This window comes from Neofelis nebulosa, chromosome 10, assembly GCF_028018385.1.
Source record: "Neofelis nebulosa isolate mNeoNeb1 chromosome 10, mNeoNeb1.pri, whole genome shotgun sequence".
In the NCBI taxonomy this organism is placed as follows: Eukaryota; Metazoa; Chordata; class Mammalia; order Carnivora; family Felidae; genus Neofelis; species Neofelis nebulosa.
In genome coordinates, this window is record NC_080791.1 from 89,669,202 (window position 1) to 90,243,474 (window position 574,273).

General features: G+C 46.7%; 5 protein-coding genes and 5 long non-coding RNA genes across 50 annotated transcripts; 4 read left to right on the top strand and 6 right to left on the bottom strand.

Annotated features, from left to right (window-relative positions):
* Positions 1–24,516: 24,516 nt before the first annotated feature.
* On the bottom strand, positions 24,517–29,463 carry LOC131487711 (uncharacterized). Its single transcript, XR_009249907.1, has 4 exons — positions 29,229–29,463; positions 28,734–28,894; positions 27,461–27,561; positions 24,517–25,645 (listed from the first exon to the last, which is right to left on the bottom strand). It is a non-coding gene; the product is annotated as an uncharacterized LOC131487711 (long non-coding RNA).
* Positions 29,464–52,736: 23,273 nt separating this feature from the next.
* Positions 52,737–296,335, top strand: LDLRAD3 (low density lipoprotein receptor class A domain containing 3). 6 transcript variants are annotated; one of them, XM_058688642.1, is made up of 6 exons: positions 52,737–52,841; positions 124,535–124,681; positions 164,594–164,719; positions 180,805–180,939; positions 291,270–291,615; positions 293,290–296,335. In XM_058688642.1, exons 1-6 carry the CDS (start codon positions 52,796–52,798, stop codon positions 293,525–293,527), a joined length of 1,038 nt encoding a protein of 345 aa, XP_058544625.1. In that variant the 5' UTR covers positions 52,737–52,795; the 3' UTR covers positions 293,528–296,335. The 6 variants fall into 6 exon arrangements, with proteins under 6 accessions (XP_058544625.1, XP_058544629.1, XP_058544627.1 ...); XM_058688644.1 differs by lacking the exon at positions 52,737–52,841 and adding an exon at positions 99,477–99,578; XM_058688646.1 differs by lacking the exon at positions 124,535–124,681.
* LOC131487713 (uncharacterized) lies at positions 130,082–133,522 on the bottom strand. The gene is made up of 2 exons (XR_009249908.1): positions 130,789–133,522; positions 130,082–130,632 (listed from the first exon to the last, which is right to left on the bottom strand). It is a non-coding gene; the product is annotated as an uncharacterized LOC131487713 (long non-coding RNA).
* Positions 296,336–328,561: 32,226 nt separating the features above from the next.
* COMMD9 (COMM domain containing 9) lies at positions 328,562–345,569 on the bottom strand. 3 transcript variants are annotated; one of them, XM_058688648.1, is made up of 6 exons: positions 345,452–345,569; positions 335,993–336,118; positions 334,134–334,273; positions 332,734–332,768; positions 331,746–331,849; positions 328,562–330,676 (listed from the first exon to the last, which is right to left on the bottom strand). In XM_058688648.1, exons 1-6 carry the CDS (start codon positions 345,500–345,502, stop codon positions 330,536–330,538), a joined length of 597 nt encoding a protein of 198 aa, XP_058544631.1. In that variant the 5' UTR covers positions 345,503–345,569; the 3' UTR covers positions 328,562–330,535. The 3 variants fall into 3 exon arrangements, with proteins under 3 accessions (XP_058544631.1, XP_058544633.1, XP_058544632.1); XM_058688650.1 differs by lacking the exon at positions 345,452–345,569 and adding an exon at positions 345,168–345,375; XM_058688649.1 differs by lacking the exon at positions 335,993–336,118 and having other exon boundaries at positions 345,452–345,506.
* A 4,031-nt stretch (positions 345,570–349,600) lies between these two features.
* LOC131487715 (uncharacterized) lies at positions 349,601–408,492 on the top strand. Of its 5 annotated transcripts, XR_009249912.1 has the most exons (5): positions 349,601–349,724; positions 350,213–350,368; positions 401,050–401,279; positions 404,986–405,155; positions 408,278–408,482. It is a non-coding gene; the product is annotated as an uncharacterized LOC131487715 (long non-coding RNA). The 5 variants fall into 5 exon arrangements; XR_009249913.1 differs by lacking the exons at positions 349,601–349,724; positions 408,278–408,482 and adding an exon at positions 406,608–407,634 and having other exon boundaries at positions 349,963–350,368; XR_009249910.1 differs by lacking the exon at positions 349,601–349,724 and having other exon boundaries at positions 349,964–350,368; positions 408,278–408,485.
* On the bottom strand, positions 362,120–364,333 carry LOC131487716 (uncharacterized). The gene is made up of 2 exons (XR_009249914.1): positions 364,236–364,333; positions 362,120–362,358 (listed from the first exon to the last, which is right to left on the bottom strand). It is a non-coding gene; the product is annotated as an uncharacterized LOC131487716 (long non-coding RNA).
* An 18,890-nt stretch (positions 408,493–427,382) lies between the features above and the next one.
* On the top strand, positions 427,383–501,299 carry PRR5L (proline rich 5 like). Of its 30 annotated transcripts, none has more exons than XM_058688653.1 (12): positions 433,888–436,159; positions 436,790–436,924; positions 438,434–438,657; positions 442,754–442,881; positions 447,760–448,048; positions 449,374–449,454; positions 464,056–464,104; positions 476,656–476,713; positions 481,601–481,692; positions 484,917–485,054; positions 489,910–490,036; positions 498,503–501,299. In XM_058688653.1, exons 5-12 carry the CDS (start codon positions 447,885–447,887, stop codon positions 498,895–498,897), a joined length of 1,104 nt encoding a protein of 367 aa, XP_058544636.1. In that variant the 5' UTR covers positions 433,888–436,159; positions 436,790–436,924; positions 438,434–438,657; positions 442,754–442,881; positions 447,760–447,884; the 3' UTR covers positions 498,898–501,299. The 30 variants fall into 30 exon arrangements, 29 of the variants coding, with proteins under 29 accessions (XP_058544640.1, XP_058544649.1, XP_058544642.1 ...); XM_058688660.1 differs by having other exon boundaries at positions 442,754–442,858; XM_058688656.1 differs by having other exon boundaries at positions 438,533–438,657.
* On the bottom strand, positions 494,701–520,573 carry LOC131487720 (uncharacterized). Its single transcript, XR_009249918.1, has 2 exons — positions 517,800–520,573; positions 494,701–495,174 (listed from the first exon to the last, which is right to left on the bottom strand). It is a non-coding gene; the product is annotated as an uncharacterized LOC131487720 (long non-coding RNA).
* Positions 520,574–522,051: 1,478 nt separating this feature from the next.
* On the bottom strand, positions 522,052–540,006 carry TRAF6 (TNF receptor associated factor 6). The gene is made up of 7 exons (XM_058688651.1): positions 539,809–540,006; positions 535,986–536,303; positions 531,950–532,100; positions 528,430–528,588; positions 526,933–527,004; positions 524,857–524,934; positions 522,052–523,358 (listed from the first exon to the last, which is right to left on the bottom strand). The coding sequence occupies exons 2-7, from the start codon at positions 536,279–536,281 to the stop codon at positions 522,489–522,491; spliced, it is 1,626 nt and encodes a 541-aa protein (XP_058544634.1). The 5' UTR covers positions 536,282–536,303; positions 539,809–540,006; the 3' UTR covers positions 522,052–522,488.
* A 21,868-nt stretch (positions 540,007–561,874) lies between these two features.
* LOC131488749 (cytochrome b-c1 complex subunit 7) lies at positions 561,875–562,344 on the top strand. Its single transcript, XM_058690587.1, has one exon. The coding sequence runs from the start codon at positions 561,881–561,883 to the stop codon at positions 562,214–562,216; it is 336 nt and encodes a 111-aa protein (XP_058546570.1). The 5' UTR covers positions 561,875–561,880; the 3' UTR covers positions 562,217–562,344.
* Positions 562,345–574,273: the final 11,929 nt, after the last annotated feature.

Consider the following 574,273-nt stretch of genomic DNA (forward strand, 5'->3'; position numbering starts at 1 on the left):
AAAGCTAAACTTAAGGACTTCCCCAAGAGTAGGAACCCCAGTAGCTCTGACAGTCTGGGGAGCAGGAGCTATTAAATGCTCAGTCACATCAAAGAATTGCCTTTGAGAAAATCTGGCCAGATTATTTTACTACCAGTTTGTGCCACCTGATTCAAGTTGGTAGGTAAGAATATCTGATTAGCTCAACCTTGACCCAGGTAGGGGACATAAGCCTGCACACAATGGCAAGGGAGTTATTCCGGCTCCTATTATTTTTAAAAGGCCAAAGAGATGTGGGAAGGCAAAAGCAACAGATATTCGTTGTGCTTTAGTTTCTGTCTGTAGCCCAAAGAAGAGTGTGTGTCATCCCATGTACAGTTGGGCGCTCCCAAAATTTTGAGGCCCAACACATGGCACGCCCCGTACCTATTTCCAGGAACTAAAGACAGTACACAAGAACAAGAACATCAAGAACACGATCACCTAAACTGTCAAAGGAGATAAGGGGTCTGGTGTCTGGACAAGTGAACAGCCCATCGCAGCGTAGTAGTAAGAGCCATGGTAGGGAAGTGCAGGGAGCACATGGCAGGGCACCTGGCCTGACCTTGACTCAGGGAGGGTCAAGGAGGAGTCAAGGGTGGGTGAGAAGTTGGCAATCTATACAGAAAGAATGGGATGTCTGAAGGCAGAAGAGGAGCATGGGATACCTTGGAGGGGTGCTGAAAATGGTTCAGTTGATCGGGATCATGGGGGTTCGGAGTAGATTGAGGTATTGGCCCCAATCCTTCGCCACTCTCTGCAGGCTCTATCTCGCCATGGACAGAGGGAAGAGTACTTCTCTCTACATCAGCTTTGACATAGTCATGAAATCTGGTAGACGTGTCAGTGTGCTGATCTTAAGAGGCATCTTATGAGCCTAGGTCTTGGGCACTGGGTATTCCATTGGCCAGCATAAGCTTCTGCCACTGCCATGAGAACATGCCCAGGTTCTCTGCAGGTCCAAGAAGGATGAAAGATAAATGGAGCAGAAGCTTCAGGCCAATCCACATAACTGTATCTAGAGGTAGAGCCACTTAACTAATCACATTTTAGATCACCCAACCCCCAGCTGCCATAGCCTGAAGCAGAATGACCCCAGCTGACCTTCAGATCCATGAGAATAAATGATTGCTGCTTTAAGGCACTGAATTTGAGGGTGGCTTGTTAGCAGCAATGCTGGGACAAGGGTTGAAGGATAAAGGGCTGAATAATGAAGAAACCTTCTGAGAAAAGACTGGAGAGGTAAGCAGAGACCTAATTGCGAAGGGCTCTGTAAGCCTCTGAACTTGACCTCTATATTAAGGGCAATGGAATCTATTGAAATGTTTTAAGTAGGGAAGTGACGCAACCAGATTTTTAAAAAAAAATTTTTTTTTAATATTTATTTATTATTGAGAGGCAGAGAGAGACAGAGCATGAGCAGGTGAGGGGCTGAGAGACGGGGAGACACAGAATCCGAACCAGGCTCTGAGCTGTCAGCACAGAGCCCAACGTGGGGCTCGAACTCACAAACCGCGAGATCACGACCTGGGCCGAAGTCGGATGCTTAACCAACGGAGTCAGCCAGGCGTCCCCAGATTTTCTTTTTAAAACGCTCGCTCACTCTGGAAATTTGTAAGATGGGCAGGGTTGGGTGGGGGGGAGGGCACTGGGGGAAGCCAGGAGAGATTTCCTAGAGTTCTCAAACTAGCAGTTTTCCAAAGTGTCCCATTTTACACACTTTCCAGGAATGTATGAGAGTTCCACGTGTTCCACAATTCGCCCACACTTGATATTGTCAAACTTTTAAATTCAAGTCATTCTGGCGCCTGGGTACTATTATCTCATTATGATTTTAATTACTTTTTCTTGATAATCAGTGAGGTTGAGACCTTTTTGTTGTGCTTATGGGCTTTTCCTGTATCTTTGTTTGAGAAGTGGCTGTTTAAGTCTTTTGGGCATTAATTACAGTTGATCCACTTACTAATGAGTTGTGGGCGTTCTTTATATATGCTGTTTATATACACTGTTGTTGGATTGTTTAAGCAAATCCTTTCTTCCAGTGTATGGCTTGCCTATTAACTTTTTAAATGATATCTCTAAAGAGGAAAAGTTTTAATTTTTATAAGATCCTATTTATTAAATTTTTCTTTTGGGTTTAGTGTTTTCTCTTTTCTAAGAAATCTTTGCCTATCTCAAATTAGGAATGATACATATATTTCTTCTGTTTATTTTTTTATTATTTTTTTTTAATTTTAGAGAAAGAGAGAGAGTGAGAGTGGGGGAGACGGGCAGAGAGGGTGGGGGGGAATCTTAAGCATGCTCCACACTCAGTGGAGTTTGATGTGGGGCTTGATCCCACGACCCTGGCTGGGATCATGACCTGAGCCAAAATCAAGAGTTGGTTGCTCAACCAACTGAGCCACCCAGGTGCCCCTATTATTTCTTCTGTTTCTTTAAGAAGGTTTATAGTTTTAGGGGCGCCTGGGTGGCGCAGTCGGTTAAGCGTCCGACTTCAGCCAGGTCACGATCTCGCGGTCTGTGAGTTCGAGCCCCGCATCAGGCTCTGGGCTGATGGCTCGGAGCCTGGAGCCTGTTTCCGATTCTGTGTCTCCCTCTCTCTCTGCCCCTCCCCCGTTCATGCTCTGTCTCTCTCTGTCCCCAAAATAAATAAAAAAACGTTGGAAAAAAAAAAATTAAAAAAAAAGAAGGTTTATAGTTTTAGCTTTTAATTTTAGGTCTCTGACTGACAGTGGACTAATTTTGGGGTATGATGTAAGGTGGGATCAAGATTCATTTTCCTCCATATGGATACCCAGTTATTCTGGCACCTAAAAAAAAAAAAAAGACTCCTTTTCCCATTAAATTACCTTAAATTTGGTATAAAAAAATTTAATTGAGTATATACATGTGGATCTCCTTCTGGACTCTATAATCTGTTCTACTAATTTATCAGTTCTTACACCAACACAACATTGTCTTAATTACTGTAGCTTTACAGTAAGGTTTGAAATAAGGCAATATAAGTCATTCCAATATGTATTTTTTCAAAATTACTTGACTGTTCTAGAACCTTTGCATTTCCATATAAATCTTAGAATTGGCTTGTCAATTTATACCAACAACAACAAAAAAAAGACTGCTGGGATGGTTATTATGATATTTCTATGGATTAGTTGGGGAGAACAGTGTTGAGTCTTCCCATCCTTGAACATGAAGTATCTATTTATTTAGATCTTTAATATTTCTCAGAGTGTTTGGTACTTGTCAATAGAGAGTTCTTAGATCCCTTTCATTAACTTTGTTTCTAAGTGTTTCATCTTTTGGATGCTATCGTGATACTGAATTTTTTGGTTTATTTTCCACCTGTCTGTTGCTCTTTTATATAAATGCCATTGGTTTTTATATATTGACCCAGTATCTTGCAATCTCTCCAATGTTAAATCTTATGTAACTGGGATAAACTCTACTTGGTAATGGTGTATTATATTCTTTTGAAATATTCAATCTCTTTAATATTTGTTAAGAAATGTTGCAAATAGACACAGGAGGCATGTTGGTCTGTAATTCTTTGCTTGTGATGTTCTTGTAATGTCCTTAATGTCCATAATTCCTTATTAGAGTTATGCAGGATGCATAAAATGAGTTGGAAGTGTTTCCTCCTCCACTCTTTGCTGAAAAAGTTTGTGTAATGGAGATATTATTTACTCCTTAAGTGTGTGATAGGATTTGCCAGTAATGTCACATAGGCCTAGAGTTTCCTGTGACAACACTTTTAGTTACAAATTATATTCATCTACCAGATATAGAGTTATTCGTATCTTATACTTCTTAGTTTGTGACTTCTGTAATTTGTGTCTTTCAAAGAATTTGTCAATTTTACATAAACTTTCTAATTTAGTGACATGAGGTTGTTAGGTATAGTCTTGACCTTTAACAACTGTAGAGTCTGTAGTGCTGTCTCATCTTTCACTCCAAATACTGGTAATATGTGTGTTCTCTCTTTTTGTTTTCATGAGTCTAGCTAGAGATCCATCCTTTTTATTACTCTTTGCAAAGAAAACTTCTGGTTTTGTTGATTTTCTCTATTGTTTGTCTACTTTTTATTTCACTGGTTTGCATTCTATTATTTCCTTATATTTACTGTATTATTTGATCTTCCTAGTTTCTTAAGATGAAGGCTTATATAACTGATTCTAACCCTTCTTTTTTCCTGATATATGCATTTAGACTTTAAATTTTACTCTAAGTACTTTATTAACTGAATCTCACAAATTTGATACCTTGTAGTTTTATCATTAGGTCAAAATATTTTCTCATTTTTCTTGTGATATCTTCTTTTATTCCTGGGTTATTATGAATTATTTAAAAGTATATGGTTTACTTTCAAGAGATTTAGATTTGCCAGAGATCTTTTTGCTCTTGATTTTTTATTTTAAATCTGTTATTGTCAAGAATATACTATTTATGATTATAATCATTTGAAATTTTTTGAGATATATTTTATGGCCTAGCTTATGGTCTATTTGGTGAATATTCTATGTACATTTGGAAACAACACATAGTCTGCAATTGTTTAATAGTGTTCAATACAATACCAATTAGGTTAAGTTTGATAATCCTCTGTACCTTTTCTAATTTTTTTGTTTATACATTCTATCAATTCTTTTTTTATATTTTTTATTTTTAAGTTAATCCGTACACCCAAAGTGGGGCTTGAACTCACAACCCCAAGATCAAGAGTCAAATGCTGTACCTACTGAGCCAGCCAGGCTCCCCTACATTCTATCAATTCTTGAGAGAGGAGAGTAAACTTCTCCAACTCTTGTTATGGATATCTCTATTTATCCTTTAAATTCTATCAGTTTTGCATTTGTGTATTTTGAAGCTTGTTATTAGATGGATATACATTCAGGAATTATCTGTCTTCTTAGTGAATCGATTCTCTTGTCATTATGTAATGTCCCTTTTTATCCCTGGTAATTATCCTTGAGTTTGTCTGATATTAATATACCCTGTGTGTACTAAAACACTCCCGTGTTTTTACAACCAGTTATTATATGTTTATCTTTCTCTACTCTTTTACTTTTAACTTGTATGTGTCTTCATGTTTAAAGTGTGTCTCTAATAAATATCATATAATTGGGTCTCTTTTTTAAAAATCTTTTTATTTTTTCAGAAAGAGACAGAGAGAAGGGGAGGGGCAGAGAGGGGGATCGGAAGCAGGCTCTGTGCTGGCAGCAGCAAGCCTGATGCGGGGCTTGAACTCATGAACCATGAGATCATGACTTGAGCTGAAGTCAGATGCATAATTGACTGAACCACCCAGGTGCCCCTGGGTCTCATTTTCTTTAATCCAGTCTTTTTGTTAGACTGTCTAGTGCATTTATATATAATGTAATTAGTGATTTGGTTGGGTTGAATTCTACCATCTTGCTATTTGTTTCCTCTTTGTCACATTTATGCCCTTTCTTATGTCCCTCTTTTCCTTCCTTCTTTTGGACTAAGTAAATGATTTCTAGCATTCCATTCTATCTTCTCTATTTGCTTTTTAGCTATGCCTCTTTGTTTTAATTTTTAGTGGTTGCTATTTGCTTTTTAGCTATGCCTCTTTCTTTTAATTTTTCGTGCTTGCTCTGGGAATTGAAATAAGCTTACTTTAGTTATCACAGTCTACCTTGAATTTATTTTATTTTTTTTAGATTTTATTTTTAAGGAATCCCTACCCCCAATATGGGGCTCAAATTTATAACCCTGAGATCAAGAGTCACATGCTCTACCGACTGACCCAGCCAGGCACCCCAACCTTGAATTGATTTTATAGTCCTTCACATATAATATAACAGCCTTACCTAATATATTTTCATTTATCCCTTCTCATCTTTTGTGCTATTGCTGTCACACATTTTGCTTGCACATAGATTATACGCCTCACGATACTTGGCTACTGTATTTGGTTTAAGCAATCAAATGTCTTTTAAAGAAACTAAAAAATAAGAATATCTTTTATATTTATACCCCATATGTCTTCTATTTCTATTTTTTTTTAAATGTTTATATTTGAGAGAGAGAGAGAGAGGGGGGTAGAGAGAGAGAGAGAGAGAAAAAGAGACAGAATCTGAAACAGGCTCCAGGCTCTGAGCTATCAGCACAGAGCCCAACGCGGGGCTTGAACTCACGAATGGCAAGATCATGACCTGAGCCGAAGTCGGATGTTTAACCAACCGAGCCACCCAGGCGCCCCTCTATTTCTATTTCTATACTACTCTTCATATAAATCTGATATCATATGCAATCACTTTCTTTCTGCCCAGAGAACATCCTTTAATATTTCTTATGCATGCATTTATTCCAACTTTGGCTTATCTGAAAATGCCTTTATTTTACCTTGGTTTTTATTAAGGCTCTTGGTGGATGCAGAATTCAAGGTTGACTGTGGATCACATCTTCTTGCTACTTTGTCTAATATATTTTTTTGAATGTTGGACATTATGAATGCTATAATGTTGAATTTGGACTATGTTGTTTTCTTTTTCTTTTTTTTTTTTTTTAAATTTTTTTTTCAACGGTTTTTATTTATTTTTGGGACAGAGAGAGACAGAGCATGAACGGGGGAGGGGCAGAGAGAGAGGGAGACACAGAATCGGAAACAGGCTCCAGGCTCCGAGCCATCAGCCCAGAGCCTGACGCGGGGCTCGAACTCACGGACCGCGAGATCGTGACCTGGCTGAAGTCGGACGCTTAACCGACTGCGCCACCCAGGCGCCCCTGTTGTTTTCTTTTTGAAGAATGTTGAGTATTGAGTGCTGAGTATTTATTTGTGGCCCAGTTGGATCCTACGGAGGCTTTTTTAAAGCTTTGCTATGGTGGATCAAGAATCGTGTGTGTGCCAGGGCTGGAGTAGTCCTGTTCTTTGGATTGGCCTTTCTGGGGTCTCAACTGAATGCCCAAAGTGTTCAATAATATAGCTATACCTTGTGTTAGAAGCTCTGTCTTCCGTCACTGTGTAATCCCAAGAATCTCCATCCAGCTCACGGTCTCTTTAGCTATTCTCTGCCTAGCCCTTCAGGGTCTCCCCTTGCACATGCATAGCTTTGTATTTGGCCAAAGATTGAATGAGACCTGAATGCAGATTTCTGAGGCAACTTCTCTGTTCAGTTCTCTCTTCTTTGATACCTTACCCCATAAATTATAGCCACCTCAGCATCCTGAACTCTGTTGACTCCACACAGTGAGACTACTGCTGCCTTTTGGGATCTATTTTTTGTGCTGCCGTTTGGAAAGTGTGCCCTGGCAGAAAGCTAGGCACACTGGTGTTTCCTCGTATGTTTCCTTTGCTCGAGATTCACTTTTTTTGTAAATATTTACAAGCACTGAGCAGAGCTCTTGGCACATATTAGGTGCTTAGTAAGATGTTTTTAAGGAGGAAGGCGTGATTAATTTGGCTCACGTAAGTCCTATTTCTTTTTTTTTTTTTTTTTTTTTTTTTCAACATTTTTTATTTATTTTGGGGACAGAGAGAGACAGAGCATGAACGGGGGAGGGGCAGAGAGAGAGGGAGACACAGAATCGGAAACAGGCTCCAGGCTCCGAGCCATCAGCCCAGAGCCTGACGCGGGGCTCGAACTCACGGACCGCGAGATCGTGACCTGGCTGAAGCCGGACGCTTAACCGACTGCGCCACCCAGGCGCCCCACGTAAGTCCTATTTCTGGAAATACCCACAAGGCTATTCAAATAGCCTATCCAGAGAGTTGATCTCCACCTCCTCTACCCACTCCCAGTTCCCCGCCCCCAGGAGTAATCAACTTTGTCTTTAGAAGCTGCCAAGCAGTGTTTTGGGCATTTGTGTTACTCAGTTTGTAAAGCTTTGAGTAGTCAGAGAATCATGAGAATTACATTCATCCACAGTTATGATACACACTGTTCTCTGGGAGATCTGATACACTTTTTCCAAATCAGCTAAATGCTCCCTGCAAGAATTATTGACGGGGAGAGGAGGCTGTGAACAACCTGGCATAAATCATCATTCAGAATGTATCCTTGAGGCCCTACATATGGTTTCTCTTGTTACCAAGAAAAGAGCATCTGAAGTTGTTCAAAGAGAGATTCTGAAGGGAGGAGGAAGCCAGCTCCTGTGGGTCTCCTGGGAGGGGAAGACCAGGTTGAGGAGACCCCTGGGCAAAGGAAATCCTCAGTGAATGCCTACCCGCTCCTTTTATTCACCTCAAACACCCAGCTCTGCTTTATCTTCCCAGGGTCCATTTTCTGGACCAGTGAACCAAGTGAAAGATAGGCCATTTTCTTTTGTTTCCATCTTGACTGGGAATATCAGGTCTCCAAAGGAAGGATTATTTCAAGACTACTTTGGGAAATTATATTTGGATATTTCACACTCTGCCATCATTTACCATTCTGCCCCCACCAGTGTGTCCGCTGTGCAATCAAAGCCCTTCTCCCTTCTAGAAAGATGTGTCATTTGGTTTTGTGGCCTAATGACCCCATTCTGGCCTTAGAGACCATGAATCAGTGGCTTGAGTTTGGAATTCCGATAGTTTGGCCACTGTAATTCAGATTTCCAACTTGGATTTCCTGTTCACCTACAAGCATGACTTTCCTCCACACCCGCATTCTGGCTCAAAAGCACAAGACAAACAAGGGATTGAAGAGACTTCATGTGTGAGAGTTTTAATTTTCCTCTGAGGGAAAAAAACACAACAAGTTATGATTTTCCTCCAAGCAAACAAACTGTTTTCCATATGTTTCCAAGAGAAAACTGCTTTTCTGTTATTCTGCACGTTCCACAGATAATTCCAGTGGGGGGAGCTTAGGAAGCAGCACATTTTCTCATGTTGCAGGGAAAAATGCGTTTTCCAACTCACGGTCTCTAAGCTCTGGTAATTGGGTCTGAAGCACCCACTCCTCCTCTGCTTCTGAAAGGGAGCCAGAGAACAAAGAGAAGCAGGCTTCGGAAGCTCCAAGGGCCACTGGATGGGATCCCGACAAGGCTTGGCCTCATGGGCCTGTGACAACTGGGATCCCACGCTCCTGTCCCTGCCCACAGCGTAATTGGGGGTGGGGGGCTGTGCATGCTGCAGAAAGGTGCTGCAGAAATAATTTCTGCAATGTAAACTTCTGGACTCTGACTCCTGGGGCATCTGTAGCCCCCAGTCTCAAAACTTGGAAGTGGGGCCTGGGGTGGCCCTTCACATCCTTGCCAGAACATCAAAGACTTTGGTACGCACCCGTGTCCTTCCCCCACTCCACTACCTTCAATAGCTCCCTCATTGCTTTTAGGATACGGTCTGCACTCCTCAGATATTCTCATAAGTAAGTTCCCAATAACCTAGTTCTGCTGTTTCTTTATTCTCCCCTCTCATTACTCGCTCTGTAATTCTCTCTCCACGAGCCCTGCCTCTTTCTGGCCTCCAACATACAGAAGTGTTTGCAAGCCCCTTGAACGTACTGGGCTTTTTCTGCATCGGGTGTCGTTCCTGGAAACGGGAATGATACACACGTGTTTCCTGTTGACAATTCTTATTCCAACTTCAAATCTCAGCACAGGATTGCCTCCTCCAGGGAGCCTTCCTTCAAGGCCGGGCAGGTGTCCGCCCTACTTGCTGCTGTAGTTCACTGCGCTTACCACATCACAGTGAGTCACTGCCAAGTATTTACTGAGCACCCTATATGGCAGCCGTGTGCTAGGCACTGAGGTACCCTAGAAAGACAACGGCAATCAGCGATGACAATAACCAAAGAGATGAGGAAGGACTATTTGCAATAGTACAGGGAAAGAAGAGAGTGTAGAAATGGAAAACAAGGAGGGGAGTGAAGACAACCTTATCCTATTTTATTTATTCTTTTGTTTTCCAAGCTTTTATTTAAATTCCAGTTAGTTGGCATAGAGTGTCATAGTAGTTCCAGGTGTAGTATCTTGTTTTATTCTAACTTCCTCTCTACCTCTCTCTCTCTCCATTGGACAGTAGGTTTTTTGAGGACAGAGATTTGTATTAATCACTTCTTTATTTTTAACGCCCAGTACAGGACACAGCATAGAGAAGGCACTTGATAAGAATTTGTGGTATGAAATACAAGCATTTTCTGTTCCATGTCTGGACGTATTTTTAACTCTGTGGGAAATTAAACACGTCGAACATTATTCCAGGAAAGGTAAACTGGGCCATTAAAGGGACAAAGAACAAAGACACTGGCTCATTTGGGAATCAAGATCCCTTCCTACTCTGCCATGCACCTATCATTATTGGCTTGATGGTAGAGTGGTTTCCATTATGTCTTTATTTAAAAAAATCTTTTTTTAAAAAAAAGGGCGCGCCTGGGTGGCTCAGTTGGTTGAGCATCTGACTCTTGGTTTGAGTTCAGGTTATGATCTCACAGTTTGTGAGTTCAAGCCCCATGCTCACGGTGTGGAGCCTGCTTGGGATTCTCATTCTCTTTCTCTCTCTCTCTCTCCCTCTCTCTCCCTCTCTCTCCACCCCTCTCCTGTTTGCTCTCCCTCTCCCTCTCTCTCCCAAAATAAATAAATAAACTTAAAAAATATCTTTAATTTTACATCCTTAAATTCTTTGACAGCGTTCCCTCAAAAGAGAAAGCCTGATTCCCCTTACCCTGAGTGTAGGCTGGTCTTAGTGACTAGCTTCTAACAGATGGGATATTGCAGGAACGATGATGTGTTCATTCTGAGGCTAGGCCACGAGAGACAAAGAAACTGCTGCTTCCATTTCTCTCTCTCTTGCCCCCTGCTCTGTGGGAAGCTAGCCGCCATGTTTTAAGAACCCCACAGTGGCCAATATAGAGAGACCCACATGGTGAGAAACTAAGGCCCCCTGCCAACAGCCAAATGAGTGACTGTCTTGGGAATAGGTCCATCAGTCCCAGTCAGGCCTTCAGATTAATACAGCTCTGACCACAACCTTGGCTACAACCTTATGAGACACCCTCAGCCACAAGCACTTAACTGCGATGCTCCCAGATTCCTGACCCCCAGAAACCTCAATGTTTGCTTTTAACCACTAAGTTTTGGGATGATTTATTAGGCTGTAGAGGATAATTAATATAATTTGTCTGCACTCTTGAATTTACATAGAAAGAAGAGGGAGTTGGCTGGGCCTCCTGTGCAGGGGAAGGCTCTTCAATTCCAGAGAGGAAAGGAAGATTTGTCTACAAAAGCAGAAGGGTAGTTACTTTCTTGTCCTGAGGGAGACTGGACCTACCTTGGGATTGTGGGTTTCCAGCCTTCTCTATCGCATTTCCTCATGCCCCTAATGAGATGGGGACACAATGTAGGTGTGTAATTTATCATGCTTGTCTCTTGAAAATGTTCTATGTGCTCAGCACTATTCTAATGAGTTTTGCATTTATGCATTCATTTAAGCCTCACAACAACCCTATGAAGTATTATTATTGTCCCTGCTTTACAAATGCGGAAACTGAGGCACTGAGCTGTGAACTAACTTGCCAAGCAGGTTTTTTTTTTTTAATGTTTATTTATTTTTGAGTGAGAGAGACACAGAGCACGAGCAGGGGAGGGGCAGAGAGAGAGAGGGAGACACAGAATGTGAAGCAGGCTCCAGGCTCCGAGCTGTCAGCACAGAGCCTGATGCGGGCCTCAAACCCATGAACTGTGAGATCATGACCTGAGCTGAAGTCAGATGCCTAACCGACTGAGCCACCCAGGCGCCCTGCCAAACAGGTTTGTAATGTTGGAGGAAAGGTCCTAATATAAATGAAGGCCTATCATGTGACCAGCATTTTGACAAACACTTTGATATTGTTTCATTTAATCCACAAGACAAAATCTATAAGGAATAGATCAAAGCCCTGTTTTTCAAAAATGTCTTTAATATTTATTTTATTTTTGAGAGAGAGAGAGCACAAGCAGGGGAGAGGCAGAGAGAGAGGGACACATAGAATCCAAAGCGGGTTCCAGGCTCTGAGCTGTCAGCACAGAGCCTGACGTGGGGCTTGAACCCATGAACCACGTGATCGTGACCTGAGCTGAAGTCAGACGCTTAACCGACTGAGCCCCCCAGGCGTCCTCAAAGCCCTGTTTTTAAATGACAACAAAAGTGAGGCCCAGGGAGGTTGCATGACTTGCCACACAGGAAGTGGCAGACATGGGTTCAAAGTCTGGGTCCTGCTGCCTCCAAAGCCCCCTTTTCCTCAGCACCCACCTGCCTCCCTGTTCCCATCACACTCCCCGTACTCTCATCTTCAGATGTGTGTTTGGCAAATCCAGAAAAATCATCCAGGTGCTGGCCAGCTGCCTAAATGGGGAATGAAGCGACGGCCCCGAATTCACACCTCCCCAATCACCTCCAGGCAGCTGTTATCTGCACCCAAATCTGTGCCAGTACACTTTACCACAAGCCTGGGGTAAGAGATGAGTGGACAAAGCAGGCAGGGAGGAAGCAGGATAAATGGGATGCAATGAAACCCAGCATTTGTCTTTGAGGCGGGAGTGCAATAAATCCAGAGGCACCTGCACTGTGACATTCCTGAGGCTGAAGCCACCACGGGGCTTGGCTCTCCTTCTTGGGATGCGGCAGAAATTGAGAGGTGATGGAGGGAAAGCTCTCTCCTGACTGTCAGAGAGGCCAGCTTCAGGACAAATAGTGAAATGTGTACTGTGTGCCTACCTCCTGCCTGTCTCTGTCTGTAGAGTGGAAAACCTGCTTCTCTGTACCCAGCAAGCACTTACTCAGCCATGTTGGCTTCCTCCCCCTCCCCTCTCTCTCCCTGACTCCAGGCTTCTTCCCCAGGGTTTGAGATATCCTTCTGACTTAACATAGAAGCCAAGATGGCTTCCTCATGAGCTAGAAACTATTAGCATTTCCTGGCATTTCTCTCGGGAAATGATTTGGGACTTTCTCTTGATACTTGGGATGATGGAGTTTTGTCACGATACGGGGGAAGAAGAGAGATGTGTGGTTCAACCATCAAGGGCTTAAGGATAACCTTGACGACAAGTTAGAAATACAGATCCCAGTTTCACACCAGCAATTCTGATTCACTGGGCGCTGCTGTGAATCTACATGTACGCCATCGGCTTGGCCGTGTTTAGAGAAGCTGAAAGAAAATCATCATCTAGAATGGACCCATCAGCCCTGGATGAACAAAAGATCCAGCTGTCAAGAACAGCTCGATTCATAATCATCACTCTTTGAAAAATTATTAAGACCCTGGTTACCTCTAACCAAGAGAACGTAAAATTTTGTATTCCATCGGGAAGGTGACTAAGTTCTAAAAAGAGAGGAAGATAGAGTTTCCGACAAAATCAGAAGGGCAATTGCCTTTTTATCCTTATGGAGACTGGGCCTTTCTTTGAGGTCCTTCAGTCCTTTCCAGGAGCTACTGTGGTCCATTTTTTGTTTGTGTCTGTGGTGGGCAGAATTTTGGTGCCCACGACCCTTGGTCCTAGCATTACACCCACGAATGTGTTAGGTTACATGGGCAAAGGGACATTGTAGTTGTACTGAAGTTGCTGATCCGTTGACTTTAACACAGGAAGATGATCCTGGATTAACTAGGTGGGCCCAATGTAATCACATGAGCCCTTCAAAGTGGAAAAGGATGGCAGAAGGTAAAGTCAGGGAGATTTGAAGAGCAAGAAGGATTTGGCATGCTGTTTCTCACTCAAAGATGGAGGGGCTATGTGAGAATGAATCCCAGTGGCCTTATGGAGCTGAGAGAGACATCTGCCTCTGACAGTCAGCCAAGAGGGATCTCAGTCCCACAACCTCAAAGATTGGATTCTCTCAACACCCTGAGTGGGTTTGGAAGTAGAAGCTTCCCTAGAGACTTCAGATAAGAGCCCAGCTAGCTGACACCTTGACTTCAACCTTGAGGTCCACGGCTCAGAGCCCAGAAGAGCCTGTGTGGACTCTTGACCTATAGAATCGGGAGACAGTAAGTGAGCACTGTTTTTTACATACAGCATTCAGGAAGTGCTGAGTGTTTGTCACACAGCACTAGGAAAATAATAGTGTCCAAGTGGTTTTATTTTGTGAATGTTTGGTCTGGAAGTTTTGGTTGGATTTGGTTTTTGGTGTTCTAGCTCCTGAGTTCACTGCCGAATGGCTGCTCACGTACAAGCCCCCCGCCTCACTTTGAAGACCACATCAGATTCCACTTCCCATAGGAATCTTTCCCCAACAGAGCCACCCTTTGGCATCAGCAGTGACGGTCTTTGCTGAAAAGGTCCTTAATTTATTGCTGAGAGAAAGGCAGAAGTGGAGTGGGGGCGATGAAGGGTGGAATGTGTGTATGAGGGGGATGGATGTTTAGGAGCCCAGTGGAAAGATAGGTTCATTCATTCATCCATTCATTCATTCCAGAAATAGTGGTTGAGCATCTATTCTGTGTCCGGTAGTCTTCCAGGAACTAGATGTACCAGTGATACACCAGGTCACTCTCTGAACACTCTATGTTCCAGAGGAGGGAGGCAGATAATACACAAGTCAACAACCAAGTAAAGAAAATACCCCAGACAGTAATAAGTCCTATGGGTAGAAAACCTCCAATAACATGTGGCTTCCAGAGGAAGTCACTTTGGAGAGGGCACCCTGTTCAAATCCTCTTGGAGGATGTAATAGTTGAACTGAGACCTGAATGATGAAAAGGGAATTGTGTCCTAGCACGAGGACACAACTGCAACGCCCGGGGGCTGGAAGGAACTTGACATGTTTATGGAGAAAAGATGTGGTGAACAAGTGGTAGGGGGTGGGAAGTGGGGAGCATAACTGAGGCCAGACTGGTAGGTAGAGGCCAAATCAAGTAGGGCTTTGTAGACCACAGCTAGGAGTTTGGGTTTGATTATCTGTACACTGGGCAGTCACTGAGTATGGAATATTAAAGCGACTGCTTCCAGCCTAGTCTCCCTGCTTCGGTCCCTCCTTCCTAATCTCTCCCCTGTTCTGCTGCACCAGAGGGACCCTTGCAGAGAGCAGGCCTGGCCATGTCACTCTATTTCTACCAACCGTCGCTGACTCCCGTAGCCCACAGGGTGAAGTCTGGACTGGATTGGGCAGACCCTCGTGGTGAGGCCCCTTCCTAATTCCCCGGGTCGTCTCCAGGCCTCCCTCATCTCAGCTCCCGGGTCAGACCACACGAAACTGTGCTCCTGTCCCTGAGAACACCCTACTTTTCTCTCCTTGATGTATCAACGTCAAGCAAGGGTCACAACAGGAAGAAGATGGCACCCTGCCGGGAAGTTCATCCTGGGGACCATGGGCAGAGGCGAGGGCTAAGTTAGGGGAACCCATCACCCGGTGACTAACAAGAACAGGGAGCTATCCTTAGTTACTGCAAATGTCCCGAGAGGCAGGAGGAAGGAAGGGTGTTAGCACATACGGGCAACAGTTGGAGCCTGCAAGCGGGGGCATCTGACAGGAGCTGTGGCCCAGGGAAGATGCAGCTGAAGTCGGAACATGTAGGCTTGGAGGGAGCCGGGGAGGGAGAGAAGACGTAGTCCACTCGCTCTAATCTCACAGCCCCCTGCCGGGACCGCCCATTGGCTATAAAACAGAAAGCCGGAGGGCAAGGCTGCTTGGTGATGCGGTAATGGCAGCCAGCCTCACGGGCCACAGAGGAGAGAAAGCAGGGGTCAGACGGGGGAGCCCACAGGCTGACTCCTCTCACCACCTGGAATGTCTTCCCCTGCTTTTTTACCTGGTAAGGTGTATCTTCGTAAATACCTTCCCAAACCTACCTAGGCAGAAGGGAATAAATGAAGTATTCTACTAAAGTCCTTGCATTGTCCAGAAGGTAGCAAATAATAGAGCAAAAAAGAGAAATGTTTTCATGAAACTATTGAAAGGGTCCTTTGTTTTAAAGAAAACAATAGTTCTGTGCAAGACACTTCTCTGCATGGGTGAAGAAAGTCATGTGGGATAGCCCTTTTAAACATAGCTCTGATGTAAAATCCAAGACTCCTATGTGCTCAAACTGTATCAGTGGCCCAAACAAATACCAGCAGCAAGCAGACAGAAAATTAGAGAAGTCACTACCATACACACCTGGATAACCAAAAACAAACAACCAAGAAAAAGCTTCTAAGAAATCAAATTGGAGAAGTGAAAATACATGTTTTGCACGATAATCAAATGGCCATGCCCGTGGTGATTTGGGGAATCTGCCTTCTCAGAGTGAAAGCCACGGGTTACTCTGGGAGGCAAGAAGAAAGAAGGAAAAAGATACACTGCATAATGAAAGGGCATCACACTGAATAGAAGATAATTCTCTTGGACATGAAATGCAATCAAGTCAAGACCCATATTTTATCTCTGCTGGAGGCAGTTTTATTTGTTAGTAAAGTACGGGGATAATCAACCATTGTTCTCCCTGCCAAGACTGTCAAAACAAATACAAGCTTCTTTGCTCAGTGCTAAAAATGTCTGAGCCTTTGGAGAACAGCTGGGCAGAAAGCAATCTTGCTCAATTTCAGCACATTTTTTCCCAAGTATTAGGCTGTCCGAACGCAGCCCACATCAAAGCTTCGCAGACACCCACTGCAGGGACAGACCTGTCATGAGAACACGGCCTATCAAACTGGAGCAAGCAGAAAGCACAATGAAACCACTTTAAACTTCTCCAACACCCTGTCTGAAGGAGCAGACTCTGAAGCATAAAGAGCCTACTCTAAACAAGTAATTCCTCTGAGTTCGTTTTTATAAATACACAAAAATAATGTCGGTCTGTTTGCAAAACGTTGTGTCTCGAGAAGGCTCTGGGAGCATTAGAAATGATTTATGATTTCTTGGCTATCATATCGATGTTGCCTAAGGGACATCTTCTCCTAAGCATCTGCAGAATTATTCTCCAAGGTATGAAGTCAGCTTTTTATGAAAGTGTGTCTTTTTTGTAGCTCTGTGATTTGTATTAATGAGGAGGTGCATCAGGGTGTTTGGGGATGCAAGTAACAAAAACTCAACTGGCTTAAACAATAAGAATATTTCTTTCATCAAGTAACAAGAATCTAGGATGCAATGTATAACATGGTGATTACAGTTAAGAATACCGTATTTCATATCTGAAAGTTGTTAAGAGAGCAGATCTTAAAAGTTCTCATTACAAGAAAAAAAAATTGGTAGCTATATATGGTGACATGTTAACTGGATGAATTGTGGTGGTCTTTTTGCAATGCGTACAGATATTGAATCATTATGTCTTATACTTTAAATATAACGTTTTATGCCAATTGCACTTCAAAATTTAAATACATACAGGTATGCATGCATAAATCTATACATAAAACAAGAATCCCAGAGGTAAAACAGTGTCAGGTGGATTAACCCAGTGGTTCAAATGGGTCATGAAAGACCCAAGTTCTTTCCATTTTGCTCCTTTTCCATCCCTGCTGGGTCCCCTCATAGTCATAAGATGGCTGCCATAGTTCCAGGCATCACACCTAGATACTAAAGTGTTAGAAGAATAGGGTGTGTTCCTGTAAGTTTCTTTTTATCAGCGAGAATAGGGTGTTTGCAGAAGGCCTCTCAGCAGATTCCTCATCATGTTTTATTGGTCACAATTGTGTCATAAGCCTATGTCTAACAATCACTAGAAAGATAAATGGGATCCCAACGCAACCATTAGACCAACTTACTTCTAAACACAGGGATAGGGTCACCTTTCCATGACATGACCATTCTGAGGGAAGAGTAGACACCCAAGTAATTGCAGGATCCTGCCAGCTAAGAACAAAGGGGAACAGCTTATTAGGTAGGCCACCATCTGTGTCCTCTACAATTGGGACACAGAGCAAAATAAGTTTGGCTTAACTGAATTTTTGGCTTAACCAAGGGATATGCAGAAAACTTCTTAGATGGTGACCTTGGCTATTAAAAATTATTCTGGGGGCGCCTGAGTGGCTCGGTTGGTTGAGTGTCTGACTCTTGATTTCGGCTCAGGTCATGATCCCAGGGTTGTGGGATAGAGCCCCGTGTGCTGAGCTCCACACTGGACATGTCGATTCTCTCTCTCTCTCTCTCTCTCCCTCTGCCCCTCTGTCCCGCCTACACTCTCTCCCTCTCTCTCTCCAAAAAAAAAGAAAAAAAATTCTGAAATGTTTTATTCACTCTTTTCCCTACTGCATAAAGTGGAACACTGTGATGTGTCTATGCCTAATGGCATTCCTCTCCTCCCACTCTTGACAACTCCTCCTTTATCCCCATCCGGGATGGTGGGAATAAGCTTTGACATCATGTCTGTACAATGGGCTCCTGCCTCCCTGGTCACAGATGATTGGAACTGAGGCATGCGGTGGACCTTAGCTGGACCAGTCAGCTTCTCTCCCCTGGGAATTTCAAATGGGGACACTATCCAGTTGCATCGGTATCTTCATGTGATCGGGCCTGTAATACGAACCCCCCAGCACCGTCAGGCAGCTGTTTTATGCCATTTGAGATGTGAAGAAAAAGTTGAAGGTTGGGAAGGTAAAAATGAAATAGATACACAGAGAGAAGTGGACACAAGCTTTGGCTCCACGAGACACCTTAAAACCCTCCCCCCGACACCCACACATACACCCCCATCTAAATCCAGATCTCAGCTAGTTCCAAAGAAGAGTCCTAACCAGTACGTGAGAACACGGTGTCCCTTTGTAGGGATGACTAAGGGTTCCGCAGCATTTGGGGACCTTCGTTAAGAACTTCCTGTTCTCATTATTCAGAAAGCTATGTGTAGAAAACAGAAGACAATGAGTTATACCTGTCATAAATCCGTCCCAGAACTTGCTACAAAAGTTGGCTTCGTTTCACTTAAGTCCTCCCTGTTGGTTCAGTTTCTAAAGCTTTAATTCTTTTCCCTAAAAAGTATTTAAACAAAACACTCAACAGTGACAAGACATCCTCTTGAGGGCTGTGTGCTGTGTCGTGTGGTGAGAGGGGCTGGGAATGGGAGTGCTATGTACTGAATTCCAGCCATTTCCCTTTCATGTATTGTTTAATCCTCACCACATACTCTGCAGCGATCACGATCGAACCATTTCACCAGTGAGGAAGCTGAGTCTCAGAGAAGCACACTGATTTTGTTAGGGTTCACATGGCTAGAAAGCCGTGGAGGAAGATTTGAAACCCAGGTCGAAGGAGAACCAAAGCTAATGATGTTTCCACTATTCCATGTTTTATATATTTAAAAAAAATTTGGGGGGGGGGGGTGCCTGGGTGGCTCCGTCAGTTGAGCGACTGACTTCGGCTCAGGTCATGATCTCATGGTTCATGAGTTCGAACCCCGCGTCGGGCTCTGTGCTGACAGCTCAGGACCTGGAGTCTGCTTCAGATTCTGTGTCTCCCTCTCTCTCTGCCCCTCTCTCTCTCAAAAATAAACAAATATTAGAAATTTTTTAAAAAATTTTTGTGATGTTTATTTATTTTTGAGAGAGAGAGAGAGAGAAAGAGAGAGAGAGAACGCAATCGAGCAGGGGAAGGGCAGAAAGAGAGGGAGAGAGAAGATCCCAAGCAGGCTCCGAGCTGTCAGCACAGAGCTGGATGCAGGCTCATGAACTCATATGCTTAACCAACTGAGCCACCCAGGAGCCCCATGTTTTACACAATTTTAAAAAGTACCTTGATTGGAGGCCCTGTTGGGTAGATTCTAGCCAAGAGACTTTTGACTCTATCTGTTAGTATTTGCACAATATAGGATATTCTGTATATTCAGGGAAAGAGACGGGGATGTGGGAACAAACCTCCTAAGCACCAGATCGTTGAAGGATACTTTTGCATTTTCTTTTTTTTAATGTTTATTTAGTTTTGAAAGAGAGACCATGACTGGGGGAGATGCAGAGAGAGAGACTGGGGGGACAGAGGATCCGAAGCAGGCTTTGTGCTGACAGCACAGAGCCTGGCATGGGGCTCAAACTCACAAAACCGTGAGATCAGAACCTGGGCCGAAGCCGGACACGCAACCGACTGAGCCACCCAGGTGCCCCTACTTTTGCATTTTCTAAATTAAGCGTTGCTACGTCTGGCAGGAACAGAAAATAGCCATTTTTAACACCTTATGGATCAAGGTGGAAAACCCAAAAGCCAAAGGAGATGGGCAGTGGTACAAGATCCTTAGCTGGGCCTAGGAACACTTTGCAGGCCTCTGGTTCCTACTGTCTCAGTAGGTGTACATTCTCAAGCTGTTGATTTTTCTTGACTAATTAAAGCTGATTGGAGTTTCGGAGTTTTGGCTTTGTGTTAGTTTTCGCCCATCTTTCACATACTCAGACTCACGTACTGCCTGCTGCTGCCAGTCAGCAATAATGTTGGAGCCGAGTCAGTCCTGGCTGTTGCCAGCCTGTACCGGCACCTGTCGGAATGAGATTAGGTAGATTCAGGCAAAACCATTTACTTTTCCTCGCAAGACTATCGGCCAAATGTTTCAGTCCAACTTTCCCAACTCCCCCAAACTGACACAGACACATAAAGCTGCCCGTCTGGAATGTGTTGCAGATCGGAACCAAAATTTTACCTTCCCCTGCTGCTGTTCTGTAGGCTTGTTAACACTTTTCTACCTATTGAGTGTTTTGTTTTATCTAGATTTCAAAAGCAAAGCAGGGGACTTGTTTTTCTTAATTACACAGAAACGTCACATGCTTATTTTAACGCGTTCCAATGTTACAAACACAGAATGTAGAAGGGGGAAATTTGGATTGGAGCTTTTAACACCGTCGGTAGCCCTTCCTGTAAACCTTGCCAATGTCAAGAACATCTTAAGGAATGTCAACCACAGGAAAACGCCAATCTGTCAAAATGCCCAGGGAATGGAGATTCCAGGTCGTCTCAGAGTTAACCAGAAAATCATTTTCACATCAACCCTTGAAAATCTAACTGAAAAGTATGAGTCGAGTTTCCTGCCTTAAGAAGCACAGTTTACTCCCAATGCAATTAAATTCTTCTGTGATAGTTGTGGGTCAGGCTGGACCTCGGGCTAAACATTTGGACCCCAACTCCCATTGTCTAGAAAACAAAACAGGAGATCGGGTAGAATTTGTACTTGACCCTAGGACATGTTTTTGAAGTTCCTTAAGTAAGCTTTTCTTCCATGTATTTTATTCCTTTTCCCTTGTGTAGAAAAAAAACAAAACAAAACAAAACAAAACAAAACAAAACAAAAAACCATTGGCCGCCCTGAGAGTTTTGCCTGTATAAATTCCAGTCAAATCAAGATTTTACTGTATTTAAATTTTCTCATCTAATGAAAGATGCAACTGGGGCCTCAGCCCTCAGGAGTGGGGGACATCCTTCTCTCCCTGGCCGCGGCCAGCCGCAGGTGGACTTGGAGGAGAAGGGGGCTCCTCCCTAGCATACCACCTTCCCCCCGCCTCCTCCCCCAGGTAGAGGACAGAGGGCAGAGACCTTACATTTGGTCATTTCTTCCCAATCATTTGTCACTGTCCAGACCACGGTTCCTCAGCCTTGGTACGACTGACATTTTGGGGGCCAATACTTTGTTGGAGGGGCCGCCCTGAGCGCCGGAAGAGGGTCAGGAGCATTTCTGGCCTTTACTCACTGGATGCCAATGGCATTCTCCCAGCACCGCCCCCCTCCCCCCCCCCCCCCCCCCCCCCAGCTGTGACAACCAAAACTGTCTCCAGTCATTGCCAGATATTCCCTAAGGGACCAAACTGCCCCCAGTTGAGAACTACTGGTCTAGACGAAGGCACGATTATTCTTTGTCCCCCCCTCCACCGCCTCTCGTCAAGATTATGAGATTTTTTTGACCTTGGCAAGCAATTTCATAACATATTTCCTGTGCTCTTTCATGGAAGAACAAAAATAATTCTCTGATGAAAGTAATATTTTGACTTGAATTGTGTGAGGCAGGCCTTGGTAAAATACAACTGCAGGTTCTGCATTGTTTTTGGAAGACGGTAGATTTGTTTTCTGCATCAAGCCTGATTTTGATTCTAAATACTGAATTTTCATACTTTCCTAAATTTCCCTTGTGGCTGTTGCCATTATGGACATCCAGTCACTGCCACAGCCACAGCCTCTTGTGTTGTGCCGTCACCCTCGATTTCGTGTGTGCATCTGTCTCACAAATAATTTTACCACTGTTACTGCTTCCTAACGCTTAATAGATTTTTCATCCATTGGTTTTTCAAATCCATTATTCTCTCTCTCCAGTGGATTGGATCATGTTTACATTTTATGTTCTTGAAGAGTTTTTAGTAGATTTCAAAAATCTGCTGAACTGGTGAAATTCAGGGGTTTAGTTTTATATTCCTGATTTTAAGCCTACAGAGAATTACTTTCACTGTAGAATGAGGTCGAAGTTAAATTTTTTTGAATAAGCAGATTTTCTGATTAAGAGAGTATCCCATGCATGTTGATTATCATTTTTCAAACAATATGTGTATGGGTTCTCTCTCTCTATCTCTCTCTCTCTCTCACACACACACACACACACACACACACATACACACACATACATACACAGAATTTTCCAGGTTCATCAGACTTCTTAAGTGTTATTCTTACTTAGATTATAAAAAATAGAATACAAAGATATAGGTACTCTGACTATATAAAAAATTTGCATGTATAACAGGACAAAGCCTAGGATATAAAAATTTAAATAGTTGTATTGGTTACTGCTGACTTTTTTCTTATCCAAAATTTTTTATAAATTATTGTTTATATAAATTTAAAATAGCACATATTTTTCTGACCTTTTCAAGTGGCATATTCGCTAAAAATACAGAAAAAGTGAGATGATAAAAATTTACTCATTATATCACCACTGAGAGATCCTCACTATTAACATTTAGAAAATGTTTTTTCATTCCCAACAACAGTGCAAGAGGGTTCCCCTTTTTCCACATCCTTGCCAACACCTGTTGTTTCTTGTGTTGTTAATTTTAGCCACTCTGACATACACCCCCACGTTTATAGCAGCATTACTAACAATAGCCAAACTATGGAGAGAGCCCAAATGTCCATTGACTATTGAAAGGATAAAGAAGATGTGGCATACATATATATATATATATATATATATATATATATGGCCTTTACTCACTGGATGACACACACACACACACAATGGAATATTACTCAGCCATCAAAAAGAACAAAATCTTGCCATTTGCAACAACATGGATGGAGTTAGTATGATGCCAAGCAAAACAAGTCAGTGAGAGAAAGACAAATATCCTATGATTTCACTCATAGGTGGAATTTAAGAAACAAAAACATATGACCATATTGGAGGGAGAAAAAGAGAGACAAACCAGGTAACAGACTCTTAAGTACAGAGAAGAAACTGAGGGTTGAAGGAGGGAGGTGGGTGGGGGGTGGGCAAGATGGGTGATGGGTATATAGGAGGGCACTTGTGATAAGCCCTGGGTGTTGTACGTAAGTGATGAATCACTGAATTCTACTCCTGAGACCAACATTTCGCCGTATGTTACCTAACTAGAATATTAAATAAAAACTTCAAAAGAAAAAAGTGCCATATGCTTAAAAAATAATAAAGTGATTATTGATCAATAAAAAGAAAAAAAATTTTCCAGTCCTTTTTTTCCTTTTGCAAAATTTAGATCACCCTCCACAGACAGCTCTTTACCTGCCTTCTTTTTTATCACAGTAAGTGCGGATATAAATATAACTGGTGTGTTCAAACTGCCCCCGTTGTGGGACTTCGGGTGATTTGCAGCTCTTCATTATTCTATGGTTAATGCCGCAGTGAAAATCTCTACACACAAATCTTTGCATGCATATCTGAGCTGCACTTTCAACTTGAAAAGACAAATACGGGGTCAAGGGGTATAAATGTTTTAAGATTCCATACATACTGCCAGATTACCTCCAGAAGGCTGTGCCCATTTTCAGTCTTTTTATTGGCAATTCTCTTGAAGGGCTGCCATCTTGTTCCGCCAGCCTCCAGGTCTGTGAAGGCATTTCCCATGGGGTATTCTTTAGCTATGTCAGTGTAATAAGATCCATCTCAGGATATCTGTCAACAGCCTCCCTTGGCCCATCTCAAACCATCTGTCAATGGCAACTCTAATATATTTTGGGAAGATGCTATGCAGTTGCCAAAAACAAATTTGCAATTGAATCAGGTTTTCCAATCGGCTGAGTTGCAGCGTTGAACTGTGTTAATGACATGTGACAATCTTAGTATAATATCCAGAGACTCCATGTAGGGACATGTCCTTGTAAATTTAAGAGCAGCTGCACGAGGGAGAATGTGGATTACCTTTCACATGAATTCCGTAGAGCTCTCACCATCCCAACCATGTTGTAAACTTGGCAGCAAGAATCGACTGCCCAGCTTTAGCTCCGGGCGAGACTGGGGAGAAAAATGCCACTTTGACGCAGGGCTGCGTTACTTAGAGAGTGCTGCCGTCTGACTATCACACATGCAATTGGTAGCTTGGAGTGGGTAAATATTCCATGCCACCAAAGGATCTCTGACCAAGACAAATAAGTGTGATAACTTATGTGCTCCCAAGAAATGGTAAGGATCGACTTCCCGACGCTGTATAAAAATGTTCTGTAAATTGGAAGGCACTGTCCACATACGATTTTATTCCAGTTGTCATTGTATTGTTATGAGCTCTGAACTGACTCTGAGATCTGGATGTTAAAAACATCTAGGAACTATCTATTTTATTTTGGATGCACAACATTGTAAGTGCCAGTAGTTGCCTGGTGTCACCCCCCTCCAGCCCCTCCCTGGCTCCTCGACCTCTAGAATCATGGAGCCCAAATTAGACTTTAGCTTTCAAGGGGTTGGTGTATACGTTAAGCATTCAAATGGCTAGAGTTGTCTCTGTGCTCAAATGGATGAAATAGTCACGGGTTCTCTTTTTTCTGTTACCACTGGCTAACTGAGTCACTTTCTGAAGTGTCACAGACAGCACAAAGTCCCCGGATATCCAGGCTGTTCCTTAGCTCACTGGGCCATATGGTCCCCTTGGCATCTAGTGTGAATGAAACAAACCACCAAAGCCAGAACCAATAGAAACCACGAGCAACATATAACAAACAGAGCTCAGAGCCCATCACCTTGCCAATGAGGCAGACTGGAAAGGCAGGCCTGACCTGAAAGGCTTCTCACTATAAATAGCTTTAATAAGAATAGGTTGTATCTAGCCACCCTCAGACAATGTCAAAGCATCTTCAGTGCTTCTCCTGTATGTGTCCTGTTGGAGACAACAATGGCCTGAATTCTTTTTGTCATCATAAGGCAGCCGAAACTCAACCAGATGGCATTCTCCTGGTATGGAGACCACAATGTGGCCTATGTCATCTGCGTGTGTTCTATTGGCCTATTCCCATCCTGAATGTTTGGAGAGAATTTAGGGATTAGAAGACCTAAGATATATTAGGCCTCTTTACCTATGTTTTTTCCTGTAGTTGTCCCCAGAGTTCTACAAATGAGGACTTTTTATCTCTTTCATAGAAGAGGAACCTGAGGCTCAGAGAGGTTAAGCATCTCACCCAAGGTTACACAGGAAGGAAATGGCAAAGCCAGGATACCGAATCACCAACTGCCTGACTTCAATGTCTTTCTTCTCTCCATTGCAGCATAGTGGAGTCTTGGGTGGAGTCTTGGATTCCTTCTGGATTGGCTTCTGAAAGGATCTTGTGCCTACAGATCCAGTCTTCTATCTCTGCCTCAGAGTTGCTGTTGAGCTGTTGGGGGAAGTGAATGGACACACGATGTATCACAGAGAGATCTAATTGGAATGAGAACTCAAGAGATTTTATCACTTTAATGAAGAATTGCTATTTTAAGATGAGATATATTGCTTATAAATTTGTGAAAGTTTTTTGTGTTAATTTTTTCTGTCCAAATGAACCCATACTATCCTGTATCAAAATAAATAATTTGCATATCATTTTCTGGGTTTTTGTTTAGTCTTAGGAGACTTGACCATTCATGTTACACGTAGAACTTGGAATTGCCTTTCATTTTTCTTCCATCCTGAATCAGTGTGGAATTCAGGGTCAGTATAGACAACTCAAGAATGTATGATTATGGCAGGAACAGACTGCCTAGCCCGGATCCCATTTCCCCGTCCTCTCTACCTCTAGCTGGACCCATGGGACTAGATATCACCAAGAGACTGTGAGGTCACAGCCAGTCCAAGGTAGTTAAGCAGTATGCGTGCTCCTTCAAACTCCCTCTCTCCTCTTCCACCTGGATGCAGAGAACTTTGAGGCTCTTTGATGAGACAACTAGGGCACTGATTCTCAAACTTGAATATGCATCAGAATCAATTGGAAGGCTATTAAAGCACAGATTGCTGGGTCTCACCCTGGAGTTCTTATTCCACAAATCTGGTTGAGATCTGAGAATTTGCAAGTTGTATAAGTTCCCAAATGCTGTTGCTGCTGGTCTGAGGACCACACATTGAAACAATGGCCCTCTGGCAACGCCCTAGAGAAATACCGATTGCACTTTGTACTCCTCTGGGGGAATCTTAAACTTACTGGTGCCCAAGCTGCTTCTCAAAGCAGTGAAATAGGAATCTCCGGGAGTGGGGCCCACCTATTAGCATTGTCAAAGCTCTTCGGGTAACGACAAAGTGCACTTAAAGTTGAAAACCATAACCTTGAAGTGGTTAGCCTTCAAGGAAAGCCTTAAGACTGAAGGAACTTGGGGCGACTGGATGGCTCAGTCAAGCGTCTGACTCTTGATTTCGGCTCAGGTCATGATTTTACAGTTTGTAGGATGGAGCCCCTGTGCTGGGCTCTGCACTGACGGCTCCGAGCCTGCTTGGGATTCTCTCTCTCTGTCTCTCTCTGCCCTTCCCCCCCCCCCCCAACTCTCTCTCTCTCTCTGTCTCTGTCTCTCAAAAAACCACAAATGTTAAAAAATAAAAAATTTTTAAAAAGTACACTTGTGTTAGGCTGTTGGAATTCTAGAGATGATTTGTTATCATAGCTAGCATTATCCTAATATGATAATGGTAACTATTAAGAACAAGCTTTCAGAAATTCTCTTTTTACCTCCTGCTTTGTTCTGCTCTGAGGGAGTATGGGTCAGATTAGTTCCAAGACATGTATTGGCTCACATTCTCCAAAGGTGGACATTTCAACAGAAATAAGGTTATAGCACATGTAATAGAGGAATAGTTTTTTTTCTTTGCCTTCCTTGTGGCCAGAATGGCAGGGCAACCCTAGATGCCCCTCTCCCCACCCCTTCACTTCCTCTTTCCTTGGGCACATTCACCTTCTCATCAGAAGCATGTTCAGAGCTCTTGGCTTGGCCAAGGTTGGACCCAAGATGGAGTGTCTTACGCTGATTGCATGTCTGCAAACCTAAACATAACTAGGTTTTCAGGCTTAGCTCTCCCAGAAAAGGAAAGGTCTAGGTCAATGGACTGGTTATATCTGAGAATTGGAACTGAACAATAAAGAGAAAGAACATGAGGTCCAACCTTACATACTTGAATTTCCATTAAGGTTTTGGATCAAAGCGCTCTCTAAAAATAATTTACTTACTGCTCCCCTGGGGCACTGTGGAGAGCCGGGGTCGGAAGGCCAAGGTGGGATTCAGGTGATTCTGGGTCCCCTGCCAAATGTCTTCATACGCCATCTCTTAGCTAAAAAGATGGTGTAATTGAGATAACATAAGCATTTAAAAGGCATGGTGACCAAAAAAAGACATGCTAGAGTTTTATTGAGGATTTCAACCCATGTCTGTTCACTTTAAGGGAAGCCCACCAATAACCTGATGAATAAACTGGACAGATTTCCGCCCCCTCCCCCCAAAATAACAGTTTTAGATGGAAGGAAATAGGAAGGCTAATGGCTCTAAAAGCATATTTTGCAGATTTTGCTTTCTCATGATAAATGTAAAGGGACAAATACCCTCAGGCGAGGACTGCTTTCCTGGCTGAAGCAGCTCTTATTCTCGGAGCTTCCTTCAACTATCCCTACAGGGAAACAGGCAACTCTTTCAGTTGCAAGACACAAAATGCAACCCGAGACAGTGCAAGCCCGAAGGAAATGGTATTGAATCACGTAGCCAAGTGTCCGGAAACAGGACTTGCTCAGACATAGGCTGATTCAGGGGCTCAGGTACTGTTCTCAAGAGTCAGCGTCTCTCTCTCTTCCTGACTTGATCATATTCAAAGACCACAGCTCCCCAATTATCTATAATGGTTACCAGGTCTCCAACTTCACACCTCATTCAAGTTCAGCAAGAATTGAACGAGAATCTTCTTCCCAGAATTCCCACCGAAAGTCTTACAGCCTCTCTAAATGGCTCTAATTAAGTCACATGGTTATGAGTGAACCAATCATTGGCGGCCAAGAGAATGCAATGCAGTGATTGGCTGATCCTAAATCACGTGCTCTGCTCCTGAGCCAACGGTCTAAGCCTTCTAAAATCACATGACTGAGAAGGGGCGTGGAGCTGTGAAAAGAAGCGGGAAGGCGTTCTGGGCAGCCAAAGCGTGGTAGTACCCCTACGTTCCAGAGTCAGCCTATGAAAATTCTTCAACTGGCTTCTCCCGCCAGAGGCGGTTCAGCAGGCACCTCTGATTTCCCACATAGATTTTCCAGCAAGTGGCTATAAAGGGGAAAGATGGCAGCAAGCATAAACCTGTAAAGGGACCGCAGCTCAGGGGCAAAGGTCTTCTGAGAAGGGAAGAAAGCAACCACGGGAATGGGGGCTGTGTTACCCCACCCGGTCATTGTCATTTCCCCAGGCAGAGCAGCCCGCCAATTCCGGAACTCAGGAACTGAATACCCAGTGCTGGGGAAAACTCACTTTCGGATGGAGACGCATGAGGCAGAAGCTTCCTCTCCTGTTTGCCCCGGGTCGCTTCCGTCCGTCCGCTGTCCTGACGCACACATAGATCCTTTTATGATGCTCCATGGAAACCAGAGATGGAATGAATCAAAAGTGGTCAGAGGAACCATTGTTCTCCCCTGTAAAATAACCGGACCCTTGTTAATTTGTTGCCAGTCTCAGTTTCTCCCAGAAAGATCCCCATTGGATGGTGGCTGTAAACAGGAAACTTGAAACCCTCAGTCATCCTTTGTATTAGTTAGTGTTCGTGGACAGCTGCAGGGGATCACCGTCCCAGAGCTCGGGCCGGGGTTGAATCCTCGTCAGGAGAAGAGCAGTATGTATTTTAGACGGGACACTCAGAGGAGAAACTGCATCTCCAGCAGGAAAGCCGAGGCGCAGAGATGTGGAAAAAAAGCATTTTTTAAGTAGATGACAGATTTGAGAGGATGGTAAAAGAACTCTTGGTTTTACCTGATGTACAATCAGCACGCCCCCACACTGTGGCCGGAGGAGAAGATAAAAATCCCTTAATTTCCTGTCGTCCAGCTAAAGACAGACTCCTGCTCCTGAGGAAATGGAGCTTTGGGGCGATGGAGGTAAATTGCAAGGCAGAGTATGCTTCAGAACTACTCCCGGCGGTGGTTCCTGCCCGTGCCCAAGGGAACCCTTATTACAAAGACGCTCCCTGTGAAGGTGAAGAGCTGGGACTCTGGTGCCAGACTGTCTGGGCTGGAGTCCCGGCTCTGGCACTCACCAGCTGTGCGACTGCGCAGAAGTCACTGAACCTTTCTCTGCGTCAGCTTCCTCATCTATAGCACCGGAGTAATAATAACACCTACCTCGATGGGTTGTTAGGAACATCAAGTAAGTTACTATATGCAAAGCGCTTCCACGTGTAAGCTGTAATTATCATTACTAACTACAGAGTTAAACAGAGCAACACAATAGAACGTATTGCATTACCTTATATTTTCTGTGTTTATTTGTCCAGGGGTGCAGGGTAGCCTCCATGTGGCCACTGAGGCTGAACCCAACACCAGGGGTCAAATCTGTATTTCCTTAGGGGTCTGGCACCTGTGCACCAGGTGAGGTGCCTGGAGACGTCGCCCTCCTTCTCTATGCCTGGATCTCTATGCCTCTTCCTAGGATGATTAGCAACTGAATTGTCTCTGAAACTCTACCCACAGGGATATGGTCTCAACCTTTACCCTCCAGAAAGTCTTCACGGCTAAATGCTGTGGTCAAATATCACTATAGTTCTCCAGATCTGGTACTTTTCCGTGTCGATCTCCAAATCTGGGTTATTTGGGGTCCTTTAGAATGTAAACTCTGTGAGGTTGTGGAGCATGTGGTGTCCGTGGGTCACTGTCTCCCTGTCTAGAACCAGGTGGGGCACTGGATTTGTTTGGTTATTTATTTATTTGTTTATTTATTTATTTGAATAATGGATCAGTGGATGAAGTCAGCCTCAGTTTTCACTGCACGTGGAACATCAGCCTCACGGTCCAGGTTGGATTTTGCCCAGTTCCATTTTCTCAACAGTGACTGGTGTGTGGTACTCACACCTGCTGGTGCTTTCTGAAGGCTTTTTTGGTTTGCACTCTGTTGCTCCTGGTGGCTAGCTACCCCTCACCCCCTCACATGCTCAGAAAAACAAATTAAAGTGGAGTCTAAATCCATTCCAGAGAAAAACAAAAATAGTTTTCTTCAAATTAAAAAAAAAAAAAAATCAAGCAGTCTTGTCTATGAAACAGGCGCTTTACCAAATGAGATATTTCTCATCGGAAGAACCGCATGGATTACTGAACTCATCCAATGAAAACCTAGGTGTTGTCTTCCAGATTGATTCTGGGGCCTCTGCACCTTTGATTGCCTTGAGCCGTTTACAGCTTTGTAAGTTGTAGCTTACCCATAGCAATACAAAGACTTCTTTTCTGTTGACGTGTATGAGTTTACTTTTGCTGTTTAACAAACTACCACAAGTTGAACAGCTTCCTGTAAGATTCATGTATCATCTTGGGTTTTCTGTGGGTCAGGAGTCCAGGCACAGTTTAGCAGGGGCTTCTGCCCAGGGTTTCTGCAGACTGACATCAAGGTGTTGGGCTGGTCTTATCTGTGGTTCAGGTTTCTTGTCCAAGATCACTGGTGGTTGGCAGAATTCATCGTGAAGTTATGGAAGCCTGCTTTCTTGCTGGCTGTCACTTCCCGGGTTCTAGAGGCCCCTTGCCATTCCCTACCATGTGGCCTTCTCCCCAACTCGAGGTTTGCTTCTCAAAGGCCAGCAGAATCTCTCATACTTCAACTCTCCTCCTTCAAGAAGGGTCCAGTAGTCTCTAAGAGTTTGATTAATTAGGTCAGCCTCACTCAGGGATAATCTGTTTTTTTGATTAATTCAAAGTCTCAAAGATCTAATTACATCTGCAAAATCCCTTCACCCTTGTTACCTGCTGTAACCTAATCAGGAGGAGAAATCCATCAAAGCCACAGTCCCGCCCATCCTCACGGGGAGGGGATTGTACAGGATATGTGCACCAGGGAGCAGGCATCTCAGGATTCTGCCTACCACAACACGCAATTGAATTTTGAAAACTGTCCCTACCACCCTCCCTCCAGCCAGTTTTGCATCTACTAAGCACATTTGTATCAGCCCGTGTAAGTACCTGCTTTTTGAAACCTCCTTTCAACCTGTTTTATCATCTTACTGGTACCTGAATGAATGAATGAATGAATGAAGTGAAGTCTTTGACGTGTTCATTTTATATCGCTATGAATTATGATTTTGCCTTTAAAATTATTGCTCTTTAACATCACTTTAATATCGATGGTTATTTCTAATTTCCCTTAAAAGCAATGGATGCATTGCTTACTTTTACATGCATAATTAACGGGGCTCTTTCCCTTTTCCAGAAATTACCCCAAAGAAGTATTCAAATTGTGCCTCTTGAGACCTAATACTATTTGCTGCTTTGAAAGGATAATGTTTCTAGCTTTTTCTGATCTCATTTTAAGTGGCTTAAATTTTAAGTGGCCAGGGCCCCCAGTAACACCAATACCATTGCCTTGGCATTAAAGAGGGACAGGTAACAGCCCTACTTCACAACAGCTAGATTAACTTCCTTATTACAAACAAAAAATATCAAAGGACCCTGCTGATATTGTCTCCGGGAATCTTGGGATTTTGCTACTGCGATGGGCAGAGGGTTTCTCCGTTCGATGTTCAAAATAATGTATTTTTCCCATTACTAGCAATACTTTTGTGGGGGGGAAGAGCCAGTGAAATTAGATATCACCTACATGTGCTTAGCATTGTGACTGATGCATAGCAGGTGTTCAGTAAATGGTAGCCTTCTGCTTCCTTTTTTAAAAAAATTTTTTAAATGTTTTTATTTATTTTTGAAGGTGAGAGAGAGAGAGAACATGAGTGGGGGAGGAGCAGAGAGAGGGAGACACAGAATTCGAAGCAGGCTCCAGGCTCTAAGCTGTCAGCACAGAGCCTGATGCGGGGCTTGAACCCACAAACTGTGAGATCATGACCTGAACCAAAGTCGGTGGCTCAACTGACTGAGCCACCCAGGCGCCCCTGCTTCCTTCTAACATACCGTGAAAGTTAAAGAGAGGAAAGACAGGAGTGGCTCCCGGGTTCCCCGCCTATACCCTGGCATCAAACCCCTTGAAGGCAGGGCAAGCCTTTCACAAGTATGACTTGTAGCCTGGTCGTGCTTGTTTTCCTAAGCAAAGCAAAATCTTGCTTCTGCCAGAGAAGCAAATGAAAGCTTAATACCAGCTAAATAATACATAATAGTGGTATCATTATCCTGTCTTCTCCCAGTCTGCTAAGTTTGTAGCAGTAAACACTTATTGGATGAACAAAATCAAACTCCGTGAACCGTTGCAAAGTGGAAGGAATGATTCTGATTAGTCTGGCAGAGTTCAAGGCCACAGGAATTGTATTCTGCTTCCCCTTCTCCAGTCCAGAGCCAGGCTGACCCTGTGGACAATCATTACAAAACATTTTCCTGTCTAAGTTTGAAAGGCAGCCATCCAGCCTTTACGACTATTCCCCTCCCCTCCCCCCGCCCCTCCCACCCCCATGCTACCTCCCTCTGTCTTCCAAAGCAAAGTAAAGGCTCTACTGTCATAGCTCTTGCCCCCAAAGCCATTAACAAATATTCAGCGTGTTCCAGCAAGGTGTGTCCCGAAGAGACAGAAAACCCACATGACCGCCTCTATCCATTTTTCATGAGTGCATGGTAAGGTTGAAACAACAAGCTAGTTCAGAAAAAGCATTAAAGATGGGGCTTTAAGATGGGGGAGGAGGTGTAGTTTGCAATGCTAAACTTGAAAAGGCATTTAAGTGTGAGCAATGCAGATCTTTGAAATTGCTTCTGAATCTACTATTACAGGTTACATTGTCAGCTAGCTGTATTGATTATTTTTATGTAATTTATTTGTTAAAATTTCTGCTAATGGACACTTCTGAATCATTTTCTGCATTTAATGTACCTAGTACCCATTGATCAGGCCACTGGTTTATTGGTTATCTACTTGGCTGCCAAGCGATTCTCTCTGATTGCTTTTCTCATTACACATTTTCATTCCAGGAGCAGACTTCTATTGTGTCCCATTACGCTAATGGAAATTATTGATATGGAAATTACCAGGCACTGAGCTTAAAAGTTTTGATACACAACCACATTGCATTTCTTTAAGTTGTAGAACTGTTCTTGTATAATTAGCGGTAAATATTGACGTGTTAGTGAAATTAGTTAATTAATTTCATTCAAAGCAAAAGAATAAGAAATATGGCTAGAAAGGAAACACCCAGTATTTTGCGTAGCTGTGTATACTTTGGTAAAAATAAATGTAGTGAGTTTGGCTTTGTGTTTGACACCCTGTGTTAAAAATTCTTTAGCATCCGTAAATACCAGAGTGTTTTAGATGACAGTTGCTGTAAACATACCCATGTTACAGATGGAAAAGTAAGCCCGGGGTAGCTAATATCTGCCTTACGTTCCCCAGTATGGTAGCCACTAGCCACATGTAGCTGTTGAACACTTGAAATGTAGCTAGTCTGAACTGAGATATACTGTAATTATAAAATGTACACCAAATTTTGGAGTCTTAGTATGAAAAAAAGTAAAATATGTCATTAATATTTTGTTGATTACATATTGAAATGATAGTGTTTTGTAGTTGGCAATTATAAAGTATATCATTTATTTATTTATTTATTTTTAAATTTTTTTAACGTTTATTTATTTTTGAGACAGAGAGAGACAGAGCATGAACAGGGGAGGGGCAGAGAGAGAGGGAGACACAGAATCTGAAACAGGCTCCAGGCTCTGAGCGGTCAGCACAGAGCCTGACGCAGGGCTCGAACTCATGGACCGTGAGATCATGACCTGAGCCGAAGTCGGCCGCTTAACCGAACGAGCCACCCAGGCGCCCCTAAAGTATATCATTTAAATTAATTTTATTTCTTTTTTTTCCTTTTTTTTTTTAAGTGTGGCTACTAGAAAAATTTTAATTACATCTATGGTTCACATTATATTTCCATTGGACAGCATTGGTCTCGCCCAGGTCCTAAGTGGGTAGCATCTAGCAGGGTGCAGTCTAGTATGTTGGCAAATAGCCACGCGAGACAATGACATCCAAATGTAAATTACTTGAAATTAAGTATAATTTAAAATTCAGTTTCTCGGTTGTACCAGTCACATGTCAAATGCTATTGCCAACTGTGGCTAGTGGGATAACACAGGTAGAAACGACTTAAATCAGCCCAGAAAGTTCTATTAGAAATGCTGGTGTAGCACATCCCTAAGCAAGCACTGCCTCTTTGCTGAGCCATTGTCCATTGAGACCGTCATGATGTGCAGTGAGAATAAATGTGTCATATGAAAGATAAAACTGTGCAAATAGTGATAGCATGTGGTTGGCGGTAAGGATTAGTAAATAAAGTATTCATCCTTGGAAATGGTAACCTTTAAGTGCTGCTCAGGATGTAGCTTCAGACATGATTTTTACCCATTGGGGTGATCACCTACTTTTGATGGACAGAAAAGAGGTAAATCAGGTGGAAAACACTGGAAACACTCAGGATGCTTTGATAAGTTTTAGTGCACAAGAACCTCCATGGCAGCTCTAAGCCTGTCTTTGTTAGGGGTCTGGTATCTGATGTCCAAAGAAGTTAGACCGCTAGCGTCTGTGGCCTAGCAACCAGACAGCACCAGTGTTCGCTCCCCTGGGCCTGCTGCCCCGAGGTGAAGAGGGTAATGAGAACTGTGTGTTTCGGGGTTCATGGGCTGCAGAATGGGGAAGTCACAGACTTCCCTTAAGGGGAAATGTCTATGAAGTAAAGAGTTAAAATTATTGTTCTTTTTAAAAATTTTTTTCTTAATGTTTATTTATTTTTGAGACAGAGAGAGAGAGAGAGAGAGAGAGCGCATGAGCAGGGGAAGGGCAGAGAGAGATGGAGACACAGAATCTGAAGCAGGATCCAGGCTCCGAGCTGTCAGCACAGAGCCCGACACAGGGCTTGAACTGACAAACTACGAGATCATGACATGAGCCGAAGTCAGACCGACTGAGCCACCCAGGCGCCCAAAGAATTAAAATTATTCCTAAACCAACACCCTTGGAATCACAAGCCAAATTTAATTTCTTCAGTCTCTCTTTGCTTTTGTCCATGACCTCTTTTGTCTAGAGCCATAGAAGGCCCAGGTGTAGCCAGAAAAATATGGAGGAGGGAGTATAGAAGTAATCGAATGAGAGATTTTCTTTGGCACATACTCTTTTCCACGATGGTGGGGAACATGCATCTAAACACGTTTATTTCATTGTATATAGGATGAAACTCGTCTGTAGTTTTGTCGCCTTTCTTCCGTTTGTCCAGAAGTGAAGATAATCAGGCGAACTAGCCCTTATGAGTGCTTGTGTGTCATTATTGTCCTCGGTTTTCAGAGGAGGAAACTGAGTCTCTGAGTGGTTAGTTCCAAGGTCACTACCTGGTCAGTAGCTAAACCGGGATTTAAGTCCAGCTCTCCCCTGAAGCCAGACTCTGCTTTACATGCAAATGCCTGTCTGGGCACCTGAGGCAGAGCACAGTGGCATTCCCTGCCACCAGCATTAGTGTGGGTATAAATGAGTTAATACTGTATATTGCTTCTGAGGTGTAGGATTTAGCCTGTGAGAGTCTCCATGGCCTGGAGTACAGAGGCTAAGAATCTTTGTCACTGATAAATGATCTGCAGGCTCTTAATCCTGATTCCACATTACTCATTTGTAAAGCTGCTGGCATATTTGCACTGAGCAGATTGCTCTCTCTGCCAGGCTTAGCTTCACATGGCAGTTTGGGATTTTTTTTTTTCTTAAAGATTTTATAAAGCTGAGTATAAAATGGGAATGTTTTCATAAACGCTTAAGCATCTTTAGTGAAGCTAATTTATAGAATGTAAATGTTCCTCTCCGGCAATTTAAACCCAAATTCCTCAGCAGTGGGAGGTTGGGGCCGAGAAACAGGAAACTGCTCTGTTTCATTGTTCATGCTCAACAATAAAAAATTAAATGGCCTAAAAAGTGCAAGCCAGAGAGATTTTTTTTTTAGACATTCCTCTGAATCTGAGCACTGGCGATGAACACAAAAATTGGATGCGTCTCTTTCTTCCCCGTGGGGCCTGGAAGCCGCGCCTTGTACCTCTGGGTGACTCAGCCACATGTCACCGTGCTAGGCACATACCCAGCACCATCTTGAATGAAGTCACCTTTGCCAGCAGCTTACCTCACAGCCCTTCCCTTGGGAGCACACCTTGGGAATGGTGTGACCGGGTGGCCGAGAGCCTGGATCGTACAATGGCAAGAGGCCTTTCTGTGCAATCTGCTCGAGAGCTTAGCACTCAGCCAAAGTCTGCAGCGAGGCTTCCCTGGTAAGATTTTTTGGAGATACTTTCTGCTTCTGTTTTATATCCCCATTTTTGTTTTAATGTCTGTTTTTGTTTCCAAATTATGAGATGGCATGAAGTCTGCCTTCTCTCTTATATGGAACCAGGCGTTATATAAATAAGTAGATATTTAATACATCCAAAGGGGAAGTGGTTTTTTTTGTTTTTGTTTTTGTTTTTGTTTTTTTTACTTCTTATCTGTGGCTTTAGGGCTTCAGTCTCCTCTTTTGTCTTTTACCCCCCAACCCAAACCACATGAAACATGCTAAATTCTCCCTGAGTGTGATGACTTTTTTTGTTTAATTGTGCACAGCTGGCACCACCCTAGCCATCAGATAAAGACATTTGTGGACCCTGTATAACAGGAGAACTAACACAAAAATGAACATTTAATAAGTGCTTTTGCTGTTTCAAGTCCCTTATAATAGATATTTCATCTCATTTCACTCTTACAACAATCCCGAGACAAACATCATCATTCCTATTTTGCAGATGGGAAAACCAAGGCTCAGAAAGATTCCGTAACTTGTCCAAGGCTACGTGTGGAAATGCCACGGCGGGGGGGGGGGGGGGCACCCTGGCCTGGGTCGTGTGGATCTCACGTGCCTCGCTGAGCGGCAGCTCTGCTCAGGTTGACCTCCAGGCTCACAGAGACAAGAAGACAAGGTAAATTCAGGTACGTCACATTACGTGACATAGCCATGTATCTGAGAATCATTGTATTAATCCAGAATACGATAGACTCTGCTGCAGCAGCAAATCCCAAAGCATCAATGTCTTAGCATAGTAAACGTTCCTTCCTTGCTCATGCAAAACCCACCGCGGAAGCCCAAGCTGGATGGAGACACGGCGTGTGTGTAGATGCTTGTTGGGAGTCCCAGCTGAGTCCAGCCTCTGAGTCATCCCATCCCAGGCACCAGGCATGTGAGGGAAGAAGCCTCTAGATGATTCCTGCTCTTAGCATTGCAGGTCACCTCCAGCTAGTCATGTCTTCCTGGGTAAGGCCCCAGGCACCAGGTAGCAAGACAGGTGCTGTGTCCTGTATGAAGTTCTGGCCTCAGAATATATGAGCCTTTTAAAGCGTTTGTTTCGAGGACCGCCGTTTATGCAACGATGGATAAACCTCACCATACAGGCTGGGTTTGCACGTGGTGGAGACTGTACCTCTGGTTCACTCAGCGGATATTTGCCGAGCATATTTTAGGAGCCACACTATAGGAGACACTATTCTGGGCACACATCAGTGAACAACACAGATAATGAATCCTGTCCTCATAGGGCGTATATTTGACAGGGAGAATAGTTGCTGTTTTTTAAAAAAAAAAATTATATATATAATATATATATATGTATATATATATCATATATATATATATATGTTTAAGTATGTTTCTCTAGGTATAAAAGTAATATTCACTTATTGTGTAAAATTTGAGAAATATAAAAAATGTTTAGAGATGCAAAAAAAATGCCATAGGAAATAATAATCATCATGCAGAATTACTGCACACTCTCTATTGTATTATCTTACTCTTTCTCCAAACTGGAGTCACAGTATATAGTCAGTTTTATATCCTACTCCCCCCCCCACCCCTGTTTAGACAGTACTGCGAACTGTCATGGTCCATTCAGGCTGCTATAACAAAATACCTGAGAATGGTAAGTTCAACAGAACAGAAACAACAGAAATTTATTTCTCAAAGCTCTGGAGGCTGGCAAATCTAAGATCAGTTTGCCTGAAGACTCAGGATCTGGTGAACACCCAGTTCCTGATTCACAGATGGCAACTCTTTGCTGTGTCCTCACACGGTGGAAGGGGTGAGGGAGCCCTCTCGGGTTTCACCTATAAGGGCAAGAATCCCTTCCATGAGGACTCTGTCCTCATGACCCGACCACCTCCCGTAGCCCCCACCTCCTAATACCATCACCTTGGGGGTAGGATTTCCACATATGGATTTGGGTGGGGGGATGTAAACATTCAGCCCAGAGCACCAACTTTTCTCCATTTCACTAAAATATGATTTTTAACCATATTTCACAAGCCGCATATATTTCTAGCCAGTAGCAAATACCAATTATTTAACTATTCTGCAACTATTCTACATTTTAGTTGATTTCAATTTTTCACTGTGTTAAGCAATGGCTTGAAAAACAACCCTGAACGTGAATCTTTGGCAGCATCTTTGATTAGTTGCTTAGAATGTAATCAAAGAAGTGGGATTACTGGTTCAAAGGGTATGTGAATGTTCAGTTTCTTAATAAATATTGCCAGGTTGCTTTCCAGAAGGTTAGCACCAATTTGCATTCTCACCTGTATTTTATGGGATGCTGCTTTCATACCTGTGCCAGTACTCAGTGTTAGAGTGTTTCTAATCTTTGCCAATTTGTTACATTTAAGAATGGTATTTCATTTTGAGACTGGTTCACTGCCCAGGTTGTGCACTAATATGGGCTTTGCCTAAACCTGAGTTTTAATCCCAGCTCTGGCGCCTTGTAACAAGATAGGTAACCCTTGTAAGACTCAGTTTTCTTTCTGTCAAATGGTGCTATTTATTCTGACTCTTTGGGACACTGGGTGGATTAAATATGTTCAAGTTTATAAAGTGTTTAACACCGTGCCTGTCGCAGAACAACTAAATGGTATGTGTGTGACAATTCAGAAATTACCAACACGTGAAGAGTTCCAGCCTTTTTTCCTTTCTCCAAGTCTTGGAGAGGATTCTGATTTTGCTTCATTGTATTTCTCTCCCTTCCTTCTCTTCTGAAGAGCGGGGCTGCCATTCTTTTGGGCTTTTGTGAATTAGAGTCGGGAAGAATGAGCGAGGAGAATGACAAAGACACACTGGCCAGGGACAGACCACTCAAACCCCAGTGGCTAACAACACATGGGGCTGCCATTGTCTACAAGCAGACTGACAGTGGCTGGGCTCAGCTGGGTAGTTCTGCTTCAGGCTGTGGGCTCCCTGGGCATGGTTCCAGGGTTTATGCTTGATCTGGGGCCCATATTGAATGAGCAGAAAATACCCAGGGCGATGCTGTCATGGTAGATCACTGGAGCAAAAGGGGTCAAACCAACACCCACAAGCACACTTAAGGCCCCTGTTCCTTTTGCATCTGCTAATATTCCATTGGCTAAAGCAAGTTATATGGCCAGTTGGCCATCAGTGGGGGTGGGAAGTCTCCTTGTCCCACAGTGGGGGAGGGAAGGGAGTGAATAGGTGTTGAATGAATGATCCTAATTAATGTTTATGGAAAATTTCAGGAAGAGGGTGCTAGGTAGTGTGCAGTGTATAAAACGGGGAGGAAAGAAACGAGATTATGAGACACATTGGGTATATGTGAGATGTTACAAATCAGAATCTTTTTAATTTCTGGAAGCCTCTGGTTAAAAACTTGTAAATTAGTTTTGTCTGTTTGGCCTGGGCTTCACCAAATGATACTTCCCTTTGGGACTGACCTTAGGTGTGATGGCTTTCATAGCGTCACATAATAGGAAACAATTACCATCTTTTCTACGCTGCAACCTGCAAGCTTCTTTCTCTTTGGGTATTGTAGAACTTCCAAGCATTTCCTACTTCTTTTTCTTCCAATAGTAGAAAAATATGGGTAGTGGCTTCCTATTCGTGGCTTACCAAGTCCCCACGAGAAATGGGTCACACGTCCCATCGCCATCTCGTTTAAAGGAGGACAGACGGCATGCTTGAGAACCCTTGTTGGACAGGAGGGCCCAGGGGCAGAGAATGAGAGCAGCCTGCTGCGTCTCAGGCATGACTCAGAAGCTCCAAATTCACTTACAGAACCTTCCAGTGAAATCAAATTGAGAGTGAGCGCAGGGCGTGACCCGGAGGAGATAAAGCAGGAAGAGATCTAATGAGAGGAACCATGTCATTTCAGTGGTCTTTATCATCTGTGCAGAAAGCTTCCCCTCAGCTCCCTGGAGATCATTTACCTGGAACCTGACAAGAGCCTAATATCTCTGATCTCCAGGTTTGCTTAGCTCTGCAGATGGCTGGCACATCACGTATAAAACATTACCCCACATTCCTGCTGGTATGAGGGGCTTGTTCATAAATTCATCCCCAATTGTAATTCTCATTCGCTTTATGGGTAGACTAGCTGAACATGGACTAACAGCTCTGCTTGGGTCTCTAAATGTCATCTGTCTTTAATGTTATCCAACTCATTTTTGTTTTGTTCCTTTCCTAGAAAGCAATACTCTTGACCTCTTAAAAAAAATCCAAGCCAAGAAGAATCATAGAATGTGTCAAGAATTGCACTAAACGGGTCCACAGCCTCCCTAGAGCTGTGGTGTGAATCATCAGTGGCCTCGAAACCCATTAGGATTTCATTGGAATAATGGGCAATATGTGCGCCTTTATATACACAGTACATTTGAGTGTTTGGGGGAAGGGACTGGTCTGTAATTCTGTGTCAAGTCATTAGGAGACATTTTTTTTTTCAGAGTTTTTAAAGTCTACAGCCAGATTGGCTATCTTTCCCTATTTCCATACGAAGAAGGGAGTGTATAAACATAAAATCTTCTCTACTATTGTTTCTCCCTCCCTCCCACCCCACCTGCAAAGGGTTGCTCTTTTTTTTCTTTTCTGGAGTCTCATTATAAGCAATTTTTTCCTATGGTTAAAAGCTTAGACTCAGAAGTTGGATAACACAGGTTTGAATTTCAGCCATTTCTGCGACATTTAATAAGATACTTTACCTTTCCATGTCTGTTTCTTCTTCTGAAAATAATAGGACCTGCCTATTGAATGTAAGGTACCTGGTATATGGAAAGCCTCTTCACGGGGCCCACGGGGGATTTGGGCTGTGGCCACAGGGGCAGATTTCCCCCCGCCCCAACCCTGGCCGGGTCCCACCTCAAACATCCACTGAGTGTCTCAGCTTTTCTACCTCAGGGTCTTTTCCAAAGTGGGGCAACCTGGAAATGCAAAGATTTAATTCTCAACCAACGGGAGACAGGAATCTGTGGGTAAATGTCTCATTCCCCGACTCAGAGGGATAATTTGAGGTGTGGTCTATGCAGATCCCAGAGGGTCCACAGTCAGGATGAGCCTCAGTTGCCCACATTTACCAGCTCAAGAAATGCACCCTTTCATTGACTTCTCTCTAGCTGTTGCCATTACATTCCCTCCCTCACTTCTGCTTCCTGGGATCACTTCCCAGTAAACTTCCTGCACCCAACTCCTTGTCTCAAGCTCTGCTCTGGGGAATCCCAACTCATAAAACTCCTAATAAATATTTGCTGTTATTATTCTCATGGAAAAACTTTTCTAGTGCCAGGGAGACTAATGTTGGAACCAAAATTCAAGATGCGTGTTGAGACTTTCTTTCTCATTTGTTGTTACTTAAATGGAAAAATATTCAAATTGATAAACATTGCCTCATTTTGTACATGTTTGGTAAATCCTGTAAAATCAGACCATCCCCCCAATACTGGAAACTCATGGAAACTATGCTTCTCTTCCTTTCCTGGCACTTCTCACTCTTGCTTTGGGGAGGAGTTGGGCAGCTGGGGTGATGTGGGAGGCACTCAGGGGACGCGGTGCTATTTGCCAACTAGTCCAGGGGTGTTTTGTTCTGACAGATGGCTGTCTGTACTGATGTGTGCTACCTGAATGTCAGTCCTGGTCATCAAGATTGGCATTAAGTTCTCTAAACTCTTTTACCCAATTCCCTTTTGATCCCAACTACTGGCATTGGCAGGGCAAGTGAGGATGAAGATTCTAGCCAGTGACCATAGAACATCTTTCCCCCTCAGTGCAAAGCCAACTGGCCCATACCAGTATCAACTTTGACTTCATTGGCACCATGCCGTGACATTTGAGCCAACTGGCCTCCGTGGACAGCTTCTAGCTTTACCACCTTCTGATCTTTCCCCCTTGGAAATTTTCATTGCAATTACTCTGGAGTTTTGCTGTGATCAGGCTTACAATTATATGGCAGGGCGCTGGACATTGTGGGGTGGGTTGGCACACCTCTTAGGATGGGCTCGCTTAGGCAAATGTCCTCCTTGCAATGCTCTTTTAAATTCAATCCCTCCCTGGCTTGGCCACAAAGGCACAAGCATTGCCAAGGTGACTTTATTATGTGTACCCTGGAGTATATTCCCTTTTGACTATGTAGCTCCATTTCCTGGAATTATTATTTCTGGTAAGATTGGGGTTGATTTCTGGCTACCTAGTATGTTTCCAGCTGAAACATTTTATTCTTCACTTTGCCATTTCATGAAGCTTTGTGAAAACACCCATTTTCCTCTTGGAAGGTCGTTTTCGAGGGCGTTACTGATTTCCAGCTTCTCTTCTCCCAGGCCATGGTGAGATACAGAACCAGAGACAAGTTGCAGCTCTGATGCTTATTGACTATAGGACTTTGGGCTTAAAACTGGATTTTTGTGAGCTTTTGTTTCCTTAACTGCAAAGTGGGAATAAAGATGGGACAGAAGTGGTCGTGTAAATCAAAGTATGAAACAATCTAAGATATTCTCCTTTTTATGTTTATTTATTTTGAGAGAGAGAGAGAGAGAGAGAGAGAGAGAGAGAGAATCCCAAGCAGGCTCTGTGTTGTCAATGCAGAGCACAATGGAGGCTCAGTCTCACCAACTGTGAGATCATGACCTGAGCCTAAACCAAGACTTGGATGCTTAACTGACTGAGTCATTCAGGTCCCCTAAGGTATTTTTTATTTGGCAAATATGGAAGGAACTCTCACCATGTCAGCCCTAGTTCTCACCTTAGGAAGCTATGGTTCAGTGGGGGAAAGAACCCATAGGCGATCTTAATGGGAAATTATGATCAAACTCATAAATCCTACAGACAGAGATAAATATAGGGTGTTACTAGAGCACATGGGAAGGAAGCTTAACTCAGTCTTAAGGGCTCATGGAGGGCTTCTTGGAAAAAACAGAAACATTAGGAGTTATTAATAGTAATATTTAGTTCTAATTAGTAGGGTGCTTACTAAAAGCTGAATAGTATGCTAAGTGCTACTTCATTTAGATATCACAATTGTGCCTACTTAACCTCCATTTTATAGTTGAAGAAACCAGCTCAGAAAAGTTAAAGAAATTGCTCAAGGACACAGAGCTAAGTGGCATGGTCAGACTTTGAACTCAAGTGTGATTCCAGAACCCTTGTTGTTTTATTTTAATTCAAGAACCCTTGCTTTTAACAAGACAGATTATGCAAATCTGTTCCTGCCATGTCCCTGCTTAAAATTGACCATTTGTGACTTCTTAATGCTCACAGGATAATGACTAAACTCCTTACAATAACCAAAAGTCTCCTGCCTACTCATCTGGTCTCACCTTTCACCCTTCCCTCTGCCCCTGGCCCCCATGACCGTCAGCCTCAGCAGCAGCTCATTAAGAATATACTTAGCTAAGTCTGAACTTGTCTTGTGGGCAATGGAGGCCACGGAGGTTTCCAGGAGATTAAGAAGGAGCAAGACAAGATCTGAAAAGTTTAGTTAGGAGAGAGTTGAAGCCACCCAGGCAGAGACACATGGGGGTCTCAGGTAAGGAAGGGGCAGGAGGGAAGGAGAAGGGGTGAATTGCATTCAATAGACATTCAGTAGGTAGAATATACAAATCATGGTAAATGATCATGTTGGGGAGTGAAGGAATGCAAGGGGTCCATGTTGACTTCTGGCTTGAACAATGGTGTAGAAAGTACTAGCTACATTGAAGGAGGTATGGTTACTGCCTGACAGAAGCCAACAAAACCTGCAATTCTACTGTGTTTTCATTATACGTATGCTGAAGGGTTCTGGAAATTGTAAAAAATTTCCCTTCCTGGTCCTTTTTGTTTTCTCCCTTCCACACTGGGTGTGAGAATTCACTGAAGAATGCAAAAAAAAAAAAAAAAAAGAAAAAAAAAAGAAACCCAAAAAAACCATTTTCTCTGCACAACCCCCCCCACCCCCCAACCAAGTTGAACTACAAACCCACACAGCAGCAGCCCCCGATCAGGCAGTCAAACAGCTCTCGGAATTAAGCTTTTAAACATTAAAGTCAATCAAGCCCAAAGAATCTAGCGTGAAATGAAGAGGTGTTTCAAAGAAGTAGGCTGAGGTACTCTGAGCAAAACAACTTAAATTATTAAAACAGAGTTTTCACAGTGTGGGAAAATGTTCCAATAATGTCCGATTAAAAATGTAAATCTATTTACCTTCCAGATGGTTTTTTTTTTTTTTTTGTGAGTACTCTAATTAAAATCTACTGCTTACCTGTTTGTGAAAAAAAGTCAGTTACCTGGGGAAGGTAATCAAACCTAGGCATGCTGGAATCATTTTCTTGACATTTGTCACTGAGTGAATATCTCCTGTGACTTTTGCCTTGTTAGTTAATTACTTTATAAATTTCCCTACTGAAAGTGGAAATCTTATTCAGTGTTGGGTTCTTTTCAGAATTCAAGTGTCAAATGTTCATGTTATTTCAAAAGATGGTTTCTCTCTTCTCTATTCATTTCTTCCCCTCCCTTCTTGGCCCTGTGGTACATTTGTCCTACTGATAATATGACATTATGATATTAAAATCGCTTTTATATCAATTAACTTGGATGTCTAGAATATAAGGTCAACAGGCTCTGGAGGCAGAATCATTCAGTTGGAGAAACAGGAAAGAAAAAAGTTCTTCCTAAGTGAGTGATCTTCAAGTGGATTTATATTCAACTGTGGCACAAGGAACAGCGGTAGATCATGTGTTTATTTACCAAATAAACTATTGTCTACATCAGCGCTGTTCAAAAGAAGTATGTTGTGAGCCTCAAATGCAAGCCACATATGAAATTAACATTTTCCCAGCAACCACATTAAGAAAGCATAAAGAGGGGCACCTGGATGGTTCAGTCGGTTAAGCCTACGACTTCAGCTCAGGTCATGCACTCATGGTTCGTGAGTTCGAGCCCTGAATCGGGCTCTGTGCTGACAGCTCAGAGCCTGGAGCCTGCGTTGGATTCTGTGTCTCCCTCTCTCTCTGCCCCTCCCCTGCTCATGCTCTGTCTCTCTCTTTCTCTCTCAAAAATAAACGTTAAAAAGATTTAAAAAAAAAAAAGCAGAAAGAAACCAGTGGAGTTAGTTAACTTTATTTTATTTGCTTCTATATATCTAAATATTATATTTCAACATATGATCAACATAAATCTTACTGAGATCATTGGCATTCTTTTTTGTGCTGTCTTTGAAATCTAGTTTGCGTTTTGTACCTGGGGAGATCATAACTCAGAATAGCCTCATTCAAGTTGGCAATGCAGCTACACATAGGCAAATGTAGCTGATGGCTACCACATTGGACGCTGTAAATGTATATAATTCTATGAGAATTTTTCCCCTCAAATTAATATGCCAAGAGTGGGCTTACGCTTTTTTAAAGTTTTTTATTTTGAAAGAGAGAGAGAGAGAGCGAGCAGAGGAGGGACAGAGAGGAAGGGAGAGAGAATCCTAAGCAGAGTTCTCGCTGTGAGCACGATAGGCTTACACGTTTAATGAATCCACTTTTTCTCCCTTTCCCACTGAGAAAGAAAAAAAAATGTTGCCTGCTAGGAAAACTGGCAAAATGGCTCTGATGATAAATTGAAGGTTAAATTTGTTTTCATATAATTGTTTCTTGGTTCCAGGACTGGTCACAAGTGAAAAATCACCCTTTTAAGGGTGTAGACAACTTCATTCAAGGGGCAGTAAAACTGAGGCATTAAAATAACAAGCTGCATGGTTTTTTTTTCTTTTAAAGGAGGGGTAAAAATTTCATCCTTTTTTCAGATGGTGCAACATTTTCATTAGGAAATGTCAATAGATGTCTCTTCTGTAAGCTAGGGACTATATTAAACATGAATTACAAGAATTCTGTTGGTTCCCAGCAGGATTATTCTGTAGATTAGCCTGGTAAATTAAAAAAAAAAAAGTATGTACATTTGGCAGCTCGGGGATGATTTAATTTCTAGCTGGGAGACCTCTCCTGCTCAGCATTGTTTTGAGCGGTGGTGGTGGGAACTACAATAATTAGATGCATCCAGAAAAGTTTTCTAGGAGCTGAATTGTATTACATAAGAAATCAAGTTCTATTGGATGTGCTGAGCGTCTTTACCTAGTGAGCGCAGTATCTTTCAAGCTGCAAACACATTCTGGGTTTTATGAATTGGGGATTTTTTGTTTTAGGAGGCAGTAAGGTTTGGTGTGGTGTTGTAGAAATTCTTTGGAACCAAAAGGATCTGACTTTGAACCTCAGTTTTCCCTGGGTTATTTTGAGCCACTCTCTTAAATTCTCTGGGACTCAGATTCCCTATCTGTGAAAAGAGGATTACAATCTCTAACTCCTTAGGGCGCCAGGGTGGCTCAGTCAGTTGAGTGCCTGACTTGGGCCCAGGTCATGATCTCGCAGTTTGTGAGTTCGAGCCCTGTGTCGAGCCCTGTGCTGACAGCTCAGAGATTCTGTGTCTCCCTCTCTCTCTCTGCCCCTCCCCTGCTCACACTCTGTCTCTCTCTCTCTCTCTCTCTCTCAAAGATCAATAAACGTTAAAAGAAATTAAAAAATCTAACTCAGAGATTATTGTGAAGATAAATGTGATCATAAATGTACAATGTCTGAAGCAGACACTTGATCAGTGATGATTCTCTCACACTGCCTTCCTCAGGGGACCAGGTAAGATTCAATGATGTTAAGTGTTCACTGACTCAGTGTTTATGGTGGTCAAGCTGTCAGCCAGAGCTGGGGTCTAATCTGAAGGCTGGACTAGGGCAAGATCCGTTTCTATGCGCACGTATATGATTGTTGGCAGGATTTAGTTGTTTGTCGACTGTTAGATTCAGGGCCTTAGTTCCTCACTGGCTGTTGCCTGGACATTTTTACAGTTCCCTGACGCTTGAGCCTTTCGATAAAGCAGTTCACAAAATGGCAGCTGGCAAGCAAGAGAGAGAGACAGAGAGACAGAAGGTGGGGTGGAGGATAGACGCCAAGTGTTCTTGTAACCTAATTTTGGAAGTAACATCCCATACATGTGGCAGTGTTCTGTTTGTTAGAATTGAGTCACGTCACCAGTCCAGCAGCACCCAAAGGAGGGGATGACACAGAATGTGAAAATGAGGAAGTGGCATCACTGGGGGCCATCTGGGAGGTTGTCTGCCACAAATTCCTAAAGCTTTAACCTTCACGTTTCCTGGTATTACTTCCCCCTCACATGTAGGTCCTAAGTCAGAAGAGATGAAGAAATCAGAGCTCTGAGTCAGGAGCTCTGGTAAATGCGTCCCATAACCCTTGTGACACCAGACGTTATGCTGTGCGCTCATTGGTCGGTTTGATGTGTGTCCAACTCCCCACGTAGTCTGTGGACTCCACGGTTTTGCCCACTGCAGCAATCCAGAGCTTAGAGCAGTGTTTGGCACAGAGATGATTCTCAGCAAACGTTTGTCAGATAACTAAGGGAATGTGTGGGGGTCCTTTCGCTTTATGCAACAATTCTAGGAGGTTGGGTGCAACTATTATGCCCATTTCACAGGAAACTGAGGCTCAGATAAAGTGACTTTCTCAGCCTCCTGGTAGGACTAGGAGCTCAAGTGTATCGAACCACCTCAAGCCTATTCCCTCAGTCATTTGACTCTGTGGCCTTCTCCTGATTATATGTCGGGGGTAGTGTGTGTGTGTGTGTGTGTGTGTGTGTGTGTGTGTGTGTGTGGTGTTTTTCAGGAAGGCAATGGTGGCTTTTTTCCACCAGATAGTCTCTCAATAGGCACCACCCACTACAGTCTGAAGTGGAACAAGCCTTCTTCCTTGGCTGTATCCTCAAGTGAATTTCTGTGTTCTTCACATACAAGAGAGAGGAATGGAAATCACACGAAACAAAGGAACACTGCAGACCAGGGGATATGGAGCCCCTGAAAAACCATGAGCCACAGAGGTGACTCTGGAAGTGAAGCTTCTCATGCTACTTCTCTGCCTGAGAAGCTCCTCTCTGCTGCTTACTCCTTGTTTGCAGTAAACTTTTTGTTTGTTTTTTAATTTTTTTTAATGTTTATTTATTTTTGAGAGAGAGACAGAGCGTGAGCAGGGAAGGGACAGAGAGAGAGGGAGACACAGAATCCAAAGCAGAATCCAGGCTCTGAGCTGTCAGCACAGAGCCTGACGCAGGGCTTGAACTCATAAGCTGTGAGATCATGACCTGAGCCGAAGTTGGCCGCCCAACTGACTGATCTGCCCAGGTGCCCCTGCAGTAAACTTTTTGTAAATAAAGTTTTTCCTTAGTCCTTTTAGTTCTTCCTCTTCAACCCTCTTGATGGTTTCAACTCTTCTTCAAGTTTGAAAGAGTCTTCTTGAAATTTGACAGGCCCGAATCTTAGATGCTTTGGAAGAAAGGTAGTGATGATGACAATAATAGAAAAACCAACTATGATAACAACCAAACTTATGTTTATCGAATGCTTAGCTATGTACTAGGCAACATTCTAAGTGTTTCCCATGTATTACTTCATTTAAAGCATCCTTTAGAACCATGAAGTCAATCCTACACGTTACCTATTATTACACAGTGAATTACTCTGAAAGTTAGTAGCTTAAAACAGCAATACACATTTATGATCTCTGATGGCTTCTGCGGATCAGGAATTTGGGAGTGGCTGGGTAGCTCCAGCTCAGGATTTCTCACGAAGACTGCTTTCATCTGAAGGCTTGACTGGGGCTCAAGGTTCCACTTCCAAGATGGTTCAGTCCAATGACTGGCAAGTTGGCAGGAAGCTCAGACCATCCCCATGTGGCCCTATCCACAGGGCTGCTTAAGTGTGGCGGCTGGTTTCCCCCAGAGCATGGGATCTAAGACACAAGGAAGAAACTGCTATGACCCAAGTGACCCAGCCTTGGAGGTTCCCCAGCGACCCCTCTACAGTATCCATTGGTCATAAAGGCCATTCTGTGGGGGAGGAGACTGTACAAGTGCATGGATACCAGAAGGCAAGGATCTTTGAGAGCCATCTTGGAGACTGGCCGCCACACCAGCTACCTTGTAATATGAACCACAACCACAACCGCAGCTACCTTTTCTTAAGCAATTACTATATGCAAGGTACCATGCCAAAGAATTTATATATACTGTCTCATTTCATCTTGAAGGCAGCCCAAGTTCCCAGTGTTCATATGATGCCTGTTTTACCCACAAGGAAATGGAGACTCAGAGAGGTTAATAACGTGCCCAAGGTCATAGAGCTAGTGTGAACAAGTGGGAGGAGCATGGGAGCACATCCCAAACACCTGAGCTCAAGCCCAGCAGTGCTGTTTCACCTGTAATGTTCTGGGAGCTGCTTTGAGGAGTGATACAAAAATGTAGGGAGTGGTGGAGATTATACCGATGACCGCAGAGGGACCAAGTCCCTTCACTTCTTTGTCAGCAATGGGAACCCATGTCAGAAGCACAAATACAAGGACAGAGTGTATCACTTGGCAAATAAGAGACAAATACAATCTCGTTTTGATTTTTATTAAACCAAGCGTAAGAAAAAGACTTGCAACTGCTTCTCTGAGACCTAAACAACTAACATTAGAACCTATCGTGTTTTCCGGAAACAGAATGCCCTGTGTTTTTGATGGGATTTCAAGAACTGGGAAAGGGGAGAATAATGAAGTATAAAGAATGGTTTCACAGCCTGTCCCAACAGATATGGTGAGGAGGTTGGGAGTGATTCAGTATAAAAACAATTGAACTTCAAGAGGGCTTTACATTTCTTCAAATCATTTCAAAGACATTAGTACGCTTAAAAGTAGTGTGTGTGTGTGTGTGTGTGTGTGTGTGTGTGTGTGAGAGAGAGAGAGAGAGAGAGAGAGAGAGAGAGAGAGAGAGAGATGTGGAGAGTAAGCAATGTATACTAAATCATTCCCAAAGTTCATGGGCCCATAGGGACCTAAGGAAACAAGATCGTTAGTAGTGGGTCAGGTCCATTGCCCTTCTATATTCCTAAGGTTTGGAGGAAAACGAGCAGCTGGAGGAGAAATTACTTACCTTCTTGGGTATCATTTAAAAATTTTTTTGTTATGTTTTTATTTGTTTTTGAGACACAGAGAGACAGAGCATTAGCAGGGGAGGGGCAGAGGGAGAGAAAGACACAGAATCCAAAGCAGGCCCCAGGCTCTGAGCTGTCAGCACAGAGCCCGACGCGGGGCTCGAACTCACAGATTGTGAGACCATGACCTGAGCTGAAGTTGGACACTTAACTGACTGAGCCACCCAGGAGCCCCTTCTTGGGTATCATTATCAAAAGCTAGGGACTTCCTGGAAAAAATGCACATCCCACCTCTACCTTTTTTGCATGCAATTTTAGGGGCTTTAAAACTCCCTGAAGCCCATGGGATAGTCTCTCTAGTGTTCACAGATCCCAGGATGTACTCCTTGAATGCTAAATTTTTTGGAGAATTTATTTATATTTTCCACACTAGACACACTACTTTGTAGTGTGGAACTTGCTAAACTTTCCTATATCACACCACATTTTCTCATTACTTTGAACTGTCATTGGTGTTTTAAAATTTGACCTGATCCACTTGAGCTGTCACATTTCTAGACTAGAGCTAACAATGAAAAAGTCACTGAACCTCAGCATCCTCGAGCTTGCCTCCAGTGCACCCCCAAAGTGATGCCGGCATCCCCGCTATAATCTCCCTGGCTAGTTGTCCCAGCACCCACACCTTCTGGACTCCTCCAAACAGGTACAACTTACACACAGTACAATTCGCCCGTCTTTGGTGTGCCTTTTAGGGATGCAGTTACATATGTTTTGACAAATGTATGATATTCTCTTGTGCCCCTTGCACCCATCTCTTTCCCATAGTCCCAGACCCTGGTCACTACTGATCTGATTTTGGTCCCTATAGCTTAGCTTCCCTCCTCCTCCCAGGTCTTATAAATGGAATCATACAGAATGTGCCCTTTGGGGCTGGATTCTTTCTCTTAGCATGCGTTTGATATTCACTCATGTTTCATTACATGATATAATATAATTTGCTTATCCATTCACCAGTTGATGGACATATAAATTATTTCCAGTTTTGGGCAATTGTTTGTATTCGTTTTTTTATTTTTTGGGGGGCGAGCGGTGAACTTGTTGGGGGAAGAGGTACTACTCTGTATCTTGATTATGGAGAGGCAGGACTACTCTGCATGTTGATCGTGTAACACAACTTTACATATTTGGGGAGGGTCAGGAGGTGGAGGGTGGGGCACAAAAGTGCCACAGCATTCTTCCACCATCTAAAACCCTTTGGCAATTTTCACCAGCGCCTCTCGGAGCTCCAACTGCATTTGAGCAGCTGTTCATTTTGCATCTGGGTAGGCCTTTACATTTTTTTTTTCTTTTCCGCAAATGGGGGCCCCAGTGTTCCACTGGGCATAGGTAGACAAGATCCAGATGAAATAACTCTTAAAGGTGTTAGCTTCCCTACTCCACTTGTGGTTCTCAGATGTCAGTCTAGGAACCACCTAGACGCTTGTTAGAAAAGCAGAATCTCCGGCCCCACCTCAGACCCACGGAGTCAGAATCGGCATTTTAACAAGAATCCCGAGTGTCCAATGCGTATTACAGTTTGAGAAGCACTGGTCGCGGTATTCTGCTCTTGCTACTAAAAATAAAATGCATATTTTCTCATAATATTTGGTCCTTTCTTCCAAACTTTTTCTGTCTCTCCCTGGAGTGAACTAATTTTATAGTTAAGTCAAGAACTCCAGCTTGGGTCTGGAAGGCGGTGAGCGCTGCATCCTCGAGGATGGAGGAGCTAAGGGAGGAGGAAAAAGAGGGGGCAGAGAACAGAGCCCGGGCTGTTGGAAGAGCCTCGAAGCCCAGGCGGGAGGCGGCGAGGCCAAGGGGGCCGGACGCTCCGCAGCCCCGTCGGCGGCCCCTGCAGCCGGGCACGCGGGACAGGGCGCGGACGGCGCGCGCGGCGGGGCGCTGGAAAAACTTGGCTGAGCGCGGCCGGCGGCCGGGCCGGGGCGGGCGGGGCGCGCGGGGCGCGCGGGCGGAGGGACAGCGGGGGGCGGGGCCGGCGCGGCGAGGGGCGGGGTCAGCGCCGCGGCCGCGGGGGCAGCGACGGCGCCGGGCAGCGGGAGCGGCGGCCGCGCCATGTGGCTGCTGGGGCCGCTGTGCCTGCTGCTGAGCAGCGCCGCGGGTGAGTCGGAGGGCGTCGGGCGAACTTCCTGCGGGGCGCGGGGCGGGGGTGCGGCGGCCGGGCTGCGATCGCGCGCCCTCCCCGCGGCCTGGCTGCGTCTCCCGGGCGAGTGTGCACGGAGGGCGGCCCCCGGCGCCGGGCTGGCCGGGACCCGGGCGAGGGGCCGCGGCGGGGTGCGCGCAGTCCTATTGTGTGGGCGTGCGGGCCGGCCGGTGCGGAGGGCTGTGCGCGCGGGCGGGGCTTTGTGTGCAGCCCGGCTGGAGAGCCCGGCTGCTGCCCCGATTGGGCGTAGCTCCAGTGCGTGTGTGTGTTGTGTGTCTTGGGGAAGGGAGGAGGGGAGGGGAGGGGAGGGAACTCTTCCCTGATCCCATCTTCCCAGGCTCCCGGTGCTGGGCGCTGTGCGAGCCTCCCCAGGGCCTCTTCCCGCATCCCTCGCGTGCACCCTTGTGCCTCAGTTTCCCCCCTGGACGTCTGGCGGGTAGCATGGTGGCTTCTTTCCACTCCTTCCGGAGACTGTGTTTGGTTTGGGTAAAGAGAGATGATGCAGGGCCAGACCTGGGAATTATTAATCTTTCCCACTTATCCTGGGAGCAGAACGTTTGTCATCTGACCACCCCGAGTTGTTCCTCAGCGAGCGCCCAGACTGGCGAGGTGCCCGTTGAGAGTGCACCCGAGCTTCATCTGGAGGCCCTTTGGACCAGGCATCACCACAGCGGGTGCATCCTGAGGTTCTGGGAAGCAGCAAGCCTCTTTCCCTTCCTGACAGCGTGCTGTCCCCTGGAACTTTTCTGCTGATGTGGTCACGCTCAGAATTCCAGCCCAGGAGCCCTTCCTCCTCTGCCCCGGCCCGCTGGCCACAGCTGTCAGCTGCCCCTCCTCAGCTTGGCCCGCCCCCTGACGTTTATTTCTGGGCAGCTGATGCCCAGAAAGTGGGTGACAGGGCCCAGTGAACTTTCTTCAGTAGAAGCATGCTTGCCTGACATTTGTGCTATCCACTTATCTAATGTATGCCTGATTTCCCCAGATGCTTCTAGCTGTTTGCTGTGGAGGTGTCTGTGGTGGTTCATGTGTTGGGAAGTTGAGGCTCACATCACTCTGAGCTCCCCCACTCCCCCATGTGTGTTTGGAAAGAGAAATCCCCCTCCTTCCTTGAAGTCCCTGGTCCTGGTCATCCTCAGAATCCACTGGGTAGCCTTTTCCACCTCTCAGACCTGTGACATCATCCCCACCCCTGGAGACCCGTTTTGGTGTCTGTGGGTTTGCCGTGCCTTCCAGTGATGGTGGAATGGTGGTAGGTGCCATGGGGTTTTAACTCAGTCTGGGGGACAATGCCCTGTTTCTCCTGAACTGTCAGGCCAGTCCAGCGAAAGAGTCCCAAGGGGGCATTGGCAGCTATAGGTAGGTGTGAATGAGCCTGTGTGGGGGCTGTTAGAACAGGGAGCTTTCCAGGGCCTCTAAATTCATGCTCTCCATTTGCATAGCCGTGATGTGTCCCATGGTAACATCCAAGTAGGACAGTCTGGAAGCTGGCTCTTGTAGGTGTCCTCAGATTTGCTTGTGGCTCAGTGGACACTTTTTGCAATTCCCAGTTGGTACTTGGTTGCTTTGGTTGAGTCTCCATGTCTGTAAAAATAGCTGTGAAGTTAATTTTGTCCTTCTCTGGTCAATGCTGGTTATTTAATACATGGATACGTATAAAATAGCGTTACAATAAATAGTCACAGTGGGGAAGGAGAAATTGGGGGTCACAGAACCTCCTGACTGTCCGTGGTGGTGGTTTTCCATTCCCTGTGGTCATTGCATCAGTGTGGCTTTGAATCACCTTTACAGTTGTTGCTTTAGAAACTTCTAGGCAGGTTGGGTTGTGTGTGCATTTTTCGTGTTACATTAAGCATCATCCTTTTAGCATGGATTCCGCGTTGACCCAGTGTGTTACCAGAAACAGGTCTGGTCGTTTTTCTTGATGCCCCCCGGGTGCCCCGGCCTTCCAGCCTCTTAGAGAAGCCCTTGTGTGGTTCAGTTTGGGGTTCATAGTGGGACCAGAGACTCCACCCCTCTATCTCATATCCAGCTTCTTGGTCCTCTTCTGGGAAGTTGGAAAAACAAGAGAGATTATAAAAGCCAGAACTTTGGATTTCTGTCTCCCCTTGGAGAGTCTGTGAAGAAAACTGGGGTCATAGTTAGTTGAACCCTACTCTGAGTTTCTTTGTAGGGCTGGGAGGCCACTGACATCTCAAGAGCAATCCGGAGGCCTTTGTTACTCAGAAACCCCAGACACCTCAATGTGTTTTCTTTTTCTTCCTTTGTTATGTTGTTTGTGTCAGTGAAGTGAAGCATTGATTTTTTAGCTGTTGTTATGTTTTAACGTATCCTGTGAGAAAGACTCAGCCCATCCAATGTCCAGTTTCTTTTCCCGTGGTGGGCTTGCTGGGTTTTAAGTGCACAGATGGTGAGCCGTGTCTGATGGTGACCGTGTCCTGCGGGTGGTCAATCCCACCTCCCCTTGGGCGGACCTTTTCTCCTGGAAAGATCTACTTAATGGTGTGAGCGGGTAGATTTCATTATTATTTTTACCTAGTTGAGTAACGTCGCAGCCCAGCCCTGGTAGATGAGACTGGGCACTGTGTACCGAAGTACAAATAAACACACCTTGTTGCTGTTCCTCTTCAAAGAGATGGGACAAAGGTTCCCTGCTGGGGTCTGAGGTGTTTTTATTTGACAGCCCACTTAGGCCTTTGACCTTGATATGGGTGCCGGAGGAACAGCGGAGTGAATAGTAAAGGGCAGGATGGTCAATTCTGGGCCTCCAAGACTGGTGTAGACACCTTTTTACCAAAGTCTCCAGGGTAACTTGAAAGTGGGCTTGTATCTCACCTTCATGAAGCATTTTAGAAGAAGCTGGGAGTAGGAGAGTTTGTAGTCAAATAATCTCATAGTAAAGACTTGACCTTGCCTGTTTGCACCGGCCCAGGGAGAAAGAGGACCCAGTATTGATGGCAGGCACATATACGTGTGAGATATTTTGCTTGCCACTTTAAATGCACGATCTTGTTGAATTTTTTCAATGGTACTGTGTGGCAGGAAGTCATTTTATGGTTCACGAGAACTCATTCATACCCAGGATGCCGGAGTGAGGACTGACGCTTGGATTCTAACTCTGGCTTCTTGTTTGCAGGAATCATGCACACAGCTTCCACGCCTTTACTCCCACTTGCTTTTGTGAATTTAACAGTCAGTGAGATTGTTTCCATAAACACCCCTCCTCCCTAAATCTGTTCGCTTTGTGGTCACTGCTCTGAACTTACCAGTTGGTGTTCATGGGAAATACAGAAAATACATCTCAATCCTTGAGGAAAGATGGAAGTTTTCAAAATAGCATGGGTCTGTTTTGCTGTGTTCATGGTGGGGAGGCTTGGTGGAAAGATACCATGGGCCATGGTTGGATTTCTTGACCTGAATTGTAATTACTTGGCAGGGGGGGTGGGGAGTGAGGAGGGTTGGGTTGTTTTTGTTCATTGAGATCTATATGTATACATTCCCCCTTTTTTATATGTTTATTGTATTTTACAATTAAAAAATAAAAGATGCTATATGCCATAGGCTGATGGAACTATTTTTAACTGTAAGATAGCCCCTGGGGACAAGTTTTGTTCTTTGGATCCTCTGGGATCTGTTTTGTTTGTGGAGTTTTCTTGTTTGTTCTCTTTTCCTCTTTCTTTCTCTCTTTAGAGTATTTTGGAAATGGTTGGGCCATCCTAAGTGTGCTGGTTTTTCTGCCAGTGCCTATACCTGACCTCCAAGGAGATTTTTAAGATGGTTGTGTGTGTGCGCGCGCGCGTGTGTGTGTGTGTGTGTGTGTAAGTAAAAGAGCTGTTCTTTCTTTGTAATTGTTGTAAAAGAATCTGCTCTCTCGGATGCTGAGGAGTACCTTTAAAAATGTTTGCTGGGAAAGCAGCCAGGTACTTTGAAGATGCGGCATTTGCTTGTCACATCATCTGCTTGATTTTTTTTTTAGTAAAAAAAAACGTTTATTTATTTATTTTGAGAGAGTGCTTGCATGGGTGGGGGAGGGGCAGAGAGAGAGGGAGAGAGAACCCCAAGCAGACCCCATGCTATCAGTGCAGAGCCCTACTTGGGGCTCGATCTCATGAACCATGAGAGCATGACCTGAGCTGAAATCAAGAGTCGGAGGCTTAACCGACTGAGCTCCCCAGGTGCCCCTGCTTGCTGTTTGATGTTGCTTACCAGAAGAAGTGGACTTTTGTGACTGGGTAGCTGCTCCGTCCTAGGGATGGCAAATGTTTCTTTCAGGTAGGATTGTTAGAGTTTCTGGACATGATTGCAGGGATGGGGTTGGTCTAGTGCAGGATTTCGCAGCCTCAGCTCTGTCGACTTTTGGGCTGCATCGTTCTTTGTTGTGGGGACTGCCCTGCCATTCTAGAACATTTAGCAGCATCGCTGGTTCTAGCCAGTAGCTGCTCCTTCCTCCTGGCCTCCCACACTTGTGACAACCAAAGATGTCTCCAGATGATACCAAAAGCCCTCTGGGGGCAGAATGCCCCTCCCCCCCCCCCCCCCGGGTTGGGAACCCCTAGGGTGAGCAAGCCCCCTTGCCGTACACCTTGAGCGTTGTTACTGCTCATCCAAAATATCTTCTAGATGCGGTGGGTTGGGATGGCATCCTCCTTCCAAGGGGTCTTTTAGTCATCTGGTTTCTGCTTTCTGTTTCCACAGCCCCAGAAGTTCAATGTGAAAGTACAGTTGTAATTAGAACCGCCCAGCACTGACCCTTTCTCTCTCGCTTCCCCTTGTACCACAGTGAAAACTTTCGGGAGTTTTACATTGCAGATTCAGTTCTCCTGGGAGAGACTCCTGAGGAGGGTGACAGCTGACGCCAGAAGCCTCTAGGCTCCCTGAATGTGAAACTGGGGAGGTTCACCCTGCCTAGAAGTCCGCCTTGGGAGTTGTGTGTTGAAATCCCCCTTCCTCTGCTCTACAGAGCAGTTACTGTTCTTCTCAGCTTCCCTCCCCTCCCTGTGATTCCTGCTTCCTTCCCATCAAAGGGCTTTACAACTTGGGTCGGTTGTGCAGGTGGCGGGGAAAACCATCTGTACTAGGGGCAAGATGATTTTGGGGGAATTTTCATCTCGGACTTTGTTCTCTGAGGTCTTTTTAGAGTTTATGTGTCACTTTATAACACTCGGATTCCTTTAAGACACTTCGCCTTCCAGCTGTCATTTCCCTTTGTTCAGTGTCCAGCTTTCCTCAAGTGTTTTCCTTCCTCCTCTCCTCAGACCAGCAGTGTGCATTGTCTGCAGTCTTTTGTGCAGGAAAAAAGGAGGCTCCACGAAGAGGGATGCTGGGCTTGAAGGGAGAAGCGTGTGTTATCTTAGGTCAGCACCTGTGCCTCCGGTCACGTCCTCTTCAGAGAGGCTTTTCCAGGGAGGAGCTCTTGCTTCCCAAGCACGCAAATGTGTGTTCCCTTTTGTCTTTGGATCAATTAGAAAATTCTTCTCAAAGTTTTAGGTGGCTCTTCATCAGCGTGGCACCAGCTCTGCCCTGTCCATGCTTTGCTCGAGGGGCTTGAAGCTGCCTAAACGTGTTCATTGTCCTTGAAGAACCGGATGATCCAGTGATGGCAGTGGGGTTGTTTCCCTTCTGTCCTTATCTGGGAAGGCACTTGTCTGCAGGCAATATTGCAAAGGCGTTCTGGATGTGAGGTGTACCGACGCGCACCTGGCCTTGATGGGAACAGAGCTACGTGGACGTCACAGGGCATCAGGACAGGTGGATATCTTGCCTTTGGGGATATGAAACGGATGAGTCCTTCTTGAACAGGTTTCAGAGGCGGTGGCCCCATTCTGACTTGCTTTCTTTTGCTTTCCAGTTCAAATGCTGGGTCACGCGTGTGGGTGTTCTAAAACGCTCGTGGCTCTTGGCTTCAGAGATTTGAAGAAGACGTTTCTTCTGTGGCTTGTGGGCAACAACCTTCTTTATCGTTCAACAGATATGTCATATTTCTTGTGTCTTTCGTGGTATCTAGGTGCATAATAATGGCTGTCCCTCCTTGAAGGTTTTCTCTATGTGGCAGGGTGCCATGGCTGTATGTACATTATTTTGTTGTAATCTTCTTGAATTAAAGCCATGACAAAAATAATACACCAGATACCTGCTTATTATAAAGATTCAAACAAAATAGGATCCTTACAATAAAACATTAAAATCCTTCTTCGTCTTTCATTTACATTATCTCTCCTTTTCCTAAATTACTATGAACTGATATATATCATTTTAGCCCTTATATGGATTTACACACACACACACACACACACAATTAAATGAGCTCATATGTCTCTGTATTTGTAATTTTTCGACTTGTTGTTTTCACTTAAATATGTATTTTTTACATACATACTTAAATATGTATTCTGTCACTTTTACTTTGAGCTATGTGAATTACTTATGTCTGCCCCCACCCCCACTCCCGTTTGGAAATGTCATTTATTCCAAAGCATTTGGCATTACCTCTTAACCTTAATGTGCACTACAGTAAGGCTTCAGCTCTTTGTGTGTGTCTTCCTCTATTAAGTACTTTAAAGTTACAGAATTGATTTGCAAAAATGATGGAATTGCAGTCATTTTTCCAATGACAGATATTTGCTTCCCTATCACCACATTTTCACTGTTTCCTCACTTTTTTGTGTACACACTGATTTTTCATTAAATTTTTTTAAGTTTATTTTGAGAGAGCGAGAGCGAGTGGAGGAGGGGCAGAGAAAGAGAGAGAGAGGGAAAGAGAGAATCCCAAGCAGGCTTTGGGGCTCCATCTCACAGTGAGCCAAAGTCACGAGTCAGACCCTTAACCAGTTGAGCCACCTGGGTGCCCCTAATTTTTCATTTCAACATTGGATCTCAGTACAGTCTTTAAAAGACATTCTGAATACCAACCTATTCAGTACTGTCAGTGCCCAGAACTGGACAGAGGTGAGGACACCATGAATGGCTGTGACCAAGTTTGCCCAGGTACCACTAGTGACCAGTAAATCACTGCTTCTGTTTGTCCTGTGCTATCACAAGATGCTGTTGAGCACATCTTGATTTCAGACATATTTCAATATTAAAGATAAATTGGGTACATCCTGATTTCAGATGTATTACAAAAACAAAGATATGCATTGTCTTAACCATCTTTCGGTTCTTACATATCTACCCGTTCTTTTTTTTTTTTTTTTTTTTTTTTTTTTTAAATTTTTTTTTTTTCAACGTTTATTTATTTTTGGGACAGAGAGAGACAGAGCATGAATGGGGGAGGGACAGAGAGAGAGGGAGACACAGAATCAGAAACAGGCTCCAGGCTCCGAGCCATCAGCCCAGAGCCTGACGCGGGGCTCGAACTCACGGACCGTGAGATCGTGACCTGGCTGAAGTCGGACGCTTAACCGACTGCGCCACCCAGGCGCCCCTACCCGTTCTTTTAAAAACATCTTCTGGTATGTGTGTATACCATAATTCATTTTTTTATTAAAAAATTTTTTTTAATGTTTATTTATTTTTGAGAGCTAGAGAGAGAGACACAGACAGAGTGAGAGTGGGGGAGGAGCAGGGAGAGAGGGAGACACAGAATTTGAAGCAGGCTCCAGGCTCTGAGCTGTCAGCACAGAGCCTGACGTGGGGCTCAAACTCACAAACTGTGAGATCATGACCTGAGCCAAAGTTGGACTTAGCTGACTGAGCCACCCAGGTGCCCCAAATCTTATTTCATTTTCAAGCAGTTTATTCAGGTAGGTGGTATGCTTTGCCATTTTATAGATGAGGAAACTAGAAGGCTAAGTAATGTTCCCAAGCCCACAGCCAATAAAAGGTGGTCTCAGAATTGCCATATAGGACTGTACAACTTGAACCTGTGCGCTTAACCACTGGACCACTGGCTTTACTGCTCTGGCATTGAGTAGTCACTCAACTCAAGTTCATGTATGCTGGAAGAAGCAGGTGTACTCCCTAGCTTGTGCTAGACAATTCCATCATTGGGTAGTGATGTCAATATTGATTCCAGTTTATCATGTTGGATAGAATGATGTTAGCCATTAGAGTCAGGGGGCGTCCTAAATTGATTTTGTTCGAGTGGCTTGGTTTTGGCAGATTTAAACTGATGTTCTTCCATTCCTCCCTGTGGAGAACTTGTCATTTTAGGTATTTAAATTGGCCTTTGTGGAGGCTTGTTTTATTAAAAGAAACAATAACAACAAACAAGTTATTTCAACACCAGGAGACTTGCCTTTGAATGTATTAATGATGGAGAATTTTTTTCTCCCTGTTGCTGGAAATATTTTATTGGAATGCCAACCTAAAGCAATTTCTTTTTGGTCAGTACTTCCCTCAAATACTGCTGGGTTGCCAAATAGAAAGGCTCCCTGTTTATAAAGTCCAGAAATAGGTTTTTTAAGACAGAAGTACAGTGCTGATTATAATATCTCATATAAAAAGAAAAACTGAAGTTTTATTCTTACTTTCTGACCCTGAGCTGAAGCTTGTATGGTTCACGTATGGGAGAACTTTTTCTGAACACTAGTCGTTGATGTTATTCATTGTGAAAGGTGAAATGTTAATATACTGCACCAGAAATAAGGTAGAAATAATTTGACCCATTTTGTTGCCCCAAACCACAAGGTTTGCTCTTGTGGGCAGTGGGTCGTACCTTGTGAGAAAGTAAGGCCACAGGTCTGTCACATGTTAATAACTGTAGGCAGACCAGAGTGAGCTGAGCCTCAGGATTCCAAAGTCTCTCTCCCATGTCCTCTCCTTTTCATGAGTCATTGTGATATCAGGAGACTGTTAATTGGGTGGATTGGCTGGTGCTCAGATCCAACTGTGATTTTTGACAGACAAATAGCACAGTGTGAAGACAAGTTTGTCTCTGGCCTGGAGAGAGGCCACAGAGAGGGAGGGCAGCCATTTAGCTTACTCTGGAACAGGCCTTTGGGAACTGGGTACTGGAGGAACATGGAATTTATGAATAACTTGATTGAGAAGACTTGCAAACCCAAGGAGCCAGTGTTCCATGTGGGACACTCATGTGTCTCTTGGCATACAGAAATGAAAGCATAAAGGGTGTTTAATTTTACTGCATTAAAAATCCCTTCTCGTTATTATAAGGCCCAGTGAGGTTAGCTTCGGGGATATCAGAAGTGTGTCGTCTTTGATGGCAGCCCTGGAACATTTTCCTTCAGTCCTAGCCTTGAATCAGAGCAGTGTTCTCCGGGAGTCGTTAAACTAATTGGACATGGCTGAAAAATGAGTCCCAGTCACTCTTGTAGCTCCATGGTCAGTTAAAAAAAGCCTCTCAATTGGTTTGGAAAGTTCTAAATATAACTTGTTTTTTATTTTAAAAATAAAATGGGGGACTTGGGGGTGATGGAAGGGTGATTAGCAACGTAGGGTGTTTCATCAGAAAAAAATCCAATGCCATAAAAAAGTGTCAATGCTGAGAGAAACCAGAACAGAACGGAATAAAGGGTTTTGAAAACAGATTTCATAAAAACATCAGCATAAGCTTGATGAAAAAGTGTGATAGTAGCAAGTGAGGCCAGCTGGCAGGACCTGGGGAAGCAGGCCTGGAAAGTGTGGGTGCTAATTACTGTAGAAGAGATGAAGTTAAAGAGATGGCCTGTCAGGAATATTCTGTATCAATGAAAGATAGAGCTAGCCTTGTAAGCATCATATATAGAGAAACTGTACATCCTTGGATCTATGAAGGGGAGCAGCGATGCAGGGAGGCAGAGACTTAGCACACCCCAAATTCCTTCATGTTGCCCAAGTAGATGGTAAGGACAATACAAGAAAAACTAACAGATGTCGAAAATATAATAGGGACACTCAACGTTTGAGTTATAAACACACCAGAGGAGTTGGAGATGCTCAGACATTGGAATAGATATTCTGGGAAAGGAACACTGTTCAGCCTCAAGGGGAGAGTATCAGGATCTTTTCAAAGTACAGTAAAACCTTGGATCGCAAATAATTTGTTTTGCAAGTGTTCCACAAGATGGGCAAAGATTTCTAATAAATTTTAACTTGATAAACAAGCGATGTCTTGCAATATGAGTAGCACATGATGCCGAATGTCACATGATTGCAACTGAGCCAATGATCCTCTCTTTCTCTCACTGTGGAATTGAGGGTGATTGTCTCCCATGCTTGGATGCTTGGTCTCACATCGTGTTGTTTGGCAGAAATCAGTGATTTTTCAGAACATTGGAAGGTGCCCACAACTGGCACGGGTGTATTTTTTGTCACTTCAAAGCACCTGTGGACAGTCCTTTGCTTTTCCATACAAGAGTAAGCTTAGGAATGCTTTGCCTCATTCTAGGTCTGGCTGCCTGCAGATATAGACCCTTTTCTCTGCTTCCTTATTGCCAGTTAATTACATAGAGTATATGACAAGAGTTTGTCAATACTGTCCTGTAGTCAACATCCATGTAAGTGCCTACAATGGCCCCCGTGAAGAAGGGTAAAAAGAAAGGCAGTAAGAAAGAGACAATCACAGTGGAAGTTAAGGAAATCATGGAGGAGTACGCACGAGGTATGCAAGTGGCTGAAATTGCAAGATTTTATAAAAAGTTTACATCTGCATCTCGTCTGCAGAGGAGGAGGAGAAAACTGGAGGAATCCCTCACTTCAAATGAGATTAGGGATATGTGAAAAATGTGGGAAACTGCAAAATTTTTTAAATATTTTGGGTAATTTGGGTATAAAACCACCACTCGAATAAGGCTGTGGAAGTGCAAGAGATGAATCTGTTTAACGACAGTGCAGTGTTGCAGTTCCATGAAATCCTCAAAAGGAGGCAAAAGCAAGTGTCATTAGAAAGGTTCCTTGTTAAAGTTGCAGGGAAAGAAAAAGATTCCATTGAGCCAATAGGTAGTGATTCTGTCAGTTATAGTGAAAGTTGTTCAACGCAATAACCCCCCTTTCTCATGTCTCCCTCACACCAGCCCCAAATGTTTTCAAAGGTAAGTGCAGGTTAACTTATTTATATTTATTTATTTTTCTTTATATTTTGTGTTGTCTTCATTGTTTTATATTACATTACAGTATTGTCATTATCTTATATGAATGTTTTTGGGTTGTGGAGCAAATCATCTGAGTTTCCATTATTTCTTATGGGGAAGTTTGCTTTGATATACAAGTGCTTTGGATTACAAGCATGTTTCCGGAACGCATTATGCTCTCCAACCAAGTTTTAATTTATAAAATGTGACTCAGCAACAATCCTGAACAGAAAAAAGGACTCTTCCTTTCTTGTGTGATTAAAGTTCCATGAGGCAGGATGGCATCAGGCAGGTTCTTTGAAGGCTGCTTAGTTGCCGTGATAGTCTAGCTCCTGAGTCAGTGCTTGGCATAATGTCAATCACACAATACAGTACCCTGTAGGTTTCCTAGAAGGAATGGAGGTGACACTAAGGACGTGTGGTTTTGAGAAAGAGAGGCAATTGAAGGAAGTATGAAATTTCCCTGGTCAAGCTGGTTTTGCCCTTGGGTGGCACATTGTTTCTCTTCCAGATTTTGGAACAGTCTTACTCATTTTCAAAGACCTAGAAAGGTCTTTACCAGAGATACCTGTGACTTAAAAAAGACAAAGAAGAAGAGGTCTTTGCGAGGGAACCGATGATCACCATGTTAAAATCAGGGGATAAATTAGTCCCTTGTGAGGCTGGCATGTGGTATGTAAAAAGGGTGTAGGACAGGTCAGTGAAAACTGCTTTGCGGCTTAATTCCATTTGAAGGGAGTTAATAGGGAGAAGTTACCAAGAGGAAAAAGGGAAAACAGTTCTGTTTTGTGAAATATCACTGTTAAACATGTTAGCTAGTGAGAAATTGAAGGTTGTCTTCTGGTCTCATTTCAAAGCAAATAAGAATTTGCTGCCTAAACCACATAAATGATTCAAGGAAGGAAGTGCATTAGTAAGCATAATCTTAGAAATGGAGGGTGATAGAAATACACCAGTTATAAGAGTAGATGTAAGAAAAAAAGCTGTCACTAACTCTTAACTGAAAAAAAAAATCACCCATCTATTCATTACAGGAGACATAGTAAAAACCAAGAGATATAAACAGAATGAAAAGTTAGGGAAATAAAATTCATTATGCAAGGGCTACTTTTATGGTATCAGATAAGTAAGTTCATGGCATTAAGCATTAAGAGAGATAAACAGTGTTACTGCAGATAGCTAAAGGTTCATTAAACAATGAATATCTGGTTATCCCATATAAAAAGACATGAAGAATTAGGAACATAATTAAAGGGTACTTTAATTCATAATTGTTGAAGGTCCTTCAAGTATAAAATTCGTTAGTGCTTGCCAAATTTTGGAAGGTTAAAACACTTAAAGAATACATAATTTTAATGTTGCAAAGGAAATGTCCGTGGGAATAGAGGAATGCAGGTGGCAGACGGGCTGGTGTCGGTCTGCAATGGGGTGTGGAGGGTGGGCCCGACGTGTTCTTCTGGATATTCCCAACAGCCTTTCCTCCACACACCTGCTCCCTGGACTCGTGCACATGTTTGCTAATGGAAGCTTTGGGGATAAAAAAATCCTCCCTGCTAATGAGATGAGAAAGTTGATTCAGCTTTCAGTTGGGCTGAGCAAGTCTGACACCGATGGCTGCCCAGGGCCGGTGTCTGTGCATGAGAGTTTCCAAGGGCGGCGTAGGGCCGGCCATATGGATGGCAGAGAAGATTTTTGAGAAAGTCATTGGGAAGGAAAGTCTATTTTTGATTTTATAGATTAGTAAGCATTGATAGTATTTGAATTATGAGCAGACATTTTCCTGGTTGAGTATAGTGGATTTTCTCCTTTAAGATTATAGTGTAAGGATTATCGTGTGGTGCTTTGCTCTTCAAAGTGTGATCTATAGGCCCACAACATCAGCATCACTGAACCAGAGTCTGCAATTTAACCAGATCCTTGGGTGATGTATGCACCCATTGAAGTTTGAGAGGTGCTGATGTAGTGGCCGGGGATACAGGCTTTTGAGGAAGTCAGCCTGGGTTCGCATCCCGCTCATTCCCTTGACCTTGGCCAAGTTTCTCAAACATTTACCAACCCACTGTGTCTTCATCTGTAAATAGGAGTAATGATGGTTGAAACCATTATTGCCATGTTGAAATAGTTTAAGTGAGATACTGCACATAAAGCGGTTCTTTTTTTTTTTAAGTTGTATTTATTTATTTAGGGGGAGAGGAAGCACAGGCAGGGGAGGAGCAGAGAGAAGAAGAGACAGAATCCTAAGCAGGCTCAGCACCATCAGTGAGTGCAGAGCGGCTCCAAGTCATGAACTGTGAGATGATGACCCGAGCTGAGATCAAGGGTTGGACATTTAACTGACTGCGCCACCCAGGTGCCCCTAAAGCATTTAGTTTTTAAAATTGCCTACTAAATGTTACTTATTTTAATAATTACTCAGGTTTATTATAAGAGTTTGGAGAGGAGTTTAGAAAAACACAAGTTACAGTGCTACAAACTAAAGATTGTTAACACATTGGTTTATTTTCTTTTATTTTACGTATTTTTGATCATGCTGGGAATAAATTTTGGTATACTGCTCTTTTCTCTTGTGAGTATAGTATAAGCATTCTCCCTTGTTAAACTAATCTGGGGGAACAGATGGTCTGACATCACTGAATGGCTGGGTGTATTCTTTGAAGTTGGCTATAAAAACCACCTAACCCGACCAAGTCAGTGGCCAGCTTATACATAGGGGATGATATTACCTGCCCCATCTCATTTTATGTGGTGGTCATGAGGGTCCCATGAGGATCACGTATTCACAAACAGCTAGTGCGGCATCTGACTCTCGATTTCAGCTCAGGTTGTGATCTCATGGTTTGTGAGATCGAGCCCCACGTTGGGCTCTGTGCTGACAGCACAGAGCCTGCGTAGGATTCTCCCTTTCTCTCTGTTCCTTCCCTGCTTGCGTGTGCACATGTGCACACATGCTCTGTCTCTCTCTGTCTCTCTCAAAACAAATAAGTATTAAAAAGAACAGCTAATAATAGGTATGATGCTGTTTGTATCTATGTTATTATAAGTGGATGGTGTTAACATGTAGGAAAAAGCTAGAACCATAATTACCTACTGACTCCACAATTCTGTTAGGACTTTATCCTGATAGTGTGGGATGTGTACAAACTCTCAGCTAGGATCATGTGTGTGGCAGCATTGTTTTTAATGGTGAAACGCTGGAAGCAAACAAAAGACTCATGAGAAAGTGAGCTATTACATCAAATGCTAAAATACTAGGCAGACTGAGAAGGATGCTGTAGGCCTGTACTTTCAGTAAGCTGTCCCCTAGCCACATGTGGCTACTTCAGTGTAAACGGATGAAATACAATTGATCAGAAATTAAATTCTTCCTTCACTCCACGCAGATTTCAAGGGCTCAATAGCCTCAGGTGGCTGGTGGCTACCTTCTTCCACAGCTCAGATGCAGAACATTTCCATCATCTCAGGAAGTTCTTTTGGATAGCACCACTGTAGAAGAATAATTCTTACATGGAAAGGAAAATTTTATGAGACAGAATGATTCAAATTTAGAGAGAGAGAGAGAGAGAGAGAGTGTGTGTGTGTGTGTGTGTGAGAGAGAGAGAGAGAGAGAGAGAGAGAAATTGTCCCGTGGTGTTTGGGGAACAACATGGCATTTCCTGATTTTTCTGAGTTCATCAAATCTGGCCCTAATGGTCCCCACTCACCAAAAGCTCGAGATTCGGTACAAGTGGGTTGGTGAGGCCTCTTCCTGTAGCTTCTTTCAGGACCCTCGGTGTCTGACCTGATCATTGCTGTTGCTGTTGCTTTTTCTTCCAAAACTCGTTGCCGAGCATTGGCCCTTCTTGTCTGCCCAACACTTCAGTCCCTCCCTTCCCGTGAGTTAACTCCCCTTACATTTCACAGCAATGGTTTACAAGAGTTGCGAGAGAGGAAACCACTATGCTCCCTTCCCCATTCAGATTGGTAGGATAGTGTTACCTATTAGAGGGATAAAGGCTGAAATCATTCTACGTTAAATGGAAGACAGTAATAACAACACATCTCCTCTTGAGTCATTTGAAAATGTGTGCTCTGCTTTTAATCTGGTTTGCAGATCCTAGCAGGGACTGTGCAGGAGGGCTGTACAGAGGTGGACCCTCCCTCCCCTGTCCCTTCCAGCAGCCTCTGTACCCAGGCACCCAGGCCTCAGTGGGAGTACTCCCTTCACCTTGCCAGTGGGGTCAGCTGAGACAAATAACCCTTGCTTTGACTTTCTTGGAGGTGCTGTTGGTGCCTGAGGGATCCCTGTCTCCTGTTGCGTTTTTAGAAACGATTCTGGCCCGCTTGCCCAAGAAAGGACGGTGTTGCGCGGCTCATTCCTCCCCCCACAGCTAAATGCAGCCGTTATATGTGGAGTGTGTGCCCTTGTTTACTGTCTGGTCCTACCGTTGATTTAGACCGTGTCTGTGTTTGTACAGTTTCTCAAAGAAAGTTTCCTCTTCACCCTTCAGGACCTTGCCAGTGAATCTCCTTGTCTCGAAAGCTGCCCTCCCATATTCAACTCCCAACCACAGAATTAAGCTGCCTTTTTAAAAATTTGGTATATGGATACGCTGCAAAATGATCACTAAGTAAGTTCACTTACCATCCATCACTTGGCAGAGTTGCAGATTTTCTTTTCTTGTGATGAGAAGTTTTAAGATCTGTCCTCTGAGCACCGTGTTATTAGTTGGAGTCACTGTGCTATACGTTACATCCCCAGGCCTTAACTGCTGTTATAACTGGAAGTTTGTACCTTTTGACCTCTGTCACGCGTTTCTCCACCCCCACCCCCTGCCTCTGGCAGCCACCAATCTGTTCTCTATTTCTCTATGAGTTCGGGTTTTGGGGTTTTTTGTCTGTTTGTTTGTTTTTATTTTGTTTTATGATTCCATATATAGGTGAGATCATACAGTATTTGTCTTTGTCTGACTTATTTCACTTTCCATAATCCCCTCACGGTCCATCCGTGCGGCCACAAGTGCCAGGATTTCCTTCTCTTTTAAAGGCTGAGTAATATTTCATAATCTCACTTTTTTTTAAGTTTATTTATTTTTTTGGGGGGAGCAGAGAGAGAGGGAGAGAGAGAATCCCAAGCAGGCTCCACACTGTTGGCGTGGAGTCTGACACGGGGCTCGAGCTCATGACCTGAGATCATGACCTGAGCCGAAACCAAGAGTAAGATGCTTAACCGACTGAGCCACCCAGGCGCCCCTTATACATGTTTTAAAGTGTACATAAATGCTATCATACTGAGCATATTTTTCAGTTTACTTTTTCATTTATTCTTATAATATTGAGGTCCATCCATGTTGCCGTGTATAGGTGTATTTTTTTAGGTAAACTCTACGCCCAGTGTGGGGCTCTAACTCATGACCCCAAGTTCAAGGGTCGCACACTCTACTGACTGAGCCAGCCAGGTGCCCCAATATAGACGTGGTTTTTAAACTGCTGTAAGATACTCCATTGTATGAATATACTGCACTTTGTTTATTCATCCCTTAAGGAGACCTTTAGGTTGTTACCGCACCTGTTTCCCCACGTCTTCCAATATTTAGAATGAAGAGTTCTTAGTTTCCCAAGAGCACAAAGCAGTAACTTGCCTTGGTTTTAGTGTCTTTTCCCCTGAAAAGTAGGGAGGGGAGTGTGGTAGGCTGTGGCCAGTCTTCAGCCTGCCCCACCCCCTCCTCTACCCCCATTTGGATGTAGACAGAGAAGCCTGAGGGCATTTGGCACTGGTGCAGGTAATGGGTGGTTGTTCCACAACCACCAGAGTTCAGGACTGGAACTCCAGGTTTAGGGCTGGCTGATAAGGTCTAGTTCTGCCGGGGAGTAGAATGTTTCCTTTTCACATGGATCCTGGGTGCTTCTGTGTCCCAGCATCTAGAAGGAAGCTTTACTCTGTGGGAGCCACTTTCTGGGCCCCACTTCTGATGGAGGTATAGGGTTCAAGAAGGCAGGCTCTTTAACCAAAAAGATCTGGGTTCAGATACTGGCTGTTGACCTTAGGCTGGTTATAGAGACTCTCTATGCTTCAGTGAGCTCTTTAACCTATAAAAGGGAGATGAGAATAATGCCAGCCTCATAGCACTCTTGGGAAGAGTGGACAAGGTCATGCATGCAAGGTGCCTCTTAGCCCAGCGCCTGGTACTTCATCAGCACTCACCTGCTTACCAGTCCATGCTCTGAGACTGGGTTTGAGGGCTGGGGGTGTCGTTTATGCCAGGATCCCCTGTGTTGGCACTGATGTGGGTGCTCTCAGTGAACATTTGTTGAATGAATATATGAGTTTCTACCTACGTATGTGCTTCAGTTTGTTTGTACAGCAGGTTATGCCAAGGCTTTTGAATTTTATACTAAGAGCCATGAGAATATTTTTAACCAGTGACTACTATGATCCTGTTTGGACTTAAACCAGAGATGAGGACTGTTGATCATTCTGACATTTTCAGTCTTAAAAGTTTCATGAATCTGAAGTCAGGTTTTTCTGACTCATCCTCACACTGACTTTTAAAAATGTATTTTTCCCATCTCCCCCCTTCCTGAGATGTTTCTTCCCTGCCTTCCTGGTCCTTCTGAACTACATTGGTAGTTTTCTTTCTGTTGGTGGCTCTGAAATATACAAGTGTTTGAAGTTTGAACTTGAGCTAGTCGACAAGTTCCAGGGGGTATTCCCCTGCATAATCTGGGATATATTGAAGGTTCGGTGCTGAGTTCAATTCTAGAGGCAGAGTCCAGAGAATTCCGAATACGTTAGAGTTCTGCTTCAGGTTCCCAGGGCTCACTCCGTCCGTTGTCTTGCTGCAGACGACTTTCTTCCATAGTAAATTTTGCATCGAAGGGGGTGTGTGTACTCTGCAGAGCCAGCCTGCAGAGTAAGTGACTGATGGTAAATTTCCCTATGTTGTTTCTGCTCTGACTTCCGGGGAATTGCAACCTCCCAGCTTGCTTCTGGGAGGTTCATTAAGTTGCTTGGGTTCTCCGGAGCACTTCCTTCTACATGAGTTCCTAAGGTGAACAGAAGAGCCTCAAAGATTTTGAACGAGAAACGTCCTTTCTTTAAGCACATTTAAAGGGGCTTCGAGGAACTCCTGCCTGTTCCCTTTCCTATTGAAATAATTTTCATTTCTTTGAGAAATGGAGGGTGAGGACAGAATGGGAAGCAATGGGAATCTCTGTGGACTTGAGTTATTTGCACACATACGGTACCATAAAAAGGCCATTGAGTGGATTTAGAAACCTGGTGGGGGCGTAGGAGATGGGGGGAAAAAAAAACCAGAGTAAAGGCTGCCTTTGTAAAATAAATAAATAACACTGCCACTTGGAGAAGGTGAGTCAGACGAAGGTAGGAAAATAAGGTGGTAAAGATTAAACCCAAAGAGGACAAGCAAAACAACCCAGAAGGCAGAAGTACAAAGTTGTAAATGTTAATGGGAGAGCAAAGTAGTTGTGCACTGACTGAGTGGGCCAGGCCTTAAGGACGTTGGATTTAAATCCCACTGGATTTGAATTTTAATTACCATTCACATGCATTGCCTGAAAGTTGGGGATGGACGTGTGTGTATACACACAGCCTTGTGTGTGTGTGTGTGTGTGTGTGTGTGTGTGTGTGTGTGCGCGCGCGCGTGCATGTGTACACATATAACCATTGCTAGCTTTGGTCTTAGGAGAAATTTCACATGGGGCATAGGAGGTCTTCATCCTGTATCTGCTTATCTGTTTTAAAATGATAGATTGGGGACTATGTCACAGGGGCTTCTTAGAACAATTATTTATCGTTCACTTACTTGTAGGACACTGTGGCAAGTCCTGCTGGACATCCAGAGTTTCCCCCTGACTTTGAGGAAAGAACGCAGGAACAGAGGGAGAATGTGCAGATTCTATCTAGGTCTGAGTAAGGCATCGGGTCTTAGTGTGAAGAGCTGTACGGTCACAAGAGTGGCATGGACCAAACGCGGTAGAATTCAGAGGATGTCCACACTTAACACCTCCTGCGATGGATAAGCAAGGATCGTGAAGGAGGTCCTGACACGGGCTTGGAGGAACGGGTGGAAGATAGGCTGGAGTGCCAGGCTGGCATGGGCAGAGTCCCAGAGGTGGGAAAGTATGAAGAATAATTGGGGAGCCCCAAGGACGACAGTTTTGCTGGAGTCTCCAGGAGTGGTGGGGGCAAAAGCTAGAAAGAGGGCATGCTGTACTATGAATACTCCTCCTTACCGTGTTCCCAGTTACTGGCACCTCCTGTGTCCTAGTTATTGGCACTTCCTGTGTCCCAGGCACTGTGGAAAGTGCCTTACTCCAACCCCCTATGAGATAGGTACCGTTGCCATCGCTTACTTGACCTGGTAGGAGACTGATGCTCAGAGAAGCAAGCAACTTGCTAGGATGTGGGCAAAGAATAGGCTGCGGGCCCTGGGCTTTCCCGGCTTCTGTGGGTGGGGTGGTGATGAGGGCTGCACAGGCCAGCGAGAGCTTGGGCTTGCGTGACGGAGGTTAGGAGGCCGTGGCCTAGATTGAGGTTGTGTAGCACACGGGGGTTGGCTACTATGCAGGCTCCACTATATCTGAGTGCAACGAACACTGCCTCACTCACACCGCCAGATGCAAGCTGCAGGGAAGGGGCCTGGATTTGGATACCTTCGATTGAGCCGTTTCCCTGCAATGGTGAGAGCAGACGCTGGCTTTGTAAGTGAGGGTCAAGCCGTTGAGCTGGGGACGAAGTGTAGGCCGCCAGGCATCGGGCGATTCCCAGACTTGGATTTCTGGATCAGTAAAATTATGAAAAATAAACCCAAAATGGGTGGGCTCCTGATGTTGGGTCACCTACTTGTATTTGATCACGTGAGAACAACATAAAAAAAAAAACCCGCCCTTTATTATATCGCTGTTTTATATAAGAAGTCACGTTTTACTGAAAAAAATGTAGGGGTTTCTCATCCTCAGCATAAAGATGGTCCTTTACATGGAACAGATTACCTGTAAGGAGAGTTCACGGCCGTTGCTCCTAAAGTGCAGTGAACACCTTGCAGTATCTGGGTGTTTTCAGACACACATTTGGGACCCGCTGGGAGAGGCTGTTGAGTCCCCAGAGGTGATTTCCTTTGGGGAAGGGGAGGGAAGCTGCATGGCACGTCGTGGGGGGAGGGGGAGGATGCAGGTGCCTAGTGTTTAGGCCTGTGCGTACTTAGGATTTAGAGAAGAGTGTTCCAGGGCAGGGAGCCCTGACTGTGTCCACAGGAGCTGGGGAGGGATCTCGTGAACACCGGAGCAGGGAGGAAAGCCAGAGAGAGGAGGGAGGGAAGAAGGGCAGTGGAGGGGGCACACTGACCACCATTTAGCACCTGGCAGGAATGCGTGCAGAGCGGCCCTTCACTTAATCCTTGTAAGAAGTCTTTGGGTCAGAGGCGCTACTGCTCCCATTTGCCAGATGGGGAAAGGGGAGCCACATGAGTGTTTGGTGTACCCGAGTCACCTCAGAGCTAGGTCGCAGAGTTGAGGTTCCCGTGGAGGCTGACACCTCTTTTTATTTCCCTGCACGGGTCCCTCACTCTGGGATGACATCGGCATGCTGTTTGGGAGCCCTTTCAATGACTCCTGTAATTTATTCGGGGTAACCGTTGTGATGTGCCGAGGCACTTCTGATTCCCTTGGGGACTTGTGTGGTTGGCTGTCTTGTGACTTGGTGACCGTTTCAGTTGGTTACACCCCTTCAAGTGCAGCCTCATCATTTGGCATCTGGCAGACGGTATCTGCAGACCCACAGATTTTGCTGTTGTCATTACCAAGACTCCTTTCCTAAGTGTGTCCGGTGTGTGCACTGATCCGCGGCTAAGCTTCACCAGTTTGTGTGCGGATCTGGGTCCTAGAATCCGTGTGTCCTGCACGGAGGTGGCAGCTGGGGTTCCGGGGCGCTTGTTTCTCCCTCTTACAAAACTGAAGCTCCCAGAGAGGAAGGGGGATCCCCAAGCGGGCAGGATTCGAACCCTGGCCCCCGCCCTCTCCGTCTGGGCTCTTCTCACCTCACTTCTGCGGAGGCCTCTCTCTCACACTGGTGTGAACTCTCATAGAGGGCTTCCCAGAAAGCTCAGAATAGAATCTTTGAATAGCTGTCCAAGGATGGTTTCAAGGATGGTTTACCTAGAATTTCAGATATTTTCCTCTTTTAATGGAAGCTCTGTCTGGCTAGTTGGTTCACGGGGGCCAGCTTCGCCCAGGCCACTTGCTTCCCAATTTGCAAGCATCCTCCGTGGACAAAATCCACCCTACGGGAGCTTACGCCTTAATGAGTCTAGTCAAAGTCAGTCTCATGGCGTGGGCAGTAGCTTTGATCGTCCCGATGGGTCTTTTGGTTTCTGCCGAGGAGGGAGTGGGGAAAGGGCTTTGCCCAGGATCGATGCATCGCTTCGCTGGGCGCACCATCTGGCCTGGCTCTCCGGGGAAGGCCCCAGCGTGTGCTGCTCAGGATTCAGCCTCAGCCCGAGGCTTTATCTCCCCTATAGCCCGGGGGCTTCCAGGGCTTTGTTTCTGGAACGTGTTGCTCAGTTGGAAGGCAGCCAGATGTTGGGACCAGAAGTGCACACCTTTACGAGAGCCCTTTCTGCTTTTAGAGCAGCCCGTGGGGCTCCTTCCTGGCAGACCAGCTCCTCTAGGAGGAGGCGCGTGGGGCCCACGTGTGGGTGTGGGGTTTCCTCAGACAGACCCACTGATAAAACATCTACATCGGTGACTTGGTACCCAGCCCTGGTTTGTTTGCTTTAAAAGGCTCAACAACACATCAGCCGTAAGGATGCCGGCTTGTTAGCTTTTGGTTTCTTGCTTGCGGTTTTTGTTTTTATGAGGAGCGGGGAAGCCAGGCCTGATGTTCTGGGAAGGAGCCTCCTGTGTGGGAGAGAGCTCCTCCCTTGTGTGTCTCACAGTGATGAGGCTCCCGCCCGTCGAGCGCTTTCTGTGTGCCCCGGCCGCGTTCTTGGTGCTTTGCGTCGCCGTCGTTTTCATCTTCTTACCATCTCCTAGGGTGGTTGAATGGCATCCACGCACAAAAACATATGTTGCAGTCTAGTTGCGAGTGTGACCATATTTGGAAATGGAGTCCTTGCAAAATGCAGTTTGTTAAGATGAGGTCATACTGGATTAGGGTGGGTCCTGATTCCAGTGACTTTAAGAGGAGGGGACACACAGACAGAGGAAGATGGCCCTGTGAAGACACAGTCGGGAATTGGAGTGATGTAGGTACAAAGCAAGGAATGCCAAGGGGGGCTGGCTACCACCAGGGCCTAGGGGAGAGATGAGGAAGCATTCTTCCCGAGAGCCTTCAGAGTGAGCCTAGCCTTGCCAACACCTTGACTTTGAACTTCCAGCCTCCAGAACTGTGAGACGGAATAGATTTCCGTTGTTTTTCACCACCCGGTTTGTGACAATCTGTGAAGCAGATCGTGAAGCGGTAGGAATTACCTAGGAGGGTAATAACCCCATTTTGCAGATGAACAAACCAAGGCTCCAAGGGGTTAAGTGTCCTGCGTCGGGTCACTCAGCGTCTGTGTGGACACAGGCAGACGGGGGGATGGCGTGACAATGCTGCCAATCTACACCTTCAAGGTGGTGACTTTATGCTCTCGGCTCTTTAGGACATCTGTACTTCTTCAACTGGACAACAGAGACTGGGAGTCTGTAGCAGGGAGGTGTGGGGGGACCATCAAAGTGTCTTAAAGGAGGAAAGACACGGGACCAGAGGAAGCACAGTGGCTTAAGCCTGTCTTTTAACGGTCTGTTTTAAATTGGTACAAAAATGGAAGAAAATACAGTGAAAAAGTAGTTCCCTCTCTTATCCCTGCTGCCTTGCTACCTGGGTTACTGGTTACAGTTATACTAGTTCCAGCCCAGAGGAAACCAGTCCTCAGATGCTCGTGTGTTCTTCTGGACGAGCTGTTTAATACATAGTACGTATGTATGCATACATCTGTGTATCTATAGTACATAGCTATGACGTCTGTAGATATCTTTATATAATTGTGTATATGTATAATATTATGTATATATAACATAAATTTAGAATCTTTATTTTATTAAACAAATTTTTTTAATGTTTATTCTTGAGAGAGAGAGAGAGAGAGAGAGCGCGCGTGAGCAGGGGAGGGGCAGAGAGAGAGACACAGAATCTAAAGCAGGCTCTGAGCTGTCAGCATAGAGCCCGATGCGGGGCTTGAACTCACCAGCCGTGAGCTCATGACCTGAGCCAAAGTTGGACGCTTGTTTGATCGAGCCACCCAGGCGCCCCAATTTAAAATCTTTATATTGTTTATATTTTCCAACAACTTTGCATGAATTTTTTGATTTGAGTTTTAATGTTCTGAAAAAGAAACACAACCATATGGTATGATACTCATAAGGTACAAAAGAGCACACAGTGAAAAGGCGTCCTCTGATCTAATCCCCAGCCACTCCTCGTCTCTTCTCTGGAGGCACCTGTTTTTTTGGTTATTGTTGTTTATTTACTAAATATATTTCAGAGCTCTCTCTCAGAACAGAAAGAGCCGCCTCATTTATTTTTATGGTTTATAGTATTCGTGGCGTTCTGTTACCTGGATGGACCATAAATTATTTAGCCCATCTGCTATTGGTAGATAGGATGACTTCCATCTCTGCTGTGACAGTGTTGTGTTAAATAGCCTTACACATAGGTTATTTTAAATATCTAGAGAAGTGAAATTGTTGAGTTGAAGAGTTAAGCGCATTTGATATTTTGATGGTTATGCTTAATTGTCCTCCAGAAAGTCTGTTCCAATCCCCCTTCCCCCTTCTGTAAACGAGGGTGCTGGTCTCCCCACTGCTTTCCCGCCCACTGTGTTACCAGCATTCTATCACAGTTAGTGCCTTATTTTATTTCTCTTACAATGAGTGAGCATCTTTTCAAAATGATCTTTTCTTGTTGATGTGGAGGAGCTACTTTGATTTCTTATTATTTGTAGGAGCCATTTTGAAGGAAAGTAGCCCTTTGTGATACAAGTGGCAGATAGATTTTCTCACTTTAGTTAGATTTATCGATCCTTTCTAGATGAAGAAATTCTCCTGGGTTTTCATGTCATGTGTAGGCCCTCTGTGCTCCAGAGTTATGTATTTATTTGTTTTTTTTTTTTTTTTAATTTTTTTTTCAACGTTTTTTATTTATTTTTGGGACAGAGAGAGACAGAGCATGAACGGGGGAGGGGCAGAGAGAGAGGAGACACAGAATCGGAAACAGGCTCCAGGCTCCGAGCCATCAGCCCAGAGCCCGACGCGGGGCTCGAACTCACGGACCGCGAGATCGTGACCTGGCTGAAGTCGGCCGCTTAACCGACTGCGCCACCCAGGCGCCCCTCCAGAGTTATGTATTTAAAAGCTCCTGTTTTCTTCTTTTGATTTATTTTTTCATATTTAAATCCTTCACCCATCTGGAAGTTATTTTGGTGTTATGTGTGAGTCAGGGATTCAACTTTATTTTTTTCCAGGTGGCTATCAATGCATTCCATTCATTTATTGAATAACCCCTTCTTGCCCCGACTTGATTTGCATTAGTTTTTTATTGCTGCATAACAATGTCACTGCAAACTTAGTGTTTTAAAATAGCATGTATTTATTAGTTCATCTGTGGTTCAGAAGACAGGGTGCAGCATAGCCAGGCTCTCTTCAAGGCTGCAGTCAAGGTGTCAGCTGGAGCTGCGGTCTCCTCTGAGGCTCGACTGGGGAAGGATCCATTTACAAACTCACGTGGTCGTTAGCATTCATTTCCTCAAAGGTGGCGGGAGGAAGGCCTCATTTTCTTGCTGGCTGTCAGCTGGAGGTGGGCCTCAGTTACTTGTTCTGTCCCAACATAGCCTTTTGGTTCATCAAGTCAGCAAGAGAAAGAGGAGCCCTGTAGTCTTCTCTAACATAATCGCATACATCCTGTCACCTTTGCCTTCTTCCATTGATTAGAAGCAAGTCACATTCAGGGGGAGATGATCACACAAGGGCTTGACACCAGGGGGAGGGGGAGACTGTGTAGGCACCTTCTTAAGAGTGTGTCTGACCTCCTACCTTCGTTTTACTTTAAATTTCTATGCATATTTGAACCCATTTCTGAAACCCCACCAGCTTTCGAGGAGTGGTAGAGGAAGAGAAAGCTGCATAGAGATGGGGAGGAGGTGCCCATCTTTTCCGACTCCCTACCTTGAGCCTAACTCACCCTGGCCAGTTGTGGACCGTGTATCTCTGAGACGTTTGGCGGCTGGCTTCATTCCATGGCTGAACTTGATACGAAGGCTGCCTGCTGCCTTCACGTCCGCACTCTGTGTCTCCAGGCTGAGATAACCTATCACCGGCCTGGGCGCACATTTACAGCTTCACTTCCATGCCCTTGAGCTGGAATTCTGTGTTTTATTAGAGATTATGTTCATATTGGTGAATATTGCCTTTTAGCCGCACCACTGCCTCTAGATGAATTCAAGTGTGTTGTTGCAACCTGAAAGTGTTATCCCAGTAGAATGCAGAAATAGGATAAGTTGTGGGGGGATGAGAGATGTTGATGGATTGGTACCAGTCCTCTTCCCTGGGGAGCATGAGTATGCAGAACAGACCTCTGGAAGAAGGATGGGAATCCTGACAGCTGTGTTCTCTTCATACTTCCTTAAGCCTTAGGTCAATTTTATTACCTGTAGTTTCTGTCTCCACACCCCCCCCCCCATCCCAGTATCCCATTTCCTTTCACAAAAGTTGTTATGGACCGATTGGTCTGCTGCGAGTAGAGGATTTAAATAGTCATTAAAAGACAATGGGGAGGGCACCCGGGTGGCTCAGTTGGTTGAGCATCCCACTCTTGATTTCAGCTCAGGTTGTAATCTCATGATCCTGAGACCGAGCCCAGCATCAGGCTCTGTGCTGACAGCACAAAGAGCCTGCTTGGGATTCATTCTCTCTCTCTCTCTCTCTCTCTCTCTCTCTCTCTCTCACTCTCTTTCTACCTCCCCCACTCAAAATACATAAATAAACATTTTTTTAAGTGTAAAAAAAAAAGATGATGGGTATAGCCACAGCAAACAATATATGCAGTGGTGTGCCAGTGTGGTGTAATCTTGGGCACTGAGCTGCGCAGGGTGGACAGGTATGAGGATGTGGTCATTCATGGTGGCGGGAGGGATTGGAACCTGGCCGTGGGCCAGGGCAGAGGGGGCTGGCCTGGAGGAAGAGGGGTAATGAGGGATTTTTTTTCTTTAAGTGGAAGGATGTGACACTAAAAAAGAATTTTAGTTGTTTGGGCATGCTGATGGGGTAAAAACTTCTTAGAACAAGTAAGGGATTGAATGGCCAGGCTCAGGAGAATGGCTGTTTAGAATATGCCTTGGCAGGGCTGGAGAATCAGGTGATGCAGAGTGGGGACCATTTTGCTATCAGGTAGGAGGAGTCAGAGGGCTTTCATTTCCCAGAGTATAGGGTGCTGGCGGGGGACCCGAGCCCAGGCCCTGAAGGAGAAATAGGCTGGTCCCAGAGTTGCGGACCATGAGGGTTGACTGAAGTGATGTTGGCAATAAACCTGCCAGGCGGTTCTCTAACGTTGTTGCCAGTGAATTGTAATCATGGTAGAAGTTGAACTTGGAAGTGTATGCAGTTGGATCCTCTTGTCCCTTCACAATCGAGAAAAGGATTGTTATAGGGATTAATTCAGTGGATCCAACTCTTTCAGAAGTGTGGATGGTCAGTGTCCTAGTAGGAAAAGGAAGGTTGGTGGAGATGACCCAGGACTTCTAGGTGGTGGGGCTGGAAGATTTCTCCCTCACAGCAGGTGATGCGAGCTGGAGGGTGGGGTGAGGAGCTTCTGTAGGGGGAGTGTCTACAGTAGAGAGGGGTGGGGGTCTTCGGAGAATGGATGAGTGTGTTTACAGGAAACAGACATAGATGCCACCAAGAGGGAAGGTGTTGATATGTCTGTGTACACTCTTTTCCCTTTTCCTGGGCCAGTGGGTGAATTTTATTTCATTCATTATCAAACTTACTATGTTCCAGGCATTGTGTTAGGCACTTGGGGATACTGAATTGAATAATGCCCAGTCTCTTCTCTCCAGGAGCTCAGTGTAGTGGGGGTGCGAAAGACACTTTGAAGGGTCTGAGACAATGTTGGAACAAATGGAACTTCTCCCGGAAGAGTCTGTGTGAGTTGAATTCTGTTGTGTGGCAGGGTGGACAGTGACTTCAGTGGTCTGTGTGTGTGTATGCGTGTGTGTATGTGCATATGCATGCCTGTGTGTGTGTGTGTGTGTGTGTGTGTGCGTGCATGTTTAGTTGTATTGCTTTGGCTTTTTATTCCTCTTGGAGTCTTGGAAATATGTGTGCTTAAATGTATTTATAAACGTGTTTTGTTTGGGTGCTCTCAGTCTACTGCAACTCAAGCCAAATTTAGTAACTTGATTTATAGCATGAAAATTCCATTACTCAGGCATGCGCTTAGCCCACTGAGTGGCTTGCAGAGCTTTCTGGAGGTAGGTGATTCAGAGGGGCTTGGTGGCTCCAAGTCCTCAGGGGCCCAGGCTCCCTTTCTTACACATTCCTCTGCTAGCTCCTCCATGGCCCAGAGCGACTGCTTGAGTACCAGCCACGTCATCTGAATTCCAGCCTGCAGGAAGGAGGAAGACCCTAAGTGGAATGAGCTCCTTCTTGCAGCACCTGGGTGGCTCAGTTGGTTAAGTGTCCGGCTCTTGGTTTCAGCTCAGGTCATGATCTCACGGGTTTGTGAGTTCGAGCTCCATGTCGGGCTCTGTGCTGACAGGGTGGAGCCCACTTGGGATTCTCTCTCCCTCCCTCTCTCTGTCCCTCCCCTGCTTGTGCGTGCTCCCTTAAAATGAATAAATAAACTTAAAAAAAAAAAAAAAGAATGAGCTTCTTCTTCTCAAAGGCCCTTCCTGTAAGTCACACACAGGACTTCTGTCTATATCCCATGGGCCAGCGTGTAGTCACATAGCCACCTTCTGCTACAAACGAGAGTAAGCACTGTGCTGAGGTCACATTGGGAGCCCCCTTAGTGATTACGGGAGGAGAAAACACATCACGGGGTATATATGGGAGTTCATCACGAAGGGAAAAAGACCAAGGACTAGAGTTTTACTTCTGAAAACTTGTTTTAGGGCAAGAAAGGGTACAGGGGTAGATGGCTTCACTGGGATAGTACGTTTCAGGAAACATGCCTCATCCTCCCAAGCAGCTCTGAAAGAAGAATCACAGGTATCCTGGAGAGGCCAGGTGGGAAGAGCTCCCACGTGACCCCTTACGGTGCATGTTTCGGGAAAACCGGCAGCGGTATCAAGCCAGAAGCCCCGCCCCTCCCTCCGCGTCCACAGTGGCCACTCTGTGCTGTGGATGCCAGTTTGCAGGGCTGCAGCCTCTCATGTGGGCAGCTCCATGGAACGTGTTCCAGAGCGAGGTCTGTTTCTTGATTCGTGATGGCTGACTACCCCAGATGCGCCGGGGTGATGCAGGGGATGCTGGCCCCTTTAAAAAAGCTAGGTGCTCATTTACATTTTTGGGAGGAAGCGAAATGGCCCTGAGGCACGTCCCCCAGTCCATCAAAGGCAAAGATCCAAACTGTAGCTCTCTGTGAACTGGATTCTGCCTGTCTCCAGCCTCATTGTCCCTGGAGGTTTGCCTACCTGCAGTGCAGAGCTCCTCCACCCAGTCCTTGTCCAGGGCAGGGGCGGTCCAGGGCAGAGCAGCCTCATCCTTTGTGTCTGTAACAGTCATGTGATGTGTGGCCCGGACTGATGCCCGTTGAACGTTTTCCTGCTTCCATCGGCTCTTCTTGGCGTACTAAGCTCCTTGGTTCAGTTGGGGCGGTTTCTCACACATCTTTGGGTCCCCAGCACTGCTGTGCTTGGCACCTGTGGCCGGACCCAGTGCCCTAGACTTGAGGGTCCCTCTGCGTGTCAGTCCTGGCAGGGTTTGCCATGTTTTCACAGCTTCATGGTCTTCACCTACGCGGAAGGTACCTGGAGCGAATTACTAAGCGGGCAAAGACTGTTAAAGGGTAAATTGATCACTTGCTGAGCCCTCGAGAGTCAGCTCATCGAAACATTTAAATTTTAAACACCCACACTCAGAACTATTTCTCTAGCCGTCCAAGTGCCTTGGGTTAGGGAGAGAGAGGAGTTCTTTTAGCTTAGATGCTGCTTTTGCGTCAAGCGGTTTAGTACTGAAGCACTTTTTCTTTATCCATTCGTCCGTTGATGGACACTGAGGTTGCCCCTGTGTCTCAGCCATTGTGAACAAAGCTGCAGTGAACACGGGGGTGCAGATATCTTTTTAAGTTACACGAGCGTTGGAATGGTGAATCTCCAAGCTTCTGGTCCGTTTGTTTCAGGCAGTTGCTGTTCTTTTGCCTCTTCTGATGGCCCTGGGATAAGCAAAGTTATGTTGAGTCGGGTTAGCTCAAGTTTTTCCTAGGTGCCGTGCGTGAAAGAGAATTTATAAGCTATACTGGGCCTTGTAGCTCTGTGCAGAGAAATAGGGAGTTGATGTGATACCTGGGACAAGGTTCTTGAGTCAGCGGCTCTCCCTTGGGGAGGGATCTCCTGGTCTCTTGATTCCAGCCTGTCTGGCATCTATTTTGCCGGGTCTGTCCTTGTCTTCTTCCTTCTTATTTTATTTTTTTAAATGTTTATTTATTTTTGAGAGAGAGAGAGAGAGTGTGAGTGAGGGGGGAAGGGGTAGAGAGAGCGGGAGAGCATCCGAAGCAGGCTCTGAGCTGACAGCAGAGAGCCCCACTGCAGGGCTCGAACTCACAAACCATGAGATCATGACTTGAGCTAAAGTCAGATGCTTAACAGACTGAGCCCTCCGGGCGCCCCTCTTGTCCCTTCTTGTTAGCTAGTTGTTTATTGATGTGGAGCTTTATCAAGACTGTTATGGAAAAAGGTCCTATATCGTGGGGGACGACCCCATCAGATGGAGGCCCGCGCTGGCTGTGAAAGAATTCACCTGAGGCAGAACAAAGGGGATAGAAGTTTATTGAATACACTCACTGCACAGGAGCAGCAGGCAGGACAGCAAAGGAGAGACTGCCAGGAGACAGTGGTGGGGGGCTGTAGTTACGGGGGAAGGTGAGGAGATATGGGAACATATGGAATTTTCCGTTTTTCCTGTGCTGCATCTGAGTGTAAGTAGCCCATTGGTCAGCAAGGGCTTATGGATATTTTGAGGTGGGTCACCTGATGGGCCTGTTTGTATTCAGCCCAGGGGTCACTGGGGGCCCTTCTACCTTACCCTGGTTTCCACTGTTCAGTTAGTTGAGCATATCCCTTCTCTAGGAGTGGCTATGCTGGCTTTAAATACTGTTGTCTTTAAAATAACAAGGTGATCGAGATTTTTTTTTTTTTTTTTTTAATACGGAGCCTCTTAATTGAGCCTTAATTTCCACGGAAGTATTTTTATTAAGATTTATAACCGTGTTTAGTTGCTTTGTAATGGTTGCTATGTCAATTTGCATAATGCTGATTATCTAGGCAGTCCAAAGTCATTTATGGCTATGTCTTCATTACCAGGTAGTAGATATTCTCCCCATTCCGTTGCTGGGGAAATTGAGGCTTCTTATAGAGAAATATTGGACCCATAGAAAGTCAAACCGCAGAGGGAATTACCACCAGGGCTCCCTGGCATTTGTCTTACCTTTTCGCCATTGACTTTATCTGGATGGGCAAGGTCGTGCTGGGAACTAATCTACTGGTGATTAGTTGGTTTGAGTTACTCCTTTTAGAAATGGGATCACTGTTTCTCTTTATGTATATGACATGGAAATTCTCATTCACCTAGCTCCCCCGCCGTGAAGGTTAATGAAAAAATGTGAGGTTTGTTAAGCAGTTTGGGAGAATGACAGCATGAGGAATGTTATGTTTCTAATGGTAAACTTGGGCCCTTCCACTGGGCCTCACGGAGGCGGTTTCCAGCTTCCCAAGTGTGGATGACACAGGGCTGATAAATCCCGGTCTACTTCCGTTCTGTCTAACCCAGCCAAGGACTTCTTGCCGAATATTCTCCCACAAACCAGATGTTTTGACATAGCTTGTTACCAAACTGCAATTATTAAATAATAATCTGTATTGTTAAATCATTAATGAAAGACTTTATATCTGCGAGAGATTCCTTCGGAAGGGTGTAGTTATTGTTACCACACTAATGTGTTTGAACAGAGACATTTGATGTGCCGAGCGCTGGGCATTTAGGCAAGTGGACGCGTTTGGTTGGCCCCTTTGAACTAGCCCTGGGAATCTTTGATGTTCCCAGCCACCAGGGACCTCAGTTTGGAAGCTGTTGATGGAGACCCTAGGGCCACTGCTGACCCCAGGGGAGTCCATTATCATTCAGGTTCTGGTTTTCATATTGGTTGGGAAATTTCATATAAAAAAAATCTAGAAAATCATTCTCTTGGGGTTCCCATGGTCTACTTAGAGCTATGACTGGTTCTTTCCCCCAAGGTCAGAGTCATGAGGTCACATGGTGGGGAAATACAGGCATCAACGGGAAGGTGGAGTCAGAGGGGGGGGAGAGTGACAGCTCTGGAAGCAGAGTGACTTGGGACCAGACCCAGGCTGTTTCTCAGCAGTGTCACTTTAACCTCTCTGATCTCAAGTTTCTTCATCTGCAAAATGGAGGCGATAACCACCTCAGTGGATTATTGTGAGGACTAAATGTGGTAACATTTATAAAAAAAGGCTGTCCTGGGCTAGCACCCAGTAGGCTCTCAATATTATTAAGAACAGAAAGTTACTCATGAAGACCTAAGAGTCTTTGGCTTGTGCACCTCCTGTTGAAAGATTGGGTTCTTATATCCTCGTATTTTTCTTTTTTTTTTTTTTTTTTTAACGTTTATTTATTTTTGAGACAGAGAGAGACAGAGCATGAATAGGGGAGGGGCAGAGAGAGAGGGAGACACAGAATCCAAAGCAGGCTCCAGGCTCTGAGCCATCAGCCCAGAGCCCGACGCGGGGCTCAAACTCACGGACCGCGAGATCGTGACCTGAGCTGAAGTCAGACGCTTAACCGACTGAGCCACCCAGGCGCCCCTATCCTCGTATTTTTCCAAGAGTGCACCTCTCTCATGTTCTTTTAGATAGTCCTAATACTGTGACCTTCACCCCTGCCCCCTCCATCCCTTGGGGAGGGGAGTCTGTTCCTGCCCTTTCCTAGAAGCCTGCAGTTTGCTAAAACCACTGTTGTCACAGACAGCCCCCTGTCAAGATGGCCTTGGAAATCCCTGAGTGCGGGATGTCCCCCACTGAGTTGGCATTGCCCTAGCTTCACCCTTGAGCCAGACTCAGCAGTAGCCCTGCTACCCAGGCTGGGATCATGGTGTGTGTGTGGGGGTATTCAAGGCACATGTTGGTTGCATGTCAGAAAATCTGCATTTTCTACTCTCGGTTCTTCCATCGGAAGCTGAAGAAAGGTCTTTTTTTACTTGGCTTCATGGCTTGTGAGTTGGAGCTCTTTGGTCCTGCCTTCGTCGGTTTTATTTCCTCAGCTGTTCTGGGTTGCAGTAACTAGTCCCATGTTTGCGGCCTCTTTTGTAAACTCTTTTAAGACCAGGACCATAACTACCCTACGTTGGACATATTGGGTTAAATAAAATGTATTATACCTGTTCCTTTTTACTTTCTGGCTACTAGAAACATTTAAATTACATATGTGGTTTGTATTGTGTTTCTTTTTTTTTCAAGTTTATTTATTTATTTTGAGAGAGAGAGACAGAGTGAGCAAGCTAGCAGGGGAGGAGCAGAGAGAGAGAGAGCGAGAGAGAGAGAGAGAGAGAGAGAGAGAGAGAGAGAATCCCAAGCAGGCTCCTCACTGGCACAGAGCCTGATGCAGGGCTCGATCTCACAAACCGTGAGATCATGACCTGAGCTGAGATCAAGAATTGCACACTTAACTGACTGAGCCCCCCAGGTGCCCCTGCATTGTGTTTCTATTAGACAGTGCTGGTTACAGCCCTCTCTCTCTGTCCATTTAGTAAACTGCATGGACCCACCTGGGTTACATGGCTGGGTTGAGGGTTTGGGGTAGAGGTGGGCGTGAGGTGCTCTGAGTGGCTAGCGTAGACCCCTGTAGTGAGGTGTAGTGAGTTAATGGTGGTCCCCCCAGAGATTCGTCTACCCCGAACCTGTGAATGTGACTTTATTTGGAGAAAGGGTCTTTGCAGTTGTAATGAAGTTGAGGATCTTGAGAGGATACCATGCTAGATTATCTGGGTGGGCCCTCAGTCTAATGACATTGTCCTTATAAGAGGAGGAGACACAGAGAAGAAGGTCGTGTGAAGACAGGCAGAGGTTGGAGGAACGCCAGGGATTGCCAGCAGACCCCAGAAGCTAGGAAAGAGGCAGGGATGGATTCTCCTGGAGAGTCTCCAGAAGGAAGCACCCTCTCAACACCTCGATTTCGCACTCCTGTCCTCCAGGATTGTGAGGGAATGACTTCTGTTGATGTGAGCCGCCCAGCTTGTGGTCATCTGTCTCAGAGACCCTGAGAAGCTCACCCATGAGGAGGTGGCACCCCACTGTGTCCGATGGAGGCAGGGGAGGAGTTCCCTGAAGGGACCGGAAGAAACCAGCGCAAAAATGGGCTGGGCTGTTAAGCTGTCGCTGTCACAGACCCCTACCCCAACCTATAGAATTTATTCTGGGTATCAAAAGTGATGGCATATACAAAGTGCCTGCCTTAGTTTCCACAGCGAAGGAAGTTTTCGTTATTACGGTGGAAGGTGCTACGCCATTCTCCTCAACCTTGACGATGAGATGGGGGGTGATTGTGCCAGTGATGCTAGTTAGTAGTCTGGAGACCCTTCACGTCTAGGCATTTTGTGTGTGCCTTGTGAGGCTATCTGCCAGGTTTTCGGGTTATTTGCCCTATTTATTTTGTTGCATGGGGAAGAAAGAGGAGAAGTTTGCTGATTCTGAGGGGTTTTTCCTGCTTGGTGAGAAATCTGCTGTCTTTTTGGTGCTCGCTAAATACTTGAATTGGATCACTCCATTTTGGGGCAAATGGTGTTATTCTCTAGTTTACCTAGAGATTTTGGGCTCCCACCAAAAAGTTTTAGAAAAGGCGCTCTCATATTACTAATTGCAGAATAAACATTTCCAGCCCCATGTGCAGCAGACTTATTTGGCCAGTATTTATGCTGGTGGGGAAGAGAAAGAGTATTTGTTGACTGTCTACAGTACCTCCGGCAGTTTTGTGCAATCATTTTCGTTAATTTCTCACGCTAGGCCTGCAAGGTAAGCGTTATTGCCCGATTGATAGATATACTCCCTGGGCGGGGCGGGGGAGTGACCTGTCCAGGGACACGTGGTAAGTGGGAAAACTGAGAGTCCCAATCGAGCCAGTCTTGCCTTTTCTCTGAGAAAATGGTGACACGGTAGCGAAATGCGTAGAACAGGTCATCTCGGCTGGTTCAGTGAGGTGGGCGTTGTTGGGGTGGGTTGTGGGTGGCGAGAAAGTCTGTGCCCTCCCCTGGAATCCTCACACTCTGGGAGACTCGGAGGCACCTCTGCATAGCTCATTTTGAAAATCATTGTTCCTTACTTGATGACTCCCTCATTCACCCTGTGTCTCTGATTCTGCGGGTCGTCCATTGTGTTTGTCCCTTCAGTTATTAACCTTTAGCATTTTGAGGTTTTCATTTTAGATGAGTCAGGCCATGTAGCGGGCCCCATGGGAGAACGTGTTTCTGCAGATTCTGTAAGTTGGCCTGCTGAGGTGGTGGAACTTTCTGGAGAATGGGGTGGTAATGCTGAAAGTCACTGGGGCCTTTTAGGGGCACCTGGGTGGCTCACTTGGCTAAGAGTCTCTTGGGGCGCCTGGGTGGCTCAGTCGGTTGGAGCATCCGACTCCGGCTCGGGTCGTGATCTCACGATTAGTGGGTTCGAGCCCCGCGTCGGGCTCTGTGCTGACAGCTCGGAGCCTGGAGCCTGCTTCGGATTCTGTGTCTCCCTCTCTCTCTGCTCCTCCTCCACTCATGCTCTGTCTCTCTCTCAAAAAATAAACATTTAAGAAGAAAAAAAAGAGTCTCTTTTGGCTCAGGTCATGATTTCACAGTTGGTGAGATCAAGCCCCGAGTCAGGCTCTGTGCTGAAAGCTGTGGAGCCTGCTTGGGATTCTCTCTCTGCCCCTCCCCTGCTTGCGCGCTCTCTCTCTCTCTCTCTCTTTCTCTCTCTCAAAGTAAATAAATTTTTAAAAAAGTGGGACCTTTTAGTGCTTGGGCCCCAGTCAGGCTCTGGGTCTTGGAATTTAACCAGCTACTTTATAGTGGTATATGCTCATGCAGAGACGTATGTTAGAGAATGTGTTAGTCACGGTAGGACAGCTCTTTGCTGCAGTACGGTTTCCCCAGTAGTCCATTGGTTTAACACATAAAAGCCTGTGCTTCACTTACACAAAGACTCTGGCAGGAATCTACTCCTCATGGTGACTTTGTCCCGGGGTTTGCAGGACTTGTCAGTTGCTGGTTCTTCTATTCTTTACCCTGAAAGTGATAGGAGTCACTTTTGTCCGCCTTCCGTTGGCCCACACCAGTCATGTGGGCTGCCCGGCCTGGGAAGTGGGGGCAGTGGGGTGGTACAGACGGGCCTGGTGGTATAGACGATATAGACGGGGGTGAGTGCCACTCTGTGCCACGGAGCGCACAGAGAGCACGCCTGTTGGTGATGGGTTCGCTAACTCCGAGTAAGTGCTCAGGCCCATTTGCTTGAGAAAAAAATGAAGAGTCAGGGGCTGTATTTCTGTGAATCTTTTACTGGCTCTCTTCCTCACACCTTCTCAGCACTCAGCGAACGTTGGCTGAGTTGAATGAATGAGACATTTAAAATCTGGGTCCGATGGGCAGTGGTTCTTCCCTTAGACAGAGGTTCAGGGTCCACGCTGATCCAGGATGACCTCTTCTTCACCTGGTTACATCTGCAAAAGAACCTCTTTACAAATAGGTCCCATTCATAGTTACTGGAGGTCAGAACTTGAACATAGCTTTGTGGGGCAGGGACACACGATTCTACCCTTTACAGTAGTGTAGGTAAAGGATTAACACAATATGCACACATAGTAGGCCCTCATTAAATAATAGTTTCCATTACTCTTCTCAAGACAGTGCTTGGGAAAACCCATATAGACCTTTGAGGTTTATAGTGTCAATAAAACGAGAGCATTTTCTGTTGTTTTTGATAACGCATAGCTCTTATTTGCAATATGATGTTCTTCTAGGGCATGTATACGAGATGCCGTGCATCTCAATTACAGAATACGTTTGGCATTTGGATTTTGAGTGACTTTAGCCCAGTGCTGTCGGTTTCCTTCGGGCACTTTTGTCTTGCTTAACGATGCAAAACAGAAAATGCACACCAATGGTTCCCCAAAATGAGGACTCTCGTTATTGCTTCTTTTTTTTTACCTCTGGGGCCCCAAACTGCAGAAGCTTATTTACTGCAAGGCAATGAGGGCTCTAAATCTCCCGCCTCCATATATTACATTCTGTATTACACTCAAACTTGGTGAAATTAATTGTGGCCAAGGCAGGGGAGACAGGAAAAACCTATAATGGTTTATCATATTTTGCAGGCTTTGTGAGGGCCATAAATTTAAGGCATATAGGAATTGTATTTATTCTTTAGATTTCACAGATTTGTCATGTTCCCTTTCTCTGAGGATGACAAGTTCTTTAAGACAATGGAGTCTCTGGTTTTGAAATAGAAAGAGGGGAATGATGGAGATGTTCTCGGTGTCCCAGATGACCACAGAGTCCTTGCTCTCAAGCTTCTTGAGTTTCATGCCTGTTAATAGTTAAATTATTAATGCAGGTTTGCTAGTGGAGGGAGTTGCTTTTGACCATCGCCTCTCCTCTAGTATCAGCTCTTTTATAGCTGCAGTTGTAGGAGTCAGATTTCATATGGAGCAGTTTATAAATTGAATAGCGTGTGTGTGTGTGTGTGTGTGTGTGTGTGTGTGTGTGTATTGGAAAGAGCCTGTAGTGGCCTCTCACTGTGTCTTGTGAGTGCCCTTGTGTCTGAAACCTTGCGATGTAGAAATTTACATCTTGGAATTCGACCCAACTTGGAGCTGGCTCAAACAAGGAAATTGACCTAATACTGAATTCTGCTGATAGTTCAGCAGCTTCTGTCAGCAAGGAAATGGCCCCTCTCCCAATCTGTTTGGACAGTGAAGTTGCATATTTGTAGGGTTGAAATTCTCTGAAATGATAGGTTCTTGAAGATTTGCCCCCCAGATTCTCTGGTGGCCGCATCAATAAGAATGCAGCTTTGATTTGATGATCTTTATTTTCTTTCCTGAAGCAAAAGTCCATAGAATTGTTTAAAAAAAAAAAATCTCAGAATGATGTAGTTATCCCTCAGTAACCCTCTAGGCCCCTGGCATCAAACTTTTTTGATAGTAACCCAAAGAAACACATTTATGTGTGTACACAGACATTTGGACACAAATGGTTCATTGCTGTGTTATTCATGACAGCCCCAAAGTGGTAATTACACTGCTGTCATCAGTGGATGGATGGGTAAATAAATGTATTATACTCATGCCATGGAATATTATACAGCCATAAAAAGGAATGAAGTAATGATATATGTTGTATCATGACCGGACCTTGAGATCATTATACTAAGTGAAAGAAGCGAGACACAAAACACCACATGGTGTATGATTCTGTTTATATGAAGTGTCCAGAATAGGTAAATCCTTGGAGACAGAAAGTAGTTTGGTGGTAGCCCAGGCTTGAGAAGAAATGGAGAGTGAATGCTAATGGGCATGTGGTTTCCTTTTGGGGTGATGAAATGTCCCAAAACCAATGTGGTTATGGTTGTGTAACTCTGAATTTACTAAAAGCCATTAAGTTGCATACTTTTAAGGTAAAAGTATGGGTAAATTGTATGGTATGTGAATTATATCTCAGTCATGCTGTTAAAAATCACATTTATAGGGGCGCCTGGGTGGCTCAGTCAGTTAAGTGTCTGACTTCAGCTCAGGTCATGATCTTGTGCTTTGCAGGTTCAAGTCGCATGTCAGACTTTCTGTTGTCAGCACAGAGCCAGCATCAGATCCTCTCCCCCCTACCCTTCCCCTCCCCTGCTGCATCTCTCTCTCTCTCTCTCAAAAATAAGCATTTTTTTAAAAATCACATTTACATTGCAATCTAGATCATCTATATGAAGCTCAATCAAAACCTACTCTTCTGTGTCTATTACACTCTGATCGTTTCCAATCTCTTCCATTCAATTTCTTTAAAAAGTTGCTGGCTGTTTCCCACCAAATTAATTTTCCATAACCTGTACATTGATAGATTCCTCTCCATTTTACAGATGAAAAAACCGAGTCCCAGGGCTTAAGACGTGGGTGCAGGGGTACCCAGTGTATTAATGACCAAGCTGAGACTATAAGCTGAACCTTCTGACACCCAGGCCCTCTCCTCTGTGCCAGCCCAGAGGTTGGGTGTTCTTTTTTAAAAGATTAAGCAGAATTTGGGGTTAAAAAAAGGTACCGGCAATGAATAGCCTCGTTGTAAACACCTTCACGTGGAGTCTGGAGTGGTTAGGAAAGCTCAGGACGCGGAGAGGACTGATTGCATGGTTTTGCCTTGGGCACAGTATTCAGTGCGCCTACACCCCATGGCCACAGCTTATGCGGGGGGGGGGGGCCCATCTGTTTAGGTTTCAAGCGAAGATTCTATTTTCTGAGCGTTGTGGGGTAAACACTTGAGAAGTTTCTGGCTGTTATTTAGACTCCCTGGCTTCTAGCCCTTCCGCTGCAAGTAGAATTCGAGGTAGGGATTGATAGAAAATTGAGTAAGTACACACAAGGAATTAGGAGAGAAGGGGAGCTGGTGTGTCCCTACAGCTCTTGGATCAGCTGTTTGGTGCCAGTGAATTGTCAATGAACACAGCACAGCCTTGGCCAGAGATGCAAAGACGAGAGAATTTTCTCCGGGGAAAGGATGGGGAGGGAGGGGGAGGGCAGAGGTACCGAGAAGGGCCCGGTCACTGTAGGTACGTACTTCATTCTCTACAGGGTTCATTTCTGAGTCTCTAGGAGCTGATTCAGACCTGCTGTCCCCTCCTGTGGCCCTTGAGAGGCCATTTCGTGGCCAGGGCTATTTTTTTTTTTTTTTTTTTAATAAGTTTTGCTCAACATTTGGACAGAACACCGTACCTCCTTGGTTAATTATTTGCGTAAATACTTGCTCCTTCGTCACGGGACCGTCTCCTGGGTTAAAAAGACTCACGTGGAAATAAAGGTTTTCTTTAAAATTTTTTTAAAGTGTATTCATTTTTCACAGAGTGCGAGCGGGGGAGGGGCAGAGAGAGAGGGAGACACAGAATCCGAAGCAGGTTCCAGGCTCTGAGCTGTCAGCACAGAGCCTGACACAGGGCTTGAACTTGCGAACTGTGAGACCATGACCTGAACTGAGGTTGGATTCTTAACCGACTGAGCCACCCAGGCACCCCAAACATCTTATTTTCTTCCTCCCCTTATGAATGGAGTACTGGTCAAAGGGCCCACCTCAGGAATAGAAAATCCTGTCTGCGGTGAGGGGTCCGAGCTGGAGGTGGGAGGTGGGTGGAGGGGCGGCCCGTCCTTCCACAGGGTTGGCCTCCAGCAGGGCTGTGGTTGCCCCCCTTGGTGCCTAGAAGGGAAATTCCACCGTTGGCTGGGTTTCCTGACTGCGGCCAGAGCCCCCTGTGCGCGTGGCAGTGTGGGTTGAGCTCTGGTTGACCAAGAACCCATGTCTGTCCTTGCCTGATTGAGAAAGCCAGGGGCCAGGAGCGTGACAAAGAGAATCAGAGCAGCAGATGTAAATAATACATAACAAAATAGTAATGATTAACCTTTTTTAGTGTAAAGCCTCTTTCAAACCGTGCCACCTTCTCAGCGGGAGAGGCTAAGATGCTCCCAGCTCTGGCTGGCCCGCCTCCAGGCCCAGCCCCTCCACGTGCTCCTGTGTAGCCTTGGGAATGTGGTGTCACCTCTTTCAAACCTCAGTTTCCTCATCTAGCACACCGGGACAGTCATATGCTTGCCTGGAGGGATGATAGCCGACTGGCATAAGGTGAGACATGACAGCGCATAGCCTACAGAATGGCCCCTATTCCGTGCTCCAAAATGATGGCTATTTTTATGAGTAGGCAGCACCTTTCCTTATTCCCATTCAACAGATTGGGATGCTGAGGCACAAGTAGGTTGTACGGCTGGCTCGAGGTAGTTGGGGCCTGTCCGACCTTAGACCTCTTTTTTTTTTTTTTTAACCCATGTTGTCCTTGTGAGTCATCTGATGAACGGCTGTAGGTGTTGAGCTTAGGGAAGACACCAGGGTGGTGGGTGGGGGTCTGTGCTGCTTATTCAGATTTCTGGTCTGCCCAGAGGGAGTTGACTCTCCCAGGTGACCTCAAGGATGTGCACTGCAGGAGGGCCATCACACAGCCCGTAGGAGTGGACCTGTGTCCCTCCCTTCCCTCTTCCTCTGTTCCGGGCATTGCTGAGGCTGAGGTGTTTTCCACTGCCCTTTTGAACTGAAGGACTCAGCTGACTTCTGGTTGTGCAAATTCCTTTGTCTTCCAGTTTCAGTATGCGTGTGCCTTCTGTTCGTTTTGTCTGTCGGAGATTGTAATCTGTCGTGGCAGATAAAGGCCCTTTCCTTCCCTCCCTCCCTCTTCTTTGATGCTGGCACATTCCTCTTGGCTAATAAGTATTGGATGCTCCCAAGAAACAGAATAAACACATTTAATACTGGATTGATTCTCTGAGGCCTTCCCGCCCCGTCTCCTCTGGGCTGGAGCATACTCACTCTTTGTCAGTCTTGCGCGCTCAACTGTGCGAGGCTTAGAGCCTGTTGGGCAAGATGATTAAAAACAAAACAAAACAAAAAAACCCATCCTCGAATGAACCTCTGGAGACGATTACCCTGGGTTCCCTTGGAAGATATCCTGTGTGGTTCCAGGGTGGTGGAAGACGGGAGTCTCGGGTGCGTGGTTTGTTTGCAAAGGCTGCCGTGCTCTGAGTAGGGCCTTGGTCTTGTGGCTCGAGGAATCCCGCGGCCTCTGGGTGGTAGTAGTAAAAGCAGTTTAAAGCAGGCTCATTACTGGACCAGTTATTGCTTTTGTTCAGAATGGCCCATCTAAGTCAGGCCCTATTAAATACAGCAATTTAACTGACACTTAGCGTCTTTAAGGAGATAAATTATCCTTTGGCCTGGTCACCTCCACTTTGAAATCTGATCATTGGTACGGGCCCTGGGAGAGTAGTTCAGGCGGATGCGTTTGCTCACGGAAGCCACATTTCAGTCATTTGTTCAGGACACATTTACTGAGGACCTACTCTGTACCTGATACCCCTGTAAAGCCTGGCTATGTGACGTGGGCCCTGCTTTTAAGGTGCTCACGGCTTTTGTTCGGGCATGAAACATGGAGTGAGCACCTACTGTGTGCAGAGCCCCATGCCTGGCGTTGTGCAGGAGACTGAATAACGGCGGCAGGTGCGTACCGGTGGGGCCCTTACCTTTTGTGCAGAGGGCCGCCGTGGAGTCAGTTAACTGGGCACAGCCTGGAACCGAGTGTGCGTTGTGAGAGAGGTGCAGCAAGTGCTGTGAGGGTGGAGGAAGGAGCCGGTCGTTCTGTGGGCTGGAGAGAGGAAAGCTTTCTGGCCGAGGTGACATCTGTTGATCTTTGAAGGAGGGCCTCTCTGATGAGAGGAGCTTAAAGCAGGGCTCCTTCTCTAGGACGTAGACTGGAGCCAGCAGCCTCTCCAGACTGAGGCTGCGCTTTTGCCCATCTCTCTTAACAACTGCATGGACGCTCCTGGGTGTTCTCGTTTGCGTGCCTCTTTGCACGCCTGCTGTGTTCTCACCCTCCCCACCCCTGCCTCCAGGCTTCAGTGCACACCATCCCAGCCCCGTCTCCCTCAGTCTCTTCCCGCTCAGCTCCCGTGTCTCGCTGACCCACTTGTGCCCTAATCCTAAAAACCCTAAGGGAGGAATTTGGGCCACCTGTCCATGTTTTCTGGCCACGCCCTGCATGCCGCTGGCGCCTGGCAATCCCATCTTGGATTCAGGCTTGCCTGGCTCAGGCAGCAGTAGTCAGGGTCCGGCACAAATGACTATGGTGACCGGCTCATCATGCGCCCTGGGCACGGCAACATCCAAGAAAGGTGGGTCATGTGTCCTTTGGGTCCAGCATTGTCGCCCGAGAGAAGATCTCTGCAAGTGCCTGTGGAGATGTGTGTGGGATTGTGCACTGCAGCTCTGTTGGCAGTAGTGAAACATTGGAGAAAGTCTTGTTGACCATTTAAGGAGACTGAGTAAATAAATGGCGGTGCCATCACAAACTGGAGTGCTATCCAGCGACTATAATGAATAGACCAGATCTTCACATGCCGATACGGATAAATCTCTAAAGAAATTTCGAGTGGGAAAGAGGAAAGATCTATATGGTATGTGCCACTTGAGTTTATTTTAAAACTAGAAAAACTGTATGTCTGTCTACCCAAGTAGTATCTATATATCTGTATATAGTGAGTGTATGTACGTGCAAAATTATATATGCACATGCATCTGTACGTTATATATGGGTGTATATATACATATATAACATACATAGGAAACATGCACATACAATTGAGTTATGCCTGTGTTGTAAAAGTAGTAAACAGAAGATACACGCCGGGATTGTAGTTACCTCTGGGATGACGGGGTGGGAGGGGCCTCTCAACCATCCATCTCACTAGTGTTTTATTCCTTAAGAAAGGTGAAATACGGCAGAATGTTAGTATTTGTGAATTTGGTGCTCTGGGTACATGAGTCTACTATGTTAAAATCCCTATTTCTTCATATGTTTGAAATATTTCATATCATTAAACAGTATGTTTACAGAACAGGCGATTGATTATGTGGGATGTCTGGGACGTAGCTTGTGAGGAGGAATGTTCTGGATGAAACACGTAGAAAGGTAGGTGGAACCTCGGTCATGCAGGCTCCGAGGCTTGCAGCCAGTGAGGTTCTGGATGTAGGAGTTGGGGAGACTTGACGGGCGGACAGTGACGTGATCGGTCTTCAGCGTGAAGAGTCGCCGTGGGGGAAAGAGCCCGGGGGCCCAGAGTTCGGGTATGAAGTGGTCCAGGCAGAGTGGGTCAAGGCCAGACACAGGAAGGAAGGGGAGGATGAATCTGAGAGCCCTGAGGTGAAGCAGCAGGACCTGGTGAAGTCAGGATGTGATGACCACATTCTAGTGGAGCCCTGGCCACTCCAAGGGAGGATTGGCTGTGGAAGCAGTACAACTGGTTTAACCCGACCCCGGGGCTGAGGGTTGTAGCAGGTCAGCGGTACTTCCTCTGTCAGGAAAAGTGCGAGGAAAAGCAGGTGCTGGAAGAGAGCTTGGAGAAAACAATGGCTCTGAGGAGAAGGCGGCTGTCTCCCAGAGTCTGACTGGTCAGGTATGGAGTCTATAACGTTTTGTGATTTGAGCGTCATGTGGACGTGTGCTCAAAATGAAAAGTACCTACTGTATCTCCAAGTCACACACTCGATGTCACTCACTACAGAAATGTCCTGTGGAGGAATTCTTTAAATAATAGGCTCCGTTTCTGCATTACTGTGCACTGTCTTTATCAAAAAAAAAATCTTTTAATTGAATTATTAGGTGGAAATGGTCTCTGGGGAGTCAAAGTGCCACCTGCTTTGTATGACATTTGGGTTCTGTAATGGTCTCTGTCCCCATGAAAGTTGTGAAAAATATCTCAGTGGGACTTCCAAAAAAAGAAAAAAAAAAAGAAATAAGATTGTGGAAAATAATTTTTATTGCTATCGTTCCTGTTATTTCTTGTTGAAAGTTCAGTTAACTGGAACAAAGAAAATAAAAATCATCAGTGAATCCTACTGTTCAGAAAGAAACTGTTGTATCCTTCTTTTGGATACTTTACGTGTGTGTGTGCGCGCGTATGTAGTTTTTATACTTTCTGTTTCCATCTTAAATGTGCTGAAGATTTTTCTATTTATTAAAACATTTCTATTTTATTTTTTATATTTTTAACATTTATTTACTTAGAGAGAGAGAGAGAAAAGAGAGTGCACATGTGTGAGTGGGGGCGGGGCAGAGAGGGGGAGAGAGAATCCCACGCAGGCTCCACACTGTCAGCTCAGAGCCCGATGCGGGGCTTGATCTCACGAATGGCAAGATCATGACCTGAGCCGAAATCAAGAGTTGGATGGACGCTTAACCAACTGAGCCACCCAGGCGCCCCGAAACATTTCTATTTTAGTGCATCCTCAGTCTTCTCTACCCCAACTCTATCGTTCAGAATAATTCTTATCAGCTTCATTTCTGTGGTCTGTATTAGGAAAACAGTAGACTTCTTTGTTATTTGCCTCCCAACTCAGGATGGTTATTCTAGCAAGAATTGATTGTTTGGAACCCCGCGGTGCCCCTCTTGACTGGGCTGCCTTTCCTTGAGGGAGAATGCTTCCACAGCCCTGCCCCCAGTACTTGTAAGCCTGTTGTAATGGCTGCATTGAATTCCGTCCAATAGATGTTCCGTAATTTATTGCTCTAATTTTGGGCATTTGTGTTGTTTCCAAGTTTGTGTTTATTTTAAACATCGTCGTGGATAGCGTATTTGTAGCTATTATTTGTGCACATCTAGTCATTTCGGTAGATTAAAAACAATTCCCAGAATTTCCACATCCATTTGTGCCCCCTCAGCATTGAATGGGCACAAGCAGACACAGTTGCCTTAGACTCGGTCCTACGGGCAGGGCCCCAGAGCTTCCTGCCTTGTGCGTATGTTGTCACTGTCTTCCTGTGTCATCCTTAATCATTCATGCCATCAACAACGAGAGTCATAGCTGGTACCGTGTTGTTCTGTTAGTGCTACTGCCCGGACCAGAGAGGAGCACGTGAGGTCGTTCCACTGAGCTCCGTGGATGCCCTCAGTTAGCATCATCTGCTGCTGCCCCCTCACCCCCTTTTTTTAAGCCTCTTGGCTCTTTGTCTTAGCACCCACCCTGGGTCACAGTGGGTCTTCCCAATCCAGACTGGGGAGGGCCCCCCAGAATGCCACCTAGCTGTAGGATGGTTAAGTCTCACCTCACAGAAAGGGCCCCAGGCGTCCAGAACTGTGGCTCTAGATAAATGGCTTTCAAATGATTTTTATCTTTGCCTTTTTAGGTGGGTCAGGGGCCCCTGTGGTGCACCAACCCCACTGCTTCCCACTTTTTATAGAAATGAATTAGAGAGGGACCGCCTAAGTGATAAGGTAGTATTTATACACCTGAATCTCACGGTCATCCTACAAATTTATTAAGGTAAGGGCAGCCATTGTGCATACCAGTGTGTCAGCTTTATTCATTAGGCTTCTGGTAGAAAGTAATCTTGCACGTGTTATTAGGTTACCATACACATTTTTGTTAGGTAAAGCCATACACATTTCCAATTACGACAAAGAATGTGCAATTTCCTGGAGTCAGGATTGAGGTCATAACCCTGAGTGCTCAGGAATTCCAGGTTTAATTAATCCACCAAATGATGATTACTAAGAGGAAATGTCCTATCAATATTAACCGCGACAAGACGGCGGTCTGGCTGTGACACGTCACTCTTGTCAAGCCCTTAAATCTTAACTTATCTGGTGGGTCCAGGCAGTGTCTCTCATCGGGGTGAGTGCGTCCCCTCTGGAAGCCAGCCACGCTGACTTCGGTCCCGCCTTCTCCGTAAGTGCACACTGCACGCGAATCTTATGGAACTTACTGGGTTGCTTTTTGCTTCCCTGCTCCAGTGAAATCCCTTCGGTCAGGAGACCCGTGAGCTTTTTCCAAGCAAGGTGGTGTCAGAGAGATTTCATTTTACAGCAAAAAGAGTCCTTCTTTGTCAGGCTCCTTGGAAGGAATGGGCTGTTTTCAGCGCCTTTGCCTTCCTTCGGAGAAGTCACACTCCAGGGAGGGAGCCATTATCTTAGTTCAGCTCAGATCGCATTGCCTTCCTTTGGACTGGAGAGCGGAGGACCCTTGATTGTAGCCCCGTGGCATTGCAGCCATCGAGAAAGAGCTCATTCTAGTAAAGCCGAAGAAGTGCATGCCAACCAACTTGAACCAAAGCCAGCCACCGGTGTCTACCATAGCTGTGACTTGAGAACGGCCAGCTCACTCCTCCTCCCGCTGGAAGTGTGGGCTCAGGGGCCTTGTGGGCAGGCAGTACCATTTGATGTTCTTCCTCTGGCTCCAGCAGTTTGGTGCTTTTTCTCCCTGAATCACGTAGGCTGCATAGTTATCAGATGTACGGTGAATTCACAGATGAGCATCTTAGGTTAGAGGGAAAAGTCTTGAATTTAGGAGCTATATAGAGGGGTTAAATTTTTGGCTCTGCTACTTATGAGCTGGATGATCTTGACTTTTCCCGGCCTTGGTTTCTCATGGGTGCAGTCGAGGGAAGGGGACACCCCCCAGAGTTGTTCTGAGAATTAAGTGGAACAGCCTCGGTGAAGACAGCGAGCTCTGTGGCCAGGACGTGGGAGGTACTGAATGACGGGGTGGTGTTTTCTCCTTCTCCCCAGAGTCCCGATGAGCATCTGCGGTGGCTGTTGGGTTGAAGAGCGTGAGTTGGAGGGTCACACAGTCCTGGTTCCACTACTCTCTGATTATGTCACCTTGGGCAAGGTATTTAACTTTCCAAGCCTCTGTAAAGGAAAGCCAACTTTCCCTCCTCTGTAAAGTTGGCAGTAGTTCCTTCCTGCCCCGTGTGGCTGGGATCAGTGAAAATGCAGGTTTTGGGGCGCCTGGGTGGCGCAGTCGGTTAAGCGTCCGACTTCAGCCAGGTCACGATCTCGCGGTCCGTGAGTTCGAGCCCCGCGTCAGGCTCTGGGCTGATGGCTCGGAGCCTGGAGCCTGTTTCCGATTCTGTGTCTCCCTCTCTCTCTGCCCCTCCCCCATTCATGCTCTGTCTCTCTCTGTCCCAAAAATAAATAAAAAACATTAAAAAAAAAAAAATTAAAAAAAAAAAAAGAAAATGCAGGTTTTGTGTACTCTGTTCAGTGCCCGGCACATAGGCAGTGCTCTGTTACACGGGGTGAAATCCGATGGGCTCACGCCCGCGGATCCAGACCTCACTTCTGGCTGTATCGGCCCTGTTGCACCTGATGCCTGTTCTCCTTGCAGGAAAAGCAGCCCTTGTGTTGCAAGCAGAACGAAGCCGCTGCTCTTAAATCACCACGCTGCTCAGTTTTCAGCCCTATGGGTCCCCTGTTTGTGTCTTGTTTCGGGTCAGTCCATTTTCAGCTCCACACAGTGGGCTTCAGTCACTCCCTCTCAATCTGCAGGGAGAAAGTTAACAATTCCGATTCCAAGAGCTTTGGAAAAGTCTCACCTCCCCGGCAGGCATTACTTATTTATGCTTTAATCTTCGTAGATTGCTCGGAGTTGCTCTCAAGCTGTCCCGAAAGCCCCCAGTAAGCGGAAGTAGTGCATGCACCCAGAGTAATTAATGCACTTTCTACTAGAGACGGAACGTGTAATTTGCAGGAATGTGTGTCAAGACCCACCCTGCTAAATTTATACCCTGTAATTTGCAACGTTAGCTGGCACCAAATCGGCAGATTGGTGAGTCTAGCCTACCTGCTTTGCAATTATATCTGCTGGCTGGTGTTGCAGGATTGAGTAACTGGAGATCTCAATCATTTAAGTAAATTAGAACTGGCTCCTGGGACCCATCTGAGATCACCCTCAGGTACAGGAGGCTGGTTAATGATGTTTTCCTTTGTACCAGCTTGAGAGGCTCTGATGAGGGCGAGGAAGGGAAGAGTCTAAGACAAGTCTTCGGGCTTCTGTGGATGTGGGCGGACCATAAGCCGTGGGAAGGCCTCTCCTCAGGAGCACCCCCCCCCCCAGCCCCCCACCCCTGCCACGCCACGGGCCTCTGGAAAAGAAAAACACAAAACTAATATAACAGAAATGGTTTTATGGTCTGTTTTATGAGCTGTATCAGCCCTAATAATCGGCTCTGGGGAGATTCTTGTTAGTTCTTAAAACTGGAAGTCACTTTGCAGCCTCTGCAGACCAGTGATTTTTGTAAAACCCTCGTAAATTTTCTTTTTTGGGAAGACTTGCAGGAGAATCTTCTAGGCTGACGTGCAGGCTTCTTGTTCTGTGGGGTGCTAGGAGGAGGGCGTGAGCCGGCTGGGTTTTCCCGTGGTTATGTTTTTGTGGCTGGATGAAAGAGTCCGGCAGAAGACAAAATGAATTGTAGGCAGACTCAGCCCTGGTATAAAGCCCAGATCCTCAATTACTTCATGTGACCTTGGGCAGATATTTAACCTCCCTGAGCAGCCTTTCCGCATTTGTGGAATGGAGCTAATGATTCCTTTGATTAAAGCTGTTACAAATATTAGATGTTTGTAAAGGCATCTGGCACATGGAGAACACTCAATAAATGGTAATTATCATCAGTGCCATTTATATTTGGGGAGGGCATATCATTTATCAGTTGTAAAGAACGCTTGGCGACACAGGCAAGGCGGACTTGGTAGACAAATTGGGTGGAATCTTTATTCTTTCAAAAAGCCATTTGTGGATACACCCTGAGGTCTGAAAATGTGGGTTGGCGCTGTTTGGTGCTGTCGATGGGAGTGGGCTTGTTGCAAAAGAAAAGCCTCCCTCATCCCGATTCCAGGGCTCATCTCTGAAGAGCGTGGGATTCCCGTTCGACCTTGGGACCTCCTCAGGGCTTGAAAAGTATAAGGAGGAATGGAGAAGCTGGAGAGAGAGAGTTTCTTTCCCTCAGGAGCTGGTTGAGCTCAGGAACGGGAACTTTGCACGCTCTTACAGCGAGATTGGGTTTGCACACACACGGACAATTCTGTGGGTCCCCCCACCCGGTGGGGTGAGAAATGTGGGGCGAATATGTTCCGTGTGTGCACACGCATGCACGTGGCGCTCGTGTCTGGTGGGCGTGCACGTGTGTGCCCGGGTCTGCTCCTAAACATTTATGGGCTGGTGGGCTGCAGCTGAGAAAGGCCCGGGTTTAACTGGCTCAGTATTAATAAACATGTTCCAGAGCATTGAAGCCTTTGCTTCGTCTTTATAAGAAATGAATCCCTTGTCACTCATTGCGCTTCCGTGGGAGACCGTGCTGGGCACAGAAGTACTACTTTATTTTCCTTGTAGGCTTTCCAGCTCGGACTTCTGTGTCCACCGAGGCCTTGTTTTTAAAAACATGTTTTTACAGCAGAACTACAACTATGGAGATGACAGCGGTTTCTTACCACTTTGATTATGAAAGTACTGGATGTGGTGATTTTATTTCTGTTAATCGACCATTCTCTCACCGGTCCATTTCTCTCCTCATGGGGCTGTGCCACATATCTCCTTCCGTTGTATTTGTTTCTGCCTTCTCCAGAAGTCTGAGATCAACGCCTAAGCACACACCTCTGCTTTCCTCCTCCTTCCTGGTGCCCAGTGAAATGGATCTCGCACCGTTCTGACGCCTGTGCTTTTCCCACATGCTTTTCCACCTTTTTCTTCCTGGAACTTCCCTGGAGAGCTCATTTCTGTGTCTTGGCATCACATCCCAGGATCCACATCCCCTTTCTGCTCTGAGACCGACCTTTTCTTTTAATTCAAATCAAATGTTTCCAGAGTACAGTTTAAGTCCCCCGGCTTGGGAACAGTCCTGCTTCAGCAAGCCCTATGATGCATTCTTTTTGCGGGATTTGGTGTGGACTTCCGTGGTCACTTGGCTGAAATGAAGGCTAAAAGTGAAGGCAGTTTTCACTCACCTACTTGAAAGATCAGTTTCCATTAGAACAGAGATGGATTCTGCCCCCTGCCAAAGGGTTCTGTCAAAAGGGGTTAAGGTGGATTGGAGGATGAAATGGAGCTCTTTGGAAAGAACGGATCTCCCGCCCCCATTATAACACCTGAGTGTATCCTTATGAGCCGGTTTGGTGCCTGCTCAAATGCAAATGGATTTGTTCCGTTATTGGTTTGCTTACGGAACGTAGCAGAAATGTAATCCACGCAGAAAATGCTATGAGTCACTCCATCTCCTGCACACGCTTCTTTTATTATTATTATTGCGGAAAGGAGCACATCAAAAGGCAGGTCTAGGGAAACACAGTTTCGAGAAGCTTATTTGATCTGTCTTAAGAAGCAGTTATTTCCCTGAAATTAGTAACCAGTACGAGGAATTTTCCAGCTCTGCCCACCTAGCCGCCTGTTACTGTCTGAGTCTCCTCCTTGCTTCCCCCCCCCCCCAACTTTTCCGCGTTTGTTGCCTTTGAGGTTTTGCAGATATGAAGGACACTGGTCAGAATTGTGTCCAGGGTGCCCCGAACATTCCACCAGCACAGGAGTTTGAAGCATGTCTTGTACTTGGGTGTGTTTGTGTCCGGGTTATCCAAATGCTCAAATTTGAAGCCCAGTGTAACGTCCGTTATTGCTTATTACATTTCGGAATTGCCTGCCCCATGCGCCAGTGGTGCAGGCTGAGGAAATGCAAACAAAGTGCACCATTAGCCTGAGCAAAACATATAACTAGGACAGCAGATCGGCTGCCAAAACTACCATCTGCTGTTTTCTAAAGCCAAAGATTGATGACTTGGGTTGTCTCCTCCTTCAGCAAATAGTCAAAGAGACTCGATGTATTTATTTATTTAACTTTGACCAGCCTTTCGTGATATTTCTTGTTAGAAGGTGGACTGTATATTGGAGTTAGCAGAGTAAGGCCCAACTCTTTGATTCGCAGATAGATGCCTACAAATTTCCAGTAGCTTCCCAGCTGCATTTTCTTACTACTCCCCTCGCCCGGTGTCTGTTTAGGTAGAGCCACCAGGTTAACTTACACGAAGTATTTATTACTCGGTCCATGTCACTCCTCTGCTCAAGAACTGTTGCTCTTGGAGCGCCTGGCTGGCTCATCAGTCGAGCATGAGGCTTGTGATCTTGGGGTGGTGAGTTCCAGCCCCACCTTGGATATAGGGATTACTCAATGATAGTTCAAAACAAAAACCAGGGGCGCCTGGGTGGCGCAGTCGGTTAAGCGTCCGACTTCAGCCAGGTCACGATCTCACGGTCCGTGAGTTCGAGCCCCGCGTCAGGCTCTGGGCTGATGGCTCGGAGCCCGGAGCCTGTTTCCGATTCTGTGTCTCCCTCTCTCTCTGCCCCTCCCCCATTCATGCTCTGTCTCTCTCTGTCCCAAAAATAAATAAAAAAACGTTGAAAAAAAAAAAGATTTAAAAACAAAAACCAAAAAACTGTTGCTGCTGGTTTCTCATTGTTGGCAAAGTGAAGTCTACATTCCACAGCCTGGCTTTTAAAGCTTTTCTCAGCCTTCTGTCCCTTGTTCCTCTTCGTTAATGTTTTCCTGCCTCTGCTTAGCTTAACATTTTTTTTTAACATTTATTTATTTTTGAGCCAGAGAGAGACACAGCATGAACAGGGAAGGGTCAGAGAGAGAGGGAGACACAGAATCCGAAGCAGGCTCCGGGCTCTGAGCTGTCAGCACAGAGCCCTATGCGGGGCTCCAACCCACGAACTGTGAGATCATGACCTGAGCTAAGTCGGATGCTTAACCAACTGAGCCACCCAGATGCTCCTGCTTAGCTTAAGATTTTATCTAGAATGCAAGTCTACATCTTACTCACCCTGCAAAGCCAGCCTGATTGAAAACTGTGCTGTGAAGCATTCCATGATACTTCCCTGAAAGAAAATTTTCCCTCCTTAGTGATTCCTATATCCCATGTTGTACTCCTTTTTGATGGCATTTATGACCTCAGGTTTTATAATTATAGCCATGTAGGTGCATATTCCTCTCTTCTGGTCAAACTGTAGGCTTTGAAAGTGCTCAGATCTTGTATTTATCATAATCTGAAGGACATCAGGTGCTCAGTCAGTTCTTTCTGGGTCATTGAATGCCTGTGTTAATTGAATGAATGCTTACCACAAAACAGAGCATGCGGAGGTAATGGGTCGATTTAAATATAAGGATCTTGTTTTGTGGACCCAGTGCAGTGGCACACTGTCATTGTCCAAGAGAACGTTAGCTCAAGTGGTTTGGCAGTGGGAACGCAGCAGTTGCCCAGTTTCAGATTGGATGGTTCTCCCACACTTCGGGTACATAATTGTTAGGATTTGTGCATCAGAAGTCCCGCTATTCCAATAACACTCGATTTGTGACTTTGAAAGGTGGTCCGTTTGTGCTGTCTTGGGATCACGACGGTGGTGGAGGGAGGAGTGTTTTGGGAAGCCAGATGGACCTTGATCTGCATCCCAGTGCTCATTGACTGTTTTGTCATCTTGAACCTCGGTTTTTCCATCTGTAAAATGGGCATAAAATCTAGTCAGTAGGGATGCAGTGTGGATTGAATAACATGCATGAAACACCAGCACAGGCTCCAACACATAGTGGGTATGACATAATGTAGGGATTATTTCTAAGAGAAGGGTGGCCCGTCACCAGCACTTGTTAGTGAGTGATCATGGTCTGCTTATCTGTGGTTGAAGACAGTGGAGAGAGTCAGAGCCATTTTTAACTTGAAATGTCTGAAATTGCTTTTTTTGTTGCTACTGTCCTTGAAGGTGGTTTCTTCCTGTTGATTTTAATCAGCACATTTAGATTTCCTCCCATCGATATTCTAAGTAATTGGAGGTTAGGAATTCTGAGTACTCTGTCTCTATCAAAGATGTGAATGTCTGGGAATTTTTGAAACTGGAAAAAACTGGACGGAAAAGGTAGGAACAAACAAACTGTGGTGCTTGGGGAGCAGAGAATGGAAATTCATGGAACATTTGAAATCCTGTTTCTCCCTTATAAATTCTGAAGTTACTTGTTAATTCTGAACCATAAAAAGATCTGCTGTGTATAAATTGGCTTGCCCATCGTTGATTATATTTGGTATATGTAGGGCTAGAAATGCTGTTCTTGTTTATTTGTATGGAATTTTGAGAAATAACTTGTCTTGTTCCTGGGCTTTCTTGTCTCTTGTTCTTTAAGAAGTACCGAGGATAGGGGCCCATGGTGGCTCATTCGGTTAAGCACCTGACTCTTGGTTTCAGCTCAGGTCATGATCTCGCAGTTTGTGGGTTTGAGCCCCAGGTCTGGCTTTACACTGGCAGCTCAGAGCCTGCTTGGGATTCTCTCTCTCCCTCTCTCTCTGCCCCTCCACTGCTTGGTCACTCCTTTCTCTCTCAAAGTAAATAAATAAACTTAAAAAAAAAAAAAGTGAGGATAGTGCCTGATGCACAGGAGTCTGGTTAAAGCAGACGTTTTCCTGAAAGTATGTGCTTGCTAGCAGGGCCCCTCAGCCTCTTGGCAGCTTGCTTATGACGGGGACTTTGAAGGATGGGCGTCTTTTCCTTTGGTTGGTGTTTTACGGAGTCGATTCCCTTCTCTCCTCCTCACAGGTGCTTGTAACCCCCAAGGGAGTGTGTTCGAGGCTTTCCCTTCTGTTGAGGAGTTGGGGTGGTGGTTCCTGCCTCTGACTGACCAGCTGTGCTGACACCCCTGAGGCTGGACGGTCCGTGGCCAAGCTCCTCGTGTTTATGTGCTGTGTGCTAGGATCTAGAAGGCACCAGAAGACAGTTGATCAAGTCCGGCTTTGCTAGCACCCTCCCTTTCCCCTGCCTTAATAAAGAAACCTTTTTTTTTTTTTTTTTTTTTTTTTTTTTTAAGTCTTCAGTTGGTTCTTTTTCAGGCTTTCCTATGTGATTTTTGGATCTGTGGTTGCTGCTCTCAACTGTGGGTCTGTGATTCTTGGGCCCGGTGAGCGCAGCCTGAGGTGTCCCTTGCCCACCTGACCACCCGCCTCGTTCCCAGGCTGAGCTTTGAGCCGGTCTTTCTGTGTTTACACAAGTTTGGGATTTTTCCTAGGATGCGGGAGGTGTCGGGAGATTGAGTTGCTCCTGGCCAAAGTTTGAACAGAAGCTGTTTGATCTGAGAGAGAGAGAGACAGACAGACAGACAGACAGACAGACAAAGGGGTGGTGGACAGAAACGTAATGTATCTGTGTGGGGAACACAATGTAGGGTATTGACCAAGCTGGCCTTGAATGAAAATGCGGTAGCAGCATCACATAAAATGAGGGTCCCAGTCATGCCAAACAAGTCCAAGTTGCTGGAAGGATGCAATATGCAGGCACATGGGCTGGTACCCCAGTAGTGTCTTCAAATCAGAGACTGCCCTTGGCTGGGGTGGTGGTCCTCGCCCGCTCCTTGCTACCCTGCTATGCCCTCCAGAGGTGATAGTCACCTTGCTGGTGAGCGACAACCAGCTGTACTTTGCTTGAGCTGAGGCTTTTCTCCCTGAACATCTGGGCAGTGGTGGTGACTTGGCAGGTGTCTTTTTGAAAGCGTGATTGTAGCAAGGGAGGGAGGGCCGGAGGGAGAGAGGGAGATAGAGAGAGAAAGAGAGAGGGAGAGAGGGAGAGAGAAAGAGAAAGCCAGGCTCAGACTTCTCACTTGGCCTCACGCAGAGACCAGCATTCAGTTGCCTAATTTGTGGGTTCGTCGAATGTAAATCATTCTGGATCCCTTTTCTCTCCCTCTAGTTTTCTGTAATCCTTTTCGTCAAAAGACAAAACAAAAGAGGGGGGACCCCCAAACTGACCACCTGAAGAAGTTCATTGAGACCCCAAGTATCGCTGATAATCCACAAATAACCCAGGGGGTTTTGGGGAGTGAGGGCAGAGGTAACTGGAGATAGTATTGACTTACAGGAGGAGGGCCACACCCTGCTTCAGACTCTTTTTGGATTGAGAGCTGGTGCAGCCGGGCAGACTTTCTGGATGCTTCCTGGAGGCTCGTTCTTCAAATGGGGTTAGTAGACAGGACCACAGAGCCTTGTGCCAGGCCTGAGAAGTTTGCATGCTTGGGGTTTATCCGGGTGGGGCTGCTGCCATTTTGGGCATTGGAGGAAAGGAGTGGGACTGTTTTGATAGTAGGAGAAAATGAGCAAATCAATTAAAAATAAATGCTGGACATTCCATGCCCCACTGCTCACACCGCCAGTCCCCTGCCTGTCACCACATCATGGCACTGGGGACTATTGGACTTGGCGTGACTTTGACCAGTACATTTGTCGGTGGCTGGGGCTGCAGGAAAGAAAGGAGGGAGTAACCCGTAATGGACAGAGGCAGTCAGTGCCTGTGAGCTAGCTTCCCACTAGAAAGGTTTTCTTTTATTATTTAAGTAACCTTTTTATCGAAATTTAACATACGTACTGAAAAGTGCACAGATGTTAAGTGGGGAGCTCCGTGAATTTGCATAAAGTAAACACACGGGGAGTCAGTGCTCTCAGGTCAAGAAATAGAGCATCGCCAACACCCCCAGGACCCCCACCGCATCGCCGCCTGGTCCTCCCACGCCTCTTCTTGACTTCCAACATCATAGATTACTTTCGCCCGGTTTTGCGCCGGCAAGACTAAGAGCGTCTGGCTCCTTTTTGCTCACTGTTAAAAACATCTAATTTCCGTCCCCTTTCCAAGGAGGCGGGTTGTGGGACGACCCTCCACCCACTTGGGTTGGGAGGACAACTCCGGATCCTTGGCGAACAGACATCCCGCCAGCCTTGGGCGCCTGGGTCTGGCTCTCCCGCTGCAGGCGCCCTTGGATGAGCTCTTCTGTCTTCCAGCAGAAAGTGTGGCCTCAAGCCACCTGGAAGGTCCAGTAGCGGGAAGCGGGAGTCCCGAGCGAGCTATAATTGTGGGCTCACATTGAGCACAAGCTCGCCTTGGAGAGACACGCTGCATTCCTCACAGACGACAGATTAATTTGTATCCCTTGAATCCGAGTCAGAGCTCGGAGGACTGGCACGCAGGCCAGCGACCAACCTACCATGGGGCCCCTGGTGTGGGGCGAGGGGCCAGGCGGGAGGAAAGGGCAACGTGTGGCTGGGGGAAGGTGGCTCAGCAGCTCTCCTGTGGGGTGGGTTTGTGTTGGAAAACCGAATCAAAGGGAATAAAGCCCTTGGGTAATTTCCCGGAGTAACTCATTAAGAAAGCCATCCGCAGGTTTCTCCAAATGATTCCCTATTCTTTCGTTCATTCGTTCATTCATTCACTCATTCATTCATTCATTTTAGTTTGGGCCAGTGTTTGGGGCTTTTAGTTTCGTAATTATGTAAAAGGGCTCTCCCCCAACTTGCTTCTCTGAAGTTTCAAAGAATGCTTTGTCTCTTTTGTATGTTATAAATTGGTAAATGGGATGACCTTTTTCTTTTGGGTTTGCTTCTTAAGGTTAAAGGAGCCAGTGTGTGTGTGTGTGTGTGTGTGTGTGTGTGTCTGACTTAATAACTAACAATGCACTGCAGTCCCTCCCCCATATCATCTTGGTTACTTTTGTAAGTTCTTCAGGCACATTTACCATGGTGATATATTTTTTTTAAATGTTTTATTGACTTTTGAGAGAGAGAGCGTGAGCAGGGGAGGGGCAGAGAGAGGAGGGACCGAGGATCCGAAGCGGCCTCTGCGCTGATAGCAGTGAGCCCGATGTGGGGCTCAAACTCATGAACCTTGAGATCATGACCTGAGCCAAAGTCGGATGCTCGACTGACTGAGCCACCCAGGTGCCCCTGCCATGGTGTTATTTTAAGGAATTCGTTTCAAAGAAAAGATGCCAATAAGAATATGCCCATGTTTTTAAAAAATTTTTTTAATTGTTTTAATGTTTATTTATTTTTGAGAGAGAGAGAGAGAAAGAGAGAGAGAGAGAGACAGCATGAGCAGGGGAGGGGCAGAGAGAGAGAGAGGGAGACACAGAATCCAAAGCAGGCTTCAGGCTCTGAGCTGTCAGCACAGAGCCCGACATGGGGCTCAAACCCACCGACTGCAAGATCATGACCTGAGCTGAAGTCAGATGCTTAACCGACTGAACCGCCCAGGTGCCCCAGAATATGCCCATTTTTTTTTAACAGACCTTTCAGTTTCTTCCCTTGGAGTGTATGTTCTAGGACCTTGTAGATGTGAATGTAAATACAGGTGCCTATATATTGTCACATACATCTCTAGAGATAAACAAGAAAGGCTTATGTTACACATGCCGTTTTGTAATTTACTACCCCCCTGACTCTGTGGTAGGTGTTCTTCCTATGTGCTGCGGTGTTCTAGCGTGGATATGCCATATCACGTTTACCCATCTCCCTCTTGGGTGACATTTAAGTTCTTTTAAGTTTTAAGCTCTACAAGTAAGTATGTGGGGGGGGGGGGACGCCTTTTGTGTTTCTCTATGCGTTTGTATATTCCTAAGGATGGGTTCCTAGAAACGGAATCCAGAGGTACACTCCGTAAATAGTGCTGGCTACTGCCAGGTGGCCTCAGGAGGGTGTTTACATTCTCACCAGTAGTATGACAGTCCCACTGTCCTCACATCTATGCCAGCTCTCAGCAGTATCCACGTTTTAGCTTTTGCTGATCAGATTGCTTTAAAAAATTGGCATATCTACTAGTATTTCTTTACCTGCCCTTGAGGCTGTGCACTCTCCGTTCGTCTATTAGCCATCTTTATGTTTCGTGACACGCTCGGTCATTTACTGTATCCATTTTTCTTTGCAGTTCCCCGCCCCCCCCCCCGAGTTTTAAGGAGTTCTTTGCAGTCGGGGACACAGAGGATCGCTTTAAAAGATTTTAGGGGAAAAAATCATCTTGATTGGCATTCCTGGCTGTCAAGGTCCACAGAAGATCAGTAGTCGGTCTTCAGATTGGCACTGGTTAAAGGCTTGGGTTTTCTATTTTGTTTTTATTTAATTAGGTGAAATTTTCCCTCCTGGCTGGAAAGTCCCTGCCGTCTGTAAATGCATTATCATTTGTGCAGCACGGGTGAATCGTGATGTGCAGGGAAAAGTGAGCGGTGCCAGGCGGGGGTTGGCGCCTGTTGGAGCTGATTATCGCAGACATTCAGTGGGAAGCTGGGTCCCTTGCCTCATTTCTCTTAAAAAACCGTGGTCTCTCATGTCTTTAGCATAAAGGCACATGATCCATAAAAGAAGGGACAGGGAGAGTCTCTCAAGCCGTGTTGGCAGTTCTGGTTCATGACGCTTCTTTATTCTGCCGGCATTTCCTAGACCAGTGTTGCTTCTTAAACTCTTGGCAGGTTCACGTTGGAGCCAGTATTCTTCTCTTCACGTCCAGAGCCTGCGGACCGTTGCCACCTTCCGCGTGGGTAAACAAACTGGACTTTGTTCAAAGGATGTCAGGGCAGTTACTGGGGACCCGGGTCTCAGTGCTCCCATGGCCCTTGATGACAATGGCAGACCGTTGATCAAGCCCCTGTAGGCCCCTTCATTCCACCAGGCCACCCTCACTGCCTCCACCAGCAGATGGCTTCTTTGCCTGTTCTGGAGCAGAGTCCCAGCCCAAAATGCCACCGTCTTTGGTACAGCTGTCACTACTCCCTGGATACGGAAAGAAACAAACAAAGGCCATATGTAGGGTGCTGCTGGTTTGGGCTTTGCCCTGGGGAGAGGGGAAATCAGCCTCCCTGTGGATGGAGGCCTGAAGGCTTAAGTGAGGCCGCCTCCAAGCCGGTATGGAGCAGAAACAGAGGCTGACTCTTACGGGTGTTTTCGGCTACTTCTGCACCTGAATCTGGTTGGTTCTGCTCCCCCTCCCCACTTAACACGTGTCCATCCTTGATCTCTTGAGAGGTTGGGTCATCACAGAATATTGGATCTGTCTCCTGGGCAGCTGTGCCAGATCTTGCGGGCAGCTCGCATCCCATACAGAGTCCGGGTGCCCAAGAGCTCTGGAGGCAAGCTCTAACCTGCTGACGTTATGGTGGAGAGTTGGGCTACCTTTGAATTTTTATGTTCATCCATGAAGAATGATTGATTAAGCTCAAGCTAATCCAGGTGTTAAGATTGCTTTGTAGAAAATCCCAAGGTTCATAGACCTCTCAGGAAAGAGAATAATAATATGAATAAAAAATATTTTTGGTTCCTCTCCTCCTCCCATTTTTCAAATAAATGACTTCAGATCAAATTATTATCTGAGCATGAAGAAACATGTTTTTGTTACATAAATCTTAAGCTGCATACAAATGTGGACTGTCCCCACGGTTGAGGAATAATCCTGACTTGCAGGAGTCATCCACAAAAATATTTGGTGGAATGATTTTCATAGTATTTTCGCACAAAGAAGCAACCATCCGTATTTCCGTCCACTTGTGCTATTTATTCCTTCTTCCCTTCTTCCCTCCCTTCCTCCATCTATGCATCACAACAGACATTCTGTTTTTGGCTCCGTTTAGGACGTTAGGACACATTCCCTCCTCTGAGGTAAAAGCTGCTCATGGTGGGGAAGACAGAACGGGAACCGTGGAGCACTCTGCGAGGTGAAGAGACAGAGGTTGGCATAGGTTATGTTGAGAGGTCTCATGGGGAGCTTGTAAAGTAACCTGGGGGGCTAGGACAGAACTATTGGAGAGATGGGCTGGCCAGGACACGCAGGCCTTTGATTTCTTCCCAGTGTCTCCGCACTGAGCGGTCCCCGTTAGCATGGCACCGTAGTAGCCTCAACCGGGAGGGAGACTAGTCTGCTGTGGGGCAGACTGGATGTATTGGAAATAATTTCTTTTTTTTTTTTTTTAATTTTTTAACATTTATTTTTGAGAGAGAGATACAGCATGAGCAGGGGAGGGGCAGAGAGAGAGGGAGACACAGAATCCGAAGCAGGCTCCAGGCTCCGAGCTGTCAGCACAGAGCCCGACGCGAGGCTCGAACTCACAGACCGTGAGATCCTGACCTGAGCCGAAGTCGGTCGCTCGACCCACTGAGCCACCCAGGCGCCCCATAGAACGGTATGTCTTGTGTAGAGTGGCATATTTTGTGCCTACATTACATCTAGTCTTTATATAATAGTAATTCTTCAGTAGTGAATAAGGATGCCCTTAACAGTGAACTCTGGCTAGTCGTATGGCCTTTATCTGCATGCTTATATGTGTGACAGTCCTGGAAGCTTCCACTGGCTTCTTCATCCTTTTAGGTTTTCCAGTGTGAGGGAAGCAGGACAAGAGCTTTGAGGTTTTCCCCTCTGTCACTGTGCAACTCTGGGACCAGATGGACAGAATAGCCCTTTAGTTCCCCAGGGAGCTTGTCAAGGTTGCCTTTGGTCCATCTCCATTTTATAGATGAGGAAACTGAGGCACAGAGGTTTAAGCCATTCCCGGAGCTGGGAACGAGTGGCATTAGAATTCAGAGTTTGTGGGCTCCCAGGCCGACCTGAGCGAGGCAAGCTCTATAATCCTTCCTTAATCTTTAATCGATTTCTTTTCTGGACCGTCATACGCTCCACAATCTGGAGAACCCAAACAGGTTAGTCTTCACGGTGTCAGCCCTTTGATTTGCCAAATCCGACAAGTCTCTTGCAAAGGTAAATTGCTCTCTCTGAAAGCCGAGCTCATTCAGACGTGCATACTGAAGCGGGGACGCCAGCAGTAAATACTGCTTAACTCTGGCACTTGCTAGATGTACAAACATCATTTGCTCAAGAAGTCAGCTAATTCCTCATGATGGAGGGCCTGTCTTCGTGCTCCATACGGAGGGAGGGTGCCCGCGTGAGCAGATTGTAGAAGCTGGATGGACCGGTTTAATGGATTAAGCTACTTAAGAAAATTTAAGAAGACGCACCAGTTAATATGTATTCCGCCCTTGCTTGGTTGGTAACAGGCTGGTGTTTTTGATTTCCCTAGCAGGGTTCCTCCCCTGATCGGAAGTGATAAGCCAGACAGCCGTTCATTTGCTGAGGTGTGATGGGAGATTGTGGTTAATGGAGTGAACCGGAGAGGCCCTTGCGTCCCTAGAGAGCAGGAGGCAGGTCAGATTCCTGGCCCCCTGGAGATGACTTTCTCCTGTTTAGGGGGAAGGTGGGACCAGCGGTGTCGAGCGGAGGCAGGAACAGTGTCATCCCGGGTCTGAGAACCTGGGATCCTCTGGCTAGCTTCCGTGCTGCCTTTTTGACTGCCTGGTAGATCTCTGGGTCCTAAGTCTTCCTGTATTGAACAAGGAGGAACTACCTTCGGTATCTGGCTTGGAGGGATGTTTTCAGTCCTATAGTGGAGGAGCTCTGTGTAAATCCCAGGTATTATTTTTAAATGCTGAAGAATGTATCTAGGACAGGCAGATGGTGAGTGTTTGCCTCCATGGGGACTGGGTGTGTGTCCTCAGAAGTAGGAATAGTAAGTTGAGAGCTAAAAAGGAACTTGGATGTCATCTGTTACTGCCTTATTCTACACACGGGGACACTGAGACTCATGGACACAGAGCAGCTCCCTCCGATCCTGATGAATGCCACATACCTTTCTCTTTTCATCTGTGTCCTAACCACGCTGTTCTGAGGAGTTGGTTCATGTTTATGATTTTGCTGCTGCTAAGGAGTTCTAGGGATGATCCAAGAAAGGCTACTTCTTTCTTTTTTTTTTTTATTTGTTTGTTTAGAGAGAACACAAGGGGAAAGGGGCAGGGAGAGAGAGAGAGGGGACAGAGAATCCCAAGCAGGATCCATACTGCAGAACCCGATGTGGGCCTCGAACTCACAAGCCGCAAGATCATGATCTTAGTCGGATGCTTAACCAACTGAGCTCCCTAGATGCCCCGAAGGGCTACTTATTTCTTTAGGAATTACCTAACCGAGACTGTTGTGTGTTAGAAGATACAAAGCCAGAGTCACATTGTGAGCTCTGTAACTATGTTCTCAGAACCCAGCGTCTGTCCCCAGAGTCTACATTTTTGCACCTGGGTGACATGTACTCTTAGCCAGCCAGCCCCACTTGTCCAGGCTGCTTGTCTCTACCTGCTTGTCTAGGGAGGCAGGTAGAGAAAAGGGACAGTACCAGCTCTGTGAGGAGAGTCCGGGAAAATGTATGGAGGGCAGGAAGGAGGAACATACCAGTGCTATTTCTTGAGCCCCACGTATCTGCCAAGTACTCTTAACTATATTTACTTTATCTCTTTATCTGTGTATAGATATTATATCTCTATCCCTCAGCAACCCTGCCCAGAAGGTGGACTTACCCCAGGTTTGTGAGTGGACAGTTTTAGCTCAGAGACGGTAACTCAGTTGTCTGAAGTCACACAGCTATAGAGAAGCAGGCATTTGGCAGTTGTGATTGGGTGTGCCAGATCATCGCTGGGCCCCTTTACTTGGCCTCCTTGAGGAGGGGGGAGGGGGCAGATGGTACAGGCTATTCTGAGATGGACAGATTACCGCGGCTTTGCCCACCCTGACGTCTCAGGGAGTTCGTATTTAAAAAAATATCTGCCCTTCTGGCTAGGCCTTGCTATTTTTGTTTTCGGAATGTCACGGCTTAATGAGTTGGGTGGGTAAATCTATCTTATGAGACGTGTTTATTTTTTCCTCCACAATTTGCTTCTACTCTGCAACTGTTGCTGCCTTTCAGAAAATGAAAAGAGCTCATAATAGGACCGAATTTCCCAGATGGATGTCCTTGCATTTGCTCTTTTTTTTCCCCAGCGTGAATAACTTGCCCCCTTTTATCTCTCATCCTTTTATAGTTGATGGGGTTTTTGAAGCTAGGATATCAGTGGTAAATGGTTCCATATGTCTTTCAGAGATTTTCTCAAATATTAGCATATTTTTTTGTTCTTCATAATAAATTTTATTAATGAAACATTTTTTAAGGGATGGGGAAGAGGACCAAGAATAACACGAAGGAAGCCTGTGTGCCTTCCACCCGGCTCCCTTGAATTCTGATATTTGGTCATGCTTGCTTCAGATTGTTTCAAAGAAAGAAATCTTATGTTTGCAGTTCATTGTGTCCCCTCTGATCCCATTCGCCAGACGGTGACCACACTCCTGAATTTGCTATTTTTCTTTTCCTGTACAATGAAAAAAGAAATACTTTTGCATTTGTATCTACCCGTGAAAGTCTTCTAGTCTTCAGGCTTGACTTCAGTGATATTCTGCAACCTGCTCTTTCTTCACTGAGCATTGGGTTTCTCAGAATTGACCCGTGTGGATCCATGCCACCTCAGCTGATTAAGTTGAAGCCTTGGGTGCTGTTCCATCGTGTGGATGCAACCCTATTTTTCATCCATCCTGCTTTTGATGAACATTGAGTTTGTCTTGCAATTTTCTATGCTAGTGGTACCAGCCGGGAACGTGCTCTTGCTGTTGTCTCTTGTGCGTTTCTCCCCGTGCCTGGGGTGTGCACCAGAAGATGATGGGCCGGTCAAAGGGTAGGAGCATCTGCGGGGTCACTAGGAGCTCCCAGGTCGTCGCTCCGAGTTCCTCCATCACGTGCAGCGTGCGTTCCTGTTGCGTCACATCATCTCACTACTTGAGAATGTCAGACTCCACCTTTTTGCAAGTCTGATGGGTGCGAAGGAGAACTTTCTTGTTTCGTGAATTATGTTTTGATTACAAGTGAGACTGAGGACATCTGAAGTGATTGTTTGATATTTCTCGTCAGTGAAAGCACCTGTTCGTACATTCTGTCCAGTTTTCTGTGGGATGGCTTGTGTTTTCTCATACAGTCTTGTAGGAAAATCCTGGGTAGTGAGCTCTGTGGGTCCTAAATGTGGCAGATACAGCCTTTCAGTTAGTGGCTTACCTTTTAGGTTTGTTTGTGGTATCTTTTGATGAGCAGGAGTTTTACGCTTTAGTGTGGTTGTATTTCTCAATCTTTATGGTCTATGCTTTTTTTTTTTTTTTTTTTCTTTTTGAGTCTTATTTCGGAAATCCTTCCTTATCCTGAGCTCGTAAAGATAGCTTTTCGGCCTAATTGAAGCTTATTTTGTTTTTCTGGCCTTATTCCTTGGTTTGGTTTGGGATTTTCCATACGTGCCCTGCCTGGGTGTCTCTGTGTGGAGTGTAATACAGGTAATACAGGCTGCAGAATGGTTCCCAGTGACCGTAGGGATTATTGCAGCCATCTCCGGGCAGATAGGGTTGAGCTGAACTTGGGGTCAGAGCAAACTCCTTCTTCTTGACCCTGTGGCTGTTTCTGAGACGTGCTTAAGTGCAGGGTTGATGGCCCTCTCTTAAGCCTGGCTTATCTGCGGACCTGATAAAAATTGGTCATAAAGCCATCCCCTTTCTTGTCCTTAGTTTAGCTGCACTGCCTGATTCTCACTTTCTGCTGCTGCTGATTGAAGCTGAAAGGACAGAAGGGGCATGTGGGGGACAGCTCCTGCCCCAGGTTCTCCCCCGGGCCTGACACCCTGGGCCTGGTGTGCAGCCAGCCCTTGGCAAGGGCTCTGGTATGTGCACAAGTTCATCTGGTGGTTCTTCGCTTCTGTTCTTTTCCTCCTGGGTGCTCAGAAGTGTTCTACAGACCCGATGTCATTTATCCATTGCATTTTGCACGGAAATCTGAATGGGTTCAAGTAGGGTTTGGGTAAAATCATAAAACTTGAGAATGTCCCAGCTGGCAGGGTCCTGATGCATCATCCCTCTTTCAGTCAGTAAGCACTTCCTGAGTGTCTGCTGGGTGTCTGGAACCTTGCTAGTTGCTGAACACACGGGGAGCAGGACAGCCAAGGTCTGCGCCCTCATGGTTTTGGGGAGCAGCCATTGAACCACAGGGATCATTTCAGATCCTGAAAGTGGTGGGGATGTGGGATAGAGAGGAAGTGTCTTTGGATGATGCCCCCTAAGGTCATTTTGTTATTTTGAATAGACCTGCCATCTTCTAGCTTAGGAGTCTGTAAACTGTGCCCCATGGGCCAGAGCCAGCCCACTGAAGTCACCTAGCTAAGAAGGGTTTTAACATTTTTAAATGGTGAAAAAAATTAAACATTTGCGATAGATTTTGATGATAGGGAACACTAACCTTGAACCTTATCAAGTGCAGTATTACCTGCCCCCTCTCCCACCACCACCCCCCACCCCGTAATTCTATTCTTCTCATTAGTAGACCTGTATTATGAAAAATTGTTCTCAATAATGATCATGTGTTGAATTTTACCAATGCATATTTTGTGGAACATTTTTTCTCTCCTTTTATAGAAGTACCTGTCTTTAAAAACATTTTTTTAAATGTTTATTTATTTTTGAGAGAGATATAGAGCAGAAGCAGGGAAGGGGCAGGGAGAGAGGAAGACCCAGAATCTGAAACAGGCTCCAGGCTCTGGGCTGTCGGCACAGAGCCCAACACGGAGCTCGAACCCATGAACCGTGAGATCATGACCTGAGCTGAAGTCTGATGCTTAACCTACTGAGCCACCCAGTTGCCCCAGTACCTTTCTATCTTTAATTTGGTTTCCTGTCTTGCACAGCCTAAAATATGTACTACCTGGTCCCAAAAGTTGCTAGCTGTGTGACTTTGGGCAGGTTGCTTCTTGAGTCTCTTTTCCTCAACTGCAAAATGGGCATGGCTGCCTAGTGCATGGGGCTCTTGTGAAGGACAAGAACTGATGTGTTAAAGTCCTGTCATGTGTTGAGAGCTGCAGCAGATGTTAGATCATCCCTAGGGGAAGATCAATAATAATCAATTCCTTAAGGGCTGTTAAAGGGAGGGTCGTGAGGGAGGGGGAGCAGGGTGGGGCTCCATGCCCAACCCTGAGGGTCAGCATCATGAGGAACAGCCCCCTCCAGCATTGCCATCCAGCCCCCTGAGCTGTGGACCGCGGACCTTGCAAGGGCTGCATCCCAAAGGCTCTGCAAATCCCCACGACGTTAACGCTCTTCCTACATAATTTACCCCATGAAATGCGATGAAGCATAACTAAAAAATGTAAGTAACAGCTTCAGGCCCTTAATGAGGCTATAAATACAGGGCAGAAATAATTTTGAAAGCCATTTCCTGGTGAAGAACTGTCCCTTTCGTAGACCTCTTCACTTTCGCTTTGCTTGGCCCATCAATACTAGCCATTGGCTTTCTTTGCCAACTCATTTTAGGGAGGAAACAGAGCATTGATCATCTTGTAGCGGTTGCCGTTTTGCATTTCATGGCAAAAGCAAACAAGAAACCTGCGTGGAGCGCAGAGGCTGCACGGACAGCGAGGCTCACTCCCTGCTTAGGAGACTTGCTCCATCCGTCAGCTGTTCCTGCAGCAACACTCTCTTCCTTCAGTGTCAGTGTGAGCAGGATACCCTGTACGTGTAAACATGGAGTCTGTGTAAATATGGAGTCTGTGAATGCCAAGGCTCAGCAGTCCTGGGCTCAACCTGTGAGGCGTTTTATGCCTTCTCACCCATTTCCCTGGGCTGTATCTTCCTTGAACGGATGGGTAAACGGGGTTCGGGGCCCCTGGAATGTTCTCCCAGGGAGGAGCTGTGTGCAGAGTCTAGACAGAAGTAGAGACCTGGCTGTGCATAGGTACTTGGAGCCAGAGGCACAGCCTCCCTCCGGGCTCACACATCCCCCTGTGACCACTCCCTTTTGATGGCAGCCAGAACGTTCCCCAAAGCAGAGCTCAGCAGGAAGCAGTTTGGTGAGAACTGAACGGATCGGGGTTGTGCTTGGGACAGATGTCTCTGGTTCCGTCTGACACTGATGCCACCACACAGAGCAGTCTGGGGTCCGAGGGACTTTTAGGGACTTTCCAGGGATGTTCGCAAACGAGTCCTTGCAGACCAGCCCACTTGGTGCTGTACATGTGCCCGTGCATGGAACGTGTGTGTCGAAGAAGCCAGTTCAAAGGGAAAACAGACGGTGGCTTCCAGCGGCTTATAGCGTTATGTTTGTTGGCACCAGGCAGTGGGAGGAGGTGTGTTAATTCTCCAGGGAGGGTTTTAGGGTAGCTCTGTTTGAGCGCTGAAAAACAGAACGCCAGGCCGTCGGCACGTACGTGGGCATGTCTTGCTTTGTTGTTCCTTGAGCCTGCACATGGGATTGTCGGGAGGCGAGGGATGAAAACAGAGGCGACTGGACAGAAATTGGGAAGGAGGGCCTGTCGATAGTTTGCAGATGTCGGTTCTGCATCGCGTCATGACAAGGAGTGTCCTGGCGGAGAGCGGCAGAGGGAGAGAGGAGCATGTGGGGGCCTCTGGCGGGGAGAATGGGTTTCCCATTTCTCAGCTGGAAAAGTCAACATCACTCACTGCGCGCGTTCCAGAAGGACAGTTTGGGAGGACGCAGCAGCTGTCTGTGTTTCTGCTGTTGCTCCGGGTGTGGCTCCCTCATCCGGGATAAATTCGTGGATGCCAGAACTTTTGGGAGAAGCTGCTGCTCGCTGTTTGCCTTTGCGTGTTGGGGGAGGACTTGGAATTTTTTTTTTTTCCTTGGTGCAGATGGTATAGTTATTTTAAGTAAGTGATGTGCTGCAGTGAACATGGGCAACTCTTTTCATTTTTCAGCTTAATGAAAAAAAGAAAAGGGGGAAGGAAAAACCCCAGCTAGCCAACTGCGTGCTAATGCTTGTGTTTTTTGGATTCTAAATGTGTCCCAAGGCACTGAGATGGGATAAATATTTCAGCCACTAGAAAGTCCTGCTGTCGGGCTGAAAAGATTTCTTACCTCTTTTAAAGCAGACGGGGTAGTAATTTACGTGCACAAATCCAGACGCCCCCACGTCCCTTATTTTCAACTATGTATGTATAGATCCCACTGCCTTTCATGGGGATGAAGCAGGCAGGGGATGGAACTTTGCGAGGAAGAGTATGCAGGGTGGGAATAAACCATAAGCGAATGCTTGGCTGTCCTCTTAGAGCAGCCATGCATGTCTGTTGGGCCCTTAATCACCTCTTCGAAGACCCTGGCTCCCAATACACATTCTGAGGTACTGAGGGATAAGGCTTCAACATACTAAATTTTGGGGCGGTGAATGGGGGGCACAATTCAACCTGTCTCACCAGGTGAAAGGTGGGTGGAAGAATCAGTGTCCGTAAGTAGCAATGTATGGGGGCCTCCGTGCAGGGAAGACATTCATATTATAGGAAACGAGGTTGCAAAGGTAGGCGGGGGCTGATCACGACAGGCCTTATAAACCATGGCACGAGTCTTAGATTTACTCATAAGGGCACTGAGAAGCCATCAGTAGCATTTTAAAATCTCACTGCTGTGAGGGGACAGAACCTGGGGGGCATGGGAAAAGCAGGTTGGGGGGTTGGTTTTCCCAGACTTCCTCAAGGACTTCCTTGGCACTACAGACGTTTCGGGCTGGATACTTCCGTGTGGTGAGGGGCGGCATTCCCAGCCTTGATTCTCTAGAGGCCGCCACCAAAAATGTCTCCCGGACATCACCATTTGTGCCCCAGGTGGGCACAATTGTCCCCTGTTGGGAACCACTGGTTTAAAATAATTTTGTTTTAATGTTTATTTATTTTTGAGAGAGAGAAAGGGAGAGAGAGAGAGAGAGGGGTAGGGGCAGAAAGAGAGAGGGAGACCCAGAATCCAAAGCAGGCTCCAGGCTCCAAGCTATCAGCACAGAGCCCAATGTGGGGCTTGAACCCATGAACCGTGAGATCCCGACCTGAACCAGAGTCGGATGCTTAACTGATTAAGCCATCCAGGCGCCCCAAGAACCATTGGTTTAGATGGGATCGTTCCAGTTTAATAAAAGCATACTGGATGGGTTTCAGGAAGATTTTTGAAGACAAAGCCTACAGGATTTAACTTCTCTTTGCCTTGGTTTCTCCTCACGCTTTTGAGGTTGGTGATCTTGTCCCTTCCCTGAAGCACAAGGCTCCGTGCCGTCTGTGTTTATAATGGAGTTGCTCAGGAGCTCACCAAGACCGCTCCTCTGTGTTAGCCTTTGCTGGGCCCGGGGATACCTGGTCCTGCCGGTGAAGCACCTCAAGCCTATGCTGGCAGGGCCACCTGTGTATGACGGATGTGGTACTTGGTCTTTGTGCCGTGCCCTTTCACTTGTCAGAGCCTTGCACGCCCAGCCTGTCGACTGACTCTCAGAGCAAGCACTCTGGAATCCAATCTGGCCCATTTTCTGGCTCTGGAAATCTGTTTATCCGAACAGGATTTCACAGTTGCAGTGACTTTTCTAGGGGGCTTGCCTTCGAGGAGGCAGCTCTACAGAGGCATATGTGGGTGATTTCCAAACAAAACAGAGTGACAGTTGCCTTCTGGAGCCCGGAGGAATTCCCTGGGAGCTTGCTGGTGAAGCCCAGAGCAGTTGTAAGGAAACAGCTGGAATGGGTGGGCGGTCTGGGTTGTGCCTTCCGTAGCTGGCTGGGATCCAGCACCTGACTGCCCTTCTGGGCTTCTCTCCTGTGATTCCCCTTGTCCTGTGACTGCGCTCACCCAGAGGTGTTGAATCGGTTTCATGCTTTTCTCTGGGTTGCTGGAGGCTTTCTGGAGTCTGGTCTTGAGAGGGATTCTTTTACTGAGTGTGGGCTCAGTGGACAGGGCACCATGTCTGGTAACGGCTGACCCAGGGGTGGGATAGGGGAAATAGCGACACAATATATCTGCAATTCCTGACGGTCAGAGCCATGGGGGTTTTTTATTCTATACCCTTCAGTGCCCTGGGCTGAGCCTTCCTGTGCTCTTCAGGCCTGAAGGGCCTTATGTTCTATCTCTCTGTGTATTAGCATCCACTGTAAATGCCACTTCTTCCCTGGAACCTTCTGTAACATGTTAAAACTTGACTTTACCTTAAGAACGTTGGGGACCCATTCAGTGGCTTTTTAAAGTGAGAAAGAGTCACGATCGATTTGCCCTTTAGAAAGATCCTGCTGGCCACAGAGGCGTGGCGGGGAGGCGGGGAGGCGAGGAGGCCAGGCTGGGAGACTGGGAGCAAGGTTGGTGCGAGGTGGCTATCCCTTGGGCTGGAGTCAGGCCTGTGGCATTGAGACTGGCGTGCAGGGCTCGGCTGTTGGCCCTCCAAAGGGGATGATGGAGCGAGGAGGGGTCAAGAGAGACATTCAGGATACTAGTGTGGGGAGTAAGGCAGGGCGAGGCCCTTCACTGTAGCTGTTGTTATGGAATTCTTCAGCGACCTACAAAAGTTCGTTTCCAGGAGGGAGATGTACACGCATGTTACTCAGCGTGGCGGGGTGGATGGTCTGCGAGGAAAATCCACGGCCGATGTGGTGCTGCCTGCCTAGGGCTGCGTCCTTTCCAATTTCTTGTTGCCTGTTTGTTCCACTTGTAAAATACTTCTAGTGCCATCCCAGTAGTGCTGGAGCTGCCACAGCAGAGTAAGGGCTCATTTCTGCTGGGAAAAGTCAGGGAACAGTTCAGACGGAGAGTTACATACACGTTGTGTGCAAAAGGGTACGCAGGGGTTTCCTAGGACACTCACGGGTCGAAGGGCATTCCGGGTAAAATTAAGAAGCTACGTAAAGGCTAGCGGCATGAAAAAGAGGTCACGTCCGGGATCTGGAGTGAGATGCTTCTCTTTGGCAAAGCTTGTGAAAGAGGGTCCTTGGCCCTGCTGTCTTCCTCTTGCTCCTAGGCAGGTCTGGACACCCCTCTTTCTCTGTACATGGCAGTAAGACCACTGGCATAGCCTCATGCCTTCCTGGGCTGCAGGGAGGAGCCCCACCTTTCATCTCTGTATCCTTAGGACCTACACAAGTGTCTGGTCACAGATGTTCGATGAATGGCTTATTGAAGATTCAGAGAGGACCCCTGGAGGGCCTGGTCTTTTTTTCTCCTTTTCCCCTAAAACAACGTTACTTCCAGATGGCTCCTTATCTCCTGGCTGCTGAACACACTGGCTCAGACTGATGAGATTCATTAGATTCTGGCTCCCTTGAAAATCTGTCCCCAGGGTCCATTGGTGGATGAATTCAGCAGCCCCGTCCCCATGAAGAGCCTTTACTCTTCTCTGTTTGCTGTCCAGCCTAAGACTTGGCCTTTTCTCATCAGGGCCTCAGCATTTGGTGACTGTGCTCGGACTGTGCCCTGGAATCTAAACCCTGGGGCTTCATTCTAAACCTCCAGGAGTTCTTGGCAAATAGTTCAGTGACCTTGGTGCCCTGAGTTCAAGTTTCAGTTTGGCCTTTCCTCCCCATATGACCATAGGTGGGTTTGTGGGCTAAAGTGAGATGGTCTCCCGGTGTTCCTGCTGACAGGCCCAGGTTCAAATATCTGGTGATTGTAGGGCCACGGGGTCTGAGGCCCGGAAGGAGCCCATGATTCCTGCAGTTGGACGGATTGGGAGTCCAGAGCTCACTCCTGTCCTGGAACTTTCATTTTTAGCCACAGCTGATGGCCTGGAAAGAATTTGGGTTTTACAACCAACCTTTTTGTTTTTAATTTTTATTTCTTTTTCTTTAAAAAAAATTTTTTTTTTTTTAGAAAGAGAGCAGGGGAGAGGGGCAGTGGGAGAGGGAGAGAGAGAATCTCAAGCAGGCTCCGTGCTCAGTGCAGAGCCTGATGCTGGGCTCTATCCCATGACCCTGGGATCGTGACCTGAGCAGAGATCAAGGGTCGGACACTCAACCAAACTGAGCTACCTAGGTGCCCCACGACCAAGCTTTTTGACAGAGAAAGAAGAAAGTCAGTGAACATCAGTTGTGTGCCAAGCACTTGCTACAGGCTTTCCCTGTATTTTTCCATTTAGTTCTCTTAGAATCTCCAGGGTGGGGGTTGGGTGGATTATTGGTCCATTTTGCAGATGAGGAAACTGAAGCCCAGGGAAGTAACGTTGCCTACCGGAAGTCTCACATATGTGAGCCATGTCGAACAAGAGCCCCATCGGTTGTGGGGGCTCGCGTCCCTGCCGCCTCCGCCTGTCTCATGTCCCCGTCCCCTCTCTCTTCTGCAGAGAGCCAGCTGCTCCCTGGAAACAACTTCACCAATGAGTGCAACATTCCAGGCAACTTCATGTGCAGCAACGGGCGGTGCATCCCCGGCGCTTGGCAGTGTGACGGGCTGCCCGACTGCTTCGACAAGAGTGATGAGAAGGAGTGCCGTGAGTGGCCTGGCCTCTTGCTGGGGTGGGGGTGGGGGAGATCCTGGGGCAGAGGGGAGGAGGGCCTGATCCGGCTCAGACCCTGAACACCCCACGTGCTGCAAGCTGGTGCGTTTGTTTGGGCCTCCGGCCAGCCGCCCTGCCTTCTCCACTCCGCAGCTGTGCCTGGGAGCAGCGAGGTCTGTGCAGAGACAGGAGTCTTGGTGGGGACAGAGTCACAGTCTCAGGAGAACCGAGGTCCCTTCCAGCAGGCTCTACTAAACCCCACCCTGAGGCACTGCTTTTTGCATTCCATGTGAGGACTCCGAGACTCCCAGAGGTTACATGGCTGCGGTGTCCTCCCAGCTAGCAAGCAGCAGATCTGGATTTGAATTCAGGGCTGCCTGCCTGACCCCAAGACCCCGGCTGGTGATCATCTTTCCCATCTCGTACATGGTGGAATGTTCTTAGTGACTAAATACGGTGTAGCGTCATGCCAAGTATACGGCCCAGGGCTGGTGGTGACTAGACGGCAATTTGCTCTTGCCGGCCCTTCTCTCTGCTAATATGGCATGGGCAAATGGGGGTGGTTCTTTCTTACTCTCCCCCCCCCCCCCGCCTTCTCCTTCTTCGGTCTCTTTCCTATTTTGTGCCCTCGAAATCTGCAGACGCGAGTCGAGGGCGTCCGGGGTGCTGGACGATCACGCTCCCCGCCCCGTGGAGTGCATTTCTCTTCCACACCAGAGTGTGGCACCGCAGAGTGAGCTCGGCCGTGGCACCCTGGCAGGCAGGAAGCACACCTGAGGAGCGCTGGGCCTAAGGGTGTTCTAATGGGTCACTGCCTTGGGACCACACAGCTGGCTGGACACTGGTTCTTGGCTTGTCTGTGGGCTTCGGGCACCAGGCCACAGGGCCTCACTGACAGGAGAACCGTGTGTTCTGGCTCCGAATCTTCCAGAGAGGGCTCTGGAAGCCAGCCGAGGAAATGGCTGAGAGATGATAATTTGAACTTTGCTGTGGCTGTTACTGGGATTTGACGCACGGGAAGAAGAACTGGGTTTGGAGCCCAGTCTGGAGCCAGCACGCCCCCACCTTCATGATGCTCTCCCTCAGACAGGCTGCTTGCTCAGAGATTGGCCCCTTGTCTGTCCCAGGGCTCCAGGATCCCCCACCTGCCTGCTCCCACTCCCCAGGGAAGGTTTGGGAGGGGGTGGGTTAGGAATATGTTGTGTTTATTCCGCGTGTGGGGGGAATATTCATTTTGCTTGTTGCAGGTGACTGTTTTTCTAAATGGACCAGCATACGTAAGGCGTTTTCATTTTTCAGAGTTTTAAACACAGTATTAATAATGTCTATTTCAGCTTTCTCTATTTCTTGGTCTTTAAAATTGCTACAAACGTAACGTTTGTAATTTGAGTTACATATGTGATTGTATGGGTGAACTCTACAGTCTGTCCAGTTTTGGGGTGCCTGGGTGGCTCAGTCGGTTAAGCATCTGACTTCAGCTCAGGTCATGATCTCACAGTTCATCGGTTCGAGCCCTGCATTGGGCTCTGTGCTGACAGCTCAGAGCCTGGAACCTGCTTTTGATTCTGTCTCCCTTTCTCTCTGCCCCTCCCCAACTTGTGCTCTGTCTGTCTCTCTCTCAGAAATAAATAAACATTAAAAAAAAAAGAATTTAGAATCTGTCCAGTTTTGAGCATTATTAAAACTACACAAATATGTGGAATGGCCATTTTCAGAATATGGTATGTATTTGAACTCTGGTTAACACAGATTGTCTTTAGCTGAGCTGGGACTATTTAGCACAGGGTCCGTTTATGAAAGAATACACGGTTTGGAGTTGAGACTTAAGTTTTATTTCCAGCTTTGTCAATAGAAGCTGTGTAATGTTAGGAGATTCTGTGTCTTGTGTCAGTCCAGTTCCATGATTTCAGAATTCATGCACAAACTGGAAAAGGTGATGGAAAGAGAATTAAAAAACAAAAAAATGCCCAGCAGCTGCCTGGCGCTATTTAGTTTGGTTTGGAACAGGCTTGTTTTGGCTGTTCTCATTTTTGTCTCCTCATTTCCTACCCTTAACCCCCAAGCATAGTAAGGACTTGATTGGCATTTACTTAGTGTTTTGATCAAAACATAATTTCAGGGGCGCCTGGGTGGCTCAGTCAGTTAAGCATCTGACTCTTGATTTTGGCTCAGGTCATGATCTCAGGGTTGGTGAGACCAAGTCCCCCGTCAGGCTCTGCACTGATAGTGTGGAGCCTGCTTGGGATCCTCTCTCCCCATCTCTGTGCCCCGTTTCCACTTGTGTGCACTCTCTCTCTCAAAATAAATATTAAAAAAAAGACCCAAAAGCCCCACAATTAAAAAAAAAAAAGTGTATGCACAAACACACCCATTAAAGAATCTCTCCTCAGTTGACCTTCCTTTTTTTTCCTTTTTGTCTTTAAGTTATAAAAACAGAGCATTAAAAAGCTTAGGTAATAGAGGGAAGGAAAAGAGGTCGCTTTTCTAAAACAAATTCTACTTGCCTTTTGAATCTCTTACGTATTCCTTCCCAGTCTAGGACCTGATGGTCTGAGCACTGGGGAAAGACTGTGCAAATCCCTCGGCCCAGATCACATGCTCTGTGATCTTAGAGAAGGTACCGGGATATTCTAGACGTTAGCCACTGGGAAGATTGAGTGAGAAGTCCCTAACCTCATGGTGCCTCAGTTTCCTCCTCTCCAAAATGAAAAGAATAAGGCTTCTGGTAAGCATTGTTGTGAAGCTTAAATGCACCTTAAGCACACAGCACAGTGCCTGGGCGTAGTAAGTGGCTTGTAAACATTAGCTACTATTGGTCAGTCTCCACAAACTGTTTTATACAGACGTCGTCATGGCGATGGGTGATTGAGTAACCCATTTGTTTCTACTTCATATGAGAGGCCCTTTGCCACGTGACCATATTTAGCCTTCACGGTTGTTGTTTTGTGAGGTTGCTCACTGGTGCATCAAGTTGGTACCGTGTAACCTAACCACTCCTCTCTGGTGGGGTGTTCACACGTTTGGGGTCAGTTAAGGAACTTATCCATACCCGGAGGACAGCGTGCACAATGATTTCAGCTAGAGCCAGCTGAGGTCGGCCAGGCCAAGGTCTTCAACTGCACCGTCTTTCCAAGGGCACCTAGAGAGTGGCTCCCATAGAATTCGTGCCACTTCGTGTCCTTTCTTTGATCCTTTGGAACAACGTGGTACTTCCCGGGAGGAGAGTGAAGGTGCCTGATTTCCTCACCTCGGAGAGCTGATTGCCTCAAGTATCCTGTGAAATAGCTTTGCCATTTACAAGGCTGTACACTTAAAAAAAGAGAGTTCTTGCCCCTTCCGAAGGGTGAGAGAAGAGTCCAGAGAGCTGTGTCGTGGTGGGATATGATGCAGTGAGAGGCTATTCTGTACCCACGGCAGAGGAGAGGTTTTTCATAAGACAGGAAGAAACTTTTTTTCATTGTAAACATAATAAAAATCACATGCTGTAAAACTTGGAACGGGGAGGAGAAAAACAATGGCATTGCACCTGAAGTCTCAACTCTAACGGAACCACCGTTAGCTTCTTAGAAGTTTTTATTCAAGGTTTTTCCCAGTTGTAATCACTGTGGGAATACAATTTTATATTTTGATCTTTCGAGGTAACATTTAACCTTTTTAACATTTTAATGTATTTTTTTTCATATTTCTCTATGAGTTTTAATGCCTAGAAAAACAGTCCACTGACTTGGTATAATATAGTTTGTTTACTCCTCATTTGGCATTTGCTTCCAGTTTTTCATTGTTAGAAATAGTGTTCAGTGTTGTGAACATGAGGGTGGATATGACTTTCTCCCTGTTTTGAGAGATTTTCTTAGGCTGAGTTCTCAGAAATGAAATTACTAGGTCAAGGGACAGGAAGCCTTTTTTGGTTCTTGAAACAGATGCCCACTTGTTTTGCTAAAGGTTGCACCAGTGTGCTCTCTCACTGGCAATGTGGGAGAATTCTGGTTTTATTTTAGTCTTGGCAGCATTGAGGAATATCTTTAAAAATATTTTTTCTGGCTAATAGAAAAGTTATATATTTTTATTTTTATTTTTTTTTTATTATCTAAAGAGGTTGAGTGTTTTCCCAACCCTTATTCACTAGTCTTGTTTCTGACTTGGTGAAATGTCTATTAATGGACCAGAATAAATTTCCACCCGGGTTGAGTCATTAAATTTTCCACCTTGTGAATCTGGAGAACCTCCTCCTTAGAATTTTGAGAGAAGAGGCTCCTTTTGGGATAGTTTGAGTGAATTTCTGCTTTTGGTTGGTAAAATGACCCAAATGGTCATTTTATCCAAATAATTTTTGGTGGGGGGGGGGGGTAGTAAAAGGAATAGAGATATTTTAGAAAAACGTAGAAGCCCCATGAAAGCACACATTATTTGGGAGCTTTCTCTAGGTGGCACTATCCCTGGCACTTTGTACTTATTAACCCATTTGATTGTTAGGAGCCTTATGAGGAGAAGACCGTTGTCGTTTTCAGATGACGAAACTGAGCCGCAGAGAGATTATGCAGAACTCGCCTATTGTCCCAGAGAATAAGTGCCCTTCACCTTCCCCATCAGAGACCACCTGTCTGTCTCTCCCTGGATCTGTGTTATTCTGCTCAATCAGATTCTCCTGTATGTTATCACTACTAACCTGCTCTTTTTTTTCTTTTTTAAAAAATGTTTATTTTAGAGAGAGAGCAGAGGAGGGGCAGAGAGAGAGGGAGACAGAGAATCCCAAGCAGGCTCCATGCTGTGGACAGCACAGAGCCCAACGCTGGGCTTGAACTCAGGAACTCTGAGATCATGACCCGAGTTGAAATCAAGGGTCGGACACTAAATGACTGAGCCACCCAGGCGCCCCTCTACAAACGTGCTTTTTTTAAAAGAGTTAGAAATGTCAATAATGTTCTTCTATGTAAATGATTTCTAAAATGGCCATTAGCGCTATGAGTCTCCGAAAGGAGAGACTGTACTGTAATTACTGCCACAAGCTGTAATAAAGCAGCAGTTCAAATATCCAGAACTCACACATGACCTGGAATCACGAGCCTTAAGATCTCCTTCCAACTTGGTGTTGGATTTTAGCTGCCATTTATCTGTGTCCTGACCAAATGGGGGAGAGATCTTGGAAGTTTGAGTTCTGTGTCACAAAGTGGTTTTCTTCTTTGATAAATGAAATCGATCGATATCTTTGATGAGGCATGTACAGATTTTCAAATCTCAGGCCCTTTGTGCGTGTGTGTGTGTGTGTGTGTGTGTGCATGCACGTGCGTGCACATGTAGATGGAGTGGAGAGGAGATGGGGATAAATTCAAGGATCTTGTCAAATGATAAGATTTCTGTGACTCTCCCAAGTCCAGAGACAGAAAAGGACAAAAATGGAACCTGAATTTTATTTGCTTGTACTGTTTCCAACCATTTCTTGAGCACGACTGGTCATTGCTCCTGTGCGATGGCAGAAATCCATGAGAGGGTTGAAAGGGCGAGTTTGGAAAAAGGATCACCAAGAAACATAAAAGGGGGAGGAAAGGGGAGGGTTGGGGGTGGGGACAGAAACTCTTCCTTTCCTTTTGATCGTCTTTCTCATCTTCTGCCTCTGGGTGGCGCCACATGTAATGTTTTCTTGTAAGCCTGATGCTACAGGGCTAGCAGAGAGAGTGCACAAAACTGGAGTCTGAGGTATTATCCTTATCAAACTTCAGCAGTAGTTGAGCCATTCCACCAGGGCCCTCGTACCTGGCTCGTGTGCAGAATTCCCCAGAAAGTCGGGACGTGGAAATTTGGATGCAGAGGTACAGACAGGGGGAAGGTGGCCGTTTGAAGCCAAGGAGAGAGGCCTGGAAAAGACCCGTGCTCACCAGCCTCAGAAGGAGCCAACCTGCCGATACTTTGGTTTGGGACTTTCGGCCTACTGGACGGTGAAAGGCCCACTGAAGCCCAGATGGCTTTAACAGTCCCTGGGAAGTAAGTGGATAGATTCCCGGGGCTGCCACAACAAAGCAATGTAAACTGAGCGCCTTTGAGCAACGGAAATTTCTTCTCTCACATTTCCGGAAATTTCTTCTCTCACATTCCGGAGATGATACATTTCTGTCGCGGAGGCCACCAAATGTGGTGGAGGCCACAGCTCTAGCAGACTCATCCAGACATCCACCCAGCTCTCCTTTGTTTTCTAAAATTATTCCATGGTGAGTGACAGCCACCCTGCCTACTGTGTAACAGGGTGACATTCACGGGCATCCCACTTCTGCTTCTTTTCTTTAATAATTGGAAAGCAAGAATGTTACTCTTCTAGGTTGAATCGCATCCCCCCAAAAGATATGTTGAACTCCTAAGCCCCGGTGCCTCAGAATGTGGCCTTATTTGGAATTGGGGTGACTGAGGTTGGATTATTGGATTAGTTAAGATGAGGTCGTACTGAAGTAGGGTGTCTTTATAACAAGACAGCGTGAAGAAAGGGAAGAGGGCCTGGTGACAGCAGAGGCAGGATGATGCAGCCGCGAGCCAAGGAGTGTCAGGCAGTGCCAGCCGCCACTGGAAGCTGAAGAGACGCAGGGAAAGGGTCCACGCAGAGTCTCAGAGGGAGCATGGTCCTGCCGACATTTTGATTGTAGGCTTCCGGAAATGTGAGAGAAGAAATTTCCGTTGCTCAAAGGCGCTCAGTTTACATTGCTTTGTTGTGGCAGCCCCGGGAATCTATCCACTTACTTCCCAGGGACTGTTAAAGCCATCTGGGCTTCAGTGGGCCTTTCATCACACCCCTCCCCTGCCCCCCACCATGCCGCCGGGCCTCTCTCCGGGAGTCATGCCCTCCGTTCCTGCTCATGTGATTGAGATGTCCTTCTCCTCCAGAGCTGAGACCTGGCAAGCCATGGTTAAGGGCTGAATTTCAAAAGCTTTCTGAAGAAGTTGAACTTCACAAAACAAAACTGGAACTTACAAGAGTCTAGAGAATATCACTGTGGTTTATCGCTACGTCCATTAAGCCCTTCGGAGAAAAACTCACTTGCCTCCATGGCATTCACTGTGCAGAAGAAATCCAAGACCCATGGGTGTTAATGTTGCCTCTTTTCTGACTTAGGCTTTTTGTTTGTTCCTGTACTCGTCTTTAAACTTCTTGGGTGATTCCAGGCATGCCCCCTGCTTCGCTTACTGTGTTTTATTTCAAATGTGAGACCATAAATCCTGTAGTTAGGAAGAGGGGCCTTGGGCCAGCCTCCATTTATGACCTCGGGCTCTGGGCACCATTTTGCCTTACTCTGTCCCTATTTCCTCATCGGTAAGAGGGGGATAATAATGCTACCTACTCCAGGGGTGATATTGAAATTACTAGGTCAAGGGTGCTATGTCCAGGCCGTAAGCTAGTTAGGAATGAGCTGACCTTAAACAGTAGGCACTGTTTGCTGGTACACAGAGGGTAAAGATCAGCTCTGCTGACCACAGGACATTGTTGTCTTAAATGAGCCGATGTGTGTGAGAACTTAGAACTGGGGGCCTGGCATGTGTTAGGCATTCAGTAAATGCCAGCTGACATTTTCCCTCGATAAGCAGTAATGACATTACACCGAAACCCAAGTCTGTTGCGACATTGCTGGCCCGTGCAGTGCGGACACGACTGGTCCAGCCCGCCCCTTGCCTACCTCCCCTGGACCCTCACGTTCCCTTCTCCTCCACCCCTTCTCTTCCTGCTCTCACTTACAGAACCAAAGCCATAGCAACACCTTCTTTGGTTGGGTCAACACCTTCTCTTCAGTTTAGAGAGTCTTGAGCCAGGAGCTCTTAGGAAATTCTCTTCGGCTTTGAGCTCTAGCCACATGCCAGAGCCAGTGCACAAGGGGAGGAAACAAATATTTGAGGGTCTGAGATGAGCCTGGCAGGGAGGGAAGTTTGGAAGTGGCTCTCCTGCATGCGGCTGGGCCCCACTGGCTAATGGCCCTGCAGTTGGTCTCCGCCTGCAGAGTGGCCGCGTCAGCTTGCTCCCGGCTCTGCCACGGCCCCGCACCATTAAGCACGTAAGTGGATTTTGACGATGGCATTTTGCTTCATTGCTTGAACTGTCTTCTTCAGTCCCCACGGCCGCTACCCCGGGGTGGGAACCCGCGCGGCGCCCTGCGGTGGCCTCCAAGGTTTTCGGCCTAGAATTCGTAGAAATGACAGTCTTCCCCGCCCTCTTTCTGCCCCCAGATTTGCGCCTTGTGCCCTGCGCCCATAGTGAGGAGAGACTTTCGGCCCTGGTGTTGAGATCTCGGCCTAAATTCCCAGGTAGTCCCCTGACGGCTGGATACAGACACTTCTGGCTTGTCAGGTTCTACTCGACCTAACACGAGTTTGACCTTGTGTTAACTTTTCTAAAAGGGCCCCGTAGCTGTTGGAAGATGCCGGCAATTTTACACTGCGAAGGGAGATACAGAGTGCTCTGAGTGTATCGGTTAGCTAGGCCTGCTATGATAAGATACCACAAACTGGATGACATTAAACCACAGAAGTGCGTTCTCTCATGGTTCTGGAAGCTAGACGTCCAAAGTCAAGGTGACGACACGGCCATTCTGTCTCTGAAGCCTCTACGGGAGGGTCCTTCCTCGCTGCCTTGCTGGCATTCCTGGGTTTCCTCGGCTCGTGGCTGGAACACTCCAGTGTCTGCCTCCACCTTCATGTGGCCCTTTCCCTGTGCATCTCTCTCTGTGTACGGATTTCCCTCTTCCTAAAAGGACGCCCATCGTTGGATTAGGGGCCACCTTAATCCATTATGACCTCACCTTAACTAGGTTACATATGCCAAGACCTTGTTTCCGAGTAAGATTCCATTCACAGGTTCCAGAACACGACCTGCCCCACTGGGTCCGTACAGAGGAGGAAGCATGGGCAGTGACCAGCAGCTACCACGGCCCTCTGGAGGTCCGTGGGCCGTGTGCGTTCTCACTGTATCCACTCGGGGGATTTTGTTGTCGTTTGTTTTACCCCTGCCTTTAGAGCATGATGGTCGTGGAACAAGAGCAGGTGTGTCAGTAGATCAGGAGTGGTTTGAAAGCCCGGGGAGAGTGTATTGTATGAGAAAATGAAGCATTTTTTAAAAACTCAGCTCTTTTTAAAGAGTTTTTTAAAAATTCACCTGGCATCTTGATTTGGCCATTTCCATGATGAAAAGGTACTCAGAGTGCTGGTGAGTGTGTAGGCAGCCTGTGACAGTTCTTTGCCTTGAAGGGCCTCAGGGGTGGCTCTATTACTGCATCGGGCCGATAGCTCTCCGCCTTCCAGCCCACCTAGAGGAAGCTGGGAGGCCTCCCGGCCATGTTGGGCTGTAGTCAGGTCCCCTCTGTCCTGCTCAAGGACACTAAAAGCACCAATTAGTTGCCACTGTTTCTAAATTGGGAACTTGCACGTAAAAGTCAGGATTATCAGGTATTCTAGAAAAATCAGAGTTAGCGTTAGGTTGCTTTCTGCACTCAGGGTACCTTGCTTCCACTCTGCATCTGTCATGCATTTCACCATCCTGTTCGTGCAAAGGCCTCCAGTATTTCTTTCGTTCTGAGACACACATCTTTTCATGTTTTCAGAACTCTCAAGTGGAGACGCCTCTGATAATGGATGGGGTAGGAAAACGTGGTGTCCTCGTTTAATTGGCCAGGTTTTTTCCGTTCTTAGTTGTGCATAAAAGAGTGGCGTGCCTTGCAATCCACGTGTGTTGGATTCAGTGAAATAGAATTTTCTCCGATTGTTAGCATGGGATGTTTCAACCAAAAGTACAGACATTTCCAAACAGGTAGAGTGTTCCATGTGTACATTTTCCTTAGGGTGCTTGAGGGCAGGGTGCACGTGCAGAATTTCCGGGGTTGGGGGGAGGGGAGGGTGGCTCTGGAATCACACTACCTGGCTTGGGTCCCGGCTGTGTCACAGGTGAGCTTGGGGACGTGGGTGAGATACTTAGCCTCAGTTTCCTTAAATCCCATGGAATTGTTACGAGGATTAAATGAGCTAAAACCTTGACAACCTTTTAAGTAGCTGCTGGCACATAGTAAGCACTGAATAAATGTTAGCTGTATCCTTACTGGCTGTGTGGAGGCACATTTCTGGTTTATCGATTTATTTTTTTAATGTTGGCTTATTTATTTATTTTGAGAGAGAGAGAGTGGGGGTTATTTATTTTGAGAGAGAGAGAGTGGGGGAAGAGCAGAGAGAGAGAGAGAGAGAGAGAGAGAGACAGAGGATCTAAGCAAGCTCCACGCTGTCAGCCAAAGCCCACTGTGGGGCTCGAGCTCACGAACCTTGAGATCATGACCTGAGCCTAGGTCAAAGACATGTAACCGACTGAGCCACCCAGGCTCACGCATATCTGGTTTAGATCCCAGATCCGCCACTGGTTAGTCCCTTCTTTTCACGGAGCCCCAGTTTCTTCATCTGTGAAATGGGAACAGGTTTGAAAAGAGGTGTGTGAAAATCACATGTGCAGGCGCTGACATCTGGTGCATAATAGGCGCTTAAAAGAACACACTCTCCCGTCTTCTGCCTTCCCCAGCTCTACATGACTCCCTAAAAGGGAGAGTCTTCAGGGTTGCCAGAGAGTTTTCGATCCAGGCTTCCTTGGGCTCCTGTAGTCATCAGACATGGCCTGGAAGATGCTGTAGATTGTGCTTTCTGGCAGGTTGTCTAAGCTAAGGAAGGTGGACCCTTCTACTTCAGAAGTACTGTGAATGTTCACATCAGCTGCACGCCAGTCAAAATGAACATCTTCCCTTCTCTGAACCATTTTCAGAAGCCAGAACCCAGGGACCCCATGATACTTCTTTTGAGGGGGGTACTGTGGGGCTGCCTAGGATGGGGAAGCCTCATGCCAAATTCAGTGCTCTTGAGCCCCTATTGATCCCCCGGAAGGTGAGAAGGCTCAGACTCTCTACCAAGGTCCTGGTGCCCCTTCCCTGGGAGTTGGGACAGGAAACCTCAGACTCTGGTTGGGGGAAAGGTTGAGGTAAGGTGTTCCAGAGCCTAGAGAAAAACTGGGAGAATTTGTCCAATTTGGTCTCTTCTTAGAGGAGAGCAGCTCTTTGATTTCTTTTTTTTTTTAAGTTTATTTATTTATTGAGAGAGAGAGAGCAAGTTGGGGAGGGGCAAAGAGAGAAGGGGACAGAGGATCCAAAGCAGGCTCTGTGCTGACAGCAGAGAGCCCAGTGTGGTGCTCGAACTCATGAGCCGTGAGATCGTGACCTGAACCGAAGTCAGACGCTTAACCGACTGAGCCACCCAGGCACCCCCCTTTCATTTCTGAATCACCAATACCCCTAGCTCTTAGAAAGATTTATCTTATTATTTCGTTCTAGCTCCCCTCACACATCCCTGCTGGGGCCATTCCAGTCCTATCTGGTGGTAATAGACTCATGTGGCATCTACCAGGAACCCCATCAAGCCCCCTCTGGTTTCCTCCATCCTTCCCAGGTGATGCCAGCTGTTGTTGGGGACCTGCCACCACTTTCTCGGGAACTACCAATTTAAATGCCAATACTGTCACCAGCTGAGAAGTTAGTGGCATAGTCATCTTAAAGTCATCTTTTAAATCATCTCTAGTGCAAATATCAGCCTCACTCCGTCTTGCCAGTCCTCCCCGCCACTTCCAGAGAACTCTGTTATTACCGGCACTGCGTGCTGCCTTTTCCCTGCAAGGGGAGAATCCTAATGAAGTAGCCCGAGCTGGGGGAGTCTACGTGGTCTTGTGTCGCTAGAGTGAGTGTGGTGAGGTCTCCCAGGCCTTTGTCATGCAGACACGCTCTTATAGCCAGGACTTGGCTGTGACTGCATGATACAGTCAGTGGTAACAGGCTCTGTAATTGCTAATAAAATTTAAATGGCTGCAAAATCACAGAACATCAAAAAAAAATTTTTTTTTCCTGGCACGTCTAGACAAATTTTGCTGATCCAAGTGAGGCTGTGACTGTGCAGTCTTTTTATTTTTATTTTTTTAATGCAGACTTGTGCTTTCATCTGTGACACGGCTAGTTTGCAGTTGCCTAATGGCTTTTTAAAAAATTCAGAGACAGATGAGAAAGTAATAATTAAAAGAAGAGGATGTGGTGCATTCATATCATTCAGACACGCGACCAGAGATATTCTTTTGCTTGTAACGCTTGAGAAGAATAGTTTCTGATGGTTTAGAGTGGGAGAAGATGGGGGAGGAGTGGGGAGAGAGGCTTTGAGGTCAAAAGCTAACTGTGTCCCCCTCTTAAGCGTTTCAGGAGCTTTTGGCTTTTGACATTGTTAACATCACGTCCTTTGCTAAGATGCCTGCAAAGGGAGTCCCATAAAATGTAAGAATGAAGGAGTGACTTAGGTCTAGAAGGTTTGCTGGCGTCCGCGGATGAAGAGAAGGGACCGAAATCACTTACATGCATGTATGTCATGTTCTGCCACCTGGAAGAACATCAGGTTCGTTCCAAATGAGAACATAGTCTCTGAGTCTTTTGGAAAGGCATCGATTTGCAGGTGCCCGAGTTGTTTATTTCTGTCATCAGTGCCCTTCGTTGTGGGGGGGGAGGGGCGGTTTGTGAGGGTGTGGAGGCAGGTAGGTAATCCATGTCTCCGATTCTTGATAGGACGGAAATATGCAGGGCCCCAAAGACCACCGTGGCTCCTGTTGTCTCTTGTCGGGTGTACAGGATCATTCCCTGCTCGCGTTCTTTTGGACTCTGGCAACAAGCTGGTGATTTTGACTCACCTCCCGAGCTAAGAGGAGGTGCTTCGGGGAGGGCAGCCGCGCTACCCGGTGATTTTGTGGTGATCACCCAGCGTGGTGTATTTTTTTTCTCTTGGCCGCTTTGGGCATTTTGGCCGAGAGAGGGGGCTCTGTGGCAGGAGCCTGCTGGAGCCCTCACCCTTGCCATGCTGCGTGTCACTGGGCCGCTTCCTGTTGTGCCCCCGGCACAGCCTGCCTCTTGATGTCCTCCCACCTCCCAGATGCTCACGCGGCTCCCAGTGGCCGGGCCGCAGGCGGGCAGCCTGTGGGCAGTGGAGTGAAGCTCTGTCGCCTGATGGGGAGCAGATGCGCTGATGGAGAACGTGGCAGGTCTCAGCCACTTAATGTCTGACATTCAAAGCCAAACCAGGATCGTTCCCGGCTCCCCGGGACGGAGGAAGCTGGCCGGCCTGATGCCGGGAAGGGGCGAGGGAGACTGCGTCACCTGCCGCCCCCAGTTGGGGTGGGTTTCTGGGGCACAGCGGCGACGGTGCCTGATGCTGTGACCCAAGGCCTGGCCATTACGCCCAGTCCCTTCCCCGTTCCTGCCGTCACTCAGGACCTCCTCTGAGCTTCTCCTGAGATGGAAATGCAGGTGAGGCCCCCCACTCTTTCCCCAGTTAGCCTTTTCGCGGCGTGCTGGGATATTGGCCCTTGTGGTGACTTGGGGAAGAGCCTGTCTGGCCGCCCTGACTTTGGGGACAGGCCGTGGCGTAGCAGTTACGACTGTATTATTTAGGTCTGCTGAGACACAGGTACCAGGATGGGATCAGACACTCAGGAGCTTCACTGGGGGTGGGAGGGGGAGGAGGCAGGGAGAGCCCTGCCGGAGGTTTGGCACCGGAGGAAGGAGAGAGGGCAGGGGGAGGGAGAGGAGGGCAGGAGGAGCCTCACACTGCTGGCTCAGCCCACGGAAGGTTCTGCCAGGCCCATGGGATGTCCTAGAGCCGCAGGCACCTATTGGAGGAGTCCCAGCTCTTTCAGGGATGGGCCTGCCTTAGCACACCTGCCCTGCCTTGTCAGGGGCTAAGAGCAGCTCATGGGAGGTGTGGCTTTAGCCCAGGTGTGGTAGTGGGTCCAGAGGTCCTCTGCTGGGACTATCAGTCATGCTTCCTGTTCTCAGAGATCTGGGGGGTACATTTTCTTCATTGCCACAGCCACTGCTGAGCCAGGTTATACATTCGTGAATTCTCTTAACGGACATTTACAGAGCACTTTCTGTGCACTTGACCCTTGTTGGCACTGGGGGAAAACAACACATGAGGAAATCCCTGTGCTGTGAGAGCCCTCAGTCAGGTGAGAAGATGAATCCACGAACAGGCAGTGGCAGTGGTATGTGATCCATGCAGGGCAGGGCCACGTCCCGGGTGCTCTCGGATCCCACAGAAGGGACACTAATCTCCCCTGGGGCATCCAGGGCATGTTCTGGGAGAAGGCCACTGTCTAAGCTGAGGCTGGAAGAGCGAAGGTGAGCGAATGACCCAGTGAGAGGTTGAAGAACTCCAATGGAAAGAGGAAACCTACACACAGCCCCTGAGGGTAAGAGAGAGGGTGGTGTCTATTTCGGCATGCCTGTAGTAATTCCTGTGGCTCGTGGGGAGGAGGAGAGATTTTTCAGGGGGTGTTTACAAAAGTACGTGATGGGGAACCAGTCATATGGGGCCTTGTAAACCAACAAAAGACGTTAACTGTGTGCCTTGTGGTCAAGAGGCCGATGAGTGGGTCAGATCCTGCCCTACCACTTCCCAGCTGTGCAGCCCTGGGCAAGTCACCTAACCTCTCTGTACTTCTTTGCCATGTCTGTCGAATGGGATCACAATAGTCGTGTTCCATCGGGTTGTGAAAATTAAGCGGCTTTCTGTCAAGCTCCTAGAACAGTACCTGTCATGCAGTAAACATTCAATAAATGTCTGTTTCAGTTCTCATCATTATCCTATACTTTAAATCGTCCTGTTCAAAAATCATGGTCAGACAGGCTTAAATGCTTGCCTGCTGGCATCTGACAGTCGCCAGACTTCTCAAAATGACATGACTGGTACATTTTTTGAATGAATAAAAGAGTGCCGTAGTGTTGTCTCGATGGCTCAGGATGCAGCTGCTCCAGATAATATTGACAGAATCAAAAAATGAAAAACCCAAACCTCAACCACTAAGTTTCCTTGACTTTTCTCCCGAACAACAACTGAATGAACCTCGAAGCTGTCGCCACCTGGGGCTCTTGGGCTCTGAGGGACAGTCCCCAACCAGTGTTTCCAGAAGCGGGCTCGGTGGGTCACCTGACTCATCTGTTAATGTAGATTTGGGGGCAACTCAAAACCTGCTGATGCAGAGTGTCCGAGAAGGAGACCCGAGGTTCTGCGTCTTAACCGGCAGCCCAGGTGAGACTTGCTCCCACCGCGCTATGAGACTCACTTGTCCTATGGTTAGACTAACAGTCTCCGTGAAGGAGGAAGTTAGCACAAAGCTTTTACGTTGTCAGCCCCTTTCCATATCAGGGAAGGAAGGATACCCAAGAGAGCATCCCTCTGAGAAGCCCGGGCAGGTAGGAAGCGTCTCAGCTAGTGTGTGGGCCTCCAAAGCAAAACATTCTGAACACAGGGCACTAACCGATGGGATGGCCACGTGCCGAGGGTTAGCATTTTACTTTAAGGTGCATTCATGCATACTGTCTCCTAAAGAAAGCCAATGGATCGCGAGTGCTGTCCCTGCACTGCCCACAGAAGAAAATGACTTTATCTCCGCTGGAAATGAAATTGTCAGCAAGAGGTGCCTGGCCTTTGTAAATCTCAGCAAGTAACTCCCAACAAGATTAAATCCCCGTTAACAGTGGGTATCTCTGGGAGGTGGGATAATGGGCTGCTGTTCCTTCCTGATAACTTCTTACCAGTTTTGTACAGGAGGCAGTGTGTGGAGTGCTTCAGAGTGCATAAGCCTGGCATGAGCCTGCCTGGGTCTGTCCTGCTTCCTCTGCACACTAGGCAAGTTACTGACTCTCTCTGTGCCTCACTTTCCTCATCTGTAACATGGGGAACAAATAGAAGGGATAATCAGATGCCTCACTGAGTTTAAATACATTTATAGCTGTGCAGTGTTTAGGCAATGCTTAACACTAAGCTCTTGAGAAGAATTAACTATTATTATTATTATTATTATTATTATTTTAACGTTTTTTAATGTTTATTTGAGAGAGAGAGAGAATGAGAGAGTGTGAGTGCACGTGAGCAGGGGAGCAGCGGGGAGAGAGGGAGAGAGAGAATCCCTGAGCAGGCTCCATACTCTGTGCAGAGCCCTACACAGGGCTTGATCTCACGGCCATGAGATCACGACCTGAGCTGAAATCAAGAGTCAGATGCTTAACTGACTGAGCCACCCAGGCGCCCCTATTTTTTTATTTTAGAGACAGAGTGCGTGAGAGGGGCAGAGAGAGAGAGAGACAGGGAGAGAGAGAGAGAGAGAGAGAGAATATCCTAAGGCTCTTCCTTCAGCATGGAGCCTAATGTGGGGCTTGATCCCGTGACCCTGGGATCATGACCTGGGCTAACATCAAAAGTCAGATGCTCAACCGACTGAGCCACCCAGGCGCCCCTCAGCTGTTATTAATAATAATAACATCATCATCTTTATGTACGTGCATCAGGTAGCTGTAGGGTGATTGGAAATGAGGCATAAAGAGTAAGGCTGCCTCAACCGTAGGAGCTAATGTAGGAGCTAGTGTGTGAAAGGTCTAGACTGTCTGCTGTAAAGACCAGAAGGAATTGATAGGGAGCCAGCTGTAGTCTGGTTTGGGGCCTGACTTTTCATGTCTGTTGCGAGGGGTGAGAGTCCTGTTAGTGTTCCACACTTTGCTTCTTGGAGTGCCACGGTTTAGCGCCACAGTGACAGGCAGGAGGGCCGAAGAGCCTGGGGGCCTTTGGACTTGGGCTCTTCTGTCTGAAAGGGAAGCAGCTACAGTTTTCTCTTTTAATACCTGGTGGGTTTGCATAAGATTTTGTTTTTCCCACAGAGGGTCCTGCAGTAAACAGACAAGAAGAGTTGAATCCCACTGGGCCAGCTCCCTAACAAGCCCCTGTTCTCCCTTCGCTCTCTTCTTGGCACCTGCAGCTGCAAAGACAACCCCACGACTGTCCTTTTCCAGGACAGAGCTCGCTTCCAACTACCACAGCACGGGAGCCTCGGGAATTTGTTCTGTGTGATGGGCCCCAGTCTGCTTTTTGGAAGTCTTTAATGGTCGCGTTGGGGTGCCTTAGGTACTAACGAGTTCCCTGTTTTTAGAACCGTTCAGGCTTCGGGTGATACCAAGTTCTGGCTTCACTAATTGCTGGCTGCGTGACTGGGTAATGAATATGAGGCTATAAGCACAGTGTTTCCATACTGTGAATGGTGGGTGTCGGTGACCTGACTGCTCTAATAATCACAATCGACTGGCGAACGTCTGCTTGGGATCCTCTTTTTGCCACCCCGGGAGTCTCTTTTTAAAGTCCCGTTTTAACGCAGCCACCCTGGTACTAGCCGTCAGCCATCCTCACAGACGAGGCCATGGACATGATTGCTAGAGCATCCATCACGTCCCGCTCTTTCCTTTGCACTGCAGGGCGTATTTCCGAAGAAACATGAACCGTGGATTGTGTAATCACGCTCTGATGCAAACCAAATCTTGGCAAGTGTGAACGACTATGAAAACAATACATATGTGAAACACACTTCCCCTGTGCTTCTATTTAACGTTCTGGTTCCCATGCCAGGTTTCCCCCTGTGTTCTGCATTTCAGAAATATTTTGTTTTTCATTCCAGACCGTAGGAGTACAAAGGCAGATTTGTTTCATCACTTAATTTGCTAATTCTGCCAGGCTCTTTCTCCCACTGATCAGCAGTCCTCCTTAGAGTCTTATGTGTGAGGCTGGCCTTTAGGAAAATTACATAGGAGTGGTTTCATATTTACCCTGTGCGTGACTGCAGAGGACATGAGTAAAATCAAAACAAAACAAACAACTGAGGAAACAAAACAGTGCCCCTGTGGGGGAATTTTAGGATAGGCTGGTATGCCGCAGCTGAGCAGGGTAGGGGTGCAGACTCTATTTTTATTCTTGACTCTGCGTGAAACTTAGGGCATGTGCTTTTGCTTTATTGAGCTCTCTTTTCCTTCCAAGTAGGAACCTGCTCTCTGACATCCCAGAGATAGGGTTATTTTACAGGATTGACATCACTCAGTTCTTTGACTTCCCTGCTGATGGGAGTACAGAACTAGAAAACCTTAGCAGAGACTGCTGCTCAAAAAGAAGGAAGATGGATGGATGGATGGATGTATGGATGGATGGATGAATAAATGGATGGATGGGTGGGTTAGTGGATGGATTGATGGGTAGATTGATGGATAGATGAATTGATGGATGGCTCAGTGGATGAAATGATGGATGGGTGGGCGAGTGGATGGATAGATAGATGGATGGATGGATCAGTGGGTGAATTGATGGATGGATGGATGAAGACAGAAACTTCTTATTCTATAACCACATCCCTGCCCAGAAGCCTTCCTGACCTTCCTTTTCATTATACCCACCTTGTCCCTGCTTCCATAGCCCTCCTCTACCTTTGGCTTGTAAACAAGCAGATGCAGTAAGGAGTGGTAGGTAAAATCTTCCAGGTAATATTAGAAGCTTCAGGACAACCAGGAAAAGCCCCACATAATTCTTGTTCACCATCATCCCCACACCAAACAGTGTCAGCTTCTGGCACTTAGAAGATGCTCAGTACCCATTTGTTGGATGAATAAATGAAAGCATCCAATGAGAGAACGGTGACTGTTCGCAAGGACTTTTGGGAGCAAATCTTGGCTTTCCTTCTTGTATCCCTCTAGTACTACTGCTCTTGTGAGAGCTGGTTTTCTATTCATGGGGAGCCAGATGGGATTGCTAAGTAGGAATAGGATTCCTCCCACCTGTAACACACACACACACACACACACACACACACACACACACACACACACACAGTTTCTCCCTCAGAACTTCTAAGGGGTCACCTGACTGATTTGCTTTAACAGCCTGACCTCCTGTCCTCCTTCTCTGCCTCACCTATCCTAATTCCTCCTTGTTAATTAATCATTCTTCTGAGGGTAAATATTCCTCCCGGCTCTTTCCTTTTCCTTTGGGCCCCAAGGGGTGTGACCTCTGGGAGAGCCTTGCCTTTCTCTTTCTAAGCCTTTGCCTAGATACCTATTATTATCAGCTCAGTCATTGCATCCTGATATTTTGCTTGGATTTAAAGACGAGAGGCAGGGGCTAATGAAGGGCTTTCGTGTTCAGGAACACAGGGCACCCAGCAGCTTCAGCGGCTTCTCCATTTAATTCCAGGCTTGTAGGGACACTCACTATGCTTAGCACAGCCCTGGAGAGGGTGGCAGGGAGCACATTCAGGCCTCCCCTGCTCAGCACTTCCTACACAGCCTTGGTACCTGTGCTCAGAGGAGGAGCCAAAACACCGGAAGGACATAGTCTGCAGTCTTCCTGGCCAGCACAGCATACTCTGGTGCAGAGAACTAACTATTGCCATGGGTATGCACTCTGCCTTTTCTGGGCCTTAGTTCTCTCATCTATAAAGGGACTTGATCTTCTCCAACCCCCATTACAACTACAGATGCCTGTGATTTAAAATAGAATGTCCTTCCCTCTGTGAAAATACAGAATGGTTTTCTGGCACGTGGGCATACACACGTAGGAATGGATTTAGGTCTGTTGAGGCTTATGCAGAATGCTGGCGACCCTCCGTGAGCAAGTTAGTGAACAGGCTCTGGGTCAGACTATAAAACTTTTACCTGCGGACCAGGCACTATACCCAGTGCTCTGCATGGATGATCTCCTTTAGTCATCACAACTATCCCATGAGGTAAGTCCTACCAGTACTCCCATTTTACTGATGAATTGCGGCTTGGAGAAGTTAGGTCATTGGCTGAAGCAGTTTGGGAGTCACGAGTCACGTTAGGAAAGCAGACATGCAGGCTTGAGGGAGCGGCTTGACCTCTCTGCCGCTGCTGCCCCCTGCAGGTAAGTGTGTGCCATGGCGGATCTGTACCAAAAGGTTTCTAGGGCTCAGATGCAGCTTTCCTGCCTCCCTTGTAAAGGGAGTGCATGTTAAATGTCCCGCCTGTCCCATTCCCATGCAAGAAAGGATTGCATTTGAAATGTCTGAAGTCATGCCTGACTTTGCTCCTCTGCCCAGAGGGCCCAGCAGGGGCCTGAAGCGTTAAAACCTGTAGGAGGGTTCATTTCAGTGATGCTTTGCTATCTTTCATAAAAATTGGCAGCAGGCAAATCTCAGGGCAATCTGCACTAAAGATGTCTGGCAGGAGGGCACCTGAGTACCTCTCCCCTCTACCCCAGGACCCTCCTTCCATTCTGGTCTAGAACTTTGCAAACACGGTGTATATCATAAAGGCATGGGATCTTGGTAAACTACAGATTCTAATTGAGTGAGTCAGGGCCGTGGCTCCCAGGGGGTTACCGATGCTGCAGATCTGAGGTCTACACTTTGAGCAGAGAGGTTCTAGAGGCCATGGTTTCCAGGCTGCATCAGAATGCCCCGGAGGCCTCAGTAAACAACTTCCCAGGACCTTTCCTGGGAATCTCAATCACCAGAGTGAGGAGGGGACCCTGGAGCTGAAGTGTTTCTGGGAGCACACTATAAGAAACACTGCCCAGTCCAGTGGCTCCTAAGCCACTGTGGTTGTCTGAGTCCTCTGCAGATTGAGGTCATCCTGGGAAAGAGTGGCTCATGGGCCTAGAGTGGGGCCAGAATTCTCTGCGTGCTGTTTCCCCAGGTGAGTCTGACCTGCATTCCAGTTTGGGAACTCACCTCTTTATCGTCAGTCTTTCCCTGGCCCCAAATTCTTCCTCAGGCCAGAGTCCTACAGGCCCCTGCCCTGTCCTTGTCCTTTGTTGTGCCTAGTTTGTGACACAGCCCTCTGTAGTATGGCTTTCACATGCACCACAGTCATGAATTTGCTCTGGGGAGGATCCCAGGAAATTCCTGGGTGTCAGATCCAGTGTCAAGATCCGACCTTACCTGGCCCCCAAGCTGTGTTGGACACTGCGGACCACATCCTTCACTTCCATCTTTTGTTCACTGGGATTCCATCCCCTATTTCCAGCCTGCCCTTCTCCCTGGCGGGGAGGCCCTCTTGGTCTGCTTCCTGCATCATTATTTACCAGAAATAGATTCCTTCCTTCTCGTCTAATACTCCGCCCACTCCCCACCTTGGAGGTCTCCCCCACTCCCATAAACTGGTGATGCCGAAATATTTATTTCCTGAATCATCTTCCTAAACCACAGACCAAATCATATTACTACTACCTTGCTTAAAGCAGGAGGCAGAGGACTCTGAAGCCAGTCAGCCTGGGCTCGGATCCTGGCCCTGCCACTTGGCAGCTGGGAAGTCTTGACCGAGTCATTGAACTTCCCGAGGCTGCCATTTTCTCGTGTGGAGAAGGGGATGAGGCACCTCGTCTATGTAGAGTTCCCTGCACTGGAGTTGGTATAATGTGAGCACTCAGTAGATAACCCACTTCGAGGTTTGTTTGTTTTTTAAATCCTTAGATGTGAGGAATATGGATAACAGTAGACTTCCAGGGGCTCCCAGGTCCCCCATGGAGTAAAGGGGGCTCCGAAGTCCCACAGAGATCTCCTGGCTGGCTCTGCCTGTCTCACTGGCTGCAGCTCCTGCCCCGCCTTGTGTGCCTCCCTAGCCACTCAGGCTCATTCCTCTGGGCCTTTGCACATGCTCTTTTTCCCTCTGGGCTTCTGTCCGCCAGCGCAGCCTTCAGCCTCCATGGTGCCTCCCCTGCCTCCCCCGGGAGTAAAGGGCCATGTTCTCCTTTGTGCTTCTGCTTAGTCTCACGGGTTCTTCTAACTCATGTGTCCTGTAACAACTTCACTTGCTTGTATGTTTATATCCCTGTTAGACTGTAAGCTCTTTAAGTCTGTAAGCCAGGCCTCCCTGGGATGAGGTATGGCTGACTCTGTGGACTGTGTGTTTTTTTTTTTTTTTTTTTTTTAATGTTTATTTTTGAGAGAGACCAAGTGTGAGCAGGGGAAGGGAAGAAGGAGAGGGAGATAGAATCTGAAGCAGGCTTCAGGCTCTGGGCTATTAGCACAGCCCGATGCAGGGCTCATTCAGGAACCACGAGATCAGGACCTGAACCGCAGTCGGATGCTTAACTGACTGAGCCACCCACATGCCCCTCTGTGAACCATTTGAATGAATGAATGAGTGACATTGAAAATCAGAAGCAAGTTCAGTGGCAGACAAGGCAAGCAAGCTGAATGTTTGAGGTGATCTTACCTTGTTATGGACAAAAACGTGGCAATCATCCTTGAGGCCTCTCTTTTGCTGACTGCCCTTTCTCCCTGATCCCGCCTATTAGCAAAAGCCAGTCAGCTCTGCCTCTTAAGCAGTGGTTCTCAGCCAGGGGTGATTTGGGCTCCCAGGGTTAGTTATTTGGCCATGTCTGGAGACATTCTTGGTTGTCAGAACTGGGGATGCTGCTGGCATCTAGTGGTGGAAGGCAGGGATGCTGTGAAACATCCTGCCGTGCATGGGACAGTCCCCCACACCAAGGACTTTTCCAGCCCCAAATGTCAACAGTGCTGCGGTTGAGACACCCTGATCTAGAAGGTTCTGAGTCAAGTCCGTGCACAGCTCTCTGTCTTCACTACTCCCACACACCTCCAGGCACTGTTGTCCCCTCCTGGAACGACTTCCTGCTTCATTTGCCTCATCCCACTCTCCCAAGGGCAGCCCAAGATCTTTTAGAAAAGTAAATAAAATCACTCCCCTGTAACACTTCCCATCACTTTCACTTGGAATCAAACCCAGACTCCTTCCCTGAGGAATCCCTCCTGGACCTGGCTCCTGCTTTCCCTGCCTCGCCCCGGGGGCAGCCTGCTCCAGCCTTGCCTGGCTGCCCCTCCTGTTCCAGGGCCTTTCCAGTCTTTGTCACTGGTGTGTTTTTGTGATGGGCTCTCCGCCTGGGCTGCTCTCCCCTCTCATCCCTGCTTGGCTGGCTGCTGCTTGTCATTTAGTTCTCATCGTAACTGCTTTGGCCTCTGAAATTCCCTTCCTGATTATCCATACCAACCATGCACCCACGATCACATCTTCCATCTCCCTGGAGCACTTAGCACTGTCCGATTTTGTCTGTGTGTTTGTTGGAGCTCCATGAGGGCAAGACCTCCCCTGCCTGGGATAGGGCTGTGTCCTCTACTGCCGAGAACAGTGCTGGCATGTGATCAGTTACCAATAAAGTGTGGTGGGAGTAGGGGTGCTATTAATAGCTTACATTGGTGCAGTAGAGCCTAAGAAGTGCTCAACATGATTTACATTTAATGCCCACAATTGCTTTATAAGATTGGGTACTATGATGGTCATCTCCACTTTACAGATGAGGAAACTGAGGCACCGCAAGTTAAAAATTGTATCACTAGATAGGGACAGAGCTGGGATTTGAGCATAAGCAGTCTGACTGCAGACTCTTTATATATATATATAACTTATTGCCAAGTTTATTGCCAAGTTAGGTAACATACAGTGTATGCAGCGTGCTCTTGGCTTCAGGGCTAGATTCCCGTGATTCATCACTTACATACAACGCCCAGTGCTCATCCCAAGTGCCCTCCTCAATGCCCATCATGACAGCAGAATCTTAATCATTCCATCACTCAGCCACACTGTTGAGGACATGAATGTGGAATACAAATGGCGGCACATTCACACCCATCCTTCACCGAATGCTTAGATATTAGGCAGCCTTTTCAGAACTGGGATTCTGCTCTGGGTTCAAATCCGCCCTGGGTTCAAATTTTGTGACTGCCTCACATTTTGTGATGTATTCACTTACATCTGGGTTATGAGGAGAGAGTACCAAAAATCTCTTTTCTCTTAAATGGTTAGGTCTTAGTGTTCTGTACGCTTTACTCTGACGCCTTATCATGTTTCCTTTGTTGCTTTGGCCACTAGGAAACTCACAGCCCTGATGATAGTAATCCTGTAATACTGTATGGAGTGCGTCTTGTCTACTACCTTCTTTCTTTTGCTTTTGCCTATAACATCCTGTTTTCTTTGTTTTTTTTACCGATTTTTTTTCCTGTGGCAACTGAAACGATTTATGAGTTGAGATGGAGCAAAAATAAATATATATGGAAAGTATGTCCCTGGAAACATTAATCTCTCTGATTGTCAGCATTTTCTATGCAGTGTTAGTAACCAATGTTCTCAGTTTTTTGGTGGAATGTAAATTGGATAAAGTCCACCAAAGTGGCTCAGGACACACAGCAAGAATTTAGTAAGTGTTAATTACTTTATCTTTTTTCCCTCATGTATGGTGAGGAGGAGGGGCTCTCAAACTACCATCTGGTCTAGTGGAGGTGTTGGAAGGCCTGGGTGGTTTAATATGTCTTATTGAGCCATTCCTATCCACTACTAACTGGTGAGCTCCATTACAGAGACCCATAGCAAATGACAGCCTGTCATCTTGTCCTGTCTTTGGTGCTATTTCCATGACAGTAAATTGGTTTTTGAGCAGCAGAAAGATATTAGGTGTAGTAGATGGAAAAGACTCCGCCCCTGTGCATTGAACTTGTACATGAAGTGTAGCCTGACAAACAGAAAGCATTTACTGGAAAGAAAATGAGTCAGACTCACAGAAACTTTTTATTACTATGGCAACAGGGTACTTGGCCAGTCCCTCTTTGGCTAGAGCATAATATACTGGTGAGGAATGTCAGCTGTTATGTTTCAGTTGCTTATTAGCTCGTAAAATGTCCTAGTTTACATACTAATTGTTGCCGGAGAAAATAGTCCTATTTTAAGATGACCCAGTCACCCATTTCCTGGTACTAAGCCACTTTGGGGCTTAACAAAAAATAATAATTACAGTAATAAAAGCTCTTAGCCTTTCTGATAACAGGCATCTTCTGTCTTCTTATTTAATCCTTACCTACTTTGTAAGGTTGATTTCATCATCCCATTTTACAGATGAGAGAGTAAAAGCCCAGGACAGGTAGGTAATTTGCCCAAGGTCTCAGTGCTGGGAAGGGGCAGAATCGGGATTTGAATCCAAGTTCCATTTGATTCCTAACCCTTTGTTTGTTTGTTTTTTAACCATTAGTAGAGAGTTAGGTCTTTCTTTAAATCAGAAAAGGCTGAAGTTCAAGAGTATTGACCTTTTCCCGGTGTAGGGTTCTTCACTCTTGAAATGTTGACATTTTGGGGCCAGATAATTCTTTATTTGTTGGAGGGGATCCCCCTGTGCATTATGAGACTTTTGGCAGCATCCCTGGTCTACCCACTGGATGCCAGTAGCACTCACTCCTCCCCTCCCACCACCAATATTTTTTAAAAGATTTTATTTTTAAGTAATCTCCACATCCAGCATGGGGCTCAAACTCACAACCCCGAGATTAGGAGTTGCATTCTGTACCTACTGAACCAGCCAGATGCCCCATCCTCCCCCCTCCAGTATTGCCAAATGTTCCCTGGGGAGCAAACCAGAAGAACGAGGGAGGAATTCAGACAATTTCCTTCCTGGAAAAGAGCAACTCTTTCATTTCTGATGTCACCAACCCTCCTGGATCTCAGAAATTCTTAGAAAGTTTTGTTTCCTTATTTAGTTATATTCAGGGAGTTGTGCAGTTCTTGCTGCTACCTAATTTTAGAACATCTTTATCACCCCCAAAAGAAACCCCATTCTTCTCCCTTCCTCCCTCCCCCAATCCCTGGGAGCCACTAATCTATTTTTGTTTTTTTGTCTCTATGGATTTCTGTATTAGATGTGGCCTTTATGCGTAGCCCTTTCACTTAGCATGATGTTTTCAGGTTTCATCTGTTTTGGATCATGCATCAGTACTTCATCTTTTTATTGAACAAATAACATTCCATTATATGGAATGAATAACTTCATTATTTTGCATGTGGGTATCCAGTTGTCCCAGCTGTTTGTTGAAAAGACTGTCTTTTCCCTTAATGAATTTTCTTGACACCTTGTCAAAAATCCATTGACTGAAAGTGATGGTTTGTTTCTAGACTCTCAATTTTATTCTGTTGATCCATAAGCATTTGAATCTGTAGATCAATTTGGAGAGTATTGGTATCTTACCAATACTTAGTCTTCTAATCCATGAACATGGGATGTCTTTTCTGTTTATTTAGTTCTTAAATTTCTTTGAACAGTATTTTGTAGGTTTCAATGTACAGGTCACAAGACCTCTGGTTAAATGTATTCCTAAGTATTTTATTTGTTTTATTTATTTGTTTTAATGCTATTATAAATGAAATTGTTTTATTAATTTCATGTTAGGATATTTGATTGCTGGTATATAGAAGTTCAATTTATTTTGATATTTTCATCTTGTGTTCTACACCCTTGCTGAAGTTGTTTGTTAGTTCTAAGAGTTGTTTGTGGATTTGAGATTTAAAAAAATACACTTACAGCTATACATTTCATTCTCAATACTGCTTTAGCTGCATCCTGTGAATTTTGGCATGTTGTTTTTGTTTTCATTCATCCCGAAGTATTTTTCTAATTTTGTATTTTCTTCTTCCACTCATTGGTAACTTGTTGGTAATTTCTACATAGTTGTGTTTATTCTGGTATTGGTAATATTGACAATTTTCCACATAGTTGTGAATTTCCCAGATTTCCTTCTGTTATTGATGTCTAATTTTATTTCAGTGTGACTGGAGAACATACATTGTATTATTCCTTTTAAATGTATTGAGGTTTTTTTTTTTTAATATTTATTTTTGAGAGAAAGAGAGAGAGAGACAGCATGTGAGTAGGGAAGGGACAGAGAGAGACAGAGACAGAATCTGAAGCAGGCTCCAGGCTCTGAGCTCTTAGCATGGAGTCTGGTGCGGGGCTTGAACCACAAACTGTGAGATCACGACCTGAGCTGACATCGGATGCTTAACTGACTGAGCCCCCCAGGAGCCCCATATATTGAGGTTATTTTATGGGCTAATATTTGGAATACCCTGGAGAATGTTCCATTACCGCCTGAGAAGAATATGTGTCCTACTGTTTTGGTTGTGATTTCAATGGATGTCTGTTAGATGTGGTTGGTTTACTGTGTTGTTCCTTTCTGCTCATCTGTTTTCTTGCTGATCTTCAGCCTAATTATTCTACCCATTATTGAAAGCAGGCATTGAGGTCTCCAACTCTTACTGTTTAAATATTTCTTTCTCCCTTACTGTTTAAATATTTCTTTCTCCCATGTATTTTGGGACTCCGTTTTTAAGTGTATGTATTATGTCTTCCTGATGGATTGACCATTTCTTTGTCTCTAGGAACATATTTTTATCACCACTTCTATTTTGTTTTCGTTAGTATAGTCACTCTAGCTCCATTGATTTGGGATTGCTTTGCTTTGTTTTGTTTCGTTTTTTTTAAAGCTTCCTGAGTTACTGTGATGTGCATTCAAGATTGAGTCACAGCTCTTACTGGATAAGTTAGAAGCTGAGGGTCGGTGTTTTGTTTTTAAAGCCAGCCCATAGCTACTGAGAGATGCTCTCCATGGGATTATGTGATTCCTGTGACTGGTGTTGAAGGCATCATAGAAACCTCCAGATCCCTTGGTGGAAACCGTTCCTGGAGCCAGATTTGTGGTGTGTTAAGCCATTCTTTTCAGGCTACCTTGTGACAGACTGAATGTCCTCCTGCTCGGCTTTTCAGAGCCGCCTCCCTTGTCTCACTCTGTTGGCAGCAGCCAGCAAAGGATTATGCCTCATGTCTGTGAAGGCACGTCCTGCTGTCCTGTGGATCTGACGACAGTGTAATCCTCCTTCATAGGCCTTTCTCTGGCTCTTTTGGCCAGCGTTGCACCATTAAGGAGACAGTGTCTGAGTCCCAGGGTCCTTCTGTCCCTGTGGATGTGTGGGGAGGGGCGGGTAAGGGGGGCTGTCAGAGACACTTCTAGGAGTCTGATCAGAAGTGAGCTTCCTTTTCACAAGGCTGAAGGTAAAGAACTTGCACAGAAATGAAGGCATTTTTTGGAAGAAAAACCTCAGCGTTTGCCGAGGGCCCAAAGGGTGGAAGCAGGTAGAGGCCCTGAAGAGTAAAACCTGCCTCTTTGGGCAAAGGTGATGTCCCTCATGCCCAGCAAGATGGAAGGTGATCTAGAATGGATTCTCCTTTATTTGTTTCTGTTCAAACCTTTAAACTTTGATTCTCGCATCATCCCCCTTTCCCCCCACATTTTTTTTTATCACTCACCCCCTCCCATTTCTTAGGAGTTGGCCCTTGGATATCACCTTTCCTTGGATGATGCCTTTATCAAAGTTTCCTTTATAAACTGGAAACTAGTCAGTTCTAGCATGTCTGTTCCCACATCTGGTTTTCATCCCGGGGACTCTGATCCACTGTCAGGAAGTTTTTTCTCCAAGCGGTGAAAAGCCTCTGGAAGCTAACTTATCTGACCCACGTTTATTTATTATCTTTTTCGAGCTTATCCTCTCAAACTTTGTCTATAGAAAAATCAGATGGGAATGTCTTGGTTTCCTACTTACGGGTTCTCTGGAATTTTCATTCCAATATATATACATACACACATACCTTCATGCACATATGTTTGTGCATTACAAATAGCTAAAATTAATAACCCGGAAAAAAAAACCCTTAGGTTATAAGATAATGTCATAATCCCAAACTTGATAACTTTTTCCCTTTCGTTCTTAAAAATATTTTAAAGGGCAGGGCACCTGGGTGGCTCAGTTGGTTAAGCGTCTGACTTCGGCTCTGGGCATGATCTCATGGTTTGTGAGTTCGAGCCCCTCATCGGGCTCTGTGCTGACAGCTTGGAGCCTAGAGTCCGCTTCGGATTCTGTGTCTTCCACTCTGCCTCTGCCCCTCCCCTGCTCATGTGCGCGCGCATGCTGTCTCTCTCTCTTACTCAAAAATAAGTGAACATTAAAAAAAATTTTTTTAAATATTTTAAAGGGCAAGGACAGGCGCTTAGAATCCCCTTATTGTTTATAGTGCCCTTTTTCCTGAAAGCCCCAAAAATATTGGCTGTTCAGTTCCCTCAAGGCTTTTTGGGAGTAAGGAGGATATTTACGTGCTTACCAGAGCCTCATAATATTCTTGTGAGTCCCTAAAAATTTTCTTCATAAAACACAAATCTGACAAGTCACTTGCCTGGCTGGCTCGCGGGGTGGGTACGTGTCTAGGTGCTCCCTGCCTCTACCACAGATGGTCTCCTGCCACATCCGTGTTCCACACGTCCTACACTCTCCCAGGTTCTGTACGGATGGGCTCAGCCCTGCCACCACTCAGCTTTTATTCATGTCACTCATTTTTCCTGGAAGCCCTTCCCTCTCCACTTCCACTAACGCATCCCTACTCATCTCCTAGACGACTGACATGGCCGTCGTTTGTGCTGTGTTCCCTGGGGCAGAATGGGACAGGAAGTGCTTGAAAATAATAGTCATAAATAATAACAGTAATAATAGCTAATGTTGTAATTATACTGTATGATACTCTAACACTGTATAGGATACTGTTGTGGTGTAATGTTAAATAATAATGGCTAAGGTGTAATGTATGTAACAATAGCTAAGACAGTATCAACTGTCATAGCTAATACCGTGTTCCAGAAAAAGACGAAGCAACTATTGTATTGTGTCCTTTAATCCCCGCGGCAACCCAACGAGGTAGATACTGTTAATGTTGCCATTTCCTGATGAGGAAATGGAGGCACAGAGAGGTGAAATAAGTTGCCATAAATCATGTGTCCAGTAAGTGGTGGAACCAGTGTTTGGACCCTGGCAGACTGACCTCTAACCCTACTGTTGAAAGACAAATGTTTATACAGCTTATGTAGCACTTACCACATCTCATGGCAACGATCTGTTTATCGTCCTTTGTTTTCTTCTTTTTCTTCTCCTCCTCCTCCTCCTCCTCCTCCTCCTTCTCCTTCTTCTCCAGGTGCTCCTTAGCTAGAGGCACCTTGCTCCCAGAAGTTATATTTGAATGTATGATTCTCTTTGCAACCCCACTTGGTCGAACGTGTGGCATAGAGAGTCTGAGAATTAACGTTAATGCAAAGAATAACTGAAAGAGGAAGGCCTTAGTCTAAACATAACATCGGTTTCCACCTCATTTTTCTCCGGGCCATCCATATATGGGAAGAACAGTTTGTAGACCCATGGACCATGTTAGGGAGGAGAAGACATGATCAGATCCCTACTAGATGTCAAGTATTACAGTGTTTTTTCTACATGCAAAATCTCACGTTATTTTCCAGCAGCTGATGAGGTCTGTTCTATCTGTACGCCCCTTTTACAGATGAGGACGTTGAAGCCAGTGGAGGTTAAGTGACTTGTCCTTGGTCTCTGGGATTATGTGGCAGAATTGGGGATAGAAGCCCAGAAGCTTCTGAACCCTAATCCCTTCTGACCTCTTAGCCCCAAAGCTCCATAACCTCCTGTATTCTCTTGAAAGAGGTGATTCGAAAGAATTTTCTGACAGTCTTCTGTTGAAGCTGTTGCAGCTAGATGCCTTCTTTCTGTATTTATGTTCCAGTGAGCATGTGGTCTTTTGCTCTCTCTACTCCCGAGTGTGTATCTTTGAAGCAGCCAATATAGTATTTTAGGAAGAAATAATACATTGCGATATCTGATCAATAAAACTTGGAGTCTGCCGTGGAAACTCGGAGTCCTCTCCAGTAGTCATGCGGCATTGAATTACTGTAACAGGCAGAACGCCTTTTGTTGTTGTTGTTTTTGTTGTTGCTTGTTTTGTTTTGGTTTTGCTCAGGTAATAGTGGATGTGCAGACTTGAATTCCAGGCACGGATTTGGCTTTCTGGGGAGTGTGTCCTCTGCATCAGGACCACCATGAAGCACCTGTTTGTTCCCCTCTCCCAGACTTCTTAGAGAACCCAGGCATGTTGTTTTTTTAAAAAGCCTGTTACTTTTTATAAGGCTCTTTTTGCTTTCTTGTTTCCAACCATGAAGTCATGTTTGACTTTTCAGAGGAACCACAGTTTGACATTTTACAAAGCGAACCAGGGGACTGAATATAGTAGCAATTTTGGGTCCATTACTTTTTGCGAAATTTTTAGCCAGTGATGGCTGCATGTGGGCGTTCACTCCGGGGGGGGGGGGCAGTGTGCATGTTGATTCAAATTATATGAATTTTATAATCTGACTTTTTTTCTGATTCATAGTTTGGTGTAGATAATGCTCACGTTTTTAGCGTGAGCTGAATTGCAGCTGGCTCATGGCACATTTCTTATGAGAAATAGCGTTTTAATTCTCTTTTGTTTTAATTTTTTAATGTTTGTTTTTGAGAGAGAGAGAGAGAGAGAGAGAGAGAGTGGGAGCAGGGGAGGGGCAGAGAGAGAGAGGAAGACACAGAATCCAAAGCAGGCTCCAGGTTCCAAGCTGTCAGCCCAGAGTCCGATGTGGGGCTTGAACTCACGAACTGTGAGATCATGACCTGAGCCGAAATCAGACATCCAACCAACTGAGTCACCCAGGTGCCCCATGGGTTTTAATTCTTTTTAGTTAAAACATACTGGGTACTTTTTCCTGACCTGAGAAGGAATCTCGTATTGACCCCCTTTCAGTTCTCCCAGTACTACATTGTTTCTGCCTCTTGGCCTTTGCACATGCTGTTCCTCCTTCCTGGAACAGTCCCACCAGCACTGAAATTTTATCTGTGGCAGAGCTGTCTCCAGTGTATCTTCACTCTTTGCAGGTATGACACAGAGTTTGTGAATTAATGTTAGTGTGAGTGAATAACTAAGTGTGTAAGGCCTAAGACTGTCTACACATTGCATTCGTTTCTACCTTAGCTATGTGCGAAGTGGCTTTGCTGAGGCCTGCTTTCTTCTGAGCAGCCTTTTCTGACGTCAACCTCTGCCTCTCTTTGAGATTGGGTGACCTCTAGCTCCCCCATCAGGGCACTCATGGCACTGCATGCAGAAGCTCACTTCCTTGTCTGTGTCCTTCCTCCGCTCCCAGTTAGGGAGTACTGTTGGATCACCACAGAACTGACCCAGTGCCTGACGGATAGCAGGATGCTCAGGAATATTTTATTTGCTAAGAGGGAGCAGCAAACATGTTTTGGCCTCTTTATCCCTATTTTGTATTATGCACAGGTAGCGTAAATCCTTAAAAAGTAGACAGAACTTAAGGGGTTTTAAAGTTCTGAAACGGCCTTTTTGCCGGGACAGCAACCATTGGAATATGAGCCCACAGCTTTTACGTGTAAAGCAGAGTTGTTTTGTGTCTTGCACATGAACATGGAGGAAGAGAGAGCCTGTGGAAATGGAGAAGGATCATAAAGAGGCCCACGGTTTTCTTGTGGGTGCTCTTTTCATGATAACTACGCTATCTGGGATGCCAGTGCTAGATTTGACCAGGGTGGTGGCCAGACTAGGCCCACAGTGGCCCCATAGCCAGAATTCCTGCAGTGGCTGCTGGTCTGTGCAGTGGCAACAGCAGGAAGAAAGGACTGAGGAGGTCATTTATTCTCGGGGCATAGGACATAGGTAGAGTCTGTCCAGTAGGGTGTTTGCATGAGAGTGTCCATTGGAATCCTCTGTGCTTAATACAAATGCAGACCTCCTAGGAGAGAGGCCCCGGAATTGGCATCTTCACCAGCACCCCTCTCCAGGGATCCCTCTGCAGGGGGGATCACTGACCCCCTTCTTTGTTAAACACTGCCTTATGGGACATGATGTTCTGGAGAAATGTGAATTTCTGGAGAAATGGGATATGACTGGCAAGGAGGACCGTCTTTGGAGTGAGAACCTACCCTTTGTCGGGCCCTTAGAGGGGACAGTGCAGCCTAGGAAAGTTAGCGCAAGGAGCATCTCCTGAAAGGAGGGACACTTTGCATTAGCCCGTGATTCGTGTAACCCAGGGAAACCAATTCCAGCAAAGATTGATGGTCTGCACCCGGTGCAAATTAAAAAGATAAAAAGAAGAGTCATGGTTTCCTTGACTGGATAGGAATGTCCCCTTCTCTGCAAAGTAATGAAATACACAGATGTTAAAATGAGGAGAGACAGAGATAAATGGAGAATAATGGAGCACCGGCAGCTGTGAAGGGCCCGCTTAACATAAACACTGAGGAACCGTGGGGTGTTTGCAGCCTGTGTGCTTCGAGGAATATCATTGCCAGCCGGGGAGAATCAGCCTATCCTGGGCTGGAGGCTTTACCTGTAGCCATCTGTGGCCAGAAGACAGTACCAGGAGGCCATCGATGATCAAAAGGATGCCCAAATGTGAAATATGCATATCCTTTGACCTACTGGTTATACCTTGAGGAGATATTGTACAAGTGGGGAAAATAGTATATGTATCTGTATGTGCGTTGTTTATTGAAAACACCCCAAATATCCATCAGCAATGGGACTTATGGGTACAGAGATGCAGTAAAATTACCTTTAGCCATGAAAAGTGATTGTGTGCACCTATAGTTATCAACATGAAAATGTCAATATATTAGTAAGTGACAAAAGCAAGTTTAGAATAACGTAGTATTTTATGGATGCATTTAAACAAAACTGCATGCTCAGATTTCTGTGTATTAATTTAGTAATTATTGAGTAACCTGTGTGCTAGGCACTTTTCTGGGCATTGGAGATACAACAGTGAACAAAACAGTGGGCCTTGGAAGTGAAGTGCCTGGGACCCACAGCATTGACATCATCTGGGAGCATTAGGAATGCAGAATCCTAGGCTCCACTTGAGACCTGCTGCATTTTAATAAGGTCCTAAGGCTATCCATTCGCACACAATAGTTTCTGAGACCTTGCTTTTTGGAGCACTGTTTACCAAAATGGCCACTGTGGCTTTTCCTGGGTGACAGCAGTTTGGGGCAGTTTTTACATTTACCATGTACATTTCTCTGTAGTTTGAATTTTTCACGGTGAGCTGTGTCATGAGGATGGTAATTTTCCGGAAGAGCTTAAGGCTCCTGCTTCTGCTTCTTTGGGCTTTCACGGGCACACACTGGCAGGATCCCGGAGCAAGAATTGGAGGCAGGCAGGGGCGGTGGAGGTAGCAGCTGTTGCTTATTTGGCCCCCTACAGACATGTTGGAAGAGAGACCCCAGATATTCGTGTTTATAGCTGGAGCTGTTGCCACAGCCTGAGAGATGCCGCAGGTCTGATGAGTCGATTTCCTGGCTGTTGTGGCTGAACAGAGAGGCTGTGTCGTTGCAGCTCCTGTCTGACTCTTGTGTGGGATCACTACCCAGGGAGGGTCTGGGCCAGGAGCTGTAGACAGCAGGCCCACGCTGCAGCACTGGCATCCTCCAGGACCAGCGGGTAGCCCTGAGCCCTTTCTGGACAGATGGGAGCCCCGGCCTGAAGCCTGATGCAGAGCATTTCTCTCCAAGGCGTGGAAAGTTCTGGCCATGTGGAACTTTCAGTCTCATAGGAGCTCTCCTGAATGTGATCCCTGATGTGGGGTTTGGCAGGGTGTGGGTGTGAAGCACCCTGCCTGAAGCACATCATAGTTGAAAGAGGCTAGACTCGGGACTGAGAACTGGATTCTAGGCCAGTCAGATCCTAAATAGCTGTGTGACTTTGGGCGCGTCTCCAATCGCCTATCCTCAGGCCTCCGTTTTCTCCCCTGTTGAAAGTGAGAATTCGTTACTGAGCAAGCTGTGTGAACCACCTGCCGTGCTCCAGATGTTGTGCATAGAAAGGTCAGGTCTTTGCTGTGAGGGCTGCACAGCCTGACCACACCAAATGTCTCCTGGTTCCCCTCTAGTTCTGACGTAATCCCCCAATACTGGTCTGTCCTGCATTTGGGAGGCGAAAGCAGTTTTTGCTTAAGACCGTAGTGAGTAGAGATTATTGCGGGTTTGTTTATGTCCTTGCTGGTAAAATTAACAAGTTGGCAACCATTTCAGTCTTTTTACCCATGCCTATCTCCCTTAAAAAAAAAAATTTATTTTTATTTTTATTTTTTATTTTCCTGACCCGTGAAAATCAGAACTGTGACAACCTGGCTGTAAGGAGGGAGGGGACACAGATCAGGAAATAAACCAGCCCCCAGGAGAGCCCCAGTTTCTTGTCCTTCTGCTGGTGAAAGCTGCCACCTTGCAAAGTTCATGGGGCAGGTACTCAAAAAATCGTGAATTCAGGTATTCAGTGGCGTGGAGTCCCCCTGTCCCCCTTTGTCAGGGTGATTTGAGACACAGTCAGGCTTCCATCTTCTGCCCGGGGCTGCCAAGTTTCATGCTGAAATCTCCCTGTCGTGGAAATGGGGGCTGGGGGAGGACAATGCAGACTTGGTCCAGCAGCCCCCCCAGCCCGCCAAGTGGGTTGTGCAAGCAGGGAGCAGCCGACAGCTGCTGTCAGCGGCTGGCTTCTCTCTGAGGCTCAGCCAGGCGCTTGGCCGGCCGCCTGTGATCCGCCTCGCCAGTTGCCTTAGCAGGGGCCCGATGGCGCAGACGTAAATCATAACAGGACGGGCTCCCTCTGACAGAGACCGCGACTGAGCATCGCTGACAAGGCAGCAGGTCTCATTACTAATCCTTGAAAAGGGTTCAGGGGCAGGGCCAAAGAGCTGGTTAATTGAACGATAGCTAATTCATTTATAATTATTCATATTCTTTTTCTTTGTCTCATAAAGTCTGGTCCTTTGGAGCTGGACTGGGGCTTAGAAATATCTGAAGAGGCAGAAGAGCAGACGAGTCAAGAGGAAGGTTTGAGCCTTGACTCTGCTTATTAGCAGTGGCAAGCTCCCTCACTTCCGGACCTCAGTTTTCCTATCTGTGAAATGGGTTTCTGTGGGGAGTAAATGAGGGGAGATTCGTAAAACGTAGAGCATCCTGCTTAGCCCATGGTAAACATTCAGCCAGTTGGGGGTCATTACCCAATCCCACTCTCTCTTTTACAGGCCCGTTTGTGTAGTTGGCAAGTATTTATCACCCGGTGTCGGCGCTGTGTAGCGTAGCTCTGTCAAAGTGGTGAATGAAAGTATTTGAACGACCATGTGTTCATCATTCGCACAGCATAGCACAGAGCCGCTGACATCCTTTCCTAGGAGGGAAAAGAAAGAGAAGCAGAGTGAGGGCTAGAGAGACTGAGGGTGGGAGTCAGAGTTTCTGGGTAGACGGTAGAGTGGTTCAAGACACCTAAATGAATGGAGGGCCACACGACCCTGGGAGAAAGGCAGTGCAGGTAGCAGGAGAGGCAGGGTCCCCCCCCTGGGGTGGGACTGAGCGCGGCAGCTCCCGCAGGAGCGAGGAGGCCCGTGTAGCCGGGCAGGGAGAGTGGGTGCCTGTGAATTACAGATGTCTCCAGAGCTGCCTGATGCTGTGATAGGGGCTTTAGGCTTTTTTAAGATGCTGGGAGGGCAGTGATGTTGTGAATAGAGGTTTACAAGGAAGCATCTCTCAGATGTCAAACCCTATAAACAGCCTTTCTTCCTCTGATCCCTCAAAGGGTGACCAGAGGAAGGCCGGCCGAGACTCTTAATTTGGGCATCCATTGCTGGGTCTTGCCTGGAACAGTTGTTACTGGGGTGTTTGCTAAATGGTGACTTTTTGCTTCCTACATCCTCCAGTGTAATAATTGGAAATCTTCTATAAGGAAAAACTTCCCTTCTTCCCCATTTACTTATTTATCCAATGATGTACGATACTGGTACGGACTCACAGATATTTATTGTGTTCTCTGGATTACAGTCCGGTACTGTCATCGTTTTGTTGCTCAAAGTGTTGTAGCTTTGGCCATTGGGCAGCTCCTTCGGGGTGACCCCTGTGTCCTTCTGACATGTGCCCGTCACGTTTTGAGTGCTTCTTGACTTTCTGACAACACAAGACCCTCCACGTTCATCTTGAATTTCCTGCTGGAATCAAATGCTTCTCCAAGGATCCCTGGTTCCCTTTATTGGGTAATGGTATTTAGAAATCAGGATCTGGTGCTGGGCGTGCTCATTTGTGTATAGCTTCTAGTCTTTCTTGGCCAAGGGAACTAGGAAATAAATGTCTGTATGTATACTAACTCATGCACACGCACAGATCATGATTTCTCTTTCTCTCTCTTGTCTGTGTGTCTATCTCTCTCTCTTTCTGTCTGTCTTTACAAACCTTGAGTTCATACTGATGCCTCCTCCTCTAGTCCAAAGCCTCGGGGATCATTTAGCCTTCCCACTTTCTTATTTTTAACTTCTTCCTCGGAGAGCGAGGAACCTCGCTGTTATTATCTGCAGTATATTTACTCATTTGTTCAATCTGAGTACACACAAAGGTAGTTTCAGAACAGCTAATCCATACCCCGGTGACAAATAAAAGTAGAGTGCCGTATTTGTGTACAATTCTCTTTTTCTTTAGCCTCGTAGAATGCGGTCCAAGTAATGGTTTCCTGAGTTAGGTGGGTTCTGCTCCTCCCCACACCCTTCAGGTTGGTGGGCTTACTCACCTACAGTCCAGTTGCGTTCACTTTGCCGTTTCTGTTCCATTTTGAGCCTCTCCACGCATGCACACGTGGATGATTTTAATTGTTTACCCTTTGGCTATGTGAAGTATTAGGGTTCTTTTTAAGTGTTTATTTATTTATTTTTGACAGAGAGAGCAGGGGAGGGGCAGAGAGAGAGAGGCAGACAGAGAATCCCAAGCAGGTTCCACGCTGTCAGCACAGAGCCCAGGGCTGGGCCTCATCTCATGAGCCGTGAGATCATGACCTGAGCCGAAATCAAGAGTCAGACGCTTGGGGTGCCTGGGTGGCTCAGTCGGTTAAGCGGCCGACTTTGGCTCAGGTCACGATCTCGCGGTCCGTGAGTTCGAGCCCCGTGTCGGGCTCTGTGCTGACAGCTCAGAGCCTGGAGCCTGCTTCAGATTCTGTGTCTCCCTCTCTGCCCCTCCCCTAACCAACTGAGCCACCCAGGCACCTGAGATAGGGTTCTAAGAGTCAGAGCTGTACAGACTCCGAGAAATGTGACCCTTCTCGTTTTGGCTGCCTCATTCCAACCCTTTCCCACCCACCCCTCGTGGGTAAGCAGTCTCTCCAGTTTCTGCTGTGTCCTTCCCGTGTCTCGTATGCACAGATGAACCATTCCAGGTACATTTTCTTATGTCCCTTTCTTTTGCTGTAGAGATTTTAAAATACTGTAGATAACTCTTTTGCAGTCTGCTTTCTCCCCCACTTAACAGTATATCCTGGAGATCATTTCATACCAGTTCATAGAGATCTTCCATAATGAGCTTTTTTACCTTTGGCAATCAGAATAAAATTAGCAGCCCAAGTAGTTTTAAAATTCTATAAGTAAAGATGGTGAATAGCGTAAGCATTACCATTAATTGAGCACCTACTATACCATGGTCTGTGCTAAGCATTTTACATAGATTATCTCATTGAATCCTTCCTAGAGCCCTGTGAGGTAGATGTTACCTCTGACTTACTGGTGAGGCAGCTGAGACTCAGTAATATGAAGAAACTTGCCCCAGTTCACAAGACAGGAGAGCCATGATTTGAACCCAGGACACTGTCTCATCAAGTTTGTGCTTTTGAAGAGCGCACCAGCACCATTGCAGAAGTTCCTAGTTGAAACAAAGCGATGTGGGTTTTTAAAACCTGGGCACGTCCCAGGCCTCAAAACCCTGTTGATTGTGGATCGTGCCGCCAAAGTTGGCATGTTACTGATGGCAGGAACGGGAAGGTAATTTACTGGCTGTTTGTTCCCAAGAAATGGCCCTTCCTTCCTGAGGACCCTGGCTCCTGCCTCTAAGGCAGGAGATGGGAGGGATGCTAGTCGGAGCCAGCTACCTGGGATGTGGCAGTAGATTCGATCTTGCACCTCGTAATCCCAAGCCAGAGCAGCCGGCACCATTAACGGGAAAGTACATTACCCCACAGGGCTGTTTGGTTAGCAGGCCACTCCATCAAGCGTGAGTTACAGCAGCTTCCGTTAAAACTGTTTGTACAGCAGGAGTGGAAGAAGAATTTCTCTGAGCAGGAGTCTGGCCTCTGTTGTGAGAAGTGACAGACTGGCAGAGAGGTAACACGGTTGAGTTGGTTGAGAGCTTGGCTTCTGGAATCTGAGTGCCAGGGTGCTCACCGCAGGGTCAGATTTTCTAGCTGTGTGGCCTTGAGTCGGTCACTTCACCACCCAAAGCATGCCTCCGAAATGGGGATAAGAACCATCCCCATCTTTGTCTGCGGTCCCCGAGATCGTCCCCGGGCTCAGTGATTTGCTAGGAGGATTCAATGAGCTCTGCGTATAGTCGTATGATTTATTATGGTGGAAGGATACCTAGCAAAACTAGCAAAGGGAAGAAGCACGTGGAGTGAAGTCCAGGGGAAACCAAGTTCAGACCTCCAGCCCTCTCCCTGTGGAGTCACACAGGGTGCACTTAGCTCCCCGGCAACCAATTGTGACAACACGTGTGTATTGTTTTCCACTGGGGGAGCTCATTACAGACTCAGTGCCTGGGGATTTTTCTAGGGGCTGGTTACGCAGGCACCATCTGCCCCGCGTGCACCAAAATCCCAGACTCCCAGAAGAAAAGCAGGTGTTCGGCATAAACTGCACAGTCTGCCACTTTAGGCACAGTGAGCCGTTCTTACCGGAGAGAATGGTGGGAACCCTCCCGAAACCCCAGTTCGCAGACACCAGCCAAGCAAGGGCAGCCTTGCAAGCCAGCAAGCCTTACTCAAGGGTAGCCGTCTTAGGCCCGTGGCGTTAATTCTCTTCTGCACACCATGCCGTTGGGTGCTGCCCGGCGGGATTAAATGACATCATCCATGTATAGCCCTGGCCACGCTGTCTAGTATGGGAAGCATTTAATCAGTGTAGACAATTATTCTGACAGGAAATGAATTTTGAATGCTTCCTTAGCACCTTAAGAGCAGGCTCAGTCTATCACCCCCTCTGCTTACCCATTCATTGCTTTGTTCAGCACGTGCTGATTGAGCCCTGCTGGTGTAGGGGCCGTGTAAACACAGCAGGATTGGCCTCCCCCTTACGCAAGGATGGTGCGTGCGGGCCACCGATCTGGCTGGGCACCGGAGGTGGGGGGTGGTGGTAAGAAACCTTTGGGGACTTCAGGGTACACGGGGAAGGACCCGTTTGCGCACTCAGAGCTGGTGGGATGGGCATGCGGTGGCCAGAAATCTTCACCTCCTGATGACCTGCTGTTTGTCTTGTGTTTCCTCCTGTAGCCAAGGCCAAGTCGAAATGCGGCCCTACGTTCTTCCCTTGTGCCAGCGGCATCCACTGCATCATTGGCCGCTTCCAGTGCAATGGCTTCGAGGACTGTCCCGACGGCAGTGATGAGGAGAACTGTAGTAAGTGCCGGGAGGGCCCATGTCGCCGTGCCTTGTTCCTTCTCATGGGCCGGGGCCTCCATCAGGGCCACTCTTCTCCGTGCTCCTCGCTCCCATAGGCCCAGGTGCCTTCTGCCGTCCCCCACATCCTGTTCCTTACCGCTTCTTTCTCGCGCAAACGCGTGAATGCTCAGCTGCCGTTTATTGGGGTCTCTACTAAACACTTGGGTCTCGGACATACTTCAGTACAATAGCTCTGCAGGTGCAGGCGTGTGATCCTCATTAACAAGTGAGGAATCCGAAGCGTACGGACATCCGTGAACTCGTCCAGCATCTTACAGGTCATAAATGGCAGAGCTGATTCTCTGCTCCTTCAGACCCTCAGCTGATGTACTCTTGCACTCAGCACCCCGTGTTCATGTGCCTGCTCTCCTTCCTAGTTTGAGTTATTTTTAAAAAGGTGTATATATGGGGTGCCTGGGTGGCTCAGTCGGTTAGGCGTCCGACTTCGGCTCAGGTCATGATCTCGCGGTTCGTGAGTTCAAGCCCCGCGTCAGGCTCTGTGCTGACGGCTCAGAGCCTGGAGCCTGTTTCAGATTCTGTGTCTCCCTCTCTCTCTGACCCTCCCCCGTTCATGCTCTGTCTCTCTCTGTCTCAAAAATAAATAAACGTTTAAAAAAATTTTTAATAAAAAAAATAAAAAGGTGTATATGTATATGTCATAAGAATATATTTTTGAGGGGCGCCTGGGTGGCTCAGTCAGGCAATCTGACTTCGGCTCAGGTTATGATCTTACAGTTTCTGGGTTCAAGCCCTGCATTGGGATCTGTGCTGACAGCTCAGAGCCTGGAGCCTGCTTCGGATTCTGTGTCTCCCTCTCTCTCCCTGCATCTCCCCTGCTCATGCTCTGTCTCTCTGTTTCTCTCTCTCTCTCTCAAAATCAAATGTTAAAAAAATTTTTAAAAAGAATATATATATATATACACATACATATATATACATATATGTATATGTATGTTGCTATATATATGTATATGTATGTATATATATATATGTATGTGTATGTACCAAATACTATAGAAAGCTAAAGTTCTCCTTGTCTTGTGACTGCCTTGATTCCTTTTCCTTGCTGTATGACATTCCAAGGTGTCACCACACAGACAGACACACACCCCTTCTCGTGCTCTCTGCCCCACCTTGCCTCTTAGCAGTCCTGGTGTTGAACTTCATACTCCATGGCCTGGACGCACGCATTCCCTTCCTGGCCAGAGTCTCTGTGTCCAGAACCATTTCACGTAGCAGCTTCAGTGACCTTCAGGCATCTCTTCCCCACCTTTCATACTGTGCCGGCTCTCCCAGCAAGTAGCTTTGGAACTTGCAAAATACAGAAAATATAAAGTGGAAAATGAGATTTGCCCAGAATGACACTTAATATGTGGGCTTTCTTGTGCCAGTCCTTCCTCCCTCTCTCTTCCTCCCTCTCTCTTTTTGCCCCTCTCTTTCTCCCTCCCTCTTTCTCTCTGTGTGTATCAATGTATGCGTGTATACGTTTATGTACACATATATGTTATTCGTGAGGATTGTCGTTGCTATGAACATAATTGTTATATATGTTACGAATTTATTTCAAAACACAGGTTTTAATGACTTCAGTGATTGTTTTGGGAAACTGACTTCCCTTTACCCTGTTGGTTCTGTTTTAAGCCCTGGAAGAGGGGGTGACCATTCATGCCTTCCCAGGGCATAGTCATTGACACCCCCTCCCAGCGAGGACTCAGGAAGTATATAATTCTCCCGTGTGCCTTCTCCTGTTGCCTTTTTTCATCTTCTGGATCTCAAATGGCAAAAATGTGACCTAGCGGCTAGATTGTTGAATGATTAGTCGAGTAGCAGAAACCCACCGTAGCAAGGGGATACAGGTCACTAACAGGGTAGCAGCCTGATTGAGTGAAATGACTCTGGAGCTGGAAAGTCTGGCTCCAGGTTTCTGATCCTCCCTCATTAGGCATGGGTTGGCTGTGCTACGTAATGTCGCACGGTGGTTTCCTCATCTCATGAAAGGGGAGTGCTAAGAGCCTGCTTCCTGGGTTGTTGTGACAATTAGACCAGGTCGTATCTGAAAAGTGCTTAGTGTGGTGGCTGGCAAGGAGTAATTGATTTGAAAACCCATAGTGACTTAAAACTGTGAGCTGTTAAGAGGAAGACCGTATTTACTAGCATTTCACCTTTGGCTTAGGATGTCCAAGGATGTACTTGTTTTATTTTCATTGAGTTCTTTAGAGTTTCAACTTGATCTTAGCTTCTTCTACTGTCCATGGGGAATTTACATGCATGTATATATATGTCTGTATTTATGTATATAATTTGTTTATATACACCCGTATATACATACTAGAGAATAATTGAATGCAATAAAAAGCAAGTGTGATACGTTCTAGTACATACATTCTAAATGACTGTGCCATTCTGCATACTCCCTGCCATATTAAAGACCTTGTATGATTTAAATGTTTGGATATTGGTCTTTAATTGTCTAAATGAGTTAATTCTATCCATTCCAAATTAGATCATTGGGGATTAAGCCAGCATTTTCCTCTGGCATATCTACCATCTAAAAATAATGGTTCTAATTCACTGTTTTTATAACTAGTAAATAAAAGAAGAGAATCAAGCATTTAGCCTCCTTTTTCTAGATGCATTGTACTTCTGAGTAATTAAATAGCCAACATAGGAAAGGTTTTTGTTTTTGTTTTTTTAATGAACTATAATGGGAAAAAGAATTAGAGTGTCTGTTTTGTAACCCTGATGAAGACGTGCGTCTTCAATGGTTCCTGAAACCATGAAATAAAAAATTGATGGGGAGCTTTATAAGGCATGGATCAAGCTAAAAACCCTTGAAACCAGCTGTCAGTCTTTTCGCAGACAGACCTGAATCAATATTGTGCCACCTCAAGTAGAACGTAGAAACCCTGTCACTCTGTATATCTCTTTATGTTCTGGTCGTCGGTACAGCAACAGAACATCCGAAACCCTAAAAGGCCGTGTTTTAATTTTTGCTTTAGACTCTCAGATGCATTTTAAAGAACTTGAGAGGGGATGAGCAATCTGTTATTAAAGTTACCTAGAGATTTGCCATTTTGGTTGCTCTTTCTTCATTCCTGATGTTCCTGGTCTCCTCTGGTACCGTTTCCCTTCTGTCTGAAGCACTTCCTTTAGCAATTATTTTAAAGCAGGTCTGCTGGCAACACATTCTCTTAGTTTTCCTGCATCTGACCATGTCTCGATTTCACCTTCACTCCTGAAGGATATTTTTACTGCATATAGAATTCTGGGTTGACAGCTCTGTTTTTAAGCACTTTAAAAATGTTGTGCCACTTCCTCTGGCTTCTGTGGTTTCCGATGAGAAATTTGCAGCCATTCAAATTGTTTCCCCGTAGAAAATGCATCATTTTTCTAGCCGCTTTGAAGATTTTTTTTTTCTCCCAGCCTAGCTTCAGCAGCTAGATTATAGTGTGTGTGTGTGTGTGTGTGTGTGTGTGTGTGTGTGTGTGGCTATGTGGATTTCTTTGAGTATATGCTGCATAGGGTTCTGTTTGAATGTGCAAGCCTTTGTCTTTTGCTATACTCAGTACATTTTCAGGTATCCTTTCTTTAAATCATTTTCAAGTACCATACCTTCTCCTTATGGGATTCTGATAACAACTTTGGATCTTTTGTGATCATCCCACAGGTCCCTGAGGCTCTGTTGAGTTTCCAGTCAACCTTTTTCCTTTCATTGTTCAGGTTAGATCATGTCTGTTAGTCTTTTGTCAAGTTTACTTTCTCTTCTGTCATCTCTAGTCTGAGCCCACACGGTGTGTTTCTTTGTTTCTTCGTCACTGTATTTTTCAGTTCTAAAGTTTCTTTTTGGTTCTTCTTTATACCTTCTGGGTTCTTTGCTGAGACTTTCTATTTTCCATTTGTTTCAAGAGTGTATGTGATTGCTTGTTAGAGTCTTTCTGTAAGAGCCGCTCTGAAGACTTTGTCACATAATTCCAACATCTGTCTTATCTTGGCGTCGATGTCTGTTGATTATCTTTTCCCATGAGAATTGAGATTTTCCTGATTGTTTCCACAAGGCAAGTTAATTTTGGATTATATTCTGGATATTTTGTTGGTTATGTACGACCTTCTGGGTTTTGTGTCAGTCCTGCAGAGAATGCTTATATTTTTGTTTTAGTAAGCAAATGACCCTGTTGGGTCAGGCCACAGATTCCTAACAGCCCCTCTGTGGGCTGCCGTTGTCATAGTTTTCAAACTGTTTTTGCACTGCTGTTTGGATGTGTGGTGCATGGGCACCTCCTGTGTGGTCTGAGACGTGGGCAGTAGTCGGTGAATTTGGTTCTCAAAGTCTTGGGTGTGCTGATTAGGACCAGATCCATGCTTGTGCAGACTGGGGACAGCCTAGAAGTTCATAAATAACTTTATAGGGTTGCTTTTCCAAGTTCCTCCCTGCCCACCACTGTCTTTCCGATACTTTGTAGTTTCCTGGGACTCTGCTGGGAGAATGAGGGAATAGTAAATTTACCACTATTTCAGTGATAGATTGAATTTTGTTCTTCTTCCCCAGTTGGTCTACTCCAGTTTACTTTCCAGAATCTAAAAATAGCTGTACCATGTATTTGACTAGGTTTTTATTGCAGCTGCACGCAGTGGCAGAGACAGGGCGGGTGTGATTACTGCATCTGACCTGGAATTGGAACCTCCTGCAAATCAGTCTTAGGATCACAAGGGAAGAGACAACCAGATGTTATTTGCCTTCTGATATGACCCAACAGGAACACACATCATCACTGTGAGGTGTTTCTGCCAAAACTTCCAACCTGAGCCTGATTGATTGAGCCTGTGAATCTGCCATAGTCAATTTGGGCTGTAGTAACAGAAGGCCATGGACTGGGTGACTTAAACTTGTTTCTCATAGTCCTGGAAGTCCAAGATCCAGGCTACCATCGTGGCTGGGTTCTTGGTGTGGGCCCTCCTCTTATTGGTGTCCTCACTTGGCCTTCCCTGGTGAGGAAGGCAGAAGAGAAAGTAAACTTTCTTCTTTCACACATAGAGAACTCCCTTGGCCCCTCATCTCATAACGGCCCTGATCCCATAATGAGAGTGCCACCTTCATGACCTCACCTTACCCTAATCTCCTACCAAAGGCTCCACTCCAAGACCATCCCGTTTATTAGGGGTTAGGGTTTTAACATGTGAACTCTGGGAGACACAACATGACGTCTGTAACACTAACCATTTGTTTACAGGAAATTCAGGGACAGGGGAACATGTTAGCGACTCCATGGGGAGACATACTGCCAGATCCAGAATATGGGAGATTCTTCAGGACTCCATTGCATCCATTAATAAATTCTAAGAAAAATCAGAAGAAGAGGGAATCTACACACTGAAGGGGAGAATGAGTGACAAATCAGTCAAATGCAACATACAGATCTCATTTCAATCCTGACTCCAACAAGCCAACTGTAAAAAAAAAAAAAAAAAAGTGGGGACACTTGGGTGACTCAGTCAGTTAAGCCCCTGGCTCTTGATTTTGGCTCAGGTCATGATCTCATGGTTCGTGAGATCAAGCCCCGCATTGGGCTCAGCTCTGACAGCGTGGAGCCTGCTTGAGATTCTCTCTCTCCCTCTCTTCGTCCCTCCCCTGCTTGCTCTCTGTTGGTGTCTCTCAAATTAAATGAATAAACATTTGAAAAAAAATAACCCCCAAAACTGAGGTAACTGGGAAAATGAATTGTGGTTGTATATTTAATGATGTTAAGGCAATCCTGTTAGTTTTTTAAAGTGTGAGAATGAAAAAAAAAAAAAATGAAGTGTGAGAATGATAATCTGTTTATTATTTTAAAAAATACTTATATATAAAGATGTATCTATATGTATACATATATAATATCTAATAGCATATTAAATATAGTAATAATAAGTATAATGATAATTAGAAATATATAAAGATGAAATCTCTTGAGGGGTAGTGGATGTGGGTAGGGGTGAAATGAAACTGTCAGTGAGTTGATAATTTTTAAAGCCAGATGATTGGAACATGGGGATTCATTATGCCAGTCTCTATTTTTGTACATTGGCATATAATAAAACAGTAAAAATAATAAAAGCTAAAGGAGAGGTTTCATTGGATTGTGTCTTGACTTTGCATCGATAACTAAAGAATCATAAATTTTTTTAATGTTTATTTAGTTTTGAGAGAGAGAGAAACAGAGCACGAGTGGGAGAGGGGCAGAGAGAGAAGGAGACACAGAATCCAAAGCAGGCTCCAGGCTCTGAGCTGTCAGCACAGAGCCCAACACGGGGCTCAGACTCAACAAATCTTGAGATCATGACCTGAGCCAAAGTGAGACGCTTAACCGACTGAGCCACCCAGGCACCCCTGGAGAATTGTAGTTTTAAAGAACTTTGTTTTTACAGATGTGTTTTCCCACTTTTTGCATTCATTTGACTCAGGAGTGAGGATAAGCAAGAACCAGGATTTCCTCTTAGAGGCTCGCAATGCTGAGATTTTACTCTTTTGCCTTTTGTCCTTTCTCCCTTGGCTGTGTTCAGACCTCTCCTTCTTCCCTGTGCTCAGACATTCTTGGCTGGAGCTCGGCTGGCCACATGGCCCTGACCTGGGTCCCATTTAGTGAAGACAGAGACTCCTGCCCAGAACCGAGATGGCAGAGTTGCCTGGGTGACCACATGGAACACTGATTCACACTAAGGACCTTATGCTATTGCTTTCACTGTACTTGTGCCCAGAAACACCACCAGGTCCCAGACTGTGTTTCTTCCACTGCTGACAAGTTCTTGCCTGTCCCCCCAAGCAGCCAAATGGTTTCGCCAGTGTCTCTGTGGTTTTTGTTCACAGAGCCCCTTGGTGCTGGCATGTTCCCAAAGCTCTGGTCACGTCAGCCAGATTCGATTCTATATTTCTTCTTCACTCCTCCGCCAGTGGCAGTGGCCTCAAGGAGTTAGGCCTGCATCAGATGGGCAGCAGGAGGACCCTTTCACCCATTGCTCCAAAGCCCCCTCATCAAGGTTTCCTTAAAGACTCCTTCCTGTGTGACCTGCTTCCTTACGGAACCATCCCTGGTTTGCCAGGGCTGGGCTGGGTCATTCTCCTGTGTGTCCACATACCGTCCTGGGCCTTCTCCAAACAAACGCCACCTAAAAAGAGAGACCTGCCTTGAGCACCCTATTAAAACATAACCCCCTTCCTCGCCAGTCTTCCACTCTGTTTCCTTCTCTGCTTCACTCTTCTCAGCGCCACCTTGTGTTCACGTTCTGTCTTCCCTGCTTGTGACCTTGTGAGATGGTATATTGGCAGGTTCGCAGCTGTGTCCCCGGTGCCAGGCATGCAGTCGGGCTCGGCCTTAGCACGAGTAAATATATGTGGAACGAATCACACTCATCATGCTTTATCTTCATTGCCTATTGCCTTTCCTGTCTCCCCACTAGAATGTCAGCTCTGGAAGAACACAGACTGGGATTTCTTTTATCCCCTGTGCCTAGTGGAGTGCTTTATTTAAAGGAAGTAGTCAGTCATAAATGTCTATTGACAAATGGGCCAAGCAACTAACTAATCAAACAAAGGGTTAAAGAAGGAAGACAGGCAGTCAGGATATATTCCTAACATATGGATGTCTCGAACCTCTTCTGCAGTCTCAGATGTATACCCGGAGGGCCTATTTAGGCCACACATTGTTCATTAGCCCCCAGCTCCTGCCTTCTTTCAGATTCTCTTCTTTCCACAATTTCTATGCCAGACCTGTGCAAGATGCCACAAAGGATATAGACCTGGGTCACATGCAGGACCCTGGCATTGTTGAGATCGTACTCGAGCAAGGGGGACAGTAATGCTCACATCCAGATGATTAGAACATGGGGTTGGCAGTTGGGAGTGCTGTGGGAAGCTGTGATGGGAAGGTTATTTCCCTCTGGGCTCATCAGTGGGAGCTGTTGAAGGACACGGACCTAGGAGAATGAATACCATTAAAAAGTTAGCACTACAGTTTCAGGCTTAGAGCCTAGGGAGAGGCTGGGAGGCGTGCAAACTACAGGACATAGAAGCCACTTGGTTGACAATTGCTGAACACTTGCATGTGGCACATTTCTATGTGCTTTAATGTGTCTAATCTCATTTTAGGTTGGTAATATTACTCCCTTTTTATAGACAAGGAGACAGGTACAGAGAAGTTGAATAGCTTGCCCAAGGTCACCCAGTAAGTGGTACAGTCAGTATCTCAACCCACACAGGATAAATCCAGGATCCAAACTCTTAACCACTATATTGGTAGGTGTAGTTATGTGTAATGTGCGTGATGTTAATTATAACAAGCATCTATTGAATGCCTCTGCGGGCCACATGCTATTCTCAGTTATTTGCATGTATTATCTCAATTATAACAAAATCTTATTATATAGGCACAATTTGCTTTGTAAGTAGGTTCCAGCCAAACGTGAGGCTTGAACTCACAACCTTGATACGAAGACCTGAGCTGAGATCAAGAGTCAGACGCTTAACCGACCAAGCCTCCCAGGTGCCCCAATAATGGCAGTATTTTTATCCCGCATTTTACAGATGAGGAAAATGAGGCTGAGAGAAGTCAGATGATTTTCCTAACATGATGTACTAGTGAGTGGGAAAGCTGAAATATGAACCCGGTGGACTTCACACTCAGTTCTAACCATAACAGCAAAGTGTATGCTTGGCCTGGTAGGCTGGGGCAGATCAAGAAAAGTTAAGAATTGGGGGTTGTATTTTATACCCAGTCAGGAGCAGTGGGTATTGAGCCAAGTGCATGCAAGGTGCGGAGAGGGAGAAGGTCAGATGTGGCTGGAGCCTGAGGAACTGGGACATGGTGGTCCTTTAATAGGAGTGGAATCACAGGAAGGGGGCTGGGGGAGGTCGTCCATTTCAGACACGCAGAGTTTGAGGAGAGGGGATGTTCAGGCAGAAGTGTCCACAGGGCGTCAGGAATGAGGTTTAGTGCAGGAGGAAAGGTCTGGGGAGCCATCCACGCAAAGGCAGTGGTCGGGGCAGTGAAATTGGGTGTTGGACAGGAGCTAGGCACGTCCGGGAAGCCTTTCTAGGGAGGAGGAAACAAACTACCTCAGCAAATTCTGCCGCTGGCACCTGGTGGACTCTAGAGGGGTTTTGGAAATTCAAATCCTCTGAGTCCTTAGAGACTGAAAAAAAGGCAAGTGGAATTAAGGACTCTTGGCCTCCTGCCTCTGGCCCCACATAATGACCTCTTCCCCTCCTGCAGACTCGGAAGAGGTTCTAGCTGCAGAACATGGCTGTGCATGGGCCCCAGTGGCTTGGTGGGCAGAGGACTGCGGGAGAGGCCTGGCAGAGCAGACTTGGAGAGGAAGGCAGGAACTCGCAGCTGGCCGCACACGGGCTGCCTCTTTGAAGGTCGGCGGCAAGTGTTTTCCAGGCCACAAAAAGGGTAGTGCTTGTTAATGGGACAGATGATTTGCACAGAGGCTTGGGGCCAGGCGCCCTGCATCCTGGAACAGAGGAAGTCCCAGGGCAGTTCCATCTCCCCCAGCTGCCTGGTTTCCAGAGAAATGGGGCTGGAAAGACAAGATTTCCCTGGGGGCCATGAGGTTGGGATGCCTGGTGAAGAGGGGAAGAGAAACCGCCACAGGATGGGGAACAGATGGGAAGTGAGGGCGCTGGTGATGAGGGGTTTCTCATTGACGTGCTTTATGAAGAACCCTTTGAGGTAGAAGAGGGGCTGACTTCACAGACTTTAAATGGATTAAAGGCGACATTTCCTACATCCTGCTAGAGACGGATTGCTTCATTTCCTGTCTCGAAGCCGGTCAGTTGCTTTTGGGCAACCGCAGTGGGCCTCGGGTCCTTCTCCTTCAGATGTGGTTGAAGTAAACACTGCCAGTTTAATTAACCACTGAGCTTAACCTTAACTCATTCCTCTCTCTCTCTTTCTCTCTCTCTCTTTCTCTCTCTCTCTTTCTCTCTCTGGCAGGGAAAGACAAGTTCTCTTTCCTGACTATTGTGGGCTCGGAAACATCCTGAGATCCCTGTTTGTTGTGCTGATAATAATAACTGAGGAGTTTTTGAGTCTGCTGTTGAGTTTTTGAAATCGACTCTCCAGACCACTTTTTCCATCCTTGCTGAGATAAATAGTGTTCCTCTTTCTAGTTACCTAAGTAAAGTAATACATTTTCTGGTGACTGGTAAACCTGACCAAGGACAAAGAAAACATACATTTGGAGCACATTAAATATTGCTAGAAAATACTGAGACGTAACATCCTAAAGAACAGAGTATTTCCTGCTCGGCTGATGAGCTGTGCATTGAGCAGTTACTGTTTCAGGGTCCCACGGAAGGCTCTACGGGACCACAGGGACCCGTAAGGCTCTTTCCTGCCCACCCAGAGCCTGCAGGCTGGTCCACCGCAGTCCCATGTACACTCACCCTGAGCTTTGGCTGAGCCTGGTAGGTAGCTGCAGAGGCCCTGGAAGAGATACTGTGAAACTCGAGCTGTCTGGGGTCTTAGGGGAGATTTGCTCCTCTGGTTAAGTGAATCTGACTAATAACTGAACGTCTTTATACTTTTGAGGACGCTGGTTGCCAGGGATCTCTCTGAGATGCGTTGCATCCTGGCGTAATCGGTGTTTACCTTTGTTGGTGACAGTGCAGGGCCATTCTTAGAAATGTTAATTTTTAGACCAGGCTATAATATAGGGTTGCCTTTGGCTCCTTTTGGAATTTTCTGGTCTCTTTTGAAACTATCTTAGGCTGCTCTGCTTTTGGAATTCTTAAGGCAGCTTTTTATAGCTTTTCTGTCTCCTGCCATCGACGTCTGCTTTTATTTCTTGCTGGCAGTTTGTCTGTAGAGCGGCAGTCAGCAGCCCCTCTCCCTTCTCATTTGCTGTGCCCTTGGGAATGGGAACCCAGACCTTGTTGCAATTTACATAAATGGAGAATCCATAGACCCTGAGGGAGGTGAAGGCTTGAGGGCCCTTTTGCGAGGAAGCTCCTGGCATTTGAAGGACACGGACATCGCAGCAGCGTGTGTCTTGATGGTTCAAAAGCTTTTTTCTCTGGCTTGCCGCTGGCTTGGGGGAGTGTTCCGCGGGCTTCCTCTGCCTCTGTTTCTCTGCCCTGAGATTGGGTGGTGGGGAGGATACGCTGTTTTCTGAGGAGCCGCCGGTGAGGAGGTACCCCAGGTATGGCTTTTTGCCAGCACGTACCTGTGTCTTCTGGGCATCTGGGCACCTAAGCGCGAAAGATACTAAAACAGGTGTTTGTGGGCCAGAGAGAATTTTGTGAGGGAAGAGTGAAGGAAGAGGACAGTGAATGATCCCTGGAACATTTCTGCCAGAGTAGACACTTAACATGTTTTCGTGAAATCTTTCAAACATACTGGAAAGGAAAAGTGAGATTAAATGAACACCTGTGTCCCCAACGCCGTGTTTTAAAAATCCCATTATCTATTGTTGTTACCATATTATTATAACTATGTTAACTGTAGTTAATAATAATCTGTCATATTATTAATCCTATAATGGTATAACTAGGTTAACTATAGTTAATAAAACTGTATTGTATACTTGGAAGCTGCTGAGAGAGTAGATCTTTTTTTTTTAATTTTTTTTTTAATCTTTATTTATTTTTGAGAGAAAGACAGAGTGTGAGCAGGGGAGGAGCTGAGGGGAGGGAGAATCAGAAGCAGGTTCCAGGCCCGGAGCTGTCAGCACAGAGCCCGGTGCGGGGCCCGAACTCACGAACCGTGAGATCATGACCTGAGCCGAAGTCGGACGCTTAACCGACTGAGCCACCCGGGCGCCCCAAGTAGATCTTAAAAGTTCTCATAGCAAGAAAAAAAATTCATAACTGTGTATGGCAATGTATGTTATCTAGACGTATTGTGGTGGTCATTTCACAATGCATGCAAATATCAAATCATTATTTTGCATACTTGAAACTAGCATAATATTATATGTCAGTTATGTCTCACTTAAAAAATCCTATTATTTCTGTTTTGACTTATTTGCTTCAGGTTTTTAAAATAAAACGTTACCAGGCATCATTAGAAGTTTGCAGTATGTACTTGTTCCTGGATTCTGTCCTTCTCCCTTCTCTCCAGAGGCATCTACTGTCCTGAACTTACTTTTCTCCCTCACTGTCATATGTGTGAAATTTATCCATCTTGACTCTGGTTCTTTGATTTCTTTCTTTCTTTCTTTCTTTCTTTCTTTCTTTCTTTCTTTCTTTCTTTCTTTTTTTTTTTTTTTTGGTTGTTGTTGATTGATTTTTTTACTACTCTTCATCAGGGGTTGGCAAACTATGGCTCCTAGGCCAAATATGCTCTACACCTGTTTGTTTTTTATTTTTTAAGTTTATTTATCTTTTCAGAGAGAGAGAGAGAGAGAGAGCGCACGAGCGAGCAGGGAGGAGCAGAGAGAGAGAGAGGGAGACAGAGAGACTCCCAAGCAGGCTCCATGCTGTCAGCACAGAGCTCGATGTGAGTCTCAAACCGGTGAACCATGAGATCATGACCTGAGCCGAAATCAAGGGTCGGGTGCTCAACCGACTGAGCTACCCAGGCACCCCGTCCCACCTGTTTTTATAAATAAAATTTTATCGGAACACAGCCATGCCCTTTTGTGTATGAATTTTCCATGGCTGCTTTGCGTTACAATGGCAAAGTTGAGTAGTTCTAGCAGACACAAAGGCAGAATGGTTAGCAAAGCCTTAAATATTTATTAACTGGCCCTTTACAGAAAACGTTAGCCTATTCCTGCTGCGGAATTCTCTTATAACACTGTAGCACGTTGTACCTGATATCCCATGGGTGAGCATTTGGGTCATTTCTAATTTTTTAATTTTACACGCAGTGCTTCCGTAAACATTTTTGTTTTGTTCAGGATTCTCCTGGAGCGTGCAGTAAGCGAGATCACTGGGCTGTAGGGCATGTGCACCTTTTTATGGGCTGTGACTAAATTGGTCTCCAAGGTGGACCCACCAATTTGCGCTCCCACTGGTGGTCCCTGAGACCTTCTCTCCCTCCACATCCTTGCCAACAACCTGATATTTTAAGACCGTAAGTTTGGCAAGTGTGCTGTGGTTAAAGCGGAGCTTTATTACCGATGACAGTCAACGTTTTTTCAAGTCGTTATTGACCATTTGCCATTCCTCTTGTGGGAATTTCCCGGTCGTTTCGCCCATTTTCATACCGAGTTGTTCGTCATCTTCCTTTTGGGTTGTGAGAGATCTGCCTGAGATCTGCCTGTGTGAGCCTGCCTGATAGTTCACCTTTTGGCTGCATGGGTTAAACCCAGTCTGTGACTTGGTTGTCAGTCTGGATTCTTTCTCAGAGCTGTGTCTTAAGGGATAGTCAGTCTTTGTTCATCTTGAAGATACGTGTGATCTGTATATACGCCTGACACACACGTGTATGTAATGTGTCTGTGCGCATACATGTGCACACACGCACGTACAGATAGATGCCTTCTTTGCCATGGGAAAGTTTGCAGGGTTGCAGGGGTGTAAGGCTGACGGAAAGTGAGTGGATGCCGGCACTGTCAGCAAGGTTGACTCAGCACAGACTCCCCTACCAGAGCCTTCACGTACGTGTGCAGAGCCCCATCTTGGAGCGATTACAGCGCCTTCCCGAGGCTGTCTGTCGGAGTGAGCTGATTGCTGCTGACGCCTCGGCTGCGGGCACGTGACCCACGAGGTCCCAGGGAGGCTGAAGGCCACCACGGAGGGCTGCTGAAGGGTTTGGAAGGCTGCCTCCGACAGAAACCGAACGTGATTTGTGGTTTGGGCTTCCCCATTTTGGTTTTGGCTGGAATCAGACCTCGGTTTCACTCTGATCAAGTTGAACAGCTCTGTGGCCCACAGCGATTTAAATAATTAAAACTTAATATTTTCAGGCCAGACTGCTTTTATTTGACTTTACACTGGTCCATTATCTTTAAAACTGAGAGCCCTGGCTTCCTCCTCCCCTCTACCTCCTCTGACCTTTCAAGTCAAGCTTTCTGAGTTAAATAGTTAAAGATACTGGGGAAAAACAAAACAGAACAAAACAAAACAAAACAACCCTCTTCAGTCCTTTGGGTTTATGAAGCCCTGTGAAGTCTTCAGCCCTTGCAGCCTTGATCTGTGTATATCTTAACAATAGCTCAGTGAAGCATGTGGGAAATGTATTACATGTATGTATTACAAATGCATCTTGCAGGGGCACCAGGGTGGCCCAGTCGGTTAAGCGTCTGACTTCGGCTCAGGTCACGATCTCGCGGTTCGTGGGTTCGAGCCCGGCATCAGGCTCTGTGCTGACAGCTCGGAGCCTGGAGCCTGCTTTGGATTCTGTGTGTGTGTCTCTCTCTCCCTTCCCCTCCCCACTGATGCTCTGTCTCTCTCCCAAAAGATGAATAAACATTAAAAAAATTAAAAACAAAATGCCATCCCACAATTGAGGACCGCTGAAGGGCAGCACGGCTAACTTGCCCCTGACCCCATGGCAATCCCTGTGCTAGCCCCAGCGCCCCAACCTGGTGCTCTTCCCATCACGTGTGATGCAATTGTGGGCTTGGTTTAGTACCCCACATCTAGTATGACCCCTCCTCATCGTCACCAACGTTGCCCGTGCAGGGAGGGCCTCGCCCTCGGGACCGAGACAGACATTACTAAGGGAGTGTGTCTGATGTTCCCTGAGTGTTATGCTACGAGTCAGACTTTGCACCGCACGTTTTCTCACACGCCATCTCATTTGATGTGCGAATTAATGCCGTAAGCAGGGCCGGCTTCAGGTCCTGTCTCCTGCACAGGTAGACAGGGCCCAGACTCCACTTGGAAGGGCACCATGCTTGCTTTTATCCCCTGCACTGCCTTCTTGAATTTTTAACTAATTTCTGAACAGTTGACCCCGCGTTTTCATTTTTTAATATTTTTGTTTTTTGTATTTTTTGAGCCAGAGAGCGAGAGGGAGGGGCAGAGGGAGAGGGAGGGACAGAATCCCAAATTGATGTGGGGCTCGATCTCACGGCTATGAGATCATGACCTGAACTGAAATCAGGAGTCAGACATTTAACCGACTGAGCCCGACCCCACATTTTCAGTTTGCACTGGGCCCCACAAATTATGTGGCCAGTCCTGTCTATAGATAAAGAAACTGAGACTCCAAGAGGTGAAGTAATTTGCGTAATATTACACGGCTAATAACTGGCAGAGCTAGGATTGGACGGATTTCTACTTTGCTACTTCATTTGTTGAAAATAGCAATGAGCCTTGTTTGAATCGCACTGCAGGGAACAGGGAAACAGGTAAATTGCATTGTACAAATACTGATTTTCTGTGGAGAATTGCTTGTGCGTTGAGTAGTTTTGTGTAGACCTCACGCTGGCTAGTACCACTCTTTTCCTTGAGGGGAGGGACAATACCTGTCATTTCTTTTGAGGTTCTGAAAGTGCCTAGACCAGGGAGCCTCACAGTGGTGCTGCTCAGGCTGACCGAGAAGGTTAATGGGCTTCTTGGATTGTAACGAAATTGAGACCTCTGAGTTTACCTTGGTAAGCCATAAAGATACATGAGGGATTAAGAGGCTTGTCCATAGTCACAGAACCAGAAGAATCCAGCCCAGCTCTTGGACCAGATCATGCCATCACTCCCTGGGTGGCAGGTGTTCAGGGATCCCCAACTCATCTCCTCCTGGCTTTGCTTATCTGTGTGTCTTATGGTACCAACCATTTCACTCTGACTTTCCCAGGAGATTCGGGTTTTGCCCCAGGCGCCTCAGAGGCAGCTGGCCAGCCTAGAGGTTAACCATGTGGAGTGAGTCATTGCCTCCTGGCCATGTTGGTACGTTATAGGGTACTGCCTGGTGACTTGGGAGAAGAAGCTATTAGAACAGGGCAGGGTAAGTATTGCCCTGTCTTCCTCATTGGCTGGCCAGTTTCCCAGTATGGTCATTGAGTCCGCCATCTTGGAAGATGAGCTCACTGCTTCCTGAGCAGGACACACTCCTGGTTTGGGGGCTTCTCCAAGGGACTCGCTGGCCTCCCTGATGATCTGCTGTGTTCTCCCTTCACAGCCGCCAACCCTCTGCTTTGCTCCACCGCCCGCTACCACTGCAAGAATGGCCTCTGCATTGACAAGAGCTTCATTTGCGATGGGCAAAATAACTGTCAAGACAACAGCGACGAGGAAAGCTGTGAAAGCTCTCAAGGTAGGAAGCCTCCTAAGCTTTAAAAAATAATTGCATCGCCATATACCACAGTTAACACTGAACAGAAAGAAACAACACCCATACCCCCTCCAAGTACAACAGCCATGTTAGTTTTTACACTTTCCCTTGTGGCCCTTGTACATATGCTTTTAACCCTAATACACCTACCATTTTGCATTTTGTGTTTCTCCTGTTTGGAGTATCACATACACATTTTCTCTCCAAAACTGTAATTTGCCCCAGCTGCCTTGCGTATGGTCAGGGTGCTCTACTGTGGTTTTCTACGTTGTTGCATGAGTTGGGGCCACCTGGATTGGTTTTTTTCCCATTGCATTACTTCTTTAGGCTAAATTCTACAGAGCACAGTCCATGGCTTACACCTCAATGTGCAGCTGTTTGAAACAATACTTCCTTTTTTTTACATGGTTGCTAACATTGTCTGCACATGTCAGTTTTATCTTCATATCCCGGGCATTCGCTGCTGTTCTATTTTTTCCATTTTTGCTAATTTAGGAGTCCTAGAATGATAGCTCCCCAAATGCTTTCATTTGCATTTCTCTGATTATGAGCAAAGTCAACATTTCCCCCCGTGTGTTTGTTTACTACTTTGCTCCCGCTTGTGTGAATTGCCTGCTCCTATCAGGGTTTTTTCGCTCTCGGAGCTGTTTTATAGAATCTGAAGAGGTACAGTTTGGGGGATGGAAAGAGGAGCTTTTAAGGGAGCCCAGAAGGACACAGCGGGGTCATATCCTCTTGTTAAAACTGACCAGGTTCTTTTCTTTACTCATTGACTCTTTTCTTCAGTGATTAAAAGAATATGTAAAGATTTAAAAATGTACATCCGAATTAAGGCATCCTAAGAAGTATGTATTTCTAATGTTATAAACTGGTGGGATCTGTAATGCAATCATTACTTTTTTCACTTAATGTCAAGTTGCTGTGATTCACCTACATTGTTGCTTATCGGTAGACTTCATTTGTTGTGACTGTTACTCAGTATTCTGCTGTGTGTACCACAGTTTATAGATTTAATAAAATTATAAACTGGAAAGGCAAGAGAAAAGTGGCTAACTGCTTGGCTCATATGTTGGGAGGCAAGATGGATGGAGTAAGCTCTGTGAAGTTACAGAGAGGCCAGTTTCAAAGTCCTAGCTTTTATTTTGGTTGATGTTTATTATTATGAGGTGCAGGCCATTATTAAAAATGGATGAGTGAATGAATGAATGAATGAATGAATGGGTCAGGCATAGCCCACTGGTGAGGGTAGATCACACATCAAGGATTATAACCAATCCAAATCTGTGTACCTGAGGGTCCATAGACAAGAGAAGACAAAACGTGTGTCAACATAGATTTTGCCAAAATTGGTGCAGAGAACAGCTCTGGGAGGTGAGTCTTAGGTAGCATTACCCTCTGGTTGTCCTCATCCAGAAAAATTCCGTCCTTGAGTTTTTCCTTCACCAGTGGTTCTCAAAGTATAATCCTCAGACCAGCAGCATCAGCATCGTGTGGGAACTCTGTGGAAACACAGAGCTCGGGCTGTGTCCCAACCAGCAGAATCAACCCGGGAAGTGGGCCCAGCAGTCTGTGTTTTAACAAGCCCTCCAAGTGATTCCAACACATGTTAAATCTGAGAACCACTGTTTTATACCAACTTTAGAGACGTTTCTAATCTTGTCATTTCCCTGGGAATTTCTAAACTGCTGATTGGATGGCAAGGTGTTTCTAGCCCTTACACAAAGTCAGATGTTTATAAACCAAAACTTACCAGTGTAACTCCTATGGCATCTGCCATCGGCAGCAATAGATGCCACATAGGGGAATAGCGGTCACAAAGTGAAGGTATTAGCATAGATAGGAGGGATGGAAGAACATTTTCTGCAAATACTCTTTCTTATGTAGTTCGTTATGTGTTTATGTATCCTAGATTCACCTGTGGTGCCATGAGATGTTCAGCAAAACGACCCCTACCTCTAAAATTTGGAAATTAGGGAATTTGTCCTGGTGGGTTTGGGCAGCATCCCCTACCCTCCACATGCTTATCCCTGCATTTTGCTGTAGCAGATTCTTGCTCGCCCTTACGAACTGTCTCTGTGATGGCTGGGCGAAGTTTGTATTTCTAAATCCAGCTCCTTTCTCTCTCTCTGCCTTGTACTCTCATTGTTATAAACAGAGGTGGAGGGTGAGTCAGTGGTGAGACCCGTGCACACGAAGCCCAGCTCTTGGCAGATATGAAACTTGAAGCAGCATTCCTTAGACTCTCGGCTTTGTGCCCCCCTTACCCAAACAACACCCCTGTAGAACGTAAGCTCTGTTTGCATGTGCTCCCCGGAAACATGTCCCATCCGGGCACGGGTGACAGCTGTCAGGTGCCGTTTGGCGTGACAGCCTCCGAGCCCGGGTGCTTTGCGTTGTGGAAAGGCACTTCTGCCAGCTACCAAAGAACAGGAAGAAGAAAAGTGTGCCTTTTTTGCCCCTCAAATGCCACCGATCCTACCTAGCTGCACAGCGCCCTTGCACATAGTGGATTCAATAAATGGTGTATGCTAGAAAAGATGTCTTTGTCGGGTGTTATGCTATGAAGCTGCATTTAATTTGTCCCTTCTGTGCTATGACAGCATATATAGATTTAGGTTATGTGAGTTCAAGTGTACACAGTCTATTAAAATACTAAGTATCACTTCTGGTATTTAAATAGAGTGGGTGGTTCTGTCATTCCCTCAATGGGAGTGCGCCCTGTAGTGACAGGGGACAAGAATCTGGACCTGCTGGCCCCTTGGCCAGTGTGCAGTTCTGTATTCCCACTATGATGTGAGCGTCTTTCCACTCCGGGTGTGATTCTAGTATCAGAGGGTGTGCTTGTCTCTATCGAGTGGCTTCTAAATGCTAACTGGCTACTAATTCCAGTGCGTGAACAAAGGAACGCCAGTGTTCTGGGGCTGGGGGAAAACCTGACTCAGACTGGGCTTTTGAGAGACCGTGCTTCATGCAGTGTCTTCCTGAAGAATGTCAGAGGCATCTTGACTCGACAAAATATGGTCTTACACTGTGCGGGATTTGACCCGTTGTCCTCTGAATAATGTGAACATTTATCGAGTCTTACCAAGCGCCAGATACTGTGCTAAGCACCTTCTGCACGCGAGCTCATTTAGTCAGAATACATCCTCTCTGCTCCGGCGGGGCTTCCAGACCTTGAAAAATGTGTCTTTGCTCTCACTCGGTGTGGGAAAGAAAATTATATTTTATAATGTTTATTTTGATGGAGTGGAGAGGACTGGCCCTAAGACAGGAAATATGGTGCTTGAAATACTTTTCTTCCGACTTGATGAGGGTATGAAAAAAGTCGTGTCTCCACTTGAGAGACACCAGCTGTGTGTGCCTCTCCTCCCTGTCTTGCTCATCCCGATTTAGTTCCCTCCTCTATCCTTGGCCTTTGAAACCAACAACAAACTGTCAGAAATTGGAAGTGGAAGGGGACCGCGAAAGCGCAAACATGACTGTGTACCTTTCTATTCCACCGGCGGTGGTGGAGGGGTGGGGTATTAGCCAAAGAACTCGGCGGTGGAGTCGATTTTTAATTGGGGATTTACTGATTGGAAACGTAGCCTGTATATCAGATCATTCCAAAAGCATAGCTTTGGAGCAGGCTCGCATATGGCTTTTCTGTTTCTTAGGAACCCGTCTGAGAGTCCACAGTACTGCCGTGCACGTGTTGGGTGTGGCCAGCACTCAGGTAGCCTTAGATATGTTGGATTCAATCCTAATTGAGCGGATAGATTCTTTTCAACTTTGGATAAATGACTGACTGTGGCAGGCATCCTACAGTGATCCCTACCCCCTGGGGTTCATGCCCTGGTATAGTGCCGTCCTTTGAATGCGATCTGGACCTTGTGACTTGCATGGTTTCTTTCCTTTTTTTTTTTTTTTTTAATTGCGTCAAAATACTCGTAACATAAAATGTAGCACCTTAACATTTGTAAGTATATAGTTCAAAGGTGTTGTGTATTCCCACTGTTGTGCAACCAAACTCCAGAACTTTACTATCTTGTAAAACTGAGACACTGTACCCACAGACAACTCCCTGTTCTCCACTCCAGCCCCTGACAACTGCCATTCAACTTTTTGTGTCCATGCAGTTGACTACTCTAGATAACTCCTATGAGCGGAAGCATACAGTATTTGTCATTTTGTGAGTGGTTTAGTTTTCTTAGCAAAATGTCCATAAGAGTCATGCTATAGCGTGTGTCAGAATTTGCTTCCTTTTAATTAAAGCTGGATAATATTCCATTGTATGTCTGTACCACATTTTGTTAATACACTCACCTGTTGATGGACATTTGAGTTCCTTCCACGTTTTGGCTGTTGTGAAGAATGGCCGTTGGGAACATGGCTGTAGAAAGTGTGATTCAATTTTAGTAAAGAGAGTAGCAGCACAATTGATCGAATGTCACTTCCAAGATTAGATTAGAAAAGATTTTGGCGTTTTGCGTACTCTCTCCTGCTGACGCCTATGGAAGCTGGCTGTCATCTTTGGGCTGCCTCACAGATGGGCTCATGCGGCAAGGAACTGGGTAGGGCTCTGATCAGAGGCCGGGGAGGAGCTGAGGCCTGTCAGCGGCCACCTGGATGAGCTTGGAAGTGGATCTTCCGCTAGCCCAGCCCTGACCTGTCTGTGGCCTGGCGCACACCTTGATTGTGACCTTTTAAGAGGTCTTGAGCCAGAGCTAAGCCACTCCTGGATTTTTTGACCCATGGAAACTGTCAGATAATAAATGTTTGGTTTCTTAAAATAAATTTTGGAGTAATTTGTTGTACAATAATAAATACCTAATAAAATGAATACTTCCCAAGCGGGTCCCAGTTCTGATTGCTCTCATTGCAGAGAGCTTATGAAGACGTAGGTGTTGCTGAGCGGGTCAGACCTTTGAAGGGAGATCAGGCACACAGGAGATAGATATATACATGGATAAGCGTTGCTTTGCGCAATAAGCGTCAGGCACCGGTTTTAGCATTGTACCTTTATTTTCCCATCCAGTCTCACAAAATCCCTGTGAGAGCAGCTCCTCTCCCAGACACACGATCTCCATTTCTAGATGAAGAGCTCGAGAAGCACACAGGTTGTTCCGTGGCTGTGCCGCGTTCACATAGCAAGTAAATGGTGAAGCCAGGATGGGACGTGGATCGTCCAGCATACAGACTGACGTTCTTCGTGGTTCTTCATCGTCCCCTGACACTACCTCCCTGTTATCGCTCACCTGGGACCAGGAACTCCAGGTGATCAGTCCATGCCCGCCCTTGGCCCTCCTGTGAGCTCACGGGCAAGGTTGCATGTGAAGGCTGGCATAGCTTCCCTGTTTCCATACTCAGGTTTTCCTTTCAGTATGAAAGACTAATGATGCCTGTCCACCTTCCTGCTTGATGAGAAATGCTAGAGAGTTAAGCTCTTCTAAAAAAGCCACCAGTGCCAAGATAGCTAATTGAGTATTTTGGCAGTTGGGTTGCAGTTTCTTTATCTTGCCTGCTGTATCCTGGTGATAATGCTCAAGGAGAATTTGGAAAGCTGGTCGTGAGGTTTGGCACCTCCCCAGAAGCGAACAGTGACAGCTTTGTCCTGTTTCTTCTGTAGAAGTGTGTGTGTGTGTGTGTGTGTGTGTGTGAGAGAGAGAGAGAGAGAGTGAGAAGGAGGGAGGGAAAAAGAGAGGGAGAGAGAGCAAGCAGTCCTTACTGGTGTTTTTTGTCAGTGGGAAGGTAATGGGGTACCTCCATGTGCCAGGCCTTGAGCCGCATACAGGGGATACAGTAATGGCCTTGGCCTCTCTTGAATTATGTCCTCCCCCCACCTAAAATTCATATATTGAAGTCCTAAACCCCAGGGCTTCAGGATGAGACCTTATTTGGAAATAGGGTCATTGCAGATGTGATTAGTTAAGATGAGGTCATACTGGAATCAGGTGGGCCTCTAATCTAATCTGACTGGTGTCCTTACAACATAAAGGGCAAACTTGCGTGAGTGTGTGTGTGTGTGTGTGTGCGCGCGTGCGCGCACACACACACACGGAGAACTCCACGTGAACATGAAAGCAGAAACGGACTAATACATTTATGAGCCAAGGAACTCCAGACATAGCCAGCAAACCCACCAGGTGTTAGGGGAGAGGCACAGCACAGATTCTCCCTCAGGCCCTCAGAGGGAGCCGACCCTGCCAACATCCAGCCTCCAGAACTGTGAGACAGTAGATTTCTGTTGTTTATTTAAAAAAAAATTTTTTTTAAACGTTTATTTATTTTTGAGACGGAGAGAGACACAGCATGAACGGGGGAGGGGCAGAGAGAGAGGGAGACACAGAATCTGAAACAGGCTCCAGGCTCTGAGCTGTCAGCACAGAGCCCGACGCAGGGCTTGAACTCATGGACCGTGAGATCATGACCTGAGCCGAAGTCGGATGCTCAACCGACTGAGCCACCCAGGCGCCCCAGATTTCTGTTGTTTAAACCATGTAGGGGTGTTGTGAACAGCGGTCCTAGCAAACTAATACAGCCCCCAGGACGCCACTCTCAGGCAGGGCACAGCCGTGTGCCCAGTGCCACAGCGAGGAAATGGGAGCTGCCGGAGGGTGGCCAGAGCACGAAAGCAGGGCGAGAGCAGGGCCCGGGGAGAGGTGAAAGCACGCGGGGGACCGAGGGGACCGTGGGGGTTGAGCATGAACCCGTGCGGAGAGCCGCTGCTCTGCCTGCTCTTGGGGTCGTAGAGCCGTGCTTGGTTAATAGGACATCTCCCCGCTTGTATCTCGAGATGCTCCCCTCCCGTTCGTCGCGTACAGGCCTCATTAACCGTGTCTCCACAGCAGTCCTGGCCCTGGAGTCATTGAGTCAGCACCCCTCCAGGGGTCTGACTGAGACCATCAACACCCGTTTCCAGGCACCTCCCGACAACTGTGCTTGTGGCTTTCATCTGCCGAGCCTAATGCCACAGTCAGTCTAAACCCACCAGTGACCAGCTCCGGGCGGGAGCCGGAACCGGGGCTTCCAGTGAGGAAATATATAGCTGCAGGAAGGAGGAACTAGGGACAGGGACTGCGTCTTACCCCACCCTCTCAAATAAACACCTCAGAGAAAACCCTGTAGCCGCGGGAATCCGACACAATATAACCGAGTGATCCAACAGCCCAAGAGCATTTCTAGAGAAACCCAGAAGGCACAAGATTGGAAGAGTGCTAGTTTTTTTTTTTTTTTTAATTTTTTTTTTTTCAACGTTTTTAATTTATTTTTGGGACAGAGAGAGACAGAGCATGAACGGGGGAGGGGCAGAGAGAGAGGGAGACACAGAATCGGAAACAGGCTCCAGGCTCCGAGCCATCAGCCCAGAGCCCGACGCGGGGCTCGAACTCACGGACCGCGAGATCGTGACCTGGCTGAAGTCGGACGCTTAACCGACTGCGCCACCCAGGCGCCCCAGAGTGCTAGTTTTTATTATCACTTTTCAAATACCAGTGGAAAAGAGCCTTATACGTTTAAAAGCAAAAAAGAGCCTTCTAGGTTCAGGGGATCCAACCAAAAATGTCGCCAGCTCGAACTTGGTGGAGAGTCAGGATTTCCCACAAAACCGTTGGCCACCAAGTGGTATCAAGGGCTGCGTCAGAGGGACCCTCAGAAAGACTCGTCCCCACGAAAGAACTCATTTGGCTCTGCTTAAAATAAAGCTGCTGGAGGTGCTATTAACGGCAGGATTGCAGAAGCCTTTTTTCCACTTTTAATTTGAGAGTTTGAGAGCCCAGCGGGGCGAGGAAAGGCAGAAATGCCGAAGAAACAGGAGGATGGGCAATGCTGCCTTTCTGTACCTGTGGAGTTTTCTTCCTAATAGTCGAGTGCATCACGAAAGCTTCCTTTCCTTTAACCACTGCAGCGGGGGCTTGAGGATTTCTGAAATGTCCCTCGTTGAGAAGCAAGTCAGAGTGACTCTCCTCCCGAGACGGTAATTGCTTCCTGATCCCGCAGCCACCGTGGTAATCTTCAGAGCTGTTTCTTTAGGCCCTCCCATTGCTTACACATGTCTCCCTCCTCTTGGCTCTCCTGGCTTCTGCCTCCATCTGTCCATCTGTCCCTCCCTCTCCCTGGCATGTGGGGCATCCAGCCTGGACACCTGAGGCTGTGGACAGAAGTTTCGGGGCAATGGGACCGTGTGTGGGGCTTCCTGCCTGTCTGCGAGTCTGCTTTGCAAGTTTTCTGAGCTGCTGCTTGATCATGCTGGGGCCATTTATCTGTCCCGTCTGTGGACAGCTCCCCCCCACCCGGCCCCCGCCCAGCACCCTGTTATTTTCCTGACTATTCCCAACACTCATTCACACACACACCGTTTGCAGAGTGCGCCCCCTGTTGCCTGGCCCCACTCAGGTCCTGGAAGAAACACACAGCTAGATCCGATTAAAACTGCTCACGGTCTACAAGGGAGAAGCAGCGTGCCCTGCAGATAATTACCCAAAAGTGTGATAAATGCTGTCACAGAGGAACGAGTAGCACGCTGTGGTGACACGAGGGGCATGACTGAGACAGTGGGCGAGGACAGTTTCCCTAGGGGAGTATGGATAAATACTTTTGAAGGATAAGTAAAAATGGAGCCAGAAACAAGCGCGAGGCCGGGCATCCTGCCGGAGCGGGTAGGGCAGGAGGAAAGTGTGCGTGTGTGTGCGTGTGGGGTGGGGGTGCATGGTGGGCTGAAACTGTCAGGGTGGGTTGGCGCCGGCCGGTGAAGACCCACTCCCTACATGCCTCATTTGGAAGGTGGAGCCAGAGGAAGAAAACTAGGAGAAATGAGATGCTCAACCCCTGTAAGGGAAGTCACAGGAGGGGCTGATTCCGACTGCATACAGCCAGCATTGTGATTCTCCGTGGCTCCTGGTTGGCTCTGCTGACCCACCGGCAGGAAAAGCCTAACCGAGATTTGGGGATACTGTAAACGAGGTTGTGGAATAATCGATTCTGTGAATTCTCTTTGGGGAGGGCCGATGACCGTGGGCTGGGTGTTCCCCGTCTCCCACCCTTGACTAGTAGCTTGCACTTCCTTCCTGGGTTATGCAGTCCTGTAATTATCTTTCCCTTGTTAGCCCCAGTTTGGCTACCTGAGAACTCTTGGCCTGTGAAAAGTGGAAATGGGCTCTGATGTTACAGATATCTTGTCACATTCCCCAGAGGCTCCCGGACCTCTTTCTCATTTCCTCCCTGTTGCTGTCTGAAGACTGCAGCCTATCAGTCTATGGTTCTGGAATGCCCCAAAATGACACGTGGCCACGTTCTCCCTCCGTGAGTTCTTTTCCTTGAAATCGTGACCCTTCTGTAATCACGTGAGCTGCTCAAATTTGCACCGGTAGTCAGCTTTTCTTGAAGGTCTTTGGCAGAGCACTTTGCTGTGAGGAGTCAAGATAATTCCTAGGAGCTTAATTTTCAGTTGAGAGAAAGACCAGGAATGCACAATCACCCCTTTGGCCAGCACTACCAACTTGAAAAATGTTGCGTTAATCCTTGCATTTAAAAGTATACATTAACGTGCTGTATGTTCTGGATACCAACGTACATCAGATATGTTCTATCAGCTGCCCCGTCCTCAGCTCCTTCCTGACTGCGTGCTCCACTTAAGACCTTTGGAAGGATGAGCCCTCCGTGCTCTGAGACTGTTCCCAACCACCTGAGCCACTGTGGACCCAATGAGGCAAGGACACCTGACCCGAGGCCAGTCCGTTCATGGGCTGGCTGGCAGCAGATCAGAATGTCTCCCTCAAACTCAGACGCTCAGGGCGGAGTCAGCCTTAAGAGGCTGAGCAAATGTTTTCTTTATCCCCTATCGCCCCCGGTTCTCAACCCTGGTCCCCAGCCCTGGTCCGCGTGAGGCCCAATCTTTCTGCCTCCAGATGGATCTGCCTCCATCTTTCAGTGAGTATCCCAGAGTAGACCTTCCCTTCCACGTGAGCTGACTCGACTGGACCACACGTGATGATAAGTGGCAGCCATTCACGGACTCATGGGAAGAGGTCGTTTTATACTCAGACAAGTAGGAGGGAGTAGGAAGACGGGAGAGGCAGAGCAAAGAGGGAAAGGTGCAAATCCTTCGGGGACCTTTAGGATCCGTGCTGAGTGTTTCTTCTCTGATTTTTTTCCACCGTGATGTTCTTAGTTTGGAAGACTTGAGATGGCCCAGGGACTCCATATTAGTCGGGAGATGGGCTGATACAGTGGCTAAAATAAGGTGGAAGTGATACTTTAATAAGTAAGTGCCTTAAATAAGACAAAGTCTCTCACATGCGACACCCCAGAGATGAGCAGTCCGGGCCGACTGGGAGCCCTGCCCTCTTTGGCGCTCCCGAGGCTGCTCCAGTGGCCACCATTTCCCAGACATCAGAAAGAAGAAAAGAAGGAAAAAACCAGGACAGGCCACTTCCTCTTTAAGGAGGTGACCCGAAAGCTGCACAATGTCAGCTTTCTTCATAAGCCAGTGACCTGAACTTAGTCACATGACCACACCGAGCTGCAAGAGAGTCTGAGGCATGTATTCTTTTTATTTTTTAATTTTTTAAATGTTTTTTTATTATTTTATTTACTATATGTTTATTTATTTTTGAGAGAGAGAGAGAGCACAAGTGGGGGAGGGACAGAGAGAGAGACACAGAATGTGAAGCAGGCTCCAGTCTCCGAGCTGTCAGTACAGAGCCTGATGCGGGGCTCGAACCCACGTACTCTGAAATCATAACCTGAGCCCAAATCGGATGCTTCACTGACTGAGCCCCCCAGATGCCCTGCATGTATTCTTTATCATCGTGGGTACGCCTGTGCCCAGCTAAATCTCAGGAGTATGTGTTCTGAGAGGCAGAAAAGGAGAGAATGGGGAATAAGTAGCCTGTCTCTGCCCCAGGCTCTTGTAAACTGAGCCAATAGACTGAGGTTGCTTTATGCCAATAGCGTGCCCTGTCGGGTTTTGGTACTGGCCCACCACTCGACCACAGACTTCTCTGAGTGGCATTAATCACACCGCCTGAGAGAGGACACTCAGTGGGCGCTTCGCTTCCTGGGGCTCTCGGACGCAGCGGGACTGAGTATTCCTGCACTGGCCTCCCTCATTCCCAGATGCCTAATTGGAGAGGCACTTTACATATTTGCCCTTCTTTCATGGACTCATTTATTATAAATGTGTTGTGACCCTTTGAGAGCCAAGCTTTTACCTTAATCTTGGAGTTTGATCAAGGTGGTAGTTATTCTTCAGATGACAGGAACCTGACTTTTCACTTGCTTTTTCTGCAGAAGTCTCAGATCTGGCTCACTTTGCATCTGAAGGAAATCTCCAAGGACCGATGCTTTGTCCTCACTAGCTGATTGGTTAGGCAGCCTTTCCCTTGTGGCTCAGAACCTTCTATTTATTTTCTTTCTAACTGTCTTGGTCTACCAGTGCCTGCCGGTTTCTCCCTTCTGGAAATATGCCGTGTGTTAGGGAAGTGACCGTATGGTGCCCATGTCCCCACAGTACACATCCCTGTGCTTTTCACAGCCAATTACTTCTCCCTGTCTTTCTCCCAACCTCAGTGTGGCAGTGTGGCAGTTTTACTTTTTTTAATGTTTATTTATTTTGAAAGAGAGAGAGAGAGTGCGTGTGTGAACAGAGGAGGGGCAGAGAGAGGGAGAGAATCCCAAGCAGGCTCTGCACTGTCAGCGCAGAGCCCGACGCGGGGTTCAAACTCACGAAACTGTGAGATCATGACCTGAGCTGAAACCAAGAGTCAGAGGCTTAACCGACTGAGCCACCCTAGGGCGCCCATCAGTGTGGCAGTTTTAAAGTGTGTCCACAAATTCTTTGGCATTCTTCTCATCAAGAACTAGAGCCCGTGTCCCTTGCCCTGGAAACTTTTGTGACTATTTGACTAGTAGGGTAGAAGTGATGTTCTGTGATTTCCGCAGCTGGGAAGTAGAAGGCTATGTGGCTTCCTCCTTGCTTTCTGGAATAGTTTTATTGAAGCCTTCACCTACCGTATAAACGGTCCAGCTGCCCTCAGGCTGCCATACTGTGAGGAAGCCCAAACCAGTCTACAGGGAGAGACCATGGAGAGAGTGTCTGGGCAGCCCCCAGCGGCTTCTGCCGCTCTGATCACAGTTATACGTGAGACCCCAAGGGAGAACTACTGCTCCTGTCCTGAATTCCTAAACCACAGAAACTGAGAGATAATACAGTGTCATCATGGTAAGTCATTAAACTTAGGGCCGACTTGTTACACAGCAGTAGCTCCCTGGAACCCCGTGCCATCAGAAAGCATCTCCCTGAGCCATAACCTGTTCCCCGAGGTGGAGAAGCTGATGGGCCCAAATGCTTCGCTGGGCGCCTCATTTCCCAAGAGAGCCCTCACGTGGTCCTTGTGTTCCTGGGTGCCCTCAGACATGGTGTTGCACACGCAGGCCAGAAAGGCTGCCGGCCGCCAGACTCTGCTGTGTCATGTCTGCATCACACGAAGCTATTCCTGGTCACCCCACGGACACATCCCCCAAGTGTGATCACACTTCACTTGTGATCCTTGGAGGCTGTGTAGGATGCTTCTCACAGAGGCTGAGCCCAAATGCCTGCCCACAGAGACCTGGAGGAGCTTTAGTTTCCCTGGCCAGCCCTGTGCTAGGCACGGAGGAGACAGAGGAGAACATTCGATGGGAGAAGTTTAAAAAACAACAACAGCAACAATCCATGAGGCTTTGGTTATGAATGTTAGGAGCAAGCTGAATTTCAAGACCTTTCTGTCCCCTTAGCGACCGTATCAGACATAGTCATAGTACAACACATCAAGATCTCAGACTTTGCGTGAGGTCAGACAGCAGCTCTACTGGCTAGGAGCTCGGTGGCTTTGGGCAACTTATTTAACCACTCTGAGCCTCTTCAACACCAAGATGACAAGGCCGGCCTCCAGGATCGCTGGAAGGAAAAGCGAGAGAAGGCTGCCGAGCACTTAGGCCAGAGCAGGTACTCCTGAGTATGGATTCCATTCCCCATGGGTCAGCGCTTCCTCTGTATAACCAACAACCACCGCAGCTACCTGCCCGAGCCTTTTCCTCTTTGGAGGAACACTAAATGTAAAAGAATCAGGTGAGCCCTCCAGGGTACTCTGTCTCTGCCAACTAACAAGGTTTTTTCTCCTTCCTGCCTACCAGCAGGGAGCCAGGCCACAGGCTTGGTTCCATCTGGCACCTTGCTTCCTGGCCTGACAAAAGTGGAAATAGCAGTGGAACATTCCGGAGTGTGAGCGTTCAGATATAGGCGGGAGGCGGAGCAGACCTTCTACCAGCTCGGCAGGGATGAGAAATGCTCAGGAGGGACCCATGTTGTCTAAAGAGTCTCCGTAATAACTTGTCTGGTTACGTCCTTGGAGAGACGGTCTTGTTGGTAAATAACAGAGGTGAATCTCACATCGGCCTTTGTTCACTCGGCAAATATTGCAAAATGTTAGGTACCTAGAATGCATCACTGAGTCGGAAAGGCCCCTGCGTTATGTGGTTCTCTCCATTTCTATGGACCAGCACCAGTCTAAAAGCTGCGTGTAAATATCAATTCGTTTGGAGGGAATTACTTCGATTATTCGCGAGGAGGAACCGAGATTTGCCTTCTGTTTGCAAGAGTAATCTTTTAGAGCAGAAGTGGTGAGGTAGAATCTGGAAGAAAAGGGAGAAAAATGTCTCTGGAGTCACTGATCATCCATTCCAGACAATCACACTCTGAGACATTTGGAAAAGACACCTCAGACTAATTTATGGCGTGTTTTCTATTAGAATTGCAAAATTCGCACAGAGGGTGTTAAAAGTGTGGCTTCACATCCTATTTAATACATACTCTATTTAAAACTGGGATATGAACTGAAACATGGAATGAAAGCTAGAGGGCTATACTAATTTGCTGGTTTCTGAACCTAAGCATGGTTCTGCTTCTGTCTTTTTTGGTTTCTATCATTGTTCCTTATTATTTTTCATTAAAAGCACGTTGTGTACACTTTGGAAGATCGGGGCCCCGAGTTTGTTCTCAGCCCTCTCTTTTCCCAGTGTATCCCCAACCAAAGGATTTTTGTATGTATTCTCCACATAAGTCCTTTGTCGGTCCTGTGCTTTGCATGTATTTTCTCCCATCCTGTGGATTGTCTTTTCCACCTTCTTAATAGCCTCTTCTATCGCGTAAAAGTTTTTCATTTTGGCGAAGTCTAATTCGTGTCTTTTCTTTTGTTGTTGTCACATTTGGTTTCATATTTAGTAAATCATTGCCTAATCCAAGGTGCCAAAGATTTACTTCTACTTTTTTCCCTAAGAGATGTATATTCTGTCTCTTACATTTAGGTCTCTGATGGATCTTGAGTCCATTTTTATGTGCGGTGTGAGGGAGGGGTCTAATATTCATTTGCATGTGAACATTCAGCTGTCCCAGCCCCTTTTGTTGAAAAGAATGTTCTTCTTTCATTGAAATTGTCTCTGTACCCTTGTCTGCTTTGTTTTTAATAAATACACTACCCTAGACTCCCTCAGCTATATTTCTAGCCTTGGGACAAATTCACAAGTAGCGTACAACTGTCCCTGCCTTCTAGGGATTTATATTCAGAAAGAAGACAAAGCTGTGTGATGATACAGCAGATATGTTTTTCTAAATGGTCAGATCCTTCCTCATTGGATGACTTGGTAATTGCACATTCTTCTCCTTCATAAAGGCAGTGCAGTCTCCTTCACCAGAATAGCATTTTTTACTCCACAGGTAATGATAGTTGTACTGAGCAGAAACTGTCACATGAGCATTTGCTGTGTGTCAGGCACTTCTCTGAACACTGTGTATGCGTCATCCACTTAAACCTTGAGAACCCCATGGGGCAATAACTGTTATCCACATTTTGTCGATGAAGAAAATGAGGCCCGGAGAGGTTAGTTAGTTTGCCGTGGGTCGGTTAGCTCATAGGTGAAGGGTCAGATTTGAATCCACCAGCCCAGCCCCAGACCCCAGTGCACACTCTGGCCATTTCAGCAGGGAAGCCAAAGTGCCTCTCTCATTCACTGCCCCATCCCCGTTGCCCAGCACTCAGTTGGCACTCAGTAACCACTTGTTGAATACACAGTGGGATGAAATGAATAAACGACTTGAGGAACAATCCGGACAGAAGAGCAGTGGCCAAGGGAAGGGAGGATTGATTTGTGGGAGCAGATCAGAGGAGTGACATCCATAGAGTTGGCCTCAGTGAGAATGATGCCCAAGCCAGTGGCGCCCCGAGGGAGAAGAATCAGCTCGCTTTGGGAGTAGGGAAGGGGGAGTGATGGGCGGTGCAGTGAAGAGCCACAGAGTTGCAGCCAGTGCAACGATCTGCATAGGAAGAGTATAGAAATGCTATCAAGTAAGCACATACACCCAGGCATCCAACACCGCCATGTAAAGGGTGCAGGCCGGGGAGCCCGTGCCCTGGGGCTGCACGGCAGACCAGCAAGGCCTCGCCTGGGATCAGCGGGACGTCGATGGCTCTGAGGAGGTGGTGTGGCATGCCTGTCACTTTATTGTCGTTCTGGAAAAAATTGCTTGTGAAATTCAGGAGACGTGGTGTCCCCCAGAAGTGTTCTGGCAGGGAGAGCAGGTTCTTGGGAAAGGGGAAAGCTTGATGCGGTGTCGCTGGTAAGTCAGGCGAGGAATGTTGAGCCCCTTTGCTTCTCTCACAGTCTGTGAGCCGAAAAATTGCCTCCAGCTCGAAGGGCGGAGGCCGTGCCGGCATGAGAGCGCAGAAAACCACGAATGAGACTGGCTTCCTTGAGAAGACAGTATCTGCCCCTGTCAACCTGTGAAGAGAGAGCAACAATCACCAGTCTTAGAGTAAACGCCCACGGTGTGCCGGGCACTGGGCCCTCACATTTTACACCTTACCGGAATCTACTGAAGAAGTTTCTCCTGCTATTATGATCCTCATTTTTCAAGGAAGGAAAATGAGGTTAAGGGCGATTGTGGGACTTGTATAAGGTCCTTGTGATGGTTGAAGGTGTGTGTCCCTTCGGCCGGGCTAAGGGTCTGGGTGTGTCTGTGCAGGCTGTTTCTGGAAGACATTAGCATTTGGCTTAGTAGAGTGAGTAAAGCAGATAGCCCTTCCCAGTGCTGGTGGGTCTCATCCAACTTATTGAGGACAAAAAGGCAGAGGGAGGGCAAATTCATTCTCTCTGGTTAAGCCAGGACGTCCTTCAGACTTTAGGACACTGGTGCTCCCAGTCCTTGGGCCTTTGGACTCAGACAAGGACTTCCTCCACCGGCTCCCTGATTCTCAGACATTTGGGTTTGGACTCGAATTATACCACCAACTTCCCTGGGCCTCCAGCCTGCAGAGGACAGATCATGGGACTTTTCAGCCTCCATAATCATCTGAGCCAATTCTTCATAGTAAATATCTGTCTATCCATCTATGTATCTATGTATCTATCTATCTAGTCTCCTTTTGGTTCTGTTCCTCTAGAGAACCCTGGCTGTACAATCATCCAGTAAATGGCAGAGCCAGGATTTGAACCCACACTCTTGTGACCAACCTAAAAGCCAAAGTTCTTAACTGCTACAGTCTAAAGACACAGTCCCTGCCCCCCAGGATCTTGCCATTTCGTTTGGGTGACCAAGTTAACAAATAGAAAACAACAAGTCAGGGTGTGCGGTGTGCCCAAGGGAACAAGTGAGGGTATCTGGATGAAGCGCTTGGAGATGCTGTCCAAGATAGAGCTGTGGTCCAGAAAATGGTGGCTCAGCGTTTGGGAGAGAATAGAGAAGGCTTGCTCTATGCATTTAAGAGTTAAGAACTGATGAAGTAGCCTCTCCAAGACTCTGTTTTCTCCTTTGTAAAATGAGGACATGACCCATCTCCCCATTTATTTGACTATCCAGTGAAACAACGTTGTCAAGAACTTAGCGGAGGGCTTGGCATGTAAGAAGCATTCAGGAGATAGTCGCTGCTGGTATTCATTGCTGCTGTATTATTACTGCTGTCGTTATTGCTATACAAGCACTGTCTTAGGTGCTTGACCACCCAGGGGAGAGGAGTAAGACCCAGCTCCAGCCCTGGAGGAGCTTAGAGGCTAGGGAAGGAGGTAAGCAAGTGAACAGATCATTCCCACATTGCCTGTTTCTTTTTCTGTGCACTCCCCGCTCCCAGATTGTAAGCACTCAAGGCGACACTGTCAGACGAGTAACCGTCCATATCTTAAAATGTAATGTGATGTGCGCAACATGAGAGTCCTGCCTGGCCTGCTGTTTGGGAGGGCGTGGCTGATGTAGGCCAGGCTCACCTCCTCCCCGCAAGCTGGGTTCAGGTTTGCTCTACCCGTTTCTCTTTCTTCTGGGAGAAATGGGCCCCCCAGGCATGTTTTTCTCATGGAAAAGTCCATGCCCAGCTGCACAAGCACATTTCAAGCCTCTGCTCATGGCATAATCTGTGGCCCCATCGGCCAGAATAAATCACATGACCAAGCGCAAGGTCAGTGGGGCGGGATTTATACTGTGCCTCTAGAGAGCAAAACTGCAGGGTTACAGGGCCAAGGGCACGGGTGTGGGAAAAGGCGAAGAATGGGGAACAGCAGCGTGTTTCACACTGAAGTTTGGAGTGGGGGTAGGTTCTGGCCACAAATGTCTGTCCTTGACCTGTCAGATGTCTTGAATTCCAGGATATTTGCCCGGCTGTGGCAAGGCACCTCCCTCCCCACCTTGACACTCTGTGCCAACCATCCAAACTCCTAAAGCCCTGTGGCGGTCATAGAGCCGAACTCTGGCTCCAGCCAGCACTGCCTTTTATTGAGTCTGCCTCTGACTCATTATTTACACAGACTGTAAAATAAAGCTTAACTCAAAATTACTGTAAGTCAGTGCATCCGAGTGAAGCCGGCAGCTGGACCTTCACAGTTGAAAGCAGACTAAATAAAGGGGGGAGGGAATTAAAAAAAAAAAAAAGAGCTGCAAATAAAATGTCAGGGAATGCTTAATTATATAAAGGTTATGTGCCTGCCTGCATAATTGTCTAAAGGGGCTGATGGCAACAGCTGGCAGAAGAAGCTGGGCTTCAGTTCTATTTATGTGTTTATCTGGTGCCTGTCACCAGAATGGCTACGAGCAGTATTGATCTCAAATTAATTTTGCCTCATTTCTTCTCTTTCTTGGCTCTACCCTTACTACTCCTTCCCCCGATAAAATAGGAAACTTATTGGGTGCGTGGCAGAAATTTGGGGTTTGAGGAGCAGAGTCCGCCAGCAGGACGCAGACAAGCTCTTATGTGCCAAGCACTAGCCTACGTGTTTTTTTGCATGTATAACCGACTCTTCTGATACTCACAACAACCCTGTAAAGTAGGTGTTGTTATAATTCCTGTCCTACAGAGGGCACCTAGTGGTGCCCGGAGGGGGGTACTAGACTGAAAGAGTGCCACAGTTTGGGGGCGCTTGGTGAGTTACTTAACCACGGCCCCGCTGACCGGAATCTGCAGGGTGGCATTTTGGGAGTTCTCTCACCTTACTCGGGGTGAAATCCAAACTCTTTACCAAGATTACAATGCTTGAACGTTCCGGCTCCCAAGTGGTCTCCAATCACATCTTCCATCCGCTGGTCCAAGCCACACGGGTCTCTTTTCCCTTCCTTAGACATGCCAAGCTCCTGTCTATCCAAGGGCCTTTGCAGGTGCTACCTCCTCTGCCTAGAACTCTGTGCCTGTGGGGACCACGGCTTCCCTGGCCACCCTCTGTAAGCAGGCTGTCCTCCCTTGGATCTTTATATTCTTGATCACAGCATCCTGTGCCTTTCTTCGGCACAGTTCTTAGACTTGTTTACCGGTGGTTGCGGGTCTCCCTTCTGGTCTGCACTCTCTGTGCAAGCAGGGCCCAGACTCTGGAACACAGAGGCAGTAGAGTGCTTCCTGGGTTCAAATCCCGGCTCCGTCATCTGCCTTAGACTGTGTGACCTTAGGCCAATGACTATATCTTTCTGTTCTGTTTCTCCACTTGTAAATAGGGATGATAATAGAGTTGTTAACGGTTAATGAGTTAACTAATCTGTAAAAATGCTTATAGGCCAGTGCCTGGTACATAGTGAGTACTCAGTAAATGTCAGCTGCTAGAATTATCACCGTTATTCATTTATTATTATTAGCAGCACATAGTAATCCATGTAAATTCTGTAAATCCTTTTGGTGGCATTGGGCAGCTGATTTTGTTGGTGGAGAACGATCCTTTCGTGCTCACCCAGCGGGCAAAACGGTTCCAGGCCATGAGGAAAGTGAGGCTGGTGGTCCTGTCCCATCCCCTCCGACAGCCCCATCAGTACAATGTTATGCGCATTCACTCCCCTTGGGAGGCATCTGATGGAAGAAGGCTTATGCTAGGACCCAACTGGGGAGAAAGGAGGCCATTTTGGAGCTGCTGAGGATCAGGTCAGACCATGCGCGGTGATCTGTGCACGCCATGCCCCTCCTCACCTTTCACTTACACGGTCTGTTTTGGAGGGTCCAGCCCCGTTTTTCACTCTCGTCCTTGCCTTCTGCCTCTAAGGCTTCGGCAGCCCCCCCGGGATGCTTTAGCACCCTCCCCTGCCCTCCATTCCTTTCTTCTTCCCTCTGCTGGCCTCTGCTGCCTGCTCCTTCCACCCACCTCTGCTAGCTTCTCAGTCACACGGCATCTCCCTTCTTCGGTGCCTGTGCCTGCCGAGAGCGGGGTTTCCTTTCTCCCAGTGTAATTGCTTATCCTACCAAAATGCTCAGATCTCTTACTAAAGAGAGTAAGTTATCCCAGGGAGCCTGGTTCTCAGAGTGGTCAGGAAGAGGAAACTGGTCCCCAGAGGAAGCCAGCTGGCTATCGGCTGTGGCTTCGGGGCAAGGAGGTCCAGTGCCCAGGTCATCCACTGGGGCTGTCAGCCTTGTTTGGGTTTTCCAGTGGAAGCTCATTAACAGATCCAATAACAGGGTGCTGGGTGGTCTGAGCTGCCCTGGGGTTTTTGTACCCAGTGCTCCTGCTGTTATGTGCATGTCTGTGATTTTAATTTCCTTTTTAATTTCTGTTGAAAGGAAGAAAGAGCTCTATGGAATTATAATCTACAAAGGACCTACGTTGTAAGACCAGTGGGTGTCTTAAATGGCTAAGTAATTTACGTAACCACCCAGCATGAGACCCATTGCAGAGTGATGGATCCTGCGAGCTGGATTCTGTAAACAAAACTGTGCAGGACCAGCCTGAAGGAGAAGTCACGAAATGTGAGCGGGTGGTCCTCTCTGGTGGTGGATCACTGGGGACTTTTATGTCTGGCTGTAGATACTTTTCATTCTTTCACCCTGAGCACATTGCTTTTGTGTTTTGAAAGAAAGATGTACATTCAAAAATAAATAACACCGATGCCCCTGAACACTTGATCTTGTGAACTGAATATAGAAGACTGGGAAAATGACTGTCAGAAGCTAAATATACAGGTTTTAAAGGCTATCTTTGTTTTATTATTTATTTATGTTAAGGAAATAGTAATATAATAAAGCCGCAGGTCTGCACTGGAGGTGGGATTGGTTGAACAGGGCTTTGAAAGAACATTGCTTATGAATAGTTTATTGTGAGAGGTAAAATCAGAAAATAAAATTGTACTCAAGAGGAACAGGTTTTTACCCTTACATTTTTAAATGCATATAGCAGGTGCTGTTTAACCCTGGGCTGGTTCCTTAAACTCTCTGTGTGTTAGTGGTTATTCTTAGAATGAAATTAATTAACGTTTGCAAAACTTTTAGAACAGGACTGGGACATAGCAATGACTTAATAAAATGCTTATGCTGTTTTACTCTTGTGATATTTTGGCTTTTGGCTACATTTTGAGCCTCCATATTAGAAGTAGCAGGAATGAAGTTACAATAGTGAATTAGGGAACACGGGTAGAGTTCTGAGCCACGGGGCTCAGTTCTTTATTTAGATCATCCCATTTGCTCCTCACATCTACTCTGTGCCATTTATTCTGTTATTCTCTTCATGTTATAGATCAGGATGCGGGGGCTCAGAGAGGTTAAGCCACCTGCCCAAGATCACACAGCTTGTAAGGCTGTGACCCTGGCTCCAAAGCTCATGCTGTGAGTCACTATTTTCCATCACCTTGTCTTGTATTTTGTGCCCAAGATACACACTTGTCTTTGCTTTCCCTGGCATTCCTCCCGTGGGTCAGAGTTCCTCCAGTCGAGGTGCTTTAATGCTCTCCCAAAGGGATGTGCCAGGAATTTCTCAATCTCTGCCCCCAAGGCAAAGATCAAGCCACCTCTTGGTGAATATATTCAAGAGGCAGGAACCACCCACATCGACTGATCTGATGGATCAGGCAGTGGGAGATTCATAACTCAAATGCTACCTATTGATGGCAGAGGGCTTGCAGAAATGTAAAGCAATTATATGACTTGCAATTAAACTTATAATGGGAATTGAAAGGTAAATCATTAATTTCCTGTTTGTAATACAGTGTCCAGGCAAACAGTTCATCAGCATCTGTAAAAGTACCCACCCCGTCAGGGCCCAGTAAGAGGGGCTCCTCTGCTTCCTGTTAACTGAGGGATGTCGGTCCATCTCACACATTTAACCACAAATTAGTCCGCCTAGCTCTGTGCTGGGTGCTTCAAGTAAAGATTACTCAGCTGTCGAGTGCATGGATGCTCCTTTAGGGCCCTTGGATAGAGATGCCAGAGGGCTCTAATGAAAGGCCATGGAAGCCTGTGGGCCACAGAAATTGGACTTTATCCCAAAGGCAAGGAGAATCCAAAGGGCAGAGGTCCAATCAGATTTGCTCTTAGTAAAACCACTCTGTTTGCAGAGCAGAGCAATGAAGGGCAGAGGCCAAGATTAATACAGAGAGACCTGGCTGGGAGGCCACCCGTATTATCCAACAGGAGGCTGGTGGTGATCTGCCCCATGGAGGGAGGGAAGAGGACACACTCAAGATATGTTAGTAAAGTCAAAGTAACAGATCCCAGTTCTAGTTTTGATGTTTGGGAGGGACTTAGTGGGTCTTCCCACATATGAATGCCTGGGTCAACACGTGAGAAGGGAGAGAGGTTAATTTAGAAGAGTTATTGCAGGGGTGCCTGGCTGGCTCAGATGCTTAAACATCCGACTCTTGATTTCGGCTCAGATCATGATCTCACAGTTGTGGGATCGAGCCCTGCATCAGATTCTGATAGCCTGGAGCCTTCCTGGGATTCTCTCTCTTTCTCCCTCTCTCTGTCCCTCCCTGACTCATGTGTGTGTGTGTGTGTGTGTGTGTGTGTGTGTGTGTGGGCTCACTCTCTCTTTCTCTTTCAAAATAAATAAATAAATAAATAAATAAATAAATAAATAAATTAAATAAACAACCATTAAAAGAAAGAAGAGTTATGGTACTAGTTCTCTGCATACTTCCCAGCAGAATGAGAATAGCCTCTCTGTAGTTTTATATTATGTGCATTTATATTTGTTATTATTGTTGTTGACTGTTGTATCCCCAGCCCCAGAACAGTGCCTGGAACACAGGAGGTATTCAGTAAATATTTATTGAATGGACAATAGCAGTAAAGGCTAACTTTTATCCACTGAGATTTTATGCTCATAGTATACTACACTGTGGGAAGACAGGCAATTTCAAACATGATAATTCATGTAAGAAACTGTATACAGCACGGTGAACAAGCTGGACTTCTGTGAGGAAAGGGCATTAAGCTGCGGCCTCTGAAGGGTGAATAGGAGTTTGAGGAGAGGAAAGAGCTTTCTAGGCAGAGGGCACAGCACGCGTGAGAGCATAAGGTGAAGAGAGTGTGTTCCATACGTGAAGAGGTCTGTGGAGACACCTATCTTGAAAGGCCAACCAGGGATGGGTGGGGTTGGGTCTTAAAAATAGTATTAGACCCTGGCCTTGATCCCCAGAGCAGCGGGAGGCCAGGAGAGGGTTTGAAGGGCAGTTTGGAAGGCACAGCTGGGGAAGTGCTGCCTTTCCCAGGCGAAGCCAAAACGCCTTGCAAGGCTGTGGCACACGGGCGCCAGTTTGATCCTCTAAGTCACGGACACCCTTGAGCCCAGACTGTGATGCATCCAAGGGTCCCTCTTAGATCCCTCCTACTGTCCTGTCGTTCCCAGTGTCTCAGCCCCCGGTGGAGTGCCCCCTTGGCACCAGCTGCTCTGCTAGGTCCTTTGCACAGAGTACCCCTGTGCTCCTCCGGTGAGGATTATCGTCATTATCCTCACTTTGCCAAGTGGAAGCCAAGGTGCAGAGACTTGCCCAGGTTCAGTCTTCTAGAAGGCGCCAGAGCTGAGTCCATGTCCAGTGCTCATGCCCTCCTTCCCCTCCGTGCCCTGCCTCTCCCACTCTCGGGGTTCTGGGGCCCTCACACTGCCCCGCTGGTGGCCCCCAGTCCTGGCCTCTGTCAGGGTTCCTGACTGCCTCTGGGACCCACACTGAACCTCTCGGGTCTCAGCTCACTGACGGCAGAGAACCGGAGGGGCAGCTCTTCCCGCTTGAGCGGTGGCACTTAGGAGGCTCTGTGAGGCCCTCCCAGCTTCCGGCTGCACCTGCCCTGCCACTACAGACAATCCCGTTTCAGCCTGGCTCTCTTGCCTCCAGACATGAGCAGATTGCTAATAGTGAGACTGGAAGCAGCAGCAGCCAGGTTGGAGAGCTAGTCTGGGGCTCAGAACCTTTTTCTGTGTGAGACAACCCGCTTTAGAACCTTCTCAAAGATGGGGAAGTTGGTATTTGCAAAAGGTGAGGTTTTCATAACGTACCGAGCTGCGAGCTGCCTGGCAGTGCCCTCCAGAGCCACAGAGCCAGCCAGTTTGTGAAATACCTACCTTTTGCATTGCTTTGCTGCTGGAGGGCATTGTATGAAAGCAAGAGAGGATATCCGACTGCATTTTTGTGCTTATGTAGTGAATGAAAATGCGGTCCCGATTATTGGGGAGAGTTTGCCTTTTTCCCCTCCGTTCTTCTTTTTAATTGTGGCGAAGTATACAAAACATAAAATTTGCTATCTTAACCATTTTTAGCTGCACAGTTCAGTAGTGCTAAATATATTCACATCGTTGTGACGATTTGCCTTTTGAAATCCAGAAAAGAAAGCCTGAGTTTATTTTGTGTGGAGAGGTCAAAACAAGCTTATGCTATTAGTTCCTTGGCCATCCACGACTACTACTAACATTTGACTAGTTACCAACGTTTGGGTCGTTTCTTCCAATCTGCATAGTCTGTCCCGCGTCTTGCCTCCCTGAACCCATCTGGGGATGGGTGAGGGGCCCAGGGAGGCCAAGGTGTGGGGTAGCTTTCTTTTGTGCATGTTCTAGCGCCATCTAGTGTCTGTGGGATCTTGTGCCAGCAGGGCTAAGGCTGCTGGATTCCCCTGCTTCTGGTGGTGGCTCTCTAAACCCAAATGGCTTTAAAAGAGCACCGAGGAGATAGTCTGTCTTTTTAGATCTGCCAGTATTTTTTTCCGGCTCTGATCTCTTGGAAACCAGCAGCAGAAATCTGTTTCATTAATAGTCAGAACAATTTGTCCCTTTGAAGCTCAGACAGGGTGAGATTAATATGAACCTGATATTAGGCTATTAAGCATCAATTTCATGAACCTATTTATAAAAGAGAGCTTCAGACAGAAAATAAAGAAGGCTGCTCAGAGGGGCCCATTTGCCAAGTCTACTTGCTCATTGGAAAATGTGACCCCATCACCAGTTTTTGTGCGAGAGAAGAGAAAAAAGAAAAAGTGTGTGTGTGTGTGTGTGTGTGTGTGTGTGTGTGCACGGACATATCACATGCTTTGACGATGTGTGGTTATTCTAATAGTAGTCATAAGAGGCATAATGCGCTGTAGCTAAACCTATATAATTCTGTGTGTCCAACACTCTTCTAAGTGCTTTTACATTTTAAATTATTTAATTCTCACTACAGCCCAAAAGGAGTAGCATTATATGAAACTGAGGCACAATATGGTTAAGTAATTTGGCAAAGGTCACAAAATCACAGTGTGTTGTGATAAAGGCATTTCAAAGGGCTTAGAAGCATGTGGGGTTTAGGTATGTTTCAGTTAGGGTTCCAGGTGATGGCACGTTTCCCTTGCTGTCCTTTGTTCCTCAGCTAGCTTCTGGCAGTGGCCATTGTCTCTCATATCTATGCGTCCCTTCTAGTCTGGACCCCCCCCACCCCCACCCCACCCCATGCCTGGAGACGGCCCAGGCAGTGCTGCTTGTGGGAAGAAGATAGTGGAAGCTTGCTTGGGGTTTCTGGCTTGTTTTAGGGAGTTCCAAAGCAGAAAGCCATGAGAAGCTGTATGTGGAGGAAGGGGTGCCAGTTTGGAGTCAGCAGGTCTGAGGCCTGTCCCCGGCTCTGTCACTTACCTACAACGTGACAGTGGACAAGTGGTTTCCCCTCCTACCCCTCAGTTCCCCCAAGTGGGGCAAAATAAAATGAGTTTTATAGTGTGTTGTTGTTTTTGAGAGGATAAAAGCACCTGTCCAGTGTCTGCCACTTATGTGCTCATTAAATCCTGCTGTTTTTTACTCCCCCAAACCCACAACCTAATTAAAAAACAGGCAGAGGACCTGAATAGACATTTCCAAAGAAGACATCCAGATGGCCAACAGGTACGTGAAAAGATGCTCAACATCACTCATCAGCAGGGAAATACAAATCAAAACCACACTGAGATAACACCTCACCCCAGTCGGAATGGCTGGTGTCAAAAAGACAAGAGATAACAAGTTGGCAAGGAGGTGGAGAAAGGGAAACCCTTGGGCACTGTTTGTGGGAATGTAACTTGGTGCGGCCACTGCAGAAAGGAGTGTGGAGGTTCCTCAAAAAGTTAAAACTAGAAATGCAGTATGATTCAGGGGTGCATGGGTGGCTCAGGCCGTTCAGCGTCCGACTCTTGATTTCTCCCCAGGTCATGATCTCACAGTTGTGGATCGAACCCTGTGTCAGTCTTGAGCTTAAGATCCTCTCTCTCTCTCTCTCTCTCTCTCTCTCTCTCTCTCTCTCTCTCTCCCTCCCTCCCCCCTCCCCCACCCCCTCTCTCTATCCCTCTGCCCCTCCCCTACTCACACATATGTGTGTGTGGCAGGAGTGTGGGTGTGTGTGGGTGCTCTCTCAAAAAAAAATACAATATGATTCAGTAATTCTGCTACCGGATGTTTACTCGAAGACGAAGACATTGATTTGAAAAGAAACATGCACCCCTGTGTTTATAGCAGCATAATTTACAACAGCCAAGATACGGGAACAGCCTGAGTGTCCACTGATAGACGAATGGATAGGATAAAGAGGATCTGGTATAAATACAATGGAATATTACTCCGCCATAAAAAAGAATAAGATTTTGCTATTTGCGACGACATGGATGAGTCAGTCAGAGGAGGATAAATACCCTATGATTTCACTTCTGTGTGAAACTGAGAAAACCACAACAAACGAATAAACAAAAAATAGAAACAGACTCATAAATACAGAGAACGAGCTGGTGGTTGCCAGAAGGGAGGGGGGTGGCCAGGGGGATTAAGGACAGCAAACTTGGTGGAGGGAAACCTGAGGGAAGTCAGATTAGGAGTTATTTGAGAGAGAAAAGGCCAGAGAGGAGGTGGGCGGAGGATGAAGACATACAAAGGGGATTAAGACGTACAGACTTCCAGTTGTAAAATAAATAAGTCATGGAGGTGGAAAGGACAGCGCAGGAAATAGTCAATGATAACATAATACCATATGGTGATAGATGGTAACCCCACTTACCTCGATGAACACTAAATAATATACAGACTTGCTGAGTCACTATATTGTACCCCTGAAACTGATAGAACATTGTATGTCAACTATACTTCTCTGATGAAATAAACAAAAATGTACCATTGTTTACTTTTGATCTGGAAGGTGAAACTCATGTTAGCTCTCCAAACATGCACTTCTGGTCTCTGCTCCTGCGACGTATGTGTGCCCTGTCGCTCGAGAGGGCTGAGTGCATTTTCTGCACTGGAGGACAGGATGGTCTGGCTCCGAGCGGACATTGGTTCTTGAATGTCTGTTCTAGTTGGGAGCACTGAAAGCTGAGAAAGTTGGGTTTATCACCTCTTCTCTTTCCGATTTCCATATACATATATGCATACACACACATATATACACATATATATGTATATACGTGTATGTACATATATGTATGTATAGTACACACACATGCATTCACATCCACCTGGGTAAGTTTGGACAAAGTACAACAGGAGTGGCAATAAAACCAGAAAGACAGCAGACATTTGGATGGATGATGAGACACCAGACATTGGGGAACAGATTGTGTTTGTCTGCCCATTGCGTCCTACGATGCAAAATCATACTATCTAGCATCCTACGGAAACCGTGAGGAGGGAAATCCTGAGAAATTTCCTGCGTGCCGGGGATAATAAATGGAAGCGCATTACATAGCCCTCATTACCGCAATTTAACTTGTGTGAAGTATCATTGCTGGTCTCGTTAATATGCAGGATGTGTTGAGGGTGAACTAACAATATTAATAAGCACTCTCTTAGGTTCCTGTAAAAATTGGGTTCTCCTAATCCTGTTTTCCGGTCAGATATCAGGCTACCCAGATTTTCACCCATGGGGTCTGTTGTATTGGCACATCTCAGGGAAGTGCTTTCTTAATCCAACGGGATGGAGCTCCAAGAGGGGATTTTACGTGTTCTCCTCGTGGCCGTGTGGGAGATGAGATCTGTTTGTCCCGAGAGCCCATGTGGGCCCCCTTCTCGGATGTGGGAGGAGGCCGCGGTGTCGTTCAAGTGCAAGCCCGGCTTTCCATTGAACAGTAGGAATTGTAGCGGGGTAGCAGCGACACAGGGCATCTGCTGCTGCCCCTCGTGGAAAAGTGGGATCACCCCTCCATTCGCTCAGAGGCTCACTCGGTGACAGTTGGAGCCTCCCATCTGCCTGGAAAATCTGTCATCTGGCCCGAGCGGGAAGGAGAGCTTGGAGTAGGCAAGGTGGTGGTGGGCACTGGGGAGGACGGCTGGTGCCTGGCACCAGGAGGGCGCCATGCGGGGCGAAACACTAATTATGTTTTGTGGTTCCCACTGCTCTGGTCCCTCCTCTCTCTCCTCTCCTGGTTGCTTCTACTCCCCGCCCACCACTCCCTCCCCCGCCCTGGGCCCTACACTCAGCATCCGATTCCTTTGATTTTCCCTGTTTCCCCCTTTCCCTCTCTCTCTTCCTCCCTGTTGTAGATGCAGCAGAATAACAGTGAGGCTTGGTGGACAGTTGGGTTGCCCGAGGCTCCCACCTTCCTTTGCCTCAGCCCCGAGATGGAGCCTCTCCACTTGTCTATAGAAATCACTTACACACAGGCTTAATAAAGCACAAGGTTCTGCTGCAGCATGTAACCAGCTCACTCGGGTCAAAGCCAGAAGTCCAGGGAAGTGTCTGGGGAAAGTTGTGCCTGTGCCTTCCAGTTCTGTGCCATCTGATTCATGAGACACACGTGGCCAGCTTTTGTTCTTTCGCGGGTGGAGTCTGGGAAGGTTGCCACTTCTGGCCTTTAAGGCTTGGGGTGGTGACAGTTGTGACTGTCCAGTCCTCTTTTCCCTTTCTCTTTTTTTTTAAGTGAATTTATTTTGAGAGAGAGAGAGAGTACACGTGCATTGGGGGAGGAGCAGAGAGAGATGGAGAGAGACAGAGAGAGAGACAGAGAGAGAGAAAGAGAATCAGAGAGAGAGAGAGAGAGAGAGAGAGAGAATCAGAGAGAGAGAGAGAGAGAGAGAGAATCCCAAGCAGGCTCCACTCTGCCAGCACAGAGTCTGAAGTGGGGCAGGCAGGACTTGATCTCATGAACTGAACCATGAAATCAGTGACCTGAGCTGTAGTCAAGAGTCAGATGCTTACCCGACTGAGCCACCCAGGCGTCCCAACACATTCTGAGCCTTTTTATTAACCTGAGTGTCTAACATAACTTTTATGCTTTCTGCCACCCACTCCCCAGAGAAGATCTGTGATTTAAGAACTATGGTAAAAAAGGGGCACCTGGGTGGCTCAGTTAGTTAAGCATCTGACTCTTGATATCGGCTCAGGTCATGATCTCACAGCTCGTGAGTTCGAGCTCCACATCAGGCTCTGTGCTGTCAGCACAGAACCTGCTTGGGATTCTGTTTCCCTCTCATGCAGGCATGGGCGTGTTCTCTCTTCCTCTCTCTCTCTCTCTCTCTCAAAATAAATAAATAAACATTAAAAAAAAAAGTATGGTTAAAAAAATTAAACCACTTTCTCTGTTTTGGGACTATTTTGAGCTTTGGATGCACTTGAGTTCATTTGGCATCCCTAAGTGGGGTGCAGAGGTGGGGGTAGATTCTGGCATTTCCCAGAAGCGCTTGACCACAGAATTATTTCTTTTTGTTACATCTTGTGGATGGACACTACCAAAAGTCTGACTCCCAAAGACTTTGTAATATCATCCCTTCCGGGTCAGATGCTCCTTCGCTGTAGCCCAGTTCATCATCTGTGCCCATGAACCCGTGCACGTTGAGTCCTGTGCTCATGGCAGTTTGCCTGTAGGCGTGAGCTACAGCAAGCCAGCTGACCATTCGTGAGATCCAACTGAGGCATGACACCCTGAATGCCTCCCCCGCACCAGGTATTTCCCTTGCACTGTCTTACCTAGACTTCACAACGAACCTGCGATAGGCCTCATCATCCCTGTTTCACGGACGCGCCCACCGGTGAGGGGAATCTCAGTTACCCATGGCCCCGAGGCTAATAAGCGGCAGAGCCCGCATTCAGCATAACCACTGGGAAGAGTCCACGGAGCAGGATTAAGCCATACTGAGCCTCGGTTGTCAGTGGTGTGTGACCAGGGAACACAGCTCTGTGCTAGGATTATTCTCAGGCCGTTCGTGGGCCGAGCTGAGGCCTCCTCTTGCCGCTTTAGCCAGGCACTTCCACCCCTTGGCTACCGGAACACTTTGAAAATACAGGACTCGGTTCACATACCTGCTGGTTCCTTATTTATCCACCCAGCCCGTGCTGACATAGCCGTGGGGGTTCATTTTACCCACAGTTTCTCCTGCCAGAGTTAACAGATGCTCTGTGATGTGGGGGGAAGGATTCTGAAGGCACGGCACCCCATCCCAGCAGCCCCAGTGGAAACTGTAATCCCACCAAGTTCGTCCTCTGCAGTCAGCCCGGATCACTTAAATTGGTTTCCGAGAGGGCTTAAGGTTTATGAGAACGGTTTGGCAGAGCTAAGCTGGTATTAATAAGTGCCTTGTGCCCACGGACAGCACTGTAGATCGATACAATATACGCTTCAAATTCAGATGATGAATGAGTACCATTATGACCTAATTAGCAAGACTCATATTTTGAGTGGATAAATAATCATTCCACCACATAATCCTAGACCACTTCTTGAAAGATGGCTCTTAATGCTGTTCTTTCCCGCTGCACAGATGAAGGCTAAGGGAGCAGAGTAACCGTTTACATGTTTATTTGCTCCAGTGATGAGCAACTGTTCTGTCTGTATGTGCAGACTTCTCTAGCTCAGCTGGGCTCATCGTTTTTTAAGGTTAGAGAATATTAACATGCTCGTGCTAAAAAAAGCCAGACCGTGTCTTGAGGGTGCAATTTACTGGGCCGTATGTCACTTGGGGGGCCGCCCCCTCCCCCTTTAATCTGTTGTATTTGTGCAGCATCAGCCTGAGTACTTGACTGAAGATCATGGCATTGGCTCCCAGACGGGCAGGGACCCCAGCTGGCTGCCCACTGCTAGAGGACCAGCGCGCTGGGGGCTCGAGCATGGGCTCTGGAACCACGGAGACCCGGGTTCAAATCCTCGCTCTTCCTGTTCTTAATCTTTCTGAAAAGCAAGTGAAAGAAGATGACAGTACCTACTTCCTTGGGTGCCTGGGAGGACGGGGGAGATGATGTGTCTAATACTTAGTGCTTAGCCTGGTGGCTGACACGTGGCACAGGACTAGATGGATGTTAGTTTTCATTGATAGTTCTTTCTAGACCTCGGTTTCATCTTCTGTACGGTGAAGTGATCAGACCACATGATGGGTTCCTAAGATGGGGTCCACAGACTCCCAGGGTTCCATAAACATATCGATGGGGGTGGTCCACATGGCATTTGTAGTCTGAATAAGAAACGCCTGATTTTTTTTTTTTTCCTCTCTCTTGGCTGGGTTCGTTTAGCCTCAGAGCAACACCTGTTATCTCATGCTGATGAGAGCCTTGGATTGGCATTACATTTGCTCATGGTTAATAAAAAACCAAAAGGGAATCGGATATGAATTAGCACTTAATAACTGCATTGTGATGATAGATGTTGCAGCCAGACTGCCCTCTTACATCTTAACTTGAAAAATGCCCGTGGCTCAGAAGATGGCAGCTGTCAGGACATGTGACCCTTGGGGGTGGGGATGGTTGGGCAGTACAGACAGCTCATGATGGTGGAAGGTTTGGAACCCTTGGTCTGGGTGGTGTTTTCTGTTGAGCCTTCTCTGATGCGGTGGGTCCAGCCTGTCTGGAGAGCAGTTTTGTGAGCCAGCATGGAGTCCAGGCAGCTGCCCTTTGACCTTAGCTTATTACTCTTAATAGAAACCATGACCATTTTTACCTTTTGCACACCCTGCCTGCCCCCTCCTTTCCCACCCATGATCCCCCCGCTTGTGGCCTTGGCTTGAGCCAAATAAGTGTCCTGACAACCTCAGGAAAATGCTGCAGTCACATGTTCTCCCTGCCCTAGAATGTCCTTCTCTGTCCCGTGCACTCACAGGGGGTTTCTCAACCTCAGGACTCCTGACGTGTGGGGTGGCTAATTCCTCGTTGTGGATGAATGTCCTGTGTGCCGTCGGATGGCTAGCAGCATCCCTGACCTGTCAGATGCCATTAGCACCCCTATCCTCAAGTTGTGATGGCCAGAAATGTCTCTAAGACATTGGCAGGTGTCCCTGGGGCACCAGATGCACCTTAACATTTTACCTTCTCCATGAAGACTTCGTTTCCAACCAACAGAATTCACTGGTTAATTCTAGACGATCTCCCATCCAAGTACTAACCAGGCCCGACCCTGCTTAGCTTCCGAGATCAGACGAGATCGGGCGCGTTCAGGGTGGTGTGGCCGTAGACTAGACGATCTCAACTTTAGTGTTTGTCTTCATTTTGTGTCCCCATCCAGGATCTGGTCCTCATCTTAACTTCTGTCTCCACAGACCTGATTCTTGTTTGATACATTGATATCTGGTTACCATGAATTGAGTGCCTGATCTTTTCCAGTCACTTCTTGCATATTTCTTCTGTTTCTTTTTTTTAAATTTCTTTTTAACATTTATTTTTTTTTGAGAGACAGGGAGAGACAGAGCACGAGCAGGGGAGGGGCAGAGAGAGAGGGAGACGCAGAATCCGAAGCAGGCTCCAGGCTCCAAGCTGTCAGCGCAGAGCCTGAGGGAGGGCTCGAACTCGTGAACCGGGAGATCATGACCTGAGCCGAAGTCGGACGCTTACCCGACTGAGCCACTCAGGAACCCCCATTTCTTACGACAACTAACATTTTTACTGGGAAGATGTCTGAGGCTCAGAGATGGTAGGTAGCTTACCTGTAGCCACACAGCTGATGACTGGAAGGCTGTTCCATTTCCACGAAAACACAGCCTCACTAGTTCAGGGAGGGCAGCAGGAAGGCAGCTGAGATCTCTGCCTGTCTGGGGGTTGAGAGATTCTCTTAAAATGGTCTCTAGGAGATGAGAGTGAAGGGAGGCTGGGAGTGCCCTTTGTGAATGGACGTGGGAATAACTAGTGCAGAAAAATCAGGTGATGACCTCTCTTGGTCCGGGAAGCCGTAGCAGCAGGAAGCCAGCTAGAGTGACAGCATGCTCTCTGATTGTAGAGTTGGGCACTGGGTGGCTGTTGGTGCTGCGCTCTGAAGACTGCAGGAGTGGGGTCAGCCAGATGTCCTTGGAAATGCCCTGGGAAATGACATATCTCTTGTTGGACTGAAGCTCCATGCCAGGGAAAAGTAAATATGCCCTCTGGCAGCTGTGAAAAGAAGAGTCAGTAAATGATGAGCAAGACAAGAGGGGTGATTTGTTTTGCCTTGGAAAGCGCTGTGTCTTTTACCTTTAAATGTGACGTACTTGTTCATAGCAAATGCCATTCGCAGGAGAGGAAGTTCAAGGAACCGTGAGCCTAGGAGAAGGTGCTCACCCATTTCCGAAGACGGGGCAAAGCGGATCGGAACGCAAGGGCCCTTTGTCACGCTAGAGAAGATCTTGCCATATTTCTGAAAGGAAGAGATTAGGGATTTTCTTGTCATCATTGTTTCTAATGACAAAAAAAATTCCAAACAACGCAAACGTGCATCAGTAGGGGATTAGACAGACCACATGATGGAATGCCGTGCAACCTTTGAGTTTTAAAAAAGAGGAAGATGTGGATCAATAGATAACACGGTAATAATACAGTCTGCGTGCGCTTTGAAAAACACGTGGAGGGGCGTCTGGGTGGCCAGTTGGTTGAGCGTCCAACCTCGGCTCAGGTCGCGATCTCATGGTTCATGAGTTCAGGCCCCTCACTGGGCTCCCTGCTGTCAGCACAGAGCCCGCTTCGGACCCTCTGTCCCCCTCTCTTTCTGCCCCTCCCCCACTCACACTCTCTCAAAACTAAGTAAAAACACTGAAGAAAAACACACACGCAGGGGCACCTGGGTGTCTCAATCAGTTGAGCATCCAACTCTTGATTTCAGCTCAGGTCATGATCCCAGGGTCATGGGATCGAGCCCCACGTCGGGCTCTGCACAGAGCGTGAAGCCTGCTTAAGATTCTCATTCTCTCTCTCTCTTTCTCTCTCTCCCCCTCTGATTCTCTCTCCCTCTAAAAGAAAAAAGAAAAAAAGAAACATACAAAGTAGGCTATTATGTTGACTATAGATATAAATATGTGTATGAAAGTATTTAAAAATGGACTTACAGTTGTGAAACAGACTCAGGAAATTGATTACCTAGAGTCAGCAGGCTGAGGGATGGGCAGACAGTGCAATTGAGTGGGGCTGGGTCAGGAGACCTTGGCTGTATCTGAAAGATATTTTTTTAATTAATGGAAAGTGACAAATCCTAGCTAATTTTAATTCTGAGTACTGTTGGATATAAATAGACACACAAATACCTGCATCTATTTTTCCTATGTATTTTTTAAAGTCTCCACCCTAAAAGGAGATACGCGCCGCGCACGTTACCAGCCCTGCCTCTCGTGAGGATGTGATGGTGTTAATAGATGTGAAAATGGTCTGTGAACTAGGGTGAGGCAAAAGTAAGGTAGTGTTTATTTAACAAGAATAATCACCTATTGGGCTTTTCTTTGGTCCTTGGCTAAGTAGCTTTTGGAGGCCTGGGAGGATTTACAGTGATTTACACTCTCCATACCTTGAAGTTCATGTTCGTTTGTTTTGCAAAAACTCCCCAGAGCACACAGCAAAGATGAAAGTAAAGAGAAAGCGGGGGTTGGATTTTTATGTGCCTCTTGGAAGGCTGGGGAGGATGTGGGAGAGTGGACGCTTCCCTCCCAGAAAACGGAGACAGCTGTCCGGAGGTCCTGGGGTTTTCTCTCTCTGGCAGTCACTGTCTCTGGAACAGATCTGATAGACTGAGTGCATGCTTGCTCCGTTACAGTGTCTCTAATGCCCAGAGTTCAAGGGAAAGGAGAGTTTGATGGGGTGGGAGGTAAGGAGTCAGTCAATAAAGGGAGACAGCAGGTGGGGGAGAAAGGGATGTTCACTCTCCAATATAGATGAAGGGCAAGGTGTTCAAATAGTGGTTTCTATGACAACACGAGCCCGAACCAGGTGTCCCCAGTCGGAGGAGACGAGCGTGGTCTGTACAGAGCTCCTTCCATTACCTGGAAAGGTAGCCACCTGGGGCAGCCGGAGCCATGGGCAGTTGGTGGGACTGGGCACAGAACTGGGCAGAAGGCAGGCTCAGATTCAAAACACAGGCTCATCTGCATTTCTGAAGGCAATAATAAATTCTCATTTAAGCTGCAATATTGATTTGCTCTATGAAATTGCAGTATCGGTGATTTTTTTTTTTTTTTTAAGCCATACGATTGGGACCTTGCCTTGAATCTCAGATAGGATGTGCACGAGCTAATTTGCTCCATTTTCTGAGAAAAAAAATAAATCTCTGTTCCTCGTTCCCACCCCTCCTCCTTTCCTCAGTCTGTGGGGAGGCCATCCCACAGCGTTCGGAGGTCCCGAACAGACGCTACCCACACTCAGCAGCCCCCCTGGCCTCCTGTCGGAGCCTCTCTGAGTGCGGTAACACCCTGGGCCTCTCCCTGGTGTTTGCCCTCAGATGAAAGGGTGGACTGCAGTCTAGACCTCATTCAGACATCCCCACCGGCTTCGTTAAGTGAGCCACAGAAGAGCGAGACACAAGAAAATCCATCTGTCTGTGCCCGCTCTAATTCTGCCGTCTGTAATTGTAATCATGTTCAGTTTAATAGCTACTACGGAAATCTCGAGGTGGAAATCTTAATGCTACTACTCGTTCACCTGCCCACTTGAAATGTGGCTCATCCTTAACTCTGAATGCTGGTTCCACAGCCTTTAGTGAAAGCCGATGGGGATTTGTTGACTTGCTGGCGGTGCCTTTAGAACCCACTGGCGGGTTCTGTGCCCTTAGCACTACACCTTGAGTCCCATGTATAAATGTCTCCAAGAGGCCGAGCAGGTGGGCAGGGGTGTTCCCGCCAGGGGGGGACCCATGCACAGACCCCGTGAAAGGCAAGCCCCGACTCAGTTCCAGCCCAACACCGTCATGTCTATGACTCTTATCTATTGCTGCCACCTTCCAGTTTATCCAAAGGACTCGGGTTAAGAATTTCCGTGCAAAGGCCCTTGCTTTTTAAAGGCTGGGAATGGAAATTCAAAGTCTTTTTAACACATGGTGCAGTCACAGCAAAACCCGGCCTCCAGACTCATGTAACTGCAGAGGGGAAGATGCCAAATGACACCAGGGGGGATTTAAATACCATTGAAAAAGGAGCCAAATTTGTGACGCTTAAGAAGTATTTATGAAGCCCCTCCTGGGTGGTAGGCACTATGCTAAGTGCTTGACATTGCACATCCTTACCCAGCAGTGAGGTGGGTAGGATTAGTTTCACTTACAGATGAGGAAACGGAGTCTCAACTTGGGGAAGCTGTTGCTTGGAAGCAGGGGTGATTGAAACCAGTATCCGAACCCAGTTCTCTTCTAAAGCCTGTGCCCCGGCCACCACACCCTGTCTTCCCTTGCTTTCCCTGTCTGAAAGTCACAAACCATCATCCCCTGGCCCGAAAGAGAAATCATAGGTTTTGTTTGTTTGTTTGTTTGTTTGTTTTAAGTAGGCTGTATGCCCAGTGTAGGGCTTGAACTCAGGACCCTGAGATCAAGAGTCATAGGCTTTACGGACTCAGCTAGCCAGCCGCTCCCCGGGCCTGAGAGAAAACCAAGCCTGGGGCACCCCCGCCCCGCCCCATTGGTGGCCTGTGGCTCTAAATGAGAAACCACAAGAGGCTGGCGTATATGGTGAATGTGGCTTCGACCACTTCACCTTCCCACGGGGCTTAGCGAACCTTCGACAGAAGATGGATTTGCCAGAAACCTTGGCTGTTACTGTTAGCCCAGAAATAGCCTCATGGGGCAGGAGAATCCTGTGTCTGGGAATTCTGCTGCTTCCTGTTCGAGTCCGGAGGGAATGCCACCAGAAAAAGAGAAATGGCCATAAAGACCGTGTCTGTGTTGCAGCCTCTGTAAGAGTCTTGGTTAGCCTGGGCTGCCATAACAGAATACCCCGGGTTGCGTGGCTTAGCAAATTGGTACTGATGTTGTCACAGTTCTGGAGGTTAGACATCCAGGATCGCGGTCGGGCTTCTTCTAAGGCCTCTCTCCTTGGCTTACGGATGGCCACCTTCTCTCTGTGTCCTCACGTGGTCTTTCCTCTGTGCGTGCACGTGTCTGATGTCTCTCTTTTCCTGTGTGTCCAGATTTCCTCTTTTTATAAGGACACCAGTCAGAGTGATCAGGACCTGCCTCAAGACTTCATTTTCACTTAATCACCAGATCACTTAAATCTCCAAATACAGCTACATTCCGAGGTGCTGGGGGTTAGAACTTCACCCTGTGAATTTGATCGACATGGAGGCGTGGGGACACGGTTTAGTCCAGAGCAACTTAGTAAATGGCCAAGTGGACTGGAGCAGGTGAGAAGCTCCAAGAGACCCAAATTTGCATTCACACTCAGCCACCAGCTCGATTTTTTTCTTTTATTATGTTTTTAATGTGTGTTTATTTATTTGTTTGTTTGTTTGGAGAGAGAGATAGAGAGTGAGCAGGGGAGGGGCAGAGAGAGAGGGACACAGAATCCCAAGTAGACTCCACACTGTCAGTGCAGAGCCTGACACGGGGCTCGAAGTCAGGAACTGTGAGATTATGACCTGAGCCGAAATCAAGAGTCAGACGCGTAACCCGCTGAGCCACCCAGGCGCCCCAAACCGGCTCAGTGTCTTGATTGCCCCCCAGCCCCGGCTGCTCATTTGTGTGATGTTTCCGGTGCACTTAACCTCCCGGAATTAATCTGAAGACCCAAATGGCTGGTGAGTAAGAACCATCATGTGGTAGCGGGGTTGTGCTGTTAGCTAATCATCAGCGGTCAGATGGCAAATTGTGTGTGCATTTTTCAAAACTTTTTCTCTCTTGAGGAAAGTAATAACACGCACCCATTGTCCAGTTCTTCTCCATAACTAAAACCATCCTGTAAATAGTTATATAAATTATTTCTGCTTCTCCTGCTGCGTTGGTTTCCTACAGCTGCCATAAATGACCACAAACTTGGTAGTTTAAAACAACAGAACTTCATTCTTTGACAGTTCTGGAGGCCAGAAGTCCAAAGTCAAAATATCAGGAGGATTTCCTGGTATCAGTTTCCTTCCAGGGCTGTCAGGGTGGCTCAGGCGGTTAAGCATCCAACTCTTGATTTGGGCTCAGGTCATGAGCTCACAGTTCGAGAATTCAAGCCCCACATCAGGCTCTGGGCCGTCAGTGCAGAGCCTGCTTGGGATTCTCTCTCTTGCGCTCGCTCGCTCTCTCTCTCTCTCTCTCTCTCTCTCTGCCCCTCCCCCGCTCTCCTGCGCTCTCTCTCTCTCTCTCTCTCTCTCAAAATAAATAAACTTAAAAAAAAAAAAAAAGATTGGTTCCTTCCAGAGGCTGTGAGGGAGAATTTATCGCACACCTGTCTCCTAGCTTCTGGTGGTTTCCAGCCATCCTCGGCATTGCTTGGCTTGTAGACGCATCACTCTTGGCTTCTGCCTTCATCTGACCTTCATCTTCCCATGCGTCTCTGTGCCTCACATCTCCTCTTACTCTTGGGGAAACCCCAGTCATGGCGATCAGCCCACCGTAAATCCAGAATGATCTCACCTTTCAATCCTTCACTCACTTGCATCTGCAAAGACCCTATTTCCAGATAAGGTCACATTCATAGTTACCAGGGGTTAGGACTTGGCCATGTCTTCGAGGGGGATGCAGTTCAACCCACTGTCCATAGGATCGCCTGTGGTTTCTCAGGTCATTAAAAATCCCCGACACTATAAATGTTCCAAATACCCCATCATGTGGCTGCGGTGTAGTTTCTTTAACACTGCCGTGTCCTGCATGCCAGGCTCCTGTGAGTCCCACCTCGCACAGCACCGCAAAGCAAAACCCTGCTTCCCCTGTGCCCTGTGGTGTTGCAAGGGTGAAGCTGCCAGCCTGAGCCTGTAGTGCCTGTTCCTTGACTTCATTCCCTTTTTTTCCCCATGAATTTTTCATTACTCTTTTTCTATTCTGTGAGCGGTGCAGGCTGGTTTTTAGGGATTCCAGAAAACACAGAAGAGCAAAAAGAAAAGCATAAATCGGTGGGCCAGTGATGATGTGCTTAGTCCTGCACCCCTGTGTGGTTTGTGTTTGGGCTCCTCCTCTGTCATTTCGGGGGTTTACCGGCGGGCAGGGTGTGTCCTTGGATGCTTGGCCCACCGTCCTGATGCACTCGGGCTGTATTTCCTCTCTGAATTTCTGTGGTGACTCTGGAGGCATCGCCGTTCGTTTAGTGGCAGATCCTGCTTTTCCGTTCCTTAGCTGGGACGTTGCTACCTTTATTAATTTTTCCCTCGCTGCCTACCTTTGGGAAATGCTCCTGACAGTTCTGTTTACCAGTGGGACCAGAGGGACAGCTTGAGTCTGATAGCAGCGATGATGAGAAGCGTGTAGATGCAAAGGGTTCGGAGGTCTAAGCGGAGGTCTGAGTGACGGCCAAGAAGAGGAAGGCGACAGGGCCATCTGAGGGTTTTCTGATCTCTTGGACTCTGGGTCTTGGTGACCCCTGGGCACATGTAGCAGTGGGGGAGCTGCTCTGGGACCATGTCTCCCAGCAAGGCTTGGAACCTTATCTTCCACATTTTGAGGGGCACGGAGAACGTCTCCTGCCACCCACATATCACCAGCCCTGTGAAGAAGGTGCCCCCTGGCTCAAGTAGGCAGAAAGTGTGGGTCACGAATTGAAATAACATTTTATCTTGAAGCTTTTCGGGGGAGGTGATCTAGAAGGGGCGGCTGAAGTCCACAAAATGAACCCTCACTTATCCCTTCGTCTAGCCATCCTTTCAGCTGGCATCATTGACGCCTTCTGTCGGTGCCAACCCACGCTGTGCTGGGATTGTAAAGAGAAATAAGATCCGGGCCCTCAAGAAACTAAGGGCCTAAAAAGAGGAACACACCAAGGCCAACTGATGAGTTCTGTTGAGTACCAACATGGCAAATAAGGGCAGTATGTAACCTCGTTTGGGGGGGCCAGGGAAGGTGGGCTTTCTGCAGGCTTCTTGGCAGTGAGCAGGCATTCAGGACCGAGTGGAGAGAAGAAAGAATGTCAAGGGACTGTGTATGGAAATAAGGAGATGAAATGTCAAATTAAATCTATAAGAGAATGGAAAGAGGCTGGAGAAGCAAACGTAAAAACTATCCTGGGCAAAATTAAGCTGGCAGAAAGCAAGAGGAAAACAGGGAGGAAGGTATCAGCATGTGGTAAGTAGAAAAGGACACAGTTACCCCATTTTGGAAGGACCTAAAAAGACAGTGATTCAAGAGACACCGTCTTAGGCTGAGTCGCCGACCTTACGGAGCAACATCCGCGGGCTGGTAAGAGATGAGGATGAGAGGGAGTTTGAGTCTGACCCCTGCTCCGGTTTACTTCTTGTTAAAAATGTCAGAGCCGTGGGGCGCCTGGGTGGCGCCGTCGGTTAAGCGTCCGACTTCAGCCAGGTCACGATCTCGCGGTCCGTGAGTTCGAGCCCCGCGTCAGGCTCTGGGCTGATGGCTCGGAGCCCGGAGCCTGTTTCCGATTCTGTGTCTCCCTCTCTCTCTGCCCCTCCCCCGTTCATGCTCTGTCTCTCTCTGTCCCAAAAATAAATTAAAAACGTTGAAAAAAAAAATTTAAAAAAAAAAAATGTCAGAGCCGTGTGTCTGCTTCTGTGCTGGCACTCAGGGGTCCATGCCTCGAAGCACTACACTGTCCTGCCTCGTCCATCTCAGACAATAATTGGGAAGAAAGCCATCGCCTTGGGACTCAGCACGCGCTGGGGTGAGGGCACGCGCACAGCCTGAGCTTTCTTAGGACCAGGTGCCGTCCTGGCTGAGAACAGGGGATCTGATGGGGGCTCTGTACCTGTCTCCCCACGACCCCCACGTTGCTAAGTGAGAAGGTAGAGAAAACCCTGCTTCATTTTTACAGTGTCGCTTTTCTATACATAAGGCCTGCGGCAGGGATGGGTGATGGAGTTGGGGAGTGCAGTAGGGGAGGTGGAAAGAGTAGGGGATCCTTTTCCATTTCCAGAAACAGCTTCAGGCAGGTGTCATTTATCTGGAAGCTGGGTGTGGTGTCACATTCTCCAGGGAGGAAGAGCTATGGCACGTGGCCGTGTCTGTCTTAGTCACCACCTATCCCAGGACTGAGAACATTATTTGTTGAATGAAGGAGGCATGAATGGTGCTTTTGAAAATCCCTGTTGGGGCCGAATGCCTGTGCCTCCTGCCTTCGCAGAGGCTCCCTGGGCCTCGTTCGCCCTGCCTCCAGACCATTTCCTCAAGCCCAGTCCTAATTCTCTTGCTTTCTCTGCCAACTGCACAAAGCCAAGCTTCTCACTCAATAGCGAAGGTTCTCCAGATCTGTTCTGTTCACCGTTGCCTATGGATACTCCTTGGTTTCCCACGTTTTGCTCACACTTTTCCCTCTTCCTGGAATGCCCTCCCAGGCTCAGCCAGGCAAAAGATTTCCAGTTGTTCAAATTCTAATTCAAATGCCTCCTTTCAGTGAACCGTAATGACATCTGGGAATGACTCCTGAATTCCATCATGGCTCAGATAAATTAGAACACGTTGGGGGTTCTGACTCCCACAGCAGCACCACTGACTGAGCACTTCTTACACGCACATGGCCAGGGCTCCCACACTGCGCAACTTCAGGAGCCACCATTCACTTCGAATACGGGACAGAGGCGCTGCTGGTCACAATGCCAAGCCCTGTACATAGATCATTTCAGCCTCCGTTTTACTGACTCCTACGTAGCCAGTAAATGATGGGACTGGGCAGTAATTAACTCAGGTCTGTTTCCAAAGCCTGTGTTCTTTCCATCATACTCTATTACCCTTCTAATAGATGCTAAACCCTGTGAGGTCAAAGTCCCACGTTGAATTCCTTTGTAATCTTCCCTCTCCTCCTTTGAGCTCAGTAAACGTTCATTGGCCAAAACTGTTAATCTTGTTGAGTGCCAGTTACACAGTAGTAGGGACTCTGGCATTATTAGCATGGGTCCAAATGAATAGGTTAGGCTTTAAAATCAGTAAGTAGAGTTGAAAGAAGCAAAATACACAGTTCCTCTCCTGCAAAGCCCAGGCACCAAGTCTGTTCTCTTATCTCTTGGTAACATTACAAGGAACGTCAGGGTCGCAAACTAAGGGGCTAGGGGTGCTGAGAGCTTCTTGGACTTGACCCCAGCACCTGCAGCTGGGTGACTCTGAGAAGCTGACCCCAGAGTGACCGATGCGCACAGTGCCCTCTGTGGACACCACCTCTCTTCCCAAATCAGCCCATTGCTGAGCCAGGTACAGACTGGCACAACCAAGGACTGGGACTTTCCAGACATGTCCTAAGAGAACTGAAACCACCTCAGAGGCTCGCTGGGCCCATCCTCGCACGGACCAGTGTGGTTTATGCCGGACACCTGCCTTCCTTCTGGGAGTCTGGAACCGTGGCACGTGCAAGGCAGAGGGTGCCTGTGCGACCAGCCCCAAAAACCCTGGGCAGTGAGTCTCTAATAAGCTCCCCCGCTCGACAGTCATCCCCGTGTGTTGTTACAGCTCACTGTTGGGGGAATTAAGGCCATCCTGTGCACCTCCACTGGAGAGGACTCTTGAAAGCTCGCATCTGGTCTCCCCTGGACTTTGCCCCATGGGCCTTTTCCCGCTGCTAATGTTGCTTTCTATCCTGTATTGAATTGTAGAGTCCTGCAAGTCCTCCCAGTTAACTGTCACACCTGGGGGTGGTCTTGGGGACCTCGAACTCAGGGGGAAAGGAGTTTGAAATCCAGGGCACAGTCTTTTTTCTTAAGGGAAGCAGGAATGATTAGGGCCTGTGAATGAAGACTTTGAAGTCCTGCTCACCTGGTTCCAGTCCTGACTCTGCCATTTGCTGTGTGTTTGGTGCAAGTCATTTCTCTGAGCCTCCGGGTCCCCAACAACGGGGATATTAATACTTGAGGATTCAATGAGATGCCAGGCCTAGAGGAGAAGATGCTTGAATGGTGTGAGCTCTGTGAGTGCAAGAGCTCTGTGTTGTCGAGGCTGTGTCCCCTCTTCAGAGAGCAGGGCCTCCCGGCAAGTAGACGACCCATAGTAAATGTACTGAATTTATCATCCAAGAGTAAATAAATGCCACCGTCCATTGCTGTGGGAAGCACGTGGGTCCAGGAGGAACCAGAGGTTATTGTCAACTGAGGTGTGTAAATTCCATGTAAGTTTCTGTGTGATTACCCGCTGGCCTCTGATTGCCCTGGGAGAGAACCTTCAATAGAATGCCTTGGGGGACATTTCCACTTCACCCAGACCTCCAGCCCTGTCTGTGGGCTTGTCCAATCAGACTTACCAGCGAGCCTCCTTCTCCCCAGAAGGGCACAGAGGCTTCCCTCTGGATTACCTTGGTTTATCTCTTTCTGGGTCAGTCTGTGAAGTTGTAAATGTAGACCCAGTTACCAAGTACATGATCTAATTAGCCAGTTTTCTCCTTTTGAATGGCTAAGTGGAACATCTCCTCACAATCCCAGTGACCCATTTCCCAAATGTTCCCGTATGCTATTTTTTTTCCCTCTGCTTCTTGAACAAAGGAGAAGGGAGGATAACACCATTTGCATATTTATTTGCTTCAGTGGTGGGTAGCCACTTACCCTCCCTGCCTTGGGGAGTTCCTCTGGCTTGCTTTCTTGTTAATGTTTCTTTTACAGGATAAATAATGTGGAAGTGTCTTTGGAAGATCAACAAGAGGCTGGCCAGCCAAGGGAAGCTGGAATTTACCGCCTCCCCAGCAGCCCAAGGACACAGTTCCTCTTGATTTAAAAAAAAAAAAAATTTTTTTTTAATGTTTATTTATGTTTGAGAGAGGAGTGTGGGGAGGGGCAGAGAGAACAGGAGACACAGAATCCGAAGCAGGCTCCAGGGTCTGAGCTGTCAGCACAGAGTCCTTCACGGGTCTTGAACCCACGAACCGCAAAATCATGACCTGGCTGAAGTTGGATGCTAACCGACTGAGCCACCCAGGTGCCCCAGTTCCTCTTGAATTTTTAAACATTAGCTGGAGTTGTACCTTCAGCAGATGAGCAAGAGGGCAGTCAGAGGAGCGAGGGGAGGGGGAACTCAGACTAAGGGCCAGTAACACCCAGTTCTGGTTTCTTCTCCACCACTCAGTTGTCCCTGAGACTGGCCATTCCTGTTCTGTAAGTGATGAGTTGATCCAGAATGTTCCCTTATATTTCTGGCATTCTTCCAGAGTGTCAGTCATCATGATGAGGTTTTAGGGTAATGATGGGGTTTGTGGGGTTTGGAGCTGAAGGCCAAGAAAGAATTCTTGAAGACATCTTTGACGCAAAAAAGTGATTTTATTAAAGCACGGGACAGGACCCATGGGCAGGAAGAGCTGTGCTGGGCTTGTGAGGAGTGGCTCCTTATATACTATGAACTTGGGGGAGGTGAAGTCAAAAGCGAAGTTTCCAAAGTGATTTTCATATGCTAAAGACTCACAGATTACTGAAGGCCTAGCTGTTGTCAAGCTAAGGTTGTTTTCCCCTCTAGCAAAGCATTAACTTTAAGACAGTAGGGAGTTTCTGGAGACATGTTACACTCTGTATTTGCCTCAAGTATTTCTGATGGGCTGCAGGTTATAAGGAAATTTAATTACCTGCCATTTTCTTCTTGCCTTTGTTCCCCACATCACTGAAGGGGTGATGTTGGGGCTCCAGGAAACTGAGTCTACAGATTTCTGAAGATTAGGCTATTGATAAGATCGCCTTTTTCTTGTAACTTACTAAGATATCTGAAAACTGATGGAGACTGTATCAGTTTAACCATTTGTTTTCTGCCCTTTCCTTTGTCCTTGGGCAGCCCGGAGTGCCTGAGGAATGTCACACATATCCCACCTGGGTTGGGGGGTGGGGGGCAGTGAGTGCTATCTTGTGCTGGGCCCTCAGCTTGCCCCACGCTCCCTCATCAATCACACAGAGTCCCAGTTTTGGTTTCTGAGAATATCACACCCACTGGAAGTCACACTGTATTTTTTTTTTATTTATTAAAACAATGCTTTTTAATGTTTATATATTTTTGAGAGAGGGAGAGAGACAGAGAATGAGCAGGGGATGGGCAGAGAGAGAAGGAGACACTGAATCCGAAGCAGGCTCCAGGCTCTGAGCTGTCAACACAGAGCCCAACATGGGGCTTGAACTCATGAACTGTGAGATCATGACCTGAGACAAGATCTGACGCTTAACCAACTGAACCACCCAGGCGGCCCTAGAAGTCACACTTTAAACACCAGGTGGAATGAAATGTGTTTCATATGTGCCTCCAGGGTGAGGCAGAGTGCATAAATGATGACTCCCCTTTAGTGTGCAAGAGGGGACACAGCCAAGGGGCTCTCAGGCCTCACAGATTCCTTCTGTGCCCAAGTGGCATCCCTAAGGCACTGTCTTTATGGCCCTAAATCTACAGCAGTCTACCCATGGTCACCTGGATTGGGGGGATACTCCCCTACTCTTAGAAGTCATGTAAGAGATTTGGAGAGATCTGCTAAAAAGAAATCTAACATTGTCTGGCCGTGCATCCTGAACTGAACTGACCAAAGAACCCGTTATTTTCCTGCCTTTTCACCCCCCCACTCCCCACCCGTGCAAACCCATTCCAGAAGCTGTGGCTGCGGTCAGACAGGTAACCCGGTCGCGAATCTGCTGCATGTCTCGCTGTCCATCCTGATTGTCCGGGGACCTGTGTCAGGGCATTAAAGATTCAGTGTTTGAGGGGCACCTGGCTGCCTCAGTCAAAAGAGTGAGTGCCTCTCAATCTCAGAGTCATGGGTTTGAGCCCCATATTGGGCATAGGGATTACTAAAAATCAATGAATAAATAAACTTTAAGGGGCGCCTGGGTGGCTCAGTCTGTCGAGCGTCCAATTCTTGATTTCGGCTCAGGTCATGGTCTCACAGTTCATGGAATCGAGCCCCACGTTGGGCTGTGCAGTGACAGTTCACAGCCTGCTTGGGATTCTCTATCTCCCTCTTTTTCCACCCCTACCCCACTCACGCTCTTTCTCTCAAAATAAATAAACATTTACAAAATAAATCAGAGATAAACTTTAAAAAGACTAAATGTTTGTGTCCCCGTGCCCGCACCCCATATGCATATGTTGGAACCACAATCCCAATGCGATTATGTGAGGAGCTGGGGCCTTTAGGAGGTGATTGGGGTGATTGGGTCGTGAGGGTAGAGCCCTCATGAATGGGATTAGTGCCCGGGTAAGAACAGGCCAGAGAGCTAGCTCTTTCTCTTTTCTGCCATATCAAGGATATAGGAGAATCCAGCAGTCTGCAACCCAGAAGAGGGTTCTCACCAGAACCCAGACATGCGGGCACCCCTCATCCATCTAAGACTTCCAGCCCCCAGAACCAACTTAGAAACAAATTTCTGTTGTTTATAAGCCACCTGGTCTACGGTGCTTTGTTACAGCAGCCGAACTAAGTCGCAGGGGGACATCTGGGTCCATCTGATGGCAACCTCATTTGGAACAGAATGCTCCATGATGAACACACGGGTCTCCAGCTGGCCCCAGGCAGCCGCCCCGCGGTGCTCCCACCACAGGTGCCTGTCCTGGGTGCCCGGCCTGTCCTCAGGCTCAGATCGTCGTCTGTTTGCTTCTTTCTCTCCCTTCTTTTCTCTTCCTCCAGCCTGCCCCTCCTTCTCATTCCCCATTCTTCATCCTCTGTCTCCCCCTGAGTTTGACCTCTGCTGGGAAGTGGATGGCCTTTGACCTGAGACCCACAACTCTTCCACATCCGAGGTGGTTTATTTGCCACTCTTTGGTTTCCCATTGATCAGGAATGAGCTGGTGGCTGACAGGCTCCTCAGAGTAGATGGTGCCTGTCTAGGAAATCTGCTGATCTAGAAAGATTTTGAGATGTTGTTAACAACCCACAGAGCGTGCTGTCAGGTGCTTGCTTTTTTGCAGGCTGCTCTTGGCACTGGCTGCATGTGATTCAGCCACTCGGCTGTGTCCTTTTGGTGACATTCATTATTTATTCAGGGTGTTGGAAGCTATGCCTCAACATGTCATTAAGAATTCTAAATGATTTGAGTTTCGTCCTCTTTTGTTGAAAGAACTGTAATGAAACGCTCTGTTTTGAGACACGCCCCCCCCACCCCCCACCCCCGGTTAAGTAGTAGCTGTGTTGACTTAGGCCTCTGCTCCTCGGTGCATTTTTGCTGCCTGTTTCCTCCCCAGTCTGGCTCCGAGGTTTGGAACTGGTCAGACTGGTGTCAGTTCCTCACTTTGTGACCTTGGACAACTGCGCAACGTTTGTGATCCTGGGTTTCTTCCTCTGCAAGATGGGCCTGCTAACACCTACCTCGTAGATGGGTGGTAAGGATTAAATGAGAGAAGAAGAAGAGAATGCAGAGCACTTAGCACAGCCCAAGAGCAGAGCTCTATCTGGATGGGCAGAACTTGAACTTCTTAGGTGATTCACAGGGGCCTGCAAATTAAACAGATGAAAGGCCAGATTAGCCAGAGCATAGTGTGATTGATGGTAATATTCTTAATTTCATGTGTGTGGAGACTTCGTGGAAAAGAACTGAAAATCCTTAAGAAGTGATGAGGCCCGGGTTTATCTTCCGTTTTCACAAAGGGTGATAAATTGTGGAGAAGTGACCAGATAAAAGAAAAGGGTGTGGGCCTCTCTGGGTGGTAAATTGTGGGAAGGTGAGAATATGGGGAAGCCTATGGTAGATAAAGGTTATTTGTAAAATGTGTTTTCACAGACTCATCTCTGGGCCGTCTCTGACTCTGGTGGTTAAAGGTCGTTCTCTGCTTGGTGTAAGAGCGGAGGACATGTCACGGGAAATTATGTCACTTTTACAGGGGAAATTTGTGCTCTGCTTTTAGGCAGATGGGGGCAGGCAGAGAGCTCTTCCTGTGTCAATTTCTCAGTTACCTTCCGCTCAAAATCATCCTTCTGCCAAAGCGGCGTATTTTGGGGTGGCATACTCTCATCGCCTTCATATCCATCACTTCAGGAGAAGGAAGGGGCCTCTTGTTCACTCCTGTGTCGGCAGGGGTAGCTGGCTTGTTAGTAGATGGTCAGGAAAATGTTTGCAATGGAAAATAGAGGAATGGGACGTGGCTGTTGTGAGAATCCTCTGTGGGAGGCTCGCCTGGACCCTCGGAGGCCCTGGGCCTGTCTTCTCCCAGCTTCAAGGTGCTGCCACAGTAGCCCAGAGGTCACCTGGAGGGTTCTGTGAGAAATAGCTTTGAGCTGGGGGACTGCATTCCCAGATAAGTGGTTCACCCCCCTCTAAAGCCATTTTCAGTGGTTGGACATTAGAATCGCCCAGGGAGCTGCTGTTACAATCTCGATGCCAGGGCCACCCCCAGAGATGGACTCCGCTGGTCTGGGATGGGGCCTTGTGATTCCAGTGCACAGCCAGGGTCAAAAAGCCAAGGCTTTTCATTGAGAAGAACTGAGTGGAGATGACAGAACTTTATCGAATGCTGAGCACTTGCAGGGATTACAAAAAAAAAAAAAGTCCGGTAGTTTCTCATCTTGGTTTGGGCTTCCAGATTGAATCAGAAGCCGTGAATTATCTCTAGGGAGTGATACCGTCCCCAACTTCAAGAGCAGCTGGTAGTACCTTGTCGCTGCAAACTCAGAGTGCAGGTTTGATCTGTTCATACAGCCGGCTCTGCCCAGAGGGACCCTGGATAGGGCCAGGTGCCTTGGCAGAACACGAACCAGGTGGTCCTGGGCCACTGGGATGACACCCCCCACCACTTGTCATCGTTAGCATGAGCTGAAGGACCTTGGGTCTTCCCACGGCGTTTCTACCTCACTGCGGTGCGCAGCAACTTTCTGAAGACCTACCATCTCTAAATAAACACAGATTGGGTTTGGTTTGCTTACCCACACAGAGCTTTCTCTTGGGTGGAGGTTAAGTGAGGATGTGGCATTATTTGGAAACAATGACTTACTCATCAGCCACCTCCCTCCCACCTCCTGCCACCCCCAGGACCGGTGGAATGACAAAGGAGGAAGGTCAGTGTTCATCATCTTCAGCATGATAAAGTTTCAAACGTTTTTAGCGTTTGATTTGTAATGTTTTCAGAAAGCAACATAAATCACGCTGGTAATTTTTTTTTTTTTTTTTTACCACGTTAAAAAAAAGAGAGAAGGCTGAATCCATTTGGGAGAGCCTGTGTGTCAGTCACAGCCTCTTTGGATCTGGTTGAAAAGCTGCAAATATTTTTCTCCACACAAAGTACATTCGGGTTTTGTTGATGATGTCGTTGTTAATACAGATCTCCTCAGGGGCTCTGAGTGACTCTGGGGGGAGGATAGGAATAGAGCAAGGGCTGCAATTTTCAGCCTGGAATAGAAGCAGCAATTTGAAGCAATTTAAAAAATTCTGTTAGGAGCAATCTGATGGTCTCCTGCTGGAAAGAGAGGGCCTTGTTCAGGACACTCTGGCTAGTGCTGCAAGGAGCTGATGGGGTCTCCAGATTTCGCACAGTTCCCTACACCCCCAGAGCTGTCCAGGAGAACCCCCACCCCTGACTCCTGCCCCTCACGCCTTTAACGGGAGCATTAATAATTTCCTGCTTAGTGGAGGATATATTAGAAAAACAAGAAATGAGTTGTCCAGATAAAGCGAGACCTCTGGGGGATTCCAGACAAACTTGGTTTCGTTGGAAAAAGAAAAAATTAGGGCCATTGACTGAAGAGTTTCCCACATTGCAGCTGTGATGTGTAGTGCTTTTGTTGATTTCATAAATTTCCTTTTATTTACCTATCGTTTTTTAAAATCCCAGGTGAGCCATGAGTCCTTGGGCAAGAGACCAGATGAGCGCTGGTCAGATCCCGGAGTTATTGTCCAGAAACTGCCCATGAGGTAGAATCGCCCCTGTCGAGTGGGGGTCACGATGGGGGGGGGGGGGGAGCCCTGGCTGGGGAGCAGGGTATCGATCTTTGGAGGAAGTAGAGCGTCTCTATTTTAGTCATTCCTGAGGTAGGCAATGTCTGATGGGCAAGGAAATGTCTTCATCTCTTCGGGCTTCACTTCTTGAGCCCGGGTTATAGGGAATCTGGATTTCCTATACTGATTTCCCTGTGCCGGGGGCAGAAGACAAGGCTTAGTAGATATGGGACAGTAGCTTTCAAGTTATATCGACCGCAACCCACAATAAGAAATCATTTTTTTAAAATTTTTTTTTTCAACGTTTATTTATTTTGAGACAGAGAGAGACAGAGCATGAACAGGGGAGGGTCATAAAGAGAGGGAGACACAGAATCTGAAACACACTCCAGGCTCTGAGCTGTCGGCACAGAGCCCGACGCGGGGCTCGAACTCACGGACCGCGAGATCGTGACCTGAGCCAAAGTCGGACGCTTAACCGACTGAGCCACCCGGGTGCCCCAATAAGAAATCATTTTTACATCGCAGTCAAGTACACAGTAGGGATGCGTTCTCTAGGCAGTGCCCTGATATGTTTAATGTAGTCTGTCCCTTTTCATTTTATGCTGGCGCTGACCCACTGTGTTAGTTTCTCTACTTCATATTTGGTCGAGGCCTGATGTGTAAAAGCCACTGCAGCAGGGTACTCTGTGAGGACTCGTTCAGCACGTGAGTTCCTAGAGCTGCCTCAGCTAGAACATTTCCAGGGATGTTACTGTCCGGGGTTCATGTGTGTTCCATTGAGTGTTACAGAACAAGCCCCCTGCTGTTCCTCAGACATGGCAGGACTCTTCTCACCCCAGGGTCTTTGCACTTGCTCTTTCTTCCGATTGGAACGTGCTTCTTCCAGACCTCCGAGGGTCCATCTTCAATTCTTGATCAGGTGTCCCCTTCTGGATGAGTCGCCCGCCTGACTGCCCTGTTTGTAATTACAACACACCTCCCTCCCGCACTCGTGCTCACTCTCCATTACACTGTCCACCCTCTGGGGTTTTTTGGGTTGTTGCTCGGTTCTTTCTGATAAGCAACATACTCTATAATTTATTATACTTACCGTCTGCCCCGCTCTGCTAACCTGTGAGTCGGGCGAGGGCAGGAATTTTTGTTGTGTTGATGCATTTACCCCCAAACAGCTGGAGGAGTGCCCGTCCGGTGACGGATGCCCACTCAAGATTTTGTTGAATGAACAAAGGAGCTTGTAAAAGTCGCAGCCCCTTACTGTGACTTTCTTGAATTGAGGCCATTAAGGAAAGGCTGAGCCCCCACTTGGATTATGATGGAAAGGAGGAAAAAGGGTGGATGAGACAAGGGACCGGGCCGTGCGAGGAAGCGAAAAGGCCCGGCGTGAAGGGGAGGTCAGGGACCCAGCCTCAAGGTGACAGGGTCCTGTGATCTCTTCTCACAAGAAGAACCCATCCTCAGTCGTCGGGGGCCAGGCTGTGGTAGGGGGCCAACCACCTCCCTCTCCCTCTGGCCGGGGCCCCGAGCCTGCCTTCTCTGAGTGCCCAGCATCTCAGCAGCAGCCGCCACGGGGCTTTCATTGGGACCCCCTTGAAAATGCTCGGTCCCACGCTGCTGCATGTTGCTCGTGGTTGATAAGACCGTTGTGGGAGAATTTATAATTCCGCTGCTTTCGTGGCTGTGACTGAGGCAGATAAGCAGCGGCCTGACAAAAATAAAAGCCTCCCTCCCCCCCACCCTTCCCTTTTCTTGCCTGAGACACAAAGAGTAAACCGGAGTCTGTGTGGTGAATGAACATTCAGGTGAAGTGAAATGATAACATTCCAACTTGCCGCTTCGTGGGAAATGGTGCGAGCCGCCCCGTCTTTGTTCTCGGGCCCCTCCGTGCCGCGTGCAGGCCAGCCACGGCAGCCTTTGCCCACCGAAACCCGGAGGAAAATTGCACTCACGGCAAGCCAGCGTGGCTTTCCAGCCGGGGGAGATAAGGCTGTTGGGGGAGCGTACTTCCTTGAAGCAATGCTAGTTGGGCCAAATCCTCCTTGAGATATTTAATCATAAGATACACGAATGCATATCCCAGCAGTTCTTTCTTCCTCTTAACCTTTATTTAGCCTTGCAGCAAACAAATAAGACAAAACAAAACAAAACAAAACACTGCCCCTGGGAGTTTATCCTTCTTCTCATCAGAGGCCAGTTTTTGAAATGTTTGTATCTCATTGTTCAAGCCAGGAATTCTGTTGTCAGAGGAGACGATCTTTGAATACGGTAATGGTGTCTGATTCCCTTTATAGTCTCGGTTAACCCTTTTATAGTAGTTTTCGGTTTCATTTTCTTTTCTTTTTTTTTTTAAGTTTATTTATTTTTGAGAGAGAGAGAGAATCCCAAGCAGGATCCTCACTGTCAGCACAGAGCCCGACGCGGGGCTCGAACCCATAAACCAGGAGATCATGCCCTGAGCTGAGATCCAAAGTCAGAGGCTTAACCCACCGAGCCACGCAGGCGCCCCAGTAGTTTTCAGTTTAAGGGAGTGTTTTCACAGCAAAGAAACCAAGGCTGAAAATGCACTTGTGACCTGCCCAGAACTGCACAGTGACTCGGCGGGAACCTGATGTATACCCTCACTGAGTCCCGGTCTCCCCATCTCTACCCAGCCAGCATTTCCTGTCTCTGATGTCTCTGTCCACTGGGCAAGGGGACAGACACCCTGGGGTGTCTGGCACTTCATGTGAAGTGCCCTTTGTATACTATTAGTCAGCTGACTTCTCCCAGGAATCCCGTGAAGCAGGTTTTATTACCCCCACTTCCTCATTCACGACACGGAAATTCAGAGTGTTTCTATTGCACCTGGAAATCAAGCTGAGGCCCCAGCGTCCCTGCAGGCTGGGTGAGACAGAAACTTTGACAAAGGGCGGAGAGGCCATCTATGTAGATGTACTTACAAATAGAAACACAAGCAAAAACAAAAAGAAGAAAACCAAACCACTCACACAAAAACCTCAGCTCCTTGTGGAGTCTACTTTCTAGTGATTCACTTGGGGATGGATGGATGGATGGAATCCAGCAATTCTCAGAGGCCAAGGCCATTTTCATGCCAGGAATAATAGCAAGCCCCTCTTGGGGCGCCTGGGTGGCGCAGTCGGTTAAGCGTCCGACTTCAGCCAGGTCACGATCTCGCGGTCCGTGAGTTCGAGCCCCGCGTCAGGCTCTGGGCTGATGGCTCGGAGCCTGGAGCCTGTTTCCGATTCTGTGTCTCCCTCTCTCTCAGACCCTCCCCCGTTCATGCTCTGTCTCTCTCTGTCTCAAAAATAAATAAACGTTAAAAAAAAAATTAAAAAAAAAAAAAATAGCAAGCCCCTCTTGCTGAAGGGCTAGAACAGATGCATTTGTAGACAGACACATCGTGGCTTCCGACCAGGGAAGTTTGATCCTGCCAATAAATTTGGTCACCGTGGCAACACATCTCCTGACTTGTGTAAGATGACTGAGAACAAGAGAAAGTTCTTGGAAGACGGAAGCCCGTGCCTTAATCAGTTTCGTACGCCCCGCCGTACTTAATGCTTCCTGGGTGCTTACTGAATGTTGAAATGAACGAAACACGGAAATCAGTTAACATGAGGCTCTCTGAGAATGAATTAACATCTGTCAAGAGTTGTGCAGTTCACAGACTTAAAAATATCCAAAAATAATCACCTCCAGAGAGATCTCTGAAAACCAGCAGTGAAAAGAGCTCAGCGAAAACCATAAATCATTCCATTACCGTCTCATACGTGTTTAAGTAAGCGCTTTTGGAAACAAGATCAGTGTATAAGCTGCATTTAGCTTTGGTGTGCTAAGCAAATTTGAACCGAATATAAATTCCTGGTGTGGTATTTTTAAGTCATTGTAGGGGGTGGGGGTGTGTGCTGGGAAGGAGGAATTGGAGGAGCATCAAAGCTATTTTTGAAAGTTTAATCTACATTTTTAGGAAGATGCATTTTGAAAAATTGGAATATCTATCACCTCCCACAGGCAGGATTCTTCATCAGGGGAGAAGGGACAGGAGGGCATATCCGATCTTCCTTGGATCTTTCCAGATCGCATTATTAAAATGGCTTTTCTTGCTATGCACCACGTGTGAGAAGAAACCCTTCCTTGGAGTCCCTCCTTGCCCTTTGCCTCCTTATTTACAGCCTGTGGTAGGCTTGTTGAGTGTGAAGGGAGAACCCAGACAGAATGTTAATGCAGAGAAACGACACGTGAGCCCTGGGCTGTGGGTGCACACGATGGAGGGGAGGCCCAGTCAGCTGTGCTTCTGCTTCTTGCATTAGCTTTGACTTGCTAGACATTGCGTGCAGGATGAGTTGGAGCCTTAGCCACGAGCCCCTCAGCCAACAGCCAAGCGACAGCCTTTGAACCCACAGCTTCCACTTGAGACTACTTAATTAGCCAGGGTCCTGAGCTTGGCTAAGGGGGGGGGGGGGGGGGGAGGGCAGTGAATGCTTGATTTGCAATGGCAACCCACAATTTAGTATGGAGCCTCCACGTTGAAAAAAAAGCGTTGGCTAACATTACAGCTTCCCCCCAGCCCCTTCTCATGACAGTCTTCTTTCCTGGACTATTTCAAATGAGAGGGATAGAATGGGGTTGTCATTAGAACTGGATCCCCCTCCAGGGGGCTCAGCAGTTGTGATGTTCAGCAGGACAAATGTGGACTCAAAGCCAAACGGCATCTTCCTCCCCAGGTAGTTAAAACAAAGATCTGTCCACCACCTTGCCTGCGTGTGTCTGCACAGGCGTCTGGTATCAGGGTAAGCTCGGGGCTAAGGCTGGGGGCAGAAAAGGCGGTGCAGATAGATGCATTAGGCAGGAAGCCAGGGTGAATCAGGAAAAGGTCTGGAATTACGGAAGGGTGAAGATAAGCAGTTTTGGTTGGTTTCCAACACAGGCAGTTGCCTGCTTTAATGTCTGGATAAGAACTTGCTTGTAATTGGTAGATGGATTGCTTAGATGTAAATGGAGCCTGAAAAGAATCTATTTCCTTCCAGCAATTAAACATTCCCCCCCGTGATTTCTCCACTGTAGTTATTCAGCAGACCCTTGCTCCTTAATGCACAGCACAGAAAGGTATCATAGTTTGAATTAGTTTATGGGCTCCACGTTAAAGAAGTTTTAGCCTTACTTGTCACAAGAGTTGGTACAGTGACCAGTGTGCAGAAGTGTAGTTTGGACAATGCTGGTGTGAGACACCCACCAGCCAAACAGGGGGGTCCCTTTAAGTATTCCTTGTCTCAACAAGATTGTAAAGGCAGGAAGCCATTATTTCCTGACCCTTGTGCCCACCCCATCACTGCCAGACATATTCAATCGCCATGTAAGGATTTAGAACAGTTTTCTAGAGAGGGGTGTGTGGGGAGGGTGATTCTCTAGAGTCCTAGTAAGTATTTTTTACCTTAAAGAAAAAGATAAGCTGTGTATTTGATACATGGATTGACACGACCGTGTGTATAATTAATAAATCAATGTCTCTGTTGGTGGCACATGTTAAAAACGTTATTCATAAAAGTGTTTGAAGTCCACTGGTTCAGAGCGCCAGATGAAGCACCTAGATTTTGCTCCCTTTGTCACTGTGTCATTAGTGCTGCTGAATGGCTTCCCTTTCCCCTGCTTTCACCACGTCCTGGCAGACAAGGTGAGGAAAATGAAGGCCTAAAACTTCTAATGAGAGAGAGGAGGTCGGTGGCGAGAGTGAATTAAGACACCCGGCGGTAGGGAGCCTTGTCCTGCTCTGCCCCCCGCCCTTAGTGACCTCTGGGTTTCAGAGAAGCCGGCGGTGTGATTGAGTCATGTGGGTCTCAGCCGTGTGCTCGCTGCCCCCACACTTCTCCTTCGACTCCCGGCCACTGAACATGTGCAGGTGCTTTGTGGGAAGCACACAGGCGTTGGGTTTTCCCGCCCCCAGAGCCCGCATCTCTGCCCCGCTTTGCCCTGCTGCTGCCACCGCTGCCGTGTAACCTATTTAGGTCACCCGAGTGTCGCTTTATTTAAAATTGAACAACGTTCAAAGCCACTTAGAAAGTACATCGATAACCTCATCACTCAAACAAAATGGTGCCCCTACCCCTGTGCCCTGCCCATGGCCGTCGATCGCGTCTCGTTCCCAGAAAAACAGATGGCTTGCTTTAAAAAATCTCGCTTGGGCAGGTTCAAAAAGCTAGAGATGATGGCTTTCGAGTGCACAGATTTGCAGAGAAAGGGGGATGCTGTGATTGGGGCTGATGTCTGGCAGGAGAAGTGTCCAATCCAATCCACGCTTGTCCATCCGTGCGTGTCTCTTCTACGGCACCGCACAGCGATCTCCTTCCAGTGAAGGAACGTCAGCTAATGGAGTGTCTGTGACAGCTGTTTGACTCATCCTGGAGTCTCGTAGTTTAAAGCTGACAGCTCTGACTCTTCCTTTAACTTCTTAAGTGCAGTCTTCTGGACAGATAGAGATGCTTTGCAAACAGGCAGCTGACCAAATTCTTCTGTGTTCCAGATCTGGAGGTTAGATGCGAAAATGTGGTATTTACAAATTTGTTTCACCTCGAATTAGCCATGATTCGATTGTTACTGTTTGTTGAAGGAGACATCTTTCAAAGGCTTACTTATACAACTGACATGCTTTACAAAAGCCTAGTAAAATCCCATGTTTCCATTATAAAAGGACAAAAACTTACTTTAGGACATTTGGTAAACACAGACAGAAACATTCACACATATATCCCTCAACATTGATAATCATTATTAGCAGCTGGTGTATTTCAATTTGAATATTTCCATATTCTCTCATTTTCTCTTCTGTGCATATGTAATGGGAGTTTTGCATTCTTATGCAATGATATTACTTATTCAGTTTGGCATCTTACTTTTTCCTCACTTGTATTAATAAATATTTTCATATATTGCTATAAACTCTTAATAAGCATTGTTTTTTTTGAGAGAGAGAGCATGCTTGCACGAGTGGGGGAGGGGTGGGGAGGAGGGAGAGAGAGAATGAGAATCTGAAGCAGTCTCTATGCTGGGCTCAGGGCTTGATCACATGACCTTGGGATCATGACCTGAGCCACCCAGGGACCCCTTAATAAGGGTTCGTCATGCATGATGTTCTGTCAGCTGGATGCCCCTTATTTTACTTTGCCACACACCTATTGGTGAACATTTAGGTTTTACCTTTGAATTATTATACACAAAGCTGTAATGTTCTGTAAAGCTTTGTTTCATTTTTTTTATGTTTGTTTTTTTTTTTGAGAGAGAGAAAGAGAGAGAGAGAGAGAGAGAGAGCGCAAGCTGGGGAGGGGCAGAGAGAGAGAGAGGGGGACACAGAGTCCAAAGCAGTCCCAGAGCCCGATGCAGGGCTCGAACTCATGAACCGTGAGATCATGACCTGAGCTAAAGTTGGACACCTAACTGACTGAGCCACCCAGGCACCCCAAGCTTTGTTTCATCTTTTAGATTACTTCCTTAGGATAGATTTCCATAGGATTCATACCAGTTATGAACACTTAGGGCTCATTGTGCTTTAATTACTAAGTTGTTTTCCAAATGGATTGTATCTTTTTACACCCCCACAAGCAATTGAATAGAACCTTTTACCACATCCTTGCCAACATAGAGTGTTATCATTTTTAAGTGACTTCTACATTGTCAGTCAAGAAATGATATCTAATTGTCTGTAATGCTGCAGCTCCCTTTTAAGTGTTGATTGAGGCTTTATTTAGGAAGACCCTGCTGTATTTTGTATAGTTCATGGAAATTCTAGGAAATTGCATAGTTCATGGAAATTCTAGGAAATTGCATAGTTCATGGAAATTCTAGGAAAGTGCTCTTGAAAAAGGAAATCATTTATTTTTATTCTACTTTTTTTTTTTTAATTTTTTTTTTAATGTTTTTTATTTATTTTTGGGACAGAGAGAGACAGAGCATGAACGGGGGAGGGGCAGAGAGAGAGGGAGACACAGAATCGGAAACAGGCTCCAGGCTCCGAGCCATCAGCCCAGAGCCTGACGCGGGGCTCGAACTCACGGACCGCGAGATCGTGACCTGGCTGAAGTCGGACGCTTAACCGACTGCGCCACCCAGGCGCCCCTTTATTCTACTTTTTGATAGCTCTCATCACCACCCCCACCCCTTTTAAGTCATCTTACCTGAGGAAATATATAACCAAACTACAAGGGCAGGGAATTAATACTCCAAAGATTCTGGTGATTGAAAGGGCCACCCAGTTCTCAGGCGATAAACAACCTTACCTGGAATTTAATTTTTCTGACTTCAACTGTTTAGTAAGTAACCATTGAGTGCCTACTGTTTACAATCCTTCCTTCCTTCCTTCCTTCCTTCCTTCCTTCCTTCCTTCCTTCCTTCCTTCCTTCCTTCCTCCCCTCCCTCCCTCCCCCTCTCTCCCTTCCTCCTTCCTTCCCTCCTTCCCTGCTCCCTTCCTTCCCTCCTTTTCTCCCTTCCTCCTCCCCTCCTCCCTCCCTCCTCCCCTCCTCCCCTCCCTTCTCCATCCTGTGACAGTTTAGGTGAATGTCTGACAGAGGGAAATTAACTGGCTAATCCCTGTGCAGCAGCCCTTGGTCCCTGCTTCTCTTCGTGCTGAACATGATTTATAGTTGTTTGGCAGGAGGTCAAAATCTGATTCCTCAGAGTGGGGGTAGAGGGGGAAATATTTGATTTCTTTGACACAGTTCATTAAAAATTCATACATATGGATCTGAAAATGAAACATTTCTCCATGTCAACATGAGTTACAGTGGGAGCCTAGAGCAAGACTTCAGTGTTCGAGCGCAACACTGTCCTCAAGTAATCACACCGACCTAGCGGTGCCTCTAAGAAGGAAGGGGGAGAGGTGACCTGGGCTTGGGTGGTGGAAATGAGATTTTTTTCCTCTCCTTTGCTGAAGGGCTTTCCTTGTAAATAGGGGCCAGTTTATTACAAAAACCTCTCTATCCTAAAGAGCACAGTTTATTCATTTATTCTTTTGTCCTCTCGTGTGACAAATATTATCTAGTCTCAGCTGTTGGTAAGGTGCATATTAATGAGACGTGACCTATTTTGAAACTCCCTGCTATTTCTAGTTTCTTTCTTAGTTCCTCTTCCCTGACCCTTTACTTTAGAGTCGTCTGACTCTTGTACTGTCTAGACTCCAAGCCTTTTATTGTAGGTGCCATAATGGTTGCAAGTGTGGTCGAGTCCAGGGCTTCTCAAACTGCTGTGCACACACATCACCTGGAGATCCATTAAAATGAAGGTTCTGATTCACTAGGTCAGGATGGGGGCTGGAAAGACTGCATTTCTACCAGGCTCCGAGGAAACACCGTAGCCGCTCATCCAAGCAACCACACTTGGAACAACAAGGCTCTTGTCTACATATCTACGCTGGGTTTGAGCGTGTTACCCCCAAGTTCATGTCCACCCATGAATGTGACCTTTTCTGGAAACAGTCTTTGCAGATGTAATCAAGTTAAGATGAGTGTCTTATCATTCTCCAGAAACACAGAATCAGTATCTTTCTGTCTGTCCTCTCTCCCCAAAGATAGACAGATTGATTAACTTATTTGAAAGAATCATGTGACTGTGGGAGCTAGCAAGTCCAAAATATGTGTGACAGCCCAGCAGGCTGGAGAGCCAGGAAAGAGTCGATATTGCAGTCTTACGTCTGAAGCCACTTTCTTCCTGGGAGAACATCTGTCTTTTTTCTCAGGACCTTCAACTGATTGCACAAGGCCCATCCACATTATAGAGTGACCTGCTTTACGCAGAGTCTACTGATTTAAATGTTAACCACATCTAAAGAAATAAATACCTTTATAGCAGCATCTAGACTGATGTTTGATGCTAGGTACCATAGCTTAGCCAAGTTGACACATAAAATTAGCCATCACAATGAGGTCTTATCAGAGTAGGGTGGGCCCTAAATCCAACATGACTGGCATCCCTGTAAGAAAGAAATTTGGACGTAGACATACAGGACCGTGAGAAGACAGTGACAGAGATTGGAACGATATATCTACGAGTCAAGGTATGCCAAGGATTGGCAACAACCACCAAAGCTGGGAAGAGGCAATAAAGGTTTCGCTAGAGCCTTTGTTTATGTTATTTTAAGCCACACACTCACTGGTACCTTGTTAGACCAGCCCTTGAAAACTAATAATCCTAAGTAATAGGCCAGTGACAAGCCTAAGAATATCATCACTTGCCTTTTCTGACAATCTGCTGCATTGAAAGATAGACCTGGAGTCTGGAAAAGGCACAGACTGCAATATTTCATCATAGAAGAGAAGCCCAGAGCAGCTTCTGTGCCTGAGAATGAACTGGTCAGGGCTCCCCTCTTTTCTCCCTTCTTGAGAGTTGGTCTGAAAATGCTCATCTGTCTCCCCCTCTACTTCCTCTTCTCTCTGCCCTTAGGTTGCAGGGCAGTCTGGTAACCGACAAGGAGGAGTTAAATTTGCTTTTCATTGAACAAACTATACTAATTAAAATGTACCCCCACCGGGATTGCCATTTGCCATAAGTAATGCATATTTCATTAACATTTGCTTTAAAAACCAACAGGATCATAAAGTTAAGATTGCTTTAGCCTAAATGCTGTCCAAATTTAATATGCATGATATAACCTCCTGGCATAGCAATAAGCTTGAGCAGGCAATTCTTGGTGCCTCACTGATGCTTGTTTTGAACAGGAGGCGAATCAATACCCGGGTGAGGGTTTGACTAACAACATGAGCTATCGAGAACCCAAGAAATAATTAAGCTTATAATCTTACGAAAGTAACATTGTTGTAGGCAAATGGATAGACGATTTTATTCTGGATGGGTTCCTTTTTTTTTTTTTTTTTTTCTTTCTCCCCTGCCTCGGGCACATTTGTTGGCATTTTCAGAAGGAGATAGAATCAGATTTTTTTTTCCTAGGGAGTGTTTAAGTAAATGTCAGTTGTGATCAATAGGGTAACCTGCACAAGGAAAGCAAAGCTGTAAATGTCACTCATTTCACTTTTCAGCAACAATTGTGTGTGTGTGCGTGCGCGTGCACACACGTGCACTGAAGCCTGAAACCAGTGAATCCAACTTTAGCCAGGGGGTATCAATCAAAATCAGTGGCAAAGAAACAAAATTACTCTTCTTAAGAGTGACAGCATGGAGAAACCAAACTCCTAGGTAATGTGATTTCTCAACTACCTAATTCAGCAAATCAAGGTGAGTCTTAGGACTGCCTCAAGGGGGACTTCGGACCGAACACAACCCACATCATTCTTCGAGCGTGAAAGTGATGCTTCTCAGTGTGTTGACAGTTGGGTTGAAGTGTAGCTGTAAAGAATGGCACATAATGAGTAACTCTGTGTTCACGTGGTGAGACTCACTCTGCCTTTTGACTCCCCGAAGAGCCTTCTGTTTACTGACTTGTGCCCGTGCAGACTCTGGTTAACCAGCATTAGCTAGACCGTTCCTGTACTGGGTGACACAGATCCTTCTTATTGATCTCCTACTAGTTGGTGGCCCATCTACCAGTTTTAAACCGTCCTCTTTGTCCTCTGCCAGCCCCGTCTTACAGAATCTCATGCTTCCCACCTTACAGAGAAGCTAGAGGCCACCTGGGATGAGTTTCTTCAACTTCCTTTCCACCTTGGGCTCGGGTTTTCCTACTTCCCCTACCCCTCCACTGTTGAGGATCCTCTCCTAGAAAGCCGGCACCTTCCTTTGCCCTCCATGGTTCATCTGCCAACTGGTCTTCCCATCCCCTCGTTCTTCCTCAGACCAATCCATCCTACACCCAGTGTCAGATTTATCTTTCCCAATCTTCCTTCCAGTGTTAATTCCCCCACTCAGACCCTTTCCAGAGACCACCCCCTGTGCCTTTTAGATGGAGTAAGCTCCTCAGCCCGACATTCAGACTTTTGACTCCAGTGGACTTCTACATACTCTTTCCCTGCCCCTCAGCAAAACTGGATTATCATTCCCCAAACAGATCTTGTCATTTCCCACCTTCTACTGCCCAGTGCCGTTTCCCTCCGTGTAGTCACCGCAGTGCTTAGATCAGAGAAGACATCGCGAATGTTGGTTTCCCTCCCAAAATGCCGCCTCCAGTTCTGTGGTCGCCAGCGGCTCTTGCCTGACTCAGTACAGTATCATTTTCCTCACTCACAGCATTTTTTGAGGTCCCTTCCATCATAAGCCACACTCTTCTGCACCTGGGATTCATCTTCTTCTTTGCCTCTTTCTGCTGCTTGTGGCCAGGTGGACCTGAGTTGCCAAGGACACAACGTGCATGCTGCTTTTCTTAGAGCATCTTTTAATTGGTGCCATCTCTTGAACATAGATCGTTGAGTGTCTGCTCTGTGCCAAACACTGGTCTAGACACTGGACATACAGCGGTGAACCAAATGAGTAAAACTCCCTGTCCTCAAGGAGCTGGTACTCTAGAAAGACTAGAAACATGATAAATAAGGGAGCCGTGTGAGGCTGCAGCAGAGTGAGGGCAGAGCCTGGAAGGAGCCCAGAGTGGAGAGGAGTCTGGGAACCAGATGGCAAATACAGTAGGAGTGTGGCAGGGACTTTGGCTTCTACTCCTGGTCAGATGGAGCCTGTGGAGAGTCTTGAGGAGACGAGTCAGTCACATGGCAAGGTCTGGCTCCTGTTTTCACAGGATCTCCCTGGCTGCAGTGTGCAGGATAGACTCTATGGAGTGTTGGTGGGAACAGGGAAGCAGGTGGGTGGGAGAGCTATTGCAGTGATCCAGGCACGGGAGGGTGGCCCCAGGACCAGTGGCCGTGACAGTGGAGGTGGTGAGAAGCGGTTGGAGAAAACCACACTTTTGAAGTGGGTGAGTTGGAATTGCTTATGGATTTGATGTGGAGTATGAGAAGAGTTGAGGATGATGCCGGTGGGTTTGGCCTGAGGAAGTGGCAGGATGGAGTGACCAGTAACAGAAATGGGGGGTGGGGGGTGGGGAGTGCATTGCAAGAAGGACAGATCAGGATCTCATCTGGGGGCCTAGCACCTCTTCAGGCTGAGTGTGGGTGGCCTCAGGTGGCTGATCTCTGGGACAGATTGGAAACTCTCCACCCCACACATGGCTGATCATCAACTTTTTTTTTCTTCAGTGCTTATTTTTGAGAGAGAGAGACAGAGTGTGAGCAGGGGAGGGGCAGAGAGAGAGGAAGACACAGAATCCAAAGCAGGCTCCAGGCTCTGAGCTGTCAGCACAGAGCCCAATGCGGGGGCTCAAACTCACAGACCGTGCGAGATCATGACCTGAGCCAAAGTCAGATGCTTAACCAACTGAGCCACCCAGGTGGCCCTGAAAAATCAACTTTTTAAGAATACAAGACTTGGGTGAAAAATTAAGTCTTCCTTGCTACCCTTGCTGCCCTGGGATAATTATTGTTCCGTTTGCCTTTTTTTTTTTTTTTTTTTTTTTGCGGATAATGTGTTTCTACAAGTTTCCAAGCCTGGCCCTGAGCCAGTGAAGTGCTTGACAAGCATCTCCTCACAATAATCCTCTTCTCAAATCTTTGAAATGTAGATACCTTTATTCACATTGTACAGATGAGGAAATAGAATCAAGGAGAGTAATTTACTCCAGGCCGGTGAAGGCCCCGGGTTCATGGTAGCTCTTCAGACACCGAAGCCTCAGCTCTTGACCACTGTCCTCGGAGCAGGAACCCCAGGCTTTCATGAAGAAGCCTCCTGAACTTTCTGTGGCATCTCCTGCTGTGGGGTCGGATGCGAGCGACTTGGTGTAGACCCTACCTAAATTAAATTAAAGTGGTCTAATTAAACGTGGCTTCTCTCAATAGACTGCCATATTTCTAATTAACAGCTTCTCTCCTGAGAAGGCAGCCCAACATTGTTTTGAAAAGTTGCTCAATTATTAATGGTTTGATAACACTTTGAAAATGTGAAGTGTCATTAAATTGTTAATAAGAGGGCCCTGAGGGGGGACGGGAGTCAGTTTTGCCTGCCTCCCTCTCCCTCCCTCTCTGTCTGTCTCTCTCTCTCTCTCTCTCTCACACACACACACACACACACACCTTTAGCTCGCAGCTGACTCAAAGCATTAGAAAGAAAAGGTCAGAACAACTGATCTTAGCTGCTAGAAAACCTCTTATCCTGTCTCCCTAACTTTGGCTCTGACCCTTTGACCTGACCTGCAGATAGCGGAGATGAGGGGCTTATCTAGACAGGAGCAGTGCAAATGACTGGGAACAAATCGTTTCAGGGAGGCAAACCAAGGAGGATAAATCGATCAGCTCTAAACAGGAGATGGCTTGCATTCCGCTTGCTTGGATGTGATCCCTGCACGGAATTGTGTCCCGGGCTTGAAGTCGTTGCTTGTGATCCAGTCCCTTCCAGATAGAATAAATGAGGTTTGAAACTACAGAACCCTGATCACCAAGAGGTATGCAAGTCTGCAGGTTTGGGAGCTGGAAGACACCAGAAAGAAAAAAAAAAAGATTTTTGAAAGAGACTTAGGAAAACGTAGGCAAGAAGTGTAATGGCTGTGAGTGATCTTGAGAACTCAGTCCCCCAAGTTCAAATGTTTGGCATCATCTCAACATTTTTTTTGCCCTATCCACTTTCACCCCATCCTGCTTGCCCTCCTTTAAGAAGACAGGAGTGGCTTCTCATCGTGGCAACATCTACTGCTTATTAGTACATTAGTACTACTCTCTCTCTCCTGGGAGAGTTGGTGTGCTTAGCTTTAGAAGTTCTACGAGCCCCTCGTCCACTCCTTCTGAAGTGGGGGATGGTGGAAAGTTGCCAGTCCCCTTGAGTTCCCCGTTGAAGCTTTTGCAGACCCCTGACAATGCAGGACACCATTCTGTAGGGAAGAACATGATGACAAGTCACAAAGGCTTTCCTCCATCATCTGTCACCTCCTGCATCTTTGGGAAAGCGTTCCTGGAATTACGGGGGCCACGGGTCTCAGTCTGATAATGCAGGCTTTTGGCTCTCATTACACACGCTGAGAGCCCGATGTCAAGAATTAAACAAAGGAGGGCGCCTGGGTGGCTCAGTCGGTTAAGCGGCCGGCTTCGCCCAGGTCATGATCTCGCGGTCCGTGAGTTCGAGCCCCGCGTCGGGCTCTGTGCTGACAGCTCAGAGCCTGGAGCCTGTTTCGGATTCTGTGTCTCCCTCTCTCTGACCCTCCCCCGTTCATGCTTTGTCTCTCTCTGTCTCAAAAATAAATAAACGCAAAAAAAAAAAAAAAAAAAATTAAAAAAAAAAAAAAAAAAAAAAAAAGAATTAAGCAAAGGAGCCAGGCTGCAACAGTGGCACCAGGAAATTGCTGTCTTTGAGAAAGCAGAAGGAATTTGGAGAGACAACAAGAGAAGTCTGTAAGGTTGGGGTTACAATTCAAGAAATGGATTCATCACTTATTAATAATGCTTCCAAGTTTTTGAGCACTTTACCAGTGCACCAGGCACGGTGCTGGGGACTTCATGCCTGTTGTTAGGAATGTAGATGGTAGGGTGCTCATGTGACAGGTGGGGAAGGCGAGACACAGGTGAAGTGAGTGAACTAGTCCCAGACACACAGTGGTAGTTAGCTAGCTTTTGAGAGGTTCTTTTCGTAGGCTGGAGTGAGTGAAAGGCCAGCAGCATGGACTTTTATTAAATACCAGTTTAAGCCTAGGTAGTATTTTATACCTACTCAAAGCAAATCTAATCTTAGCTGCTAGAAACAATTTTTTTTAATGTCGTTTGATTTGGGAATACAGATGACCCTTGAACAACGCAGGAGTTAAAGGGTGCTGAACCCCTGTGCAGTCGAAAATCTGTATATAACTTTTGGTGTACCTGGGTGGCTCAGTTGGTTAAGCGTTGGACTTTGGCTCAGGTCATGATCTTGCAGTTTGTGAGTTCGAGCCCCGCGTCGGGCTCTGTGCTGACAGCCCGGAGCTTAGAGCCTGCTTCGTATTCTGTGTGTCCCTTTCTCTGTGCCCCTCCCCCGTTCATGCTGTGTCTCTCTCTCAAAAATGAATAAACGTTTTTTAAAAAGTTTAAAAAAAAGAAAGAAAATCTGTGTATAACTTTTGACTCCCCCCAAACTTAACTACTACTAGCCCGTTGTTGACCAGAAGCTTTACCAGTAACGTAAACAAATAACACATATTTTGCATGTTATATGTATCATATACTGTATTCATACAATAAAGTAAACTAGTAAAAAGGTAATGTTACTAGGAAAATCAAACGGAAGAGAAGATACACTTACAGTACTGTATTTTTTAAAAATCCATGGGTGAATGGATACATGCATTTCAAACCCATGCTGTCCAAAGGTCCACTGCATAGAAATACTGGGTTTCAAAACATGTTTTGAATCTGCTGTCTAAACCCCAATTAAATTACAGTACATTGACCATAATACAAGAAGGTATGTTACACATTCTACCCAACTATTGTGGGTGAGAAGGGTATATATAGTCAATGAGAGGTGAACAACTTAATATAGTTTCAACAGAAGAAAAAAAAATTAACTTCTGAAGTCTGCCACCCAGAAGTTTCTATCCCACTTCTTAAAGTACAGATGCTTCCATTCCTGTTAACATTGCATATTCCTGGGCCCCAGTGTAGTCCTGAAGAAGTGACATGGTGGGATTAGGGCCCCAGAATCAATATCTTAACAAGTTCCAAAGGGGATTCTTCTGCACATAATATTTTGAATTTCCTTTAGACCGCCTCTCTCCATGTCTCTTAGCTTCCTATTTGTATTTCCCATCTTTTTGTGCAGCTCTCTGCAGCATTCTGAGTAATTCCTCTTTCCGTTCATGAATTCTCTTTTCATCTGTTTCTAATCTACTGTTAAACTGGTCCATTGAGTTTCAATTTTAGTTACAGTATTACTCACTTGTAGATATTTCTGTGTGTGGTTCTTTTTCTAATTTCTTTGGTCATTTACTATTCACTGCAGATGGATGTATTCAACCCTTTATTCCTTTACAAATAGCAAGCAAAATGTTTATGGTTTGGTGTGATCATTTTAATATTTGAAGTCTTTGTGTGTCTCTGTCTGATGTCACTTGTTCCTACTGGTTTACTCGTGGTACGTTGGTTCCTCAGGTGCTTGGTATTTGGGGTTGTATATTGCTCATTGTCTTTGGAAAATTGTTTGTGGGGATTGATTAAGGTCTATGATAAAAATGCCTTTTTCAGAGAGATTCAGCTTGGCTTTTGCAAGGTGCCTGGTGTATTACCAGTAAAATATCACTTCAATCCAAATTAATGAGGTTCCCTAAACCATCTAAGTAATGCAGACCCAAGGTATACAGTCCATGAGCTACTGTACAGGGCTACTCATAGTGATAAATTCCTCCACATCTCACTTGTTGCACCTGTTGCAATGATAACCCTCCCTGCAGTCACCTGCTGGGCAAGGAGGAAGAGAAGGCTTACCTCTGGTTTCCTGCGGAGCTCTTTGGCGTCCTGTTGTAAAGCAGGGGTCCTTTCGACTCCCATTTTGGGCAGGTCCTGGATCTCAACTTCAGTCTTTGGCAAAACCAAAACCCAAGTTGGTGCAGACCACTGTTGCTCTTAGGAGACCAGCTGTCTCCGTTTTCCAGATGTTTACTCTTTACTTTCAGTCACCTCTTCAGTGGTTTTAAGATGTTTTTTAACAAATACTTTGCTCCAGCCTCGTAAGTTACTTTTTTTCCAGTGGGGGAGGTTGGTGTGAAGAGATAGCCCCCCACCATATTGCCAGGGCTTGAAGTCTCTGTGCTGGAGTTTGACAAGCCTCTGTCCACTCCAGTTCACAGTAATAGAGAAGGGAACAGAAGCTGTACTTCTGGACTGTTGTTGGGTAGAACACTTTACTTGTCTTTGCCCAAATCTCTCACTTTTGTTCTCCCTAAGGTACCTGTGGGTATCAAATGAGATGGTTCCCGTCTCAAAGCGCCAGTTACTGTAAGGCAATAAAAAGGTCCGACGGTGCTTGTAGAAGGAGGCGAAGGGGATTCCATAGAGGTTGGGAATCCTTAGATGCTGGGAATTCAGGGAGTAGGAGCCACAGCTGTTCGGATGAGCCGGGGCTAATCTTCCCTCTCACAGTCACTGGGTGTCTTTAGCCAGCCGACGCGATTTGATTAATGCAGTGGCACAAGGTGGCTTGTGTCCACCACAGAGATGGATAAATGCAAGTAGGAGAGAGTGCTCCAGCTTCTGTCAATGAAAACTGGGGAGATGGTCTGCGCTGGGACTCTGTCGCTCTCGTCTTCGTTATTCCCTCAAATGGATTAATTGACCTCTTGAGGGGAGATTGCCACTGGTTCTGAAGGATGCTTCTCTTTGCCACATTATTGCTTGCCCTTCACTCTGCTCCTGAAAGTCACTCTTGAAAACGCACGTTCCTCTCCACCTGTGAAGCCTGATTTATCAGCCAGCTCCTCAGAGAAGAAACAACAAGATAAAAACCTCTGGCTGTAAAACACTGTTATGCATTATGCTCTGTTGGTTTTGTGTCTAGACAGAGCTAAGAGACCCCTTTGTGGCCCTAGCTATACCTAGAGTAGACTGTGTATTTACTGTGTTTTAGAAGAAAGATAGACTCGACAGCTTTATATATTAGACAGAGGCCAAGGAGTTTGGCAAAGCAAGCTATAGCCTGGGGGGTGCCTGGGTGGCTCGGTCAGCTAAGCTTCCCGCTTTGGCTCAGGTCAGGATCTCATGGGTCATGAATTTGAGCCCCACGTCGGGCTCTGTGCTGACGCCTCAGAGCCTGGAGCCTGCCTCTGATTCGATTCTGTGTTTACCTCTCTCTCTGCCCCTCCCCACTTGCGCTCTCTCTCTCTCTCCCTCTCTGTCTGTCTCTCAAAAATAAAAATATAAACACTAAAAAAAAAAAAATGTAAAGAAAGCTGTAGCCAGGAAGTCAGGAGATGACATGTTCAACTCTGGTTCTGACCATCCTTCCCCGGTAAGAGAAAGCACAGCTTCCTGGGGTTCCAGTCCTGACACTTAACTACTTCTGTGACCTTGGGCGAGTTACTCGTATCTCTGCCTGAGTTCATCATCTATAAAATGGAGATAATGATGGTACCTATCTCATGGTGTTGTTGCAAAGATAAATCATGTAAATTGCTTAGACTAGAATGCTTGGCTATAGCATGCACTCAATAAATGGGAGCTATCATGATTATTATGCTAGCCCAGAGCAACTATATGCAGATACTGTCAACGCCTATAAAACAGTCCCCCGTTCCAATGAGTCACGGGAGCTAAGAGCTCCCATTTTGGAAAAGGAAACTGACAGTGGTAGCTGGCTTATTGGGACAGAGCTGGTCCACATCCAAGGATCTTTTCCACACAGTACCTCTGCCAGAATGACTGCATGTGTGGTCTAGGGTTATCACGGTCATTGCCAAGAGACATGTGAGTTACTGAGCCAGGAGACACCCATATTAGGAGGATCTAGAATCAGGGAGTCTTTGGGACATGCGGATAGAAGGCTAGAGAGCACCACCGGGCAGGTGCCACTCAGAATTAGTGAGGTGGGGGGGGGGGGGGGGTGGGTGGGTAGGAGTCCCACACCGAGCAGCGGCTGCTGACCCGTTGCAGGCTCTTAGGGTTGAGACAGCCAAGCCATTCCTGTGTTTGGTCTGGCTGGTGAGCTCAGTTCCCCACAGAGCCACCCAGCCACATATAACTAGGGGATTATGTTAAAAGCAAACTCCCCTATGGGTTGCCTGGGTATATGCATTTTTTCAAAGTCATTGAGCTGTAGACTCAAGATGTGTGCATTTCACCGTACGGAAATTACAGGGTGGTTGTTTTTTTTTTTTTTTTTTTAATGAGATTTTCTTCCCCATAAGTTGGTAGTGGAGCTTGCATAGATGCACAGGTTGTCGTCATGGCCTGAGGAGGGTCCTTTTGTGGCCACCAGCCATGGGGAGGTACACCTGTTGTACGTCTCCTGCCCCCGACCCCTGCCTACCCTGGCCCCTTTCTTTCTTCTTCTTTTTTTTTTTTTTAATGTTTATTTATTTATTTATTTTGAGAGAGAGAGTGTGTGTGCACAAGGGAGGACAGAGAGAGAGGGAGAAAGAGAGGGAAAGAGAATAACACCTGAAGCAGGCTCAGCGCCGAGCCCAACACGGGACCGATCTCATGAACTGTGAGAGCAGGACTTGAGCCAAAATCCAGAGTCGGACGCTTAACCAGCCGAGCCACGCAGGCGCCCCTCTCTGACTTCTTACTGCCTACGTTTCTTCTCAGAAAAGTACTCTTGGTTGTCTTGGTTACTCTTTTAATTTATATTTAATCTCTTTTATGATCAGAAAAAAATACGTCCATGCTATGAAAAAAAAATTAAGTGCTCAGAAGTGTGTAAAGTAGAAAGTGCACGTCTTTCCCCACCTCTAATCCCGTTTCCCCGAAGTGACTGTCATGAGTGGTTTGGTGAGAACACAGCCAGGCCCTGTGTAGGTGTGCATGTGTCTGTAGAATACAAATATTTAGACATGTAGGTAAACACATATCCATACAGAAGGTCTTATTTCGTTGCAAAGATAGAATCATTTGCATGGTTCTGCATCTTGCTTTTATCGCTTAATAGATGGTGGGTATCTTTTCGTGTCGGCACATACAAGCTGCCTCCTCACTCTTTTTCAGTGGCTATAAAATGTCTATTGCTTGGATATATTTAACCACTCTCTTCTCCATCCCTAACCTAACGCAAGATGGCTATATAGTCAGCTGAGAGGGGCGCCTGGGTGGCTCAGTCGGTTGAGCGTCCGACTTCGGCTTAGGTCATGATCTCGCGGTTTGTGGGTTCAAGCCCCTCATCGGGCTCTGTGCTGACAGCTCAGAGCCTGGAGCCTGCTTCGGATTCTGTGTCTCCCTCTCTGTGCTCCTGCCCCACTTGAGCGTGCTCTCTCTCTCTCAAAAATGAATAAACATTAAAAAAAAAAAAGTACTTCTAGTCCACTGAGAGGCAGACGCATTGTGGAATAGGCCCCCAAAGACCGCACTGTCTCACCCATCCTGTTGGGTTAACGCTCTCATGGATTCTGGAATGTGTTTCTGGTACTGTGGAGCCTGGCTGGCTTGGGCGATTGATTGAACAGTGCTGGTGGAGTGAGAAACCCTCTCCTGTGTCCTATGTCTGTGTGACCGGGGGGGGGGGGACGTTCTTTTGAACATCTCAAGGGTGATGTGTAAGATTACTGGAAACAAGCCTCTGAGATGACGTTAGATTGAATTTCAGGAGAGGAAAGTGACACGTTAAGTAACAGCAAAACCATGTGCTTCTTTAGTAGTTCATGCTTTTTGAAGTGCTTTCATACTCGTGATCCTCTTTGATCCCACTCAGAGTCCTGACGGTGCATAGGGTTGGGGTTGTTATCCTGAGCCCACAGGTGAGACCAAGGCTAACAAGGAGTAAGAATCAGAGGTAGGATTAATCCCTCCTTTCTGACCCCTGACCCAGCGCTCTTTCCCCACTGAAAGGAGTACCAGGCCAGGAGGAGATTGTTCTCTACAACACAGACCCCCGGGATCCTGTTAGCAGAAATGACCTGAGAACCCAGATGCCTTAGATATTTGGGGTTCAGGAGAGTATTTACAGGTAGGTAGTATTGCCTACCTTCAAGACTTCTCATTTAAAATGGCAGCCTGGGGGTGCCTGGGTGGCTCAGACAGTTGAGCATCTAACTTCAGCTCAGGTCATAATCACACGGTTCATGGGTTGGAGCCCCATGTCAGGCTTTGCGCTGGCAGCGTGGAGCCTGCTTTGGATTCTCTATCTCCCTCTCTCTCTGCCCCACCCCCTCCCCGCCACAAAAATAAACATTAAAAAAAAATGGCCACCTGGACACACACATTTACCTCTGCTTCCTTCTGAAAATCTATTCATATGGTATTTTATTTTATTATTTTATTTTATTTTATTCTATTTTATTCTATTTTATTTTATTCTATTCTATTTTATTTTACTTTACTTTACTTTACTTTATTCTATTCTATTCTATTCTATTCTATTCTATTCTATTCTATTCTATTTTATTTTATTTTATTTTATTTTATTTTATTTTTTAAATGTTTATTTTTGAGAGAGAGAGTTAGTGGGGAAGGGCAGAGAGAGAGAGCACCACAGAAGGTCCAAAGCAGGCTCTGTACCAACAGCAGACAGCCCAGAGTGGGGCTCGACCTCATGAACCACGAGATCATGACCTGACCTAAAGTCAGATGCTCAGCTGACTGAGCCCCCAGGTGCCCCCCACTCAATTTTAAATGGTAAACCCACAAAGACCAAAAAAGAGAAGAACCAGCAACGGCATAAAAATGTGGAAGCCAGGGAGTGGATGCATGAACAGTAGCTGACTTAGTGGGCTCAGAAAATGGGATCTGCCCTGGCGTGCGGGAGAACCAAGAAGCAACCGGATTCACTTCCAGAAGGCCTGGGGATTGGCAGCATGAGATACCCCCAGCAACAGGGTTGACAGTGGGGCCAAAACCAGGAAGATTGGTTGGCATTTCGTCGGGAAGCTGTCAGGCGTGCAGATTCCCTCCCTGAGTGACTCTGGTGAGGACAAAGCTCAGGGTCTCTGGAATACAGGTTTCAAGCACGGCTGAGGCTGGGGGTCCTTTCTGACCATGGATTTAGTGCAAGTTGCCATAGTGATTGTTGAAACCACTCATCTTTTTCTTCAGGCCATTTCCCAGAATAGTCAGCCAGTTCCTTCCAGTCAAGAGTTTAGAAGAGTCTTCTGTGGGGGGGGGAACCTCACCCTTTTGAGGGATTGGAGATCCCCAGCGAGATGACCCAACAGAATCATTTTATGGTGAAGCCTTGCAGTCAACAAACCGCAGCCATGAGCTTTTTAGTACCCGGTGCTGAAAAGGGAGCAGGCAGCGAAGAACCACCTACCACCTGGGGGGGAAGCCTTGACTATGAAAGACACAACACACACACACTCACACACATACCCTCGCGTGCACACACACGCGCACTTGCACATGTAGGTACAGAGAGAAGAGAAGAGAGGAAAAGAAAAGAGATACACCTTAGAGGAAACAGGCTGTATGAAGAGAACTTGAAAAAAAAAAACAACAAAACCTGGGGCGCCTGGATGGCTCAGTTGAGCCAACTTCAGCTCAGGTCATGATCTCACGGTTCATGGGTTCGAGCCCTGTGTCAGGCTCTGTGCTGACAGCTCAGAGCCTGGAGCCTGCTTCAGATTCTGTGTCTCCCTCTCTCTCTGACCCTCCCCCACTCACACTGTCCCTTTCTCTCCCTCTCAAAAATAAATACATGTTAATAAAATTTTTTTTTAAAAAAACCTGAAAGACACCTGAAGATCTTGTATTCTTGAAATAAAAACAGGATGCCCCCTCTCCCTTTTTAAAGGAGCCAACAGGAGGGGCACCTGGCTGGCTCAGTCAGTGGAGCATGCGACTCTTGATCTCAGGGGTCGTGAGTTCAAGCCCCGTGCTGGGGAAAAAGATTGCTTAAGCAAACAAACAAATAAGCAAACTTGAAAAAAATAAAAATAAGTAAATAAAAGAGCCAATAGGAAAGAATGCAGAAATTTATTTATTTTTTTTTATTTTTTTATTTATATATAATTTATTGTCAAATTGGCTTCCATACAATACACAGTGCTCATCCCAACAGGTGCCCTCCTCAATGCCCATCACCCACTTTCCCCTCTCCCTATCCCCCATCGACGCTCAGTTTGTTCTCTGCATTCAAGAATCTCTTATGATTTGCCTCCCTCCCTGTCTGTAACTTTTTTTTCCTCCTTTCCTTCCCCCATCTTCTGTTAAGTTTCTCAAGATCCACATATGAGTGAAAATATACGGTATGTGTTTCTCTGCCTGACTTATTTCACTTAGCATAATACCCTCCAGTTCCATCCATGTTGCTGCAAATGGCAGGATTTCATTCTCATTGCCAAGTAGTATTCCATTGTATATATAAACCACGTCTTTATCCATTCATATGTTGATGGACATTTAGACTCCTTCCATAATTTGGTTGTTGTTGCAAGTGCTGCTGTAAACATTGGGGTACAAGTGCCCCTGTGCATCAGCACTCCTGTATCCCTTGGGTAAACTCCTAGCAGTGCTATTGCTGGGTCATAGGGTAGATCTATTTTTAATTTTTTGAGGAACCCCCAAAAGCGGCTGCACCAGTCTGCATTCCCACCAACAGTGCAAAAGGGTTCCCGTTTCTCCACATCCTCACCAGCATCTATAGTCTCCTGATTTGTTCATTTTAGCCACTCTGGCTGGTGTGCGGTGATATCTCAGTGTGGCTTTGATTTGTATTTCCCTGATGATGAGTGACATTGAGCATTGTTTCATGTGTCTGTTGGCCATCTGGATGTCTTCTTTAGAAAAGTGTCTATTCATGTTTTCTGCCCATTTCTTCACTGGATTATTTGTTTTTCGGGTGTGGAATTTGGTGAGCTCTTTATAGATTTTGGATACTAGCGCTTTGTCCGATACGTCATTTGCAAATATCTTTTCCCATTCTGTTGCTTGCCTTTTAGTTTTGTTGATTGTTTCCTTTGCAGTGCAGAAGCTTTTTATCTTGATGAGGTCCCAATAGTTCGTTTTTGCTTTTAATTTCCTAGCCTTTGGAGATGTGTTGAATAAGAAATTGCTGCAGCTAAGGTCAAAGAGATTGTTGCCTGCTTTCTCCTCTAGGGTTTTGATGGTTTCCTGTCTCACATTCAGGTCTTCATCCACTTTGAGTTTATTTTTGTGTATGGTGTAAGAAAGTGGTCTAGTTTCATTCTTCCGCATGTTTCTGTCCAGTTCTCCCAGCACCATTGGTTAAAGAGACTTTTTTCCATTGGATACTCTTTCCTGCTTTGTCAAAGATTAGTTGGCCATACTTTTGTGGGCCCAATTCTGGGTTCTCTATTCCATTGCATTGGTCTATGTGTCTGTTTTTGTGCCAGTACCACACCGTCTTGATGATTATAGCTTTGTAGTAGAGGTTAAAGTCTGGGATTGTGATGTCTCCCGCTTTGGTTTTCTTCTTCAATATTTCTTTGGCTATTCGGGGTCTTTTGTGGTTCCATACAAATTTTAGGATTTACAAATTTACAAATTTAGCTTTGCGAAGAAAGGAATGCGGAAATTTAAAATAACAAAAACATTTTCACACGAATTGAAGGATATATCCAAGAAAGTATAAAAACACAAAGAGATACAAGGTGAGATTGAAAAGATAAGAAAAATCAAGGACATGGTTAGATTTACATCCAGATAATAGGAATTGCAGAGGGAAGAGAAGGAAAAGAAACACTGAAGGAAATCCCCTCCTCACCCCCAACCAAGGATAGAGTTTTCAGACAGGAAAGGGTCCATCTTTCAGATTTGTGAATGAAGTTAAACCACACCAGATAGAATACCTAATGGATTTGAATGTAAGGAGATTTACAAAGCTGGGGACGCCGTTGAGTTTGGATTAGTGAGAAATACATAGAATACTATGGAGGGGAGAAGTTGTATTAACTCCAGAGAAAACAAATGTTTGCCCGGAAGGAAAGTGTTTAAACTGAAACAGACTATACCAGTGTGTCAGTGAATAACATTTTCGTGATCAAGATCATGGGAACACTGATCATCTGAAATTACTGTCTAACTTGGCAGACACAGTGGGCATGTGTGTGGCCGAGCCGAGGTGGTTGATGGACCCCGACTAAATCCTTGTCCTCCCGAGTGTGAAGTCAGCAGCTAGTTCCCAAACCTGAAAAATCAAGAGGCAGTCCTGTCGGCATGTTCTGTAGAGATAAGGAGGTGGGCGAGGAAAAGGTGAGAAAAAGACCCAACCAAAAATGGGAAGCAACGATTGCTTCTGGGACAGGAGAGTCAAAGAATGTGGGTTTCTGTTGTTACACCTCACACTGCTAACTGACTCTAAATTGTGGGCAGTGTTCCTGTGATAAAAATAAAAACGTAATTTGAAAAATGCACTGGGAGGAACAATTGATCTGTAACCACGCCTGCGCTTAAAAGAGGGCTGGTGGGTTGCCTGGGCATCCATCTTGGGCTCAGGTCATGATCACATGGTTCGTGAGTTCGAGCCCCGCATCAGGCTGTGTGCTGACAGCTCAGAGCCTGGAGCCTGTTTCAGATTCTGTGTCTCCCTCTCTGCCCCTCCTCTCTCTCTCTGTCTCTCTCTCTCTCTCTGTCTGTCTCTCTCTGTCTGTCTCTCAAAAAATAAATAAACATTGAAAACAAAATTTATAAGAATTCTGTTATGTGGCTCTCTGGCCTCAGCACAGATGGCCCGGACCCGAACATCGCTTCATCCCTTGTCTCCCAGCCTAGGTCCACCTTAGTGATGGAAGCCGGGACCTGACTTTTCTTTGTGCAGGATAACTGTGGGATGAGTGGTTTGCTGAAAAATCCAATCGTGAGCATGTTGGTCTACCACAAACCAGAAGAGGTGGCCAAGGTGCCTTCAAAGTGGGTTTGGGTCACACACAAAGCAGCACAAGCTCCATTTGTGCAGTAACTTAGAATTCTGCCCTGGTGTTCAGAGCAAAACCACATGGCACTGATCTGGGGAGTAGGATAAGGATTTACTCATTAGGTACGTTGATTATGGCACATTCCTGACAAGCTCCAGACGCAGGATGGGTTATCTGTTCATCCCCTAGCACGTCTTTGGGTGAAGAACAGAGGCTTTCTCCTAGGCGGGTAGCCCAGCCAGCCCAGGGCCACAGAGGCCAAACCCTCTCATTAGCATCATGGTTCAAAGCTTGAGCTTTGGGACCAACCCAAACTAGATTCAAATCTTGACCTTGCTGCTAATCAGCTGGGTGTGGCTCAGAATTACTTCACTTCTCTGAACCTCTGTTTTCTCTTCTGTAAAATGGGGATAACAGTAGTGGCTTCAGCTCAGGTCATGATCGCACAGGTCGTGGGTTCGAGCCCCGGGTCGGACTCTGTGCTGACAGCTCGGAGCCTGGAGCCTGCTTTGGATTCTGTGTCTTCCCCTCTCTCTGCCCCTGCCCCCACTCATGCGCTCTCTCTCTCTCTCTCTCTCTCTCTCTCAAAAATGAATAAACATTTAAAAAAATAAAAAAACAACAATCATACCTACAGTATAGAATGAAATAGCACCTAAGTTGTGTTCTTAGAGCAGTACCTATCACGTACTAGCCGTTAACTCAGTAATATATTACCTATGTCATATTGAGGAAGTCTCTGAATCTCTCAGTTTCCTCATTTGTAAAATGTGGGAACACTGCATCTCCCCAGATTGTTGTGAACCGTCTGTGAGCTGATGTGTACAAATCGCTTACCCTAAGACATTGGCAACTGGTAAGAGCTCAGTTCATGAAGGTAATTGTTCCTTCCTTCGTTTCCATACCCCAGGCCTCTGTCCTCATTCAGGCCCACCTTCCTCCTGTGTGGCCACCAGAATAGCCCATCTGGCCACTGGCAGTCTCTCTCCGGGTCTCTGCTGTCGCTCATCCTCCATACAGTTGCCAGAACAATTTTTCAGAAATAGCTGGCTTCATCACTTCCTGCCCCCACTGAAGAAGAGCCCACTGTGGTTATAAAATCAAAACACCCCAGCCCGTTATTTAAAGCCTCCCACGGCTGCCTCCTTCCCAGCTCTCCTGCTCTGCCTCTTTTCTGTCTGGGCACTCACCTTGTTCCTCACGCACTCTTGGGTCTACCGCCCCTGCGGGCTGTGCACCATCACGTGCCCCCCTTAGCTTCCCTCTGAAGAACATGACCTATTGTAGGAGTTGATGGAAACTCACTTCCATCAGGAAGCCTTCTGTGGCCACGTCTTGTTGCCTTGGCTTGTCTTGGCTGTAACCGGCACCCGTCTCGTGCAGTCTGGGTTCAAATCTCAGTTGTGCTGCTCACCAGCCGAGAGACCTGGGGAACAGGATTTTACGTTTCTGGGTCTTCACGTGCAAAATGAAAATTTGTAAACTGGGAATAGTGTCGTTATTCCCAGTTTCCAAATGAAGACATCGAGAAGTGAAGTAAGGCAGGAGGTCATTATGAAATAGCCACGGCAGGGGCGCTTGGGTGACTCAGTCAGTTAAGCTCCCGACTTCAGCTCAGGTCGTGATCTCACGGTTCGTGAGTTCGCGCCCCACATCGGGCTCTCTGCTGTCTGCACAGAGCCTGCTTCAGATCCTCAGTCCCCCTCTCTCTCTGCCCCTCCCCTACTCAGGCACTCGCTCTCTCTCTCTCTGTCTCTCTCTCTCTCTCTCTCAAAAATAAGTAAACATTTAAAACAAGAAGAAGAAAAGAAATAGCTACGTCAGTTCCTTAGTAACACATCTGGCATTTAGTTGCTTATGTGTGCATTTTCTTGCCTCCATCGTTTCGTATGTGCATGTTTTGTTGCTTCGACACGACACCATCTCCTTAGGTGCAGGGCCTGGATATTCTGTTCGTGCAGCTTGCCCCTCTGTATCAGTAAGTGTGTGCTAGCTAATGCTCTGTAACATGTAGGTCCGAGTCTCAGCAGTTTAAAACAATGGAAGTTTATTTCTTGCTCATTCTGCACGTCCATGATGGATTGGTAGGGCAAGCCTTTCTCATTCTAGATCTCTCACCTTTCATTGGCCAAAGCAAGTCCCAAGGGCAAGTCTGATGTTTAAGGGGACAGGGAGGTCTAATCCTCCTCTGTATCTTGAAGGAGAGAAATTTAGGAGCATCGGTCAGTGACCTAAGGACTGCCATATCGGCCAGAAGTCTGCCTCTGGCTTCGCATGTGGAGATGCCTGTTTGAGAGCCTCCTGTCACTGCTGGGTGGACAGTTCTCTGTCAGGCACTTGGAGTCTGAGATACAGCCCCATTCTGCAGCGGTTCCACCCCGATCCCCAACCTTTGCCAGAAAAGAAGAACAAATCCAGTTGTCTAAAGACTCGGCCATTCCTCCCAGCAGTGAGGACACACAAAGAAGAAAGTTGTATCTCATCTGAAATTATGACCAATATTCAGAGACACCAGTTCTCCAAAGTTCTGTCATCCTTGACTCTTTCATTCATTTGTGCATTTACTCAGCAAATACTGTAACTATCGAGACCTGCTGTAGAGCAGGCACTGTTGTGTTTACAGCAATGTGGTGACAACCATGACAGACATGTCCCTGCCTAATCAGCTCTGACAGTCGGCCAGAGCAGGCAGTCAAATGCAGTCCCTGAGAATGGAAACTCTGGAAACAGCCCACCTCCCTGGGCTCGCATCCCTTACTAGCAACGTTGGGCAAGCTCCTACAACTCTCTGTACCTCAGTCTTATACAGTGGGAATGACAGCCATACCTATAGGATTATCATAAAGAGGAACTGAGGTAGAGAACTCGTAGAAAACATTTCATTAAGATGTGCGCATACGGAAAGCCCTTGGCAGACGTTCGCCGTGCCTCTTGTCATTGTAGTAGTATCATTGTAACAGTAGCATTTAGGATGGGTGATGGGAATGGCAAGATGTTGCACCAGTAAGGAAAGTTTTGCATTTTCCTGCAAGAACCATGATTACTAATGGTTGTTTGCATCACACGTTAGTCGCTGGAAGCTTGTTTCTCATGGGCCTGAAGCACCTGGTAAAGACCACCATTGCAGTCACACCTCACCCCCGTTTATAACTTTGTGCTGGGCCCAACTAATCCCCTTGGGATTCACCATTTATGTGGCTCCAGCAGATCCGCTGTTGTCGGCCTCTGAAGTCTCCCCATCTAATCCCTTTTGAACATTCAAGTGGCTTTTCACTGTTAAGGTTCAGAGTATGGAAAGAACAGCTGAATATAAATGGAACATTTTTAAAAAGGGAGGAAATGGCTAATCATTCTGAAAGCCAGACTAAAGGGCTGAGAAACATCCCCGTGATACATCAGACAGGTGCCTGGGTGTGCTTCCTTATAGCCGGATCTTGGTCACTGTTCCTAGGGATAAATGCATGCTAAGTCCCTCAGGGGCTCAGCCACCCAGGATACTTGACAAGGCAATGACATATGGAGGGTTTGGCAGCAAGGACAGGGGAGCCAGAGAAACAGCACTAATTCCCCCCCATATGCATAAAGTACAGACGCTTCCGGATCTATATCAACTCAAGTTCAGGATCATCACGTAAAGAAAGGGAAGTCACCCTTGCCACTGCTACCGTCAGAATCGAGGACCTGAGTCAAAGACAGACCTGTGCTACGGTCCTAGTCGTCCATCCCGACCTTTTGCCAAAATATCCATCCCCCCAGAAAAGAAAAGGAAAAAGTCTACCCCGTCCAAAAAGCTGGCCTAATTAAATCCTGACAGATTGCTGCTCTATGTCACAGCTGCCTGGTAGCTGCATCGGTTTCTCTGGCAGGAGGAGGATACATCTGGCTTCACTGAGTTATTTAATATTATCGGCATGAGCCAAAGAATGGCAGAAATGGCGGAAAGTGTGTTCTTATCTTACTCTAAGGCACGAGGGAGTTGGACAAAGGATCTTTTTTTCCTCTTGGCTTTCCAGTGATCAGAAGAGGAGGGAGTGGAGCGTACTTTGGCATTCCATCTGTGGGACGAGTCGTCGGTACGCGGTGATTCCTGTAGGCTTTGAAATGGTGTGGCAGTTCCACCGTATCAAATGTTTAATGAAGTGAGGCCCCCATCTCATCGGTATTCGGTGTGGCACTGACGTTACGCACGCTAATCCTGAAACAATACGCCGTAAAGGAGACGCTTTCTTTCTCGGGTTGAAATGAACGGAGCAGCCTGAATTCTTCCAGTTTTATCTCCTGCTTTATAACCTGGAATGGTGCCAACGTGTTGGGTTTTACCCTGGGGAGTTCACATCATGTGAAAAACTTAAATCAGGTCTGTCTGCCAGTACACGCGGTCCTAATCCGTTAACTATTTCTGGCTAACAATGCACATGGGGCCCGTTAGCTACACAGACAGCCATGTTCTGCTAAGACCATGCAAATGTAACCACTTCTGCCTGCTTCTCGGGGGGAGGAATCAATAATTCCCCATGCCTACGTGGTTTTACCCAAATCCCTCATGCGACGCACCAGGCACTTGGCATGTATTAACCTTAGCAGTAATACTGCACGGCTCGTTCTCTGGGGTCGGGTTTTCTTACTGGGAGCCTGGAAAAGTTTTAAATGAAGGATTGTCTTTCCCTTTGATGAGCCACTTATGAGGAACCAGAACCTTTGACTTTATCAAGTTATGGGAACTTGAGTTGGCTATAGAATGTGCAAAGAAAAAGGCACTGAGCCCTGTCTGTCCCTCGTCCGTTCTGGATTCAGGGAAGTTAAAACGTTGGGGCTCGTTTTAATGAATGAACCTCGTGTGGAGCATTTTTCTTCAGAGTCACGCACTGCAGTCTGAAAAAGAAAATTTCTTTGCAGAAAACTCTGGTTTTTCATAACTACCTCTTTCATTCTGCTGGTTCATTCCCAAGGGAGTGATTTATTTCTGTTCATCCAAGAAAGGAGATAACATTTTGAGGATTCTAAAAAGCCATGTGCAATCCATCTTTCATTGACATCTCTCTATCGGGGACCCCCCGTGTGCTGAGTTAAGTGCTGGATAAAAGAGCAGGGCAGTGTAGTTGTTAGGAGCATGGACACGGGAGCCAGTGGCCTGGGTACAAATCCTGGCTTCAACCCTGAATCGCTGTGTGAGGTTGTGCTGGGCACACAGCCTTGCTGTGTTGTGGTTTCCCCTTTGGCAAATGGGGCTATCAACCATGCTTTCCTTGTTTTATTTTATTTGTTTGCTTGTTTGTTTGTTTGTTTTAAAGTTTATTTTGAGAGAGAGAGAGTGCTCATGAGAGAACAGGGGAAGGGCAGAGAGAGAGGGAGAGAGGGTGAATGCCCGACATGGGGCTTGATCTCATGACCTGAGCCGTGATCAAGAGTCAGACACTTAAATGACTGAGCCACCCAGGCGCCCCCATACTTTCCTTATTTTAAAGTCCTTAGAATAGTGCCTGGCCCTTAGTAAGTACTGTGTAAGTGTACCACCACCTTCACTGCTACTGTTGTTGATAGTATTATTAGTATTATTAATTATCATTACCGTTACTAGATGCTGAGAACAAAACAAAATAAAAGCCACCGTGGTCCCTGACTTTACGGAGCACAGAGTTTCCTGGGGGAGGCAGACACGATATACAAGATCGTAACAAAACTCTTAACAGAGTAGTATGTGCTATGCTGAGGGAGAGGTAACCCCTTCCCGTTGAACAAAAATGAGGAGCCTCGTCCTAGTCAGGAAGGTCGTCAGAGGCTTCCCTGAGGAGGAGATGATTGCCCTGAGGTCAAAGGAAGGCGAAGCATTAATTCATTACAAAATACAGTAAAACCTTGGTTTGCGAGCATAATTCATTCGAGAAACACGTTTGTAACCCAAAGCCCTTGTATATCAAAGCGAATTTCAAGAACCATCGGCTCAGTTGTGATCATGTGACATTCAGTGTCACATACTACTCGTATTGCAAGACATCGCTCGTTTATCAAGTTAAAATTCATTGAAAATATTTGCTCGTCTTGTGGAACGCTTGCAGGACAAGTTACTTGCGATCCAAGGTTTTACTGTAATTCGGAAAATGAAGAAACCACTGATAATCTATCCACCCAGTGGTAACCACTGTTAACGTTTTACTGTGTAGCCTTCCATATCTTTTTTTGAATGAATAAAAATACACACACACATGCACGTTTCCTCACCCACAAAAGTGGCATCCTGCTCTTAAAAAATGTGCCTATTTCCCTAAGGGGCTTTTACCAAGCGGTATACCGTGGACAACTTTCTATGGCAGCCATCAGAACTGACTTCCTGATTGCCCAGAGCCGCTCTGGACCTTCCGGCTCAGTTACCTACCGGCTGACCTCTCTGCCCCATCCCTCCCCTGCCTTCCCACGAGGCCAGATGGTTCTGCTCCAGAGCCAGCCCCTCCTCACACCCACCTGACTGCTCTTGTCACACACCCAGTGCCTGGGCTTCTGTCTACAAGGCTACTTCTCAGCACCTGCTGAAAGCCTCCAGACTCCATGTAGCATATTCTGATGTGCAGACAGCAGCCAGAAACTTTGTGGCCATATCTGAAAAAATAACTTGGGTTTGCAGCCAGCAGTTAAAGGCTTATCTGGAATGGGAGCCTCTGTGGAACTAACATGTTTAACATGCACGTGCTCATCACCTTCTTTTTTAAAGTACTTCTTATATTTTGGGATCCTGAATTGTGAAGAGTTCCTGTTGAGGACTTTGCTCCTAAGGTCACAAGAGACCCCCAAACCCTATTAGTCTCTTGGAGGATGAATTGTTTGTCTTGAAATTTTTGAAGGCTCGGGTCACCATGAGTCACCTTTCAAGGAGATACTTTTATGGAATCAAAAAAAAAAAAAAATCATCAGTGGCCTTGTGCTCTGTGAATTGATTTTCCGCCTCTTTCTCCTCCCCATCTACTCAGTGACAGGTTGATTCATTCTTCTCCCCTGGGGTACAGTTGAAGACGTGTCTGCGCTCCGGGTTGAGACCCTGTTAGCATACAACCTGCCTCATCCCAGTTGCAACAGCAGCCGCCTGCATGTCCCAGCCTTTCAGCTGTACCCCATCCAGCTTCCTTTGTGCCCCAAAGACTTGTTTCAACTTGGTTTTCACTTCTCTTTTCCTTTATACTCTCCTAGCTTCACCCTGAGTCAGTCCGAAATGTACAAGGTGGGTACCCAAGGTCATTCAGTAAAACTGTGGAACAGTGTCTTACAGTCCGTTCAGGCTGCCATAGCTAAATACCATAGACTGAGTGGCTTTGAACAACAGAAATTTAAAGTCCAAGGGCAACCTATAGGTTTGGTTCCTTTGGTCCCTGGCCTGTAGATGGCCACATTCTTATGTCCTCACATGGAAGGGAGAGAGACAGCAAGCTCTCTGGGGTCCCCCTTCTTTTTTAAAATTTTTTTAAACGTTTATTTATTTTTGAGAGAGAGAGACAGAGCTCGAGCAGGGGCGGGACAGAGAGGAAAGGAGACAGAATCCAAAGCAGGCTCCAGGCTCCGAGCTGTCAGCACAGAGCCCCATGCAGGACTCAAACCCTCGAACCGTGAGATCACGACCTGAGTCGGTCGGACGCTTAACCGACTGAGCCACCCAGGCGCCCTTCTGGTGTCCCCTTCTTTAAAGGGTACTGATCCTATGAGAAAAGTCCCACCCTCATGACCTCATCTAATGCTAACAGCCTTCCAAAAGCCCGACCTCAGACGGCATCACACGTGGGTTAGGGCTTCAACGTGTGAATGTGGGCAGGAGTCACATATTCGGGCCATAACCAGCAGGTCTCAGGACGTGGGGTTGAGAAAAGCATGTTACTAAGAGGTGTGGCTGGTCGAAGATAAAATCTGAACCGTCGGGATGGTGGGGCATCAAGAGGAGGTTGGGGAGGTAACACGGCACGGTGGGAAGAGTGGCATCACACAGCAGCCTTGCCACTTACTGGCTGCGTGAACTCGAGAGACACGGTCCATCGGATCTTGCCTGTCTTGTCTGTAAAAGTGGGGCTGGGATGCTCATTCCTGGGCCTGCAGTGAGTTCTTGATGTATGCGTTTACGAGTCCTGGCGGTGTTCTCAATTCAGTCGGTCAGGAAAGCACGATGGATTGATGGATCGGTTGGTTATCCGTGATGTGTCAGGCACTGTATTAAGTGTGGCAGTTAAATGAAACTCATGTGTGTGCCTAAGACCAAGTGCAGGACAGAGGGGACACTCAGTAAACATTTCCTTCCAGGTCCCACGCAGAACGGATCACAGGAAGGGGGTTAACGGGGATGACGCAGTCAAGGAGCTAGTGAGAGCCCAGGGCAGTGACAGAATGGGGAGTAAGAAATGTTTTGTTTTGTTAAGCATGACAGTGAAGTGCCCTGGAGGCCAGAGGGCAGTTGGGTCCTGAAAATGGCAATCGGTGGAGACATTTGAGGGTAGAAGTGAGTGGAGTAATAATGGAAGCCACACGCTGTCCTTTGAGGCTGAAGCATGGAACATAGGCCCATGGCCAGAAGATAGCTGGACCATTGGCAAGCCTCCCCAACCGTCACAAGTCTTGTCTTTGTTGCTAGAAGGTAGAAAAAAAAAGAGGTATGACTCCAGGGACATTTGTGGGATTGGCCTCTTCCAGCTTGGCACTTAAAACCTTGCATCCGCGTTAGGAGCAATCATGTCACATTTTGAATGCACGCGAGTCTGAGTAACCAGGATTGCCATAAAGGCTGGTGATGGGGGTTTTGTTGTGTGGTGGTTGGGTTGTGTTTTGGTTTGGGTGTGGGGGTTTTTTTGTATCTTTTAAATTAATTTTCGATTAAGTTTTGAAAGAACAAAGTATAAAATTAACCAACTTGCAATTAATTTCAACAGTAATTATGCAAAAATTCTAGGCATGTGAAAGATGGGGAGCATGGAATAATTAGTCGTGGATTTTTTTCACTACCATAATTACCGTGATGAATATGGATGAGGCCGTTTGGGAAAGGAACGCACAGCAAGCGATTGTATTTAATTAAACTTTTAGCTGGCTTAGCTCAGGGAGCCTGCATTGTGCTTTAGTCTCCCCAACTATTAGCAAAGCCTCCCCAAACCAATAGCCCCCAGAAACATAAAGGAGAGAGTCACAGGTGGCTTTTTTTCTCAACTCTTAATTTTGTAGACTTCTAGCTTTCATGGATGGTTGGCATGCCATGCACTGTTGTCCAGGGTGTGGCCTGAACAATACCTTGAATTATGGCAAGTGAGCATAGCCACTTTGTTTTAGTTCGGGCTGTGTCAAAGACCCTTTGTTGGGCATTCCTTGGCAGTGCAGGATACAGGAGTTGGGTTAGGACAGCATACGGTGATGACAGCATCTCCTGGACTGAGCTGTCCCTGCAGGTCACTCAGTGTGCTGAGCACTTGACATGAAAGGTTCTCTCTCAGCCATGTAGCCACTGAGATCTGAGACTTCAGGAACTTGCCCAGGGCCACTTGCCTAAGTGTCAGGGCGAGATTTGAACCCTGCTCTTTCTGACCCCAAGACCTGTGCTGTTTGCCACTCGTTCGCTCTCCTGTTTGTCCAAGCTGGGAAAAAGAAAGAAATCCTTTTAGTCCCCGCTTTAGGCCACAGGTGGAATTTATTCAGTGTCCTTGTTTTTCTGAGGTTGCCCTCCCACTACAGATGGACGTGCCAGGGGTATCTAAGCCAGTAAAGCGAGGCCCGGCAAGAAGCCATGAAGAAGAATATCACAGAGGGGGTGAAGAGGGGCATGCCTCCAGTGGCAACAGCAAATGTTTACTGAGCTCTCTGTTTGCCAGCCACTATGCTACTACTGTATAATGACCAAGTCCCGTCTTCACAAAGAGCCCATGAATTATCCCCATTCTACAGATGAGGAAAACTGAGTCTCAGGAGTCTAAGTAACCTGCCAAGATTGCAAAGCTAATGAGTGGTAGAGCGGGATTTAAGTACAGGTCCGGCAATCTCCAGAGGCTAGAGCGTATACTGAACCTCAGGGCATCATCTTCACAATCCCATTCCATGTCCAAGGGCAGCCACTCCCTGGGCAGGAAACATGGCCCTAAAAAGGCCGTCTTCAGTCTCGCCTGTGGGTGGCGAGAGCCAGATCCTGAGTGTTGGCTGTCTTGGGAGATTTCCCCTGGTTGCAACAGAGGTGATATTTGGATGCTTGTAAAGAACTTTCTAGAATCTCCAGAGCAAAGAGAGAAGTGTAGATTGTGTCTAACTGTAATCATTACAGGGTCTTGTTTTTATTTAACACAGAGTACGTTCTCTGAGCTTCCCGTTTCCAAATACACAACCACGAAAAGGCCTCTCAGCCTTTTCCCCTCTTGGCGAGCTCATGCTGTCTTAGTCAGTGACCACTTTTGATTTTTGAAGTACTCCGTTTCTTTGAGGTGAGTGGTTCCTATCTGGAATGGCGTGTGATTTCCGCAGGCAGTTACAGCTCACCGGAAGGGCCAGGATGGGTCCCAGTGAATTCTGGTTCCATGGCCCTCTTCCAATTCTCATTAAGTTCGATGGCTTTAGTAAGAAAAAAAAAAGCCCATCACACACGCACATACCAGACTGCCATTAGTAGACCGGGAAGAACCTTTTGCCAAGTGAAGCAATTTCCTCATTCTGTAATTAAAGCAATTTGGGGCTGAATGTATTTATGGGCAGACTCGCCGAAGTGAGACAGAAACGTTTTACAGTGTGCGTGCCAGAGGAGAATCAGGAGGCCACGGGCACGACACCCCGGATACCTCTCCATCGTAAAAGCAGCATGACAGGTGGGTCGGGTCTGAGCCAAGTCCTCACACTGTGTCAGGCACAGCATAAGGAGGTGAGAAACTGAGGCACAGAGAGAGCAAGCAGTTTGCCCAGAGTTGGAGAGCGAGCCAGCCAGCCAGTGGGGGCCCAGGCCCAGTCCTCTGCCTCCTGTGTCTCTCCGGGATATACAGTGGGGCTGAGCTCGTGGGGCTTGTGCCCTTCTCCAGGCATTTGGGGACTCTCCTGTTGTCACTGGAGTTTCTTTGCTAATGGTTTCTGTTCTCGTCTGGTTCTTACGTTTACAAAGTTTTCCCAAAGTCGCATTATACCCTTAGACATTCCTGTCTCCTGCCAGCAGCCTGTTTGGGTCATTTTGTCACACTTGCTTTGCAGAAGTCTGCAGGCTCAGACCACCGGCCCTTGTGCCTCGCCAACCCCATCTTCCCCCGGGCTCCCAGCTCCTTCTCGTTCTTGACTGAGAGGAGGCCAGAACTCTCTGGAACGGAGATGGATATATTCCAAGCTCAGCTGGGGCTCAAGATCAATGTTCAGTATCCCATTCAGTTTGGATTTGCTGCACTCTTAGTTCTAACAAGACCCGTGTGAGTTTAGGATAAGTTAAGGTGACAAAACTGTGGCCCCTTCTTGCTGTCTGTGAGCTGGGGCATTTTCCTGAGATTTGCACCGTCAGCAGGGCTCACCCCACAGTCGACCGTCATCAGTGTGAAAGGCGGAAGGAGGCCCACAGCTCATCTCTGCATTGAGTGAAAGCCCAAGGCCCTTTTCCTCCGGCACCTCTGTTCCTCCTCTCTGCTTCTTGAGAAGCGACTTTTTTTTTTAAGTTTATTTATTTATTTTGAGAGAGAGAGCATGCAGGGGAGGGGCAGCGAGAGAGGGAGAGAGAATCCCAAGCAGGCTCCACGCTGTCAGCAGAGCCCAAAGAAGGGCTTGAACTCACAAACTGTGAGATCACGAAATCAAGAGTCAGACCCTTAACCAACTGAGCCACCCAGGCGCCCCTTGGGACGTGACTTTCAAGGAGCAGGATGGTTGCAGGCTCACAGGGCCAGCACTGTAGGGTTTTTTGACCCCCCAGTGTCGTTCACATTGCAGGGCTGTTCATGCATCATTCTTTTTTTTTTTTTTTCATTTTTTTTAATGTTTTGATTTATAGTTGAGAGAGAGACAGAGACAGAGCTTGGGTGGGGGAGGGGCAGAGAGAGGAGACACAGGATCCGAAGCAGGCTCCAGGCTCCAAGCTGTCAGCACAGAGCCTGATGCGGGGCTCGAACCCAAGAACGGTGGGATCATGACCTGAGCCAAAGTCGGATGCTTAACCAACCGAGCCACCCAGGCGCCCCTCGCGCATCATCCTGTATCCACAAAGGGAACCAGTCGTGGCAGAAGTACCACAAATGACAGGATCTTCAGCTGAAGACTCATGGTTAGCGGATCTTCTGAACCAAAGGAAGCAAGATCTGCACCATCTCTTATCACTCAAAGTCTGTGCAGAGCGAGAAAGGGTTAAGATAAGCCTGTTTATCTGCCATCAGACAAGATGCTCCAGAAAAGCACCAACCTCAGTCTGTACCGTGGAGACCACAAGGGGAGTCTGTAATCATGACTGATTAGGAGTTTTCCTCCTCTGGAGCCCACAAAAAAAATGCAATTAGCCCAGTCTTCCTTTCTCTCCCTCATTTGTGCGTTCAGTTAGTGCAATTAGACACAGATACTATTGCGAGAGAGCTATGCTGGGTGATGTGGGGGTGGGGGGGCAGCAAACTCTCAGAAATGATGCGTCGAATATTAATTGACAGGAATTCTGTTGGTTCTTTTCCCTGGAAGCTTCTGCCCTGAGTCTCCGGTAGAGGTCTGAGGTTGGTATTAACACGAGTGTCTCCTTGTTGCTCTGGGTGAAGGCATCACCAGAAGGGACACGTGATACCTGAGAACAACAGAATTAAGCCAGAGGCCCTCAACTTTTGGCCAGGGATTATCTTATTTCCTCTAAACTTGGAAATGGTAACATTGGGGAGGAAAACCATGGGGAGTCCAGAGAACCAAATCCTTATGAGAAAAGAGAACATGCATTTATGAACTACTGAGGGGTGATAATAATGCTTATAATGGCAAATACAGTGAGTGGTAAGCATTGTGACGATAAGCAGATTCTAAACCTATAATTTAAGGCTTATTATTACTTACTGGTTCTACAGATACTATAAAGTACCCGATATACGTGTGTAAGCCTGGACTCCTTAGTGCTTAGAAGCAAGAGGAAACAGGTTATAAACATGACTGAAATGGGAATCCAACCCTCAAGAAATTTAGGGTTTTCTTGGTAGGAAACTGGGTGTATCAGTAACTCTAATTTTTTTTAAGTTTATTTATTTATTTTGAGAGAGACAGAGACAGCGTGAGGGGGGAGGAGGCAGAAAGAGAGGGAGACACAGAATCTCCCTCAGGTCAGTGCGGAGCCTGATGCGAGGCTCGAGCTCATGAAACCGTGAGATCATGACCTGAGCCGAAACCAAGAGTTGGACGCTTGACCGACTGAGCCCCCCCAGGTGCCCCTGTATCAGTAACGCTTACAGCAAGAGATGGAATAAGTGCCATGAGGTAGATCAGGCGAGGGGCCGTGAGAGGTGGTAGGAGAGAAAAGTTATTTCTAGTGGGAGGGCTGAAGAGTGGGGGAGAAGTCAGGGACACAGTGGCCCTCTGAGTCTTGAAGGCTGGCGAGGATGTGGACAGGAGGTCACGTTGGGCAGGACGTAGTAGACCAAGGGAGCGACAGTCCTAGGAAGGAAGGATGCCGGACACGATTGACCTGGAGAGCCCCGTAACTAATGGGACTGCTCTTCACTTCCAGCTCTGCTGAGACCTGAGTTCCCGCCGTGGCCCTCAGAGCAGGCGAGGGAGGGAGAGAGAACGAGCACTAAGACAAAACAGAAGCCACAGTCTTCCTAGAACCTGATGTGGGAAGTGACGGCTCATAATGTCTCCCATAGTCTCTTCCTTAGAAGGGAGGAAATTAGTCCAGCCCGACTCACAGGAGAGGGATCACACAGGAGCTTGAACGCCAGGAACAAAGAATCAGAAGCTGCCATCTTGGGGGTTGCCCACCAACCAGGGTGAGAAGGGAAGGAGCAGCAGGACCTGTGGTCAGAGAGGGCCTCAGAGTCCTTTGTGAAGACTTATAGGGTTTTTAAAAAAACATATTTATTTTTGAGAGAGAACGAGAGCAAGCGGGGGAGGGGCAGAGAGCGAGGGAGACAGGGGAACTGTAAGGGGTTCTGTGCTGAGAGCACGACGTGGGGCTTGAACTCGTGAGCTGCGAGATCGTGACCTGAGCCTAAGTCGGATGCTTAACTGACTGAGCCACCCGGGCACCTCAAGACTTGCAGGTGTTACTTTAACAATTGCTGAACTGCGAAATGACCCGTCCACAAGGACTTTTTGTTGTTGTGAAAGGTTATACTAGGAAGAGCTTGGAAGTAGACCCCAGGTGCCCATCGTGGATTCTGGCACATCTCTGCAGGTAGCACAGCACGCAGCTCTTTAGTGGCGAGTGGATTCCAGTTCTGAGGCTGGGAGCTGCGAGGGTCTGAAGTACTTTCTGCCAGAAGGTAGACAAGTAGTCCCTCAAACAAACAAAAAGGTCATCAGGGTGTGTTGAAAAGTTTGCAGGAGCTGAGCCAGCCTGAAAAAGCTCCCTATGGCCAAAAGTTGGAGCAACCTGAGTAACAAATTAAATAACAATAGTATTGAATTATAGCTTGGCCAGTAAGATGAATATTTATGAGTCTATCTGATGTAAATAAATAACTGGATAAATAAATGGGAGGCAGGGACACATCTTCCTTAGAGAAAAATTCCAGTTAATGAATGTATAAGGTACCAGGGAAATTGAAAATCACCATTAGAACAGCACAGTAGGGGCGTCTGGGTGGCTCAGTCAGTTAAGCGGCCGACTTCGGCTCAGGTCATGATCTCGCGGTCCGTGAGTTCGAGCCCCGCGTCGGGCTCTGTGCTGACCGCTCAGAGCCTGGAGCCTGTTTCGGATTCTGTGTCTCCCTCTCTCTGACCCTCCCCCGTTCATGCTGTGTCTCTCTCTGTCTCAAAAATAAATAAATAAATAAATAAATAAATAAATAAATAAATAAATAAAATAAAAATAAATAAATAGAACAGCACAGTAATAATTGCTGCAGGCAAGATCCCTGATGAATACTAAAAATAGTGGGTAAAAGTCTAAGCAGAAACAGGGTACTTCCGTGGTTTCAAAGGATCTCCTCCCAAGATATGTATTAACTACAAAGGGAAAAAATAGTAACTTGACAGTGAAGGACCTGGGCAAAGGCCAGCTTCAGTTAACCACATGGTTATGGTTAACATCGTCAGTAGATGAACATCAGGCATCCTCTGGGAGGGCGCACCAAGGAGGGCACATCACCTCTGGGCTGGTCTCCTCAGTCATGAAACTACATCGGAAAAACCTGCACAGACGGACAGTCTCCAGAATAATGGCTCCATTTCTTCAAAAGCGTCAAGGACAGGAAAGACGGAGAAGCTTTCACAGCTTCGAAGAGACAAACGGTCTGTAGGATCCTGGATTGGGTGGTAGGACAGAAGAAGGACATGAGTGGAGAACTGGAAAAGTCTGAATAAATCCTAGGATGTAATTAATATAATCATTCTAAAGTCACCTCTTTGTTTTGACAGTCATTCTGTGGTCGGGTAAGGTGTTAACGCTGGGAATGGCTGGGTGTAGGGTATAAAGGAACTCTCTCCACTTTTTTTTGTAATTCCTTTGTAAATCCAAACCTACCTCAAAATAAAAAGTTAAAAAAATAAAGAGCCTGGCATATAGTAAGTGCTGTAGGGGCATTTATTAAATAGGCAAAATGGTACTTGGTTTTAAAAAATTGATGTATTGCTGTGGTTCATTAAGTGAAAAAAAATTTTAACTAAAAAGAATAGATATTTAAAATGTGTAGTGAAAGTAATAGATATTTGGGAACAGGTGCCCGGACTAGTTCTGGAAGCCCACACAAAAAGAAAATGGTACCGTGTGCCTGGGCAGCTCAGTCAGTTGAGCATCCGACTTCAGCTCAGGTCTTGATCTCACGTTTCATGAGTTCAAGCCCCGCATCGGGTTCTCTACTCTCAGCGCAGAGTCTGCTTCAGGTCCCCTACTCCCTTCTCTCTGCCCCTCCCCTGCTCTCACTCGCTCTCCCAAAAATAAATAAAATATTTTTAAAAATCTTAAAAAAAAAAAAAAGAAAGTGGGTACCAGTGGCTGCCCTTAGGGAGGAGAAGCTGGTGGCTGGAAGACAGATACGGGAAACAGCTTTACTTCTCTCTTCAAATCCTTTCTTACCTTTGGAGTTCTGAACCAGGCAGCTGTTACCTATTCAAAAAATAAATTTAAGAAAAATCTAAGCAGCCGTGGGAGTTCTGGCGTTCGCCGGGCTCCCTGTCCATTCTCCAGTGACTCCAGCCCCATCGCCGTGACCCAGAATCGCCTGGCACCCTGGCTGTCCCCCAGTGGATGCTCAGTAAACAGTTAATGAATAAGCAGGTGGCTCTGCTGTTGGCCTGTCGGGGGATCGGTCTTTGTCTCACATCAGTCCATGTGGGTCCTCACTTCTCTTCCTAAGGAGGCCAGCTTCGGTCCTCTGTCAGTGACAGAGGCTTTGATGCCTTCACTTTCTTGTTTTAACACAGCCCCATTAGTATTTAAAACTGCTTGCCTGAGTTCTCTGGCCTGTCTTCGGTGTCTGGAAAGCTTTTGACAGGGATACATGGATTCTGCAAAAGCCCCGGGGATACTCGGTGATTGTTTCTTCTCTAAAGAGTCAAGGAGGTAACTTTGAGTCCTCCACTGCCTGAAACCCTGTAGTTATTCATCTATGATGGAACAGCCAGGTTCATCAACCCGGTGCCCAGGAGGGCCTCTGCTGTTAGAATGGATCCTCGAGCACCTTGTCTTGGAGAACATTAAAACCTCCACCAGGCCCTCATTTCAGGAAACATCCGTGAGAGACAGCCCCGGCACCTCTCAAAAGACAGGATTGCAGAGTCAGACAGGATTGGCCAGCCACACAGGGAGGTGGTGGCAGCAGAGAGCAAGCACGTTTTTAACTGTTCCCGTATTTCAAATCCTACATTGAGACCAAGTCTGTCATTTCCTTTGGGAACATCTTCTACTGTTCCTGCTTCTGCAGGCAACAAAAAGCAAGAGCCAGCGGAGGCATAGCGGGGAGGGGGTGTTTGATTTCCTCCTTGACTTCCTGATTTCTCTGTTGACTTTCTGCGTGGTTCTATCACTTTATCACGATTGCCGCATTTTGTATATTAGAGTAACTTCCCAAAGACTGTACGCTGGATGAAAGCAGCTGGTATACCTCTCAGCTCATTGCTCATTACGTGTTGCTCTGCTCCAGAAATCAAAATGAGACCCGTGTATTTTGGGCTCTGTGTGCCCTAGAGCCTAGAACTATGCAATACTATCTGCTGTAGTCTAGCAGATGTAGACTGTACGTAAAAGGACAGCCATGGCTGTGTTCCAGGAAAATCTTATTTATTAAAAACAGGCAGCAGCCCGGACTTCACTGATCCCCAAGCTAGAGTGTGGGGTGCCAGGAGGCAAACGGCTCAAGTCAGGTTGTAGAAGGGCCAGACCAGAGAGGCCTCTGGAGGCCACTGTTAGGAAGTTGGAGTTGGAGTCCAGTAGCTGCCATCTTATTTACTTCCTAAAGAGCTTTCTGAATGCAATGTGGAAAATGAAGAGGAGCAAAACTGGACATTGGGAAGCCAACTAGGAAGTTCATGTGGGAATCCATGCAACAGATCATGGTAACGTCCCAGAATTCGGGAACAGCGTTAGCAAACCTGCTCCTGGACCGGAGTTGGTCATGAATGGAAAAGGAAAGGCAGGAACCAGGGCTGGCACTGGCACTTCCAGCTCATGGGTGACCGGGATGGCATTTTGGGGTCGTAATGGATATTTGATGATGACAGTTGTTTTCTCAGCTCCCACGAATGAGATTTTCTTTGCACTGACAATGGCATGCCTGAGGTAGATTCTTCCTCTCCCTGGTTTTTAAGGTTGGCCTGTCCCTGCGATACTGTTTCTGTTTGATTACTCGACACTCAAACTCATTAAAGCATCACTGCTGCCCATATCCCGCTTGAGTTAGCAGTATTCCGCTCTGGCCGCTGACACCGCAGGCTCAACAGACCATTGTATCGTAGCTCGCCAAGCCTTATTACGGGACCAGGAACTAACTGACCATCGAGTTCAAAGAATGTCGGCGAAGCATTTAGTTTTGCAGCTCCCACCAAACACTCCAGGTGAAGAGATACAGTACACAGTAGAAATAGTAATTCTGTGCAGCCCTCCTTATTCAGCGATTCCAGGAGGCCCGTGTATCCATTTTAAGCAAGCCAGTTACTTGCAGGAGCCCCCATGCTGTCAGATCGGGGAGCCTCGGTCACCTGAAACCCCTCTGTGCACAGGAGAGAGGGTGTCCTGGAGCTCTCCCGTCTGACGGTTACAAAGATTGGAACGTTGATCCCAAGTCTTGAGCTCGTCACCATGCCTCACACCCCTCCCCTGCTGGCTCCCATGGGCTTTTGCTTTCCATGGTCTACAGCAGAGCAGGGGCTGGAAAACTCTTACCCCCTTCCTTCCACTGCCCTGCACTCTTCTGTTGACATGTTTTTCTTAAGTCATTACACAATTGAGCAGAGTTCTAAAAAGGCCACCCGGGGGCCCTCGCTCCAATTACCCTCATCACTGAGTTTTGGTAGCAATCTGAGTTCCTATTAAAAAATGGCTTTTTCTGCCTTAAACAGCCAATTAAGTTCCTTATTCTCCAGCCAGTTCTGTAACTGCCCTGTGCCTGTTTCTAAGCAGAGGCCATTCGCCACCTAACTCCCCAGGTTATCACGGACACCCTTCCTCATCAGAGGCGGAGAGCAAGCTTGGAGGGCGTGTGCTGTTCTTAGGCAGGCTCCAAAGGGCTCGGGGATCATGGGCGGTTTCCTCCATGCCAAGATGCCCCCTTGCCAGGAGCAGCAACAAGCCGGCTGTCTCAGTAGCATCTGCTGAAAATGCAGAGTCTTTCAGGAGGCTTCCCTGCCCCCTTTGCCCAAGAGCAGGTGGAAGGGGGCAAGACCCCCTTTCGGTGGGGAAGACCGAAAACGCTTCGGTCTCTTGGAATAAGGACAACTGAGAATTCCCAGGGAGATGTCTGCTTCCTTCTGCCTTCAGTTTTACAACTTTCTCATGTCTTTCTCCTCTCCCCTCTGTCTCATTTTGCATTGAATCTTCTGGTGCTTGTCTCCTGGTTCTGGATGGTCCTAGGGTCCTAGCTTTTTTAAACATTTTTTTTAAACATTAAAAAAAAAAAAAAAAAAACAGAACTGTGACCCACAGCCTCCAGCAATCAGCCCAGGACACCAACCCATTAACTGCAATAACCAGCCAGGAAGTCAAACCAAGCTCCATCCCGGCGGATGGGTCCCCTAATTTCCCTCGGGCTCAGGCCAGGACGGCTCCTGCTGTGGTCGATCTGACATGGAATAGGCTGGCAGCGTGGATTTTCCCATCCACCCCTCTTCCAGTTAATTTTAGAAACTTGAGTTACCATGGTAATGGTTCAGTGGGGTTTTTCGTGGTTCTCTTTTGATTCAGTCATTTGCTGCTCTGCCCTTTAAATTAAACTTTTTCAATCTGCAGCTAAATTGGGACACGAGATATGCTTGGAATAGGGACCCATGAAGGTGCTGCAGCCCCACGGGATTTTTTTTTCTTTTAAACAAGCAAGTCAGGGTGGGTAGAGGATGCCTTTGGTGTGCAGTGGCCAAGACAGCTCCTGGAAGCTTCCATGCTGGAGAGAATGGGCCGCAGGCAGTCAAGGTAATCATGGGGTGCTGGAGAGAAGTGCGTCCCAGGGCTTCTCCAGGCACTGAGCTCCTCCAGGGTAGGTCTCTGCTGCTTTGATCGTGTAATCCCCAGCACTGAGCACATGGCCTGACCCGCAGTCTGGGCTTCGTCAGCGGATAAACACATGTGCGCCCAGCCAGACTTCCCTCCTCATCTCTTCCTTCCACCCTTGACGAGAGCATGGAATTCTAATGACCGGACCGCCAGGGAGTGTCGCTTCCCTTCCATCCTTGGAAGGCCACAGCCTCTGCATCCCTACCATCCCGCTGCCCTCCCTGCCTTCTGCTGGGTAGCATTCCCCTTCTCCACCAGTCAGCACCCACAAGCCCCTTTTTAACTGGGTGGGAGGGGACCGGACTGCACAGATGCTAGAAGGTCACAGAAGCGAGCTCACAGTGGTTCACTTGGTTCAGACTTCAGACTTCTTTAATGTTCATATCAACTGTGTGCTGTGTACAGGTTTCCAATCCCAGTTTTATACAGGCTCATAAAGGTGCAGGACATTGCCCAAGGTCTGTCATGTGGTCTAGGGCAGAACCAGAGCTCTCAGCCAGTCACTCCAACTCCCAAACATGGACTAACCACCATGCACGCTGCCCCTTTGTAGGGGTACGCCTGTCCCCATTCACACGACCCCTTACTTCCCTGTGTCAGTGGACAGGTGCCTATTAATAGTAGCGGCTGTCTATGCAGACTGTACTGTCCATGTCAGGACTTCACCTGTGTCAGCGCTGAACCCCGCGGTGCTGCTGCGGGGGGGGGGGGGGGGTGGGCGGGCAGGGGGGCATTTATCGGCCCTACTTTACAAGTGAGGGAACCAAGCATGAGGCTTGCCCAGAGTGTCACAGAGACTCAAGCCTAGGTGGGATTTGGGCCAGACTCAGGGATGAGGGTTGCACAGTTGGTGAAAGGCTAAATATACGGACCTACAGTGGCTACACCATGTGTAAAAGCAGAACTCTGAGAGGCACCGGGGTGGCTCAGTCCGTTAAGCATCTGACTTTGGCTCAGGTCATGATCTTGCGGTCCTTGAGTTTGAGCCTGGCATCGGGCTCTGTGCTGTTTTGGATCCTCTGTCCACCCCCATCCCGCCCTTCCCCTGTACTCACTCTGTCTCTCTCTCTCTCTCTCTCTCTCAAAAATAAACATTAAAAAGAAAGAAAGAAAAAAAGCAGAACTGTGACCCACAGCCTCCAGCAACCAGCCCAGGACACCAACTCATTAACTGCAATAACCAGCCAGGAAGTCAAACAGTAACCCTGGTAACAATGGGCCCCAAACCTCCAACACTTAACTGACAACCGACAGCTCCCCTACGCTTTGTCCCGGTTTCCAGCTTGGGGCCAACCAGCGTAAGCCAGATATGCAGCCCTCACGAATCTCATGGGATCAGGATGCCCTGTCTCTAGCTCCCCACACAGCCGCCCCCACAGGGCACACCTCAAGCCTGCCCTTCTTCCCACTCCGCTGCCCGCCTTTGAGTCTCTGCCCGATTGCAAGCGATCGCGGCTGACTCCCTTGCTACAGCAAACTCTGAATAAATAGCCTTCGATTTTCTCCTTTGCTTGGGCTTCCTTGATTTCCACACCAAGGGGGAGCGGGCACGGGCGCCAGCTCCGAGGGAAGGCGCTTGCCCGAGTGGGGTCGTGAGCACAGGTGTCCAGTGCTCCCACTGAGCCAGAGGGGCCACGGGTGTTCCCGTACCGCCTCAGCCACCTCGCTGCCAGCCTGATGTCACACGCGGCATACGGCGAGATGTCATGAGCGGGCCCGGCAGAGGGAAGGACCCAGGTCATCCCAACAGAGGGGACAGCTTTCTTCATGAAAGCGGTGGCATTTGAGTAAAGGCCAGGAGCAAGGTAGAATTTGCTAGGCTGCGATGGGGAAAGGGGGTGAGGTTGCAGCAGAGAAGCTGAGGTCCCTGCTCTGGGTGCTCTTGCCGCACCCCCTGCGGCCCATCCCCCCGCTTCTCCTCGCCGCACACACGGTCCCCCTTCCCCAGGCTGCGTCAGCAGGGCCTTCTACCCTCTGGCTTCCGGTGGCTGTGGCCAGTGGGAAGCCCTAGCAGAAGGTAGAGGGGGTGGAAAGAGAAAAATTCAGCATATCTGTCCCCCCAGCTTCCTGTCGGCTCTCCTAGGTCCTAGGAGCCACCCAGGCCTGAGGCTGGGAGAGCCTTCTCCTGTCCCGTCATTAAACTCTTCCAGCCTCCCTTTTTATTTTTTATTTATTTTTAAATTTATTTATTTATTTATTTTTTTACCATTTATTCATTTTTGAGAGACAGAGACACAGCAAGAGCAAGGGAGGGGCAGAAAGAGAGGGAGACACAGAATCCGAAGCAGGCTCCAGGCTCTGCTCTGTCAGCACGGAGTCCGAAGGGGGGCTCGAACTCACGAACTGTGAGATCAGGACCTGAGCCGAAGTCGGACGCTTAACCGACCGAGCCACCCGGGCGCCCCCACCCCCACGCCCACCGCCCCAGTTTCCCTTTTTAAACCAGGAGGCTGTGGGACCCACTTGGACAGGCAGTAGGCACAGGCAGGAAAGCTGTGGGTGCGTCTGAAGAAGTGAGCACCCTGTTCTAGGCTGGGCCGGCCAGCACCTAGGAGGGCAGGTAGGGATGCAAGCAGTGAGAGGAGGGGGGAACCCACTCTCACAGTGCGGAGCCGGGACTTTGCCCTTGGGACGTAGGAAGTTCAGGCAGGGTTGTGAGCAGGGGAGCAGAGCCCGCTCAGGTCTGCAGGTCTGCACAGGCTGGGCCTGGCCTGACTGGGTCTGGGCTCCATCTCGGCCACTTCGGAGAGAAACCCACGTGCTCTGTCTCCACACTCCCAGCCCTGAGAGGTGGTAGGTCTGTAGACGACTCCGGGAGAGGGTTAAGTGGCCCCCATCTAATTTGTGGAAGGGAAGGTTCTGGAAGAACGGGACAGAGCTTTCGTACTCAACACCTGCACAGTTCTCTATCATCCTGGGCTCTGCCAGCTGCCCGTCAAATAACAGTACGACTATTTTAGCTGCAGGCATGGTTCCACATTCCCTGAGCAGATCACCTCAAGAGACCTGAGTGGGACCTGTCCTCATACCTTGTGAGTCTCTGGATGGTGGCCAGGCAGACGAGGGCTCAAGTCCCAGCTCTATCGCTTGCTGGCTGTGTGACCCGGGGCCGACGACCTGACTGCTCTGAGACTAACTTTTCTCACCTGTGAGGTTAACCGAGCTCACAGCCATGGAGCACTTGGCATGTGAGGCGCTTAGTCTCACGTGAAAGGCCGCAGGTGTTACTGGCAGGACAACGCCCTGAGACGGACACCTACAGAGCCCCAGAGTTAGAGACCCTCTGCCCACTTCCAGCAACATATCTTCACGGAGCACCATCTAGGGCACTGGGGATACAGCAGTGACTGAGCAGAATACAGCTCTGCCCACCCACAGTTACATTTGAGTAGGAAAGAGAGAATTCCATACACAATATAGCGGACGGTGACACGTGGTGACAAGTGCTGTGAAGACAGATAAGGCCAGGGGAGGGGCTGGATGGAGAGGCTTAGCGGTGGCTCGGAAAGTCCTCCCACTAACACTGACCTAGGAGCAGAGACTTGGGTGGGATACGGTGTGAGAGATGCAGATGCCCAGGGAGCGGCATACAGAGCAGAGGGCATAGCAAGGGCAAAGGCCCTGGGGCAGGTGCGTGCTTGGTGTGTTCTGAAACCACAGAAAGGAGGCCACTGAGTCTGTAGCATAGAAGCTGGGAAGGGGCAAGAGTGGAGGCCGTGGGGAAGATTCGGACTTGGTACTGAGTATGTGGGAAGCTGCTGGAAGGTATTGAGCAGAGGATTCACATGAACAAAGGCATTTAGCTTCTAGAAGGACCACTGTGCAGCTAAGGGGGAAAAGGCTAGAGGGTAAGTGGGGGTGGGGCAGGGATGCCTGTGGCTGGGACAGGGGTGGCCATGGTGAAAGGTGTGAGACTAGGACCAGGACGAGGACCTGCCAGGGGCTGCTCTGTGCTTGTGAGGATCAGCTGTGTCTTGTGCTCCCCTTTGAGGAATCCTTGTCCTGCCGGCTGGGACACTGGGATGGGAGCATCAGCCCCCCAGTGTATGCAGAACAGGTCTCCCTTCCCCCTGGGGTGTGGGGGCCCAAGTTGTTAGGATTTTCGGAAATCTCTGGAAGTGGTGAACTCGTTCATGGTCAATAAAGCTCCTTCTTGGGAGCCCCTCTTGTAATGCTTCCGTTAGCAGCCATTTCCTCTAAATTATTCAGAAAGTCTGCATTCGGAAGCTCCAAGGGCGCACACTCAGCAGTTCCCTGGGTGATAAGGCCTCACGGGCAGGCGTAGCACCAGTGAGCTGATTTTGCGTGCAGACCCGGAGAGCAGACCCGGGGCGGCCCTGGGCCTTGTGCGCACTTGAATACGATCAGCTCCAAGCTCCGGCAGACTTGTCTCCCTAGGTGTCAAGATGCGTCATATACCCCTCCCGACGGAAGCTCGCATTTCACGCTCAGCAGCAACTGCACAGTCGAGGCTGCTGGTGCTTGGCCGGGATCAGTCAGTGACTGTGCTGCTGGGCCCCAACCAGCTGCGGCCTGGAGGTGGCGGCCACTGCTGCAGGAAGAGGGGCGGGGGGGAGGGGAGCGGAGGCGTTTGCTTCTCAGCTTCCACCTCTTACGTTGGCAGCTGCAGCCACAGAACTCCCCCCCCACTCCCCACCCCCCCCACCCCCCACCCCCCCGGCAACAGGGCCAGGGATGCCCCTATCTGATTTGTGAAGAGACAACTTCCAGAATGTCGGGAATGTGCCGTTTTGGAATACAATGAGTGTTCTGTCCATCCCAGGTAGCACCGAGGCTGGTGAAGTGGTCACAGCCTCTTGTGGAGCATCTCGGTGAACGTTCGCCTAATAAGAAAGCCTCTGAGAAGTCCTGTACTATAACGACCAATAATAACTAGGGTTTGCTGAGTACTTACTGTGTGCCAGATACTGTTTTAAACTTTTTAAATGTATTTTCTCTTTGTGTCCCTAGTCAACCCTACGAGGTGGATTCTACTATGACCCTGTTTCACAGATGAGGGTTTTGAGGTGCAGAGAGGAGAAGTAACTTGACCTAGGTCGCACAGCTCATAAGTGACAGAGCTGAGAATTGAATCTAAACACTTGGGTTCCAGAGCCTGCGCTCTGAACAGCTACCAAGGGTCTAGTTTGATTTGTTCGATCCAGTTTTCCTCACACCTGTTTGACCAAGGTCCCCGTTTCCACGGACTGTCTCTCGCCATCTCACTTACTCTGGAAGACTCTCCGGAATATGTTGACCAGGGTGTAGGATGCAGTCTACATGGGAGCTCTTGGAGAAGGAAGACAACCCCACTGTTGGAGCACTGTGGTGGGGCGGCAAACGGGCAGGCGGAATGTGATGGATTTGGGCCTCAGACTCCTGAGTGCAAATGCTAGGTGTGCCAGCTATTTGCTGTGTGACCCTCAGTACGTTCCTTCACCCCTCTGGGCTTCAGTTTTCCCCTCTTGAAGATTGGCAAGACCAGCCTTCACTCAGCTTCAGAGTTCCCCTCGTCTTCTTATTCAGTGTTTGAGTCTCTCTGTAAATGAGGAGATTGTGAATGATCGTGTTCCAACGTTAGTTTACAGATAGGAAAAAGTACTCGGGGAGTACCTACTTCTTTACAAGATTGCGTGGCCCTGAGGAGGACTCCCAGGAGAGAGCCTGGCCCTGGGCCACCAGGACTGCCTCTTGAGAGCGTGTGAAAAATGAAAACGAGTCACGGGTGAAGAGCAGGGGTTCCGGACCCAGACGCCTGGGCTCTTCCCGGTTTCTCTGCTGGGAAGCTGTAATGGTAGTCGTGAATGATAACTGAAGCTTTGGACCAGTGGGCACGTTCCTTGACATCCCTGTGTTCCCATTTCCTCATCTGTAAAATGGCCTGCTTCATAGGATGGCATATTTGTTTCCTGTGTTCACCGTAACAGATCCCCACAGACTGGATGGCTTAAAACAACAGAAATGCGTTCTCTCACTGTTCTGGAGGCCAAGGGCCTGGGGTTAAAGGATTGGCGGTGTTGGCTCTTTGTGGAGGCTCTGAGGGGAGTCTGTCCACGCCTCTCTCCTGGCTTCTGGTGGCTGCTGCAATTCCAGTCTGTCCTCGGCTGGGGCAACAGTGACTTCAGTCTCTGCCTCCATCTTTCCATGGCCTTCTCCCTCATCTTGTTTTGTGTCATCTCTTATAAGGACACTCATCGTGGGATTGAGAGCCCTTCTAATTTGGGATGATCTCATCTTAGGGGCTTTACCTTAATTATGTCTACAGAGACCCTTATTCTAATAGATCACATTCTGAGATTCCAAGTAGACATAGCTTTGGGCGGGGGGACACCCTGGAACTCTTTCTGGCCGGAACGTGGATGTGGCCGTACAACTGGAGCCCGGAAGCAGAGACTGGAGAAGTGCTGCCCAGCAGAAACTGAGCACACGCGCTGGCTCCATGGGGGCGGAGAAAAGGAGAGAGTACAAGGCAGCCTGAATGTGCAGACCCGGGGGAACAGATGACCAAGGAGAGTTGGGAGTCTGTCGTAAGAAATTGCACCAGTGAACACAGGCCACTGACTTACTCAACACTGTGTTGGGCACCAACTGTAGCATGGTGGACAGAAGCAAGCCTGGGCCCACCCTCGCGGCTCTCAGGGTCTGCTCGGTCTACCTGAATGTTGTTGTTGCATCTTTGGTAATAGGAAAAAAAAAAGGCAGCCTAAATGTACATCTCATCAGCAGAGTGTTAAGTAAGTTGTGATGCGTGTGTATAGTGGGATACTTCACAGCTACTCTTTAACAAAGGTGTGGGTGGGTGAGGAGAGATGTCCACATGCAGAAGTATCTGGACAGCAGGAACGAAAGTGTGTGTGGGCACCCACAGAGAAGTTTTGAAGGATTTCCACTGTGGGTCAAGAAACTAACAGCCAGGGGCGCCTGGGTGGCTCAGTGGGTTGAGCGGCCGACTTCGGCTCAGGTCATGATCTCGCGGTCCGTGGGTTCGAGCCCCGCGTCGGGCCCTGTGCCTGGAGCCTGCTTCAGATTCTGTGCCTCCCTCTCTCTCTGCCCCTGCCCCACTCATGCGCTGTCTCTCCCTGTTTCAGAAATAAATAAACATTAAAAAAAAGAAAGAAAGAAAGAAAAAGAAACTAACAGCCAGTGAGCGAAGTCCGAGCTGCTGCCTGTTTATGTAAATAAAATGTGATTGGGACACAACTGTCCTCATTCACCAGTGTATCCTCAGCCGCTTTTGTGCTACACCAGTAGAGTAGTTGTGACTGAAACTATATGACCCACAAAGCATGAAATACTACTGTCCAGCCCTTGACAGAAAAAGTTTGCCAAGCCCTGGTTTACACCAAACTCTTCAACTGTTTTGTCCTAGTAGGTTTCGGGGCTGGGGTGTGTGTGTGAACATTTCTATTTTGCTTTTAATTTTAATGGATTTTTATAATCAGAAATAAAGCTCAGTTTAGAAGAAAAAAAAAAAGCATAAGGGACGCACCCTACCTGATTTTGAGACTTACTATAAAGCTCCAGTTATCAACATACTTAGTGGCATAAAGATCGGTATATGGTTCAAACAGAATAGAGAGTCTAGAAGGAGACCTAAGCTTGTATGGTCAATTGAGTTGCAACAAAGGTGCCAAGGTAACTCAATCGTAAAGGGTAGGCTTTCAACAAATGGTTCTGGAACAACTGAATATCCAGAGGGAGGGGGGAAAAGAACATTGAACCATAAACAAAAATTAAGTTGCAGTGGATCAGAGATGTAAATGTGGGAGCTAAAGCTGTAAAATTTCTTCCCAGGCAAAGATTTCTTGGAGAGCACACAAAAAGCAGGAAACATAAGAGAAATAATACAGTAGACTTCATAAGACAAATTGTAAACACTTTCTCTTCAAAAAGGCACTGTAAAGGAAGAGACAAGCCACAGACGGGGGAGAAAATATTTGCAAAACACATTTCTGGAAAAGGGATTGTGTCCCAAAACGGACAAAGAATTCTTACTCCTCACCAAGTAGCCAAACGACCAAATTTTAAAATGGGCAAGAGATGTAAATAGACACTTCAGCAAAGAAGACCTGCATAGAGTGAATCAGCACGGGAACAGAGGCTCAGCGGCGTCATTAGTCCCTGGGAAATGCAACCTAAAACCTCTGTGAGCTATAACTACACGCCTATCCGAATGGCTACAATTCAAGACTAGCCACATTAAGTCCTGGTGAGGACGCAGAGTGGCTGGGGGAAGGGAAAATGCTGCAGCCGCCCCGAGGAAACAGTGTGAGAGTTTCTTCTAAGAAGCCTACACTCCCCGTAGGACCCAGCAGCCTTACCCCTCAGGTATAAACCCAAGAAATACGAAAATATTTGTCAGCACAGAGACCTGCATTCCAGAAACCGGAAACCACCCAGTTCCCGCTCTCAACACAAATTGGGATCCCTGCGTACAACAGAATGCTACTTGCATTTAAAAAAATTTTTTTAATGTGTATTTATTTTTGAGAGAAAATCTCAGACAAAATCTGAAGCAGGCTCCAGGCTCTGAGCTGTCAGCACAGAGCCCAACGCGGGGCTCGATCTCAGGAACGGCGAGATCATGACCTGAGCTGAAGTCGGACGTTTAACTGACTGAGCCACCCAGGCACCCCAACTCCGCATTTTCAAAGAGGGAAGTACTAATACCCAGGAATATGGATGAATCTCAGAAGCATCATGCCAAGTGAAGGGAGCCAGATACAGCGGGCTATGTACTGTATAATTCCAGTTACATGACTTTCTGGAAAAAGTGAATCTCTTTGGACAGAACACAGATGAGTGTTTTCCAGGGGCGGTGAATTGACAACAGAGGAGCACAGAGAACTGGAGGGATGGAAAGGTTCTGTATCTTGTTTGTGGTCGTGGTTATGCAGCTGTTTCACTTTGTTCAACTCTGCGCATTTTGAAAGGGTGCATCTGAGTGTGTGTAAATGATATATACTTCGATCAACCTGACTTTTTAAAATATATAATCTGGAGGAAAGTATACTTAAAAAAAATTTTTTTTTTTTATAAAAGGCACACAGGAGTTGATTTTTCAGGGGAGTGACAAGGAGTCGGTCTGAAGAAGGCAGTGAACATTCCAACAGGGACTCTGAACTCCGGGGGTCAGGCTTGGATGCCATTCTCAGGGCGTGGTGAGCCAGTCAGGGGTCTCAAGTGAGGGAACAATGGTGAGGCATGAACCCCGAGGGGTCCGTACGTTACAGGGAGAGAAGGAAGGGAAACCAAGACGTACAGTCAGCGTAGGCAGTGACAAAGTTGGTTGACGGTAGGCATGGTTTTAGAACGGATAATACAATGCAAAGAGAAAGAAAGGGGTGAACAAATCTCTCTCACCTCGGCCCTCCATGCTGGGAGCTCCCAGTGTTACCAATTCTGTGTGTCCTAGAAACGTTCCACACAGTCTTGCTCCTGGGTGGCTCAGTCGGTTGAACGTCCGACTTCGGCTCAGGTCATGATCTCACGGTCTGTGAGTTCGAGCCCCACATCAGGCTCTGTACTGACAGCACAGAGCCTGGAGCCTGCTTCGGATTCTGCGTCTCCCTTCTCTCTCGGCCCCTTCTCCGCTCACTCTCTTTCTCTGTCTCTCTCTCTCTCTCAAGAATGAAAATTAAAAAAAAAAAATGTCCCATGCATTTTTTGAAATGTGTATTTATTTTAGAGACAGAGTGTGAGCAGGGGAGGGGCAGAAAGAGAGGGAGACACAGAATCCGAAGCAGGCTCCAGGCTCTGAGCTGTCGGCACAGAGTCCGACGAGGGGCTCGAACCCACGAACTGCGAGATCGTGACCTGAGCCGAAGTCGGCCCCTTAACCGACTGAGCCACCCAGGAGCCCCTCCATGCATTCTTTATTGAACTTTGCTGCTTTTCGCGTATCAAGATATCTTTCAGATGGTTCCATATCAGCGTATGTAGAGCTGCCCTGATCTTTTCGAGAGGTGTGGTATTGTATGGATATCACAACTAATCGTTCATTTAGCCCGGCCACAATTGATAGACATTTAGATCATTTCCGATATGTGTACTATTACAAATGATGCATCCGTGAACACTCACATTAAAAAGTCATTTCTCATCTGTGTGAGTGTATCTGTCAGATAGACCCTAGAGAGCGGAATGGTTGCACCAAAGAATATGTACGTTTTTATTTTGCTGTGTATTGCGAGCCCTGTCTCCACCTGGGCTGCACCAGTTCACCCTCCCATCAACCGTGCATCGATAATTACACCTGTTTTCCCCAGACCTGGCCAGCAAAACGTGAAATCAAACTTCGCGTTGGCCAGTGTGCTAGGCGAGAAATTGCGTCTCCTGGGAAATCTGATTTGCTTCTGGAGAAAGGAATAGTTTAGAAGCAAAGAGACACCCAGTCACGAGCGCTGGCTGCTTTCGTGCCTCCCTCAGGCCAGACAGCGCCTCTCCGTGAATTAGAAAGAGGCCCTCCTCCTCCGGACACCTGAGTGCCATCTGCCAGAAGACTGTGGTGATAACCGTACAAATCTGAGATGACTCTGCGGCGAAGACACCCCCTGGAGCTGGGGACAACACAGCCTGCTCTACCCCAGGCATGACGGGAGCTGCTGGCGGTTTTGAGAGCACCGTGGTCTCCGGGTAGTAACCAGATTGCCTGCAATTAATGTAGTAGAAACAGCGGATACAGGACAGGAATTCCAGCTGACAGCGGAGCAGAGGGCATTGGCTTGAGGGACAGCCAGAATAAATGGAAACTTCATTATCCATGGATTATGCACTTAGAACTCAGGTCCCAGGCAACTCTGATATTAGTAATTTGGCCAGCGGGCTCATTAAGCTCTTAAGAAAAGTGAATCTAGTTAATGAATTAATACAAGATGACATTTTACACACCGAGCAGAAACGAGACCGGGCACCACTGAGTTATGTAACATCATAATTTCTCGAGTGAATGTGATTGCTGCTTCTCGCCTGCCAAAATGGGCAGATCTGGAGAGAGCCTGCTTTCGGAGACACAAATGAGCCTGCTAAGATCTGCAGTCGTTTCCCATTCATTTTAAAGCGCTCCCTCTTGTGTTCTTAAAACTTCAAGTGGTTACACGCAAGGTAGTGTTTTAAAATCTCTGGACCCATTTGCTTTCCTGAGGAAAATCCACCTGCTTTCGTGTTTTAGGAGACATACCGCCCTAAAAAGGAGCTCATTCAATCTTTACCCTCTCTTCCATTCTTACTGCCCCCTCCCCACACACACCCCTGCCAGAGCGAGGCTTCTCCAGCCTCTGCCTCTGGTCCAGAGAAGTTGGTGAGGAGAATGGAAAGAATGTGAACACTCAGAGTTAGCATTATCCAGTTGGGGATGATGACAAGTTCTGGGGGTGGATGGTGGTAAGAGTTGCACAGCTATGTGAATGTACTTAGTGCCAGTGAACGATGCCCTTGAAAAGGGTGAGAATGGCAAATTTTATAAGTTACGTGCATATTGTCCACAATAAAAAAGCAAGAAGGACAGGCATTAACTGAGGGCAAACACTTGCCAGGCACTTCACCTATATATTGTATTTTACCTTCCCCGTAATCCAAGGATTCGGCTACTCTTTTTCCCACCGCTGCCACTGCCGCCATTTTAAACATGGAGGCAGCTGGGGCTCATGAAAGTGCAGTTAAGTTGCTTCAGGAGCAGCTAGAAGTGATGTCCCCAGAGGGGCCCCTGGGTGGCTCAGTCGGTTAAGCGTCCGACTTCGGCTCAGGTCATCATCTCGCAGTTCGTGAGTTCGAGCCCCGCGTCGGGTCCGTGCTGACAGCTCAGAGCCTGGAGCCTGCTTCGGATTCTGTGTCTCCCTCTCTCTCTCTGCCCCTCCCCTGCTCAGGTTCTGTCTCTCTGTCACTCTCAAAAACAAATAAACATTAGAAAAAAAAATGTTAGAAGTGATGGCCCCAGGATTCAGCCCCTCAGCTCTGTGCTTGACATCACAGAATGAAGAAGATATTTTCTTTCAAGCCTGAATTCTGAAACATACACACATAGAAGCCCCCACCCGGCTTTTAGTTATCTAAACTGAGAGCAGACAGTACTCCAGCAGCACCCCAGATGGTCACAGCTAATAGACTCGAGAAAAATCCCAAACTGCCTCCTTCCCTCAACTGTCTGCAGCACACTTCTGCATGTTGTCTGACACCTTACTTGCATCTTTCCGTAAAGTTAATCATTGAAACAGCGACCTACAGGAACATCGTAGCTTTTCGTTCATGTTTGAGTGTGGCCAGAAAGAAATGAACATAAAGCCTGGAGCTTGAGGGGGAAAATCTTCACGTGTCTCAGATTAGGATTGTTTGGGGGAATCGAGACGTTTATATCAGGAAAGGAGAGAAGGTAGTGTGTTCCCCAGCACATGGTTGTTTTTGTTTTTTGGTTTTTTTTTAATGTTCATTTTTGAGAGAGAGAGGGAGACACAGAATCCGAAGGAGGCTCCAGGCTCCGAGCTGTCAGCACAGAGCCCGACGCGGGGCTCGAACCCACAAACTGCAAGGTCATGACCTGAGCCGAAGTCGGACGCTTAACCGACTGAGCCCTCCCACCCAGCGTGTGGTTTTTTGATGGAGAAGAAGTATCTGGGTTCTAGGCCTGGACGCTTCTACTGGCATCGTATGTGAACTTAGACAAGTTAAATCACCTCTGAGCCGCTCTGCTGTCTGGAAAATAGGAATCATAAAATACTGATAGCACCTGCCTTACCAGTGTGTGTGAATACACGTTTTTTTCCGCTGAGCTGAAGGCATGTATTGAGTGCCTGCTCCGTGCCTGGCACCATCCCGCACACTGGGGATGCTGTGATGAACAGGACGGGTGTACATCTAGTGATAAGGGATTGGGAACGCTTGGCCCAGCTCCAGGGCACAGGGCCCGGGCCACTGGGGTTGCTGCTCCCGCTGCTACTTTACGTCTACGTTTTGGCGCCTGTGGACCCACCAAAACCTCACTGCTTCAGAGGTTGGACGCGCACAGGGGGTGATCACCAGATTTGCTCACTTGGGCTGTATTTAGACTATTCTTCCAGCTGGGCCACAACAGTGGTAGTCGTGGTTCTTCTGCAGAGATGAGGAGTCCCCAGCTTGAGACACCACTCTGGCTTCCTAGGGCCAGCTTGGACCTTGTCTTGTTGCCACATGTGTTCTGCTGACCGGAAAGCCCCTCACCTGAGAGTGTGAAGCATGGCTTGTTATACACTTGGAAAGGCGGGGTGGGCCACCTGCCGGGGGTAGGACACGTACCAGACCGTTGCTTGCAGACTCTGAGGAAGTGCTTGCAGATTGCCTAGCGAGTCTGGTTAGGGGGCCGCACGATGGAGCTTTAGGGGCAGGGCTCTGATGTCAGATCACTGGGCTCAGATCACACACACTGCTGTCTTTTCCTAACCCTGTGACCCTCATTAGGGGACCCAACCCCTCTGAGATCCCCTTTCCTCATCTGAAAAAGAAGGCGGTTACAGTATCTAGTTCATTGACTTGCTGTGAGGCAAGTAGATGGAATAAAGCATGTGTCTGTATGTCTCGAACACGCACCCCCATAGGGGCACAGTGTGTCAGCTGTTCTGAGTGCTCGATCGTTATTCACACATTCCATGCTCCCGATTGCGCAGGGGATTGGTCACTCTTACTATCCCCATTTTACAGACGAGGAAATTACAGCACAGAGAGGTTGGCCACTTTCCAAGGGGCACATAGACAGTGAGTTTATTCATTTGTTGAATGAACGAACGAATGAGTTCCAAAGGGCACAGAGGCTGGGACTTGAACCTAGTCTGGCTCCAGGGCGCATGATGTCGGCCTGTGCCGTGCTGGCTCTCTATCTTGAAAGCTCCAGATAGGGCCTGATGTAAAATAAGCACTCTGCAGACAGAGGGAGCCCCAGCCAAACCGACCCCTGTTCCTCGTAGACGTGATGCTTCGAATTCCCAGGGGATTTCCAGCCCCGGGCAACCATTCATCTGTTTTCTGTCTCTATAAATTTGCCATTCCTGGACATTTCCTGTAAATGGAATGATACAGCATGTGTGCATCTGGTTTCTTTCGTCTGGCATAATGGTTTCGAGGTTCACCCGTGGTGTCACATGCATCAGTCCTTTTCATGGCCAAACAGTACCCCGTCGTGTGGGCACCCCGCATTTTGTTTATCCACTCACCAGTCACTGGACACGATGGGGTGGTTTCCACGTTCCGGCTGTTGCGAATCGTGTTGCTCTGGACGTTTGCGTGCGCTTCCTGGGACTGACTCTGAAGCAGAAGGTGAGCCGGGTTGGTAACCTCCCTCCTCTTTTCTCCCCTCTGGGGTTTCGCAGAACCAGGCAGTGGGCAGGTGTTTGTGACCTCAGAGAACCAGCTCGTGTACTACCCCAGCATCACCTACGCCATCATCGGCAGTTCTGTCATCTTCGTGCTGGTGGTGGCCCTGCTGGCCCTGGTCCTGCACCACCAGCGGAAGAGGAACAACCTCATGACGCTTCCGGTGCACCGGCTGCAGCATCCCGTGCTGCTCTCCCGCCTGGTGGTCCTGGACCACCCCCACCACTGCAACGTCACCTACAACGTCAACAACGGCATCCAGTACGTGGCCAGCCAGGCCGAGCAGAACGCGTCGGAAGTGGGCTCCCCGCCCTCCTACTCAGAGGCCCTGCTGGACCAAAGGTGCGTGCTGGGTGGCAGAGCCTGGGGGAGGGAGGTCACCGTGGGGAACGCGGGACAGGCGCACACACCTGGGTTCCGGGTGCCTGCCACGAGCCCGCGCTCAGCAGCAGACGCGACAGCAGTGTCTGGCCTTTACCGGGTCCTGGCAGGACAGTATCATCTCATTTACTCCTCTCTGCAAGCCACTGGGGGAGGTTCATTATTTGCCTTAGTTTTACAGACGAGCACACGGAGGCTCTGGGATGGTAAGTTACTTGTCCGAGGACATAGACCTAGGATCCTGGCCAACTCAGCCACACCGATACACGTTCAGACCATGGGGCCTCACCCGCTACTCCAGAACAGCGGCCAGTGGCCATATCAGAGGTGGTTCGTACTGTTGAACCAATGAACGAACGGATGAATGAATGAATGAATGAATGAATTCCTTGCTTGCCTTCATTTATAAAATTAAAGGAGTAGAATAGAGCACTCTCAAGCTTTTTAAAACAACAGGACCCTCATTTCAAATGGAGTTGGACTGGAAAGCCCAACAGAGAAAGTCAAAAAGCAGAATTCTGTATGGAAGCAGGTGGTAGGCCTCCCCACCCTCCCCTCCCTTCTTGGGTGACCTCCACGGTGTCCCCAAGAACCCATTTGGGAAGTTCACTTTGGCTCTCAGAGTCAAAGAAACAAGAGTGCTCTCTTCCTCTGAGCCCAGGACTTACGGGTGTGGCGAGAGGCCTTTTCAAGCTCTTGTGCCCGGGCTGACTGGGCTCCTCTTGGACCCGCTCCAATGGCAGCTCTCGTATTTTTTAAACTTTGTTTCTCCTTCTCATAAAAGATAACCGTCACTTGAGCAGGCTGTGCTTAAGGACATCATTGCAAATAAGTGTCCGAGCCCAGGACCTCACTCACCACTCATAACCTCTTTATTTGGACCCTCCAACGCAGAGTAAAGTTTAAATTGCTGAATCTGGAGTCGGAACACCTGGGTTTCAATCCCAGAACTGCTGCTTACTAGTTATTTGTGGTCCTCTGCAAGTCACTTAATGCCCCCTTGCCTCAGTTTCCTCCCCAGTACAATGGCCTGCCCTTAGTGCTCTTGTGAGCACTAAATAAGGTAATGAAGGTAAGGCAGGGGGGCACGGTGTCTGACTCCCAGTGAGCACTGCAAAGTAGACTCTTCCGTTAAGTTACCGCCCTGCAAGCTAGGTGTCATTATTACCCCTTCTGCAGAGCACCGAGCCATTGAGAAGATACCTTCTCGCCCAAGTCCACGTCGCCAGTTCTTGACTTTCAGTAAGAACCCCAAATTCTGTGGACCGTCAGAGGTTCAGTCTTGGACCGCAGGGCCCCTCGCTGGTGGAGCCAAGTGTCCCCGCCAGGCCGCCCAGGACAAGGCAAGGGGATGCTCGGCATCCTCGACCCGGGGCCACCCAGAGGATGTAGTTTGGACACCTGCCCGTGCAGCACGAGCCAGCCAGAGCACACTGACCTTTGTCCGTTCCCTTGGTCTTGTCGCAGACCAGGGGTCCTCCCAGAGCCCGGAGAGCCGCCCCACCTGGGGGACACATCAGCATCCCCCAGACCGGGGCGGAAGGTGGGGCGACCGCCTTGCCTTGGCTCCTGACACGTCGTCCTCCCTCCCCTGTCCCCTGCCTCTCCCACCCCATCCTGCCTTCTTCTTTGCAGACCCGCGTGGTACGACCTTCCTCCGCCGCCCTACTCCTCCGACACTGAGTCTCTGAACCAAGCGGACCTGCCCCCTTACCGCTCGCGCTCTGGGAGTGCCGACAGCGCCAGCTCCCAGGCGGCCAGCAGCCTCCTGAGCACGGCAGACAGCGGCCACGGCCCGGGGCAGCCCGGCCCCCCGGAGAGTGCCGCGGGGCCCAGGGACTCCGCGCCCAGCCAGGGCGCCGCAGAAGTATAAATCTGGCACTTCCAAAGTCCATGTGGGTTAATCTGCTCTGACTTGGTACCACCCTAACAACTCAGCTCCTGGGGAGCTCCTCAGGGTGCCTCGAGGAGGGATTTCGGGTGTCAGCGGTCTCTCCGTCCCCTTCCTACCCCCTCCCCCCACCCCACCCCAGATTTCAGGGATGTTCTTTAGAAGGAGACCTGGTGTTTTTCTGGCCTCTCGGGCGACACGATGTGTGGTGCCATCTCTTCTGGGAGGTCACTTGTCCTGCGGGGCCCAGGAGCGTGAGCTCACTTGCCACGTCATTGTGTCATTGTTGGAATGTTGCGGGCAAGGCAACGTAAGTTTGCAGGCGGCCGGATAGAGCGGCATTTGAGGAGTCCTGGGGAACGCAGCGCTCCTGTGCCGAGTTGGATGTCCAGAAGGGTGGGAGACACCAGCCCGAGTTCCCCGTGGCTGCTACCATACGGCTCCGTGGGAGGTTTGGGTCGGCTGATCCTCCAGGAGGCCGTCGTGGATGGCTGCCCTGGGAAGAATCCAGGCGAGCACCAAAGCCTGCCTCACACTCTCCTGCGCGCCGCCCTAGGTTCGGCCGAGGCCGCGGCCAGAGGAAACAGCCATGAGTTACACCCTTCCGCAATCACCAGTGGCCTTTTGGTTCTCCGAGTGACTCTGAACCATTTACTTGATAGATTCAGGCTTTAAAACCTTCCCCAAGAATCCTCGTGTTGAGGGTTTTTGTCTGCAACGTCTGTCATCAGCCTCATCCCGGAACGGGCAGGGGGCCTCTGCCATGAGTTCATCCGAGTTCCCGGCTCTTCAAATGCAGGCTGCCGAGAGCCTGGGCCTGCTGAGGGCCACAGCCCTTCTCTGGCTTCTGGACCGTCCCCTTCCTGGCTGTGACCTTCCCGGAGCCAAGGGCTGAGGACCCCAACTTGAATTGGCCAAAAATCTGATCTGGTCCTCCGTCCCTGTAAACCACGCCCATCTGTGCCCATCCATGCAACTTTCAACACTAGCTTCCGACGTCACCTTAACACCCAGAAGTCATCTTACCTGTGCGTTTGGACTTGAGGACACTGTGGTTGATGACACACGTGAGAATGTTCAGGACCTCCCACCAGAGCTCCTGGGTCCCTGTGTTGCACACACTCCCCTTCCCAAGGCCCAGATACCAGCGTCCTGACTTAGGATTAGGGCTAGGGTTAGAGTCAGGGTCGGGCTTCTTCTGACTTGCCATAGTTTCTCCTCTAAAAGATGTGGACGGTAGATAATTTGGAGTCACGATTTGCCATTCGGACTTTTTTGTTGTTTTTTAATCTCTTAGAAATGCATTTGAAACAGTGTGTTTGTTTTTTCCCTTCTAGTTAAGGGATTATTTATATGTGTATAGGAAAGCTGTCTCTTTGTTTTCTTTTGTTTTTCCTTTAGTGAGGTCCAAAGAAAGATACAAAAAGGAGATCACACCTTTGTCCCGCTGAGCCCTGACACCGGGTCACTGCAGACTGACCTGTGTGCCTGGCGTTCGTGCATTGTTGCACTTTGAGTTATTATTTATCAAGTTCTTGAAGGTTGCAGAAGGAGGGAGGTCTTTCTCCCTCGGTTCAGAGCCTCTGTGTTTCTGCTGGTGTTTCTCTTTCTCTGTGCCCAGCTAGCTGCAGGGCCCGCTCCCTGGAGATATAGTGGGTAGAAATGTAGGCGTTATTTGGCAAGAAACCACCCTGATGGGTCACAAAACTGGAACCAGGCGGAACCACTCCAGGCAGCGCTCACCCATTCAGGACTTCTTTCCGCAGCAGAAGAAATTTTCGGTAACCTCTTTGATGCTAATTTAAATGGAGCCTGCAGGAGTGGGGGACGAAGTGGCATTTAGTGATCCTGTTCTGTGGACTTTTTTGGGTTGTTTTTTTTTTTTTTTAACCATATCCAAAATATGTTACAGGAAAGCTAGCGACTTGGTGATTTCTTTCTTTCTAAGTTAAAGAAAAGGAGGCTAGTCGTTTCTGTCTTTCATTTTTTAAATAACACTTGAGTTATTTTCCAAGTACTCTGATAAAGAAAGAACTTACGATGGTAGCCAGAGTGTGGTAGGAACTCTGGCCGAACATTTCATCTCCTGTGAGTCAGAATGGCTTTATTTCTTCTCCCTTTGATGGCCCCATGCTCCTTTCTGGTATTTTGGAAGTTGTTTAGAAGAAAGGATTCTAATTTTAATTAATTGTGCAGTGAATTAATCTCACTCGCTTTTCTGCTTCCAGGCATCTTAGGAAAAACAAATGGTCTTAGTAGATAAGAAAACCTATTGATGTTGTTTTTTTAAATAAACACAGGGACATTTTTATTATAGATTTGATTTTTTTAATGAATCTTTTTAAAAATATATAAATAGGGCACCAAAGCTACAGGGGTTTTTCCTGTTTTTTCCCCCCACTCAAAATGGCAAATAAGTGGCCAGCAATATTTTTTAACTCATTTCCATCCAGAATATTTTTTTATACGTTGCCTAAATCTACACCAACCAGGAAACCGTCTCTGTGCTTTTTTCTCAGATGAGAGCAGCAAATTCTTTTTATTTTAGCATTAAAATTAGCGGCACTGTAATTGATAGCTTACCCCCGATTCAGCCCCTACTCTGAAACTGACATCTTTTTTAAACATGCAACAAAGTGGTTGATAAATAGTGTGTGATGTTCAGAGTTGATGCAAACTGGAAAGTTTGTGTGTGGTTGCTTTTTGTGTTTTGGTTAAGTTTTGGTTTGGGTTTTTGTTTTTGTTTCTTAATTTTTATACTTTTAAATAAACTTGCAGTTTCATTCTTTATTTGGTGTGAGTGGTTCTTAACCCACGTTTCTCCTCCGTGGCAATATAACAAGTGCATGGTCACTTCTTTTGGCTTCTGCAGTGAATTTATGCCATAATAAAATGAGAAAAAAGGAAGAGTATAGTGATGGGACCTCAAAATGTGATGTGGTTTATGGATTCCATAGCCCGTGTGGCTAAGGTGCAGAAGTGAAGTCATGGACACCAGTTAGTATCCTCGGCCCATCAGAAGATGGGCATTAATTGCCATTACTGTGGTGCTGTTTGAGGGAAAAGGGCAAGTGACTGTGACAGCTGTAACAGAGTCTGACCGCATATTCAAGGGCACACCACAGTTCTTGCACAGGTAGGCTGGTTGTTAGTTTTGAACCCCAAATGGCTCAGACTGGCCCTACCAGTGATGGTAACATCTTTGTGCTCTTTTAAAAAATTTTTTTCTTAACATTTATTTGTCTTAGAGAGAGAGAGGGAAATAGAGTGCAAGTGGAGGAGGGGCAGAGAGAGAGGGAGACACAGAACCCAAAGCGGGCTTCAGGCTCTGAGCTGTCAGCACAGAGCCCAACGCAGGGCTCAAACCCACGAACTGCTGAAGTCAAGACGCTTACCTGACTGAGCCACCCAGGCGCCCCATCTTTGTGCTTATCTAAGTCTCATTGTGGAACCCTGCGTTGATTGATTCTGCAGGGACAGTTTCCATGAGAAGTCAGGATGTCCAGGAGATCACCACCACCCAGGAACAGGAGTAACCCTGGCCTTGGCCAAGATTGAAATCCACATGGATTTCTAAACACAGAATGTACAGAACCAAGCTTCAGATCACGTATTGGCCCCCAGGTGTCTCAAAAAGAAGACTAGGCTGTCAGACAGTGATATCCCAAATATACGCCAGGCCATGTCCTGCCCCACGTGGTCTAGAGTAGACCTTCCCAAGCAGTATGCTCCAAAGATTTGTCAAGATATTAACTCCTTCATCTCTCAGAGTACCATTGCTTATGGGTGCCAGGATGAAGAAATGATCGAGAAGCACTAAAATCTAGAGCAAAGATCAGGAAACTTGTGTGTGTAGGGCCAGATCACTAAATATTTCTAGCTCTGCATCCATATGGTCTTTGTAGGAATGACAAGAGCAGCCATAGACAGCAAATAAGCAAATGGACATGGCTGTGTTCTAGGAAAACGATTTATGAAAATAGGTGGCTGGCTGGCTTTGGTCCACGGGCTGGAGTTTCCCAACCCCTGATATAAAAGAACATTCCCACACTGGGCTCATGGGTCCAAAGCACTGTAGAAAAGAAACCGTATGTTCATGGCCTGGAATGTTAGAATCCCCCAAATGGAACCAATCTTTAAAAAACTTAAAAAGAGGAGAACTTATGAAGCAGACAATTCAAGGACCTGTGAAATTAATGTTAATTGGCCCTGTAGGCTCTTTTCCAGTGAATAAGAAAATACGGGATTAAGATGAGTAAAGGCTTTCCCAATGAGGTCGGGGTGAATGCAGGGGTCCTGGTCAAAAAACGACTCTCGCTAGGGATTCTCTAACATGATCAGCTGACACAACCGTCTGTCTTTTAGAGAAAAGTCCACTAGAACAAGAAGTATTTTCCGTATTCGCTACTTAGCTTGCCGCCCTGAGGCAGGGCAGTAGATTCAAAGGGAAAACTATAAAATAGAAGGGGCTTCAGATGACTTCAGTGGAGGTGTGGTAAGTGCATCCCGTGAGACCTTAGGAAGAACGTCAATGAGAAGATATGCTGACTTGGGTAAGATCATGGGCTCACCTCCAGTAGCCCCCAAGTGATAGAAATCCAATTCAGAGCAAGCTTAATTGTGTTACATTTTAGAAGATACGTTAGTTAATGTAACTAAGTCCAAGGGTGTGGAACTGTTGGTTTCAGGCAGGGCTGGATCTGGTAACTCAACAGCTGTCATTAAGAATCAGTTTCTCCCTCTCAACTTCTGAACCCTGCTTTGCCCAGAATTGGCAGGCATCATGGCTTTACGTGAAAATTAGGGTCCCGGATGATCCAAGTTTGAAATCTCAGAAGAAGAGATACTGTTTCTCCTAGAGTCTATAGAAATTCCCTTAAGTGGAGTTATGATTGGTCATCCTTGGTTGGTCGTATGGCCACTAACATGGGTGGAAATCAGTCTCTTGATTTATAGCCCTGCCAGAATTACATGAAACAGGAAAGGGATGATTCCCATACAGAAGGGGCTGGCAGTAAACAAAATACCAATATGTCTACTGTGAGCCTCACCAAGGAATGGGACCCACAACAGGCTGACTCAATTTCTAGTACACATAAGAAAATGCCTGTAACTACAAGCTTCAGGCAACATAGGAGCAGAGGTGGGTTTACAGTGAAAATTTCAGAACACAGCAGCCTTTCTCTAAACGTAGGAGGCAAGGTCAGCATCAAGCTACAGGTATATTGGGCTTGGGTTAGGTGTGCTTTCTATGAGATGCTCTTCTGGAGTGGGTCACACGGATAAAGCCACGTAGGAGGAATTCTTCCCTAAAGAAGCCTGAGCGGTCTCATGGGCTCCAGAACTGTCCCCAGACCACTGGAAGTACAGAAATGGTGCAATTACCCTACCCAAGACTCCGCAACTTGCACAGGATTTTTAAGTTGGTGGGTCAGAGATAACATCCCCATTTTCCACCCTTGTTACGCTCCACAAAGACTCGGACTCCACTACACGTGCTGTTAACTGGGCTTTCCAAATTAATCCTTTCATGTGCCTCCCTAAGAGCGAGGATGCATCACATCTGGAGAACCACAGCTTGGACATTCTGGGACAGCTGGTGTTGCCGGAGCTGAGGGGCTGGAGTCCCGTCGCAGTGGGGGCTTGAAGGGATGGCCGTGGGAGACTGGGATACAATATCGGGGGAAGCTTGTTTATTTTATCATGACTGATGCTTCACTTGGGCTGGGTTTGGGTCTGTGGGCTGCGCAAGGGTGATTCATGCTAAATTCCAGTCAGTACCAGGCAGTTACTGGGCTTTCAAGTTCATCCTGATAAATCATCCCAGCGAGCCAGCAGAGGAAAAGGCACATGAAGAAATCCTATGGACTTTTCACTAAAATGGAGCACACGTGAGCAGCATTTATGGGCCAGGCGTGGAAGTAATGACACCCCCCAGCTCACACCCCATTGCCCAGAGTTTGCTGGTCGGTCACATGACCACACCTACCTGTGGGGAGGCTGGGAAGGTAGATGGACTATGTGTCCTGGGAGAACCGGAAGTGGAATTTGGTGCCAGAGGTCACCAAAGGTACGTCTGTATCCTTCTTTCTTCACATAAAATACACTCACCCCTTCCCCAAAGAAGAAACCCAACCAGATTCTGAATCTAATCAGATTCAGTGTCCAGGATTAGTGAGAATTTCCGTTAGATCCAAATGTGGCTTCCCTGTTAGGACAGTTTCTCAACCCCTCATATCTTTTGGCGTCTGACTTCTTAGACTGCCTCCCTTCAGCCTAAGGGTCAAAGTGCTTGAATAACTTTTTTTTAATGTTTATTTATTTTGAGAGAGAGACAGCGTGAGTGGAGGAGGGACAGAGAGAGACACAGAATCCGAAGCAGGCTCCAGGCTCCGAGCTGTCAGCACAGAGCCCGACGCGGGGCTTGGACCCACAAACCGCGAGATCGTGACCTGAGCCTGAAGTTGGACGCTTAACCGACCAGGCCACCCAGGTGCCCCTCAAAATGCTTGAATAACTTTCTTTTTTTTTTTTTTAATTTGTTAATGTTTTTATTTATTTTTGAGACAGAGAGACACAGAGCATGAGCAGGGGAGGGGCAGAGAGAGAGGGAGGCACAGAATCCGAAGCAGGCTCCATCAAAATGCTTGAATAACTTTCAAGTCACTTGGAATAAAAATAAAAACTGTGCTTTGCGGGCACCTTCAGCGGCCATTACCTATGTAACCTCATTTTCCACTATTCTCCGCTCTCTCACTCTGTTCCAGCTGCCTCGGCCCCTTTGCTGGCTCTTGAGCCCACCAGGCACACTCCCAGCTCAAGCCCTTTGCTCTTACGGTTCCCACTACCCGAAACACCCACCTCCAGATACATGGCATATTGTTCCTCATCAGTGTGACCTCATCCACTTAGATTCTTAGCCTTGCCGTCTTGGGAACCTCAGCTGTGGCATTTTGAGACCCTTGGAAGAAAAATACCAGAGCTCTCTCCCGACCAAAATCTCGTTACCACCCAGTTGAGAGATTCCTAGGCCAAAGCAGTACTTGGGAACTTGGGAAGGAGAATCGGGGAGTGTGTTCGAAAATTGTGGTATAGAAATGTAATTTGGGCCAATGCTAATGTGACCCAAGGGCCAAGAGGCGAGCCAACGTAAGGAAAACCTTGAAATGAGAAATAATACATGGGACCGTGCAGAGGACTGTGCAGAACAGGACCTAGGGATTGAGGTGGTATGTGAACGCATGGCCATAGGGGGCCTGCTCTTTCAGTGACCCCTGCATGATGTGTGACTCCTTTGCCAAGGAACTTGAACCAGACCTTCAGCTTGGAGTGTGTTCCGGTGTATCAGTCTGTGAATCAGCTAGAGGGCACGCAGACGTGCCTGGAAACTTTCTAGGACCACCATTTCCTGTTTGGAAATGAGGGCATCCTCAGTTCAGAGATGAGGAATTGACATCGAGCTCAAATAGGGAAAGGAGTTCCAGAGATATTATAGAACGAAAAGAAGGAGATGGCTTCCTTCTAAGTGGAAAATAAACTACTTAAGTAACTCATCCCTCCAGTTGGAATCAGTTGCCAGGAAATGACTGAATGTGAGTGTTTTGACCCCACTTGCTGACTCGGCTTAAATCTAATAAGTGGCTCGTTCATGAAGATGATGTTTGTGTTTGCCCAATGCATATCAGCTGGGATCAGTCAGAGCCACCACAAGCATTATAGGAATAAGGGATTGAATATGGAAATTAGTGGTTTCACTGATGTGGGAAGCGCTGGCCGAACGGTGGCCTGGAAGGACCTCAGACATGTTACTAATGACCCCAGCCTCATCCAAGGACAGGTGCAGAAGCCAGATCTTGCAAGGCAGGCCAAGAAGCCTCACATTAACTCCAAAATGATCCTGAAACAAGTGAGCTCACAAGGACTGTAAAGCCGTGTGTCTGGTCACCCCAAGCCCCCAAGAATGATGATTCCTCTGTACTTCTGCCTTTCACACCTCACATGATCTCCTATCGTCCCCACATTTGCCCAGAACCCGTTCAGGGAAGGGGATTCTGGGAAACATTCCCAGCCTTAGGTCAGAATGAAATCAACAAGCACTCAGCCCACTGGGGGGACCAGGATGTCAGGCCATGCATCGAGTTCCAGAACAGATCCTCCGTCCCCCCGGTGAAATTTCTTATTATGTAGCAAATTGGTCCAATGAGTGCTGGACCTTAAGTTCTTTGTAATATATGAGGGAAGGGAATTTCACTTTTGCCCCTTAATTTTTCTAGGTATATCCAATCATTGGAGTCTGTAGTTTTGCACGCTGGCATGTAATTCCATCGTATTTTGGTATAATTTCTGGTAAGCTGTTTGGACAATTTGTGTTGGGAAATAGAAAAGGCTTTGCTTTGGAGTTACTGTTACTAATGATCTGTTTTGACCCTGAACAGAACTTCCTCCTGCCCACCGTGGGTACCAAGGAGACTCAAAACGGGACAGTTGTGAGTACTGGGTGAGCAGCTTCCTTCAGATCGGAGGAAGGTGCAATGCCTTCTCCCCTCAGGGCAATGGCTGATAGATTGACCACAGGTTTGGCTGTGAAGTCAGATGAGTTGAGCAAAACAAAAACAAACAAGTTGGAAAGGGGCTTCTGGCCCCTCCCCACCATGGTTTTCCTCTCTCCTGCTCACTAACACCTTCTCACTGAAGCAAACTTACTAGGTAAGAGTCAGGTAAAAATATCAATTGGGCCATGTCAGCCAGGGGGCAGATTCCTCAAAGTGGGAACAAGAATTCAGAGATTCCAGAAGGAAGAGTCAGCCTTGAAAAGAGAATGAACACCTACTCTCTCCCACCTTTTCTCTCCCCTCCTCGTCCGTCTCTCTCCCTCCTTCTCTCTCCTTCCAGTCGTCTCTCCCACCCTCTGTCTTACTGAGTTTTGATGACAGGCCTCCTCATGCTCCTTGGAACAAGGAGGGTGGCTACAAGCCCTCAGAGCTTAACCTGCGGTCCCAGTCCACCCCCCGAAGGTCTGAAGGTTTAAATTTCCAAAATAGAATGTAACAGGGGGCTCTCGTTTGCGTTTTAGTTAATAGCCATGTTTTACTGTATCCCCCCTTTACGGGGGAGCCTACACTTTGAAAAACTACCAGGCAGCTTGCATTTACTATCAAAACTTCTATCCTGCTTTTATCTGGGGTCCTTGCCTCTGCGCTCAACCCTGAGTTTGCAAACCACAAGTCCAAGAGCAGTATTCAACCCATACGTATATTTTAATCGGCCTATAGGCTATTTTTTGTTTGTTTGTTTGTTTGCTTGCTTGTTTGAATCTGTTGCCCATGATTAAGGTTCAGGCACTTGCACACAGATAATCTGGAAGTGTGGCTTCTTTGAAAGAACCATAAGCTATGATAGCACTGGGCTCTCTTCCCACATGTCGAACCCGCCAGAGCCGAGGAGCGGCGGCCCTGATCACACGGTCCCCACTTCTCATTAGTGTCTCCCATCTAACCCACTTCACTTGTTTATTCGCTTGCCTGGCCCGTGTCCTACTTGTTAGATCCTGGAGGGAGCAGGGCTGAGGAACCGGCATCCAAATTTCTACCAGCAGTTTCTTTCTGGAAAGAGCAAGTGCCGGAGATTCAGACAATTGCCAGCTTTGCCACTAATTAGTCTTGTCACTTTCTGGGCCTCTGTTTTCCCTTCTGGAAAATGAAAGCCTAAGTACCTACAAGGGACATTTGCCAAGCCCAGCACCTCTTCTTGTGTGTGTGGTAAAATATACATCACATAATTTACCACTGTAACTGTTTCTACACGCACACTTCGGTGGCATTGTGTTCACATTGTTGTGAGGCCGTCACCACCATCCGTCTCCAGAAAATCTCTGTTACCTCAAACTGAAACTCTGTATTCATTAAACTATAAGGACCCCTTCCCCGTTTTACCTTCTTCTCTGTGAATTTGACTATTTTAGGGACCTCATATACGTGGAATTGTACAGTATTTATCTTACTGTGTCTAGTTTATTTCAGTCAATATAATGTCCTGAAGTGAAGGTTTACCTATGTGGCAGCACGTGGCAGGATTTCCGACTTTTTAAAAAATACTGATTTATTGGGGCGCCTGGGTGGCTCAGTCGGTTGAGCGTCCGACTTCGGCTCAGGTCACGATCTCGCGGTCCGTGAGTTCGAGCCCCACCTCGGGCTCTGGGCTGATCGCTCAGAGCCTGGAGCCTGCTTCCGATTCTGTGTCTCCCTCTCTCTCTGCCCCTCCCCCGTTCATGCTCTGTCTCTCTCTGTCTCAAATAAATGTTAAAAAAAAATTTTTTTTTTTAAATACTGATTTATTTATTGGGAAGTGCAAGTGGGGGAGGGGCAGAGAGGAGGACGGAGGATCCAAAGCAGGCTCCGTGCTGACAGCCGGGAGCCCGACATGGGGCTTGAACTCACACACCACGAGATCATGACCTGAGCTGAAGTCGGACGCTCAACCGATTCAGCGCCCCGGGTGCCCCTGGATTTCCAACATTTTAAGGCTCATTAGGATACCGTTCTATGGATCTACCACAGTTAATTTATCATTCATCTGTCGACGGGCATTTGAGTTGTTTCCACCTTTTGGCTCTGGTGCCTAATGCTGTGTTCAGGAGAGTACGGGCGTATCTTTGAGTCACTGCCTTCGTTTCTTTGGGGTATGTACCCACAGGTAGGGTTGGCCCACACCTTTTGCACATCCTTCCTGGGTTTGGGGAATTCCCTTCCTACGAGCCCCCTGCTTCCCCAGGGGAGAAGTGACTCATTTCCCCAAGCTCCTTGAGAAAGAGGGCCCAGGCACATGACCGAGTCTCAGCTACTAGGACCTTCACTTGAAGACTTAAATTTGAAAGAGAATAATGTGGGGGCACCTGGGTGGCTCAGTTGGTTAAGCGTCCAACTCTTGATTTCAGCTCAGGTCATGATCTCATGACCTCATGGGATTGAGCCCCACATCAGTCAGGCTGTGCACTGGAATCTTTCTCTCCCTCTCTCTCTGCCTCTCCCCCACTAGCACTCTCTATCTCTTTTTCTCTGGAAATAAATAAATGAACATTAAAAAAAAGAAAGAAAGAAAGAGAATAATGTGCGAAGGAGGCATCATGCAGACAGAATCGGTTCTGAGGGTCACTGAAGCATGTCGGGCTTCAGGCCGCAGCCGGAGCGAACATCTTAAAAGTGCTCAGTGTCGCTGGCTCAGGCTGTGTTTCCTGGGCCAGAAGCCTCTGCAACAAAGCACCGGCATTATCGCTGGGGTGTTGTTCCCCTCCACAGCCCCAACCCTGATTTCGGTTCCTCCCCAAAACTCTCTAAGCCACATACTCCGTGAATTCCTTTTCTCTTTAAACCAGCAAATGTATTATTTGCAGCTGCAATGGCAGGGAAGGAGCACTGGGTTTAGAGTCCACGGACCCGACCAGGTCAAATTTCAGCCCAGCTCCCACCCCTCAGCATGACTTGCCACAAGTCAACTTAACCAAAGCTCGGTTTCTTGTCTACAAAATGGCTGTAATCGTCTGTACTTCCTCAAGCAGCAGTGGAAAACCATGCCATCTTGCGAATGAAATCCCTCGTGAAGGGCAATAGTAACTTTAAGTGGGAAGTCTTATCAATGGGACTTCAGTGGGCATCCAAGCTGCCCTTGCTTTTAAATGCTGGAGATTAGGGAAACCGCATTAAGCAGGCAACTTCAGGGCAAAGTCCTGAATGCATTTGCACCCGGGAGTCTGAATCAATCCGCTTAAGTGCCCTTTTGGAAACTGATTTAACAAGTTGGTAAAGGCAGGGAGAGGAGAGATTTTTATTAGGCAGCACCTGATGATCCAAATGACCAAATGCAGAGCAATAGTGCCGATGAGCATGATCATGAGCGTGGTCATGATGATAGTAACATTTATGGGTCAGCAGTTTTGTGCCAGGCACTTTTGCTGTCGTTTGCATTGGCTCATATAGTCCTCTGAAGCAAGGGTTGGCATGCTGTAACCCACAGGCCATGTCTGGCCCACCATTTGTTGTGTAAATAAAGTTTTATTGGGACACAGCTACGCCCATTCATTTACCGTTTGTACGGCAGAGTGGAGTAGCTGCAACAGAGTTCATCTGGCCCCAGAGCCTTACGATATTTGCCATCTGGCTCTTCAGGGAAAGACGTGAGGATCCTTGCTCTAAATGAAGACCGAGAGATGGATATTATTATTCCGCCCACTTTCCAGATTGGGAAACTGAGGGCCGGAGACATAAAGAGCTTGTTCTAAACCCCTAGACCTAGTAAGTCCTCAATTTCAGGTTTGAGTTCGAAGGCCAGGCTGCAACCATTAAGTTTTAAACTTCCAGTCACTTTATGGCAGTGATGTCTCCTTCCCATTCCCCATTCTGTCTTGGGGAAACTGGTGCATGACAGTCACTGCCCGCCTCCCTCAAATAATGGCATCAGGCCTGGATTGAAATGTCCACTTTCTGCCTCCAGGCTCTCAATCAGAACTAGATGCTCCTTCCCCAGGGATCGCTCGCTGCATTACTGCTTTCAGAATCAATCCATTCCCCGAAGGCACTGTTCTGCTAAATGGTAGGAAGTCTGTGTTAGTCCGGGGGCTGAATCCAAGAACCGGGAGAAACCCAGCTTTGCCAGGCAAGGCTGGCTTTGTGGAAAGTCTTCCTTCCAGAACGCACGTGGGCCAGGTTTCAGCGCATGTCACTTTGGTGTCCCTGCAGCACACCCTGCACGTTAGGGAACCCTGAGCCCCAGAGTCTGTTTTGGCATCTTGCTCTCATTCCCGCCTGAGTGCACAGCTTACTTGGGAGGGATCAGTCTCTGGCCACGACCTGTTGATGGCCACGACCATGTGCTGCCCTGGAGGGGGGCTCTCCGGCCTGGGCGCCCGGCCGCTGCCGGTCAGCCCAGAACTGAACAAGGACCGGAGCCAGTGTGCAGCCGTGCACGGGGCTGAGCAGTCCCTGGCAGGTACCTACTCGTTTCGGTGGCTTCCTCACCTCTGTGCTTTCCCGTCGACTTTGTCATGTCCGCTCTGGTGTCTGTGTGACTCATGAAACGTTTCAGGGGAGACAGGTGATAGGCAGCCGTGGGGAAACCCTAGCAGCTGACTCTGCCTGGAAGGGGTGGGCCCATCCGTATGAAGCCCGCGAGAGTGGGCTTCCGGCTGCGCTCTGCTCAGAAGCCTCTTGCAGGCAAACAGACGCTGATGGGATGATTCGGTTTTCCAAATGAGATTCCCCTGGCCCTCACCACGGCTCAGGATTGGCTCATTTGTCATCTCGGGGTGTGCCAGAGGGACACTTTGTCATGCACAACAATTCCCAAAGACAGACGAGCCCCACGCGGGTGCTGGCCTCCGCGTGCCCAGGGCAATTTCCACGTGCGAGACCCTCCTCTGTGCCTCAGCAACCCCGTCTGTAAAATGGGAAGGCAGCTGGCCACCGGGGAGAATCCTCATTCCAGGGAGCCTGGGGCCCAGGAGACACACATGGGCTGTGGCAGCACAGGCAGCAGGAAACTTCTGCCTCCAAAAGGGAGGGCGGGGCCTTCTGCAGAATCTCTCAATGGGCCTTTCATCTTGAATAAATTGCATGTTGGAATTTAATTTGGAATCCCTGCTGTTTCCTTGATGAACGCAAACCACACGGCAATTAGGGTGATGAAGCAGGCCGCTGCCCCTCCTGACAGGATCATCTGTCTGAGCAAGGAGGGAGGGGACTGCGGTTGGCAGGTCGCTGGCAGACCTGTGCCAGGTGAGTTCTGTGCATCTCCTCCCCAACCCCGCCGCCCCGAGGGAAGGGTCCCCGGGACCAGGGTTGTCTGCTCTCACGCAGCTCCAGGGACAGGGTAGAAGGAGGGGCTCGGGGGGACGTTCTTGGTTTGCACCCCGCGGCTCACGACCGCACTGTGGCCCCCTGCTAACACTGGAACAGTGGACTCTGCTCCTAACCCAAGTCTCAGACTCTCCCCTCCTCAGCCATCCCGGTGCGGCAGGAAAGGAACACGTAGCCAGCACTTGCGAGGTTCCAGGCCCTGGGCTGAGTGCTCCGAAGGCGTGATCTCGTTTAATCCGCTCGGCAACTACCTGAGATAGGCTCTCTCATCATCTTCATGTCACAGATGAGAATCCCGTGAGGCAGAAAGATTAAATATTGCACACAGCTCACAAGCGATGGTGGGAGGTAGGATTTGAACCTGATGGTCTCGGTCCAAGTTCACTTCCCACCCATGCATTCCCAAGGCTTCGGTCTTCCAGAGACTGGCCTGGTGTCTCCCTGATCATTTGTGCCTCCTGGATCCCTGCACCCCCTAGTGGCCCATTGAAAGAGGAATCTGCTCTCTCCCCACCGCCTTCACTGGTTCTTCCCCACAGGAGGAGGACTGCCTTACCTCATGGGTGAGTTCAGGAGACCCGGCCATCCAGGGAACCATGTGGAGCAGGTGCAGGGAGCATGTCCTGCCTTCCCCATCTTCAGGTGGAAAGCAGACTGTGCAAGGGTCAGTTCTAGAAGCCCGAGCCAGCGTTTGCTCCCCCGCTCCAGCTCCTTCAGCTTGGACTAGATGGAATATTTTGCCAAGGGATAGCAGGTAGAAGTGGTAGAAAGTCTCGTTTTGGCCTCAGGTCCGGGCTGCACACTCTCAAAGCTGATTTTTGAGCCCCATGTGCTCAGTTCTTTGTACCGATACAATACAGGCCAGAATTCAGGAAGGGAAGAGAGGGAGCGTCACCCTAAACCTAACCCCCACCTCACAGGCACCAGAGCTAAATACCCAGCTCCTAGGCTGGGGGTGCTACAGTACAGGAACCTAGCCCAGAAACTGTCCCATGGGACCTAAGTAAAGCATATTAATCTGCTGAGTTCCCAGCATGCTCTGCTCCCTGATACTTCAAGCCCAAACCGTCAGAGGGAGGTGCAAGAAGGCACAGGGAGCTCCCAGAGCTGGAAGCAGGGGGAGAACAGAAGAGATTCCACTGGAAAGGCCACATGTAGGCAACGGGTCCAGAGCAGTAGAACAAGTCAGTGGACCCCAGTTCAAATCCTGCCTCAACACCTAGGTTACCATGCGGCCTTTCGGAATTTAACTACCAGCTGGGTAAAGTAGAATGCCAAATAAGTAGCTCTCGTGGCATTAGGATTCTGTGAGTCTAGTGTGACTAATGGACATATGAAAGCCCAAAGCAATGGGTCAAGGGATCCTGAATGCTCTGGATCCAGAAACAAATGGCAAGCATATCTTGGGGCTCACATTCAATCATTCCTTCCACAAACACACAGTAGAGGCCTGCAGTGTGCTGTCAGTGCCAGGAGGTATGTGACGTCATGGAGCAAGAAAACTCCTGTTCCCATGGGACCACAGTTGAAGGGAGGAGACGGACAGGACACTGCATAGCCCGCCAGGCGAAGTCCAGGACGGGGAGCGCCACAAGAGCGTAAACATGCATGGCTGGTTACATGCAAATGCCAACCCTCTTGATTCTGCGGTGGTGATGAGGGTGGAGGCTTGACTGCTTGACTGAGACCAAAATACCACTTGCTCAAACAAGATGGATGTTTCTCTCTCCCTGTGTGACAGTCCAAACATAAGGCATCCGGGGCTGTTACGAAGACTCCACGATTTCAGGGACTAGATGTTTTCTGTCTCGTGGCTCTGTCATCCCTGTGTGTTGCCCTCATCCACGTGGCTGAAGGCAATTTGCCACCATATCCACTTTCCGGCCCACAGGGGGCAGGAAGAGGAGGAAAGGAGGGTATCACCCAGAGGACACATCACTTCTGTTCGCATTCTCTTGAGCAGAGCTTAATTGTAGGGACATACCCAGCTGTGAAAGAGTTTGGGGAGGGTCGTCTTCCTCTGGGCAGCCATGTGAAGAACGCAGCTAAAGGTCTGGGATTCTACTACTATGTAGGGGAGAATGAAAAATAGAGAACAAGACATGGCTGCCATATTTGCTTTCCCTTCTTTTAAACCATGACCGAAACCACATGGAGGTGGCTTAGCCCAGCACGGGGTCATAGTCCCAGAAGACAGAGTCCACACCCTCAGAGCCCGTAGACTGATTGGAAACCAGAGAACCTAGGACTGTCTTCGGTGCCTTTGTAGAAATAGGCAAGTCGGGAAATTAGCCACTCTGGGGATTTCAAACAAAGGGCAGTTAGTAGAGGGAACTGGTTATATGGGTGATGGTAGAGCTGGGAAGCCAAACAACCCAGAGATTAGCAACTACTAGGAAGTCATTTCACTCCCAGGCTAGAAACGAACAAGGGAGGGGCCCAATATCAGGAACCGACTGGCAGGAGACAAAGTCATGGTGGATCATGTCCAGTGGGACCTGGAACCACAGAAGGAAGGACTCTCCATCAAGAACTGGACCCAAGAGGAGTTGCAGCCACAGCTGGAGATGTCCCCTGGGGCAGAGTGAGAAAGGCAACTATGGCTTTTCCCCTTTTCCCACCTGTCAGTGCTGCCCACTGGCCAAAAGTAGCTGGAAGACATTTGCAAGGAGGTTCTTGAAAATGTAATTCTGCGCAGCATGGAGGGGAACAAGGGAAGAGTGGTGGATAGATTGGAGCATGAACATGTTTACACAGACTAGCACAGGGCCAGAAACACCTGAGGGACAGGCCTTAGAGCGCATTATTGGAACATCATATTTTCTCCAGGCTAGAACTAATGAATATAGCAAAGTGGGTTTTGATTTTTATGGAATAAAATAGAAGCTGAAGTCCTGATTTCAGAAAGGGATACAGTGAAAGTGGAGGCTGATGGGCTTAGTGGCTTATCTCACAGATCTGGAGATCAGAGTCTTAGTCTTACTGAAGTGGTCTTACCAGGCTAAAGTCAAGGTGTTGAGAGGACCGCATTTCTGCTCATGGCTCCAGAGGACAGTCTCTTCCTGGCCTTTTCTAGCTTCTAGAGGTTGCTGCATTGTTTGTCACGGCTGCATTGCTCTGACCTCTGCTTCCATTGTCTTTGGAAAAGCTCATGACCTCTCTGTCCATCCCTGGTGAAACCAGCGGCCTGACAGGCCAGGGTTGGACAGGGGGAGCTCCCTAGACACCCAAAGCATGGATGGGATGACTGATGAAGGTGGTGGTCATGGACACCCAAAGCATGGATGGGATGACTGATGAAGGTGGTGGTCATGATAAAAATAGCTATGTGAGGTGAGTTCTGTTATTACTCCCAATTTTACAGAGGAGGGGACTGGGACTTAGGAAATATGGTGTGTCTCAAAGTGATACCACTACTAAGGGCCTAAGTGTTTGGTCACAACGCCTTCCCACCTCCTGGAATTCACTCTCCAAGACCAGAACATCAAAGAGCAACATACCTCCAAGGACTACAAAAGCCAGAGGAGGAATGTTCTGAGACCATTGATCCAAGTGATGTCTCCCGTGTCTAAACTCTGCTGCCTGTCCAGTCTCAGTGCAGTTAGAATGAGCTCAGGAGAGTCAACAGGCACACCACACACTTACCTTTGTCTCATAGTTCATTAATCACCCCAATTCAAAAGCATTTATCATTATTAGATCCAGCCCTGCCCCTGTGGTAATGGATTTTTTAAAAATAATGCAAATAGAAAACTACATCTTCCCTGTGGCTTCAACAGGTCAAAATCTGGAGGTCAGGGCCATTCGTTCATTTAACAAATATTTATTGTGCACCTACTGTGTATCAGGTACAGTTCTAGCTGCTGGAAATCCAGTACGGATCAAAAAAAAAAAAAAAAAAAAAGAAATCCTTGCTCTCATGATCTGTAGATTTATGGGAGCCAAGATGTCACGATTCTAAAGGAACACAGGACCTGCTCAGTAAATGGTTGTGAACATTAGTGACCTTTAAGAGATGCTCCGAGAAGACTGGAGAAGCGGGTCATAGCGAAACGAGCCTCTGTTGGCCAGCTCAAGCCCAAGTTCAAGTGGGCCATGCTGGTTTCCTCAATCTAGTGCAGTGGTTAGACATCCACACATCCGGATCCGAGTCCTGTCTTTACTACGTACCCATGTACCCACTTTGAGAGCTTGGGTCTGTTACTTCACTCTGAATCTCATTTTCCTCACGTGTGAAACAGGGATAATAATAGTGTCCCCACCAAACGGTTGTTGTAATGCAGGACACCTGACCCCATAGGAAGCGCTCAGCCACAGTGGTTGTCATTGTGGCATCTTTTTTTTTTTTTTTAAATGTTTATTTATGTTGGAGAGAGAGTGCGAGCAGGGGAGGGGCAGAGAGAGGGAGACACAGAATCCAAAGTAGGTTCCAGGCTCCGAGCTGTCAGCACAGAGCCCGATGCCGGGCTTGAACTCGTGAACTGCGAGATCATGACCTGAGCCGAAGTCAGACGCTCAACCGACTGAGCCAGCCAGGCGCCCCTGGTGTCACTTAACACACATCAAAAGCAACGTGAGAAACTCCCCCGGCTGGACTGGGACTCAGACACGCTGGCATTTTGCGGCTGCCCATGCGCCACCTTCGTGAGCCCTCCGGATGCGCTGTGCGCTGTGCCTGCCCGGCTCTCTTGTTAACCAAATACACAGCTGGCCCGGGGAGCTGCCTGCCTGGAGCTGCCTTTCCCGCGGAGTCTGCTTCCATCTGGATAGCACAGGGAGCACAGAGAAGGGCCCACTTGCCAAGGCAGGAACAGCTGGGGCGGAGGCCGGGAGAGTCCTGGGCTGCAATCTGTTCGCCGCACGGTCGTTCGAGATGCATGGCTTTTGGCCGGGAGCAATATAGCTTCTCAGGATACAGCCAGCCACTCTCTGCCCTCCCTCCTCCTTGGCACGCAGGGAGTGTGGAGCACGGGCCCAGTTTTGGCCAGTGAGCGGATCCGATGGCTGGGTTGTCCAGTTGGAGGAGAACTCAGAGTGCAGAGGCCCCAACAGGACACAGGAGGGCATTTCCACTTGCGGTGCACGGTTTCCTCCTGGTGCTTCTGACACCAGATGCTGGAAGACAGACTGTGAACAGGAGGTGAGTGGGTGACAGCGTTCATTCGTTCCTTTAGTAAATGGCAGGCCCTCCTCTGGGCACCAGAACTAACAGCAGAAGAGGGAAGCTGCGTAAGAGCACAGCACAGGGGTCGCAAACTTCAAAGCGGCTCAGAACCACCTGGAGGGTTCTGATTCTGTAGGTCTGAGGGCGGCCTAAGAAGTGGCGTTTCCAACACGTTCCCAGGTGCTACTGCCCCGGTACCACACGTTCAGAACCACTGATGCCCTGGAGTCCTGCTGCCTGGCTTTGAGTGGAAACCAGCTTGTCTGCTCAGCAGCTGTGAGACCTTTGACAGCTCGGCTTCTCAGGGAATCAGTTCCCTCACCTGCAGGGACATACGGGACGGTGACGACAGTGGCCACCGCACAGGGTCCATGTGAACCACAGGTAAACAAGTTATGCACACAAAGCACTCAGAGCGGAGCCTGCCTTGTAGGAAGCAATTAACACAGATTAGCTTTTACGATCTGTAATGTTTAAACACCACTTTACACGGAGAGCTATCGCGTGTGCTTTTTGTAGGCAAAGAGAAGGTGAGTTAGGAAAGGTCCCTATGTATTTATGCACATACATGTTTGCATATGATTTCGAGGGGCTCACAGACCCCAGGAAGCCCATCCTCCTTAAGGCCCCTAGTGGACTAGAGGACAAGAACCACCAGCTTTTGAATCTCACAATGTTGCATGAAGTGTGGTAGGTAATTTATGGTCTAAATTACTTCATTTGGTCCCCCAGTCACTCTGTAAGGCAGCCGTCATTCCTGTTTTACAGGCGACGTAATTGAGGCTTAGAAAATGTGCCAAGGCAGTGTTGGGGACAGAATTTGCACCCAGACCTATCACACCGTCTGTCACAGTGCCACTCTTCACTTCCTTAGAGCTATTGTATCACCAATTTCTCCACAAGAAGATATTTAGTAATGTCCAAGTGCTCCGCCCTATAGGGTAGAAATTAAAGGTTGCTCTTGACCTCCGAGGAATCTAACCGAGGAACGAAGAAGAACATATCAACATGCAAAAGAGTACGTAATTAAAGGCCAAACGATGGAGGGTTTATGCGGTTCTGGAGGGTTTATGCGGTTCAGCAGATACTCGCTTGCTCTTCCCATTTCCCAGTCTTGCTTACAGTTCCAGCCAGCGAATGTGGGGGGGTGGGGGGGGCACAATATAAGTTCCTTCCAGGCTTGACCCTTCTAAACATGTCAGATGATTGCTTTTTCTCTTGTCTTGCAGCAGTGATTTCGGAAGCCACGTGTTCCAGGTGACATAGCTCAAGTTGGAAGAGGACCACCCAACCGGTGTCAGATTGAGATGGGAGGGAGAAATGGAACTCTGTGGGTTAAGCCACTGAAATTTCTGGTCACTGCTGTGTAAGCTAGTGTCCCCTAACTAGCCGAATGGGAGAGCCATAGCTGTATGCTAAAGAGTTGTGGGAATATTTGTGAGTCCTGAAATATTCGGGTGTTAAATTGGATGAAGGTCCCGTTCTAGACCAAGTGAGCCAGGATTTAGGGAACGGTCTTAGGAGTCTTTATTTTTAATAAGGTGACACTGCAGATTGGCCAATTTGGGGAGCCTGGCCCTATGGTCTGCTCAACATCCCCCAGTTAATCCCCCACAACAGAAGCAGCATCAGGTGACCATCCAGAAGGCAAGTTTTGGGGGGAGAAGGGTGTGCCTGGGAAAAATCCTGCCTCCACCTTCCTCTGGCTCTATCACTTTGGGCAATTAAAGTATCTACTTCAGGGGCGCCTGGGTGGCTCAGTCAGTTAAACGTCCGACTTCAGCTCAGGTCCTGATCTCGCAGTTCGTGAGTTCGAGCCCCGCGTCGGGCTCTGTGCTGACAGCTCGGAGCCTGGAGCCTGCCTCGGATTCTGTGTCTCCCCCTCTCTCTGCCCGTTCCCTGCTCATGCTCTGTGTCTCTCGGTCTCTCAATAATAAATAGACATTAAAAAAAATTTTTTTTAAAGTATCTACTTCATAGAGTTCTTGCGACGATTAAATGAATATTAGTTATCTATTACTGCACAACAAATTACCCCAAAACTTAGTGGTATGAAGCAACCACCATATCATCTCTCATAGTTTCCATGAGTCAGGAATTCAGAGGCGTTCCCCTGGGGATTTCCAGCTCAAGATCTCTCCTGAGGGTGCAGTCAGATGTTGGCTCACAGTGCAAAATGTGGAGACTTGCGTGGGGCCAGAGGATCCGTTTCCAAGATGGCGCCCTCCTGGAGCTGCTTTCCACACAGTGATCCAGGACACCAAAGAGGAAGCTGCAATTCCTTCCCGCATCGTCCCTTCCATCGTATGATTTCCCGGTCACACAGGTCAGCCCTGATCCGACGTGGGAGGGGGCTAAACAAGGGTAAGAATATCAGGAGATGAGGCTCACTGGGGGCCATGTGTAAGACTGAACAGCATGAGCATCTCAATTACTATCCAAAATGTCCCCAAAGGATGCCTGCTGAGTAGCGTGCAATAAGTATTAGCTATTTTGTATTATTAACATAATGATCAGTAACCTAGAACTTGCAGCCCCAGCTTCTCCTACCATCTTACCGTTCTTCACCCATTCTCAACAGCCCTCCAGAGTGAACCTCAACTGCATACCTGTCTGTGTGGCTGTCATGCCAGGCTAAGTGCTGAGCACTGGGCTCCCAGAGGGCAGGACTCCCATCTGGGTCCCTTGGTATCCCTGGGGTAGAAGTCCTGTCCTGGAGACATGGAGAGATGCTGGAATCCAGGAGAGAAGAGGTTGATTAATAATGAATTCTTAAATGGGGTTGTCACGTTTAACAAGGCTTCGTGTTGAGTACCTTGCTTGAGAGCCATGCGGTAGGGGGAGGGGGGGGCGTGCAGTGTCTGGAATGAGACAGCCTAGGGCAAACTCCAGTTCTCATTTTTATTAGCTGTGTGACTTGGGCAAGTTACTGAATTTCCCTGGATATCAGTTTTCTCATCTGCCACAAAGGAGAATAATAGGAGTTCTTTCTTCACGCGGTTGTTGTGTGAATTCAACATCCTAAGCATTTAAAGGGTTCAGAATAGCATCTGGCTGACAGTTAGATGCTCAAAAATATGAGCTGTTATTCTTCCTTCTCAAATCATCCAGGGATGGAGGTCAAGGACGAGACAAAGAGACAAGGAAATAAAGAGACTTGTGACCTGCTCAGACCCCTCCGTCCCTGACTCTTCAACAATTTCAAGGCGAAGCTGGTGTTCGAATGTCACTTTCGTTGCGGGACTTTCCCCCCGGACCCTCTAGCTCGGCTGAGAGGGCTGGTCACATGGGCAAGCTTGCGTGAGCTTGTGTCCCTGATGCTGTGAGCCACCAGGCCAGGGCTGGGCACCCTCAGGGATGCCCGGCACAGTCTTGGCTGACTTCTTCTGTGGCTGGGCATCCGGTAGTGCTGTTACCCCTCCCTCCACGTTCTCTGCCTTTGTCTCTCTTCCCTAGTTCCTTTTGTTCATTTCCGACAAGCTCAGGGTTCCCCAGCGGATCCTGCCTTCCTTTGATGGGGGAGCAGCAAGCAGACGGGGCTGGGGCTCAGGGAGGGCTGCACGGGCGGGCGGAAGGAGTGAGGCAGGCAGGTGGAGGAAATCAAAGGGCTCCACATCAAAGGAGAGAGGGGCCGATCAGCTGGAGGATTCTCCGTCCTCTGAGACTGGATCTGCACTCTAATTTGTGAATTTTAGCTAAGTTTCAGAAACCAAAACTAAGGGGCTGCCGGACCTCCTGCCTAATGAAGGTGTTTGTCGAAAGGCTCTAGGGATGTGACCAAGACAGAGCGTTTGGCGGAGCTCTACAGAGAAGGGAGTGCAAGTTCTAGAAGGTGGGGACACCACCGTGAACTTGACACACAAGGTCCATACCGTCCCAGAGCACGCCCTCCACGGGGAGGAGACAGACAGCACAAGCCAGATATCTTCAGTGAGCGGCCATAGGATGAGGAAGTTGGGCTGGGCTGTCAGAGAAGCTTCTGTGAGCGGGCTGTGTTGGGCTGAGCTCTGTGAGCAGCTTGTGCGGGTCTGTGGGAGAGCATTCCAGAGAGGGATGAGCTGGTGCAAAGGGCCTTATGCGGAGGAGTTCAACGTAGTTCAGGGTGGCATGGAGGCTGGCCTGGTTGGAGCAGAGGGAGGGAAGGACAAGGGCCCCAGAGAAGGGGACAGGCTGGAGGCTGGGCCGAATCGTTGCTGGGACAAGCCCCGCGGCTGGTTTAAGTGCAGGAGTGATGGCCCCTGATGGGTTTAAAGGGATCACTTGGCTACCAGGAAAGGCATGGGCTTCAGGGGGCAGCAGTGGAAGCGGGGAGACCCGTTAGGGGAACTCATGAGGAGTCCTAATGAGAGATGCTCCCATCCCGATTTACAACGGATGGGACAGTGGAACTGAGGAAGCGGGCGGGTGGACCCGGAGACCTTGCTGGGCCCTGCATGTGGTGGGCGAGGGAAAGGACGAGTCGGTTAGACTTTGAGGCTTGGGACTTCAGTCCAGGGGGCTGCCCCCCCGCAAAGGACCTGCCTCTGGGTTTTTCTCCGCCCTGCCAGCTAAGCAAGCAGTTGGAACCCGTGAATGACACGCGAGAACCTCTGCTTACAGCTCTGGGGGACAGGCCGCCGAGGCCCCCCGTCCCATGATGGCACAAGGTGTGGCTCTGAGGAAAGGTGCTGGTGGCAGCCTGTCCTGCACTGTCCACAACAGAAAAGGCTTTGGGGAGAGGCCCTGCCTCCAGGGGCCTCCCCCAACACGAGCAACCTCCTCCATCCTGGGTCTCAGCAGACGGCAGGTTTGGGCAGCTGGTGGCTGGCCTTGCTGGCCAGTGCCTTCTCTCATCAGTGCAAAGCTTGGAAGTGAGAAGCTTTGCAGGGATGGGACAAAAGGGTATGGGGTCAAGGGCACCCGGAGTTCCGTGCTATTGTAGCCTCTGGGTCCTGGCAGCCCCAGCCCTGCAGAGGGGTTATCCATGTGGCTTCAGCTCCTGGTCTGGAAGGAGCACTGAGAAGCCTTGAAGAGTCTGTTCACCTGCAGCAAAGTCCAGAGGGGACAGGTACCTGGAGGCAGGAAGTGCGAAGGACCTGGGGATCACCCTCCTCAAAGACCTGCTTCCTGCAGAGGGAGTGGCAGGGGGGCCACCCAAGACCACGGGAAGGTGCTGTGGAGGCAGGGGTCACTGTGCTGGCGGGGAGGGCGAGGAAGGAAGGGGAAGGGGCTGCATGCCTGCCACCAAGACCACCGGAGACTTGGTTCTCCTCGGGCAACTGTCTCCAGACTGAACTCTCCCCTCCCAGATACTCACTCACTCAGCAGTATTCGAGATGCCAGCAATATAGCCAGGAGGAAAAATGAGGAAGGAAGGAGGAAAAGGAGGGAGAGTAGGAGGAGGGTGGATAGGGCTACAGACTAAATGTTTGTTTCCCCCAAATTCCTATGTTGAGAACAAATGCCCAAGGCGAGGGCATGAGGAGGTGGGGTCTCTAGGGGTGCTCAGCTCATGAAAGTGGAGCCCCTATGAACGGGAGCAGGGCCCTCCTACCAGAGACTCCAGAGGGCCCCCCCCCTCGCCCCTTCCACCGCAGGAGGACACCTTGAGGAGCCGGTCATCTGTGAATCGGGAAGCAGACCCTCACCAGACACTGAATCGGCAGGTGTCTTGATCTTGGACGCCCAGCCTGCAGAACTGTGGGAAACAAATCTCCACGGTTGTAAGCCACCCAGTCCGCGGGTGGTGATAGCAGGCGGCGTCTGTTGCTACACAGTCTGTAACAGCAAAAGGCTGGTACCAACCCAGCTGTCCTTCCAGACCACAGAATTCCACGTGCCCTAGACATGACTGTAGCAGTTCTGCTTCATACTGATAGAAAGAGGTCGTCAGGATAGATTATCGAGTGAATAAAAGCAGGGTATGCAGACTATGCATCTGTTGATTACATTTTGAACAAACTTTCTGTAAAGGACTAGACAGTAAATATTTTAGGCTTTGCAAACCACAGGCCACCTCGGTCTCATATTCTTCCTTGTTTTTTGTTTGGTTTGGTTTGGTTTTCTTATAATCCTTTAAAAATGTAAAAGCCAGGGGCGCCTGGGTGGCTCAGTCGGTTAAGCGTCCGACTTCAGCTCAGGTCATGATCTCACAGTCCGTGAGTTTGAGCCCCACGTCGGGCTCTGTGCTGACCGCTCAGAGCCTGGAGCCTGTTTCAGATTCTGTGTCTCCCTCTCTCTCTGCCCCTCCCCGTTCATGCTCTGTCTCTCTCTGTCTCAAAAATAAATAAATGTTAAAAAAAAATTTTTTTTTTTAAATAAAAAAATGTAAAAGCCAGGGGCACCCGGGAGGCTCAGTTGGTTAAGTGTCTAACTTTTGATTTCCACTCAGGTCATGGTCTTGCATTTCACGGAATTGAGCCCTGCATCCAGTTCCGTGCTGACAGCCAGGAGCCTGCTTGGGATTCTCTCTCTCTCCCTGTCCCTCCCCAGCTCGTGTGCACACACAGTTACTCCCCCCCCCCCAAAATAAAAAAGAAACATTTTTTTTTAAATGTAAAAACTCTAATTCCCTCTCAGGTTGAACAAAAACAGGCTGTGAGCTGGCCTTGGCCTTGGGAGGGAGCTGAGCTGAGGATTGCTGAGCCCCTGATGAAGGGGCAGGATGTTTGTACGGGCAAAATCTATCTCTAGAAGGATAAGCAAGAAACTGACACCATCCGTGCCCCTGGGGAAGAGACCTGGGGACTGGGTGTGGGAGGGTTTTCATCGTGTACACTTTTGTTCCTTTTGATATTTTTGATCATGTGATGTATTACCAGTTGAAAGATAAAATAAAATGAAGCGAACCTTCCTCCCGGCTCCAGCCTTGCCCTCAGGGGCCTGGAATCACATACGTCCCGCTTGGAGGAGAGCGCCCTGTGACATGGGTCCCCCATTCCGCCACCAGGGCACACCCTGCCAGAGGCCGGCTGCGGCAATTCCTGGCGCCCAGCATGAAAGTGGAGATACTCCCCCTCGTGGTGGATGGATCGCAGCGGGTTGATCAGAAACAAATCAGTTTCGGAGTTTGCCGCGGAGAAGCTCCCGCTGCTCGGGACTGTGGCTGGTGGAAGGGCACCCCGATACCCTCACTCCGTCCCCACTTCCCAGTGTGGGCAGGAATGAGGCGGGAAGCCATCCCCAGAGCCGCACACCCGGGCCTGTAGGCAGTGCTTCCTAGAGGGTTAGGCTGACCTGCACTTGGAAACGCCTTCCCCGACCCGACCCCGACCCTGACCCTGACCCTGACCCCGACCCTGGCAGCTGCCTGGCGTGGGCTGGGGGCATGGAGAAGCCTCAGCACAGAGCAGCTTTGCAAGGAGCCAGCAGAGATGGGTTTGATCTGGCGCATGAACGTTGAGAAGAGAAGGTAGGCCACCGGGACATCTTCAACTGGGGCGGTGGGGAGGGGGGTGGTCGTAGGCAGGTTGCCCCCTCCCCTGCCATCTAGAGAGGCTTCTCCCTCAGAGGGACCATGACCTCTGGGGGCTTTCTTGTGGTCTGGTCGCACCTCGATTGTAACATGAGTGGGAAGAGGTTTTCTGGTCCCCAGAACACGTGCTTTTACTGAGGACAAACCATGTGCCAAGCACGGTGTTAGCTAAGCTCTGGGGCGGGAGCTAGATGGGGCTTGTTCCCTGCCTTCAGATCTGCTCGTTTCGAGGACTTGCTCTCTTGCGAATTCTGATGCAGCCCGGCCTAGTCAGCCCTGCGGAGTCCGACCTCGGTTTCTCCCTTCCCAGCCACACAGCAGCAAGGGCTGCCCGCTCTGATCGGGGCTTGCTCCCTTGGCTGCTTGGTCCAGAGTTTAATCCTTGTTATGGTTTAAAAAAAAAAAAAAATAGACATCACAGAATTAAAGCAGTCCCCAGGATCACGAAGATCGTTTGTCCAATGTCCCCCTTGCCTCCACCTTTTTTTTTTTTTTTTAAACCTCCCTGGCCAATGCTCTTGTTGGCACCATGAAACCCATTCTGGCTTAACCCTTTCCACTTGATTGACTCCCCATTGGTTGGTAAGGAAGCCAGAAAGTCAGCTCAAGCAAGGTGGTGAAGAAAGTGTAATGGGGGCCCTGGGGAGTTCGGAATGTCTGCTGAGGACAGTGGGGGAAACCAATGGCAGACTAAAGCAGGACAGTGACACGGCGGATATGCCATTTGTTTATTACGTTTGCTTCACAGATATTAATTGAGCGCATACTCTGTGCGGGCCTGTCGTGGGCCCTGGGGGTATCAGGTTGAACAAGACAGACAAGCTTCTCACCCTCATGGTACATTCTAGTGGGGAGACAGACAACGACAAGTTAAATAAACAAGTATACACATACATGCATTAAATTAATAAGATTTTATATTGGGGAGCGGGAAGGAAATAAGCAGGATTCTGGGATCGAGAATAAAAGGTAGAATCCTCTTTAGAGAAAGTAGCCCAGGAGAGTCTCTCTACAGAAGTGACTTTCTAGCTGAGCCCTAGAAGATGAGAAGGAGCCGGTCTCATGAACACTAGGGGAAAAAACATTTCAGGCGGGGTTGGGGGAGCAGTGAGTGCAAAGGCCCTGCAGCAGGAAGAGATTCGGGGGCTCAGAGCTGATGGGGGGTTGGACAGGAGACCAAGAGGCAAAGGCTGACGGATGTCATCATGGGTAGAGACTACTGGGAAGCGGCTGGCCATGAACGAAGTTGGTGCAGGGATGGAGAGAAATGGGTCCGTTAGAGACGGAACCAAGGGGATGCCAGTGGATGGGATGGGGGCAAGGATGCGCGTGGGCAGCATCGTGGGGATGGAGGAGGCAGTGGTGTCTCCCACAGTTCTGGTTAGAACTGTTATTTACTGAGATGGAGAAGCCTAGGAAAAGGGGGATCGGCTTTGGAGGGTAAGACAAGATCACAGTGAAGGCTGGATTAGGGGAGGACAGGCCTCGGGCAAGGGAGCCCAGCTCGGGGCTGAGCTGGTATTCCAGGTGAGAGACTAGGATGGGGGGGGGGGGCGACCCATGGGGGGCGCTGACTGTGGGGACGGTGGGAAACATCATGTCCCTGCTCAACAAGCAAGGAGCTTTCTGCCTCTCCAAAGGCTGTGGAGTCTGTCCAGCCAGAGGGAGGAGTTCTTTCGGGAGAAGGCTGAAGTGAAACCGGCATATGGAGAAGGGGGAGGCAGGTGACGTGGAAAATGGGGTCACGGGAGGGGCAAGGCAGCGGCTGCAGCAGTGTCTGTCTCCCAAACACGGGATGCACACCACGTGCGCCGGGGAGAGGGCCGTCCTGGGAGGGAGAAGGCCAGGCAGCCATGCCCAGTATGCCGGCTGACCAAGGGGCTCAGGGGGCAAATGTAGGATGACCCTTGGCTGCCAGGCGACCTTCCTGCAAGGTTTAGGACAGAGCATTCAGAGAGGCTGTGGGATGTCTGGGATCTTCTGGGATCCTTCTGGGATGTCTGCCCTCGGTGCCACCGTTACGTCCCCCTGGACAAGCTCTCTTCTCCTTGACCTCACTATCCTGTAGCACTGCCCCCTTCCAGCCTCCGAGGTTAGACAGGGACAGGGGGCTGGCCTGGCAGCCGTGGGGGAGAAGGGGTGTATCCTCTTACGGGCCAAGGGCAGAGGCTGGTGCACCCCAGAGGTGGCCAGTCAACCCTGGACTCTGTCGGGCTCTTCATTCACTCGCTCACCCGTTCATGCCTGCATCCCCCCGACAAACACTGCCCGAACATCTACAGTGGCAGGCAGTGTCCCCGATGCTGGGGACAAAACGGTGAGCGCCCTCCAGCCTGTGTCCTCTAGAAAAAGCAGATGAAGGGGCGCCTGGGTGGCTCGGTCGGTTAAGCGTCCGACTTCGGCTCAGGTCATGATCTCACGGTCCGTGGGTTCGAGCCCCGCGTCGGGCTCCGTGCTGACAGCTCAGAGCCTGGAGCCTGTTTCGGATTCTGTGTCTCCCTCTCTCTCTGCTCCTCCCCTGTTCATGCTCTGTCTCTCTCTGTCTCAAAAATAAAATAAACGTTAAAAAAAAAAAAAAAAAGAAAAGGCAGATGAAGAACGGGGCAGCGCTGGCTACCAGCCCCCTCACTCCTTCCTTCCCCACCCTGCCCCCTCTTCCATTCTCGGTGCTCAGAGGTGTCCTGCTGTCACCCAGGACCCACTCCCTCCAGACCCTGGACCTCATGCTGCTCATTCTGATTTAAACTCCTTTCCTTAGAGCGCCTGGTGGCTCAGTCGGTTGAGTGGCTGACTTTGGCTCAGGTCATGATCTTGGAGTTGGTGAGTTCGAGCCTGGAACCTCTTTCGGATTCTGTGTGTCCCTCTCTCTCTGCCCCTCCCCCGCTCATGCTCTCTCTGTCTCTCTGTCTCTCTCTCAAAATTAACATTAAAAAATTTTTAAACCCCTTTATTTAATCTTGTTTCAAGAGACCAACACAGGGGGCAGAATATAAAGAAGGCTGAATGACATTTTCCTGGGTTCGGCGTTTAGTCTGAGAGCATCAGAAAAGCCGTTTACGAGTTTTAGGCAAGGGGATGGCATTGCATTTGTGTTTAGAAAGCACCTGCCGCAAGGAGGGGGAAGATGGGAGGTCAGGAGACAGGGTGCCAGCTCTGGAGGCGGAAAGCAGGTAGGGGCCTTTTGGAACAATCGGGATGAGAGATGACAGGGCCCCTGGCCGCTCCCAGCCCTCGCAGCCGACCCACTCACTCCCAGCGGAGAACGGAGGAGCCTCCCCCCTGCGGCAGCCCCCCACCCCCAGCTCCCCCGCACACGGGGCAGGGTTGGGTCCAGCGGAGGAAGCTGCGTGTTTGAAGTTTACCCAACGTTGGTGGTGCCGCATCCGCTTCCCAGACACCTTCATGTATAATTAATCCCCTCCAAGCTGTGTTGTCGGGAGAAATCACACTTAACCTTTCTGAGAGACAAGAAACCGAGACTTGGTTTCAGGTTCACCTGAATCTGAGTCCTCGCTCGGCCACCTGCCCGAGGAGTACAGCTAGAAAGTCACACGGCACACGGCCCCGTGGGCTGAGCGCTGAACCTGTGGGCTTGCCTCCGACGAAAGGGTAGTGCTGTACCTAACAGGTCCCCGTGGGGCGGTGGGGGGTGGGGGATCCTGGCGTCCACCAGCCTGTGGTAGAAGCCAGGAAGAGACAGTGGGTGCTTCTGAACCTGGCGGCTTGAATGGGCCCCCTGGGTGGGTCTGTCCTGCCCCGCGTTCCTTCTATCCTTTGTCGCCCTAGGCCTGAGAGGGACAGTTCTGTAGGGGAAGGGGCCTGGGGGCTTCCTTGGCAGGAAGCGTCTCCCCTTGCCGGGGTTCTGGGAGAGGCCTGCGGGCTCCCCCCACCTTGCCCACTCTTGCCTGGTCTTTGTTCGAGATGTCAGGCCTGGGAGGGACGATAAGGAGAGAAACTGCACCATCTGCTGGGCATGGTGGGCAAGCTCCAGCCACGCCCAGGTGACCAGCAGGTGGGAGCTTGCCTCCCGTGGAGGCGTTTGGGGGCAGAGGAGTCTTGAGTCACCAGAGTGGGCATGACAAGGGACGAGTGACCTCTTCTATAGGAGAAACCCTGGGGACAGAACCCCACTTCGGCGGGTGGCAGGAAGCTCTCAGTGCCAACAGGGGTTGCCTATGAGCTGTGCACTCAGGGGAAGGGGATACCGTGAACAATGTGTGTGTGTGTTGGGGGGGGGGGGTACAAAGACAATTACAACTGTCTTCATTACAATGCGATCTGGTAAGAGGAATGATGGGGAAATACAGGCAGGGTAAGCTGACTTCCTAGGCCTCTGTTAGGTGCTGCTCCTGAATCCAGATGGTGAATACGAGTTAAACCAGGGTTAAGGGGAGACATTCCAGACAGAGGACAGAGCGAGACCTGGGAGTGTGTGCTGGGGCCCGGGGCTGGCTGCTCCCTGCCTGTCCCTCCAGCAGTGGGAGAGAACTCCCCACCCTCCCTCTGCTGCCCCTTGGAAATGCTGGTCCTTGAACACAGTGGCAGGAGCTCCAAGTGCCAGCGTTTGCTCCTCGCTATCACCTCGACAGCGGATTTCGCCCTCCCCTCACCCCCACGGCTCCTATCCCTTCCTCCAAAACCGGTGTGCTTGGGAGACCGCCCGGGGCGGGCATCCCCACGCCCACAGACCCGAAGCCGGCCAGGACTGGAAACACGGTGCAAGATGGGAGAATGGTCCTCGTTGGGGAATTAGGGCCCCACCACCCAAGGTCCCTCTGCAGGTGTTTGAATGAACTGATCTGGGGTAAAAGCAGGACTAAGGTAGATTTAGGAGGAGCAAGTCAAGTCGGTGTTGATTCCATCGGCCGGCGTTCTAATCGATTCGATATAATTCAACCATCACTTACTAATACAGGTCAAATCCTGTGTAGGTTTGTGGAAGAAAGTGGGACATGAGGAAGCATTTATTGGGCCGTCTACTGTGTGCTGGGTAGGCGCTGTGCTAGCTACTATGGAGACCGAGGCAAGGAGACATGGTCGTCATCCTCAGGAAGCACCCCCCATGACCACCATGACCATAAACGCCCACAGAGCCTTTTGTTCTCTTCTCTTCCTCCATGAAACCTGCTGCCGGGAAAGCAACGGTAAGTTAGGCTACACTGAGCAGCTGGGCAGGTAAACACCCGGGCCTTCGGTTGTCTCTCACTGTCCTTTCTCTCCTTCTTATTGTAGTAACGAGCACCCCCCACTCCTTCCCGCCACATCCACCCCCAGTTTTGGCTAGACACGTGACTGCCCAGCCAGAAAAAGGATTTCTCAACCTACCCTGAAGCTAAGTATAGACCATGTGATTATGACCAATGACATAGGAGTGGAAATATGTAGCGACTTTTGGGGTACGCCCTCCGCTCCCTCCTTCCCGGTTCCTGTGGGCTGGGATGCAAGCATGGAGCGTAGCGGTGAGCAGGCTTCACACCCAGGGCGAGGGCCAACACCTTCTGATTGGCGAAGCCACAAGATGGGGCGGGCGGGGGGGTGGGGGGGGACCCAGGTCTACGGAGTAGAACGATCCCATCTCTTCAAGCCTCTCCCAGCCCGGACTTTCACATGCAAGAGAGAAACTAAATTCTTTCACCCATGGAAACTGAGCTTTTGTTGAAGCAGTCTCAAATCCACTTCCTACTACAGTGACTCCCCCTCCCAGAAGTTGAATGAGCCAAAGGAATGCCTGGAGCAGGAGCTGTCTCAGAGTTCCTGAAATCCTAAGCAGAGGCCCTCTCCGGATCCAGTGTTTATAACAATGATCCCAGTGCCCTCTGATATCCCAGGGCATCACTCAGTTCATTTATCATCCACTTGTTGGGACAGCATCGTATTTCATTGCGTGGCATATGTCTAAGGTCATATGGCTAGCGCAACAGTGATGCCAATAGCCACGAAGGTCCCATTCGTCAGTCAATGGGGCCACTTCATGGTTCACTGTGAATCTGTGAGGTGTGTTACCTGAGGAGTAGCTCATCTCCACTTACAGAAGAGGCATGAAAGCGTGTCAGACAAGAGCCCAGGGTTAATAGAAACTCTGATTCTCAGATTTACCTTTAAGAGCTCTTGACATTTCCTCAAATTAAGAATGGTTTTCTCTCCTTGGAGATTAGGGTCCTTTGGCACAAGCCAGGGAATACTATTAAGAAATCTTTCTTTTCCCTTTCTTTAAGTAGTTGTGAAAAGGACAATTAAGCCGCAGAAATGCGAGCACTAGAGAAAACAGGAAGTTGGACAAAAGGCGGCATCATGCAGGTCAGGGGAAGTGTAGTGGTTACTAGCATTTGGAAGTCAGTGGTTACGGGTTCAAAATAGTTCTTGGTCATGTTCAACCACTGGAAAGCCTTCAAAATGCCAAGCAGTCAATGGTTTCTAGATGAAAGTATTTTTCAAAAGTAATAAAAACTCTCTCACTTCTGATAACATCTCAGCTTACTGAGCGAAATAATGAAGGGCCTTTTACACCACACTGGACTCACTTCCTGGAAATTCATAAATACCAGGCCACAGAGCGTGACAAGTAACTACTAGACAAGATGGCCACTCGGTGTGTTTAGAGAACGGACTCGTGTGGGAAAGACCCAAATGTCTGGTCCTCATGTCAATGTCTTTGGACTGAAAAATCACCAGAGATGGAGGCAAAGAGGCCCCAGGTGGAAGTGGTAAGGCAGGGCTGGAGAGGCAGAGAGCGGCAAGTGGCCACATTAAGGGGGAGGTTCGGCTGTCTGTGGAGAATCCACGTGTTCTTTTTCCAGAATCGAAGCAGGGATGGAGAGACTATGGCCTTTGAGTTGAAAGACCCAGATTTGAGTTCTAACCTGGCCCTGGACGTCGCAAGCTGGCTCCTAGGTGGACGCACAACTACCCAAGGAGCAGATGTTCCGCCGACTCCAGAGGGTAATGTGAGGAGGCAGGAAGATGTTTGGGGAGATGCGTCAAGTGCCACACATTTTGCTCACTGTTCTTTTGTTTGTAAGTGCAAGTCAGCGTAGGCAAAAAAATGGCATCTTTTGCTTCAGATGGTGGACATTTCTCAGAGCGGATCACGAACACATTTCCCTTCGTCACCGGTGTATGGAAGGACTGAAGTCCTCTGTCTTCATGGGATTGGCTCGTCGCTTCTGGGAGGAAGCTTCAAGAGTGTGCGATCTGCCATATCCCCTCATCCTACCTCAGTGATTGTGTGGGGAAAAAGTTTCCACTGTCCTTAGTGACTGTGGTGAGAACACTTACTCCCTGTCCCCCCACTCTTCATCGGCTGGGTCGCAAAAATAAACTTGTTAACTTAAAAGCCGCTGCAACCTTGGGAGTGTTTGTTACTGCTGCATAACCTCCCTGTGGCTGCATTTTATCTTCCGTATTCCTGACGCTCTGGCATTTGGGGCCTTGATCCTGGAGACTCTCCCTCCCTGTGCTAATTCCTACCTCCCCGGAGAACAAGACTTTGATACAAAAATCAACCAATCCACAGCCACACCGTGAGATCTTTTACCAAACTCTCCCACACCAAGCAATAGTCCCCCTGGCCCGAGTCACCCCAGGCCCAGGTACCGCACAAGTAGGGACCACTTCTGTAGTCCAGAGCCCGCTGGAATTGTTCAAACTAGCCAATCCTGAGCTGACTTGATGGACCTATTCTGCCTTGCCCATTCCTCCCCGTGAAAACCCCAATAAAGTCTCGGGCCATGCTGTCCCCTTGCGTCCCTGCCTCCTGACCATCTCCGGTCTTTCCCCAGGTGGCCCTGTGTGATGTGCCACACCTCATGATTCTAGAGATCGTGTGCATAAACTTCGTCCTTCATGACAATAGTTTCCAATCTTACCATTCCCGATAAAAGGAAATCCTGGGTACATTTTAACACCAGGAGAGAGCAGGAGGAGGCTGGGAGTGGCATCAGGCACACCGGCTTCTCCGGTCCTCTTCCCAACCTCTGGGTTCTGCTTTGCTCTGGGCTGGCCTCTCCCCTTGCAGATGGGCTTTCTCTGTGTGGCAGAAGAAGGACCTTCCTGGCTTCACTACCAGTACCCAGAGGCGGGAGATGATTTTTGCTGATTCCAGCAGAAAAAGTCAAAGAGAAAGCCTCAGGCTGGCCCAGTTCGAGTTATATACAATCATGACACAGTCTGTGGGCCAAGCACATTGGTTAGGACTGAGCCACGCACTGCCCACTGTGGCCTGGTGGGTGGAAAGTGCTGGACAGCCGGGGACACAGGCAGGGTGATAGGTCTAGCATTGCCCTTTTGTGGATGGAGTCTGGACATCCAAACCTCGCCATGTTCTAAGGAAAGGACAGTTTACGGACTGCTACTCGTTACACAAAGTACTACTGGGAAATCAGACAAGCACTGAAGGAGGGAGCTTCCTTTGAGATCCACAGAAAGCTAGGAGGTTTTTCTGAGATAGGATCAGACCAACTAGAAATACGGTATCCACAAACAATCCATCCTCCCTATCAGTGGAAAACAAACCCCGTAAGTGAGCACATGAGGTGAAGGGTAGCAAACATTCATTGAATTTTCCGGTTATTTATTGAATGCCCTCCATATGGAATGCACCCAGATGGTTCTGTTCAGGTCAACTTGACTAAAGGAACATCCAAATGCCCAGACACCTACGCTGCTTCAAGTGATTTTGTTATGGCTTCCCATGGGAGGTCCAGAGAACAGGGATTGGGAGAACTCTGTGAGTCACAGGGACCAAAAGGGAAACAGAGGGGTTGAATTCACAAGGCTGAATTCAACCTACGATCAGGGGCTCTCAATCTGGAAACAGTGGGCTGGCTTCCAGGGTCCATGAAGCTCTGTCACTGACTGTAAAACATGGAATGTTCATTTCCTACAGAAAGGATCCACAGCTTTCACAGATTATCAATGGACACAGCCGCCATGAAGTCAAGAACTGCCATTTTAAGAGAAGTTTGCTCAGCTTCCAGGAAACAGCAAAGAGGAGCTGGGGATTTTTTTTCTTGACATTCCTAGTGTCTCAGCAGTGAGTTTTCTCATCTCTCCTTCAGTTCCAGCACTTTCCGAATGGAGCCAAAGTCACAGACCTCCACCTCCCTGGCAGAGTCCCGTGTGGTAGACAGAAAGCGAGACAGATCTGGGCCCAGGTCCTAATGAGGCCGCTTCCCGGCAGGCGACTGGACTTCACGGAGCGGATTTCCCCACTGGTGACATGTGCCGTCCATCAGCCCTGCCACAGCAGATGAAGTGATGGCAGCAGACAGCCGTCCACCTCCCTTTCCTTTAATAATCAGCACTAACATGACCGAGCCTTTCTTCACGAAAGCCCTACAGAGTGGGTACTTTAGTATCCCCGTTTAGGTGGTCTGAGACTCGGAGGTCAAACACCTCATCACTGAGGCAGAGCTGGCTTCCGACCCTGGCAGCCTGACGGGGCCCATCGTCTCTCCCCCAGGTTCCACCTGACCCCACCCCGCGTTCATGCACACTGCCCAGAAGCCGTCAAAACGGGCACTCGGCAGGCTGGACGCTGCTGCCGTGGGGTGATGTGGATGGCGAGGCGGCAGCCTCACACAGGGGTCCCTGGGATGTGACAGGCACGTGCCAGGGATGGCTCAGCTCTAAGGGGTACATCCACGCTAGCTCTTAACGGGCAGATACTGTCAACCTCGTTTTCCTTTGCTCTGCATGACAGACAAACCGGGAACGTGGGAGGGTCCCAAGCCTGGTTTCAGGTCACGCCATGCCCATGGGCTTAGCTGGGAATTGCAAAGTTGGGATCATCTTTACGAACATGAGGCAGCACTGGCCTGAGGCAACAACTCGGGCTGAGGACAGAAGCTTCGAGGAGCATGACTAGAGTCATGAAGTTTTCAGAACTGTTATTTATTTCCAGTCATTCCCACGTCTGTAGCCTGGAACGGCAGCACGATACCAAGGAAGGGCCCTCTGGCTTTGCGAGGGAGGAGACGAGCAGCCATCTCAGACTCCCTACGCTGGAAGGAGGGCCGGCAGTGTTGAGGGGGCTCGGGAGGGCTCTGAGCGTAGGCCGGGGCGGAGCATACCGAGGTGGCCCCGCTCTGGAGACCCGGCCAGCTTCCCTGACGGAGGGGCGGAACCGCGGGGTCACCACCCTGTGTTCCAGGGCTGCCAACGCGTGAGTCACACCTGCTGCTGGGAAGGAACTCGTTAGATGAGCTCCACAACGGGGCCCGGATTTTCCAAGCAGCCACACGCACAGCTGCTTGAGGCAGATGCCCCCTCACACGGCTCTGGCGGCTATTAAGTCTTCCGGCGACGGAGGCTTCTGCCTCGGAAAGAGGCGAAGATAGTGAGGAGAACAGCGTGGGGGCGCGGCCGCTTCCTCCCAATCCAGCGGTGCCTTCTGGATGGCAGCCCCCTCCCCGACCCAACCGGCCGGCCTGCCGTCGGCCGCAGCTGCCGCTACAGGGACGGCTGGGAGGCGCTCCGCCGCTGGCCGGCAGCTGGGACCCAGCAGTGGGGGCGACGGCTGGCTGGGGTCATTTGTTGGCCACGGCAGAAAGCTGGTCTCGGATGCGGCCCAGCCCGTCCAGCATAGTGTCCAGCGTTTCCTTACTCAGCTCCACGGTGACAGCTGAGACAGAAGGCTTGTCTCCACACAGACTAGGATCTTCCTGGATCTGCAAAGAGAACGTGGCCCAAAAGTCAGAGCCGCCCCTCTTCCCATCGCCCTGCAGGTGAGCCCTGGACCTGGGAGCCCTACCTGGCTTTCCTGAACCTCTGAGGACAGGCCCTTGGCTCAGAGCTACACAGCGTCCTAGCCCTGGAGTTGTTTAGCACATGGGATTCCCAGAGGCTCGGGAAAGTTTCCATCCATAAGGGGTGCTGAGGGAGAGTATCGGAGAAGCCGAGGCTCACTCACCCCTCGGACCCCCGACTCTGGGCCGTCAAGTGAGAAGGTGCTGGGGGGCCCACACTGCTGCTCTACGCAGAGGGAGCCAGGGTACATGGGACTCCACCGGGGTGCAGAATAAATATTACAGCTTCTAGTTAGGGTTATCTGTTTCTTTAAGAACAAAAGAAGAGTCTACTAATATCTAAAGACTTAGTTGTTAGAGGCACCCCTACTTTTTCATTTTCTTACAGGTGTGATTTTCTGGGTGTGTGGTTAAGTGAACACAGCATCACTAAACAAACCCTAAAATGGACATGCAGTTTAAAAAGATTCCAGAAAGAACTGTAAAGTGAAGGTAACACCGAGGAGGCAAGAGTGTGCGAGCAAGAAAACGAAGGGCTGACAGTTGTCTAACTGCTAACAGGAGCTCCCGCTCAGCCACATCACAAACAGCAGCGGCCAAATCCATCGGACAGGCAGTTGCCTGAGAGGCACCAAAATTATCAAGAGGGCAGTCTGAAGTCTGATGGCGCGCGCCCCCGTGGAAGCTAAACTTTCCCGTCAGTGTGTTAGGTAAACTTCAGGGATCAGCAAACGGTTTTTAAAACTTGTGCTTTGTGTCTGTCGTACCACTTTAAACTGTCTACTTTTGGTCTATGTTTTATTATGTCTGTAATATGTTAATACAGTAGTATTATGTATACTTGACAAATAAAGACTCCCTCTGGGTGCTAAATTTTTTCCTACGGGGTTACAGGTCCCAGAGCTTGGGGACTGGCATTTTCGATGGCATGCGGGGGGGCAAGTCGCTACAGCCCCTTCGTTCCTTCTCACGAGCACGGCGGCAGACGTACCTTCATCTGGAGCAGGCAGGTGGGGACGGCCATGCGGCTGATGCTGTCAGAGGAGGTTTTGATGTCCACTCTCCAGTCCAGGTCGACTAGGCGTGGCAGAGAGACTGTGAAGGAGACAGCACGGCTCAGAGCTCACGCCCCTCACGTTCCCAAGCCCTTACTCTGTGACAGACAGCCCCGATGGCTGTGTCATGCTCCCGGGCCGCAGAGCAAGTCTCTGAGGGAGGCAGAAGCCGGGGTTCAAGACCTCACAGGAAGTCACAGGCCTTCTTCGCTACTGCTCTGTGCTGCCTGTGCTTAGCACCGATTCACGGTGGGCGCCCGTCCAGGCTTCTGCCGGCACACACGACCCTCCGGATGTCGGCACAGAACGAGAGACAACACAAGGCAGGGAAGATGAGGTTGGGCCTGAGCCTTAGGAAATGTGTCGCTTCGACAACAGTGGAGAGAGCTCTGGTTTGAGAGGGAGAGTCGGCTTGAAGCTGGGTTCCACCGCTTCTCTAACCTCTGAGCCTGTTTCCTCATCTGTAAAGTGGGGATAACCTTAGCCTAGCTCCCGGGGGTGGGGGTGGGGGTGGGGGGGGGGTGGGGAGGACCAAATGAGTTAATGCTAGAGTTTGTCAACACTGTGACTGGCTAGTAAGTATAGTAACCATTTATGACATACCTCTTTTATTTCAATCTTTCAAACTAATTCAATTTCCATTACTGTTTTTTTCCTAATGGAAATATAATAGTTTTAAGTACTTCACTTTCTGCTTTGCCTATTTCCTTTTTTTTATATAAACAACACACCCTTATTATATTAAGTTCACAATCAGAAAAAAAAACGAAAAAGTGCTGATGAAAAAGAAAAGCACAACACACAGTTCACCGGGATTAGGTTAATGCACACTGAGCTCTGGTTACCAACTCCGGCCGCCTGGCAGATGTAGAGCCGGGGCCGGAAAGGAAGGGTAGGGAGGAAGGTGGGTTTCTGGGTACTCACTCTGATTTGCTTGGGCTTCAGTTCGCCAAGTGGAGCTGTTCAAGAGGGAAAGATGAGGAAAAAATAATGGAAGAGGGATGAGAACCGACACCGAGAGAGGCCCGTGGACCTGGACCTCTACCCCTTCCGGGGTCTTTAAGCCTGTAATCACTTCCTGACGGGAAAGGACCACAGAAATGTTTGCCTCCAAGAAGCAGTTTTCTGTCTGTTTTACACAACTCAGTGATGTGAAGGCCTTAAGTGCTGTTAGTTTTCATAGCTTAGAAGGGCGTCTGGGTGGCTCAGTTGGTTACGTTTTCATAGGTAGGGAAAAAGAAAAAAAGAAAAGGCTTGTGCACGGCATTCGCCCTGCACTATCGTTCTCCGAGACAAAACAGGAAGGGTCAATCTATTCTCCTGTACTGAGCACCCGCTCCACAAAGTAATGCATCTTCTGCAGACACACCCGAGCAGACCTGTCTAGTGCTACGGCAAAGAGCGCCACAGTGAGGTGCCAAGCACAGGCAAAATAAAACATGGTCACGTGTGAGGAAGTTTCTGAAAAAATAAAACCCTTGGCAATAGGCATTATCTGTTATTACAATTCCGTTCAAGCCTACTGCTAACCAGCAGCTAATTGGTTCTGCTTAAATTGTATGTATCCAAAGGATTTTCCCAGAAAATATTTAGATAATTCACAAAAGAAACAAAAATGACTGATTAAACATATGAAAAAGAGGAGCGCCTGGGTGGCTCAGTCGGTTGAGCATCCGACTTTGGCTCAGGTCATGATCTCGCGGTTCATGAGTTTGAGCCCCACATTGGGCTCTGTGCTGACAGCTCGGAGCCTGGAGCCTGCTTCGGATTCTGTGTCTCCCCCTCTCTCTCTGCCCCTCCCCTGCTCGCTCTCTCTCTTGCTCTCTCTGTCTCTCAAAAATAAATAAACGTTAAAAAATAATTTAAAACACATGAAAAAGACATCTGACATCACTAGTATCAAAGATACATAAACTGAAATGAGGTGCATTTGCCATCTGTAAACTGGGGGAAAACGTGAAACAAATTCCCTCCGTGCTGATGAAGGCGTGGGGACGGGGCTCTTGTGTCCTGCTGGTGGAACACAGTTGGTGCAACCTTTCTAATGGCCAACTTGAGAATATAAAGCAAAGCCTCACTCTGGCCTTTAACCAATAAGGAAATGATTAAGCATGTGAGCAAAACTTCCACAGTAAAATTTTCACTGAAGTGAAAGCTGCCATTAGCCTAAACATCCAACACTAGGGAATTTCTTAACTAAACTATACACAATTTCTCCACATAAAGAATACATTTAGCCATTAAAAATGACACTGAAGATAAATATTGACCCGAAGTATCATTATAAAAGCATTACAAGGAATTCTCAAGAAACGAGCACTTACATGTGTTCCAGGATGATTTTCGTCAGCAGGTTTTTGAGGTTTTGGTGGAAATTTTCAGGAAAGAGAGCCAGAATCGCCTCGGCAGAGGACAGGTCACGGAACACGGCCAGCCTGGTGAGGCGGTGCAGAGCCCGGAGCAGCTGCGGGACAGTGTGTGGTGACGGGGTGGGTGGGGGCGGGCTTGTGCTCCCCGAGGGCCTGCGACTCGCTGCCACAGTCACCTGAACGGTCCCATGGGTCCTGACGCCCATGTGCCTTGCCCCACCTCTACGTCCACCTGCTGTTCTAGAAGACAGGTGTAGCTGCCTGACCTAGGAACCTGTCAACATGCCAGAAACTTCTGTTTGGGAACAAAGGGTTAATAAGCCCTCTTTCCTTGTGCACAGAATCTGACCTTCAGTTCACTTTCCAGCCTGTTCCCTGGTAACGCGAGAGAAGTGAAAAGTTAGCTGTGTTACTAGGCGACACTGCCTCAGGTCACTGCCTGGGGTCACTGCCTCGGGACCAGGAGGTCCGCATGAACTCCCTGAGCTCGGCTTCCGGCTGCACACTGCCTGCCCCAACCTGAAGCTGGGCGTACTGAATCGTTACCAGAGATACTGGCTCCCGAGGGGGCTGGCCTTTCAATCCAGGGTGTCCTAGTCCGTAGGCTGTCACCGAGGAGGGCAAAGAGAACAAACGGATCAGGTGGCTGTGCTGACTGCCCAGGGGTTCCTGACGCTGCCCCGCTAGGCTGCCGTGTTCCACTCTGTCCTTCCAACCAATTGTGCAGCCCAGTGTGGCCTGCGGTTGTCTGGGAGCCTAACAGTGCTTAGCTGAAAGCAAGAATCCGGAGGGAACTAGGGCTTTTTCGGATGCCGCGGGAGGACCTGCAGCCGCAGAGGCACAACCGAGAGGTGAGGGGGCATTAGCCCTCCACTGATGAGGGTGCAAGTTAGTGGATCGATGCCCTCCAGGGTGGCAATTCAGGGCTGTGTTCCCCAGGGTTTCTTACAGGATCCCCTGATTGAGCGCTGTCACCCACAGCAGTAACCAGACATCAATGCAACCCTTCACGGCTTTGCTCTCCTTCCCTGCTGGGTTTTTCCCGCTCCCTCCCTCCTTCGTGGTTTCCAGACTCACTTCCCCAGGGAATTACGTGCAGCCAACTCTTCACCTCAGGGTCTACTTTTGGGGAACCCAAACTAAGTCCAGCTCGCTTCTATAATCTGGCTTCTGCCTTTTACTGTTCTATCACTGACTTTAATGAACAGAGCTGTGTTAAAAATAGCAACAATAATAATAACAACAACAACAGCAACAACGTAGGTCTGTTTGGATGAACTCCTGTTTTAGAAACCTATCTGCCCTAAAAAGAGAAGGCTGTGAGTACTGCATAAACTCACTCTTCCTCTTGGCCACCCGCTGAGGTCAGGTGGGGGTCCAAACGTATGTCCCCTGACTCATACTCAGGCCTTGGAGCCTCTGCCCAGTGATCCCGAAGAAGTCTGTCAAAGCCATCTGGCTGACAATCTAACAGCAGAGGCAGGTTACAGGGAAAGAAAATCACACAAAGGCTGGCTTTGGTCCACACTGTCTAGGGAACAGGTCTAAAAAGGAAATGGCCGGACCTCTGATTCTAGGTATAATTCTCCCATCCAGGCCTCATTTATCATAAGGAAGTGAAGGTTCAAAGACCTTCCTAAGTTCACTAGCATTAAAAAAAACAAAACAAAACAAAATCTATTTTAAGTTTGTTATAATGTCAACAGACACTTCAGGGGAAATATTTCCTTAGATGTGGCAATGACTGGGACGTTAAGAAAGAGCCTAATGAGTTGAGAAGCCAGTAGCCAAAGGTCATTTCTGACCATACTTACCTGCTCTGCTTCCTCCTGGGTCACAGACAAGCTGGAACATGTCATATCCAAGAGCTTTTTTGAGCCAACGGCTGAACTGGAAAAGCTCTCTTGGCACAGCTGTCTGACAACATCTTTTGAGGAGGCCTATGAATTAAATCACAGGTGGGGGAAGAAACCAATTCAGACTCTGAAAATACATGTTTTAGAGCATAATACTGTCCCAGTCATGGTGTGATACCTTTGAGACTCAAGATTTAAAGGTCCTTAGGACACTTCCATTTCTGGAAAGATGAAACAGATGTACTTTTCCTTAGTTTTTCCTTAGAAGCATAACGAAACCCATTGGGCACAATTAAAACCACATACAGAAAACAAACGCAAAATAACTCTGACAGCGGGGGTGGGGGGGGGCAGGGGGAGAGGGGAGGATCGGGACCTGCTGTGGACTTCACGACCAAGAAATGACATGGTGGTGAGTTTACTGGATTCCCTTTTTGTCTGTAAATCGCAGACTTTGAGCTGAAGAACCGGGCAACCCACGATGCCAACAGGTACACAAAAACAAAACCAATAACTCCAACAAATACTTGCTCTCTCTGGCCAAAAAAGTTCAGCAAGATAGAAAACTTTTAAGTGATAACAGCTCTACTGCAGCTGAACACCAGAGAAAAAACGATAGCCCCACTCCCGCCTACGTCAGCAAAGGCTGAGTGGGGAATGCAGACTTCCACCCTCTGCTGCTGCAATGCGGTGTCCCAACGCCCCCACCGGGGTGGTGTCAGAGAAGGCCAAGTAGGGAGCTGGGACCTTCATCCACACTGAACGACAGCAAGTCCCACCACCCCATGGGATTAATAGTCACCACATGGGGCCAGAACTCCCACCCCTGCCCCATGGTCACAAGGAACCCCCACTTTTGGGTGTCAGTAGGAGCCAAGTGCAGAACCTGGAGTTTTATCTCCTTCTGGTAGTAATGAGGCGGAAATCCTTCCCCCCTACCCAAGCAGTGTCAGAGAAAGCCAGCTAAAACAGAAGATTTAAATAAGATCCAGAATCTCAGAGTATAATACAAGAATGCCCAGCTTTCAACTGAAAACCATTCATCATGCCAAGAGCCAGAAAGATCAATGCAAAAAGATAATCATTACATTGTCCACATCAAGATAAGAGATGTTAAAATTATCTGACAAAGATTTCAAAGCAGCCATGATAAAAATGCTTCAACAAGTACTTACAAACACACTTGAAACAAATTAAAAAGCCAGAAAGTCCCAGCAAAGAGAGAAGATACAAGTAAGAACAAAATGGAAATTTTAGAACTGAAAAAATACAATAACCAAAATTAAAAGTTTGGTAGATGGGCTCAGTACCAGGAAGGGACAGAGGAAAGAATCAGTAAACTGGAAGACAGAACACTCGACATTACCCAATCTGCACACAGAAAACAGACTGAAAATAATAACAGAGCCTCAGGGGTCTATGGGACTATACCAAAAAAATCTAACGTTATGTCACTGGAGTCTTAGAAGGGGAAGATAAAAGGGGGCAAGGCTGAAAAAGTACTTAAAGAAATAATGGCTTAAAACTTTCCAAGTAGGGGTGCCTGGGTGGCTCAGTCGGTTAAGTGTCCGACTTTGGCTCAGGTCATGATCTCACCGCTGGTGGGTTCGAGCCCCGCGTCAGGCTTTGTGCTGACAGCTCAGAGCCTGGAGCCTGCTTCGGATTCTGCGTCTCCCTCTCGCTCTGCTCCTACCCCAACTCATGCTCTGTTTCTGTCTCAAAAATAAACAAACATAAAAAAAAAAATTGAAAAAAAAAACTTTCCAAGTTTAGCTACAGATATAACTGTATACATTCAAGAACCGAAGCAAATTCTCAAGAAGATAAATCCAAAGAAACCTATACCAAGACGTATGTCCAGCAAAACTAAAGGCAAAGAAAAAAAATCTTGAAACCAGTGAGAGAGAAACAATATCTTATCTATATGGGATAATGAGAATAATAGCAGATTTCAAATCAGAAACCATGGAAGCAGGAAGGCAGTGGCACAATATTTTCCACAATATTTACAGATATTGGAAGAAAAACGATCAACTTGGAATCCTACACCAGCAAAAAATATCCTTCAGAAAATGAAGAGGAAATCAAGACATTCTCAGATAAAGGAAAACTAAGAAAATTTGTCACAAGACAAAAGAAGTTCTCTTAACAGAAAGGAAACAATGAAAGGAACCTGAGAACATCAGGAAGAAAGAACACAACAAACAAAAATAAGGGTAAACACAATAGACTTTCCTTGTCTTGAATTTCTAAATTCTGTTTGAAGGACGAAGCGAAACTTATACCACTGTCCAATGTGGCTCTAAATGTATGCAGAGGAAATAACTTAAAGACAATTATATTATAAACAAGGGAAGGGACTTGAAGGAAGATAGGGTCTCCACACTTCACCTCTAACTGGTAACATGAGGACACTGATAGATTGTGATTTATGTATATTAATGTAACGAGAGTAACCACTAAAAAGATTAGAAAGAGAAATATATTTTAAAATGTTACAGATAAGAGGGAATGCCAAAAATGTGTTCAAATAGCCACAGGAAAGCAGGAAAAAAGTACAAAGAAACCAAAGAACATAAAAGAGCAGATAAAGAAACACAAAAAATTAAATGGCAGACTTAAATTCTAACATTCGATAATTATATGAGCTGTAAATGATAAATTAAATATGAGCTACAAATATGACTCAATTAAATGCTGTCTATTAGAAATGCTCTTCAAATACGATAGAGACAGATTAAAAGCACGGGAAAAGATATATCATGCAAATATTAATGAAATAAAATCAAGACTGGCTACATTAATATCAGACAAAGTAGACTTCACAGCAAAGAAAATTACCAGAGACAGAAAGGGACATTATATAGTGATAAAAGGTTCCATCTCCTAAGAAAACATCCTAAATATGTATGCACCCAGGAAGAGAGCTAGCAAACACAAGAAGAAACAACAGATAGAACGGACAGGAGGGATAGACAAGTCCACAAATGCAGTTGGAGACTTCAACAACTGTCTTTCAACAACTGATAGAACTAGACAGATATTCAACAAAGACCTAGAACATTTCAGCAACACCATCAATCAATCTAATCAACATGTATGGAACACTACCCAGCAACAGAATATACATTCTTTTCAAGTGCCCACTCAACATATACCAAGATACATCATATTCTGAGCCATAAAACAGACCTCGACGAATGTGAAAGAACTCAAATCGTATAGAGTGTGTTCTTGGTGACCACAATGGAATCAAAGTAGAAATCACTAACAAAAAGATGTCAAGAAAATATCCAAACAGTTGGAAACTTAATCTACAGATCAGAAAGGAGCACAAGGGAAATTTTAAAAATTATACTAAATGCGTAAAAACGAGAAACAAAACCAAAATTTTGGAGACACAGTCACAACAATGTTGAGAGCAAAATTTACAGCATTAAATGCATATATTAGAAAAGAGGAAAGTTCTCAAATCAATAATCTAAATTCCCACCTCAAGAACAAAGAAAAAGAAAAGCACAGTAACCCCAAAGGAAGAAGGAAGGAAACAACAAAGAGCAGAAACCAATGAAATTGAAAACAGAAAAAAAAAAAAAAAAAAAAAAAAAAAAGAGAAATCAATGAAACAAAGAACTAGGTCTTTGAAAATATCAATAAAGTTGGCAAACTTTTAGCAAGCCTGACAAAGTTAAACAGAGAAGAGACCTAAATTACCACATTCAGGAATGAAGCAGGACATAGCACTACAGATTCTAAAGATTTCAAAAGGAAAATAAGAGAATAACTGCAAACAACTCTATACATATAAATTTGGCAGCTTAGATAAAGTGGATAAATTCCTCAAAAAACACAAACTACCACAATTCCCCCAATATGAAACAGATAATTTGGATAGCCCTATAATGATTAAGGAAACTGAATTCATAATTTAAAACTCCCCAAGAAGAAATCTCCAGGCCCAGATGGTTTCGCTGGAGAATTCCTTTTTTTTTTTTTTTTTTATTACATATTTTTTTAATGTTTATTTTATTTTTGAGAGAGAGATAGAGAGAGCACAGGGGCAGGGCAGAGAGAGGGAGACCGAGAATCCCAAGCAGGCTCTGTGCTGATAGCAGAGAACCCGATGCAGGGCCTGAAACCATGAACCTGAGATCTTAACCTGACCCGAAGTCGGACGTTTAACTGACTGAGCCACCCTGGCATCGCTTGCTGGAGAACTCTAACAAATGTTTAAAAAGAATTAACTAATTCTACACAATCTTTTCTAGGAAACAAAAAAGGATACCATATTAACCAGCTCAAGAAGAAAATCACATGATATCAATCAATGCAGAAAAGGCAGCTGACAAAATTCAACACCCATTCTTTTTTTTTTTTTTTTTAAGTTTTATTTTGTTTTGAGAGAGAGAGAGAGAGAGAGAGAGCGAGCACGAGCAGGGGAGGGGCAGGGAGAGAGGGAGAGAGAGAATCCCAAGCAGACTCCATGCTCAGTGCAGAGCCCGATGTGGGGCTCAAACCCACAAACTGCAAGATCATGACCGGACCCAGAACCAAGAGTCAGTCACTTAACTGACTGAGCCACCCAGATGCTCCTCAACATCCATTCCTGATGAAAACTCTCATAAAATTAGAAATAGAGAGGACTTTCCATAACTTGATATACAGCATCTACAAAAAACCGAGAGATAGCATTATACTTAATGGTGAAAATCTAAAGTCAGGAACAAGCCAAGGATGTCTGCTGTTACCAGTCATTTTCAACACAGTGCTGAAAATTCTAGCCACTGAAATAAGTTAAGAAAAAGAAATAAAAGATCAGAAATGTAGAAACAAAGTTGTCCCTATTTGCAGATAACATGACTGTCTACACAGAAAGTCCCAAGGAGTGTACAAAAAAACCTACTAGAATCAGTGAGTTCAGCATGTTTGCAAATAGGAGATACGCATAAAAAATCAGCTGTATTTCTACATGCTAGCAATGAACATGTAAACACTGGAATTAAAACTACAATATCAGCGGGGCGCCTGGGTGGCTCGGTCGGTTGGGCTTCCGACTTCAGCTCAGGTCATGATCTCGCGGTCTGTGAGTTCGAGCCCGGCGTCGGGCTCTGTGCTGACAGCTCGGAGCCTGGGGCCCGTTTCGTATTCTGTGTCTCCCTCTCTCTCTCTGCCCCTCCCCTGCTCATGCTCGGTCTCTCTCTCTCTGTCAAAAATAAATAAACATTAAAAAAACAAAAAAAAACCCCAAAACTACAATATCAGGAGCACCTGGCTGGCTCAGTCGGAAGAGCATGCAACTCTTGATCTTGGGGATTGTGAGTTCGAGCCCCACACTGAGTGCTGAGATTACTAAAAACAAAATAAATAAACTTAAAAAAATAAATAAATAGAAATAAAAATACACATCATTTGCAACTGCTCAAAAAAAGGAAAATACTTGGTGTAAATCTAGCAAAACATGTACAGGACTTGTATGCTAAAAATTACCCAACACAGATTAAAGAAATCAAAGATCTAAATAAGTGGGGAGCTATACTATAGATTGGAAGATTCAACACACTAAAGATGTCAATTCTCCCCTAACTGATAGACAGGTTTAACACAATTCTTACGAAAATCTCAGCAGGTTTTTAAAAATATAGACAAAATCATTCTAATATTTATACAGGAAGGCAAAGAAACTACAACAGCTAAAACAATTTTGATAAAGAATGAAGTAGGACAAATCAGCCAATCTGATTTTGAGACTTATTACATAGCCACAGTAATCAAGACTATGTGGTATCACCAGAGGAATAAACAAATAGATAAATGAAACAAAATAGAGAATTCTGAAATAAATTACACAAATTCACCCAACTGATTCTTTTTTTTTTTTTTTTTTTTTACTTTATTTTTATTTTGAGAGTGATAGAGAGAAAGCAGGGGAGGGACACAGAGAAAGGGAGACAGAATCCCAATAGGCTCTGCACTGTCAGTGCAGAACCCAACGTAGAGCTCGAACCCCTGAACAGTGAGATCATGACCTGAGCTGAAATCAAGAATTGGATGCTCAACAGACTGAACCAACCAGGTGCCCCCCAACTGATTGCTGCCAAAGTAGCAAAAGCAAGTAAATATAGGAAGGGCAGCATTTTCAACAAGTGGTACCAGAACAACTGGCCATTCACGGGCAATAAATAAATCAATCAATCTCACACTGTCTTACACATGTTATGCAAAATTAACTCAACGTGGATTATGTACTTAAATGGAAAACGCAAAACTATAAAACTTTTAGAAAAAAGAGGAGAAACTTTGGAGACCTATGGCTTGGCAAAGAGTTCTTAGCCATGACACCAAAAGCACAGTTTGTAAAAGGGAAAATTGTTGACAAATTGTACGTCACCAAAATTAAAACTTTTGCTCTGTGAAAGCTCCTGTTATGGGCTGAATGGTGTCTCCCTAAAATTCGTATGTCGAAGTCCCAAATCCCAGTACCTCAAAATTTAGAAACAGAATTGTTGTAGATGTAATTAGTTAAGACGAAGTCATTAGTTAAGATGAAAACCCTAATCCAACAGGACCCGTGTCCTTATTTTAAAAAGGGAAATGGAGACACAGGGATGCAAAAAGGGAGAACACTATGAAGATGAGCACAGAGATTTACAAGCTAAGGTATATGGAATGTTGCCAGAAACTAGGAACCAGGCATGAAACAAACTGGTCCCCACAGCCCTCAGAAGTAACCCATCTGGCCAACACCTGGCCTCCAGAACTGTGAGACAATAAACTCCTGTTGTTTAACCGTGAAATCTGTGGTACTTTGTTATGGCAAACCTAGCAAGTTAATACACCCCTATGAAGAGGATGAAAAGATAGCTACAGACTAGGAGGAAATATTTGCAAACCACATATCTGACAAAGAACCAGTATCTAAAATGCATAATCTCAAAACTCAAAAGTAAAAAAGCTGAACAATGCAATTAGGATATGGGCAAAAGACATAAAGAGATATGTCACTGAAGAAGATATACAGATGGTAAATAAGCATGTGAAAAGATGTCCAATATCACTAATCATAAAAAATAAGCAAATTAAAACCACAACGAGATGGCGCCTGGGTGGTCCAGTTGGTTAAGCGCCTGACTCTCGATTTTGGCTCACGTCATGATCTTATGACCATGAGACTGAGCCACGCAATGGGCTCGGCAGGTGTGCAGCCTGCTTGGGATCCTCTCTCTCCCTCTCTCCCGCTTGTGTATGCGCACGCGTGTGCTCTCCCTCTCAAAATAAATAAAGAAACATAAAAAAACCCCACGAGATACAAATACACACCCATCAGAATGGCTCAAATAGCATGCAGTGATGACAACGAATGCTGCCAGGATGGGGAGAAACAGGATCCCTGATCTGTTGCTGGTGAGAATGCAAAGTGGTACAGCCCCTCTGGAGAACAGTTTGGCAGTTCCTTAAAGAATAAAAAAAAACAAAAAACCCCAACGAACCATGCAGCTACCAAATGGCCCAGCAATTGTATTCCTGGGCATCTATTTCAAACAAATAAAGACTTGTTTTCATATAAAAACCTGTACACCAATGTTTATAGCAGCTTTATTTGTAGGACCAAAAAATCGAAAACAATCTAAACGTCGTATCATGGAATACTGCTCAACAATAAAAAGAAAATAACTATTGCTACAACGTGGATGAATCTCTAGAGAAAAGGGCTAAGTGAAAAAGCCAATTGCAAAATGTTATGTATTAAATGATTCCATTTATACAAGGTGTGAAATGACAAAATTATAGACAGGAAGAATGCCAGGGGGCAAGGAGAAGGCAAGGGCAGAGGGGAAGTGGATATGGCTATAAAAGGGCAACATGAAGGATCCTGTGATGATGGCAATGTTCTGTATCTTGCCTGTATCAAAGTCAATATCTTGGTTGTGATATCATACTATAGTTTTGCAAGATGTTACTGATAGGGGGAACTGGGTAAAGGGTAAATGGGATCTTTCTGTACTGCCTTTTACAACTACATGTAAATCTATAATTACCTCAAAATAAAAATTCAAAGTGATTTTTTAAAAAAGAAAATACATAGAGTAACAGGAATGAAAATGGATTAACTATTGCTACATATTGGCAAGGAAAAACAGCCAGGAACAGAAAAACCAAATGCTGTATTATTCCTTTTATGTGAAGCTCAAACATGGGCAATATTAAATTGATTTTAAAAGTAAGGACAGTGGCTACCACTGGGTTGGTGAGGGTGACGGTAGCAATTATGGAACAACAGAGAGATTTGTGCAGTACTGGTAATGTTTTGTTTTTGACCAAAGTGATGGTTACATAGGTGTGATTAATCCCTGAGATGTGCACTTTTCTGTGTGTTACACATTAATGATAATTTTTTAAAGTTTATTAAAGAAAAAAAAGTCCACACCGATGAATACATAAGGGGTGGTCAGAACAGCCACAATGAGGGTTGAAAGGCCCAAGGTGGAAGCTGAGAGCCATAGGTTTCCAATCCTAGCTTTGTTACTTCATTCGTTAATTCATGTAACAGTTATGTATTGAACACATGCCGTGTGCCAGGAGTTGAGGATACTTGTTGGGGATACATTTGTGAATAACATAGAGCAGATGCTTTTAGGGAAGGAAAATACAAATGAGCACTGAAGAGACTGTTAAGACAAAAGAGGGACCACTGTATGGACCAATCAATGACGATGCTGTGCCATGAACTGCTTAGTATTAACTCAGCCTTCTTCATCTGGAGTTAAAAAAAAAAAGAAAGAAAAAAATCCCGATTGGATCTTACATTCTGTAAGAAAGGCAGAAAAGTGTCTACAAGGGAAGATAAGGCCGCCCCTTCTTCCACAGGAGAAGTCAGAGTTAAACAAGTAATTCCAATCCATCATTTCATTTGGTTTTAAGTAGCCTCACAATCTTTCAAATAATCCTCCGGGGAGTGTTTTGGCCCTTACGCCGGTCAAAGGAACTACAGAAAACCCGCGATTCAGGAAAACAGAACGCACGCTTCGCTCAGGGGGCTGTGCGGACGCAGAGGAGAGAGATTTCCCAACTACAGAGCGAAGGAGGGCTGCGGGCTGAAATGGGGAACTCGTAGTGAGGATCTAGCACTTAGCACCTCAATACACCAATCCCGAAAGCCAGCCCCGGAGACTCTTAGTAGGGGGCATTTGTACAGCGCCTGCACGTCCGTTATCTGATTTGTCTCCCCACCATCCAGTCGGGGCGGCATTAATTTCGTGCTCACTTCCAAAAAAGCTCGGAAAAGCGCAACTGCGGGGTCACCCAAAGAGGTAGTGGCAGAGTCGCGGCTCCAAATCCGGGTTCCTTTAGTCTTCCCTCTCCTTCCCAAGTCCCGGGGACAAAGACCCGCCTCGCGCTGTCCCCACCCCTCCAGTTTACCTTCAGCAGGCTCTGGAGCGCGGCGAAGTTCTCCACCGTCAACGCGGCCATCTTCCCCGAGTCACCTGACGGTGACACGCGGAGAAGCTCGTCACGTGGCTCCGAGGCCGCCGCAGAGCATGCCGGGGGCTGTAGTCCTTCGGGTGGTGGCGGCTGCCGCGGTGGTGGCGCTGCGGGATGGGGAGGGGCCAATAGGATGCGACCACTGGATGGCTCCGCCTGGGGACCCTAGGACAGTGGAGTTTGGAGGGCGCAGGCGCGGGATGGTTTTCCCTCGTGGACCTTTGCCTGTCTTGGCTACTTACCAGGTCAGGGAAAACTGATTTTCCCTGACCCCTGTGGGTGGGGCTGGCTGCTTTGGGGGATGCACTTGCGGGTGGTATTCACACCCATGTGTGTCCCCTCCCACACTGTACCAGGATTGGTCTGTGTGGTCAATATCAGGTGGCAGAAGTGATGGGATGCCACTTCTAAGATTATTTATAGAAGACTGTAGCTTTTGGGTACTCTTCTGTCTACTTTTTCTTGACTCTCTTGCTCTGGGGAAAGTAAGCTGTCATGCTGGGAGCAGTCCTCTGGAGAGGTTCATGTGGCCAAGAACTGAAGCCTTTGGCCGGTAGCCAGCAAGAAACTACAGCCTGCCAACAACTTCATTACTGAGTTTAGAAGCAGCTTCAGTAGCCTTGGTGGAGCTCTGAGACGACAGCAGTCTTGGCCAACATTTTGACTACAACCTCGTGAGAGATTCAGAACCAGAACTACCCAGCTAAGCCACTCCTGGATTTCTGGTCTTCAAGAACTGTATGATTATAAATGTTTGTTGTTTTAAACCACTAAGTTTGGTAATCTGTTACATAGCAATATTAACTAACACATGGAGGCAATGAAGCATAGTGGCTTTAGAATTCCATCTAAGTCTGAATCCCAACTCTGCATGTTATTAACTGTACCTTGAGCAAATTCTGGAAACTCTGTGAGCCTCAGTTTCCACATCTCTTAAATGATGTTGATCACACTTACCTCAGAAAGCAGAGCTGACTGATAGGTGTTGCCCCATGGAGGGCATCCCGCTCTCCTTGCCCCCTTGCGGGCAGGTATGCTATGAAGAGATCCCATGGGCTCCAGTAAGTAAAAGGCGGGGCTTACAACCCTGCACCATGTCATCCCGTTTTGGTAGAGCTGCGCAGACAGCCACTACCATGATAAATTTAAAGGTTTGTCTATGGTCTGGAGAGCTTCCAGAAATTCCTAAACCATAAATGTTTTCATGGGAAAGAACAGGATAGAATGTCAAGAGTTTCTTTCCATAATTTGGTCCCACTACTTGGTATTTTCCCCATTCTACATATGAGGAAACTAAGGTACAGAGAAGTTAAGTAACTTGTCCAAGGTCACACAGCTAAGTAGTGGCAGAACCCAGATTCAAACTTGAGCAGCTGGGCTCCAGAGTCTGTGCTGTTAACTCCCAAGCTGTACATGCCTCATTGTCTTCTCATAGCTGAAAACTCATGCTTCTTCTGTCTGGATGTCTGATTACCTTTCCAAGAGGGCAAGAGCAATCTCAGGGTGTTCCTGGACAATCAGCCCAGTGGTGTGATGAGAGACGAGATGATGAGTGGAAGGGGTACCTTTGGAAAAAGACTCAGGTTCAATTCCTGGCTCCTGTGTGCTTCTGGCAAGTTATTTCATCTCTCTGAACCTCAGTTTCCTCATCTGTAAAATGCGAACAGCAATTAAAATACCTTTTGACCATTAGGGGTAACCCAAGGATGACTTATACCCCAAGGAGGGAGGAATTATTCATTTGGACACTCCATTTTGGCCACTGGCAACTCTAAAGGGCAGAGCATTCCTGTGCTATGAGAATGGGTTACCAGTAGTGATCACCCACCCGTTTCCCCAAGAACAAGGGATTTCCTGGGCCACAACACTCACAGTGCTAACACTGGGACAGTCCTGGGCAAACAAGGCTAGTTGGTCACCCTCGTTTGAGCCCTGAGCCTTTGAGGGAAATCATCCTTGTAGAACGTGTCCTGTCTCCTCCAGTGGGGCTGATGTGAAGAGAGCAGTATGGATGCAGTGTTTTTTAATAGAAGGTGATTAGGGGTAAGGATCTTAGGCTGAAAGTTCTTTCTTCCTTCCTTCCTTCCTTCCTTCCTTCCTTCCTTCCTTCCTTCCTTCCTTTCTTTCTTTCTTTCTTTCTTTCTTTCTTTCTTTCTTTCTTTCTTTCTTTCCTAATAGCCTTATTGAGATATAAATCACATATGCAATTTACCCACCTAAAGCGTACAATTCAGAGGATTTGGGTATATTCACACGGTTGTGTAACCATCACACAATGCAAGAACATATTTACCACCTAGAAGAAAAAACACACTCTTTAGCTAGCATCCCGCCTTCTCTCCCCACTACACCCCAGCCCCAGGGAACCACTAATCTCCTTTCCTCTCTATCTGCCTGTTCTGGACATTTCATATAAAACAGAATCGCACGTGACTGTTTTTATCAATTTCTTCCACTTAACCTGTTTTCAAGGATCATCCATGTTGTATAGCGTGTATCAATACTTCATTCCTTTTGATTGCTGAGTAATTTCCATTGTATGGTGAGATCACATTTTGTTTACCCATTCACCAAGTGATGGGTATTTGGCTCATTTCTGCCTTTTGGCTCTCATGAGTACTGCTGCTGCGAGCACTCTTGAGCAAGCTTTTGCATAGGTTCCTATTTTCCTTTCTCTTGGGGTGTATACCCAGGAGTGAAATTCCTGGGTCACTCTGGGTTTAAGTTTTTGGGGAACTTCCAGACTGTTTCCCAGAGTGGTTGCACCATTTATGTTCTCATCAGCGACATCTGAGGGTTCCAATTTCCCCACGTCCTCACCGCCGCTGGTTATTATCCGTCTGTCTGGTTATAGCCGTCCTGTGGGTGTGAGGTGGTGTGATGAGCAAGCTTGCTTCCAGTTGAAATGTGCATGGCAAGCGCATGTGTCATTGAGGCTACTGATGGTCATTTGAGGTGACTGATGGAGTTCATGGAGGTTTAAAACCCCAGTCTACCCTTGGGTCCTGCCACCAAGTCCGGGCTGCCTTCTTCATTAGAGGAATGCCTGCAGGAGGCAGATTAAGCTGAGGGGCCTGTGGCCCTTTAGGGAGAGCCCCTCATTTCCCTGGTTTCCCTTTTCCTCGCCCCCATTTCAGGGACTGAGATGAGGGTGTGTGTCCATGGAGAGAAGGAACTAAGGGGTAGCTTCCCCTTTTTGGTCTTAGGCCACCTGCTCTGAGTCAAAGACTGGTTGTGAGGTGCCCTGATCAGCTCACTGGGAGACTGCAGACAAACTGGGGACAGAAGACCTGAAAATGACAGGTGCACACTGGCGTGGACGTGCTGTCTGTGTCCGGATCAGGCAACACAAGCTGCATGATGTGGGGCTCCCTTTGCACTAACAGTGTCTTAGTTTATGCAGTATTTCAAAATTGGGAAACGTGACCTCAAAATCCAGATTTCTGGCTTTTCTCTAAAACTCGACTGGCTTCGCCACGCTGCTCCCACCTTGCCACGTTGCAGCACTTGGCTGGAGCTGAGCCCCAGTTGCCCCCCTAAGATGGGCATGGGCTGTCTCTGCATCCCCGCTGTCCCCACTGCTCCCTGTTATGTCACACTTGGCCCTCCGCGCACGTTGTCACCGACCTCACCCCTGCCCAGGAGTATTCGTTAGTGCCCAGCTTCCCTCAGCGACCTAATGGGGTAAAGTTAGGCCACAGTCGATGGCAAGACTGGGTTTGTACTTGAGATCTTGGAGTTCCCGCTATCTGTGTCCTCATCATGAGTCCAAGCAAGCTGCAGCTGTGGACATCTAATTTCCCATTCACGCTTCTCAAGTGATTTGTACGGACCAAGCGCTGTTCTAAGAGCTTCGCGTGTGTAAACTCATTCAATCCTCACGGGGACCCAAGAATAATCCCAGTTTACAAGTGAGAAAACTAAGGGTCAGAAATCAAACTCACAATCCATGGGTAATCAGTGGCAGACCAAGGATTGGAACGCAGGGGCAAATGAGGTCATCTTGTGAGCTTGCTCACGATACAGTGCCTGGTCCATTAGGGGCAGTCAGCGGAGGCTGCCACATGATGAGTCACCTGGCCTTGCCACTGCTCTCCGCTCCCCAGCTGGGCGGCCCTGGCCAGGTGCCCTTCAGGGAAGCTGGGAGTTGGAATAGATGACATACGTGTTTGGAGAGATGATGTCTGATTCTCTTCGGCTCTAACTTGTGGTGAGTCTCTGACAGCTAGCGAGAGAAGAGGGGAGGGAGACGAGAGGGGCATTTGGCAATTTGTGATGCCTGGAAGACTAGCGTGTACCCAGTCGCTCACTCCCGAGGGGGTGTCCCCTGTCCTCCCACTTGAGAACGCCGTGAGCTGGGAGTCCGAAGTCCCCCTCCCGGCTCTGACGAGCCTGGTGGGTATGATTAGTGAAGTCCAGAGCGCATCAGGCTGGGAGGGCACTGTGGCCTCGTTTCTCACCCTCCGTCCCCAGGAGCAACACAGAAGTGGCTGGTAACACACGGCATTGTCCTCACACACAGGGCCTCTTTGTTTCCCCGATACACAGAGAGGAGGCTGTAACAATGGCCTTGAATGGCACTCTGCTCTCCTTTCTCCAATGTTATACTTGGTTTTTTTTCAGTTCTGGAATCAGCTAGACAATTATTTCCTGCAGGAGGTATCAGCTTTTCATCTTTTCCGTCTGCTTCTCTGTCAGTCCTCAGGCCCCAGCTCAGTGGGGACGGAGTGGAGAGCTAGACCCAGAGAGAGCGGGGCCCATCCAAATGTCACCTTTGCAGGAGGCTGGAAGGTGGTGGTACTTCACCTCTCCCCTGCAAGGTGGGACCAGCCCTAGAGGAAGGAGCCAGACCAGGTAAGGGGAGAGATGGGCTGAAAGCTGCTGATGGGGAGCAGGGCCTGGGGGCAATGGCTGAGGGGGATGGGTTTCTGTTTTTAAGATGCCCTGTTTGCTAGAGAGCCACTGGCTGCTGGTAAACAAACACACAAGCAAAAGCAACTGAGGCCAAGTTAACAGTCTCCCAGTTAGGGAAACACTCAGCCTGTCTGATGCTTATTCAATGCCTCTGATGTATTGGGGTGACAAAAAACTTTAGGGTCCATGTAGACCTATTGAAAGGACTGTTCCCTTAATGATAGCTGCCATTATTAAGCTCTTACTATATGTACTGCATTTGCATACATATTACCAAATGTATCTTCCCGTGTTGATAGCAGTTATAGCAAGCACTTATACGATGTGTTTTCCGTTCTTGCTTGATTCAAGCCCAGCACTCTGGTCCTAGAGTCTGTATTTTTCATCACACGCTTCTTATATAATATTCTTTACACTAAATCAAGGTTATTCCAAGGTTTCACTTTGAGAGGCAGTTGTGTGTAATGATAACTATGTGTATCGAGTCCTTTGCCCTCTGACAGGAAGCGTTCCAAGTGTTTTGCCTCTGTGTCCTCATTTATTCCACATAGTAACACTATCGGATGGGTACTTTTGTTACCTCCATTTTGTTGACGAGGCCGTTGAAGTAGAGAGAAGTCAAGTCACTCTCCCAGGGTCACACAGCCGTCAAGTGGCAGAGCCTGGATTTGAACTCAGTTCTCTCTGGAGTGTTATGTGGATCTAAAGCCTGCCCAGCCCTGTGGCTGGTTTGGAGTTAGTGCCCTCCTCTGGGTCATGAGTTATAGAGAGTGGCATTTTGTCCCTGGCTTTGTAGAAAATCTGTACTTATGTCATTGGCTTGAGGAATACAGAAGATCTTAAATGGCTTGTCTATTGTGGTTAGCTTTTGCCTTGCTTGACTGCCCAGTGGAACTGCCCAATGGGGACCGGGAAGGAATTTGGAGTGATAATTGCTCAACAAATGCCATCTTCTACTTTGCCAGAGACTGGGCTCAGTTGCCATATATGTAGGAGGATGTATGTTAAATAAACAGGACTCACAGGGTACAGTCAGGAAGCCAACTTTATTTTGGCCTGTTCCTGCCCCTCAATTTTTTCTCTGCTGTCCCCAGGATGAAAATTAGGGCAGGGCCATGCCTCTTCTGACTACCTTTCTAGTTCCCACACTGACTCAGTTCAGTAACGGATTATGTTCGGGTGTGTGCAATAACCCAGCCCTTCAAACTCTGTTCCAAGTGGAGACTCTCTTCCCCCTCCAGCTGGGGCCTGGAGCAGGGAGCGGGAGTACGCGGTGGGTTTCCTGCTTCCCACCTATGCTTCTGTCTGTCTGGCTGAGGATTCTGACCCCTGGCAGGGACGGGAGGGAAGGAGAGGAGGGGGAGGAGGAGCAGGGAGATGTACTTGGTTAATCCTGCGGTTATCTGGCTGGGCCCAGTGGCTGTTTACACCTGATTCGTTACCTCTTGGCACAATTTTGTAGATACTTCCGAGAACACCCTCTGTCCTTGTCTTCGAGACTTTCTAAACTGCTGGTCCCTAAGACTCTTTCTCCTGTCCCCTAGCGCCTGAGCTATGCTTATTAGTTTGGTGGGGCAGCCAAAACAGACACCACAGACTGGGTGTCTTAAACAACAGAAAGTTCTGGGTGCAGGAAGTCGGAGATCAAGCTGTCGGCAGGCTTGGTTTCTTCTGAGGCCTCTCTTGTCGGTTTGGACATGGCCGTGTTCTTCCTGTTCTTCACGTGGTCTTCCCTTTGTGTCCAAATCTCTTCTTTTTATGAAGACACCAATCAGATTGGATTAGGGTCCACGCTAAAGGCCTCATTTTAACTCAATCACCTCTCTTAAAGCCTCGTCTCCAAATACATTTACATTCTGAGGTACCGGGAGTCTGGGGACACACAATCCAGCCACAACAGGTGCTGTCAGCTTTTGTCCCTGGAGGAGCTTGCACTCCTCCTGGTGGCCCTCTCAGAGAGGATCTACACACGCCGTGAGGTCACCTGTTGCACACCTCTGGCTCATCAGAAATACCCAAAGCCGCCAGGCCCCCCTACTCCAGCTGGCCACCCCATCTCTCTTCACTTGGGGCTTCCAAAGCATGATGCCGACGCTGGACCTCAGAGACGCTCAAGCCCCAGGGATACGGTGCTTTCGAGATCGCTCTTGGGAGGTGGGAGGTGGGTGGTTGGGACTTGGAGCATACCTACTGCTCATTCCAAAATTCCTCCTCTGCGCTCCCACAGTTTCCTCCTCCAGCCCTCCTTGGCGGGCTGGGCATGGTCCAATAAGGGGGAAACTGGTTCCTTTAGTAAGTCCTGCATGACGGGCCACAGCTCCCTTGGAATGTGTCACCTAATGTGTCTTCAGCACAAAGTGAGACTAAAATAGCCTTCCCATCCTGCTACCCCTACGACATCTCATTTAATTTTCATGAAGAACCCTATGGGAAAGATAATAGTGTCCACATCTAGCTGAAGGAGGAGACTCTGGAGCTGAGAAAGGTGCAGGAACTCCCCCAAAGTAGGCTCTAGGGTCAGTGGGGAGTGGGAAGCGGAGATCCGTTTTGACCTGCTTTACTGTCCCTTCCTTAGGCCTTCAGCACCAGGCTTCTTAGAGCTTTTGACTGCTGGACTTTGTTCTGTGCTGGGAAGAATTTCCTTCTTAGCAGAATGTTACAAAGGTAAAAAAAAAGGCAAAATCCCTGCCTGTGTTCCAGTGTGAATGCAGGGGCTGGTGCCAGGGACAGCAGCAGGCCCAGTGTGAGATGGGCTCCCTGTACCAAAGGGATCTGCTTGAACCCTCCACCCCTCCCCAGCATGACTTGATCCGTGGAGCAATGACATAGTACTGGAATATCTTTCTCTGTGCACCAAAGCAAAATTGCATTCTGAAATCTTATTTTTTTTTTAATTCTATTTTTTTAAATTCACATCCAAATAGCACATAGTGCAACAGTGATTTCAGGAGTAGATTCCTTAATTCCCTTTACCCATTTAGCCCATCCCCCGTCCCACAACCCCTCCAGTAACCCTCAGTTTGTTCTCCCTATTTATGAGCCTCTTCTGTTTTGTCCCCCTCCCTGTTTTTATTCTTGCTTCCCTTCCTTTATGTTCATCTATTTTGTATCGTAAAGTCCTCATATGAGTGAAGTCATATGAGAGTCTGGGGCCCTGGGGACTGGATGGGGATGTGCCAGGGCTGCAGCTGACTTAGACCAGGAAAGAAAGAGGGAACAATATATTTTTTTTATCCGCTCAGCAATCATTTAGCGAACACTTATTACGCTTAAGGTTTTTTTGTGGGCACTCTTCCAGGAAGGCACGGGTTGTTGAATGGGCCCTGGAAAAAGTGAGGTCTGAGATTCTGTTTGGGTTCTCAGAGGAAGGTGAGGCACTGGAAGGAGAATGTTTGAGGTTGAGGGAAGGGAGGCTTGGAAAAGCATGATGTGATCGGCGACCTGCACTTGGTTTTGAATTATCAGGCATCAAGGGTAGGGGGTGCAGGAGTCAGGCCAGGCCAAAGGAGGAAGGTGGGAGCTGCCAGATTATTACTTGAGGCTGGACAGGGAAGCTGGACCCAGGTGGGGACACAGCAGGGCTTTAAGCAGAGAGGGAGACTTGAAAGGGGTTGCCTTTTAGAGACAGGGCTCTGATGGGGGCAGGATGGGGGCACACTGGAGCATTAGAGGTGTCAAGATCTAGGGAGCTGGGCAAGGGAGGACGAAGAGCTGGACCAAAGCCCTGGCACCTGGAATGTTCCTCTGGTTTCTGAGTTGGCCCACTTGCCATTCATTACCAAGGTGTGTGTGTGTGTGTGTGTGTGTGTGTGTGTGTGTGTGTGAAGAGGGCAGCTGGGCTAGGATTGGAGCTGGCTGAAGACGCTTTTTAGCAGGAGGAATAGAGCATGGAAGCTGTTCTTTCTTTCAACAAATAGGTACTCGGGGCCATGAGCTGAGAGCTGGGGAGAGGGAAGCAGAGGGGACACACTCCATTCCTCCCAGAGCTCACAGCCCAAGTGAAGGAACAATTCAAATGTAATGTAGCAGAAAGACTGTAAAAGGCAATTGGGGGAGGGCTGGGGAAATTTGGGTACTGGCCAAGCATTTGGCGACATCAGAGAATGATTCATTTCTAAAAGTGTGATTATGGTGTTGTATTTTAGGTGGGAGAATACTTCTCAGCTTTCTTCCTTTTTTGGAGGTGCAAGTTGAATTGTTTAGGGGTGAAAGTTCAAGATGTCCATAATTTACTTGGAAATAAAATAAGGACACAAACAAAGAGAGAGAAAATATGGTAAAATGTTACCAGTTGTTGTGAGTGTATGAGAGTTCGTGGTACTGTTATACATGATTATTTCCTTGGCTTTTGGTTTTTTCGTGTGAAAACTTTCAAAATAAAAATTTAAAAATACAAAGTAGCAAGTGTGTTGATGGGGAGTAAGGGTGCTGGGGGAACACAAAAGAGGGCCCCTAATTGGAATTGGATGGGTGAGAAAAGCTTCCCAAAGAAAATAGCATCTAAGAGTGGAGAGATGGAACGGTTGATGGACAGGGGGATAGGGAAGCACTTTGGGGAGAATGTAAGAGGCAGCATGTGCGAATGCTTGGTAGCCAGTTTTGTTAGATGAACAACAAAAAAAGACATTCAATGTGACTGTGGAATGTGAGTCAAGGAGTTACCAAGAGGTGAGAAGGGAAGGTGTCATGAGGTGTGTGTGCATAAGTTTGGACTTTGAGCTGACAATAGCGTAAGCAGGGGGTGCATTTCAGAGAGGTGACGCTACTGTGTATTGAGCTGTTGGGTCTGGCAGCCATTGTTGGAAGCACTTCACCCGTCTTAGTTCACTTAATCCTCACTGACTTCCAGGCACCTAGAAATCAGCACCTCTATTTTACAGATTAAGACAGACTGAGGCCCAGAACAGCTAAGTAGCTGCTGAAGGTCACAAATATGGAAGATCCAGGATGGGAACCCAGGCAGTCTGGCTCCAGAGCATGCTTTCAACCCACTAGGCCACCCCACCTCTCAGGGCCAGGCTGTTCTCTGCAGAGAAGGAGTTGGAGGAGAGCAGGACTCGAGGCAGGGAGACCACTTAGGAGGCAGTTGCGCAAGCCCAGACGAGTGGCGAAGGTGACTTGCACTGATAGAGTAACCGTGGAGACGGAGGAAATGGACAGGACAGAGCTATTCGGGAGCGAAGTCGACAGGACTTGGTGATCAAACGGTTGTGTGCAGGGGGGGTCAAAGATGGCGTCCAGCCCACACCCCACCGAGAACCTGCCCCACTTTGGCATGACACCGGGGACCTGGTCAGAGTGGAGCTATCCTCTTCCCAGCACACGGAGAGGGTTAGCAGATCCTTAAGATCACCTCCATCTGTGAGGGGCAGCCTACTGGCCATCCGACTCACATTTCTCTTGTCCTGGCCTCTGCTAATTTTGTCACCTGCCACTGCTGTAATCTGTAGGTCATTCCCGGACCCTAAGTTTCCTGGCACAGTTAGGCCACAGCCCCTGGTAGCTTTCCTAAGTGCCTCCTAGCCCACCCAGCACAGCGTTGGCTGCGAATGACACAAGGAGGATGCCTGGGCTGTTTCACCAGGAGCCCTTGATCCTTGGGCCCCCTTCACAGGGCTCAGCTGGGACGACAAATTAAACAAATATTGAAAAACAATAAAAAGAAAAACACTTGGCCGTGTCCTTCTAATGCTTATTGATTTTTAAGATCTTCTCAGGCATGAAAACAAGATTCACCGCTGTCATCTTGCCATTGGATTCCTGTTAGTTGCAAGAGTGGCTTATCGATCAGGGTGGGGGTACCCAGCAGGGCCAGTATGGGCCTGTCCCCTGTCCAGGTCATCAACCCCAGAGACGGAGCTCAGCTGGGAGGGAATGGTACCCACTCCAAGTGAAGGGCATTATGGCCTGGGAGGGGCCTCGTGGCATCTGGAAAGCCACTGAGGCCACTTTCGGGTTCATGCCAATCTCTGGGGGCCTTGTTGTTTTCCCTTGCAAAAGGCCCCAAGAATTCAAGGTTATTTTATATGTGTACGTCAAAAATGACACGACTACCGCATGAATTCATGCATAGAGAACACGGGTCTGCAGAGTAAAACATGAGCACTTCTGTAGATACTGCCCCCCATGTCTCTCTCCCGGGGAATTGCTCCTTTGACAGTAAATATTTATTTGGCCGCTGCTGTGTGTACGTCCAGTTCTAGGTGTTGGCAATACAGCAGCGCACAAAATGAAAAAATCCCTGCTCTCCCGGGAGCTTACGTTCCAGGGAACACTGTGAGGGGCTTTGGGTGCAGGCTTTCTGTCTACGTCTGTGTCTTACCTGTGCCCCGAGTTCATGTTGTGCACATGATTCTGTGAGTGGCTTCTTCACCAACAGTGTGCCTTGCAGCCCATTCCATGTTAGCCTAAATGGACCTGCCTCATCTTTGATAGCTATTTAATGGTCTTCTGCAGGATAATCCTTTGCAGATAGGCACACAGGTTGTTCTAATATTTTTCGCCAATAGGGCTGCAGCAAACTTTCTTCTGCATATGCTGTTGTAGACGTGAGAGTCTGCACACGTACTGTGTAACCACTGGCAAGTTAATGAACCTCTCTGTGCCTCCGTTTCTTCATGTATAAACCGAAGGTAATAACAGTGCCTCCCTCTGTTCGTGAAGGAGATGCAAACCACAGAGAGGTGCCATTTCACTCCCGCCAGGATGTCTATAATCAAAAAGACAGATAATAATGAGTGTTGACTGGAGAAGATAGGAAAAAATTGGAACCTTTGTGTACTGCGGATGGGAATGTAAAATGGTGCAGCCACTTTGGGAAAAAGTTTGGCAGCTCCGAGAAGGTAAAGCAGACAATTACACCGTAGGACCCAAACAATTCTACTGTAATGCAGATACACACATGGCCACACAAAAAGTTGCATGCAAATATTTATAGCAGCCAAAAGGTAGAAACAACCCAAATTCCCACTAACTGATGAATGGATAGACAAGATGTGATATATCTATGCATTGAATGTTATTTGGCATTAAAAAGACATGAAATGCAACATGAGCGAGTCTTGAAAGCATGCTAACTGAAGGAAGCCAGTTACAAAAGAGCACATTGTATATTTCACTGATAGGAAATGTCCAGAATAGGCAGATGAACAGAGACAGAAAGTAGTCTGATGGTTGCCAGGGGGCTGAGGGGTTGAGGCAATGGAGAATGACTCCTAACAGGTACAGGGTTTCTTTTTGGAGTGATAAAAATGTTCTAAAATTATAATAATGGTTGCACAACTCTGTGAATATGCTAAAAAGTATTAAACTGTACGTTTTATTTTATGTTTATTTTTGAGAGACAGAGACAGAGAGAGAGAGAGAGAGAGAGCGTGCGCATGAGTGGGGGAGGGTCAGAGAGAGAGAGAGAGAGAGAGAGGGAGACACAGAATCTGAAACAGGCTCCGGGCTCTGAGCGGTCAGCACAGAGCCGAGGCGGGACTCAAACTTGGGAATAGCGAGATTGTGACCTAGGCCTAAATCAGACGCTTAACCGACTGAGCCACCCAGGCATCCCTGAACAGTACATTTTAAGTGGGTAAATTGTATGGCATATGAATCGTATCTCAATAGAGCTGTTATTTAAAAATAATGACAATAATAATACCTCGCTTGTAGGTTGTAAGGATGAACTGAGACGGCATAAGAATGCGTAGAACGGTACCTGGCATCCGGAAGCTCTAAGGGTCCACCCTTCTGTTGTTGCTTCTGGAGAATGGGTTCCCAGAAACAGAACTGTTGAGCATTTTTTTAATTTTAATTTTTTAGTTTTCCAAGATTGCAAAGTTGCCCTCTTCAAAGCTCTCTTCACCCATCCACTCTCAGAAGCAGTGTGCGAGTGCCCGTTTTTCTCTTTTCTTCTTCTTTTCAAAGAAGCCACCACCGGAGGCGGGGGGAGGGGGGGAGGGGGGAAGGGCTGGAAGAATACATATCAGTTTTAACTCTGGTTTTCTTCAGGTGTTGGGATCATGTGTGGATTTTCTTTTCTTTTCCTATACTGTTTGTCTGAATTTTCTCATATTTTCAAAAACAGAACATGAAAATGGCATGATTTCCTTCTTTTCATGGCTGAGTAATATTCCACTGATTTATATCCCACATCTTCTTTATCCCCTCGTCTACAGATGGACACAAGGGTTGTTTCCACATCTTGGCTATTGTAAATAATGCTGCAATGAACATAGAGGCACGTATATTTTTTCGAACTAGTGTTTTTGTTTTCTTTGGGTAAATACCGAGTAGTGGAATTCTGAGTCATATGTTAATTCTTTTTTTAAGTTTTTGAGGAACCTCCAGACTGTCTTCCACAGTGGCTGCACCAGTTCGCAATCCCACCAATAGTGCATGAGTGTCCCCCTTTCTCCACATCCTCACCAACATTTGTTGTTTCTTGTGTTTTTTATTTTAGCCGTTCTGACAGGCGTTAAGTGAGATCTCACTGTGGTTTTAATTTGCGTTTACCTGATGATTTGTGATCTTTTCATGGATGGACCTAAGGGGATATATCATGCTAAGTGAAATAAATCAATCAGAAAAAGACAAATAGCATATGATTTCACTCATGTGGAAGTTAAGAAAGAAAACAAATGAACAAGTAAATATTAAAAACAGGCAAAAAACCCAGACTCTTAAATACATAGGACAAATTTGTGGTTGCCAGAGGGACAGTGGATATGGGGATGTGTGAAATAAATAAAGGGTATTAAGAGTACACTTACCATGATGAGCACTGAGAAATGTACAAAATTGTGGAATCATTATATTGTACACCTGTAAAATATAACATTGTGTGTTAATTATACATGAATAAATATTTGTGTTGAGTTTTTATTTTTAAGTAATCTCTACACTCAATGTGGGGCTCAAACCCACAACCCCAAGATCAAGACTTGCATGGTCTACCAACGGAGCCAAGCAGGAGCCCCCCAAAATATTTTTTATTATATATATACATATATATATATATATATATGTATATATATAATTTTAGAGAGACAGAGTGCAAAGAGAGGCAAAAGGAGAGAGAGAGATTATCTTAAGCAGTCTCCACGCTCAGCATGGAGCCCAATGCAGGGCTCAAACCCAAGAACCATGAGATCATGGCCTGAGCCCAAATCAAGAGTTGGACGTTTAACTGACTGAGCCACCAGGCTCCGCAAAAAATATTTTTTAATTTACAAATCCGGAACAGGTAATAATTCTAAAACATTTTTAAAGTAAAAGTATGTTCTATCTCCCTTTCAGCATCAGACTTTTGCCCTTTGCAGGCTTTAGTGGTTAAGATGGGAGACCTTATACTCATCCACCCTAAAAAGACACAGCTCCTTCCCATTGGGAAGGTTTTGTTGCAACAGCCAGAGGACAGTAACACAGGGAAGTATAGAAATGGCAGTGATTAGCCCAGGCCTGTGCTTTCTCGGTTGATGGTACCAAAAAAAAACATACCTGTGGGTCATTTGCACCCTTACCAGACACTGGACACCAAAGTTTGCAAATACTTCATATGCCTTGTCATTGAACCCTCACAAAGATCCTATGGCATCGGGACCGTTGCAAAAAAAGGAGTTAGAGAAATTAAGCGATTGCCCAAATGCACTGCTAGTAAATGGTAGATATGGGGAAAGATGCCTTTAGTAGTGAGTTAAGTGAGTCACACACCTGGATCTTTTATTACCTCATTTAGAAGTAAGGATGCCTTTTTAATTTATTTGAACTTGTATGACAGAAAAATGAATAGCTAAATAAAGGCCTAAGTTAAAACTTGTTTTTAACTAAAAAAAAAAAAAACAATTAAAAAAATAATAAAAGTAAGGATGCAGTTAAGGCAACCTTCAAGGGAGGCAGGTTCAGTAGTCTGGTGATGTCCTTAGGACACCTGTCCTTTCCAAGTCTCTCACTGCCATCTTCCTGTTGTTTTCATCTTCAGGGAGAAAAAGGGCAGTAGGAGGAATATCTAGACAGAGCAGGGTTCAGAGAGAGAGACAGAGAGAGAGAGAGAGAGAGTCAGTTTCTTTTTGGGGCTTTCTTCTTAGAGTGAAGTAACTTTTTCCAGAAGCCCATCCCCACTCCTTCCAGCAAACTTTTCCCACAGGAACAATCTGTCTCATAAGCTGACCCTAGGTCACTTATCTGTCCCTGAGCCAAGCCCGGCCAAAGGGAATGGAATTACCTCTTGACCAATTTGGCCTATCCCCCGGAGTTTGTGTCGGGTGGGTCATTGTTCCTTGAGGAAGGGAGGCCCCTGAGCAAAATTAGGAGTGTGTTTGGAAGGGAAAAGGGTAAGTGGATGTTGAAGAGTTCGGTGGAGGACCCAACAGTATCCAACATACGGAGAGACTTACGTTGTCAAAGTCGAGAGTGTCTATTTCTAGTTACCGCACTGCTCTGCATGGTGGCCAATGCTTCCATGGCTAGAAATTGGTTTTTTAAAGCTGAAGCTTATAAATCACCCACATCTGCCCCTTCTCTCTGCCTGAAGGTCCCATCCTCTGTGATGGGAGGCTTGGAAGTTTGATTTAGGGCAGATCGCTGGGAGCGAAGTAGTGGGTTTTTTAAATATCCCAGAGGCAACTAGGTAATTTCCATCTTGGGGATCTCTAGCCTGGGACACTGTCACTTCACATTCCCATTGGGGCTCTCAGGAAAGGTCTCCTCTTGGCAGCTTCAGGGACTGACTTCATCAATAGGACTGTGTCAGTTTGTGGATTTAGAGGGTTTTTGGGAAGAGGTACTTGGCCTCCCTTCATGGGAATCATATTTTTAGCTAATGTGATAGATTGGAGTATTAGTCAGCAATTTTTCATTCACTTCCCTTGCAGCTTAGGACACAGTATATTTCTGACTTTGGGCTTGGTCATTGACACGTTTTAGCCAGTGGAAGATGAATGGATGTGACTCTCGCAGAGGCTTTAAATAGCGTGTGCACTGCTCGGCTTCCCTTGTGTAACTACCATGAGAAGAGCACACTTTGGATAGCCACTGCCCCTTCTCTCTGGCCTCCAACGATGAGCCACATGGAGTAGACCCGAACTCAAACTGAAGCAGAGCCACCCTAGCCAACCTGCAGACCTGTGTGCAGGAAAAATTAATGCTTGTTTTCATAAGCCTCACGCCTTTATTCCGGAGCCATGCTGCAGCCAAGCTGACTGCTATGAGGGGTATTTCTGAATGCTGCCCGAAGGGTCTGGAGGGTGTGGCACACACATAGGACAGGCTGTGAGAACATGTCCCATCAAAGCACCTCCTGGAATAGCATGTGTTGGATATAGCTCAGGGAGAGAATGAACTGGAGATATTTGGGTAAGCTTCTTGGAACAGCCCAAATTCTAAGAACTTTTATAAACTGTTCTCTGGCCCCTTCTCAACAAAATAACTTCATGGCCAAGAAATTGCTAAACCACGTGTTTCATCATCAGTGTTCAAATATAGTAGAATGTAGAGGAAAGAGTGCTGGACATTGTGTGGTTCTGCACCACAGTTCAGCTCATGTGTAGTCCATGACTTTGGGTAAGTCATTGAATCCCTCGCTGTCCTCACCTGCAAGCTGGGGGTGGTTATAAAAATAAAATGATCATGCACATCTATGGTTTTCAAATTGTACTTCTAGTGGGTGAATTTTTTCTAACAAAATCAATATACAAAACTAATAACTGTTTTTAAATATTTATTATTTGGCACCAAGTTTTTCATTGTCGGCAGAACCAGCTGGGTTCTCAGAGCCCTTAGGATTCCCCACAACCCAGTTTGAAAACAACTTATGTAGTGAAACCTCTCTACAAACCTCCATGGCGGTGGTAGTCGTGATGGTGGTGGTGATGGCATATGATTCCAGTCTCCCAAAAGGTTTCCCTGCTGTCTCTTCCTCCCAGATTTCTCCCGCTGACTGTAATCTGAAATCCAAAATGAAAGATTTGTGTGTGTGTGTATGTGTGTTTTGACACACTTTGAAGCTTGAAGGGATGAAGAGACTCAACCACCCTCAACAAATCAACCATAATTACAACATAGTCACTGCTGCAGTGACTCAGTGTCTATGCAATCACCTGTGGTTATCCCTCCAGTCACATGGCTGTTTTTCAACCCCGTGTCGCTATTTGAGCAAAGTCAACCTGACCTGGAAATCTGTTGCGTCCTCTCAGAGGAACACACGTTCATCCTGTGGCTCCATATAATGCTGGGCTTCTTTATTCTCACATGCTGCAAATTGTGCCCCATGTTACTCTGTACCCAAGGACATGTTCAGCTTACAAGCCTGTCTGACAGTGTAATAAGTGAAATTGGTTGTTACAAAAATAGATCTTACCCTTAGATCATAATTTGTCAGCACACCTGTCAAGGGCTTCTGTGTGTCCAGCCTGTTGCTTCAGAACCACTGCCTTAAGGATATTTCTTCTTTTAAACTCACTTCCCTGGGCCCTATCAGCCATTCACATTTTAATAAGAAATCAGTTTCTCAGATTCATGCTCAGGCGTATTAGATGAGTATGGAGTACAGTGTCCTAGTTTGGGTCCCCCAGAGGCAGACCCTGAGACAAGGATTCACATGCAAGTAGTTTACTTGCAAGGTGAAGGAAGCACTATTACAAGAGAAGGGAATTGAAGTGAGCAAGGGAAAGCAACCAGTAATGGGTTTGTTGTCATTCAAACTACAGTGTGGGTGACTGAAGACAAATCCCACTAGGAAACCCGTGGAACACACATCTTACAGTTATTCCTCCCAAAAGGAAAGGGAGCCGGGGCATTTACACACCAACTTCGTTGGTTTCTGGGTAAGAATTGCTCCCAGAGCACTAATTTCCTGACTTTTCCAGCCATATGCATGAGGAGAGTGCACCCTGGTGGCCAGAAAATGTCCTTAGGTAAAGAGATGCATCTAAATGCTAAGGCTTGCACACAAGCTTGCCGGCTACAGTCCACCCCTTGTGCCATTCAGATCTACCCCTGTCATCGTTCAAGTTCTTTCTGTTCTGTCACTGATTCTTCAAGATGATGGCCAGTCATACTTCCTTTAAAGTAAACTAAAAGACTAAAAACAGAAAATCTGTGGGACAAATTCCCATGCTAAGGGAACTGAGGTCCTCACTGCTACAGGTGTTCCTGTGGCCACAAATCATCATCATCTACTCTTGCCCTTCTACCCTATTCTCATTCCCCTCATCCCCACTGGCACTTCCGTTGCTCAAAGTTGCTTGTACATTAAGGCAATCCAGACCTCCATCCTTGAAGGATCTGAGCCTTGGATTATTTTGTCTTTGACAAGCTGTGGTTACTGCAGTTGCCCATTCACAGTTATCACTGCACATGGAAGCACCACAGGGTGCTTCCCCTCTCTGAGTTCTGGACATACTTCTCCCTCCCTTTTCTAGGTTCCTTATAATAATTGAGATTGACAGCTTTGCTAGACAGCTTTGACTGCGTTCGTTGCACGCTGGCTTACTAGCAGTTAGGTACCCCAAATGGCCAGGCATCAGCTATAGTTTTGGTTTAGTGTGCCTTTTATTGTGTCCCGGGGAGAAACACTCTCTTCCCCTTGCACCAGGACCTAGCATATCCTGAAGTTGGGAGAATGAGAAGTACAAATTCTCTAAGTGGGTCACTGGGAATGATGGTGAGAGAAGCTACTTCTACTTCAACTCCTTGGTATCCAAACCCATGTAGCCCAAGGGATTGGAGACACAGCACCATATGGTGACCAATGGTTAAAAGTATACGCTACATCTTAAAGCACCTCGCTCCACAAAGGGTCATCTCCCGAGTCACATCTTACCTGCATTTTTACGAAGTCATTCTAATCGTACATTAGGCGGACAGCTTCTGGGTGATGTGGTATGAAGTGGAACCAGTAGATCCCATGGTTCTTATGATACATTCTTTGCTATAAAATGAGTCTTTTGGCAAGGCAATGTCCTGCAGATCCATGACAATAAATCAGACATTCTGTGAGCCCTCAGACAGTAGAGCTAGCTGAGGCACTGCAGCCAGGAAAGGCAAATCCATACCTGGAATACATGGTCAATTCCAGTATCCCTGTCCTATCAGGACCTTGACTTGAGCATTGGAGACTTGCCAGGGCTATGAATTCCACATGCTTTGCAAGTTTGCTGTTCACACAGTCAGATCCTGTGCTTGGTTTTAAGCACATCTGCTGTCTGGTTACAGGAGAGCTCTTTTTAAGGGCTTTTATGAGGGCTTTCTGGCTTTTACACCGTAACTTGAGCTGATAGTTGGATGATTTTAGCCTCTCATTCTCTTTCAGTGTTCCTGCTGCACTTAACCTCTAAGCAACCAACCCACCCCACAGTCCTTATAATCACCACCCCTCCCTTTAAAAAAAAAAAAAAAGGCTTCATACCCAATGTGGAGCCCAACACAGGGATTGAACTCACCACCCTGAGATCGAGACATGAGCTGAGATCGAGAGTTGGATGCTCAACCAGCTGAGCCATCCAGAGGTCTCAATAATTACGGTTGATCTCCCGTATACTGCCAATTCTTATTGCATTCTTCTTCCCCTGTGTCCCAATCCAATTCTAAGACTACCCACAGTCTTAGTTCTTGTGATGCTAACAGACCTCACCTGACACCAGCAGCTGGTCCTTGTTGCCATCTGTGACGCAATTTCCAGAGACACTGCTTCTTAGAAGAACTTCTGGTACCAAGAAGACCTTGAAACAAGGATTTCAGTGCCCATAGTTCACGTAGAAAATGAAGGAAACACGAGCAGGGAGTGAGGAAGTGAGACAAGCAAGGGAAGGCCAGTAAATGTCATATTATCAAGCAAGTTACCACAATGAGCCTAATCCCTGCTGGGGGACACTGGAAAACAGCATACAATGCAATCCTTAGACTTATCCCGCCTGAGTGGCAAGGGAGCTGGGTTACTTATTTATACCAGCTTTGGTCAGTTGTTGGTTGAAGGCCACCCGGCAGTCGTGGTGGTGGGGTTAACTACTGAGCCCTTCCAGCCTACCTTGCACATGTGCAAGTTTGAACTCTGGTAGCTGGAGAAAGCCCTTAGGTAAAAGGATGCAGATGTTGGGCACTGCAAACCAGACCAGCGCGCCCTGAAAAGTTACCACCCAAGAGAATGTGGGGAGGACACCAACAATATCAATAACAGGCTTGCGGTGGGGGGGGGGGGGAGGGGGGGGTGGCGCGGGAAGACAGCTTGAGAATGTGGCGCGGCAAGGTTGGTAGGACAAATCAAAGAGCACCCAGATTGTCCTCGTTCTCATTTTTTAGTGCTAGTCTCATTCCAAGGGGTGGCTGCTTGCCACAGCTGTTTTTAGCAAAAACCCTAAAGGAATAGGAGAAGAAACACATATCATTCCTTGGTGACAAATCTAGCACTGACATGGCATGTTCACAGCTGCAGGCATGCATGTCTGACTCGGATGGGGGAGGGCTGGGGCAGCGAATGTCTTAGGGGAGAGGACAATTGCTTAGCCCCTGATGGGCCCAGTCAGAGAGGCAAAGGCCTCCCTACCTGGCCTTCTCTTGAGTTGGTAGGCTAGGCTCGGTTGAATTTTATATTACCTCAATGAACCCCTAGAAATTATCGTTTTAAAAAATACTCCCTGTATAGATCACCTCGTTCAGGATGTCACGTTCTCTCTGGGCTAAAGAGAAATGGAATATTTGGGGAAAGATAGACATGGCAGTTTCTCCTGGCAGAGAAAGGTCTTCTTACAGTGGGGCTTTCGCTGAGTGTGTTTTACTTCCTTGCTCTGATAGATCACAGTGGTGGAGAGTGTTGGAATTTGGGGAAACCCATCAACCTCCCTCCTCACTGAGTTCTAACCAGTGGAAGTGTAGACACAAGGAGTCAAAGCACCAACTTATGAATACCAAAAGGCTGGAGATGATCTGGATGTCCATTAATAGGTGAAAGGGTAAATAAACACAGTAGAACCATAAAATGGAGCACTATGCGGCTAAAAAAGGGAACGAATATGCTCTGAGTAGTCACAGGGAAGAACTCAAAAAAATGGCAAGAAATGAGGGAGGCTAACGTAAGTGTGCAGTGTCCTATGTATACGTAAAGTTTGGAAGGAATCACTAGAAAATCCTAGTAGGTTGAGCTTGGGGGATGGGCACGGGGCAAGTAGGGGCCTGGGTGGGAGGCAGGCTTTTCGCTGAACATCATTTTGGGAAAACATGTACATTATTATCTGCATGTGGCTAGAGACCTAGAAAATGACTCAGAAGGGGAGGACTTAGATGGATGGATTAAAACAGTTGTTTTGCCCCTCCTCATAAGTCACCTGGCTGTCTCTTGTCATGACTTTGGCAAAGGGAGAAGGAAAGAGTGGTGAGTGGGAAAACACGAGAAGGTACAAGAGACAGAGGGGGAACGGGGGCGTACTTTTCATGAAGGTGGAGAGTTACAGTCTGCCCCTGTTGAGACCGGGCCGGGGGTGTTCTCCCCACATCTCAGTTCACTGGCTAGGCCTTATGCTGAGTAGGTGCTCAGAAATACAGCTGCGAGGGTCTGAGCTCGCCAGGACCCTGAATAATCTGTTGGCACAGCACTTTGTTGCCACCCACTTGGGAGGCGGTGCAGGGTGATGGTGAAGAGCATGGGATCCAGCAGTCAGAATAAAACTGTGTTCTCAGCTCTGCCACTAGGTAGATGTGTGGGTGCAAGTGTCTAATCCATCCCTACCTCCCTTGTAAAACAAGAAAAGTACGCGCCCCCACCTCCCTGTTATGAAGACTCACACACAGAGTGCATGGGATGGCACCTGGCACATTATCGGTGCTCAAGAGCTTCTGGTGTTTATTTCTGCCAGTTTAGTCACTTATTTTGCGGAAAGTAGCACAGGTCCTGACTCTGCACGTAAGACTGAACAGAGTCTACACTTTCTGGCGGGGGCAGGGCGCCCCTCCCCGAACTCGCTGGCTGATGCTTCCCGACAAGCAGCCGCTTGTCCTCTCCAGAGTCGGAGGGCCCGGTGTGGGGCTCTCCAGAAGAGCTACCTGCTGGCAGATGTGCCCTCTAGGATGCCAGAGGTGACGCCAGATGTTGACATGCAGCTGTGCTCACAGAGCACCCTATCAATGTTTATTCCCTGTATAATTGCCAAGTAAATGGCTTAATGTTATTGTGGAAATGACTCTAAAAGTTAATGGTTCCTCTAATAGGAGAACCTTCTTCCCTCCTCCCATTTCCCAACTGCACTGGGTCCTCAGTTCTCAGCCTTTTTTCTGTCTCCTGGAAAGCAGCGATGGACCGGACTACATCCTAGGTGAGAAATTTATTTGGAGCTCTGGTTGTGATGATTGGGTCTTAGTTGGGGCAAGAAGAAGGTGTTAGCCGTGCTGCTGGAGGGATCCCTCCATTAATTTTGTTATGTTTTTACCCCGCCTTGTGAAAGAAGTTTTAAGCCACAGCAATGTCCAAGGTTCAAAGAGTTAAGTGTGTTTCAGGTTTTAAAAATGTTTCATACTTCGCGGCTAGTTTTGTCCTGGTCCCCATGTTCTGGTCAGAGGCAAGCTTTGCTTTGTTGTGTTGCCAAATACGGTCTCCTTTTGAAGCAGCAGGTGAGCCGATGACAGACAAGCCTGCCCCTTGGACGTGATCAGGCAGAGAAAGCTGTGCTCAGAGCAGAGCAGAGCCGAGCCTGGGGACCAGACATCTGGTTTGTCGGCTTCACCTCATCCCCAGTGCCTTTCCCGTATGAAGAATCCAAACACGTCAAAATAGGGGCCCAGCAGCAGCCAAGCCCCATTGACCTTACCTACAATGCCAATGAAACGTACCTCGAGGAAGAATACTAGATAGAGTATGGACACTCTGGCCAACTCAGCAACTAGAGATTGGGGGGTAGGGCCCCGCAATTCCTGTCATTCTCCTCCATGCACTACACTCCAGGCAGCGTGCCCAAGGTGGTTTAGTGCAGTGGTCCAGATCATGGGCTCGGAAATGGGTCTGCCTGAGTTCAAGTCCCAGCTGTGCTGCCTACTAGCAGTTGAGTGGTTTTGGCTCAATCACTTGACTCCTCTGTGCCTCAATTTCTCTTCTGTAAAATGGCAATCATCATAGCAGCTACTCCGTGGGGTTGGGTGAGGGTAAATGACTTAATGTGGGTCAGGTGCCTGTTTCATAGTAAGTGATAGAGAAGTTTGGTCTCAAACACTCTGTGATGAGTCTTTTTTTTTTTTTTTTCTTTTCCTGTTTAGTACTTGGCACTAAAGAGTACTTAATTCAGTTGAACCGTGTGGTTGGCAAGAAGGAACAGAAATAATCTCCCTGTAAATGACTTACGGTAGATGTCACTGGGCCCCTTGGGCTTGGGCTTTTGCATGCGCAGGAGCAGTCTCTGTTTTGGCCTTGCAATAGTCCTGATCTTGGCACCTCACTGAGTTACCCCAGGAGAACCTCCTTACACATCAGTGAGCAAGGTGGACTTTTCTGACAGTATTCTGGTGAGGTGAGGAGGGGCTGAGGGGAGGGATATCGCGGTGCACAGACACGCACACACTTGGGCACACACACCACCGTAAACAACTTTCACGTCTCCTTTAGGATTTCTTCCCTCTAAAGTCCCCGCTTGGCTACACTTTGGTGATTTCCGTCAGTGCCCTTTTCCCCACACCAGCCTCCAGTGTTGTTCTCCTCTCTCTGCCTCTGGGGAACTTTAAGTTCCTGACTCTTTGTAGGAAGCAGAGCTGTTTGGCCCTGCCCCAGCGTCAGCACACACCCTCTCAGATACACGATGGCCCAACATCGCCAACTTGATTCATTTGACGTATCAAGATGGCGCATCAAAGCACTTTGCACACGTCCCAATGCCCAGACCCATGTTGAGTCCCTCCTGCTCTGTTATTTACTAACTCCGTGATGGTGGGTAAGTTACTCAACTTCTCTGAGGCCCAGGTGACTCATCTGCAAAATGAAGGTAACGATGGGCCTTCAGGGGCTGTTGTGAACAAAGTGAAATCATGCCTGCAAAACACAGAACAGTGCCTGGTGGTTCATAGTCGTGCAACCTATGCTTTTGGAATAAATAATAGCCTCATCTCTCAGAAAACCTAAGTGGGATTTCTCCCAGCAAAAGATGGGTATCCATAACTTTTTATGAGATGTGTATAAGGCACGACGGGACATAAAAGAATAAACACGTGGGTCTAACCAGATGACGCTGGGAAATTTTGCAGGCTACTTCATCACTCTGCACATTACTTTCCTCCATTGTAAAATGGGGATAATAATAGTACCTATTTATATGGCTGTTGGGAGCATTAAATGAGATAATGCATGTAAAAATAGAGCCTCGTCCAATTTAAAAGTTTAGAAAACTGTAGCTATTACTATTAAAAGTTTACGCCTTGAATTGAACTTCTAGGATAGGGAGATATATCTGTCTCCTTCCCTGGCATAAAATTCAAATTTGCAAAGTTCAGATGTATTCACGAAATCCCAGTGCTATTTAACTGAATGCTTTAGTCAAGACAGAAATTGATTAATTCAAGCAGATAGCTTTGGCTTTAGAAATTTTAAATCACTACGCAATTCATAAACTTACTAATGGGTCTCTCTTGATATTTCATTTTGGAGATCTCAAATTCTTTCTGGTCTGTTAGCTTTGTAGTAGTTTCCTTTCATCGGCTACACATTAAGAATTAATTTGGGGTACGAGCTAAGAGCTCAGTAGTTCTGACCGGTGTTCCCTTTGATTTTGTGTAAACTGTGAGCAATTGGCCATATTCCACGAGCCACTAGACGGAATATGCATGAGCAGAGTTTAGTGTTGGGATCAAATAAGGCTTGCAACAAACTTAATGTGATGTTGTAAAGGATATGCAAAATCAATATTACGCCGTGGGGTAATTAGACATAAATGCAGTTCACACAGATGACTGTGGTTACCTTGCTCCCAGACAAGTCCTTCCGGGATTAGCTACCAGAGGAAGAGGATGGGTTTGGAGCAGAAAGCAACTTTGGGACCCCTCGGAATTCTTCTGAACGCAGAGCATCCAGATGGCTGTCCTTTGGGATAGGACCTGGGTGACCAGGAAGCTTGTTGAATGGTGAATGCAACCTCATCCTCGTCCTTATAGGGGTTTGGCTGCAAAGAAAATTTATTAGGCTAGGCCAGGGGACAGTAAACTTTTTCTGTGAAGAGCCAGATAATAAATACTGTAGGCACTGAGGGTCATATGGTCTGCGTTGCAATGATTCAACTCTGCCATTGTAGTGCAAAAGCAGCCATAGTATATTGATAAACTAACAGATCTGGTTATGTTTCAAGAAAACTATTTATTTATTTGTTTGTTTGTTTGTTTTTAATGTTTATTTTTTGAGAAAGAAAGAGACAGAGCATGAGTGGGGGAGGGGCACAGAGAGGGAGACACAGATTCTGAAACAGGCTCTAGGCTCTGAGCTGTCAGCACAAAGTCTGATGTGGGGCTCGATCTCATGAATGTGAGATCATGATCTGAGCCGAAGTCAGACACTTAACCCCAACTGAGTCACCCAGCTGCCCCTTAATAAAACTTTATTTAAAGAAACAGGTCGGGGCGCCTGGGTGGCGCAGTCGGTTAAGCGTCCGACTTCAGCCAGGTCACGATCTCGCGGTCCGTGAGTTCGAGCCCCGCGTCAGGCTCTGGGCCGATGGCTCGGAGCCTGGAGCCTGTTTCCGATTCTGTGTCTCCCTCTCTCTCTGACCCTCCCCCGTTCATGCTCTGTCTCTCTCTGTCCCAAAAATAAATAAAAAACGTTGAAAAAAAAAAAAAAAAAAGAAACAGGTGACGGGCTGGATTTAGCCCATAGGCTGTAGTTCATGGAGTCCTGGTCTAGGCCAAGGTTCTGAATGGGAAACTGGAGAAGAGTATCAAAACCACCACTTCCTTGAGGCAGGCTAGCATCTGGGTTGATGGATGAAATAGGGGTGTGGGCAATTGGGGCTGGGGGAAACTTCAAAACCTGTTTTCTTTTCCCTTCCTTTATAGGGCTTGCCTATCCTAATGTAAGCAATTGGCTAGAAAGGTGGTACAGAATGGGTAAGAGTGTGGGAACTTACCGGGATCAGGTTTAAACCCTGTCCTGATTTAGCTGTGTGACCTTGGTTTATTTTTACCCCTCAGAGCCCATCTGTAAAACCGGGATGATAGAACCCGTCTCATAAAGTCATGAGGATTAAATGAACTGTGTTTTGTAAAGTGCTTAGCACACACTAAATAGCCGATGTAGTATATCTGAACACCGTATTTTATGGGCAACTTAAGGAAGCTTCAAGAGTCGTTTTGCCTTTGGGGAATTTTCTTCCACCTCTCATACAGACTTTATTATTATTATTTTTTACTTGATTTATTTATTTTGAGAGAGAGAGAGGGAGACAGGGCGTGAACAGGGAAGAAGGAGAGATAGAGGGAGAGAGAAAATCCCAGGCAGGCTCCCTAATGTCAGCACAGAACCCTACTCGGGGCTCCGTGTCATGAGCCATGAGATCACGACCTGAGCCAAAAATCAAGAGCAGGACGTTTAACTGACTGAGTCGCCCAGGTCCCCCTCTCATACAGACTTGAGAATACGACTCCCCAGAAGCTGGGTCTGTGTTCAGCGGTATTTAATTAGTTCCCTGATACCCCCATGGGGCGGAAATGCTGAGTCATAGGTTGCATGTGCTCAGCTTTGGTAGATAAGAAATAGCTTAGTAGACGTTAAGTAGTTTTCCAAAATGTCTATGCCTCTTCACAGTTCGGTGAGCCTTGTTATAAGAGCTCCAATTGTTTATCATTCTGGTTTCTGGTGGTTTTCACTGGCGTCTTCCAAGGAAGTCATGAGTTTGTGCACATGGCATCTACTTATTTGTCATATGAATATCCCATTTTTTGAAGCGCCTGTTTGAATGCCACGTTTTCTTACTGGTTTGTAGGGGTTCTTTCTACAGTCTGGATCGGAGAACTTCAGCCTTTACAGATGTTTTCTGACCGAGCCTCTGATTTTAATGCAATGCTATCTATCAATCTTTGTTTTACTGTCTTAAGTTCAAGAACTTAATTAGTTGGTACTATTTAAAAAACTTTTTTTTTAAATGTTTATTTATTTTGGAGAAAGAGAGAGACATTGTGTGACCGGGGAAGGGGAGGAGCGAGAGGGAAACACAGAATCCAAAGCAGGCTTCTGGCTCTGAGCTGTTGGCACAGAGCCCGACACGAGGCTCGAACTCACAAACTGTGAGATCACGACGTGAGGCAAAGTCAGTTGCTTAACCAACTGAACCACCCAGGCGCCCCTTGGTGCTATTTACACTCCATTGCTTGTAATACTTCACATAGCTGATCAATACACACCAGTTAGAACCACTGGACTAGCTAGCTAATTTGTTTTAATCCTGAGATTTGATGAATCCATGAAACTCAACCAGTTGGTATTCATTTGGATTCATTTTCAACCACCTGAAAAGGATGGTCATGGATGCGTGGAACTCTGAATCATTGTGTACACCGAGGGCAGGAAGTCTGCGACGGGGCAGGATTTCCGGGGTGAGGTGAAGTGCTACAGTGAAATGGAAGCTGAACGACCATGCAGTGTGGCTAGGGAGATGTCCCGGGTATCCAGAAAAGTGAAAAGGAATTAAGATGGGGTGAATCATAGGATAGAAGGGAGGGAAGGGAGATGAAAGGAGAAGACAGAGATTTGGTAGCAAATGTCAGAGACTCAAATATAACAAAAGAAGGTGTTTGTGGGAGGTTGGCCTTGAGAGGTGGTCTTCTTAAATTTTCCCATTTTTTTATTAGAAGGTCCTAATAGTCCAAATCATGTAGCAATGATTTCTCTTTTTCTCTTTCTCTTTTTTCTTTATTATCTTTCTCTTTCTTTCTTTCTTTCTTTCTTTCTTTCTTTCTTTCTTTCTTTCTTTCTTTCTTTCCTTTCTCTCTCTTCCTTCCTTCCTTCCTTCCTTCCTTCCTTCCTTCCTTCCCTCCTTCCTTATAATAGAGGCACGTCATACTCACCACTTTTTTCCCCTTCCTGATGGGAAATAAAATGGGCTATAAACTTTTGAATAGGTGCTATATAAAATAAGTTATAAAGGAAATTTAGAAGTGGGAGCCAGCAATGTGAAGAATATATATCCTATGTCAAAATTATAGAACTAGCCCAGCCTGAATCTTTCCTTTTCTTTGAGGGTTCTGTGTCAATTGTATTGGGAGGTCTATTCTATCAGAAAGAACTCTTGTTTGCAGGTGACTGAAAACCCAACTTGAAGCCTTCTGTGATAAAAGGAAAGTTTTGACTCTCGTAACTGAAAAATCTAGAGTGCGTGCTGGCCTCAGTTTAGGCTTTTTCTAGCAGTTTAGATGATGTCACCAAGGATTGGGATTTTTCTCCGTTACTTGGCTCTACGTTCACTACTGCTGACTTCATCCTTGGCTTATATGCATGGCCACTCCCACCCCCTGGTAGCTTCCCACTCCCTCCTCGTAAGAGCAAAATAACTAAAGCAATTGTAACCCTCCTTCGGCACTAAACACAGAAATACAAGGAACCACTGAATGTTTCTAATGTCGCCACTGAAAACCTGGGATTCATAACCTCTCATTGGCCCACAACGGGGGTCACGTGCCCGTGCCTCATCCAATCACCTGACCAAGAGACAAAGGCAAGCTATCTTTACTAGACAAGATCCAACCTGGAGTTGGGTGTGGGCTTGGTCCCGCCCAAACTGAGAGGCGGGCAAGTGAATTCTCTAATAACAGGAAGGCCGCTGATGCCCGGGAAGTATCAAACAAGGGCCATCATACCTAGCAAGGGAACTTGGAGCGTTGGGGGAGCTTTGTAAACAAAGAGCAGCTGTGTGATTTAGGAGCCAAAAAGCAACAAAGTGCAGCTTCCTGAACTAACTGCCAGAGTCAGGAGACCTTGCTTGCATTTTGACTCCGACGCTTAATAATTAAGTTTCTGAGTCTCCGATCCCTTAGCTATCCAGTGTGAAAAGGATTCCAGTCCTCCTGTTGTTGGAGGAGTAAGTGAGAGAATATTTTCAGACAGGCTTTGGGCCGTATAAAAAATACATGGAGATGAATGAATGTACGGTTTTCACCATACGGGAATAAACAGATCCCAAATGCAGTGTTGGCATTGAAAGGTGTACTTCTGAAGCTAATATTCGTGCAAAGTAAAATTTTGGTTGGGCCATCAATAATAACGATCAGATCAAAGTGTTGATTGCAATACAAATACTAACCACTAGCGTCTATCAAGGGCATCCTGTGCGCCAGGCACCGTTCTGAGCATTTTTCAGATACCATTTTTCTTTTTTTTTTTAATTTTTTTTTTTCAACGTTTTTTTTTATTTATTTTTGGGACAGAGAGAGACAAAGCATGAACGGGGCAGGGGCAGAGAGAGAGGGAGACACAGAATCGGAAACAGGCTCCAGGCTCCGAGCCATCAGCCCAGAGCCTGACGCGGGGCTCGAACTCACGGACCGCGAGATCGTGACCTGGCTGAAGTCGGACGCTTAACTGACTGCGCCACCCAGGCGCCCCTCAGATACCATTTTTCACTTCATCCTCAAATAACCTTCGGAGTTCAGCACTGTTATATCCCCATTTTACAACTTACCCAACATCCCCAGATAGCAATGGGGATTCCGATCCATATCGGATCGTAGAATCTGAACTCTGAACCACTATGCTATCCACAGCTAAGGGTGGTAAAATCTACCACTCTGCAAGTCAAGTGGAGCCAGATTAACCAACACCATTCTGTGCACGAACACAGCTAGCGAATATGAAACAGCGTTAAATAGACTCAGTAGCCTGTGAAAATGAAACCTAAATAGAAGCATTTATTATGCTGGTATTTTTCCTCGTGGTGACTTGGTTCTCAAGCTTTGACCTGCGGCCGTGAGGACACAACCCAAGGCGAAAGCATGTGATTTGTGGGATTACGGCTCGTTGGAGTAGAAAGAGTTTGGAGTTAAAAGACTAGGAGGACAGGGACAGCTCAGTTACCAGCTAGAACCCCTTCACATATCTTATGTTCTTATTTATAAAGCGGAGATGGTATCTGCTCCAGAGAGTGGGCATGGGGCCAAAATTTTCAAATCCTTTGAAAGCTGTCAAGCACTATATTTAATACATTTATTACTTTTCTTTAAAAAAAATTTTTTTTTAACATTTATTCATTTTTGAAAGGCAGAGAGAGACAGAGCACAAATGGGGGAGGGGCAGAGAGAGAGGAAGAGACAGATTCTGAAGCAGGCTCCAGGCTCTGAGCTGTCAGCACAGAGCCCAACGCGGGGCTCGAACTCATGGACCATGAGATCATGACCTGAGCCGAAGTCAGACGCTTAACCGACTGAGCCACCCAGGCACCCCATTTATTACTTTTCTTATTAAAAATGCTTCCAGAGACCACTTGAGCTATCAATGAATTATGTTCCATGGGAACAGCATTTAAAACTTACCTGTATTTCCATGGTATTGTGCTTTTCAATTTCCTTTCAGTCTGGCTCTCCTAAGTGGTCTGATTTCTTTCTATGGCGCTGTCTGAATCAGCCCCCGGTATGACATAATGGGTTCCTTTACCTACTTGGGGGACTCACGGGAAGTCAGCGTAAGTTGATGCTTTATGGAGGTCCTTGAGGGATAATGGGCCTCCTGTATAAACACACAAAGCTCTAACCTCTCACGGCCCAACTTCTGCTTAGCCCCTTTGTTATCAGAAAAAACAGCCCTGGGGGTTGGACCTACTCCGTTAAGACAGGAAAAGGTTCCAAAATCAAGCATATTCAGCAAGCACCCTAGACACGAAGCTCATCAGAGGCATTTTTGTGTGTTAGAAAAAAATCTCCTTGACAGAAGACCTGGGTCCTAGTTGTACCCGACCACTAACATGCTATGTTGCCCCAGGCAAGGTATGAAACTTCTCTGGGCCTTAAATCTTCAAGTACAAAAAAAAGGTGATGAAATAGGGATCTTTAAGACCCATTGGGTGCCAAGTTATGATGGTTCCTTCCATATGTCAATTACCTTGCTGTTTGGTCTCTAAGATTTAACACTCCCTGCCCTGTGGTTCACCTCTTTGCATAAGCACTAGCTCTGGGAGCTTCTCATGTTACTGAACTTCCGTAAGCATGAATTTCCTCATCTGTTATTGGCTCTACCTTGGAAAAAGGGTGTGAGGATTAGAGTTATGTATGCTACATGCATAAGGGCGGTGTGTGTGTGTGTGTGTGTGTGTGCGTGCGCGTGTACTGGTTCACAGTGGGGGCTTTGGAGTTAGATTAGGAGGACTCCATCCTTGTTTAGCCTTTTTCTTACAGTCACGTGGAGCAAAACCTTTGTTTTGTCATCTGTAAAATGGAGATAGTAATAGGACCCTCTTCATGGGGTTGTTGTGTAGATTAGATGAGATACTGCACACAGCATGCTTAGTACATAGTAGATAATCTGGAAAAGGTAATTGCTTATTGTAATTTCTTATAATGATTTTTATTCGGCGTTTAGAAATGGGTTCCTCCTAGCAAGTTCCTTTTGCTTTTTACTGTTCGTGTTATGCAATTTTTCAAAAGTAATTCTTTGAGTTTCAGCGCTGCTGCCTGCTTTTAGTTATTTCTCTAAAATTACAAAGGTAAAGGGGCACCTGGGTGGCTCAGTCAGTTAAGCGTCTGACTTCGGCTCGGGTCATGATCTCACAGCTTGTGAGTTCGAGCCCCACATCGGGCTCTGTGCTGACAGCTCAGAGCCTGGGGCCTGCTTCGGATTCTGTGTCTCCCTCTCTCTCTCTACCCCTCCCCCACTCACACTCTGTCTCTCTCTTTCAAAAAATAAATAAACATTAACAAATTAAAAAAATAAAATTACAAAGGTAAAACACACCTGTTTTTAAAAACACATTTGATTTTCTAACCATTAGAGTAAGATGCTTTCAGTTAAAGTAACAGATTTATATAAGAAAGAGCATTTCTTGTCCCTTGTCATCGTAAAGTCCTCTCAACCTTAATAACTCAAAAATGTTCTCAAAGATGATTTTCTTCCTCTCTCTACCCTCTTCCTTCTTTGGGGACCATGAAATGGTAAAACAACGTCAAGTCATGGTCATAGATGGGGGTCAATAGATCTAGGGGCTGTCTGCTTCCTCCTCCACATTTTGTAGAAAGAGAAAAGTCTCTCTAAGTGGCTCTTTCCGAAAAGCAAGAAAGTTGTTTTCCCGTAAGCCTCTAACAAAAGTCCTTTCAAGCCTCATTTGCCCAGATTGGGTCATGAACTCATTCTTGAAAGAAATTGCGCCCATCAAGGTTGGGCATCACTAACGTGCTTAACGCAATCCAGATCCAGATGTACCCGTGGAGCTGCCTGAGTGTCTACACAGCACACCCAAGAACGAGGGAGGGGCGTGTGCCCCCAAGGAACCTGCACCGTGACCAAGTGGTAAGACCAGAACACTCACTGCAGTCCACAACCTATTTTAACCCTTTGTGTTGTTTGTAAGTCCCTGTATTAGTCTGCTAGGGCTGTCGTAACAAAATGCCACAGACTGGGTGGCTCAAACAACAGAAATTAATCTCCTCACAGTTCTGGAAGCAAAAAATCTGAGATGAAGGTGTTGGCAGGTTTGGTTTCTTCTGAGGCCTCCCTCCTTGGTTTTAAGATGGCTGCCTTCTTGCTATTTCTTCTTCTGTCTCTGTGTGTTTGGCCTGAATCTCTTCTTCTCATAAGGACACCAGTCATGTTGGATTAGAGGCCATCCTGGAAACCTCATTTACCTTAATTACCTTTTAAAGGCTCTATCTCCAAGTTTAGTCACATTCTGAGGTACTAGGGGTTAGGATCTCACTCAGTACGTGAGTTTTAGGGAACACAATTCAGCCCATAACAGTTCTCAACTTCCAAGACTACTCCCTAGAATAACTTTCTTTGTGGTCTGGTACGTATCTATACTTTATAATTGTTCTCAAAACGTTCTTTGTAATGAACCTATGCTGACATTGCCTCAGAAATTAAGGCAACCATTTTATCCATGAGAGTCTCTCAATAGTCAGGAAGTCTTTCATGTGCCTGACAATTTCACTTTAGATAAGTTTTAAGGCAGGTGTAACCACTAATTTAAGTACCTATTTTTAAAAAGTATCTCAGTACCACCTCACGCCAGTCAGAGTGGCTAAAATGAACAAATCAGGAGACTATAGATGCTGGCGAGGAAGTGGAGAGACGGGAACCCTCTTGCACTGTTGGTGGGAATGCAAACTGGTGCAGCCACTCTGGAAAACAGTGAAATTGTTTCATTTCAAAAAATTAAAAAGAGATCTACCCTATGACCCAGCAATAGCACTGCTAGGAATTTACCCAAGGGATACAGAAATGCTGATGCATAGGGGCACTTGTACCCCAATGTTTATAGCAGCATTTTCAACAAGAGCCAAATTATGGAAAGAGCCTAAATGTCCATCAACTGATGAATGGATAAAGAAGATGTGCTTTATATATACAATGGAATACTACTTGGCAATGAGAAAGAATGAAATCTGGCCATTTGTAGCAACGTGGAGGGAACTGGAGAGTGTTATGCTAAGTGAAATAAGTCAGGCAGAGAAAGACAGATATCATGTTTTCACTCATATGTGGATCCTGAGAAACTTAACAGAGAGCCATGGAGGAGGGGATGGGGGGGAAAATTACCAAGAGGGAAGGAGGCAAACTATAAGAGACTCTTAAATAATGAGAACAAACTGAGGGTTGATGGGGGATGGGGGAGAAGGGAAAGTGGGTGATGGTCATTGAGGAGGGCACCTGTTGGGCTGCGCACTGGGTGTTGTATGGAAACCAATTTGACAATAAATTATATTTAATATAAAAAAATAAAATAAAAAGTATCTCAGTAAAATGCCCATGTGAATACACTCCACATAAGTACTCAGTGAATCTCTCAAAATGAACTGGTAATAAATATAACCCTAGAACACTGAATGATTTAACCTAATGATTTAGAGCTAACTATGGCAGTTGTTATTTTCATCTGCCTATCACACTTTGGTCATACCTTTTCTTTTGGTTTCTTTGGGGGAATTCCTTCTCTACTTCTCTACTTCAAGTGACCTTTGGGTATTAAACTGTCAAATCATTGCCCACTACCACCACTATTCTGGCCCCATCTTGGGGTTAAATACGTGGTTGCATCCTTGGGACATGGTGATTAGTTGAGCAACTGAAAACATGGCCCGAATCGGGATTTACCGGAATGTTAGGAATTAGAGAGCAAGAATAGCCATCCTGTTGTGGGTCGAATTGTGTCTCCCTCAAAAGATATGTTGAAGTCTTAGCCCCTGTTACCTGTGAATGGGACCCTATTCAGAAAGGATCTTTGCAGATATAATTAAATTAATATGAAGTCGTACTTGGGTAGGATGGGCCCTAATCCAATATGATTGGTACCCTCTAAGAAGAGCAGAAGAGACACAGAGACACATGAGGAGAATGCCATGTGACGGTGGAAGCAAAGATTGGAGTGATATTACAGCCAAGAAACACCAAGGATTGCTGGAAGCAGTAGGACCTAGGAGAAAGACATGGGACATTCTCCCCTGAGCCTTCCTCTAGAGAGAGCATGTCCTTGTAGACACCTTGATTTTAGACTTCTGGTCACCAGGACTGTGAAAAATGAAATTTCTTTTATTTTAAGGAATCTAGTTTGTAGTACTTTATCGCAGCAGCCACGGGAAACTGAGACACCCCCCCCCCCCATTCTCTTAAATAGCAAGTGGAAGCTGAGAATTCTGGGTGGTTACCATCCCCAGCCTGTGGAGGAAGAGTAAGGCCAAAATAAAGAGATAAACAGAGACGAGAGATGGACCTGTAAGGAGTAAGTTTCATCTCTTGGCCTGGTTCCCACAGCCATTCTTTATTGTGCTACCTGTGACCTACCTCAGAGCTTCTCAACCAGGGCAGCAAAGGCAAGAGGGTTGTAGGTATCCTGAGAGATTGGTCTCTACAGGCTCTTGAGTGGTCAAGCTGGGATGAGGTGAGCAGACTGCCTCCAACTGCAACCAGAGTCAGCCCAAGTTAGTATTATCCCATGCACTCTGCACATGTTGTCATTTTCTATCTATACTATGACAGGAGAATGTTGGGAAGCATTAACCTACTCCATAGCCTTCCCAGGGACATCGACCAGAAAGTTCCTGTTTTTGCGGACACTAGTTTGCCCTGGTTTCCAGCACATGCACTTAAAATGGTCCCGGTTAATTTGACATCATCAGCTATAAATCTGCTTAGCATTTGGAGAATGTCTACTAAGAACTCTTTGGGCTAAAATTTAATAGGCTGCGACAACCACAAAGGGTGGCAAAGATGTGGAGCACCTGAAGGTCTTGTACCGTCGTTGGTGGAGGTATAAAATGGTACAACCACGCTGGAAAACTGTTTGGCGGTTAATTCACTCTTAGGTATACACCCAAGAGAAATGGTCATATATGTCTACAAAAAGACTTGAACAGCAAAGTCCACGGAAGAATTACTCCTAGTGGTCAGTAGCAGCCCAAATGCCCCAGAAACAAGATAATAAATATATAAATTATGGTATATTTAAATAATGGAATTCTGTTCGGTTAGCAGAAAAGACAGGATCGCTGGAGCACACAAGAACATAGATGAATCACATATATTGTGTTGTGTTACAAAAGCCAGACACAGAAGACTATAGGCTGCATAATTCCATGTATGTGATGTTAAAGAAAAGCACAAGCTTGTCAATGTTTACAGGAGTCCAAACAATGGTTACTTCTAAGGGGAAGGGAGTGGGCAATGGACTAGAAAGCTGTGTGTGGGAACCTTATGAGGTGCCAGAAATGTTCTAGATCTTGATCTGGGTAGTGGTTACATGGGTGTGTATATTTGTAAAAAAAAAAAAAAAATCATCAAGCTGGGCACTTGAAATTAGTGTGCTTTACTTCAGGTGTGTTATCACTCAAAAATTTCTAAAATATACTGAGTTTTGAGTCCATAAAACATGGTTATTTAATATTAAAAGTCTTTTTAACCTCTTCTTTTCCTAATTTACCTGAAAACAAGTACATATTTCTTGTTAGAATTTTAGAAAATACAAAGAGCTTAAAATCATTCACATTCCTACTACTTACAAAATATCGTTGACTTTTGATATATATCTTTTCATTCTCTCTCTTTTTTTAAGTTTATTTATTTATTGAGAGAGAGAGAGAGAGAGAGAGAGCAAGAGTGAGAGCGAGAGCAAGAGAGGAAGAAAGAAAGAAAAAGAAAGAATCCCAAGCAGGCTCCAAGCTGTCAGCACAGAGCCCAATGTGGGGCTCAAACTCATGAACTGTGAAATCATAACCTGAGCTGAAATCAAGAGTCAGTCACTCAACTGACTAAGCCACCCAAGTGCCCCATCTGTTCTCTTTTAAATCAAGGAAAAATCTGATTATAGGGTACCAATTGTTTTGTTACTTTTATTTAACCTATTAAGAGACATTTTTTCATATCAGTAAGTATTCTCCAGCAGGAGCTTTTTTCAAGAAGGCGTAATACACCAACACATTCCTTTGCCATGGTTTGTTTACCTCATTTTAAATTTTTTATTATTTTTAATTTTTTAACTCCTTTTTTATTGATATTCATTATGATTGTTTTCCATGTTCTGACATTATAACCCCCTCTAGAATGCATATCCTCTTAGTGGTCTTGACATATATCGGGGATTATTTTCCTAGGATGCCTTCCCATGAGCCCATTGTTGAAGTCTGCAAAAATGCTGAGACTTTTTTTTTCAGAGGTAAACATCTTTAGTACTTTTGATGTGAATTCCAAATTGCTTTCCAAAAAAAATTGTATTAATTTACACCACCGGCAATGATGTGTACTGTCTTATTTTACTTATTTGAAATCTCATACTCGCAAAATTAGGAAAGTACTGTGAACCTCCACATCCCTATTGCCCAGCTTTGCTAATCACCATTTCACTGTCCTTATTTAATCTCTTGTGCTCTTCCTCACCCATCTTAATCCCAACAGACCCTCCTTTATAATCCTTTTGCTTTGGAAGTGAAGTTCCAAAACATAGGAAGCATCCCTTCTTACATGCTGTGTGACCTTGGGCAGGTTTCTTAATCTCTCTGAGTCATAGTTTCCCTTATCTGTAAAATGCAGAAAAAACACAGGATTATTATAAGAATGAAAGACAAATTATCTACCCAAAGCTTTTGGTTTAGTTTTTGGCTTCACATGGGATTATATGTATTTGAATCCTCCGATTTCTTGCTATTCCTGGAATTGGAGTTAAAGGACGAGATACCCACAGAAATAAATATTAATAATAGTAATTTTATAAGTATTAACAAAAATAGTACCAGTATGACTGAAAATCTTCATGAATGCCAACATCAGCATTTTTACATCCTCCTCTTTCCTCCTGTCCAAAACATTCTCCTCTGCACCAAAACAAAGGCACAACTCAACCACCAAAAACCAGAGATTTGCCCCAGTGGAAGCTGGAGCAGTTGCTGGTTCTCCTCCATATGACCTTGACATCTAGTGAGCAAAGAGAGAAGTGGTTGACAATATCCTCTGGCTTTAAATGAGCCTGGGTCTGAGACCCAGCTCCTCTGCTGTGTAACCCAAGTGATTTTCTTAACCCTCCATACCTAATCCATACCAAATTGTCTTTATTTTTCTTAAATTTATTTATTTATTTTGAGAGAGACAGCACAATTGGGAGAGGGGAAGAGAGAGAAGGAGAGAGAGAGTTCCAAGAAGGCTCCGCACTGCCAGCGCAGAGCCTGATGTGGGGCTCGAACCTGCGAAGCCGTGAGATCGTGACCTGAGCCAAAATCAAGAGTTGGACGCTTAACCAACTGAGCTACCCAGACACCCCCTCCATACCTAATTTTCTGAGCCTAAATCCATTATTTCCTAATTACCTCCTCAATCCATCCGTTTTTCTCCATCCCCCCTGACTCCCCGACTTTGGTCCACCACCATGTCTTATCTACACCACAAGGAGTCTCCTGGCTTCTCTTCCTCCTTCCATTCTTGCTTTCTGTATTCCATAGTGGTAGCTTTAGCTTGGAGTGACAGAAAATCCAAAATAACATGGTTTAAATTCAATTAAGATGGTGATTGTTTTTCCCACATAGAAATTTATGTAGCCCAGTGCACACCCATTAGAATATCTAAAAATTTTGGGGGCGCCTGGGTGGCTCAGTTGGTTAAGCATCCGAATTCGGCTCAGGTCATGATCTCGCGGTCCGGGAGTTCGAGCCCCGCGTCGGGCTCTGTGCTGACAGCTCAGAGCCTGGAGCCTGTTTCTGATTCTGTGTCTCCCTCTCTCTCTGACCCTCCCCCGTTCATGCTGTCTCTCCCTGTCTCAAAAATAAATAAACATTAAAAAAAAATTTTTTTTAAAGAATATCTAAAAATTTTTAAAGTGACCTTCCCATTCACTGCTCGTGGGAATATAAAATACTATCCCCACTTTGAAAAATTGGCTGTTTCTCACATTGCTAAACAGACATCTACCATATGATGCAGCCATTCCATGGCTAGCTATTTACCCAGAGAAGCAAATTATATGCCTGCACAAAGATTTAAACATAGATGTCCATATCAGCTCTGTGCACAATAGCCCCAAACAGTAAACAACCCAAATGTCCATCCACTGGTCAATGGATTAAACAAACTGTTACATCCATGCAATAGAATACTACTCAGCAGTAAAAAGGAAGGAATTGGATGAATCCCAAAATAATCATGCTGAATGAAAGGAGTCAGACAAAAAAGGGTACGTACTATATGATTCCATTATATGAAGTTCTAGAAAATGAAAACTAGTCTATAGTGGCAGAGAGCAGATCGGTCAGTGGTTGTCTCATATTGGGAGTACAGGGAAGGGTGAATTGCCAAGGGGCATGGAAAAATCTTTTGGGCATAATAGAAATATTCTCAATCTTAGTCATTACACGAATGTATACAAATGTCAGATATACCAAATTGTATGCTTCAAATGGATGGAGGAATTTTTTGTATATAAAAACTGTATGTAAGTTAGACCTCGATAAATTAAAAAGTCAAAGGAGCAGTCTGAGACTGGTAAGCTCTCCACCATGTCAGGAACCTGGGATCCTTTATCTCATTACCCCTCCACGCATGGCTTCTTCCTCATGTCCAAGATGGCAGCATCCGGTTTCCTGGCTGCGGGATGGAGGAAGGGACAAAGGGACAAAGAGGAGGGCAAAGAGCACGTGCAGCTTGCCTCTTAAAAGAGGGTCTTAGAAGCTCCTCCCCCCCACCCCCCCGCGACAACTCTGCTTATATACCATTGGCCATAATTTACTCACATGGACATACCTAGTTACAAAGGAGGCTGGGAAATGTAGTCTTTATCTCAGATGGTCACATGTATATAGAGGAAGGGGAAAATAGAAATAAAGGGACAGTTAGTGGACTTAGTATCTTACGCAGCTGCTTGTTTGTATCTTGTCTTCAAAATGTGCATCTGATCATAGTACCCTCTCTGCTTAAAGCTCTGCAGTGACTTTCCACTGGCCTCAGAATAAAGGCCAAACTCCTTGCACGGCCTCCCTAAACCAGCCTGATCTGGTCCCTGCCAACTTTTGACCTTATTCTCTTTGGTTGAGGAGCTCCGGCCAGTATTTACTGCCTTTAGCCCCTCTAGCACATCAGCAGGGCTTCATTCACTGTTTCCCTCCGCTTGGAACACGTTACCCTCACTCTTTGCCTAGTGAACCACCGTATCCTTCAGCTCTGGTTCATCCTGACTCTTCAGCTTAGGGCAAATTCCTCGTTTGTTTTACACTTACCTTTCCTAGATGGTGCCTCTCACGGTTTGTAATGTTATATTTGTGTGACAATATGATCCCAACCTTTCGCACACACTAGACTGTGAGGTCCTTTCTGTTCACCTCTGTATATGAGTACCTAACAAGGCTGAGCGAGCTAAATACACTTTTACCGAGTGTGTAAACAAATGAATGAATGCGCTTTATCCAGTGCTGTTGCTCGAAGTGAAGTCACCGAGGAGAAGTTTTGTAGTTTCACTGAGCCCTGATTCCCTTTGTTAGGTGTCGATTTTAAAAGGCTTAATAGTATTTTCTTCGGTCGTTTGCTCTGTACGTCCACCCTAAATGGTCACTTGAGTCGCCATCGATGTGTTGAGGGGAGATCTTTCCATAAATGTCTGCTTGGGTGGCAGGGGGTATGTGTATGGGGGAGGTGATGTGAAATGAGTAAAGTTTGTGGAAATAAAAGTTCAGTTCATTACCTCCCGTCTCCTGGGGTAGGGGTGGGAGTTCGGGGGAATTGGAACTGAGGGTAGGAACAGGGGTGGAGGGCAGAGGGCTTGGGGGAGGGCGGCAACACATGCTGTCACATATTTACGTTGTTCCTTTAACTGGGGAGGTGAGGCTCTGTTGACCCACTTGAGGGACAAAGTATTCTCAAGTACGTGGTATTTATTTAGAATGCAGATACAGTATGGTCTGCTTCAGCGGGAGCCTTGACAGCATAATTATAGGATATTAGATATTAATAGATTCAGAAAAACAGGTTCTTTGTAGTGCAACTGCGGTCAGCCAACTGTATAATAAGCAAAAGTGAAAATCACTTTCCTCACAAATGTTTTCTGATTCAAAGTTCCCTTGATTCACAAAGTTTTCCCACAGTTAATCCAATTAGCGGATTTTCTTATAGTTTTGAAGTGGAAATGCTCTGACTTAATCTTGCATACACCCCAAAACATAGTCAAAGAGTAACCAGAAGACTTGAGATACAAGCAGAGGATGCGCAGGGAGCTGGGAGCTGGGGACGTGGCCATGTGCTCCTTGGTGCAAACGCCAGTCTGGAAACGCCTTCCGGGGGGTGCTACATGAGCTACCTCGGACCCAGTGCGTCCCAGGCGTGTCTCGTTTTGTACCACTGCGACCATTTTTGCCGTATCTGCCTGCCAGCCAGGCATTGCGTACTTAATAAGATGGATTCTATTTTCCAAACTTAAATTTACTTAGAAAGGACAACTGAATTAATTGTAAACAAAATATATAATGTCAGCGCCGGCAGGTCAGGGATTTTTCTGTTTGGCTCTTTGCTGTATCTCCTCATTGGCTGATACAGTGCCCGGTAGGTTCTCAAAGGGTGTTTGTTAAATGAACAAATGTCATCCTCGACAGAAAAACACGTATTTCTCTCAGATGTGTTATCCGTGTTTGGCTTTGACAACATCTAAAAATGTTCATTTGCTTCCCACGTAACACCTCTTGCAGGTCACGAGCCGTTTTACTATGTACCATACTTTTCTAAGCCACGGAGCAGTGATCACTGCAGGAGTGGTCTCGTTTCATCACTGACTTACTGTCTTACTAGCTAGGCAACTCCATTCTTAAAGGGTTTGTCCACCTCTGTGTGCCCAACGCCTGGCACAGTGTGAGGCACGAAACAGGTATAATAAAGCAAACATCTGTGAATGAATGAGGAATTTCATGTGCACCTCTAGCACATAAACCGTTATCACCATTGTCATACAGAGGAAGAAAAAACCCAGGCACTGAGGTGTTCGGCATCTGTAAAAAAATTTCTTTTCTAATGTTTATTTATTTTTAAGAGAGACACAGTGCGAGGGGGGAGGGGCAGTGAGAGAGAGAGAGAGAGAGAGAGAGAGAGACAGAATCTGAAACAGGCTCCGGGCTCCGAGCTGTCAGCACAGAGCTTGATGAAGGGCTCGAACCCACGGACCGTGAGATCATGACCTGAGCCAAAGTCAGAAGCTCAACCGACTGAGCTACCCAGGTGCCCCCGACGCGTTCAGTATCTTGGCCAAGGTTGCAGAGCTGGTAACTGAAGGAGCGAGGATCTGATCTTAGGCAGCTTAACTCAGGAACTCTTCTTTTTTAAATATTATATTAGATTATTGGATATTCTCTGGTCCAGTCTGAGACACCAGCCTTGTCAATTTTAGTTAGACCAATCAAGAAGGATGTGTATTTTTAACTCATTAAAGTTTATTTATTTATTTTGAGAGAGAGAGCCCGCGCAGGTGAGGGGCAGAGACAGAATCTTAAGCAGTCTACACGCTGTCGACACAGAGCTGGATGCAGGCCTGGAACTCGCAAACTATGAGATCATGACCTGAGTCGAAATCAAGAATTAGACGCTCAACCGACGGAGCCACCCAGGCACCCTTATTTTTAACTTTTTTATCATCCACTTCTTATGATTTTCCCTCTAAACAGTTTTCAGAACATGCTCACTTGTGATGGTTGATGATTTTGGGCATCAACTTGACTGGGCCACTGGGTCCCTGGATATTTGGGCCAACACTATTCTGTATGTGTCAGTGACGGTGTTTTTTGGATGAAATTAACATTGGAATTGGTAGACTGAGTAAAGCCGATTGCCTTCCTGAATGTGAGCGGGCCTCATCCAATCAGTCAAAGGCCTGAATAGAACAAAAAGGGCTGAGTAAGAGAGAACCTGCTCTCTCTGCCTGACTGTCTTTGAGCCAGGACATTCATCTTCTCTTACTTTGGACTCACACCGGAACCGTACCATTGGCTTTCCCAGTTTTCCAGCTTGCTGATTAGAAACACTGGGATTTCTCAACCTCCGTGACTACATAAGGCAATATATCATCCACGTATAGATGATACTTACATATTCATTTTGTTACTTACCAGCTCATAAACTTCCAATATTTGTCTGATATCCCAGGATAAAGTATGAGGTCTTTGGCTGGTGTGTCAGCTAGAATTAGGTCTGCTGCATACTAAAATAGACCCCAAATAACAGTGGCTTAAATAGTACAGTTTATTTCTCTCTTGTGTAACCATTATGTATGAAACAGGTAGAGTCATCAGGGACCTTAGCTCCTTCCTCCCCTTTCCATCAGCCTTAGCAGTCAGCCTCATGATCTAAGACGTCTGCTAAGGCTCCAACCATTGTGTCCACACTCCAGAATTTGCACGTAGGACTTACCCTTAGGTCCCACCGGTCTTAACGACATCAGAACTTAGTCACATGGTTTCAATCCAGCTACCAGGAAGGCTGAGGAGTATCGTGCATCCTGAGCAAATAAATTAGATGTGTTATTAAAAAGGAAGAAGGAAAGAGATCTGGTAATCTCTACCTTAGCCTGGCATTGAAAGGCTTTTTCAATCAAGTATCAACCCAGTTTTCCAGATTTCCTTCACCTACTAGCTGTGCGGAACACCCTGTCCCCATCAAATTCCTTTGCTCGCTGTTTGTGAAACACACCTAGTACTTTGTCGCCCCGTCTCTGTTTACTCAGCCCTCTTGGAATGCCTCTTGCGTCATCTCCAAGCCACACCTTTGTGGCCACGAGACTTCCCCCTTTCTGCTTGAATCTGAGATGGTTTCTTTTGAAGCTGAACTCTTTCAGCAATGACTATGTATTTGAATTGTTCAGGTATCCACACTCTCCTACTTCAGACGGCTCTGCTTTTGGTGACTTGAACGGCATAAGTATTTCGTTGTTGATTTTTTACACCTTTAGGTCCTGTCTCCCGCCAGCATCCCTCATTCTAGATTCCTCGAGGACAGGGGCCCCTCACACAATGAACATTCATTGGCCTCTTACCTCACATTCAAGCATTGTGCTCAGTGTTGGGGAGTTAGTGGTGAATAAGAGATGGGGCTTCTCTGCCAAGCCCTGAGACTTCCCTGAAGTCTTATTTAAAAACGTGCAAATATAGGGGCACCTGGCTGGCTCAGTCGGAGGAACATGTGACTCTTGACTTCTGGGTTGTGAGTTCAAGCCCCGCCTTGGGTGTAGAGATTACTAAAAGAATTTTAAAATAACCTGAAAAAAAAATTAAAACTTGCACCCGTTAAGTACTTCACAAATTTCTGTTGTATTGTTGAGTGATAAGAGCTGACATTTATTTAAATGATTATTGCTTATGTTCAAAAAAGTATTATTGAGTAATGATAATTACTCAGTAAAAGGCACGATGCTAGCCTTTCACATGTATTCATTTCATTTATTACAACAGCTATGAGACAGACACTGTTAACTTTTACAAATAAAAATGAAGCACAGAGAGGTTACATTGCTTATTTAAAGTCACACAGCTGGGAAGGGGTGGAGCTAGGATTTAATTAAGGCTGCTTAATTCCAGAGCCCAGGCTCTTAGTCAATTCTGTTAAGAAGATAGCTAGAAAGTAAGGGTTATCTCATGATTTGAAGATTTTGTGGCAATATTTTAATTTTTTTAACGTTTATTCATTTTTTGATAGAGAGAGACAGAGCGTGAGTGGGGGAGGGGCAGAGAGAGAGGAAGACACCAAATCTGAAGCAGGCTCCAGCCTCTGAGCTGTCAGCACGGAGCCCGACGCGAGGCTCGAACTCACGGACTGTGAGATCATGACCTGAGCTGAAGTCAGATGCTCAACCGACTGAGCCACCCAGGCGCCCCTTGTGGCATTATTTTAAATACTCATCCACAATTTGGGTATTTACCTGTCGCCTTGTCCCAACCAGAAACTTCCCTAGGTTGGAATGCCCTTTCCCTGAGGAGGGTCCCCCAGGCTGGGAATCCTACCATTCCCCTTTGGAGTCTTAGCTGCTCACCGCAGGTCCCCTCTCTTCCCTTTTGATGATCAAATCCTACACTGTACACAGTAAAAACGATTCCTCACTTTTATGTCTCATGGTCCCTAAGTTGCTTTGCTATCACGCCTTCTGCCTTGACAGGACATAAGTGAGTAGAGGCTGGAGTCTGGAAGCCTCCAGCTGGATCAGGCCCACTGACTGGTTGTGTTTTGCGCAGCCTAGTGTTTAATAATGCTTTTCACATCTGTCATCAGCATTTACAAATTAGGAGACATCATGCAAAACTCCGGATTTTTGGCTTCTTTGGAAAAACTGCTTCCAGGTTCTGGACACACGGTGTCTGCATGCCCACGGGCCTGGGCTGCCAGGTTCAATGAAGGCTGCGTCTTCTGAGCTGGCACAGTGTTCTCCTCCCTGTTACCCGGGCACCAACAACCAGATTGACGTTTCTTTCCAGTCTGCCGCGGATAACGCTACCCACTCGAAGCGCGGGCGCATACACACTCCCCGTCAGACGCTGCATTAAGTCCTGTACTTCCCATCACCTCCGTCACCTTGGGAAGAGGGGCTGCTACGGTGCCCCCATTGTAGATGAGGCCATTAAGGCCCACACTAATAGCAGCGGAAGGGCTGGGACTCACCCAGGCATTCCGGCTCCAGTCTTTGCCTTTAAGCCCTCCACTGCCACCCCTCCACCTAGCATGGGGATTTGTGGCCCTGCTCTGAAGGGAGAGGAAAGCAAGAGGGGACTGGTCCCTGTCCCTCGTGCTGCCTCACACTGACACATTGGAAACACAAACCCACAGAGCCGATGTCCTATACGAATAGCAGGCAAGCAGGGGAAGGCTCTGAACAAAGTTGGGCCTGCACCGGAGGAAATCAGGGCAGCCAAAGGAAGCCAGGTGAGTACCTGGGGTGTCTTCGAGGCCATCTCCGAGCCGGGTGTGGTGGACTGCTCTCCTGATCTCCGATTCTGTCCCTCTGGGAAAATAGTTAATTGCTTCTATGAAGTCTCTGTCCAACTGTCACTTGAAACGTTAGCCCAGAAACAAGTGTAATCCATCGCAGTCCCGCCGCTCCCAGGGGGGTGGATGCCGATGGAATCTGATGCCGGCCTGAGCAAGCATCTTGGCCTGCACACTGGTGTCCTCTGTGGCGTCCCAGCCTGCCTGAGCCCCCCTGGGCTGCGGAGGGGGTCCTCAGGAAGGTGAATGGAGCCTGCGGCGCAGACAGGAATTACTGGCGGCAGGTTACCTGCCTTTCGGCCTCCGGAAATTAGCCCTTTCCAAGGGCTCTGAGGCAGAGGCAGGCGGAGTGTGGCTGGTCCGACCCACCAGGGACGAGCATCTCTGCAGCTGTTCGTTGAGCACTTCTGTGTGCCAGGTGCTGTGGATGCAGAGATGGCTAAGCCTGTGGCGCAGTTAGAGTGACCGTAAGGTCCGTAGTGCTCTAGAAGGTAAAGAACACAGGCCCCGCGGGGTTCACTGGGACATGTGATCACAGCGAACAGAGCCTTTAAGACCACTCATGGCTCCGGACAACTGACGTGGGCAAGTTCACCTCTGAGCCTGTTTCTTGCTGTGTAAATGGGGACGATAACACTCCTGAGTTCTTACCTCTCTAGAATGTTGTGAAGATTGTACCAGCTAATGCGGCTGAGATGCCCCCAACCCCCCATACACACACACAAGGGAAGGGCTGGAGGCTCAGTCCTTGGGCTGTGGGGACTGAGTGGCTTTGTGAGCTGCGATGCCAGTGGGGCTTTGCAGGGCGAGCGCTAGTGCTTAACGGCTCTGGAAAATCGAGGGAATTACAGAGGCTGAAGGTGGGGAAGAGAAAGAGGAGAAATAAAGAGACAACTGGAAGAGGAAAGAAATTTGGGGGTGGGGTGGGGGTGGGAGGAGAAAGAGAATGGAAAATCGTCTAAGTTACTACTGGCGGTGCGCACGGTGATTCCAAGACTGCGCGCCCCTCTTTGCCTGAGGTCTTCAGTGGAAAGACCATCGCTCGTGAATCCTCGATGAGGCACGTTTTTGGGAGGGTGCCACAGACTCGCGGTGGGCAGGCGGGAGAGCTGAGGCCACGCCCTCAGGAAGGCCGTTGGAGTTCACGAATTCCAAGTTCTCAGCCTTGTACGGACCACAGGGAAGGCACCACAAACGTTAGCTCCTGCCATTACTGAGATCGTTCTCACGGAGGGCCAGGTTCAGCCTACCAACCAACCTGGAAATACAAAGCTGAAAACCTGGGGGGATGGACAGGAGGAAAAAAATGGCCCCATGAGAACAAAGGGGAGTTGTGCTATAACACACCATTCCTAGAAAAGCCTAGGCGGCCACAGAGCCAACCTCAGGAAATCCCTGACCAGGCCAGCTTCCTGCAGCTCCAAGACTGCCCCTGTCCTACCTCAGTAAGACTGCAGTGGCACTCTTACTCCCAGATGGGTTGTTTGCAGAATGAGAAGAATGTTAATTAATCCTGTTATCTGAGCTGAATGCTTTCTGGTTTAATTTCTCTGATAAAACCGCCCTGAATGGAGAGCTCTCAGAATACCAAAGGAGGCCTTTTTATGAGATTCCTGAGGTGCAGTGAGATCTGGAAAGAGTGGGGGTGGGGCGGGGAATAAACTTTCTGCCTGGGAACCTTGGGTGCAGCATTGACTCTTTCAGTGTTCTGACTGGAGACCCTTACCATACAGCCTTACGTCCCCATTAAACATGGCCACGCTTCAGAAAGCAATGGGGGAATATGAATTCATTAAAAGAAAAGAAAGAAGAAAGAAAGAAAGAAAGAAAGAAAGAAAGAAAGAAAGAAAGGGAAGGAAAGAAAGAAAGAAAGAAAGAAAGAAAGAAAGAAAGAAAGAAAGAAAGAAAGAGAAAAGAAAGTAAAGAAGGAAGGAAGGAAGGGAGGAAGGAAGGGAGGAAGGGAAAATGGAGCACCTTGTTCAAAATCTATAAGGGAGTACATGTAGAAAATGCAAAGTTCAGAATATGGTGTTAACTAGAATTTTTATACCAGATTTAATAGTCACTAAGTGTTGTGTGCTTACATGTGTCAGGGACTATCAGTATCGCTTTACAGGTGTTATGTCTGTGATTTATTCTGCATCACTTCAGCATAGACCGTGTGATACTTATGTATATTATCTGAAGTGACACCCCAGGGCAGCACCCCAGAGGCAGATGCCTCTGATCGGGCATCCTTGCTCCAAGAGTGGTCAGCTCGTGTTGTGTGAGAAAAGTCTAATTCCCGAAGGGGTCATTTTAAGTGCTTCAGTTATCTTTACCTCTGAGAAACACCAAATTTATTTATTTATTTATTTATTTATTTATTTATTTTGCCAATTAACAAGCTAAGTGTCAGAAATGGGTTTTCACTGGTGAAGTTAGCAACACATACAATGGATGTTAGAAAGGGGCTCTCATTATCAGTGAGTGTTATTCGAGATCCCCTGCCTTTGTGCGAAAAGTATATAAGAACATAAGAATTCAAGTCTTGACTCCTACAGGATCCTCTATTTCAAGAATTTCTTGGTTGCTTGAGATGGACTGTAAGAGTTCCTCAATCCTGCCTCTTTTGAATATTTGAAAGCCCCTTTCAAATATTAAAAACAAGACAGCCGGCCCAAAATGGAGTTTCTTACGCCAACTGCCTCCCCCATGACCAAACCAAGACTTAACTTATTATAGTTTCAGCTCTACCCAGAAATGGAATCCTAAACGAGTCAATCAGGAATCTCCTGGTCAGTACTAGTGCTCTGCCTGACAGACCCCTGAAATCTCCTAAAGGAAAGTAACCTTGCAATAACCAATCCACTTTTTTTTTTTTTTGGCCTAGTGTAATTTCTGTAGTCCTGCTTCCTTCTGCCTATAAAAGTTTCTCCATTTCATATAGCTCCTTGGAACCCTTTTCTATCTGCTGGATTAGATGCTGGCTGATTTGAGTTGATTTTGCTCAAATAAACTCTTAAAATTTTTAATAAGCCCCACTTTATCTTTTAACACATGCAAGGTGGTGGGTGGTCTGAACAGCCAAAAGGGACAACAAAGAGAGACTTCAACTGGGCACATAGCACAGGTTGTAGGAACCACGTTATTCCTGCCACTACTAAGAGGTTAGCAAATGTGGGTGGTGTAGGGGAGGACAATATTTTCCTCTATCTTATTAGGTTTATTATCTGGGGACTGTGAATTAAACTGACAAAAGACAGATTAACAGGAAAAAAGTTTTATTTTGTATGCACAGGGGTGTGAGGACTCACAGAAAAGAATGAAAACCCCCAAAAGTGGTTAAGCGTAGGAGCTTATATACCCCCCCCCTTTTTTTAAGAGAGAGAGAGAGAATACGGGCAGGGGAGAGGGGTAGAGGGAGAGAGAGAGAGAAAGACAGAGACAGAGAGAGAGAAAGAATCTTAAGGAGGCTCCACGGATGACCGCACGACCCAGGGATCATGACCTGAGCTGAAATCAAGAGTCAGATGCTCACTCAAGCAAGCCAACCAGGTGTCCCTTTACATACCATTTTTAAAAAGGGTGGTAAGCTATGGGGAGATGATAAGACAAAGGAAAGATGATTTGAACTTCTAGAGGTGGCTAATTGTGCAAAAGTAAACATATGGGTGGCACGAAGGGAAGACAATGATTGTTTAGGAAGGTTTGCAATGCACGTTCAAGTTTTACAATAATTCTGCGACACAGGCACTGTCATGACCTCCACTTACTGCTGAGGGAACAGGTCTACAGAGATTGAGTCACTCGGCCAAGGACACAGAGTCAGATATAAATCGGGTCATTTGATTCAAAAGCCTGTGTGCTTTCCACCTTGCAAAAATAAGAGTTATGATTTTTTCTCGATTTTACAAATATCACACACTCACAGGAAAATTGGGAAGCATATGAATGTGAAAGATAGACTAATTGTACCACTTATGCACATTTAGTTGAGATCGTACAGTGCTCATAGTTTTGCGTCCTGCTTACTTAACATGTTCTAAATATTTCTTCATATCATTAACAATTAGTCATTCACGTCATTTTTAAGGCAATCACAATATCCCATCCTATGACTGTGTCACATCACCCGTTGTGAGACATGTAACTTTGTTCTGATTCTTCACACCATCAAGAGCAAGATGGCCATCTTCGGAGATAATCTCTCATTTACATTTCTTACTATGTCTTGGCGGGGGAGCAGATTCCTGGGAAGGAAATTTCTGGGTTAAAGGGCAAGAATGTTTAATGGACATTACGAGGCATTAAAATAGCGCACTCTGCCTTTGTAAATAAGGATTACTTTCTAAGACTCAGTTTAAAAATCAAGGTAAAATGGTGAGCATTTTGGCTAAGAACGACTAACCGGCCATCAGGTTTATTTAGTACTACTTTTCTAACCAGTAGGGGGCAGCACAAACAAATACCAGCGGAGAGCCTCCTTGGCCATGAATTTGACATTTGTGTGGCATTTGTCGCCAAACTTCCTTTGTTAAATTTAGGAACAACAAAGCCACCAAATTTACAAGCAAGAGCCAGAAAGGAAAATCTAGTTTACTTGAAAGATTTACAGCTTTCAGGAATGTTCCAGAAGACTGATACAGATGGCGAAGGGCTGGAGGGAAAAGGCTCTTTCTGAGACAGAGGCTTGCACCGGAGGCTAGGAAAGCAGGTCAGGGTGGGAGCAGCAGTATGAAGAATGGTTCTTGTCAGTGGAGCTGGTCAGTGGGCATTTCACGCCAGGAAAGAGGTGCCTGCAGGCGGGGAAGTGAGTTTATCTTGCCCAACAGGATAGCCAGAGGAAGAAGGAGGCACGTGACCGCCAGCCTTTGGAACAGCAGGCACAAGGTCAGTGATGCAAGGAAGGAAGAGTTAATGAATCACAGAGAAATTTGCTGTGTCGAACTGATGACAAGGGGTGGGTAAGCGTCAGTAAGAAATGGAGTGCAATGTACCTGGGGCCGGGGTTGTTAACCTAGGCATTGTGTGCCGTGCACAGCATCTTCAGGAATTCTGTGCATACTCTGAATTTTTGCCGAATTTATACAGAAAGACACACAGGTTTTTCCAGGGGTGGGGAGGGGATGAATCTCTAGCTTGAGGGAGTCTACAACCTCCCCCCAAAATTAGGAACAAGTGATCTGTGTGTATTCCCTCCATTTCTAGGATCAAAGGCGACTCTCTCCCCAGAGCCAAACTCCCTCTGCCCTGTTCCAAAGGGACATCTCACCCTGCAAGTGGCAGAATAACCTGCCTGGATGGAGCGGTGGAGTCCCCTGGGCTAACACGTGGGTTGTGATGGAGGCTTAGCAGGAGGGTGGCTGCATCAGGGGACAGAGACTAATGCTCAGGGAGAAGCTCTATGGCACAGCAGAAAGCAGGGAGCGTCCAGGTGAATCTATCAGGGTATTATTTCTGTTTAGAGACATTCTCTCTCTTCTAAAAGTTCAATTCCTCCCCCCGGAGCCTGGCAGTCCCCAGGGCTGTTTACAACTGTTGCTAGAAGAGGCTTATTGGCTCACTAGGAGTTTCATGCCGGAGCCCTGTGATCTCTTTGTCATATCCAGATTCTTCTGAAGGATTAAAAAAATAGGTGCTTGTTATGGCTTTGTCCAAAGTGGCAGAAATCTGAGCACAATCTGAGGGTTCACCAATGGTACTACTGCTGTGATCTGCTTTTCACCCACATTTTACTTCTGGCCAAGGTGCAGATTTTCCACACCAAGCAATTCTCTAGCTCTGTGGACACCAACGAGGTGCCCTACACGGCAATTGAAGCCTGACACTAATTACCCGGAGTTAGTCCAGATCACACAGGGTAAGGGCCCAGTCCCAAAAGACTGCCCCCTCACTTCAGATGCCAATCACAAGTAATGATTGACCTACCACTTTGCCCACACTTCTGTCTGACCTGGCTACAGATTGGGGGTTCCCGGGACACACTCCTCAGGTTTGATAATTTGCTATAAGGACTCACAGAATCCAGGAAAACATGTTAATTGCAGCTACCAGTTTATTGTAAACAATATTATAAAGGCTACAAATGAACAGCCAGATGAAGTGCCTAGGGCCAGGTCTGGAGGGATCCTGAACACAGGAGTCTCTGTTCCCGTGAAGTTTGGGGTATATCGCTCTCCTGGGAGTTTGGGGTGCATGGATGTGCTTACCAGCCCAAATAGTCTCCAAACTCCTTAATATGGGGTTTTTATGGAGGTTCCTAGACATAGGCACAATTGATAGAATCATTTGCCAGTGATTAATTCAGTCCCCAGCTTCCCTCCCCTCCGTGGAGGTGGGGTTGGGGGTGGGAACAGGGTTGAAAGTTTCAAGCTTCAAATAACCTGGTTGGTTCCTCTGGCAACCAGCCCCCCGCTTCCTGAAATTATCTAGGGGCCCACTAAGGGTCACCTCATTAGCATAAACTCAGGTAATGCGAGGGTGCTTCTGTGGCTGAGTCAGTTAAGCATCTGACTCTTGATTTCGGCTCTAGTCATGACCCCAGGGTTGTGGGATTTAGCCCCACGTTGGTCTCCTCACTGAGCGTGAGCCTGCTTAAGATTCTCTCTCTCTCTCCCTCTAACCCCTCCCTCAGCTCGTGCGCACTCTCTCTTTCTGAAATGTAAAAGAAAAGGACTTTGTAATGAATAATAAAAATCCTCCTCTCAGCCCATTACTCAGGAAATTCCAAGAGTTTTATTTATTTATTAAAAAAATGTTTTAATGTTTATTCATTTTTGAGAGAAAGGGAGAGAGAGAGAGAGAGAGAGAGAGAGAGAGTGTGTGCTCCAGCCGGGGAGGGGCTGAGAGAGTGGGAGACACAGAAGCCAAAGCAGGCTCCAGGCTCTGAGCTGTCAGCACAGAGCCCGATGCGGGGCTCCAACTCATGAACCTTGAGATCGTGATCTGAGACGAAGTCGGACACTTAACCGACTGAGCCACCCAGGCACTCCCCAAGGGTTTTAGAAGCTCTGTGCCAGGAACCAGGGAGAAAGACAAAATATATATTTCTTATTATATCACAAGAGCACAAAATAATGAAGTTATAGAACAAATTCATCTGTATTATGAAATATTAGATAGCTTTTTTAAAAAACGTAAGATCTATATGCTGTGACCTATGAAGTAAGTGTTCATGACATTTTCTTAAGTGAAAGGTTGGAGTGTAGTATATAAGGCAGAGAAGGCCAAACATTTTCTGTAAAGGGCCAAATAGCAAATATGTCAGGCTCTGCCATTGCAGTGCAAAAGCAGCTGTAGACAATATGTAACCAAATAGGCTTGTCTGTGTTTCAATAAAACTTTATTTATAAAAGCAGGCAGTGACTCAGAGCACTCACGGTTCACCATGATTTGCTGACACTTGACACAGGGTCTTTGAAAAGGGTTTTTTGAAAAGAACCCTTGTATGTTCTGTGCATGTTTTGTAAAGATAGCCTCCAAACTGTTAATACTGGTCACTTTGAAGAGAAAAGTAGTGAAATGGGGAGCAGGAAAATTATTCATTTTTTCTTTATTCGGTTCTCTTTTGTTTGACTTGAAATGGAACACATGTATTGCTTTTGGAATTTCTTTTTCAGATTCCTAAAATGACATAACAAAGCATTTGGCTTTTTCAACTGTACAGGAGTGCCTCTGCCCGTATCATCTTGGAATAGTTTTGATTTGATTCAAAGAGGTTTTAGTTGACCGCAAGCTCCAGACAAACCTGCAATTTCTTAAACCTAGTGCAGTTTGAAAAGGGATAATGAAAATGTGATTTTATGATAAATAAAGGAGACGGTCTCAATGTTCTTTCTACCAGGCAAGTCACATGCAGGGCTATCTTTTGAGTTTGGGATGCTGGGTTGTAAGGCAGGTATGGACAATCTAGATTATTGCTTGGAGACAGAGCCGGGAAAGGTGAAGGGTGTGGAAGTTCTGCTAAGAGGAACACGGTTAGCCTGGAGAAGAGTGCGTGGGCGTGGGGGAGGCGATAACCTTCACCTAGTGGAGAGTGGAAAGGACCCGCTCACCCAAGCTCCAGCATCTGTACCTGAACCACTGTGACCCATCATCTCTTGTCAAGCAGAGGATGGTCTAGCCACCAGGGGTACTGAGTGAGAGCAGGCTAGATGTTCCTTATGTGGCCCTTCCTGACGTACTTCAGAACATGCTGGTCTCTGCAGCACTGGGGGTCAGCCGCTATGGTGGTTCAGCACTTGAGCTCTGGGGTAGAAAGACCTGGGTTTGCAGTTGGCCTTGCCTGTAGAGGGCCCAGCCACCTTGGGGAAAGTTTCTGAACCTCTCTAAGCCTCTGCTTTTCTTCTGTAAAGGAGAAAGAGTTAATAATAATGATAATAATGATAATAATACCTATTTCATAGGGTTACCATGAGAACCGAATGAGTCAATACACAGCATTTCCCATGATGCCTGGCACAACAAATAAGTGCTTACTAACTGTTAATAGTTTGTTGTCATGGTTATTATTGCTCGGGTTGTTACTACGACAACTGCCAGATTACTTTTAGTTTCCTCCTGAAGTTGTGTTTGACAGGCCTGCCTCCTTAACCTTACAACTTTTTACCCCACACTCCATGGTCTTCTTTGGCAAAATCAAGCTGATTAGCGCTTGGCTGCTTGGCTTTCTCTGGGTCTCAGTTTTCTCATCTAGAAAAGAGATTTCATCGTACTGTTGTGCCTCTCCGGTAAGGCAGGCGATGCATGAAAGATGCCAGGGATATGTACCCAGAGAGCACAGAGAAGGTGGCAGGACACCCAAAGCCTGGAGCTCCGCACCTCACCTTTCTGCACACCACGCTCCTGCTCTTCTGATCACATAGGTTTCTCCCTTTACAGAACATACGGGCACTTCTGTCCATGTGCCCATCTGGGCTGGTAATGTTCTGACATACTCCTGGTGTCATTAAAGCATCATTTCCCATGTATGCGTCACAGCCACAGCTGAAAGCGGGAGCTTGGAGAGCTGGGATCTGTCCTATGCATTCTCAAGTGATAACTATTAATAAGAGATGTATTAAAAACTAGTAATAGATGCTGAACTCAAGGAGATTGCTGTGCGTCAGATATGGGCCTAGATGCCTTCACATCGAATTAAAATTTAATAATATCACAGCACCCTGCAAGGCAGCTACCAATGTTCCCGCTTCATTGATGAAAAACGGGGTTCAGGAAAGTACTTAAGCAGCTTCAGTGATTAAGTACCATCCGAGCACATTAAGAGGCGGACTCTTTCCTTCTCTTTCAGTGCTACACAGAGCATCAGTACACAGTAGATGCAGGGTGAACAGGAAGGAAAGTACCTTCAGTGCCCCTCTCTGATGAATCGGACATTTTAAAAATTGTTCTTTCTTTTTTTTAATTGTTCAAGTTTATTTATTTATTTTGAGAGACAGAGAGTGAGCAAGGGAGGGGCAGAGAGAGAGAGAGAGAGGGATAGAGAGAATCCCAAGCAGGCTCCACACCATCAGCATGGAGCCGGATGCTGGGTTCAAACTCACGAACTGTGAGATCATGAGCTTGGCTGAAACCAAGAGTCAAACGCTTAACCGACTAAGCCACCCAGGGGCCACTAAAAATTGTTGCTTCTAAAAGCATTCGAGTTAAAGTGAACACACACACACACACACATACACACACTGTATGAGTGTGCACTTGGCCCTTTCTGGCATCTGTTTCTCAAACAGGCGGAGAGCTCACCGGGAACTGAGCCAGGGGCAGTGAGGGAGGGGAAGCAGGAGGCCCCAGCAGGGCCCAGGTTTCCTGCAGGGAAATCCAGGGGCTGAGTGTCCCTGCTTCCTTCTGGCCAATTGTTCGTGGGAAGGAAGGCTAAGGTCTCCTGTTCTTTCTCCAGAATCCCATGATGCCCACTCTTAAGCAAGCAAGAAGAAGTCACCCCCTCACCCTGCCCCAGAGCTCTCCACATCTTCCCCTACTTAGGGGGCTGTGGGGATGGGGTGCAGCTTTCTTCATTTCTTCCTTGATGGCAAGGACATGAAGCTTTAGCGTATCATTTTCTTAACAACTCATTTTCTGAACCCCACAGCACCTAAGGCATCTTGGGGTGGCCCAGATGTAACTGGGCTCATTCTTTCCTCCAATAACCAGAAAAAAAAATACTCTGAGACCTGCCCATCTGCACAGAGGACTCAGCAAAGGAGAGAGACCAGCACCATCTTGGATTGCCTGCCGCCTGCCTCCTCCCCATCACCTCTAGCCCCCTCCTCACTGATGCTGGGGGCTACCTTCAGCTCTGTGCACCACTTGGCCCCCAGGGTAAGGAAGGTTCATGTAGTTCTCCCTCAGTTTTACTTCCTGTATTTTTCTGGGCTAACAGACTTACATCACAAAGCAAACACACTCATCTGAATTATTAATAAAGTCGTTAAAAGCACAAATCCTCAAGTCAAACTGCCCAGGTTTGTATCCCAGTTGTGCCTCCTACCAGCTGTGTGGTTCCCTGTGTCTCATTTGTAAAAAGGAGATAATAAATAATACCAATGGGATTATTGTGGAGATTAAATGACCCGGTACTTGTAGGGGGCTCAGAACCATGCCTGGTGCATAGTTAGCACCAGATGATCAGCTATGAAATAATTGCCAGAGTGTCTTGGATGTCTCTGACTTTGACTGGGTCAGTTTCGTGTTGCTGGGGCCTCTGCCCTGCCCTGACCCTGGGGAGCGACTGGTTTTTTTTCTTCCCTTACAGGATTCCAAGGCCTGTCCAACATGTGTACGTCTCGAGTTGCAAGGGGAAAACAGAGAATTCTTGTTACTTAATTATGGAGACCACTTTCCGCTTCCTTTATTTCTGCTTCCTCATTGTGGTCTTAGCTCTTTTATATTGTTCAATCTCCATATTTTTCTAAACAAAAGATCAGTCCACTCCTCCCCTCTCTCACCCCTGGGACAATAGCGAATATCCCTAAATGTGCACACAATGCAGAAAGAGCCATGGCCAGTAGTTTAATAATACTTTGGGACGCCTGGGTGGCTCATTCAGTTAAGCATCCGACTCTTGATTTCAGCTCTGGTCATGATCTCACAGTTTGTGGGATCGAGTCCCGTGTCAGGCTCTGCACTGACCTCCCTCCCCCCACCTGCTTGGAATTCTCTCTCTCCCTGTATCTCTCTGTCCCCCCCAAAATAAATAAGTACACATTTGAAATAATAATAATAATAATAATAATAATAAAATACTTTTACCTTTGTAGGGGAAGGAAACTTTTCCTCCACCCTCTCGGATTCCAAGACTCAGAACTGTGAGCTAAGCTGACAAGTAACAGAAGAACAGGAGAAAAGCACACACCTTTTATTTGATGTTAATATTTTTACATAGCATGGGGATCTTCATAGAAAAGAAATGAAAATCTCAAAGAAGCAGTGTTATTAGGGGGTTTAGTTGCCACTTTAAGATTTAAGGGCAATAGGGGCGCCTGGGTGGCGCAGTCGGTTAAGCGTCCGACTTCAGCCAGGTCACGATCTCGCGGTCTGTGAGTTCGAGCCCCACGTCGGGCTCTGGGCTGACGGCTCGGAGCCTGGAGCCTGTTTCCGATTCTGTGTCTCCCTCTCTCTCTGCCCCTCCCCCGTTCATGCTCTGTCTCTCTCTGTCCCAAAAATAAATAAAAAACGTTGAAAAAAAAAAATTAAAAAAAAAAAAAAAAGATTTAAGGGCAATAAATCTCCGAAAAGGGGTTAGACGAGGGAAAGGGCTTTGGGCCTCTAGGGGTGGCAACTTGTTGGACAATGACTAGGAAATAAATGGGGGAAACTGAGGCAAGATAAGGGCTGTTTATTGTGCAGGCTCATCTCAGGGTCAGCTCTCCATCTTGGGCAATAAGAATGTTCTTTACTTCCTGGTACCAGGAGGGCATCTTTCGCAGGGGAAATTTATGCCCTGCTTTTAGGCAGAGAGGGGTACTGGAGTGTGAACGAAGAAGAGGCATTTCTGCTGACTCTGCAGAAATTTACATGAGGAAGGATTCTGAAGCATCCGCTGCCCTGCAGGGAGGGTGGAGAGCAAGAAGATGAGAGAGAACGTGACTTAGGTCACATATTAGGGGCTGCTGGGAATCCTGGTCAAGCTGCCGAATCTCCTGAGAATTTACCCTGGAGAAAAGGGGGTCAATTAGGAGCGGTGCCCTGTAATCCAGGCGGAGACAGTGAGGCCCTGAGTGGAGGAAGTGTGCATCTGTGGAGAGGCGATTGCAAGAGGGTCTTAAAAGTGAACATAAACCTATAAATCTTGACATGCGATTGGTTGTGAATCGGGGGGATAAATTTATATATATATATTTTTTAACGTTTATTTATTTTTGAGACAGAGAGAGACAGAGCATGAACGGGGGAGGGGCAGAGAGAGAGGGAGACACAGAACTGGAAGCAGGCTCCAGGCTCTGAGCCATCAGCCCAGAGCCCGACGCGGGGCTCGAACTCACGGTCCGTGAGATCGTGACCTGAGCTGCAGTCGGACGCTCAACTGGCTGAGCCACCCAGGCGCCCCAGGGGGGATAAATTTAAAAAAGAAGTTTAACTTTTGGAATTTGTTAAAACTGGAGGTATTTTAGAGCTAGAAGGGCTCCCCTCACACACACACATATTTTACAGATGAAAAGTTGGATCCAACAACTTGCTTGCAGCAGTAAATCATGTTAATTCTAGGTCTCAGAGCCAGAAGTTAGATCTCTGGATCCTCTAGCTGGATCCCCAATTTCTCCTGTTCCTTCCATGCAAATAAGAGGCCAATGCCAACCCTGGACTTCAGTAATTGGCACTCAGATAATCACTAGGGCTTGTACATCGCTGGCCCATCTCAATCACTAGGACACTAGTTTTAGGAAGACAAACACTTACATCAGGTTTCTCAGCCTCAGCATTTATTGACATTGTGGGCCAGATGGTTCTTCATTGTGGGTTGTAGGACCTTGCCATTAGATGCCATTGGCAACCTCACCCTTTCTCCCCACCCCCAGGTGTGAGAGTTAAAAATGCTTCTAGGGGTGCCTGGTGGCTCAGTTGGTTAAACTTCCCACTCTTGATTTCGGCTCAGGTCAAGATCTCACGGTTCATGGGTTCAAGCCCCACATCAGACTCTACACTGCCAGCACAGAGCCTGCTTGGGATTTTCTGTCTCCTTCTCTCTCTGCTGCACACCAACTCCCCACCCCCCTGCTCATGCTCTATCTCTCTCTCTCTCTCTCTCAAAAAAGAAATAAAAATAAACATTAAAAAAATGTTTCTAGACGTTGTTGAATGTCCCAGGCAGGGTGGAGGTGGGGGTACAAAATTGCTCCTGGGTGACAACCAAGGCCTTATATCAGTGTGCTTACAGTGAGTTTCAGCATTGCATGGGCCAAAAAACCTAAAATCTTAAAAGATGAAGCTCTTAGATCATTCATTGAGTAAGAAATGATTCCTATTTTCCAAATAACCATTAGAAAGGTGATTTGTTCATTCATTCAACAATAGGGATTGTGTATATACTCTGTGCCAGGAGCTATGGAAGTCTTTAGAGAGATGGGGGTAAATGCGATGGCTTTAAAGAGTTGACAGGCAAGAGCAGTGATGTGAAAATAAATGCTCACCTCTAGGACAGAAAGAGTCCCACAGGGAGTGGGAGAAGGGGGAGAAGCCGGGCAAGACATGGGCCGTCAGATGTGGATGGAAAACAGGGATAGCATCTTGCTGTACACATCAACCCATAAACTGAGCCCCGGAGAGCCTGGGCTTTGAAGTCAGATGCACCTGTGTCTGAACCTCGGCTTAGTATGACTTGGGCAAATTGTTTTCTTAACCTCAGTTTCCTTATCTGTCAAATGGAGATAATAACAATACTCGGTTCATGGTTGTTTTGAAGATTCAGTGAGATAATGCATGTAAAGCTCTCAGCACAGCGCTCGGGACCCGGTAAGCACTCAACAATGCTAGAGAAGTTTCACTAATCATTTCGGTTATGCTATTTTATGATTATATCGTTTTACAGAATTTTCTTAAGGAGGCTCCACACCCAATGTGGGGCTTGAACTCACGACCTTGAGATCAGGAGTCGCACATGCTACTGACTGAGCCAGCCAGGCACCCCTATTAGTTTATACTTAAGAACAACGTTGTGCGCTAGGCAGAAAATAACATCCGTCATCCCCAAAGAGAGGAGTAAGTCATCGGGGCCGTTATTTTAGCTTCAGCCACCTGATGGACTCTTATTTATGGCTTCTTCGTTGTACATATGCTTGGTTTTGAGGTGTCCTACCAATAGTACTACTAAGTCCTTCATTTCCTTTATGCACAAAAGCAGTGAGATTGTTGAACGTGCCACTTAAGAGATGTATCTGCTCATGATGGAAATGAGAGCAAAGATTATTTTTTTAAAGTTGACAGTGAGAAAATGCAAAATTCTCCATGTGCGTTTGAGGCAAAGCATTGGAGAGTGGGGATGATGATACATATAAAGTGCTTAGAAACAACCTTTGCACATAGTAAGCACCCAAGAAGTATCTGCCATTACCACCACCACCAGCACCACCACCATCATCATCATCATGCGGAACAAGGAGGGAATCATATAGTATATGGAAGATTTTGAGCTGATGCACTCTGCAGTTACAGCCAGAGGCAAGGACAACTGAAAAGCAAATTGGAGAAAATCCCAAGTACGTGGCTACAGCTGAGCATCAGCCTTGGCGACCTCATGCAAATTTAGGACCCTGCTGGGGATTGGAGAACACAAGGGCTTAGCTTATGGGAAGTGGAAATTGCCATTGGGCGATGTTTGTTGCAAACCATGGAGGTCCCATGGATTTAAGGTTCATTTAAATGTGTTCCTCGTTAAAATGAATCTTGGGTGATAGGGCTCTGGATCCCATAAGGTCTCTGAGACACTCAGGGACACCATCTGGGGAAGAAGGGTCATTTGCCTAAACAGATTTCCACATTGCGAAGGAGAAGAATGTATGAGAGCAGCAAGGAGCGTGGTGGCTTTGCACGTGGATACTGCAAATGTAAACTCTTATTGGACACCTCAGACTGATAAATTTTATATCAACCACTCACCTTTGTTGAGCATGTATGATGCGCCCAGACTGTGTTCTAAGTATATTTCATGGACGTTCACCCAAACTCTAAGAGCGAGACACTGTTGTGTTCCCATTTTACAGATGTGGAATCCGAGGTGCAGCTTGCTTAAGGGATCCAGCCAGTCAATTTTGCAAGCAAGAGGTGAATCAGGCAGTCTGCCTCCGAAGCGCATGCTTTTACCTAACTGATTTACAAATGTCCTTTTAACACGACCTATTTTTAAGCGTAAAAGTTTCCACGTTATCACGACACCTATCACTCTTAGGGAAGCATGGCTGTTGAAGGCGAGGAGAAAGCCATTTGATTTAGAAAGAAGCACATCATTGACCCTTGAGTGGGTGGTTTCTGCAAAGCACTGGGATGGCAGCCAGACTGTCAGGGCTTACCGGAGTCAAGGGAGGTGAGAGAAGGGAGGCCTCCATGTATATATCACTTCCGGGAGTTTGGCAGTAATAGGCGAGAAAGAACTAGAATTACAGCCACAGGGAGCAGCCGACCATGTGAAGGCTTGTTTTTTTTCTTCTCCCCAAGGTGATTGAAGACACATTGGAAAGAAGGAGAGGGTGCTGGTGGAGGGGAAGAAGATAAAGATGTTGAAGAGGAAGGCAAGATGTTGCGAATAAACATCTGGGAGGGGAGAGCACTCGGGGCTAGAGAGCAGAGGGTTTGAAGTCCGGCTGAATTTGGAAGAGATGTTTTGGGTTTTACTTGTTAGTGATCCCCTGATGAATCATGGTTTAAATTTTCCGTTATCTGGACTCACCTTGTCCTGAAAGGCCACATTCTCCTGGTGTGGATGGTCCATTGTCTAATTTTAGGAGAAGTGGGTGTGTGTCCCACAGCTGCTACTCGATAGCTGTGTGTTCTTGGACAAATAAGTCTCTTCTTGTCTCTGAGCCTCAATTTCCCCATCGGTGGAGTGGCGGAGGCCAACTACAGGTCCTGGGTCCTTCCACCTGCAACGGGATGAACTTCCGATATGAACAGAAAAATATCCTGCCATTTTAGGGAAGAGATTAATTCCCTTATTGTGTGATTTTTGTTTGGGTGGGAGAAGCAACCACAGTCGCTTCCCTCTGCAGGAGAGCGGGTGATTTGACCAGAACTTAAAGTGGGTCTGCATTATTTATAAATGTGTGTAATGTTCATTCAAATGGATTAATTTGTTACCAAGATTCTAAGGGCATCATCCTAAATACTAGAAAAACGTATGTCCTTCACTAGCCATATACATACCTGAGCCTCAGGTATGCTGTCTCGTTGCTGGAGAGAAGTGCACTGTCATTTGAATACACAAGTCCACCCACTGGTACTGGGATTGCCAATCTCCCTAAGAGCCTAGTTCTCAGGAAGGAGGACAAAAGGGTGTACTTTCGTTGCCAACCACCTGTTGTTAACAGCATTTAATGAGTAGAATTTCCCCCACCAGAACTATAACTCGACAGATGCATAGAGTGCCTACTGTGTGTCAGGCACCAAACAGGAAAATGGGGACCGTAGATATCAGTCTTGCTGATCAAAGCCTGTAACCACAATAAAAACACGAAACAGGAAACCATGACAAGTATCTGACTATCTGGTGTGCAGCCATTTGGAACACAAGGGGTGCAGCGCGTCAGCTAGAGGTGTGTGTGTGTGTGGTCAGTATGGAATAATAAATAGGTGGTATAATAGGGTAGAAGTGTTTGCAGCAGGCACCCAGGAGAGGCCTGCACAATTACGCCTTTATCTCGTTACGGATAGATTACAGATCAAGAATACTTATACCTACTGGTCCCGCAGCTCCGACAACACACACACACACACACACACACACACACACACACTCCTACCTCTACAGCACCTTGGTGTGTACTATGGCCCTAAGCCAGCCCTTTGATTCGAGATGCAGGTAGCATTCTATAGAAGCAGTTCTCACAATGTGGTCTGGGGACCTTTGAAGTTGCCCTCAGAACCTTTGCAGTCACAAGGGGCCCCAGGCTCAGAGGGGCCCCGTGTTCAATGTAATTATTACCCTGCTGTGGCTGTCTTGAAATTCTCACTAACTTTTGGACAAGGGACCCCCACGTTTGCAGTTGCACTGGGATTATGTAGCTGGTCTTCGTTGTTTGAGGTCCTTTCTTGGGCTCGTGAGCTCAAAACTATTTTAATAATGATAATGATACATTATTTGCCTCCTTTTTTCTCATTCTTAACACAAGAACACGGTGGAATTTTCTGGCAGCTGCATGACGTTTCCAGCAGCTACTGCCACAGACTGAATACAGAAGCAGACCTGAGGACCCAGCTCTTTTCTCTGAAGCCAGGCATGAAGGAGATTGACAGAGATGAAAAACAATGCTAACTCTTCCACTGCACATCATTTGCTTTTGGAAAATATAGCCAGTTTTCATAAAAATCTTGGTGTGCAATGGGTTTTTTAAATTGTTTTGAAACGAATCAACTAATGATGTTTTTTTTTCTCAGTTTTAGTTTTTAACACATTAAATCTCAACAGATAAAACTCACGAAAAACAAAGTTTTGGAAGATTATCAATAAATTCTAAGAGTGTGAAGGGTGAGCTCCCGGCTAGCCTAGTTGGTAGAGTGAATGACTCTTTAATCTTGGGGTTGTGAGTTTGGTGCAGTGATTACTTAAAAATAAAATCTTAAAAAAAAGAGGATAAAGAGGTTTGGAGTTCAAAAGGTTTGAAAGCCACAGCTCTATAGATATTTACTATTTCTGTTGGAGGAAAGAAACTATTGATGAAATGTGATCGGAAGGTATAGTTTATCTTTGTTTATACTTGTATTAGTCAGGGTCCTCCAGAGAAACAGAACCAACAGGAGAGATATATCTATATATCTGTGTCTATATGTTTATATCTATATCTGTATCTGTATCTATATCTATATATCTATCTAAAAATGGAGATTTGTTATAGGAATTGGTTCATACAACTTATGGAAGCTGAGAATTCCCACAATCGGCTGTCTGCAAACTGGAGACCCAGGAAAGTCGGTGGTGTAATTCATTACGAGCCCAAAGGCCTGAGAAGCAGGAAAGGCAATCATATAAAGCCCAGTCTGAGTCTGAAGGAGAAGCAGGAGAACCAGTGTCCAAGGGCAGGAGAAGATCCCAGAGCAGGCAGACAGCAAATTCACCCTTCCTTTGCCTTTTGTTAGATTCATACCCTCAACGGATTGGATGAGGCTCACCCACGTTGGTAAAGATGATCTTCTTTACTGGGTGCACCAATTCAAATGCTAATCTCTTCGAGAACACCTTCACAGACACACTCAGAAACGTTTCAGCTATCTGGGCATCCCTTACCCAGTCAAGGTGATGCACAAAATTAACTGTCACACTCGTTTGTTGATGTAAGTACATCAATGTCTATTAAAAAATGAGGCAGACACAATCTGTTCCTTACCGTTGCACTTCTGCAGAATTTCCCAAAGTGTCATCCAACACAAATCACTTGCTTTACTTGTTTTTCTCTTCCATAAAAGTTTCAGGGGCTCCCGGGTGACTCAGTCGATTAAGTGTCCGATTTTGACTCAGGTCCATGATCTCATGGTTCGTGAGTTCAAGCCCTGCATTGGGCTCTGTGCTAGCCTGGAGCCTGCTTCAGATTCTGTGTCCCCCTCCCTCTCTCTGCCCCTCCCCTACTCGTGCTCTGTCTCTCAATAAATAAAAACATTAAAAAAAATTTTTTTAATTAAAAAAAATAGTTTCAGATCGGCTGGTTCTGGGTCACATCTGGCCACTGGAGTGTTCCAAAATGGAAGAGCTGCTTCAAGAGGCAGTGAACACCTCTTCCCTCAAAGGGTCCAGGAAGAAGCCAGCTATTCACCTCCAGATGGGTTGCTGCCCCTGCTTCCTATGGGTGCTGGAGAAGGTTTGGCGTGAGGCAGAGTTGACCTCTGAGGTCCCTTGCACTTATGGCATGTTAGATGAGAAAGTCCTTTGCCTTACCAAGTCCAGACTTCCTGGTTGAAGTGATCATGAACGGGCCCATATCTTAAGAGGAAGACAGAGAGAGAGAGAGAGAGAGAGAGAGAGAGAGGACATTTTGTCAGCATCAAAGCAGTGGTACAGTCACTAGAGATTCCAATCTTCCTTATGAGACTGAGGTACCAGCTGTAGCCTGAAGAGAGAACTTTCTCTCAGGGATGTGTGCGAGAGAGAACGGGGTTGATGGGACAGAGGGGGAATAGGAATTGTGTGTTCACATTCTGATGACTCTGACTCACTGAGGTTGACGTTTAAAAAAAATTTTTTTTAATGTTTATTTCATTTTGGGGCGCCTGGGTGGCTCAGTCGGTTAAGGGTCCGACTTCAGCTCAGGTCACGATCTCGCGGTCCGTGAGTTCGAGCCCCGCGTCGGGCTCTGGGCTGATGGCTCAGAGCCTGGAGCCTGCTTCCGATTCTGTGTCTCCCTCTCTCTCTGCCCCTCCCCCGTTCATGCTCTGTCTCTCTCTGTCTCAGAAATAAATAAACGTTAAAAAAAATTAATTTTGAGAAAGACAGAGTGTGAGTGGGGGAGGGGCAGAGAGAGAGAGAGACAGACAGACAGACAGACAGACAGAATCTGAGGCAGGCTCCAAGCTGTCAGCACAGAGCCTGACATGGGGCTCGAACTCATAAACCGTGAGATCGTGACCTGGGCCAAAGTCAGCCGCTTAACCAACTGAGCCACCCAGGCACCCCAAGGTTGACATTTTTTTAAGTCACTGACATCTCTCTTCCCCTGTTTGGGGCCCCCTTTCCTTCACTTTTAGCACCAAAGCCCTGACAGGCTTTTTCCCCACTTGCCTTTTGAAAATCCATCTTATAAAGGAATGCTAAGGTGCTTGGCTGTTAATAGTTTAACACATTACCTTTGGAAAAGAAACAAGGAGATCCTGGAGATAATATCTCTACCCTGAGGAACAAATCTCCTTAAGCAGGAAATTTTAGATGCTGGGCAGGCTGTCCAGACATTTGGGGGAAAGAACCATGCCTATTGCTTTCAAGGGGTAATCAGTTATGTCTGTCCTCCCTTCCTCTCTGCATCCGCCTTTCCTTTTTCACTCCCACTTTTCCTCTTCCATACAAGCCTCTGTTATATCTGAGAAGTAGCCTAGGTATTGGGATTCGGAGATGAATAACTTGGCGTCACTGACGACTTAACCAGTGAGTGGAGACAGGGGAGCGGATCACGTGATGCACTGAGACAAGGCTGTAAGCGAGGCTGTCCTCACTGCCAGTGCAGCTTGCCTGGGGTGCAGGGGAAGGATGATCCCTTGACCTGACTCGTGGAGTGGGGGGAAGGATGATCCCTTGACCTGGCTCGTGGAGGGGGGGGAGGATGATCCCTTGACCTGGCTCGTGGAGGGGGATGTGGGTGTTTATCAGGGGGAGCAAGAGAGCAAGGGGCTCCAGGTCCAGGGAGGTGAAGTGAGGTGCCCGAGTTCACACTGGTTATGTTGCTGGACCAGCACTGAACCTGGTCTGGCTCCACAGCCTGCACCCTTGACCTGTATGTTGTACTGCCTTTGCCCAAACCGCCAGCCATTCAGTGTGGCCCGGCATAGGGTGAGGTGGGGGGAGAGAGTGGCCAGGAACGAGGCCACGGTCAAGGTTTCACACAGCAGCCCTTTAGTCGTCCAGGGAAACAGAAAAGCACGGTAAACATTTATGGACCAGAGAAAAGTAAGGCCCAACTCTTTGAGGCGTTGTTAACTTATATTCATGTCCCGAGATGATATTCATTGAATGCCTGCCCTGCGTTTGGACAGCTATCACTCCCTCCCTCTCGAGCTCACGCCTCACATCTTCACAGTCTCCACGGCGTAGGTGGGGACAGTCTTACTGAGCTAAGCAGGATTCACCGTTGAGGGCTCATTGTCATTTCCACCGGAGCTGTATGTAGCTCTTCGTCACTTCCTTCGAAGACCTTTTGCCCCTTCTAACAAATAATCCCACACGTCTTTTCTTTCCTCTTTTCCTTCCTCTTGCTCCCTGCGTCCAGGTTCAGAAGGAATGTGAATTGACCTCCCGCGGAAGGTTTCCTGCAGTGGGGAGGATGGCCAGGCCCCTACACCAGCCAAACAAGCAGGAGTTGACCCATCGGTGCCATGCACTCCTTGCTACAGGGTTTTGGTCCCCGTTATCTGCCTGACGCTGGCTGACAGCTACTGTTCCACAAACAGAGGCTCAGGAGAATGGCCCACCCCTCCCGCAAGAATGCAAACAATCAGCTATGAATTTCCAGTGGGACGAACAGGAACCCATTCAGCCAGGAAATCTAAATTGAACAGGATTAAGTCACTCAAGCTCCCTGGCCCCACTTAACTTCCAGGACTGTAGATGATGCTGTGTTCCTGTTTGCGACCATTTTCACAGCTGCTCTCGGGAGGGTATCTCACTTTTAAATGAGGTGCCTGCTTGCTCTGTCTGTGCAGGCGGCACTCTGTGGTGGGTCAGCCCAAGGACTAGGGAGCCAGACAGTCTGGGTTTGAATCCCATGTCTTTCACTTGCTGTGTGGACAGGTTTCCCATCTCTGGAAACTATGTCTCAGTTTCCTCATCTATGAAATGGGAATCATAACAGTATCAGCCCCATGCTGTTGTTTCATGGTATTATGAGAATTAAGCGAGTTGATACTAGTGATGTGCTTAGAACTCCGTGGAGCAAACACTTCTAAGGGTTAAAGTAATGAAACAAACATGTTTCATTATCCGGCTACGGGTGGTACTTGCCCCTGTCTCCTTCCTTCAGGATGTCTGTCGTTCGACAGAGGGCACGGATTTAGGGAAGAGGCTACGAGCAGGGATTTAAGAATTAAACCGCCTCCGTTCAGATCCTCCTTCACCTCTTAATGGTGGGTTGTCACCTAATCTCTCCGCTCCTCAGTTTCCTCGTCTGTAAAATGGGGGCTCTAATTGTACCTATTTCTCAGGAGGGGCATGGGGAACAAATTCTGTCAAGTTCTTAGTGTAGTATCTGGCACAAGTAAGTACCCAATAAATTTTAGCTGTTATTGTCAGGCACTCCAAAACAAGTGGCTTATAAATGCACCAATTTTGAGCGCACAAACAACAATAATGCCAAAGCAAACGCCCCGAGAAAGTGTGGCCAGAGCCTCGAGGCAGCTCCTGGGGGCTGGCCGTGTGCGAGCCGACAACGAGCGTGGCGGCTTGGCAAGGCGTGGAAGAACCCAGCCGCTCTGCATCTGAGCCCTGGCTCTCCTCCTTGCAAGAGGTGTGGCGTCGTGGGGCCGGTTACCATCTACAAACCTCAATTTGTTTCCTTCCTCCCTCCCTTCCTTCCGTTAATAAATATTTATTGAGTGTCTACTCAGCAGAGGCACAGTGCTAAGTGCTGGGTATTCCCCCAGTGCACAGGCCGCTGGCGGACCACGGACAGAGCGTGTGCTGGCCTGGGGGCCTGCTGCTGAGTGTGTGCGCAGTCAACGCGCGGCTCGTGCGAATTTGCTATCAAATACCCTTACTTCACCTCTTTCTCTGGTCTCATCAGCCTTTCTTATGAAGAAGGTGACTGGTTCTGACTCTTTTCTCCGGCCCAGAAGAGGTGCTTAGGCAGGTCAGGAGAACGATTGTTCAGGGTTGCTCGTTTTGTTTCTGCGGTGGAAAGTGAAGCAGGGATATTTTCCCCCTGTAAGTTTAGGAATACTATCAGTAGATTAGTCATCCAAGAAATTAAAAATCAGAAAGCAGAGTCTACTGAGTAGACTCAATTAAGATCTCCCCTTGATCTTATTTAGTCCTGGGCCCCTTTCAAAGCAAATTTGACTGGCGTGCAATCCTTCCGTCTAGGACAAAATTTCCCCAGTTAGGTTCCGTGGAACGCCATATCCTCAAACTGTTGATAGGAAATGAAAAAGGAATGAAATTATTGAATTTCTTTCCTGCAGACCGCCTGCACTTTCTCAATACACTGATGCGTATTATGCTCTCGTATGTAGTACTTCCCGAGATGATTTGGCTAAGGAGCCTTTCTCCTGCAGCAATAGCTACCTCTTGTAGTATTGCCTTTCCTCAGAGAACAGTCTAAGAAATGCTCATCCGTGAGATCTCATGGGCCAGTCTGTGCTCCTGTCAGACCAGAACTGGCCCATTTAATGCTAGAGAATGAACAGAGAGCTCTTTGTGAAGGGCGGCCATCCACTTGCCGGCTTGGCTCTCTTTGACAGAAGGAGACCCTCAAGCACTGCGAGGAACCGTTGTCCTGGGGGATGGGGCATCTTTGCTCCATCCGCTTTCTGCTACTGCGGAGTTCTCCTTATTTCCTATGTCCAGCAGAAAACCTCTCTGCAGTTGGTGGTTTGGATGAGAATATTTATCTTCCCCAAACAGCTATGCAACTTCCTCTCCTCCAGTTGGGAGGTCAAGTTGACCAAGAGAGGAGGGAAGCGCTTACAATGGGAAATAAAACCTTGTAGTTATTTTTACTCCTGACAAGTGTGTGACCTTGAGAAAGGACTAAACCATTCGTGTGAGCCTTGATTTCCTCATCTGTAAAATGGCAATAATAATAATAGTACTCATGTCATGTGTTGTCTGAGGAGTGAGAAACTGCCTTCAAAGCACCTGGCACTGTATCAGCGGAACATACGTCTGCAGTTAATATTAATGTCGATTGTAATTGTCGTTAGTGTTGATTCCGCATTTGTGTTTTCCTGTGTGTGTGTGAGAGAGAGAGAGAGAGAGAGAGAGAGAGAGAAGAAGAAGAAGAAGAAGAAGAAGAAGAAGAAGAAAAAGAAGAAGAAAAAGAAGAAGCAGGGGGAGGAGGAGAAGGAGGAGGAGGTAGAAGGAGAGGGGGAGGGGGAGGGGGAGGAGAAGGGAAGAAGGAGGAGGAGGGGAAAGAGGAAGAGGAAGAAGGAAGAAGGGAGGGAAGAGAAAAGCAAGTGCAACGCTTAGGGTATAACGGGGATTCCATCTTGCAAAGGAATATTTACATTAAAATGGAAAATGAATAAATTTCCTACTAATGCTGAGTCTTTCACCTAAAGAGATCATTTATCAATGTGATCCTAGGTTGACTCCTAGAAACCAATATTGCTGGTTATAGATTAACTCGTATCTTAGTTTATACATTAGTCTCTAGAGAATCTTATTAGTAGGAGTCAATCCCAAAAAGCTTACTTTGCATGGGATGTGCCTTGTGAATATACCATGGTACCCAGAACACCAAACTCATGGATAGGGTTGTGTGTTGGGTTCTGACTCTAAGGAAAGTGGCCTAGATTGCCTCAAGGGGTTTTTCATGAGCACTCTTGACCATAGCCTAGATGAACTATCCTGGCCAGGACTCTTTCTCTTTTTCTCCCTGCCTCCTTCTTTCTCCTCTTCCCATAGCTTCCCCTCCCTCTCCTGCCCTCCCCTCGCTCACAGACAGGAATGAATAAGCATAAACCCATTCTTGCTTATTCCATTTGTCTTTGGATATATCCAATGCAGACTACCGTCTTAGGGTCGTTAGGTTAATGTGGTTATGCTCTTTATTTTTTTTTTTTATCTGTTTTCGACATGGGGAGGATATGAATGTCATGTTTTAAGGTTACATTTTGCTTCCAGGCTCTTGGACCACTAGTTGAAGTCTCCCTTACATTCAAGAGCATTTTTTAATACAACGGTATGTTGTGTTTTAGTAATATAATAAACATTTGAGTGTAAAGAAAGGCTAAGACATATGTGAACCAAATTGGGAGTCAAAGATAATATTGGGCTTTCCCATAAAGGAATCGGGATTATTTATCTAGGGAAACAAACATTATGGACAAGAAACACACAAAGATCTTTTATGTTAAATGCAGTACTTCATTACTTTTCTTTAGCCATTGACATATCGTACAAGAGTGTGGCAAGCACTATACACATATTTCACATAACTCTCATAAATCTCACTTAAACCTTACAAAATCCCTGAAAACCAAGTTGTGTCTGCAACTGGGATTCCAATGGATTAAGGAATTGCCCCCAAACAGTACCACTCGGTCTAAACCAAAGTGGGGGCTTCTTTCCCGAAGGAACTATTCCTTGTCTACAAGGTTGTGCCTATACTAGGATGACTGCCCTGATCCAGACATGTGTTGCAAAGGACAGCCTTACCCGTGCCCTGTACTATCTCAAATGAAGGGGTTAGAGCCTTTCACAAAAACAAGTACAAGCTGGGTTTCATGGGACCTGGGGCCAAGAAGAGTCTTCTCACCAGCCCTTCCCAACCTCTCTCTACCTGTGTGTGTGTGTGTGTGTGTGTGTGTGTGTGTGTGTGTGTGTCTGTGTGTGCATATGCAACTCTTCTATTGTGAGGTCCTCATGATCTGAGGATCTACCTTGAGGTCCTCATGATCTGAGGACTCATTCATCCATTCCTTCAACAAGTATTTGTTGAATTCTTATGTGACATGGAGATCACCGATAACCTTGACAGTGGTTTCATCAGAATGGAGAGGATGAAAGCCTGATTGGAGAGAGTCAAAGAAAGAACAAGAGAAGGAATAGTAGGGACAGTGAATACGGAAAGCTCAAGGTGTTTTGCTCTATGTAAACAAAGATGGTGGGAGTGGAGGGACGTCCCACACACCCCACGAAAAGATGAGGAACATGGGGGACGGGGTCTGGTGCACAGTGGAGGGTTTAGCCTCAGATTCAACTCCAGCAATAGGAGGGAGGCAGAATAGGGCTTCAAATCCTGGCAAGTGGATTGGTTCGGCAGTGGCAGCATGCATGGCTTGGCTTGGGGGCTGCTAGAGCAAGTACCCCAGGCTGGGAACCTTGACAATGGACATCATTTTCTCACAGGTGTGGAGGCTGAGGGGTCCAAGATCAAGGTACTGGCAGATTTAGTTCTTGGTGAGGACCCTCTTCACGGCTTGCAGATGCCCTCTTCTTGCTGTGTGGTCACATGACCTTCCCTTGGCTGAGAGACAGAGAGAGACAAAGAGAGAGACAGAGAGAGATGAACAGTCTTGTGTTTCTTTCTCTTTTCATTCATGTATTACTTATTTATTTTAAAAATGTTTATTTATTTTGAGCGAGAGAGTGTGAAAGAGATTGAGAGAGAATGAGCAGGGGATGGGCAAAGAGAGAGAGAAAGAGAGAAAATCCCAGGCGGCTCCGCACTGAGCACAGAGCCTGACTCGGGGTTCAATCTCATGACTGTGAGATCATGACTTGAGTCAAAGTGAAGAATCAGACATTTAACCAATTGAGCCACCCAGGTGCCCTCTTTCTCTTTTTATAAGGGTGCTGAGTGCCCTATCCTCATGACCTTATCTAACCCTAATCACCTCCCAAAGGACCCAACGCCAAATGCCACCACACTGAGGACTAGGGGTTCAACATATGAATTTGGGGGATGCAAACATTCAGTCCACAGTATTCTGGAAATTTTGTTTCCATGTTCTTGCTGAAAGAAGGAAAAAAGGTTCTCAGATGCGAGTGAGGCTATGTGAGAAAATTTGGGAATGTTGGAGAGAGTGGGACAGTGACTAAAGACATCTAGTGTGAGTGCTGAGAGACATTAGAACCCAGGAGGATGGTGAGTGTGAATTTAAAGTGAAGTCAGGCAGTGTGGTTTTGTGTGTTTTTCCAGCCACGTTCAAAGTGATGCAAGCACCAAGTAGGAAGAGAATTGGACTGAGCAACCTTGACCTAGCAAAGCAAATACAATGAAGTGACTCTAGGATGCATGCGAGGAAGTTAATATAATAATGGAATTTAGGGGCACCTGGGTGGCTCAGTCGGTTAAGCGGCCGACTTTGGCTCAGGTCATGATCTCACGGTCCGTGAGTTCGAGCCCCACGTCAGGCTCTGTGCTGGCAGCTCAGAGCCTGGAGCCTGTTTCAGATTCTGTGTCTCCCTCTCTCTGACCCTCCCCCGTTCATGCTCTGTCTCTCTCTGTCTCAAAAATAAATAAATGTTAAAAAAAATTAAAAAAAAATAATGGAATTTAATCTGGGTGAGGAGGGAAGTGATGGGTGACAGGCCACGAAAGGCAATAGATTTCAGGGAGTTGCAGAATCATGGGAGTCCGGGTACTGGAGGGGTGAACTGGGAAGTTAGAGAGTGGGAGAGGGTAGCAATAGGAAATGACAAAGTCAAGGTTGACCATGAGAGTGAGTGGCCATGGTCGAGTGTAGAATGAGGTCATTGGAGCAGAGGTCAAGGAACTGAGCTGCCAGGACATTGGAAAGATTTTGTCTACGAATATTGAAATCATCAGCAATTGTGACAAGAGCAGTAGCTAAGACAATGACCATGAACCAGGAGTTAAAGCATCAAGAAAAGGGGAGGAATAACCCTGGAGTCTGCAATGGCCACAACAAGGAGGGGAAGTGAGTAAACTAGTCCGATAGTTCGATGGGGATTTTTAGGAAGGGAGTGTGATCTCAAAAGCGGCTCAAGGAGCAAAGAACACAAGCCCTCTCCTTCACAGTCCAGTGTTAGAAGGAGGGTTGGAGAGAACCTACGACCATCTGAGAGGATTTCGGGGGAGGGAAGGTCCTCAGAGGGTTCAATTAGAACAGTGATTCTCGGGGCATCTGGGTAGTTCAGTCGGTTAAGTGTCCAACGTTGGTGGAAGTTGTGATCTCATGGTTCGTGAGTTCAAGGCCTATGTAGGGCTTTCAGCTGTCAGCTGGAGCCTGCTTCATATCCTCAGTTTCCTTCTCTCCCTTCTCTCTCTGCCGCTCCCCCTTGCCCCCTCTCTTAAAAATAAATAAATATTAAAAAAAAAAAAAAAAAAAAGAACAGTGATTCTCAAAGTGTAGTTTAGGAAAGTTCAGGAACTCTAGGGAGTCTCTGAGGCCCTGTCAGGGATCCACAAGTCAAAAACTATTTTCATAGTAAGACTACAATATTATTTGCCTTTTCACTCTCATTCTCTCACAAGTGCACAGTGGAATTTTCCAGAGGCTACATGATGTGTGATAACACCACAGATTGAATGCAGAAGTGGATAGGAGAGTCCAGCTGTCTTCTATTAAGCCAGAAGTTAAAGAGATTTGCAGGCATGTAAAACAACGACATTCTTCCCATGACTTAAAAAAGTTATTTTTCATAGAATATTTGATGGTTTTATTAGTTATTTTAAAATCATTAAGTTAATGTGAACGTTTAGTTTCGAATCCAGTATGCACTGATAGATATAACCTGCACAAACAAAAGTTCTTTGGGTCCTCAGTGATTTCTAAGAGCCTCCTGAGACCAAAATGTTCAAGAACCACCAAGCGAGGGCGTAAAGGCTAACGGAATGTTCAGAAAAGAAGCTGAAGACCCTATGGGAGATTTTTCTGATGATGGGCCGTGGGCTCCAGAGCACACAACAGAAGGTTCTAAGGAGTGGGGAAGGGCTGGGAAACAGGTCAGAATGGAAACAGTCATGTGGTGATGACAGTCTGGAGGATTAAGGGCAACCTTGAGCCCTGGCTTCTTGTGTTGATGGATAGAGACTGGGTGTGAAGGCTATAGGGAGGCCAGTCCTGAGTACCTACAGGCAGAGGGTAGTGATGATTTTGTGGGTGCTGCCAGGAAGCCAGGAGCACGCCGAGCCAGCTCATGCTGGGAGAGACGTGGCTCCAGGAGACCAGCCATCTTACATAGTCTTTGAAATCTTTTTTTTTTTTTATGGGGGTAGGGGAGGGCGTTGACATTTCGTTTGTTTATTTTTGAGAAACAGAGTGAGGCAAAGCATGAGCAGGGGAGGGGCAGAGAGAGAAGGAGACACAGAATCTGAAGCAGGCTCCAGGCTCTGAGCAAGCAGTCAGCACAGAGCCCGATGCAGGGCTCGAACCCACGAACTGTGAGATCATGACCTGAGCCGAAGTTGGACGCTCAACCAACTGAGCCACCCAGGCGCCCCTAGTCTTTGAATTCTTGAAGAGAATCTGGCTGGTGCTCCTCACCTGCTCTTGGGTCAGGTGCCCTCTCCCAAGACCGGTCACCTGTCACAAGTTGTAGGATGATCCACTAGCCCATCCTGCAAAATCTGAGGTGTGCAATGGTTCCTAGAAAGGAGGGTATGGTCTGGGCAGGCATTCCCAAATGCCTATTACAATGACTAAGGGAAATGAAAAAAACAAAAACTTTTTTTGGAGCAACTCTGAGTATTTATTTGGAATGTTTCCCATTTAGTCTGGCCTGAAGGTGCAGAGGTGGATTGAGCATGTGCTGATCTTACACTGTGACACAAAAAAATTGGGGTACGCGGTCCGCTACGAACTTCTTCCGTTGCCTCTGGATGCAAAAGGCCTTCTGAGAGGGGAATCGGGCAATACAATGTCAGCATCTTTGGATGTGGCAGTGGTGAGTGGGTTGATGTACACAGCCAGATTCCTGCAACAGTGGAGATAGACAGATTTGCACCAGTAGTTGGCTGGTGGAGGGGCTGGCCCAAAGAATCTTTAGGTCCAGTCTGCCATTTTGCACAACTTCAGAAGACACTATTCACACTGTAATTCAAGCGACGGATGTCCCCTATAGTTGTGTAATGCACAAACCCTGACATGGGAACCCTCCCTGTGCATGTCAAAATCTGACTTTGACAGCGTTCACCCAGACACCTTTTCATTATAGTCTCAACACATGAATGTATTGCATTTAACAATGTTTAAACCTTTCAAGCAGATCAGCACAACATCATAGTCACAGGAAACATAAAACAGTTTGCAAACATGAACATTCAGTGAAGAAAAAATAAGATTTTAAATAACGTGTTTAAATGTGCCATATTTGGAGAATGTGCTCAAAAGAGCATTTATGTCTCCTACCCTGTCCCAACAAGCTGTGAGTAGGAACATAAATCAATTTCCCTCTCCACTGGATAATTCCAATCAGCCTTCAAAATATAGTAAGTTACTAGTTATCACCCATTTATATATTTTTTTAGTTTATTTATGTATTTTGAGGGAGAGAGAGAGCCGAGTGGGAAAGAGGGGCAGAGGAAGAGGGAGAGAGGGAATCTCAAGCAGACGCCATGCCCAGGGTGGAGGTGGGGGTGGGGACGACACAAGGCCCAACCATGACCACGTGGGGCTCAGTCTCTCAATTGTGAGATCATGACCTGAGCCAAAACCAAGAGCCAAATGCTGAACCGACTGAGCCACCCAGGCGCCCCAGGGATCACCCATTTTAAAGTAATCAGACCATCAAGTCAACAGAGTTTCTCTTGACCCTGCATCCTGTCCAGGTTCAGCCCCACTTCTCTGCTTCCCTTCACGGCAGAACTCTTCAAAGGAGTTGTTAGTGTTCCCTGTCTCCTTCTCTTCAACTCTATCTCCTTTCAACCCACTCTGATGGGATTTCTTCCCACACCACTCCACTCAAAAGGACCCTTATCAAGATCACCAATGTGTCTTTGTCAAAGAAAAGTTAATTCTCTGTTCTCATTTCACCTTTTGACAGCATTGGACATACTTGACCAAGCCTTCCTTCCAGAACACTTTCTTCTCTAGGACTCTGTCTCAGACTCCCTTGGACTTTCCCATCTCATTAACAACTCATTTCTTTTTTTTTTCCTCTGCTGGTTGCTCTTCTTCTATAAGACCTCTCTATAATTTCTGGCTTCTGCTTTCCGTCCACACTCACTCCCCAAGGCATTGCACATAGTCCCTTGGTTTTCAATGCTGTTTATATACACTGATGGGTCTCAAATTTACCCATCCCTCAATGCCATCTCATATATTCAAATGTCTATTTGACATCTCCGCCTGGCTCTCCCTCAGGCATTTCAAACAAAACACAGAGCTGCCACAGAACTAGGGATTCTCCTTCTAAATGCACTCTCCATTCTGTCTTTCCCATCTCCGTCCATCCCACTGCTCAAACAAAAAAGTCAAAGCCTCACCTGTGACATGTAGCTTTCCTCATGTGGCAAATCCATCAGAAAGTTCCATCATCTCCGATTCCATGTTTTACAAATAGAATTGTTCCAGACTGAATCCAAGCATCATCATCTCTTCTTTGGTCTACTGAGGCCACCTCCTCAAAGTGACTGCCAACCCTCACTTTTGCTCTTTTTCTAGTTCATCTGCAACCTGTTAGCCAGAGGGATCTTTCTAAAGCAGAAATCGGATCATGTTACTTCATTCCTAAAACCCTCTGATGACTTCCAACTGTGGCCAAGCTCTTACCCTGACTTACCAGGTCCTTTACGATCTGACCCAGAGCTGTTTCTTGGACCTTATTTTGTTCCCCTCTCCACCTTGTTGCCAAGCTTTAACCACAATGGTTTTCTTTTCATCCTTCTTACTTGTCAAGCTTCTTCTTGACTCAGGGTCTCCGTATTGGCCACGTCTTCTGTTTAGACCATCTCTTCGTTCCTATGGATTCTTCTTTTCATCATTTAAGTCTCAGTGTCGGAGCTCTGGGCTGAAAGGCCATCCCTGCCAACCCCGGATGAAGCAGTTCTCTTCCCCACAGTCACGCCAGTGCCCCATAGCCTATTCTCCTCTTGCACAGACCAGTACTTGAAATAATCTCCCTTAGGTGTTCATTTGCATGTTGACTGTTTGTTTTCTGCCCCTTGATGGTAGAGCCTTTGTCCTGCTCACTGTGACATCCCCAGGACAGTAAGTGACCCTTAGTATTTGTCAACTAACTGACTGACTTGGAACTGTGAGAAGGAATCACTGAAATCCAGATTATCCAGGGAGAATTCATGTAGGGTTGCTAAGCTCTTTTCACTTTTAAGATTTGCTCATTTAAGTCATTCTTAAAACACAGTCTCAAAATAAATACCAGCCCCTTTAGTGGAGGCCAGATACTTCCCCACACCAAAAGACAAAAAAGAGACCAAAACCAACATTCCAGAAACACCCCATGTTTGCCAAGGAAAGGATGAGGCAGACAAAAACAATTTTTTGTTTGTATCATCCGACGTTCTTCAAAAAACAAACTTCGGTTTCTTCCATGTTTGTGCTGTAGAAGTTAAAAAGAGGACAGGGGCGCCTCAGTGGCTCAGGTGGTTAAGCATCCAACTCTTGATTTTGGCTCAGGGCACGATCTCATGGTTTGTGAGTTCGAGCCCCACGTCGGGCTCTCTGCTGTCAGCGCAGAGCCCACTTTCCATCCTCTGTGTCCCTCTCTCTGCCCCTCCCCTGCTCGTGCTCTCTCCCTCTCTCTCAAAAATAAACATTAAAAAAAAGAAGAAGACAGAAGGAAGCCAAGCTTTTTTTCATCTGTGTGTTAAGTCTTCCTGCTGTACCAAAGTCACTGATTTTACATCCTGGTGTTGGATGAGATGCTGAGCTTATCCCTCAATGGCTCTGCCTTCATGGATGGTGCAGTGCTGTGGATATATACTGCGTGCTTACTCAAGTTCTATGTCTAGATTGGTATGTATCCTGAGTAACGACATTAACTTATTTTATGACCGGAGCTCTGAGGACCTGAAAACCTGTGTGTTCTAACACTGCACGTACCTGGGGGACCTACCTGTGCTTCTCACAAACTCTGTGGCCGGGCATTAGCAAAGGATCTTGGATTTTCGGGGCCTCTGTTTTTCCACCTATGAAGAGGAGAAAACATATGAAAAGGTATGATGTTTTTCTTCATTGGAATGCCTTTAAGACATTGTGTGAGACATTGAAGCAGTATGGAAGGAGGTCTAACCTTGAACGCCTGAAGTTGGCAGATACGTATTTTACACCCACTGTATACTATAGATCCTCGAGGCATTAAATACTCTGATTTTGTAAACTGAAGTGACTTTAATTATTATTCAGAGACAGATGCCGTTACCCTCACCGAGAGGGAGTATAGTGGAGTCATGGAATCCCTGCCCTAGTCTATCTTTACCTTGTGTATAACTTCAGACAGGTCACCTTGCCCTTTCTGAACTTGGCCCGATTAGACTTCTGGGGGTAGAAATGAGTTATGAAGATGGGTTGAGCAGGCATTGTTGCGGAAACAAAGAAAAAGGAGAACGACGCATCTCTGGAAGAGTGGGAACCGGAGGGTGGTTTTGATCCCAAGGCAGCCCAAGGAGGCCTCTGCTTCTCCCTGGCTTGATGCCCACTTGCCTCCGTATTTATCCCATAGCTTCCTTCACCTCAGTAGTGTTCAAGCTATGCGACGTCAAGCAAGGTTTTAAAGAAAAGGTTCTCTTGCTAGGGAGAAAAATGATTTGAACCTATGCTGTTCTATTGCATCGTGTCTGCTTATCCCTAGCTCTGGCCCCTCCTGGGTGCCAGCATCCCTTCCCTCACTGTGCCGCCACGGGTGGCCGGGAAGTGGGTGAAGCAGGCTGGGGTCAGGAGAAATAGGGAGTATGAGTGGTTGGGACTGTGGCAAACTGAACACCCCATATCCCGTCTACAGGGAGAAGCATTATAGCAGTAGCCCGTTGTGGCTGTACCAGCCTACGGCACAAACAGTGCCACATATTTCTGATTTTCCAAGGCAAGCTGAAAATCCATATTTTTGCACGAGGTGTTCTGATTTTTACATATCGGCAAGTAATTTAAAAAACGTTGACGCTACTGGGTTCAAAAAATATGCTACATCTAATATATATCTAGCTGGTCCACAGGTGGCCAATCTGCAGCTTCCAGAATCCAGAGTTTAGATAAAGTCATGACCTCTCAGCTTCTGTTCTGGATACTAGCTGTGTGTGTGTGTGTGTTCTCATTCCTGAAATGGAATCTGATTGGTCCAGTATACCATTGCAGGGCCAGCGTTTGTCACAGAGGTTTGTCACAGAGTTTGGCTGCATTTGGGTTAGGCACCTGCCCTTGATCTTAAAGGTGTTGTCTAAGGCCTGCCTTTTCAGGAGGGACCTTGATTGGGCCAACTTCCATTCTAGGGGCTGTGGCCATGGCAAGCTGTGTACCTGATATGTCTTATAAAGACCTAGACTTTTCACCTCCATGAATGAATGTTTACATAGAATGATCTCTGTGTTGGTTTCTCCTAACAAAATCCTGTTTCTTAAGAAAAGGCAATGTTGCAGGAGCATCTGGGTGGCTCAGTCTGTTGAGCATCTGACTCTTGATTTCAACTCAGGTCATGTTTCCCAGTTCATGAGTTCAAGCACCACCTCGGGCTCCACACTGTCAGTGCGGATTCTGACACATGGGATTTTCTAGCTCTTGCTCTCGCTCTCAAAATAGATAAATAAACTTAAAAAAAAAAATTTTTTTTGAAAGAAAAGGCAATGTTCCATTGGCGTTTAGTTGAAGTTTTGGTAAAAATGTGGGTGGTAACAAGTGTGAGATATTGGTGGTAGGAAGCGTTATTAGAGAGAAGCTCTGACTGATTTACACCAGTGTTGGCTACTTCTCACTTTGAGAAAATTCAGATTACAAAATTAGCAACTCTTAGGTTTAGAAGAGACTGTAACCTCTTTAAACCTCCGTTCCAGTCCTTGAATACGCTTTTATGGCATCCCCACCAAGCTGGTGTTGCCTACCTTGTGGGTACTTCTCTTTACTAGGGAGTATGCTTCTTCCAGAGGGAGCCTCTTTTATCCCTATCCCTGGATAGGCCTAGTGATTACATTTTTTTTCTTATTGCACAGCGCCCAATCCATTCACGGATTCACTCATCTGATATTTACTGGGTGCACACTGTGTGCCAGGCACTGTTCTAGGATCTTGGGCAATATCAGTGAATGGAATAATTCCATGTTCTTGGAGAGCTGATGGTATGGCCTAGAAGTAGGAGGCGGTGGGAGAGAGATAAATTTTCTTAAAAAAATAAAATCTGTAATATGTTACAAGGTTATAGACGCAGTGGAAAAAAGATAAAGTAGAGTCTAATGAGGGGGCTTGGGAGGGAGGGCTGAGTGAGTTACAATTTCACGCGGACAGAAGAGGATGGGCCTCACTGAACAAAGACTTGAAGGAGATAAGGGAGTTAGCCATGTAGAATGAGTGTAGAATGAGTTCGAATGTAGAATGAGCCCAGCGAAGGGCTTCCTGTAGCCCTGTAGAAATAGCTCCTTTTTCACTTCCCTGACCTGCAGGATAATACAGTAATAATAATGGCTTAAGTTCTATTGAATCCAGGCAGAGATTCTAAGCTCTTCCTCCATCTGAATTCATTACGTTCTCATAACAACCCTGTGATCACCACTACTTTCCTCCTCATTTTCATAGGAGTAAACTGAGGCATAGCACCGCTAGGTAACTTGGCTAATATCCTGCAGCTAGTTACAAGAGGAGGTGGGATACAAACTTTGACCTTCTGGCTCTAGGCTTGGGCTCTGAAGACCTCAGCACAGCTGCCTTGAAGATGTCTCCCAAGTCACTGCCCCTCAAGCGTTTCTTTCCGAGGCACGTGCTGGAGCCTGGTCCTCTCCTTGTGTGTGCTTTCTGGGATGAGATTTCATCACCCTGGGGTTTGAGAATACTTTAATATCATTGGACAAGTGGGGCTCAGGGAGCTTCACCAAACCCCTTCCCTTGGGCACACCCTGACCATCAAACGTAAGTTTTTTTAGGACACAGTGATCAAAATAAACACTTATTTTTTTTTCTCTCAGTTTTGACATAAAAAGACACATACATCTTTTCTTCAGCAAATGTCACTGTGGTTTCAAAGCCTAAGTGTGATATTTGAGCGGGCAGCATTTTAAAAGTATTTCCTGCTCAACCATAGGCTGAAATTATACAAGCCAGTGAGTCCTGAAAACAGCTGCCTCAAATTCTTACCACCTGCAAAAAAAAAAAAAAAAAAATTGAAAATAATTTTACATTGTTTTTAATTTTGAGATTGGTTGGCTTTCTCTTGTTTCAAACTCTGAGGGACCCTCCAACTCACTAAACCTTCAGCTGGAAAGAGAATTTGAGAGCTTTAAAAGGGTTTTGCAAATCTAAGGGAGACTTCACCGGAATTACATTTTCATTAATGCACTTAAAACAACTGTTCCTGGAATCGGCCTGGGGACTGTTCCTTGAAACAACAAAAGTCCCTAATCTCTGGGACTCTAGTGAACCTTAGAATCAACCCCATGGCTTCTTGGTAGAGTTTCCCAGGGTGGGGGGACGCTGCGGAGATCCCTTGGTGGATCTCTTGGGGGGGTGGGGAGTGTGTCGTCTTGTGGGAGCTCCCTTGACCTGTTGCATCCTCCCCCGCTTTTCAAGTTAAGAGTTGGATTTCCTGAAATTGTTGATCTGGATGAAAGTGCAGGCGCCCCCTCCCCCTTGCTCTCCTCCCCAGCAGAGTGCGAGTCGCTGCAGGGGAGGAGGAGTGGGAGGGGTTGAGGTGGGGTGAGGTGGGGTAGGGGCTGCAGGAGAAAAACTAAAGCGATGAGCACAGGACAGGAAAAGTGGGAGGAGGAGGAGGAGGAGGAGGAGGAGGAGGAGGAGGAGAAGACGAAGCAGGGGGAGGAGGCGGCCTTGAGAGGAAAGAGGAGGGAAACGTGTCACCAGCCCGGCTCGGGGAGCTCCGCGGCCGCGGCGTTTGTGGACCCGCGCTGGGGGACCCGAGGCCAGACGGGACCCCGCGGAGGCCAGCGCCGCGCAGGGAGGGAGGAGGGAGAGCTGGGCAGAGCGCGGCGGGAGAGCCATCCAGGTCCCTCGTTGCTCTTTGGTGAGAAAACTTTCTCGGGAACACCGGAAACTTTGTCCTGGGCGCGCAGAGGGGAGCTGCGGGTGTGTGCGACTCGAGGTGACTCAGCCCCGGGACCCCCAGGGGGGGAGTGGGGAAGTCCCCGGGAGGGGCTGGCGTTGTCGGCTCAGCAACCGCTCTGGATTGAGAACGAAATCGCCGTGGACTCCGGTCACAGGCTTGCGGGGCGCGGGCAGGGGGTGCTTGGGGAGAGCGTCACATTTGGGGGCAGCAGGCGGTTAAGGATCCTCGGATCCCACGCAGCAGGCGGGCGTAGAGTACCGAACGGGCGACCCCCGAGTTGAGGCGGGGGGAAGCGGTGCCCAGCGTCTGCGGCTTAGCGCGGGTTGGGGGCGGGGGGATGCCGCCGACCGCGGGACCCAGGCTGGGCCAGGAGATCGAAAAAGAAAGTTTGCTTGCTTGTCTCTCTAGTTGTCCCTCGGCCCCAGGGTGCAAATCTAAAGAGCTGCCCCGGCTGGGGCGCGGGCGATTCGGAGCCCAGGAACAGCCCATCTTTTCCTGCGGTCCCCCTTTTGCAGAAGCAGGCGTGGGAGGGAGGACAGCCGTTTTGTCCCGCGGGCCACTGGGCTCCGCCGACTGGGGCGGGCCGGGGCGCAGCCCGCGGGACACCCGGCTGGGGCGGGCGGCTGTCGGCGTCAGCCGCACCCCGGTTCCGCGTCGGCTTTCCAGCCCGCCCTCCATTTGGCGAGGCTTTCTCCTGCGCGCCTACTGTGCGCACGCGGGCTGCCCCCTGCGCGCTGGGGGGCGCTCTGCAGCCCCGGCTCCCGGGGCCGCGACCCTCCCTCGCCGCCCTCTGCCCCTGTTCCCGAGGGCGGGCGCCCCGGGTCAGATCAGGCTGTGTGCTTGCAAACTGTGCATCAGGAATCGGTTCTGGGGTACCTCCCTGTTTGGCAACAGGGTTTTTCCCCTGTTGTAGCCAGCCCCTGCCCTCGGTCACATGCCGCCGCCTCTTCCTCTGCGGTGCCGGGAGCCCGCGTTTTGTTTGTCAGCAGTAAAGCGGTGAGTATTTATAGACGCCGCTGCAGTCCTGCGGTATGTAAGGTTTCAATTACTGCGATGCGCCCCACAAGACGGAAGGCTCACGCGCGGCAGCTCAGAGGCACGTTTACTCCGGAGACCCGCATGGAAAAAAACTCTGTGCTGGAGTCTCCGGGCATCCCTCCTGGGGCGGGGTTCTGGACCTGTTGCCCGCGTGCAAATTCAAATGGCCCACGGGGAGGACCAAAGCAGTCAAGGACGCCGATGGTCCACACTGCCTCCATAGTCTGCCCTGCTTCCCCTCAAACGGTGCTCGCGGATCAAGCCTCGAACACTGCCTTTTTCGACCTCCCTTTGGTAATCCTGACCACCGTGGGTTGCTGTCATGACATTTCGTTGGCCTACACGCTGCAGAATGTCCCAGTGCTGCTCTCTGGGGAAAGGCTGCTCTTGACACCATAAAGCAGCAAGTGGATCAGGAGGGGAAATGGAGCTTTCAGAAGCTAATTTAGCCACACATTAAATTTAGCCCCTGGTGAGTTCTCTACGGCTGAGAAAGGTGACTGAGAAAGGTGTGGTGGGACCCTCCTCTCCGTGGAACCTGACTGGTAGGTTTTCTCTGGTGGCAGCGTGGAGCCCTTCTAAGCCACGAAGGGTGCTGTTGAGAGCTTTTTCTACAGGAATCTAGCAGATACAGGAAACAGTGCTTGATCAATCCACAAAATCGTCTTCAGTGTTTCCAACCGCAACCATTGATTGTCCTTTTGGGATTTTATTAATGCTTCTTCTAACATCCAGAACCACGAATAGTGTAAAAAAGAAAGGCCTTAGCAATGAGCTAGTCTAACTGGTTTATTTCTCTAGAGCCTAGTTGAGACTACCATGTTTCTCAACGAGAAGACCTCATTTCGTTCACATCCAGAAGTTCACGCATATATATTTATTTCAGTGGGTGAGATTTCAATAATGGTTATTATTTGAACATTATACAGATGTTCTCTTTATTTAAAAAAGGAGGAAGGGGACAAACACCTCTTGAGTTCTTATTATGTCTTAAACTTGGCCCTAAGAGACATTGATGATGTTGTATAATCTGCACCAAAACAATGTTTAGGTAGGTGCTATTATATCTCCATGACTATAACAATGAGCCCACTGAGGCTGAGAGAACTTGGGTAGTTTGTTCAAAGTCACACACATGCAGGGGTGGAGCTTAGGGTGAGTTCTGGGTCTGCTACTCCAGGCTTATAGTGGCAGCCAGTATTGGAGATGACTTTCCCTGCAGTTCATCAGCTGTTAATTAGATCATCTTATGGTCGAATAACTTGGTGGCTTTTTCTTTCTTTTTCTCTGTGTCGCATAATATCACAGAATGGCTCAATTGTTGAAGAAAAAAAAATCCTAATCTTACATTTAGAAAACTGTTCCACTGCTATTGACAATTTCATTCTGGGAGCCCAGACCCCAAAGTCATAATCTTCAGTGTGTTCACTAACAGTGTGTGTGCAACATTTAAACCATTTATCTGTGGAAAATTGGATTGTTAGGACTTTATGGATTTCTTCATTATTTCTCTTTTCTAATTACTTCCTGTGGTCATTCGTTTTGTAGTGCCCTTGTACAAGATCAAGTATACTGAAATCTTTCTTGAATTTCAGATTGAATTGAATTGAACTAACTTTTTCCTATACTGAAATCTTTCTTGAATTTCAGATTGAATTGAATTGAACTGACTTTTTCCCTTTAATTGTTTTTGCAGAGCTAGACCAATACAGAATTGATTTGAGAAATAGAGTGTGGGCCCCTCAAAGATCCCTACTGTGTTTAATGTTTGCCATTAAAAGTTTGTTCTCTAGGGGCGCCTGGGTGGCTCAGTCGGTTAAGCCTCCGACTTCAGCTCAGGTCACGATCTCGCCGTCCGTGAGTTCGAGCCCCGCATCGGGCTCTGGGCTGATGGCTTGGAGCCTGGAGCCTGCTTCCGATTCTGTGTCTCCCTCTCTCTCTGCCCCTCCCCCGTTCATGCTCTGTCTCTCTCTGTCTCAAAAATAAATAAAACGTTAAAAAAAAATTAAAAAAAAAAGTTTGTTCTCTAGAACTGCCTCTCTATATGCAAATGTTAAAAGTAATGCTTGCTGAAAAGTATCATCTGTTAACAAGTCGGTGTGAATATCTCTATTGCTGAAGGAAGGTTGAGAACACAATATTTTGTGGATTTTATACTGGGTTAGGAATTTGGGAACAGAGAGAGTGATATCCTGATAAGCAGAAAGCAAGTTTTTACAAAGGAAGATTGCACTTTGGAACCAGAAAGGAGGTTGGGAGTGCAAATGATGCAAAGCAGTGATGAGACAACAGAGGTGAACTTGAGTTAATTAACATTTTTGTCAGGGACTGGGGATCCAAGGTTTACTTTGAAACTTACTCAGTTAAAACAAACAAGCCAACTTATGTATTGGGCAACTATTATGAGCCAGGTACAATCATGGTAATGTTATTTGAGCCTCTCAGCAACGCAAGCAGGTGAATATTCTTTTCTCTATGTTGAGATGGGAAAATGGAGGCTCAGAGAGGTTAATTACTTTCCTGATGTAACACAGCCATTAACTCAAGCCCCTTGTCCTCTGCAGCACATTTTGATATCTATCCTTGAAGGCCTTTCATGAAAAATCTAGGGTGCCAAGTACTCAAGAAAGGCCTGGCGGTTCACATGGAAGTTCCTGGATCAGAAGTGGGTGCAAGGGCAGTGTGGGAGCTCTAAAATGAGGGGTTAGGAGGTGGGTGAACAGTGGAGGAACTGAAGGGACAGTGTGGATCATTCTGACAGTTGTTATTCCATGGAAGAAGGAGAGAAGCCCTGCAGATACTTTGAATATAGAGAATTGGTAGCATTGGTCTGGCAGGGGATGGCTGTCACACTGTACAAGACCTGGAAATTGGCATGCCACACGACGTACCCAGAGGGAGGACCCCCATCTCCCTCAGCATACCTTCTGTTGTGATGATGCCTGGTTAGGAGCCCCAGTTTGTAGGCAATATAATTTAGGGAGCTTGTGAGACCTGTTTCCATTTTAATTGGACTTGGCCCTTTGTGGTAATAGTCACCCAATCTCTGGCTTTAAATATTCTTTTCTTATGCTTTGCCAGTTTATGGCCTTTGTAGATCAATCCTTGGATTCCATTTAGAGGAGAGAGAGGGAGGAAAAAACCAGCAAAGGTTAGTGATTACCTAAATTGGATTAAGTTCTGTCTTGCAGCGTTTAAAGAAATGCTGCTTGCTCTCTAATTACCGTCAACTAGGAATTTAAACGGTCTATTAAATTTAAGCTGACTTTTTTTTTTTTTTTTAATCCAGGTTAGTTCTAGTTCTAACATATTCTGGGATTTGGGAAGCTTTTTTTTATATTCTTTGAGTGTGGAGAGGGTGTTCTCTTGTTCCCCACCTTTTGAAAATATTACATTTCTATAGCAGGATAATGAATGATGTTATTATATACCTGCTTCATTGAGAAGCACACTCACAACCAGGTTCATCCAGCTTTGTCAGACTCTGGAAAGCAAGCCAGTGGGATGAATTCTTTGTCAGAAATTTAGGGGCGCCTGGGTGGCTCAGGTCCGACTTCGGCTCAGGTCATGATCTCACGGTTCGTGAGTTCGAGGCGCGCATCAGGCTCTGTGCTGACAGCTTGGAGCCTGGAGCCTGCTTCAGATTCTGTCTCAATCTCTCCGCACCACCCCCCTCAAATATAAAAAATAAAACATAAGAAGTTTCTTTTAAAATAAAAAAAAAAGAAATTTAGGGACACCTATGTGAAGGATGGGGTATGGCTTCCTCCTTTATCTCTGTAGTGAAAGAATAGGCCTATGATGCAAATCAGCCACCTTTACTCTGCTTGAGCTTTGAATAGAAAATATGAGTTATTCTTTGTCGGAGTGGGTGGTGGGTATGCTCTGGGGCTGAGACTAGGTAGGCATCAAGGCTGCAACCTTGAAGGGCATGACCCTGAGAGACAGGGCCTTACTTGCCTCCTCCTCTCGTGGGCCCTGGTGTGCTTATGATGAACTGCACCCAGAGGGTTTCAGTGGGTGGTAGAACTCACCAAAAGATCCCTCCTTCTTTTGACCATGGCTATGGGAAGATAGGGTCAACCCCTAAACAACCTATCGTAAGTATTTGTACGATTGATTTTGCGTATAATTGCACATTACCTAAAAGCATGGATTTACCTCTCTAGGCTTTCATTCTTGTTCCCTCTCCTCAATTTTGGGGTACAAATAGATGATTTTTCGAATGCATTCATCAGTGTTCTGCTTTCACTTTAGCTCGTTGCCAAATGGCAGCAACATCTCCAGTTTCCCGCTTCTCTTTACCTGTTACAGAACTTTGTCCAGCTTGGCTCGTTCCTTTTGATGCACGCTGAGTTCAGTGTCTTGTTGAAGGCGTCTGTGACTATGGTTACGTTTTTAGTAAACGCTAGGATGAAGGAACCGCTTTGGGCTCCCTCGTTCAGGAACTAGAGTGTATATATGTCAGCTTGAGCTGAGCCCGGGAGGGCACCTGAAGGAAGCATTTGTTTTTGTCTTCTTCCCAGGGACTGGGGGCCAGAGTCCAGCAAGCGCTGGGATGCGTGTGTATGTTGTTCTGAACTAAGCTGCCTCAAACCCTGTCGCAACCTGCTCATGACCTCAGCCGCGTAAATCCTCCCTGGAAACCCATTCACGCTTGCTGTTTAATTCCAAATACTCCTTTGGAACTGGTTTACCTTAATTCCCCAGACGTCTTTGGGGGAGATCACGTCAACCGCGCCATCATTTTGGGGAATTCTGCCCAGTGTGCCAGCTGCTGGAGTCCACCACCGTGGGGGTGTATGGCCCCTTTCGCTGTAAAGTATCTGGAGGCAAAATTAGTGGGTGAGGAAGGTGATCCCTTGTGGCGTCCTGAGAAAATGAAAAAAAAGAAAATTCTTGCCAGCCGAGCAATTGATTCCTTTCAAGATACCTCGAAAGGTGTCGGTGTCAACTTTGAAGAGCGGGGAGCTGGCGAAAGAGTCCCCGCATTGGGGCTAGCTGGCATCTTGGAGACAACGCAGGTCAAGGAACTGAGATCTGAATCCTGATCTCCATTCTGCCAGGGGCAAGCTGTACGAGTCGCTCGATTGCTCTGGGTGTCAGTTTTCCTAGCTACAAAATAATGGGATTGGCCTACTGCTGGTCTGTTAAAATTTAAAAATTGGGAGACTTGACATCTAAACTCAGGTTTCCAGCTTTTAAAAAAAAAAAAGCGGGGGGTGGGGGGACTGGATTCTCTAACGCGGTGGCGTTCCCTGCCTTGGTCCCACTGAGAATCGAGTTTACTGTGCTGGCTTCAGGCCTTCCTGTCTTTGTCTTTAATCGTGACCAACTTATTATTCTCTCTCTTCTTGTTTCTTTATTATTGGTAAGACTATATCTGGCTTGTCTTTGTGTTCGGGATAGTAGGTGCTCATGAAATATTTGTTGAAATGTGTGGGTTTTTTTCATTCCTGTCCTTGTCTGTCACAAATGAAAAAGGATACTCAAGCTTGGGAAGTGCTTACCTATGAAAGCTTGTGTTTCCTTCCCCAGATTTCCTTTCTAGGCTCCAGTGTCTTTAGAGGAAGAAAATGGAGAGCCTTATTTTTCAGTTGACCGCATATTAGCCTTGCCTTGTAAACTGGAAAAGGCGAGGTAACCTTTCTGCCTCAATCTTGTCTCAACTGCCGTTCTTCCCTCATAGTCGTCAGCTTGCATGTATAATGTTAACTTCTGAGTGTTTACAATGAGCCCCTGAGCCCCACAGAAGCACGTATTTTATTCTTCTTTACCCTCTATGCTTCCTCTTCTCAGATCCTGGCACACACCCAGACCTCCTAATGTTTGGTTGTTGAATGAAATGGAGTTGACCTCATGAGCTCCGTGAAGTGATCAGATCCCGAGAGCCTCTTCGGTTTTCTGAGTCTCTGTGCAGTGCTCTTTACACCTGGCTACGTGTCATGAAGAGAAATTTCCTTTCCCTTGATCCCATTTTCTTATGAAAAAGCATTTCATCCATGGGAGGGTGAAGCTCCTTTTGAACAAACAGCACAAGTTAATCTGGAGCACGCTTCCCCACACGGAGAGCTCTTGTCTGCCGGGCAGTAGCTTTTGTCCGCTGTGTCCCCCACCGGGGTTTTAGAGGGTACTTGTCAGAAATGCGATTGCTCACGTAATGGTCAGTCTCAGCCACTGCTTGTGTCTAGACTTTTCAGTTTATCATCTGGTAGGCCCTGTGGAATCGTTCTGGATGGCATTTATGGGCCACACCCTAACAATTTGCACTCCAAGAAACTTAATGCTTAAAGTGGGGCTTAGAGATGAGTAACTGAGATGTGTTGCTCTTCCCCACAGTTTTGCTTGAGTTGTACCAGAGGAGGGGATTTTTCTGGTGATTACATAGTGGTTTGCAGGCCAGGCTGATGGTGATGATCTGATGAATAATTACTGCTAGCTGCATCTGAATCGTCAGTGCTTTGAGTCGTGTGGGCACTAAGAAAACTTTGCTAAGCAAAGATAAGGGCTTGAGCTTGCATCCTGTTTGCGCTAATATTTACTGTTGCCTAAGTTCAGATTCTCAAGACTCTGTGTCTGCATTGGTGTCCAGTGTGAGCACTGAGAAAGTGGTCTCATTCTTCCTGTGGAGCCTTTTGCATAGTCCACACTTGACCCTTGACATCTTCTTGCTTGTGGGAGTGTCTGTCCCTCAGCTGGCTTTTGTCTCCTAAGCGTTGTGAAGTTTGGTCCTTAAAACAAACACTCTGTGCTGTGCAGCAGACACCTGTCCCCTGCCGTGTCTGTAGGCTCCACTGACCGGCACACAGACCCAGGATTCCTGGCCCACGCGGCCGAGGTCCACATTCCTGTGGACAGTAATACTTAGGTGGACTCCAGTTCAGTCATCTGGGAAGGGAATTTTTCTGGTTTCTGAAAAATAGGAAGCCTGTTCTGCCCGGTGGCCTTGAAGCCACATGTCACTCCATCATTCAGAGCTGTGGTTGTGGTTGTTGTTTTAATTTATTTATTTGGAGAGAGAATCCCAGGCAGGCTCCAAGCAGTCAGCAAAGAGCCCAATGTGGGGCTTGATCCCACAAACCGTGAGACTATGACCTGAGCCGAAATCCAGAGTTGGAGGCTCACCTGACCGAGCCCCCCCAGGGGCCCTGGAGATGTTTACCTTGTATGTGCCCGGCACTGTGCTTGCAGTGGGATACAGCAGGGAGGAAGAGAGGCAGGTCTTGGACTTTGAGGAACTTACACACCATCGGGGCTAGTCAGTGAACAAGTAAACAAACACGATGACCTCACAAGCTGGTAAGGGCCTGAGAAACAAAAGCCTCATCCTGTGAGAGACTGAGTGTTCCTCATGCCCGGGCCCGGCAAGAAGCTGTTGATGAAGGGAAGCCGTGGGTGACGGTCACCTCTTACCTCTGCGTGTGGCAGACGTGAGTGTTGCTTAAAACAGGCGGTGTAGGAGGTCAGGCCCTGGAATCAGGTAGGATCTGACTCTTGGTCCCTCTTCCTCCTCTTCTGAATTTGGACAAGTTAACCCCTGTGCTTCAGTTTCTTCACCTGCGAAATGGGATGAATTAAACCTACCTTGTTACTTTCAAGTGGAGATGAACCGAGATGCTAGATGCAGATAGGGGGTTATACCATCCCGGTCATCCTGGCCATGATGAAAAGTAGTGTATTCCTTTTTTTTTTTTTTTTTAAATTTTATTTATTTATTTTGAGAGAGAAAGGAAGAAAGAGAGAGAGAGAGTGCACGAGCAGAGGAGGGGCAGAGAGAGAGGGAGAGAGAATCCCAAGCAGACTCCACACTTTTCGGCACAGAGCCCAATGCGGGGCTTGAACCCACAAACCGTGAGATCGTGACGTGAGCCGAAATCAAGAGTTGGGACGCTCAACCAACTGAGCCATCTGGGCTCCCCAGGAGTATATGCTTTTCAGGGAAAATTTAACAAAATAGTCACGGTAGGCGATTTGCAAAATGGTCTCAGTATTCTTGAATACCTACTTCTGACTCAGTTTCCATCTGGTGAGCTGGGGTGGGGTGTGTGGGGTTCAGATCTAGTTTCCTGGGCTGGCTTGGGGGCTTCTGTTTGCTGTGTGTTTCTTCTAGAAATATCCCAAGCCAGCGAGCTGTTGGCTTGCCCTGTTTGAAGAGTGCATATGGATATGTCTATACTACAGGAGTGCTTGTGGTTCCAGAACGGAATCAGTGATGGGGTAGGACTGAGAGAAGACAGTTGATGAGGTAAGAGGCTGGTCAACTAGATGACGTGGTAGGTGGGAGCTGAAACACCAGAGGAGGCCAGTTCTGGGTTTGTGCTGTGTCAGGGGGTCATCTGCTGCCATGTCTCTCAGAGGCTCTCAGTTCTGTAGGGCAATGAGGGGAGGGACTGAACGTAGAGCTGGTGACGCTGAGGTAATCATGGCCACTAGCTAAGCCAGACTCTTTATTTTTCTTTAATGTTTATTTTTTGAGAGAGCGAGCATAAGCAGAGGAGGGGCAGAGAGAGAGGGGGACAGAGGAACTGAAGCGGGCTCTGTGCTGACAGGCTGACATCAGAGAGCCTGACGTGGGGCTCAAACTCACAGACGGTGAGATCATGACCTGAGCTGAAGTCCGAGGCTCAACCAACTGAGCCACCCAGGTGCCCCAGGCCAGACTCTTAATCAACTGATAAGCCAACAGACCTCAGGAAGACCACTTGTGTGCCCAAGCCCATAGTGACTGGTTTACACCTGACTTAGGCCCTGGGGAAGGGGTGTGAGAAGGCTGGTGGTCATAGTTGTGAGGGAGAAAATAAAGGTCCCAAACCTATATGTTAGGCCCCTAAAGTGCTAGTGGGCTTGGTGAGTTCGTTGCTAACACTTATAAATCACATGGTTTAGCATTTTAAAAAATCTGGGTTTTTGGCATCTCTTGGAAAATTCAGATCCGGCAAAACTGAACTTGTGCCCTGAGGTGGCAAAAACCAGATTGGATTGAGTAGTGACTGCCTCCTTCAGCCTGGGCAGATCCTGCCCACTCTCTGTGATGCTCCACAAAGTATGGCAAGTATGTGGCATATCATGCAGAAAGGAAAGAAATCAGTCTTCCTTTTGTTTGCTTTTTTCCCCAGGGTTTGTTTTTCTGGCCTATGTGTCCCTGTATATATACAAGGAAACTCCTGTTGTAGAATAAGTGCTAAAGAAATAAATTTGTGGGGGTGCCTGGGTGCCTCAGTCGGTTACTGATCCTTCAGATCTTCTGTCTCCCTCTCTCTCTGTCTCTCCCCTGCTTGCACACGCGTGCTCTCTCTCCCTCTGTCTCTCTCAAGAATAAATAAACATTAAAGAATGGTTATGATGGTAAATTTTTAAAAAAGAAATAAATTTATGTTGAATGAATGAATGAACGAACTATAATTGATAGAGCATCGCATTTGGGATCAGAGCCAAGTTCAAATCCTCACTTCTTCCGAGCAGCTGAGGGACTTTGAACAAATCAATAACCGTTTTTTGCCTTTCTTTTGAGGGGCTGGGGGAAGGCATCACTGTTGTTTTTACTTATTTCTTTGAATAAGTCGTACATGTTCACATTTCAAAATTCAAAGGCACAAACAGGTTTATGGAGAAAAATCTCCCTACTGTGTCCCTGTCACCCAGCTCTTTTCCTTGGGGGAAACAGGTGTTCTCAGTTTCTGGTTTGCCCCTTCCAGAGATTCTTTATGCCATGCAATGAGATTTGTAAATGCTCTTTTTTGTCTGTTTTACCTAGATCGTAGCATACTGCACGTGCAGTTCTATGTTTAGCACACTTTCCTTCGGATTGGAGAGCACGCCAGTCAGTACACAGAGCCCTCCCCTTCTTTCCTAGAGCTGCACGGGCTTCCAGAGTGTGAGATACTCAAGTTCACCTAGTCGGTCCTCTGTGGCTGGGCATTTCGGTTATTTGCAACCTGTTGCTGTTGTAAAGGAGGCCGTAGTAAAAACCCTGCTTATGTAAGTCGCTGGAGGTCAGAGGGCACAGCCTTTGTCACTGTGGCCGATCTTGTCACATTTCCATCCACAGCAGCTGCCCCAAACTGCTCTGCTTCCAGTAATGTGTGAGAGTGCCTGTCGCCCAACACCCTAGTCCTCTGTCACCTCTTCGAAACGGCGAGCGTTTTGTGAGGAACAGAGTGTTACAAAAATATTGACACTAGCTATAATTTGGGGGGCCCCTTCACGGGCCCAGCTATGCTCTAGATTATCTCGTGGAGATGCATACCCCACTCATTTGAAGATAAGGCAACTTGAGAGTCCTTTACTCAGGTCACCCAGCTAATAAACTGTAGATGCTGGATTCCAGGCCAGGCTTGTCAGATTTCAGTACCAGGATATTTTCATATGGGAAAGCTTTATGTAATTTTAGGTGCTGGAATTTTCAGCTGACACATGCGTGAAGTTCCTGTGTCTCCCGGTAGTACCTCTCATGTGGCTGGTTCATTTGCTCATTCATCAAGTGTCTGAAGCATTCCTGTACTGTAATAAGCACCCGAGAACAAGATAGACATAGTCCCTGCCTTTATGGACCTCACAAAAATAAGAAATAATTCTGTAGTCATTTATAGGATGACAAGACAACAAAGGAGGTGAGGAGGGTGTTCACTGGGGTCTCCTAATCAGGAGAAAAAATCAGGGGAAAGAGAGCTCTGTGAGCAAGTGCTTATCAAGATAAGTGATGAAGGGTCTGTGGGTTCGAGCCTGGAGAAGTGGATGGAAAGTATTTCACACAGAGGGCATGGTATGTGCAAAGGTCCTGGGGCAGGGAAGAACTGGTGGTGTTGGAGGAAATGAAGGAAGATCAGTGAGCTGGCATGCAGAGTAGCAGGTGGTTGGTGAAGGTAGGAGGATGGGGTATGGGGATTTATTCTAAGAGCTGTGGGGAGGCTTTGAAGGCATTGAAGTAACATGAGCACCAAGGGCCTTGGGCTGTGGGGTTCTTGTCATGGACAGTATGACCTTAGACAAGGTCAACATTGGGCACATCCATTTTCTTCTCTGTAAGGTGAGGATGGTCACAGCACACAGGGGTTTTCAAACATTTTGAGTGTTACATTCATACATATGAAATGTGCAATTCACTTAGACTCTGTACACATGGGCATGTGTGTCATATACACGTGTCCCCAAAATGTGAGGCACGCTGATATTTTCTATCCTAGTCTGTTAAAGGTTTTGGCTAAGACCCCTACAATCCTTTTAGAAACACTGAGATAATATATGTCAAGTGCATGCTTCACAGCTGGCACTCAGTAAACTGTGCTCTCACTCATCACTCATCATGATGCTGGTTGCGGTTAGAGAACACATCGGTCACGTTAAGGGACAGTATCCAAATCCTGACCGATGCTGAAGGACATTGGCTCTTCATTCTCTGTGTTCAGGTCACAGGGAAAGGAGTCGCACCCAGGGCCTCCTGGCTGCAGGAACTGCTGAGGGGAACGTGGAAATTGTACCATCTGTACAGTTTCCCTGGGAACTAGCTTCTCCTTGTTTTCTGGGCGGTCACATCCGACTCCGTTTTCTTTGACTTCTTTGTTATTTACACTCAGAATGGCTTTTTCCTGGAAGCCTCAGAGTCATTATAAGCCACTCACTTCTTTATTTTAAGTTGTGCCATGGTTCTACTTCCCTTTTCAGAGTTAAGGGTTGGAGCCTGAGTGGAATTTATTTGCATTTTCCACCGAGTGTACTGCCTTCTTCTGCCCGCGGGGCTGGTTTGCGGGGCTGTGCCCCACTCCCCGTGCCCTGGCCGCTGGGAGAAGAAAGAGAGGCACATTTTTTTTTTCTCCAAGAAACATATTCTGGATCCTGTGTGTGGCAGTTTTCAAAGAAATCCCTGTGCGGTGAGCCTGGGAGAGTAAGGCCAGTGATAACACCCAATAACCCTGTAACCACCACAGCCCTTCCTGTGTCCAGGACCCCGGCTTTCCAGATCGCTGAATGTAAGCGCCCAAAGCTGCACCATTTAAATCATTTTAGATGCACATTTCTCTACATGTTAACTGCATTGGCCCTTCACAGGAGAATATCCACCAAAACACCGGTTTCTTTAACTCAGAGACATTAGGCCAAGAACTTTTTGTGATGATGACGGTGGTGGCTGAGTCATGTTCCTCCCAGTACCTTAGAATGTGACTGTATTTGGAGATGGGGCCTTCAAAGAGGTGATGAAGTTAAAGTGAGCCTGTCAGGTGGGCCCTAATCCAGTCTGACTGGTGTCCTTATAAAAGGACGCATGGACACACAGCAAGAGATGCGTGTCCACAGAAGAAAGGCCATGTGAGGACACAGCGAGAAAGTGGCCACCTGCAAGTCAAGGAGAGGCCTCAGGAGAAACCAAACCTGCTGACATCTTGATCTTGAGCTTCTAGCTTCTGGAACTGTGACAAAATCCATTTCTGGTGTTGACAGCATGCGGTCTGTGGTCTTTGGTTACAGTGGCCTGAGCAGACTGATACAGTGGTGGTGGTGGTGGTGGTGATAGAAATAAACAACAGGTAGTATTTATCCAGCACTTACTGTATACCGGGACCGTTTTAAGCCTTGCGTGAGTCATCTCATTCAACCCTCAGACCAAGCCTAAGTCACCTGCCCAGGTCACACCATAAGTGGTGGCACTCAGCCCGGCTCTGGCAGCTGTGCTCAGAACCTCCACTGTACCTGTGTCGTGCCCAGTAGTTCCCGGATCCCTGCCAGGCACTTCCTAAATCATCTTTCTCAACACCGCGATGCTCCAAGGTCACACTTCCTGTTCCCCTTTTTTCCGATGTAGAGACTGCAGTTCAGAGTGGCCCAGGGCCACACAGTGAGTGTATTTATTTCTTGTGGCTGCAATAAGACATGACCACAACCTTGGTGGCTTAAAACAACAAAAATTTATTCTGTTGTAATTTTGGATGTCAGAAGGCCAGAATCAAGGTGTCACGGGGCCATGCTGCCTCCAGAGGCACGATGGGAGAATCTACTTCTTTCTTCTAGCTGCTTCTCGTGGCTGCTGGCATTCCTTGGCTTGCAACAGCATCCCTCCAGGCTCTGCCTCTGTCTTCACATCACCTCCTCCTGTGGATCTGTGTCTCCTCTTCTGTCCCCAGTCTCCTTCTGCATCCATCTTATAAGGAGACATGTGATTATATTTATGGCCCCCCTGGATAATCCAGGATGAGCTCCATATCTCAAGATCTTTCACTTAATTACATCATTTGCCACCTAACATAATATCTACAGGTTCTGGGGACTAGGAAGTGAGTATACCTTTGGGACACCAGTGTTTCTGCCTCTCACAGTCAGTGAGCAGCAGAATGAACATTGGTGCCAGGGCTTGCCTGATTCCCAAGCCACCCATTCTTCGGAGCTACAGGCAAGAGACCTCTCAAGTCCCTTTCTGCAGTGCTATTTCAGGCTGCCGTGGCATTGGGTGTAAGAGGCAGGATCCCTGAGACTGGCAGATATGCTCATTCTTTGCAGTAATAAAAAACTGGAGGCTACCAAAATACCCATCCATAGGGGACTGGTTAAATCAAATATGGTGTCCCCTAAATGGAATAAAGAAACCATTATAAAGAATGAAATAGATCAATCCGTGGTGCTGTGGGAAGGTAGCCACGATGTGTTAAAAGGAAAGAACAAATTACCCATTTTAATTGAAATACCGTGTGTACACATCTATATGGCCTTAAAAATCACATCAAGACAAAATAAAATTAAAGTTTGCTTCCTCAGCCACACTAGCCACATTTTAAGTGCTTGATAGCCACGTGGCTGCCACAAGTAGCCACCATGTTGGACAGCACAGATCTAGAACATTTCTGTCATCTTAGAAAGTTCTGGGCAGAGAGCTTCTCCACATTCAGTGGCCAGAGCGAGAAGCCTTTCTCACTTTGTATGTTACAGGTATACGTGCATGTGTACCTTTGTCGTGATAAATAAGGAGGTGTGCTATTATGAGAAAAATAGGAACACATGGGGTTTCCAAGGAAACATTCTTTCTTAAGCAGGTGGTAGTGTATTATTGTTTACGATACATGCAATTGATTTTTTCTTTTTTAATTAGGCTTCTTGCCCAGCGGGCAGCCCCACACGGGGCTTGAACTCATGACCCTGAGATCAAGACCTGAGCTGAGATCACCTGAGATCCTCAACTAACTGAGCCACCCAGGTGCCCCTAAGATACATGTGTTTGTATGTGTCTATGAACTCTTTTTTACGTATGTTGCTTAATGAAAATATTTTAAAATATATAGGGAAAAAAGAAGAATTTCCTGGCAGGGCAGGTTTGAGGTTGGGAGACTTTGGGTGGGATCTGGTTCCCTGACCACGTAGCCTCCCAGCCATGGCCATATCACGTATCCTTAGAGTTCCGATCCTACGGAATCCCTGCTCAACCTGCCTTGTAGGGTTAGGTTAAGATTTACAAGTGTGGGGCTGTGTGGAAACACTCTGAGACTGAGGGATGTCCACACGGAGGTGAAGGGTCAGTGAATAAGTGAGTTACCCAAAGCCTGAGGAGGCAAGGCCTCAGTACTCTGTGACCACAACGGCAGCTTGGAGGCCTCGCATCCTCCCGAGCGGAGTATTTTCCAGATGTTGCTGAGGTCGCCAGAAGCAGGGGGGACATGTTCTTGTATTTCAACTGCTGTCATTGCTTGGAGATTTAGAAATAACAAAGTATTTAATTTATTTCACAAGCACTTACCTAGCACTTGCTATTTGCCGTGCACCGTCCTATCTAAGTGCTTTACAAATAGGTACTCGTTTTATCCTCACACATCCCTGAGGCAGTCACTGGCTGTGATCGTACCTGGCACCACGACAGGCAGGCAGTTGATTCCTTATTCGTTCCCGTCCTTCTTTGGTCTGTATCTTAAGCAGTGAGCTTAGGCCTGGGGATACAGAGACGAGTAAGCGCTGGGGCCTCTCTTTGAGGAGTTTACAGAATGGCCCAGGTGGGGCCTGGGGAACTTTCTAGATCGGGAGTCAGGGAACCTGAGTTCTGGCCAGTGCTGGCTCTCCGACCTCAGAGACACTGGCCAGGCTCCTCTGGGTTTCACTTTTGTCGTCTATAAACGGGGGCCCCGCCTGTCTTGTCATTTTCTGACTTGTCCTATTTGGGTCAGGACATGCCTGTGCCTGAGGGGCCAGCGTGGTAGCCGGTGGATCCAGGGCGCACCGGGTTTGACCTTGAGGCCGCTCGTGTCATCCCACCAGCATTGCTGGCAGCCCCTCTCGGCAGGGCTCTGGGGAGGCCTCGTGGCTCTGTCCGGAAGCAGGAATGGTGGAAACAAAGGCGGCTTCCAATGGTCTTCAGCCAGTCAGGGTCTGAGGGTGGCAGATGGTATGGGTGAGAAATGAGTCAGAGGCACCTGCTTGTCGTGTGTGACTCTACACCCAGGGACAAGGTCATGGGAGCCGCGCTCGTTGTTCTTTTGCTGAAAATTATCCTTATTTAAAAGGGGACGCAGGCCAATGGGGCTGCCCGTCTGTGTGCCTTGCTGGATACGCAGCCCGGCTTGCAGTGGGGAGCCTGGGGGCTGCTGGCTGAGCGGCAGAGGGGGACAGGAGCCGGCCCCGTGGTCCTCAGTGTCACACAGCCTCCTGGAGAAGTGGCTGTTGCAGCGGGAAGCCGGGAAGTAAACACCTGGATGATCCATTCAGCTCACCTTTCCACTTCCCTGCACGAGTGCCTCTGAGTGGGAGGCGGCTCCTTCACCTCGAGTCTAAGGTCCTCGTAAATGGAGTTAATATCCTGTAATTACGCAGATGTATTGCACTTAGCAGGCCCATTTAAAGAAGGGCAAAATGGGTCCTCTTTTAATAGTATGACCTTTACCAGGCAAGTTAAATCCCGAAGCCATCCGGGGTAAGGATTCTGAAGGGGCCCCATGGTTTTATTTCTTCTTTGCCTCATTCACTGATTTGCATAGATCTTTCCAAATTCTAGTGGCTCTTGCGTAGCCATTGAGACTCTCTGAAATGGAGCAGGCCTGTTTTGACTTCTGTGGTACTTGCCGATAAATTTGTTACTGTTGTTTCACCCTGAGAAGCAGGTGGAGGGGCAGATCATTCGAAAAGGAAATGGTACATGAGCCTGCTTTCGTTTAAAAAATTTTTTTCCAAGAGGTAGTCCACGCCATTCCTTTTTTGGCTCTTGGTCTTGCCAGTTCATTGCCAGTGTGCCCGCTGTCTGCAGACAGCATCTGGCACCTCCCATGCCTTCTTGATGGATCGCCTGGGTGCCCATCCCCAAGCCTCAGTCCTCTGCTGACGGGAGCAGCGTGTTTAACTGGGGGCGGCCCCTTGGTTCCTCCTTCTTCAGACGCTGTAGCTGGGACTGCAGAATGTACTCCCCTCTCCACCTCGAGACTGACGTGTATGGCTGGGATCCATCTTTTTCTTCCAGCACTGGTTCGTGGGAAACAGCAGCATTAGCTGGTGGGAGAGGTGGCCTTGAGAATACGTCCGGGCTCAACCCTAACCCCTCGAGAAAAAAGTGACTCTAACCTTGGTGCCGTTTCCTCTGTCCTTTACTCCGACCAGCAACCAAACTCGTTTTAACTCAGTGATTTAGACTTTACGTTCACTGGAGAGTCAGAGGCTGAAATGAAAGGAATAGAGGCTGTGAGGAAAGCAAGCTTTGGGCTCCAGCAGAAACAGGACCACGCTCGAGGGTCTTGGGTCTGCCATTCTGCTGGACACACATCACACTATCTCATGTCATCTCTCATCGGTCCTGTGCAGTTGGCACTGCTAACAGCTGTGGACTCTTGGACTCAGTGTGCCCAGGTCACACAGCTGGGGAGGGGCCCAGTTAAGACTCGAACCTGGGTTCACTCCAAAGCCATTGCCATTAGCCACAAAGTCATTAAGTCCTAGGAACTGCTCAGGGGACAGTATCCTTGAACCTAGTTCTGCAAGGTAGGGTAGATTTAGATAAGCATAGGGGAAGGAAAAGGAAGGGAATTCCGGGGAAGGGAAACAGTAAATATAGTCCAGGTGGGGAGAGGGAGGAAGCATAGGCTGGAACCATGCCTACCGGTTTGTAAGCTCCACAGGGCAGCCACCACGTTGTCCAGAGCCACCATTATATCCCGGATACGTAAGTGAGTGGCTGTTGCATAGGGTGTGGTCAATAAATATTGATTGCTTAAAAATCGAACTGCCCTACAATCCAGCAGTTGCACTACCAGGTAATTACACAAGAAATACAAAAACACTAAGTCAAAGGGATACATGCACCCATATGTTGATAGCAGCATTATTCACAATAGCCAAACTATGGAAACACCCCAAGTGTCCGTCGACTGATGAATGGATAAAGCAGATATGGTGTATACATATATACAATGGACTATTATTCAGCCATAAAAAGGACAAAATCTTGCCATTTGCAATGACATGGATGGAGCTAGAGAGTATCATGCTAAGTGAAGTAAGTCAGAGAAAGACAAATACCGTATGATTTCACCTATATGGAATTTAAGAAAACAAACGAGCAAAGGAAAAAAAAGAGGGAAGCAAATCAAGAAACAGACCCTTCACTACAGAGAACAAACTGATGGTTACCAGACGGGAGGTGGGTGAAGTAGGTGTTGGGGATTAAGAGTACACTTACTGGGGAGCCTGGGTGGCTCAGTCAGTGGATTGTCCTACTCTTGATTTCCACTCAGGTCATGATGTGAGTTCGAGCCCCACATCGGGCTCCACGCTGATGGTACAGAGCCTGCTTGGAATTCTCTCTCTGCCCCTCCCCCCTCCAAGATAAATTTTTAAAAAAAGTATACACTTCTCATGATGAGTACCGGGTGTTGTATGGAAATATTAAATCACTGTGTTGTACACCTGAATCCAATACAATGCTATAAGTTAATTAACTAGAATTAAAAGTTATTAAAAAAATAAAATCAGGAAAGAAAATAAATATTGATTGTGTGTGTGAATACACAGATAGCTGTTTTCTCAATAGACCTTGAGCCTCTTGAGGGCAGGGATCACATCTTAGAAATCTTTGGATGCTTTACAGCTCCCAGTGGTTAATAAATAATGAACACTCAGTAAATATGCTCTTACAGAATGAATGAATGAATGAATGAATGGTAGGTAAGGGATGGTGGGATGTGCCTGAGTGAGGAGGTATTGATACTTTGGAAAATACTGAGCAATACACATGGGCTGGCATGCTAAGGGCATATCATGGAAGGTCTTTAGTGCCAAGAGAAGGAGTTTTTGTGTTCTCCTTGAGGCACTTTTTTTTTTTAATGTTTATTTATTTATTTTAAAAAAAATTTTTTTTTTTAACATTTATTTATTTTTGAGACAGAGAGAGACAGAGCATGAACAGGGGAGGGGCAGAGAGAGAGGGAGACACAGAATCCGAAACAGGCCCCAGGCTCTGAGCTGTCAGCACAGAGCCCGACTCGGGGCTCGAACTCACGGACCGTGAGATCATGACCTGAGCCGAAGTCGGACGCTTAACCTACCAAGCCACCCAGGCGCCCCAATGTTTATTTATTTTTGAGAGAGACAGAGACAGAGTGTGAGTGGGGCAGGGGCAGAGAGTAAGGGAGACAGAATCCGGAGCAGGCTCCAGGCTCTGGGCAAGCTGTCAGCACAGAGCCTGACGTGGGGCTCAGACTCACAAACCACAAGATCATGACCTGAGCCAAAGTCGGACGCTCAACCGACTGAGCCATCCAGGCGCCCCCAGGCATTTTTGAAAAAGCCGTCTCTTTAATGCACAATGTTGCAGGGTCTACAGAAACCCAGCCAGTGCCCATGCTTTGGCATTTGTAGGCATTTAGAACCACATTCAAGCACAACTTAGAAATCACTTTTCTGTAGGATTGACTCAACCTGTTCCCATTGTTGCTGCCTTCCCACTTTGGGGTAACCAGACGGAGCCCCATATAAATGCATGAGTGGGAGCGTGTAGGGTATAGATGTTATTTCAGGACACTGGAGTTGTTTTTAACATAGCGCGGCCGGAAAATCCCAGCCAACCTCGTCTAAGAAATGTTCTGCCCGACGCGGGAGTTTTCAATAAAAGCTTCCCTCTCTTTTCAGGTGTGGGCTAAGTTTGTGGTTTTAAGAAAGCCTGAGGGCCGGAAGGCAGCCCCGGAAGAAGCCCCTGCCCGTGGGCTGTTGGAACCTTGTGGTGCAGAGGAGAAGCCGTCCCCTCCCCCGGACTTATGACCCGTGGCTTCGCGCCCAGTGTGCCCACCGCGTTCCACGAGATGGGCTCCTTCCGCAGGCCCCGGCCACGCTTCATGAGCTCCCCGGTGCTCAGCGATCTGCCCCGCTTCCAAGCCACACGGCAGGCCCTGCAGCTGAGCTCCAGCTCGGCCTGGAACAGGTAACGGGGGCTGGTAGTCCTGGGGTGGAGGGCCAGGGGACTGGCTTAGCGTCTGCTCCTCCTGAGAGCCCTCCTTCAGAAGGTCGGCATTATGTATACAGGCACATTTTCTTGCGGAGACCGTATCCGCTGGCCTGCCTTGTTTGGGTGGAGACGAGGTGGGCCACCGGAGGCCTCCGGGCTACCAGAGTCTGTTAGCCAGTCCGCGACAGTTGGGTTGGAATTTACAGTGACAGTTCATGCTCCTTAGTCACGCCCAAGACTGTTCGAGTACCCAGGGCTGGGGCCATGTAAGTCACCTATAACCTATTTGGGAAGATAAGACCTGTATCTGTGAAAAGCTAAGTGAGGGGTATAAACCAAGGACTACCCGTACCTGTGAGCCACAGGTGGATGGGAAAGGAGACACTGCGCTTTTATGGGTGTCTGGCTGACTTTTTGTACACCAAGCATCGAGTAGCGACTGAATCAACACTGCGTCTTGTGTTCCTGTGGGCTACTACTTTTCAAATCTAGCAGTTACTCTTTGGATGAATTAAATGCATCACTATTTTAAAGCATTCCTGAATTCTTTGTCCTTTGGTTCATTTTGGATTTTCTCAGTGAATGCGCACCTCTTCTGATGGGGAAGAAGAGGGGGCTGTGAAACGTTCTGCTATGGATGGATCCATGTTCTTTAAAAAAGGCTTTGGATCCTTGATAAAGACAAGATTGTAATCTGCTCCTTGCTGAAATACCTGGCTGGAGTCTCAGGGCACCTAGAGTTAAGACTTAACTGTGGCTCCTCGAGGGACTAACCCCCTATACCTCACAGGAGAGGGAATGGAAGGGGCAAGAGAGGCTGGCCTCGGTGAAACTCTTCCAAAGAAAAACTGTTTAAAGGCAAGGAATTAGTATTTTATATTAGCCCCAGGCATGGAGGCTGCCTTGTGAGGACAGGGACCTTCTAGGTGAAGGAACCCAGTTGGCTCCTGCTTGTAGCAAGCGCCATTTTGGATTCCTCCAGGCGCAGATCCTGAGAGCAGATCCCACCACCTGCCCTTGATCAGTGCTGTTTGCCATCAGGGCCACCAGCGAGGCAAGCGAGGAAGACCTGCTGGCCTTTCAGAGAGTGGAGGGAGAGGAGCTGCTTTTGGGTCCTTTTGGCCTCTGTCTTTGTTTCTCTCCAAGGACCCTGGGAAGGAAATGATGGTTTCCAGGGATGGAAAGTGGGCCATTTTTGTGCTTCCTGGCCCTTACACTTGCCTTTAGCTCAGAGCTGCTTGTTGAGTTTGCCCCAGGCAGGCAGATCCTCTAACCAGGGGTCATTTCTGTTTACCCTGTAGTGTGCAGACTGCCGTGATCAACGTCTTCAAAGGGGGTGGCTTGCAAAGCAACGAACTCTATGCACTGAACGAAAACATCAGGTACGTGGATGGCCAGGTCACGGACTATTCTCCCCTGGTGGGACTGAGCTGGGGCAGGGGGACTATCCCCCACGGGGAGCCCTATCTTAAGGTTTTTGTCTGCTTGGTTCTTGTTGCTTCTGTTGACTTTGATGTGGCTCATGTGGCTATTAAGTTCTGAGACCCTTACCTGTCTAGACTTCTGATCCGTAGATGGTTCATCCATTTATTCATGCATATAGCATCTGTAAGGGGGGCAGAGGGTTGATACACAGGCAGATATCACATACTGTGTAAAGATGTATTGTGCCTTCCTTAACCATTTGGTGCCATCGTAGGCAAGATGGCCTCGTGGTTGGAACCAGACTGCTTGGGATTTTGTCACTCTTAACACTTCTGTTAAAACCTGGCCAAGTGACTTACCCACTTGGTATAAAGTGGTTTATACCCCTCACTTAGCTTTTCACAGATACAGGTCTGTGACTTAACACTTCTGGCCAAGTGACTTACCAACTTCTTTGTGCCTCAGTTTCCTCTTACATGAAACAGGGATGAGAAACGTGCCTCCTTCCATAGGATTCTTTTTTTTTTTTTTTTAGTGTTTTTATTTATTTTTGAGACAGAGAGAGACAGAGCATAAGCAGGGGAGGGGCAGAAAGAGAGGGAGACACAGAATCCAAAGCAGGCTCCAGGCTCCGAGCTGTCAGCACAGAGCCCGATGCGGGGCTTGAACTCACAGACTGTGAGATCATGACCTGAGCCGAAGTCGGATGCTTAACCGACTGAGCCACCCAGGTGCCCCCACAGGATTCTTATGAAGGTTTAAATCAAGTTATTCTATAAATGACCTGTTAGAACAGGGTTGGAGCACACTGAGAACTGATAGCTCTTATTACTGTCCATGTTGTCGCTGTCATTACCGTTATGTCTTGGAGATACAGCCCTCAACAGGACGTGGTCCTTGAGGGGTTTATTGCCTTCCAGGATCTTCCCAGTAGAATAGTGTCAGCTTTTCGTAAACGTATTCACTCGTTCAACAAATATTTGAGTGCCTCCTTATTGGCCAGGCACTGGAGAGACAACTTGGAGCAGAGATAGATGTGGACCCCGCTCTTCTGGCATTTATATCCAGTCAGGGAGATGATCGTTAGCCAACTAATCATACAAGTAAGATGTTAAAGAGCCTCTTTGACAGCTCCTGTGATGCAGCTGATGTGATGAAAGCATGTTAGCGTGACTTGCTCTTGCCAAGGAGTGGCGATGTCCTGCCGATACTGTCTTCTGGAGGATCAGTGGGAATTAACTAGGTGAAGAGGGTTCCGGCTGGTGGGAACTGCAGGTGCAAAGGTCCTGTGGTGGCAGTGAGCAAGAAGCCAAAAGAAGGCCCACGTGCGTAGAATACCAGAGGCTGAGGGGTGGGTGGTTGGGTTTGTGTCTTGGTGAAATGAGGGCAGAGAGGCAGGCAGGGTCCAGAGCACTAGGACCTCTTGGGGACAGGAGGTTGCACATCAGCCGTTTAATGCCCTGGTGTTCTTTCCTCGCTGGTGTGTTAAGTGCAGAACATCAAGGCTAAAGCCCCAACCCTGGAGGGAGCAGAACAATAAACAAGGCCATTATCTGAGTCCTGTTTACATTTAGTTAAGTCTTATTTTAAGGGTCAGTGAGGTGTTTTAAGAGCTCATTAAAACCTTTAGGGCTCCGAAATAAACCAGGGTGTGTTGAATTTCTACCCAGGAGCTTGAATTCCACCTAATAATTACACAAATATGGGAAGAGACAATAGAGCTTGTCTAGCCCAAGGCCTCCTTTTACAGAGGAGGAAACTGAGGCCCCACAAACTTGAGTGACAGGGGCAAAGCTAGGTCAGCCAACCTCTGGGTTGTAAGAAATCTATTTTACTCCAAGAACTAAGATCCTGGCCTCTCTGTGAGGGTTCTTGAGCTCACAGTGGAAGTAAAAATAAATAAAACAGTGACTCAGGAATGTGCTAATTGTTCCTCACTTTGGAAGACTGATCCTGAAATTGTACTTAAAATCTTTGTTCATGGGCAGCTAGGAAAAGTACTGGCCACACCAGATTCCACCAGCCCTTTCAGCCCAGGGGCTGCTAACTCAGAAGCCTTCAGGTGCCAAGTGGGTGTTCTGAATGGGTGAGGTCGCCTGGGTGCATGGAGGTGAGAGGTCACCTTCTGATGAGAGGGGATTGCCCTGGCAGAACGCAGGGCCGGTGACATGTCAACCTATCTCTCAAACAGAATTTGAGATTTTTTTTTTGCATGAAACTTCCTGGCTTTTAAATGTTGATTAAATAACCCAAAGTTCCCCCAAACATTAGTTCAGGACAAACAAAACACATCTGTGGGCTGAATGTGACCAATAGGCTACCTATTGGCAAGATGAACCACAGCGTGCATCAGGTCATTGCTGATGGGGGCTGTTGTAGCACAAAGGCCGCGTGAGGGATGGACGTTCCAGGAAAAGCTCTGGGCACCTTTCACATACATCGGCCCATTCAACTGTCCTCACAGCCCTGTGAGGCAACCATTGTTCTCATAGTTTATCCATAAAATTGTGGATAAGAAAAATCAAATGACTCGTCCAAGGTCACCCAGCTGTGTAAAGGGTGGAGTCAGGATCTGAACTCCTGGCTGACTCAGGACCCTGTATTAGTTTGCTCAGGCTGTCATAACAAATACCGCAGACTGGGGTTTAATAATAGACATTTATTTCTCACTGTTCTGGAAGCTGGGAAGTCTCAGGTCAAGATGCCAGCAGGTTCGGCCCCTGGTGAGAGTCCAGTTCCCGGCCGCCGGCTCACCACGTCCTTACAGGCCTCTCCTTCATATTTAGCAGCGTCTCTGTGTTTCTTCTTATAAGGCTGCTAATCCCATCTTGAGGACCCCACGCTCATGACCACATCGGAACCTGATGACCTCCCAGAGGCCCCATCTCCAAATATCATCACTGGGAGGGTAGGGCTTTAGGTTCTTTGTACCGTATTGTAGAGTCCGAGAGGTTTTAGGCTGGAAGAAAGGTTAACCTGGCGGTCTTGGTGTTTCCTTCTGCATTCCTTCCGCGAGGCCCCTGGGACCCCATCTTTCATCATGCGCTGTGATTCTTAACACCCCTCTGAGAGGCGTAACACCCTCCCCCAAACTCCCTTCCAGTGTTGGGTCTAGTTCCCTATGTTTGGGGCAGTTTTCAGGCTGGTGAGAAGTACATGTAGTTGGGGTTTGACACTGATTGTCCAGATATGACCTGAGTCCAGAATAAGTCAAAACTGTCAAAAACCAGAGTTTGAGTTGCCACGATTGTGGACCTTCTATTCTCTGGCCTTCTCTAGGATAGTGATTAAAATAGAGATGGGTTTTCACATCACACTCAGAGTTACATGACTGAGAATGTGAAACACACCCTGGGCAGATGTGTGACCTGGTCCCAAGTTGAGTAAAGTGAGCTGGCCTGGCACGTGTGCCCACGTCTGCAAGTGCCTGCACAGAAATACATGCCACTGTCCCTTAGTTCAGCAATTAAAATGCCAAAATGGGCATGCCACTCGCTGGTTACATTCAGGTAGACATTTGGGCTTTGATTTTCCTTTTCTTTGCTCTTTTCGAAGACCTGTTCACAGAATAGGTCCATACACTCAACAGGGTTGAGGCATGACCGGTGGGGAGGGTGTATGTGAGGGTGGGGGAACCGGACAGTAGCCACGTAGAGAAGAGAATGTGGAAGGAGGGGAGACTAGTGATTCTCAAGCCCACTTTGCAATCAGTTGTGAGAGGTCTTTGTCCCAGAAGATCTGTGTGGGTCCAATAGAATTTGTGAACATGTTAAGAGAGTAGCGTCCCGATTCAGAGAGACTGGGGATCAAGACTTAGACTAGCTGTGTGACGTTGGGCAAGTTACTTCATTTTTCTTGGTCTCTGTTTTTCCTTTTATAACATGAGGATAATAGCGTCAACCTGATGGTGGTTTGGGGAGACTGAGATAATGCCACACACACCATTAGTCCAGGATCCAGTGCATAAGAAACGTTAACTATTATTGGGCTGTCTGGGTGGTTCAGTCGGTAAAGCATCGATTTCGGCTCAGGTCATTCATGATCCTCATGGTCTGTGAGTTCAAGCCCCATATCTGGGTCTGTGCTGACAGCTCAGAGCCTGGAGCCTGCTTCGGATTTTGTATCTCCCTCCCTTTCTGCCCCTCCCCTGTTCACGCTCTGTCTCTCTCTGTCTCTCAAAAATAAACATTGAAAAAAAAATGTTTTTTAATGTTAACCATTATTATTCCTACTGTTGTGAGATTTTAGTAATAATGAAGTAATGAATGATGGGTGAGAGCAGAGGGGCAGTATGATGACTCATTGCATGAATGGAATTGTGTAGAGATTTCTCTAGCAATTTGGATGCGGGGAGCTCACTTTGAATGAGAGCGGTCCGGGACAGGCCCCTCCAAGAATGTGCTGGACTTGAAATTTGGGTGAGCCGGAGTTCCAACCAGGAGCCAGCTGTTTCTCCTTTCCTCAGAGACAAGAGTGAGAGGAAATGACTCCATTCTCCATTCTACTCAAGCCAAATGGTAATCAACTTTGATGGACTGTCCAAGTCCAGAGTCAAAGCTGAAATCAGCTTCCTCAGGCCACCCTGGCCAGCCCTGGCCTTCTTTCTAATGGCGGAGTTAGTATGTGCCCAGGAAATGTGAATTCATTTACACATTAGCCGATGCAAAAGATGACCAGGAAGGTAGAGGCCTTATGTAACTAGGTTTTATAATGCAGTCAGTACAAACAATTGGTCCTTCAGTTATCAAGAATGAATTCCAGTTTAAATTTTGGCAGGTAGAGTTTGGGGTAGTTACAGGGAAGAACTTTGGTAAGGATGGGCAAGTTCTAAAACACATTATTAGATCAAGAGTAAGATGTGGGGGCGCCTGGGTGGCGCAGTCGGTTAAGCGTCCGACTTCAGCCAGGTCACGATCTCGCGGTCCGTGAGTTCGAGCCCCGCGTCAGGCTCTGGGCTGATGGCTCGGAGCCTGGAGCCTGTTTCCGATTCTGTGTCTCCCTCTCTCTCTGCCCCTGCCCCGTTCATGCTTTGTCTCTCTCTGTCCCAAAAATAAATAAAAAACGTTGAAAAAAAAAAAATTAAAAAAAAAAAAAAAAAAAAAAAAAAAAAGAGTAAGATGTGGAGACCTTTTAAGAGCAAATTGATCAGGAATGTCCACACCTCAATAAAGCAGCAATTTTTCCCAAATACATCCAGGCATATGGTCATTCAGTATGAAGACTGTAAATCAGAGTTACCTTAAAGCAGGCCTTGCATATTGTTACATCCCTAGAGGCAAGAAAATGACTATTTAGAATAGACCTATTCTAGTGAGATTGCTGGTCATCACCATCCACAATTCTGCCTGCCCTCAAATTCCATCTGCCCTGACTGGGGCTGGCCCTGAGTGTCCTGTTGGTTTCGGTTTTCTGTGGGGCATTGATGTGGTTTTCTGTTTGTTTGCTTTTAAAGTTTACTTATTTATTTTGAGAGAGAGCAAGCGTGAGTGGGGAGGGGCAGAGAGAGAGTGAGAGAAGGAATCCCAAGCAGGCTCCACACTGTCCGTATAGAGCCTGACTCGGGGCTCGAGCTCACGCACCGTGAGATCATGCCCTGAGCCAAAATCAAGACCGACTGAGCCACCCAGGTGCCCCCGTGTGGTTTTTAATACCCTCCCAGCTTCAATCCTGATGTGGCTGCATTTTGGCAGTGGGGACGCGTCTGAGTCTGAGGCCTGGGTTCCCTGGGTTTTCCCAGGAACCAGACTGTCCAAACCTCTCTGACACAGGAGCACCCTCCTCCCTTTTCAGCCAACTGTTCTACGGATTGTGTGTGACTATGAAGAGTTAGAGAAGTATGAGAAACCTATGATTTACATTTGCTGGTTCTTACGAGAACCTGTACAAGTAGATTCTTGAAAGTGCTTTCAGTTTTTGATTGGTGGGGGGGTGTGTGTGGAGGGAGAGACCACTGGTGCTTTTATTCATGTAGTCAGTGGATATTGGTGGATGCTGTACCGGATACTGGGCCAGGTTTGGAGGAAGCTATTGAAGTAGGTGGTTCTAGCTCTTGGGGAGCTTCCTGCAGAGTGAGTGGGGGGCCCTGCGTAGGTGGTGACCCTACTGTGTCTTCAGTGGGGTGTTAGCAGAATCCAGAGTGCCAGGGGAGGGCAGAGGATAGGCACATAATTATTTGGGGGAAGGTGACACCTCAGTTGAAATCTGAAGGATGAGCAGGCAAGGGTGAGGTGGAAAGGGCAACTGAGGCCATGACCTCCTTGCTGTACTTCTGTCTCCATGGCCTCCCACCCTCTGCTTCTCCCCCCAGGAGGATTTTTTTTTTCTCTCTCTGCAGAAATGAATGCTCAGAGACAAGGGTTCCGGAAACCAGAGATGAGTTATCTGCAGCTGGCCTGAGGCAGGAAACTCACATTTTCCTTCTGTCTCCAACCACACTGCTTCTGTTCTTGTTGGGAGGGAGGCAGCATGGAGGAAACCCCAGAGATTTTCAAGGAAAGAGGAGGTTCCAAGAACCATGCTTGATCTTTGATGGCTCTGAGTCGACACGCCCTCCTTCTGAGTCATTTGGCTGCCCGAGTCCCCCCGAAGGGAACGCACCTCAGGTTTTCCCATTTCTGTGAGGGAGCCTGGTGACTGTGGCAGGACCCTCAACCCCGGGGAAGAGCTGGGAAGAGCTGGAAAAGGAGGAGACTTTGGCTGCGGCCCACAGGCTGGCAGAGTTTGAGGCGAGACTCCCTGAGGTGATGATAATAGCAGACATTTACGTAGTGTTTAGTACATGCCAGGCTTGCTTCTGAGTGCTTTCACTGTGTCAGTTCTTCTAAAACTCACCACACCTCTATGAGACGGGTACTGTATCCCTGTCTTGCGGATGAGGAAATAGAGGCACGGAGAAATGGGACAACTTGCCCAGAGTCGTACCGCTGGGATTTGAACCCGAGCCTCCCGTGATCTTAAACTCCTAGTAAGTAGGCTTCAGGAGGCACACAGAGATGGCCTTGTCCAGATTTAGGCCTGACGTCCCAGGGCACAGAATCGTTACCACATCAGAGGGAAGCAGGGTGCTGTCTTCTGAGGGCCCAACTTTGGGAGGGCTTGAGGTGGAGTCTCTTTTCAGCCCAGGTGGCCCTGCCTGAGTGTGTGTTGTTTTTCTCTCTGCTCCGGTTGGTAAACACATTTGATTTTGGGGGAGGGAAGGGTAGCTAAAGGGAAGTGACAAATGGGAAGCCTCTGGGGCTGGCCCCGTGTGGTGATTGGTCTGCACAGTGTTTAGAAATGTGGATATCTCCCCTAAAAATCCAGGCCTCTCTGGAAAGTTCACGTTGGACAGCGCTGGATGTGCAGCCTGGCCTGGAACTGATCAGCTCCCCTCCAGGAGCCAAGGCCCGGCTGCTGGCTTTAGAGAAGCCCACTATAGCCCCCCCCCCCCCCCCCCCGCTATTCATGCCCACCTGCTTCCCTCACCCACCTTGCCTACCTGCCCCTGTGAGCCTGTGGGGTGCCATGGACCGACTTTCAGGTTGGCCTCGCGTTGAGTGAGGATCTGTATACATGGCCCTGGGCAAGGTTCTGAGCGTCTGTCTCATCTTGCAGATGAGGATAAATTCCTACCACAGAGGCACTGGAGAATCAGCAGCCCTGTGCGTCAACTGCCTAGCAACGTGCGTGTGACATAATTAGGTCAACCTTTCCTCCATCTTTTTCACTGTCCCCAGTGCCACCCACTGGGGTGCAGGAAACTGAGATGTATGGGAGTCCTGGCATTTTGCCTGAGTCATGGACACCACTTCCAGTGGCCCCGATAGAACGGACCCAAGGAGGAAATGGGGCATTTCCATGTTAGTGCTTAAAGGTGCCACTTCCTTGGGGCGCCTGGATGGCTCGGTCAGTTAAGCATCTGACTTCAGCTCAGGTCACGATCTCACGGTTTGTGAGTTTGAGCCCGGCTTTGGGTGAGCTCGAGCCGCACTTCTCTCTCTCTCTCCCTCTCTGTCTCTGCCCTGTCTCTCATCTTCGGAGGATTTCGCAGTCGGGTCGGCGGGACACTGATCAGCATAGCATCAGTAACCGAGTCTGCAGGTCCCCTGCTGTTCCTGGATCCTGAGGAAGTGGGGTTGGACCCCGCCAAGGGGCCAGGTTGGAGAGCCTGAGTACGTGGGGCAGCCCCTAATTGCCAAATGGCACAGAAACGTCGAACAACTCATCTGGCTGTCCTGACGCGTGCTGGTTAAACACGAGCCCCGTGGCATCTGTCTCCAAACTGCTTCGTCATCCCTTGGGATTTTGCTGCTTTGGGTCTTTCCGCACGTGCAAGGGAGATCATGGCTCATACCCGAGGTGGTTTCTCTACATCCTTCGTGCCGCTCCTGTGCTGCCTGTCACCCTGTGGTCCCCACGCCCCCCAACCAGCATCCAGCTCCGGCAGGGCCTTGTTTACTTTCGAGTCCACAGAAGTGGGAAGTTGACAAGACGGTGAGGGGCGAGATGGCGAGTCTGTGTAATAACAGGAAATCTTGTCATCTGGGGTGGTGTCTCACCCAGTCAGCCTGGGAGGGAGAAGGGGTGAGATAATACAGACCAGTGAGTGGTTCCCCATTTTTTTCCCTATTGTGGCCTTTTTGGCTTCTGACTGAACTTCATGCTCTGTTTCGCTTTGAGGCCGGGTCCACGTAAGCGTTCCTTTGCCATCACTCCTGGGGCGCATTACTCCTGAGGCCCCACTTCCTTCTTCTGGCTCCGTGGCTGCAGCTGCCACTAGGGGTGGTGGTGGTTGGCTCGGGATTCGGTTTCCACACGAAACCTGGCATGGAGGCCCCGTACGTGAAACAGATGAAGCATCTCATTAAGCTGAGATGTTACTTCCATCTTCGTCACAGCCACATTTCCCCCCAAGTATGGCCCCATCCTATGCCTTTACCCTTAAATCAGTGAGGTCTGGCCCTAGTGTCCAGGCCCCTTCATGAGTCTCACCTGGGTCCTTAATGTCAGGTCTGGGAAATGCTGGCCCGGCTGTCCTTTTAAGAAGATGCTGGAGCTCCTGGGTGGCTCAGTCGGTTGAGCATCCAGCTCTTTGATTTCAGCTCAGGTCATGATCCCAGGGTCATGTGATCAAGCCCCATGTCAGGCTCTGTGGTGAGCGTAGAGCCTGCTTGACATTCTCTCTCTCTCTCTCTCTCTCTCTCTCTCTCTGTCTCCCTCTCCCTTCCTTCTTCTGCCCCCTCCCTTGCTCATGCATGCACTTTCTCTCTCTTAAAAAAAAAAAAGATGCCAAGAAGCAGTGAAATTGAGTCCTTGGGAGTGTGGGCTTCAGGGTCTGCAGCCCTGGGTAGAATATGCACCTGCTGAGTCTTGTGTGTGCCAGGCTTCTTCTGGGAACTAACTGGTCTAGGATGAACTCCCTTAACCCTTACGCTATCTGCGGAGTAGGGATCCTCATTACCCCTGAACTCCAGCTGGGGAGCAGATACAAGGGACTAACCTGGGACATTGACTTACAAAGGTTATTGCTGACAACAGTTTTGAGGCCCAGGAGCTGCCTCTTGGTCCTCACACTCTGTGAGGCTCCTCCCATCTCGTCCTGTGCTTGCTGCACACCCTCCTGAGTGACCTCTGAGCATTGGTTTCCTTAAAAAGTGGAGCTGTCACTACAACCGTATGGCTTTGTTTCTAGCTTACAGGAGGAAACACATGTTGTGTATGTTGTGGAAAACAGTGCCTGGCACCTAGTAAGTGCTTAGTGAAGCTTTAACTGGGGGAAAAGATCGTCCAGCTCCATCCTAAGAGCAGTTTATTTCTTCTTCCTTATTTATTTGCTGCAATAAGTCCCTACTTTCCTGTCTTCAGGGAAAACACCCTAGGAAAGGGTGGAAAAAGTGGAAGAGGGATGCTGGATTCTTGGCCCCCGTGCCTGAGACAGAGCATGCATCGTAAGGAATGGAGATCAGAGATTTCCTGTCTTTTGCATCTAGGGAACCACAAACCATAGGCTCGTTAATTCTGTTGTTTCCTCCTGCTTTGCTCTTCTTTCTCGTGCTTTACAGACTAAACTGGCAAAGTTGGTGAGGAAGTTACAGGGTGAGTTGTTTTTCTGTGAATGTAGGTCCGCATACCTCTAATGCCTTGATACTTACGCTCTCCATTTTTGGAGACGTTGGTGCACCTGGTGCCTCCTGAGACCGCGGCCCCGGTGAGAAGAAATCACTGTCCGAGCCCTGCCTATCCCTTCTCTTAGCGTCTAGTCTAGCACCGTGGCTGGCACACCGCAGGTGGTCAGGAAATGGTTGTGATTCAGTGAATGAATTCATGGATCTCTCTTCTCTTATCAGTCACTCTGGAGGGAAGCGACTGCCGAGTTCCCCCTGGGGATGGTGTATCATGACAGAGGGGTGGAAAATCCCTCTTTCTGTCAGTTCAGCTAAGATCATGTTTTTCAGAAGTACTCATTCCTTGTAAACCCAGTGCAAGCAGAATAAACACCGAGTAGAGAAACAGGTTGGAGATTTTGTGGTATGACTCAGCGGCAGTCTGCTCTCCGATGGCTGGGCCAGCTCTGGCCTTTCCTCCCCGCCTTTCTCTCTGAGTTGAATTCTCAGGCTGCCAGGCTGAGGAGGGTTTGCGTTGGCAGGTTCTCTGCTTGTGGGGTTCTCCGTTCCCTAGGACTGCCTGCTTCCTGACATCACGCCCTTGATGGGAACTCACTCCCAGAATTCCTTCGCAGCTGCATCTCGTGGTAACCTTGGGGGTGGTTCTTGTTAATTACAAATTTTTAAAAATTTAAATTTTAAAATTTAAAAATTAAATTTTAAAAATTCAATAGGACTTTGTTCACAGGGTACGAAACATTTATATAGTGAGTTGTACCTTGAAGAATCTCCCTCTCCTGTACCCCAGAAACCCAGCTCTCATTCAAGCCCCCGCAAAGATAATTATTATAACAGCAATTTAGTGGACTTTCTCCCAGACCTTCCTTAGGCATATGTAAGGAACATCGATATGGAAAAGCAGCTGGGGATATTCAACAGTTCATAGGAGGTCCACAGACTGGGTTGATCTGTAGGAGAATATCCCCTAACTTCAGGGAATAAAGTTTGCTAAAGTGTTTTGTTGCCCCACCAAATTTCCAGCAACAACTTCTGCTTCCTCCGTGTCCTTACTTGGGGAGATGGAGAAGAGGAGACCAAACCCAGTATTTATATATAATCCTCTATATAATTTTTTAAATGCATACACGCTTCATGGTTTAAAAATCAAGGTGCTATTTTAGTTCAAAGGGCCTGTTGGAAACCAAATCACATCGCTCTTGCAGAACAGCAAGTGAAGAGAGCAGATTTGACAACTGAGTTCATTGGTATTCTGTAAATAAAAATATATACATTCTTCCTTTTCTTTTATCTTTTCACAAGGTAGCATATTATACACACTATTCTGTATCCTGCATTTAAATTTTTTTTTTTACATTTATTTATTTTTGGTAGAGAGAAACAGAGCACAAGTGGGGGAGAGGCAGAGAGAGAAGGAGACACAGAATCCGAGGCAGGCTCCAGGCTCCAAGCTGTCAGCACAGAGCCCAACGTGGGGCTCGAACTCCCAAACCGCGAGATCATGACCTGAGCCAAAGTCGGAAGCTTAACCGACTGAGCCACCCAGGCGCCCCTGTATCCTGAATTTTTAAAAAATTAATTTTTGTATCATTAGAGTTCTTCCCTCTCTCTGTCTCTAACAATTGCATAAAATTCCATTGTATGAATGAACCACAATTTTTTATGAGCACTATTGGTGCCCATTTTTATTGATTCCTGTATTTTCCTGCAGCAAAAACTCTGTACACATATGCAGTGACCTTGTGTAATGCATAGCATGCCCAGAAGTCCGACAGGTTTTGTAAGGGACAGAGCAACTTACTGACATGCCTACCCGGGATAACAGAATGTTGGCTTCAGTGATCCGATGGGGTCAGTTCTGTTCAGCTAGGTCTAACAATAATACCTAGTGGACAGGGTTTTAAACTCAGGATAGATGAAAGGACAAGTGTCTCATTCTCTTACCATACCTGGTTATAAATGGTCCATGGTGCTTTAAGTTTATAAAGCGGGTTGTTGTGCACATTCCTGTGCGGGTTCCCCCTCGGTAAAGGACTGAGGATCGCCCTCATCAGTGTGCAGGAAGCAGCTCTCTGTGCTCTGTGGCTTGTTCCTATCCATCACCCTCCCATCGCTCCTGGTGCGGCTGCTCGTAGCTTCAGAGTCCTTTCTTCTGTGCCTTTGTCTTGGTGGTTATGTCAGGTTCACTCCTTAGCCTCTGCTCCTTTATCAGCTGATTTCTACCCCACGCTTTGTGTTCCCTTAACGCTCTGCAGAATTCTGGCTGTGGCCATGGCTTGCTGCAGCCCTCGCCTTACCATAAGGTGCTGTATCTCCCCCTCACTGGAGGCCCCAGCCTTTCTGCATGCCCTGATAGGTAGGGGAAGATACTTCTTGGATTCCTCACTTGGGTAACATCAGGATGCACTCAGAGTGCCATTGTGAAATGTCCCTGGGCAGTCATCGCCTGTTTAACCATGTCTAGCTTCCATTAACAACTGTTACATTTGCATAGGTCCCTCCTCCAACGTGCTCCAGTAGGGTTTTCCATGGTTGTTGACCTTGAAGGACTACCCTTACCCCTGACCTCTTTCTCCTTCCATTTTACCCAAAGCATCTTCATGAGCACAGAGTTTCCCAGCACAGATTCCTCAGAACGCCAATTCCATAGCGTATTATTTGGTCTCAGAGCCGTGTCAGCCCCTCAGCATTATGGGTACCTGAGATGTGTGTGGGAAACTTCGTTTGAAGTAGCCCATTATTAGGACTTGGTTTTCTAAGTCCTTTTGAGGAAGCCTGGCTTCTTCACCTATGGTTTTGAGGCTTCCCAGTGGCCATGAAGACTTCCCAGTGGCCAGCAGTCAGAAGCAGCCTCTCTGACTCTTCCTCTTTGAGAGCCCCCATCTGAGGCTGCCCGCCAGGTTTCTGTTTTCTGTCTGAGAGACACTTCTAGCCTCCAAGAGCAGCGATGAGCAACCTGCCCTCAGCCTCCTGACTGATGAAGGTTCCCCTGTTTCTGTCAGACCTGCCCACCATCTGGGAGAGCTCCTGGGTTGTATTGATGGGGCAGCCTTCCAGGAGACTGCCATTAAGTTGGATCTCAAGATGCGGTATCCACACAGGCACATTGTCTGTCTTGGGAAAAAGAAGGTATTTTCCGTGTGCAACCCGTGTTTGCAGCTTTCCAGGGCTCTTTCTGGTGTGAGAATTGAGATCATGGGTGTCTCTTTCTCTTTTTTGATCCCGTTGCATCGATGATCTGCACAGAATGATACCTCACTGTCACTTCCTGTTTCTCCAGGACACAGGGAACATGTGGGAACACATTTTGGGGGTGGGGGAGTTGATATCCAGTGGGGGTTGTCAGAAGGCTGAGCCTTTGCTCCTTAATGACCGTGGCTGGTGAGGTGACACAATTTGAAGTCAATGAGGAGTGTACCCTCTAAGGGAGCACGTTGGATCCGGAGAGCCAGTTATTCATGTTTTTAGATTCATTGCCTTGTTTGGATCAAGTTAAAGAAGGATCAGTAGGGCGGTCCCACGATTTGTCACAGGAGATGGGGACCTGGTGCCAACACCTCTATTTTTAAAATTCTTTTTTTAGCTCTAAAGACTCTTTGAAATTATCCTGCGAGTGTATTTATTAACACACTATCGATCCACACCACCGAGACCTCATCTGTCTTGGTTGTTCACTTCCCTCCACCTGGTGCTGGCCCAGTGTCTGGCACGTCAAGGGAAGCTCAATAAACTGGATAAATAAAATCTGTTTTCCCTGTTGTAGCCCCCTTTGAACGACTGCCTCAGTCACTTGGGGGGGGGGGTGGTAAGACCATCCAAACTATGGCACCATGTTGAATGTCTCTGATGGATTTGGAGGAGAGACAGAGTGGGATTATGGGGAAAGATGTTGAATTTGCAGAAGGCCTGGGTTTGAATCTTCACTCTGCCACTGGGGGCCTCTCTGAGCCTCTGTTTCTTTACTTATATTGGAGGATAATAATTGCCCTCCTCTCACACATACTTTACAGTTCTTCAATCCTTGGCTGAAGAATGCATGAAAAATATGTTTTAAACCATAAAGTCTACAAATATGGAAGATTACAAAATTATGGTCTTTCTCTCTTTCCTTTTCTTTTCTTTCTTTTTTTTTTTTTTTTTTTTGCTTCCCATGAAGCCAGAGTCCCCTAGCTTGCTTCTACCAACTCTATTAGAATTAGAATCTCCCGCGACTGCCCTCTGGCGATGGTTGTCTTTGTAGAGCGAACTAAGGAACAGATACCCTTTTAGGACTTCCATTGCCTGAATCCCATAATAACTTTGGTACAGAGGTATTATTAGAGCCTAGCACACTCCTTTCTTAGACCTGGCCTTGGCCCCTATGCCACTGGGGAGCACTCTATCATCGTATGTGTCTGTGAGTTAGGCACCGGGAGCTCTACTATCATGGGCTGCTTGATGGTGTTTCTCTCTCCCCAGGAGGCTGCTGAAGAGTGAACTTGGATCATTCATTACAGACTATTTCCAGGTAAGCTGTGTGAGTCTGAGTATCTGTCATTATAGTGCACATGGATACATGTACCTAAAGGGATGGCCAATACCATACACCTGGGCATTCCTTCAACATCCAAAATTACATATGCTGAGTCCCTGATAATGCACAGGGCCAGTGTGGTCCCTGCTTTTATGGAGATTACAGTCTTGGGCAGTGGTTCTCAGGCTTCTTGGTCATCCTTACACTCTTAAAAATGATCGGTTATTTGGGTTATCTCTGTCTTCACCATATTGGAAACTGAACCTGAGAAACTTAAAAATATTTAAGTCATTTAAATAATAAACCTATTACATGTTAGTCTAAATAGCATTTTTGTGAAAAATAACTTCAGAATAAAAAAAAATAGAAGAGAGGCATTATTTTACGTTTGCAAATCTCTGCACCATCTGGCTTCATAGAAGATAGCCGGATGGATCCTCCTGTCTGTTTCCCATTCGGTCTGTTGTGACATTGCGCATCATGTGGTCTCTGGAAACCTGCACGGTACACTGATGGAAGATGCGAGGAAAAGGGCAAATTGTGGCTTAGTGTCATTAAGGAACTAGTTTTGACCCTGTGGAAAAGGTCTGGGGATATGGGACCTCAGACCACACTGTGGGAACTGCTCCTGTAGCAACATTCCCTCTCACCCCCCGGGGATGGCATCTAATTCGGTGTAACTGTATGTACCCTTCAGCCAAGTGACTTCTTGTCGCTAAGCCTCCTAGTCTGTTCTGTTAAAGATGATTGGATCCGGCGACCTGACACCCCTCCTGCCCAAACACTGTTGTTATGATGCTAATGAACTCAAGGTTCCAGACTCCCTTAGAGGATGGTTTATTTTTCTTCTTCGTTTTTTCTTTATTTATTTTGAGAGTGAGAGTGTTGTGTGTGCATGAGCAGGGGAAGGGCAGAGAGAGGGGGAGAGAGAGAATCTGGAGGAGGCTCCGTGCTGTCAGCGCAGAGCCTGACCTGCGGCTTGAACTCATGAACTGTGAGATGCTAACTTGAGGTGAAATCAAGAGTCAGAAGCTTAACTAACTGAGCCACCCAGATGCCCCTCAGAGGATAGTTTCTAATCGACTGACACAAGTTGTTTTCCTGACTCCACCCACAGGCATGTGGGAGAGGGCATGGGGATGTGTTGTTTGACAGTAACTGACTGATACTTTAGTGAAGTCAGAGTTACTACTTTTCCCCGCTAATTAGCTGAGTAGGTCTCGGGCAAGATGCCTCATTTTCCCCATCTGTAAAATGGGAACAAAAACATGACCTACCTTAGAGGTCGTTGTTGGTTTACGTGAAATAACACATGCAAAGCATTCAGCGCATAGTGTGGGTGTTAGGTGGGGGACAGAGTAGGGGAGTGGTCAATATCGTGGCCTCTAAAGCCAGACTACCTGAGTTTAGTGCCCAGCATAGCCCCTTACCAGCTGTGTGACTTTGAGCAAGTTGCTTTACCTCTGTGTGTTTTAGTTTTCTGTTCTATAAAACCAGGGGTGTTAGGACCTAACCTTATAAGATTGTCGTGAGGACTAAATAAATTGTTATTTGTCAAGTGCTCAGAACAGTGACTAGCACAGAGGAAGACAGAGTAATGCGGTTATTAAACTTAACTGTATGCATATTTGTTATTCTAAAGTGCAACCCTTTTAATGGGAAACTAACATAAAAATACCTAACATCTTGGTTTCAGGTTGGTGGTGCTATTCTATACCCACGGAGAACATACTTTTATTTAAGACAGGTTAAAGAATTTTTAGATCTTAAAAACAATACTGACATTCTTTTTTTTTTCTTCCTTACCAACATTCGGGAAGCTTAAATTTTTATGTGCACTTTTAAATAATGACAGATGTTAGTCCTTTAAAACACACACACATACACACACACACACACACACACACACACACACACACACACACACAGCAGAGAATGGCCACTATAAATATGGACAAAGCAAGACCCAACAGCAGCCTGGAATTCTATCGGGTCAGATGTCTCAGCTGCTTGAAAGAAAAAGCCCCTGTCCAGGGAGAGACAAACATAAAGATTAAGAAAGAGGTAATTAGTTACAAATGTGAATCATCTCAGTTGCCCTTGACTCAAAGGTCAGCCTTGTCCTCAGTCTCTTCTCTTGCTGTCTGTAGTGATTGATTTTTAAATCCAACTACAGAGAAGTGGTTTTTCAATTGGTCCTGAAGAAACCTGCCAGGCCGGCAGCCTTCCTCGCTGACATTTAAAGTAGACAGAATTTGGTGTGGTTTCAATTGGGTTTTAAATGTCAGTTGTCTTTTGGCACGGGGGGCTACCCCTAGGAAGGGTGGAGAAGGGCACTTGGGTGGGGACTTGTTTATCTGGGAAGCCCTGAGGTTTGGGGGGGTCGGTTAATGCTGCTTACAAAGTATGCCAGCCACTTAACTAATAACCACATGTCATTTTCCATCGAGAGCTTAATCAGAGAAACGGCTTGGTGAATATTGAGTCTCTTTCTGGGGGTGTGGGGTGGGAACTGGTTTTCACAGTTTTGAATCTGGGATTTTCCTTAGTATTAGACTGGAAAGAAAGCTATCCTGGACGCTGTTTATTTAAATGTAGGTTTTAAGTCTCCTGTAGGTGCAGAGCCCTTTAAAAAAAAAAAAAAAAAAAAAAAGGTGTTTGGCTCCCCAGTGCCTGGAAAGTACCTGGAACATAAGAGATGCCCAGTGAAGTTTCTTGGGAGAGAGGGAGGGGTTGTCTACCACAGATACAGGAGATGATATTAGGTGGTATGCACAATGACGTTAAGTAATACTGGTCTTCGTGGCTAGAATGTATTTTCCTTTCTTTTCCTTTCATGCTTCGGATTGTGCCCAGGGAGAGTCTCGCTTTGCGCCACTGTATCTTTGACGCTCCTGCAGGACTTGGAGATCTCCCTTGTTTCAGAAAGAGAGAGCACGCCTCGAACGTAGTGTCTTCAGCTAGGAACACTGATTAGGATTTCATAAAATTTTTTTTCTTTGCCTCGAGTTGATGGTTGAGTTACATTCTGTTTATGGCAAATGATGTTGCTATAGTTTCATTTTTTAAACATATTTATGTTTTCAAAAGTGGACTGATTTAAGAAAAATAGTATGCAAAGAATAACAGTTTAGGGGACCCTGGCGATGGCCAGATGGTGAAGGTGGTTCAAGAGAGAGTCAGGTTTGGAAAGCCCAATGCTGGGCACCGCTTGAAGGTGGGCTGGTTCCAAAGCCATGCAAGGAAGAACTGTCCATGAAGGAGGATGGGAGGGAGGAGGGAGGTCCAAGAGGGAGGGCCATAGAGGCCAGCCTTCACATTCAACTAGCAGACGTGCCGTGAGGAAGGAAAAGTCTGAATGGGCTCCAGAAAGAACACGCCTCCAGCAAGGAGGAAGGAGGAAGTCCATGGACAAATAAGGAACAGATCATGAGGGTGGAGGTGAGACCCCAAAGCCATGGATGTGGCTGTTGGAGAGGACGATGAATGGGCTCTTTGGGCTCTGGGCTTTTCTGTGTGACATGAAGGATCGGGTGCCCCCTCCCTGCCATCTGCATTTAGCGATGAACTTGCATCTCCTGGGACCCAGAGAGATCTCTTCTGGGTTGGGTTGGGTCGCATCTCTCCAACCCAGAGATCTCTACTTGCAGAACCTTCTCTGTGGCTCTGCTTTTGAAGGTGAGCATTCTCAATTTGTAGCTTCAAGGAAAGATTCACTGAAGGGTATCTTCAGTCAGGAATAATGAAAATGACCTGAGGTGAAGGCAGAGGGGAAGCAGGTGGGAAAAGAGTGCTTATCTTGTGTCTGCACACAGAGAAGACAGGCCATTTGATCCACAGAAGCATAGAGAGATTTCCATAAGAAACTGGCGGGAAAAAATCTGACATTTCCGGTGTTGAATTTTCTCTTTCCCTCTGTTTTGGGCCTGGAAGGAAAGCTGGGGTTTCCCAGGGGAACTCTATCATAGAGACAGCTCTGTGGGATAACTGTTTCCTTAGAACTTTGGAAATGATGATCGGAAGTGCCCTACATTTTTCTATCACCTAATTAATGGTTAACCACGTTGGTGGTGCAGGGCATGGGGATGGGTGGGGGGTGGGGGGGAGGGGGGGAGTGGCTGCAGATAGAGTATTCTGTGCTCCTGTATCTGCTGGCCATGTTGCATTTGTTGCAAGTTTTTACCCCAAGCCCGGAAAGTTAAATTCCCTTTGGTGAAACTAGGGTTTTGCTTGATACAGAAACTCAGTTTCTAGTCAGTAGCTCTGAACAAGATAGTACCTAGGAAAAGGGGAAATTTAGTCACCCCAGTGCCCAAAGGCCACAGATGGCCTGGTAGTGTTTGATCTAAATACTTCCATTACTGCTCATGTCTTGTGAGAGCCCCAGGAGGCCAGTCCCTCTTAGCTCATCATTATCAGGGAAGGTTCATTAAGGGCTTGTGGCACATGGCAGAACCAAAGGAGGAGACTCATGGAAGTGTCATGGTCACCGTGGAGTTTGACATTGAAGACAGAGCAGGGATGTGGATACCTCTATGCAGGTACCACACAGGGTAGTGTTAGCTGAAAACCTGAGTGGATGGTAAAGGCTTACAAACAGGCCCAGGGTAAGTATACTTTGTAGGGACAAAGCTGGGTGGGACTTGTAAGAATCCACAGATTCTTCCTGGGTGGAGAGATGATAAAGATTGGGGAAAATCACTTTCATGTGATTTTTTTTTTTTTTCCAAACCCAAATTGACTAGAGGCGAAAAGTTTCAGCTCCTCTTTGGTCAGCCTGGGAGGTCTTCCCAAACACATGGGGTTCCCCAAAAGGAAAGGGGTGATTAGGTGGATGGAGGGGAGCAAGAGATGGGGCTTTGAACAAGTGGGCTGAGCTCCAGCAAAAAGACAAGGGGGGAAGATGATACCCTTAGGAGAGAAGATCGTTGTGAGGTTATGTTTTGGATTTGGCCAGTACTTGGAAGAGAGCCCTTGTGGAGTCTGTAAACTTGGGAGTGGCTCAGAAACTTTGCTTGGGCACTGTGAGGGGAGGGAATGGGGTGGTGCCAGTCTGGGGGCTGCAAGAAGGACCCCTGGATGTCCCAGGCTGCACTGTGTGGGGCTGCCCGCCAGCCAGCCGCGTTCCCTGTCAGCAGCTCCGCCATGCTTAATCTCTTCGGCGATTGCCTGGAATCTGTGCAATTATTTGAATATTTTTATTGTACTTTTTCTCACATTTTATGAGGATAAGTGGGAAAATGGGCCTTGAAATTGATAACCATAGGTCTTAATATAATTGAGATAAAGATGAAAATCCGCGGGCATGCTGCAATGGCGGATCTTTAGCCTCATTGGACTTGGGTGATTGCACATTCTATTGTTAAAGAAGGAACACGTAGGTACAAAATGCTGAAAATCTATCACCCAAAGATGAGCTCCGAAGGTGAGGTGTAATTAGGGATTTTATAATCCTTTTTAGCTCTGTGGGAACAGAACTCCGAACATCATGTAAGTGTCTTGTTCCACACGAATACGTGTTTTCAGGAACCCACTATGGGTGAAATTGGGTGATTTCCTATAGAGCAGGCAGGGAATGGCAGCAGCCAGGTTTAAGGCACCAGTGAAGGGAGGTTGGAAGCCAGGGGTAGATGCTGGGAATGCACGTGTGTTCCGATAAGTGCAAACATTCAGCAGTTCAGTGGCCATGAGGGGTAAAGATTGAGTTGGAAGGGCTGAGAAATATTTGTTAGGCATGGAAAGCACCAGGGCAACTGTCTCTGAGGCTGCTTAAGAGCTATATGGAGGGGACGCCTGAGTGGCTCAGTCAGTTAAGCCTCTGACTTTGGTTCAGGTCATGATCTCATGGTCAGTGAGTTCGAGCCCTGTGTCAGGCTCTGTACTGACAGCCCAGAGCCTGGAGGCTGCTTCGGACTCTGTGTCTCCTTCTCTTTCTCTCTGTCCCTCTTCCACTCACACTCTGTCTCTCTCTCAAAAATGAATAAATTTTTTTTTTTTAAAAGGGTTATATGGAGGACAAAAACATCCATAGTCACGATGGCGAACATTTTCATGCATTTATGCACCAGCCACTCTTTGAAGCTGATGGTTCTCGAAGTGTGGTCCCCGGACCAGCATCTTCCACACCACCTGAGAGCACGTTGCTAAGGCAGATTTTCAGGCCCCTCCTCAGACTCACAGAATCAGACACTGTGGGGATGGGGCCCAGAACTCTGTGATTCTGATACCTAATCAAGTCTGAGAAAACGCTGGAAGCATTTTCCCTGTGCCAAGTCACTTATTCCTCCTGACAGCTGATGAGGAAGATTTTGTTATTACTGTTCTGCAGATACTATGACTGCAGCTCTCAGAAGGGAGGTTATCCAAGATCGCACAGCTGGTAAAATGTAGAGCAAGTGTCAGACCCAGGCCCTCTGGCCATGGAAGAAAAATCTTCTGGATTATACTCTAAATGTTAAAATGCCCGTAAGGCATTCCCTGAAAAACTCCACGGAAGAGAAATGTCTGTGTTTTTAAATTTTATTTATTTATTTTTGGTGTCCAGAGAAACAGACAGGGACTGTTTTCCAGCTTCCTTTAAAATGAATTTTTTAAGAGCCCGAATTCACCCTCTACCACTGAAATGGTGCTAAATGAAGGATTCGCATAAGTAGCAAGTTTCTCATCTTTTTCACACTCCCATCTGGGGATTTCTGTCTGGTCTCATCACACTGCCACATCCCCTCCCCGCCCGCCCCCATCCACACACCAGGACTGGTTTATTAGGAACTCTCTGGGCTTGGGGGCGAGTCGTGTTTATAAGGTTGCTTATCTAGGAAGGCATCCAGGTTCACAGGAAATGCAGACATTACCTTAGAGATGATGGCTGTACTTTCAAAGCTGCAGCGGGGAAAAAAGGAGGTGGCCCATAGTTTCCATCCCTGGCTTAGTGCCAGTACCAGGAACCTTTGTGGATCTTGATATCACTGGAAACATGCCTGGAGTAGAAAAGAATTGTTGGCTAACAAGAGTTCTCCGTAGGCAGAGTGGCATGCTTCTAGATGCCTCCGGGGTAGGAAAGAATGTCTCATTTGGGAATGGAACCCACCCAGGAGCCACGTGTGAGCCTTGCTGGACAGTGAGTGTGTGTGGATAGCGGAGAGGGAGGCCCTGAGGAAGTACTTTGGGGGAGGCAGAATTTGGGAAGCTGGTAGCAGGGTTGGGCAGCGGAAATGGCCCAGCTGGATAGAGGTTTCATGGCGGAACTCCGTCCCGTCACCCGAGATTGCTAAACCGACTGCTCCCCGTATGTGTGATCCTGAAGTGGATCTCCTCTCCCTTCCCCTTTGGGCAAGGACACAAGAAACCTCCCCAGTGGACAGGGCAGAAGAACAGGATGGCTAAAAGCACCAGACCTTCTTCCTGGTGGGTCAGGATTCCCATCCTTGCTGGAACGCTCACTGTCTGGGTAACTGCAGGCATGTCACTTAACCTGTCTGAGCCTCAGTTCTCTTAGTGATACGCTAGCTGAGATCATGGTACCGACTTCAAGAAGTTGATGTGGTTACTAGATGAGATGTTGTAGATGCAAAGTCCTTGGTATTTAGGGAGCGGTCAACATACAGTAGCTATTTGTATCTTTATATATATATTTTTATTATTGCTAAAATAAACCAGGGGAATATAATGGGGGTTTGGATTCAGACCAATCTGGGTGCTAGCTCTGGTCTCACATCTGCTAGTTGCTAGTCTGAGCCTCCGTTTCTTCATCTGTACAAAAGGCATAGTTTGTGGCAAAGGTACAATGAGCTAGTTAGTGCATGCAAAGGGTTTAATACAGTGCCTGACAAGAGTAAAAACCAGTGAATAACTCTACCATCATTCTTTCTTCTTCTTCTTCTTCTTCTTCTTCTTCTTCTTCTTCTTCTTCTTCTTCTTCTTTGTCATCGTCATCATCGCTAAAGCAGTGGCAGGCAGCCTTAGCATTTACAGGATTCCTGCTGTTGGAAAGTTCTTTCCTCTGGGAAGATGGGTTAGTGTCCTTCTCCCCACCCCCACCCCCCAGCCTGTGGGTTCCCTGTTTCCCTGAGTCCCTCCGGTGGGTTTGGGGAAGTACCTGCTTGACAAGAGGTGCACACTGTTGACAAGCCCACCTTCTCCTCTGTCCTCCCCTGCCTCCTCCTGCCTGCCCTCCATGATCACCTAGGATGAGCTGAATCTGTCCCACCCACTCAAGATTGGGTGGTTTTGGATGCCTTTCCCCAGACATCCTTGTTTTTTGGGGTTTTTTTTTTTTGCATTTTTCCTAGCTGAACCTCATTTTTCTGTTGGTGGTGTATTTTTTGATGTCTTAGACGTGTCAGCTGTCTTTCACATCCAGGCTCCTCTGCTGCTTGATTCAAGTGATGTGTATTCCACATCTAAGTTCATTTATGGGGTGGGGGCAAGGCACCAAGTAACAATGGGCCTCATTCCCAGTCCCAAGTCATTTCCTAGGTGGCTGCTATTTAATGTAAACGGTTGTTGGCTCCAAGCCATCGGGCCGGGGAGGTGGTGCGGTTGCCGCCATTGGACAGGGAACGGGACCAGAGAAAGGTCAGGTTCTTCCCAGCCCTGGCACCACACAGCTCCATCACCACGGCCTGCAGCAAGCATGTCCTCGGCGCCTTCCAGAATCATGCCTTTGTTAAGGGCCGGGAATGCGGTGAGGCGAGTTCCAGGGAGAAGAGATGCTTAAAAGGACAGACCGTGCAAGATGGATGCCTGAGTCAGGGCTGGTTCTTTTCGTTTTCCTTTGTCCTTTTGGGGGGAAGGAGGGGGATGTCTCAGCAGCCTTAAGCCCCACAGATGTCCAGTTGGCGTATCCTGAGGTGAAGCGAGCAGCATACAGAGTAGCCGCAGCCAGGGTTGGGGAGGTCGGTCTCCCTTTCCCGTGGGCCTGCTGCTGCAGCCTGTGGTGGACAGGAGACCCCCCCGCGAGAGATCGGAACCTCTGCACCCTCAGTACACACATCCAGGATGGTCAAGAGGCCCTCCCTGAGTTACCAGCACTTGAGCCACAGCTCTGCCAGCCCTGGGGTGGGGAAGGCTGCCCCCAGGGCCCCTCCCCAGGTGCTGCAGGGCCTGCCCCAACCCTACCCTCCCTGCATTTGGGCCTGGGCCCCCCAGCATTTCGGGGAATAAGAGGACAGTGTGGGGGCGGAGGCAGGGTGAGGGAGACCCTGTGGGACCAGTACACGCAGGGGTGGGGGAGTGGGGGGCGAGCAGGTGTTGAAAAATCCTCCTGGGGAGGTGGTAAAGAGGCAGGACCACAAGTGAACCCTATCAGATTTCACTTACAAAACACAAGTTTGAAGATAAAAAATACTAAAAATTAAAATGGCAACTGCAGAGCATTAAACCCCAAGCAGGAAGCCCTTCAGGCCATGAGGCCCGGAGGAACATAGGACCATTTGGAGGGTAGGAGCCTGTGTGACTGCAGATTCCCAGGAGAGAAGACTGTTGGCTCAGTTTGAGACCTGGGTCAGCAATGGGATAGGAAACAGGCCAATCAGCTAAGCCGGAGATGCAGGCTGTGATCAAGGGGTTTGAGCTTGCACAGTGGGGCACAGATCCATTGAGTGCATGGCGGGAGATTCTCTGGAGAGCAGGGGCTGTGGGCTAGGCTGGGCCCAGTGATCCTTCCTCTGCGTGCACGTGACAAACAAAAGCTGGAGACCAGTTATTCAGCTGTAAAATAAGAGCAAAATCTACAAATGCCTACGGATAGAAGAATCTGCAAGATGCTTTTGAAAGGTGCTTTAGTTTCCTGGAAAAGGACGAGTCCACCGAAACAGCCTCAGAACTGCGTGTGACCAGTGGATTTTGACCACAGGGCTGGGGAGATGGCAGAATATGGCTAGAGGCTCCTTAAATCCCCTCCTGAGCCCAAGTTTCTATTGCTCTTATTTTGGCCTAAGTTATAGAACTGCCATGCTGTGTATCATGAGGATTTTAAAAGAGTATTTTCTTTTCCATTTCTCCATAATACACAAATCATTCCTTTTCATTGAAAAAAAAATGCCTTTTTTTCTTTCCCCAAATGTCTCCTTGAAGGGGGAGAAGTAGGAGAGAGAGGGAAGAAGAACCTGAGCCATCTTTTAAAGCTTATCCCTTAAGGTACAGATACAGAGTGATTTTTATCAAGTAAAGAAAACATCCACAGATTTAGGGACCCTGTATCACTTTCTCCCCTCTTCTACATATTCTGTCTCTTATCTTGATTTCTTAAAAGTTCAAAATGGGCTTCAGCACCAAAACAGGCAATATATATATTCAGCCAATGTTTATTAACATCTGCTATGTTTGGGGCACTGTTCTCAGAGCAGTAAGAAATGACCTTCACCCCTAAGGACCTAGTGAGTATGATACAGGGTTTGAATTTGTTTCTTTAACTCATGACATCGCCTGGACTAGGCTTTTATCTCTCTGTTGTCAGTACTTCCTGTTCTCCCACCACTCTACCCCCACCCCTGCCATTTAAAATGTAGACGTCATAGGACAAAGTCACAAAAACTGCATTAAGAGGGAGGTGCAATCACATTCACAGGTGCATTGCAGAAACATGACATCTTGGAAGGTTGTAAAGTTGTTTTGGAAGAAGCCTGGGACATCTGTGTTGGCATCAGAGGTGTGACAGAGACTAATGGCATCAGGAGCCCTTGCACAGAGCACCCAGGGGAAGTTCTGAGAACTTCACCTGGATGGGTGATAGGGACCCACACAGAGACTTGAGGCCCCAGCTGCTCAGAAACATGCAGGTGGAGCGACTGCCTTCTGGAAGGCACCTGCACAGTCCTTTCCTGTCCAGCCCAGCTGTCACAGAGCCTTGCTTCTGATAGTCTAAATTTGGTGCAGTGGTGTTTTCTTGCTTTCTGACCCAGAAGCTGTTGGGATTCATTTGCTTGGCTGGAAGGTGGAGAATGCAGGTGGGGTCTCACTGAAACTACCTCTCTGTTCCATCGTTCTGTGTAAAGGAATTGATTTTTGTCTCCTTTAACACAGTTGGTGTTCTCCTAGAAGATGTCATTCTGACTTTGAGTTGGGGTTCCATCTTGACACTAAACGCTGGCCAACTACTTTTTGAAGTTAGATCATCTCTTGTGAATTTTAATAGGGCTTCTGAAATTTGGTTTATATGTGTGAGTCACAGAAATGTGACAGTTCCTTTGACAAAATATTTTAATATATTTGATGTAGGCCCATTCATTACCGACTCTCTTTAACTCCCACTCCTTTGTGAAGATAGATGGGCTAAGAGAACAGCTATTATCATCAATGCCCATTACCACTGAGTACTAAGGACATGAGATACTGTGTGTGTGTGTGTGTGTGTGTGTGTGTGTGTGTGTGTGTGTGTAATGACTAAGTCTTATAAGAACTTTATGATGTTGCTGGTATGGTGCCATTTTACAGCTGAGGAATTCAAGTATTAGAGAAAGTTCAAGATCACGCAGCTCGAGTGTGGCCGAGCTGGGACTTGAGCCCCCGTCTGATATCCAAATTCTTTCCGCTCTGCTATGCACGAGGGTTTGCATCATTGTCATCATTGCAACAGGGTTTTAAGGTTTTATAAAGGAGAATACTAAAAAATGCGTTAGGTTTTCTGTAGGATACAGATCACCATGGGCCCCCTGCCCCATAAGCATAGGACTTTGATAATCTGATAATGTGAGGTGAGTGGAGAGGCACCAGCACATCCTTGCTCCTCTTGGAGCTTCCGTGACCTGTGAAGAGGCTGCTCCACTTATGGGACCAGCGCTAGCCCCTCAAGGGGGCTCTGGGTGGGGAGACTTGCTAGAAGGCAACAAAGCAGAGTGGGGAGAACATGGCTTCTGGAGCTAAGAAGACCTGGTCTGTCTCCTGTAGGCGGTCTCTTCACTGACCGTCAGTAAAGTGAGGGTCATGGTACCAACCGGATAGGACTGTTGGGAGGGTATCAATTAGGTGAAATGAAGGATATAAACCCTCTGACGTGCGCAGAACACTCAGCAGTTGCTAGGTACAATTGCACAAGGACTTAACCGTACTCTCTCTTTCCACAGCCTTCCATGCACACCCTCACTGGTGGACACATACTCACGGCTGCTTAAGGTTTTGCATACAGTCTCTTTCATGCTTGCGTGGGAAACCCTAAATTCATCTCTTAAAAAAATATATTATCTCTGCACAATTTCCCATTACCTCAACGCTCCCTTTTCTGAGTTTAGATGAAGGGCTTGAAGGACATCGGGTGTCCACCACAGGCCTGCCATATGACTCAGCCAAGCCTGTGGCATGCCTCCTCCCTGCTTGGAGGGATGGAGTGGTGGTTGAGTTTGGCTCTCGTCTCCCTCGTTTGCCGTGGGATGTCTTGTTGACTTCTCCCGAAGCCTGATCTTCCAAGAGGACAGATGGCTTCTAGTACTTGGAAGCGTGACTGGCATCCAAGGGCCCAGAGCCCTGCGCCCTCGCCCATTGGACGTGGAAGAGGTTTTGTCGGTGCGTGAAGTAGCCCAACCCTTGTGTTCTTTGTTCTCTCTTGACAGAATCAGCTTCTTGCCAAAGGCCTGTTGTTTGTGGAGGAGAAGATTAAGCTGTGTGAAGGCAAGTACAAGGCAGCCCTCGTACAGTGGGCCCTGTGACTCAGCCTCTGCTGTTTGGACAGCTGAAATGCTTCTGTCCAAGAGTGGCAGGCTCCAAGTGAGTGATTCACCCCGTCTCGCGCTCCCCCCACGAGCGGCCTCACTTGCTTGGAGCCAGCCACTGTGGCTGTGCCAGTCAGATCTGTATTTTGAAAAATGAGGTGGGATTGGGGTGGTCTTCTCCGAGAACCCTCGCCGAGGGTATTTCACAGGATGCGTGCTGGCGGTCCCCTGTGGAAGGAGAAATTCTACCACGGATCCTGACATGCTGTTCTCCCTGGTCTGACCCAGGCTATTTTTAACTGGCCTTTTTCATCTTAGTTGACGTCCTATATGACAGGAGGCCTACCTGTTTGGGGGGCATTAGGCTAAACAGGCCCCTGCTGAATGGGGTATGGTTTGATAGGCAATGGAAGATTCCTGGCCTTAAAAGATTTTAGAACCCAGCAGACAGAATAGAAAGGCACCGAATGGAGATGGGAGATGGGACCAAGGCAAGAAGTGGCCAACCCCGGGACTCTATCAAGGGCTACCTCTCAGCTGTCTCCAAGGTAGATTCTGACCTTAGCTTCTGTCACCTACTTCTTCGGTGACTTTTGCCAAGTTTCTAGTTCCTTTGAGCCTTGGTTTTTACTGATTATTTATTTTTGAAAATTTTTTATTAAAATTTTTTAAGTTTATTTTGAGAGAGAGAGAGAAATAGAGAGAGAAAGAGAATCCCAAGCAGGCACTATGCTCAGCGCAGAGCCCAGTGCAGGGCTTGAACTCATGAACCGTGAGATCATGACCTGAGTCGAAATCAAGAGTCAGATGCTTAACTGACTGAGCCACCCAGGCGCCCCGGTTTTTTATCATTTTTAAAATGACCAAATGGGCTAGAGGTTATAAGGAGTATAAGGAGTGTACCTGGCGTAGCAGCATACTTGTCATGCCGTGGGTCCACAAACTGGTTTCTTCTTCCTTTTTTTTTTTTTTTTTTTTTTTTTGGTACTTTAGCCTAAAGACCTCTATCTGTAGGTCAAATTTACTACTAGTCCCAGACATATCAGGCCATAGAGCATCCCTTTTTTTTTCACCTCCATTCCCTGGGAAAGAGATTCTTGTTCCATGAAGTGTCCCCTGGGAAGACAAAGTAGGAGACAGATGAGAAGCTGACACCGGAAAGTTCTGGTGCTTGGCCCACAGTAAGTGCTCAGCAGACCTTTGGAAGAATAGAGATTAGAAATTAACTTCCATATATGTGACAGCTGACTGAACTTGTAGCCTTGTTTTCCTTCCATATAGCTGTATTCAGGCTTTTTCAACCTTATAAACACCCACTAGCCCAGGGCCTTAGTTTTAAGTGAGTGGCTTTGACAGGGATTTTGTGCCCCTTTTGCATTTAACAGCCGGGCCAGTACACAAGTATGGAAGGTGGCTGCCTAGTAAAGGGGGGGAAGGGAAGCGTGGTCTCTGGCCACATTATTTGTCTGTAAGTCACCTGAGGGGTTACTACATGCTCCTGCAAGTGTGGGAAACCAGCTTCATGGAAAAGATACCGAGCAAAACCAGGTCTGTAAGTGTTTTCAGGGAAGAGTCGATGTCTCTTATTCCAGTGACGCTTGACACGGATACATTTGGAGTGAAGGCTCAGAAATGGTGCTGAATGGGGTAAATGAAGGTCATCTGAGGTTCTCTGCCTCTGCCCTAAAGCACGCCATGGGGCACCAGGGCGGGGGTTCTCCCCGGGTCCGTGCTGGCCGTGAGGTCTGCATGTCACCTCTGCACGGTGAAAGAGGTGGAGAACCTTGAAGGGCCTTTCCTGTCTTCAGCCAGAACTTCTCCACTTTTTTATTTCATGTATTACAACCCCACGAAAGATTTTATTTGACAGAAAGGATTCCCTTGCTATAGGATCCATCCTATCACTGAACAGACTGTACTCTGTTGACCTAATTGTTTTATGGACACATTGTACATGTGTCCCTTATGGCCGCAGAAAGGACAGAGGCAGCTCTTATCCTTGTGTTGATCTTTTGTGGGCAGGATCTGCCGTGTTTCTTCCAGGAATCTTTCCCAGAGCTTTCGTGGCCTTGACCGTAAGGAGTCCCTGATTCCCCTTCTATGGGCTTCCGGTGATCTAAACTCCTGTGGCACATTTAGAGGACAGTTTTTATAGGGTGGTTGTCTAGAAGCCTCTGTGCAGCCCCCTTCATCTTTGCAGGGAGCTAAGTCCTTAGGGGCTGTTTCTGGAGGTGAAGTCACCTCCCTGAAACTCTTTCTTCCCCGGGGTCACCCTGTTTTGTTAGCCTGTGTCAGTCGGACATTCTTCTCTGAACACTTTCCAAAACCTCCATTACTCTGTGAAGTTCGAAGCCAGCAATTAGACCCGGGTTCCCAGGAGAGGTGCCTTTCTGCTGCTGGGTTGAAAGATTACCTCATGTGCTGACGAGCTCTCCGTCCTGGCGGTGGAGGGGAATAAGCGGGCACCGGCACGGATCTGCAGGATTCTCCTGCCCTTCCTTCGTGTCGGGAAGGCCTCTGCTGGGCTTTGTAATGGAAGGCTTAGGATACAGGCCGTCAATAAAGCAGCTGGAATATAGCCTTTTCTCCTGTGCAGTACGTTCCCCGGGTGTTGGGTTCACCTTGGTTTTGGGTACCAGGATGGCTTAACATGTCAGATGTTCCTTTTGAGCTCCCCGACTCCTCCCTGCCACGAACTAGCATAGCCTACATTTGAAAAGATTGGTTCGTTCAGACATTGGTTGATTATCAGCCATCTACCAGGCACTTTGCTAGGTGCTGGGGACACGGTGGTGAACAAAGCCATCCTAGGATTCCAGGCCCTCGTGGATTAGCTCATAACCCAGTGGTGAAGAGAGAGATTAATCAAATCATTATGAAATATAACACTGTAACTGCAGCAGGTACTAAGAATACAGTCTGGGGCACCTGGGTGACTCGGTTGGACGTCCGGCTTTGGCTCAGGTCACGATCTCGCGGTTCGTGGGTTCGAGCCCCGCATCGGGCTCAGAGCCTGGAGCCTGCTGGGATTCTCTGTCTCCCTTTCTCTCTGCCCTTCCCCTGTTCCTGCTCTGTCTCTCTCTCAAAAATAAATAAAAATTTAAAAGATTAAAAAAAAAAAAAAAGAATACAGTCTGTAGGAGGGAGGTTTGACCCATGGGTGAGACTTTGCTATAGAAGTGATGCTGGAGCTGAAACTAAACGAATAGGCAGATGTAGGTGAGGCAGAAAGAGGGGTAAAGAATAGTCTAGGCAAAGGGACTAGCGCATGCAAATGCCCTGTGGTGTGCAGAGCATGGTGAGCCTGAGGGGCTGAAATAAAATCCACATACTTAGGGGAATAGAGAAGGAGGGTGAGGATGCGGAAGAAGGAAACAGACTGTCCCCTCCAGATTGCCCGTATTGCAGATGTTTCCTTGATCTAAGAGCAAAGGAAAATGTTGGAGCTAATTATTAAGTCCTGTTGTGTCCTGTCCTATGTTGGGGCTAAATGTTAACCCCCTTCACTCACCAGCCGCAGCATCTGCGAAAGCCTGTACCCTTGATACTTGTGATTCATTCACTCAAAGATCTCTAAAAAGTAATTTATTGATCTGGCAACATGCCAGGCACTAGAAATCATAATGGTGGAGCAGGACAGACGGGACCCAGACGCCCATCCCATTCTAGGAGAGGAGACAGAGAAGTCAATCAGTGATTCCAACAACGTGTAATTAGCACTTTGTGAGGCAAATTACAGGGGACTATGGATTTGCGTTTTCCCCTAGCGTGTGTCTCTCCAAGCTTTCAAAAACCCACGCATCTTTGGCCCCACTAGCTGCTGGTTCTGCCCTTGTTCTGTTCTCTCTCCCAGCCACTGCTTTTATTGTCCATTAAATTAATAGGCGGAAGAGGCTAAATGAATCTTTCAAGATCTGTTCAGTGGAACTGGCAGTGTTTTGCCAAACGCATCTTTCAGTGTCTAATCTTGGCCGACCCAGTTTCTCGGCCTCAGATGAGCAAAGACGGTGCCCAATCAGCTCTGTTATCTAGGTCATTAAAAAGCAGCCACCGTGCAGGCTCCTCTCTGCCAGTGCCGGCCTTTCCTGCAGGTGCGGGGTTCCTGGCACAGCCTTCTGGTGGCATTGGGTGACCCATGTACACCCAGCCTGGGAGCGGTGCCTGACCAATGGCTCAGGATCCCAGGGGTGAGCGTAAGTATAGCATCAGGAGGCGGGGCCTGAGTTCTGCAGGTGATATGCTGCCTCCCTCCCCCCGCTGGTTATTGCAAACCAGTGGGTGGAAGTGACAGTTTCCAGGCCCTTCTTTTCACCTCCTTGTCCCAACAGCTCAAATCCAGAATAAAAACCCAGTGTCGTAGTGATTAGAAAATCAAAACAATATATAATTGTGCACGTGATCGTCCCAGATAATGTTGGTCAAGGGCATGGATTCTGGAATCCCAGCTCTGCCTTCTAGCCGTGTGATGTTAGGCTAGACACCTGGCCTGTCTCTCTGAGCCTGTAAAGTGAGGGAATAGTTTATTCATGAAATGTAGACGAGAAGTTTAGTACAGTGCCTGAGAATGTTGTTACCATTCTCACCACAGCAGCAACTGTTCTGTGATTTCCAGACTTCAGCTCCCTTTCCTGGATTGGGGGATAGAAGACATATTTGCCTCTTTTCGGTTAAGCCTTTCCACTCATTCCCACATTTACTTGTAGCAATGCCTCCTAGATGAAATGTAGGTCATGAGTTACCTGCCCCCATGCTCCCTTTGATACGGAGCAGTCTCTAGCCTCTCCTGCAAGTAATGACAAATTCTTTTTCTTTCTTTCTCCCCTCCCATCTTCTCGCCCTCGTGTAGGTGAAAATCGCATTGAGGTTCTGGCTGAAGTGTGGGACCACTTCTTCACTGAGACTCTCCCCACCCTGCAGGCAATATTTTATCCAGTTCAGGTCAGTCTCGGAGGAACGACCTCCTGCCAGCCTCAGCACTCTTGTCTCATTCCTTGGCCTTTGCCAGCTCCGGCCTCCTGGTGAACTGGGGAGAGGCAGGACGTTGGGTGCCTGAGTCGGCTAAGGACCTCGGGGCTCTTTGAAGGGCTCTCTGGTCTGTGTTTAGCATCTGACCTCCGGCAAAGAGAGAGCGCCTGCGTAACTAGCAATTTGTAGGCTCTCCTCACCCTCTTGGTTTTGAATATGCCTTGTATGTTCTCGGAGTGGTTTGTTTCTTCCAGCTTTTCAGAAGCAGAGATGGGGTAGGGAGACTGTTTTCTTTTCTGTCCCTTTCTTTCTTTGTTCCCCCCTCCCTTTCTTTGAAGCACAATTTTAAGGCAGGGTTCCTGTTGTACCAAACTGTGGGAAAGGAATAATGTTTCTTGCCCTCTGTAAGGGATTCCCGAAGACAAGTAGCCACATGATGTAGCAGAAAGAACACTAGACTGAGAATCAGTAGTTGGTCCTGGGCAAACTCATTTCACTTCTCTGAGCATAGCTCGGTTTCATCTGCAAAATGTGGAATTTTGTGTGAGCAGTGAGTAGCATCTCTTTGGTATTATTGTGTGACCTGGGCTTCTCCTAACACTTGAGGTGATTTCCTTCCATCTTTCCGCAGAGTCTAATAGCAGGACGAGGCATTGCCAGTGCAGAGTAGATGCCCCCGAAGGCAGGTGTACCAATCGATGTTCCTCTCCCAGACTCACCTCTCCGTCCTGCATTAACACTGCCCCCCCCACCCCGCCCCTGGGCTTAAGGCTCCTATCTCACCTGGCTTTGGGGAAGTGTGGGTGTGGGGCATAGCAGCTGAGCCATTAACAGTGGTAGGAATGACCCTGGTACCAGACCTAAGGGCCCACATGCTTTGTTTGCTCTGAATGGTATTTTATGGGAGCTTGGAATTCTTTTAAATATGTATCAGTATTTAAACATTGGGAAGTTATGCCTACAGAGTTCCTTTCCATTTCTGGCCTGCCCCTAACAATTTTTAGTAGAAGCCTCTGGCCTGCACAGCTCACTGCTCTTTTGATCCCTTCCTTTATCCTCGGGTCCATCCTTTACCCCCGTGAGGGGGTTTGCAGCATTTATGTAGACAGTTCAGCCCCCGTACCCTGTGATAGTCACTAGGCCAGCACTGGATCCTAAGAAGACAGACCTAGGGGTAGGATTCCCAGATTTAGAAAATAAAATGACAGGATGCTGAGTTAAATTTGAATTTCAGATAAACAATGAATAATGCAACATTTGGGACGTACTTCTACTAAAAAATGATTCACATTCTACTGGACATCCTCTGTTTTATTTGGCATCCTGTTGGCGGGGGTGTATAGACCCGGGTCTCTCTCTTGGGACCTGGTGGGCATAGAATTTCAAGGGGTGGGTGTATCCAGATGGGTTTAGAATGGAAGTGTGGCATCTGAGTGAGCATGGCCCTGGGACAATCGTCAGATGGCTAAGAAGGGCCCTCACATACATCCAAGCGGGAGCCCAGCTGTGAGGGTCTGAGGACGTTACTGTCCTGCTTCTCTCGAAGAATCGGAAGCTCCGGTGACAGGTGATGCTGCCCGTCCATCCGCTTCGCCACACACGGTTTCCCAAGTGCCGTTGCTGCCGCTGCTGTTCCAGACACCCCACCGCGGGAAGTCCTGAGTTAGCGGTTCTCGCTACTGGTGGTAACACACCGAGGTGTCTGTTTGTCCGGCTAGATCCTTCTTAGAGCCCCCTGCCTGGATGGGTGTCTGACACCTACTTCCTCATTGGACAGTGTGGTTTTGAATACCTACTGGGTTCAAGGGTGTGGAAGCTTGCCTTCATCTTCCTACCTCATAAGGGGAAAGGAACCCTGGAGGGGAAGCGAGGGCAGAGACCTAAGAGACAGGCGGTCAGTGTCGAGTGCTGGCGTGTGGGGCAAAAAGTAGCAACCGTGGCACCTTAAGGTGGTGGGGAAGGCAATCAGGGAGGGGGGGTGGTTGACCCGAGCCTGGAAGGCACTGGTGGTGGTTGTGTGCATCTCTTGGTGGAGGGAGGGGGGGGGTGCGGGGATGGCAACCCTAAGGAGTTAACGGGAAATGTAAAACTTCCTTAAGCCTTGGCAGACTTGTGGGATGAAAAGCTACATCCTGTTTGGCAGGTGCCTTGATGATATCTTTGGCTCTCCCACGAGCAACCCATCTTTGGTGTGTGCTGTATATACATGTGCAAAGGAGAGTCTAGGAAAGAGGCCCTCCTTTCTCTTTTGGGAAACTTTGGCAGCTCTAAAATCAACCGGTTAATGTTTGAGATCCAGCTCTTCCCTGGATATAGTACCATAACCCTGTCCTTCAGGGTTTTCATCTGCGGGGTAGGTTTTGTAATAGTACCTATCCGAAAGGGTGGCGACTAAACGTGTTACTTCCATCTAAAATATTTAGAGTCATGGCTTGCACATGGAGCTTGGGTAGTATCAGCTCTTAGGATTATTAGTTATGTTCATCCTCCGCCTGCACCCTGCATGGTCAAAACGAGTCCCTGTGTTTTTCCTTCTTTGCCTGTCATGCGCCAGGTGCTCACATATTAAGCAAAGTTGAGGAAGCAGCCTTGAAGGTGGGGGCAGGGCTAATGTTGATCTTTTCTCTCCCTTCCCCCCATCTTCCTTTCTTCCTCCTTCCTGAATGCCCCTTGCCCCCCATGACAGTATAGCCCCCATGTATCTTGTACCATCTTGGGTCACTTAGGCGGATTGAGTGAGTCACACCTTATCTTTTTTTCCTTTAATGTTTTATTTATTTTTGAGAGAGAGAGAGAGAGAGAGAGCACAAGTTGGGGAAGGGCAGAGAGAGAGGGAGACACAAAATCGGAAGCAGGCTCCAGGCTCCGAGCCGTCAGCACAGAGCCCAGCACGGGGCTCCAACGCACAAACTGTGAGATCATGACCTGAGCTGAAGTCAGACGCTTAACCGACTGAGCCACGAGGCACCTCTGAGTCACACCTTAATCTTAAATGAAGTTTTCATTTGGAAGGACGGCGGGGAGGAAGGGGCCAAATCTTCGACTTTTTAGCAGTCTTCCCCCCACCCAGGTCTGCAAACACCTCATCCCGGCCCATCGTGGTGCTCTGTACACACTGGTTGTCCTGGAACCCCCGTGGTTAGTGGCATATTCTGCAGGCTCTCACCTCCCAGCCCTGCCCCCTCTCTCCTCTCCAGGGCCAGGAGCTGACCATCCGCCAGATCTCTCTGCTGGGCTTCCGCGACCTGGTCCTGCTGAAGGTGAAGCCGGGCGACTTGCTGCTGGCCCGGTCCCAGCCGCCCTCATCCATTGTCCAGATGTTGCTCGTCCTGCAGGTGGGTGAGGCCCTGGTGGAGATGTGGCCACCTGGCCAAGGGAGGAAGAGACCCTGTGGGACGGCGGAGGGACCAAACGACTTGAACGTCTTAGCTTAGCTCGTATTCTTCAGTGTAGCTGTTCCCGTGCCTTAGCGCATTTGTTCCCTTGCTGTACCTCCACTGAGCGCCTGTGAGGCCCCTGGCACCGTGCTCCATGCTGGGATCCCAGTGGGGGCCAGAGAAGCAGGTCTTGTCATTCAGGAAGCACCTTCCCCCCTCTCCTGCATGTCAGTGATCCATAAATCACACGCGACCACAAGAGCCTGCTTTAGCCTAGCTGAAGCCAGACCAGGAACTCCCTAGAGGGTTCCCGGGCAGGTGGGCACCCTAAGAGACTACAGCCAGAAGTGAGACCACATCAGGCCCCAAAGCTGCCAGCCTTTCACCACTTACCAGTCTTGCCTTGTTTCTCTCTGCTGCTACCTCTCCTGGCCCTGCCTGGTGCCTCGTGGACTTGGTGTCTCTCCCTTTCTCCCTCCTTCTGCAGAATTGTATTCAGTGCTTTGGTTTGCACCTGACCAAACGTGGCATCCCCCACACAACTCCCGTGTTTCCACCAAGAGCTGACCCAGATGGTTGTCTCTTAATCCCAGTTCTGAATCAACAGTGGGAAGATGAGCTAATTCTACTGGCTGATTTCTGAATCAGATAATCCAAACGACCACCTTATGAGGCGGACAGTGTTGTTATTCCCATTTTACAGATGAAGAAATGGAAACCCAGGAAGTGTGTGTTTGTCCAAGCTCCCTCAGCAAGAGGTAGTAAGATTCTGAGCTATGTACACTCAGGGGAAAGAATTGGATTTGTCTAGCTCTGGCTACACGACTCCCCTTTGCCAGTCAGCCATGACCTTGGGTCGAGTACCATAAACATGGCGTCAGGGAGCCCGATCCGATGGACGGGGGTGCATAATTCCCAAGAAACAGAGCTGCAGCCCAGGGATAGCCCCAGAAGATGGCAACTATGCCTCCACCTCTGTACCAAGTTCAGCTGCCACAGCATCAGGTCTGAGCCGTTCCCCAGGGCGGCCGGTTCCATCCTTGGTCAGGCTGGTGGTGACCCCGCTGCCCTCTTGGCAGGGGTAGAACAGCAGGCTTGGGGCCCTGGTCTCCCCCTCCCCTAGCTGCTGTTGCCTTCTGGCTGTCTAAGCTAGGCCGTCCTTCTGGGCATTCTCCCCCTTTCCTGAAGTCAGAGGAGCAAGAGCTGCCTAATAGGACGAGGGGGCGCTTAAATGTCTGGAAAGCCAGCTCAGTCATGTTTATGGCAGGGAAGGAGAAGGCGTGGGGGTCAGAAAGTGTGTGTGTGGGCTCATGTCTGGGATGCATAAAGCAGAGCTTGCATCCCACGGAAAAAGTCTAGAAAATGAGCCCTTTAGGGTTCGGATAGGATAATTGGGAAAGAGGAGTTGGGCTTTCCCCCTCTTACTTCCATTTATAATATTTTAGGGATGACAGGTGTCCTTTGTTGTTGTTGCTGTTTGTTCTTTTGGAGGGAGAACTGGGGTGGGGGTCCCCACCTGCTGACAGTAGACCAAAAAGGACTGTCTCTGTACTAATGAGAAACGCCCACCACGTTCCCACATTGGACAACCCAAGAATCACATGAGAAAGCTGTCGTCATCCCCCCGAAGCCCCATAGGGGTTAGCCTGCTTGCCTGGGAGATGCTTCCTTCATCCATCCTGGCCCCCAGTCCACACCGCTGTCTGTGGGGTTCCCGGTGGGATCTTAGGAGAGCAGCCCAGTCTGTACCCTGGCCTCCGGTCCTCCCACCTCCCCAGTCTCACCTGGAAACTGCGGCCACACTGGCACCCCCTTTGTGTCTCCCTACACAGCAGAGTCTTCCAGGGTCCACGGTCCCCTTCAGGCCAAGGCAGGTCTGTATGTTTGCTCCTCCCTCTTGTTCCTTCAGCACATAGCAGGCCCGGGGAAGGGTGAACGAAACACCCATTCTGCAAGTGATGGCACAGCCAGAAAGAGCCTGAGTAGGACTGACCCCAGGTCTCTGGCCTCAAATCCCCTGACAGTGACCATCACGTAGTTGGGATTTGTCTCTTGGTGGACAGAAGTACAGTCGGAGAAACTCCATGGTCGTGACAGAGGTCTGGGAAGTTGGGCGAGGAAACAGTCCCTGTTTTCACAGATGAGGTGGAGACTCAGAGAGTTGGCCAACCAGCTTAAGGTCACATCCTAATCTGTAAGATCTGGATCTGTCATCCAGTCCTCAGCTCTTGCTACCTGCCCACCGAGCCGTGCCCAGCTACAACTGCCTGCCCCCCAGCAGTCCCCCCAGGGTCCTGGGAGATGCTACATAAGCTTCTAAGATGGTCCCCTTTAATGCTGGGCATTTGGCATTATTTCCCCCAAGGGTCTCGTGGGACTAGTTCTGGCCCACGTTCTTCCTCACCCCGGGAGCTATAAAGCCCAGGGCTGGGAATGTGACAGTGACGAATCGGGATCTTTGGCCAGTCCAGGTCTGTCGTCTTGAATAGCAGGATGGCAGCTGCTGGGTCTGAATGCAGCTTGCAGGTTGCCGTGCCCTGGGATCATTCCAACTGCAGGAAATTTGGGTCCCAGTAGTTAGAATTGCTCCCTTCTCTCCCCAGACCCCCACTTTCCCCAGTGCCATGAGATCTGGGGCTGGCTTTTCCCTGCCTGACTCGTACAGAGAAAAGAGCCATTTCTCAGGCCTTCTCTCCTTTTCCAGTGCTCTTCCAAAATGTCACTGAACAAACCTCTCCCTCCCCAAAATACGCAAGGGGCTCCAACTTACCTGCTATGGGCTATATGCTCCCAAGCTACCCCAGGGAGAGGCTGAACCAGCGGTCTTGACCACTATAGAGATCTGGTTCCTCCTGGCAGGTACAGACAGGTTCTGAGATCATCCTAGAACAGTGCCTTCTGAGGGGTACCCGTGCAGTCACCCAGGGTCCCATGCCAAGCGGGGCCCTGTGCTTGGTTTAATTCTCTCCCACTGCCATCTTGAAATTCTTAATAATTTTTCAGTAACGGACCCCCACATTTTCATTTTGCACTGGGCCTTGCAAATACATAGCAGTCCGGCGGCCAGGCTGAGGGCTGTGTGCAAGCCAGGCTGTCCAGCAGCTACCCTGGGAGAAAACCATCCAGCTCCAAACCATGCACTTGTTACCCATTTTCTTCCCACCTCTTGCCTCCTCTCCTTTCTCTGTTGCCCCTCTCTGTTTAGCGTTTATTAATCGTAGTGGGGGAAACACTTGGGTGGGGGGCGGGGGAGGAGAAGGCAGAGAAATAACAGAGAAATATCTCAGAGAAATATCCCTGAGAAATAACAAGGAGGAAAAAAATGAAAAAGAAAAAAGTCTCCTCAGCTCTGAACACCAGTCGAGGTGGTTTTGGGGCTGAAACTGCTACACTCTTGAGGCCTGGGTGGTTCCCGGGGAGCATTAACAAGGCTCCGCTCTCCCCTCTGTGGCCTTGAGGATTTCATTCCCCAGTGAAGCAGGCCCTGTGCTTTCCCCCTTTGCTTCCGTGACTTCGGCCCACGCTGAGGGGTATTAGAGCCCGGGGGGCATGAGAAACATCCTGCCTTCTTCCCACCGTCCCCTGTCCCCTGTCCCCTGCCAGTGCTAGGGAGTCTGAGGCCCACTCGTGTTTATTCTGCATCTCCTCCCTTCCCACCCCTTCCCAGCCCCAGCCTCCAAGTCTTCTGTCCCCACAGCCCACTTCCGCAACCTCCTTTGTGTTTCCTTAAGCCACTCCTTCCCTGTCACTGCCCCCAGCCATCCCTGTCTCCGTGGTGGGGGGAGCTGACAAGGGGCCAAGTCAGCCTGTGTGCAGGGGAGCCTTCACCCCACCCAGGCCTCCCCCACCTGTGGGATGGGCCCTTCCCGCTTCACCCCTCCACCATCTTTTCCTCTAATCCCTGAAAACTCCAGCGCAGTGAGGAGTTTTTACTTTTTAGGTAAAGGTGATTGTAACATCAATTCCAATTTGAGAATTTGGTGGGACGTCCTCTTGGGCCGAGGGGAGCCCCCATGGAGCCTTTTCTCTCTGCCTTTCCGCAGTCCCTCAACACAGAGCAAGGCTTCGAGCCCTTTCCAGCAAGATATTGGATTCCCTAGGAGTCTACTGGTCTTCCAGAGAACCTTCGTCATGTTTTGTCTCCTTTTTGGTTTTGACCATTGTCATGTGTTTTAGTTGGTGTTGGTTCAGGCTTAGCCCTGAGGACTCCTGTCCTGTTGGGCTTTTGAACTAACTCTTCTTCATCTTGGTGCCTAACATCTGTCTGGCTCCACAGTGACTCTCCCTTTCTTCTACTGTTCTGGATTTTTCCATATTCTGTCCCCCTTTCTTTTCTAACCTCCTTAACAAGTGGCAGTAAGATGGGTTCAGAGCCAGACAGCCGGCATTCCAGTCCCAGGTTTTTGCCACTCACCAGCTGAGTGTTCCTGGGAAAGTTACTTGAGCTCTCTGGGTGTTACTTCCTCATCTGTAGAAGGTGGACGATGAAGGAGGGTCCCTGGCTCCTTGCGTTGTTGAGAGGCCTCTGCTTTGGTCCGTGTAAAGTGCCTGCATTGTGGCAATGGGGTGGGATTACATGGTTGGGACCAAAGTGGGCAGTCCCACCTGCCCTGGACAGTTCTGATCCCTGTGACCCATGGCAAGTGACTCGGGCTTTAAGCCTCAGTTTCCTTCATTCCAGCCACAGCGATGCCGCCTGCTGGTGTCACCACTTTGAATGTAGTAGGAAGGCAATCAGGACTTGGTGGCTGAGTGCCAGCTGGCCCTGGCAACTTTTGACTGACCCTTGTCTCTCTTGGATGTTTATTTCCAGAGTGTTCACGAGCCCACAGGCCCAAGTGAGGGTTATTTGCAGCTGGAGGAACTGGTGAAGCAAGTGGTGTCTCCGTTCCTCGGCATCAGTGAGGACCGCGGTGTCTCGGGTCCCGCGTTTATGTTGGGTAAGGGTCAAGGCTCTCGGGCTGCCGGGTGCTTTGGTGATAATGCTACCAGCTCTGTTTTCCTGAGCCTGGATTATGTCCAAGCCCTTGGCTTCTGATGTGGGTCCGTGCAAATCTGTGCCTGGTAATCACTCCTGTGTCCTGCTGGCCTGTGTGGCCGTAACCCTCCCCGCCTGACGATGCCTCCCCAGGGACTGTGCCTCTGTGGTGTTGCTTGTCTGATCCGCATCTTTGATCAGTGGCTTTGATCTTCTCTGTGGGCCTGCAATACTTTTCCTGTATCTGATCACCAGAAACTATGCCTTATTACACGCCCCACACACTCGAGTGCAGAAACCACCCGTGATGGATTTTCCCTTGAAAGCAGCTTGAAATGTGAAGCCAACTCATTTTATGTGCGGCTAGGGACAGATGAAATTGAGCTGCTGTCACCCCCTCCTTGTCTGTAGGTACTGCCAGGGCCCACATGCCAAGGAAAGGGGCTCCTGGACTGGGGGACAAATCCTGTTGGTGGCTGTAAGGCTAGCATTAGCGTCAGGCTCTGCATTTGGCCCCCTGGAGAATCTCGAGGTGAACGGGATCTGTTCCTTCTCTCTGTGAAACCACGGTCCAGATGGGGAAATAGCCGTATAACAGGCTTATCATAAGACACATTCCTGTCACTCTTTGAAATGAAAGTCCCCCAAAGGCAGGAATTTTTCTATCCCCAGTGACTTTAATGGTGGTTGGTGATAGTAGGCACTCAAAAAATACTTAGTGGATGGACGACAGGCAGTTGCACCCCAAGGCGGGGCTGACTGGTGCCCATACAGAGCTGCAGAGGTGAAAAGTGATTCCCTGAACTGGGAATCTTTTGCCTCCTCTCCTTGCTTTAATGGAATTGCAGCCGAGCGTCAAAGAAAAGGGCAGAGGAACAGCCTCCAGCCTGGCTCCTACCCCTTCTTGGGCCTCACTACTGCAAGCAAAGCAGGGCTGGCTGCCAGTTTTCCTGGCCCCTTCGTGTGTTTTCTCTGGAGACACCAGCTTAGCCACAGCCACCACACAACTGGGGTGCTGGCCCAGCCCGCCTGCCCAGTCCTTCCCCCGCCCTCTCTTCCACCCTTGCTCACTCACTCATTCCGCCCAGGGGCTGGCACGAGCCAGAGTAGCAATGGCGGCTGAGGGCAAACCGTCCCCTGCCTCTCTGGCCGTGAGCGGGGTGCCACGTTGCTACGCCCTCCCTGGAGCCCACCTTCTTACTTCAGCTCAGCCCACTGGCTTGCCAGCTCACCCACTTTGGGACGGGAGGATCCGGGTAGATGTCAGGACACCATCAGGTGAGCTGGGCCACATCGGGGACTTTGCCATTGGCTGGGCCTAGAGCCAGGAACAGGGACAGATTTGGAAGTTTGCTCTGGGAGTACTTACTCCAAGAGGGGACACCTTTGGCTTCCCAGTTAGGATAATACATCCTTTTGTCAAAGTATAAAGCAAAGGCCTGAGGTTTTTGGTTTTGTTTTTTTTTTTATACCAAGGAGAATCCTTGTGTGGGGCGTTGTCTCAGGAGGGACAGAAGGGGAAGAAAATGACTCTTATGGATTGTTTGATATGATTATTTTAGCAAATGTATACTGCAACCTTACCCCTGGTACCTTAGGAGGTGCTGCAGGTATATCCACGAGTAAAACCGACCCATCTCTGCCCTGTGGTGCACACAGTCCAGTGAGGAGGTCTCAGACAGTACATCATGACTCATTAGTGAACAAGTTCTCTGAATGGGGGAAGTACATCGGCCACAGGGCCCAGGGCAGGGGCACTTCACCTGGACTGGGGGAACCAGGGGAGGCTCCCCAAAGGAAGTGATACCTGTGCTGAGTCCTGTAGGATGGATTTGAGGTAGTCTCCCTTCGCTGTTTGCTGAGCTATCCCAGGGAGAGAGAAAGATCTTTGGGAGGCCTTTGGAGTAGGGAGAGTGGTGAAAGGGGCAGGGGGAGGGGCTGGAGCATTTGAAAAACCAAAATACCGTCAGAGTTGCAAAGTGGCTGGTGGCCAGGGAAGGCACAGGCCACAGACTACATCCTGGGCATTATGCTGGGTGGGCTGGAGACCATACCGCAGAGTGGGCACCATTGTTCCCATTTTACAGCTGAGGGTTCAGGTCACTTGGCTGTTGGAGCTGGGATTTGAAAGCCCCAGGTTGTTTGCACTTTACCACTTATCCTACATGCTCCAGCCTCCCCCGCCCCTGTCAGTTTCTAGAAGGTCATTGTGATTTTACTGAGGGACAGCTGAGGAGGTGATCCTTCCCCCTCATTCCTTAGCTCCTCAGGACTCCGGGGCCAGACATTTCACCCCAAACCTCTGGATACTAAAAAGTTGACATGGCTACAATGGATCTCTTCCCCGTTGAGGACACCCCTTTGCCAGATAAAGTGAGGATTCTCTGTGCCTCAGTCTTCCCCTCAGTAAAACATGGAGACCATGACGTTTATCCTGCCTGAAGGAGAGGAGCATGCAGACCACCAACTGAAGTGTGAAGCCACAGGAGGGCTTTGCCGTGGTCCGCTGGGGCGGGGGCGGGGGTGGTGGTGAGGGGAGCAAAGGTGGGGCGGGGAAGGGGAAGGGGAGGGGGGGCATCCAGGGGTGAGGAGCAGTCGAGGGCAGCTGGAACGCTCATCTCAAAAGCCACCACTTATCAAAATGCCTGTCATGTTTCAGGTGCTGACCGGGCACTTGTCCTCTTTGCACAGCCTACTGAGGGGTGGGGGAGTGCTGTGGTTGCCTCAGTCTCAGACTCCGGAAGAGACCTCCCCAGGGCTGCGTGGAGTAGATGACCAGAGACAGAGAAGCGGTTTCTCCAGGGGGCGCCCCTCATTGCACGCGCCTGTCCAGGCATGCTTGACCCCACGGGGATTCTGGGGAAGGCTCTCTTCCTGTCAGCCAGGCCGGTGGGTGTGAGGAACGAGCCTCACCCCCTGATATACGAGGCTTGGCAGAGAGAGAGAGAGGACTCTGAGGCTCATGGGAGCAACTGTGTGTGCAATGTGGCTCTCCTCCAAAGCAGTCCCTTTTCCAGAGCTGTGGGGAGGTGGAGGTGAGGAGTAAAATCTTTAAACAAAAACAAAAACAAAACTGTTTTGTCAGAGGCCAGGCCCACATCCTACCTTTCTAGTTCCCGAAGTCTCCAAGCTGCTGCCCTGGCTGCCTCCCGGGCCCCCCAGCAAACACTCAGAACACTCAGCAGTGCTGTGTTTCTCTCACACAAAAGCCCTGGCCTCCCACAGATCTTCCTCCATTGTGTCTCCAGGGGAGGGCCCTTTTCCTCAAGACCCTGTAACTTCTCCTCGTGACAAGTAGGCATTCATGGGCTTTTAGGTGCCTGGGCCTGGAGAGGGACGTCCACAATGGGCTTGGCGTGCAGAGAGCACAATACCCGCATTATGGCGGCCACTCCTTCGAGCTTGGGAGATCAAAGGCCTGGGAACGGAGTCCCCCACAAAGGGCCCGAGGACCGCCTCATCCAGGCTTTGCTTCTCTGGGGTTTGAAAGGAACTGCCATTGCTGGCTCCGGTGTAGGGGGATGAATGCCAGAGCTCAGTGGGGCGCCTGGGGAGTGATGAAGGCAGAAAGGCTGCCCTTGCCCCACCCCGTGTGAAAGGCAGGAGGAGGAGGAGGAGGTCTGGAGGTGGGTGCCTGCCCAGGTGGCAGGACACGGCTCCTCTCCCAGCTCAAAGGGTACCGTTGCAAGGGAAGGACCCATTTCAGCCCCCGAGGGGTGACCACAGCTTAATCAGCCTCTTAAAGGGAGATTTTCTTCTCTGAGTGGCAAGGCCTGACTTTCCCTGGTACAAATGAGAAGGCCGGGAAGATGATAGGCAACAACAGTGTGGGTAGCTGTCTCAGCTTCAGCCTGGCCTGTGGTCTGACCCCACTGGGGCCGCAGCTGACGTGCTTGTCTGAGGTTGACTCTGGAGTCTGGTGGGAGCTTATCGAGGAAACGCTGTCTGCCCCCGGGGGACTCGGCACAGCCCAGCGGCCCCTGTGGTCTCCACTCTGCCCACACCCAGCCTTGGGAACCAAAACACTCCACCCAGCAGGCAGAAGGAAGAGTCCTAGGCCTCTCCTGTGAGTCATCAGCAGGGAACAGCCATAAGGAGAGAGGCAAGGCCAGAAGGAGCGGGGCCTCAGAAACCACAAGGGCTGCGCTTTGGCTGTGTGGCCTAGAGTCAGTTACTTGATGTCTCTGAGCTGCAGAGAGCTGAGCACAGAGAAGGAAGATGCCACCCTGTCTCAGGGCAGGGCCCAGGCAGAGCTGCTACCTGCTATGATACGGTCCCCAGCTAGAGGCAGCCTGGCCCCCTTGGAATGCCTCCAGATGAGAAATCGTATGTGCCTCTCCCCGGACCGCATCCCGACCCTTGCCATGCTGCATCGTCATGCCTGATGATTTGTCAGTCTCCCCCTTAGACTGTTAGCTCGTCGAGGGCAGGGAATGTGTGGTTCCTCTTGTACCCCAGACCCTAGCGTAGGTGTCTGCTCTGAGTGAGTGTGTGAGTGAATGTCTGGGTTCCATCCGTCAGTCACTCTGGAGCAGGCCCATCCGAAATGACTCCTCTTCAAGACTTCTCCTCCTCCGACTCCTCAGAGAGCTCCTGCCTGTACCTCTGCCCTGTCATTCGTTGACCTTGTTCGTTTTTTTTTTCCAGTAGAGTTAGCATGCAGTGTTATATTAGTTTCAAGTGTATGATACAGTGATTCAACAATTCCATACCTGTTGACCTGGGTTTTTCTGTTTGTTTGTTTTATTTTTTTTTAACGTTTATTCATTTTTTGATAGAGACAGAGCGTGAGTGGGGGAGGGGCAGAGAGAGAGGGAGACACAGAATCCGAAGCAGGCTCCAGGCTCTGGACTGACGGCACAGAGCCCGACACGGGGCTCGAACTCACGGACCGTGAGATCATGACCTGAGCTGAAGTCAGACGCTTAACCGACTGAGCCACCCAGGTGCCCCCACTTGTTGATCTGGTTTTAACAGGTACTTGTGTGTAGGCTTCCCAGTGGGCATGCAGGAGCTCTGCCTTGAGGCCTGGGCTTGAACCCGGATTACACCGCTGACTGGCTGGAAAGTTATTTCACATCTTCACTTCAGGTTCCTTTTCTACAAAATGGTCAGAAGATGACCATGTCGGTGAGGCACCTCCTTTTTTGATACAGTATGTGGCACGTACTAGATGCTCATTGACCCAACCCCCCACCACATACATGCACATGTGCGCACGCACACACACACACACACACACACACACACACACACACGTGCACTGGGCTCAGGCCCCTGAGGCGGGCATGTCAGATTCACATTTCTCCCTCCCAGCAGCGACCACAGTGTTTTGCATGTTGCAGTTCAGAGCGTTTGGGGCAGGAGAGGGCAGATGTCATGGAGACCCCCTCCTCCATGTTGGCCACCCTCACTGTGGCTCCAGCTTGCAGCAGCAGCTAACGTGGCCTCTCTTGTCTCTTCTGCCTGTTAACCACCCCCCCCCCCCCCGCCGCCCCCAGGACTTTGGGCTTCTTGGCTAACAATGTGGGAGACAGACGGAGAACATCCAGGCACCCATCTGAAACACCCTTCCTGGCTCATTCTACTGGAGTAGGGCCCCTGGAAACGATCCAACAATCCTCATTTCCTCCAGAGATGCTGTGTGTGTCCCTCATCTATCCCCCATGCCCTCAACTTACCCTGTGTCCTGGGCCCAGCCCAGCCTTTGCTCTAGCTCTTTTTCCTTCCTGGATCTGCGTGTAGTAAATGCTCACCGAACAGTCTAGCCCAGTCTCCTGCCCAGCTGGTTGAAGGTTTGGGCCACAACACAGATCTTTGCAACTGCCGGTCGTAGGTGCTTGTTTCTAATAGCAGGGGACGAATGGATGGTTTTCGAGGGCATTTTTTTAAGGATGGTTCTTCAATGGGATCCTTGCTTCTTGGTTGCTCTTTGCCACCTCACCTCTCCTTTTCATTCTTCCCCAAAGAGAAAGGCCGCTGAACTAGCCTCTCCCAGCCAGTAGCAGCCTCTTATTTGGCACCTCAGGGGACAGTGTTTGCTATTACCTGGCATCAGAGGGTGGGGGTGTGGGGGGGGGGGGTCAGGCAGCAGTGGAACCCTGAGACACAATAGCATGCAGTGGGGAAAGTCTGGGCATGGCTGTTGAGAGCCTATGAGAGCTGGGCTGAGCCTCAGTCTTCCTCATCTGAACAATGGAAATAATGAGAGTAGCCTTGGTGTTTCAGAGGGAGATTGGGACTCAGCAGTGAGAAAGTGGATGGGAACACAGTAAAATTCTACATATTATTTGGGTCTTGAGAAATAATTAGTTACCTGCCAAAGATTTCCTGTTGGGCTCAGAGCCAGCAGACTTGGTGACGCCATCCTAAGGCTTGAGATTTCATTCTCTTGTCACTGCCTGTGCATATATGTGTATATAAGGACATGCAGAACCGTCCAGTGACAGGGGTCGCGGAGAGCTTTGCAGGGGACATGGCCCATCTCACTGTGATGCCCGTCTAGGAGCTTGAGCTCCGGAAGTGACGACAGTGTGCATCTGGGCCCTCCAGACCCACAGGAAGAGCCAAGAGTAAACTAAAGCAGAGTGGGCCATGTGTCCCCAAGGACAGTCTCTGAGCAGCACTGTTTGCTTTCTCTTTAGGGACTAAATCTTCCCCTCTGATCCTGCCAGTGTTCAGGAATAGCAGCCCTGTCACACTTCTCCACTGCGGCCTGCTGCATCCCCCTGCTGAGAGAGGGTGCTTTTGGGGGGGCCTTCAGGGTCTCAAGGACATGGGAGCTGTGGAAAGTCCTGATGGGAAAATGGGGTGGGTGGCTGGAAAGACGGGAGAAGTATGCCCCGGTAGAAAGAGAGAGGTTGAACAGAACCCACTTGGTCCTCAGCCCTCCATTCTCAGTCCTGTCTCTCGCTGGGGTCCTTCATCCCACTCGTGATACAGATGAAGGGCCCACGTGAGAGAAGAGGTGGGCTGCCTCTCCAGGAGCGTGGGGAAGAGACCTCCCTGACACGGAGGGGATGTAGGTTTGTTGTGATCCTGGCTTTCTTCACTTCTGGGCCCTCGGGCTCCAACCCTGCATAACTCCTATGGGGTGCATCTTCCTGGAGCACAGCCCCCATCCTGCACCGTATCCCCGGGCTTGTCTGATCACCGATGGTTCCATCTGGCTTTCAGGGGCCCTCCTGCAGGACCAAGGGCCATCCGCCTGCTTGTGCACGTCCCCACTGTTTCATGCATACAGTGTTCGGCCAGGCTGGGGCCCGGTGGCGCACCTGTCCCGGACACCTTGCTGGGGCTGTTCCCACTGCTCAGAATGCTGTCACTCCTCCCTTCTGGGAGCTCTGCTACTCTGAAGACCGGCTCCGGGCTACATCCGCCCTGACACTTGTCAGGATACACTTGTCCCTGCCTCTGAAGCCCATGCACTTGGCTTGTCCTTCCTTCCCTGGCGGTACTCAGCCTATTGTAGTTACGTGCGTGTTGTGTGGGTGTCCGGGAAGAGCAGCGTCTGCAGGGAGGCCACCCTTAACTCCCCGCTGTACCGCGTTCTAGCGATGCGCACGTCGGTAAGTCATCACCTCTCTGATACTCCCGTTTTCTCATCTGTAAAGTGGGAGCCAATAAACCTATCATGACTTAAGCTCAGTTTTTAGGAGTCAAAAGATGAGTGCATATCAAGGCCTAGCGTAGTTTCTAGAATGTGGGGAGAGCTCAAGCAACAGTGGTTTGGTGATGATTCATGTCCAGCTCTCCTCTGTGTGTCTGGCTCCACGGGGGCCATCCATGGAGCCCAGCCCATTCTTTGATGGTGCCAGAGGCTGTTGGAAGCGAGTAGGACGTGAACAGCACATAGGTCTCGCTCGGGCCAGTGGCCTGGTGGGAGGGGAGTGCTGTAGTCCTGGTCAAGATGATTTGGAGGACATCCCATTCCCTAGCTTTAATAGCCGAGGCCCCCTCGGGTAAGCTGGACCTTAAGCTCCTGGGGCCTTTTCCACTTCATCTGCTGACACTGGGGAGGCCACTTCCTGCTCCACAGAGCTGGGGGTTTTCTTGTAGAAGCTGGTCCAGCTTGTGCCCAGGCCTTTGGAGGAGACCGGCTGAAAGGAGATTTAGGGCAAATGCAGTGAAGTTCAGGCAGCAGCTGAGAAGGAGGGGAGATCCCCTTGAAGCTAGTCTGTCCCGGAAAGCCCTTTGGTGACCCCTACTACGGTGGGAATGTCGGCGGGGCAGTGTCGGGCGCACGCAGGTAAGGCTCCGAGGGAAGCAGGCAGACCTTTCTGGTTCCTCCCTTGCATCCAGCCGAACTGTGCCTGAAGCTACTCCTGAAGGTGGAGACACCACCTCCCTCTTCCCCCAAATTGATGAGTAGGTGCAGTTGACCCTGTGTCCCTAGCAGTTACCGCCTGTGCTGGTTTTTGTCTTGCAGCGAGACGCCACTCCAGGGTCCGGCCCAAGGTGGCTGTCCTGAACTACGCCTCCCCAACGACCACCATCAGCCGGCCGCCGAATGAGACGGCTCTGACCCCTCTGACGGAGCAAGAGGGGGAGGCCTACCTGGAGAAGTGTGGCAGCGTCCGAAGGCACACGGTGGCCAACGCCCACTCAGACATCCAGCTGCTGGCCATGGCCACCATGATGCACTCAGGCTTAGGTGAGGAGCCTGGCGGTGAGGACAAGTGCCTGCTCCTGCCGCCCAGCTTCTCCCCACCCCACCGACAGTGCTCCAGTGAGCCCAACATCACCGACAGCCCTGATGAGCTGGAGGAGGTGACAGGGGGCAGCCAGGGGGACTCTGAGCTGAACTGTGCTTCCCTCGGCTGAATGCCCGCCTCTGGGACTTCCCAGCTCCGGCCTGGTCACCAACACGAGGACCGCCCCATCCCCAGGGGCTCACCAAGGGGCTCTTCCTGTGGGTGACGCTGCCCGTGTCAGGCCTAGCCCAAGTGCCCTAGTGGAAATCCCGGGTGTGAACCTCTTTGTTTTTGTGACTGTGACCATCTCTTTACAGCCACACAGACCCAACTGCCTAATGTTCCCTTTCTGCTTGCCTGACTCCAGACCCCCCTCTCTGGGCTTTTCTCCCAGATAGTGGACTGTCCGACGCTCCCAATGATGTGGCCCAGGGCCCCCCTGGCGTTATGATAGCAGGAGGTCGGCTGAGCCACACACAAAGCCAGTGAGGATGCGTCGGCCTCTGGAGTTCCCCGTTAGGTTCTTGTGATGCGGGGCTCACAGGTGAGAACAGGTAGTGGAGGGGTGTCCTTCCCGCCTATTCTGTAGGGAGTGGAAGGAGGCAGCAGCCTGACCAAGGCACGACTCTGGGAGTGTACTTTCCTTATTTTAATTTCACAATTACTGGAAAGAGTTGCCCCCCTCACGCGGGTGAGGGCCATTCTCACCCGTATCCAGATCCTACCTGCCACCTTTGCCTTTTGGCCCAGGAGGGCTACAGGGCTGGGGAAGTCCCCTCTTTGACAAAGCCTCAGCATTTCCCTCTCAGGCCTCCCCACCAAGCTCAAGGAACTAACCTCCTTGGTGGAGTAGCTGGTGCCTTCATTCCTCTTTCATTTCAGACACTGACCATTTTCCTGTTGTGGGTGAGGGGCCAGCTGATAACCAACCAATTAGTCTGTTCCTGGATTTGACTTGAATTTTGTAAATGTGCATCGTTTCAAAAGGAAGTGTTTGCAAATATTTGCACGTAGGATCTTGCACTGCTCATTTCCAGTGGGGTGTGTCCTCAAACTAGAAAATAGCCCCCCTAGGAAAGGAGCCTGGAAGTTGTTCAGGGCGCAGGGGATCCGTGGTGGGCAGGGCTCATCAGCTGCTGAGCGCCGGAAGCCACTGGACTTGAATCCAGAACGGCCTGTGTTTGTGAGTGTCACGGTCGACAGCACTGAGGCTGGGAGCCTCACTTTGCCTCGTGAGCAGAGGGTGGCAGCAAATGGAATGTCTCAATGCTTCACCATAGAGGGAGATGGGGGAAATGTGGGCAGGACCTTTTGGAGAGATGTTCATTCCCTGTGATTAAAGAAATGCCAGAAGTGCCTGGAATTTCTAACATCTGAGCTCTCAAAATGCTATTTGGGGCAGCAGGCTTTGGTACTGTGCTGAATCCTTAACACTGCTCCCCCAGGTCTGGGCTTTTGATCCACCTAGAACCCCTGTTCTTCTCTTTGTATCTGCCTGTTGGCCTCACTGATAACACATCCAGAAAAGCGAGAAGGATCCCCCGAACACTTCTGGCACCTTTTAGGTGTGCTGTTGGTCTTTGGAAACTGTTTATAAAATCTCAGAGACAGGAGCCAGCTTGGCCTCCAATATGGCAGGAGGAGGCTGGGAGAGGACAAGGACAGTGTAACCTGCCAGCAGGGGAAGAGGCCTTCTAAGCACATCGAAGCCTTGATGGCTCATCCCTTCTAGGTGAAGATCTGGAACGTGACCAGAGTCATGCTTTTTTGATGGCTTCTGATTTGGAAACTTTAAGAAGTTGTCTCATTTTTATTCTTCTAAGAGAGGGTGGAAGAGAAGTGTCCAAAGGAGGTCTTCTGAGGATTTCAAACAAAAAAATTATCTCTGTGTATGCGTTGGATAAAGTCCACAAATTGACTAACGTGCGTTAGCAAATAGAACGTCAGTAAGTCACAACATGATGATTTATTTAACTGATGGTGTGTGTCCTTACTGGTACACTTGGCACTTGGGACTAGTATTTATTGATCCAGGCAAGGTAATTAATCAGGCTTGGGTTTGCTTTTTAGTTTACAACGTTCAAGGTCTATATGCTTTTAAATGCCTTGTCCGTATACTAAATGCCCCTGATGAGGACAGCAGTCATCGGTTAAACATGTTCGCTCTTAGGATGTGAATGGGAGTATCAGCCCAGACCCACTGTGCTTTCTTGCTGATGACTGTTAGCCAGTTTACAACTTCACCTTTGATGTACCTGCCTGATCTCATACTGTAAATATTTCAGACTACACACACCATTTTGTTGATGCTTATGGGCATTTTAGCCATCTGAGCTACGGCAAGAGTGATGGCTGCGGTGTCTGCAACCACTTTTTTGCCCCTTTAGAAGATGAAGCTAGAATCTTCCAGTGGCTGAGTTCTAATGACAGGAAGCTAACACGACTCGGAGCTCTGAGTGAGCTCACAAACCAAAAACCTTTCATGTTGCCTGTTTCCAAAATAGATTCAATAAACGCCATTTTGTACACGTCCTCCCTGTCCCCGTGCTGTGTGGCCAGACAGAATCTGCAAGCGCCACCGCCCCCAGCTCTTCATGCATCCTGTCCTCACGCTCTCTGTGCCGGCTTCCACTCCAGGATTAGGCAGCAGCCTGACCTCAGCCAGTGTCCCCTGGGTTTTGTTTGCCGTCCTCAGCTGGATCGGCAAGTCATTTCCTGGAGGGGCGGCCTGTCTGCGGAGCTTGGAAAACACCGAACAAAGTCTGAGAAGGCAAGGCCTCTTCTAAAACCAGTTTGGGCTCTTCCCGAGCCTTTAACCTGGAGGGGGACACTTAACCATGTCTGTTCATGGACTCTCTCGTCATATGCTCCCCTCCGATCTGTTTGGCAGAGGGAATCCATAATATTTTACTCTCTGCGTGTGTTTTCCTAGGAGGGCTGGAGCTGGGTTGGCCTGAGATTGAAGGCTGATTAGTAAGAGCATTCAAAGAGGTGGGACCTGAGCTGAGCATCCCGGGGGAGGGTGGGGGGTTGGGGGTGGGGGGAGAGCATGTACATTTGTGTTGAGCCTTCAGAGGCTATGTGGTGGGAAAGAGCTGCTGTATGTTGTGCCTTGGCAGATCTCTGGTCATGTCACTGGTGCACCGTCGCACTCACTCATCTATCCACCAGGAGTTTGTGGAGCGGCCACTGTGTCATAGGCACTTGCTTTGGAGCTGGAGATGCGGTGATGGACAGCCAGGCAAGGTGCCCGCCCTCCTGGAGACAGTCTAATGGGGGAAGGTGGGCAATCGGATCAACACAGGCATTTCAAATAACAAAAGACACCGGAGGAAATCAAATGCAAACCTCAGTGGCTGGGGGGTGCGATGAGAGGGCAATCCTGGGTGAGGTGGCTAGAGAAGTTCTCTCTGAAACGCCCAGCGTTATGATCTGCTTGTGTTTCCTGTCACTGCCATCACAAATGGCCGCCAATGGCAATGGCGTTGAGTGGCTGAAAACAACACACAGTTATCGCCTCACAGGACTGGAAGTCTGACATGGGTCTCACTGGGCTAAGATCCACGCGTCGGTAGGGCTGCGGCCCTGGCTGGAGGCTCTGGGGGAGAATCCATCCCCTCGCCTTTGCCAGCTTCTGGAGGCTGCCTGCATGCCTGGGCTCATGGGCCACCTCCTGAGGTTTCCAGGCCAGCGACGGTGGCCCTGGGATTCCATTACCCACCCACCCCGAGATGACACAGCATGACCTCCATCTCGAGATGTCATGGGCACTGTCTCCACTGCCTGCCTGTCCCAGCAGGAGAAGGGCCACCACAGAGTGTGCTGGGGACCCTACAAAGATGAGACTGTAGTGGGCGGGCAGGTGCCTTGGCCCAGACTCCCACGCCAACCATGATTCTGGAGTCTCTTGCTCCAACCTCTCTCTGATTTCTAATCTCATTTGCTTGTCAAGCCTTCATCCTCCTCCGTCTGGACTCCTCCAACTGGGTACTCCCTGTATCTGTCTCCAGATTCCATCTCTCCCCATGCACGTCCCCAGCAGATTTTTCTAAAACGTAGTTAAAACTTCTCCCTGGCTTCCAATAAAATCCACACACTGGAACATGACTTCAAAGTCCTTCCCAAGCTGGCCCTCCTCTGCCTTCCCGGCCTCCTTTGCTGCCCCCTGACTCCCTCCCTGTGAGGTGTCAGTCTCACTGGATGGTTCGTTGTCCTGGAAGGCGTCCTCCACGTGCACACACCCCACCTTGTTCCTGCTGCCCCCACATCCCGGGTGCCCTGCCCAGTGCTTCTCTGGGTAGACACTTCTGCCTCTACATGTGCAGGTGCCCCCCCAGGAAGGCAAGGATACGCGGGACTTGTGTTTGCATGCCTAGGGCTTAGCAATACAGAGAAAGTTCTAAGTCAGGGGCTTAGCAATACAGAGAAAGTTCTAAGTCAGGTGCACTGGACAATGAGATGGTGGTCATTCTGACCGCCACTCCTTCCCTCCCATGTATTCGTACAGAAGACCTTCATCCCCTTTCCTTTCTCTGTAGGCAGAGACCTTCCCCATGCCACTTTCTAGAACCATGTTCCAGCTGAGGCTATGTGGCCCGGTGACCCGTGGACGCCGCTGGGGGCCAGGACCAGGCCCTTCCCTGCGGCCCCTCCCCTTCCTGCTCCAGCCGGTGGCTGCCGGTCCCTGTGGAGCTCTCGGACCCTGTCCATCAGGCTGCTGCTTTGCTCCCGAGCCAGCTGCTTCCTTCCTTGCCTGTCCCCTCTCTGTCTGTGGTGAGAGATTCCTTCAGGGCCTGAAACGTGTGCTTATTGTTGGCGGGAGGCCATCTCTTTGAAGTTCTGCCAAGAAGTGAGCGGGAGTATTCCTGGCCCATGTGCTCAGGCAAGGACCTCCTGGCCCTAACCCAAGAAAGGCCCAACACGAGGGAGCTTCAGACTCTGCCCCGGTGTGCCAAGCACTATGCTGATCCCCACAACTGTGCGTGGCAGGTATCTCCTCCATTTTGCAGATGGGAAAACTGAGGCTTGGGTTCTCCTGCCCCACGTCCAGTGGCCATCCTTCCTGTGTTCCATGAGGTGTCCTGGCTTGGTAGAGGATGAAGAGGCAGAACATCTAAGCCAGGGGCACATTCCCTCGGCCCGCTACACAGTGGGATGGTTTCAGCGTTTCCAGAGAGCCGAGAAACAAAGCTGCCTCTCTTGCTCTTCTCCAACCACTTCTAGAAAACCTTGTGGGGGAGGGGTGGGGAGGAGTGGGGGGATTCTGCCATCCTGAACAGCTGATTTCCTGTGCAGGAAAGATAGCAGTGGGTTGATTTTGTTTGTTTAAAATTTAGTAAGTTTAAATTTGGATTTAAAAGTAATATTTTTTTTTTTTTAATTTTTTTTTTTCAACGTTTTTTATTTTATTTTTGGGACAGAGAGAGACAGAGCATGAGCGGGGGAGGGGCAGAGAGAGAGGGAGACACAGAATCGGAAACAGGCTCCAGGCTCCGAGCCATCAGCCCAGAGCCTGACGCGGGGCTCGAACTCACGGACCGCGAGATCGTGACCTGGCTGAAGTCGGACGCTCAACCGACTGCGCCACCCAGGCGCCCCAAAAGTAATATTTTAATAAGTTTAATAATTAGTATTCATTTAATAAATAATTCAGGTAATAATGTCTTCAGAGTCAATATTCAATTTAAGATACAAATTTAAAAAGTCTTAGGCTTTTAAGTTTAACTCACAAATTTTATTATTCTATTTATAAGTCTAGCAGATTTTAGCATTAATTTTGGAGGAGCCTTTGAATAATGCTTTGCTCCCATTTACAAGCCCAGCTCAGCGCTTCAAACACTTCTAAATACATTTATAAATTTAATATTTCTTTTTTAAGTACTTCACTTTTTCTGACAGCATACAAAATCTTCCCCAATCCTAAATTCTTACAGAAACTCAAAAGTTAAACTTATGACTAAGGGAAACTTTAAATGTTTTTATACTCTATTTAAGCTTAGAAGACATCATAAAAAAACAAACAAACACAAGTCTTAATTAATTACTCAATTATACATTTTAAAGTGGAATTATAAAACTGTCCCTGAACAGGGCCTTATTCTCTTAAATATCACATGTCTAAAATACCAAATATGCACAGATTCCTTCCTAACACAAAAGTCTTAGTGCTCTAGTTTGTTTTCTTTTAAATCTTCCTACACTTGAGTCTAAATCTTCTTGGTATGTTGGTTGTTAAGCTGTCGTCTCTCAGCTTCCATTCTTTTCTGTATTTTGGGTTGCTGGGGCTGGAAATCTAAAACCCCATTTCTGCTTTGTCGGCTGGGTTCCTGCTAGGCTCTGCCTGCAGGGGGCGCTGGAGGGCGGCTGGGCAGCCAGGGGAAGGAGAAGAGACAGACTTGCCCCAGTCTCCTGCCTTTGTCAACATGGCTGGCCCAATGGCAGTGGCTAGGATCAGCTTCAAGTTTTCCTCACTCTCAGAAGCAGCCTCAGACGTCTCCCTTCAGAGGCAGCAGCACCAGCCGGCCTGGGCCCCTCCTCTAGCCCTTTCAACGTCGACCATCCCCACCTCTGCCTTTTGGGTCCTGGCTCCTAAGGGTGGTTGCTGCTCCCTGCACTCACCACGTCTGCGATTCCCCCGTGTCTCCTCCTTGCCATCTGACTTGTCCAATACCTGATGAACAATTTTTTGTGCGTTAAATTCTCCGTTTGGATGTTGGCGTGGCTTTTGCCCCATGATAGACCCTGACTGATAAACCACTCACTAAAGAAGACACTGATCCTCTCAGTTAACCCAGGTTACTCATGACCAGAAATTTCCTTTGGGTATGCGATCCAGAGCCACAGACACACACAGCGATTCTTGTCACCCTGACCTAAGGACACCACGACATCTTTTCAGGTAACTTTGGTGACTGTTCCTCTGCATCCTTGAGTTTACTGGTGAAGCATATTTGACTCTTGTCAGAATCCCCAAGAGAGACAGGATGCTATTTCTGATGGCTTACTCTGTGACTTCATAACCCTAAGAGAAGTGATGTAGGCAATTGCCTTATCCAGTTGCCTCATTCTTTGGTCTCCCTTCGGAAATATGACCCTCTCACCAAGCCACTCATTAAATTCGTTCTCATTTTCCATGATCTTTTGGCCTAGGTCTGGTCCTCTGAGAAGAATCCTAAGCAATATAAATACCTTGTACCTACTAGGCTCCTGAATTCTTGCATATCAGGGCCACATAACTTAACAGATGCCTAAACTTCAGTCTGAGATGAATGAAACATCTCAGCTTTGTCTGGGAGCCAACTTACGAGGTCATCTCACTCCCCGTTGACTGAACTAGGATCAAGTCAGTTGCCTGCCAACGGAAACTTCTGGTGTCCACTCTAAGGCAGTGGTGAGAAAGGCTTAATAGATGAAAGTACGGTAACACTTCTGCTTCTGGCCAGAGGGCAATGGCTTGTATCAGATTAATCTTTCTGTCAAAATAATTCTAAAAGCTGGACACAATATGTAGGGTAACCGTTTGAAGGAACTGAAGAGCACTGGGTGCAAGGCCACGTGGCTATGATCCCTGAGAGAAGCAAAATGCACAGTCATCCCGGTTTTTCCCAAAGGCATTTTCCCAGATCACGGGCGGGGTGGGGAGGGGAGGGGAGGAGTGGGTGATAGCAGAGAACTGCAGTCTTACTGGGCTGAGATCAGAGGTGAAGGCTGCCAGAGGAGCTGGGACTCGAAGGGAGAAAGATGGAGAGGAGCAAATGAAAAATCTGCAAATGTGTTTCCCTCAAGTTATTGTCTGACTCCTAAGCTGAGCATGCAGGGAGAATTCCAGGGAACCAGCTGAGAACAGAAGCTGGGAACTAAAGAGCTGAACGGATTTCACCTGCTGCATAATGCCGAGGAGCCAGAGGCCTGAGTCCCACCGAGGGGGAGGAGCTTTGGCAAACCTCCTGGACTTTTGGTTGAGAACCCAGAAAGGAAACACGGTAGCAAATGGTAGACGTAAACGCAAGTACAGCAGTAATTACATTAAATGTAAATGGTCTAAATACTCCAATGAAAAGATGAAGATGGTCACATCAGATTAAAAAATAACAACAGGCTGCTTATAAGAGACATAACTTCAAATATTGGGACACAGAAACATTGAAAATTTAAAAGATGGAAAAACATATACCATGTAAACACTAACTAAAGAAATTTGGTGTTGTTAACTTAGAGTCATGCATATTTCTGTTTTTTCTAAGTTTATTTATTTTGAGAGAGAAAGAGTGCATGTTCATGTGAGTGGGGGAGAGGTAGAGAACGAGAGGGAGAGAGAGAATCCCAAACAGACTCCTTACTGCTGCCAGTGCAAGCCTGACTCCGGGCTCGATCGCATGAAACTGACTTGCGCTGAAACCAAGAGTCAGACACTGAATTGACTGAGCCACTCATGTGCCTCTAGAGTCATGCATATTTCATAAAAGGATGATTCAATAAATGAAAATACGTAAATTATCATTTATAGGTCATCAACTATATGCCAAGTACCACCATAAGTATTTCATTCATTGTTGTGTGTAATCATTTGAGTGATTTTATGAAGTAAATTTTATCATTCTCATGAGACCAGGAAATTCAAGCTCAGAGAGACAACCATTTTCCTAAGGTCACACAGCTAGAAAATGGTAGCGAAGATTCAAACCTAGTTCTGTCTGACCTCTTGCCAATGGGCTTGAATCACAGCTCTGCTGCCTGTGGTGTGCTTTCTCGAACCAGTTGGAGAGGAGCCCTGAGGGCGCAGGAGACCATTTCAACACAAGCGGACTGTGGGTACTGCTGGGACGCTGGACTGGAAAGCCTTCAAGAACTAAGGCCCTTAGATTTTCTGTCACACACTCTCACACTTTACGAATGCGCTCCTCTTCTATACACATGGTCTCCAAGTGGTACAGAGACTTTCCAATTCATGGGCTACTGCAGCCTGATTCTTTGAATTTCTCAGTCCAAATTCTCGAGAACCTCGTGTAGTTTAAGAATCATGTATCCACTCCTGATTTGATCAGCTGCCTGCTGCTCGGGAGCGCCATCTTATCTGGTTTTAGGTTTCGAGCTTTTCAATCCTTTGGAGTTGAAGGGGAGCGTTCGGCAGTTCTCAAGAGGAGAGACTCACCTACTCCATGATGAAGTCATGCGTTTGTGGGTGGGTGGGAATCAGAGTCGAAAACCCCCAGAGAATCCTTCCCAAGCCACTGCTAGCTCTGGTCTTCACCTAAAACACAAAGATGCCTGGAGTGGGGGGGCAGATAGCAGGATCAGGCAGAAGAGGCTGGGGGAGCCCCAAGAGAGAGTGGGAGACAGATGGGCCCATCGTTAGGGTGGGAGGGGAAGCTGGAGGCAGCCATGAAATGAAGCATTCTCTGAAGTGGGCAGTCTGGGCTGCAGCCCTCTCTGCCCTCGAGGTCCAGGGGTATTTCCCTCAGAGGGTATTTTCACCAGTTGCCACTTCCCTTACTACCTGGGCAGGCGCATCTGGAAAAGCCTACAGAGAAAACAGGCTGAAGTTTGGGGCATAATGTGCTGTGGTGATGGCTAGTCAGGATGACGTAGGGGCCCCAAGTGTCTTCTAAGCTCCTGGGACTCCAAGGATAATTCTGTAGCAAGTAATTATAACATTTAGTACTTATTTAAGACCTGCTATGGCCAGGTGCTAGTGTAGTCTTTGCTCTCTCTCTATTATCTCATTTATTTTTATTTATTTTTTTTAATTTTTTTTTAATGTTTGTTTCTGAGACAGAGACAGAGCATGTGGGGGGGGAGGGGCAGAGAGAGAGGGAGACACAGAATCTGAAGCAGGCTCCAGGCTCCGAGCTGTCAGCACAGAGCCTGACGCGGGGCTCGAACTCAAACCGTGAGATCATGACCTGAGCCGAAGTTGGTTGCTCAACCGACTGAGCCACCCAGGTGCCCCTCATTTATTTTTTTTAATGTTTATTTATTTACTTTTGAGAGAGAGAGAGCACAAGCAAGGGAGGGACAGAAAGAAGCAGACACAGAATCTGAAGCAGGCACCAGGCTCCTAGTTGTCAGCTTAGAGCCTGAAGCAAGGTTTGAACTCATGAACTGTGAGATCATGACCTGAGCCAAAGTTGGAAACTCAACCTACTGAGCCACCCAGGCGCCCCTCTCTATTACCTTATTTATTTATTTTTTATTTTTTTAATGTTTATTTGTTTTTGAGAGAGAGAGAGCAGGGGAGGGGCAGACAGGAAGGGAGACACAGAATCCGAAGCAGGCTCCAGGCTCTGAGCTGTCAGCACAGAGTCCAACATGGGGCTCGAACCCACGAACTGTGAGATCATGACGTGAGTCAAAGTTGGAAGCTCAACTGACTGAGCCACCCAGATGCCCCCCCCCATTATCTCATTTAAACCTTAGAACAACCCAGAAGGGTAGACACCATTATTCACATTCTACATATAAAGAAGCTGAAGCACAGAGAAGGTAAATAACTTGCCCCCGAGGCCAGGGAGCTAGAAACTGGCAACAGCAGAATGTGAACTCAGGTTGTCCAGCTCCAGAGGCCTTGCTTTTAACCGTGATACGCTCTTCCTCTACTCTTTGGAAAATGTAACCTAAATTACCAAGTAGAGGGCAGGTGGGTGGCTCAGTCGGCTCAGAGTGTCCGACTTCGGCTCAGGTCATGATCCCATGGTTGGTGAGTTGGAGCCCCGTGTCGGGTTCTGCGCTGACAGGGAGGAGCCTCCTTGAGATTCTGTCTCCCTCTGTCCCTCCTTCTCCCCTGCCCCTCCTCTCCTCTGCTTACAGGATCTCTCAAAAAAAAAAAAAAAAAAAAAAAAAAGGTTTAAATTACCAAGGAGAATTACAGTCACTAGAAAAGCAAGAGCTTGCCAGGCAGCCCCTTGGAACTCCTGGTTTCCCATAGGGAAGTTGTTCTACTTGAGGGAAGTTCCCTCTGTGAGGCTCCCCACCCGTGTGTGTGAGGCACATCGAGGCTAGGCCTCCAAAACCTGCCGCCTGAGAGCCAGTGAGCACATGGGAGGGGGCCAAGTCCACAGACAATCCAGACAGACCTCTGTCTCCTCTGTCACCCTCATGTCACTGCTGTCAGTCAGACCTTTGTCGATGCCCAGCAAAACGAGCTGGGTGACCCTTCACAAGTTACTTAACCTTTCTTCTCTTCTGTGAAATGCAGCTAATTATGCCTGTCTTGCAGGATTCGAGAAAAATAATATCTAGACATATGCATATGCATACACACCCATATATACACACATACATATGTGTGTGCAGCTAATTATGCCTGTCTTGCAAGATTCGAGAAAAATAATAATATCTAGATATATGCATATGCATACACACCCATATATACACACATATGTGGGCATATATACACACATACATATGTGTGTGCATAGGGCATAGAAAAGGTTTAGGCTGTCTCTGGGTTAGGTGAAATCATGACTATTCTTGGCAGCCATCATGTGTAATAACCAGAAACTAGGCGCAACCTACACATCTGTCGACTGATGAACGAACGGGTAGATAAACGAGGTGTATCCACACACTCAAGTTCTATTTGGCACTAAAAAAGGAACAAACTATGGACGCGTGCTACGTCACGGACAGCCTTCAAAAATGTGACGCTAGGTAAAAGAAGGCAGACCCAGAACGCCACATTTGTGTGACTCCATATATACATAATGTGCAGAAAAGGCAAATGTTTCGAGAGAGAAGGTAGGTCGGTGGTTGCCCTGGGGGTGGAGTGGGAATGGGCACCAGGGATCCTGCCACAGAGATGAAAACTCCCTAAAACTGATGATGCTGTTGCATCACTGGGTAAAGTTACAAAAAGCGACCTGAACTGTACATCTGAGGTTGCAGGGGTTTCTTTCTTTCTTTCTTTCTTTCTTTCTTTCTTTCTTTCTTTCTTTTTTTTTTTTGTGGCAAATGTACAGAGCATGAACTTTGCCACTCTGATAACTTTGGGATGTACACTTCGCTGGCATTAAGTACGTGCACATCGTTGTACAACCATCACTGACATCCACCCTCAGAACGTTTTCATCCTCCCCAACTGAAACTCTGTCCCGGTCAAGCAGAAACCCGCCTCTCTCAGCTCCCCACGGTCCCTTACTCTCTTTGAATCTGACTACTCTAGACACCTTAGGTCAGTGGAATCACACGGTATTTGTCCTTTGTGACTGCCTCCCTTTGCTTAGAATAATGTCTTCAGGGTTCATCTATGTTGTCGCACCTGTCAAATTATCCTTCCTTATTAAGGCTGAGTACTATTCCACTGTATGTATAGACCACATCTCGTTTATCAAGTCATCCAGTGATGAACACCTGTGTTGTTTCCACCTTTTGACTAGTGTGAATAATACTGCTGGGAACATTGGTGTATAAATATCTTGACATGCGTGGACTTTATGATACATAGCACATATCTCAATAAAGTTATTTTAAAATAAAACTTTATGTTTTCTGTCTCTCTCAAAGATCAACAAACTATAAAAAAATTTTAAGAATTTATTGTTGTCAAAACTTAAAGAGCCAATAGATGGTAGGTGCTGTTATTATCAATAACTTAAGGAATGGTAAATTTCACCAATAAAGCGAGTTTTAAGAAAATAATGAAAAAGATACGCTCTTGGTTTTTTCAAAAAGGAAAAACACGAAAAAGTACAAAGAAAAAAATCTCGGTAATCTCACGTAGAGAAAAACTGCTGGAAGGTTACTTTACAAAAATTACTAAATTTTAATTTTACCGGAAATTAGTAGAAGGAACTGAAATGAAATGAAATACTGCTGAACCTCAGATGTTTACTCACAACAGAGATACATTCATTCCTAAACTAGCCCTCTAAAGGCAAAAGAAGCTATGAAAAAATATGGAGGTTGAGTTGGGACACGCGATATTTCCATTCCGGTTCATGTTTCTTGAAGCTGAAAGTTTAATTGTTCACCCGAGGTGAACAATTGTTTTGTAAAAATCAGAGGATATTTTTCATGTTTAAGCAAATAAAGCGCCTGAATTTTTAGATTAAAAACAAAAGAACAAAGCTGAAAACCTTAGCAGGCTGTTCAGAGAGACTTCTAAGAAATTATTAGGGAATGACGAAGTTGTAAGCCAGATAACTAGAAAGAGGACCAAACACTTTATTTACAAAACAAGAGGAAGTGATTGTGGCTGGTGTCTGAAATAAATCCAAGAAGGCTGTACGTGAATTCTGAATATACTCAGTTTTCTCCTCCCTCTGAATCAAGTGTTTCTTGTGTTTGAATAGATCTGCTCGAGCCTGAATTTTTTCCCTGCTCCTCTGGGAGCAGAGTCCACACATTTCATATTGTGTTGTCTTCGTTCACTGTAAAAAAGAAGTGTTTAAAACTTGGAAATAAGGCAAAAAGTTGGGCTGCAAGTCCTTTCAAAGTCCTACTGGGAAATTGTTCAACTAAGTCACCCCAGGATTATTTAATTTTCTAGCACAATATGTCTGGGTTTGACTTTGCTATTTATTGTTTGGTGATAGCCAGATACTGCAAAGTTATGGGTTAATTTGTATTTTTCTATCTGGTAGGAAAGATAACCCCAAAGGTTACGGTTGTGTTAGCCTGCAGGATATTAACTAGTTTTTTTTTTTTTTTTTTTAACCTAGCAATCTTATTCTAACATTCTTTTGTTTTGAAATGCTTTCCCTGGGAGATTATATCAACTCTTTTTCCTCAAATGCTCTTGGAATCAGCTTTGCCATCTATTGGTTCTGTTGTAAATTTATGAACTGAACAAAACCCTTGACACGTGTCCATCCTATATTTGAATGAGAGCCATGATTTTAGCATTTTAACAATTATACCTTGATATAGCTGACCAACCTCTCAGCTCATTCTCTCTCCGGCCTCCTGTGATTACTTACTCTCTTGTTTTGCTGAAGAGTCACCTGGGAGCCTATTTAGAATGCAGATTACCTTGCCCACTACTCATTCTAATTCTAGGGTTTGGCATGGGGTCTCATGATATGCATTTTCACAAGCACCCCAGGAGACGCTGAGGCCCTTGATCAGAGATCCGAGCCTTTGAGAAAGCCCCCCCAGTAACCTGGGTAGGGGGTGATGGCCCTAAGGCCATCTTGGTTTTCACAGTTCAGAGTGGCCAGAAAAGGCTGGGGTTAAACGTCTAGGCCTTGGGATGGACTGGGGTCCAATAGTCCATTTTCCTAAGCTTCAGCCTGAAGATGGTAGTTGATCTCGGACGTTCTACCCGTTGGCTGTATCACAGTGAGGATGACCAGGAATCCCTATATGAAAGTTGAACCTCGACAAATTGCCAATATTCATCTCTTGCAGTGACCTTACAAAAACAGCAGGTTTGTAGGGGCCAACCTAATAACTCCTAAGGTGTTTCCAATATGAAGCTAATTTGGCAACTAAGTTGTGACTATAATAATCGGGACATGGAATTTCCAATATTGGGGGAAATTGCTTTGTAGTTTCATCAGACTTAAAGTAGGAAGAAAAAAAAAAAAAGACTCTCCTACCAGAAAAATGCACAAAGTACAACTTTTTGCATACAATCTCTGAGAGATTTATGGACTCAAAAGTCCATGGTCACTCCTGTTTTACAACTTTCTTTCTGAAGTCTGCAATCTTTAGGGATGGAGCTTTGCTGCCCCCTACTGCTATGTGGTTCTTAAGCTGGGTTTGCCTGGCTTGTGACTCTCCCAGTGTGGAGCTTTGTAGGAGCTACAACCAGCTGTCACCTCACTCCAGCTGTCAGAGTAGTTCACTTCTAGGTACAGGAACAGGTATTCCAGATGTATTTACTTACAATTCACATGTTGCAATGAATTATTACCAGGACAGGGGTGGGGGAAATTTTGTGTTTTGATGAGACGCTGCATTATCCTGTCTAGAGTACACCCTTCATTCTGACTCTAAGGAAGCTATTTTTCAGCTCTGTCCTGTAGATAACTGAGAAAATGCAAAATACTTCTTGTTTTTAGAAGCGCAAATTATATCTTGTGGCAAGAGGTTCACTTGACATCCCTCCCCAGTGGAGGAAGAAGCTAGCTTTGCGTCCATTTGGACATTCATTTAAATATTCCTGGACTGTGTCTGTTCTTTGGATTCTGCTAGTTATAACGTCCACCTGGTTCCCTCATTTAAAATTAAATAAAAAATTTAACTTGTGTTCATTTGAGAGCTGTAGGAGACAGACTCTCTTTTGAGAGGGCCAGGATCATATCAGAGATTAGAAGGGCTGGCCCTTCCCTTGAAAGCTCGCTCATAGTCTGATGAAGGAGACACTTAATGGTTGCCAGTAACTCTGACATAGCAGGAAGCAATCTGCCTCTCCTCTTTTCACCCTCCCTCCAGCCTCCCTGTATTCAAACAGGTAGCACCCTACTAGGTGGAGAGAGATGGAATGCATATGAATTTGGCCTCCAATCTGGGCTATTTTAAATCCTCAGATCTTGACTCAAAAGACAAGTTGCATTCTGATGAACTCATCTGGGTTCTGGGGCTACATTTAAAAAAGAACAGAAAATATCAGAACGCATCAGATGGCGTAAAAGCAAGTGTTTCAAATACCTTTTGTCACAGTTTAGTCAGGGTACATATTATTTATTCATCTTACCTCTATTATTTATCTTTTATCTATCTATATATCTATATCATTTACTGTGGTTCATGACCCAAAACAACAAAAACAAAAAGCAAACAAAAACACACAACAAAAACCGTTGAAAAACACTGACCCTAGTTGTACCCAGAAAATCTGCTTTCTTTTTTCACAAAGGCTCCAAAAGAGTATCAGATTAGGTTTGAAATAAACTTTACTTTCAAGCCCCTAACTATTCTAAAGGGAATGACTAGTTAGCTTCAGCTTCCTTAAGCACTGCTGATGGGGCTTTGTCTGCATCTAGACAGTTGGAGGACTGGACAGAGGGAAACAGCTGGGATTACCACGCCAGACCTTCCCACAAAGAGTTGGGTTTTTTTGTTTTTTGTTTTTTTTCTAAATCAACCTCTGCCAGTCAGGGTGGAGCGGCCAGGAGAAAGTCTGGGATAATGATGAGGATTATTTTTTAGGATTTCAAAACCATCTCAGCAAGGTTTTATTATTTAGCTGCCAGAAGTATAAATTCTGTGAAGCTCAGACTTGCTGACTCGCTTTTATATTAAAATGTGCAAATCCCCACCCAGACCAAGCAAAAATTATTGCGATTATGCATCATTTCCTGAAAAGATTACAATTGTCACTTTATAAAGTAATCCTGGTTCCTGTTGGTGGCCATGCAAAAATTAATTTTAAAAATATGACAAGTGTAATAGCACATCTACAAGAATGGACTAGAAGTAAGTGTCAAGAAGCTAACCCAAATTAGAGGTGTAATGTTTTTTTTTTTTTTTTTTTTTTTTTTTTTTAAATTTTTTTTTCAACGTTTTTTATTTATTTTTGGGACAGAGAGAGACAGAGCATGAACGGGGGAGGGGCAGAGAGAGAGGGAGACACAGAATCGGAAACAGGCTCCAGGCTCCGAGCCATCAGCCCAGAGCCTGACGCGGGGCTCGAACTCACGGACCGCGAGATCGTGACCTGGCTGAAGTCGGACGCTTAACCGACTGCGCCACCCAGGCGCCCCAAGAGGTGTAATGTTTAAAAAAATTTTTTTATGGCTTATTCTGGGATTAATACAAGGATTTCACTTTTGGAACTTTAAAAATGAAGGCGGCATTTTGTGAAGCACGTGCATGCTTTACCAGCTTTCATATCCCACTTGGGGAAATTGAGCCTCCTTTAGAAAAGACAAGGACTGACCCACAGGAAGCTTCCTGAAAATGCTGTTTTGGCATATGATAGAGGCAGCTATCGCTTAAAACCATGTCTGGACAGTCTGCCAGCAAGGGGGTGGCTGGGGACAGCCACAGCCTGGAATTGGTTTCATACTTTCTATTTACCTGGTTTTCTCACTGGGCCTAAGATGGTTGTAGGAAAGTTTTCTCTTTGGGCCTAGCCTTATTTTGCAAAATGCAGTTTTAAAAGCCCTAGGAAGAAAACCACAGCCTAAATGGAGCGCTAGAATGCATCCTCATTTACCATTTCCTGGAGGAGCCTTAATTGTATTTCATGTGTAAACTAGCGCCTGGGATCATTCTTTCCTCCCAATATAGCGAGTTACGGTCTCCAAAATAAAACAAAGATAAAGCAAAAATCCAAGCAGTATAGTTATTTTATTAAAACAAACACCCAGAATACCAGTTATATTTTAATATATGTATTTCACTTTAATTAAGAGTACTCCTTTGGTAAAGATGTTGGTGCTATATATAGGCTGACAATATCCACAACAGGTGGGAGCAGGTAGGCAGGTCAGTCTGGCATGTTTTCTTCTTTACAAAAATTTTTTTTTAATGTTTATTTATTTTTGAGTGCCAAGCAGGGGAGGGGCAGAGAGAGAGGGAAACACAGAATCTGAAGCAGGCTCCACGCTCTGAGATGTCAGCACGGAGCCCAACACGGGTCTCGAACTAGGGAACTGCAAGATCATGACCTGAGCCAAAGTTAGATGCTTAACCGACTGAGCCACCCAGGCGCCTCCTGGCATGTTTTCTTCTAAGTTAATATTCAGTGAAGGTGCCATTCCAGAAACTCTGTTTTGGTGATACTCTTGTAACCACTACTAATAATACATGATCTACTGTAAAATCTCCAAGTGCCTCTGTGAGATACATGTGAATCTATATGCATAACCTTGGGCTGGAAAGAACAGGTCACGCTTATCTACCAATGGAGTAGAGACCCTGCTTATCGCTCGGCCACCCCCGCCATCCTGACGGAGATCACCAGAGGCTGAGCCGGGGCAGCAGCAGGGCTTGCTGTCTGTGTTGTGCATGGTGATGGGGGTGGTTGAAGGGGGGGTTAGTGGAGGGCGTGTGGCAGTGAATCTTGGTAATGCCTTCAACACACGCCCTTCCATACGTCCTGCTCAACACTGATTTTCGGTCTTTCTGTGATTAGCCTCCCCCTGCCACCTTTGCTTCACTCCCTCTCACAAAGCACATTATTTTGAGTCCAGGTGGATTAGCAAAACTGCTCACAAATTCCACAGCAATAGTAAATTCTGAGCAACAGCAGGCTTTTTGATAAGATACTCTGACCACGGCCCATGCTTTCATTTTCAAGTCAGCTTTCATCCCATAGCTTATCATACAGTTACACACTTAGAAGAGCCTCCCGGGCTCATAAAGCATCTTTCTGAACAGATCCAAGCATTAATAAATGTTACCCATTACTTAATAATATCCAAATTTCAAATTTTATCCTCCTCTTTACAGGTACCTAAACAGACACCGAGACAAAGAGAACAGATTTGCCCGTGGTCAGTCAGCAGTAACACCGAAGTCTCTTCACTCCTAATTTACTGGTATATAAGCTAAATTACACTGCCTCCTCAAGCCCTCTGGGAACATAATCCTGGAACCCTGTATAAGCAAAATGGGCCCCAAATTACATTCTCACCAGAGAAATTAATTGGATAATTTATCAAGTGCGAAAATAACATCAGAATATTCTGCACAATTGATCGAGGACTTTCACATAAATCCATTATAAAAAGGATCCCTTCAGGCAAAATAAATAAGATTAAAATTCAGCATAATAAATTTCCAAGTTGAAGACGAGCTGAAAGCGAGGACTACAATTCTAGCTACAGCTCATATATCACACGTTTCCTCAAAGAGTTTAAGAGGACTCGGTAGAGGCTAATTATCTTAGATTTTTAAAGAGAAACCAAACTTGAGGAAGTCTCATTAAAATTAACACTTTCTAAGTAAGAAAGCAAATGTTCCAAAATGTTACTCGTAGAGGCTAGGTGGTGGTTGTTCACTGTACAATTCATTCAACATTTTTGAACGTTTGAAAAATATCATGAAGCGCGGAGGTAAAAAGCAAACAAACCAAAAAACAACAACAACAACAACAACAAAAAACAAAAAAAACCCGTCTATACACTTCCACCCAAAACTTACATGCGACAAATAAACTACCAGAAATCGGCCGGCGTGAACCAGAATTTTCGTTAGCTGCTCCTTACTAAAAGTCTGTGAGTGTGTACTTTGTGCCAGGCGCTGTGCAGTGGCACTCACCACTTCGGTGGTGAACGGGACAGTGTCCCTGTCCCTCAATGTTTACACTCTCCTGAGGACTGGAGTAAGTCATTATGGGCTTCTAAGACCGGCGGCATTTCTCTCTTGTAACATAGGAATCCGTACTTTCTCTTCCCCGTTGGCACTTTAGCTTGGACCCTGAAGTCCATGGGCAGGAGCACTGGGCGGATGCCATCGGTCAGCAGGGGCAGGGAATCTCCAGCAGGTGCTCTCTTCCAGAAACCCCACTGGGCAGCAGCAACGCAGTGTGCTTTGCTGACCTTCCAGGAGGGCTGTTTCAGCGGCAAGCCTTGAGGGAGCAGAAGAGTCCGCCTCTCCTTCCCTCTTGTCCTCAAGGCGGGGCTAGTGTCCTGCTGAGAAAGCACTTTGAGAGAGAAAAAAAGAGCACCACATCTCCTCATTCTACAAAATGTATGCCCCATCTGGCATTATTTTTTAGTATCTTATAAATTTATAGTAACAATTTGGGGGGAGGAAAAAGCTTTAAATCATTAAAGGCTTAGGTGACATTTAGAGAAACCAGTAGTTCTCTCCTTGCAAGTGCATGACTGTAAGTGAAGGCTGGAATTGAATATTACAATCTGTAGAGATCCATCTAACCAGGTTTCATCAAATCCTCTTTCTGGATACTGGGAATTTGGAAGTGTTGACCCCATTCCATAGATGGCAATGGTATCAACTGTGAAGCTAACTATAAGCTTATCATGCGAGTCTGGGAAATTTAGCGAAAAATGTATTCCAAAAGAAATATACAAATGACTATTGTCCATTTTTCATTTAAGGCACTGCGCTGCTTAGGCGTTGTAGAGCTAGGCATCACAAAAAAACACCTAATGGTGTTTTGTATAAAATGACGAGTGTAACTTAATCGAGGCAAGCCAAAAAAATGAGGAGTAACAAGTAAAGAACATTGCTTTAAAGTCTTAAGTTAGAAAAACCTCTCTACTAATTAAAAGTGTTTTCTGGTCACCAGAGAATTGACAGTTCCCTGGATAACTGTTCCTCTTTATGGAGAATGTAATCTAACTGGATGCATAATTCCTCACCTCTTCCTGCTTATCTCATCTAAGACTTACTGGTACAGAAACAGTAATGGAGAACATCATTTTACACCTGTCACAGAAACTGCCAGGTATCATCCAACGTCTCTATGTTAATCCAGTATTAGAGGAACAAAACTTGCCTTTCATTCTACTTCACTTCATTCATCCCCACAATAAAAGTTGCATCCCACTGTAGCATAGCCAGAAACCGCCATTGCTGCAAGGGCCGAGGGTCGGTAAAAACTACCAAACTACCAATCGACATCCTGACTTGTTTTCCTGCAGCAAAATATATGACTTGCAACAAGTTTCATCCAACACTGGCTTGGACACCTCTGGGAAAAGAGGAAACAATTTCGCTAAGTTCAAGATGATGCCAGAAGACAAACATGTTTAAAAGGTCAGTAAAAAATACATGGGGCAAACACTGGGTAAGCCAATTGAGTGAAACCAGCACGTGTGAGTGGGGCGGATTTGAAAACCCACGCTTGATTCTGAGTTGAAATCTTAACAAAAGTTTCCATTTAGAATGACAGTTTGACCATTACTTTTATTCTATATTCACAATGAATGGCCAGTATAAAATAAGTGCCTGGTTTCTTACAAAATGTTTGCGGGTTAAAAAAAAAAAAAAAAATTGCTTATTTGAATTAAGAGGAGACCCAGCTGATAGACACTACATTTGAAGTAGAATATTATGTCAGCAAAAAATAAGGTTAGGCCATTTCCTACTGGCAAAACTCTTTAGTAAGTATTATCAACACTCTGCTGGTTACAACTTCATTTCTTAAAACAGAATTTTATGGCTGGAATGGACCTTAGAAACATCTAAACCAACTCATTTTACAGATGAGAAACCTGAAGCTAGAAGTTGAAATCAGGCAAAAACTGTTTTTGTTTGGATTAAGTAGTTAGTAGGAAAAAAAATAACATAACCAAAGCAGGAAATGACTGGCCTCAGAACCTAAAGCACAGCCATGCTTTTAATAGAAATTTGACCAGGAAGCTTTTAAATAGCATTTCCTTTTTTGGTAGGGTTGAATGTTTTGTGGCAACCCCTTTTTTTCCCCCTCTGATAAAAGTTACATTTGCAGTAGAAAATGTAAAACATATGAAGAAAGCACAAAGAAAAAAATAAGTCCTCAAAAATAGTTCAGTATATTTCCTTCAGGCTTTTTCTATGTAATGAAAGTAACTACCATTTACTTCTTAAATGGAACTCAACAGTTATTCACTGAAAAAGTCACAAGAAGGGCAGCGGTGCAGGGTTTCGAACCTAGATGGTGGTGCCGCAGCGCTTCCTGGGAGCTAGATGGAAGGCACGGCGGCTGAGGGACACAGACTTCAAGGAAGCAAACTGGGAACCGGTGATGAGCAGGTGGTACGGTTGGTAACTCTGGGGAACAGGATCCCTGCATGAGCTTTGTTTTTACTCTAGAACATGAACCCATCAGAGAGGAAGTCTAAACATGGGGGGAGAGGGGCAGACAGACAGGTAAGGGGAAAGGCCACAATGACACTTGCTGGGTCAGCCTGGAACCGAAACCATTCTGCTCCACAGACAAGGTCTCTTGGCTTTCTCTTGAAATTAAGGCTGATCGGGGCGCCTGGGTGGCTCAGTCGGTTAAGCGTCCGACTTCGGCTCAGGTCACGATCTCGCGGTCCGTGAGTTCGAGCCCCGCGTCGGGCTCTGGGCAGACGGCTCAGAGCCTGGAGCCTGTTTCCGATTCTGTGTCTCCCTCTCTCTCTGCCCCTCCCCCGTTCATGCTCTGTCTCTCTCTGTCTCAAAAATAAAAACGTTAAAAAAAAAAAAAAAAAAAATTAAAAAAAAAAAAAAAAAAAAAAAAAAAAAAAAAAAAGAAATTAAGGCTGATCTTGAATGCTCGGATTTGGCTTCTCTAAACAAAAGTACCATCTCTCATGACCAGACAGCATTAAACAATCTTGTAAACAGCAGAGTGTGTGGGTCCTCTCAGAGTCTTCTAAGAGCCTAGACTAGCTGTGGGACTCCCTGAGAATGAGATTTCACCATATTTATATCTATAGGCCTTAACCAACAAATGGCCTAAAACCCATCTCTATTAGGAACACTTAGCCACTCTGATACATTCCACATGACTCTCCTCAGGTATATACTGCTGGACTAAAGAACCTATTCATGCTAAGTCCTGATAGAACCACCAGGATTTCCCACCCTGGTTTGATGACCTCTCAGGTATCTCCAAGGATCTCCCAGGTATTAAGAAATTCTGCTTTTAGGAAATCAGTTTTGTTCCATTTAACTAACTCCCAGAGAGTGTTCAAAAGAGCTGAAAATTTCTGGCTCAGATTGCTTCTGCCACCACCAGGAGATGCCATGTTGGTTGACTAGTTGATATATTTAAAAAAAAAAACATTTTTTTAAATGTTTATATTTGAGAGAGACAGAGAGACAGAGTGCAAGTGGGGGAGGGGCTGAGAGAGACAGGGAGACACAGAATCTGAAACAGGCTCCAGGCTCTGAGCTGTCAGCACAGAGCCCAACGCGGGGCTCGAACCCATGAACTGTGAGATCATGACCTGGGCTGAAGTCGGACGCCCAACCGACTGAGCCACCCAGGCATCCCATGACATATTTTGTATGTTGGTGATTATATGTGTGCATCTCCTTGTCGTATAAGCCATGAGTAGCAGGGAACATACGTAAGGCTGTGGAATTCAATCTGCAGTGAACAGGAAAAAGGGATTTATGGCATAACACTGGGCAGTTGGTATCCATATGGTCCTCAGCATTCGAAACTCTGGAGAAGATGCTACATGTAGCCTCAAGGAAATATGCAAGCCAGGTAGAATGAAACAAATAAGAATTATTCAACAGACGTGTTCGCACTAACTAGGTAAGGTTATACCTGGGGTTTAAACTAGTTTCTGAATATCCTTAGTCGCACCCCGGGGATGGGGGGGAAACGGAGTAAATGAGAACTTAAACTTTCCAAGGATTAAGGTTCAAATCCTCTGAAACCTACAGAAGGTCAAATAAATGAGAACTCAGCTCCAGAGTAATAATTCTCGCTGGCACCAGCACGAGGCAGTAGTGATTCTCAAATTTAATATATTACATATAATATAAAAATAAGCTGAAGTTTTAAGGAACGTCCATTATTATTAAAAGGTTTGAGCTTTACTACTCCAACCGTGGGCTCTCTGACAATAAAACACACTGGAGCAAAAAAAGCCCATGAAGTGCAACAAAGAGGTATACTGACTGACAGACAGACAGCCGCTGCAATATGCCACAGGCACTCCAGTCTTTGTGAAACTGTGGAACATGTAGGTTCCAAGGGAAAAACCGCTTCCGAGATCTGTAACGGGAAGAAGCGGTAAGTGACCTCAGTAATAACATTCACTGCTGGGTACAATGTCTTTCCACTTCTTTTTTTGTTTGCGTATTATTGAGAACAAGGCAAGGAAAGACGGCTTTCTCCAGACGGCTTTTTTTTTTTTTTTTTTTTAAACACATGCAGGGATGCTACATCCCTGAATCAGTACTTCGTGGCTGAAAACCCTCCCTCCGGAGACTACCCATGTCAAAGCGGGTAGAGACCTCACAGCGCACTAATAAAGTATCGTCCTTAATGAAGGTTCTCTGTCTCAGGGCTTCCAGATGCATAAAAGTCACATAGCCAAAACCTTTTGGGTTCCGTGGGATTGTGGGTCTCTGGAAGGCAAGCAGCTCTGGTTTGGCATCCATGATCTCTTCATGGTTTTGCCTTATAGGTGCCTCAGACTGATCAAGAATTGTAAGGCGGATTGTACCTTGGAAGGGCCAAGGGAGGTGGCTGTCATACTCTCCTTGCATTGTGTGCACAAAGAGGGATATGTAATTAGCACAGCGCTGAGCCGACGGTAACTGAAGGTGCAGGCGCATGCACAGTTTGTACCCGGGTTTTCCTGTGTAGAATCCAGGGCTATGAATGACAACAGGTTTCTCCTCTTCTTGAGATTTCAAATACATCCCAAAGTTGCCAATCTTCCAGATGTAAATCCCATTGCACTGCTGTGCTTCTATTTCAACAACTTTGTCCTCAAGGGTTCGAATCGTTTGTTTGAGCTCACTTACGTGCATGCTCTGAGTTTCCATTTTAGCAATTAGCTCTCGGATTTGATGGTCTTGTCTTACAAGGCGACCCTCTAACTGCTGAATGGTTTCTTGGAAATTCTGGACCTCTGGGTGACACCCAGTGGAAACCCGGGACGCAGAGGAAGAATCGTATGGAGGCATATCACACTGAGGTACAGGAGGTAACGCAAGGCTTAAACTCTGAACAGCCTGGGCCAACATTCTCATGTGCGACTGGGTATTCTCTTGCAGGTGGCGTGCCAAGTGATTCCTCTGCATCTAAAAACCAAGCACAAGCCTTAGGCTGGGACTAGATACTGTGAGAACTAGGAAGGGACCTAGCCAAGCCAAATAAAAGGTTTTTAAGTAATGTCATCACTTCCCTCAGTCCCCTACCATCTTCTTCAACAAATTCTTGATCTAGTGAGACGATCTTATCTTTTCATCCACTGGAAAAGTGAGGCTATGTGCCAAATACTCTCACCTTTCACTCAAGATAAACCTCCCTCCCACCTACAGAAGTATCAGGATCCATACCCATTCATCTGACTCAGAGACGACGCTCTGCTTGTCCAACATTAATGCTTCACCTGGGCTCTTGCTGGCACTCGCATTTTCAACACCTCAGAGGTTTTGCTCAGTCATCCCCCTTTTCCTTTATCTTCATTCTCTCCCCCTGACCCTTCCCTCCAATTAGTCTTTCCTACTAAAAAAAAGGCACACCTCTCTATTGATCTCACGTCTCTCTTTAGCTAATACCATTTTCTCCCTCTTTCTTTTACGACCAAGAGCAGTCCGTCTGCACTGTCCCCAAGTCATTTATTTTACAAAGCTACTGCAAAGTATAATCTTCCGTGTCTCCACACTCTTCTTAGGTCGTCAAGAACATCCTGTTACATGAAAAAATACTTATGGTAACTTTTATTATAAAAGCAATTTGTGTATATTATAGAAAAACAAAATATAGACGACCAAGATGAAAGTTCCCTATTATCTCACCTAACTACCATTAACATTTTGATACATTTCCTTTAAGTCTTTTTCTCTACACACACATACAGAATCCTCTCAAGAAATGTAATCACGGCATATATCATTTCCTCTTTTTCTTTTTTTTAAAGTTTATTTATTTTGAGAGAGACAGAGAAGTGCGAGTGGGGAGGGGCAGAGAGACGGAGAGAGAGAATCCCAAGCAGGCTCCGTGCTGCTAGCACAGAGCCTGACGCTGGACTTGAACTCACGAAACCACGAGATCGTGATCTGAGCTGAAACCAAGAGTCGAAGGCTTAACTGACTGAGCCACCCAGGCGGCTCTCTTCTTTTTATTCTTAAAATTACTAAATGCATGCTTATTGTAAAAAAGTCAGACAAAAAAAGTATAATGGAAAAGCAAAAACATAGTTGTACTCTCCAGAAAGAATGACTTACAATAATCATCGATCTCAACCATGACACAACTGATCATTAGTCTTGAAACTAATTTTTTGGAGAACATAACCATACCATCTCCTCCCAATTTCTAATACGGTTTGTTCACGACTCCTATGACGGTCTGCTTCTCCTTCCTGTACACACTCACTCTATGATCTCAATCGCACCTTCCATCATCATCAGGCATCCCATCAATATTCTGAGTCCCAGTTTCTGTTTGGAGCTCCAAACTCATACAACAGTGCATGCCAGTCATCTCCCTGTCCACTGGTACTCTCAAATCCACTATGTAACAGAATTTTCTTCATCGGTATTCAATAATTAAAGAAGAAAAAACAAGCTTTACCTTTACATGGCAACCAAAAGTATTGAATGTGCATGGAATTGGGGCTGTAGGACAGTCCAGGTCGTAATGATTAGGCATCTGAAAATCAAAACAAAGGTTAAAAAATGGTTTTCCTTGCATATCATGTTCTAGTTTGATGAGATCACATTTGAAATAAAGATTTACATTTCATCTAAACAAAATCATGTATTGTCTATGGATGCTTTTGCATAATGCAGAGCTGAGTGGTTACAACAGAAAGCGTGTAGCCCACAAAGATTAGTATTTACTTCCAAAGTCACAGAGAAAGGAAACAGCAACATCTCATACCATCCCCCCGAATCGCTCAAAATTCCAGATAACGAGTTTGTTTCTATTGCTGGAAAACTAACGCCCTCTAGGGACACTTCAGAGAAAAAACATCTTCTGACGTCAACTACAACTGCAAACTCAAGGACTGCTGTGGTCCAGGCCATTTAATAGGGACCAGTTAACTGCATGGACCAGTTAATAGGGACCATGCACTGACACCACTGGCTGCACCCATTATTTCCCTCATGACTGTCTCATATGTCCTCTTACTTTTTTTTAACCAGGGCATGCCTTGATTACCATGGGAAGATGCAGATGTTAGAAGGTATTTTAAAGCACATTAATAACAGTTCTAAAGAAAGTCACAGCCTTTGACTTGGGGACTCTAAAACACATTCTTCAAGGTGACACCCATTATGCAAAATCATGTTCTTTGACAGTGGTACCAAATTCCGTTTAGAAATTTAGTTTGGCTCTCCTCATAGATACTTCAATCAGAAATGACCTTTGAGACCACTTACTCCAATTCTTCATGTTGTATAGTCTAGGACAGCAGTCTACAAGATGTTGTGCAATGAGACGCATAATAAATATTTTCAGCATTGTGGGCCTTATGGTTTCTGTCCCAAGTACTCAACTCAACTTACCACTGTGGTACACTAGCCATATACAACGCACAGACACACGGGCATGGCTGTGTTCCAATAAAATGTATTTGCAAAAACGAGCAGTAGGCCAGACTGGCTGGTGTGTTGGTTTGCTGATTCCTGATCTAGAAGGTCAACTTTCTTGTCAGAGATCAGTGGGCAGGTTAGTGGCACAGCCAAAATCAAAACCTAGGTTTTCTCTCTTAACCTAGAGTTTTTTCCTACATTGTTTTATTTTTACTGGGTTTAATATGTGATACATATTAAATATTAAAACAGAGAAAACAAAAACTAAGGAGGTGAGACTTCATAAGCAAAAAGAAGTTTAACACCTTCAAATTAAGGCTCTGTTGGGAAAGAAACTAAAAGACTGTTAAAAAACAAATGGAAAAGTTTAGTCAACTGACTAAACTTGGTTTGCTTGCTGCTACTTAGTAAGGTAATCAATTATGATCTTTGGGTTTGCAGATTTCATGGGTGTGTAAATATTTAGTGACTAATATTCATATTTTGTGGGTAAACTCTCCAAATGTCAAAAGATAGTACTCAGATGGAATTTTCCTTTCTCTATTAATACAAATGTACAACGTTCTACTATAACTACTACTTCTGATGATGCCCATTAGTGACCTATAGCACAAATGACAGAGGCGCTACCAATCCTGGAAATCTCAAAATGTCCCAACGTTTCTCAGGGCCTACAGCTACAAGTAGTGCTCTGCTACTGACCAGGTTTGCTTTCTTCTATTTCACTGTTCTCTCACTCTTTCGGCTGGTCTCTGCAGACCCAAGATCCTTATTTCACAGCGTGCAAATATGTATTTCTCAAAGAGTTTTCTTTCTTTACACGGAGATTTTTTCATTTTTACCTTACAAGTAAGTACCTGGGTTTGGTGGGAATTTTTAAGAAAACACATAAACATGGGTATTATGTTAATGACAGGAATTTTAAGTACTTACAGCTGAATATTTTGTTCTTTCTGAAAGTACTATATTAGTTTACGTGAACATTTTTTCAGTTTTAATACTTCTTCAACCTATATTCATTGTGCTTTACTGATTTAAATTTTTAATTGAAAACCTAACTTGTTTACTTCATCTGATGGAAATATTAACGTAGGAAAGGGAATCATTATACCTGTTCTCTGATAAGCATGGTATTGCAGTATTCACAGATGACATTTGCCAAAGGACAGTTCTGGTCGTGGATCTAAATTTTATTAAAAAAATATGTAAAAAGCATGAGAAAATCTGAAAAAGTAAGAACAGTCTATTTTTATAAAAAGTAATTCTTTCACTATAAACAAACTAAGGACCTCAGTTTGTGCAAAACAAAAATGTAAGAATGATATACAAAGGTTATTTGCCCTCCCTCTGCCAGTGGAGTAATGAGAGATCCATCTTGCCTTCCAGCTCTTTAACAGAGTATGAGTACACATAAGAGAATCTTCTACACCACTTTTGAACCGAGGCACAGCATCTATGACTAGTTTGGACAAAATTTACCAATACTAGGAGTCTCCAAAGGCCCCCTTCCAAAAATTTCAAATAGCCGCATGATGACTTAGGTAAAACTCTTTTCAAGAAGGGTAAAAGAAGACAAATATTATTAGGGCAAGAGGCTTTAGTGCCCAGGTTCTCATGTGCTCCAGACGGAGAGCTCTGTGTTCCAGAATACAATAGATTTGTTCAGTTGATATGCCGAGAAATCATCAAGCTTCCAGTTTAAGTCCATTTAATTTACTGAAGTGTAGAGAGACATCAATTTGCTCTCATTATGCCTCAAACCTTTCTACATTTTTAGCAAGTTAGCAGACTTTTTTTAGTATTTCATCAACCTAATGAATATGCTTGATCTTCTAAGAAAGTAGGAAAAATTACCAAGATGAATTTATAAGAAATAAAGTTTAAAGAAGTATCTTATTAGTTATAAAAAAAGACATAAATTAGAAGTTGGTTATTTCGGTAAAGACATAAGACAGGGATCCAGTTCTAGGATCTCAGTGCTAGCTTTGCCACTGACTACACTAACATAAAATTACTTAACCTCTCCACGTCTCAGTTTCTGAATGGAAAACTGTTCTACGGTTACGGTGTGGTTAAGCACCATGAAGTTTCTTTTTAAAGATACACATTTTAATTGAAGTGCAACATGCACAGAAAAGTGAATTCATTACATGTGTACAACTCGATGAATTATCACCAAAGGGATACACTTTGTGGAATTTAATTTATTCTCCCTAAAGGTTTTAACAACCCATTCTTTTCAAAGTGAAAAGTGTGAGTCTGATAAAGTAATCATTCTACTTGTTTGTCTCTAATCCAAGACTGGTCATTAAAAAAACATATCACATAGGAAAGTAGATTAGCAAGTCTTTCCTAGAAGCTTGTGTTACTCACAGATCTACTATAGTGGTTACGTCGTATAAACAATGTTTTCTAAGAAAGATATACAAGTATAAACCCTACACTTACTTAGCTGGTTTACTGAACCTTCTTTCTTAAACATCAAGCTTCCCACAAATGATCACAGAGACCCGGATTCGGAGTAACATCTTCATCTCTTACCCTCAAATGTACATTAAAAATTTGTTTTAAGAAGTAGAGAAATTAACAAATCCAAGCTGGTACGTGCCTCTTTATCTTCAAATGCCATCAATGCAGCACAGTTTACACAAGAAACCTGTCTCCTTGGACACTCCTTGAGAATGTGAATATTAAGTTGGCATTTTTGGAAGGGACGCTGGCACTGAGGACAATTCATAAGAGCAAATTCACAATGTGCTTGGTGATCCTATAATAAGAAAGAAAGAATTGATTAATATTTGCCAATCTTTTGAAATTTCCTAAAATAATCTCTTCCAAAAATGTACTGTTCTCTTTTACAGAAATGGCTACCGAGACTGCTTTAACACACACCATATAAAGGCCTTAAAGAATTTAAAAATAACGGTTGTGAATTATTTATACAAAGAATGTGAATTCTCAAGTTCACAATTGAACCTGAACAAAAAGGATCCAATTAGGCAACTTGAACTTGAATAAAACTATCCAATTAGGGAAAGAAGTCAGATTTTCTGATGATCAATTGAATATTGTGTCAAAAGGACCATTCCTTCAAAAGGAACTAATTATGGGGGGGGGGGGGGCAAGTTACAAATATGTTTTAAACACTTAATCTCAAATAGAACATAAACAATATTTAATTTCTTATAAAATAACTAAGCTAAGGGGGCGCCTGGGTGGCTCAGTCGGTTAAGCGTCCGACTTTGGCTCAGGTCATGGTCTCGCGGTCCGTGAGTTCGAGCCCCGCGTCGGGCTCTGGGCTGATGGCTCAGAGCCTGGAGCCTGCTTCTGATTCTGTGTCTCCCTCTCTCTCTGCCCCTCCCCCGTTCATGCTCTGTCTCTGTCTCAAAAATAAATAAACTTTAAAAAAAAAAAAAATTAAAAAATAAATAAATAAATAAAATAACTAAGCTAAGAACTGACTTATTTAATTTAAAAACAAATGCTTTTGGGTCACCTTCGAAGCTCAGTGGGTTAAGTGCCCATCTCTTAATCTTGGCTCAGGTTCTGATTTCAGTTTCCTGAGCCCGACACGGGGCCCGAACCCACAAACTGAGAGATCATGATCTGAGCTGAAGTCCAACGTTTAACTCACTGAGCCACCCATGTGCCCCAAGACATACTTTGTATGTTGGTGATTATATGTGCATTTCAAATATAAGTTAATATATTAATATGTGTTGGGGCACCTGGGTGGCTCAGTTGGTTGAGTGTCTGACTTTGGCTCACGTCATGATCGGTTTGTGGGTTCGAGCCCCGCGCCGGGCTCTGTGCTGACTGCTCACAGTCTGGAGCCTGCTTAGGATTGTCTCCTTCCTCTCTCTACCCTGCCCCTGCTCACAGTCTCTCTCTCCCTCTCTCTCTCTCTCAAAAATAAACATTTAAAAAAATTAAATAAAAAAATTGTTATGCTCCTCAGTTTTACTGCAGATAATGTTCACCTAAAAAACTTGTAGTAGAATACTGATTTTTCTTTTAATAAGATTATCCTAGATTTTTTTTTTAAGTTTATTTATTTTGAGAGAGACAGAGACAGTGCAAAGTGGAGGAGGAGCAGAAAGAGGCAGAGAGCCTGACATGGGGCTCAAACCCATGAAACTGCGAGATCATGACATGAACCGAAACCAAGAGTCAGATGCTTAACCAACTGAGCCACCCAAGCACCCCTGACTTTCTTATTATCACCGGGGCAAAGCCACAGGAAATGGAATAAGAAATTTATGGTTTTGGGGCACCTGGGTGGCTTAGTCAGTTGTGCGCCTGACTCTTGATTTTGGCTCAGGTCATGCTCTCATTGTTGTGGGATCAAGCCCCACATAGGGCTCTGCACTGACAGTGGTAAGCCTGCCTGGGATTCTCTCTCCCTCTCTCTCTCTGACCCTCCCCTGCTCATGCGTGCATGATCAGTCTCTCTCTCTCTCTCTCAAAATAAATAAACATTAAAAAAAAAAAAAAAAAAGACGACTTCAAGTTGTTTTACAAAGCTGTAATCATCAAGACAATACGGTACTGGCACAAAAACAGACACTCAGATCAATGGAACAGAATAGAGAACCCAGAAATGGACACACAAATGTATGGCCAACTAATCTTTGACAAAGCAGAAAAGAATATCCAATGGAATAAAGACAGTCTCTTCAGCAAGTGGTGCTGGGAAAACTGGACAGCGACATGCAGAACAATGAACCTGGACCACTTTCTTACACCATACACAAAAACAGACTCAAAATGGATGAAAGACCTCAATGTAAGACAGGAATCCATCCAAATCCTTGAGGAGAAAGCAGGCAAAAACCTCTTTGATCTTGGCTGCAGCAACTTCTTACTCAACACGTCTCCAGAGGCAAGGGAAACAAAAGCAAAAATGAACTACTGGGACCTCATCAAAATAAAAAGCTTCTCCACAGTGAAGGAAACAATCAGCAAAACTAAAAGGCAACCGATGGAATGGGAGAAGATATTTGCAAACGACGTATCAGATAAAGGGTTAGTATCCAAAATCTATAAAGAACTTATCAAACTCAACACCCAAAAAACAAATAATCCAGTGAAGAAATGGGCAAAAGACATGAATAGACACTTCTCCAAAGAAGACATCCAGATAGCCAACCGACACGTGAAAAAATGCTCATCATCAGGGAAATACATCACTCATCATCAGGGAAACACAAATCAAAACCATGAGATACTGCCTCACACCTGTCAGAATGGCTAATATTAACAACTTAGGCAACAATATATGTTGGTGAGGATGTGGAGAAAGAAGATCTCTTGCACTGCTGGTAGGAATGCAAGCTGGTGCAGCCACTCTGGAAAACAGTATGGAGGTTCCTCAAAAAATTAAAAATAGAACTACCCTATGACCCAGCAACTGCGTTACTAAGCACTTATCCAAGGGATACAGGTGTGCTGTTTCAAAGGGGTACATGCACCCCAATGTTTATAGCAGCACTATCAACAATAGCCAAAGTATGGAAGAAGCCCAAATGTCCATCAATGGATGAATGGACAAAGATGATGTGGTGTATATACAATGGAGTATTACTCGGCAATAAAAAGAATGAAATCTTGCCATTTGCAACTACGTGGATGGAACTAGAGGGTATTATGCTAAGCAAAATTAGTCAAAGAAAAACAACTATCATATGACTTCACTCATATGGTGACTTTACGATACAAAACAGATGAACATAAGGGAAGGGAAGGAAAAATAATATAAAAACAGGGAGGGAGACCAAACATAAGAGACTGTTAAATATGGAGAACAGACAGTTACTGGAGGGGCTGTGGGAGGGGGATGGGCTAAACGGGTAAGGGGCATTAAGGAATCTACTCCTGAAATCATTGTCACACTATATGCTAGCTAACTTGGATATACATTTTAAAAATTAACTAAATTTTAAAAAAAGATCGTTAAAAATTTATGGTTTCTAATTATATTTATATTCAATTATGAAAGAATCGGGATAATAAGCAAAAATTTATTAACCAATCACTATATGCTAGGCACAGATGGGACACAGCAAAGTGCCTATTCTCTAGGAACTGCCTTGCATATATGCTAACTGCTAGAAAATAATTTTTAATACCTCAAGATGCCTCAGTTCCATCTTGTGCAAACAACCTTCATTTGGACATTTCACCATCAGAGAAAGAATCTCTCGTTTTGCAAAATTGTCAGGAAATAGTTGATTTTCCAGCAGTATTTCATTGTCAACTGGACATTTGTGACCTGCATCCCTAAAAGAAAACAAGTAAGATACATACATTTATTAGATTTAAACAAATGTTAATGTTAGAAAACACAAAATTTATGTTAACAACTTGAATAAATTTAAAAGAACTAAAAAAAAAAAAACAAAACCCACAAACTTTCATTTGCCACATACAAATTCTCCACTTACTATTTCCTATGGAAAATAATTTAACACCTTATATTGCATATCACCAAAATAAACTGTCTTTCGGTGGACAGTTCAACAGTTGTTCTTCACTGAAATGAATACAACTAGCACCATTTTGATTACCTATCAAAAACTATGGGATTTTAGATTTGGGGATAGATTTTAAGTAAAAAATGAGAAAAAATACTTGAATGAAATCTTATTTTGACTGGCATGAGCTGAAATGAGAGTTCAGGGTGGGAATTTTGGCAGTCTGGCAGGTTTCTGTTCTGTCGGCAGCCGTACTGGGTACCAGTGAGACAGAGCTCGATGTGCTGCTCACGTGCTAACATGTCTACAATGTGTTGCTCGGTTACAAGTAAAAGTTAAACCAATTAGCAGTACCCTTACCAGACCACATTTTTAGATTTACTCTGAACAATCCTTACAATATTCTGGCTCACAGGCAACAGAAGCTTTCCTTTATGTTTAAGGTACAAGTTAGACAACCTCTATGTCCTGATTCCCAGTGGTTTATTCGATCTTATGATGGAAAAGCCATCCCCAGGAAGCTTGGTCGTCTGTCACTCCCTTTTAACTTTTTGAGACGTCTCAACCTTTAACTGACAAAATGTGGCAGGTTGGGGAGGCTAGACAATCACTCGAAAATTTGTTGAGCAGCTCCTATGTATAAACCGATAGTACTAATTGCTTTGGCAGGTAAAAAAACTGCTAAAAAATGGGGCCTGCTGTCAAATGTCTTAGAAGCAGTAAAGGTGAGAAGCATGGTCTTTATGGAGCCTGTCTCAAAATGCATACTGTTACTACATTATCAAATACTTTCTGACAAGCATAGAAATAGATGCTCCGGGGCACCTGGGTGGCTCAGTTGGTTGAGAGTCTGACTTTGGCTCAGGTCATGATCTCATGGTTTGTGAATTTGAGCACCACATTGGGCTGTCTGCTGCCATCACAGAGCCTGCTTCAGATCCCTTGCCCCCTCTCTCTCCACCCCTCCCCTGCTCCTGCGCACATGCTCTCTCTCAAAATTAAATAAAAACATTAAAAAAAAAAAAAAAAGAAAGAAAGAAATAGGTGCCCCAAACCTAAGTGATGGATGACTAAAAGAAAATAAGAACAATCTTACACAGTAAACTGGAAACCACTGTCCACAGCATTAGCAATCACTCCAAATGGAAATGGAATTGGATTGAGATGTATTTTGATTCCCTGAATGACCATAACAGATGAAAAGTTTCAGAGCTGTTCCTTTAAGAATTTTAGAGTTAAAGCTAAGTGGTCATTTCTAACTTAGAGGGAGAGAGAAACAAAAAAAAAAGGCTCAGACTTCCTTTTGTGGGTTTTACTTCCTTTTCAGACCACTGTCCCACTACTTGCAAGAATATTTTGCTATTAAAAAACTGCTAAAGATTCGTTACCTTCCTGGGATGCATGACACTTGGTAAAATACTATACATTTCTACCTATAGGAAAATCAACAATCCATTTTTGTTACCTACATACAATATAGATAAGAATCATAATAAACAACAACAAAAAATTGAGCCTTTAACATCATTATCGTGTATATTCTAAACCAGTGGTTTCAACCAGGACAATTCTGTCCTCTATGGGACATTTGGCAATATCTGGAGACACTCTGGGTCTCAGAGCTAGGGAGGACGGAGATACCACAGCATCTATGAGCAGAGGCTGGGCATGCTGCTAAATCATCCTACAATAACTTCCCATGACAAAAAGTTCTCTGGCCCAGAACAGAAAGTGAGGAGGATAAGAAAACCTGCCCTAGACAGACCTTAGCAATCCAATAATGGGTGACACATCTTTTTCAAAAAGTGATACAAGCCACATGTTCCCTTCTAACTTAAATTAAGCCAAGTCCCAAATATGGATGTAGTTATCCAAAATTCAAGTTTTATAGAAAAGTTAATTTAAAAGTTGAAAGAGAAAAACTTGAAGACTAGTGAATAGTCAGCTTAAGAATGATTTTACCAATATAACTAGATATTTACTGAAGAACATAAAATACCCCCACTTCTTCCAATATTTTTGCTCTGAACAGAACTCCTTAGTCACCCAGAAATATTCCCATCTACTTCTGAATTATAGTAAAATGTATCTATTTCTCAGGAGATGAACTTGAATCACCTGTGGAAATCCCATACACCTTCATTCGGTTAAAGCAACCATGATTTACTCATGTTTTACTGAGTACCTACTGTGTGTCAGCCATTGTTCTTGGTACTTAGAAAATATCAAGAAATAAAACAGATCTCAACCTCTGCTCGGAGCTTTCTTCCAGTTAAACCAGCAGACAACAAACAAATTGTCTGGTATTTCAGAGGATGGAAATTGCTAAGGAAAAAAGAAAAGTAGGTAAGGGACATTGGGAGTGTGGAGGAAGGTAGGCATGCTGTGGTATGAATAGGGTCGCCAGGGTACCTATGAGAAGGTGAGATGTGAGCCACACTGGAGGAAGGGAAGGGTCAGCTAAGCAGTCAGCTGAAGTAAGAGGGCTCCAAGCAGAGAGAACAGTTAAAGCCAACTCCCCAGGGCAAGAGCACACTTGACATGTCCAAGAAATAGCACAATGAACTGGTGGAAGGAAGGGGAGCGTAGCAGAGAGGCAGTCAGCAAATGGACTGAGCCTATCATCCCAGATGACCTGATGCCATATTCTTAGCAGAGATGACATCATCCTACTTATTTTACCAGGTTTTATTTAGAACAGTCTGGAAGAAGGCAAGGGTAGAAGCAAGAGGCCTGTGATGGCTGATGGTGATTCAGCTGGCAATAGCAGTGGAGGCAATGAGAAGGAGTTCGATTTTAGGTGTATTATGAAGGTACAGCCATCAACTAATACTTCCTTAAAACTAGTGGTCATTTTATGGGTGCCTGAATCTCCCAGTCTGTTAAGCGTCTGACCCTGGATTTGGGCTAAGGTCACGATCTCACTTGAGATTTGTGAGTTCGAGCCCCATGTCTGGCTCTGCACTGACAATGCACAGCATGCTTGGGATTCTCTCCCTCCCTCCCTCCCTCGATCCCTCCCTTCTTCCCTCCCTCCCTCCCTCCCGCACCTGCTCGTGCTTGCTCTCTCTCTCTCTTTCAAATAAATAAATAGAAACTTAAAAAAATAAAAAATAAAAATATTGGTGATTTTACAGTTGTCTATAGGCACCAGGTAACACAATTTTACATGGCTACTAAAATAACTGATCACTTAAGAGTAGCATTCCTTGTATGATTGAGACTTTCAGATTCTAGTAGCATCATCATTTAAGGTACATTTATTTTTTTTACAAGCTTTTATTTTTAAGTAATCCCTACACCCAATGTGGGGCTCAAACCCACAACCCCAAGACTGAGAGTTGCACATTCCAACTGAGCCAGCCAGGTGCCCCTAAGGTACATTTATTTTATATTATTTTCTTAGAGCATAGAGACTCACCTCCTAGTGTGCAACAGAAGGGTTTTAAGTAGAAGTAGCTGATTTACCTGTTTATTTACCTGAGGGTCAGGAGGGGACAAGACAGCAGTTACTTTTCCCACCGCAGCAGAAACTGGAATAAGAATCTAAATTTCTCCACTTGCTGTCCAGTGTTCTTTTCCCTAAGTAACTTGTTACGTGTAAGACTAGCCCCAGAAGGGCCTGTGTTCTAGGTGATAATGTTGTCTGTGCTTGGCTCCGTTACGGGACACGGCTCTGACACTTACGTACCTTATTGATTTGATGATGCAAGCTCTGCAGAACCTGTGGCCGCACGGTGTCTGCACTGCCTCCCGGAGAGCCATCAGGCAGATGGGGCACTCATACTTGCTCTCCAGGGGCGGGTCAAACTCCACGTCATACCCCTGGGTCTCTTCCATGAAAGAGCTGGAGAGGTTCCCCGTGCTGGCGGTTCCACTCACACTGTCATCTTTCGCCGCAGCGCTACAGGAGCTGGCCATGGCGGCACAGCAGTCACTCTCAGACTGGCTGGATCCGCAGCTGTTTTCACAGTTTAGCAGACTCATAGTAACGTGATTATCAACCGCTCTGTAGGAACAGTGAGAAAAGAATGCATTAACACGTGCACACAGGCACACACGTATGTCATAGCCTACCTGTACACTTCACCTTTCGGTTGATATGCATTAGCTATGTTAACGTTATTCACAGAAGACTTTCAAAGTTCTTTGAGTTTTGCTTCATGACTACGATTCTTATTTTTAAAATATTTTTTATATTTTTGAGAAAGACAGAGTGCGAGCAGGGGAGGGGCACAGAGAGAGGGAGACACAGAATCCGAAGCAGGCTCCAGGCTCCAAGCTGTCAGCACAGAGCCCGACGTGGGGCTCGAACCCACAAACCATGAGATCGTGACCTGAGCCAAAGCCAGACGCTTAACCAACGGAGCCACCCAGGCGCCCCATGACTATGATTTTATAATGAGCTAAGGGGTCCATGATCTAGGAGAAAGAGAGAATACGAGGTTAACGGAAGAGAAGCACCTCAACTGTAAAGCTTAGCTCTATCATAATTATCTGCTTATATGTCTGTTTCCTGTCACTGAAGTCAAGAATTTCTATATCCTCAGTACTTACGCTCTTTCACATAATCGGTATTCATTAAGCATCTACTGAAGAACTGAATTATGCTACGGAAGTTCCTTCAAGTATCCTAAACCGAAGAGCATGGTGTGACCAGCAAGCACTGCAAGGAAGAGCACTAAACAAGGAATCAAGTGATCACCTGCCCTACTAGATGCGTGATTTGGGGCAACCTAACAATTTGGATCTTGGTTTCTTCTAGACTTAAAATTCTCCAAGTATTTCTAAATATTCAGTGTGGGGATTTCTATTACGTAGAAAGAATGGAATTAAAAATATATACGTGTATGTCCTTCTGCCTTCAGTCAGATCAAGTGACTGTGTCTCATTATCAATGACTGGAAAAACACGTGAGGTTTCATCTGCCTAAGGAAAACTATTGCTTTCACGGGTAGGTGGGAAACCTTTAAATTCTAAACCATTATAGTATTTATGAAGTATAAGCTAATGTCTAAAAGCAACTCACAGCCTATGTAACCAAGTCTCTGTTGTAGATAATTACACCTGAGGGAAACCGCTAACATATGCTATAGTTCTAGAAACTACTGTAAGCCTCTAGTCAATATGGTAGACAATTATCCCCTGCCTGCTTCATTCTCCTATGAAAATCCTGGCTGCCACTATGCCAAACACTGGGTTAAGACAGTAATCCTGCATCTTTTTACGACTACAGATACCTTTTTCTTCTTCTCAAAGAGATCTACAAAGGAGGAGGCACTGTTCTGGCTAGAGAGTGTGTGAAGTGACGGGAAGCTTAGGTACGGGAATTTAACGATCTGGGTTTCACTCTCTTCTCCATCATTTGATGTATGACCTGAACAAGTTAGGTAACATTCTATGCTTCAGTTTCCTCATCTATAAATGGGGATAATAACAGAATCCACCTCAGAATTACTGCGGATTAAATGCATTATATGTGCAAGGCCCTTGAACTGTGCCTGAAAGAATGAGTTATTAATTATGTGCAGCTCTATACAGTAATTTTATTTAATAATTTTATTGTCCCCATTTTATCAAAGTGGAAACTATGGAGCATAAAAGGGTTAAGTAACTTGCTAGTAAGTTACAGGTAATACTTGAATTGTTTCCCAACATTCATACGAAGCATCCACTGACCAATTCCCTAGCATTAAAAAAAATTCTAATATTATAACCAATTACTGTTAGGAATACACAGTCATGGCCTTCTCACTATGTAAGCTGCTTTATAACAATATCCTGGGCCTCATTCCATGTTTTGGTTTGGCTGCTCCTAGTTTGCAGAAGTATTTTGGTGTGTACAACAAACTGTTACCAGTTACTACTTCAGTGATTCACTGACTTTTACTTCTATTATTTCTGAACTTTTGACAAAGCACTGCCTTAATTATTGTGGGATGCAACCACTTATTTTTACTGCAAAGTGAATAAATATTGAAAACGGCCTTGTCATAAATCATGGCTTACATCCATGGTATCTGGGTATATATTATAATCCAAAGAGTATACTGTTAAATATCTTAGGCAAGGGACAGATGTAGTATGGTGATGCACAAAAATGTGCTCCTCTAAGATCAACAGGTGCTAAGGAGAAAGGTTCTAAGATAAAGAAATCAACATGGTAGGTCTCGAATCGGTCCATTTTAAGTCAATGGAAAATTCATTCATGGCGAAATACAGAACTCCTATGAAGTAAAATGATATAAAGCAAAATACTGAGCAAGTACGTTTAATCTGCTACTAGCTTCAGAAACAGAACTGTTCACCACCTCTTTAAAATCTATTCCTAAAGTGCAAAGACTTGTTAAATGTCCTGCAATGACCAAGTGTTGCAAAATAGTCCACCGTTACGTCTTAATTTTGAATATAAATTCAAGAGGGATTCCCCTTCCTAGGCACTAACGATTTTCCTCCTGGAGGCAAGGATTTGAACAACTTCTTTTGAAATCAAAGTAGCCCAAACTGCAAAGACCTCGCCCTTACACTTCTGAACTACTGAGAATATAATGAATGAAGACTGACACCCTGCTCATGTTAAGGGCAACCAGTGCCTGAATGAAACACACACACATTCCTTCCTTGAATTACAAAAAGGCCACCCCAACCTCAAAATCAGAAAAACCTCTTCTATCTTCCCCAATAATCACAGGGGAGCGGATAATATGGCAGTGGTCAGGTTCACAAGGCCAACATTCAGATTTTCTTTACAAGTTTTTCTCGTTTCTACGCCCGTGTAGCAAGACATTAGTAACAAGTTCTCCGGAGAAACACGCCAAGGCTATACATTCAAGCTGCTCATACTTTAGGTGCTTTCTGTTCACATTCAAGACAGTCCTAGCTCTTAACTGGAGTTCCCCTAAAACCAAATACTAGGAACAGCTTTATCAACCCCGCGTCTGGAACAATCGCTACCACTGCCGAATGCAGGGGCGGGGGAGGAAACATTCCTGTCATCTGAACCTTTTTTTTTTTTTTTTCTTTTACTTTCTGCCTGGGATGTCTATCGAGTTCAACAGGGAACCTGAAAACAGCTTTCCCATAACAGTGACAGAAAACGGTGGGAACTTAAAAGGTTCCCCCCCCCCACCCCCCTGTTTTAAAAAGCTGGTAACAACTCGGAGGGACGGGAAAATCCAGGAGGCGATGTCCTTTTCTGGGAAGGGGAATACGCCGGGTGCAGAGAGGTAGGGCTAAGGAAGGGGGCGCAGGATTCCCGTCGGAGGATGGAATGACGAGGCCCCCACAAGCAGGGGGAGCAGAGGTGAGTGGAGAGGGGGCGGCGAGGGGACAGAGAGCGGCCTCCCCTACCTCTGGGGAGCGAGGGGACTAAGGGCGGCCTCCCTAACCTCGGGGAAGCAAGAGGATAGGGCACGGCGACCCCAACCAGTGAGAAACGGGAGAGGGGGCGGCGTCGGCAACCTCTGGGAAGAGAGGCCGCGGCCACTGGGAGGAGATGTCCGAGAAAGACTCACCGCTCCCGTCCGCTGGGCCGCCGACTCCACCCGGCCGCACGACTCCGCTCCGCCAAGACTCCTCACTCCGAGCTGAGACTGCCTGCACGCCAATCTCTCCACCCGAAGGCCTCTTCGGCCGCGACCCCGGGCAGCCCGGAGCCCCAGCCCCAGCCGCGGACGCCCCTACTTCCGCCTTCTCTGCTTGCCCTGGACAGCGAGGGGCGGGGATCGGGCCGGGGCGGGGACAGAGCGGACGAGCCGGGGCGGGGCTCCCCCTGGCGGCGGTCCTCCACGGGCGCGCGGGCTTCGGCGCAGGCGCGGGGCAGGGTCAGCTGTGGATCTCGTGCACTCCTCCTGGGATTCCTTTGTCGCTTGGATAGGTATCCATCTGGGAATTCCTTGCACCGCAGTCCTGAACTGGTGTGTGTGTGGTGGTGGTGTGTTTTTATAGCTTCCCTATCCAAGCAGGAGAAAACCCCAAATGGGCTTAGATCACTTGCCCTTCGGGAATTCTTAAATAGCTCCCCAGCTCCACCCTCCTTGCCAAGGAAGTTTCCAAGGTACTTAGAACCCTCTTTTATCATCTGGTCCTTCTCCTTCAACCAGTCCGAGGGAGTCAAGCCCATATATTAAACATTTCTCTGAAACTGCTGCCAATGACATCATCCTCTTTTCTGTCACTGTCATGAGAAAGCTATTTTGAATTCCCTGTTTAACTGGAAGCAAACGTCAAAGCAATGTAACAAGCACTTTGCAGGAGATAAACAAAAGATTTTCATCCACCTCTGCAAAGGTGGCTCGTGTTCATCTCTAAGGGGAGGCATTATAGGGTAGTGGTTGCACAGTTTTAAAATCACTTTTAAAGGACATGTGAGAGGGGGGAAAAAGACTACTAAGTTAGAGAGTGGTAAAAAGTGAAGACAGAAAGGCAGGTGAGGGCTAGATCAGGCAGGGTCTTGTAATCCACGCAAAGGAGATTTATAAGGAGAGAAGGGATATGATGTCATGTATGGGAATCACTCTGGCTGCTTTATGAAGAGTAAGGACAAGGACGGAAACAAGAGGAAGGGGGAAAAGAAAGATTGCAGTCATCCAGGAAAGACAGAGACTTGAACTGGTGGGTAGCAGCGGATGTGATTAGAAGTGGGCAGATTCTGGATACATTTTAGAGGGAGACAGCCATGTCATAAAACTTGCTGATTGGGTGTGAGCTGGTGATAACAAAGGACTGTGATATTTTTTTTTAATTTTTTTTTCAACTCTTTTTTATTTATTTTTGGGACAGAGAGAGACAGAGCATGAATGGGGGAGGGGCAGAGAGAGAGGGAGACACAGAATCGGAAACAGGCTCCAGGCTCTGAGCCATCAGCCCAGAGCCTGACGCGGGGCTCGAACTCACGGACCGCGAGATCGTGACCTGGCTGAAGTCGGACGCTTAACCGACTGCGCCACCCAGGTGCCCCAGGACTGTGATATTTTTGACGAGCAACTGAGTGGATGGGGAAGAATGAAAGAGGACCAGGTTGGGAAAGGAAAGAATCAGGAGTTCCATGTTTGACCTGCTGAGGCGTATGTTGTTTGCTAGTATGTAATTAGAGACTTTTAGTAAGCTGTGGAAGTAAGGCCTCTGAAGCTTGAGGGAGAGATCAGATCTGGAGTGGTAAATTTTTGAGCAACCACCACATAAAGTGTTTCGAATCACCTGAATGATATCATCTATGGCGACCATATTTAGGGAAGAGATGCAATCTGGTATCTGCAATGTGGGTAGAGGCACCTTACAGTCAGATTCTTTCTCACGCCAGAAGCAGGAAGAGCATGAGAGTAGATAGATTAACCTTTGAGAAAATTACAGATCAAGAATGAATCAATCAATCAGAAGAGGAATTAGATGAGATGGAACCTAGAAAAAGGTCAGAGATCCAGCGTGGCATTTCCCATGTACGTTCTATTTGGGGGAGGAGGTGCCCTGGGTCCAATCTCCCCCTAGCTGTCCATTTTCAAAGGCAGGAATTTTGGAAATGGCCCGATGTCATTAATCGTTGAGTTGCAGAGGCAGTTACCTATTGAACGGTTTCATGATTGCCAACAGTGGCTAAACAAAGCCAAAGGAGCATATGAAGGAATGTTATCCAACAGAAGATTCCGGCCTTGGAATATACTTTGAGTATAAGTTTCAGGATAACCCCATCATTTCTCCCTTCTTGCTCCTCCCACCCCCATTCCACCAAAATAAGGGAAAGTTCTCATAACAAGGTTGGGAGTAAATAGTGAGGAGTGAGGGTAGGTCGTGGGGAGCACAGAGAGAAGTGAGTGAGGTGTGTGGACAGGTAGATGTGTATGGGAAGGCTTCTGGAGAAACTTCAGACACTGATAACAGGCTCTGGGGCTGTGCACTTGGCTCAGTCTACTGTTCAGGTTGAGAGCAGACTCTGAGCCACTAGGAGACAAAAGGTTAATTTTGAGCCTGCCTTCAATTAGAAGTTCCCAAAACTCTCTGGCAGGGACACCTGGCTGGCTCATTCACAGCAATATGAGACCCTTGATCCCAGGATTTCTGATTTAAGCCCCACATTGGGTGTAGAGATTACTAAGAAAAACAAATTTTAAAAAGTCATTATGGCAATGAGTTTTCTTTGGTAAAGCCAGTCTATTAGCAGGGACGAAAAATACTTGCCCTTTTTCTCTACCCTCTTCCCAAATCCCAGGCCAGAACCCAGACATTTTGTGGGTACGCTCATTTTTTTCTACTCTTGGGGAGAGGAGGGGATCTCCTTTTTTTTTTTATTCATTTGGGAGAGCGGGAAATGATGGGTGAGTGTCCAATGCATTGGGACAAGTTTTTTCCTTGTTCAAGCAACAATTTCCATTGTTCAAGCAATGTTGAGATGATAAGTTGACCCAATTTATTGCTTTCCTTGAGGGAAAGAATGTACCAGCCAGAGGAGGTCAGTATCTGATCTATTTGTGAGTTGTATTTTCAATGTAAATGAATTGCTTTTGTCTGATGTTTAGATTTGTTTGCCATGAGCTGAGTTAATGTGCAGGCACTCTGGGTGGAAAAAATCAGTTTTTGAACTGACAGCTGAGAGTCAGGTTAATTCATCAAGATAAATGATACCTTATGGCTTCTCTTGGTACATTCTCTCTGGACACATTTTTAAAAATTACTATTAAGAAACATCATCCAAAACTTGAAATAAAGCAGAAGGAGGGCTACATGTCCTTTCAGTGTCATTTTTAAACATGTTTGCCTAATTAACTCTTTAATTATCTACATCAGAGAATTTGCCTGTGTTTGACTTTGCTGTTTATTATTTGATTAGAAACCAGATAGACACTGGTTTCTGGTTTCCAGAAACCAGATTTCTGTCCAGTTAAAAAAGGTAACCCCAGGGGCGCCTGGGTGGCTCAGTCAGTCGAGCGTCCGACTTGGGCTCAGGTCATGATCTCACAGTTCTTGGGTTTGAGCCTCACATCAGGCTCTGGGCTGACAGCTTGGAACCTGGAGCCTACTTTGGGTTCTGCGTCTCCCTCTTTTTCTGCCTCTCTCCTGTTCACACACACTCTCTCTCTCAAAAATAAGTAAACATTAAAAAAATTATCAAAAAAAATGTAACTCCAGAGGTTAATGCACAATAGGATGTTAACCAATTTTGTATCAAGTAAGCAGGCGAATTCATTTCAGCATTCCTTTGACCAACTGTATAAAATCTCTGCTTCTCTAAGTCTTCTTTGCACCAGCTTTATTATCTTAACTATTCTTTCATTAATAGTTTGAATAAAATCTTAGACATGTGTTCATTCTATATTTATATGGTAATCTGGTGTTTAACTTTCTGAAAAGTCTACTTTAATGTTACGTTATAACATTCCTACTCAACCCTGCTTCTTTCCAGTGTTTACAAATGGAATAAATTGCTCAGATTTTTGCATGTTTGATGGTTAATCTTTTGAATCGGATGAGGTTGGACCTCTTAGGACATGAGGATTCTTAAAAAACAAAACAAAACAAGACTTTAATCATGGCAATGTAACACAAAACCAAAAATGTATATATTAGATTTTGGTTTATCCATAAATTGGAACACGTGGAGACTTACCATTTAGGAAGCTTCTGAGCTCAAAAGCCTGATTTGTGTACGTTCCCACTGGATGCTGGGTATGGAGATTCTCACACCAGCACTGGAGAGCAGAGTATCTGACACAGGACAATAGCAAGTGTCCTGAATTGTGGCTTGAGCTTGCTTGTTAGGAAGAAGAGGAAAATATTTCCAGTGTTCCTGATTAGAATTTATAATATAATTTTCCCAAAAGGCAATTAAATAAGTAATGATTAGTTTCATTGAATTGCCCACAATGTAGTTGAAATAATGTCTTTTATACAACAGAATTATTTTCAGTAATTGTATCTTTTCACTGCAAACTATTTCAGATACAATATGAGTCAAATAGTCTTTTGTGGGGCAGACTGGGAAACTAGTCCCAATTTATAGCATTGTTTTTATAGAAAATATGTATTTTGTTCCAAATAACTAAATAAAAATGCTTTGGGGAGAATATACAGTTCTTTTATAGATTGGGAACAGCCTACAATGAGGTTTATTACAATGATAAAATTAAGCGAATTAAAAGCTGCTTTACTAAAAGGGAATGAAGAGGAAGTGTGTGTGTGTGTGTGTGTGTGTGTGTGTGTGTGTGTGTGTGTGTGTGTATGCATGCGTGGGTGTGTTTGGTTAATGCGATCACACCTTTTAGTTTCTTATCACACAAAGTAGGACATTTCCAGGTTCCTGAGGCTTTTGCCTATCTTTGCTTTTTTCATATGGTGCTGTTGTTAATACCTTGTGATAGTTACAAACAAAATGATTTTCAGTTTCAAATTAAACTTTCAGCCACCAAAATTTCACCCACCAAAATATCCTACTTTCACCCCAATTTCTGCAAAAACAGAACAGATTCTTTCTGGATTTTCTAAGTAGAACATTTCATTAACAAATAATGAGACTGACCACTTCCTTATAACAAAGTCATTTTCATGTTCTGAATGACAGCTGATACTCCACTGCTTTTCTGAAGGAGATTCAGTAGGGGTACAGCATTCTAATAATTATGGTGAATTAACGATACTCTTTGAAGATTTGATACATGCACACTGGAAGATTTCCAAAATTTTTTGAGGATGGTGGTGATGGTAAATTTTTCTTAAGGTATTTATTAAAGATCATTTGCATTTTTTGTTTTCTGCATCAGTGAACTAGGAATATGAGCAGTAAATGCCGGAAGTTAATGAAAAAGAGACAATTTTAGCTATGACCAGGCAGGCATGTTTTCTGATAGGAAATCCCTCAGAACTAAATTGAGAAAATGCCAAATATCATACTCCAGAGAGGAAATAAAGTGTTAGAAATTGGAACAAAACTGGAAACTAGAATGATTCATCAGCTTTAGTTCCGTCGCTCTTAAAATAGTTTATATTTATTTCACTTCTTATATCAAGTATTTCCTATGTAATTAAAATGCCTCAAAATAATGTTAAAGAATGTACAGTTTCCTGTGCATGGCTATGCCTGTGGTAAATTGTTCCTCTAAGGCTCTTTTTACTGAATTTGCTTTTATAATGTGTCAATGAACTTTTGTGCATGACTCTTTGTCCATACCTTAAATTATGACTTTAAGATGGTTTCCTTCAATGGAAATTGGTAGGTCAAAGGCTATGAATATTTATTACTTCTGTTACAAATGACTTTGCAGAAAGACTGTCAATTTGTGTCCCATCTGGTTCTTGGTGTGTATTTTGTTCATTCTTCCTACGATTCTAGGATTGAGTATTATTTAAAAAAACAAATCAACACCCGCCCCCAGGGAAAACTCCCCCTCCCTCCGCCCTCCTACACACTGCAGTAACTTAAAAAAACTTAAAATTCACATACAAGATAACATAGTCATGCTACAGAAGGGTGAAAAATACAAGGCGATTTTCCCCCTTATATTTTTGGAACTTAGTTCTACTTTCTTCAAGTACTATTGTGATAAAAAAAAAAAAATATGACCAACTTAGCACTTAAAAACAAGGCTTTGCTATTTACATAATCTATATTTGGGAAGGAGGGGAGCGAGCTTTAGGGCCACTATACCATGATCCCTGCCTTCATTAAGCTCACAAGACCTTTTTTTTTTTTTTTAACTTTATTTATTGTGAAAGAGAGAGAGAGAGAGAGCATGAGCAGGGGACGGGCAGAGAGAGAGGAGACAGGAGACAGAGCCTCCCAAGCAGGCTCCGTGCTGTCAGCGCAGAGCCCAACGCGGGGCTCCAACCCACAAACTTTGAGATCATGACCTGAGAGAAATCAAGAGTGTCACTTAACCAAATGAGCCACCCAGGCACCCCAAACGTCCCAAGACTTTTGACATGAATCCAATCTACAGCCACCTCTAAAAATGGCCTCTGTTTTTTGCCGACATTCCACTGAGGAAGATGAGACCCCAGTGCATTCAGAGGAGAAGGGAAGGTGGACTTTGGAGCCATAAATTGGCAAACTTGAAAATGGCTATTTACAAGTATTGATAACCTGGGTTTGGGAAAGGTTACAGCTTCTAGTCACTAAAACGTTTACGATTTGTAGAAAGTTTATGGCATTTATCTAAGAGAGTGGAAAGTTTGTGTAGGCAAGTAAAATATTAAAGATTCTTAGTATGGAACAAAGTTCATAACAATTGATTATTGAGGCTGTTTTCCTTATCACTACTCTTTAGAGTGTCTGCCTGTTTGCTTATCTTTCAGAAATGTTCCATGTTGGTGCTTAGACTCTTTTTCTTTCCCTCTTTCACCTACTGTGAATTATTCGAGTTTCTTATTTTTTAATTACTTGAGAGTTAGGTGCAGACATTGTTTTCTGTTATCCCTAAACACTTAAGTATACTAAGAACAAGGACAGTTGTATAGTTTCCTGTATAACCACAATACTATTTTCACACTAAAAAATTTACTGTATACAATAAATATTATCCAATACACATCTATATTTAACTTTCAGTTGTGCACCAAATAATCCTTTAGAGCTGTTTCTTCCATTTAATTTTCCATTCAATCCAATCCAAGTTTGCAATTGCATTTGCTTATCATTATATAATCTTTTTTAATTTTATTTTTTAATTTGTATTTTTTTGTTTATTTTATTTTGAGAGAGAGAAAGAGAGAGAGAACAGGCACAAGTTGGGGAGGGGCAGAGAGAGAGAGGGAGAGAGAGAATCCCAAGCAGGCTCCTTGCTGTCAGCACAGAGCCCAATGTGGGGCTCAAACCCACCAACTGTGAGATCACGACTTAAGCTGAAATCAGGAATCAGGTGTTTAACCAACTGAGCCACCCAGGCACCCCTATATAATCTTTTTTAAAATTAAACTTCAATTTTGAGATAATTGTAGATCCACGTGTAATTGTAAGATATAATAGAGAGAAATCCTGTTTATGCTTTACCCAGTTTCCACAAGTGCTAATGTCTTGCAAAATTATAGCGTGGTATCTCAATAGCTTTCCATGGATACCTGATACCATCAAATACCAAATATTTCCATCACTGCAAGGTTCTGTCATCTCGCCTTTTTTAGCCACCTCTCCTTCCCTCCTGCCTCTACACCCCCTAACCTGGAAACCACTAATCTCTTTGCCAGTTCTATAATATTATCATTTCAGGAATGTTACATGAATGGAATCATATAGCATAGCAACTTTTGGATTGGAATTGGCTGTAAACTCTCCTGTGCTGGTTTTTGTGTGAATACAAATTTTTATTTCTCTGGGTCAGATATTCAGGAGTATAATCATTAACTCGTATGGTATGTACATTTTAGCTTTTTAAGAAACTGCCAAATGTTCTTCCAGGGCAGCTGTGCTATTGTATATTCACATTAGCAATGTAGGTGTGATTCAGGTTTGGAGAAGTTATACACATCTCTTACTAAAATTATTTTTAGATGTTTCACATCTTCTTTTGCATTTTTTAATGAGATATTCTCCTCAAATATATCGGCTTTGAATTTTCTTTAAATATTGTATTGTTAAAAAAGCCGCAGAAATAGCAGAACATGCTAGGAAGTGCAAAGAAAACCCTAAAAGTTATTTTTAATTCTCTGGCAGAGAGATCCTATATATTCATATTTTTATGTCTATCCTTCTAGTCCATCTGGAATATTTTCACATGTCTTGTGCAGAATACTGTGTGTTAGTATTTTTATGTGTATCCTTTATTTTTTTTTTATTTTTATTTTTTAACGTTTATTTATTTTTGAGACAGAGAGAGACAGAGCGTGAACAGGGGAGGGGCAGAGAGAGAGGGAGACACAGAATCTGCAACAGGCTCCAGGCTCTGAGCTGTCAGCACAGAGCCTGATGCGGGGCTCAAACTCACAGATCGTGAGATCATGACCTGAGCCGAAGTCGGCCGCTTAACCGACTGAGCCACCCAGGCGCCCCTATGTGTATCCTTTAAAAATACAGGTATTTGTATGCATATTTTACAAAAAATGGTATCATGTTGTTGTTACATAACCTACTCTCTTCACATAGCAATAATTCTAAGCATTTATCTGCTTCATTCAACAGCATGATTTTAATAGTTTCATCTGAGAAATGCTCCCCAGAAATTTATTTCTAGTGTCTCTTTTGTTGTGAATATAGGAAAGCTTTCACACTCAGGGGCACTGATTTTATATGTAGTCACTTTACTAAACTTTCAATGATTCTTATACTTTTTCCATTTAGTCACTGAGTTTTCTAAAGAGGCAACCCTAGTGAAGAGAAATTATGGTAATTTTGTCTTTTCAATTTCTTAGTTCTATTTCATGTTGGATTATCTCACTTAAAACCTTCTGAAAATGCTAAATAATGGTGAATGTGTTTTGTATTTTGTTGCTCTCTCCCTCCTCTGGTATTTATGTATCTATGTAAGTGTGTATTTAGAGCATGACAAGGGAGGGGCAGAGAGAGAGAATCCCAAGCAGGCTCTGTGCTCCGTGCTGAGCCCAAAGCGGGGTTGGATCTCATGACTATGAGATCATGACCATGAGATCAAGACCTAAGCCAAAATCAACAGTCGAATGCTTAACTGACCCCTCCTTCCTCTGGTTTTTAAATGGGGATGTTTCTACCCTTTCATTGTTGAATAGTATGTTGGCTAATGGTTTGATTTGGGATAAGAATATTTATGATTGATATTGAGATAAACATTGCTTTTGATTGAGGTGACCACATGTATGATACAAAATATGTTTAATTACTAATAGATGTCCTAATATCCAACCATCCAGCAAAAAATTCCACTTAAACAGGTGCAGTAATTCTAGTAATGCCATGCTGAATTTGATTGGCTCCCAATTTAAAAAAAAAATTTTTTTTAATGTTTTTATTTATTTTTGAGACAGAGAGAGACAGAGCATGAGCAGAGAAGGGGCAGAGAGAAAGGGAGACACAGAATCTGAAGCAGGCTCCAGGCTCTGAGCCATCAGCCCAGAGCGTGACGCGGGGCTCGAACTCACGAACCGCGAGATCATGACCCGAGCTGAAGTCGGACGCTCAACTGACTGCGCCACCCAGGCGCCTCTGATTGGCTCCAATTTTATTTATTTGCTCACGTTACTTTTTGTCAGGTTGTGCTAAATGGCTTATGCGTGATTCACAAATGTATTTCTAGCTTTTTAAATAATCTGAATCAAATGTATGTAGCATTATAATTAACTCTGTTAGAATTTTGAAAGAATTCATTAGTTAAAAATTCACTGCTTCCTGAAGATTTTTTTGGAGGTAATTTTTAAATATTTATACTTGCATAATTGCTCTCTTCAGATATTCTACTTCTTAAGCTTAATTTATGGTTCAAATTATATTCTCCAAAAACTTTCCACATTAGTAAGATTTTCTAATTCATTATCAAATAATCTTATATGATATGATAATTTATTTTTTAAAAACCTCCCTTGAGGCAAGGAACGTTCTAAGAGCTAGGGATACAGCAGGAACAAACAGACAAGAACCTGGCCTTCCCGGAACTAATGCTCTGGTGGAGGGAGTAAGAAAATATTTAACAAACAAACAAATAAAATGATTTCAAGTCACAGTGAACCTTATGTTTGATTTGCTCACTAAAAATTTCTAGTTTTCCTTCTGACCACATGGTTGAACTGTATGGCTCTGCCCCTTTGAGTTAGATATGGCCACGTGATTGTTTTCCCATTGAAATGTGGACAGAAGTCCTGTGTCACTTCAGGGTGTATCATTTGCCATACCTACTCTTTCCCTCGGCCACAGCAACCCTCATTTCTGCTGCAATTTATTAGCCACAGGAAAGTCACAAGGCCAAGCTGGTATCAGGGTTTGGAGGAATTGTTGAGAGGAGTTGCAAAGTCATATTGCAAAAGGTGTAGATTCAGGGAAGGGTGACTAATTGTAACTATTTTGCAGTCAATAGACCACAATTATTTTCTGTTTGGATTTTTAAGATTTCCTTTTTTAAATCTCTCTTCAGTGTTTTATTTAGAGAAAGAGAGAGAGAGAGAAGAAGAAGAACAGGGGAAAGGCAGAGAGAGAGGGAGAGGGAGAGGGAGAGGGAGAGGGAGAGGGAGAGGGAGAGGGAGAGGGAGAGAGAGAATCCCAAGCAGGCTCCATGCTATCAGCACAGAACCTGATGCAGGGCTTGATCACATGAACCTTGAGATCATGACCTGACCTGAAATCAAGAGTCAGATGTTTAACGACTGAGCCACCCAGGCACCCCTAATCTGTTTTTTTTTAACATTTAAAAATTTTCACTTGAGTAGCTATTTCATGTGTATTTAAAACAAAAACAAAAACTTTAAGGACTACTATTTTGATCCGTTTCTGCCCGCAGAACACTCCTGACACCCAATGTGTGGAGTTTTTTTCTCACACCAACCAATTCTGCAGCTTTCTGGGCACCCACTGGGTGTACCACAATTTAATTCAATTCTGACTCTAACTACTCAGAATTAGCACAGACCCCACAGTACTACAAGATGGCTTCCACTTCAGATGTCAGTGCCAAGTCTGGGCAACATATACATCTGGCTTACCAGCTATGAAGTTGAGGGGTTCCCACGAGGTCTGATAATTTGCTAAAATGGCTCATAGAACCCCGAGGATCACTTCACTTACTATTACTGGTTTATTATAAAGGATATAACTCAGGAACAGCCAGATGGAAGGAAGAGATGCATTAGGCAGGGTATGTGGGAAGGGGCAAGAAGCTTCTATGCCTTCTCTAGGCAAGCCACCTTCCCAGAACCTCCATGTGTTCACCAGCTCAGAAGCTCTTCAGACCCTATTGGGGGTGGGGCTGAAAGGTTCAACCTTCTACTCACTGAGATGGTCCCTCTGGCAACTGGCCCCTATCCTGAAGCCAAACCCAAACTCAGGTATGCTTGAAACGGGCTTATAATGAATAATAAAAAATGCTCCTCTTAACCCCATCACTCAGGAAATTCCAAGTGTTGTAGGAGCTCTCATGAACCAGGGACAAAGATCAGATGTATTTGTCTTATTATATCATCATATCACAAATCCATTTAGACCTGCAAATTTCCATTTGAGTATCTTACCAATTACTACATGTTAATATGTGGTGGTCTTGTTTTTTTATTATTCTGTAAATAGTCTAAAATTGTAGTTTTATTTCATTGTACTCTCTTTTTTGATCTAATAGCCCATAAGGTTATGTTTTAAAATATTCAAATCATCAGGATTTTCTCTTTATCTTTGTTATTAGTGACTGCATTATGTTACATTTTGGTTGGAGGATATGTTTCATGTAATTTTGTTACAGTGAGGTCCGTTATATGAGCAATCTTTGAAAATGTTTCATGGATGCCAGAAAAAAAGGCATGGGTATTTTTAAATTGTACAAGAAGTTTGAGATAGAGCTGTATGTAAGATCAAACACATTAATTAGAATATATGAAATCTTGAAGTACACACATCCACATAATTTATCATAGAGAGTGGCTTCTTAAAGATTCTATGAAAAACAAGTTTCTGTCCATTTATCCTCTTTTTTTGTTTTAAACATTTCAGTGCTTTGTCATTAATATATGAAAGATAATTATTGTTAGTTCATTTTAGATTATGTATAGTTTAATTTCTGGTCTTTATCAGGCATTCATTTTGTTCAGATCTGCTCAACTAAGGTGCATACCTATCAAGTTCCCTTATTCTGTGTCAGGGAGCAAGAATTCTTGTCCCCTTAAAGGTCCTTCTAGCAGGAATAAGAATCAAATTGACATGAGACAGATTGACAGGGGAAAATAAAATTTATTAGCATTTGTATGGGGAATCCATGTGGATAAGGAAATTCCAAATACAGGCAAAGTGAGGTATATGTCATTATGAATTAAGGAGAAGGGGGTAGGGGCCTGGGACTTCTTTTTTTTTTTTTTAAGTTTATTTATTTTTGAGAGAGAGAGAAAGAGGAAGAGGAAGAGAAAGAGAAAGAGAAAGAGAAAGAGAGAGAGTGAGAGAGAATGAGGCGGAGAGAGGAAATCCCAAGCAGGCCCCCTGTTGAACTCAAGAGTAAGATCATGACCTGAGCCCAAACCAAGAGTCTTTGGATGCTTAACCAACTAAGCCACCCTTGCGCCCCAGGGGCCTGGGACTTCAAAGGGAAGGAATGCAATTTATAGGAAGAGGGAAAAGAGTAAATGTTTGGTAAACAAGTGTTTGCTGGGCCACTTGGAAACAATGGTTCATAGAGGACTTTGATCAAACAGGTCTGGCTAGTTTCCTCCCTAGTATACCTAGTTCGTATCATAATGTAGTTATCTATGGTGATAGCTCCCTTCCTGGAGTAGGTCCTCTATCTAAATTCTTTTTAGGGGTGCCTGGCTGGCTCAGTTGATGGAGGACGCAACTCTTGATCTGTGGGTCGTGAATTCAGGCTTGCATTGAGTGTATACCTACTTAAGAAAAAAAAAATCTTGTTAGGCAGTTGTGAAGGGAGGTAAAGAGTTATTCCTGAATTTGCTGAGTTTTAATTACTTTTTAACTCGCAGTAATCTGCATGCCAAAGTAGCCCAGCTTGGGACGGCCTGCCCTTGGCCCCTACATCTGATACAGAGTTAATGGTTAGCTTGTCTTTCACATCTTGGGGAAACTAAGATAACAGAAAGTAGGAACAAGTGTATTGTTTGTCACAATCAATATGGATGGATGAAACTCACCTATTAAAAGGGAAGGATTGGATTAAAATACTAAATCCAATTAGATACTACTTATAAAAATCCCAGTTTAAATGAAATAACTACTATTAGTCAAAACAAGAAACAACTCAAGTGGCCAAGAGTAAATGCTTAAGGAAATTGTGGTGTATAGAATACTTTATAGCAATGAAATTAAAGCAGAGCCGGCCACAGCAAATGCAGTGAATCTTCAAACATCAAGATGAATAAAAAATGTCAGGCAGGAAAAGAAAATTATTACTATTTTATCTATACAAATTTCAAAAACTTGCACTTAGGGATGTATTCCCAGATAGTAAAAGCATAAAGCAAAACGAGAGAGTGTTTGCTTTAAGGTGTGAATAAGAAAGGACACACAAAGACATTTAAGGTTGGCAATATACTATTTCTTAATTTGAGTCGTAGCTCCGTGTAAGCATTCATCAGACTGCACATAAGTTTTTTGAAACACACGAATAGAGAGTTTTATTAGTTTCCTATGGTGCTTCATAAATTATCACATATTTTGCAGCTGAAAACAGCATCCCTTTATTATGTCACTGTTTCTTTTTAAAATTATTTTATTCTTAATTTTTCCCCAGCTTTCTTGAGATATAATTGACATGGACTGTGTATGTTTAAGGTGTACAATGTGTTGATGTGATATATTGTGTATATTGCAAAATGATTACTGAGAGACTAAGAGAAAAATTACCAGGTGTACTCACAACTGCAAAGAAAAGACCTCCCCCCACCCCCCCCACCCACCGTTCCCGGTTGTGGTCTGACCTAAAGGCGGGAACCAATCAAGTTCTGCTGAGTGGTTTGAAAAAAAAGGCGGGAACCAATCAAGTTCTGCTGAGTGTTCAAATTTAAATGTCAACCAATAACAGCTCTGTAACCACAAAAAAAATCCCTAACTTGTTTGTGCCTGTCTATAAAAGAAGCTGTAGGATCCTCGCTCGGGGCCTCTTAGCGTCACCGTCACCGGCAACGAGTGCGCGGAGGACCGGGTTCGAACCTGCAATAAACGACCCTTGCCGCTTGGCTTTGACTCTGGACTCTGGTGGTTTGTTTTCGGGGGGTCTCTCGAATTGGGGCATATCAATTACCACTATAGCATTAGCTAACCCTTCTATTCCAGTATGTGATTTTTTAACATAAAATTTACCCTATTAACCATTTTTAAGTGTACAGTTCAGTGGTATTAAGTACATTCCCATCGTTGTGCAACCATCACCACCATCCGTCCCTGGAATGTTTTCATCTTCCCAAACTGAAACTCTGTCCCCATTAAACAACTTCCAGTTTTTGCCATCCCTCCAGCCCTTGGCAGCCACCAATATACTTTCTGTCTCTACGAATTTAACTCTTCTAAGTACCTCGTGTAAGTGGAGTCCTACAGTATTTGTCTCTGTCTTCTTGTAGGCTGTTAGCCAGTGGCCTGCTCTCAGTTACGAGAGGCTGCCAGCCTTTCCCTGCCAGATGATGAAATCTGTGGGCCCTCTCACCGTATGGAAGGGAGGAAAGTCTCTCTCTTCTGGCTGCTTAGATAGGGTCTTGTGACATAGTGTAGTCAAAAAGCCTGATTATCATCTTGACCATAATCCCTTGCTGAGAGCAAGTCACAGGTTCTATTTGAATTCAAGAGGAAGAGATTGACACATAAACGTTTCTATGCACTCTTTGTATGAGTAATATATTTATAGTACATTAAAATGATTACATTAAAAGGATAAAATAGCATGGATGGCAAAAAGATGAAGATTATCTATTAACTATTGTGAATTAAGAACAAAAACAAACAAACAAACAAACAAACAAAAACCAAACCGACGCAGGGCAGCAATGGTTATCCTAACCATAGTAGAACTCAAAGAAAAAGCATCAAATACAATAACGAAGGTTATTTAAAAAAATTTTTTTATGTTTATTTATTTTTGAGACAGAAACAGAGCATGAGTAGGGGAGGGGCAGAGAGAGAGGGAAACAGAATCTGATGCAGGATCCAGGCTCTGAGCTGTCACCACAGAGCCCAACGTGGGGCTCCAACTCACGAACTGTGAGAGATCATGACCTGAGCCAAAGTCTGCCACTTAACCAACTGAGGCACCTAGGTGCCCCTAATGAAGGTCATTTTATATTGACATTACTTCATAATTTTTGTTTTTCAAAGGTAATTTTTTTCCGAGAATGAATATTTTCAAGACCCTTTATTATTCTTTAAACTTTAAAATTTTAATAGTCTGTGTCTTCGAAGAGATCTCTCTATTTATTATCTTTATCAAAATAGAGCTCTTCTAAAGCTAAAGCTTTGTTTCGTGCTTGGAAATTGACTTCATTTATAGCTGGAGTAATGCTTTCATTCCATTTGGTTTGACTGGATTCAATTAACTTTGGGGGGAACACCTACCATTCTGTGGATTTCACGTCACCGTTTCATTTAACCTAGAGTATCTATTGCTATCTTTTTTCTGTTGTCATTTTCGTCTCTTTATTCATTTCCTGTGTGATCAGAGAGTGTTTCTCCAGTTGGACTTCTGTATCACCAGGTTGCAAACTTGTCTTTTCTAGCACCCAATGTATTTATTTTATGTCTTCTCCCTGGGCGTTAGTTTCATTGCCCTTCCTTCTGATCTCAGCTTCTCTCCTCATCAAGGCCTCATTCTCGTTCAATAGAGACAATTCCCTATAGGAACAAAAGTAAATAAATATTTTCCCATTTTTCTTCTGGTTCGGAAAAAAGATTTGAAAGATCTGGTTATTTTCCACTGAAAGATTTGGTCATTAGAAAGGTTTTACTTTGTGCTGTAGAATTTCTTCATAGATCTCATATTGATTTTGTTCTATTATTCATGCTAGAAAGAGGAGAATTCTATGTAGAGACAATGTTCAAGAATACTTATGTCAACGTCAGTCAGAACCCTCAGACCTTTCCTTCCAGGGGCTACCTGCAGTTTCAGCTTGAGTTTAAGCCTGGACCTACCTCCATAGGAAAAAACAATGCTGGCTTTGTTTCCAAATGTAAGACTCTTCAATGACAATGCAAAGAGACTCATACTGAAATAGTTCTTACTTGATTCAATTTCAATGGGTTCTTTTTTTTGAAAGAGAGAGAGAAAACAATCAGGGGAGAGGCAGAGAGAAAGAGAGAGAGAGCACGGACAGGGGAGGGGCAGAAAGAGAGGGAGACACAGAATCCAAAGCAGGCTCCAAGCTTCCAAGCTGTCAGTACAGAGCCCAAAGCTGGGCTCGAACTCATGGACCACGAGATCATGACTTGAGCTGCAGTGGGATGCTTAACCAACTGAGCCTCCCAGGCGCCCCAATGGGTTCTTATTTGACAGAATAAGAAGGCAAATATGGATAGGCACCTAGCTTATTGTATATTTGCAGACCCCTTTTACTGTCATTGCCTTTTTTTTTCATATGGTAAAACAAATACATAATCATTGAACTCAGCATAAATTTTTTTTTTTTTTTTGAACTCAGAATAAATTTTACGTGCATCTAAACCTGTAGTTGAAAGAGGCAGGCAGGATTATAGGAGAGCTTTCTGAGGGGCTCTTTAACCTTTCCCCTAGGCCTGTTTTTCTGGTTAATGCAGTGCTGCTTGCTGGAACGGATTTTTATCTTTGCCTTCGGAGTCAGCCTCCCGGATACTTATAACCACAGCATATCTGAGGCAAATTCTCTCTTCTGCCTTATGCTCCAAGGACTTTCTACTTTGAGCAACCCTGCTCATTAGGGCAGTCTCCCTTCCCTTTGTCAAGTTGGGAGGTGTCCCTGGGGCCATCACAAAAGGGGCCTCAATTCAATCATCAATGGGCTTTCTCTTTTCTCCTGATCCTTCCCTTCCTTTCCCTCTACCTCCTTTCCTTTTATTTCCTGTTTTCCTTCCAGACAATTTTCTCTGCAAAAATTAAGGAGTGGCTTGGGACCCTGTCTGGGTCTCAGTTGTGCCCCTCAAAATTCTTATGTTGAATCCCTAACACTCGATGTGACTTTATTTGGAGACAGGACTTTTCAAGGGGTAATTAAGGTTAAATGATGTCATTTTAAGGTTAAATGGATGATGAGTGGTTTATCACCCAATAGGATTGGTGTCCTGACGTGGGGAAGAACAGGCAGCAGGCACACGAGAGCACAAAGGAAAGACGCTGTAGGGAGAACGCCCACAAGAAGGCGGCCATCTGCAAGCCAAGGAGAGAGGCTCCGGGAGAAACCAGCCCTGCTGATGCTTTGGTCTTAGACCTCCAGAACTGTCAGAAATAGACTTGTGTTGAAGCCATCCAGTCTGTGGTATTTGTTATGAGAGCCCTAGGAGATGAATACACACCCCATCTACCCATCGTGCTGCTAATCCGTGGAGACTCCTTCTGGGGATCTTGGTGTCTAATTTTTATCCCTAATATCTGATATTGCTGAAATTTTCTGGCATTTTAGATGTTTTATAGGCATTTTATTTTTTATTTATTTACTTTTCAGAGAGAGAGAGAGGGAGGGAGAAAGAGCCTGAGTGGGGAGGGGCACAGAGAGAGAGGGAGACACAAAATCCAAAGCAGGCTCCGGGCTCTGAGCTGTCAGCACAGAGCCCGATGCTGGGCTCGAACCCACGAACCGTAAGATCATGACCTGAGCCAAAGTCAGACACTTAACTGACTGAGCCACCCAGGTGCCCTATGGGCATTTTAATGAGCCCTGGGAAAGAAGGTTCTGCTTGGCTTTCCCTTAATCCCCTCTGAAACTTCACATTGCTTAAGGTCTCTAGCATGTCATTTAGCAGCTATGCCCTATCCTGTTTTGCTCATTTATAGCAGCAGCTTTAACATCATCTGCCCAATTCACCTATAGCGTGCAAGCTGCAGGCTATCGTGTTCTGTAATTCCTGTCTAATGCCATGCTATGCTTAAAAATGCTGGAGCGTTGGTTGATTGACTTAAAACCTCGAATTGGATCCAGGGCACAGAGATCTTGATCCTTTCTGTTTGGTAGGTTCAGATTTCTGTTTGGTGAATTCAGATTCCGGGAGGAGCGAAGGCAGGGGGGCTGGGCCTTCTCCCAACAGATGGGAACATTTTGAAGCCCGCAGTTCTGGTTTCCACATGAAGTGATGAGCTGGTCTGTTGTCTTCCCTGGGGACCCAGAGGCAGCCGCAGACAAACAGCAGGTGAGGAGGAAGAGGCTGGAGCAGGCTGAAGCTGTAAACAACTGGGAGCTATATTAAGAAAAGTCTTGCATGGGCAGTCCTGGTCTCAATGCTGCCACCCACTGGGCATTTCCTGAACTGACTTTCCCCAGTCAGCGGCTCAGGGACAGGTGGTTGAATGATTTGTAACATAAAAGAGTCTTTAAGTTGGGAGGACTATTACCCATCATAAGCTTTGGTGTTTTACAAGGTCCAGTTGTGGCAGATGAAATGATTTTAGGTAGAGACATAGTCACGTTGGGTGTGCATTAACACTGGATTGCTTTTCCAATTTTCTTTTAATCCTTTTGGTATTGAAAAGGAGAAACCATCTGGTGCTGGCAAACCTTTGCACCCAATAACCTTCCTAACAGAGAAAGCATTCTCCCTCCTACATTGTGTTTCTGCTACGACCATTAGAAAGCATATGAAAGTCTTTCTTCATGTAAACAAGGTGACTTCCTTTAAAGGCAAATGTTAAGGGGCGCCTGGATGTTGGTTAAGTGTCTGACTTCGGCTCAGGTCATGATCTCATGGTTTGTGGGTTTGAGCCCCGCGTTGGGCTCTGTGCTGACAGCCCAGAGCCTGGAGCCTGCTTCGGATTCTGTGTCTCCTTCTCTCTCTGCCCCTCCCCCATTTGTGCTCTGTCTCTCAAAAATAAATAAATATTAAAAAAAAATTTTAAAAAATTTTAAGGCAAATGTTAATAGTGCGGGTGATATTTGATGTTCCTCCCAGGATCCAAGAGAAAAGAGAGGTTCTCTAGGAGTCAACCGAGCTTGGCCTCCGGATGGACCTTCACAATGGCAACGCCTGACACACAGACAAGGTCTCCGAGTGGCCACCCTCCTACTGGTCACCAGAAGAAAGAGAGAAGAACAGTGCTGGGGGAAAGAATATTAAAAGTTGGGAGTGTATTCCCTGTGGCTTTAAAAGGCATGAGAAACCAGGGACTTTAAGTCGTATCAAAGGGGCATATGAGCTGGCAATGCTGTGCAGAGGCAATACAGCTTGCTGCCACGAGTTGTGGATCCTGGGGCCTTAAACCATATTTTGGATTTTTCCTTTTAATCCGTCAATTTTTATTACATGTTATATACTTCCATGTAGAAAAGTAGGAGAAAATAGAAACTACATATAAAATCCATTGGCAGAGAAGTTACAAAATTCAACTGTGCAAGTCGCTGAGTTTATTTGCTTTCAGAAGCCAACGGACTGGCCATTAGGAACTCCCATTTAGTGGAAAGGCAGGCATGTAAACAGTGCCTCATTTTCCCAGTCATTTCACAGTCACTCCTGTATTTTCCCTCTTGTCCTCTGTCCTTCTTCTTTGGTGGCTCCTACATTTCTGACATTATGGCCTGGAGGTGGGGGATGGGGACCTGGCTGACACCTGCTCAGGGTTTTGGGGATGGACTTCATCACATCTCAGTATTTGCAGACAGAACTCTTTTTCAGCGCTGGTCATCTGACTTAGTTCAGCCTCTTCCTCCTTGCGACAGTGAGGTCCTCTTGCGACCTCTCTGTGTCCTTTCCAGAGTCTAGCATCAGAGAATCCATGGCTTGTCTCTGACCCCTGATCCCCTGCACCCCACACAGTGTTACCAACTCAGCTGCTGGGACTCATGCAGCCTTGCTAGAGTGCAGCTGGGAGATTTTGCCCATTTTTCCAGGCTCAACCCAGGAAGTCAGATACTCTGTGCTCTCAGATCCCCAAAAGTATTGGGACACGGTTCCATAGGCACCTCCCCTTCTGCCGATTTCGTTCAAGCTGGGCTGACACCCATGGTCCCTTCTTGGAGGCTTTCATCAACATCTCTCTCTTGCTGGGCCTGTCTCCTTCACCTCTCCTTCCAAACCCCGTCTGCTCACCAGGATATTGATCACATCTGGAAATGGGATGGCTTAGTGCTTGGTCCAAATCTGTTATTTATGAGATACACTAAATTCAAACGGCCCAAGCTAAGGCAAAACAAAATATTTTGTTTCTTTTGGACTTATTTTCTGAGTAATGAGTTTCAACAGGCTAATTGGAAGGTCATACATTAAGAATTATCTTTGTTCTTCCTCTCAAGGCAGTGGCAAGTGGCCTGAGTTCCTCTTGCTGGTAAGGGGAACACATTGGTTCATGATTCAAAATTTATCTAGCGCTGGCTAGCAGTTTATATTTTCTAAAGAAATATAAATAGCCTCTCAGAACTTTTTCCCATTCACTTTTGAACTTAAATAAAATTCTTTGCTTTGTTCCCTTCAGATTTAGAACTATTTCTTATTCAGTATCACTTAAAAAATAAATTTCTGGGATGCCTGGGTGGCTCAGTCAGTTAAGTGTCTGACTCTTGATATCAGCTCAGGTCATGAGCTCACAGTTCATGGGTTTGAGCCTTGTGTCAGGCTCTGTGCTGACAGTGCGGAGCCTGCTTGGGATTCTCTGTCTCCTTCTCTATCTCTGCCCTTCCCCCACTCCCTTCTCTCTCTCTCTCTCTCTCTCTCTCTCTCTCTCTGTGTGTGTGTGTGTGTGTGTGTCTCAAATAAATAAATAAGCACTAAAAAATTAAACTTATTTTGAAGCTACAGATTTACATGTAGTTATATGAAATAATAAAGATACGACATACCCTTAACTGTTTCCCTGAATGGCAACATCTTGCAAAAGTATGGTACAATATCACAACCAGCATACTGACCTTAACACAGTCAAGTACAGACTTTTCCAGTACTCCTAGAATCTCTTGCATTGCCCCCTGGTAGCCATACTCACTTCCTTCCCACCCCCACTCCTTAACCCTGGTCACCACTAACCTGTTCCCCATTTCTAGAAGTTTGTCATTTCAGGAATGTTATATAAATGGAATCATACAGGGACACCTGAGTGGCTCAGTCGGTTTAGTGTCTGACTACGGCTCAGGTCATGATCTCCTAGTTTGTGGGTTCAATCCCCACGTGGGACTCTGTGCTGACAGCTCAGAGCCTGGAGCCTGTTTCGGATTCTGTGTCTCCCTCTCTCTCTGCCCCTCCCCCACTCATGCTCGCTCTCTCTCTCTCTCTCTCAAAAAATAAATAAACATTAAACATTTTTTAAATGGAATCATACAGTATATAAACTTTTGGACTTAGCTTTTTTTCTTTTCCTTTTTTAAATTAGAGAGAAAATGTGTGAGTGGGGCAGGGGGAGAGAGAGAGAGAGAGAGAGAGAGAGAATCTCAAGCAGACTCCACACTCAGCATGGAGCCTGATGTGGGGCTTGATCTCACAATGCTGGGACCACGACCTGAGCCCAAATCAAGAGTGGAATGCCCAACCAACTGAACCACTCGGACACCCCAGGAATTAGCTTTTTCCACTCAGCATAATCTCTGGAGATTCATCCAAATGGTGTCTATCACTAATTTGTCCCTTTTCATTGCTGAGTACTATCCCAAAGTGTGCATGTACCACAATTTGTTGAGCTATTCACCAGTTAAAGGACATCTGGGTTATTTCTAGTGTTTGGCTATTACAAATGAAGCTGCTATGAGCACTCGTGTACAAGCTTTTGCATGAACACAGTCTTCATTTCTCTGCAATAAATACCCAGGAGTGCAATTCTTGGGTCATTAGGGCAGTTGCATGTTTAGTTTTTTTTAATGGACTTTTTCAGAACAGTTTCAGATTTACAGAAAAATTGAGATTATAAAAAAATGGCGAGCCGGCCTGCGGTTGCAGCATCAAGTCGGTGGCTGGAGGGTATTCGAAAATGGTATTACAATGCTGCAGGGTTCAATAAACTGGGACTAATGCGAGATGATACAATATATGAGAATGATGATGTGAAAGAGGCCATAAGAAGGCTTCCTGAGAACCTTTACAATGACAGGATGTTTCGCATTAAGAGAGCACTGGACCTGACCATGAGGCACCAGATCTTGCCTAAAGAGCAGTGGACAAAATATGAGGAGGATAAATTCTACCTTGAACCATATCTGAAAGAAGTTATTCGGGAAAGAAAAGAAAGAGAAGAATGGGCAAAGAAATAATCATGGAGTTGAAATCTGTGATTGCAGCTGCCCTCAGATATTTTTAAGAGATTGGGTAAACCCAAAATATACAATTTGGAACTATTTGAGCTGCAAATGTATTAACTTTAAATAAATGTCTATTGTAATTATAAAAAAAAAAAAAAAAAAAAAGAAAAGAAAAATTGAGATTATAGTAGAGACAACTCTCATATATCCCAAATTCATAGAAAAATTGAGATGATAGTGGAGAGAACTCTTGTATATCCCTCACCTAGTTTCCTCGATTACATGAAGATAATATATTTGCCACACTTAATGAACCAGTAAACTTCCTTCAGCCTTTCCTTCAGTAGACTGAATGATGGCCCCACAGTTTCCAGGTTCTAATCCTTGGAACCTGCAAATGTTATTTACATGGCAAGACTTTGCAGATGTGACTTAGTTAAGGATTTTGAGGTGGGGAGATTATCCTGGATTATCCAGATGGCCCCTCAGTGCAATCCTAGATGCTTTTCTTAGGCTCTGGAGAGGCTGAGAAATACTTAACACAGAATGAAGAGGAGAAAGCAATGTGACCACTGAGGCAGAGATTAGAATGTGGCCACTCTAAGAGGATGTAAGAAATGCTGCTCTAGGGACTGGAAGGAGCAAAAACCAATTCTTCAATTCTTTCCCAGAATCTTCCAAAATTCGTAACTTACTAGAAGAATCTAAAAGCTTCTCTTCAACACAGTTCCCCTTTCTGAAGGCAGCCAGTGTTCCTACATTCTTGCTCATTTTCCAGAGATATTTGATACATATACAAGCAGATTATATTTGTACATATTTCTCTCCTACTTTTAGCTGTATAGTACCATGTACATTGTTCTGTTCCTTGCTTCCCCCCCCCCACCCCGCCTCCAACAAGAACTGTTAAGGATTGTTCCATATAAACACACTGTTTCTTTTCCTTTTTATGTGCTCATTATATTCCATTGAGAAGATAGATCAGTATTCATTTAACCAGTGACAACATTAGTTGTTCTCAATGTTTCGTTATTGCGAACAGGTCTTAATGAATGTTGTACATATATCACTTTGTTTGCATTCAAGTATATTTGAATATCCCTAGGATAAGTTAGTAGATGTGAAATTTCTAGGTCAAAGTATTAGTGTATGTTATGGACTGGTCCCCAAATTCACCTTGAAGCTCTAATCCTCAGTGTGACTATGTTTGGGGATAATGCCTTTAAAGAGGTAATTGAAGATAAATGAGGTCATAAGGATGAGGCCCTAACCCAGTAGAACTGATGTCCTTATAAGAAGAGAAACACAGGTGTGCCTAGGTGGCTCAGCTGGCTAAGTGTCCGATTCTTGATTACAGCTCAGGTCATGATCTCACAGTTTGTGAACTCGAATTCCATGTTGGGCTCTGTGCTGACATCATGGAGCCTGCCTGGGATTCTTTCTCTCACTCTCTCTCTCTCTGTGCCCCTCCTCCACATAGGCTGTCTCTCTCTCTCTCTCTCTCTCTCTCTCTCTCAAAATAAATAAATAAAGTTAAAAAAAAAAAGAAAGAAGAGGAAGACACACCAGACTTCACACACAAAGAAACCATGTGAAGACACAGCAAGAGGGCAGCCATCTTCAAACCAAGGAGAAAGGTCTTACCAGAAATCAACCCTGCTACCACCCTTGATCTCAGACTTCCAGTCTTGAGAACCGTGAGAAAATAAAGTTCTGTTGTGCATGCCACCCAGTCTGTGGTATTTGTTATGGCAACGCACATAGACTACTACAGTGCATAAGTAATCTTGACAATTATTGCCAAATTGCTGTTCATGCACAATGTACTGATTTGTACTTCCTCCTGCCTCTGCTCTTCTGCTGATGGACATTTACATTACTTTAAATTGTTCGTAACAAACGGTACTGCAATGAACATCGTTTTAATTAGTTTTTTTAAAAGACTAATTTTATTTGGTTTTGCTGATTAATAATTGTACACCTGATCAAAAGACAGCCAGACACTTGCTTCAGTCAGAAACCCAAATTTGACCGAGCTAAACAAAAACAAAAACAAAAAAAAGGAACTATTGGCTCTTCTAACTCATGAAAGTTTGCAATTTTTTTGTGTCCCACCGGTATCAAGAGAGGCTCTAAAGTTTCAAACCTTCCACTCATTAAATTGAACTTTTACCTATGATGTTATCCCAAATTTCCAGGAAGCCATGGTTTCTTAGATTCACAATGGCAGAAGGAAAGACCTGTGCATATGTTAGTCAGGACTTATTATGGTTTTGTAGGACAGAAATCCAGATCAACCTAGCTTGAGCAGAAAATGGAATTTCTTCGCTTTGATAATGGAGAAGCCTATGAGTTTGAAGCTTATTTCAGGCACAGTTGGATCCAATAGTTTAAGTGATGTTATCAGTTCTTTCTTACTGCCTCTCTGATTCTCTTGCATGGATTTCTTCCTTGGATTTCATTCCCATATAGATTTTGTCATAGGTAACATGATGGCCTTGGCAGCTACAGACTTATGAAATCCTTTGGTTGCCCAACCTTGGGAGAAGAGAGCAGTCCTTCTCTCTCGATTGTTCATATCACTCTCCCAGAAAAACGCTGCCTGTGAAGGTCATGTGACTAACCCTGGCCAGTCACTGTATCCAAGGGACTGGGAAATTTGATTGACTTCCCTTGGCTCAGTGAGGCAGGCAGGGCTGTGAGACTGACAGCCATGTTAGGGTCACGATAAGTGGAGGAGGAGCTGGCCTCAGTTGGACAGACAGAAAAGAACTGATATCAACTTTCTTATAGAAGATCAAATTATAGTCAGAATATTACTTGCTGAAAATCCAGCCAGAGCAAAAGGATTTAGTTGGATAATTTCAAAAGTGTAATGATTTCAGGCAAGATAGCTTGCAGAGTTCTTCAAGCTATGCACACCCCAAGGATAGGAAAGTGGCATTTTGGGGGTTGACAGCCCCCTTTCTTTTGTGAATATTTGTGTGTTTCTATAGACCTTTCTGGCTTCAATTTTCTAAATTTCCATTAATGACTGTATTAATTTTCTAGAGCTGTCATAACAAAGCACTACAGGGTGAATGGCTTAAACAACAGGAATTTATTGCCTCACAGTTCTAGAAGCTTGAAGTCTGAGATGAAGGTGTCAGTGGGGTTGGTTTCTTCTCAGGCTGGTTTCCTGTCTCCTTGTCTGGTAGATGGCTATCATCCCCCTATGTCTTCACATGGTCTTTCCTCTGTGTGTGTCTGTGTCCTGATCTTTCCTTTTTTTTTTTTTTTAATTACATTTTATTTTATTTATTTATTTTATTTATTTATTTAATATATGAAATTTACTGTCAAATTGGTTTCCATACAACCCCCAGTGCTCATCCCAAAAGGTGCCCTCCTCAATACTCATCACCCACCCTCCCCTCCCTCCCACCCCCCATCAACCCTCAGTTTGTTCTCAGTTTTTAACAGTCTCTTATGCTTTGGCTCTCTCCCACTCTAACCTCTTTTTTTTTTTTTTTCCTTCCCCTCCCCCATGGGTTTCTGTTACGTTTCTCAGGATCCACATAAGAGTGAAACCATATGGTATCTGTCTTTCTCTGTATGGCTTATTTCACTTATCATCACACTCTCCAGTTCCATCCACGTTGCTACAAAAGGCCATATTTCATTTTTTCTCATTGCCACATAGTATTCCATTGTGTATATAAACCACAATTTCTTTATCCATTCATTCATCGATGGACATTTAGGCTCTTTCCATAATTTGGCTATTGTTGAGAGTGCTGCTATAAACATTGGGGTACAAGTGCCCCTATGCATCAGTACTCCTGTATCCCTTGGATAAATTCCTAGCAGTGCTATTGCTGGGTCATAGGGTAGATCTATTTTTAATTTTCTGAGGAACCTCCACACTGCTTTCCAGAGCGGCTGCACCAATTTGCATTCCCACCAACAGTGCAAGAGGGTTCCCGTTTCTCCACATCCTCTCCAGCATCTATAGTCTCCTGATTTCTTCATTTTGGCCACTCGACTGGCATGAGGTGATATCTGAGTGTGGTTTTGATTTGTATTTCCCTGATAAGGAGCGACGTTGAACATCTTTTCATGTGCCTGTTGGCCATCTGGATATCTTCTTTAGAGAAGTGTCTATTCATGTTTTTTGCCCATTTCTTCACTGGGCTATTTGTTTTTCGGGTGTGGAGTTTGGTGAGCTCTTTATAGATTTTGGATACTAGCCCTTTGTCCGATATGTCATTTGCAAATATCTTTTCCCATTCCATTGGTTGCCTTTTAGTTTTGTTAGTTGTTTCCTTTGCTGTGCAGAAGCTTTTTATCTTCATAAGGTCCCAGTAGTTCACTTTTGCTTTTAATTCCCTTGCCTTTGGGGATGTGCTGAGTAAGAGATTGCTACGGCTGAGGTCAGAGAGGTCTTTTCCTGCTTTCTCCTCTAGGGTTTTGATGGTTTCCTGTCTCACATTCAGGTCCTTTATCCATTTTGAGTTTATTTTTGTGAATGGTGTGAGAGAGTGGTCTAGTTTCAACCTTCTGCATGTTGCTGTCCAGTTCTCCCAGCACCATTTGTTAAAGAAACTGTCTTTTTTCCATTGGATGTTCTTTCCTGCTTTGTCAAAGATGAGTTGGCCATATGTTTGTGGGTCTAGTTCTGGGGTTTCTATTCTATTCCATTGGTCTATGTGTCTGTTTTTGTGCCATGTCCTGATCTTTTCTTATAAGGATACCAGTCCTTTTGAATTATGACCTTATTTTAATCTAATTATCTCTTTAAAGACTCTTTCTCTAAATACAGTCATATTCTGAGGTGCTGGGCATTAGGAATTCAACATATGAATTTTGAGGTGACACAATTCAGCTCATAAAAATGACCCACCACCTCACTTTGGCTAATAAATTCTTTTCATATTTTAATATCTGTCCTCAAGTTTTACTAAGCCTGGAAACGATGTATTTTCTCCTCTTGATGTGACTTTTCACATCTCTATTCTGATTTGTTATGGATTGATTTTATAGTATAACTCTAAGAAGGCAAACTTAATTCAAATATTTTTAGGGGGGTGGATATTTCTCTAGTATTCCCATGTAGCACCTAATATTTATTAAATGCCTACATAGCATCAGACTCTAAGACAGGCATTTTCCTCTGATTATTTAATCCTCATAGGGATTCTGGAAAGTAGGTGTTACCCATTTTTACATAAGATTAATCTGAGGAAATCATCATTGCAGTGTGGTTACATGAATGGTTCAAGGTTACAGAGCTACCTAGTGACAGAGCAGAAAATACATCTCATATCTTTTGACTCTTGATTCATAATCTCATTATCTCTCTCTACCAAGAGATACCAACTACTCCAAACATTCCAGATTTGTTTATTTTAATTCTACATTAGACTGCATGTTTCTAGAAGTCAGAGGCAGCTCTGATGGTTGATTTTATGTGTCAACTTGACTGGGTCACAAAAGGTTCAGATATTTGACTAACCACCATTTCTAGCTGTGTCTGTGAGGATGTTTCTGGATGATATTAACATTTGAATCAGTAGACTGAATAAGGCCATTTGTCCTCTTCAATGTGGATGGATATCATCCAATCTGTTGAGGGCCTAAATAGAACAAAAAGAAGGCAGAACTTATTCTCTCTCTCTCTCTCTCTCTCTCTGACTGTTCAAGCTGGCACATCAGTCTTCTCCTGCCCTTAGACTGGGTCTTATGCCACTAGCTTGCCTGAGTCCTTGCTTACAAATGGCAGATCATGGAACTTCTCAGCCTCCATAATCTTGTGAGCTACTTCCTCATAATAAATTTCTCTCCTAGATATCCAGAATAGAGATATCTCTTATTGGTTGTGTTTCTCTGAAGAGCTCTGTCTAACATAGTAGCATTGGGGCTCCTGGGTGGCTTAGTCGGTTAAGCATCTGACTCTTGGTTTCAGCTTAGGTCATGGTCTCACAGTTTGTGAGATCGAGCTCTGCATCGGTCTGTGTGCTGACAGCATGGAGACCACTTGGGATTCTCTCTCCCTTCTCTTTCTGTCCCTCCCCCATGCATGCCCACTCTCTCCCTCTCAAAATAAATAAACTTAAATAAATAAATAAAATGGCAGTGTTTAATGCAGTATTTCAGCAGAGAGGATAGCAAGTGGAAATACTTATGGGCTTTTTGAGGACCAGCACAAGCATCAGTGTGGCTATAGCAAGTAGGTGGAAGAAGTAATGATCCTGGTTTGTCCCTGTGAAATCTTTGGCTTTTACTCTAACCAAGATGGGGAACCACAGGAGGTTTTTGATCAGAGAAGTAAAATGATCTGACTTGTAATTTTAACAAGACTAGAATTTGTTGACTCATTGGATGTGAGGATTTAGAGAAAGATAAGTGAAGAATGACTTCAGGAATTTACCTTGAACTAGGGAGTTAGTTGTCTTTAAACAAGATGAAAAAGACTATGAGGGGAGAGGGTTTGGGGAGAGGATGGGGAGTTATTGAGGCAACATTGTGCTTAACAGTGTGCTAAGCACCTTACATGTATTTGTTTAATTTTCCTAAGAACTTTACCAGGCACTACTCTATTATTTCCATTTTCAAATAAGGAAATAGAGTCAGAGAGGTTAAGAAATGTGCTCAAGATCACACAGCCTACAAGAATTGGGGGTAGAATTTAAACCCAGGTTTGTGTCACTCCAAAGCCTGCAGTAGCCAGTACCACAGCCAAAACTAATACAGATAATAATGGCCAAGATAGCCACATTTGCTCATTAAGATGGTGGCCTAATGAGTATCCTCAGATGTGACCATCCATAGAGCCTCTTCCTCCTTGGGTAGGTGGATAAAGGAAGTGTCCAAGATAAGAGACTTGATCCGCACTATATTAGTCTGCTTGGCCTACCGTGACCAAACACCACAGAGTGGGTGGCTTCAACAACAGAAATGTTTGGGCACCTGGGTGGCTCAGTCAGTTAAGTGTCCGACTTTGGCTCAGGTCATGATCTTGCGGTCCGTGGGTTCGAGTCCCGCATTGGGCTCTGTGCTGACAGCTCGGAGCCTGGAGCCTGCTTTGGATTCTGTGTCTCCCTCTCTCTCTCTCTCTGCCCCTCTCCTGCTCACACTCTGTCTCTCTCAAAAATAAATAAACATTAAAAAAATTAAAAAAAGAAAAACAACAGAAATGTATTTTCCCACAGGGAAGACTAGGGGTCAGAGATCCAGGTGTCTCAGGTTTGGTTTCTTCTGAGACTTCTTTCCTTGGCTTGGAGATGGCCACCTTCTCTTTGTGTCCGCACATGGTCCTCTGTGCTTGTGCATATGGTCCTCTGTGCTTGTGCATCTCTAGAAGTGTCCTAATTTTTTCTAGAAAGGACATCAGTCAGACTGGATTAGGGCCCACCCGAATGACTTCCATTTTGTCTTAATCACCTCTTTAGAGGCTCTATCTCCATCTCCAAATACAGTCACATTTTGAGGTACTGGGGGTTAGGATTTCATCATGTGAATTGTGGGAGATACAATTCAGCCCATGACACCCACCTTCAGATCAACAGGCAGAAATCAGAAATTATGTCAACACTATACTATGTTGTTGCTGATTATTACCAAGGAGAAATAGTTTTGTTGGAGAAAGGTCATGAGTTCACGTTGCCAAAAGGCCATTGAACCTGGAATTGATTCCTGGTATCTTACACCAAGTCTCTATGTAATGGCCTGTGGGTGATGGGAAATAAAGAAGCCACAATGAGACTTAAGAAGTCTGAGACCACGTCATGATATCATATTGCTGAGAACATTTTTTTTTGGTATAATACATGCTAACTAAAAATAATCATGGGTCTTTGTTAGTGGTTGGTGATTTTTTTTTGGGGGGGTGGAGGGTACTGGAGATATTGGATACGTTGAGGGAGGTTGGAGGATTGGAGGAGAATGATGGCATGTTCTTTGCTAGAAGTACAAAGAACATCAAATCTCAACTAAAGTTCAACTCAGCTAGTCCCCCCCACCCCTTCTTGTCACAAAGCAAAATTACTTTTAAAAAAAATTGTATTAAAAGTTTTTTTAAGTTTATTCATCTATTTTGAGAGTGGGAAAGGGGCACAGAGAGAGAGGGAGAGAATCTCAAGCAGGCTCCTTGCTGTCAGCACAGAATAGGACACAGAAATGAGCACCAAAGCAAGAGGTGGACGCTTAAGCAACTGAGTCACCCAGGTGCCCCAAGCAAAGTTACTTTTTAAGGTTGACATGAAGACAGGAATGAGTAGAATCCAGATTGGTCTTTGTAGAAACTTGTATAATGAAGTAAATTATTGCTACTAATAGCCATCCCTAGAAGTGGAATTAAAGATATAAACATTTCTCTTTTCTGCAGTGATAATGGCATGGTGGGATTTTATCTGCATTTGGAAACTGTGCTCTTTGTTTGAGTGGGAGAAGTGTCCCAGGAAAAATTTATAATAAGATAAACATTTAAATCACATAGTAAATTATAAACTGTTTTTTGAGAAACATTATAGGCAATTCAATGACAGATTTTTGCACAAAAGTAATGAGGAGTTGATTCTGTCTTTCCGTTTCTCTCCAGAACCACTATTCATAAGTTGAAAAGAAAATAGTTTTTAACTAACATTTATTGAAAACATAGCAATTGTTCTCAATATTTCGAAAATCAAGCCACGTAGTAACTACGTACAGAAACACAGTTAAATTAAATTAAATTACAGTTAAAGTCCCTTTGTTTAAAAGTATCTTTTTCTCACCCTCCAAAAATTATTGTGCAATTTTGGGAACCCCCAAATTGTAGAGCTTGGGACAGTTGCCCAGTGCGGGTTTTTGTAAAACCGTCTAGTGCCATCCTGTGATTACTCATTTGGGGCTATTATGTTTACCCTAGGCTGAGAAAGCTCATTCCTCAAACTTGAATTCTAGCCTTAAGAAATTTTGATCAAATTCATCCTACACTGGTGTTTGAACTCATTCTTAGACCATCTGCAGCTAAATAGGACAAGGAGGAAAGAAACGACTTTCTATATTTGGGGTTTGAAGACGGAACAGAGGACTCCAAATTAGAAAGGATGTCTAGTACAGTCATAACCACTGCACCTCACTTCTCAGTTCCTCAGACTCCTTCACGAGGCCATGGGGTCTTCATGTTTTCAGTTGTTTGAGGAACGAGGAGAAGGCATTCATTACCTATTTTCTGGGGCCAGTTAGCAGTCATGAGCTTCACGTTGGACCCTTGACTCCAATGGAAGATTGCAGCCAAATAGGTGTGGGGTGTTGAGCCAGCTACTTCGACTGCCTAAGCTTCTGGCATTTTTCTTAGTCTATAGAAATTGTGGGGGGTCCCCACAGAGGTAGAGGGGAAGGTGGGGGAGGGAGGATGGAAGTTGGGATAAAGGGAGGGGAGAAGAGAACCAAACTAGGACTCCTGAAACCAGTTCGATGATTCGACTTCAGGAGACTTTTTTCTGATAGACTTTTTTTGCCCACATGATGGCACTAGCCGTTTAGAAACAGCCTCGCTAACATCAGCGAGCCCGCTGCGGCACTCCTGAATTTGTGGAGAAGGAGCAGCAGCTGACGTTTAGAGCAATTAATAACACATTAGAAAATTTACTAACAGGGATAATCCACATTGAGTTAATTAGAAAGCAATTTCAAGACTGGGGAAGTGGGGGAGGAGTGAGCGTATAGAGATGCTGGCTGTCTGCTACCAGAGCCGTGGCAAGTTTGCATTATCACGGAAGTCTCTAATCTAGCAGTGACCTATTAAGGTCCTGCTTCTTTGCCAACTCAAGTTCCTTTCCAGGCTAAGGGGAGCCAGATGGCATGGGGGTGGGAGAGGCAGGGATGCTCCCTTTCCAGTGAAGTGGAAAGAATCTTGTCCCGGGAGCCTCGAGAGCTGGTTTGCAATGCTTTTCCTGCGACTAATTCCCTCCTGTGACGTTGAGCAGGACACTGCCCTTCGGGGACTGTTTCTCACCTATAAGATGTGTTCGTTGGGTCAGATAACCCCTGAGTTCCCTTTCAGCTCTGGCATTTGAGTTGGTGATGTTAGGAGGCAAGAGTTTTGTAAGCTGGAGATATATAGATACAAGCTTATATATGTAATCACGATGTCAGTAAATAGCATCTGCTGGATTATGATAAGAGCACAAAATGCCGCGTTCACACACTCAGACCACAGCTGCAGGAGGAGATTTTGATTGATATCAGCCACTAGAGCTCATGGCTGTCTGGGAAGAAATTGAATTTGAAAAGTTCTCTTAAAAGGGCCTGCAGGAAGCCAAGCGGAGTAAGTGTAGGCAACTTGCTAAGGAGGGTTGGGGGCTCGGATGGAGAGGCCAGGGAAAGGAGTGACGGCCTGGGAGGTGCACGTGGCCAGAGGGAGCCAGGCCAGAGCAGGGCCTGTCGACACTTCCAGGATTAACCGTAGCTAATCACTCAGCTGGGAGTGCTGTGCTCAAGGCTGGAAACTGGCATCCAGTCGTCCAAACGCCACTTTGCCCTTTTCATTCTTTTCCTCTTGCTAAATGCTAAATTTGGCCAAGATCTGTCAGCAGTGTTTTATTTTTAATTTGTTTGGAACAACGTAGTATCCTAGGCAGCTCTGACTTTGCTGATTTATGACGGAAGTCCAAGTTTGCTCCAGGTGGGGTATGTCACGTGGAAAAGATCTGGAGCACGAAGAGTGGGTAGAATTTTAGTGGCCAGAAAAAGGGACAAGAATTCATGGCTGAGCTCGTTTCTCCTGATGATCCAATGGAGGTCTTAATTCTCGGCAGAGGACCAGGTGACCGTGACGTATTTTCAACATGGATGGGAGAAAGGCCCCAGGTGTCATGGGGAAGAACAAGGAAATACTGGAAATCCTGCCCTTGAAGAATCCGATATATATAAATCCAGACTTTTATTTAAAAAAAATTAGAAGAGTATATCTTCATATGCACCCAATACTATATTTTGCCTCATTTAAAATTCATTATAGTACTGTTACTTATTTGTAAATCTTATGTGTTTTTTTTTTCTATTTTAAAGGTAACATAACTGATAAGATTAGACAATACAAAACTCTACGGTAAATATGGTAAAAGAAAAAAAAAAAGATAAAGCTCTCTGATGGCTAACTGGTCTGACTTTCATGCCCCTGTCCCCTATGGCCTGCTGCATATTCTTTGATGAGTCTCTGTGAACACCTAACTTCCCTAAGAAAAATTGGAAAGGATTCCATTTATGAATTTTGAGCTTAGATAAATTTTCCGACTCTGGTTTGGGCTTGAAGCGTGACCAACTGACCCTGTTTGCCTCAGGCTTTCAGGTCTAAACTCAGGAAAGTTCCAGGCAAGTGGGATGGTTGGTCACTTCAGTTTCACTTAACTTCTAAGTGAGTCTTTAGAACTGAAACCTGATCCTTGGAAGCTGGGACTCGCTGCTTTGTTCTAAATCTATGAGATATTTCCCGTTCGCTTCAAGGCGAAGCAAGAACATCTGGCTCTCTCTCCTTGAGACATGAGTCCATGAAGACAAGGGTTTGGGAGCACGGGAGGATGGATGGGAAAAGCATCTTCTCCCCTATCAGTTATGTTGTGCCTCCTCTCTTCCTGACCCAACTGAATAAAGAGGACTTCAAAGCCATAAAGCCCACACACCCTGGAGGCCCTACTTCCTGCTGAGTTGAACAGTTGAACATGGACACGGAACTTCTCAGCTCCCACCTGCCCAGTCTCACAGTGTCATATGAATCTCAGGCGATGAGTCCATCCCCTTGGGCACAAACACACTGAAGTGCCTAGAAGCCACAGGCCATCCCTCCCAATAATATTACAATGGCTTCTGCTCTGTCTTTAGCTTAGTGAGCAGAAGCTGTGTCCCCGGGACTGTTGTGCAGTTAGATAGACCCAAGTGCAAAATAGTGGGGATCTAAGAGGAGTGTCTTAGGCGGACAGCATAGCACAGAAAAATCCGCGCACCTGCCTCTCTGACAGTTTTTGCTAAGAATCAGATGAAAACAGGGGCACCTGGGGAGCTCAGTCAGTTAAGCGTCCGACTTTGGCTCAGGTCATGATCTTGCCA

Coding starts and splice junctions, on each gene's coding strand:
- LDLRAD3 (XM_058688642.1), top strand. CDS start 52,796: ATGTGGCTGCTGGGGCCGCTGTGCCTGCTGCTGAGCAGCGCCGCGG. Junction 180,940..291,269: donor AAGCTGTGAAAGCTCTCAAG/GTAGGAAGCCTC, acceptor GGGGTTTCGCAG/AACCAGGCAGTGGGCAGGTG. Junction 291,616..293,289: donor GAGGCCCTGCTGGACCAAAG/GTGCGTGCTGGG, acceptor TCTTCTTTGCAG/ACCCGCGTGGTACGACCTTC.
- COMMD9 (XM_058688650.1), bottom strand. CDS start 345,281: ATGCCGCCCCGACTGGATGGTGGGGAGACAAATCAGATAACGGACGTG. Junction 332,769..334,133: donor AAAATCATCCTGGAACACAT/GTAAGTGCTCGT, acceptor CCTCTTGAACAG/CTCCACTTGGCGAACTGAAG. Junction 331,850..332,733: donor TGAAGCCCAAGCAAATCAGA/GTGAGTACCCAG, acceptor TCTCCTTCACAG/TCTCTCTGCCACGCCTAGTC.
- PRR5L (XM_058688657.1), top strand. CDS start 447,885: ATGACCCGTGGCTTCGCGCCCAGTGTGCCCACCGCGTTCCACGAGATG. Junction 476,714..481,600: donor GAAGATTAAGCTGTGTGAAG/GCAAGTACAAGG, acceptor GCCCTCGTGTAG/GTGAAAATCGCATTGAGGTT. Junction 481,693..484,916: donor CAATATTTTATCCAGTTCAG/GTCAGTCTCGGA, acceptor TCTCCTCTCCAG/GGCCAGGAGCTGACCATCCG.
- TRAF6 (XM_058688651.1), bottom strand. CDS start 536,281: ATGAGTCTGCTAAACTGTGAAAACAGCTGCGGATCCAGCCAGTCTGAG. Junction 532,101..535,985: donor TGCATCATCAAATCAATAAG/GTACGTAAGTGT, acceptor GTTTTCTTTTAG/GGATGCAGGTCACAAATGTC. Junction 527,005..528,429: donor TGGCATTTGAAGATAAAGAG/GCACGTACCAGC, acceptor AATAAAATTTAG/ATCCACGACCAGAACTGTCC.
- LOC131488749 (XM_058690587.1), top strand. CDS start 561,881: ATGGCGAGCCGGCCTGCGGTTGCAGCATCAAGTCGGTGGCTGGAGGGT.